The sequence below is a fragment of the Myxocyprinus asiaticus genome, chromosome 50 (assembly GCF_019703515.2).
Source record: "Myxocyprinus asiaticus isolate MX2 ecotype Aquarium Trade chromosome 50, UBuf_Myxa_2, whole genome shotgun sequence".
Taxonomy (NCBI): domain Eukaryota; kingdom Metazoa; phylum Chordata; class Actinopteri; order Cypriniformes; family Catostomidae; genus Myxocyprinus; species Myxocyprinus asiaticus.
The window spans coordinates 12,682,721-13,220,000 of NC_059393.1; the positions used below are offsets into that span (position 1 = coordinate 12,682,721).

Consider the following 537,280-nt stretch of genomic DNA (forward strand, 5'->3'; position numbering starts at 1 on the left):
CCACGAGGCTGCACCTGAGAGCAGCGATAAGCTGCGTCTACACACAGCGGGCAAAGTTGCTGTAAGCAAATCCCGGAAGCATTTCAGAGGTATTTCTACTCCTGATGATGTCATGGTTGAGGTGCGTTCTGTCGTGTGCCTCATCCAATAGGAGTTGAGAGTTTGATCCTTTAGTGAGCAATGCTTCATGGGATTTGTAGTCTGTTTTGGACTCCCTTTGTTTGATTTTGGCGCGGTTTTTATCAGTAAGATTTATGACTTGGTATGTAGGGGGCTGAGTTAGGTTTTACGACTGTGTTAGGCCTGCCTTTGTCTTCTATCTGAATACATGAGGCCCAACATTCCCCCCTTTGGTCTGAAGAGTTGGTTGTTGTCCAGCATCTTTAGAGCAACTGAAGGGCCGAACAGTTCTTGTCTGTTCACAGTAACCTGTGGGTTATGCCATCCATGTATTCCTGATAGGAAAGAAAATGGTTGCACAATCCATACAGTTCATTAGAGTTCACAGAGGCTTTATCGTCTGAACAGAGATTGAGGCACATCTGGGCATAGAACTTCTAGCTAAATCTAAAACTACATTCATCACACATAAACATTTCAAGTTATTGGAAGGCACAGCATTAACCGTAACACAATCCTTTGTTGTTCTTTGGTCATAACACAAAATCAAAGTAGAACCTGACATTGGTTACTAGGAACAAAATGATAGAGGAAAGGAGGGTTAAAGGTTAAAAGGCTTATCCTTGGAAATGATTGGGGTTAACCTGTGGGATGGGCTAAGACTGGTGTGTAAAACGCGGCTGTACGAGGAGTGAGTCTGGCCTGTAGGTATTGAATGTACCTGTACATGGCGTGTGCAATAATTGCGATGATCCAACCACTAAGGAGGAGCCAGAGGGCAACCAAACTGATAGGGTGTTCTTGGTAAGATGACGATCTGCTTATGTGACTAGGAAATATAGTGGTCAAGCCAGTCGGTTTGAGACTGAACTTCACTAATTTCATCCCTTCAGCCTGAAGCTGCTGTCGAAGGGTGTCATCAGCGGTGAGGCTGACCTCTAAATGCGTCCATGATCTCAATTTCTGCGTCATGTTTGTCGACGTTGAGATGATGGAGGACAATATCGTCAATGTGCACGGTGGCTCATTGGGGAACCATTAAGAACACCGTTTTGTTTGGTAGTGTTAGTTTAATGGCTGTATCATGGTGGTTGTATGACATTGGGACTTTGGTGGCTGGTGTGTTAACGAGCCAGTGATTGCTTGCTCGCTCTACCCTTGTCTCTATTCCTTCATCTTTGATGGACATGCTACCATGACATTTGTTCATGGAATTTGGCTCTTAGGCCGCAGAGGTAGGTAGTCACCTCACTAACAAAGGGGTGGCGTTTGGACAAACCCAGTGAATGTTCTTTGTCTTGGTACACATGTTTAGGTTAGGGATAAGGTAGAGCGAGGGGTCCTCATCGTGGTAGGTGAGTGTTGGTGGTGTTTTGAGGTGAATGTGTGCATTACCTCTCTGAAAACCAACATTAAATACGGACTTTAGTCTGTATATATTCTGCCTATGATGGTAGATTGAGGATAAATCCTATTTTGAGGTTCTGAGGATTTACATGGATTGGAATTGCAATGCCAAAACTATATGCCAGGTGTATCTGTGAAGGTTGCACAATGGAGATAGTAGCAGATCTAAGGATTTGTTCGACAAGGTCTAGGGAGACCAGGTAAGCTAGAATCCTTCCACCACTCAGACTGTTGACTGAGGAGCTAATTTCCCTAAGGTCCTGCATTAGATTTCTAACGATACACACATAAGTTGTCCCTAAAGCGTGCAAAGTGTTATTGATAAGAACGGAGTGCAAATTTACAGTGACTATAGTACCCTGAAGGGTTTTATTCAGGCCCTGTAATTGTTCTTATTGGAGACATCGTCTCTGCTGGATTTTTAGACAATGGCAACTTGTGCATCTGAAGCTGGCAAACTGTTTTCTGGACCAAGTGGTTTTGGTATGTCAACCTGAGCCCACGTGTGTCCACGATGGCAGTCAATGAGCAGAGCCAATCGGTTCAGTAGTTCCTGGCTAATTAACAGTGGTTCCGTATTAATGGGATATATGTAAACAGGGTGTTCTAGCGTCATCCCTTGAAATGTGTCAATCCAGGCCCGTTTTGTGATAGACGACCTATCTTGCATGTAGCTTGTGATGCTTACGTTGCAGGTCTCTGTCTATAACGGTTTGCCAAGGGAGAGCTTTGCTCTAGCCACCTCTGCAAAGGTATTGGAACCCATTAGACTATTTCAGAACCGGTGTCAAGTAGTGTGTGGGAGCTGAATGATCCATGTGTCAGGCGTTGCCCTTACGGAACAGATCGCCCAAGAAGGTCAGAAAAGGAAGGTGTGGCATGTTAGGAGTGACTGTTTTGGGGAGCAACTTGGACCCTGTTCCCATTTTCCCGACCTACAAAGTAAACTTTGGTGTTAACGGGAGGGGGTACATCGTCTAGTCATACTGATGAGGTTTCAGTGCCGTGTTCCTTTGAGGAGGTCGGCGGACCTGGTGAACAACGGAGCATGTCAAGCTTCGTTACTAACTCAGTCAAGCATCTCCTTATATCCTCCATTTCTTTTCTCAAATCTTGTTCTCTGAGGGGATTTGAAACCTTTTTGACCCACCCACCTTCTTGTTTGGGTTTTCGTTCAAAACGCGCTTTTCCTTTCGGCCGGCGAACAATTTGTCGTTTGCCTGCCATGACCCTGGGGGTGTGTCTGGTCACCACCCCCCTGGTTTTGTTACCTTCCCTGCTGGCAGGGTGATCGGCGCCTCTGGGGTCCTGTTCTAGCATTCACCTTAACATGAGGCATTTCATTGCCTTCAAGCGCTAGGTCTGCACATACTGAGGCTTGGATCCCCAGGGCTCTGGCATCACCTTCGTGCCCTCTGGCAGGGCGCACGCGTGTCTCCCATGCCAGTTGCGCGTACCTTCTAATTTCCTGCATGGTGGGGTTGCCCATTCTGCAGTGCATCGTGACGTCATATCGCATGCACTTGTGGAGGTTGTGAAGGAAAAGAGACTTGAAAGCTCGTTCCTCCTCCAGACCTGGTTTGTTACTTCCTTGGAAGTACGTGGTTCTCAGGCATCTGTAATACTCACGCGGAGTCTCGTGCCTCTTCTGGGTGATGGCAAAAGCAGCTATGGTAGTGGAGGCTTCATTGATATACAACGAATACTCCTTGTGTAGGGCTTTACACAGAGCTGAGTAGTGGTTTTGTGTACCAGTCGGTAGCATTTCCATGAACACATGGACACTCCTTACCGTGGTCTTCCATATAAGCTTGAGTTTTTCACGCGACGAAGCGTAAGGCAAGTCAACCAGGCAGTGCTCAATATCCCTAAGATAATTGTCGATGTTTGAATCTCGATTACTTGGGTCAAAACACTCTATGTCCCCCCTCCGTGGTGTGGAATCAGTTGGTTTGAAACGCAAGGTGGCATGACTGAAAACTGACTGGTGGGGGCAACTATAAGGAGGGGCACCTGCATCCAACCAGCGGGCCGCTAGAGGAGCTTGAAAGGTGTCTTGGAGGACGAAGTCAGAGACTGTACCACTAGGGGCAGCTCGGCTCCTAGCGTGTGTCCCTGGGTTTCTCAGGGGCACATTTCTACACGTAGCACTAAAGAGGGGGCCCTCTTCTATGTCAGATGTTGTGCTGTGCGTTTCAGCTGCACTTACCTGATCTGACTCTACTCTTAGCTGGGCAGCTTGAAGCTGCCTGCGCAGGGTTTCGTTTTCCTCCTGCATCCGGGCATTATCTTCCTGTGCCTGGACTTTCTCAGCTTGGGTGCACCTAATTTCTTGGTGCAGGCTGAGATTTTCCCTGTGCACCGCTTGGTAGCTGCTCTGCAGCTGGGCGAGCTGGGCCTGGTGCTCTGCGGTTTGCAGTTGGATTTTGTGGTGATGAAGAAGGAACATTTGGCCCACTAGGTCCGGGATTGTGCGCTTTGGCTTCCCGACCGGGTTGTTGACATAATCAACTAGTTCCTGCAATGCTTCATCACAATGACTAATATTGTAGCCATTAAGGTTATCTCTCTCCTCTACGGAGAGACGGAGGACAGCAGGGACCACATCTTGCAGTGCTGGGTCGACTAACCTCTGGGGAGCTTCAGCTCCAGTCACGCGGGGCGATTGGTGACTTATTTTACTGGGGCAGTAAAAATTCTTGTGACATAGTGGTCTGATAGCTTGTTGTTTTACAGTTTCTATAATGCTGACACGAACGCACAGGTGAGAGGCTTCGACCTGTGGCTTACGGGCTACTGTTATGTAATGTGCAAATTTCACTGCGTTCTCTCTTTGGTGGACGTCGATGAAGTGACTTAGCACCTCTCTGTAACATCTAGGTGAAAGCGTTAGGAGTTAAATAACAACAGCAGCAGGTTTTAAGCAGACTATCGTAAATTTACCAACCACTAATTCACTCTTAAGAGCACTTTCACACCACACTGGCTTATGTTTGGCAAGTTTTGAGAAGTCAATTGTCAAACAGAACCAAACTTTGAAGTAAGGATTCAAGTTATTACTTTGGATTCTTATGCATACACACTGTGACAGAACTGGCACGTAGGATGCCTCACACGGGGCACCAATTATTATGTAGGGCTTTACTGGTTGTTTAGATCTGTATTACTATCAGAAATAATTGATAATTATTTCTTTAGTTATTAATCAATATTTGAATTAATGAATTGAATCTAACTCATTAAAACCTCATATGGGGCTCCAGTAAATGTAGTGCGTTACGTTTAGGAGCGGGTTTGGTTATTAGCAATAATTAATCATTATCAAAGATAATGATTAATTATTAAAATCAATAGAACATTGATGAGAATCAATGTTAGCTTTTTTTAAATCCTTTAACTCAACAATTATCAAAGATAATCACTAATCATTAACATCGATGAAACATTAATTAAAATTAACACTAGCTTATTGATCATTCAAATTCAACAATCATCAAAGATAATTATCAATTATCAAAAATCAATAGAATATTAATAAGGATTAACACTGAAGGGGCACCACCCTGGAATCAGGGACTAATAACCAGATAGTATAACAGTCTCAATATTAGATTGTTTTCTTAGGAAAATCGACATCCGAAGAATATCGATTTTCGGGGAAAAAACAATGAATGAAGGCTTGAATCCGAGCACTGACAGCCCATCAGGATGACACAGGTGTATGCAAAACAAACCAAAACACTTCTCTTTGTAATATAACAAAGTTTATTTATGCAGTAATATCAATTAATAATTATTACAATGCAGTCAATAAACTTCTGATATACAACTACAAACTAAACAGTGATATGATTAGATATGGAAATCAAAATAATCCTATAACACATGAGGATGTGTGTGTGTGTGTGTGTGTGTGTGTGTAAGGAGTGACACGCACAAAATGGCGGACGTGACTCTCGTGGAGAGTATGTCACGCGAGACTTCCGGCCAGAGAATATGGCCGCGAATGTGGGCGGAGAGAAACCAGTCAATGGCGTCTACCAGTTACGGCGTGTATCCGCTTGTACGATAGCTTAGGGACAAAGCTGAGCTTTATCACAAAGCTATCTACTAGCCAAAAATGTGTCCAAGAATGTTTGTGAGGGATTGCGCGCACGTGTGTGTGTGTGTGTGGTTAGTACGAGAGAGAGAGAGAATTAAGTGATGGCCCCAAAGCCGATTTCACGATCATGGGAGAGAAAGCAGCTGTTAGTTTATCACTCAGAGACGTGGTGGACGGCTCCTAAACCATTCCATGTTCTTTGATTCTTTAATAGATAAACTCAGTTTGCCGGTCTCACCCACGATGGTGGAAATGCACAACAGCCCAGTGTGGTTGGACCACAATACAGCAAATCAAATTTGTGATAATTAATACCCTGAGTATTAATAATGAGCGGACATGGCGGTCCGTAAACTGTACAAGCAAAAACCTTGGTACACAAGAGTAACACAAATATAATATTCTATCTCTGCCCAGACGTAAACCTCTTACTTGAATCGCATGAGGATGCAGAATGTATGTTCATCCATCCTTTAACTCAGACTCGGTTCCTCAAGGCTCGGGTGATGACGGGAGGCCGTTTCCTCACTCTGTCGGCGGGCGGAACGGCCGCTGATTCTCGGCGGGCTGGCGGAGAAATCAGTGACGTCGACTTGATTGAAGATGGAAGAGAAATCTTTTATCTCTTCACTTCTGCAGGCAAACAGATGAAGATGCTGATTGCTCGGCGGTCTACTTCGGATCCGTTAGAGTGTTCGGTGGAACACAGAGTAATCTCAACTCGTCCAGCGAGATGGAGATTGTATAGCCACAGTTTCAAGTCAGACGTTACTTCCTTGTGCCCCGAGGCTGCACCTGAGAGCAGCGATGAGCTGCGTCTACACACAGTGAGCAAAATTGCTGGAAGCAAATCCCGGAAGCATTTCAGAGGTATTTCTACTTGATGATGTCATGGTTGAGGTGCGTTCTGTCGTGTGCCTCATCCAATAGGAGATGAGAGTTCGATCCTTTAGTGAGCAAGGCTTCATGGGATTTGTAGTCTGTTTTGGACTCCCTTTGTTTGATTTTGGCGTGGTTTTTATCAGTAAGATTTACGACTTGGTATGTGAGGGGCTGAGTTAGGTTTTATGACTGTGTTAGGCCTGCCTTTGTCTTCTATCTGAATACATGAGGCCCAACAGCTGTGAGGGATAGACTGATCATCTCTTCAATGGGCTGTACTGCAGTTGAAAGTGTTTTTGGATTGTTCGTGGACAAAACATTGATAAACTATCTGTCCAATAACATTCAGTACACAAAGAACTCCAGACAACGTGAGCTGTGGAAAATCAGATGTGATTTAGGAGCTTTATACAGCTTTATACCGTTCGTGCCATTGAAGAGATGGTAAGTCTATCCCTCACAACCTTGTTTTCATTCCCATTAAAAAGCAAAGATGGCACCAGTGTGAATAAAGTCTATGTTCTGCTCGATTGACAGTGATAGTTAAATTCAGATAAATCATTTTAATTTGTATACAAGCAAAATACCTATTTTGTGCACTAAACATCGAATCAGTAATGGCTTTCAATAGCTCTGTTTCAAAACCTAGTGAGGTGCCTGCTAAGACATCATTTTAAGACATCATGCTCCAGACAATCCATTCTAAAAGATACCTTTTTTGCCCCTTTTTTATTATTATTACCAAGGTATTGATTTAAAATCATAAAATATTTTAAAAAATGAGGACTGCATGCCCCAATACTTGTCTGTGCTATGTATTTTTGTGGGTTCCCACCCTTATTTGACCAATGAATTTTCATGTTTCCAGTTTTTTGTGATTTGTGGAAATACATTTTTCAAAACAATTTTGACACAGACCTATTTGCTAATGAATCATGGCCAGGTGCTGAAAATGTTCCCGGTCAGCAAGCGGGACGCGAGTATCTCACGTTCCCTTGTTTACCGTCAAAAGGAGCCTGGCAAACAGGTAGGTTCGGCGGCTCTCGGGGCCGCTCATCCGCCCCGACCGCCGGCCACCGTTGCAGGCCGGTAGGGCAGCATGCCTCCCCCGGTCGATCTTCCCGGTGGGGCGTCGGCTCAACCTCGCTACGAACCACCCACCCCGGACATGGTAAAACCAATCGTTCCTCTGGTGCCATTAGTGCAGAGGCTGGGAGCCTGGCTAGCGCTCTCCAGCCAGTCGCGATGGCTTATCAGGACGATCCGTTTCGGCTACGTGATCCAGTTCGCCAGACGGCCACCCAGGTTCTGTGGCATCCTCTCCACCTCGGTGCGAGACAAGTATGCCTCGGTCCTTCGGGCAGAGGTCGCTACCCTTCTGACGAAGGGAGCAATAGGGGCCGTCTCTCTAGCCGAGACACACAAGGGCTTCTACAGCCCTTATTTTATTGTGCCCAAGAGAGGGGGTGGTTTGTGCCCAATTCTGGACTTGCATACCTTGAACAGAGCCTTACACAGGCTTCCGTTCAAGATGTTGATGCAGAAGTGCATCCTGGCATCAGTATGACATCAGGATTGGTTCACGGCCATCGACCTGAAGGACGTGTACTTCCACGTATCGATCCTTCCTCGACACAGATGCTTTCTTCGGTTTGCCTTTGAGGGACGAGCATACCAGTACAAGGTCCTCCCTTTTGGTCTGTCCCTGTCTCCTCATGTCTTTACCAAAGTCACAGAGGCTGCCCTGGCCCGCTAAAGGAGAAGGGCATTCGCATCCTCAATTATCTCGATGACTGATAATGTCATGACAGCATCTCTTTTCTCAGTATGGAGTTGGACTCGGTCATCATGATGGCACGCCTTACGAACAAGCGTGCACAGTCGGTGCTGGCCTGCCCGAAAACCTTCAGGCGGAGGGTAGCGATGCCATTGAAACAATTTCATAGGCTCCTGGGGCATATGGCATCCTCGGCGGCAGTACTCCCCCTCGGGTTGATGCATATGAGACCGCTTCAGCACTGGCTACAGAGGTGGGCATGGCACCATGGCACCCAGTCTGTAACTATCATGCCACGGTCTCGAGGCGCATCATGGTCATGGCGGATGCCTCAAATTCGGGCTGGGGCACCATGTGTAACAGGCAGGCAATATCGGGGCTCTGGACAGGGCCCCGCCTGCAATGGCACATTAACTGCCTAGAGTTGCTGGCAGTATCACTGGCCCTGCGGAGGCTTTGGCCAATGATTCAGGGCAAGCATGTGTTGGTCCAGAAGGACAACACAGCAACCATGGTGTACATAAACCGCATGTCGCAACTCGCCCGCCACCTCCTCCTTTGGAGTCAGCAGATGTTGAAGTCTCTGTGAGCCACTCACCTCCCGGGTGTCCTCAATCATGCAGCGGATGCGCTCTCACGTCAAGTAATGCTCCGCAGAGAGTGGAGACTCCACTCCCATGCAGTCCAGCTGATTTGGGAGAGATTCAGGGAGGCGCAGGTGGACCTGTTCGCCTCCTGAGAGTCCTCTCATTGTCCCCTTTGGTACTTCCTGTCCGAGGCTCCCCTCAGCACAGATGCTTTGGAGCACAGCTGGCCTCGGGGGCCCCCAGTGAGCCTCGTTGCACAGATATTGTGCAAAGTCAGGGAGGATGGGCAGCAAGTCCTGATGGTTGCACCATACTGGCCCAACCGGATTTGGTTCTCAGACCTGATGCTCCTGGCAGTAGCCCCTCCCTGGCGCATTCCCCTGAGGCAGGACCTTCTCACTCAGGGGCAGGGCACTCTCCAGCACCCACGGCCAGACCTCTGGAACCTCTACGTCTGGCTCCTGTATGGGACGCAGAAGACGTAGCAGGCCTTCTGCTGGCAGTGATAGACACGATCACTCAGGCCAGAGCCACCTCCATGAGGCGGCTGTATGCTCTGAAGTGGTGTCTCTTCGCAAATTGGTGTTCTACCCACAGGGAAGATCCACAGAGATGCGTGGTCAGGTCTGTGTTGTCCTTCCTACAGGAGGGGCTGGAGAGATGGCTGTCTCCCTCCACCCTTAAAGTGTACGTGGCTGCTGTTACAGCGCATCACGATACACTGGATGGTAGACCCTCACAGCAGCATGACCTGATCACCAGGTTCCTCAAAGGCACAAGGAGATTGAATCCTCCTAGGCTGCGCCTGATTCCCTCTTGGGATCTCTCTGTGGTCCAACCTGCCCTACAGAGAGCCCCCTTTGAGCCCCTGGAGCAGGCCGAGCTCAGCACTCTGTCACTGAAGATGGCCCTCCTGGTGGTGCTCACCTCTATCAAGAGGGTTGGGGACCTGCAGGTTCTCTCTGTCACCAGCAAATGCCTGGAGTTGGTTACGTGCCCAAAGTTCCCACCACTCCCTTTCAGGATCAGGTGGTGAACCTGCAAACGCTCCCTTCAGAGGAGGAAGACCCGGCCTTGTCGTTGCTATGTCCAGTTCATGCCCTGCACATTTATCTGGACCACACGCATAGCTTTAGACGCTCGGAGCAGCTCTTTGTCTGTTTTGGAGGACAGCAGAAGGGGAAAGCTGTCTCCATACAGAGGCTGGCCCATTGGATTGTGGATGCCATTTCTTTGGCTTACCAATCACAAGACCTGCCGTGCCCCTTGGGAGTCCGGGCGCACTCCACCAGAGATGTTGCGTCCTCCTGGGCACTGGTGAGGGGCACCTCTCTAACATACATATGCAGAGCAGCGGGTTGGGCTACACCCAATACCTTTGTGAGGTTCTACAACCTCCACATAGAACCGGTTTCGACCCGAGTGTTACGGGGTAACAACAGGTAGACCGGGCAGCTGGTTGGGTGTATCACTTGCATTAGCACCTTTCCCCTTTCGAGGTGATAATGTGCACTATCTTGTCCACAACAGTTCCCCGCAACTGGTGAACACTGGATGCCTTTTCAATTTCTTAAGCACTGTTCGGTGATGAACTCGGTGGAGGAGTAACGCCACCAGGCTCGGTACTCGTGGTATGCCCCTTTTCAGGTAAGCCTGTGTACTTGGGCTCAGTGCTCCATACATGGTGATTCCCCCCCTCGGTAATCCCATATGATGCATTTCCACTGTTCGGTTTCCCCTCGGTGAACCCTGTGTTTCCCCTTGACAGAGCTTCGATCTGCCTCAGCCACTGTTGCTGTGTACCCTCTCCATAGATAGGGTCCTCCCCAGTGGCATCGTTCCATATGTGAACTTCCCGGTCGGTAAGTCCATGTGAGGTATTCTCCACATGTTAACCTCCCTCTGGTAGGATGTGGTCTCCGTAGTGCTCTCCCTCCTGGAGAGGGAAGAGCACTTCCCCAGTGCTATTCTATCAGGTGCTCAGCGGGAAATTGCTTAATACAAAAATCAGGAAAGGCCACTGCTTGTAGCCTCCTCGGGTAAGTACCTCCTCCCACCCTTAACGGGACCAGGGAGACGCCTTACCTAACTTGCTGGAAGATCACGACGTGATCAAGCACTCGCTGTGAGGCACACGGCAGCTTGCCCGTGTCCACACCTCCGTACCTCATGACACAGTTCAGCACCTGCGGCGTTTCGTATAGGAACCCCTAGTGTCACTACATCGACACAACGTCGAGTGAGTGACAAACAGGGAACGTCTTGGTTACTGATGTAACCTCTGTTTCCTGATGGAGGGAACGAGACGTTGTGTCCCTCCAGCCGCAGCGCTGAACCGACCGCTGACATGGCCGGGACTCTCTCTCGGCTCCTCAGCACAAATCTGAATGAGTGGTGCACACCATCTCCTTTTATACCCGTATGTCTGGGGTGGAGATCGGCATGCAAATTCCACTCTGCAATTTTCATTGGCCTTTTCTGAATAAAGCAAAGGTGATTGGGGCTCTCAAGAAAGAACCCCTAGTGTCACTACATCGACACAACGTCTCGTTCCCTCCATCAAGAAACAGAGGTTTCATCAGTAACCAAGACGTTTTCAGGCCTGGTAAAAACAATTTTAAAATTCCCTGATATTTCCAAGTTTCCCATGATTGTGGGAACCCTAAAAAAAGCCAACATTCTGTTCTACACTTTGAGCTGTTTTGGGTTTTTCCAAAATTATCTACCAATACTTCTAATTGTAACTCCTCCTACAGCTTTCAAGCTACATCCAGCAAATTTGGCACAGACCTTCAGACTATTCTGACTTGGGTTGCTATGACTTTTCTAACTGTTACTACTTGCAATTTTCCCATAACGGATTATCAAATATCCACAAAATCTTCTCGACTTGCACTAATGGAATCTTCAAACAGGCCAAAGAATGTTTGTGATTTCAAACTCCAACTGTCAAACCATTCAAATGTAAACACAAGACATTTAAGCTGCTATCTATCTATCTATCTGTCCATCTGTCTGTCCGTCCGTCCGACCGACTGTCTGTCTGACATTCTATCTGTCTGTCGAACAGTTGGGCTTGTAAGCCTTCAAACATAAAGCTTTAAAAACTATTTTAACCTCCTGAGACTGGAGTGTGTGAGTGCAATTTTCCATTTCCCTTTTTTATTTGTAACTAGCACCTAGTAAACACGAAAAAAAACTTTATTCGTATTTTTTAGACATTACAGACATTACAGCTGATTTTCTGCAAAGCTGCTTTTGAACAATGTGTATTGGGAAAAGCACAAATAAAAAAACTATACAAATAAAAATTATTTGACATGATTTGACTTTTATGTTACAAATAATTTTTTTCTACTTTGGCAACAAAATCTCAATGTTCTCACTCTGCACTGTCAAATAAACAAGTGATAGCCAGTGCTAAAGCATTTTACCAGTCAGAAATTAGCATAAATAATACTGATTCAAAGTAATGGCCATCATCATCCAATCACTGCCAACCAATGATTTTAGGAGTGAATACACTTAGCTGCCTAGGAAAGATATAGTATGCTCCCTTGCTCCATGTTTAGTGAATGACTTAACCACAGTGTGCTGTCTGTCTGCACTGGTCTCAGAACAGTTAGAAATGCCCCTTATTTTCATCCTAACTCCATATAAAGCAACATTTTTCAGCTTTTGGATGAACCCATTGATTCTAAATGTGGTAATGCACAGTAAATATAGGATTTCTAAGGAAAAAGAAAGTACACATGAGTGTACATTGTGTTTAGCAGCATTTCACGATAAATCAATCACACTTTAAAAATGGAGACTAGAGACTCTAATCTTTTGACTCAAACAGGTTTCAAAGTAAAAACTTAATTAGGTTTCTTACCAGATGTAGTTTTGTTGGCGTTTCTCCCAAAGACAAACTCTGCTGTGATTAGCGCCATGTTGCTTTGTCACATGACTCCGTACATCGAAAGTTTAACCCTTTACTGACAGCACAGAGTCTTCTGAACTGAGCTCAGTCAGTGTAAATTAATTTAAATGATGCGTTGCTTATAGCAAAGCCAAAACACAATGTCCATGCATGTGTACGCGGGGTTGCATGAGGTTAAACTTCACGGCTAGGATTTTGAGCCAACATTAATGTTTGTCTTGATAAAATGACCTATTTAGTTAATCAACCTCTCATGTCAAGTCAAGTGGCTTTTATTGTCATTTCAACCATATACAGCTAGTACAGTACAACAGTGAAACGAAACAACGTTCCCCCAGGACCATGGTGTTACATAAAACAAAATAAAAACAAACACAGAACTACGTGAGACTACACAGAACTAAATAAGACCTACACATTAATACATAAAGTGCATGTGTGCAAACAGTGCAAGACTTTACAATAATTGCTAAATGTGCAAATTGCAAAGGGAGTCAGATGGTGTTCAGTTGTGTGTGTGTGTCAGTCCAGTCTCTGAGTATTAAGGAGTCTGATGGTTGGGGGAAGAATTTGTTACACAGTCTGGCCGCGAGGGCCCGAATGCATCGGTACATAAGAGTTTGTGTGAGGGGTGCGTGGGTTCATCCACAATGCTGGTGGCTTTGCGGATGCAGTATGTGGTGGAAATGTGTTCTATTTCCATCAGTAGTAGAATCAGTGCTATTTATGTGGCAAGTTTCTGCCTACGTGTTGCAAATTAGTCAATTATAAGGTTCTATTTCAGTTAGGAGGTGATACATTCTCAATGTGAATTAGCGCAGTGAAATCCAGTATGTGGGGTTTAAGTCTTGTGAACTTTGACAATCTAATTTGCATTATTGACTAGTGTTGGGTAAGTTACTCAAAAATACTAAACCACTACAAATTACTAATTACTTCTCTCAAGTTGTAGTCAGATTATCTTACTGATTACTTAATGTAAAAGGTAATCACATTACAAATCACATTACTTTTAAGTTGCTTTTTTCACAGAAAAGTTGTTTTTCTGCCCAGCGGTTTCAAAATAAGGAAAATATTACTGTATGTATTTCCTACTTGTTCACTGTCATTGTCCTTTCAGCTGTCACAGAAAGAAACAGATGTATATGAACAAAATTCATATTATATGTACATATGAACATAATTAATTTTAAATGATTTCTGCATAAATATTACTATTTTAGTATATACTCAAGTAATGAACGTAAAATAAATTAATTTCATTTAAAGTCAGCAACTGTAATCTAATTACAAGAATTAAAAGCTGTTACACTACTTTTTGACTGAAAAGGCAATTAGATTACAGTAACTAATTACTTTGTAATTATATTACACCCAACACTGTTGTTGATCAATAGCAAGTTGTATGGTTTGGCAGTGACCTTTGTGCTGTTGCTAATGCAAGTTTCACACACAATTTCGCTGATAGCTAAAATCTTAATCTTGATTTATATATCATTAATTATGAAGCCCTACTTTGCAATCTCATATGTGTACTATCTCAGCCCCGTGTCTCCTACCAGAAACTGAAGGCCTATCAATAATAAGCCTCCATCAATAGGTATCCTACCACCAAGAAACTTTTAGCTCAGCTTAAAATACTGCTCTGAGCCCTTTTTTGAGCCCTTACCAAACTTTCAAACTACAGAAATGTAAGAATTAATAGGTGCATATTAAATAGGACCAGTTGGATTTTTATGCTAAACCTCACCTCAACATGCAAAACAAATGTGGTCGGTTTGAAACAGAACACACTGAAGGTCACAGTCCTTTCATTTAAATGCATGTATTATACATAACTTTATATACATACAAAAGAAAGGACCACAAAAGCACAAATGTGTATTTCCTTATTAGTCATGAGGAAAAGAAAGAGTAAGAATGAGATAAAAAAAAATAAAAAAATAAAAAACATATTTAAGCACCTGAACCTCGCTCTCAGCATTCCATTAATTACCCAGACAATGGCAACAACTTCAGAGGCAGATTTTTCAATTTCAAAGAGAAAAAGAGGCAGACAGACAGGGAGAGAGGGGGGAGAAAGAGGAAAGAGCGAGAGAGCAGAAGAGAAATAGAGGGGGAAAGAGATAGATGGATAGAGAGAGAGAGAGAGAGAGAGAGAGAGAGAGAGAGAGAGAGAGAAGCGCATGTATTCAGGCTCTCCATGCTATACCAGCACTTAAATCCAGCGGACCTCCAATAAAAAAAGACTCAAGGTTACGTCCGATTGAAAATCCTCACAAACAACCACTTCAGAAATCCATTTAGAGCCAGTTCTAGAACATCTAATTCAAACATGTTGTCCTGTTAAAATGGTCACGCTAGTTCTTCTAAAACTCTTTTTCTCCTGCTGCCGTTTGCCTTGCCTCTTTGTAAAAGCGATTAAATGTCCACATTCTGAAGCACAAAGACATAATTACACAGGGTCAGAAATGCAGCCCAAACAGAAGGTCAGACATGAAAAATTACCCTTTATTGTCAAAAATGATAGGCTTATTTTTTAGGGTAATCAGATTTTTAAGGTGAGTTTTAGACGTTTTAATGAGTGAAAATACCTCCCTAACCTATAACTTTTTAGTTTTCCTTAGAACTTAAATCTAAACAATAGTGATTTAAAATCAAATGAGAAGTGAAAAAACCAGACATTCTTACCCTAAACCAACATCTAAACCTAACCGATAGTGTTCAAAAACAAAATGCGAACTGAAAAGCAGATTTTCTGAAGCAATCACGTCATCTCATGTCACCTCTATGACACTCTTGTCTCATGTGTCAGCATTAAATTTTAAGCCCACTGATGGTTATGTTTCGGGTTGGGGGGTACAGTTTATAAAATAAGCATTCCTCTTCACTGAATTACATCCTGAACAGCTTTATAACTTGCTTTTGGTTTCCTCTGTGGACATTACACCCAGAAAATGGAGCTCAACCATGCCCATACACACAATTACACTTACTACTTTGGCCACTGGGGGCAGCGCTTCGAATTTTAGTAAGCAAAGACTGATTTTACCTAAAGAAAATTCAACCTACTGTTTCCGATTACACTGTGAGATCAGTCTGGGCTGATACTAGAGCATTTGTCTCTGGAAATTTTTTTTGAGAAGATTTATGAGATTTAATCTCATTGTAGTCAAGGAGAAACAAATGAGGAATTAAAGATTTCTCATTTTTGACCTTTCCTATCGGCTGAGCTCTGTCCTTTCTGATATTTGAAATGAGACATTGTTTCATGACTTCAGAAAAAACTTGTCATTTGGATTGATGAAATATTTATTCAAACGTTTCAAGCCAGTGACTAAAGGTAATATGGAACAAACTTCACTGGTTAAAGTACTTTATGATACATATTTTTTATAAACAGGTTTTGTTACAAGTAAAACCAGCTAGTTTTAACCAAAAAAACAAAAACAAATTTGAAAAGATGATTTCCAATCATTTTTATAATTGTGGTATTATTACAAATCCTGAAACCTATAATAATTTTATAAGCAATAGAGTTAAGCGCTACTGGTTGGCACAGCCAAAATCAGGGGCAGATTTAGGCATGGGCGACATGGGCAGCCACCGATTTTGTCTATGGATCCAAGCATAATTCCTCAAATTACATGCTAACAAATTTATGCACTTATGCTGAAACCAGATAGCTCACAGAATATCCAATGACCACTGCATTCTGGACCGACCCAAATCCTCTGGAGTCTTCAGGCTGAAATATCTGGCATATTTTTTAAACATTAATACTTAAGTAAAAATGATAAAGCTAGACTAAAATGTACTGGGTTCGTTCTGAATTACATTTGGTATAGAATGGGGAATGAGTGAGTTATGTGGATACCCAAGCTGGCAAATACATAAAGACACAAACACAAAAACTCACACACAAATATGTTCTGATTCAAAGGTCTCCATGGATTCACCACTTTTAATACCCTCCGTGTATCCAAGATCAGTTCCTTATTGTGACTTCTCTAATAGGGTGCAAAATTCAGTGATTAAGTGTTTTTTTGTGATCTAAAAATAGGAAGTGTCACCCCAAGGTCATCTGAGCCAACAACAGGGTGGTGGTCTTGAGCAGACAAACATGAAAATATAACAAAATCCAACACAAGGCATGAAATCCTTTTTGTAGATAGCTTCAATCTGCAAAACCATGTGTATGCAGGTGCTAAATTTTAATTGTGACAAAACATTTACAAACACAGCTACACAAATGTAGCTATAGTAATCATTAAAAACAACCTGTACTCACACAAAGAAGCCTAACCCAACAAAAAACACTACACACACACTGGAAATGCTGAACTCCGCAGGACCCCTGCGTGTTGCACTGCGCCGAGTCTGAACGGGTTTCGCTCTCCGTTGAGGCTGTTCATCCTTGAATTGTGACCCACTGATGGAGTGCTCAGGAAACAGCAGAGATTAGGGAGGTTCACACCATGGCAGAACCAAATCAAACACAATAAAACAAATGCTGCTAAGCAGACGCACACATGTCAGAGCTTCAGCTCTGGAATCTGTCCACCAGGCCTGCAGGTTGCTCAGACATGGCCAACAAATTGGCAAGTTTTGGGAACTTGGGATTTGTGTGTTTTCTCATCTCCAACATACAACAAACTTACATACTTGAAGACAGTGCTCATAATCAGACTGCTTCCCTGACCCATCACCAGGTCTAGATCTGTTAGAAAATTCAACGGAATGGATTTAAACTTGGTAAAATGTGATAAACAGAGTTGAGAGAACTTTTATTTGTAGTGGAAAGGGTAATCAAATTAGCCAAAATATTTAGTAAAGGAACATGCAATAGGCCTCATTCATGAAACGCAAACAGATGTTTAATGATTTACTTTGTGTGTGTAAATCGTTCGTAAAGCCATTCTGTCGTTAATTCCTGCATTCATGAACGTTTTAGTATTTCCAAAATGTAAGCTGGTATGAACAAAATTGATACCTTCTCCTGACCATGTATAAATCGTAAAAGACAATCGACACAAGTGAAATAAAATGAAATAATTAACTAATGAAATACAAAATAACTAAGAATTGAATAAGCGAAAGTAACCTAATAACTGACATTCACTTCCAGCACATGTAAGATCAGCACTGGTGCTCCCCAGGGATATGTGTTCTTCCCACTACTCTTCTCCCTGTATACCAATGACTGCACCGTCAAGGACCCCTCTGTCAAGCTCCTGAAGTTTGCAGACTACACTACTGTCATCAGCCTCATCCGAGATGACGATGAGTCTGCATACAGAAGGGAGGTTAAACAGCTGGCTGTCTGGTGCAATCAAAACAACCTGGAACTAAACATGCTCAAAACAGTGGAGATGAAAGTGGACTTTAGGAGGAACACCCCAACACTGACCCCCCTCACCATTCTAAACAACACCGTGGCAGCAGTGGAGTCATTCAGGTTCCTGGGCACTACCATCTCACAGGACCTGAAGTGGGAGACCCACACTGAATCTATTGTGAAAAAGGCCCAGCAGTGGTTGTACTTCCTTCACCAGCTGAGGAAGTTCAACCTGCCACAGGCGCTGCTGATACAGTTTTACTCAGCAGTCATTGAGTCTGTCCTCTGCACTTCAATAACTGTCTGGTTTGGTTCAGCTATGAAACTGGACATCAGAAGACTACAAAGGACAGTTCAGACTGCTGAGCGGATTATTGGTTGACCCTTGCCCTCCCTTCAAGAACTGTACACTTCCAAAGTGAGGAAAAGGGCTGGAAAAATCACTCTGGACCCCACTCACCCTGCCCACTACCTTTTTGAACTGTTGCCTTCTGGCAGGCGCTGCAGAGCACTGAGCACCAGAACCATCACTCACTCGACATTGTGTCGATGTAGTGACACTAGGGGTCACTCTTGGGTGTCCGAGACACCTCTGGTCTTTGATAAAAGGCCAATGAAAATTGGCGAGTGGTATTTGCATACCACTCCCCCGGACATATGTGTATAAAAGGAGCTGGTATGCAACCACTCATTCAGATTTCCTCTTCGGAGCCGAATGTTCATGCTCACTGAGCTGAATTCCCACGACTGTTCATTCACCTCTGCTGGATTTGAAGGCGCATTTCAGCAGCTTCTTCCCCCTCTGCACTGGTGCACTGCAGAGAATGCCCCTGGGTGCTTTGGCAGAAATAAAAGAGTATATTTCTCTAAAAGAGTATATATCTCTAAAAGAGCGGCACACACGGAACGTCTCTTTAAAGACGTGTCTTTTTTAAGATGCCTTTCCGTTTGTGTGTTATTCCTGGTTGCACTCATTATCTCTCACCTTCTGATGGTCACGATCACTGTCTTTCGTGTCTGGGCACTGCTCACACGGAGACAGCATTCGTGGATGGGTCATGCACTCCTTGCGAGAACATGTCCATGCGTCGTGGCTTACCTTCATAAGAAAGCAAGCCACCCCAGAGGCTCCCTGCCTCGGCCCTTCTACCCACCGGTATGAGGCCAGCGCGGCTAGCACTGAGGGCGATTTGGGGACCCCAATGGGACCACCTCTGCCGGGTATCCCCCCACGGACCTCCCATTCCCCAGCATGCTCATCTGCCCCTATCGGGCTTCCGGATGAGTCCGCCAGCTCGTCTCAAGGCGTGTTTAACCTCTTATTTGGAGCCCGCGAAGGTGATGAGCTCTCGAGCGCAGCATCGGAGAGTGGGCTCGTCCAGTCGGATGCAGAAGCCTCAGCTGGGCTCCTCCCTTCGGGTGCGGTCACCCAGTTACAGGCTGACACGGAGATGACGACATACTTTCCCGGGCAGCCGCGAGCGTCGGGCTAGAGTGGAACCCTCCGCTCTCCCCTGAACCCTCGCGGCTCAATGATTGGTTTATGGGCTCGCGGCACCACTCAAAGCCATGCCCCGCCCCCGTTCCTTTCTTCCCGGAAGTGCATGAAGAGCTGACATGGTTGTGGGAGGCACTTTTTACTGCCCGGTCCCGATCTTTCAACTTCCCTGTCCTCACTACCCTCGATGGTGGGGCGGCCAAGGGCTATTCGGCAATCCCCCCAGTGGATAAAGGCACTCGTGGTGCAACTATGCCCGCAGAGCGCCACCACCTGGTGTGGGCGCCCAAAGCTCCCATCCAAGGTCTGTAGGTCTACGTCGTCTATGACGGCCAAGGCCTACGGTGCCGCTGGACAAGCCACCTCTGCCCTGCATGCCATGGCTCTCCTGCAAGTCCACCAAGCCAAGGCACTAAAGGAACTGCACGAGGGTAGTTCCACCCCGGGATTGGTGCTGGAGCTGTGCTCGGTGACCGACCTCGCTCTCTGGGCAACGAATGTCACGGCGCAGTCTCTCGGGTGGGCAATGACCACCTTGGTGGTCCAGGAGCGGCACCTTTGGCTCAAATGGTCGAGATGGGAGAGGCTGACAAGGCACGGTTCCTTGCTGCACCCATTTCCCAAGTTGGCCAGTCCGGCGACACCGAGGACTTTGTCCAGAATTTTTTAGCGGTGAAGCAGCAGACGGAGGTTATCCAGCACATCCTGCCCCGGCGCGACTCAAGATACCGCACCCTGTCTGCTCATCGCCAAGGGCGTCCGCCTGCGGTGACTGCACCGGCTCCGCCGCAGCCCGCCACCCATCTCACGGCCGCCAAGAAACCACGAAAGGCGTCGAAGTGCCCCTGAGACGGGCGACCCAGGGATGATGAAACCCGCTGCTCTGGAGCTGGTAAGCAGACCACTCCATCCCCCAGTCAAGGGCCGAGAGGAGAATCTTTTGTTATCTTTGCATTTAATTGCGCTGCAAGTGGCTGCAGTACCCAAGAGTTCAGCAAGAGCGGTTTCCTTGTTCCCTGGATCACATACCCGGTGTGCACGGCCGTCATCATGACCACCGTCCACCACACCATTTTGGCAGGTTTGGCGCTCCAGTGGCAGTCTCCCCGCCCCTGAGCACCCAGCTGTGGCACAAATCCACCCCCGATGTGACAGTCTCCACGGGTCACGAGGACAGGCCTCTTCCTCCCCCGTCCCAGGCTGTTCTGGGGGTGGTCACAAGGAGCCAGGTAAGTAATTCGATGTCCCTGAACTCAGCACGGCCACGACACAGTGTGGCACCTCAGGATCTGCCCCGCCATGAGGCCCCACCCGCCGGTACATCTGACAAGATTGTCCCTCCGGCCGAGATGAATAAGGGGTTTTACAGCCCCTACTTCATTGTACTGAAAAAAGGCGGTGGGTTGCAACCAATCTTGGACCTGCGAGTACTGAACCGGGCTTTACACAGACTCCCGTCCTAGATGCTGACGCAAAGACGCACTCTAGCAAGCATCCAGCATCAAGATTGGTTTGCAGAAGTAGACCTGAAGGACGTGTACTTCCACATCTCGATTCTACCTCGACACAGACCCTTCCTGCGGTTTGCATTCGAGGGTCGGGCATATCAGTACAAGGTCCTCCCTTTCAGTCTGTCCTTGTTCCCTCACGTCTTCATGAAGGTCGCAGAGGCAGCCCTTGCCCCACTAAGGGAAGTGGGCATTCGCATCCTCAACTATCCCGATGGTTGGCTAATCCTAGCTCACTCTCAGGATGTGTTGTGTGCACACAGGGACCTGGTACTCTCACACCTCAGCTGACTAGGGTTTTGGGTCAACTGGGAAAAAAGCAAGCTCCTCCCGGTTCAGAGCATCTCTTTTCTCGGTTTGGAGTTGGACTCGTCTCGTTGATGGCGCGCCTCATGAATGAGCGTGCACAGTCGGTGCTGACCTGTTTGAAGGCATTCAAGCAGAAACCAGCGGTTCTCCTGAAACTTTTTCAGAGGTTCCTGGGGCATATGGCATCCTCAGCGGTGGTCACTCCACTCGGGTTTATGCATATGAGACCGCTTCAGCACTAGCTTCAGACTCAAGTCCCAAGATGGGCATGGCGCCACGGGACACATCGCATGGCCATCACGCCGATCTGTCACCGTCTCTTCATCCCTTGAACCGACCTCACGTTTCTATGGGCAGGCGTTCCCCTAGAGCAGGTCTCCAGGTGCATCGTGGTCACAACAGATGCCTCCTAAACGGCATGGGCCACTGTTTGCAATGGGCATGCAGCTGCCGGCTTATGGACGGGCCCACGGCTGCGTTGGCACATAAACTGCCTCGAGTTGCTGGCAATTCTGCTTGCCCTGTGGAGGTTGGGGCCACTGATCCAGGGCAAGCATGTGTTAGTTCGGACAGACAACATGGCAATGGTAGCATATGTCAACCATCAAGGCGGACTGCGCTTCCATTGTATGTCATAACTCACCTGCCATCTCCTCCTCTGGAGTCAGCAGCACCTCAAGTCTCTGCAAGCCACTCACATCCCAGGCGACCTCAACACTGCAGCAGACGTGCTGTCATGGCAGGTTAACCTCAGGGGAGAGTGGAGACTCCACCCTTAGGTGGTCCAGCTGATCTGGAGTCAATTCGGACAGGCACAGGTAGACTTGTTCGCCTCCCAGGAATCCTCCCACTGCCCAATCTGGTACGCGCTGACCGAGGCACCTCTCGGTATAGATGCACTGGCACACAGCTGGCCCCCTTGACTGTGTAAATATGCATTTCCCCCAGTAAGCCTACTTGCACAGACCCTGTGCAAGGTCAGGGAGGATGAGGAGCAGATCATCCTGGTAGCACCCTACTGGCCCACCCAGACATGGTTCTCAGACCTCACGCTCCTCGCGACAGTCCCCCCTGGCGAATTCCCCTGAGGAAGGACCTTCTTTCTCAGGGACGGAGCACCATCTGGCATGCACAACCAGACCTCTGGAATCTCCATGTCTGGCCCCTGGACGGGACGTGGAAGACCTAAGCGGTCTACCACCCACGGTGGTAGTCACGATCACTCAGGCTAGGGCCCCCTCTACGAGGCGCCTGTATGCCTTTAAATGGCATCTGTTCGCTAAGTGGTGTTATTCCCGACGGGAAGACCCCCAGAGATGCGCAGTCGGATTGGTGCTTTCCTTCCTGCAGGAGAGGTGGGAAGGGCGGCTGTCCCCTTCCACCTTGAAGGTGTATGTAACCGCTATAGTGGCACACCACGACACAGTGGACGGTAAGTCCTTAGGGAAGCACGACCTGATCATCAGGTTCCTGAGAGGTGCCAGGAGGCTGAATCCCTCCTGACCGTGCCTCATTTCCTCATGGGACCTCTCTGTAGTTCTTCAGGGTCTACAGAGAGCCCCCTTTGAGCATTTGCAGTCAGCTGAGCTTAAGGCACTCTCCTTGAAGACTGCCCTCCTGAATGCGCTCACTTCCATCAAGAGGATAGGAGACCTGCAAGTGTTCTCTGTTAGCAAAACGTGCCTGGAGTTCGGTCCGGGCTACTTTCACGTGATCCTGAGACCCCGACCGGGCTATGTGTCCAAGGTTCCCACGACCCCTTTTAGGGACCAGGTGGTGAACCTGCAAGCGTTGCTCCAGGAGGAGGCAGACACAGCCCTGACGTTGCTGTGTTCGGTGCGCACTTTACGCATCTATTTGGATCGCACACAGAGCTTTAGAGTCTCTGAGAGGCTCTTTGTCTGCTTTGGTGGACAGCGGAAAGGAAGCGCTGTCTCCAAGCAGATGATCGCCCACTGGCTCATTGACGCCATAATTATGGCTTATCAGGCCCAAGACATGCCTCCCCCAGTAGGGCTACGAGCCCATTCTACCAGGGGTGTAGTGGCCTCCTGGGCCTTGGCCAGGAGTGCCTCTCTAACAGACATTCGCAGAACAGCAGGCTGGGCAACACCCAACACCTTTGCGAGGTTCTACAACCTCCGGGTGGAACCGGTTTAGTCCCGTGTAGTGGCACACACAAGCAGGTAAGTCCAGGACAGCCGGCCGGGTGTATTGCTTGCACATAGCGTCTTTCACCTCCCCTGAGCTGAAGACGTGCGCCGTTAACTCCCAGTAGTGTTCACAAACTGTGTTCCCTGGTTGACTTCCTCCGAGCCCTGTGGCAGTCGAGTTTTCGGAAAGACTCGCTGCCGGCCCAGTACACGTGCTAACTAAAGCCCTGTACTGGAGTAGGTGTGGCTCTGCATGTGGCGGTTCCCCGTAGGTAACCCCATGCGACGTATATCTTCCGCTAATTTGTTTCTTTGTTGGCAAACTGCGTCTTCCTTGGGCAGAGACCCCTCTGCCCCAGTCTCCATGCTTGTAGTAACTCCTCCCCCATAGGGTAGGACCTACCATGGGACTTCTCCACATGGCATACTTCCGACATAGCTCGGCAAGACCATGTGACGTATTTCCACTTAAATACCCCCCCTCTCTCTGGGCTAGGTGTGATCTCCGCGGTGTCCTCCCCTTGGGAGGGACACCCCCCGACTAGACCTGGTCGGCCCAGTCGGATAATCCCCCCTTTTTTTAGGGAGTGGAAAAAGAAAAGGGGATAAGAGGCCATGACTGGGCTAGCCCGTCTCTATCTTTTGGGTAGTCGTTTTGTCCCAAAGGGCCGTTTGACACTCATAACAGTGTTGGGGGAGGTTACATGTCAGCCTGGTGCACTGGCTATGAGGCACACAGTGGTCTGCCCGTCACACACCACCGGTTCACGTAACACAGTTCAGGCAGTTTCTGCGTTTTTATAGGGAACCCTAGTGTCACTACATCGACACAACGTCGAGTGAGTGACAGATAGGGAACGTCCTGGTTACTTGCATAACCTCCGTTCCCTGCTGGAGGGAACGAGACGTTGTGTCCCTCCTGCTACAAATGCTAAACTACCTGCTGAAATGGCCGGGACCTTGTCTCGGCTCCTCAGCATAAAACCTGAATGAGTGGTTGTTTACCAGCTCCTTTTATACCCGTATGTCCAGGGGAGTGGTATGCAAATACCACTCGCCAATTTTCATTGGCCTTTTATCAAAGACCAGAGGTGTCTCGGTCTCCCAAGAGTGACCCCTAGTGTCACTACATCGACACAATGTCTCGTTCCCTCCATAAGGATGTTTTTTACCTCAGGCTATCCATCTCATGAACAGTTAAAACTACCCCATTGAGCAATAATTATGTGCAATACACAGCTTCTTTTATCCAACATACCCTACCTCTCCTGCCATACATTCTCTTGCAATTTGCATTTGTACATGTGTGTATATACTGTATATATATATATATATATATATATATATATATATATATATATATATATATATATTTTTTTTTTTTTTTTTTTTTTTTGTCTTGTGTATTTCTATATATACTTATAGTTTCTATTCACTTTTTATTTGTATTCTATTTTTTATTATTTTCTCTGTCTTGTTGTTGTATTGTTTGTGCAATGGAAGCTTCTGTCACCAAGACAAATTCCTTGTATGTGTAAGCATACTTGACAATAAAGCTCATTCTGATTCTGATAACAGTAAAAAAAAAAAAAATATATATATATATATATATATATATATATATATATATATATATATATATATATCAGTTAGGCTACTTAATTGATTTACATGAAGGTTCACCAATGATGCTGGTGATGCTCAAATAACTCACTGTCTGTGTGAACTGGTTAATTCTTTTTACTCTCAAACTTCATGTCAAACATTTTTTACTTGACATCCTGGACCGTTTGGTTCATGAAAGAACCTGTGATGACAATAAGTTCCTCTTTTTGTTTGAGACTGGACACACCTGTTTGTTTGCTAAATCAAAATCGTGCATTTGATTGCACTTAATTTGAAAAACCCTTTCATTGCTGTTCAGCAAACTTGTTAAAAACTTCATATTTGTATTTACTTGCAAGTTTAATGCCTTCCTTATATTGCATTTACATGGGCGTGTAAATGATCATCATCATTGTGAATGAGCGTGCACATGCACACTATTTACGAATGTTTGAAGTTCAACAAATCTGGGGTGTACGAGGCATTTGTGAATTTGGCAAAATGTTTTCAGATAGGTCCATTTTACGTGCAAGTTACTCCCAATTACAAATTTTTCAACAAAAGTTTCATGAATGAGGCACAAGGGGTATAATACAAGACTAGAAAGATCTGTCAATTTCCTGAGAATTTGAACATCTGTCAAATTATACACAGTTTTTCAACTCCAAAACAGACAGCAGGCCTGCAGTACCTTCTTGAGAAAAGCAAAGCTGAAATTTTAGGACATTTGCTAGAGGTTTAGGAGATGCAGTAACAAGCAAAAGCATGACATTAGTCACTGTCAATCGTTCTTCCTCACTTTTGATGAAGACAGCTCATTGAAGAACCTCTGGCTGTACACCTCCTTTTTTCTGATTAACAGCTGTTCATACACAGCACATAGTGGATGGCAAATCAGCAGTTATTTAGTCTGCCAGTCGATCCTTGGAGACCGTTCAGTTCCTCTACACAGCATTGGGTCCCTGGCAAGAGCTACTTGATATCAGACAGCCTGTGTATGCCAAAACGAACATGACACGCTCTGAAAGAGGGCCACATCAGAGGGCTGGAGCCCTGGACCATCAAAGTGAGTGTGGAGGGAGCTCTGGGGAAACACTGGTGTGCATCTGTTTCAGTATGCATCACAGAAGTGGGCTGTTTTTTGTCATCTGCAGAGAGAACCAGGCAAAGCCTGTGAAGCTGTCATTGACCTGTGGCGAAACTGTCGGTGCCTGCCGCCACTGTTAGTGTATGTGAGTGTAAGTATGTGAGTGGTGTTCAAGAAAGGAGAAATTGTATCTGCTCAACATCATAGAGCTGAAGGAATTCTGATTGACACTGTGTGAGTTGTGTATTCTAACTGGTTGTAGATGATAATTAGTCAGCTTTTTTATATATTCTTGGGGTGGCCAATGGTATTTTATTGATAACATAAGTCGAGATATGACAGGAAATGATGGGTGGTGAACAGGACTGGGACATGAAAAGGGCTAGATGCAAAACTTTGTCACCCATATTAGCATCACTGCTTAAAGTCTAAAAGACGTGCTCACCGCTACGCCACAGCTCCAACAAACCATTGAGAACTTGACCAATATTCATCCAGAGAGGAAAAAGATGTCTGAAAAGCTCTCTGAAATCATGATCTACCTGCCTCTTTCTAATGAAAACTGCTACTACAAATCCTGAAGGCATGTTAAGAAGAGGTCTAATGAACAACTAATGACACAACAGCTGACTTAATACCACTTTAAGCAAGGGTCCAGTTCTGTAGCTCTTCTTTCTTTTCCTTTCCCATGTAAGGAGAGGTTTAGCCCACTACTGTACTAAAGCAATATAGGTGCTCATGGCACAACATAATCACATGGGAAATTGACACTGACATCCGAAAGTACCCTACAAAAATCAACCCCATTCAGCCGAATTACCAGAGGTGGGTAGTAATGTGCTACATTTACTCCGTTACATTTACTTGAGTAACTTTTTGGAAAGAAATTACTTTAAGAGTAGGTTTAAAAGTGGGTACTTTGTACTCTCAAGTAAATTTCTAATGAAAAAATTTACATTTACTTCTTTACAATGGCCAGTGTTCCTGTCATTACATTACTGGGTTTAATTTTAGTTAATGTGTCATTTATTGAGAGATTACTGAATAGGACTTTTAGGACAGCGTAAGTTCACACAGCTGCACATGCTGTCACAGACTGTCACTCAAGCCGAGTCCATCACTGCTGCAGCATCAAGCCCTACTAACTAAGTGAAACACTTTCTTCACTCCGCACAGTGAAAAAAGAATAGGTTCGTCATGCAATGCCTTCATTTAACACCAAGACAAGCTGATATTTCAAGATTAAAATCTCAGCTTCAACTTAAGGCAGCACATCGAGGTTGTTGGCTCTAATGCTAATGTGGACTTTTCTGTGTAATGTGATGGTCATTTTCAGGGTGATTTTGTAACTGGGCTTTTATGACATCAGTTTTTAAGTGTACATTTTTAAATCAATATATCAGTGTGTTATGTCCCGCATCCTGCATGTCATGAGCAGTATTTACGCATTTAAAGGAAACTATTGCTGCTACTTCGGGCTGATTAACAGTATAAATCAGTGTAAACATCCAAGTAAGGTGTAAATGCCTTTTGCTCTGCCGTTAGCGTGATTGACAACTGGAGCACGAACAGACAGCATTTCTGCACGTGCAAAGCGAGGGGCACGAGGCGCGCATGAGACATGTGCGGGCGCAAGGTGATCGTATGGCGAAGAGAGTAGCTGTGTCCGAAATCGTTCACTCATACACTATTTCCTATATAGCGAATGGCAGTGAGTGCACTGTATCTCAGCAGTGAGTAAACAAAATGAGTAAGTGAATTTGGACGCTGACATACACACCGAGTGTCGGAGCTCTGGGGCTGTCACAGAAACAACGTCACATATGAACTTTTTAAATATTTGGGCCTTACTTGTTATTCTTATTAAATAATATATTAATACAATAAATCTTCATTCTGTTTGTCATTTTTAATATATATGTTAATATAAAGAGTAAACACATTTTATCAGATGTACATTATAGCATTTATTTGTTATACTTTAGTATCTTTAAACTCCAGTTCAAGCTGGGTAGCGTCTCTGGGCGCATAGTGCCCTCATCCGACCAAATTATCATAACCTACATGTTATAACTGAATATTTAAATCATCCACAGAATTATCATTTCCACTGTTGCAGTCTCCTGAGTTAAAATAATATCACCTCAGTGAATTATTTAGTAAATAAAGAGTTCTTCAGCTTAATGGCAAAATTCTGTATAAATATAAATAAAGAGTACATTTTAAAATGTATCTGTATGTTTTTCCTCTCTGTATGTTATTATGTTAATCAAGTAATGATTTGTCAAAAAGTAATTTAATACATTCAGCATGAAATAAAACATTGCAGGAGTGAAGGAAGCAGTAAACTCCCAGCCATAAGTCTTCCCCACGGTGGATTATGGGCAATTAACCAATGTCAAGTGTACGTCGAATGTACATTCGAAATTAGAGTGCATTGTGGGTAAGAATGAGTGAACAAAAGTAGGGAACAAGTGTCTCACTCAGAATTCAGACACTCCTACAAAATGGTGGACACCCAAAATAGTGCATTATATAGTGGATAGGGGGCAGTTTCAGACACTCCCCTACGCACTACGCTGCGTACTCTGCATTTAGAAAGCGGTGGTACTGCTGTACAGAACTAATGATCTAAATTCTTTCGACACAATAAGAATCCACGCAGGACTTTAAAAGCAATGAAATAGCGAAAGTAGGCATTAATAAAACGTGAACTTGCACCTTAATAATTACTAGAAAGGTTTCCAAACCTCTCTTCTTATTGACAAATTCATCCAGATCTGACAAGAGCCCTAAAGCGATAGTTCACCCAAAAGTGAAAATTCTCTCATCGTTTACTCACCCTCATGCCATCACTGATGTGTATGACTTTCTTTCATCTGCTGAACACAAATTAAGATTTGTAGAAGAATATTTCAGCTCTTTTGGTCCATAAAATGCAAGTGAATGGGTGCCAACATTTTAAAGCAAAAAAAAAAAAAAAACAATCAAATAAGTCAGCATAAAAGTAATTCACAAGACTCCAGTGGTTAAATCAGTATCTTCAGAAGCAATGTGATATGAAAATGTGTGGATGAGAAACAGGTCACTTTCACATTCTTCTTCTTGTGTTTTGGTGATTCACGTTCTTCATGCATATCGCCCCCTGCTGGGTAGGGAGAAGAATGTATAGCAAAAAATGACAAATATTGATCTCTTTCTCACCCACACCTATTAGATCACTTCTGAAGATATGGATTTAACTACTGGATTACTTTTATGCTGCCTTTTTGGAGCATAACAATTTTGGCACCCATTCACTTGCATTGTATTGACCTACAGAGCTGAGATATTCTTCTAAAAATCTTAATTTGTGTTCTGCAGAAGAAAGTAAGTCATACACATCTGGGATGGCATGAGGGTGAGTAAATTAGATCATTTTTGGGTGAACTATCCCTTTAAAGTGATAGCTCAGCCATATTTAATATTCTGACATCATTTCCCAACCCTCATGTTGTTCCAAACCCATGTGACTTTCTGTATTCTGTGGAACACAAGATGTTAGACAGAATGTTAGGGACTGACATTCTCGGTCACCATTCACTTTCAAAATATATATATATAAAAAAAAAACACACACACATTCACTGAAAGTAAATAGTGACTCAGGCAAACATTCTGTCTAAAATCTCCTTATTGTGTTGCATGGAAGAAAGAAAGTCATACAGATTTGGAACAACATGACGGTGAATGATGACAGAATAATAATAATAATTCTGTAATACATGTTATGTATGTTTTATGTAATGGAATATAGGGGAGTTAACGTCCATTGTCATTTGTGAAAGTAACGAGTTACTACTTGAGTATTCTTTTAATTGGATACTTTCTTACTCTTACTCACGTAATTATTTATGTTAGTACTTTTACTTCTACTTGAGTAATTATTTTTTTAAGTAATTGTACTTTTACTTGAGTACAGTTTTTGGCTACTCTACCCACCTCTGCGAATTACTCACAAGCACCATTCCCCATCATACAATTTTGCATTAATTCAAATGTGATTATATTTCCCTCTAGTGCTACTTTCACAAGCAACCTCAGAGACATGGTTTCTGGTCCCATGAAAACCGATAAGTAATGTGTTCACATAAAAAATGGTAAGCACGATTCAGAGGTTGCATTTTCGCTTTATAATTATTTTTATTTTTTTACTCCACAGATGGTCAGGTTTAGGGTTGGGGTTTGGGTTAGGGGGTAGAGTTAATAAAATATGCATTCCTGGTGACAGTATTACATCATGAATGCAGTCCTAGAAAACATTGCGATGAAAAACTTCCTCAAAGATGAATTGAAAGAAATGTTGACTACTTCATTAAATACCATAACGTACCTGTAAAAATGTATTGAATCAAATGAAAAATGATACATTTTCCACTATGTACTGTATGTAATGCTTACCAAAGTATCAAGTTGAAAACTTAATTTGAGTGCTATTTGTCTATGTAGAGTGTTTCAAATCAGTTATAATGTTCTATTTCTGTTAGGATGCTCTCTTAGAAGAAAGCTTTCTATGTAGACAGTATAAGGCTGCTATCACTTGCTAAAAGGTAAAATAGAAGTAGAACATAAGATTATAAGATTACATCATGGACAGATTAAGCCCCGGTGCAGGACAGTAATAACTAAATCAAATTTCAGTTTATATACTTCAGTGGTATACAAGTTTGAGTAGCTGCTAAACCATTTTAAAATGGTTCTGATCATGTTAAGCTATGATAAAATTACTTTTCAAGTGGATAAAAATTAATTTAATGTAAGTAAAAAAAAAAGAAATTAAATGAGACACATTAAAAAAAAAAATTTATTTTTGGTCAGCGCTGGACACACATGGGAAGATCAGAAGCCAAACACTGTCTTTGATATACATGTCAGATTAAAATTTTGGCATTCATGAATAATGGATTCATGTAGTGGGGGAGCATCTTCAATGAGCTGAGAGAGAGAGAGCAGTGGTACCCACTCATCAAGGGTGTGGCACAAGCCTCTAATGACTTCACCAAGAGACCACCACTAGCCCCTGTGAGCCATTTCACACTGCTAACCAACAGCACCACTCTATGGGAGCGCAGGCTGTTTAATTAAGCATTAGTCTAATCTGCCTCTATTGAATCAGACTTATAAGAGGCATACAAGACATTAAATGTTTTTATGTTCAAATTTAATTTTGGGCACGTGGGGTTTTTTCAGCATTTTTTTTTTTTTTTTTTTTTTAAACATAAACGTTTTATTTCACAAAAGTTTAGGAGGTAAATGATGACTGACATGTCTTGTTAGGTATACCATCCAAACCAATTATATGTGTTTTCATCTAATTCATGTATTAGTATTAACAATAGGGTTAATGAAATACACTTTTAACATGGACAGCAATTCTAAAGCATTGATTCTAATTGAGATTTTATATAGATAAATAAGTACTCTGACTTAAGTAGTTCTAATATTACACAAAAAGTACAACATTGTCCTGTACTGCACATCTAATGCCATTAGCTCAAACCCCTGACCTGCATTCGGTGTAAACAGGAAAATACTCTCAGCATGAACGGAAGCATTCGTTTTTTCATTTTCTTTGTCCCAGCTGTGTGTTGGCAAGAACTTCACACGGTGCTAACAGATCAATTTCACAAATAGACAAAACCAATAACTGAGAAACATCTGAGCTGTTGACACAGTCCTTGCCAAGCTTTAAGCAAAGCCACAATGTCCTTTTACATTTGTCGAAACATTTGGAAAGACCCCATTTTTTTCATACATTTTGCAGCAACTGCTGACCTTGAATGAACTCATCTTGATGTCGGTGACTGGCAGTGCCAGGTTTAAAATACTTCTGCATCCTGAATTCCAGGAATAAAGATTAAACATTCTGAGATTCCAGTTAAAATGTTGAGAATCAAGATAAACATTGCGATAAAAAGGTAACATTTAAAGATAAAGTTGACAAATGTTTCCAGGGAAGCAAAAATCATTTGAATTCATAACAATCGTATTTTGTGGATGCTTCAACAACGATATTGATATCCATGAATGCTGATGTTGGTTCGTGGAAACCTGATATCCGATATAATTATGCAACTATAACAATACTGTAGGGTTTTAAGCAGGTACAATACAGCATTCCGGGTTCAAAAGACCATTTCAAAGACTATTCATCTGTTTAAGGAAGTGACGTCTTTGTTCCTTGAACATTTCCTACTAGTTATCATACTCATTCAAAACAACAGTGGGAGGTGCTTCATTCATAGTGACTTTAACACAATTAATGTTACTTACGTTGGCACGATTGTCATGAAATGTCATTATTAAAATGTGGATGACTTACAAATTAGGAACACAAAAAAAGAAATCCTTGCCTTGACGCTCAGTATCAACAACATGTCTGGATAAGTCACTTCAGGTAAACGTTTGATGTTCTTTGAGAAAATAGGTTAACTCAGAGCCTTAATTAAAGGATCCAGTAATGATACCGGAAATGCTTCAGGGCCAGTAGCGCTCTAATTCCTTTGTTATTGTTTACATGCTTGAAATGTTCTATACAAGCTCAATTGACAACATGTGTGGTACAATGTTGATTACCACAAAAAATAATTGTGACTCGTCCCTCCTTTTCTCTAAAAATAAAGCAAAAATCGAGGTTACAGTGAGTCACACACAATGGAGGAGAATGGGGACAATTTTGTGTTTAAAGGCAGAAATGTGAAGCTTATAATTTTATAAAAGCACTTGCATTAATTCTTCTGTTAAAACTTGTGTATTATTTGAGCTTTTAAGTTGTTTAAACTGGCATTTTTAGAGTCATTTAAGGGTTTAAAAGTTACGTCGTTATGGCAACAAAGTTGTTAAACTGGATAGAACTTTACACAGAAAACAGTTAGTAAGCGATTTTATAACACTAAAATCATGTTAACGCACATACTGTATTGTTTACGTCTTGTGGCAATACTTTTGAAACTGAGAGTTTAACATTTTCAGATTGGCTAGATTTTAGAAACTGGAAAGAATCAAAAGGAGCAACATGGGGTTAAGTGTCTTGCGCAAGGGCACAATGGTGATAGAAGTCAGCAGCTCTTCAGCACATGGATCAGCCCTTCCAGAACTTATTGTTTCGCACGGTTACATATGAGCCGATGCAAAGGCCAAAATGCCACACTTAAGAATCGCCCATTTACTCTAATAGCTGTCTAGAAGAGTGAATGAACCAGACAATTTACATATATATAAATGGTTCTTAACTGGTTTTGCCTCAGGATGCACATTTGTATTGGACATCAAGTGTCGATCCAACACGGCAGGGCAGTTTCTAGCTATAAGCAGTCAAAGCGGCCGAGCCACCAGGGGGCCCTGCAAAGCAAGGTATTTTTTATATATATATATATATATATATATATATATATATATATATATATATATATATATATATATAAACTACCTTACTTTATATATATATATATATATATATATATATATATATATATATATATATATAAACTACCTTACTTTATATATATATATATATATATATATATATATATATATATATATATATATATATATATGCAAAAATGTTATGTTCTGGTTAAATTACTCAGTTATAGGAGGCCCCCTTGTGGCCTGAAAAGGAAGGGAGAATGTAACTGTAAGGAGATCGTTGTACCTAGATGTGACAGGGTACACTCAAAGGGTTTTTCAACATCATGAAGCTAAAAGCACCCCTATTCTCAGAAACGGCCCTGCAGTGCAATACCAAAATGATTTACACACAAACTTAAACAAGAAAAGTTCATGAAATCAAAGACTGAATTATTAATTGGTGTGTTATTAGTTTCTAAATGTATTTTACATTTTGATCGTTTCACGCTTTCAGCAGCCAATAATTCACAGCACAAAATCATGTTTATTCTCAGGTTCATGTTTGCAAATGACCCCCATATTTAATATAGTCTAGGTCATAGGTCCCTTGGATAGTTTTCAATATTTTCGAGGATGAGAGCTTCTCACGCAACCTGTTCATGTTGGCATCTGTCTAACTTGGCTGACACGTATTTAGAGTTTGATTTAGGCGTAAAGCTTTTGACATCAACAACAAAAGATATGGGAAGCGTTTAAAAGTTGATAAGTTAATAAGATATTTACTTTGCTATCCTAACTACATGCAGTTCTTTGGCTAGTGGCATTTTATTTTTGCATTTAGCATTGAGCGGGCTTACATGCACACCAATATGCTGATAATTACAAAAAATCAGCTTATTCATGAAATTTGACAATGCAAAAAAAAAAAAAAAAAAAAAACTTTTTTCCAGTGAGACTTGAAATCATCAGATTATTCTCTGCTTTTAAAGACAAAATGTAAACAGTCATGTGCACAACATCTGTGAACACTGCATGTGTACATGCAACACAAAATTGGGGTAACGGGAAAAAAATCTCAGTTTATGGTTTAGGTTAAGGTTTACAACCTTATCTCAAAAAAAGAAAGCAGTTTAAGGTATTTACATGACCTTACATGTTGTTGGCTTATTAGGCATGATCGATGTAAGAATGTGCATGTAAATGTGCTCACTGTTTTTTCCTTGCTGCCCACGACCAAATCAGAACAGAGCCACTACCAGTTTTTAGGTCACAACCTCGCCAGTTGAGAACAAACTGAAAAAGATCTATCTTTATCTATGTATATACAGTATATATATATATATATATATATATATATATATATATATATATATATATATATATATATACACACACACACACACACACACATACAGCAATTTAAAGACCTGCTAATCCTGACCCAAAAAGCTACCTTCTATTTACTGCTAATTAGTTCACTATAGCAAGAAACTGAATTTAAGTTCTGTCTGGGTGGTGGGTGGATGGATAGACTAGGGTCAATACAAGGACTGTAGGAAGTGACTTCATCAGTGAAAAGATGTCAGTTTGTTTTCCTTTTTTCCTTTCCTGTTGTGTTCTGATAGGAACTTCCTCTCCAGTGGGGTGGAAGTAGGTGTCACTCTCCAATCCACCCACACCACTAAGGGAAATGTCCATCACACACCCAACCAGTCCAGTGATACATTCCATACCCATGTGAGGAGACAGGACTAGGGGAGATGAATAGACAATATATTCCCCAGAGTGGTGATTAATTAACATTTCGTCTCTGTACCGATGACACCAGGATGACCTTTTTCAATTTTTCTCTTTTTTTTTATCTCCAACGTTTCACATCCATTCACAAAGACACATTCAGGACATTGTGGCTTAAGCTACAAGCATTAGTAAATCTAAGAGTACCATTAAGTTAACCCCAAAATAAAAATTCTGCCATTAACTCAACCTCAATTACAGATATTTAACTACATTTCTGAGAAGCGGAAAAGAGCACACAAGAGCAGCATGAACATTCTTCAAGACTCTTCTTCTTTTCTATTATATGGTAGAAAAAAGTCATACAAGTTTGAAATGACATGTGGGTGAGTATTGTTCCTTTAAAAGACACTGCAGAGATGGTTGTAGAGGGAAAAAAGGCCTCTACAAAAACAATCTCTGTTGTTCACATATGTATGTCCTGCAGCCTTCTTTAATGGGCCTTTGTGATCTGAGCTGCCGATGTTTGTGGTCTGGCTTTTTTCTTCCTGTACTGTAGAGTTAGTCACAGGCGCTCAGGTGGCCGTGCCAGAGTGACATAACAGCTCTGAGCCTCTCTTCCTTTCTTTGCTGATAGATTAGTAGGAGCAAGTGTCCTGCTGGCGATGCCCCCCAAGCCACAGGAAACCACATCGGTTGCAGTGTTTAGCGAGGATGTGAGCTGCAGTGATGGCATATTAACACTCAGGTCCCAGATGGACAGCGAAAATAAAAAGACAACATGGTGAAGATTCAATACAAATTGTTTCAGGTGAAACAATGGACTCAGTGTCTGGCCGTTCAAAGAGTGTGGGAGAGGTGAACCTATCTGCACTCTGAGGTTTGAAATATTTGTCATTGTTTTTCTGTTAAATGCCTCTTTATATTGGAGTATTGTTTGTGGGACTGAAAGTTCAACACGTTCAAAACTTTTTTTATTCTTCAATCTGTCCGAGATAGATTTTATTATAAAGCCTTTTCTAAGGACGTGTCAATGTACACGTGTCAGAAGTATGCTTTGTCACTTTGGTTGTGTCGCATGATAAACACTGTGTTTCTAGGTCGCTGTTTCAAGTTAAAAAAGTTTGAAACTTAGAAAAACACGTCTCGAGATCCCTGCATTCAGAATTGTACTCCTTCCAGCTGTGTTCGAAGGCCAGCATGTGTCCTCATCTTGTGCTGTTGCTAGTGTCAAGCTAGCCAATGTGTGGTTTGCTGTCTGTGCAGCTTTGCGTTGCCCATACAACTGGAATTTTGCTCACTGCCCCCTGCTGAAAATAGGTAGTATTCAAGCTTGAATTGCTCTGATGGTAGGAATATTCCTAACAGAGCGCAACAGTGCCTGCCCACTTTTTCAGCTGCCTGGGTTAAGGATGTATTTTCCCCATTCATTTTTCCAAAGACTTTTCATAAAATCCTTCAAAAAAGAGTTCTAAGCCATGAATAAAAAGGAACCAGCTCTGAGGTGAATCACAACATTACAAACTTTGTTTTGAAGCAAAAAAGTTTTTGAAAATCGGTCAAAAAGACAAAGGTACAAGTGTGCTTATCATCTTTCACGAGGACACGAACTACAATCCTATAAAGCATTGTGAATGACGTAATCGAATATAAAGGAATGGAAATTATAAAACTGTTGATTTTAAATTGTTGTTTATAAGTATAGAAACAATATAGTTTATGTTTATTGAGAAATATTCTGATATGTACAAATAGATAAGTAGTTTGAGGGTGAAGGGAGACCGACTCCTTTGCGTCATTCACAGTATGTCATGGGATTGGGCAGTCGCTGCTGGAATTGTTTGGTGTGCTTTCTTGGCAGGGGTTCTCTGATTGATTGATCTTTCTCTGCTAGACCATGGGTAATTCCTTGTTCACCAGGAATTCCACTATCAAGCATAATTTTCAAGTTGAAATGAAGTTGAAATAACACAGACTGATGGCTTCAACGGAAGCATACACCATCGATAATCAACCTTGGAGCCGGTTGGTTTGTCTTTAAAGGTTTACAAATTATCGTTGAAAATCAATTTTTTATGGAAAAAATTAATGTCATGATTTTTTGCATACAAATTGCACATTTTTAATGTGTTATTTTTCATATAATTAATCACACTCAGTGGCGATTTCTCAGGGCCAGCAAAGCCTTCTCTGCTGGCGTAACATGCCAAATAAATAAATATTTTTTCATCCTTTCATTCTCATTGACCTTTTTGCCTATGTATTTTCAATCGTTTCCACTCCTAATTCATCCACAAACGAATAGCAAAAAACAAAAAGTTTATACAAGCAGAATTTATTCCACTATGCTTGCAAGCAAAGTGTGACAACTGTTTCACAGATCGCATGCCCGAAGCCGAAGCAGCGCTTGAGTCTAAGCTCCACCCCGTCAGGTCTTCAGAATTTCTTCAGAATCCCTCAACAGTGCAAATGAATGGGTATCTAAAGCCAGATTGTCAGATTCATCAGCCAATCAGATTGATTTATTTGTTCTTTGTGGGTGTGGTCTTTAGGATATGTCCCAGTCCAGGCCTTCTAGCTGGCCTTGAGTGACGCAATCACGCTTTAAGTGATGTACGTAATTTGAAAGCGAAGAGTGCGAGATCTTGCTGACAAGTAAGCAAATTGGTAAGTGCTTTTTGCATTGTTATAGCAACATCGGGAGTTTTCTAAGTGTAAATTAGGCTGTTTGAGCATTCAGTGTCGGATCAAGTTTTGAAAAGTAACCGTGTACCCTGACGAAACTAAATTTATTGCAAGCTAAATTTAAATCGCAAATATTATTAGAGCTTTTTCTTAGTATTAGACATCCTTGGATCTGGCTTTCTGTATAAACACATTTTGATTTAGTATATACCATAGATCAAATATATTTACCCTAGTAATATCATCAAAACTTACTTGACTGGATGTAGTCCTTGGGCTCAAATGCAGTAGTGTGGCTTCAGTAGTCCTGCTGTAGTAAGTAGCCTGCAGTAAGTAGTGTGCTGTGTGCATGCGATTGAAATTCAACTGAATTTGCATTAAATCTGGTTGTTTTAACCAAGATTATGCTGCAAGATGTTTTTTTTCCAACTAAATTTAAGTTCCCTGTTATAGGCTAACTTGCAATTTTGCAAATTTCCAGTTTATTCCCATTAATTCCCATTAATTCCCATATATTCCCGTTAATTCCCATGGAAAGTTTCCAACTTTGAAAATTCCTGGAATTTTGCAACTCTATTTGCAATAAATAAATCAAATTATCAATTAGTACAGGCAGTGAGGGCATATTCTGCCTTTTCTAAATTGATTATCATAGTAGAGGTGGAATCACCTTGCCAGGTTACTTTCTTTCACAACAGTTTGTCAATCAAAATGCTGCAAAGCATCTAACACCTGAACTCATGAGGAGAATGAGGCAGCAGATGTGATGGAGTAGGGTGGTAATGTGCCACATGTTTTACTGCCCTCACAGTTGGCATCACTATGGCAAATGGTGAATGGCATTAAACATGCATCCCAAACCAGGAAAAAATACTTTTCAATGTCACTTCAAAACGTACTATTTAAATATTATTTTCAACTAATACTAATTAGGGATGAGACGATATATCGAGTTTCGATATATCGCAAAATAAAAAAATGATGAACCATATTGAGGCAAAACTCGATATTTCGAAATTTGAAACATTGTTTTCTGTCCATGTGATCATAAATGAAATGACCCGTTAAACATCCTAATCTCTCTATCGCTTGTTTTTCCCCTACTGCGCATTTTTCCTACACTGTTCACAAGGTCCTTGAAGTGCTTAAAGTGCTTGAATTTAGCTTTTAGAAATGCAAGTACTGGAATACCTGGAAAATTGCCTTGTTTTGTTAAAAGGGCTTGAGATATAAACAGTCCATTTCTTCCGTGTAATATGTGTCCAAATATGAAATACCACACTCAACTTTCATAATAATGTGTCTTTTAAAATCCTTTCTGTTCTTTACAGCCAGATAAAAAAGTAAAAATAACTATTTATTTAATAACAAATAGCACGGTTGGGCTAAATAAAATGAGACTTGTCTGTCGTTAATAACTGAACCGGTGTTGTGCCGAACTCCGTTTCCCCGTCGGGATCTGTTTCCCCCCAGCAGATCTGTATTGAACAGTATCTGAAGGTAACATGTCAGAATGTGTTCCCCCATGCACAAACCTAAGCCTAACCCTACCCTACCCTACTGTACCCTACCAACCTTAACCCTAACCCACACTCCCTACCTACCCTAACCCTAACCATAACCCCATACCCTATCAGATTCTGACGGGGAACACAATTCGATACAACATCGGAACACCTTTGTGAGACTGTGAGATGCATGTTAAACTCTTGAAGTGACAGTACCGTTATAGCGCTTGTTATACGAATGAATGTAAACGCGGGCCATATCCACACTAATAAATTTTCATTTGAAAACACATATTTTTTTCTACGTTTTGGCATTCCGTCCCCACAGAGACAGCATTTTTGTCAGCAAAAACTGTTTTTGAAAGCGCTCTCCCAAGTGGATACATTTAAAAACGCCATCTTCGTGTTGTAATGTGGACTGCGAAAACAGACATATCTGAAAACGATGACGTCACGTGACGCAGTCAACCAAAACCATCAAGATGGCGGCCAGTGTTATAGCGGTGCAGTTGTGCCTGATATTCACTTTGATAGTGTTGTTAAAGATAAATCTTACTTTATACAACCTTCACATTGCATTCCTTCAAATGCGACAGGAAGTTTACTCAGAATTGGTGTCCGGCGACAGAACATGAGGACAATTGCATTTCATACCATACATGCAACGGTGATTTTCGCATGCACAGTAAGGGGATTTAGCCGTTTTCATATGTTTCAGTGTGGACGAGCGACTTTTGGAAAATGCTTGAAAATGGCAGTGTGGATGGAGAGCATTTCAAAAACACCGGGGGCCTGGGTAGCTCAGTGGTAAAGACACTGGCTACCACCCCTGGAGTTCGCTAGCTCGCTAGTTTGAATCCCAGGGTGTGCTGAGTGACTCCAGCCTAAGCAACCAAATTGGCCCGGTTGCTAGGGAGGGTAGAGTTACATGGGTAGAGTCACATAACCTCCTCGTGATCACTATAATGTGGTTCGTTCTCGGTGGGGTGCGTGGTGAGTTGAGCGTGGTTGCCACGGTGGATGGTGTGAAGCCTCCACACACACTATGTCTCTGTGGCAACACGCTCAACAAGCCACATGATAAGATGTGTAGGTTGACTGTCTCAGACACAGAGGCAACTGGGATTTGTCCTCTGCCACCCAGACTGAGGTGAATCACTATGCAATGTTGAATTTTTAGATTTTTAAAAAGTTAAAATGTGATTATATTGATGACAAATTATAAAAAAAAAATTATATTTCACATATTTTTCAGGACAGGTTCTGTTCAGTTCTTTTGCTTGTTCTGCACCTGATTAGCCTGAATTTAGCCCACTATTTTTGAAGGCTTATTTGCTTGTGATATTTTCTTATAGTGAAAGGTATTTGAGAAACTCATATTATTTTGCATTTATACTGTGTATAAAAGTACTTTATGTTGATGAGAATTTATGTGCATTTTGCGCAAACATTTTTCAAAAACAAAAAAAAATTATATTCAATATGGAAATCTCCATTACTTTTAAAGGTTTAATTATTTTCCAGGCCTGGGAATCAAAATTTTAAAATTCTCTAATATTTCTAGGTTTTCAGTGACTGTGGGAAGCCTGAAAAATTTAATTGCACAGATTTTCTTTTTAGTTTTTTGCTGTTGAGACTACATAACAAAAACTGAATTAAAGGTATAAAAAAATAGCACAGGTTGCTAGACAAGATCTAAAAGCCCAGACATACAACACAGTCACATAGAGACTAATGAGGTATTATTGACAAACACAAAAAATACAAATTTTCATCTATTATTTTACAGTTGAAGCCTCTTTGCTCTCTTTCAATAGCTTTTCAGTTTCATTTTCTTTCTCTTGGCACCAAAAATGTTTAATTAACTTTAACTGAAGCAAGATTGACCTCTCGTGTGGCCAGGCAAAAAGCCCTGACAACACCATGCAGGTGTGAATTAAAACAGGAATCAGTGCAGCACCTCCGCTGATGTGTGAAGAGCTTGCAAGTCAGGAGATCCCAGTGGGGCTAAAATTGTGTGTGTGCGTGTGTGTGGGAGAGGGAGAGAGAAACACGACTAGCGTGAGGTCCTGTGGCTGACAGCAGCTGTAACCTCACATGGCCAAAACAGGAAGCCCTGCCATTCACTTAGTGATTGACACACTGGCGGAAGTTCATAAAGGTTCCAGAATGGCTCTAGTCCATGTCCATGGGTTTGTGACTGGCCACCTGGTACAGTGCAATAAGGGCGAGAGGGCTCTCATTACATATCTGATCATACTTGCTAGCCCACCAATCCTGCTCTGGGTTGAGGGTATTGATGTCGTCTGAGGTCAGAAAATGTTGTGATAAACTAATAAATACTTTCTCACACACACACACACAAAAGTACATAATGAAAATAAAATAATGTTCCTTCAACTTCAGGCAATTGTTCCAGGGGTTGATTTTTATTAAAACAAACAGATTTAAACTTTTTCTGTCTTTTTTTTTTTTAGCCTATATGAAGTTAACATTAAAGCTGAATTGGAAACTTTTTACAGGTTTTGGGCCTCATGTGCTCAGACTGGAGACAAAGGCAGGCCTACACAGAGTCATAAAGCCTGACTGAGGTCTGTAGGAACACTCAAAGCCAAACAGTGGCAAAATCAATCAAAGGGAGTCCAAACAGACTACAGATCCCATCAAGCCTTGTTCACTTTACACCTAGGTGTGAGATTCTGAAGGATCGAACTCTCAATTCCTATTGGATGAAACGCACGACAGAATGCGTCCCTCAACCATGATGTCATCAAGAGTATAAAGCTCCTGAGATTCATCCTAAGCTTGCTTCCAGCGACAGTATGCGCCGTGTCTAGTTGCAGCCCTGCTGCTCCCAGGCGTAGCCTTGTTGCCCAAGGAAGTAATGTACGTACCTGAACTTTGGCCATACAATCTCCATCTTGCTGGATGAGCCAAGATTCTTCGTGTTTCACCGAGCACGCTAACGGATCCGAAAGAGATTGCCGAGCAATCCGCGTCTCACCCTTTTGCCTGCAGAAGTGAAGAAAGAAGATTTCTCTTCCTTCTTCAACCGAGTCAACTTCGCTGATATCTCTGCCAACCCACCAAGAATCAGCCGCTGTACCGCCCGCCGACAGAGCGAGGAAACGGCCTCCCGTCATCACCTGAGTTTCGAGACTCATCTGGGCAGAGATAGATTATTATAGTGTGTTATTCTTGTGTGTCAAGGTTGTTGCTTGTACAGTTTATGGACCGCCGAGTCTGCTCATTGCTGCTAATAATACTCAAGGTATTATTGTAACTTACAGTTACCACAAATGAGATTTGCTCTGTTGTCGTCCAACCACGTTGGGCTGTTTGTGCATTTCTACCATCGCAGGTGAGACCGGCACACTGAGTTTATCCATTATAGAACCATCATGAGCCGTTCACAGCGTCTCTGAGTGATAAAACTAACGATTGCCATCTCTCCCACGATCGCTAAACTGGCTTCGTTACCGTTATTTTTTTCTCTCTCTCTCGTACTAACAGCAAACCCACATGACCCCTCACAAACATACCCGCACACACATTTGGCGAACAGATAACTTGGCGATAGAGCCCAGCTTTGTCCCCAAGTTATCGTACCAGTGGAGATACGTGTTAAGCAGGCAGACGCCATTAACCAGTCTCTCCGCCCACATTCGTGCCCACATTCTCTGGCCGGAAACCTTACATGACACACTCTCAACGAGAGCCACATCCGCCATTTTGTGCACTCCTTCTCTCCTTGCACGCAAACACACACACATACACCCATTCACACACACACACACATATCTCTACCCACCTCTCATGTATCATAGGCTTATCTGTTACCATATCTAATCATGTTACTGATTAGTTTGTTGTTGGAAGTCGGAAGTTTATCGACTGCATTGTGTTTATTATTAATTGATATTACTGCATCAATAAACTTTGTTATACTTAAAAGAGAAGTGTTTTGGTATTGTTCTGCATGCACCTGTGCCAAGGGCTGGCAGGGGATATCAGTGCTCGGATTCAAGCCTTCATTGTTTTGCTTTTGAATGTCGATGTTCTTCGGCGTCGACTTTCCTAAGGGGACAATCCTATATTAAGACTGCTATACTGTCTGGTTATTAGTCCCTGATTCCAGGGTGGTGCCCCGGCAATATTAATCCTTATTAGTAGTCTATTGATTTTGATCATTGAAAGTTATCTTTGAAGGATTAAGGATGAAGCTAATGCTGATTCTAATCAATGTTCTATTGATTTTCATAATTAATAATTATCTTTGATAATTATTAATTATTGCTAATAGCCAAACCCACTCCTGGACGAAGCCTGATGTACTTATTTTCTGTACTTTTGAAAATTGTATTGTTTTAACTGTTTAACAGCATTTTCACAGACCAAGAGTTTCAATATTTAATGATGAAAATTCAAGATACCAATTATTATTGTTTAAAACTATGAAAATCTAAGTAAAAACTCAAATTACAACTGTGCCACAGTTGTCGTGTCATTTTCACCACACCAAACATTTTTGCTCCTAATAGTTTTTTTCAAAAGTTAGTATACTTGTTAATCATCGACAAAAGTGCAAGTGAAGAGCACACTTGAGATGAAACAAGTGATGTTTAAAGAAAGCAGAGAAAATTCAGGGTAAATATTACATTGTGAGCAGAATATTTTTATTTTGCCATTATTTCCAATCAAGCTGTAATTAAGCCAAATAATGCAAAAAAAATGTAAAATATTATTCAATTGTCTGTATTTAAGATACATAAAATATTAGCTATGAAATTAGTCTTAGCAGGACAAAGGAGTCTGGCATCATATGTCAAAAAGATTAAAGGAAAAGTTCACCCAAAAATGAAAATTCTCTCATTATTCACTTACCCTGATGCCATCCCAAATCTGTATGACTGTCTTTCTTCAACAGAACACAAATGCAGATTTTTAGAAGAAGATAGAGCTCTGTCAGGTCCTTATAATGGAACTAAATGGGTGCCAGCACTTTGACGGTCTAAAAGTCACATTTAGGCAGCATAAAAGTAATCCATGCGACTCCAGTTGATCAACGAATGTCTTCTGAAGCAAATCGATATGTTTGTGTAAAAAATGAATTTATAATTAAAACATTATTATCCTTTAAAAATCGCTTCCTGCCAGCAGTTGACGTTTCACGTAGCTGTCGCGTGATGTAAGCGTATCGGCGAGTTCACACGAAAATTCAGAAGCAGCGCTTATTTACAACAGAAGAACAAACGTCACGCGTGAGAGTTAGTTCATTTCAAACAGCATCAAAGCCCTGGATGGAAGCGCCGATTTAAAGTTAAAAACATTTTAATTATCGACTTGTTTCTTATATAAACCTATCAATTCGCTTCAGAAGACATTCATTGAGTGACTGGAGTCGTGTGGATTACTTTTATGCTGCCTAAATGTGACTTTTGGTCTGTCAATATGCTGGCACCCGTTTACTTGCATTATAAGGACCTGACAGAGCTCTATCTTCTTCTAAAAATCTGTTGAAAAATCTGCTGAAGAAATACAGTCATACACATCTGGGATGGCATCAGGGTAAGTAAATAAAGGGGGAATTTTCATTTTTGGGTGAACTATTCCTTAAAAAATTTAATTTCCATCACTTAACCATTTTCACCATAGAATTATATTAAACACAATACAGAGTTTAAGATGTGACACTAAAAATGGAAATGACACTGTATAGAAATTATCATCAGAATGATACTCTCAGAACTCTCAGGATAAAATAATGACAAAAATGACATAATTATACAGTGGTGTGAAAAAGTGTTTGCCCCCTTCCTGATTTCTTATTTTTTTTGCATGTTTGTCACACTTAAATGTTTCAGATCATCAAACAAGTTTAAATATTAGTCAAAGATAACACAAGTAAACACAAAATGCAGTTTTTAAATGAAGGTTGTTATTATTAAGGGAAAACAAAATCCAAACCTACATGGCCCTGTGTGAAAAAGTGTTTGCCCCACCTGTTAAAACATAACTGTGGTTTATCACACCTGAGTTCAATTTCTCTAGCCACACCCAGGCCTGATTACTGCCACACCTGTTCTCAATCAAGAAATCACTTAAATAGGACCTGCCTGACAAAGTGAAGTAGACCAAAAGATCTTCCAAAGCTAGACATCATGCCGAGATCCAAAGAAATTCAGGAACAAATGAGAAAGAAAGTAATTGAGATATATCAGTCTGGAAAAGGTTATAAAGCCATTTCTAAAGCTTTGGGACTCCAGAGAACCACAGTGAGAGCCATTATCCACAAAAAAACATGGAACAGTGGTGAACCTTCCCAGGAGTGGCCGGCCGACCAAAATTACCCCAAGAGCGCAGCGACGACTCATCCAAGAGGTCGCAAAAGACCCCACAACAACATCCAAAGAACTGCAGGCCTCACTTGCCTCAGTTAAGGTGTGTTCATGACTCCACCATAAGAAAGAGACCAGGCAAAAATGGCCTGCATGGCAGAGTTCCAAGACGAAAACCACTGCTGAGCAAAAAGAACATTAAGACTCGTCTCAGTTTTGCCAGAAAACATCTTGATGATCCCCAAGACTTTTGGGAAAATACTCTGTGGACTGACGAGACAAAAGTTGAACTTTTTGGAAGGTGTGTGTCCCATTACATCTGGCGTAAAAGTAACACTGCATTTCAGAAAAAGAACATCATACCAACAGTAAAATATGGTGGTGGTAGTGTGATGGTCTGGGGCTGTTTTGCTGCTTCAGGACCTGGAAGACTTGCTGTGATAAATGGAACCATGAATTCTGCTGTCTACCAAAAAATCCTGAAGGAGAATGTCCGGCCATCTGTTCGTGACCTCAAGCTGAAGCGAACTTGGGTTCTGCAGCAGGACAATTATACAAAACACACCAGCAAGTCCACCTCTGAATGGCTGAAGAAAAACAAAATGAAGACTTTGGAGTGGCCTAGTCAAAGTCCTGACCTGAATCCTATTGAGATGCTGTGGCATGACCTTAAAAAGGCAGTTCATGCTCGAAAACCCTCCAATGTGGCTGAATTACAACAATTCTGCAAAGATGAGTGGGCCAAAATTCCTCCACAGCGCTGTAAAAGACTCATTGCAAGTTATCGCAAACGCTTGATTGCAGTTGTTGCTGCTAAGGGTGACCCAACCAGTTATTAGGTTTAGGGGGCAATCACTTTTTCACACAGGGCCATGTAGGTTTGGATTTTGTTTTCCCTTAATAATAACAACCTTCATTTAAAAACTGCATTTTGTGTTTACTTGTGTTATCTTTGACTAATATTTAAACTTGTTTGATGATCTGAAACATTTAAGTGTGACAAACATGTAAAAAAATAAGAAATCAGGAAGGGGCAAACACTTTTTCACACCACTGTATATGTACATAGTGATCAGTGTACATATACTGTTGGACAATTTTTTGTTGGACAAAAGTTGAAGGAACACCCTAATTTAAAGATATATGTTTCAAAGCCATTATTACAAGGCACCAATGATCCACTGGTAACATTTATATTTTCTAATAAAAATGTGAGTGGTGCTTACCCGTGCAAAAATGTAATCCTATGTTATTTTTTCACCCACTTTATCAATTGCAAGGCAAAAATCGTATGTTCAATCACTTAAGAAAGGCAATAGCACAACCCTTCTCAAGCTGCATGAGCTGAGGTACAAATGTGTCGGATGCCAAAGTTTAATACTTATGGTTAGGGGATTGTTCAAATCAGAATTAGTACTTAAGGTTAGGGGATTGTTCAAATCAGCATTAGTCATAGTGATAAACTATGTGTATAAAGTATAACCCTGGAGAAACATCACGGAAAAGGTTTTCAAATTGAAAAAGTCAAATTGAATCATCATGTGAAGACCTCAGCACTGGAGACACCCTGAACAGATGAGAAAACCCCACACTGAAATGGCCATCAGACTCACTGCTGAGAGTGATCATGGCACCATGGGATGTATCACAGTTGACACTATGCTGGTTCATACATAGCCCTTTTCCACCGACATGGTTCGGGTGCGGGTTCCTGGCCTGGTGCAAATTCTCGAACTGTTCCACGCATTTCCATCGCAGAAAAGGCCGTTCCGGGGCCGAAAACCTTGTTCGATTACGTCAGGGGACAGAGGGCGGGATCATGTTTCGTCACCATGGTACAGTTTCCCCAAACAACAACAGTAGCTATTGCCTGCAGCAAGGAGTACTTCTTCACTCTATAACAACATAGTTGTTACAATATATTGTATGAACTATGTTAGCCATAGTTCATACAATATATTGTAATAACATTACCTGTCATCTTTAGCGTAGATCTTGCTGAGCAATGTACACTAACTATGGATTGCATTACTCCGTATGTTTAAATATGTCCTCAAAAACAAGAGTAAAAGCTGTATACAAACACGCTGTGATGTGCCATGTTTGTTATGTTTGAGGTAGTCACATGAAATTACCACATAGACAGTAACTCGTTATGTCACCGTTCGGCTTTCAGGTCAGTGGAAAAGCGCAGCCGGTTTACGATAGGCTCCAGATTGCCCCAGCTGTGAACCAGCAGCGCACCGGCTCAGCACGAGAACCATCGCAATTTCGGTGGAAAAGTGCTAACAGTCCTGCCAATTATCAATAATTTCCACCCTTCCCTATAGGTTTCTTAAAAAAGGAATCGATGTGTGTGCGGCCCAGGCCGCTGGTCTTGACCGTGACGAGGTGCCTTGTGCTCTGTGTACACTTCAATTGATTCACACCTTTGGGAATCTGGAAATTTCCATGTTTAGCCTCAAGTGTGAATTAAATTGTTTATACTCAGGTTTTATATTTCTGTTTCCAGTGAGAGAGAAAAAAGCAATGCTCACAATATCTCTAAGAGCATACATGGACCACCCAAAAGACAACAAATCATGCAAAGTCAGAGAGTCATGTTATGAGAGTGAAAGGATGACAAGAGTACACAGGTCAGCTTGAAGAGATACAGAGATCCTTCTTTTGGTGGCCACCAGAGGGCTGTTGTTTGATGATCCCTCTTTCTCCTCAAAATGTAACTTGTTTTGAAGCTAAAGAAGTAACAGTGCTTACTTCTTTTAACTCTTCCTCTTTACAATTTTCCACAATTAATTAAGCTCAAACTGCTTTTGTTTTTAAATACTTGAGAAATTTAAGATCCAAGTTTGAAAATGTCCCATAGGCTTACAGTGTTAGAATGTTTGTTCAATAAATCAAAATCGAACCATCAATAATGACAATATAATAATATCATACAGAATTGTGATTTGCCTTTTCTTTCTCACATCAGTATAACCATCTTTATAGTCGTTTTGTATATTGCAATGGCATCACAGGAGTCGTGATTTTAAGGCTTTTAAGGCAGAATATTACTTACTAAGATCAGTGTATATTGTTGAGCTCAGAGGAAGGGTTAGGTATCACTTTTGTATCATTGTGGGGGAAGCCAATGGATTTTCTTTCCAATATGTCAAATAAACTTCAACCCAGAATGGAACCTTATTGACAGATGGGAGCAGAACTGGCATGAGGCCTTACCTGCCAGAGAGGTGGACACCAGTGTCAGGACATCAGAAGTCTTCATTCAGGTTGTCATGGAAACAGAGGAGGGACAGATGCTCTGTGGTGTCACACGACATTCAAACAATTAATCAGTGACCAGCTCTAAAATAGAGAAGACAAATATGGGTCAATGATGTGACACTCCTTTTTGTGTCTGGATCTATTTTATTAAAAAAATATTTCTAAAATACAATAAAAATGCAATTCACACAAAGGGATTGCTTAATTACACCTCTACTATGATTAATATGCTTTACATTTTTGAGTTCAAAGTCATTTTGATATTTTTTCTTGGGGCTTAAAGTCAATGTCTATGTGGTGTAACCGTACGGAGACAGTAAATAAATATATTGTTTAAAATATCATTAAAACATGAAATTCTTGAAAAAAGAAATGCTGGCATATGTAGTTTGGAATCATGTTTTATTATTATTTCTTAAACAAGAATAAACAGTAAAATCATTTTGTTTTTAAATAGTATTGATATTTGAAAAGCTTTTGTCCACCAAATTAAAGTCAACATGGTCTACACCATTAAAAATAATAATAATAATAATAATAATAATAATAATAAAATAAAACAGAGTGGACTCCTTTAGACCCTCATGACTGTGTCTAAAGTTTTGAAAAATATAATATTTTGACATTTTTCTGAACAGGCACATTTTGTTATGGTCAAATGGTGCAACCCTAAAAACACTTCTTGATATTCCTGACTCAAAATTGTCTGATATTATATTATATATTACCATGAAAATTACATTTGAAAACTTTTCTGAAATTAACAATTAAGTTGTGTAAACTCATGTGAATTATAATTTTATTTATTTATCACACATATACAGTGAAATTATTTTTACTTTTTTCTTCACATATCCCAGCTAAGCTGGGGTCAGAGTGCAGGGTCAGCCATGATACAGCACCCCTGGAGCAGATAGGGTAAAGGGCCTTGGCAGTACTGGGGCTTGAACCTCCAAACTTCTAAGCAGTAACCCAGAGCCTTAACCACTGAGCCACCACTGCCCCTAACTTGTATTCAAAGTACCTTTTACTTGATGGTTACACCACTTTTTTAAAGTAATTAAATATTTTTTATTTTATTATTATTATTATTGTTGTTGTTGTAGATAATTTCTATGAACTTGAAAATGCATTTTAAACTAGATTTCCATAACAGATACAATTTTTATGATCTCGGGCAGCCTTAATTGTCAATGACCCATATTCCAAATGATTTGTGTTTAAAATTTGCAAAACAGTACAAACATTGCAAGCTTGGACGGTTGTAGGCAGGTGCTTAAAAATTTGAGCAAAACATTAGTTAATAGAGCAAAATTTTGCTGTTCATTTGCAAGATTTGTAAAACAACTATGACAAAAGTTTGCTAAACAAAAGTAAAATGCATTTCAAAATGTAATTCTGACTGGATATAACAGTATCCAGACTATTCTAGTCTACAGCTCAGCCAAAACAAGGCCGTTCAGCTAAGCTTAAGCTAAACAATAGCACAAGCTAATATTTCATTGCACCTCAATATAGTACAAGCAATATTTTTAAAACCTTTATCAAACTCCCTCAGAAAACATCACCTCAGTGGCATACATTCCTTAACTTTATGAGTGACTTGTGTTTAGATGCCATTATGGTATGACAGGGATGAGCACAATCTTTGCCTCTCATCTCATAGGACTCAGTCCCCAATTGGTGAGGTTCAGTGAGTGCCCATAAACCTGACACACGACTCAGGGCACATCAAAATATGTATCGAGTCTAAGCGAGACATCAGGCCGACGAGTTGCATACCATGAATACATACTGGGCTGACAAAAGAAGACTTTTAGCTTTATGCGTCAGACTCCTGTGCTACTGAAAGTGTCCGGATTCATTCAAGTGTCACTTACTGTTGAAGTTGTCAGACCAGAATACAAAGAACAGTCAATCTCTATAAGTGGAGCAGACTTTTCACTTTTTGTCAAATCTCCAGTTTATAGCCCTTGAAGTAATAGATCTATTTGTACATTTGAACATGCATTTACATTTCTTATACTTTGTAGTGCTACTTGGATATAGAGAAATGAACTTCATTTTGTCAAGACAATGTAATGAAAAAAGATTAGGACAGAGTAAGTCTTAAGGTTTCTCTAAGAGCAAGTAAGTGAGTAAAAATGAAACAGATTTGCACTTAATAATATAACACATTTAAAAAAAAAATTTAATACACATACTTTCTCAACTTTGTAGAATGGACTCCACTTTGTATTGCTTTGTTATAACCTGACTATAAAAACTAAACAAATACAAAAACAAAATATAGCTGCAAGCAGCAATGACGGGCCCAAGCACCATGTGTCCATTTCCAACCTGCTTTCGGAAAACAGTGCAAGGTGGACACATGCATTTGGCATTTGACATTATTCTAAACAATTCTTAAGCAATTTGGGTAAATATAAGAGAACTATTTTAAAGTCTGTTGTAAGAGCCACACTTCCTGCTGCCAGGTGGTGGCGCAATGATCGTGACCAAAAATAGTCACATCCATGTGATTAGCCCCCAAGACTAAACATCCATCTAAATTTTTATCTAAATCACACATTGCACACAGAAGATAAGAGACACTTCCTGTTTCCCATTTTTTGCCATTAATTTAATTATAGCCATTTATAAATTACAGAAAACCTTGAAAAGAAGAATAATAATAAATATAGCTGCAAGCAACGATGACGGGCCAAAGCACCATGGGTCCATTTCAACCTGTTGGCTTTCGGAAAACAATGCATGATGGACACTGCTACAACTTAACATTCATGTAAACTTTGACCCTAATCATACAATGCGTAATAGATATATGCCACCATTCCAGTTTGACTATAACACCATGAAATTGAATCCGTTGCCATGACAATGCTATTAAAGATATCAGGGATCCCTTCACAGTTTTCCATCAGCAGTGTCTTGACATTATTCTAAACAATTCTGAAGCAATTTGGGTAAATGTAAGAGGACTATTTCAAAGTCTGTTTTAAGTGCCACACTTTCTGCTGCCAGTTGGTGGTGCTATGACTGTGACCCACAATAGCCACATCCTTGTGATCATCTCCCATTACCAAACATGCAGCTCAATAGACCTTTTTCACAGACTGTGCGTTTCCACCTTATTAATCAGCCTAAATCTTGCAATTTTTTTAAATATTGAGTGTAAATTTATAACATTATGCTTTGTGTTATATTACCCTGGAATTAGTTTTAAAAACTGAATAACCACAGCTGCATGGGGGTTTCTATTGCAGCTGCTGAGCGAGTGACAGTAAATTTGGCATCTTCTCCCACTTTACTGTCTTAATCCACTGTACTCTATTTTTTTTTCCTCCTCTGGAAAGTCACTCAAACGTAATAGTGGATTTTTTCTTTTGGTCTTGGAGCAAATGGGTAAGTGAAAATAATATTTGCTCTGATCTCCCATTCACTCCCATTCACCACTGTCAAAGTTTACCCTGAAAATGTTTACTTCCGCGTTCCAAAACCCTGAGTGTGAAAAAGTCTATTTTTATCAAAATCACACAATGCATGCAGAAGATATGCTAATGTTAAAAGCCAAATTCATGTGTCCACATTGCATTGTTTTCCGAAAGCCACAGGGTGGAATTGGACCCATGCATTGGACATTTAACATTATTCTAAACAATTCTGAAGCAATTTGGGTAAATCCAAGAGTACTTTTTTAAAGTCTCTATGGCCTTGTCCCAAAATAGTCACATCGATGTGTTTAGCCCCCAAACTAAACATACATCTCAATTTTGATGTAAATCACACATGGCACACAGAGGATATGAAACACTTCCTGTTTCCCATTTTTGCCATTAATTTAATGCCTCGCCATGACAACACCGTTCTATATTAAAAAATATGTTCACAATTTAGCATCTTCAATGTCTTGGCATAATGTTGTCTAAATGTGTTGACAGTCTCATGAATCCCCTAGGAGGAGTATTTAAAAGTTCAGAGACTGCAATATTTAAAAAATCCAAAATGGCCGACTTCCTGTTCGGCGGACATAATGACTATAATTATAAAAGTTCTCCGGCTTGATGAGAACTATATACGTACAAATTCTGGTGACTGTAGGTGAAAATGGGGGTGCTACAGCGGCTGTCTTACACACCCATTTTAAACCTGTTAACTGTGTCTGGCCAACAGGTGGGGCGTTTAAGTGTGCCTAAAAAACAAATGCTTTGTTTTATATAAAAAATGTCATCAGTGTTCACATACTTGGTATCAAATTAAATTTAAAAACTCAAACTTTTAAAAACTTTATAGACTGCAGTCTATTTTGCAATTAGAAATTTACAGTGAAAACATATTTTAAATTGTTAAAAGTGCATTTTTAAAACATGCGACATGTGAGCGACAGTAGTCTACTTGTGTTTCACATTCTCTGATTATGATCCAATCCAATGACTAAAGAAAAAACAGCATCCATTTTATTAGGCTCGTTTGAGATGGGCAAGTTCTGTGTAGAACTGATCACCGGTGATCACCGACAGGTGCATGCCGGTTAGAAATCTGTCTGACTTTCTGTGATATCATGACCACGTTTGTCAAAAATACTCCCACGAGAGCGAGGTGGCCGCAGTTGTAGCAGGCAGGCAGCACAGAAATATGATACTTATCACATATCCCATACAGAGATTGCCATAGTGTTGGGAATATTCACATATAATGTATACACATAAAAACATGATATTATAGATAAAAATCTAACATTTTAGAAGATAACGAAACATCACGGTTGTTTAAGCCAATGAGCATTAAGCTGTGTTGTCAGCCAGTAATTACTCATCGTGCTTGCAGTTTGCACAACTCGGGAAAGCAACTGCACCGCCTGCCTGCTACAACTACAGCCACCTCACTCTCGCAGGACATTTTTTGACATACGTCTTCATGACATCACAGCAAGTCAGATTTCTAACCGGCATGCACCTGCCGGTGATCACCGGTGATCAGTTCTGTGCAGAACTTGCTCATCTCAAACGAGCCTATTGAGTCTGTCCGCGCTGCAGCCTGTAGCACAATGATGTACTGGATTAAATCCACTACGTACTGGATGTTTGTAACCTCCGTGAAGTTGGCACTCCATATAATTAAATCATTACCAAATCTATACAATTCGTTTATGCTGTGTTTGTGCCACAAAAATTAGCATTTGTGATGGTTCGGTGTTTGAGATATTAGACATAATTTTTTGGCAGTGTGATGTCACTTTCCACCTCATGTGGTCCAAATCGCTCCGAACTGGTGCCGTTCATTTGTGCTCGGTTTGTGTCATTAAAAGGAACACTGTATCTATTTCCCTGAATTCCTTAGAAATAAGAATTTGAATTCAGTAGCAATGACTTCACTGTCCACCCCATGTCATCCTAATCGCACCAAACCGGTGTTGTTCGTTTGTGCTCGATTTTTGCTGGTTTGTGCCATTAAAAGAAACACTGTAACTATTTATCTTCCTTGGATATAGCAAGAAACTTTTCGAGAGCAGTGACATCACTCTCCACTCCATGTCATCCAAATCACTCCAAACCAGTGTCGTTCATTTGTGCTCGATTTGTGCCGCTAAAAGAAACATCATAGCATATTCCTTTTTTTGTATTTAACAATATAGCTTTTGGGAGCCGTGAAATTGTGCAGGCTACACCCTATGTCAATCACTCTCACCTGTCTCAAAATCAAACACATCTCTCTGTCAGGAAATATCAGATTTGGGGATGCAAACTACTCATCTTTCAGCTAGTCACTTTTTCTGAAGCTAATTGGACCGAATTGTTTGGTAAAATTTCTAAACTGTCCTTATTAAAATCACTTTAAATGGTTACTTTAGCTTAAAAACTGAGAAACGAAAAACTTGAAACTCAGTTATCCTCGATTTAACTACAGCAATAGCAAAACATAGCAAGATACAATACAAATCAAATAAAAAATAGTAAAAGTTAGTAAATAAAATTAATATCAAGAACTTATAAATATAAAATAAATATAGCCTGCACAACCAGTCCAAAGGACACTGACTAAATTTGTTTGTCATAATCTTAAAACGTTTTTATCTTAAGGCTTATGGTCAGACACTTGGGATTATTTCTGTACTCAAAAATAAATTGTGCCTAATTATAGATGTCTATACAAACCTTTTATTAATTAATGTATTTTATTTATTTATTATTATTATTATTATTTTTAAAGAAAAGTAGCCAACAAATGTCCAGCATATGAAATCATTCAATACTGTTTGAAAAGCATCCCAGGATGCACCTGAAGTTGATTGAGAAAATGAACTGTGTGCAGAGCTGGAATAGACAAAAGGCTACACTGAAGAAGTTCAAATAGAAGATGTTTCTGATTTAATTTGTTTAGGTCACTGAATAATTTCCATACTTTTGTGTTACTTCTTAGTTTTGATGATGTTATACTCTAAAATCTAAAATGTGCAGTAACAAATAATAAAGAATAGGCAAGTGTGAAGCTGAATACTGTGGCTGTCTACTTGCGAAAAAACTTGGAATAATTAACCTATATAAACATTATGTACAGCTTTGTTCAGCAGTGTCACATAAAGCCTATAAACAAATCATAATTTGCAGCACAAACACAGACATTTTTTCTTTTAAATTTTATTTTTATTTTATTTTTTTGCATTTAGAGTTTGATGTGGTGAAAGATTAAATCTTTGCCAAAAATGTATGCTTTAACGATACAAAACACGGCACAAACCAGAAGCGAGCACAAACTATGAAGACAGGTGAGAGTGATTGACATGGGATTTAGCGCAATTTCATGGCTCCTAAAAGCTATCTTGTTAAATAAAAAGAAAGGAATATTTTATGATGTTTCTTTTAACAGCACAAATTGAGCACAAACAAACGACTCCGTTTTGGAGCGATTTGGAGTGACATCACTGCTCCTAAAAAGTTTCATGCTATTTCAAAGGAAGATAAATAGTTTCAGTGTTTCTTTTAAAGACACAAATCAGCACAAACAAATGACACCAGTTCGGGACAACTTGGACCACATGGGGTTGAGAGTGACATCACTGCTCCCGAATACAAGCTGTTATTTCTAATGAAGGGAAATATATACAAGATTAATTTTAACGGCACAAATCACCACAAATCGAGCACAAACGAACGACACCAGTTTGGTGCGAATTTGGATGACATGGGGTGGAGAGTGACGTCACTGCTACCGAATTCAAATTCTTATTTTTTATTTTTTTCTCCCCTTTTTCTCCCCAAGTTGGAATGCCCAATGCGCTCTAAGTCTGGGTGGCGGAGGACAAATATCAGTTGCCTCCGCGTTCGAGATCGTCAATCCACGCATCTTATCACGTGGCTTGTTGAGCACATTACCGCGGAGACATAGCGCATGTGGAGGCACCACATTTATACACCACTAAGCAAGTCAAAAATGACAAAACATTTTACACACCTTAAATCTACAAATTGCTTATGAATTTATACTAATCACAAAATACATTTAGCTTTTAAACCTAAGATCACCTGATAAAATAATTTATTTAAGCTCTGTAACAAACACATTGAGCATGCATATATCATGAAATATTAACAGTCTATTTTGTGTGTGGGTATTCTAACATCCTTAACAAATATACATATATTTCATTAATCCAGACATAAACAACACCAATTTTACTAAACAAAGACAACTTGAGCGCTAAAAACACATACAATAACAGTTCATCGGTGTCATTGAGTTAGCGCATGCGTGTTCAAACAATCATGACGTCACCAAAATCAAAAAATACACATTCAATACAAAATAGCCGACTTCCTGTTGGGTGGAGTTAATGACTGTAATTTTGAAAGTTGTCCAGCTTGATGAGAACAATATATGTAAGTTTGGTTACCATAGAAGAAACTGAACCCACCACTTTTGTCAAAAGGTTGCGCTACAGAGCTCCCCAGCCACGCCCATGTGTTAACTTTTGCCCAGGTCTAATGGCCGACAACTCTGATGTGTGTGCAAAATTTTAATGCCAAGTACCTCAAAAACATGTGAATATACATAAAAGGAATGATGACATTTAATGTGTTGCCATGGCAACAGTGTTTAAGATATCAAGAATCCCTTCCGCCAGTTGGTGGCACTATGACAGTGACCCACAATAGCCAAATCAATGTGATCAGCCCGCAAGGACAAACATTTGGCTCAATTTTTATGTAAATCACACCATGCACGCAGGAGATATGAGACACTTCCTTTTTCCCATTTATTTACATTATTTTATCACATTGCCATGGCAACATCATTCGATATATCAAAAATCCGTTCGCAATTAGGCATCATCAATGTCTTGGCATTATGTCGCCCACATTTGGTAACACTTTTTCAGTGCTTGGGCCCTAATAATCCTTAGAAAAACAATAGGGCCTCTGCACTTTCAGTGCTTGGGCCATAATAATAATAATAATAATAATGCTTAGAAGAACAATAGGCCCTAAAAATACTAATACAATAATAATTCCAAAATATGCATTTCTTTCATTTATATAAAATTAGTTACATATTATTTATCATATATAGTAAATAAAATATATTTGTACCTTAAAGTACTGTGTGAATACCACCCTGTTTTACTAGCTATGTTTATCTACTGTATCTATTCTGGCTTACCACAAAACTATATCATCTAAATTTATTGACTAATATAATCCTAAACTTTGTCCACAAAGTATAGCTTAGGTAAGCATACACACATACACACTCACAACTGTCATGATCTGTGTGTGCGCTGTGTTAGGATTAATCTCCTTCAGAGGAGGGTGGGTCAGAGCAGCCAGAACTCATTTGGTGTGTTGCCATGAAATGGCTGTCCATCAGAAATATCTTCATCTATCTCTGTCTCATCTACATGAGAGGAAACGGAGGGGTGAAGGGATGAAAGGAGAGAGGGAGGGTGAAAGGGGCGTCCGGAGAAGGGAGGTCAGCGCATCAAGGAGTCTATCATTTTGACGTGTCAAGCGTCTTTTAACCAAGTGTGTGTATGTATGTGAGTGTGTAGCGGGCTTCTCCAGCTTCTCCAGGTTGTTGGAAATATATTAAATCACTCTTTGAGGAGACCAATCAAAGTAAGACCTTTCAAAGGCAATGATGCAATAGTGGCCAGTTTTTCAAAAAATGTTGTCTTCCATTGATCAAACAAACAGAGTGTTCCATCCCAAGCTCACACCATTAATGAGTCAATGTTGCCGTATCGTGCTGGATGGGCCACTCAAACAAAAAGAGCAGAATTTTTATAGCATCACAGAGACAGAGTTTACAGTTTTCAAGGAATTCAACCTACGAATGGCTTATAGTTGTTTGTGACTTCCACCAACCATTTCTTTCATTTTGAACACATGGTTCATTATCAGTACAAACTGGTCTTAGATCAGCCCTTTAGAAGCTTCAAGGTTTCAACACTAGCCCAGATATCAAAGTAGTCTTACTAAAAAAGTACCAGCTGAGGTAAACAGCTTTTAAGAGCATAAAACCCCAGAGGTGGCTTCAGTTCCGGAACATCTGTTCAATACATTGCGCTCAAGTATACTGTATGTAATGGCAGACAACAGAGCACAGAGTTTGAAATACCTGCACAAGCTCAAGGGACAAGCTTAGTTTGTCTGCTGTTTCTTATCCTCTGATATTGTTTGTGGGATATATTGCAAGATCACAGCATGATTTTCCCTAGTGGCCTTGGCACTGCCATTTGCAATTATTTCATTATAAGGCAATTGGGAATTGGATGGTTCTTTGTGACTAAAGTACAATTAAAAAAATGTATAAATCCAGCACTGGAATCTTACTGGGCGAGACAAGTTCAAAGCTATCATTAGCCAATTATGCTTACCTGTGAATGCATATTCTAAAGTAATGCACCAAGTTGCTAAACTAAAAGTTAGGCTAACAAACTATATTACTTCGCAAAGAAATTGTTTATTGGGATTATTATTATAACATTTTTTTAAAATGCCTATTTATTAAAGCTGTTGAAATTAACGCATTGATGCATGCGATTAAATAAAATGTTTAACGTGTGAATTTTTTAACGTGATTAACGCATTAACCAGTTTGACATTAGATTTACATTTTATTCAGCTCAGTTCTATACACTGGTTGGAATGGGACGGAACTTTTGCAATGTGTCAGGGGACATTACACTGACGTACTGTACACACCACAAACACACACAACGACAGTGATTTCATGTCAGTGATTAAGTGATGGAGAAAGGACCTCTTAACCGTACTTTTTTGTACAAAACCAACCCAGATTGGACTTGTGATAACCCGCATTCACATGAATTGCTTGAGTGAAGCACCAGTGTTTCCCGGCATCGCGTTATGCCCAAATTCAACTTCGGTTTTGATGTGAATACTTAGCATCTGTGTATAGCCGAACGCTTACCTTTCAAAGTATACTTCATTTGGCTGTGCGCTCATACACAGGCAGTTGGAGCAAGTGCACTACGAATGCTATTAGATACAGGATTATAGATGCCTTTATAGTAATTCAGGCTCAAGTTATACAAATGCAGGTATCTCTTGTCCTCCACACACACTCGATCTTGACATGCACATCAACTGTTGTTGTTTCTACCTTCGTCTCCTGTTTTTTATAGGCGATTACATCTTTTTGTTGCCACCTTGTGGACCCATTAATTAGTGCAAATAATTCCTCACACATGAGCATTCTGTGTGTTTAGAGTACGTGTGGCTAGAAAAATCTGGCAGCACGCGTTCAGAGCCCGAGCACTTTGCTGATGATGGAAGCGCCACGCGTCTTGTACCGAAAAATACTTTGGGCTTTACATTTCCATCTTACTGGACAATTTGGATGAAGTATAATTACATGAACAGTGCCAGCACTAAAAGCAAAACAAGTTGTTCTCTGCAAGTGCTTTTCATGTGGCGTTCAGCGCAGAGTTAATAATGTAAATGCGGCATCACGATTGCTTTAGCAAAGTGAATAGCCACTATTAATACAGTGGAGGATGAGGATTGGAGAAATTGAATGCCCATTGCAATGAACATGCAACCTATGGGGACTAGCTCTTTCAATTAGTTAACCTCCTACTTAAACTTTGGGAAACATTTAATGTTGCTTAAGTTGCTGCTATTTTAGTGCATTTATGTGCTTATTGTGTGGAATGCTTTGTTTGGAAAATGTTAATAAAACATTGTTACAAATAGTGTTGTTTTCTTTTCTGAGATTAAACTGCATTTTGACAGAAAAAAAGTATATATAGTGTAAAATTTCAGCACTTTCAAAATCTGTGATTAATCGAGATTAACAGTGAAAAATCTGGCGATTTAATATTACTGTTGCTGCCATCTTGTAAAAGCAATAAGCCTTTCAAGGCTGTGCATTACAGTGATTTTGCCATAGTTTAAAGGGTTGTAGGCAATCTGTTTATTGCTTATCAAACCATTATTTAAAAAAAAGTATATTCTGAATTTGCTGACCATATTAGTCCTACCAGGTAAGACTATCAGCAAAGGTTTGTGTAATTCAAATGTCTCTTATGGGGATTTGTGCCCACTATTCACTGCGTGGCATAATATTAAATAAATATCAATATACTGAGTTGACTTGAGGTATTCGAGAGTTTCAAAAGACCTGGTAAACTTTCAGAGCTGTCAGGAAGTTTTTACTTTCTGGAAAAATGTGACCATGTTGTCTTGGCATGCTCTGTCCTACTTCAACTTTGAGAGAAGACAGGCACTGCAGGATAATAGGAGCAAATATTGAAAGCAGGAGCTGACCAACCAGATCCTCTTTCCTATTGCTCTCTCCCAGTGTGCCCAAGAAAAACGCTAGCACATGGGTGCATAAAATATCAATATTTTCATGATATATTAATTAACTATAAAAATAAAAATAAAATATATATATATATATATATATATATATATATATATATATATATATATATGAGGCCTTCCTTTTGACATTCATTCATTGTTTGCATTGGAATCGTCCCGTTAAACATCAGTGGGTATGCACCTCTGCTGAAAATCTGAAAACTGTGCTTAAGGTTCCAGAACCATTTCATAAAAGCATAACAATTCACAAGTACCAAGCTAGAGTTTCAGCAGGAAAAACTAACACAGAATCACAGAGCTTATGCAGTTTCACCTTCACTGGCAAGAAATGCAAAAAAACAGTTCAGACAAGCAGATTCACGTCCAAAACTCATTGCATGTGTGTAGACATTATGGTCCTATTTTTTTCTTTTTTTAAAAGTTGTTCTTAAGATGAAGTTGTGAGCGCATTTCCTCTCAGGCGTCCTATTTGCCATGCAGAACTGTTGTATGCTGGGATAGGGACATGTCCACAGACTGGGGCCTCTTTCTAATGATTTCCCACACCTGCACATCTGTTGCAGTTTTAATTAATACTCTAAGGAGGTTCGTCACGAGTAATCAAAAACACTGTCACTTACGAAATCCATGCTTCATTATATATGAAAAACAATTCAATACATGAGTAGAATGAGGCTTTTCTCTACAAACAGGGTATTATAATTATCTCCATTCCGATAAACAATCTAATCAAGTAAAGGTGGGGAAAAACATGTAGAAAGATGACTATTGTGAAAGAGACTTTATTTCGAGAGATAAGCACTCCAGGCTTTTTCACAAAACTGCAATCCGTGGTGAAGTGTTGGGCATCATTTTTATGCAGGCCTTGGTTGCTCACTTCATATGGGTGGAGGGGGAGTCATGTGAGGAGGGTTGCATAGTAGAGGCGATAGTTGGATCAGCTCTCTTCAGCTCTGCCGCATCACCGCAACCTCTCTGCTTCCTGATTTATGGCTCGCCGCTGACCTCTGAGGTCGTAACATGGTGATGGGTGACTGGCTCTCAACGGTAAGCTACTGGCATTTGACAAAGTGCCGAGAGCAGAATGAATTTACTCCTCTTTTCCTCAATCATCAACAGGCACACGCCGGCTTGCTGCCCTGACCCCCTCTCATCCTGACTGCTATAACAAGATCTCCCATCTCATGGAGGAGCGAGGGAGAGGGAGGCTGAAAAATGTACTGTCATTTCTACTTTCCAATGAGCTCTGGTGAGCACTTTTTTCACCTTCAGGCTGCTCGGCATGCCTGGGTTAGGAGGGGAGAGATAGCTGCTTGGGACACAGAAGAGGGCACTTACCGTAGATGCACCTGTCTAAGTTTGGGTCATTATGCCTTTGGTACTTCAATCTGCATTCGCTTCCATCGGCTATTTAACGGCACCTGAAAGCAAGTTAAATTTAATAACCAAATAAATCTCTGTAAACACAGAGGTCCCACCTTTGTCAGTGGTGACCACGACTCTAGATCATGTGTGTGTGTGCGCATGCACATGTCATTTCACAAAAAAATTATATTTACTTACTTGTTCTTTAATGAGGTACTGCCTACCTTAACAGAACAATCTATTTGGTTACTTTGCCTTTTATTGTTGTTAAAGGGGGGGTGGGGGATTGTAAATTCCGAATTGTGCAAATGTTGGCTCATCGTGGCAGGCGAGACACAGTAGGTTATAATTGAAAATAAAAAAGCCATTTAAAAGACATTCAATAAGCCACTGGGAAATTGATCAGGCTATAAAATCTGTCGCTACCGGGGTGGGAGGCTGGCACTTTCATAGAGAGCTTTGGTCCTGACACAGCGCTATCCCTGCAGGCTTCACAATCTACACAAAGGCACCAGAAAACCACTGCATACAAACAAGGGATGCCGCAGAACTACACTTCCCAAAGGAGCTATTTTTCCCTGTTTCCTCAGGCATGCATTTAAATAGCATAACAAAAGAAACGTAATGCAACAAATTATTTGGTTGTTGTAGTACGTAGTGGAATTTCTAACCTCTTTGAAAACCAAAAATATTTTCCTTAGAAGCACTTTCAGAGGCACACAAAATTATCGAAGCAAGATTTGGGGGAAAAACATATTCCGCTACTGCTTCTTTAACTTTCAATTCTCCCAAGCATCTCTGCTTCACAGCCCCTGGCTATTGCCTTTCTCAATCTGTCCCTGGGGAGGCAGGAATTATGGGCCCTGTCGATTGAGGAGAAAGGGATGTTATTCCCCTGTCACCCTCACCCCGGTCCGCCAGCAGCCATGCCCTGATCTATGGCCACCGTGGCGGGGTAGAAGTGTCTTGATGCACCATTGGTTTCCAGTGCTGTCACCCCACCCCTCCCCATCCCGATGTTCCAACTCAAACTACCTTTACAAACCCCCCCCCCACCCCCCGGTCACTGCACTGAGACCTGGAGATTCTGATCTATAAGGACTCAATGTAGTAGACTGATGTTAAACCTGCGGGAGGTACAGGCGTACAAGAATAATATTACTAGTACAAGAATACTAGTCCAACTTGAGCATTGTTAGCTTAAATTTCTTCCAAAATTAAGTGAGCTTTTAAATATTTACATAGGCAGCAACTTTCTAAGGTAGTATAATAACAGACATGGAACCTCATAAGAGATTTGTTCAGAAAGCTCTTCTTGAACAGCAACTTCATTAACGCTCACTTGCTCGCCACACACTAGTGCTCCTCATGTTACGCACACTCGACTCATTCAACAGTCACAGTTGATTCCAAAAGAGTCTCACATTAGCATGTTACTAAGCTCAAAACTTAATACTCTTTAACAAATAGAATAACAAAAACATATAGCACACATAAACACTGGGTGAAGTGGTGCATTCAATTTAATTATATGGAACTACTTTATGTTGATTCTTTTTAGTACAGAGTGAAATATATAAATAACAATTTTGTGATTGCCTTAACCTTCAGGGGTCGACGGATGCGCCGGTGCGTCCTGCTGGATTTTTTCCTCATAACAGTGGAAACAACTTAAAATACTCTGTCATTTTTGGGCATACAGATAAGTGTAAGACATCATTAGAAACAATAAAGGGTCTACTTTTATTTGTGTACACTCACAATAACAACAAAACCTTGTACTTTTGTAAAATAAAGAAAATAAACAGGGTGCGCTTTCAGCCATCTCTGTCTCCACGAGCATCTTTCTGAAACACGTCACAAAAATGAACTGAAACTCAGTGAATACTTATCACACGAACATGAAACATATGTCTAAAGAAAGCTTAAAATGTCTACTTTTAAATAAAACAATTCAAATTTAAAACAAATATTCTCTTGCAATGTAATCTGTATGAAACAAAGCGATGTACAGTTTCTCCTGGCTCAGCTAATTATCGCTAATGTGATCCCACCCACCAACAGAGCGCGCTATTCATATGGTAATGTGCTGAGGCGATATATGCAAATGGTAAACGCCCCCAACAATGCCTTAAAAAACATCGTTCATTCACTTTTCTGTGCGTTTGGAAGATGGCACGCTACACAGGTGAGGAAGCTCCTGGATAGTGATGAAGAGTTCACATTTTCCTCAGAAGAAGAGCGGGAATCCGACGATGAACATTTGCATTTTGAAGAGCGACTTGATCCAGCCAAGGATACAATTCCGGATGAGTAAGTCATTTAGTTTTACTTACAATAGTTGACATACTATTTTATATAAACATGGACATATTTTACTAGTTGGGCTATTTCCAGACTTACCAGCCAGGATTTAGAGTATTGACATTTGAAATATGTCCTAATAGGCAAGATTTAGTTACATTTAAATGTTGTTTCGGCTAAAGCAGGTATTTAAATTGTATGCTGTATGATATAAATATGATATGTAATATGATATAAAAATAATATGAATGTTTAGATTATATTTAAACTAGTGTTTATGCTGCCTCATTATCATCAACAAAGCTTGTGCTTGCAAATATCTGTTCAGATGTAAATATGTAAAATGTGCTGTAAATATGCCCATATTAGAAAATCAGCATATTAGAATGATTTCTGAAGGATCATGTGACACAGAAGACTGCAGTAATGATGCTGGAAATTCAGCTTTGATCACAGGAATAAATTGCATTTTACAATATATTCAAATAGAAAAGTTATTTTAAATTGTAAAAATATTTCACAATATCACTGTTTTTGCTGTATTTTGGATCAAATAAATGCAGCCTTGGTGAGCAGAAGAGACTTCTATTAAAACATTAAAAAATCTTACAGACCTAAAACTTTTAAATGGTAGTGTAGGTCTAAAGTTTCTAAGTAAAGTCTTTAAGTAAAGAAAATGTATAGTCAGATTACTTTTAACTTAAACTTGATTTTGTGAATAAGCTACAAACAATACATTCAATCATTAAGTCTCCTCGCATTCACTCTCTCTCAGGGGAGGGGTCTTTGTCTCCTCAGGTGTGAATCACATCAATATTCATGATCATCCACGCTTCCTCGCATATGGCCTTTCTAACACTAAAAGTGTCTTACAAAAGTTAATTGACTATATTGTTTTGTATGAATGAGTGATCAGGATGGTTTTCACATAATTTTGTAGCAACAACTCTAGGCTACAAGATACATTTTTCAAAAGTCTTGTGAACAAATGTTTAGTATGTGATATATGGCCTTATTTCAGTGACTTAAAATGTTAGTTTTTTCAAAAACCACACATAAACGTTATTTTCTCAAAAATAGTTGTTTACATATTATTCTAGCCCAGTTTGTGCTGAAGACTTTAGCCATTAATATGTTTTTAAGCAACTGAAAAAAGCACAAATGTCAAGGCATGTCAAAACTTCTCCAGGGCCCAAAACACCCTCAGACCCCAGAGGGTTAAGTAATGCTACCTTTGATTTTGGCCAAAACAAGGTATCTTATAATTTCTCATAATTTGCTTCTTACTGTTTGGAACAGCTTCAGCCCTGGGAGTGCGTCGAAGATGCATTAAAATGTTACTTGAGTAGGCAGCTCAATAGGTTTTGGAACAGAGCTTACGTTTACAGTGCAGAACAGATCAATCTGATTTTGGAAATTACAAAACCTACAAAAACAAACACAGATTTGTACACATTTTTAGAGCTGTAAAGGAAATAAGGAAGGCTTTCTGAATTAGCAGAATAATTCGGAAAGAGTCGAAGAGCAAAAACTAGGGCTGACAAATTGATCAAAAAATTTAATTGAATTAATCACATGATATGCCGATTAATTAATTGAATTAATCGCATATATCAATGCCAGAAAAAGCCCCCAAATAAAGTTAATTCAATATATAATCAAAATAATTATAAATATATCATTTACTTTATTGGGTACACCTGTACACCTACTTATTCATGCGATTATCTAATCAGCCAATCGTGTGGCAGCAGTGCAATGCATAAAATCGTGCAGATACAGATCAGGAGCTTCAGTTAATGTTCACATCAGCCATCAGAATGAGGAAAAAATGTGATCTCGGGATTTTGACAGTAGCATGATTTTTGGTGACAGACAAGCTGGTTTGAGTATTTCTGTAACTGCTGATCTCCTGGGATTTTCATGCACAACAGTCTCAAGAATTTACTCCGAATGGTGCTAAAAACAAAAACAAATCCAGTAAGCAGCAGTTCCGCAGATGGAAATATCTTGTTGATGAGAGAGGTGAACGGAGAATGGCCAGACTGGGTCGAGCTGACAGGAAGGCTACGGTAACTCAGATAACCCCTCTGTATATATATATATATATATATATATATATATATATATATATATATATATATCAGTGGCGAATTCTCAGGGCCAGCAAAGCCTTCTCTGCTGGCCTAACATGCCAAATAAATAAATATTTTTCATCCTTTCATTCTCAATCACCTTTTTGCCTATATATTTTTAACCATTTTCCACTCTTAATTAATCTACAAACAAATAGAGAAAAACTAAAAGCTTATCCAGTCAGAATTTATTCCTTGATGCTTACAAGCGAAGTGTGACAGCTGTTTCACAAATCGCATGCCCGAAGCAGCTCGTGGCCTTCGGAATTTCCACAGAATCCCTCAACAGTGCAAATGAATGGGCAACTAAAGTCAGATTGTCAAATTCATCAGCCAATCAAATTGATTTATTTGTTCTTGGTGGGTGTGATCTTTAGGATATATCCTGGTGAAACGAAATTTATTGCAAGCAACATTTAAATCGCAAATATTATTAGATAGACTTTTCCAGGTATTATAGACCTCCTTGGTAGATTCATAGTAAAAATTTAGATTTTTGATGTTCATTTCACAAAACAGTCATGCTGCAGTTAAAATTATGCTTGCTTGAGCATTAAGTGTCGTTTCAAGTTCTGGCTTTCATGCGTGGACGTGTTTTTAAAATGTCAGTTGGTATTATTAGTTGACTGCCACGTAATGTATGATAGGCATACAGTGTCTTATTCATTGTGAATCTGTGTTTTCTTAATGGCATGAATCACACTGAAGGCCTAGACTTAAAATGCACTGCCCGCGGCTGATATATATATATATATATATATATGTATATATATATATATATATATATATATACCTGTATATATTCACACAATTTACTATTAAAATTAAAAGTGCAGCCCTTGAGGCAACAGGGATACAGCTTTGCTGCCCCTGAACATTCAAAGAAGCCCTGGATTAGACTATAAAAAAAAGTGGCTTTTAGAAGTCAATATGCCGTATTGTTTGTTAACATAACCTATCATTGGCCTACAGCTCAAAGCAATCCATTTTGTAATGAAGTTTATGAGGATGCGTTTTGCATTCCGACTGTACACATGCATCAGACGGACGCTTTTGCTTTTTAACGTTTTTACTCATAAACGCTGTGAAGTTAAATATAGTTAAATATAGTTTGACACTTAAAAAGCATGTCTCAAGAGCCTTATGCTCTGCTCCATGGATTTCAAACAGAACATATTTCAACAGCTGTTGTTTTTTGTATTTAAAATATAGCTGGACATTGCCTGTTCAGCTAAAGCTGCGCAACTGCCCCCTGCTGACTGTGACTCACAAAAACATGAAGGTGGAAGTTCATGCTTGAATTGCTTTGTTGGTAGGAAAATTCCTTATTACAGAATTTACATACAGTCAGGGGGCATGATTAATTGCATTGCATTTTTTAACCCATTATTTTTTATATATAATTAATCACACTGAATTAGCGCGTTAAATTGACAGCCTTGGTAAAAACAAACATCCAGAAAGAGTAGACAAATTCAAGTCTCCTTTTACGTCCAAGAGCATTTTGCTTGTGATATAAAGATGGGGGAATTTATCTCAAATCTCCATACACATGAGGAGACAAAAGGACATGATTTCATACAGTTGACATGTGTCGAGAATTAAGAAAAGGGGTGGAGAGATAGTGGAAGGCCTTGGTACACGAGACGGCCGAGATGAGAAGGAGAAGCAGGCTTCCACACTCCTTTCCAATAGCCTGTGGGCAGAAGAACAACACTCTCCCAACTGAGATACGCATAAGTGACTTTGGATTTGAACTATAAAGAAAAGGATGAAAAAGAAAGAAAGAAAAAAGTCAAGGCAGATGATGCAGGTGGTTATGGCCAAGCTTTTGTGGTAGTGACCCTGCAGGAGATGATCTGACTGAATAAATAGACGGATTATTAAATAAATATCTCATAAAAAATGGGAGACTGAGGAGGGCTGCCATCCATCAAAGATCCTATTTCCACAAAAGCTGGAACTATATGTATAAGGCAGCCAGGACCTAAAGCAGATACAAATTAAACTTTTCCTTACAATTTGTTATCTCTGACATCCAACCCCCAACGCACACACACACACCAGTTTGAATTATGAAAAGATAGGTTTTCTAATGTCTACTCAACACACAATGTATACAGCACATTTAAAGTAAGTTAAAGAAGAATGGGATGTAAACACACATCCACATGCACGGGAAAAGTGGCATTGACGATATGTCACAGTTTTTTCAGGAGACCTGAAAAATTGCAACTGATATCAGCTACATACTTTACACAGACATATAAGCACAAGTAGCTGTATCAGTTTAGCCTTAATAAGCACAATTACAGGGCAAGGGTGCAGGAAGCGTGGTCATACTTGCAAATTGACTATAACAAATATTCAAGGAATTCATACAATCTCCCTAAGAATTAAAAAAATATATTTGCAAGAAGGATAAATGAGTGATTATGGGATGCTGGAGAGGATTTTCTTCCTCTAGAGTGGAATGTAAACAGTTGTCTAACCACTAACACATCTTTTTGCAATCTGTTTATTTGGGTATTTATTGTATAAGAACAATCTGTGGTTGTATCTTCATCGTGTGCAATCAAATGACGCAGTCCTCAAGTGGGGCAACATACAAGCAACATCTTATATAAAGTGTCAGTCTATTCAATTTTCAAGGTCAAATCTAACTTGTCAATCAATTTGTGTATGTCTATGCAGGAGAGGGAGGTGGGGTCACAAAAGATGGATTCAACACTTTTATGAGAAATAACTGTTATATTTTAATACGTTAATTTTGCTTAATTGTATAGCAAGGGAAAAAGTGCAGGCGTTCGCCTAAACCGAAGCCTTTAAGACCCAGCAGAAGCTTCTGCCTGCTGGTTGCTTCGGCAGTGGCGGAACTAACTCCCACTGGCTAGCACTTACAGTCCATGATTTGATTCAGCAAATCAGTTTTAGTGAAAGCAAACAACGTGATGAATATTAATGAGCCCAACAGCCTGCCAGCAGCAACAGACACTGAGCTGCAATCTACACGAGATAAGACGTGAGCAAACAGAAGTCATCTTTGACTATTGTAAGTTAATGTGGTTAAAAAAAATTAAAACATTTTACATTTTGGTCACTTTCAATGAGTTTTAAATCTCTGACCTCTTTATTGTTAGTCTATTTCACTGAAACACTGAATGACCAATAATGTCTCATATACAACCACCAGCCAAAAAACTGAAGGGGACAGACATTCGGGATTTCTTTCAAAGAGTCCTGTGTATGACTACAATAATCTAATGTCATAGTATACTTCTAAAAGATACACTATATTGCCAAAAGTATTCGCTCATCTGCCTTTAGACGCATATGAACTTAAGTGACATCCCATTCTTAATCCATAGGGTTTAATATGACGTCGGCCCACCCTTTGCAGCTATAACAGCTTCAACTCTTCTGGGAAGGCTTTCCACAAGGTTTAGGAGTGTGTTTATGGGAATTTTTGACCATTCTTCCAGAAGCGCATTTGTGAGGTCAGACACTGATGTTGGACGAGAAGGCCTGGCTTGCAGTCTTCGCTCTAATTCATCCCAAAGGTGCTCTATCGGGTTGAGGTCAGGACTCTGTGCAGGCCAGTCAAGTTCTTCCACACCAAACTCGCTCATCCATGTCTTTATGGACCTTGCTTTGTGCACTGGTGTGCAGTCATGTTGGAACAGGAAGGGGCCATCCCCAAACTGTTCCCACAAAGTTGGGAGCATGGAATTGTCCAAAATCTCTTGGTATGCTGAAGCATTCAGAGTTCCTTTCACTGGAACTAAGGGGCCAAGCCCAGCTCCTGAAAAACAACCCCACACCATAATCCCCCCTCCACCAAACTTCACAGTTGGCACAATGCAGTCAGACAAGTACCGTTCTCCTGGCAACCGCCAAACCCAGACTCGTCCATCAGATTGCCAGATGGAGAAGCGTGATTCGTCACTCCAGAGAATGCGTCTCCACTGCTCTAGAGTCCAGTGGCGGCGTGCTTTACACCACTGCATCCGACGCTTTGCATTGCACTTGGTGATGTATGGCTTGGATGCAGCTGCTCGGCCATGGAAACCCATTCCATGAAGCTCTCTACGCACTGTTCTTGAGCTAATCTGAAGGCCACATGAACTTTGGAGGTCTGTAGTGATTGACTCTGCAGAAAGTTGGCGACCTCTGCGCACTATGCGCCTCAGCATCCGCTGACCCCGCTCTGTCATTTTACGTGGCCTACCACTTCGTGGCTGAGTTGCTGTCATTCCCAATCGCTTCCACTTTGTTATAATACCACTGACAGTTGACTGTGGAATATTTAGTAGCGAGGAAATTTCACAACTGGACTTGTTGCACAGGTGACATCCTATCACAGTACCACGCTGGAATTCACTGAGCTCCTGAGAGCGGCCCATTCTTTCACAAATGTTTGTAGAAGCAGTCTGCATGCCTAGGTGCTTCATTTTATACACCTGTGGCCATGGAAGTGATTGGAACACCTGAATTCAATTATTTGGATGGGTGAGCGAATACTTTTGGCAATATAGTGTATATTGTTCTTTGACTTTTCCATCTTTTTTGTTTGGCTATTATACTGAATTTAGATTAATGGTAGTGGTGATGTTTGTGTTGTGACATATCTGTTTTGGAAAAAAGATCAGTGACCAAGTCACCAACAGTCTAGACAGAGAGGTGACACAAGTTTCTGAAATTGCTCAGGTAAGATCATATTTGGCACGGACATTAAGGATCTTTTTGTGTGTGTGTGTGTGTGTGTGTGTGTGTGCTTTGATTCTTTGGTTCTGGCAGACTGCACCAATGTTTGATAGTGTGACCGCAGTCATTAAATTATATCATAATGAACATTTTCATTCATACATGAATTTCTACATTTAATTTCTAATTATTAAAGTTCTATCATGAAAAATGCTAATGTTTCTTAAAAGTTCAGTTGATATTTTTTTTTCAAATGATATCACATATTCTTAAAAACATGAAACATTTTCTAAGAAAAAAACAATTTGTTAAGAGGGTAATGAGAATACCCTGTCCGTTGACGCGACACGTCTTGAGGCTGTCTACACTGGATGAGTCGACATGAAAGTTCTAAACCATTTATTTGTGTTGTTGGCAGTAGTTGCACCAGCGCATGCAGCGCAATAATGGAACGGGACACCCGTTTTGTCAGCACAACGCAACGTGCTGCTCGCGTCCGGTGTAGACAGGGTATTAGAATGTGTCCCCCAATTTTCAGATCGTTCCTATGCCCCTGATACTTAAGAGTTGGAGTTAGTTCAAATGACTTGGAAGCACCACTAATTAAATGAACCAAACTTAACTGAAATCCTATATGTAGCAGATGTAGCCATATTTTTATGAAAATGGTAACTTTAACAGTGAAATGTTTTCAGAAATAAGTATAGTCACGATTGCAGCTACGAAGTATCTCCTCCGTGAGAAGGCATCTTGAGGTCATGCCAATTCAAAACGGCAAAGGATAAGAAGAGGAAAAACAAAAGTGTAAAAGAAAAGTAACGTCACCCTCGACCTTCAGCTACTGTAGTGAATGTATTGATGATATAACGTAACACAACGAAAGGAATAAAGTAATGAAAAAATAAAGACTTCAGAGTTTAAATTTAATCAGAACTCCAAATCATCAGCTCCGCTTCACTCCTTCATGAGCACTTGTCCTTTCCTGATTTCTTTGTTGAAACCACGTGACTGATGGATTAAAAGCATTGCCTCAAAGGAGGTAAAGACATGAATGAGTACAAATTATTCCTAAAATGACTTTATCAATTCCAATTCTGCCAAAATCCCACATCTTTTTTTAGTAAAGTATTGCACTGGCGTGAACTCCCTATGACATTACTCAGATTTAGCCCCATAATGCAAGGGTCAGAGAAGGCGATTGGAGTCCTTCATTTCACTGGGTCTGGAGAATGTTATAGTCCCAAAACAGACCTGCCAAGTTAGAGTTCACCCTCTTTGCCAGTCGCTACTTTTCGCTCTCTGCATAATTTAGGACAGATTTTTAAAGCTCTGGTTTATATAAACACCATGCCATTTAAAAATACACACAAATGTGTTAATTTTCACAAACACAAACATTGGGCTGGCCAATCAACCCCCACAAAGATGCTTCACTTTGTTTGGTCTTGATCAATATATAAACAAAGTTCTCTACATTTTAGTCCAACAATAATACTGTAAAAATATGTCAGTGTTATTGCATAAACATAGCTCGCAAATTGTGAACTGTTGTGAGAGTATGCACAGTGACTCACTCGTTTTGCTGTCGCTGTGGGTCAATGAGCTGCTGGACTGGCTGGTGTTGACTGTGTGCCTGTCTAGAGGGTCTGGCACAGATCTGCCCAGCCGAGAACTGCCTACTGAAGTGGAAGGTCTGGAGCTGTCGTAGTTCTGAGAAAGTGAAGAAAACTGAATTTTAATACATTAAATTACATGTACAGTACTTGTTAATAATTTTCCTTAAAGTCAGCATGAAACTTCATTCAGCAACTTAGTTCTCAGGAACTTGGCCCACGTTGATGAGCAGCAGTCTGAACTATGTTGAAACTTTTCACATGTCACAAGAGCTTTGCTAATTTTACATATACAGTATACAATAGGTCTTAAAAGGGGGGGGGGGGGGGTAATATAAAATGCAGTGAATTGGATGGAAAAATGCTAGAAAATGTAGAATATCAGAATCAGCTTTATTGCCAAGTATGCTTACACATACAACGAATTTGTCTTGGTGACAGGAGCTTCCAGAGTACAACAATACAAAACAGCAACAAGACATAGATAATAATAAAAAATTTAATAAAATAATAAAATAAAATTTAATAGAAAAAGTTGATATAGAATACACAATAAGACATACATATACATATACACACACACACACACACACATATATATATATATATATACAGTGCTGTGAAAAAGTATTTTCCCCCTTCCCGATTTCTTCTGTTTTTGTGTATTTTTCACACTAAATTATTTTAGATCTTCAAACGAGATGTAAAATAAAACAAAGGCAAACTGAGTTAACACAAAATACAGTTTTCAAATAAATATGTTTTTTTATTGAAGCAAAAAAGTTATCCAACACCTATATCACCCATTTGAAAAACTGATTGCCCCCTTAAACTTAATAGCTGGTTGTGCCAACTTTAGCAGCAACAACTGCAACAAAACACTTCCGACTGCTTAAGTTCAGCCACATTGGAAGGTTTTCGAGCATGAACTGCCCGTTTAAGGTCCTGCCACAGCATCTCAATCAGGTTCAAGTCAGGACTTTGACTAGGCCACTCCAAAACTTTAATTTTGCTTCTTTTTAGCCAATCAGAGGTGGACTTTCTCCTATGCTTTGGATCATTGTCTTACTGCATAATCCAGATGTGCTTGAGCTTCAACTCACGGACTGATGACCGGACATTCTCCTTTTAGGATTTTCTGGTAGAGAGCAGAATTCATGTTTTCCTCAATTACTGCAAGTCGCCCTGGCCCTGAAGCAGCAAAGCATCCCCACACCATCACACTACCATCACCATGCTTAACCATAGGTATGATGTTCTTTTTGTGTAATTCTGTGTTTGATTTACGGCAGATGTAACAGGACCCCTGTCTTTCAAACAGTTCCACTTTCAACTCATCAGCCCACAGAACATTCTCCCAAAAGGTTTGAGTATCATCAAGGTGTGTTTTGGCGAAATTCAGACAAGACTTAATGTTTTTCTGGGTTAGCAGTGATTTTCGCCTCGCCACTCTTCCATGGATGCCATTTTTAGACAGTATCTTTCTGATAGTGGAGTCATGAACAGTGACCTTTATTGATGCAAGAGAGGCCTGCAGTTCTTTGGATGTTGTCCTTGGCTTTTTTGTGACTTCCTTGATGAGTCGTCACTGTGCTCTTGGAGGAAATTTTGAAGGTCGGCCACTTCTGGGAAGGTTCACTACTGTGCCAAATATTTTCCATTTGGAGATAATGGCTCTCACTGTGGTTCTTTTTCCCAGATCCTGGGAAATAGCTTTGTAACCCTTCCCAGACTGATGTATTTCAATAACCTTTTTCCTCATAATTTCTGGAATTTCTTTCAACCTTGGCATAGTGTGCTACTGGGTGAGACCTTTTAGCCAACTTCGTGCTGCTGAAAAAGTTCTATTTAGATGTTGATTTGATTGAACAGGGCTGGCAGTAATCCGGCCTGGGTGTGTCTAGTCCAGCTGAACCCCATTATTAATGCAGATTCAAAGATTTGGGGATATAGTAACTAAAGGGCAAATACTTTTTCACACAGGCCCAGTTGGTATTGGATATATTTTTTGCTTCAATAAATAACATTATCATTTAAAAACTGCATTTTGTGTATACTCAGATTTCCTTTGTTTTATGTTAGATTTTGTTTGAAATTTTGAAACTATTTAGGATGAGATATTCACAAAAACAGAAGAAATCAGCACTGTACATATACAGGGTTGGGAGGGTTACTTTTGAAATGTATTCCACTACAGATTACAGAACACATGCTGTAAAATGTCATTTGTAACATATTCTGTTAGATTGCTCAAGGTCAGTAACGTATTCTAAATACTTTGGATTACTTCTTCAGCACTGGTAGATTCTTTCACTTTTTTCACTTGTTTTGACTATAAAAACTCTTGACTATAAAAGCATAAAGCTGACAATTTACACAAGGTTTATTTCTATTTCTTCTGCTCAAAAATTACTTCAAACTTACTTCTCTGTCTGCTCGTATGAATGTAACACATCATAAGAAAGTGTTTCACCGCTGTTCAAATGCACTTTGGATCGCATCATTTATATGTATAAATGTTTACCATCTGAAAGGACTAAATATTAAATGAAACAAATGACAATAAAATGCAAAGTAATCTCTTCAGTAATCAAAATACTTTTTGAATGTAACTGTATTCTAATTACCAATGATTTAAATTGTAATTGTAGTGGAATACAGTTACTTATATTTTGTATTTTAAATACATAATCCTGTTACATGTATTCAGTTACTCCCCAACCATGTACATATATATATACATACATACACATATATACACATACATATACATACATACACATACATACATATGTACATGCATACATACACACATACATACATACACACATGCATATACACATACACACACACACACACAGACACACACATACATACATACATACATACACACATATACATACGTAGTGCAAAACTAAATACAAATCTGTTATATACAGTGCAAGGGAATGTAATGGCAGAAGAGGTTGGATGTGTTGGATAAATATAAAAAGACTAGACGGTGAATTGCATATGGTCCCTTTAAGACCATCATATCAGTTGTGCAATAAATAAATCACTCAATATAGAGAATGAATGAAGAATACTAATATTAAATATCAAAAAAGTCATAGTTAAGAGTTAAGCAGTCGTTCATTACAGATACATGACCAAAATAAACACAGACATCTACGGGACTACCACAAAATAAATTCTATCACAGGGAACTAAACTAGATTTTACGTTAAAACCCACAGTCCAATACCTTGCACCGTTGCATAACATATAATGCATTCTGACATGCAAAACTGTTTCAGTTCTGTGCAAGATAGTGTCTGAAGACTTTGATTTTATCTCTCTCTTACATCATAAGTAGTCAATGCATAACCGATGATTGGTCCGAACATTTTACAATAGGAAATGCAAATACATTCTGTACACAATTCTCTCTTTTCCATCCTATATCTTGTCAAAACATGAATTAGAATTTTTTTTTAAAAACTAATCTGCTTCCAATTTATATCTATATTTCAGGGTTGTCAGGGATCCAGACCCTGCTAGTATCGTAGGAGGTTCATTTTTCATTTGGCCAGTGCAACTGACAGCTTTATTTTTCTCAAGCAATCTGCCACAGTATGTACAAGTGTGAGGTCATTCGGGTCAGGCGACAGTTGGTATGAAGAGCCCTGGCAGCGCTGGTCTGGCTCATACATAAACAACAGTTAGAAAGGAGAGAGAGATGGTTGGAGAGATGTATGATTAGTCAGTACATATGTTCTGCAAATGGGGCTTTACTATCATGCTGTATTTTATCTACCATTTACAGTAACTACTTTCATGCAGACTGAAGTAGAGCGAGAACCTTGAGAAATCTGTATAATTGCATGTTAAACGGAATTGCAAAAATACTGTTATCAAACAGGTTTCTAGAGCACTCCCCCGCCTTTTATTGGTCGGACTCACAATAAAATATGCACAATACTGATTGAGCCAATGTTACTGTTTCGGGCTGGTCGAGATGCTCAAACAAACGGACAGTTTTCAAACAGTTCTGGGCCCTGCTGTCATTTTGATAATATTTTGACACTGCATTATAATTTTAAAATGCATGTTCACTTGCATATTACAGCTTTCTTGTAAGTCTTTATATGAATGGGTCAAATTGACCCACAAGTACTTTTTTTATATAACTTCATTTATAAATACATGAAATTTGTCATTTTTATCTTTGTGGAGGATGTAATGAAGTTTCAGGCAGAAAAGTTTAAAGTTTAGACGTGTCGAAATGGCCCAGAAGTTCACACAGGGGTATAATAAAAACCTGCGGCTGGATTCATGAAACAGTCTCAATTATAAAATTCTTCTTAACTACTATTTGCTTCTTATTTTCTAACTTAAGAAAACAGTCCGGCCCCTGAATTGTTCTACAATGAGTTGAAAAATTCTGAATCAGAAGGGCTCCTCAGAAATGCCATCAGAAAAAAAAAAAGAAAAAAGATCTAATTTTTCATTTACGAACAGAGCCCATCTATCTACTGTAGGTCTTGTACGTTATCATTACTAAACTGGAAGTCAGTACATTCCCAATGACCACTGCTCTAATGCCATAAAGAAGAGTATATTTTCTTATCCCATTCTGGACTCTGTCCAGCACCAAGCTATTCGTCTAGATACAGTATATCACCCCTAGATTTATGGCTCGAAACGGCATTAGCTAAAAAACCGCCACACGCGGCCAGCGAATCTCATCGCGTGGACTTTGAAAATTGGAAAATTGCCCAGAGAGCGCTAAAGGGTCCCACTGCTAATATGGCCCACAACGATTTATCAGCTGCTACCTGGCACTTGTGCTTGGTGCTGCAGTCGTTTTTTACAAGTTCCTGTCTTAATGGTGTCGGGCCTGTCAGGGGGGTCAAAGGGAAGAGGGAGGGGGCAATATTCTAAAATCAATCCACCTTTTGAAATTGTCTCATTCCGCTCTCAATGACCTGGTGGCACAGCTGGACAGAGCGGGACAAACTGCCGTAGGCCATAAACCGTGACAAGCCTGGAGGAGAGTTAATGTGGCCATTCATAGAGGAACCGTTCGTAGTATCTGTGGAGGTGAGGTGAGTGGGGGTGCTCTGGGGGGGGGGGGGGGGGGGGAATCTATTAACTACTTTTAAACCACTTTGGTGAAGCTAAGTGATCTCCGTCAACAGCAGCCTCGCATATAAATACTGGTCTGACAGTTTAATGTGAAGGGACAAGCTTGCACAGGATTAGAAACATGTAACCCAGGGCTGCTGGTTGACATAGGCTGGATTGAGGTGGCCTGAGTGGGAGTGCGAAAGAGGGCCGGGAGCAAAAGTTGTATGGTCAGTCCACGCTCATGCACAAAACACAAAAGGCATTATAAAATGTACATTGTATGAGGAGATCTGAATGAGCAATTTCCAGAGTGGAGCCCTCGGGTATTAAAAAACATGTCTATTGTAAACTCTTTTATCTGCAGCAAATGTTCTGCGATCCGGAGATGCGTACATGCCACAGTTCAAAGTGATGTAAACATGCAAGCCGGGAAAATTTACTGAGTCATTTAAGGCTTTTCTTCTTTTTTTTATTCTGTTGACTGTGTTTCGAACCTGTGGATAAGGATGGGGTGGATGGTTAAAATGTCACAACTCAATACTAAACACTTAATACAAAATACTTTGCGCTCGCATGAGTCTTGGCCCCAGGAAGGTGAAATTCAATCCGAACTGGGAGGAGAAAAAGCAAATAGCGGCCATTGCATAAAAGTCAATGAGTGCTGTGAACCAAAATGTTCCAGTTTGTCACAGGTAATGGGTGCTGAAAGTGACATGTAGAGTTGGCCAAGTAAGGAGAGCGTCTTAACCTCTCATCCGTCACCCCACACTGCTGGCAATGGAAATGAAGTGATAGGAGGAACGGCCGCCCTTGCAGAACAAACTGTGTAAGAAAACCAGGTGATGTAAAGAGATGCATGTAGAATGACACTGTACAGTACAATATTGTTTTATATATCTTTATATATATATATATATATATATATATATTGTTAACCAGCTTCATGTTTATTAGGTACAATGTAACAACAATGTCATTTTGCTAAACTTTAAAGCTTCTTTATACGACATCTACTGTATATCGGGATTTTGATCATTTGGTTTATATCATCAGGAATTGTATGAACAGTTTGATACTAAAATAAAAGCCTACAAATAAATAAATCTATTTATATATGTATTTATTTATTTTATTTTAATGTAAGGTAAAGCAAAAAGGATACAAAAGGATCCACAAAAAGGATAACAGCTGAAACAACTTTATTAAAACCATAATTAAAATAATTTAATTCAATCTATCTGTAAAGTTTTCTGATATCCTTAAACTTGTTTTAGGAATAACTTGCTTAAACTTTATTATATCCGCTTATTTATTTAATATAATATTGTAATATAAAATGTATGCATATATGTACATTTTCTACGTGTCAATATTCTTCACACCATCCAATCCAATCCAGCAGTTTTCAGGCATGCTAGATATTTTTTGCAGCCTGAAAAAAAATGTATGTTTTTTTTTACAGCACGAGCCCGGCACGAGATTAAGCCCTTTGCTGGTGAATATGCATTAACTCTTATGACTTCAATAGGTTCTGCTTTTGTCATAAATTATTGCTGCCATGCAGATATACACACAGTAGCATGTTTTGAATAGACACTATTACCATGACAACAGGGCTACTGAAGAGAAGAGAAAACATCTGAAAGCTCTGAGTCAACTCTAATATGTCAGATTTGTAAATAGACTCTTCTTGCTCCCTCTTACTTGCTCTCTTTTCAGCAAATCACCATGTGTAAGTGCACTGTACCTTTAATGAATGGAACTGGGAAATCAAATAACTTTATTCCAGGTAAAATCATAGAAAGCAACTGGAAAAAAGGAGCATTTCAAGTAACTGGGTCATGGAGAAGGAATTGGTTTGAAGTTGCTGCTCATAAAAGCATTTTAGCTTTTCTTCTCAAGGTTTTAAAGTGATGTAGTCCCAATGTTAAAAAATAGAAATGCATTAAATAAAATCTCCATATGAAAGCAATGCAAATGGACGCATTTGCAGACAAAAAAAAAACAGGTCATTAAAATATGGATGACCATCGAGTAAAATCTCAATACATTATATAATGAAACTTTCTAATGATCAAAGTGATGGTGTTATCAGTTTTAATCTGTTGATGGGGTGGGACCCAAAAAAAAGAAAAAAAAAAAAAGAAAGAGAGATCCTATTGCTCTTAATCATCAAGTGAATTACAGTCATCTATTATTGTATGATTAATAGCCAGGGAAATACAATATCATTAAGATTTAATTATTACAAGCATTCCCCTGTTAAACAAATAACTATCAATTGTTTTACATCAGATATTTCTGTGCTAGCAAAGCAAAAGCAAAGGCACTTAACCATATAGATACATTGATTTGGAAACTAAGGAAAAAAATTCACAGGAAAATAATCCTGATGGTCTTAACTTAATATTAATATTACTACTTAATAATGCTGTGCGCTTTGGGAATAATGGCATGTTCCGTAAATCTCCTGGCATGTGTCAACGATCCCTCTTACAAATGAAATTGCGACACAAATAATCTTAAATATTCTTGTGTGCATTTTTCTTTTGAGAAAATCAACTTTACAGATGATTTTATTGTCCCCCGAGAGGCGAACATTTCTTTAAATGAGTGCAAGCAGATTAAAATATTTTTCTTTTTGGCCTCCATTTCCATTCTCTGAATATTCTGGGTCTTTTTTTTTTTTCTTTTTTTTTTTTTGTCTTTGTATACTAACACTTTGATCATTCTCCTCGGCTTTTTGCAATTTTTCTATTAACCAAGAATTTCCTTTGTGGTTTCAGAGGATAAAACTTAAACGGCACAAAAGGGAAGTAAACATGGGGAAATCTTTCGTAAATAAAGTAAAAGAAAAAGGGGGAAAAAAGATTATTACACTGAATATTTACAAAACCCCTTCTGAAAAAAAAAAGCATAAATCGGACACAAGCTGTTCACAAATTGTCAAGACCTCTGGGTCAAGGAGAGCTCGGAGTTGGAAAATAGATTCCGCCATACTAAAAAAGCCTCTTAAGCAAGAATGCAGCAATGATTTATTTTACAATGCGGAGAGGGTCGAGTCTCTGCTGTGTCAATACAGGGCTCGGTCTCAGGGCCATGTCCTTACACCTCTTTTGTAGCAAGTGAAAAGGTAGAAGCAAAGGTAGACAAAAGGCAGGAGAACTTCGTCTGTACTTCGGGGTGGAGGTGAAGAAAGGTGGAGAGGAGAGAAAAAAGGAGTGGAGGGCTGCTAACTGCACTTATTCATGCGCATAAAGTCGCATGTGGGCATTCAAAAGCACTAAAGAATTTTCTAAAAACATTGAATGTGAGTGACAGATTGTTCAGATCAAATCCGATCCATGCTAAGACATGACTGGTCTGTTAAATTTGATATATTGTTAAAATATGACCCTATTGTTTGGTGGTCATATTTGGTGATCAACACATAATCATATATACATGCTCAAAAATGGATCTAATATTCCACAACAGTGGTTACAGTCATCCATATGTGTCTTGATCACATTTGGATTTGAATTTTAAGAATAAAATCTGCAACATATCCGCCAATTCATAACACTTGCACTTAGTTCAGAAGAGCATCTAAAAGTTAATGACCATTTTGCAGTTCAATTTCCACACCATCTATCCGCTGCCCTGCATATACATACGTTTCTCTCTTTCTCTGACTGGCTCTGAATTCACGGTGAGCTCTAATGTCAGAATGTTAAATGGAAGACCATGAGTTTAAAAACTTAAAGAGGCATTGAAATATTGGCCAATGTGGTTGAGGGATGACTGGCTCTTTACTCCGGGTGTCAGTGTTTAATGGTGGGCCTGGATGCATATAAGTTAGCCCAAGCATGAAGGGCAGTGGGACGCTCATGTGAAAAAAAAGGAAAAAAGGAGGCTCGCTTCAATCCGCCTTCCTTTGGAGGGATGGGGCGGTGGTCCCATCAGAAACATCATGTCATTTCTCTCACTCACTTAGTCAGCCTTGAGATGCACTGCAGACTTACCTCAATGTTGTTCACGCCATATATCAGGAAGATGAAGAGACCCTGCAAAAAAGAGAAAAAGGTGAAAAAGAAAGGAATTTTTAGGAATCATCTTTTCTTTTTTATTTGAGAATCTGAAATTAACCCGAACAATAAAGAATTGCACAAAGAGCATTACTGAAACCAGGCAAAATTAAGCTTTCAGTTGAGTCAGTTTGATGCCAGACTTCAGCCGGTTTAGTTGAAAGCAAGTGCAATTCTGTGTGTGTTAAATCTCTTAGTAAAACCAAAAAACTTTTGTAAAACGCATTCCTTTTTTGACATCTTCTCTTTCTGAGTCGTTACCAAACTACATTAGTAATAAGCTGTGCTAGTACTCCAGTGTTGGGGAAGCTACTTTAAAACTGTTACTGTAAGATTTAAAAGTAGTTAAACTACAGTCAAGCTACTTTAAAAGGTGGTTAGTTACACTAGAAGCTACAAAGCTATAGCTATATTTCAGCTGAATATACTGAAGCAATTTAAGGGGGCAACATCTTTTTAAATATTTAACTGTAATCAGATAATATAACAGCTTTTCCTGAGTATTTATCTGGTACAAAAACAATAATTATGGTGGCAGCATTACATTTACATTAAATATACAAATAATAAAACTATAAAACTCCCATCTGTAATTTATATAGCTAAATTCTGCTGAACAGCAGCTTTTAACTAAAGAGGAGGAAAAAGAAGGAACTTCTGTGTAGTGAATTAACTGATGAATCATTTATTTAAACTGGTTCATTTACGTGAACCATCTAAACAAACTGAAACTATTTGGACTTCCCAAAGCAACATTAAACTCAAGTTCAGATCAAGCAATCAAACTAAGAGTGAAACAAGCCTTAACCATGAAGAATGCTCTAAAAATGTTTGCGCTCCTAGTCCTGTTGTTCATGAGTAACCCCACTGTAAACTTCGGCCCAAGGTTTCCAAATCTTTGTGAAAGCTACATTGTCTATTCCTTACTCAAAAGACAGTTCAATATTGAGTCCACGCTATAGACTCTAAAGATACAGGAGATTGAGTGTTAGCAAGCAAGAGGATAATGAAGAACAATCAGTGACATGAAAGAAAGGGAAAGAAAGGAGAAACTCTATAGCCAGGTCTGAAAGGAGCATGAATGGGGCACCCTTGGATGTACAGAAAGAAGGCACAGACAGACGAATGGAAGGACAGACAGATAGATAGACAGACAGTTACAAAACATTTTTTTATTATTTATTACATTTTTCATTATTTCCATGATTGTGCTATTGATTATACAGTAAGAGTCTTCAGGTCTGGAAAGCTACCAAATCTAGTCCACACATGCGTTATTCCAAGTCGTCAGCTTTGGGTGAGGAACGGACCAAACTTTAAATTCTTATTCTCTGAAGATCATTCCGACTGCAGTAGCTGCCAAATCTGCATTGAATACAAAGTAGACAGCTTCGCTGAGCACATAAAAAAAAAAAACGGCAACGTAAAAAAAAAAAAAACAGCGTTTACATAAGATTTGAAATCATCTGATTATTAGGGTCAGTCAATACTAGGGTCAGTGGATACTCGGGGCTTAGCCCAGACCCAAGTGGATAGGTAGGGGCAATCCATTGATGACATATTGAAATGTAATACACTTTATAAATGACACCCCACAGATGTAATTGTTTTTATAAAGTACATTTTTAAATATTACTGAAACGTCCCACTAACTTTTGTCTCAGCTTCTAATAAGCTCAAAGATCAGAAGTTGCATGCTTTTAACACTATGTACTTTAAAACGAGATTTAAAAAGCACAATTATTGTCCCTTTCAGCTTTCCGTAGTTCGACGCACATTGTGTCTAGTTGACAGTCTTGAAGTCTATGATTTATTCATCAGGTGTTTTAAATTACTTTAAAATATAGCAGGCTAAAGGATAAATAGGTGATTATGAGGAAAAAAATAATTGCTAGATTGCGAGGTTCAAGGCATCGTGTCTTAATAAAAGAAAATGAAACTATAATTTAAAAAAATGCAAATGTTGGAGCCTGGGTAGCTCAGCGAGTATTGACGCTGACTACCACCCCTGGAGTCACGAGTTTGAATCCAGGGTGTGCTGTGTGACTCCAGCCAGGTCTCCTAAGCAACCAAATTGGCCCGGTTGCTAGGGAGGGTAGAGTCACATGGGGTAACCTCCTCGTGGTCACGATTAAGTAGTTCTCACTCTCAATGGGGCGTGTGGTAAGTTGTGCGTGGATCGCGGAGAGTAGCATGAGCCTCCACATGCTATGAGTCTCCGCGGTGTCATGCACAGCGAGCCACGTGATAAAATACGTGGATTGACGGTCTCAGAAGCAGACGCAACTGGGACTTGTCCTCTGCCACCCAGATTGAGATGAGTAACCGCGCCACCACGAGGACCTACTAAGTAGTGGGAATTGGGCATTCCAAATTGGGAGAAAGGGCGGGGGGGTGCAAATGTCTTAGCTCTTGACTGTATCTGGATGAAGCAACTCCTAATACAGTTTCTAATATCTCCAAGACAGGCATTTTGAACCTTCAGACTCTACTGACACAGCTGCAAACGCGAGTGCTCAGCATGCGCGCCCATTCGCATGAGTGCTGGAAAGCAGCCGCCCAACAATTGAGTCAGTATTTGGTATTATCGGTACTGTGTAGAGTGGTAAGACTGGTACCATTCATTATATTTATATTTATTTATTACTTAACATTAATAATATATTTTTATTTAGTATCAAGTTGATTCTGAACCACTTGTACTTTTGAGATTACTACAAGATGATAAAAACATGCGGGGCTTTATGAAAACATTCAGGGCTTAATCCGCTAGTGTTGCTCATGCTTGGGTAGACAAAAAGATATAAGATAAAGTATAAAATATAAAAGTCTTGCATCTTCAGGTATGGAGAAGGTCAGTTAAATGTTATATTACCTTATGGTCAAAACTTTTGTCAGACTTTGATATCACGGTACTGCTACGAAAACGTATCCAAACAACATAACAAAAGAGGTATGCTTTGGCAAACTGTAGCATTAACAGACCTGAAGTCAAATCTTGTACTAGCAAACAGTACAAACACTTAAAATTAGTTATGAGCAAACCCAATAGGTTTAAGTTAGGCTACAGTTAACAAAGTTGTCAAAGTTTTGTTGATTATAATAAGCATTTTGGCATGTTGTGTCTCTCACCTGCACTGTACTTCAAACTGTACTGCACTGTAAGTCAACTTTCCTTCTGTAGGAATTTAACCCCAAAACCTTCCAGTAGCCACTGTTGCTATACTCCTGAAAAATTATGGCTAAAATGTAATTTTACACATATTTGTAACAGAATATTGACATATTTTGCTCTCTACACTTCATATCTGTACCCCTCACCATGACACCTCTGATAGACTGATAGAGTTTGGAACGTTCAATTTTCCACAGCTGGATCTCAATACATCATCATTGACAACATGACTTGGTGGTCTGTTCCAGATGTCCACTATGTTGCCTGTGATGCCAGCCCTCTTCATTTCATTACTGCTGTAGAGCCATGGTCATGCTACACTATCAAGCAATGTCAAAGTGTCATTTATCACAAAATAATAAACCTTTAAGCAAATAATGAAATTACTCCTATCTATAAAAAAATAAAAAAATAAAACTGCAAATAAATTTAATTCTAGAATTTAAATAAAAGGGCACTGGATATAATCTTGTGGGCACTGTGGCAATGCTAGATGTCACTTTTAATCAGTAGTCTGAATAAATGCAGTACATTCAATGGCCTCTTTCATGAAACACAAGAAGAACAAATAATTGTTCTTAAACCATTGTGTAAATTGTAGCATTAAACTGAATGGTTTTATGAACAACACCCACACAATAATTCCTTCATCTTGTGCTCATGAATGAGGCCTAATATATTATGTACCTGGTGTTGATTGTTCAACAAACAAATCACTGAAAGTTCCAAGGGACAAAAACTCTTTTTTCCCCTCATTGATTCATTTTTATAATTTAATAATTAAAACAAATTATCAAGAGTATTTATTACTTCTTACCCTAAGAATTAAATCATCATTAATTAATATGTATACCATAACTTGGTATTGTATGTATAAATAAGACTATAATAGAACATTAAAAACTATATTAGATATGTCAGACAATATAAAAAACAAAATAATTAATTACAAGGGCATTTTTTTGTCTCCACGTGTTGAATTTCGTGGGCATTATTGGCATTTTTGGTGGCATTTTTGCACCAAGCCCCTCAAAATTTTCTGACCTTGTGGGAAACTGTGAGATTAGAACTGGACAGTTCAGCTCTATATTTCAAATATTTTAAAAGATTTAAATGTTTAACTTTTTTTTTTTTTTTTTTACTTTAAAACAATAGTTTTCTTTATAAAAAATAAATAAAATAAAAAATATGGTATTTAATACTGCACTACAGTACCCACAACTCCTCTAAGGAATCAATACCCACTGACAGTAGGGGGTAAAAGATGCTGCACACATCCCATTGTTTTGTATTAGACTGTCAAATTCCAGTTTAGTTTTGCAAATGAATTATCATGTTTTTGATCATGGGCCTTATTTATGCTTAATCTTTTATTGTGTTAAGAACAAAGTGGGGAACACATCCCTTGTATATTATGAAAAATGATCAATTAGAATATAATTGAGTTAAAAATAAATGTTACCAAAACAATAATGATGGATTGTTTAAAAAAGTTAATTAATTAATGTCTGGCTAAAAACAAACACAGAAAAATGGAGCACATTCAAATGCATTGTGTTTCAAGAAAAAATAATTATTTCTTTTGAACTCTGCTCTAAAATGGTGAAAATGTATGCAAAGGGATTGGAATTTTGTATTGCTATACATCAAACAAAAAGCATAAATTATCTCCTAACAAAACTAATTAGGAAACTATTCTGTTGTTTAAAAACAGAATACAGTCGGAACTGGCAAATGTTGTGTTCTCAAAAACATGAGGCACCCCAGAGAATGTGATGCGGTTGAACGAATGCAAGTGTGATTTCATTCGAATAATCAGGGCACGTTTGCTCGAGACACGGCACCACTTCCTGATCTAATGCTTCCTTAAAACTCAAAGAGTTTGTCCAAATCACCTGACAGTAGTGGTACATACTGATGGAAGCTAGATCCAGAAGTCATTATTGGCCATATGCATTTCCACAAATAAAGGAATGAAGAAAAAAAGAAAGGAACTGAAAATGTTTTGCTGCGGTCACTCATCCTTACCCTCCTAAATCCAAGCACCGTTCTGTGTCAAACACAGAAAATTTCCTCTCAAACTTGTGGCCATACATCAGGGACAGGCATTTTGGACTGAACTGAGCGTGAATGCACTACTCTTCTGAGAAGAAAGGCCCTTGCTCCTCATTTCCTATGACAAGATACAGAAATTCACTTTGCTTTTCATTTAAGAGGCTTCACGTCCCGTTTATGGATGTCTGCCTTCGTGCTTTTACTTCCCCTTGCCAGCTGCCACGTAATAAATTATTATAAATTTTCACAGATGACCACCTCGTCTTTTTTATCCTTTGCTGGTCCCCTAATGCACAAAAAGTTAGGGAGCGAGCAGGTAAAATTTTCTTCGCAAAACCCTTTTTTTTTTTTTGTCTTTATTTATGACGTTGTCCTTGGTAAGGGAAATTTCAGTGTACTGAAATGAAAACTATGATTAAAGGGACACAGTGTATGGGCAGACGGAGAGAGAGGGAGAGAGAGAGGGGCAGCTCTCCATCTCTGAGCTATTATATATATATATATATATATATATATATATATATATATATATATATATATATATATATATATATATATATATATATATATATATATACAGTTGAAGTCAGAAGTTTACATACACCTTAGCCAAATACATTTAAACTCAGTTTTTCACAATTCCTGATATATAATCGTAGAAAACATTCCCTGTCTTAGGTCAGTTAGGATCGCTATTTTATTTTAAGAATGTGAAATGTCAGAATAATAGTAGAGAGAATTATTTATTTCAGCTTTTATTTCTTTCATCACATTCCAAGTGGGTCAGAAGTTTACATATACTTTGGTAGCATTGCCTTTAACTTGGGTCAAATGTTTTGGGTAGCCTTCCACAAGCTTCTTACAATAAGTTGCTGGAATTTTGGCCCATTCCTCCAGACAGAACTGGTGTAACTGAGTCAGGTTTGTTGGCCTCCTTGCTCGCACACGCTTTTTCAGTTCTGATTGAGGTTAGGGCTTTGTGATGCCCACTCCAATACCTTGACTTTGTTGTCCTTAAGCCATTTTGCCACAACTTTGGAGGTATGCTTGGGATCATTGTCCATTTGGAAGACCCATTTGCGACCGAGCTTTAACTTGATGGCTGATGTTTTGAGATGTTCAATATATCCACATAATTTTCCTTCCTCATGATGCCATCTATTTTGTGAAGTGCACCATTCCCTCCTGTAGCAAAGCACCCCCACAACATGACGCTGCCACCCCCATGCTTCACAGTTGGGATGGTGTTCTTCAGCTTGCAGGCCTCACCCTTTTTTCTCCAAACATAATGATGGTCATTATGGCCAAACAGTTCTATTTTTGTTTCATTAGACCAGAGGATATTTCTCAAAAAAGTAAAATCTTTGTTCCCATGTGCACTTGCAAACTGTAGTCTGGCTTTTTTATGGTGGTTTTGGAGCAGTGGCATCTTCCTTGCTGAGCAGCCTTTCAGGTTATGTCGATATAGGACTCGTTTTACTGTGGTTATAGATCCCTGTCTACCCGTTTCCTCCAGCATCTTCACAAGGTCCTTTGCTGTTGTTCTTGGATTGATTTGCACTTTTCGCACCAAACTACGTTCATCTCTAGGAGACAGAATGCGTCTCCTTCCTGAGCGGTATGATGGCTGTGTGGTCCCATGGTGTTTATACTTGCATACTATTGTTTGTACAGATGAACATGGTACATTCAGGCATTTGGAAATCCCTCCCAAGTATGAACCAGACTTGTGCAGGTCCACAATTTTTTTTCTAAGGTCTTGGCTGATTTCTTTTGACTTCCCCATGATGTCAAGCAAAGAGGCACTGAGTTACATCCACAGGAACACCTCCAATTCAGTACACCTCCTGTCAGAAGCTAATTGGCTTATTGTCTAAAGGCTTCACATCATTTTCTGGAATTTTCCAAGCTGCATAAAGGCACAGTTAACTTAGTGTATATAAACTTCTGACCCACTGGAATTGTGATATAGTCCATTAAAAAAAAAATAAAAAATAAAAAATATATATATATATATATATATATATATATATATATATATATATATATATATATATATATATATATATATATATATATTTGATGCTGAATGACACTCCTTCAGGAACAAATGGAGCTGTCGGGATGGAGGAATGGACTGACATCAACGGGAACTATTTGATTTTCTTAGTACAGCCCCATCTGGTATGCAACAAAATCCAAATTTTACCTTTACATAAGCAATCAAGAGGGAGGAAAAAGAGAGAAGAGAAAACCTCCATTCCATCTGATTTTGGTATGTTGTAATGAAAGGAAACAGTATCTATCTTGCCGACTAATTTATCCATGGAAAACACTTTTATAAAGCGAGCGCAGTTTGAGCGGGACCAGTCCTTTGCTGTTCAGGGTTGGAACCAATTTCTCAATTTAGTGAATAGCATAGAGGTACTTTGATGACGACATGAGGGGTATCAGGTGTGTGTGGTTTGCTGGTGATTTTACAGAGGAGTTGAAGGCTAGGTTGAGGTTACGCTCAGGGCAATCTTAAACAGAGGCAAGCTTAATTGGTGCAGCGCACATGCACCTACAAATGCACAATTACACCACTAAGCCAGAAAACTGTCAACATCTGCTTTGGGTGAAAGGACCCTTCAGACATTTATGTGCACGTGTGAGCAGAGCCTCTGGACTGTTAAAATGACATCAATGGAAATAAAAAAGCATAAGTAATAGTATGGAAAATTTGCCAAAATACTTAAATACTTGATGTTTCTTTGCCAATATATGAGAATATGAGTGTAGATTTAAAAAAAATAAAAAATACAACAAAGATACTAGCCTGCTTTGAGTGGTTGCTTATTGGCCTTTAGTCAAAATCCCACTGCTAAGTCTCTGTGATATTCTGGCCACTAATATGTCTTGGGTCCATTCAGTTAAGGCTACGTTCACATCGTAGCTGAATTTGGCCCAAAGCTGAATTTCTGCTAAAATACTATTTATTTATTCTTTTTAGTTATTTATTTTTTTGTTGGGGGGGGGGGAGTTTTGACTTGACATTTTTTTAATGTAGCTCATATCAGACACTGGTCTGAACAGCTGACTCGCCTAAACTGACTCTCATGCATGTAATACTCCCTGACAGTTTTGGGTAAGTTACTAAAAAACTGTAATTCACTACAAATTACTAACTTCTTTTCTAAAATTATAATCAGATTACTTTACTGATTACTTCAATGAAAAACGAATCACATTACTAATTACTTTACTTTTAAGTTACTTTCTAAAACAATTGTCACAACATTTGTTTTGTTTTTCCTCTGAACAAATTCAAAATAATGTATATTTTCTCCTTGTTCGCTTTCGCACACCCTTCAACTGTCACAGAAACGCAAACATACGTAGATATGAACATATGGATTCGCATTTTCACTTAGGGTTAGAGTTGTATTACGCTTGAATAATATTTTTTTCGAAACAAAAAAGTCATTACTTTAATTGAAAGTCAATAACTGTAATCTGATTACAAGGATTTAAAATGTAATGCATTACACTATTTTTTTGCCTAAAAGTAATTAGATTACAGTCATTACTTTTTAATCCATTTTCACCTAACACTGCTCCCTGAGCATGCATGTAACAAACCCTGGCATGTTCATCATTATAGCATCTATACATATGGTTTTAATTAATTATAATTAAAATTACAATTAGCTGTTTTTTTTCCATGGTTTATCTAATAATATATCAGCAAGTGATGAAGAAAGAAAGACTTCTTGATGGCTAATGAAGTATTTATTAGTCAACTGCAGTTGTATGGTGGAATAAAATTTACATCGAAGCTCAAGAAAGTACGTAAGGTCTACTTACAAGCAAAACACACCATTAAATCAAAAGGACAACAGGAAAAAACAGCATTGTTTCATCTATGTAAGGTAAGAAGCTTGCATTCGTGTTTTGATACAGTTTGAAAAAATCAACAGTGTTGTCTGTACGGGTGACATGAGTAAAGAGTACTGTTACATAAAGTTACACCTGTCCGGTCTCTTTTCATTGAATATTTTGTGTGAAATTCAAGTGAATCGCTAAACCCAGCTCTTAAAGCTTATTATTATTATTTTTTTTTCCTTAAAAAGGAACCGAATTTGTTAAAAAGAAAAAATATGACTAACAATTTCACATATTAAACCATAACAGGCATATATTAAGCAAATCAAGCACGCAAATTATGAATGTTGAGTTTTGTTGAGATTGAAATGTTTGACCTGGCTCACACTGAAGGCAAATTGGAAAAATCAGTTATGTACCCATGATATATCCACATATGAAAGTGGCCCATAACGGATTTGAAAATGTCAGGTTCAGTGCACTTGAGGCTGTTTACAGTGTCATTTAATTGACAGATCTGTGTCTCAAGTGAGTGAAAAAAAAAATTAAAAATAGATTCGGGCCACATTCAGCTGTAGTGTGAATGTAGCCTTTGAAAAGGAATAGCACACCTCTTCTCAAAAAGCCGTGTTATTTATGGTATCATTCATGTCCTTAAAAATGGTGTATGCCATTCATTGTATGGTGTATGGAGTTGTATGCCAAAGTATAATACTTCGGGTTAGGAGTTTGTTGAAATATCTAACACTAAGTATAAGCAAGAGTAATAGTGATGCTTGCCAAAGCAAGCACAACTGATAATATTGATTACTATTAACTGATTACTGTATACACACTATATATATTGCATGTGGATATGTACAAATAAAAATCTTTTACTGTGGAATGGATATGGATGGATACCAACTTTACATGAATTTAACATGGAAGATTTAGATAAATAAATACAAGATAAAGTAAAACCTAATGGTGAAGCTAACTGAGCACGCTTAAAGTGGCTGATAACATTTTAGTCAAGGTTAGCAAACAGACATGGTTAATGTTGTGCTTCTCTTCTGTAGCTAATAGAAAATAGAAAATAGGAATAGAAAATGTTCTGGCCACTCATTCCGACTTTAATCGTGGTAGGATTATGCACAGAAAACCCAAAGAAACGTCTCTTATTGTCAAACTAAAGTTGACGTATCAATCTGGGTAGGGTCAAGGGATCCAGGCTTTCTCTGTTTGTGTCAGGCAGAACCTCATGCATGTGGCAGTAATTACAGAAATAGGAGACAGAACAGGTTCCCAAAAGTTCTGGAAGAAACGGAGTAAAAGTGAGTGAGAAAAAAGTTTTTCGCGCTTTTCTAAGAGGCCTGCTAATGTCTCTGACGCCCCCCAGAAAAACAGTTTAATTAAGTTGTATACATAACGTTTACTTTAAGTGCCAGCAGTCTTTAAAATAAGGGCGAAATGTCAGGTTTTCGTCTCAACGGTGATGTACTGCAGAACCTACAAACTGGATCAAATTTGTCGACGTGTTCAGCTGTGCGGTGAGAATGTCAGAGAGCCTTCAAAACCAGGCAGAGTTTTGGAGTTTAAAGCATATACAGTACAAAAGATAGAATTTGCTAACTTTGAGGTCATTTCTGTTTGGAGAACTTGTCTTTGATTAACAAGTATTTTACTTCAGACAAGAACTGATGTTTTAAAATGTTCATGTCTAGTGTTATGCACTTTACACATGATGTATAATCTGTTTCTAATTTGAAATTTCCACCCTAGGAATGGACATTTAACATACATTGCCAAATACAAACAATGTGCACTTGCAATTACGTAATGGTTCGATTTAACCTCCGGACTATTTGACATATTTAATATCGGGTTAGAATTCGTAACAGTTACCTTTAAAATTACACCTGTCAATATGACAAAACGATTTCATCTGATCTATCAACATATACAAACTTTTCGAAAAGCAGCCAAACTTTTGCAGATTGCACATGCCTCACAGGACAATGCCTATACAGTTTTACAGTGTATTTTTGATGGCGCAGCCTGCACAGGGTGGTCCGACTCTCTGTTTGAATAAAGACTTCTATCGTACAGTCAGTTCAGAAAGTCCAGAGTGACATTTTTTTCTCCTTTAACAAACTCCTGGAAGGACAGGTTGAGGAAAGAACTCCAAAAGAGAGTGAAAGTATTATAAAAGGAGAAGCCAAAAAAAAAGATTTTTACATTTCTGAAGCCTGTGCCAAACTCACAACACAGTGCTTAGCTGTTGTGGGTGGTAACTAGGGATGGGAATCGTAAGTTATTTAACGATTCCGGTTCCTTATTGATTCCATTTTCGATTCTTTTAGTAGTGTATTTTTAAAGAATAAATATTTGGAAATAAGAAATGCACTGTATGCACTGATTCTTACTGATGATTATTTCATATATAGAACAGATTCTTGCAGACAGTGTGTTTACACAGAATGTACTATGTAGGATACTTTATTCATTCATTATTATCTCATAAAATATGAATAATTACAACAAAACTCATACTGTGTATATTTAACTTCACACTGTCATATGAACATCCAGTCATTATTCATGAATTAGGCATGGCAAAATGACTTACAGTTAGTAAGTCATTCGTTTAGGAGGTAAAGTAGCGTAGTACATTTTGCAGTGTAGATTCAAAAGAACCAGCTCATATTGAGTCATTTGTTCCGGAATTGGGCTCCACTGGGGAAAACCGGTTTTCGGTTCACAGCCCTAATGGTGGCCAGGACATTACTATGATGTTCTTAGTGGTTGTAAGCGCATGCCTATATGATGCAATTACTACAGTGTTCTAAATGGTTGCTAGTAGAGGTGGGGAAAAAAATTGATATTGTTATTTACATTTTTCCACATGAATTTTATGGTCATGGGAAAAAAAACGTTCTCTTAACCAAGTCAATCTAGTACTTAAACAACAGTCCAATAGATGGTGCAGTTATTATGCTCTTCAGACCACAACATGGAAAAGTTGTTGACAGCATGGATGCATCAGAGACTATTCAAAATTTGCCTTCCTCTTTCAAATCCAGAGTTTGGAGAGCATTTTGGCTTGTCCAGGGTTTTTCCTTCATTAAAAAAAAAAAAAATTATATTCATCTCACGGTTGGTGCTTTACATGCACTTAATATGCTGTGCGAGCCATCACAGACCCACTAGTGCGAGGAAACCGCTCTGCTGCATGCGCCAAAATAATGTATCAATAATGTTCTGTTAGAATGGTGTTAGATATTATAAAATAAACTGGACTTGTTTGCCTCAGATATTCATAAAGATTCCTTAAATCATTAAGAGCTTGATGAAAGAAAAACTGACTGTTATGGAGAAGGAAACAAACAATTTGAGGCATTATTCATATTCATAGAACAAACAGTGCAGGACGAATTACAATCCTAACTTTAGTACTTAGGGTTAGGGGTTTGTTTCAATCACTAACCTTTTAGTATGAGCAATAGTAATTGTGATGCTGGCTTTAGAAAGCACCAGGCAGAATGAGTGTAGATAATGCCCTCTTGAGGCAGGGAGGAGCTGAATAAGAGAGAGAGAAAGAGCAAGAGAGGGCTAAAGGGATATCCAAAGGCCACCAAGCCCTGAGAAGACAAGGCAGAGAGAGGCTGAGGTAGTGCGAGGCAGTCAGGGGAGGCGGGGAGAGTTATTAACTTAGCCCTGAAAGCCCTTCTTAATACAGGGTCCAGTGGTGATAGCTAACAGAGCCTGGCAGAGGTGACAGCTCGTGGACCTGCTTGAGGAAATCCAATTGAGAAGCAGCCAAGAGGAACAACAAGCACAAAACAGATGTTCCCTGCTATAGCAGAGCGCAACCGTGTATACATCAGAAACACCCTCTCTTCTCTCAAATTGGATGCAGAAAAAAATAACAACTGTGATCATTATAACATTCACATTTGGATGCCTTTGCAGCAGTCTTTTTGAAAGTCAAGCCACTACACTATCCAAAGGTTTAATATCTTGTTATTCGCTGAAAGTTGTATTTGTAGGTTAGTCATCACAAGATCCGCATATTTATCTTGTGCGGGTGGCGAATTATAGTAAAATAAAAATGTATAAAAATGTGGTATTATTCTATTTTAGAGGACATTTTCATAAGCAAAGCCCCAAAGGCCAAACTACATATTGTGAGCAATTGCAATGGAATGGACATGACGAAAAGAGATAAAAAATAAAATAGATGAAAAGATTTTATGAACAAATGACTCCATTGATTCTTTAATGAAGTTATCCATTTCAATCTCGCTGACTATTTGACAACGTGTAGTTAAACATACACATTCACAAAGAGTTTTGTAGTAATAAATGGTGTTTTTTTATTATAATAATAATTAAAAGAAACATTAAAATGTGAACAAAAAATAGCATTGTTTTGTGTGGTATGTAGTTAGGGTCAAATATTGGGGGGTATAGAACTCTGTTGGAAACACTGAATAAAAAGTGAATGATTGATGCCAGATTGCCAAAATGCCTTAAAAATGTTCTAACACAAAATTGTACCATCAAAGCATTACATAATGAGACACTGTGTATTTCACTGTTCTCTTGTTTTGTGTATTCAAGACACTAAGAATCCACAAAGTAACTAAATATCAAAAGCTCATGGCACACATGTAGGAAGAAGAGAGGGAGAGAATGAATGGTAAACAAACTCGCGTTTAAACAAGACAATTTCACATTGCATACTTAAAAGGGCCAAGTCAAACATCCTTGCAGAAAATTGATACAAACTCTTAACACATGGGTCAAGCCACACACTTTGAACAGGAGGGGAAAAGGGGGCCCCATGTGCCAAAAAAATGTTTAATTAAAAATACTTAAGGATCCAAAAGACATTTCTGAGTGCCCCTTCTGTCAAAATGCATGAGAGCACCCTGCCAATCTCAGACAAATTCTAATTACATACTTTCCACAGAAAGCAACACAAATGTCAGGCTTCACACAGGCTAAGACAGAACAGCTGGGAATGGGGATCTGCTTGAACTCAGAACTCTCAGAGTTGGCCTCTTCAGACGCACACAGAAAAACTGTTCCCGCTCATTTCATTGGTTATTATCACACACCTACAATCATGCTTTTGATGGGAAGATTTGACAATACACAAGGGCATTTCTTGATGCACTTTACATTTAATAGCAAATGTAAGCTTTCAAGGATATTTGATGCTAAGGGGAGAATTCACTAAGAATGAATTGTGTGTTTATTTGCATATGGTGTCCATGCTGGTTTAGCGCCCAATTCACTAAAGAAAATGAGGCAACGGTGCAAACATGGCCACAAAAACTGTGCTGAATGCAATTTGCACAGCGCAGTTCCGATCTCGTGGTCCAATTCTGAGCGCTATATGATGGAAGATGCAGCAGACCACCTCAATATTGCTGACTTTGACGAGACTGTACAGAATCACTCCACTAATGTGATCCAGACACCTGAATTGTCTCTTTAACATGCCGAAAGTGCACCTGACTACAGTACAATGCACATCTGGATAAATGCCAGGTTATGATGTGCTTCTTCATCATTTTTTGCATTTCTACTGCCATGATCAACAGAAATGCATACAAGTTTCTCTTTTTAATAAAATTCAGTTTACCGTCTGCTTTCCTCGGGCGGTAATAACGCAATGTTCATGTAATGATGAATAAAGCATAATCTATAGTACAAAGAATTTACAAAAGTGAAAAAGTAGTGCAACTGTTCAGTGGATTCCCCAGTAAATCTATTTTTTCTACTTTATAAATAACAGATATTATACTGCAACAGTGTGTAACAGGCTTGTGTATGTATACGGTAACATGTACATTTAACCCAATAAATTAAGCGTTAAGTATGGACAAGATTTGATTTGCAAATGGTAGAAATATATGCAAAGTAGGCCTCTTGCACAATAAAAATGTACAGCCGAAAGAGACCACATTTTGGATATCCACATCAAACTCTCCTTGGGCTGCTGTTAATTGTCTAATGTCTAAAAATCTAGAAGCAGTGTTTGTTATAAAGAGGGAAAAAAAGTGGCTGGGAATTGTCTTTTTCTTTTTCTCTCTTCAGATTTGAGTGGGCTTGGGGTTAATGACATATGCCCGAGTCGTGCCACATGCAGTTAAGGCACTTTACACCAACAGCATCAATCCTTATCCAGCAATACACGGCATGAACGTCACATGCGTTTACAGCTGACCACGGCTCACAGGAGTCCTAAGTGAAAACGAATGGTAGTTCATCGATGTGAGCACTTCATTCGTCTTTATTTTCCAGTCTCTTTGTCTCTTTTGGAGTCTGTGTTTTTGCATCCTGTCTCTTCACTCCCTTGGATCACTTTAGCTAGACACTTATATTAAACATCCTTCCTCAATTTACTCAAGAATATTATTACATAACATTTACATAGACTGAAATTAAAGCCTTTTTGGTGTGACTGAACAAACAGACTTGATCACCAAAAATTTTTAAATTGCTAGCAAACGGAATGAGCCACAGTTAAAAGTCTCTAGTAGCGCAATGCACCACTTGCCACTTTTTCACAGCCTAATGAGTCGAGCTGAGACAAACTTTGACGTCCTTCAAGCATTAGGGTGGTTTTCGGCCTGAACTAGGCCCAACTCAAAGGCAGATGATTGGCACATGCTTTGACTTAATGATGATAATTACTTAGAAAAACAAAGCAGGAGACCACATCTGCACAGTGTAAAAAGCCCAACTCCGCACCCAAGTGCCGAGCTGTCAACCGCCCTGTGCTTTTTCCCACTTAGGGTGGATAACTCCTAACACAACCCATGGCCCTCCCCGTGTTCCCATGCCAACCAAACCGACAAGAACCAGATTAATAAGAATCAACATATCCTTGTCAACAGTCGTTAGGGGCCAGGCGGTGCAACGGGTGGGAGGAAATGACATGGGAGAGGAGCGGCAGCTTTTTCAGCTCTGTGACAGCTCCGCCACACAGGAAGGGCAACAGGCCAAGAGGGCTGAAATGTATCTGTAAACTACTCTCCCTTTTTTGACAAGTTTTTTCTTCTCCTTTCATTCCTTGTTTACACTATACTGCACCAGATGAAACATATTTGGGATTCCCTTCAGTTGATAAACAAATCTTAACACAGACCTTTGGTTTGAACAGAATGTTGCTAATTTGCTAAATCTGCTCTAGAACACGTTGGTACGCACACTCTACTCTTTCGAGTTCAACAGCTACATTTTAAGACAAACCTAACTATCAAAATTGTTCCTTCCAGTCCACAACAAGCATGCCCCACAATTAGGATTTCTTTTAGAGGATATAATGATATAAAAATAGCACTCGCATGAATAATACATACTGTGTTTATTTTGGATTTCATTTCCATGCAGCATACGAATTGCTCACTCGTAAATTGGCATCAGCGTTTGACAGCTTTTATGGAAAGAGAGAACAAGAGGCTGAGATTTCTCTTGCCCAGGCTGACCCAGTTCTTGTTAATTATCAGCAAAGTATACATCAAAGCCAACCAAACAGTCTGCAGCACAGATTAAAACAGATTAAAATATTTTTTATGTTACGAGATCCCTGAAAACCACTCCCTCCTCCCTGCCGTCTGAACCGCCCACTCCATAAACTCATATAAATTGAAGATGGCTAAATTACACATGAAACGGCCATTGTTTCAGTGTAGGTAATTTGGGTGTAGTTCCTGACACCAGGCGGGGTAAGGTTGAACTTGTGAGGGCCATGTTGTTGTAAGAGGGGTTTGTAAGGTCGTCCCCAGCAGGTCATGTGATCCTCAATCTCCTGCCAGGGTAGCCGAGTGATTTGCTTTCCTATGACATAAACTATTACTACACACAGTCGACTGGTAATTATAAAGCAAATAAATGCGGGTGGGTGCCAAACGCGACAGGGTCTTTTTGTGGTATGCGCTAGCTGTGGAATTCCCTTTGCTCTTGACAGGAAACGTGTTATTCGCAATGATTATTTGTTGCTTTCTGGCCATATTGCAGTGTTGATTTGCTATTTTCTTATTGTGGTTTTCACATTTGAGAGAGCTGAATTTCACATTTCAATACCAGATATCTAAGCATTTTGTCAGTGATGTCTTTTTATTTATTCACGTTTGAACAACATAGCAAGCCAGAGGGCACTAAATTCAAAGAAGAAAGAGCATACATTTGATAAATATATAAATGTGATTTAATTGCTTGATATTTTTATTTTATTTTATTTATCAGAGGCTGAACATCGTACTAAAAGGCATATGAATCCCCAAGTTTCATAGTCTATTTCTGATTGACTAAAGCCCACTTATATAAGCAACAGTTTATATGGTTGATATATCAATATACACATTTTAATGGAAAATGTGATTTGAAAACCTTTGAATTTTTTTATTTTTATTATTTAAAACAATTTCCAAAATAATGGTAGACCTGTCATGTCCACTGCAATTAAACAACTTAAATAAGTATATTATATATATTATTTTATTTTATAAATTTTTTTAATTAGTTGTCTATTTTATGAGGGGAATTTTTAACCAAGGGAAAAATTAGGTTTCTCTCATTTGAGTTGAAAACGTATTTATGTTTGTGGATTTTGCCTTCCATTGGATACTGGAAACCTTTTTGGTGACTATATACTACATATAAATGCATAGTTGACAAAGGAGTTATTTGATAGCTCCTGAGATAATTTACTCCGTGCGATCGCTTCTCACTCTGCGTTGACACATTATATACAGTATATCGCCCACATCTAGGTGCACCTATTAAAACATAAAGCTTTGTTTTTACTAATTACCAATCCACAAGCAGGATATCTGTGTGTATCTGCATTAAACAGAATATTGAGAGTGGATGTTTTCCATCTTAAACAATTCCACATGAAAAACATTTCCCTTACCAGGGGTTTGGGGAATGGCTGACCATGGAGGCCAGAGGGAGTAAGGGAGGAGAGAGCGACGAGCGGGACACCTGTCTAGACTGAGGGATTCCTGTGCTGTTTTTCAAATATGATATCTTGAGAAATGGAAGGAAATGAAATGAAAACATAGAAAGTATGATATCTAAAACTTCGATTTGCACAAAATAATGCATGGTGCGCTTGATTTTACCATCAGCAATATACTAGGGTCAGAATTATGTAAAACTTGTACAAGGAAAAAGTAAAAAAAAAAAAAAAAAAATGTGTTGTCTTATTACATTTCTTAAGCTAATATGATTATTTTAGAAGTCAAAACGTCATCTTTAGATCATTTCACATTTTTATTTGTTTGATTTTTTTAAGGCTCCACTTTACTACAACACCCAAAAAAGTTTGTGACCCCAAACCCCCTTTACACTCTCTATCCTCAAAGTTATTGATAGAGGGAAATTATGAGTGTATAATGCAATGGACAATGCATGGTGGAGGGTCTATTATATACCGGTTATGGATAGCACTGAGCTTTTGAATGACATTGTACTGAGATTGGATGACGGAGGGCCGTGAGATTTATGGCCAAATGAAGCAAATCCACTTCCCCCCGTCCCCACAGAAAGCTATTTATTTTCAGCCTGACAGAGGAGCACATAACTGTATTTACGGTTCATGAGTTTGTAATTAAAACTGAAATAAGACAGAATTAATCTGCAGTTGTTGAATGTCTGAATGGCGTAATGTTTCCTTTGCATTGTAATGTTACTCGCCAAATCAAATAGTCTAATAATGTAAATATGTCATCTGTTATTTGTGGGTGGCCCAGACATGGGTTTGTTTTGAACAGAACTTTGCCTATAAGTCACGATCTGCATTAGATTGTTCAAAATGTAACTCTCTAATTAGCTATAATATAGCTAACGTTCCGAAATACTTATCATTTAAGATAGATGTTAAAAAGTTAAATAATCAGCCATTTATTAAATATGCAAATAATGCTAATTTCTGCTTATTGTAGTAAATAAAAAGATTTGGTTGTCATATTGGTTCCCTCGCTCAAACAGGTTTGTCAGGCAACCAACAGGAAGCGTGGCTGATGAAAAGGGCTTGTCAACATTATTCCTTTTATTGATTTAACAATAAAGTCTTGTGGCTTAAGGTTTATGTTGTTATTGCTGCCTATTGAAAATACAATGAAACATGGAAGGGAAAAACATAAGGCCATCTAGAACTTGGAATGCCCTCTGGCTAAAGGGTTGCTGTCATATTCTTCAAATTTTCAAGGGCGTTCTTTAGAAAGCAACATTGCCGACGAAATTATGAACATATCCTCAAACAAAACAACTTCAGATGGTAGAATGTTTCATTTACCACCCCATGTGGTCTGCATTCATATAAGCGCATGTTGCCTCTGTTTTCTTTAAAAGCCATGGGCCGCACCGAAGTATTTAAGAGCTTACAACATCTATATGAAGCACATAAACACAAGGTCTGCGGCATTGAATGACTCAAGCACCCTGGATAATTGACGGTATGTTCTCAATGCACGTAAAAGCAAGCATATGGATTGAAATCTAAATTATTTGACATAAAAACATTAATTGCCAAGAGGCTTGAGGAGTGGCGAGGGAATCGTCAATGACTTCGTAAACTTTCAAAGAAGTTTGTTGTTTCATATCTGCCGGAGTGTATGGTTATTCTAACAAGGTTGAATTTATAGTGCAGTTGGGTAAAATGCATAGCTTTATTGTCATTGTTAGGTTCATAGCTCTTGAGACCTGAGCCGCTTTCATGGATAAAAAAAGGAGTCGTCGGCAAACAAAGGCGTGGAATTTAGTGAGAACACAGTTCAATCAGTTTGGTCTTTTTTTGACTGCCACATTCGAAAAGGAAGAGGCTGGCAAAATATCTGAGCGGTGAAACGATTACACAGAGGACTGCGGTGATTTCCTGTGTATTCTGCATCTCCCAAAAAAATCTGACTCATTTTCTCTTTTGACTGATTTTGAGCCAAAATGTTATAAGTAACATTTTAGTAGTAGTCTTCTTTATTTTTCACAAAAAAGCTAAACTCACATAAATAACAGTTTTAATTGTTTGGTCACCATTACTATCAAAAATTGACATCAAAATTAGTCTTTTTGTACTCCTAAAAAAAGTGTGTTAAATAGTTCCCAATTATGTATCCAATTTGTCATTTGTGCAAAATTACGGATTAATGTAATCATTTATTCAGAAAAAAAGTTTATTATATTTTAGTGTACAATATATATTACTATATACTAATGATAGATTATTATAGATATATCTGTCTTGGAATTATTCTGTAATACTTTACAATAAGGTTAAATTTGTTAACATCGTTTACTGCATTAATTATCATGAACAAACAATGCATATAACTTGTACAGCACTTATTAATGTTAGCTGATGTTAATTTCAACATGTTTAAAATTTAAAGTTGTCTATGTTAACATTAGCTAATGCATTATGAATTAAAAACACATATAAATGAATCAACTTTTTCATAAATGAACATTTATTCTATAAACTACATACTGTCCTATATGTTGTATACTCTGTCTTATGTACTCCTTCTAAATGTTTATATTACAAGAAATAAACTAGAAATTCAACATTCTAAAACAACCATTACTGGATTAATGTAAAAAACTATGTTGCGCTGTAGTAGCTTCTAGTGAAAAAGGATACAAATCAGAAACTTGTTTAAATACTACATTACATGAAGTATGTATGTACACAAAAATATACGTTGTAATTAGCAATCCAAAAGTTTTAGCTCAAAACGTACTGTCTGAAACAGAGTCGGCTTTGTAAAACTCAGTGTATGGAAACCTTAAAAAAAAAAAAAAAAAAAAAAACAGCTGGGAAAGGGGTCCTTTTTTAGAGAAATGTATATTAAAACATGGATTTTAATCGACTGAGTTATATTTATATAATTAATTAAAGAATAATTATCATGTAAACTAGGTAAACAACATGAATTGCCACATCTGTGACAATTTCACTGTAGGACATATAAACACAGAGAGTTCATTTCTTAAAGAGCTTCGACACACAAAGTTTCCCTGAAGACACCAGGAAGCATAACATGAAGAAAAAGACATGCTTGTTGGACCTCAAAGAGTTTTACATCTCTTTAATGTTAAACTTGTTCTATGGCATATAGATATGGCCTCAACAATCACAACAAAAGAAACAAGAAAAATGAAAACAAGCAAACCAATAAAACTGTGACTTAGTTTCAAAAAAGGACTACATCAATTATCACTGTGCCGAGAAATTTTTTAATTAGCGTGTAAAATGAACTATTTATAGTGTGGTTTAATGATGTGAGTCAGGCTAAATCTCTATTGATTTTCTTGTGATATATACAGCTCTATTACAGAAACAACTGATTAAGGAGCTGTACAGATTGCGAACACAATATTCAAACAGCTCGAGCTTGTAACACATAAAGAATGACACACTTTTCTTTCTTTGATCCAAATTTTCACACTGATGTTTTGTGTGATGCTCTTAAATCTATCAAACATGTGAAATGTGAAATAAGATAGTTTTGATTACTGGAAATACCATCCAAGATTACCACCCTCAATTTCAGGTGTGTAAATCATAGAAAAACAGTATATTAAAGATGCTGAGTGAATCAGCAAAAAGTTGAAAAAAAAATATATATATTTCTAATTTTAAAAAAAAGTGTTTTGAAAGCTGAGGTACAAGTTTTCAACAAGGCAACAGAATATTAAAGATTAATAAAGATGACATATAAGATAAGGACTTGTAGATTTAATACATTTACAATAAATATAATACATCTGTTAATTGCATTATTTTGTATATTTTGATTTTGCACCTGCTGAAACGTTGTACTAAGAATCTAAAATTGTAAATGATAAGTATCTGAATAATTAATAATAATAATTTGAAATATTATTGAATTTAAAAAAATTAAATATATGACCAATTTTTATATATATATAAATATTACTTAATTAAATTAATCATATAATATAAATTACATGATTATTATTTTTTATTATTTTTATTTATTTTTACATTTGTTATTTATTTATGATAATGTATTATTTATTTGTAAATGTAGAAATTATTACATATATTTACACTCATACAGTTACAAAGAGCAGATTTAAACAGCTTTTAAACAGCTTTAGGAAGAATTTCATCACCATTTGTAATGAATTAATGGGGAAAAAGAAATAACAGTGAAAAACAGTTAGGAAAAAAGTGTCTTTTGCCAAAAATAATTTAACCCAGATTCTGACATGTAAGAGCAATACTGGAAAATGACTAACACAGAAAAACTTATCATTACCGAATTGTACAAATGCAGAAACGAGATAATGAAGCCTGAAGGAAAGAGATCTGACACTCCGACAGTAACATGAAAATCTGATGTTTTGTAAGAGTCATGTTTACCAGAACTTTGAGAGAGAGAGAGAGAGAGAGAGAGAGAGAGAGGCTCTTACTTGCAATGAGTTGAGGAGGCAGAAGATGTAAACTATAGCTAAGGAGAATGGCACCAGAACTCCACAAAGCCAGGTCAGGCCCAGAATTGGTAACAAAACCAGCACAGCTTTTACTGCCGCCCTGAGAAACACAAACACACAATCAGTCCAGAAAGATCTGATACAGCAAACAGATTCTTTTCTTACAAGCATGCATATACATGGTTGCATACATCCACACACACCGCAAATATGGTGGAAAATTTTGTTGCACATATTCTGGCTGCTCTCGTTGACCTTTACACTATAGATGACAGATTCCGGGGGTCATTCCCAGCACAACAGGAGCTGCTGCTTATTCTCACATTGTGACAATTTCCATGCTAAATCGCTTTTAATTCTGTTTAGTATAAAATTACCTCCCCATTCAGGTAACCGCTAAAGCGAACCAGCTGCAATCCAAATCGGCCGCTGCCAAGCGGAGGAAGCATGTGTTTGATTTTCCTTGGCGGACTCCCTGCTTGACCACCGGCTTTCAAGAGTCACATTGATATTTCTTACACACAGGGGCCTTCTGAGAATCCTACCTCGACGACTGATGCCGGAGGTCTAGACGTGTCAACGGCATTTCAAATCGAAACGCTGGGTAAATGTGGCAGCATAATTTGCACTGTGGTTATTTATGGTTTTAAGGAGAAGCTGAAATATCTATAAATATATTTTGAAAACAGGATAAACCTGGATTCCCACAGTGATGGTCTGAAAGTTTCCGCAAAAAAGACCACACAAACAAAAGCAAAACATATTTTGACGTTAAAAGAGGTTATAATGTACAAATAAATCACTATATTAAAAAGCCAAAATTACTGAGGATCATTCAAACCACCAATCGTGAGCACAGCTGTGAAAGGGTGCCTCCATGTGGCAGCCCAAAAGACAAACAACTCGAGAATGAGAGTGCTGAAGGATGAGCTAATGAGAATAGGACTGTATGAGCGCATGAGAGAGATGTCCTACCATATCTGCTCAGAGACTTGTTCCTCTGGGCTGCTGTTCAGGGTCATCATCAAAGATCTTCTCTTGGCCGTGGCGATGGTGTTGACCACCACAGGGGTCAGAATCATGATATTCACCTGGAACACGCATGCTCAGTTCACTCAATTGTTGCATCATAGTGGATAAAATAATGAAGACACATTGGATTAAGCTCCATATTTTGAATACTAGGTTTTTGAAAAAGAGCAGTACAGGTATGTAATAGAAAATTCTAGAAAAACAGTTGCATAATAAAGAGAGAGGCATATACACAAACCATAATGATGAAGATAACGGGGCCGGCGTACTGAACGCTGAGCCAACAGTGTCCGTCTGCGTGATATTTCCCAGAAGCAGAGGCCAGCGTGATGGTGACTATGAGCACAGGCAGACGTTTTACAGAAAAGACAATTCTCTTTACAGATGTGTTGATTTAATGATTTAATGACAATATATGGACACTTAAGCTTTGCTATCTTCACTTCCCTATCTGTCACTCACTCGACGTTGTGTCGATGTAGTTACTCTAGGGGTCACCCTTGGGAGCCCCGAACACCTCTGCTTTTTGAAAAAAGGCCAATGGGAATTGGCGAGTGGAATTTGCATGCCGCTCCCCCGGACATACGGGTATAAAAGGAGCTGGTTTGCAACCACTCATTCAGATTTTCTCTTCGGAGCCGAGCGGTTATCGAGCTGAATTACTCTGCCGATCCATTCACCTTGAAAAGCTGTTGGATTTATGGCGCATTACAGCGGCTTCTCCCCCTCTTGCACTGGTGAAGTGCAGAGAAAGCCCCTAGGCGCTTCAGCAGCTAAAAGAGTATATTCTTCCTATTAAAAGAGTATATATTCCCTTCTTAAAAGAGTGGCATTAACAGAGAGTGTCTTTTTAAAGATGCCTCTCCATTTGTGTATTTCCTGGTTGCGGTCGTTACCTCTCCACTTCCGATGGCCACGATTGCGGTCTTACGTGCTAGGGCGCTGCCCATGCAGAGACAGCGTTCGTGGACGGGTCATGTTCTCACTGCGAGAGCTTCGGCACTGTCTTCAGACTCGAGTCCCGAGATGGGCATAGTGCCACGGGACACATCGCTTGGTCATCACGCCGATCTGTCACCGCCTCTTCAGCCCTTGGACCGACCTTGCATTTCTATGGGCAGGGGTTCCCCTAGAGCAGGTCTCCAGGTGCGTCGTGGTTATGACGGACGCCTCCAAGACGGGCTGGGGCGCCGTATTCAACGGGCACACAGCCACCGGCTCCTGGACTGACCCGCGGCTGCGTTGGCACATCAACTGCCTCGAGTTGTTGGCAGTACTGCTCACCCTGCGGAGGTTCCGGCCGTTGATCCAGGGCAAGCACGTGTTGGTCCGGACGGACAACACGGTGACGGTAGCGTATATCAACCTTCAAGGCGGTCTACGCTCCCGTTGCATGTCACAACTCACCTGCCGTCTCCTCTTCTGGAGTCAGCAGCGCCTCAAGTCGCTATGAGCCACTCACATCCCGGGCGACCTCAACAACGCAGCGGACACTCAGGGGAAAGTGGAGACTCCACCCCCAGTTGGTCCAGCTGATTTGGAGTCGATTCGGTCAAGCACAGGTAGACCTGTGTGCTTCCCTGGAAACCTCCCACAGGAGGAGGCAGACCCAGCTTTGGTGTTGCTATGTCCGGTGCTTGCTTTTCACATCTATTTGGATCGCACGCAGAGCTTTAGAAGCTCCGAGTAGCTCTTTGTCTGCTTTGGTGGACAGCGGAAAGGAAGTACTGTCTCCATACAGAGGATCACCCACTGGGTCATTGACGCCATCATGATGGCATATCACGCTCAGGACGTGCCGCCCCCCATGGCGCTATGAGCCCATTCTACTAGGAGTGTAGTGGCCTCCTGGGCCCTGACCAGTGGCGCCTCTTTGGCAGACATCTGCAGAGCAGAGGGCTGGGCAACACCCAACACCTTTGTGAGGTTCTATAATCTCAGTTTCGTCCCGTGTGTTGTCAGGTCCAAACAGGTAAGTTCCAGGACAGCTGGCCAATTCCACTCTTTTTGGGGAGAAAAAAGAGGAAAAGAGGCCACGGCTGGGCTAGCCTGTCCCTATTTGTTGGGCAGTCGACTTGTTCCCGAAGGACCATTCAACGCTCATAAGAGCGTTAGAAGAGGTTACGTGAAGGCCTGGTGCGCTGGCTACGAGGCACACAGTGGTCTGCCCGTCTCACACCGCCAGTCCACGTAACACAGTTCAGCTAGTTGTGGCATTTTGTATAAGGATCCCTAGTGTCACTACATCGACACAACGTCGAGTGAGTGACAGATAGGGAATGTCCTGGTTACTTTCGTTACCTCCATTCCCTGATGGAGGGAACGAGACCTTGTGTCCCTCTTGCCACAACACTGAACTACCCGCTGAAATGACCGGGACCTTGTCTCGGCTCCTCAGTACAAAACCTGAATGAGTGGTTGCATACCAGCTCCTTTTATACCCGTATGTCTGGGGGAGAGGCATGCTAATTCCACTCACCAATTCCCATTGGCCTTTTTTCAAAAAGCAGAGGTGTTTGGGGCTCCCAAGAGTGACCCCTAGTGTCACTACATCGACACAATGTCTCGTTCCTTCCATCAGGGAACTGAGGTTATGAAAGTAACCAGGATGTTTTCTGAGCCCTTTTTTTTGCAGTTACTATTCACCACTGGTCTCAAGTTGATTTTTAGTGGATATTAGTGGATATTAGTGGATCTTAGTGGAGTTCACACAGGTGACATAACAGAGTAACCCCAGGTGTAGCCCATCACATTAACTGTGGGCATGTTCCACCAACTTTTGACAACTATAAACTATTCTTGTTCCACTAATGTTGAACCACCATAAAGTGTGTCCAAATACTGAAACATCATTTTAAACAGTAAATCTTCAAACAAAAACGTATTTTTGTGCAATGTTTCACTTGAAAAGTGTGCTTGTGATATCCTTCTTAAAACTATGCAATTTGGATTGCTATTTTGTTAAATAATGCAGTTACATTCATCTGTTAAGTGTGGCTTTAGTGTCTAAATTAGAGGTCGACCGATATATGGGTTTTACCGATTAATCTGTGCCGATAGTGACTGTGCTTTTTGGAACTTTTTTTTTTATCCCTCTGTGAATATATAGGCAAAAAGCTTCATTTGGTGAATATTTACATTTTGAGCATTGTAACAGAGCAAAGACACTGCCACCATCACAACAAGCGATTGCTGATGATCATACTATTGATGAATGATGATCTTATGTTTATTTATTATTGCTCAATCTCATATAGTATTTATAAGGCCATAAGACAATATTTATTTTATAGTGATTCTATTGTAATACATTGTAGATTCAATAAATATATTTTAAAAACTATCAGCTGAATAATTGGTTATCGGCCTTTTCCACGACCTTTGTTATCGGTTTTGGCAAAATCCACTATCAGCCAACCTCCAGTCTAAATAATGTACTTTTAGGGGCCACTGTACATATTTAGACATAAATGTCTTGATTTACAGTGCTTTTCAACCATTTGGATCATACTAATCAAAATTTGATTAATTTTGAGGCTTTACCATTACTTTGGTAATTAAACGAAGAAAAGAGTACTGTTCAAAAGCAAGTTATTTTTAATTGTTTTAATTTTAGTTTTAATAGTTTAGTTAATTAAATGTAATTAATAAGTATATATATATATGTAAATCTAAAATACAACAACTACAATAATATACAACAACATCCTGAAGACAGGAGCCCTGCACTTCTGTACTCTCTAACCCAATCAATAACTGAGTCTATCACACAACCGATTTAAACGGGAGATTGGGAGATCATAACCCCAGGCAATCAGGTAGTAGTATTTCATATAGCAGTCCTCGCTCAAATTAACGCTCACTACTTTGCTCCAGTGCAGCAGGCCCCCGACCAGCATCCAGCTGAACACTGCCATGAAGAACAAATGCATCAGAGCTGCCACAAGCATGCAGGCCACCTACAGGGCAAAGGTCAGAAAACAGGCTGTCAGGGGTCAAAAGGTCAAACATCCACACAAACCTGGCCACACGCCAGTTTATCTGTGATGCCAAATATGGCAACAGCACTAATGTTGTTTTAAGACACTGTCAGACTGTTGGAAGAGTACTATTTTTTAAAGGTTCTATAATTAGATCTTAAGAAATGATGTTATCTATCTTTAAAACACTTTACAAAATAACAACTTTACATAATGCATAATAATTTTATAAATTGGCAAACGTTACATTTAAATAATTACATTATATTTTTGTTTGCATTACATCATTTAAATCAAGTCATTTTTATTTGTATAGCGCTTTTCACAACACACATCGTTTCAAAGCAGCTTTACAGAAAATCAGGCATTAACAGAAAATGAAACCGTAATATCTATAAAGTCTTAGAGTAATCATTGTGTAGTTTGATTAAATATGATTATGAAGTGTGTATAAAAATAAATAATTAAATAATAATTGTATTTAGAACCCCAGTGAGCAAGCCGAAGGCGACTGTGGCAAGGAACACAAAACTCCATAAGATGTTATTTATAATGAATATATTGCACATTCATAAATAATACTATTACAACATTTATTACAATAATCACAATAAACAATTCTTCCGTCAAGTTATTGTTGACCACAGTTAACCATTTTCTGGTTTGTTGCAACTAGCCACATTAATCTAAATGTAATTCATAAAAAAAATAAATAAATAAATAAATAAATAAATAAATAAATTATATATATATATATATATATATATATATATATATATATATATATATATATATATATATAATTTAAATTGATGTTTTTTACAATGGCTTCAAACATGGCTCATCCAAGTAGATTTTAGAGGTAGATGATCTGTTGGTTTTATCTATTAACTATTCTATTAAAATAAATTTTGAAGGGGGCCTGGGTAGCTCAGTGAGTAATGACGCTGACTACCACCCCTTGAGTCACGAGTTCAAATCCAGGACGTGCTGAGTGACTCCAGCCAGGTCTCCTATGCAACCAAATGGTCTGGTTGCTAGGGAGGGTAGACTCACATGGGGTAACCTCCTCATGATCACTATAATGTGGTTCTTGCTCTCGGTGGGGCACGTGGCAAGTTGTGCGTGGATGCCGCAGAGAATAGCGTGAAGCCTCCACACGCACTATATCTCCGCATTAACACGCTCAACAAGCCACGTGATAAGATGCATGGTTTGACGGTCTCAGATGCGGAGGCAACTGAGATTCGTCCTCCGCCATCCAGATTGAGGTGAGTCACTACACCACCACGAGGACTTAGAGCACACTGAGAATTGGGCATGCCAAACTGGGGAGAAAAAGGGGAGAAAATAAAAAAATAAAATACATTTTGAAGACCACTAATATAAACTTGCAGTTCTGTTTTGAATATTACAAATGAGTGTGTGATAAAACAGTACCTTGTTATGCATGGCAGAACCACCGCAGAGAAGGACAATTTGGGCACAGGTCAAAGATACAAAAAGATTCTTGTGAACAGATGTCCGTTCTGATTTCAAGCTGCTGTCAAAACAAATAAACACTTTTAATCTTTTATCCTTTATTCATTTTTGCCCTAATTTTCATCACTTGCATTTGCAAAAAGATATATTTTGTGAATTTAATTGTAAATACACAATATAAGAAAAAAAATTCATTATACTTTGAAGAAAAATATACATAGCAACAGGCAAAATTCTCTTATGTTAACAAAAAGTCTGGCAATCCAGATGAAGTTTGAGAGTGTGTTTGTGTGTTTGTGTGTTTGTTGATTAGCAGCAAACAGACCATGAATCTCTTAAAGAAATCAGCTTAGCTGATCCAGTGCTGATTAACCTCCCTTTGTGTGACCATTTCCTTTAATTAACTCCCCTGTAATGTCACCATAAAACTTCAGCTTTGGGCTCATTTGGCAAAGAGCGCTAATTAGCCGATTAGTGGTATTCAATACTGATTCAGCCACAGACCTGAGCACTATTGACAAGCACGAGATGCTGTGAGCTCACATTCACTAAGGCATGAATCTGGATTGTGAGTGACTGTGTGGTCAGGTAATTTTGGAGCAGATATTATGCCAGGTTGCGGCCCACTGAACTCAACACTCCAGAAGAAGTTTTAGAAAGGTAAGGGTATTGTGAAGGCCTTATCAAATGATTCCAGAGCTCTTTCCAAAGAGCAACACAGAAGCACGCTGTTATTGGCATAGTAGTGTATCCATGGAAACCATTTACTCCAACACGGTAAACAGCATCAAGGTCACCACCAGCACGCAGAGAGAGGCTCCGGATCCGATAAATGTCAGCTTCGTCCAAATGCTCTCCTGTTCAGTGCTCCACTGCGGGGAAAAGACCCATCAACATACAGATCATGTATTCCTCAGCCACTGTCTATCTCTCATTCATGAATTAGGCATCTCATTGACCAGAGATACAAATCAGCTACCATAAATATTAGGTTTGATGTCTCCTACTGCACTGAATGGTGATATAATGGCTGTCCATGATCATATTAGCTCCTCATGAAGTTCTAGAAAGGAACTTCTCACTGGTTCACTCTTAAAGGTGCACAGTTCTGCACTCCCACATAAAGGCCACTATAAAGCCTTTCTTTGCTTTTGCAAGCTAACAGTGACCTCTAGTGGAAGGATTGTATTATAACACAAAATGGCACTAGTAGAAACAAATGTGTTTTTTTGAACATTTTCAGACAATAACTTCAAAAGGCTTTAAGGATTCAATTTGTCTGAAATTGTGTGGTGTATGTCTGGACATGATTTACACCATTTATCAATGGTTTAGTAATAAAAAAAATAATTAAAAGTTTAGATGCCTTGAAAACTTTACCAAATGTGAGCATATTCTTTATAAGGACCATTGATTTTGTTACATTTGAACCTATATACTATAAACACACCCTGGGCTCCATATAATTCAAGAGGACAGCAAAGTTTGTGGTGTGGTTGCAGAGGCAGGAAGTGACATCAGAAGCTGAAGGCAACACTCTGCATCCTTTATTTGACCAATCACATGTGCGACCAGCTCTGTGGACACTGAGACAAATCAGACCCAAACAAAACACTGTACTGTGGCTACGCTAATACGGTAAGTATATTTGTAATAAGATTTCCTCCATTACATGAAACTGACATTCGAAAACACACAAACAGGTGTGACTCGATTGGAATACTCAGCCTAAAATGAAAGAAAAAAAATAATGGAAGCAATACAACAACATCTGCATCAACCAGCCAGAAAGCAAGTGATTTTAGCAAGACTAAATATGTATTAAGAACATCAAGTTTTGTTTACAAACTGAACAGCAATGATAAAGTATATACTTATTCTATTACCCATAGGCTCTACACTTGATAATAAAAATGTTTTTGAAATTTTTCAAGTACCTAATGTTTCTACACACAAAGCCAATCGCGCCTCATCTAAGATGGATCTATATTTAATCAAATGCACCCAATAAGCCCATGCAATACAGAATTTTTAATGGTGTTTAAAAAAGTTCAAAATGATATGGTGGGATATTTGATGGAACGATCGAGAGATTCATTTTTTTTTACCCTTTTACACTGGATTCCAGAAGGGCCTCAACATATAATATTTCTTCATGAATATATATTATATTAGGAACGATCATTTCAAAATAGCATGAAAAATATTTCAGTTTACAGCATTCCAGCCATGAAGGTTATCTGCTGAAATAAGCAAACTAGCCAAATTACGTCATCCCTCACCTAAACAGAAGACTCTCTGTACTTTTGTCTCATTGATGAGGATCTCATCATGGCTGTTAAACTGGCTGCCATGGACTAAGGTCTTGTACACACAACTGCAGCTCATCTGTGACAACCTCCGCGGCTCCAGAAGTATACCTAAGAAACCACAAATCTCCAACGTATCATGCTAATTGAGCCAAATATTAAATATTGGAACTAATGTCTTTGTTTTTTATGATTGCGAGGGTGACACAAACACAAGTGGCTCAGTTGTACCAATGAACTTGGTTGACATTGTGTAGCTTTTTTCGGGCCAGAGTGCATCTGCCAGTGTCCACAGCAGCTTGTCAATGCTCTCTACAACTGTCCATGATCAGTGGTAATTCTAAGAAAATACAGAAAATGAATTCATAAACCTGACAGAAAAGAGCACAAAAGTGAATGCCCATTTTTTCAGCAGCCATTAATTTTCTCCAAATGAATGTCAGAAATTTTTTTCAATAAAGATTTTGGAGCCATGAGCCATAACAACCAGCTCCAAGATGAGTTACAATGTTAAAACATTTGTGAATGTAAATGTAAATTTGAATATATGAAAAAAATACTTGAATTTTGAGGGTAAAATACAAGTTAAACCCTATTGCCAGCATCGGTGCTTTTTATGGAGTAAATAAACTACACATCCCATAAAGCATTGCAAATGATGTAACCACGTCTTTAATGTATTTTCTTATAAGAAAACACAACTACCATCCTTTCTTTTTTAATGCTACAACATCCTACAGTAACTAAAATTAGGAAGGTAGGTAGATTGGCTCCACTAGTCTCGCTGTTAAGATTGCTGCAATTCCCGTTTTCATGGCAACAGCAACTTCTCTGATTGGTGGATCTTGCTTCAGGATTGTGGGTAGTGTATTACTTCATCAAGAATTTGCTAATAAACGTGATATTCTTGTTAAACTGACTTGTTGGTTCAACAGAACCATTGCTATACAACCTTGAAGTTCATGGTAAGTCTGTCTTGAAAAGTTTGTACGTTACTACCTAACATTGATTTTGCTATGGAGATTTTGAATCCCATTTTTAGTTCAACCCCAATGTTGATCAGTATAGGCGACGCAAGGTAGCTTTTCAACATACCCCATGCGCTCTCAAATCCTTCCACTGTTGGACCATATCAGGGTCAATGACTCTGCTGGCTAATTCCAAGCAATTATGATTATGGCCATAAAGAGACAGAGGGAACAGCTATTTTATTGTGTTGAGTGTCTAATGCCTTCTCGATCGTTTCAATGAGGTACAGAAGATCAGAATGTGTGATTGTGTCAACATTGCTGTCCAAAACTCTCAAAATGGTACTCAAGAGAGCGCTATGGCAAGCAAATTGATTTGTTATGAATAAAGTTAGATTTTTATTCTCAGTATCCTGTGGAAAGAAAAAAATATATAGATCAAGTCAAGAAATTATACTAAAATTATTATAAAAAGATCACTAGTGAAAATGTTTCTATTTTGCATTTAATACTTTTTTTTTCATTACAAATTATATTACAGGCGTAGCAATTTGAGTAAAAAGTTGAATTAAAAAAATTATATGAATTTCAAAATGTATATGGAATGTCCCCCTTTTCCTTTAGTGATGGCATGCAATCGGCTGGCATGGACTCGACAAGTTTGTGCTAAACCTGATGATCCATGTCATCCAGCCTAATTTGAGAATGTTCCAAAGAGTGGGTCAATGGAAACAAGGAAATCTGACCTTTTCTAACTTAAAATGATCAATGACACAAATTTACTTATTTAATTAGCGACCTAGAAACAGTGCAGAACCTTAAGTATTTCTAATTCACTTTACGTCATAAAATTGTCTTTGTTATAAATTATTCCATAAAAAGTTTTTACGGTTTAAATTAGATTTTGAATTCTAGAGTTTTAGCCTGGTCTCAAACTTTTATGAACACTGTATGTGTCACAATACTGAATTTATTTAAATTCAAAACAGTGAAAAGCAGGTTAAAGAATAAAAACCATTTGGCCATTTCATGGTAATCAGGTGTTTTTTTAGTAAATCCAATAAAAAGCAGAGGTGAATCCTGTCTAACTCACAGGTTTGGAATGTAACTTATTGTAGACTTGTGTGAAGAAAAGGGTCCCGGGAAAACCAAATGAGTTCAGCTGCTCTGAAATAAAGAATTGAAACACTTGGATCATCACAGATTTTAAAACACGGTTATATGTATATATGTATAAGACACATTTTTGCTCACTGATCTGGGGTCTCATGCATATGTATTGTGTGCAAAGGCTTTGAAAAAGTTTCCCACGCTCATATCAGAATTGGCAAAAACCAAACTTGACTCTAGCATGTCGTCACCTTTGTGGAACAGGCAAACACTTCCTCTTTGTATTGTACAAAAGTCATTTTTCAATATCCAACTTGAAGGGTAAAAGGTAACGTTAGACATCAGGACATCTTCAGCAGAAAAATTGTGATGCAAACTTGGACCCAACCAAGGGATGACAAGTTGGTCTGGTGATTGACTTTTGATCCCTATAAGAAACATGAAAAATAATAATAATAATAATAATAATGTACGTTAAACAGAAAAAAGATATATATCTTATTTAGTATATTCAACTCTCTGGGTCCACCAAACAGCAGACAACCCAAATTTGCTTCAAGTCTGCCAAAAATGTAAGTCATAGTTATCACACTCTCCAATATAAATCATAGTTATCACACTCTCCAATATAAATCATAGTTATCACACTCTCCAAAGTCTGGTACATGTAAAGACCACATGGTTTTTCTTCTGAAAAGAATTAGGAACTTTGGGTCCATTAGTGATGTGATGGCCCCGTGTCAGACGAGCAGTGAATGGTTTGAAGTGTGGGTCTCAGCATTACATCATGGATGAAGTATTTACAACTTGGATAAGACTGTATTCTCTTTGGCGTAAGAGTAGAATTATGTGAAAATATAAAGGACAAAATTAACCCAATTCAAGTGAGCACAATCCCAAAACCACCTCCACTGAAGGCCAAACTATACTTAGATTTTCAGCGTGCCACTATATCTCACGCACAGTGTGTGTGAGACGCAAGTTTTGTCATTGGACTGTCCGCTCGCAGCTTAGTTTTTCTCGACTCACAGGCAGTCCACGTCTTTGTGCATCATAGGAGCATGCACCTGGCATTGACTGTGCTTAAAAAGTATCACAAAGCAGTCGTGGTACACCTGCGTGAACATGTCTCCATGGGCTCATGGTCAAAAGAGTATATTTTCAAAGAGTGAGTGCTCGACCGTGTGTGAAACGGAATGGCATGCAGAAAAACGAAGTACAACCAAGCATTTACTCTACATTGACATGGCAAGTTTCCCCTTCATGACTGTAGGGAGGTCTCTATTTCCAGTACAGACTCACTCCATTTGAAGCCAGAAGGAACGGGTGAACAAACTTTTTCCATGCTTTGAATATCACTGTCGATCAACACACGAACCCACATGTACAGCTGCGTAATGTTCCAACAGAGCGCCTTATAATTTTTATAGCCTCCAAATGTATCTTGCTCTTGTCCACTGATGAAAGGTCATCAACCCTGATATGGCTTGATGAGTTGAGGGAACTCCCAGAACCCACGTGTTTCATCCGCCCAGATGGCCCACTTACCAGTATTCCCGACCGAGCTCACACATAGAAAGTGCCAGGAAGCATTGTTGGCAAAGGCTGATACATAGGTAGTTTTTGAACCATGCACCAGCAGTGCAAGCTGGATGGGCTTATTCTGCACAATTCTTGCTTGGATTTGGAACTCATTAATGAACGACCTTATGGAATATGAGATAACAGTGGAAAGTCCATGACAAGTAGAATCAAACTGGAGGTAACTGGAGGTGCAAACAGTCAGCGCTTCCATGTTAGGGAACTTGTGGCGTAGGCGAGTAGATTTTCGGTGAGAACGCACCGGAAACTCCAGCATGTACATTACTGTGCAAAAGTCTTAGGCACATAAGTTGTTTCACAAAAACATTTGTTTTGAGATGGTTATTTATATCTTCAGCTTTAGTGTGTCAATAGGATATATAAATGTTAGACTCCTAAACATTCCTTTTGCAAATAGAAAAGATTAGAATAGAAGAACAGGGAGCCCTGCAACAGATGTCATGGCCCCCACAAAGCCCCCCACTGAACATCGTGTCAGTCTGAGATTACATAAAGAGACCGAAGCATTTGAGACAGCCTAAATAGATAGAAGAACTGTGGTGAATTCTCCAAGAAGCTTGGAACATCCTCTCTGCCAACAACCAAGAAAAACTGTGTCTAGGTGTACCTAGGATAATTGGTGCTGTTTTAAAGGCAAAGGTGGTCACACTAAATATTGATTTAGCTTTTTTGTTTACTGGACTTTGTATAACATTAAGTAATAAATGAAAACTATTTATGTCATTATTTTTGAAGACATCCTCACTATGCAACATGTTTCACAAGTGCCTAAAGCTTTTGCACAGTACTGTACATGTCTGGAGGGCCTGGAAAAAAAAGCAAAGACAATTTTACTCAACATCATCACAACAGCCACTGTGTTAGTAATGGCATTGACATCCATTGCAGCTTGTCATAATTTTATATAACTGACAAACTGAGCAGTGCTGTTTATTGGAGGACCAGGGAAACTTGGAATATGGCACTGACTGCTTATCTCGGAAATACCTGCTCTTTCTTTCCATACAGGCTGTGTGATGTTCAGGGACTCTAGAAAACTCCTCAGGTTTTGGATCTCTTCAGCACTGGATGCCACCTCTAGGGTCCCTAAACGCTGATGGCAGAGTCTGTGAGCAGCATGCCAGTGATGCTGATCCGGCACATACTCATAGTAAGACTCGTCATGTGTAAATAGGGTTCTGCCCTACACTGTAAAAGTAGAGCTATTTAGTTTACAGGTGCAAACCGGAGCACACATCTCTGCACTTTAGGTATAAACTCTACCTTGTCAAAGCAGACAATCTGTTGCACATGGAAGCCCATTTCCGCCACATAAAAAATATTGTGCTTTGGTAAGTTATAATTATGAGATGCAAATTCATAATTTTGAGATAAAAAGCCAAAATTATGAGATTAGAAAGTCATAATTATAAGATAAAATGCCAAAATTATGAGATTAAAAAATCATAATTATAAGATAAAAAATCAAAATTATGAGATAAAAAGTTGAATTTATGAGATGCTAAATCACAATTATGAGATTACTTTTTATATCATAATTTCGATTTTTTAATCTCATAATTATGACACTTTTATCTCATAATTATGATTTAGTATCTCATAATTATGACTTCTCATCTCAAAATTGTGACTTTTTATCTCAATTTTGACTATTTCATAATTATGACCTTTTATCTCAACATTATGACATTGTATCTCATAATTTTGATTTACCAAAAAGCATGATGTGGCTTCCATAGTTGAATCTATGGCTGCTAAAGTTTAAAGGGATAGTTCACCCAAAAATGAAAATTCTCTCATGATTTATTCACCCTCATGCCAACCAAGATGTGTATGACTTTATTTCTTCTGCAGAACACAAATGAAGAATTAAGAATATCTCAGTTCTGTAGGTCCACACAATGCAAGTGAATGGATATCAGAACTAATATCAGAACATAATGGCAGCATAAAATTAATCCATAAGACTCCAGTGGTTTAATCCATGTCTTCTGAAACAATATGATAGGTGTGGGTGAGAAACAGATCAATATTTAAGTCCTTTTTTACTATCAATCTCCACCTGTGATCAATCACAACCAGTAGGTGGCTAAATGTGAAAGTCACTTCCACACCAGAATGTGGAAGTCAATATGAAAGTGTAGATTTTCAGACTTAAATATTGATCTGTTTCTCACCCACACCTATTAAATCGCTCCTGAAGAAATGTATTTAATCACTGGAGTCTTATTGATTACTTTTATGCTGCATTTATGAGCTATTTGGATCTTCAAAGTTCTGACCACCATTCACTTGCATTGTATGAACCTACAGAGCTGAAATATTCTTCTAAAAATCTTAATTTGTGTTCAGCAGAAAAAAGAAAAAGTGGGTGAGTAAATGATGAGAGAATTTTCATTTATGGGTGAACTATCCCTTTAAAAGGGATGGTTCACCCACAAAAATCAATTTCTGCCCCTCATGTTGTTCCAAATCTGTATTATTTTCTATATTCCGTGGAATAAACTTGTGTATAACAGAAATACTCCCAACTATAAAATAATTATAAGCTTTGCTTAAAAAAAGAGAGAGATTACCTTTTTCCATGCAGTGATGAATGAGGACCTACAAAAATACAGTTTTGCAATACGTATTGTTTATAATAAGCAGTGTTGGGTGTAATGCATTACTAACTAATTAATTACCGTGATTAAATTTCCTTTTCTTTGAAAAAGGGATTACTGTTAATTTTTCAGTAATTTAATTAGTTACATCTGATGTAACTGCGTTAAATACTGTATATACTTTAGAACAATTCATATAAAACAATAGTGAATTTAAAATCAAAATTTAACATCTAATGTTAAAATATATGTTTTCTAATTTAATGCTGCCCCCCTTAAATTCTTTGGCCAGTTCATGAATAATTTATTTGATTTTATATGATGTATTTGAAAGAATTAAAAGAACAAATTCATGTCTATCCTTATATTTTTCATCTGGTCGAGGTTGATAAGGGTTTTAGAAAGTAATTAGTAATAAGTAATGCAATTACTCTTCAGAAAGAGTAATTAGTACAGTAATCTAATTACACTGTAGAAGATGTAATTAGTAGTTAGTAATTAATTCCTTTTTTAGAGTAGCTTACCCAACAATGATAATAAGTATACTTAGTAAGTTATCATTAACAGTGTTATTAATTATTCGTGAAAAAAACTGTCTAAAAGGGTTTTTCATTTAATACAATTTTAAACATAAAAGTTTACAAAGTACTTTCACCTGAGCAACTCGAGCCACAAACGTTAAACTGACACTGAACACACGTAAATGCCTCAAAAGATGAATAAAACTGATGATTACCTTTTATTTTTTTGCTGATATGACGGAAGATTTTAGTTGTAAGTCGTTAATGTAGTATTGTTACCTCGGAGAGTAAAGCGAATGTTTCACAATCTTTCCATGGATGTGTTGTCAAAGTGTGAAGAACTCTTCATTGAGCTTCACTTCTGGACACTCCCCTCACAGACTAGGTTAACTAGGACTAGGAAAGTAATGCTGAATAACTTTACCATTTAATATATTGTGAAGTCTTAAAATAAAATTTGATTTACTGAGTGATCAACTGTAAATCTTAAAAATCAGCTAAAATGTTTTTTGAGAGCAGTATGTTTCATGGTGTAAAACACTCAAACTTTGGGATTAAAATTCCCAACATTTAGAGAAAAAAAAGAAAAAAAAGATTGGGATTAAATGTGTTAAATCAACAATTAAAGAGGATACAAGAGTTTGAGTCCCAGCGGGTGTTTATTACTGATTGTATAAATTATTGTCAAACAGTTACATGATCCAGAGTAAATAATTCTATAGCTGGCAAAAATCACATTCCCACGCTTAGGAAAATGTGATGTGCCTGTGCAAAGGTTTCAAGTGCAAAAATATATTCAGCGGGAAAGTATTTTATGAGTGAGTTTTAAACAATTTGGAAATAAATGACCCACCTAACAAAATTTCACTACCATCATACAAAAATATGCTTGGCCATTTCCAAAGTATAGATATCCACCCTCACACATCATACAAATAAGCCCTTCATTAAAATCCTCATGCCCAACTACAATTAAACCTACAGGTTGTACAAAATATGTTCAGATAGTGCTCTACAGCACCATAGAAAAAATATTGTAGGCCTGAAATGTAATTGTAAACATATGGTTAACTGCGGTGGTGACCAGTACACACAATTAAGTTATAAACATGACTAATACCCCAATTAGGACATTCAATTTGAAGACACCTGAATCACACCCAGCGGGCATTTCTGGAACACATGTTAATGCCTGAGGAAAGAGAATACACAACTTTAGGGACGGTTCGACTCCTGTTGCCATAACCAGGTTCTTGCAGATCTGCTTTGGCAAAGCAGCCATCTTCGTCCAGCATTCTGTCTGTGCTTTTATCGAACGTCTCTATCAAAGCATTCAGTGCTGAATGCACTTCATCTCGGGCTGCCATAACACTCCTCACACATGGAAGCTGAAGACTGTCGGCACGTTGGGCTCCCAGTTGGCACGGAAGACTGTTAATGACATCGTCAATCATCTTGGACGAAGTCTGTACTGCTTGTCTGAAAGAACCGTGGTCAACGTCGCTGTCCCTCCCTACATTATCAATCATCATAAAAATTAACCCATGTCAAATATGTGTCATAACAGAGAAGTAAAAGTGTTTCAAGTGGAAAGAATGAGGCACTGTACCCTTCAGAGAGCGTGACAGAGACGAGTGGAGATCTGCGATCGCCTGGTTCAATTTAAGGAGTTTATTGGCTGTGTTCTGAATTCCACACACATCTGAGCTTTCATCGTCCTCTGTACAGTTTTCAACAGAGCCTGACCTCTCCTGTGAAAGAACAGGAACAAAAAACATTGTTAAAATACGACAATTTTTTTTAACAGCACCATAAAAGCGGTCCATACCAGAGGTAGACCAATTAATCGGTTTTACCGATTAATCGGTGCCAATAGTTGCTTTTTGGAACTATTGGTTATCGGCAAAACTCTATGCCGATAATTTTTTGCTATGCAACTAAAGTGAATATATTTGGCAACTGGCTGGTAAATGTTTACATTTCACGCACCAGTAATTGTGTAGTTTAGTCGTGAAGTGTTCAGCAGTGAGATCCTTTCACAGCGTGTTGAGAGTAAAAATTGTTCCGTGTAATGTGTGTTCAACGACAAGATCCACGTGACCCATTTGTCATTGAATACAATCTCTTTTAATACCCTTTCTGTTCTTTACAGTTAGATGTTGATCAGCAACAACTACAAAAAACAGTTAATTCTAATCATGCATCGCACACATGAGGTAAAGCCATTAGAGTCCTCTTTAGTTAACAAGTGCTCATTTAAAAGTGCTGTTTACAGAAATGAAGTTTTTTGTTAAAGACAAAGTACCAGTTTTAGCACGTTCAACAAATCAGTGTAAATACTTGTAAATAGTACAAATTATGCAATTTAACAATAAATGTAACAAAAATAATATATGAAATATAATGTCTTATTTATTGATTGAATACATTTATTTGTTCATTTTTGAAAAGCCAAAATGTGACAAAAATGATGAAAAGGTAATAAAATATAATTAGTAAAATTATATTTTCCTAATGAACCTAGTTAAAAGGTCCCCTGTATAATTAACAGCATTAGCTGGGAGATCATTTCTTTCATATGTATGCAAAAGGGACATTATAACTGAAATAAACCCATGTGAATCAATACTGAATCAAATCAAAATTGGAATCGAGAGCTTGTGAATCAGAATCAAATTGAATCAGGAAATCTGTATCAATAACCTAGTCAGCACATACAGTATCTTGTGAATAATCGTACAAAACCGCTTAATTTAGTAAATACTTACATATAGAGCATTTTAACGGAGCAAAGTCTTCATTTCAAAATAGGAGTCCTGAAATAAGTGTATTTCAGGTGTATTCATAGTCCCACATTATGCTCAAAATCTTTTTTGGCTGCACAATAAACTACATATGTGATTGTATTCACTGGGTTCTTGTAGCTTCTGTGTCTGTGCCCGTCATAGTAAGGAAATTCTAAGAAAGTTTTTTAACATTCTACGAATCTATTTTAAAAACTATTGGTCGATTAATCGGTTATCCTTTTCCGCCACCTTACTTATCATATCGGAAAAATACACTATCGTTTGACCTCTAGTCCATAGTACTCATGCTCTATTTTCTAAGTCTGAAGCCATACGATAGCTTTGTATCAGAAACGGTTTAAGCAAAATACTATCAGCAAGCGTAGATTTTTGACCATTACCCTGATTTCACGTTTAACTGCTGGGTGCAAAATTACGTCTTGACATGAGCAGAGAATATCCCAATGATTCCAAGTCTTATGTTGTAGGATTTTTTGACTAAGCTAGTTTTTGGTAGTTATCAGCATATTGGTGCATATTTGACGATACAAAAACGCAAATGAGGTTTGTGAGCTGCGGCAGAGGGTAACATTTGCAGAGAATAATGACTTCAATTTCTGTCTGTTCCTCACATAAAGCACTCAAATGGCTTCAAACGATTAGCACAGGACTTGCAAGGACTAATTTATGGTAGTTTATTATCATATTTGTTTAACAGCGTCCTTCCTTATTCAAGTTAATCGTGCAGTGTAAACATACTGCCTTTACATCTAATTTTGTGTTCCACAAAAGAATGAAATGACAAGAGGGTGAGCAAACGATGACAGAATTTTCATTTATGTTGTTAAATGAAACACATAAAACATGACTGCACTGGTTCATAGATATAAAACAAACGACATTTGCATTAAAAGAAGAACTGATGGGCCTCTTGATTTTCAGCCCACAGTTTTTACAGTAGGGTGGGTGGGATTGAGGAACAGGGGGAGTGGTTGAATCGCAGCATCCCATTCTCTTGTTGAACAATAACATAGAGCCTGTAGTTTGTGTATTGAAGATAACAGCTACAGCCACATTAAGGTAACAGATGACACTCCACTCAATCCATTTATTTTCTAAACAGCGAAACAACCCAAGATAAGACTGCTTGGATATGACATTGTACAAGCGCTGTGAAAGCTAGTCCCCCACAGTCATTGTAGGGTTGGTCATCAATCCAAAACCTTTAAACATTTAGTAGGCGTACCGACAAACTGCAGTGGATGTAGCTTTGCAGAGCGTGGGCGACCTCCATCAGTTTGCTTTTCAGGCTCTGTAACATCTAAAAACCGACAAAGATTATAAAGTGATGTCATGGTATACTATAATAACAATTATAAAATTAAAACTGTAGCTTAAAAAAAAAAAAAAGTTTATTTACTGGGTACAGATGGTATGATGTCAATCAAAGCTACAGTTAAAAGGATATTTGTTGAGGTTACAGTTATACTCCATGGAATTCATTAAGTGAATTTACCTGTGTTCTAGGCTGAGCCATCTGTGCATCTCGTAGCATCTCTTTAGTGATAGACATACCTATGTTGAGTAGAGCAGTCACACTTTGAAGCAACCCATCCTGCAAAGAATCCACAACCGACCTCTAAAGAGAAAGAGCAGAGAAACAAGTATCAAAATCCAAAACATTTCCATATGGATTTCCTTGTCTGCAAGTGTACTAGATGTCCATCTTCAATAAAGTTACTGAAAATGTATGCTAACATATTACATTTCTACTGTAGGTAATTTTTTATAAGCATTTATGAAGTTTTATTCAACATTTATAGCACTTTTATTTGCCGTCTGTCTTATAAGACTGTCATCAAGCCATGGGGCCTCTAAATTTAAGCCTTTCCAAAAGATGGAAAAAGATACCCACATTGCTTATGATCTCTGTACCAAGTTCAGTCAAATGAAGATCAGCCCCATTCACTCCTGCCAGCAAACCAATGGTGTTGAGAGCTGCGTTCAGACACTTGGCAACCTTTCTCTGGGCCTCTGTTACCATGGAGGAAATTTCGGAGTCACAGCCCTGAGAAAAGCATTTATTTAGCAGAGAGACAGAAAGACCAACTCTGTGATTTAAGGCTTCCACCAATAATTTAGTTGTTAATAACTAGTATTCAGGAAATTCTACTACTAGAGATATGTGGGGGCCCATTTGTACCACTAAGTAGTAAATAATCAGTTGAGAAATCAATAAATCAATGAAACAATCAATTATAAAATGTTGATAAATATATTTATATTCATTAATAATATATACACTGATCAGCCACAACATTAAAACCACCTGCCTAATATAGTGTAGGTCCCCTTCGTGCCGCCAAAACAGCACCAACCCGCATCTCAAAATAGCACTCGGAGATGATATTCATCTCACCACAATTGTACAGAGCGGTTATCTGAGTTACTGTAGACTTTGTCAGTTCGAACCAGTCTGGCCATTCTCTGTTGACCTCTCTCATCAACAAGGCATTTCCCTCCACAGAACTGCCCCTCACTGAATGTTTTTTGTTTTTGGCACCATTCGGAGTAAATTCTAGAGACTGTTGTGTGTGAAAATCCCAGAAGATCAGCAGTTACTGAAATACTCAAACCAGCCTATCTGGCACCAACATTCATGCAAAAACAAAAAACATCCAGTGAGGGGCAATTCTGTGGAGGGAAATGCCTTGTTGATGAGAGAGGTCAACAGAGAATGGCCAGACTGGTTCGAACTGACAAAGTCTACAGTAACTCAGATAACCGCTCTGTACAACTGTGATGAGATGAATATCATCTCCGAGTGCTATTTTGAGATGTGGGTTGGCATATATATATATATATATATATATATATATATATATATATACAGGTGCATCTCAATAAATTAGAATGTCATGGAAAAGTTCATTTATTTCATTAATTCAACTCAAATTGTGAAACTCGTGTATTAAATAAATTCAATGCACACAGACTGAAGTAGTTTAAGTCTTTGGTTCTTTTAATTGTGATGATTTTGGCTCACATTTAACAAAAACCCACCAATTCACTATCTCAAAAAATTAGAATACATCATAAGACCAATAAAAAAAACATTTTTAGTGAATTGTTGGCCTTCTGGAAAGTATGTTCATTTACTGTATATGTACTCAATACTTGGTAGGGGCTCTTTTTGCTTTAATTACTGCCTCAATTCGGCATGGCATGGAGGTGATCAGTTTGTGGCACTGCTGAGGTGGTATGGAAGCCCAGATTTCTTTGACAGTAGCCTTCAGCTCATCTGCATTTTTTGGTCTCTTGTTTCTCATTTTCCTCTTGACAATACCCCATAGATTCTCTATGGGGTTCAGGTCTGGTGAGTTTGCTGGCCAGTCAAGCACACCAACACCATGGTCATTTAACCAACTTTTGGTGCTTTTGGCAGTGTGGGCAGATGCCAAATCCTGCTGGAAAATGAAATCAGCATCTTTAAAAAGCTGGTCAGCAGAAGGAATCATGAAGTGCTCCAAAATTTCTTGGTAAACGGGTGCAGTGACTTTGGTTTTCAAAAAACACAATGGACCAACACCAGCAGATGTCATTGCACCCCAAATCATCACAGACTGTGGAAACTTAACACTGGACTTCAAGCTACTTGGGCTATGAGTTTCTCCACCCTTCCTCCAGACTCTAGGACCTTGGTTTCCAAATGAAATACAAAACTTGCTCTCATCTGAAAAGAGGACTTTGGACCACTGGGCAATAGTCCAGTTCTTCTTCTCCTTAGCCCAGGTAAGAAGCCTCTGACGTTGTCTGTGGTTCAGGAGTGGCTTAACAAGAGGAATACGACAACTGTAGCCGAATTCCTTGACACGTCTGTGTGTGGTGGCTCTTGATGCCTTGACCCCAGCCTCAGTCCATTCCTTGTGAAGTTCACCCAAATTCTTGAATCGATTTTGCTTGACAATCCTCTTAAGGCTGCGGTTCTCTCGGTTGGTTGTGCATCTTTTTCTTCCACACTTTTTCCTTCCACTCAACTTTCTGTTAACATGCTTGGATACAGCACTCTGTGAACAGCCAGCTTCTTTGGCAATGAATGTTTGTGGCTTACTCTCCTTGTGAAGGGTGTCAATGATTGTCTTCTGGACAACTGTCAGATCAGCAGTCTTCCCCATGATTGTGTAGCCTAGTGAACCAAACTGAGAGACCATTTTGAAGGCTCAGGAAATCTTTGCAGGTATTTTGAGTTGATTAGCTGATTGGCATGTCACCATATTCTAATTTTTTGAGATAGTGAATTGGTGGGTTTTTGTTAAATGTGAGCCAAAATCATCACAATTAAAAGGACCAAAGAATTAAACTACTTCAGTCTGTGTGCATTGAATTTATTTAATACATGAGTTTCACAATTTGAGTTGAATTACTGAAATAAATGAACTTTTCCACGACATTCTAATTTATTGAGATGCACCTGTATATATATATATATATATATATATATATATATATATATATATATATATATATTACTATTATGTGGTCAGATATTATTTTGTTTTTTATTGTACCTTACATTGCATCCACTCAATAATCTGTTGAGAAATCAATAAACCAGTTAAACTATCAATTATAAAATGTCTATGTAGATAAATATATTATATACAGTACATTATAATTAATATATATTTATTTTACTACTAATATATGGTCAATTATTATTATTATTATTTTTATTATTTACATTGTACTTACATAGTACCTACTCAGTAATCAGTTGAGAAAATCAATTAAACTATCAATTATAAAATGTCTAAATATTGATAAATATTTTCTATACATTATCATAATTTTTGCCATTATATATTTTCTTATTACTAATAGATGGTCAATTATTATTACTATTATTATTATTAATAATGTTAATTATTATTTCAAATACAAAGTACCTAAGGTCATTTTACAGAGCATGACAAACAAATAATACAAAATAATAATAAAACCAGTTTGATCTAAAACAAAAATAATTAAAGCTTAGATTAAAAAAAACTATTCAATTTAGCAATTAATAATATAAAAATGATAAAAACTAGTTATTTTGGTAACACAATCAATTTTAACCAATAGAACCTTATTGTTAATTGCATTAGGTAAAAGGAACGAAGATTTTTAGCAGCATTTATTAATCTTGGTTTATGTAAATGTTCAAGATACTACAGTTCATTTTTTAGTTTATTAGTTCTTACTGCATTAACTAATATTAACTTATCCAACTTAAGTGTATTAGTATATGTAGAAGTTAACATTAACCAAGATTAATAAATCCAGTTAAATTATTTCATTGTTTATTCATGTTAACTATTGCATTAACAAATTAAAACTTACTGTAAAGTGTTACTGTTTTTAATATGTGATCATATATATACTGATATATATAAAGTATGACCAAACAGCAATGCAGCCTGTAGTTTAACAATTCAATCTATGGATCAGTTTCATGACAAATATTGTTTTTACATTATGGTAATAAGCACCTGAATGAGCAATTGAAGGTAGCCACCGATTTTCTTGACCTCTGTCTTGAGCTCCTCAAATTTTTGAGACACTGCGTTAGAACAGGGCTTAATGCTGGAGACCCAGTGCATAGTAATGAACACAGCCCTTTCAACAGCAGAGGTGGCCTTCACCAGATAAGTCTGGGCTTCAGTGCTGCAGGCAAACACTGTTTTCACACAAAAACGAGACTCTTTTTATAGAGCTGTATAGAAAGCTCTATATTGAATATCAACACTGATGAATGGCTCTGTTGATTTAGGTTTGTTAAAAATGCTCAAGCGCTTACGGTTTTCCTGACTGTCATCGTCAAGGTGCTCGTAAAGGTCTGCGATGGACCTCACAGCAGTGTGAATGGCGAGCAGGTCTAGGGTCAGTTTGTTGGGCAAGCTTTCACTCTCCTCCATTGATTGGTAGGAGCGTAGGCGAGCAATGGCAGCACCAATCAGATCTTTGCAGATGGCCGGGAGGGCGGAGTCAGAGGTGCTAGTGTGCAGGGAGGGGGATTTGCTTATACCCATCAGCCCTAAAGAGACATATCAGAGCGACTCAGAATGGAGGAAGAAGGGATTTAATCATATTTCAGTCATAAAAAAAGAGCTTCCTACTTATTATAAGTCCACACCCACACTAATCCATTTTCGTTTGAAAACTAGTTTTCAGTTTCCTTACATCATCGTTTTCCAAAGTATTTTCTAATAGAGGTTATTTTTCAAAGTTTCAGTGGAGGAAAACGTCATCCTAGTGTGACGTAGATAAGAGGCGAAAATGTAGTGAAATCAATGCAATTTTAAAAGCAACCGTATTAGAGTGGATGTGGCTGCATTGCATGTATCCTTTGCAGAGAAGTCCATCCCAGAATGCATATCGAGACCCGTTGAGGAGTTGTTGAAAGAAATGCTGATTAGATTATAAATCTATTCAATTTAATACTGAAAAGTTTAGAATTCTGCCTTGGAAAAGTAGTCACCTATGCAGGCAGTAGACACCCAAGGCAGCTCAATAGGTTTTGCAAAAGAGCTATTACAGCCACTATTCAGTAGGCAGTTAAAAACACTGAGGTCAAAAGTCACTTTGAGAAGATATCAAGGGTACTTTACCAGTAGACTGTGAAGGAGCACAATGTAAGCTCTGAATGGGGTGCACTCTGATCTCATAGAGACGCCCAGATATTCTCCTGCTCTTTAGCAAACTCCTACTCCTGAGCACAAGTATAGACGACAAAAATGGTCAGAAACCAAGAATATAATGCAAACAAAACAATACAACTGACTTAACCACCATGACCATTCATGTGCCATGTAATGCTTCTACAACAGACAGTTATGCTATATGCGTCACAAATAGTTTATTGTGTACTATGGCCCTATACCACCCCTCTCTAGAGTTATTCAAAGCAAGGACTGATGCACACAGTGACAAAAATGAAAGGAAGGCACAAAGGGGAAAAGCAAGCAAATGTATTACGAAAGTAAACCAGCTGTGAGAACAGGGACTTCATAGAGCTGGAGAAGCGGTTTTGACGACTGGTATAGTTTGGTCTGACAAAATATTGAATTTGGCTTTATTAACATGCCCATGTGAGCAATAAAATGGCAAAGCAGAAAAAAAATGAAAAAGCAAATGGGAAAAATGGTGGAGGATAAAAAGAATGTGCTGCCTTCTGGACTTTTCCCAAAGAGCTTGGTTTACGGGGGAGGGGCATAACAAATTGAGTGTAAAGTTGAATCGAAAAACTTTTTCGACTTTCAGAGTTTAGTAGTAGTTCGTTTGCTTTAGTCTTGCTTTGCCTGAATTTTTAAATAAGTTGATTTTTGGGAGTAATCAGCGTATTGGTGTGCATGTAAACGGGCTCAATATCACAAATTTGCTTTTTTTTTTATTAGTGACACAGAAAAAATGCTCAGTGTTCAATGTTCACTTGAAATTTTTCAAAATCATTAAACTATTTCCATGTTTTAAATTACATTTTGAATCCCAGATTTGCAATCTGATATCAGACTTTTGGACCTCACTGTACATACAAAGCACCATCATGGACACCAATGAAAAAAAGACTAATAAATTCAAATACCTTCTACGAGAGAACGAGGATGTTGAAGAGGAGGCGGATAGGTCTGCTTCCCACTCATCATTAGGGTCGTAAAACACGTTGTCATCTTTAGAGGCACTCTCCCCCTGCAGCCAATAAAATCGAACTTGATTTAGCCTCAGATTCTTTTACGATAATAAGAATGAACGCCAACACTACACGCTTCCTGCTTTTATTTGGTAATGACAAGAAAATAAACAGGCTTCAAATGGACTCATCTATCATTACACACAAACAACTTTTTCACATTACATACTTGATGCATTTATCGATACAATAGGGTTCCAGAATTTTTTTCTGTTCTCACTGAAAGTGAAATCTGCGACAAGATTATGGCCAATCAAAAAATATTTGATGTTTAATATACAGTTATGTGGAACCAAAATTTTTACCAATGAGGTTTTAAAGTGAGTGGCACAGGCACTACCCAGTCTGATGTTACAAAATAAAATTCTTATCGCTTATCACAGTTGCACCTGGTTAGGAAAGAAACTCAGATTCACATGGGAGAGATGAGATTTTATACTTCGACGCTTTAACGCATGATGTCTGGTTAGGACACCATATAGGGTTCATTTTGTTTACTTGTCAGAAATTGCATCACGCACTCAAAGGGATAGATCACCCAAAAATATAAATTCTCTCGTCATTTACTCACCCTTATGCCATCTCAGATGTGTGACTTTCTTTCTTCTGCAGAACACAAATGAAGATTTTTAGAAGAATATCTCAGCTCTGTAGGTCCATACAATGCAAGTAAATGGGTGCCAACATTTTGAAGCTTCCAAAATCACTTAAGTCAGCATAAAAGTAATCCATACGACTCCAGTATTTTAATCCATATTTTCAGAAGTGATATGATAGGTCAGGGTGAGAATCAGATCACTTTCACATTCTTCTTCTTGTGTTTTTGGTGATTCACATTCGTCATGCATACCTCCCCTACTGGGCAAGGAGAAGAATTTCAAGGAAAAAGTACTTAAATATTAATCTGTTTCTCACCCACACCTATCATATCACTTCTGAATATATGGATTAAAACACTGGAGTCATATGGATTACTTTTATGCTGACTTATGTGATATTTGAAGCTTAAAAATTTTGGCATCCATTCACTTGCATTGTATGGACCTACAGAGCTGAAATATTCTTCTAAAAATCTTCATTTGTGTTCTGCAGAAGAAAGAAAGTCATACACATCTGGGATGCATGAGGGTAAGTAAATGATAAGAGAATATTCATTTTTGGGTGAACTATCATGCATTCGATTTACTGAAGCTAGATCTGACAGCATGTTTATGGTTATATTTAGATGAAAATCTTTAACCTGCTCAAGCTCCCTCATGGCAGCCAAGTTGCTCTGGAACTTCTCCAGACTCCAGAATGTGGAAATCCCCAGTTTGGTGTTCTGAACTTGGACTTGCAGCTCAGTATCTCCACCACCGTTTTCTTTATCAGTCGCCTCATGTCTGGCATAAAGAGCACATTTCATTTCATCTCATCTGATTCTATTAATTCTTTTCAGTGTTGTGCATCATTCTTGTAAGCAACCCTTAATTGTCAATAACCATAACTGGGAATAATTTAGAAGGTGAAATTTAAGAATTAAACAATTAAGACATAAAATGCTTTAAATGGCATGGACTAAATTGGCAGGGTGAACATGCTCTGTTGGTCCTGCCAAATTCCTATCAACCAATTGTAAGCCAAACTCTATGAACCTACCCCGAAAATCAGAGGGAAAAGATAGGCTGATAAGAAAGTTGCTTAAAACTCTTAACACTAACCCTAAAATCGGATTCATTGAAAGCAATGTTGTTCCAGGACCAACAAAGATGTTGATCCAGAAACAATACAACCCTCAAACTTCAATGACTAAGGGGCTTTTCACCCCAAACACATTTTTTTGCATCCATCTGCGCTGCTTTTATTGGTTTTCTAAGTAAACATGTATTAGACATCCGTCTTTGACTGTTGCGTCGCATCTTGATATTTTTAAGCATCTCGTGCAGTAGCGACGTGTTTTTTAGACTCTGTGTCGAGCTAAAGAGAACTGAAATGTTTAAAACACATCTCAAGAATAGGGATGTGTGAGACAAGTCGACTAAACGGTTCTGATGCTGCTAGTCGACACTGCAATTACTAGTCGGTTAATATTTTTCCCCATTAAACTGTTCAGCATGCAATTTTTTTTAATCTGCTGATTAAGAAGGCTATTTCCAACAAGGTGCCGACTGCTTAACGGGTTAAACTATCTTTTATTCTGTGTGCATATCATGTTTAGAATACATTAGGTTTATTGTAGGCTACATCACAGGCCTATTTTTTCCATCCTATAGCTTTTTTTTTTTACATTGTAACTGTTATTGGTTGACGATCTTTACAGAACAGCTGTCATATTAGATCAATGGCTAATGCACGACTGCACGTCGTGAAATACGCGCAACTTTTCAGAGCATTTATTCTCATAGATTTGGCTTAGCCTACCTGTTAATTATTTTCAACAATGTCCTGACTGTTTTAATATGTTAAGCAGGGACTAAAAATGGCTCAAGGTATGAAAACGAATGAAATTTTTAGCAGAATGTAACCGAAAACCGGAACAAAGTGATTTTCAATTGTTCCGGAGTGAAAACTTTATTTTTAAAAGCTGGTAACCGGTTATAACCAGTTAATTTTGTTCCGATAATTTTTTCATGAAACTAAAAGGCCAAAGGGTGTATTACAATATATTTTTGGAACTACACCACAACAAACCTGTGCTTTGATCCTGAAGGAATCTGCTACATCACACATTTCTTTGCCTAATTGCCCGTTGTGGATGTCGCATTCTCTGAATGAAGAGCATTTTAACAACTATGTATAAATACAACATACTGTATACATGCACAGCTAATCGACGTACAAAGAAAACATTACTAGAGGTAAAAAGTTCATTTCTCAGTTGTTTCCAAGTCTTCAATTAATTATTGTTAAATATGATGCATCAATACAGATTTGATGCTGCTGGGCTTTGACTCATAAGCGGATCTGTAAATAAAATTATACTTAACTGTTAATTAACTGCTTGTTATGATTTCTATGCCGATAAATCCACCACACAGGAAAAAAAATTATTGCTTATTTTGGTGAGGCAAGTGGCTTATATTGGGCTTGTTTTTCCAGACCATGTTGCTCGATTCTCTTGCTAGATCTGGCAACATGCAATTGGTATTTTACCCATCCCTTAGCACAAAGTACTGTCAATTTAAAAAGAACATTATTAACCATTCTTTTATTTTGTTCTAACTGGTAACCTTTTGGAAAGGAGGCTGTGGAACTTCTGAACCGGAACAAAAAAAATACTGTTTTTGCTCAGAACTAACTGAAATGTAAAACATTTAGTTTTTAGTCCCTGATGTTAAGTAAATTTTACTTGGTGAATTCCATTTAGAATAGGCTATTAGGATTGCTCTATTGAACCTGCACTATTCATTCAATTGTTTTCAATAAATAAACCTGTATTTGCTAATGGTGATTGCGTGTCATGTTCTATATTTAATGTACAGTAATCATAATGAAAGGTGAGCACGTTGCAGACAAATGCCCCTTTTCAGCGGAATTTAGCGTCGGATTTGGAATAGATTAAGTATTTTAAATGAGTCGCATAAATACAATTTTTTGACGGTTTTCAGAATATTGGTTTCTTTTTAGACTAGTCGACTCCAAAATTTTCATTTAAATGTAACTGAAATTAGTCGTTCCGCACATCCCTTCTCGAGACACCTGCGTTCTGTTCTCTTCATTCCACTGTATTAGCTTTTTTTGAGTTCAAGAACGCATTTGGTCTGAACTAGGAGGTATAGTGTATAGGTAATCAGTGCCAGTGGTTGCTTTTTGGAACTATCAGTTATAGGCAAAAATCTAGAACGGCTTTATTCTACAGTATAACAGTGTCCTCTAGAGGTGAAATAAAAACAATCACTGACACCTTGTAGGGATCTAAATCTGTCATCACTGACAATATTTTTCCATACTTTTGTCCTCACTTCAATTTTGTTATTTTGATTAGTAAATCAAGTGTTCTAAATTGAAGCAAAGGTATGCAAAGAAAAATGTGACTACCAAAATATAGAAACGTGCCTCATCAGTACATACATTGCGTTTCAAAATTATTGGCTGAATAATCAGGCCTTTTCCACCACCTTAGTTATCTGTATATGCAAAATCAACTATCGGTCGATCTTTAGTCTGAACAGACCCTAAAATGCACCTGCTGAAGATTGTGTGTTTCCGGAGGTTGGCACTGATTTTGTTTGCTTCTTCCATCATCAAAGAGAGCTTCATGGCATCCCACTGTGGATAGGCTGCAAACATTGTGAGGCAAAAGACAGATTAAAAAAAAAAAAAAAAGACATTACTCTTAAAAAGGCAGTCTTAAAATACACAACTTTTTAAAAAATATTTATATATAGCCTACACCGATCAGCCAAAACATTAAAACCACCTGCCTAATATTGTGCAGGTCCCCCTTGTACTGCCAAAACAACACCAACCCGCATCTCAGAATAGCATTCTGAGATTATATTCTTCTCACCAATTGTACAGAGCAGTTATCCGAGTTAATGTAGACTGTCTCATTAACAAGGCATTTCCGTCCACAGAACTGCCGCTCACTGGATGTTTTTTGTTTTTGGCACCATTCGGAGTACATTCTAGAGACTGTTGTGTATGAAAATCCCACGAGATCAGCAGTTACAGAAATACTCAAACCAGCCCGTCTGGCACCAACAATCATACCATGGTCCAAATCACTGAGATCACATTTTTTCCCCATTCTGATGGTTGATGTGAACATTAACTGAAGCTCCTGACCCTTATCTGCATGATTTTATGCACTGCACTGCTGCCACACGATTGGCTGATTAGATAATTGCATGGATGATTGTTGGTGCCAGATGGGCTGGTTTGAGTATTTCTATAACTGCTGATCTTCTGGGATTTTCACACACAACAGTCTCAAGAATTTACTCCGAATGGTGCCAAAAACAAAAAACATCCAGTGAGCGGCAGTTCTGTGAATGGAAATGCCTTTTTGATGAGAGAGGTCAACGGAGAATGGCCAGACTGGTTTGAACTGACAAAATCTACGGTAACTCGGATAACCGCTCTGTACAACTGTGGTGAGAAGAATGCTATTCTGAGATGTGGGTTGGTGCTGTTTTGGCAGCACGAGGGGGGGGCTACACAATATTAGGCAGGTGGTTTTAATGTTGTGGCTGATCAGTGTACATACACTGTAGATATATACAATAGATAGATAGACAGACTGTAGGGGTGGGTAAAAAATTTTTTCCAGTTAATTGCAATTTTCACTCAATGCAACCCTCTACTACAATGAGAGGAACTCACTCGCATTTGCAACCTAATTTCACACAATGCGACTATATATACAGGTGCATCTCAATAAATTAGAATGTCGTGGAAAAGTTCATTTATTTCAGTAATTCAACTCAAATTGTGAAACTCGGGTATTAAATAAATTCAGTGCACACAGACTGAAGTAGTTTAAGTCTTTGGTTCTTTTAATTGTGATGATTTTGCTCACATTTAACAAAAACCCACCAATTCACTATCTCAAAAAATTAGAATACATCATAAGACCAATAAAAAAAACATTTTTAGTGAATTGTTGGCCTTCTGGAAAGTATGTTCATTTACTGTATATGTACTCAATACTTGGTAGGGGCTCCTTTTGCTTTAATTACTGCCTCAATTCGGCGTGGCATGGAGGTGATCAGTTTGTGGCACTGCTGAGGTGGTATGGAAGCCCAGGTTTCTTTGACAGTGGCCTTCAGCTCATCTGCATTTTTTGGTCTCTTGTTTCTCATTTTCCTCTTGACAATACCCCATAGATTCTCTATGGGGTTCAGGTCTGGTGAGTTTGCTGGCCAGTCAAGCACACCAACACCATGGTCATTTAACCAACTTTTGGTGCTTTTGGCAGTGTGGGCAGGTGCCAAATCCTGCTGGAAAATGAAATCAGCATCTTTAAAAAGCTGGCCAGCAGAAGGAAGCATGAAGTGCTCCAAAATTTCTTGGTAAACGGGTGCAGTGACTTTGGTTTTCAAAAAACACAATGGACCAACACCAGCAGATGACATTGCACCCCAAATCATCACAGACTGTGGAAACTTAACACTGGACTTCAAGCAACTTGGGCTATAAGCTTCTCCACCCTTCCTCCAGACTCTAGCACCTTGGTTTCCAAATGAAATACAAAACTTGCTCTCATCTGAAAAGAGGACTTTGGACCACTGGGCAACAGTCCAGTTCTTCTTCTCCTTAGCCAAGACGCTTCTGACGTTGTCTGTGGTTCAGGAGTGGCTTAACAAGAGGAATACGACAACTGTAGCCAAATTCCTTGACACGTCTGTGTGTGGTGGCTCTTGATGCCTTGATCCCAGCCTCAGTCCATTCCTTGTGAAGTTCACCCAAATTCTTGAATTGATTTTGCTTGACAATCCTCATAAGGCTGCGGTTCTCTCGGTTGGTTGTGCATCTTTTTCTTCCACACTTTTTCCTTCCACTCAACTTTCTGTTAACATGCTTGGATACAGCACTCTGTGAACAGCCAGTTTCTTTCGCAATGAATGTTTGTGGCTTACCCTCCTTGTGAAGGGTGTCAATGATTGTCTTTTGGACAACTGTCAGATCAGCAGTCTTCCCCATGATTGTGTAGCCTAGTGAACCAAACTGAGAGACCATTTTGAAGGCTCAGGAAACCTTTGCAGGTGTTTTGAGTTGATTAGCTGATTGGCATGTCACCATATTCAAATTTTTTGAGATGGTGAATTGGTGGGTTTTTGTTAAATGTGAGCCAAAATCATCACAATTAAAAGAACCAAAGACTTAAACTACTTCAGTCTGTGTGCATTGAATTTATTTAATACCCGAGTTTCACAATTTGAGTTGAATTACTGAAATAAATGAACTTTTCCACGACATTCTAATTTATTGAGATGCACCTGTATATTTGGCAACTGGCTGGTAAATGTTTACATTTCACGCACCAGTAATTGTGTAGTTTAGTCGTGAAGTGTTCAGCAGCGAGATCCTTTCACAGCGTGTTGAGTGTAAAAGTTGTTCTGTGTAATGTGTGTTCAACGACAAGATCCACGTGACCCATTTGTCATTGAATAATGTCTCTTTTAATACCCTACCTGTTCTCTACAGTCAGTTGATGATCAAAAACAACTATAAAAAAACATTTGATTCTAATCATGCATGGCACAGATGAGGTAAAGCCACTAGAGTCCTCTCTAGTTAACATGCGCTCATTTAAAAGTGCTGTTTACAGAAATGCAGTTTTTTGTTAAAGAGACAGTACCCGTTTTAGCACATGTTCAACAAATCAGTGTAAATACTTGTAAATAGAACAAATTATGCAATTTAACAATAAATATGTAAAAAATAATATATGAAATATAATATCTTATTTATTGATTGAATACATTTATTTGTTCATTTTTAAAAAGCCAAAATGTGACAAAAATGATGAAAAAGTAATAAAATATAATTAGTAAAATTATATTTTCCTAATGAACCTAGTACTTTTATGTGTAAGCAAAAGGGACATTATAACTGAAATAAACCCATATGAATCGAAATGGAAAGCTTGTGAATCTGAATTGAATAGGGAAATCTATATCAATGCCCGGATGGCTGGACGGACGGACGGACAGATAGATAGATAGATAGCATTTATGTACCTGTTTTAGGGGTCTGGTTCACCTTGAGAGCACGTTTCCTCTCAAACTGAGCAAGATCTTCTGCAATCTTCCTCTTCTCTGCCTCAAGGGCTTCTACAATTTTAGCATGCCGGATATCATGATCAGCCAAGGCCTATGAGACACAAAGACATGCAAAATGTTGTTAAAAGTTGTTAGTAGAAAAGACAGGATCAGCTTTTTTTTTTTTTTTTAAACACATATTATCCATCAGGATTTGACTGGATAGTGAAAAGTAGGCTATAATATTATTTTTCCCCTGCCTGCCCAATCTTGGTGGTTACATCAGCAGAAAAGTCATTGCCGATGCGAAGAAAGTTAGGCTATTGCAAATTGATGAAAGATTATGAAAACAAAACTTTTTTTCCCTCTTAAGACTTCTGTGAATGATCAATCGCACACAATAAAACCAGGCACATATAGCAATTAAGTAAATAGGATCAATATTGGTGTCATGTTTTTTAATCACGCTGCACCTGTCTAGTGGCACAGGCCTCAATCTGCAGGCGCTTCTTATGGGTGTTTACTTCCTGTTCCAGTACAGTCTTTGCTGTCTGAAGTTGCTCTATCTGGCTGACAACCCTCAGTTTATCCAGCTCCTGTTTTCTTTTCATTTCACTCTCCTCCTCCTGAGAAACAATGGACAAGTCAAGTGTTCAAAAAACTTCAACATAAGTTAAAGGCATAGTTCACCCCAAAATTTAAATTCTCTCATTATTTACATCCCAGATGTGTATGACTTTCTTTTTTCTGCTAAACACAAATGAAAATTTTTAGAAGAATATTTCAGCTCTGTAGGTACGTATAGTGCAAGTGAATGGTGACCAGAACCTTGAAACTCCAAAAAGCACATAAAGGCATAAAAGTAATCCAGACGACTTCAGTGGTTAAATACATGTCTTAAGAAGCTATATGATAGGTGTGGATGAGAAACATATAAATATTTAAGTCCTTTGTTACTATAAATCTCCACTATTGACCAGCCCCGGCTGTACCAGTAGGTGTCGATATGCATTAAGAATGTGAATTGCTGAAAAAAACAAAAGAATAATGTGAAAGTGGAGATTTATGGTAAAAATATTGATCCGTTTCTAATCCACACCTATCATATCACTTCATAAGACATGGACTGAACCACTGGAGTCGTATGGATTACTTTTCTGCTGCATTTGTGACCTTTTTGGAGCGTCAAAGTTCTGGTTACAATTCACTTGCATTGTATGGACCTACAGAGCTGAAATATTCTTAAAATATCTTAATTTGTGTTCTGCAGAAGAAAGAAAGTCATACACATCTGGGATGGCATGAGGGTGAATAAATGATATGAGAATTTTCATTTTTGGGTGAACTATCCCTTTAAAGAAAGAAAGGGATGAGTAAAAAAAAAATAAAAAAATAATGGTTATCAACATTATGCCACATATGTTTTCAATAGAGCTCAACCTGTATTGAACACAGAACATTCCTTTAATTGCTCTTTACTTTACTTCCTTTGCACACAAGACGACATGCAATATACACTCACTGAGCACTTTATTAGGAACAACTGAACATCTACTTATTCATGCGATTATCTATTCAGCCAATCGTGTGGCAGCAGTGCAATGCATAAAATCATGCAGATATGGGTCAGGAGCTTCAGATAATATTCATATCAACCATCAGTATGGGGAAAAAATGTGATTAAGTGACGTCAACAGTGGCATGATTGTTGGTGCCAGTCAGGCTGGTTTGAGTATTTTTGTAACTGCTGATCTCTTGGGATTTTCACGCACAACAGCCTCTAGAGTTTACTCACAGGATTACTCTTTTTAAGGCACAAATTTCCAGGACATTTTATGCACCCAACAAGTGTAATATTTAAGATAAAACACGCGTCCATTTAAATAGAGCTTTTATTTTGGCGTTTCTTTGTGTTTCTGACGGTAGTTTCTCACCTCCAGATAAGCAGTTTTCTCCATGGCCTAGTGTGATTATTAATCCCCGTAAAGCTGTGATTAAATAAAATAAATTCATAGTCTGTATGTGCTGCACACTTCAGAGTGCTCTCTATCTCAGTCATCTCACACAAGCATGATGATCATGATGAGGTGTTTTCACTGTATGAGCGGCTGGCTCTACACATTCATTTTGAAGTGCACATCACTTGCAGATTATTTATTTATTCAATTAATTCAGAGAGTTTTTTTTGTTTATCACACTAGGACAACATTTTTATTTGATTAATTGCACATTCAAACATTCACTTTCATCCAAATAGGTCATATTCCATGATATTCTGCGGTTTATTGTTCATGCCATTTTTACGACTAGATTCCGTGTTTTCCGCATACTATATTTTGTAACCACGGTATAAGCTGACTCCGATCATTGAATTATTGAAAATGAATTCACATCCTGAGGTATTAAGGCCGATTCACCATGTTACCAACCCAGTATGAATTATTATTATTTTTTTTTTCAAAATCAGTGGTCCGACTGTCATCATTGTCTAAAGTTTATAACTCACAGGGATGCAAACTCATGAGGGTCGAAAAAGTTAAGACATCCACTGATCCACGGACATGTTTTCCGGGGTTATTTTTTTTAAAGAATAAGCTAAAAGCACCAACTTAAGCTATTTTAATGATTCAAGTATAGAAAATTATCTGCACAGTTGTGTAGAATTAGCTGCAAAATAAAGGGTATTTTGGTATGGCTTGCTTCTGTTTCATAAATTTGTTCAGTTTCATTCCTGATTAGTTTAGTGACCACTTCTGGAGATGCCACTAGGTAGTGACAAATGAGCGGCTTATGTGCTATGAGCGAGTCATTGAATCATTTTGAGATGTTCACGACTGAAATCTTAAGCACTACAAGAACAAAGCAGATCTATAATTACCGTTCAGTTTGTGAACTGCCGAGCATGACTTTTCATCCAAAAAGAAACAATAATAGTCTAATAATAATAATAATGCGTATCAATAACGTCATTACCTTCTCTATTAAAATTTGCATGTCAAATCTATTGACTTCAGTAGAATGTTTAAGCATTATAAGAACAAAGAAGATTTACTGTATCATTTTCCTACAGTATTTAAACGGCTGAGCATGAATGTAATCAGAAAAGACAACAATAATTGCATAATAATAATAACAATTTTGAGTTTCAATAATGTCCTTTCGTCATTGTAAAGTGCATTTCACACGAGTTGAGTCAAGGCGTCCACGCTCCACTCAATGCCAGCATCAAGCAGCGCTTTGCACATGACAAGCGTTGCAGTAAGCATCATACAGGGGCAAATTTACGAGTGTGTGAGAAAAACACTTTGGTGTGAAGTTGGAGCCAAGGTTGCGCTAACGCGTCACTTCATAGACTTCAATGTATTCGGCAGAGCAGAATGTGAAAGTCCCTTAACATGTATAAATATCAGTCACTTCTACACATTAATAGCTCTTCTGCCCTTTTCTCTCTGTGATGAACAAGGTAGACTCACATGCTGATGCTGAAGTGAAAAACATGCCCCTCTCATTCAATCGGTCGGTACATGTACAAGGTCTTTTAGTTTGTTTATGAATGAGAAGTTTCACGAGTACCGCTTCTCACTGTGCACGCACTGCTGTAACCAAGCATGCGATCTGCCTCGGTTTGACCGAGAGTGCCAAGCACACGACTGGCTGCTGCTGTAATCAATCATGAGGGTGTAAGCGTTCTCAACCGTTAATGTTGTTTCACAATGGAAACAACTCTCTCTCTTATGTTTGCATGCTCATAAACCATACATTCATCTACTTATTAACTTTGGCTCAGGCCATTCTTGAGATTTTCCCTTGCTTCCCCATTTCACATACAGTGCACAACCACTTCCCAATGGTGAGCGGTGCGCTATCACAATTAGAGTCAAATATAAAGTGCCCGCTATCCGGTTAAGTGAACTTATGGCGGGTGCTCAGGGGCATGTCAGATTGGGTGCTAAAACACGGGTATTCGATCCAATTTGCACGCAGATCGCCTTGCTTCAACAGCGTTTTGTCCTCGATGGTTCGATTTTGGAAATGTTTGGCAAAACGGAAGTCGAACTATTTGCCTCTGCAGAGACAGCCCACTGCCCTCTTTAGTACTCCATGTCCCAAGCCACGCTGGGAGTGGACACCTTGGCTCACAAGTGGCAGACAAAACGCAAATATGCATTTCCCTCAGTACATCTCCTCCACTCTGTCATCAGCAAGGTCCGAGAGGACAAGGAAATGGTTCCGTTGGTTGCGCCAAAATGGCCCAACCAGCCATGGTTTCCAGAAATTATGGAGATATTAGGCGGCCCTCCGTGGGAAATAGTGCTGAGGAGGGATCTGCGCTCTCGAGTGCAGGGCACAATTTGGCATCCCCAACCGGAGCTGTGGAACCTACACGTATATCCCCTGAACAGAGCACAGCGCACGACATGGAACTGGCTCAGTCTATTAGGAACACCATTTTGCAAGCTAGAGTACCGTCTAAGAGACGCCTCTATGCACGAAAATGTTGTGTGCATTTGCGGATTGGTGCTCTTCACGCAAAAAAGACCCAGTGAATTGCTCCATAATGGAGATCCTTACTTTTCTTCAAGAGCGGTTGAACACAGGTCTTACTCCGTCAATACTTAAGGTCTATGTATTGACCATATCGACATTTCATGCCCCAGAGGCTGGTTCATCTATAGGCAGACATGATTGACCATAAAGTTCCTTAAGTGAGCGAGGCGCTTGAACCCCCTTCGCCCTGCTACGGTTCCAACATGGGACTTAAATCTGGTGCTGAGTGCGCTCACCGGTCGAACCATTGTAATACGCTGAGTTGCGTGTGCTCTCTTTAAAGACTGCACTGCTGTTGGCTCTGGCCTCAGTAAATTGGGTTGGTGATATACTGTCGCTGACAGTTCATGTCCGGAATTTGGTCCGGGGCTTTCAAAAGCCACCATCAAACCACAAAAAGGCTATGTGCCTAAGGTGCTTTCCAAACCCTGCAGGGCTCAGATAGTGCACCTACAAGCTTTCGCTTCTCCACCGTCTAATTCGGATGTGGAGCAGTTAGCGCATTTATTATGCCCGTACGGGTCAACGGAGAATGGTCAGACTGGTTCGAGCTGACAGAAAGGCTACGGTAACTCAGATAACCCCTCTTTACAATTGTAGTGAGCAGAATAGCATCTCAGAATGCACAACACATCAAACCTTGAGGCAGATGGGCTATAAAAGCAGAAGACCATGTCGGGAACTTTATTAGGACCAAGTGCTCAGTGAGTGTATTGCCATACATCCTAATAGAACTGACTTACCAGCTCTCTCTCCAGAGCTTTGATCTTGTTCTCATATTGAATTTTCTGCTCGCTCAACTCTTTCTGTGCCATCTCTTTTGCCACCTGAATACCCTGCATCATCTCCTCTTTGGCCTTCAATCGTGCCTCCTCGATTTCTGCTTCAAGTCTACACAGAAAAGTAATAATTATCCCAAGTCAGTAGCTGCATCCAAATTTGCACACTTTCAGAGCACATACTTTCAGTGCATTTGATGAACCATTAAATAGATGATGTAGATTTTGGAGCTTCAAAATGTTTGCACCCATTCACTTGCATTGTATGGATCAAAAGAGCTGAGATATTCTTCTAAACATTTTCGTTTTGAGTTTAGCAGATGAAAGAAAGTCATACACATCTGTGATGGCATGAAGGTAAGTAAATGATGAGATAATTTTTGTGTGAAAAGTCAGGGCTGCTTCTTTTTTGTTGCATTCTAGGCAAATTCTGTCAAAGCAAATTAAATATGAGATCCCAGAGGATCAGTATCTCTTGGGTGTGTACTCACTGAGCTCTCTGGGCAGACAGCAGCTCGTTTTTGGCAAACTCAAAATCCTTTTGACCATCTCCACTGTTCCAACAAGACGCACGCCTCCCGCTCTGAACCTCAGCGGGGTGGTTGAAACGAAAGTAATGATCTCCTCCAAGAATCACACGGTCTCCCTAAAAGGAAGTAGTAAGTACTGTAACTTCCATTATGATTTTTGATGGCTCTATATTAGCCAGCTGAACAAAAGTGAGTACATGGCAGCATCATGGGTAATTCTTCACTCACGTGGTGGAGAACAGTGCACTCAGACACAAGATTTCCATTCAGAAAGGTCTTGGCGTTCTGCATCGGTTTAATGCTGATGGTACCTTTTACATTGGAGATGACACTGAAAATGAAAGTCAGAACAGAAGACACAAGTAATGAGAAAAGGTAAACACTTTTTCATTTTTTTCATTTTTGGCACACTCAAAATGGCAGCAGCCTCTAGATGCACATATTTCTATCATTTGTTGAATTGGAAAAAGGAGGGGTACTAGTCTGTGAACACGATCCGTCTCACCAGTGTTTATCTGCAATAAGAGCACCAGACAGCTGGATGTCGTGGGCCGACTCAGACTTGAGCTTGCCGACCTTGGTGTCACCCTCTTTAATCATGTACAGCAGCATCTCTGACAGCTGCGGATCCTCATTCAGGTTCACAAGGTTAGGCAGCCGATTATCCACCTTAAAGGTGACACCGGCGCGCTGAACGGGGTACAACAAATAAACAGAGGATTAGAGAAGAGAGAAAGAAGACGGCCATGAAATATTTGAAAAAGCTCATCGATCAATCAATCATTGATTTCTGCAAATGTCAAACCAATTCCTTACCTGCAGCTCTTTGGTTTCCTCACGTTTCCTTCTCTCTGCCTCTTCCAATTTTTCCTTCCAAGTTCTACACATATTAAATGAAAACAAACAAACAAACAAACAATAGTTCATTCCCGTTACTGAGAATTTAATCTTCTGGTAAACCCTTGTGGCCAAATTTACCACAGCCTCATATTTTCAACAAATGATCTGTGTAAATGGATAGTTCATAAAAAAATTAAAGTCACCTTTTACTTTCATTGTATGAAAAAAAGATGCAATGAAATTTAATAGCGGCTAAGGAATTCCGCCTAACATCTATGACACCTAACCGCATATACTGTATTTTTTTGTTTTGTTTCTTCACATTTTAGAATAATAGTAAAGTCATCAAAACTATGGAATAACATAAATGGAACTATGGGAATTATGTTGTGACTAAACAAAATCCAAAATAAATCAAAACTGTGTTATATTTTAGCTTCTTCAAAGTAGTCACCCTTTGCCTAGAATTTGCAGACATGTACTCTTGACATTTTCTCAACCAACTTCTTGAAGTATCTGGGATGCTTTTTAAACAGTATTGAAGGAGTTCCCATCTATGTTGGGCACTTATTGGCTGCTTTTCTTTATTATTTGGTCCAAGTTATCAATTTCAAAAACTTTTTTTATTTTTATAAAATTTTATTTTATAATGAAATAAATTAATATGTTGGCACAATTATATTTTTGTCTACAAAACTCATTTCAAACATTTAAGCATACGCCTTCAGATCAAAAGATTTTTAAGATCATGAGAAACATTTCAGTCAAGTGTTTCAAAACTTTTGACCGGTAGTGTATGTATGTATGTGTGTGTGTATATATAAATATAAATATCCTGTAAATACACATACATACATATATAGTACTGTATATACACGTGTATATACGCATGTAAATACATATACATACAAATAACAAACATTCTGAAGTATATAAATATAACAATATAAACGTAATATACAAACTAAACACAATATAATGTATAGAACAGTCAAAAGAAGCAAGTATACAGTATAAGATTTTTTTTTTTTTTTAAATACAATAAAAATAATAACAATTAAACAATTTTATACAACCCCAATTCCGAAAATGTTGGGACAGTCTGGAAAATGCTAATAAAAACAAAAAAGAGTGATTTGTAAATTCTATTCACCCTGTGCTTCTATTCATCCTTTATATATATATATATATATATATATATATATATATATATATACACTAATTTAAAATCAGATGATTGCAACACACATAAAATCTAAGTTGAGTCAGGTGCAATTTAGGACTAACAACAATTTGATGAGTTGAAATAACAAGATGATGTGAATCAGGAGATGTTAAAAAGGTGAGGCGATCGTGTTTTATTATATAAAGAGTCCCTAATAAAAGCCTAGTCTTTCAAGTGCAAGGATGTGTCGAGGCTCTCCAATTTGCCAACAGATGCATCAGCAAATTATCCAGTGCTTTGAGATCAATGTTCCCCAAAAAGAAATTGGAAGGATTTTGGGCATTTCACCCTCTACAGTGCACAATATAGTTAAAAGATTAAAGGAATCCGATCAAATCTCAGCGTGTAAAGGGCAAGACGAAAACCACTCCTGAATGCACGTGATCTGCGATCCCTCAGACGTCACTGTCTTAAAAAACAGCCATTCATCTTTAATGGATATCGTGACATGGGAATACTCGGAAATACTTTGGTAAACATTTCTCAGTCAACACCATTTGCCACTGCATCCACAGATGCAAGTTAAGGCTTTACTATTGAAAAGGAGAAGCCATACATCAACACTGTCCAGATGTGCCACTGACTTCTCTGGGCTCTGTCTCATGAATGTGTGAGAATGTGTAGTGCATGATGAAGCGCAACATACAGTACGACAACGAAGGCCCTGTACAATGGTGCAGCTGAACACCTGTATAATGGATGAATGGGGGAAAATTCCACTTGCTAAATTTAATAAACTTGTGTCTCCAGTGCCCAAACGCTTCATATGTGTTATTATAAGAAATGGTGATCTTGCACAGTGGTACTCTCCCAACTTATGGAGCATGTTGCAATCATCTGATTTGAAATAAGCGTCTACTTTCAAATAACATTTCACAAGATAAAACATCAAATAATGTGTTGTTATAATGCCTTTAATATAGTTTTGTAGCTCATGTCTAATCACCTGTGAGCCTCGGCCATTTCCCGCTCCTGTTGACAGAGTTTAGTCCTAAGGGATGCAATCTCTTGCTGAAACAGTATCATTTTCTCCGGCTCGATGCCTTGAGAACTCATCTGAGCTGCACGGAGCTTCTCTACCTCTGCTTTCAGCTCTGCATAGAATACAGTCACAAAATACAACACGTTATAATGTCATACATATTCTTAACAATTCAACTTCAACAAACTGACATTGTAATTCTTATCAGTGGTTTTTCAGAACAGAAATCACTAAGGCCAGCCACAATTGTTGTAAATTTACTGTCCTCCAGGGGAGAGGAGGTGTGGTGCAGCAGCATGCCCGGGTGTAAGTGGGGGGCAGGGGGCATACTGCCCCCCTTTGGACATTGATACCCCCCAGAAACATCTGATGCCCCCACCCTGACTGACAACAATACGATCAAGGGCACTCTGTCCCCCGGACGGAGCCCATTGTACAAAGGTGCCTCAGTTTGTTCCTGGGTGGCAGCAGATGTCTGAACACTGCCACCACCCTAATCCTAACCATATGGAGCCTATAAGGCTGAGTAACCTGCCAGGAACAACGCATGGCACCTTTCACCCATCATGCCGGACTAACAGCAAAATGATCAACGTTGCCTCCTTAAACATACAAGTGTTCCACCGAAGATCGCATCCTAGTACCGGCCCTGTGCAGCAGTGTGCATGGTTATGACAGCTGATGCAACAACATACATTTAAACAGACAGAGTAAATGAGGGATGTAATACAGCTGAACACAAAATCAGGTGACAAAGGAAGGGAAATGACAGGCCTGACCTCGGATCAGTTTGGCGTTGGTGTCCTCGTTGACTTTGGCTATGTTAATGATCATTCGGGCCTGCTGGGCATAACGCAGAGTGCTCAGACTCTCGTCCATGTTACTGGATGCAGGGCTTAGTGTGGCAATCATGGCAGTCTTGGAGTTGCCACCAAGGCTCTCCTTTAGTAACCTGAACACAGGAGAGGGATGAAAGAATTCTGTCGCACCAATCAAGAGACCTTTTGTAAAAAAGAAATCTCGTAGGTTCTACCATATTTTACTTTACATTTGAATAATTTTCTCACCATGTAAGCACTGAATCTCTATAAGGAGTGAAGACTTTCTTTCTGCTCTGAGACTGTTCTGAGAGTGAAGAGATCACCTTTCCCAGTGTGAGCAGAGACTTGTTGATGCTTGCTCCTTCCTGAAAAAATTTATAAATACACACTATGGAAAAATGTTTACAAGGTCAGTTGAGTCATTTCTGCGCCACTAGCTTTAGCAACGAAACTAAAAACAACTGCTTTCCAACAGGTTTCTCAAACGCAACCTCTGTCTGCCATTGGTTGAACAAACAGATAGTCCCACCCCGAACTCAAGCCATTGGTTGGGCCAGTGATATTATGGGCTCTATTTTTGTGACCGTGCACTGCATCTTATCCAATTTTTGTGCCAGCACAAAGCGCTAGTGGCCGTGTGTGGGAGTGTTTGCACTATCTGTGGGTGTATGTGCACAAACTGTGGGTGTATTGTATGTAAATGAAATCTTAAAATAGGCCCCTATATCTGGCTAATTGGAATGCTTAAATAAACAGAGCAATATTTTGATTTGATGAGAGCCATAGTGTTACACTTTTCGGGTAAATCAACCTAGAAATGCTCTACTTATAATTGTCTCTGCATATTAAGTTGAGATAGGAGAAAATATTTTAACTTTGTAAAAAATACATAATACTAGGTGTATAAAATTCATTGATAAATGCAATGCATCAATTACAGAAACTGATAATTGATTATTATTAATATAATTGTACCCAATGTATTATGTGCTCATTTTTTATTCAAAATGCAATTCTTGAGCCTGGAGTATTGTTTTTGATGGTGGATGGTGGATTACCCTGAGGCGGTCGCCACTGGTGTGGGCTGAGGTACAGCGCTCACTTCCTGCCAAATCCACCAGGTTTATCCGGCTGGTGATGCAGTGATCATGTTCCTCTTCCTCCACAAACTCTGTCTGTGCATGTGCAAACACCATAATATGAATTTAATCGTCAAATGCTTTGGTCAAAATGCAGGATAGCATGGCAAAACAATATCCTTTTAAACACACGGAACTCATTAAATTGTTTGTTCTAGTAAAAGTAAAATCTAATTTTAAGCATGATTTAAATGAGGTGTGGTCTTACTTTAGTTTGCGTCATGACCAGAGTGAAAACAGAATGGGATCTGGAGCTTTTGTCATTCATGCCGGTGGCAGCTGTGGCTCTCTGTTTGTTACCGAGTTCAAGCCAAGTCTGTGAAGAAGCATGCAAAACAAAACATGCATTTCCTTAAACTAAAACCAAAGATGACAATGAATTTATAAATACGGTGAATGGTCACAAAGCCACATTACCTGAATATCTGCATAGGAGGTGACCACATTCCTACAAAAGGGCATAAGGGTAAAATTAGTCAAATTTACTTCTCGAAAAAAAAAAGAAAAAAAAAAGAAAACTAAAAAACAATTATATTCCCCATTTAAATGTTCATGATGTTTCCAGGCCTGGAAAATACAATTTCAGAATTCAAATTTCAATATTTTTCCATGACCATCAGAATCCGGGTGTCCGATTAAACAACGTTTACTTACGTAGACAGGTCTGCAACATACGGTCCATAGACAGGATGTTCTCTGACACGGAGCTAGAAAACATGGAAATGAAAAGGATTGAATTCACGGATCTATCAATAGGGATAATTAAGGAACTACAAACATTTTGCATTTAATGTGGTTGGCATTGTACTTACAGGCATTTTCTTTAGATTCTGTTCATCCTTTGCCACAAGCAAATCATGGATTTTCTCATTGTACACCTCAAAATAGCTCATCTCCAGATGGCAAGAGACCTTTAACACACCAGAAACTTGCATTTGTTAAAGCTGAACAGGCCATGCTTTTAATGCATTCACAAATTGCTGAAATTAAAAACAAAACTGCAATTGAAAAATCAGTGTTTGCGGCAGTAACCTCTTTGGTCTCGGTACTGGACAATCTGGTGAAAAGTTCCTCGCAGAATCTGGGTATAACACCAGCCTCTTCACCAAAGCCCATCATACTAGAAAACAATCAAATAAATAAATTAAATACATCTAGAAACTTTTTGTTTTTAGAAATTCTGGAGTTTTAGAATTGCATAGTTCACAAATAACATATTTAATTGATATGAATATATATCTGGCTTTTAAGTGTGATAGCAGGTCAAAATGTCTTATTCACTATTTTAATCACTTTTTAAAGTAATAGTTCACCCAAAAATGAAGATTCTCTCATCATTTACTCACCCTCATGTCATCCCAGATGTATATGAATTTCTGCTGAACACAAACGAAGATTTTAGAAGAATATCTCAATTATGTTGGTCCATTCAATGCAAGTGAATGGTGACCAAACTTTGAATCTCCAAAAACCACATTTGTCAGCATAAAAGTAATCCATACGACTCCAGTGGTTTAATCCATGTCTTTAGAAGTAATATAATAGGTATGGGTGAGAAACAGATAAATATTTAAGTCCTTTTTTACTATAAATCGCCACTTCCACATTCTTTTGTTTCTTGGTGATTCACATTCTTCGTGCATATCGTCACCTACTGGTCAAAGGTGGAGATTTATAATTAAAAAGGACTTCAATATCGGTCTGTTTCTCACCCAAACCTTTCATAACACTTTGGAAGACATAGATTAAACCAGTGGAGTCGTTTGAATTACTTTTATGCTGACTTGATTTTTGTAGATTCACACCATTCACTTGCATTTTATGGACCTAGAGAGCTGAAATATTCTTCTAAAATTCTTCATTTGTGCTCTGTAGAAGAAAGTCATATACATCTGGGATGGCAAAAGGGTGAGTAAATAATGAGAGAATTTTCATTTTTGGGTGAACTATCCCTTTAAATCACATTTATGAAGATTCCAGTTTCGAACAGAAGCATTACTTACGTGTAGGACTTTCCAGAACCCGTTTGTCCATAGGCAAACAGACACGTGTTAAATCCGTCAAACGCCCTTTCAAGCAAGGGCCGAGCCAGTTTTTCATAAACCACCTGCTGACTGGCAAAACTTGCATCCGAATCATCAACAGAGCAAAAGGAGAAATCAAAGGTAAACGTGTAGTTTTGTTTAGTGTCTGGATGCTGCACTAGAGTTTCATGGTTGTCCATGAAGATCACCTGACGGGATTTCTCATTCTGTTCCCTGTGGGGGAAAAAGAGCAAAGAGCAAAAAGCGAATACACTGTTAGGTGATTCTTATGAAACCTGTCAAGAAAATATTCTGGTCCTATTTTACTACAAAATGAAAATGAAGATAATTTTTTAGTGCTATTAGGATTTTTATTTTATTTTTCACATTTGTGACACTTTTTTCATGACAGTTACACATATCTTACTCCCCAACTCTCATTCTGCAATGTCAAAAATTTAAAAAAAGAAATGGTCAAAATAGTTCTTATTACCGCAACATGAAAAAATTCCACATTATTTACATTTTAAGTATTTATACATCGTAGTAGTACTCACTTGGTACTGCCTTTCATTTTCATTGATTTTAATTTTTTTAAATCATTGTACCACAGCATCTATTTTTACTGTAATACAGTAAATGACTGTGTTCCGGTAATGAGAATCATCATTGATAAAACAATGGGAAAAGTAAAATAAAGAAATTATAATAAATAAATAAAAAGAAACCAATCATAAATTATATTTTGCATTTAGAAAACTTTTTTTAGGGCCATTAAGAGTTTTTACATTGTGACATTATTTTCATGACATTTAAGTACATTTTACCCCCCAATTCTCATTACCGCAATGTAAAAGAACATTATATATGCAGTATATTGTCGTGTCCCCATCATGTGTTTTAATATACTGGATAAAATAATAAACTCAACATGTAAAGCATATTAGTGCATTTTCTTTTACCACAATTAGCCTAAGTGAAAATAAGGTTGAATTTTAAATAATTTTGGTTTCAGCAGATGTGGCCAGCTGCTATGTACTAACTTCCAATTTTAAAAACTTTCAATTTATTAAGAAATATTGGGGCCTGGGTATCTCAGCGAGTATTGACGCTGACTACCAACAGTAGAGTCACGAGTTTGAATCCAGGGTGTGCTGAGTGACTCCAGTCAGGTCTCCTAAGCAACCAAATTGGCCCGGTTGCTAGGGAGGGTGGAGACACATGGGGTAACCTCCTCGTGGTTGCGATTAGGGGTTCTCGCTCTCAATGGGGCATGTGGTAAGTTGTGCGTGGATCGCGGAGAGTAGCATGAGCCTCCACATGCTGTGAGTCTCCGCAGTGTCATGCATAACGAGCCACGTGATAAGATGCACGGATTGACAGTCTCAGAAGCGGATGCAACTGGGACTTGTCCTCCGCCACCTGGATTGAGGTGAGTAACCGCATCACCACGAGGACCTGCTAAGTAGTGGGAATTGGGAGGAAAGGGGATAAAAAAAATTTTTTTTTTTAAATATAATGCATGCGTTTAATCATTTGTGCCTTTCTCTAATTGCAATGTTTTAAATAAAACTTTGTTTCCAAGAAAATATAAGGTTTTTCCCATGTCCTCAAAATTACTTTCTGTCCTGTTTGTCTTTTGTAATATCCCTCCAACTAACAAAAGCCAGTACCAGTATAACATCATCCTCCAGGAAGTGACATACTATTTGGTGAGAAAACAACAGCTCAAACACAAAATAAGTATTAGCAATTGATTTTATGAATTTGAGGTTTTTGTGAGGTTTGTCTAACTCTGAAAAAAAAATTCCATCCTGTTTGATGAAATTACAGATAGAGGAATCATTTATTTCAAAGTTTAAAAAAAAATTATTAACTTTTCTAAATTACACAAGCATATTGATTTTTCAAAAGTAACAGTTAAGGTACTGCATAACAGGAATGACCCAAATATAAATTACTAAAGTTACTTAACAACAATTATGGAACAAAGATACATTCCTCACCTTGAACTGAAAGGTCGCACTCGAACTGCAACAGTGACCGCACTATTCTCCATCTTCAGTTCTTTAGGTTGCACAGCACTTGTTCTGCTTGCAGCTTCAACAGGAACATCAGTTTGTCCTGCAGTGGGCCTAGAAACACTCATTCCTCCATGAGGTGTGGAGCTCATTAGGGTTGCAGGTCTCCTCACCTGTGTGGAATGTGATGTGGGTGTCATGTGCCTATTTAAACTACCAATCTGCACCTTCTCACTTGCTGCTCCACATGTTGACCTCCCAGTTTCTGCACTCCCCTGTGGTGGTTTGTGTCTTCCAGCACCTGTGTGCTTTATAGACACTGGTGTTGGTGCATCCCTACCAGCTAACCTCTCGAAGACATCTCTCTTGACACTCAATTTCTCAAACTGGGTTTTTCTTGTTGGTGTTGATACTGTTTTACCTCCATATTGGGTGGCATCTTCCTTCTCAGAACCTGATTTCTGAGCACCCCATGGTGTTTTTCCAGGTGTGTTTATGGTTTTGTGGATCTCCTTTGCTGAACTCCTGACCCCAGTAGAGACACATGGTGATGGATTGGGTTCAGACAGGACTTTGGTTCTGTTCATGGACCCTGTTCTGTCCCGGCGCTGGAGGGTCAGACGTTTATCTGTGCTTTGGTTCTCTGTGTTCTCCTGTTTGGTATCTTCATGGTTGTTTGCAGTATTTCTACTGCTGGGTTTCCTCTGAAGAGTGAGTCTGCCACGAGAGGATGGTGTTTTTAATGTGTTTTCTTCACATTTGAGTGCAGAGATTACATAAGTCCTGTTTATTTCTTTGGTTTTGTTGAAAGATGATGTGATCTCTCCATCCATAATTTAAATAGTCCAAAAACTAGATTTGTCATTTAAAAAAAATGTATTAAAATCTCAGAGGAGAAAATATTTGAATTCTTTTATAAACATATTAATGTAAACATAAATATAACTAACTGCGTGCAGTAAAATCCCTTAGTGAAGGCTCGTATCGTATCAGTATAGACGGCTATTCTGTCCTCTTTCATTTTGCTGTACACGGCATCCTAATTAAAATGCGACGAGCTCAAAGTGTCAATAAAAACAACAAACTCACTGTATGCGCACCGCCATACTGCCGCTTTAATTCAAAAACAGTCGGCGTGCTGTGATTGGTCAGATTGGGATGACGTAGGAGTCTAGGGAGCCTCATGCAGTAACACATATCTAACAGCAGATGGCAGTGTCTATGTGAGTTTTGAGACAGAAACCAGCCAGGGAATCTCACGAAACTGACAAGCACACTGGAAAGAAACCATAAATTATATTTATCATCATAAAAAATCATTAAACTTGTTTTAAGACCATTAAGGATTTTTTTCCCGAATTTTGGGACTTTCAAGAAAATTAAGCACATTTCCAGCCACCAAAAGCTTCTTCTCATTATTGTTAAAATTAGTTTTATTAATTTTAATATTTATAGTTAATTTAATATTTGTTAACTTTTTTTTTTCAAGAAATTCTATATATGTAGTAGCATGTATGTAGTAGCATGGCAGTATTTGTTGTACTGAATTTAATTTATTTGTTTATCTATATTTGTTTAAAAAATAAACATTAGACTTATTATTGTACTACAGTAATGAGAATTTCACAGAAAAATCAAGAATGAGAATTACAAACAAACTCAAAACATCCAAACAACTGGAGAATAAAATGCTTAATTTTCATGACAATAATGTCACAATGCAAAAAAAAAAAAGTCAACTTTAAACACCACATTTTCCTGCCATGCAAAAAGGCTCATTCTCATTACTGTAATATTAGAAAAAATTATATTTAAATTGTAAAAAATATTTAAACATCATGGTTGTATGTGCTGCACTGAAATAAATGTATGCGCTGCACTGAAATAAATGTATGCTAATTTTAATTCTTTTAAAATCATATCTGTATTACAATAAGTATTTAATGAAAATCATCAAGAATAATGAGAATTACACACACACACACAAAAAAAAAAAAAAAAAAAAAAAACCCGCTGGAGTATAAAATGTGCTTAATTGTCATGACAATAATGCCACAATGCAAAAAAAAAAAAAAAAAAAAAAATCTTGTGGCCCTAAATATTGTCTTAATTTTTCTTAGGTAATCCACACGTTTTTTGGGAAATTCACCAATACAAGCACAAAACTATTACCATGTTTATTATGTGCAAGTACTTGAAATGAAAAAGAACTGTCAAGCTGGCAGTAATATGGGACATTTATTGAAGATACAATTTACAAAAACAATGACAAAACCTCATTTATGTAATAAATATATTTCATTGTGATTTCTTTGCCGAACTTCTGTCATGCCTCCTGATGATGTCAATGAGGTTGCTCTTGGTTACGATGATGTGTTCTCCATGATTGCTCCTCTGTTTGGCTCTCCTCTGCTGTTCATGCAGATGGGGGGAGTTGAGGAGTTGTGGCGGCAGTGTGGAGCCGGTGGGTTTTACTCTGTTCACAATGTCCAAAAACAAGCGTTTACTGTTGTTGTTCATAAAGGTGATGGCTGTGCCTCTGTGGCCCAATCTACCTGCTCGACCAATCTGAAAGCACAAGTTCGAAAAGCGTATCATCAAAATTAGAAGAAACCTTTATCATCAATGGGTACATTTTTTATAAAACTGTCATACCTGATGAACGTATTCATCCATGTTAGCTGGCATGTCAAAGTTCACTACCAGCTTAACATTGACCAGGTCCAGTCCTCTGCCGAGAATGCCAGTACTGATCACCACTTCAAACTGGCCCTCAAGAAGACCCTGAAACAAGGCAGCAATGCAGAACAAGACAATTTTGAAGATTTTTGAAGATAACACACAACGCTTATCTTATGAAATAACTAATTTTTTGCGCTACCTTAACAATCTTGTTGCGTTCCCATTGCGTCTTGTCTGAGTGGATAGCGACTGCATTTAATTCCATGACCTTATGCACAGCTTCACACAGAAGATCTGCTCCAAGCTTGCAGTCTACAAATACAACTACAGGTGGCTGGTAGAGCTTTCGGTCCTGTGAGTACATATAAATCAATAATTTTAAGGAAAATCGCCAGAAATGTAGATTTTAAGATGGATCAGTTCACAACTGTTAGAATATGTTTGGGGACAGTCATTTTGTTTTCTAATGGTTGTGATTCCTAAAATGCTTCTAAAAAGAGCACCCAGCCATTTCCTGCTCTCTATCCCTGGTAAGAGTCATTGCTACTTTTCCTGAGTCACAGCCATTTCAGAGGATACACCCATTTCCTCTTAAGAGGAGGGCAAGTCACAGCAGCAAAAATGTCCCCATGTTGACTAAGGCTTTGTTTACACTTCAGGGGAAATTCAAATCTGAAATTTTAATTCTAAATATTTGACATTCAAAATGTTCAAAATTCTAAAAGTTCGACATTCAAATTTGAAATGTTGAAAATTAAAATCTGAAATGTTTGAAGTTTAAATTTGGAAAGTTCAAAACTCAGATTCAAATAGTTTGAAATGATCAAAATTATCAATTCAAATTTTAAATGTTCGAAATTCAAATTTTGAACATTGAATATGAATTCAAACTTTTTGAAATTTGAATTCTACATATTCGTAAACTGAATTAGTTTCAAATGCTTGTCATAATAACAACGCAAACTTAACCTAGGTTCAACATGCATGGGGCAATGGATGCTTCACCAAAAATCTGATTTTAATCGGATTTCAAACCACCAACAAAGGCTGTTTGGATCGGCTTGTGAAAATCAGACTTGTGTTTTTTTCCTGTTCAGACTACAAAAAAGTAAACTGAGTCAGATTGGCAAAATATATATATACACACACTGGCGGTCAAATGTTTGGAATAATGTACAGATTTTGCTTTTTCGGAAATAAATTGGCACTTTAATTCACCAAAGTTGCATTCAACTGATCACAAAGTATAGTCAGGACATTACTGATGTAAAAAACAGCACCATCACTATTTGAAAAAAATAATTTTTGATCAAATCTAGACAGGCCCCATTTCCAGCAGCCATCACTCCAACACCTTATCCTTGAGTAATCATGCTAAATTGATCATTTGGTACTAAAAAAATCACTTGCCAATATATCAAACACAGTTGAAAGATATTTGGTTCGTTAAATGAAGCTTAACGTTGTCTTTGTGTTTGTTTTTGAGTTGCCACAGTATGCAATAGACTGACATGTCTTAAGGTCAATATTAGGTCAAAAATGACAAAAAAGAAACAGCTTTCTCTAGAAACTCATCAGTCAATCATTGTTTTGAGGAATGAAGGCTATACAATGCTTGAAATAGAAAAAAACTGAAGATTTCATACAAAGGTGTACACTACAGTCTTCAAAGACAAAGGACAACTGGATCTAACAAGGACAGAAAGAGATGTTGAAGATCAGATGTACAACTAAACAAGAGGATAAGTACATCAGAGTCTCTAGTTTGAGAAATAGACACCTCACATGTCCTCAGCTGACAGCTTCATTGAATTCTACCCGCTCAACACCAGTTTCATGTACAACAGTAAAGAGAAGACTCAGGGGTGCAGGCATTATGGGAAGAATTACAAAGAAAAAGCCACTTTTGAAACAGAAAAACAAAAAGAAAAGGTTAGAGTGGGCAAAGAAACAGACATTGGACAACAGATAATTGGAAAAGAGTGTTATGGATCTTAACCCCATTGAGCTTTTGTGGGATCAGCTAGACTGTAAGGTGTGTGAGAAGTGCCCGACAAGACAGCCACATCTATGGCAAGTGCTACAGGAAGTGTGGGGCGAAATGTCACCTGAGTATCTGCTCAAAATGACAGCTAGAATGCCAAGGATCTGCCAAGCTGTCATTGCTGCATGTGGAGGATTTTTTGATGAGAACTCTTTGAAGTAGTTTAAGTTTGTTAAATTTTTTTCCAAATTGAAATAGTAATTTTTTTTACTTTATTAATGTCCTGACTATACACTGAGCAGCTGAATGCCACTTTGATGAATAAAAGTACCAATTTCTTTCCATAAGAGCAAAATCTGTACAATCCCAATTCCAAAGAAGTTGGGACAGTATGAAAAATGCTAATAAAACAAAAAGGAGTGATTTGTAAATTATATTCACCCTTTGCTATATTAAAAGCACTTCAACTAAACATTATATGATGTCTTACCTTGTGAATTTCATTGTTTTTTTGAAAATGTACAGTAATTTCAAATCAGTTGATTGCAACATGCTCCAAAAAAGTTGAGATGGGGCAATTTAAGACTAATAACAATTTGACGAGTTAAAATAAGGCCATGTGAAACAGGAAATGTTAAACAGGTGAGGCAATTACTGTACATAAAAAAAAAAAAAATAATGAAATTCACAGGTTAAGACATCATATAATGTGTAGTTGTAGTGCTATCAATATAGCAAAGGGTGATTATAATTTACAAATCACTCATTTTTGTTTTTATTAGCATTTTTCATACTGTCCCAACTTTTTCGGAATTGGGGTTGTACATAATTACAAAATTTTGGCTGCCATTGTATGTGTGTGTCAATATATATATATATATATATATATATATATATATATATATATATATATATATATATATATATATATATTTGCAGCCTGTCTGAACAAAGACTTTGTTGTTCCACATGCCATTCCATCTCACACACGAACGCTCAGATATTTTTAAGTATACTCTTTTGACCACGTCCTCGTCCAGATGCAATCAACGCATGCACACTGCGTTCGCTTTGTGATACTCCTAGACATGGTCAATGCCAGGTGCATACGTTAAAAACGAGCACTTACTATGTGACTAAAAACTAGGTTGGTGCACGTGAACAGTTTCTGGGTACTGTCCTAATGATAAAATTCAGTGTGTTCAGTGCGAAATTCAGAAATTCACAGTGTACGCGAGCTGTCATGCCACACAGAAGACCGAAGTATACAATGGCTGTTTTAGTCTAGTTTCTATACTTACATTTAAAATCTCAAAAAGTTTCTTTTTCTTTGAAGGCTCCTCCACCCAGACGACTATCTGCCGGACGTTAGCGCAGGGTTGGTTCTTCTGTCCAATGGTAATGCCCACAGCGGCATGGGTTAGACGAGCTGCTAGCTGTTCCGTTCCTGTGGGAATGGTGGCTGATGTCAACAGCGTCTGATGGTGTTCGGGGATGTGCTCCAAAATCTCCAGAACCTGCTGCTGGAATCCCATCTTCAGCATGGTATCTGCCTGATGGTGTTTTTAGATACAGGATGTGATATAATAAAACACGTTCATTCTTATAGGAAACAATGAAACTGGTATATATTGGACTGAACTCAATTTTACCTCATCAACCACAACAGCCCTGACATCATCCAGCCGTACAGCGGTCTGTTTGAGAATCTCAAGGAGGCGTCCTGGAGTGGCTATTGCAATCTAATGGACACATGAACCAGACACACACAATTAATTCAAAGTGAGCCAAAGTTGCACAAAAAAGGATGGTTGTGGTTGGTTGATGAAGCTTTTTACTAACAAACACTTCCCTAATCACTTACCTTGATCATCTGCTTGAGTCGATGCAGCTGAGGGGGTAAAGGCATCCCACCCACCAGCAGAGCAGTCCTCATGTTCGGCAGACCCATCACCAGCTCTTTCGTCTGCTTCTCTATCTGAATGGCCAGCTCTCTGGTTGGGGTCAGGATGAGACACGTGGGACAAGACGGAGATGCAGTTTGGGTCTGGAAAGAAATTAAAATGCATGTAAATTGTTGGTGGCATGTTCAAATATTGTGGAGAATCAAATATGTAAAAATAATAATAAGTAAATAAATAACCAAATTTATAAATTACTAACTTATTGATTAATGTCTATAATAATAATTAAATAATTATTGAAGGTGTTAAATAATTATCGTGGTGACGAGGTTACACACCTCAATCCGGGTGGTGGAGGACAAGTCTCAGTTGCCTCTACTTCTGAGACAGTCAATCTGCGCATCTTATCACGTGGCTCGTTGTGCATGACAACGTGGAGACTCACAGCATGTAGAGGCTCATGCTACTCTCCGCAATCCACACACAACTTACCACACGCCCCATTGAGAGCGAGAACCACTAATAGCGACCACGAGGAGGTCACCCCATGTGACTCTAACCTCCCTAGCAACCGGGCCAATTTGGTTGCTTAGGAGACCTGGCTGGAGTCACTCTGCACACCCTGGATTCGAACTCGCGACTCCAGGGGTGGTAGTCAGCATCAATACTCGCTGAGCTACCCAGGCCCCTGCTATTGTGCCACTGTTGAATTTGACAGCCACAGGAACAAACAATGCTGCTCTTTTCCTCAGTTTTGGTCTCAAAATTATCTTTGGAAGGCGGGGTTTTGAAATGAGGGGGCATGGCTAATTCAACAGCTCAGTCACGCTAAACGCTAAAATCGCTTACAGCACCTTTAAATAATTATTTTCAAAGCAACCCCTGATAAAGTTATTTGAAACACAAAATACACAATTTACTTTGCTTTTTTTAATCAAAGTTTTATCTTGTGTCACTGCAAATCTCACATTATAGTTAATAAACACCAAATTTCTTCTACTGTGCTACAATGTTTTAGCCATGCCTAAATATATATATATATATATATATATATATATATATATATATATATATATATATATATATTAAAAATATATATTAAATTATTTCTTTTTTCTTTATTTGCAAGTTTGGTCCTCCACAAAATAAACAAAAATAAACTTAATAGAGAGAAATAAGGCTATTGTTTGTAGCTAAAATTCAAAAGATCTATGAAATTTGATGTGATCTTTCAGCTATATTATGTACATCTCATACTAGGGCTCTGTTTGCTAAACTGCCCTTATCTGAACTAAGCATTCTCATTGTAAACTTTTCAGAGGAAGTGCACTGGGATTACAGAACAGTTAAAAATAGATCTGCACTTATGAATTACTCTTACCAGTAGTGCACAGAAGAGGACTCTATCTAGGGTAACAGCTGTTACCTAAAAGAGTTTGCAAAAGTGAACATGGTGACCTGCCGGTACTGAGCCACAAAACAAAGCCTAGATTAAATGACTGACTTATTTTGAATACCTTATTTGCAGGACTGATGTAACTGACTAAATAGAAGGCACTCTCACGTTGAATGCACTTGTTAGGTTATATGAAATCCTCGAGTGATTTCTCATTGTATACTAATTAATAGAAAACAAAAGTATTGACTATAGAAGTATACTATATAGAAGTGTGCTGCTTAGAATTGGAGTTACTCATAATAAAATAATATTTCTGTTTATCACTTTGGATAAATCCATGTCTTCAGAAACGATATGGTAAATGTGGTTGACAAACAACAATATTTAAGTCCGTTTTTACTATAAATCTCCACTTTCACTTTCACATTCTTTGTGCATATCGCCACCTATTGGTCGGGGTTGGTCAAAGGTGGAGATTTATAGTAAAAAAATACTTAAATATTGATCTGTTTCTTACCCACACTAATCATATTGCTTCTGAAGATATGGATTTATCCACCGGAGTCTTATTGATTACTTTCATGCTGCCTTTATGTGCTTTTTAGATCTTCAAAGTTCTGGCCACCATTCACTTGAATATTCTTCTGAAAATCTTAATTTGTGTACAGCAGAAGAAAAAAAGTCATACACTTCTGGGATGGCATGAAAGTGAGTAAATTATGAGAGAATTCTCATTTTTGGGTGAACTATTCCTTTAAAATGTTAATCAAGCATAATATTTACCACGAGGGCACAAACAACCACTGGAAGAAGGAAGGCAACCGTTTTTCCTGAACCTGTATCTGCAGTGGCAATCACATCTCTCCCAGTTAAACCAACAGGAACCATCTGCATCTGAATGGGAGTCGGTGCCTCATAACCAGCCTTCTTCAGATTCACCTTAAGTGCTGAAGGAAAGTTACAGTGCTCAAACTCTATAATGGGTCTACAGACCTCCTGGCCACGTGTCACAATAGCCAACTCTGTTTTAACTCTCTCAATCTGTTCATCTGTCAATTCAGATATGAAAGGATCCTCCTTGTAGGAGTAACCCAGCTCATGTGGACCAGTGCTGCTACTGTCTGAAGCATTGGAGATCTCTGAACCCTCCTGCAGATCTTTAGAATGGACCTTCTCTCCAAAGTCCATGCACGTTTTAGCCAGATGACTGGCTTTACACTCCAGGCTGCAGACATCATTGTCAGTTTTATCGCAGATGTATTCTCCGTAACGACCACACATGATACAAACAGGCTCTCCGGGTTCAGGCCATCTCTGGTTCTTCTTGAAGGACTTCACAGGTTCTTCCTCATCTGATTCTTCGGTCTCTATCTGATTGGGTTCCTTTATTGTTTCACTCTCATCTTTTTGTGATGTAGAGGTGCATATGTTCAGATCTTCTGGTTTACTCTCAGTCTCATCTGGAGGACAGATCTCATCAGTGATCGGAGATGTAGAAACAGTGTCTGCTGATCTCACTTTGCTTCTCTTGGGGTTCTGCTGTTGGGGCTCGGGAGCTCTCTTGAGCTTCAATGATCTTGGCATAAACATCTCCCGACCAAATTCAGCACACGGGAGCAATCCGATAGTTACAGAACATAACTAGCATGCATAAATAAAAGTGGATGTGGTTGATTTATCGTGTAAAGCCGCTTTAAGTTACATATTTCAGAGATATCGAGATCTGTTGACGGTGCATTCAAGCGGTCGCGTAAATGTGACGTCATGGAAGCACTTTTACGCTGGGTATTGTAGTTTTTGTTTCTTCAAAATTAAAAACAGTCTTGGCTTCTTGTTGGAAACAATGATGTAGTCAAGGGTGGGCTGGGGTGGGCCACCCAAAGTAGACCCAGGCCCACCCTGAATATTAGAGATTATTCTTTGACTTCAAATATATATTTATAAAATAGTTTTAAAAATACATAAATTCTGATTTCTGAAAGTGTGAACGAACTGTTTGAATGTGCCGCTTCACTGTTGTTAAGAAATATTTGTAAAAAAAAAAATAAATAAATAAAAAAATGTGGTCTCAATTTTTATTGAGGCCACCCAGAAGTAATTTCCTGGCTACGACCTTGGTTGGAAATTATTATTTTTTTTTTTTTACTCTCTCCAAAAGACTTTTACTTTAGGCTCAGGGGCAATTTTACAAAAAACACAGTTATCTTCCAGGCTAACTTTAAAGCGCTGTACCACAGGGTCAAAGGTCGTGATCTGACGTACTTAATACCACAGATGTCATTTTTTTTTTTTTTTTTTTTTTTTTTTTTTTACGTAATAAACACGTAGTGTCAAAACGTTGCAGAAACAATGTTATGAAGTTGTTATCCCATCAGCACTGCTCCTTGCAACATTTTAGGAACCTTCTTGCTGTGTTCAACCTGGGACTAAAAGTGTCGTCAAATATGTTTTTACCACGTTATCTTGCAAAACAGAGCATACTTCGTTTTGTCGTTTAATGCTGTACTATAGCATTTTACGTATAATATCTGTTTATGATAAATTACAAATGTCAATCACTAGTACTCTACCTTATTTTATTTTACAAAATGTCTTCAAGTCCAATTTTAATCCTAACAGCAGCCCGCGCATGTGCAGTTATGCTGGATATTGTAGATTTTAAGGACTCCGTTACTTAATTATTTCTGTTAATAATTAATTTAACAGGATCACCATTATTATTTTTCACACAGAACGTGTTCTTGCGCTAAAAAAAAAATGAAAAAAGAAAAATAGATACAGTGCAACAAATATAGTCGAACGCTGGTATTTCAACACATATTGAATGTCTTTCAGTTCTTTTTAACTGGACACAGCATCTAAAAAATGTGGTGCTCTTGCAGGTGGTGCTGAAAGTTCAACCAGATGCAGCACATCAAAGACGTCCGTCTAGTATGTTTGAAAAACAGCATGTTTACAGATGGATGCAAAAACACTCGGTGTGAGCAGCTTCTTAGTGTGTATGTGAATGTACAGTATGAAATAGGCTACAATAGCATTTTACGTATCATATCTTTTAATATTATATTACAAATATCAATCACAACTATTCAATTATATTAAGACTTAATTTTGTCATACAAATTTTCACCAGTTCCTATTTTACTCCTAAAAGGGGTCGCATATGCGCAGTAATGCTGGGTAATTTAGTTGTGGGAATTTTCACCCTCATGCCATCTCAGATGTGTATGACTTTTCTTTCTTCTACATTCTTTTACAAGAATATTTCAGCTCTGTTGGTTCATTAAATGCAAGTGAATGGTGACCAGAACTTTGAAGCTCCAAAAAGGACATAAAGGCAGCATAAAAGCAATCCATACGACTCCAGTGGTAAAATCCATGTCTTCAGGAGTGATATGATCGGTGTGGGTAAGTAAATGATGAGAGAATTTTAGTTTTTGGGTGAACTATCCATTTGACTATGCATATTTGTTTTATCTGATCCATATTATTTCTGTTAATAATATGTAGTAAATATTAATTATCTATTAACATCACGATTTAAAAAAAAAAAAGTGAGTTCTGTTTTTTATGTAGGCCTATATGTGCAAGGGGCCGTTTACACTGAACACGTTCTTGCGCTAAAAATACTAGACGCAGCCAACAAATACTTAAAAAAAAAAAAGTCTAATAAAAAAAATTAAGTTCTTTATAACTTCACACAGCGTCTAAAAAACGCGGATCTCCTGCGCGAGACGCGGCGCAACAGTCAAAGACAACGTGGTTGCATGGAAAAACAATAGAGAAACAGAAGACGGACGCAAAAACGAGTCCGTTGTAAACGGCCCCGAAGTGTGCATGTGCATGTATCTTTTTTCTTTATATTTTTTAGGCATAACCAAATTTTAGGTGATGAATTCTCAACAGGTCTAATTTCTAAATTCTACCCCTCAGTCCCAATTTCTGCCCAGTTTTGGATCGTTGGTGTATTGGGCGGACCGCGCATGCGCAGATCGGTCGGTTGTACTCACTGCTGCAGGAGACCGCAGAGCTCTGGATCAATAGAGGACGGAGAATAACCGTACACATCCCGATGGGAATATGTGGGCAGAGCATGGCGAGATCCTAAAGAAGACAAAGACTTTTTAATGAGAAACACCTCGTCTGTCTCTTCTGAATCAGGACGTGTGGGGTTATTACGGAGAAAATCAAATGGGGTACCAGAATGGATGAATGTCTGTGGGCAGACCCCCAATTTTATTATCGGATCGGCTCGAAATTGATTTGCAAATAAGCCCATGTTTAACGCAACCGAGCCTTTTAGCAGTTTTCTGGCATATGCATGTTACAGAAGCTGGTAGATGTGAACAAAGGGAGGCAAAAAGTCAGATTTGATGCATTGAATTCCTTCGGAGAGATGTCATCGTTGAGCCCGTGAGCAGTGGATGTGACACATCAGCCGTGAATATGGGCGATCTGACTGACTCCAGGGACCCGAAAAAGACTTTCATTGTTCCTGCCATCAAGTCCTTCGATCATTATGATGTAAACAGAGCTAAAATCAGAGCTAGTCTCACATGGCTGGTGGCCAAAGCCTTTGGTGCAGGTAGGTGGCGTCTTTCTCTGTCTCTAACATCATCATCTTTGTCTCTTGATTTGATTGCAGTTTAAATGTTTTGAATTATTTTGATATCAAATGCGAAATAAAGCGATATTAGATGTGAAAATAATTTTATGCTACACGTTTTCTGTTACAAGTATAGATTACACGAGCAATCTGTAATTACAAGATTCTCCGCAAATAATTACTAATATGAAGTTTTGATAATGAAATACTGCACTAAAAAGTGGTAACATACAAAACTGAAAAATTCCCTCATCATTTACTCGCCCTCATACCATCCCAGATGTGTATGACTTTCTTCTGCAGAACACAAATTAATATTTTTAGAAGAATATCTCCGTTGTGTAGGTCCATACAATACAAATGAACAGTGGTCAAAACTTTAAAGCTCTGAAAAGCACACAAAGGCAGCATAAAAGTAATCCATACGACTCCAGTGGTTTAATCCATGTCTTCAGAAGTGATATGATAGGTGTGGGTGAGAAACAGATCAATATTTAAGTCATTTTTTTTACTATAAATCTCCATTTTTGATCAGTCCCGACGAGTAAGTGGTGATATGCACAAAGAATTTGAATCGCCAAAAAACAAAAGAAGAATGTGAAAATTTAGTTTTTTTTTTTTTTTTTTTTTTTTTTAGTAAAAAATGACTGAAATATTGATCTGTTTCTCACCCACACCTATCATATCACTTCTGAAGACATGGATTAAACCACTGGAGTCGTATGGATTACTTTTATGCTGCCTTTGTGTGGTTTTTGGAGCTGCAAATGTCTGGTCACCATTCGCTTGAATTGTATGGACCTACAGAGCTGAAATATTCTTCTAAAAATCTTCATTTGTGTTCTGCAGAAGAAAGAAAGTCACACACATCTGGGATTTCATGAGGGTGAGTAAACGATGAGAGAATTTTCATTTTTGGATGAACTACCCCTTTAAATTATATTTTTGACTTCATTCAAACCAGTTAATTTTGATGTTATCATGTGAGGCACATTTTTAGGTTAAAATTTGTACAGTGTGCCATGTACTATGTAAATACCAATTAATTATTAATTACCTTTAGTTTTTTAGTTGAAATTGTGTACCCATATAAAGTGCATATAACCTATTAGTAGTGTTCAGTTCTTTTTGTATTTTTTTATATAAACCTTACTCTAACTCAAAGGTACCATGGTAGTACTGTGGTTTTTGGACAAGTTATACCATGGTATTTTTGATGCACCTTTGAGTACCATGTAAATACCATAGTATATCAATATGGTAATCATTAAAGGAATATTCCCGGTTTAATACAAGTTAAACTCAATCTACAGCATTTGTGGCATAATGTTGATTACTACAAAAATAATTTCGACTCGTCCCTCCTTTTTTTAAAAAAAAAGAAGAAGCAAAAATCGAGGTTACAGTGAGGCACTTACAATTAAAGTGAATGGGGCCAATTTTTGGAGGGTTTAAAGGTAGAAATGTGATGCTTATAATTTTATAAAAGCACTTGCATTAATTCTCCTGTTGAAACGTGTGTATTATTTGAGCCGTAAAGTTGTTTACATCGTCGTTTTAGGGTTTACGGCGTTACGTTGTCAAGGCAGCAACATTGTAAAATGGGCTATAACTTTACACAGAAAAGGTTTGTAAGTGATTTTATCACACTGAAATCATATTAACACACATATTGTTTATGTCTTGTGGCTATACTTCTGAAACAGTGAGTATTTTAACATTTGCAGATTGGCCCCCATTCACTTTCATTGTATCTACTGTAACTCAGATTATAACTTTTTTTAAAGAAAAGGAGGAACGAGTCAAAATAATTTTTTGTGGTAATCAACATTATGCCACAAATGCTGTCGATTGAGCTTAACTTGTATTAAACCCGGAATATTCCTCTTTCTATAGCTAGTCACTGAGCTGTAGGCTTTGGTTGTTTTCTCTTCTGAGGTGCAGTTTTATCATCCCATTGTGATTGGTTAACTAATGTGACCACAGGCCATCTGGTTGCCTTTACACCCCCCTCATTAGAATGCACAGTCAGGTCTTCATGCCCATATGAAACACAAATGAAAGCTTTTGGTTTTGCTGTCAGAATGGTTATTGTGTAGCTTCTTTGATTTAAAGTGACCTTAAACTTTAGAAAATTAGAAACTGAAGTCCAGGATAAAGATATGATGATGTGCAGTTGGTTGATTGACATGCCTTCAGGGTGTTATTGGCTTTTATTTATTTTTTTACTTGTTTTGTGGTGTAACCTTAGAACAGATGACAGTACAACAGATAAAAGGCTATACATATCTCCATTCAAATAAATAATGATTAAATCAATAGATTTGAAACCACAATAGCAGTGATTAAGAGATGATGAAACCGTTCTTTAAAATATTGAAAAACACAGGTATTGTCAAATATATATGATGTTGTCAGGCTAGTTAAAATGAATACATTTGAATTAATTGAGTGTGGTCAGTTTAAAGTCCATAAAAGCTTCTCTATTGAACCATTTTGGTCAGTTGGGAAAGACTTGAGATAATGTATTGGCCGGATACAGAGTGCATTTAATGGCGCGAAGCACTGTGTTCTGTACATATCTATTGAATGCATTCTTAGATAGCTTATTGGTTATATGATCCAAACAGAAAAATAAGCCAATAAAAAATTAGTTTTTCTTAGTATATGTTCTGATTTTCCTTTCTTTTGACCCTATAATACACTCAATCCTATCTAAATGTTATGGGTGTTGACTACGAGGACACTAAAGCAGGTTTAGATGCTTGTAAAGTCATCATATGACAAAGGCTTTCATGAGAAATTAAAATTTCTTGATGTTTTGTAATAAAAGAATTATGTGGACTAAGGGGGGGGGGGGGGGTGGCCTGGTAGCTCAGCAAGTATTCGCAGGTTTGAAAGTCGCAGGTTTGAAGGATGTGCTGAGTGACTCCAGTTAGGTCTCCTAAGCAACCAAATTGGCCCGGTGGCTAGGGAGGGTAGAGTCACATGGGGTAACCTCCTCGTGGTCACGATTAAAGGGTTCTCGCTCTCAATGGGGCGCGTGGTAAGTTGTGCGTGGATCGCGGAGAGTAGCATGAGCCTCCACATGCTGTGAGTCTCCGCGGTGTCATGCACAACGAACCACATGATAAGATGCACGGATGGACGGTCTCAGAAGCGGAGGCAACTGAGACTTGTCCTCCACCACCCGGACTGAGGTGAGTAACCGCGCCACCACGAGGGCTACTAAGTAGTGGAAATTGGGCATTCCAAATTGGGAGAAAAAGGGGATATATATAAAAAAAAAAAAAAAAAGAGTTGAATCAAGCCATGAATCAAACCAACCAGCTCTGAGATGAATCACAACATTACAGACTGTGATTAGAAATCAACAATATTTGAAAATTGGGAAAAAAAGACAAAGGTACAAGACTACACAGTCTGTACTTAAAGGGATAGTTCACCCAAAAATGAAAGTTCTCTCATTATTTACTCAGACTTTCTTTCATCTGCTGAACTTAAAATAAGATTTTTAGAAGAATATTTCAGCTCTGTAGGTCCATACAATGCGTGCCAAAATTTTGAAGCTCCAAAAATCACATAAATCAGCATTAAAGTAATCATATATCTCCAGAAGCAATTTGATAGGTGTTGGTGAGAAACAGATCAATATCAAGATCCTTTTTTCTATAAATTCTCCTCCCTGCTCAGTCAATCTCCACTTTAACTTTCACTTTCACATTCTTCACTTTGTGTTTTTGGTGATGCACGATTACAAGGTGAAACATGATTTCGTGCATATCGCTCCCTACTGGGCATAGAGAAGAATTTATAGCAAAAAATTGACTTAAATTTAGCTCTGTTTCTCACCCACACTTATAACATCACTTCATAAGGTATGGATTTAACCACTGTAGTCTTATGGGTTACTTAATGATGCCTTTATGTGCTTTTTGGAGCATCAACATTTTGGCACCCATTCACTTGCACTGAATGGACCTACAAAGCTGAGATATTCTTTTAAAAATCTCCATTTGTGTTCTTTCCTCTTCAATATGGGTAGCGTAGTTCTTAAACAGAAAATCCATTATTAAACCATTTAAAAAAGAAGTTAAAATAATTTGGACTGATAGCCTCAGCAGAAGCATGTACCATCGATTAACAACCTTGGTGCTCACATTAGGTCTGTCTTTAAAGGTTTGTAAGTATTGTTAAAACAACCTGCTCTCATAGTGAAAACATGACTCTATATACATTTTTGCAAAACTTGTTATACGTGTCTCCGGGTACAATTCCCTGCAGTTTCAAGGTGAAGTCAACACTAGAGGCACTACAACAACTGTGTTTTATTCACTTTCACTCAAATATGGCTGATAATGACTTTATAAATGCGTGTTTTTCTCTCGTATTTTTCTCAGAACCTGCTATATTATGATATCGACACACTTTTACTCTATAACATCTTTTGAAAAACGATACATTTTAATGCTTTTATTACAGACACCTTCATATTTATTACATATACACTTATTCTAACATGGATAGCTTACACGGTAGCTCACCTGATAGGATGTTGGACTTAGAGTTGGAGGGCCGCGGTTCAAGTCCTGCCATTATCTCAAGCTGACACGTGACATTACGAGTCATAGAAGCGGCAGGAAATGATGTAGTTGCTTCAGAAAATGTGATTTTTCATTTCGCTTCTGCATTTTAAAACACTTATGGTTAGATTTAGGTATTGATGAGGTAAGGATGTCTTTTTTAACATTTACTTTATATTTTAAAACACTATTGGTTAGGTTCAGGCAAAAGTTTTAAGTTAGAGAGGTATGTTTAAAAATAAATTTAATCTAAAATTCACCTTAAAACTGCATCTGAATACGGCACCATTTTACTCTCTTTTGGCGCCCCCAGCTGGACATTTCACTGGAAAACTGCAGCCAAACATAATATATAGCACGTAAATTTTTAATTGCAAAAATGTTGTCACGTTCACTAAAATTTCACGAGACCAGGCTGTGTTAAATGTAAATGTGTCTATGGAAAAAATGAATGGGATTTTTACATCTTTAGCCAAACTGTTGCGCTCTACTGGCTGATCAGAAGATAATTAAATTACTAGCATAGTTTAATAGATCATGGGCCTTTGATAGGTTGTTCAAATGTAGCATTAATCTGACATACATGTTGTGCGTAAGTTCTTGGAAGGTTGCGTTAAAAGGTAGTCAGGATATTTTGTAGTTCCTCTCTCCCTCTCCTTTTATGTTTCTGAGCCTCTCTTTGATGAGACTCGTGAAGAGCTCCTTGCTAGATACCTACGGCAAGGGAATGGATCAGGCACCCTATTGTTGCTATGGCAACCGCGGTCCAGCTCGACACAGTCATATTTTTTACTCAGATTGTCAACGCCTAATGGCTTTGATACCATCAGCAGTGTTGGGGGTAACACGTGTTACGTAATCAGATTACTTTTTCGAGTAACGAGTAAAGTAACCCAATATTTTTTACTTTAGACCATAATATCGAAGTTACTTTTTCAATCAAGTAACGTGTTGCTTTTGTACACCTCTACTTTCCCTGTATTGCGAGAAATCAGGAGTAAAAGTGTGCAAACTTTTTGGCATTGTAGCTCTATAGAGTGTGAGGCCAGAGACTATTTAGCAGATAGAGACGAGTCACTTCTATTTAAATGAATGGGAGGAACTGGAACGCCCCACCAAAAAGCTGTAGCACCCAACAGACAATGGATGTAGTAAGGAAGTCCCACCTTGCAGGAAAAAGAGCCAATCACCTTTTAGATACAGACATCACCTGTCAATCAACTCACTAACGCGCATTAGCTATACAAGCTGGGATAATTGCGCGTTTTAGCGTAATATGAGGTCAGTGTTCGGTTGAGTGAAACACGATTGATTCATGTGTTAATACACACTGCATTAAAGAAATTAGTAAACGCGTTTAGGCAGAGGGATTATAAGAGTAGTCTTCCACTGGCCACGACATGATACACAGGGTGAAATACTCACTCAATTCACTGACTTATGCAGCCGAACTGCTCCGTGTTACAGCTCCCTGTAACTGGGAGAATGGGATGAGAAAAGCTGACTCTGGATCAGTGGCTCTGAGCAATGTTCTACATCAATTGTGTATGCAGAGAAAATGTCTTAGTTTCTAAAAAATATTCTACATTTTTTTTAAAATAATAAACAAGTAGTTTGATTCATGAAACAAACCGTTTTTTTGACATTTTGGTAGCATTAAATACGGTTCCATTCAAGTTGTATCATAATGCGCCTCTGAAGTTTTGCTGTCTGTGTACACCTTGGATCAACTCAAAACTTGCGTGCACTGAGATGACAAGTGAAAAATATTCTTTTATTATCAGACACATTCCTTGAACATGCTAGACTGGCATTCCCCACTGAATTTTATCCTGACTTTTAAAAAACATCTTAAGTTGACTCTGACATTGTCGATGGGCACAGCACATGATGACATACAGTATATGATGCAGGTTCAAGTGTTGGACACTGCTGCTTTAGGTAAGACAGAGGTTATTCTTCATTATTCATATTGGCTGCCATGTTGATGGAAAAGCAAATCATGCATATTCATGTTATTGATTCTTTTCTAAATATCTGTTTGTTTACTATGTTGTTTTGACATGAGTGTTATACAGTAGCTAGCACAACCTGTAATGTCTCTTGTATGCAATGCATGGCTTATTTGTATGGAATGCATAGCATAGCAGAAGAGAAAGTGGCTGTGAGAAAAAAAGTTACGCAAAAATAATGCAAAAGTAACGTAAAGCTTTACGTTCCATAAAAATTTACTTTTTAATTAATTAAGTTACTTTTTTAAGGAGTAACACAGTATTCTAAGGAGTCACTTTTAAAACTGTCGTTACCCAACACTGACCATCTGTGAAATGTTTGATATAAGAACTGCCTATTGGCTTATGATCTAGTTTATAAGCTTTTCATCAAAGTGATTAAGGAATGGTTCAATGTAATTTTACATTTTGGCTTGTTACTGTCAACATCTTTTGTTGGTGAATGTAAAGTATTACTATATAATTGACCAAATTGATTTTGCTATTAGCACAATCTAGTATGATACACAGAATTGAAGCCCATGTGCATGTAATAATGATGTGTAGGGACGCAAGCATTCTCTCAAAGTCTCATCGGTCTCCATAAATAGCGAAACAGTTCTCCATGGATACTGTGACCTCATTCAGCAGAACTGTGAACCCATTTATTCTGTCAATGTGTTCGAAGTCACTTGCATTAATGATATTTTTAATATTCTAGCTAGCTATGTGGTAGACACCGTGTCATTTTCTCCTTCCCTTTCATCTTCCCAGGTGAGAGTAAATTACGCTTGCACAGAGGATCGGAAAACACATACTGGAGTTTTGAGCGCTTTGAAGCTTGAAATTCTGAAAAATTCCAGGCTGCACAGCTTTCTACTATGATATAACAGGGTGAAGGTGTCAAAATATGTGCAGAAGGCAAAAGTCATATTATTTAATAATATACTGTATATTAGTAATATAAAGGAATTTTCTGGGTTGAAAACAAGTTGTGTCAGCTGAAAACAAGCTCTATCAGCAGTATCCATGTTTATCTTTTTACATGATCACGATAGGGGCTGTAGAATTGGATGTGACTTTACTCCAGCCTCATGTTAACACGTATAATGTTTTAAAACTGAAGTATGTAACTTTTTCGGTGTTAAAATACTTCCTCCTATTCCTGCTTAATATGCAGGTTAATAGGTTAATTTTCTCAAAAACTGGAAGCTGTGTTTCTGTGGCACTTTGAAAATTGCTTTGTTTTGAGCAACCTGCTTAGACCCGCCTCAACAATGTTACTCAACCAATGGCATGAGTTGGGGGGTGGTGCTATCTCTTTGTTTGACCAATGGCAGATGGGGGAGGGTTCAGAAAGCTGTTTTGAAAACAACATTTATTTTTGGAATTCTGTTTGGTGGCACAGAAATGACATACTTGAGCTTTAAGTCTTGTTGCTATACTTCAAACAGTATTTCAGCGTTTATGGACTTCAATTTTAATTGCATTATTGTGCACACGATTTGTACTTGTTTTTACAAACTCAGGTTTCGATAAAAAAAAAATTACAAAATTCTGTGCTAATCGACTAATTTTCTGTGGTAGTTTTGTAATAGTAAAAACTATTTTCTGTGGAGTTCAGTTGATAGAGCTAAACACTCTTTTAAAGGAATATTCTGGGTTCAATACAAGTTAAGCTCAATTGACAGCATTTGTGGCATAATGATGATTACCACAAAAAAATATTTTGACTTGCTCATACTTTTCTTTAAAAAAAGCCAAATTCGAGGTTCCAGTGAGGCCAATGTGAATGAATGATTTTTTGTGGGCCAATTTTTGAACGTTAAAATACTCACTTTTTCAAAAGTTTTGCCACAAGGCATAAACAATATGTGTTAACATGATTTTAGTGTGATAAAATCACTTACTAACCTTTTCTGTGTAAAGTTATATACAATTTTACAACTTTGTTTCCATGACGATGTAATGTCAACAAACCCTAAAACCCTAAAATGACTGTAAACATGACCATTTAAACAACTTTACAGCTCAAATAATACACTAGTTTTAACAGAAGAATTAATGCAAGTGCTTTTATAAAATGATTAGCTTCACATTTCTGCCTTTAAACCCTCCAAAAATGGGCCCCATTCACTTTAATTGTGAGCCAAAATTAATTTTTGTGGGAATCAAATGCTGTCAATTGAGCTTAACTTGTATCGAAACCTGGAATATTACTTTAATATGTGGATACTGTGATTTAGGTCTAATTCTAAAGCTTATTTCAGTACCAAAAAGGAAAAGGAATGCCAAACTTCTAGATCTGCAGTGACTGATATAACAAGTATAACCATCTGCTGTTTTATATAATATGTGGCTTGAGTACAAATGTCTAGTAGTATTTAAACTAAAACGTTTTGTTACATACAATATTACATCCAAGAAAAGAATCACAGTACAAATCACAGATTCAACTATCCGTCCTTAAATTCTTAAAAATAAAGGTTCTAATTAAAAACAAAATGTTTTTTTTTAGGCCAGTTCCACACTTAGGCCACGCCCCCCACCCCCGCTTTGGCAGAACTTGATTCAGTCGTGGACAGTGGTTCCACACGTTTGAAATGAGTTTTCCTAAATTCAAATTACCATGTAAATTCAACTTAAAAGAACCTAACTGAATCAGGTATACCCAACCAAAAATTTGCATGTCAAAATAACTCAAATGAAACTATTTTAGTGAAATGCTAGCTCATGACATGAAATGTTAGCATGCTAAACGTGCTGGTGGGAAGCACTACAAAGAACTACTGAAGAGCTTTATTTCCTTCATATTGATGTACTATATCAGTATTTTAGCAGATTTTTCAACCTTTTTTCATGTCCATGTTAACTGATCTCTTCTCATTTTTTTCTATGTTCTCCCAGACAATGTTCCAGAAGAGCTGAATGAGCCCTTCTACAAGGACCAGTATGACCAGGAGCACCTGAAGCCTCCGGTGGCCAGTCTGCTGCTGTCAGCTGAGCTTTATTGCCGAGCAGGAAGTCTGATCCTGAAGAGTGACTCTGCCAAACCTCTGCTAGGTCATGACGCTGTCATCCAGGCTCTGGCACAGAAGGGCCTGTATGTCACTGACCAGGATAGACTGGTCACAGAGAGAGACCTGCAAAAGAAACCCATTCAGATGGTGAGACGTACTTCTTTTTCTCATGTTTCTAATGGTCAGAAAGTGAGGAGTGGTGGTAGCTGGAGCATTTTAAAGAACTTGAATTGTACACTGTTTTATGTCCTTTATCTTCTACCTATCTTGTTGATGTGTTCATGTTGTGTTGCAGTCTCATATAATCTGCTCTAAAGTTTTAAAGAGAGCCATTGTTGTGTGAGTTATTTCCTGTTGATACCTGATTACCGCGGTGATATTTGCTGTGCCTCTGGCTGCCTCACCCTCCGCTGAGCACATCTCATCAAAAATAATGTCTGCGGAGGGCCTGGGTAGCTCAGCGAGTATTGACGCTGACTACCACCCCCGGAGTCACGAGTTTGAATCCAGGGCGTGCTGAGTGATTCCAGCCAGGTCTCCTAAGCAACCAAATTGGCCCGGTTGCTAGGGAGGGTAGAGTCACATGGGGTAACCTCCTCGTGGTCGCTATAGTGTGGTTCTCGGTGGGGCGCGTGGTGAGTTGTGCGTGGATGCCGCGGAGAATAGCGTGAAGCCTCCACACATGCTACGTCTCCGCGGTAACGCACTCAACAAGCCACATGATAAAATGCGCAGATTGACGGTCTCAGACGCGGAGGCAACTGAGATTTCTCCTCCGCCACCCGGATTGAGGCGAGCCACTACACCACTATGAGGACTTAGAGCACATTGGGAATTGGGCATTCCAAATTGGGGAGAAAATGGGAGAAAAAAAATACGTAAAATTGCATTGTGTGTAGTGTGTTTTCAAGGAAACGTCGTATTTACAACGCAGTTGCGCATCCTGACTTGCACACAACTTAGTTCAAGTTCAACTGTTATTTGCTTCATTGTCATTTGTCAGTCATTGATGAGTTAATGCTGCCTTCAAGTGCACATGGGAAGCTCCGAGTTGGGCATTCCCTTTTTGCGACATGTCATGCATTCAAATCGGAAACAAAATACTGAAGAATTCAAACTAAAACAAATACACACTGAACAACTGCAAAAGCTCTTTTTTTCTGTTGTACCGGTGAATAAGAGCACTGAAAACCCTAATAAGTTGACTACTCAACTGATTGATTAAACTCGTTTCCTCAGTTGAATTGAGTTTGGGTGTAATGGTTTATCGTGGCACGATACATCGCAGTTCAAAAATGTGACGATGCACATCGTGGAGATTGGAGCACTTTTTCGTCCTAATGTACTACGCCTTCAGGAAGTCGGTATAGAAATGAAAATTGCTTCATTGCACACAAGGAGATCTAAAATGCGATTGCATACTAGCAGCCACAGGTGTTGAACGATGAGTTTGCCTGAAACTACGAAAACTGAAACAGAAACTAAAGCGAATGTAATACAGGGATAACAAGGAGCGGGAGATCCTCGTTTTCAGCAAGAGACTGCGCAAGGGAAAATAAAAGTTTATCGAGGTTTAATGATAGTGCCATATTAATCTACTATACTGTATATTGTATAATGCTGAATATTATGTATAATAATACTATGTGGAAATATAGTCATAATGTCAAATGTCATGTCTGATTTGATTTCATCAGTAAATTATTATTACTTAATGGATAAGCATGCACTTCCATTTAAATATGTATTTTTGAAAAGTATATGTAATGAGAGAATGTTATTTTAGAAAAATGCCATTTTAATTGAAAATATTTTAAATGTATGTAATCAGTGACAGTGTGTAAGAAGCAAGAAACTTAATTCAGCATTTTCAGTAAGTAAAATTATTAGCTAATATTTCCATTTAGTGTCACCATTGCCCTGTTCTGGGCTGATTTTAGTCCCAGTACATCTCTGATGGATCATTTAGCATTTTTAAGAACAGTACTTTTAGCTACATTTTAAAGGAAAGGAACTGTGTTTAAAGTAATAATAATAATAAATAATAAAAATAAAATGATTAATAATAATAATAATTTAAAAAAACGTTCAATCTTAACTTTTTTTTAATTCTGGCTTAGTTTAAAGAATCGTGAACCGAACCATGAGGTCAGTATCGTGAACCGAATCAAATCGTGGGATGAGTGAACAGTTACACCCCTAGAATTGAGTAATGGGGTCTTCAAAACTTGTGTAATTAAGTTCACTTAACTTGGTGTTCATATAGGATGAATTTAACTATTTAAGTTAAGGTAACTAGATGTAAGTAGACTTAACTCAAATTTACTATTTAAATGTTGTTGTTTCAACTTAATAATTTGAATTGGACTCAAATTTAGATGGTACAATAACACAGCTGAAATACTGACCAAGGAAAGTTAATTCAATAATTCAAGCGCAAGGCAGAAAATAATTGATTCATTCATTCCAGTCACAACTCAACAACTATAAATTCAAAGTTTCCCATTGGTAAATACTACTTTGCTTGCTCATTCATGTGCTCGGAAATTCGTAATTACGATATTTTTTATTTTTTTTTTGTGGATTTTTCCCCTTTTTCACCCAATTTGGAGTGCCCAATTCCCAATGCGCTTTTAAGTCCTCGTGGTCGCGTAGTGATTCGCTTCAATCCGGGTGGTGGAGGACGAATCCCAGCTGCCTCTGCGTCTGAGACCGCCAACCTACGCATCTTATCACATGGCTTGTTGAGCGTGTTGCCACGGAGACATAGCGCGTGTGGAGGCTTCACGCCATCCACCGCGGCATCCACGCTCAACTCACCACGCGCCCCACCGAGAATGAACCACATTATAGCGACCACGAGGAGGTTATCCTATGTGACTCTACCCTCCCTAGCAACCGGGCCAGTTTGGTTGCTTAGGAGACCTGGCTGGAGTCACTCAGCACGCCCTGGGATTCGAACTAGCGAACTCCTGGGGTGGTAGCCAGCGTCTTTTACTACTGAGCTACCCAGGCCCCCATTTCTGACTCCACTTGAAGGCCGTGTAACACTGGTCACTAGTGAAGGGCTAAGGACTGTGCATGTTCTTGTGGTGCCATCAACCATACGGTGTTGTCTGGATGTCGTCTTTCTGTGGCTTCAGAGTAATTAGTCACATGGCATTTAAGGCTCAGACGACTGACTGGCCAACTGTGCAACTGCCACTGAGATGGGAATGCTAACCTATAGTTTTCTCCAGGTATTATAGGCCTCTTTGGACTGAACAGCAAGTAGCAGCTCCATGTAGCCGACCCCATCACTGAAAGCCAGGTTTAGCTGTCAGACGGAGCTGCTGTCTTTGATCCAGCTCTGAACTGCTTGATTTCTAGGAACCAACATTTTAGCACCTTGAAATCGGTGCTCACAAATCCTTATTAGCGTCAACCAACCATCCATCTGTCTGCTGTTCTACACAAACTCTGCTAGTGTAAGCTGACTACAATATCTGTCATTCTTAGACCATTTCCCATCCTCCAGTTTAACCTGGTTTGCCTTGAGTTGTATGGCTTTTTAGCAGTCTCATTTTGAGAAAATATTGTGGCCATAATCATAATCTGCTTGGAGAAGGATTCTGTGCCTCAGTTGGCTTATTGTTGCCAGAATTAGGCTCACTGAAGTGTTATTGAATGGCCTGATTTCAGTCTCTTAGCAGAATGTACAGGGACTGTGCATCAGCTTTCATCTTCAGGCCTACAAGAATTGATGAGGTCTGATGAAGGTAGATCTCTGTGAAGTAGCTTTTCAACTAATAACTCTGAATGTAATATCCTAAGTGTAAACCCAACAACAGTGAGCATGTTTACATGCACAGTATTTAACCGATTATGCTTAATAACACGGCAACAAGGTCATTTAAGTGCTTTAAATAAACGTTTTTCTTTTATCAGGGAAATGTCATTAGCAGTTTAAGTATAAAATGCATTTTTGCCCATTACCTTGATTTTGCTCTGCATATAAACACCATTACTGGCATTCTAGTAGCTTCTTCAAGCGTGTTTAATAATGGAAACATCCAAAATGTGTACTTTGGGGGAGCTTTCAGGAACAGGGTTGGGAAACACTGCACTCCTATCAATATTGTAGAAAGACTGGAATTGCTATTTGTTTTTGTTTTTTTTTAAATTGTAGTATCAACTTGGGACTTTTGACATTCATAATTATTGGTATTGGTCAGATTAGGACAATACTTTTTTTATTTTTTTTTTATTTTTATTCAAACACTAAACTTGACTGCAATAAACAGGCTTAAAGTCTGTATATGTGTAATCCATCATTCTAAATGATAATTATTTATATATTATAGATTTATAATTTAGATTATAGATTATACAGTAATTATCTGTATTGGTGAGATTAGAAATTTCAAACAGTAAACTAAACTGTAAACTTGCTTATGAATTATAGATATATCATCTATAGATATAATTATTCATAGATTACAAGATTATAGATTATAATTAACGTTATCAATCAGATTAGGTTTATACATTTTTTATTTTTTTTTAAACCTTAAACTAAACAGTAAATTTAAAAGAAAGAAAAAAACATGCTTATAGATTATAGATTTATAATTTAGATTGTAATGATCTGTTTTGGTCAGATTAGGTTGACAATTTGTTTTTTCAAAGCGTAAACTAAACAGTAAACTAAAAAGAAAAAAACATGCTTATTTAGATTATAGATTTATAATCTATAAATATAAATGATAATTATTAATAGATTATACACTGATCAGCCACAACATTAAAACCACTGTCAGGTGACGTGAATAACATTTATTATCTCGTTACAATGGCACCTGACAAGGGGTGGGATATATTAGGCAGCAAGTGAAAAGTTTTTGAATTTCATGTGTTGGAAGCAGGAAAAATGGGCAAGCGTAAGAATCTGAGCGACTTTGACAAGGGCCAAATTGTGATGGCTAGACGACTGGGTCAGAGCATCTCCAAAACGGCAGGTCTTGTGGGGTGTTCCCGGTATGCAGCAGTTATTACCTACCAAAAGTGGTCCAACCGGTGAACCGGCGACAGGGTCGTGGGCGCCCAAGGCTAATTGATGCACGTGGGGAGCGAAGGCTAGCCCATCTGGTCCGATCCCACAGAAGAGCTACTGTAGCACAAATCACTGAAAAACGTAATGCTGGCCATGATAGAAAGGTGTCAGAACACACAGTGCATCACAGCTTGCTGCGTATGGGGCTGCATAGCTACAGACTGGTCAGAGTGCCCATGCTGACCCCTGTTCACCGCCGAAAGTGCCTACAATGGCCACGTGAGCGTCAGAACTGGACCATGGAGCAATGGAAGAAGGTGGCCTGGTCTGATGAATCACGTTTTCTTTTAGATCATATGTATGGCTGGGTGCGTGTGCGTCGTTTACCTGGGGAAGAGATGGCAGCAGGATGCATCATGGAAAGAATGTAGACCGGCGGAGGCAGTGTGATGCTCCGGGCAATGTTCTGCAGGGAAACCATGGGTCCTGGCATTCATGTGGATGTTACTATGACACGTACCACCTAACTAAAGATTGTTGAAGATCACGTACACCCCTTCATGGCAATGGTATTCTCTGATGGCTGTGGCCTCTTTCAGCAGGATAATGCTCCCTGCCACACTGCAAAAAGGAATGGTTTTGAGGAACATGACAAAGAGTTCAAGGTGTTGACTTGGCCTCCAAATTCCACAAATCTCAATCCAATTGAGCATCTATGGGATGTGCTGGACCAACAAGTCTGAGCCATGGAGGCCCCACCTCACAATTTACAGGACTTAAAGGATCTGCTGCTAACGTCTTGGTGCAAGATACCACAGGACACCTTCAGAGGTCTTGTGGAGTCCGTGCCTCGACAGGTCAGAACTGTTTTGGTAGCATGAGGGGGACCTACAAGATATTAGGCCGGTGGTTTTATGTTGTGGCTGATCGGTGTATATTATAATTTAGATTATAGATTATAATTATCTATATTGGTCAGATTAGGCCGACCATTTTCTTTTTTCTTTTTTCTTTTTTTTTTAAACAGTAAACAAAACAGTAAACTTAAAAGAAAAGAACATGCTTATATATTTAGAATCTATACTGTAAATATAAATGATAATTATTAATATATTATAGATTTATAATTGTGATTATAGATTATAATGATCTGTATTTGTCAGATTAGGCCGATACATTTTTTTTTAAATTTAAAATTGTAAACTAAACAGTAAATTTAAAAATACATGCTTATAGATTTATAATATTTAATTATTAATTATAATTGTTAATAGATAATAGATTTATAATTTATATTATAGATTATAATTATCAGTATTGTCAGAGTAGGCAGATCAAATTTTTTTTATTTCAAACAGTAAATTTAAAAGAAAAAATATTCTTATAGATTATACATTTATTGTCTATAATTATAATTATTAACCATTAATAGATTTATAATTTAGATTATAGATTATAATTATCGTATTGGTCAGATTAGGCAGATTGGTTTTTTATTATTCAATCAGAAAACTAAACAGTAAATTTTAAAGAAAAACTTGCTTATAGATTATTGATTCATAAGCTATAATTATACATTATAATTATAAATAGATAATAATGATCAGTATCGGTCAGATTTGGACGATACTTATTTTTCATTTTAAATAGTAATCTAAACAGTGATCTTTAAAGAAAAATTAGGTTTATGATTATTAAGTATGATTAATAAGAGATCATAGATTTATAACATTGGCCATCATGTCAGTGATGGGCTATAAAATAATTATCTGTATTTCATCTGCGGCATGCATGATTGGCATTTCCATGGGAACATTGATTGGTTGGGAACACTGATCATGCCATTGATTAGCGTGCCGAGCAACACCTGTTCTCCTCTAATTCACTCCCTTCTTAAGCCCTTCGTGTTCTCAGTATCTTTGCTAGATTGTTGTTTGGTGTGAAGTAACTAACCTCACTCTCTCTGCCTAGTTGGTCCTGTCTCGTGTATCTGTTGGTTGCCTGCGTGTCGGGTGTGTGGTTGCCTTCCATTTCGCTGCGTGTCAGCTGGGTTTCCATGGAGGGTACTTCGTCTTTGCCCACGTGTCGGGAGCTAGATCGTCCTACCCTGCTTGGCATCATTCTGCACCTCACTAAGCTTCAATGGTGGATTCCACGAATCTATTCCTGACTTCCACAATGCATACACTCATTCTACGAACACACTCATCACGGATTGCCTCGGGCATGGCCACAGCGTTTGCACTTCTCTGTCATCTCTCCTCACTGCTGCAGCCGGTGCCGGGATCCTCGACATCCACAGTGACTGCTCACATTCACTGTAAATAAATCCTTTGAACTGTTCCCCTGCATTTGGGTCTGTTTGTCTCGCTATCACTCGTTACAATTGGCCATTTTTATATTGATGCATACCTTCAAAAATTGTAACAAAAATGCTACAGGCAGACCCATTTCACATTTCTTTTCTTCACTTTCTGATGAATGTAACAGGATGCCGTTTTGGTCATGATGATAAAGACCTGCTGTTTCTAACATTTCCTCACACATTAATACGTTTTTCAGCATAGCTTCTATTTTGGATGTGTGACAGGTAAAACCTTTTGGAGTTTGTCTCAGAAAAAGTGAGTTTTCATCTGGAGGCACTGCTGTCTTGGAAAGTATACAGAGCTCTGCATCGCACATGTCTTGATATTACATATCTTCATCTTTCTCTCTCTCTCGCTCTCTTTCATTTTCTCAAAAGAATTTTATTTACTGCTGCAGCTGCCACCCACCCACACAAAATTCCGCATTAACTCTACATTATAGACTCACTCAAAAAATCACATACTTACTCATACACACACACATGCAGCTCATACTCTCACCCACACAGTCATGCCAGAGATAGAAATAGTATCTTGTCATAATAACTTTGCATTATGTTGTAGGTTTAATTCATTTTATATTTATTGGATTTTCAAATCATGCACACACTATAGCTAGATTTTAACACGTGACACATGAAATAGCCCTCTGCTGTAGGCCATCTTTCATAAGTCATGTGCTGTATCTATCTATCATCAAGTGGAATGTGAATCACGCAGTCAGTGAAATAGATCTGTTTACTGAGGAGGTGATGACAAGAGGCTGTAGTAGCCAAGAAAAGGAATGACTTAATTTGGCAAACTCAACAATATCTCTCTTAATATAGAATATCTCAATATAGAACTCAACAACAGGTCTAATCTGCAGCACTATCAGCTTTTCAGACTAGAGGTTTTACAGATTAATAGGCACTAATACCTGCTTTTGGAACTATCAATTAGAGGTCAACCGATAGTTGATTTTGCCAATACTGATAACTAAGGTGGTGGGAAAGGCCGATAACTGATGAATCGGCTGATAGTTTTTAAAATTGATTTATAGAATGTCAAAAAAAAAAATCTTATTCTTTCCTCACTATGACGGGCACAAACAAAGAGTCCTAAATGAATAAAATCCCTGATGCAGCTTATTGTTCAACTAAAATCCCCAAAATAACCAGAAAAATTAAGATCTGGTGCATAATGTGGGATTTTAAGTATAAACAAGCCCAAAACACACAGGGGACTCTTATTTTGAAATGATGAAATGATAAAAAATAAAAAAAATATTTCCATAGATTTTTGCTGATAATGATAGTTCCAAAAAGTAACTATCGGCAACGATTAATCAGTAAAACCGATATATCGGTATACCTCTACTATCAATACTGTTATGCGCTCAAATAAATCTGAAAGGAGTATCTGAAGGCACCCTTCACTTCCTCTCTGTTAACAACCACTTTGAGTGCCACAACTATTAAGCTACTGAATTAATATTGACATGATGTCAGTATGTAGATTCCCTGTATCCCTGCATAGTTATCCAGAAAATGAATTGAGAATGTGACGCATACCTGCTTTGTGTTGTGAATCAATGTATTAGACATTTTAGAACGCAAAAATGCATAAAGTCGAGCTTGAATAGCAAGAAGCGCCTGTGTTCACGTACTTGCGTAGAGTATGTTTTGGCCTCAAGTATGAGAAAGCACCACTAACAATCCCAAAAGGGTGGTTTTAGGCTATCCTTTGGCTTGTTCATATCATTTATTTTATAGCTATGTACTTAACAAATGGATTCCTTTTGTTAGCGCACTTGTAGGTGAAAATTGGATTGAAGTCCAACTTTTGATTTTGAGGAATCCACCAGTGGAGGTCATCACTGAGGCGTTCTTTCAGTCTTTTAACAGATTACTGCATCTCTCCATCTTTTATTCCACCACAGCTTCTGTGCCGTGAATACAAATGTCTTCCACTGGATTCCAGAAGTACAACTCCAATTCCAAAAAAGTTGGGACAGTATGAAAAATGCTAACAAAATCAAAAAGGTTTTTCACCCTTTGCTATATTGATAGCACTTCAACTAAACATTATATGATGTTTTTCCTTGTGAATTTCATTGATTTTTGTTTTTTTAATGTACAGAATTTCAAATCAGTTGATTGCAACACGCTCCAAAAAAGTTGAGTTGGGAAATTTAAGACTTATAACAATTTGACGAGTTAAAATAACAAGGCAATGTGAAACAGGAGATGTTAAACAGGTGAGGCAATCGTGTCATAGCATATAATGAACCTCCAAAAACATCCTAGTTCTTCAAGAGCAAGGATCATTCGAGACTTGTCAATTTGCCAACAGATGCTTCAGCAAACAATCCTGCACTTTGAGAACAATGTTCCCCAAAGATAAATTGGAAGGATTTTGGGCATTTCACCCTCTGCAGTGCACAATATAGTTAAAAGTTTCAAGGAATCTGGTCAAATCTCGGTGCGTAAAGGGCAAGACAAAAAAACACTTCTGAATGCGCATGATCTCTGATCCCTCAGACATCACTGTCTTAAAAAACGTCATTAATCTGTAATAGATATCATGAACATGGGCTTGGGATAACTTTAGTAAACCTTTGTTAGTCAACACCATTCACCGCTGCATCCACAGATGCAAGTTAAGACTTTACTATGCAAAGCAGAAGCCATACATCAACACTGTCCAGAAGTGCTGATGACTTCACTGGGCTTGGTCTCATCTTAGATGGAAAGTAGAACAGAACTGTGTTTTTTGGTCCGTTGAGTCCACATTTCAAATAGTTTTTGAAAAACACAGCTGTTGTGTTCTCCATGCCAAAGAGGAAAAGGACCATCCAAGCTGTTATCAGCATCAGTTCCAAAATCAGTGTCTGTATGGGCCAGGGGTGTGTCAGTGCCCATGGCATGGGTAACTCGCACATCTGTGAGGGCATCATTAATGCAGACAGAAATGTAAAAATTTTGGAGCAGCATATACTGCCATCCAGCACCATCTTTTCCAGGGACATCCCGGCATTTTCAGCAGGACAACTTCAAACCACATACTGGCTGAATAAGCAGAGAGTGCGGGTGCTAGTTTTGCCTGCCTGCAGTCCTGACCATCTCCAGTTGAGAATGTGTGGTGCATTATGGAGCACACAACACGGCAACAAAAACCCCGTACAATTGTGCAGCTGAAGACCTGCATAATGGAAGAATGGGGGAAAATTCCACTTTTTAAACTTAACAAACTTGTGTCTTCAGTGCCTAAATGCTTAATAAGTGTTATTAGAAGAAATGGTGATGTTTCACAGTGGTAAACACTCGACTGTCCCAACTTTTTTGGAGAGTGTTGCAATCATCTGATTTGAAAGTACTGTACATAAAAAATAAAAAATAAAATAATGAAATTCACAAGGTAAAACATCATATAATGTTTAGTTGTAGCGCTTTCAATATAGCAAAGGGTGAATATAATTTACAAATCACTCCTTTTTGTTTTTATTAGCATTTTTCATACTCTGTAGTACTCATATCAAACCCCACTGAGAAATAGGGCCTTATTTTAAGAGCGCTAAGCACAGCGCTAAGCAATAAGTCATACACGCAAAGTCAGTGGGCATAGCCATTAAGTTTTTGTATTTTTGTGCAAGCGTACACTAAGTCTAGGTGCAAGTGGGTTTGGCGAAATTGCGCATGGAAAGCGCTAATGGGCTGGGTCAAGAGCAATTTAATTCTGAGGTTTTTCTCCAGTTATTGCACCGTTTGCGTCCTATTATATAGTCCATTCCCTGTCAAGCACCAGCGATATAAACAAAGACAGCACATTAATAAGAAGTTTGTATTGTAAATGGACTGTATGCAATGAATTAGAAGAATAGAAATATGGACTTGCATTCTTTTGTGGATCAAATGTATTAACTGCATCCTTGTCCTAAAGACTAAACAGACTAAACTTGGGCACATTTGGGGACATCCTTAATCGGAAAAATTATTCATAAAGTAAATACAGTTTTTTAAAATTCTAAAAGTGCAAAAACTTTTCTTTTTGGGTTAGGGTGTGAGTTAAGGTTAGTCTGTAGTAATTGTGATTCGTTTTGATATAAAACAATCTAAGACTTTGGTATGTCCGTGTGTTCAGTATGTGGCCAGCTTTCTATATTCCTTTCTGGAGATGATGTATTCCTTAGCTTCCCTACCATCACCATGATGACAGCTCAGTTAAGCACAATGTACAGAAGTCATCATCTGAACTTGATTATCATGAATGTGAAATGCAAAAAAAGCAGCGGACAACAACTGTGTGAAGTGGACAACATGTTGAATATGAAAGGACTGAATATTCCCCACTCCTGTGGTGGTATGGCTATAGTTTTTGTTAATATTAATTCATATACATCTGCATGGCATTAACCAGAGTATAAGGTATTGCGTTCTGGACCTAGACTTCTGCATAATTCACAAACAAGCACAGTATGCAGTATGCACACTTGACCTACTTCCTGTATTTTGGCATCAGCGCTTGTTGATCATGAAAGGAGGCAGTACTTACATGTTATTAGGGTCTTGTAAGCATATAGATTTGTTTTGAGGTACTTGTAAATTCTGTGCAGTTGTGCATAGTGCGCATAGTGATTGGGTATTTCAATAATACCACATTGAGCGTTGTTCAGCAGCCAGCCAAAGCTGCTAATCAAATCCTAGCAGTCCAGAGTCACCACAAACATGTAGCTCTGCTCGCTTGCCCGCTGCAAGAGGCGTAGGCACCCCAACCCGACGCTTCCCTCTACCCACTGTTCATACCACTCCGTTGCCATGGAGACACCCTGTAAAAGCAGGTGGCGGTGATGGAGGGGGTACATTTACTTGTAAGGTGGATCCATTAGTGACAAGTGCAATTCAAGCTAATCTCCCAACCTGGCCAAGATGGTGTTTAGCTGGTTTGTTGTTCTTAGCTTGCCTCCTAGCCTTGTCAGGCTGGTATGTTATCTGGTTTTAGAGGGGCTTCGGGCACTGATCAGTAGCAGTAGGCGATATATCAGTTAAAACGTTATAGACCGGTAGAAATGGGTCAACTGTTACAAATTTTTGACTATCATTTATATCATTGCTATGCAAAACACCACATGGTACAGAATGTGCATTCTTAAGTCTAATATTTTGGATATTATTTTAAATAAAGAATACCACTATTCCATAAAACTGTGTATATCTTGAAATATATTGTTTAATATCAACCAAAAAATAAAGAATATTGCACTATAATTTTTTGCTTATATTGCCTACCCCTACTGATCAGGCTGGGAGACCAGCTGGCCAACCAGCTAAGACCAGCAAACCAGGTCTTAGGCTTAGGCTGTCAAGTAGTATTTGTTTTTTTCTTTCATCAAAACAGACCAGACTGGGAGACCAGTTCAAACCAGCTAGGTCCAGCAAACCAGTTTGAGCTGGTTTAAGATGGGGTTCTTGTGCAGTGAAGAGACCCAAAATGTCCTCTAAAACCATCAAAGCTGACCAGCCTGGCCCGACTGGGAGACCAGCTCAAGCCTGCTAAGACCAGTAAACCAGTTGGAGCTGGTTTCTAAAACCATCAAAACAGACCAGCCTGGCCAGACTAGAAGACCAGCTCAAACCAGCTAAGATCAGCAAACTGGTTTGAGACAGTTTAAGATGTTTTATTTCTTTTTTAGGCAAAGTGCCCTAAAAAAAAAACCTAAACAATCAAAACCAGCTGACCAGCCCAGGTAGACCAGCTGACAAGTCCCTAAGCTCCTCTGAAACCATCAAAACAGACCAGCCTGGCCAGAATGGCAAACCAGCTAACACCGACAAACCAGTTTGGGGCTCGTTTAAGATGTTTCTTCATTTTGTTTTTCAGCAGCGATGTGCCCATTTAAGATGTTTTTTATCAGCAAAGTGTCCGAAAAACCCTCTAAAACTATCAAAACAGACCAACCTGACCAGCTGAAAGGTCACCAAAAATTCCTCTAAAACTATCGAAACAGACCAGCCTGGGTAGACTGGGAGAACAGCTCAAACCAGTTAAGACCAGCAAACCAGTTTAGGGCTGGTTTAAGATGTTTGTTTATTTTTAATTTTAGCAGCAATGTGCCACAAATAAACCCCATCAAAACAGACCAGCTGAAACGTCCCTAAAACTCCTCTAAAACTATCTAAAGAGACCAACTTGGCAAGACTGGGAGACCAGCTCAACCGTCTAAGACCAGCAAACCTGTTTGAACTGGTTTACAGTTTTAAGATGGGTTTTCTAGCTGCAATGTGGCCAAAAATCCTCTAAAACCATCATAACAGACCAACCTGACCAGCTGAAAAGTCACCATAAAGCCTCTAAAACCATAGAAACAGACCAGGTACCAGCTGACAAGTCACTAAGCTCCTCTGAAACCACCAAAACAGACCAGCCTGGCCAGACTGGGAAAACAGCTAAGACCGACAAACCAGTTTGAGCTGGTTTAAGATGTTTCCTTTTGGTTTGCTCAAATGGGAAGACCATTTCTCAGAGGTCATTCCAGAAGAAATAAGAAATGTGATTGTGTGCAGTTGACTGGAGAGGGAGCCCCAGTGGAGAATGTTGAGCTCAGCTCAAACAAAAGCCTGTTTACAAAGACTTGTTTCTAAAGTCTCTTTGCAGTGCTTGGCTGGTGTTTCATCAGCAGTAAATAGCCACACATTTTAGGCCAAACACTGGTTTGGTTCTTTGAATTGACTGAAAGGAAATATTGCATTTAGCTTTTGTATCAACAGCATAATTTTGTATTCCGGATCATGATGTGGCAGGTTTGAATACATGTAAATGATGAAGTTGAACTATTCCTTTAATATATAGTTGAATGTAAGAGCTATGGCCTGACGGTTCATGCACATACTCGAGACATGTTGAGCCATGATGCTCATGTGGGAGATACAGGTTTGAACCTGACGTCAAGTCCCGATCTCATGTCCTCTAAAATTGAGAATAAGTTTTCTTTTTGAAACTATTAAGAGGGAAGAACAGATTTTTGTCCCAAGCTAAATAAGCAAATCACATCACACACAATGACCATTAATGCTCATTCACACTGCAAAAAATTAAATCAATAAAAGGATTTATAAGTGTAATCAGCTTAAACGTGAAGCCCGGCTGTTATGCAAAAATACTGTCTTCTGTTTTCTTTATGCAAGAGAGAAATCTCTGACTGAACAGTCCAACTAATGCAGAACAGTATCAATGGGGTCTGTCACCGCAGATCTTTCCATCGTACTGCATTAATACAAGTATGATGTAAAAGCTGTGCTGTGGCACTGCCTGTTCTGCTAAACCGTGCTCAGATTACAGTGAAAGGCTATCTGAAAATGTGCAGTGCTAAGGAATGTGCTACTCCAGATAAAATCAGGTTGATGTTTGGTACATCAGCTTTTTTAGGGAATTCAACTTCAACAATGAGCCCATTTACATACCCACCAATATGCTGATTACTCCCAAAAATCTGCTTATTTAAAAAATTAGACAAAGCAAGAAATCCACGTCTATATGACATTTGACATAATTGCATTATCCACTGTTTTGATGTCAGACCTTGAAGAGGCATGCGTACAACATGTGCGTTCATTGGATACATGAAACGCAAAATCAGCGTAATCGCCAAATGGTTTATTCTTACACCATTTATGACCTTACACCGATAAAGGAACGCAGTTCACAGCCCTCCTACTTCCTCCTACGAACCAGCCTCTGTACTAAGGCTGGTCGGTTATGACAAAAAAATCATAGGGTAATTGTCGATTGGTTCCTTTGATATTGTAATTGCGATTGATTTTGAGTAATAGAATTAAAATGAAAACACGTCTTTTGCGTGGTACAACTGCATACCATATTCTTTATGTAGGCTACACATCCAAAGCAAGTGGAGATCTGTGTTTATGTATTACTTTATTGGTGTTTTATACATCATTAAATCAAGACAGTGCCTAAAACTTCACATTGGCCATCTTAGCAGCATAGCAAAACTGTTTGAAATAAATTATGCACACAAAAAATAGCAATTTTCTAGTTTAAAAAGTTGTATCACTACATGGCCACTAATCAGCAAAAAAGCATTTTGAAGAATTAAAATGGATTTGCTAGATTTTTAACTAGATTAGATTAAATCATTACACTAGATAATTAGCTAGATTCGCTAGAAGTAGATTAGATCTTGATGGTCTTCAATTTGAGGATCAATCTTGTAACAAAATCTTGTATCAGACATTAGGGGTTCATTGACAAATAAGGTTGTCCAAATGTAAAAAAAAAATTAGAAATCTTATAAAAATCTAGTTTAAAACACATATGTCAAGTTTGAAGAAATGTAATTTTTGTTTCAGAATTTTTTGAAAAACATTTCTAGCATTTCCTACAAAAAAATAAATAAATATATTTAATGACTTAAAGACCTGGACAAAATGTGCCTTTTTCAAAAAATAAATAAATATAAGTATATATATTGGTCTTGAAGGTCTGAAGAGGGTTTTATGTGTTTTTGTTGTTGTTGTTGTTGTTGTTGTTGTTGTTGTTTTTTGGCACATGACAACAAAATGGCAACCTACATGTTGGTTACACTACATGACTTTGATTTGGTGGACAAAAGTCTTTTAATAATTAATAATATTTTAAATCAAAATTGTTTCACTGCTGTTTTATTAGTTTTTTTGTTGTTGTTGTTTTTTAAGAAATAATTTAAAGAAAAGATTATTCTGTAGTACTCATGCCAACATTTCTTTTTTTCAAGATTCAAGATTTTTTTACTGTCTCCGGATGGTTACACCACATGACATTTTTTTGCTTTAAGCGCCCCCCCCCCCAGAATAGCAAAATGACTTTAGACTCTGCCATTGAAAACATGTTCATCATAGTAAATGTGAATTCAAGTAATTGTTTGCGTGAATTGCATTTTTAACGTATTTTTGAATAACTTAATAGATCTGGAAAAAAAAGAGCATTACGTCATTGACCCAATGGGCTACAAAGACCAGCAATGAATCAACTCCTGTCTTTGATTGCTTGAATAACGTTTAACTGCAGGCAGATGCACGGTCGGCCCTGGAATTCAATCCGTATGTGATATAATCCCACAAACAATGTTTATAAGATGCACTCATCTCATATTGCAATGTTTTCCTTTGATGATCCATCAAAAGAGCAAAGTTTACCCACTATGCTGCATTTCCTTCCACTTAGTTTCCTTTGAGCAAAACAAAATCAATATCCTCTTACAGTGTCTTTTCTGTCTTGGCAAATGAAGCTCTTAATAAGACAGACAGATTTTAATTTGTGGTGGGATATGTGAGTCCATTTTTCTTTTGCTTGTATCCAGAGGTAATGATGACAGTGGTGCAGATAACACGCTGTCTGTGCTTGTTTGTTTTAATGGATAAATTGAGGCCGATGTCAAGACCGCATAAAGAGGAATACACATTATTAGGTGCTGAAGGAATTCACACCTCCCATGGGAGTGTTGTGATGAAGGGGTTAACAGATTAAACCCCTTATTTAATTAACAAACATTTTAGTTTACAGTGGCCAGAAACCCACTTGGTCTAAGATGAGTCTGGAAAGATATTTGCAGGGGGAGGGTAATAGACTCATTGTTTATTACATGATTTGGTCATAAGCATTAACTCTTTAATGGCTTTCAAAAAGTATTTCAGAGAGCCGTGTAATGATATATTTATAATATAGAGATTGAAAGGATGGGCCTCAAGCAAGAGCAGGAGCTACTGTCCTATCTCAGGAAAGATTATCTCTAATTGGGTCGAGCAACAGGGGATGGATGCTGCCGTTTCCAGGGCAACAACCTCAAGAGACCGATGAGTAACTGCCAGCTGAGAGGGTGACAATTGTCAGTATATGTATTCATGAATAGGGCCTGTGTCAGCAATTTGATTTCTCACCAAAGCAATGGGATTAGGGGTATCTTCATTGATTTCCTGTTTGCAGAGCGCCCACCTGGCCATGATTGACACGCTGATGATGGCGTACACGGTGGAGACTGTGAGCGTGGAGAAGGTGATGGCGTGCATGCAACAATACTCCACCGACTATCCAGATGGAGATGTGCCCTACGACATGGAGGATGCTGTCACCAGCTGGATGAACAAGGTATACACGACTCATCCGACTGTTTATATACAGCCTCCATCTCAAACCCTTTATTGTAAGATGTGTGTTCAGAATCATTTAATTATTTTCTGGCTTTTATTGGATGTTGGATGTAAACCCACATTCTCTGTACATAAGTTGCTTCACACTCAAAAAATGAAGTCATTACCCTTACTTAAAGGGGTCATGAAATGAGGAATCACATTTTCCTTGATCTTTGAACATATAAGAGGTCATTCTACTATAAAAACGTACTGTACATTTCGTACTGTACATTTCAAAACTTCCTCTTCACTGCGAAAAGAGCATTTGTTGAAACCAAGCTGCCGAAACGATTGTTCTCTACTTCCTCCACATTGTGATTTCACACTGTGGTAGACATTTGCATCTGACCGCCTCCATAACTCATCAATGCTTACTTTACCTTATCACTACTGTAGCGCCACCCAGTAGCGGTGAGCGGTGCGATGGGAATGAGAGACCAGGTCAGTCAATAACAGACAGCCAATCATAACAGTGGCCGTGTACTGTCAAGTCTTAAAGGGGAAGCAGCACCAAAACTGAGTGTTTCTGACAGAGGGTCAGAATGAGGGTGGAAAATTATAATGTTTTTGCAAATAAATGCCTGTTTTTGTGCAAAAACCTTTACTAATATTATAAGTGAGCCTCAAGGAACATATTAAAACAATTAAAAAAGGAATGTCATGACCCCTTTAACTGAATTTGAGAAAGTTTTTACAAGCAATTTAATGTCTTTCATTCAGATTAATTCAGTTGAATTGAGCCAACATAATTCAGTTGGAGTAGGTCAAATCAATGTGCTTTAGTAGTTTTAACTCTTTAGTAGCTCGTCAAGCTCAATTTCTTAAGGTATTTTACAATTAATTTTCTTATGTTGGTCCAACTTAATTTATTTTAGTAATCATTAGTATAAACAAGGTGAGCAAGTGTAAGGACAGTGAAACTGTTGCACTGTTAATTTAATTGCAAGTGTTTATAGAGATAAGCAGCATTTAAATCAAGTATCACTTGAAAGTGAAAGTCCATCCGCAACATGCAGTAAGCACAATTCTTCACCACAATGGTAACCCCCACAAATTTTTATACAAGATTCTTGTATAAAAAAACAGAATAAACAATATATATATATATATATATATATATATATATATATATATAAAATCAGCTTTAACCCCCATTATTTCCCCCTCCCCAATCCCACCCTGTCCCTCAACAAACATCCCCAGGGTCAAAGCCTAATTACACAATGTACACATATAAACGAACAAACAAAATATTGTTTTAAGAAAATCAAAAATATAAAAATCAACAAACAAAAATCTCTTTCCCATATCCTCTTAAGAGCTATTAAGGTACCATCACCAAGACTCTGAATCAACAAGGAATAACTGACGCTTCATGCCCTTTTCCATAGGCCGTGAGCACCATACAGAGGGTGTCTGCAGCTTTAGGGAGCTGTATACTACTACTAAAAATAGTACAAAGTAGATGGCGCAACTGTAAATACCTGTAAAATTGAGACCTAGAAATCCCAAATTGCTGTGTTATATTTTCAAATGATCTCAAAGCTCAGTTTTCATAAAGGTCACCAAGTGTAGCAACACCCCTCTCCATCCATTCTTTCCAGCAAAAAGGGGACTTGTTAATACACAATTTGGGATTTAGCCATATGAAAAAAACATTTAGGTAAGTATCAAAAGTAAACATAAAGGAAACCTTTGTCCATACTAAATGTAAGTGTGAAATAATGGGATGCATTTTTATTTCTCTAGGCAGTTTGATAGAAAGACTTTGCAATTGTGAAATTGGAGCAAGAATCGCTTGTTCAGTGTAGTATCAGGGAGGGGCTCTCTCTGGTGGAAGAGACCAATGGGCCAGGTGTCTAAAATTAAAAGCATTGTAATAAAAACTTTTTGGGGAAAACCTAAATCTCCTTTGTCAGTTGGTCTATGCAACTTACTGAAATGCAACCGAGGTAATTTACCATTCTAAATAAAAGACTTAGGTATTCCATCAAATTGTTTAAAATAAGAAAGAGGAACTACTAGAAGGAGAGACAGTAGTAGATAATTTAATGTAAGGGCAGTCGATAAGGAGGACAAGGGAGGCAGGTTGCTCCTCTCATAGGTAAGGCTTTTAATGACCGCACTTCAGCGCTCACAGCTTCACACACTATTCTCTTCAGTTTCACAATAATAAATTTTTAGCTTCACAATAATAAATACTTAGTTCACAATAATCTCTTCAGATTCTCAACAATCATCTGGACCCAGGCTCTCTCTCCCTGGTCTGCTGGCAGTGTGGCTCTTTCATGCCTCTCTCCCCGTGCTCACTGTAATTAGAGACAGGTGTTAGACGCTTGACCACGCCCCTGCTGCCACATTGAATTTGGGTATACAATTCATTTTTTATTACATTGAATTTCCCTGCCATAGACAAATGTTGTGAAGCCCACCTATCCACATCACAAGAGAACCTTTTCATTAATGGCTCAAAATTAACTAAATCTATCTAACTAACTAAATCTCTTGAATATACTGAAAATAAAATGCCTAAATACCTAATGCCTAGCTAAGGTGCCAGGTTGGAAAGCTGTGGAAGGGCAATATGCTGTCAGAGCAAGAGCTTCCAATTTAGACCAATTCACCCTGTACCCTGAAAATTTGGAGAAAGAATTAATAATTTTATGGAGGCTAGACATGGATCTGCTAGGGCCGGAGACAAATAATAGTATATCATCTGCATAAAGTAGACGTTTATGCACCACACCTCCTGCTACAATGCCAGAAAAACATCCTCTTTTCTTGTTGCGGCTGCTAATGGTTTCAGGGCAAGACAGAACAATAAAGGGGAGAGAGGACAGCCTTGCTGGGTTCCCCTACCAAGAGAAAAAAAAAAATCTGCGGCAAAACCATCTAGCCCTGGTGCCTTACCTGTTGGCAAGGCTTTAATTACCTAAACGAGCTCCTCCAAGTCAAGAAAGTCTTTTTGATCACTCATCAATTTAGGGAGTTCTAATGGCTCTACGAAGTTGCCAATATCCTTATCGGTAGACATCGACGTGGAGCTATAAGAATTCTTTAAAGGCTTTATTAATATCTGTAGCAGAATTAAACATATTGCCTTCAGAAGACTTCACTGAAGGAATGGTGGAGAAAAACTCTCTCTGTTTTATATATCTGGCAAGAGGTTTCCCTGCTTTGTCCCCATACTCAAAGTATGTCTGTCTTGCCCTGAATAACCAAAACTCTACCTTCTGTGACAAAATAGTATTGTACCTATACTTTAGCTGAATCAACTTTTTAAGACCATTGGATGACATTTCAGCACTCTTTTCCAATTCTATGAATTCCTGTGCTTTGATATGTTTAATGAATGAGGCATATTGTGTCCGCCCCCTAAGAACTGCCTTAAGCACCTCCCATGCCACATCCACAGAGGACACTGAGGACCAATTGGTTTCTACATACATTGACTTCTGACTTTAACATTTGTTGAAATGCTGGGTCCTGTAGTAGAGATGTATTAAAGCGCCATCTATATTATTTTCTTTTCTCTATATGCGGCAACATCTCTAAACACACCAAAGCATGATCTGAAACTAAAATATTCCCAATTGAGCAGTCAGTGGCAGATGGAATAAGTGACTTAGATATCAAAAAATAAATATATTCTTGAGTAAATCTTATGAACTAATGAAAAAAATGTGTAATCCCTCCCAGATGGATTCAGAAGTCTCCAAATGTCTGTAAGACAAAGATTTTTACACATCCTCTATTGTGTCAACGTTGGTCTAAAGGGTCTACACACCTTTGCGTCACTATGATCTAGGACCGGATCCATTAAAAGATTGAAGTCTCCACCCAAATCCATATCATGAAGGATCCCAGCTGCTTGAAACTTTACCTCAAGATCTATAAAAAAGTTCTGATCATCAGCGTTGGGTGCCTAAATATTTTTTCCCCTGTATTTCAGCCAAAACAATAATGACTCTTCCTAAATGATCTTTGATCTGTTTGAGACATTTAAATTGTAAATGCTTACTTATCAGTGTGATGACTCCCCTGCTCTTATTCGAACCAGCACTACAAAACACATGCCCACCCCATGCCCTGCGAAGTATTTCAGCTTCCTGTGGAGAAAGGTGCGTTTTTTGAAGGATCAGTATATAACATTTTTTACTCTTAAGAAAATATACCACATTCTTTTTATAGGGTGCCCCAGCCCATTAACATTCCACGTGGAGAGAAACATTTTACCTATATTAAAGTGTGGCATATTGATATGCAAAGAAAAATTGTGTACCCAAGGCTAAATTATATAGACCACTATCCAACATTGATGTAACCTACCATAAAATCCTTAACCCACTGAACAGAAAAAAAAAAAATGCACTTCAACCTCACACATAACAGTCCTAACTGGTGTCCATCGCTCGGAAATCTGACAGTCTATGCACACACACATGCTCCTCTAAGTGACCAATCCTTGTATAGTCACGTTGACTCCCAGTATAACAGAACATTAAAACATTTCTTATATTCTCAGCTTGCTCAAAAAATGCATAACATAACACTCAATTTCAACACTTGTTCTCACTATCCAGTCCCATGCAAAGCATGCTGGGAAATGGAAATCCCCTGCCCAGTTTTATCAATGCTACATTAACACCATAAAACTATTCATGTAGTCCCAACTCAAATAGATTAAGTTAACTTCAGTTTTACACATTTAAATGGATAGAATGCAATAAAATCTAGTTGTGACAAAATGTTCTAGAATTGTGCTGCTTTAGTTCATTTTAATAGAGTAAACTGAATAAGCAACAAAAATCTTTTTTTTTTCTTTTTGAGTGCAAAGTATTCTTTAGCAGCTTAGTCCTTACTACAGAAGTTCATTACACTTATAATATGATAAAGATATTTTTCCTTTTTGGCATGTACCATATCCATTGGCTGTGAAGGGGCGTCCCCACAGGGCCTGGACTTTTTACATTCCCTTACACTGTTTACATTCCGTTGCAGGTCAGCTGTACAACCAGCCTAAATCTAGGCACAACCGTAAATGTACACACACATGCTAAGCAGCCAGTGAACAAACCATTAGGAACTGCCGGGAAAATGTCTGTGTATCTTTTGTCTTATTCCTGCCCCAACCAAATTAAATGCCTATTGAAAAAGCTCTAAAATAGCACCATAAAAGTTCCTATATAGCCTAGTAGTCCAATCGACTCGTGCCCTTGACAACTCCAAGTCAACAATTGAAGTGACATAATTAGAGTGTATAATTTAAGATATATATAAATGCATTCTATACAGGCTCCTTCTAAAAGTTATTTTGTGTTTTACTCCATCATTTAAGGTGAACGCATACTTGAAGGAAATCATAATGCAGGAGCAAAGGAGGAGTGAAGCCCAGAGCGCAGAGCCTGTTGAGAATCCAAAGGTAATCGTGCAATTCCTGTTCATGCCCGAAATCAATGATCATTCAACTCTTTAATTGTAGGAGGAAAATACAAATGTTGAAGGTGGATTTTTGTCATTGTGAATGTGTGTACGTGTATTTAATTTGCTTAAAGCAACTTTAGGATCTTCTTCCCTTCCAACTGCCAACATGCCTGTAAAATGTATTTGTAAGTGCCCAAAAACTCATAGTTTTTGGTACTTTTTACAGATTATCCTAATACTAGTTACTTAAGACTTCATAGAATCAAAATGTAATCCAGGCCTGTCTTATTCTGTGTCCATTGACAAGAAAATCTTGATTCACAATTTCACCATATACTGTATATATACTGTATATATATTCTGTACACTCAATAAATATGTATTTGTTATTATTATTATTTTTCATTTGGGCAACCATCAATTCGACCAAATATGTAGATTCAAAATGTTTAAAGCAAGAAGTAAAATGAATTCAATTCTACTTAAATATAATCAAGTCATGTTTTCCACACTGTATGTCAAGTTAAAAACAACTTTTACAAATGCATTTTGAGGCGCCTTCGTTTGGTTTTATTTGTTATGATACATCTAGCTTTTTTGGCACAGAAACGTTTGGTATGAACGGCCTCTAAGGTGACCTGAACACAGTTCGCAGGACGTGACACGTGTAATTAGACATGCTATCTTATGTAACATGTTGCTGAGTTAGGGTCTGACTTTGCTGAATCACAGACCCATGGTGAGTAACGTCCTGATGTGGTCCGTGTGATGTTCTAGGCTGATGTTACCAGAGAAATGTTTGCTGATTCATGTCCCAGTGTGACAGCGTATCTGCCAAACACAACTAGATGACATCAGTCTCATCTAAATGTTCCCCTCTCTCTTACCTTACTATAAGCCATGTGCTGCTTTGGAAGGAGTGTGGTGGATGTCTTCAGAAGGAGAACGTGTCTGCAGAGTCATCACACAGAATTGTGTGTGTGTTTGTTTCTATGTTGGGCATCTGACAGAGTTCGCCGCACCCTGTCCTGACATTGTCGCTAGGCTAGGCATCTGATGCTAATGAGAGAAGTCAGTTCTTAGAGGCACTGTGTGTGTGTGTGTGTGTGTGTGTGTGTGTGTGTGTTAGAGAGACAGTGTGGACATATCAGTGCTGAGCGGAGGACTGTCAGTCTGTTACACAACACTATAAACATCCTGAAACAGCCAGCAAGGCATGCAGCACCCAAACTGTCAGATGACTTGGGCTCAGAATATGGTGCTTGCAGGTGTAAGGCAAGCTTCACTATTACTGTTGCTCATTCATGTCTTTATTGAAGTCTCAAAACATGCATGTTTCTTTACATAATCCACTGGCGAAAGACTAATCCTGAGTCTTTTAGAAGAACTTGGGTTAAGCAATGTATTTAAATTGACATTCACAGGGTTTAATGTGTCAGGATCTCAGATCAGAGGGCATCGGATTTAGACAGTTTTCTCTTTTTCAGTTTGGAACCCTACAGATATTTTGGCAAGCTTTTGATGAGACTGTTCCTGTTTCCCAAAGCCTTAAAAAGTTGGGCTCAGGGATTTTCATATTATATAAACGTAGAGGGTTGTTCACTCTGAATGCTTTTTGTGTCCATCTACGCTCTTTTGCATTGTTTTTTCTTTGCAAACCTGCGCTAGACAGACATCTTTGACCCCTGCGCTGCATCGAGCTGTTTTTTCAGACGGTGTGTCGGGTAAAAAAGAATGTCAACTTTTAAAACCACAGCTCGAGACACCTGAGTTCTGTTACATGCTTTGCGCTGCAACCTTCTACAGACATGTTGGAGAAAGAATCGCCATTGGATAGTAAATTTTTATTTTTACTCGCCAGACTTTTGGCGACATGTAAGCGTAGTGCAACTGAAAACAGAAAAAGACATTAAACAAACTGAGAAGGGGGCATCTTCACATATATATAGTAGTCATATAATTGACATCACACAATATAGTATGCACGATTGTACATTTTATTTTGTATTTCACTTTTCATCATTTTAATCACATTTTAGCTTTTCTTAAAATTTACTAATTTCACATTCTGTCAATTCATATGTCATGAAATTGCATTTTTAATTATGATACAAGCTGTTGCCTCTATTTGAAATTTCAAACACATTTAAAAAAAATATATTTACAAGGTTGGAACCTAATAATTAACATAGAATTACACACATAACAATAGGGCTATAATTTTATAATTACAATTTATAATTACATTATAAGAATTATAATTTATGTGCTACTATATCAAAACTACTATACAAAAAAAAAATGCACATTTTAACAAACCCTTGCATAGATGCAGCATGAGCCTATTTGTTAAATTCTTTAATATTTACAGTGTTTTCTGACGTTAAAATATTTCATAATGTATGATTGTGCCTTTATATATACATTTATTACACATACTAAATTTTTTTTAAATGTTTTTATATACACTTGTATGATTTACATTGAGTTTACATTGACATGAATAACAAGCACTATTATTAATTGGTACTGTCTCTTTAAGACAATGGCTGCTCCGCAAGCAAGTGTTTACGATTGAAACCAATTTTCACCAATTGATTTTTCACCAATTTAACTGAAGGGATACTAAAACAGACATGAAATGAAAATAGGGTGCGTGGATCTCATCTTTGGTCACAAAATACACAGAACGAGCCAAAAGAAAACGTTTACGTGCATAATAAGTATTGACTTGCTTGTACAAATATTTATTGTACAAGTTCTCAAATTTAAATGTACAAGCTCTTGAGTTTTGCAACACTTTTTACCTTCCAACAGCCATTCAACAGGGCAGGCGTGTTACTGATCTGTATACAGACATTTCGTGGAAAAGTGTAGCCAAATAAGGTAAATTTCCTTCAAAGTGCACACTCACGACACACAACACGCTGTACAAGACGAGACTGAATCCAGCTTCGTAACTGCCATTTTCTTATTCAGTAAATGGATTTCGCTGCGTCGCCTATACAAAACTCTGTAACTGGCGAGTGAAATCTTAATACTTACTTACCATTTGCTAATAACAGACATATTTTAGTCGCATAGAGCGAAATTTAGTTGCATATGCATGTGAGGGCTGCACTGTTTCTAGCTTTTGGTAGTGCAATGACGTATTCGGTCTAAACAGCCCCATACACTGTCCTAACTAGATGTGAACGATTAAGCGGCAAACAAATTGAGACGCTCCAAAAGCGTCTGTCTGATGCATGTGTACATTGATGCGTCCTTAGAATAGCTTTTACAATAAATCTGTCTTGGAAAAATTAAATTGCAAAATGGATTACTGTGGACTGCTGACTGCGTTAAATTAGCTCTGCCGCTGATGTGATTATTCTCTCTTTTTTCTCTCTCATTCATTGTTTGACTGGCTGAAGTCTCCAACCAAGTGGTATATGAAGCTGGTTCCTGTAAGTGTGATTCTGTGCAGTGAATTATGTCATCCCCACTTCTTCCATCTCATCATCTTTTTGTTTCCATAACAATTTTTGTTGTCTTCAGTTTCATTACTGTCGCCAGTGACTAGCTACATATAATAATAACACTACGGAAAAATAACAGCTTAAACCAGCCTAAGGTAGTTACCTGGTCTCCCTGCCTGGCCAGGCTGGTTAGGCTGGCCCGTTTGGATGGTTTTAAGGGGGGTTTGGGCACTTTTCAACTGGTCAGGCTGGGAGACCAGCTGGCCGACCAGTTAAGCAAGCTAAACTCCAGCTTGGCCAGTCTGGGAGACCACATAGACCATCTTAAACCAAGCGAAGGCTTGCAAACCATCTTAGTTTTAATTTATTTAATTTACAGTATATTAGTTTGGGTATAAAATTAATTTGAGTTACCATCCATGGGATTCGTCCATTCCCATTAGTTGAAATTCCCTTTGCATGCCTTTAGCAATGTAATTGTGGAATGAGCTAGCGGAATCTATTACATGCAATGTAAAATGTCCATAGATTATCAGACAACAGTTTTACCCCAGCAAATAGATTATGTTTGTCTGTTTGCCCTAGGCACGTTACAGAAAGGAGCAGGTTCTGCCCAAGATGGTACCCTGGATCCCTCCACTAGACAGCCTGCTGAAGGACAGCACAGATGGCTGTGCCCTCGCCGCCCTGTTTCACTTCTACTGCCCCTCCATCGTCAGCCTGGGGGGTACGTACACCTGCCAAACTCCTCTCCAGTGTATGTGCACAAAATATTGCAATTTTTATAGCATGCTAGATTAGGATCAGTGAGATCAGAGAATGTTGAAAATAGTATGCAAAAGGTGCCCATATGGTGTACTACTCAGGTTGGAATTAAGTACGCATCCATGCAAGCTTTTGAACTGGTATTGCCCACAACCTCTTGTACTACACAAGAGAATTGGTTCTCTGGTACTCTAAAGTAGAGGTCGACCGATAGTGGATTTTGCAGATACCGATAACTTAGGTGGTGGAAAAGGCAGATAATCGTTTAATCGGGCGATGGTTTTTAAAACAGATTCATAGAATGTAAAAAAAAAAAGAAAATTGATCTTACTATGACAGGCACAGACACAGAGGCTACAAGAGTCATTTTTTGTTCAACCAAAACTCCGATAATAACCAGAAGCTATTAAGATTTGATACATAACATGGGACTTTTATAAACAAGCCCGAAACACACTGGGGACTCATTTGAAATGAGGGAGAATTAGCTTTATATGTGCTTTATATTTAAGTATTTACCTGTTCTTTTATTTTCTTTTATTTTTTTGGTTTTTTATAGCCTTTATATTCATGAGATAAAAGGTTTTGTATTTATATTGTATATATTAGACCAGATGAGGAATAAGGTTTTTATTCACAAGATATGAAGTTGGGAGGTACGAAGTATATGCTCACGCTTTCTAACTGTAGAATCTTCCAGCGGCAGCCACAAAGGAACTTGGGGGAATAATAATATATTTTTTAAAAACATCAGCAACTATCGGCATAGATTTTTGGCGATAACCGATAATTCCAAAAAGCAGCTATCTGCACAGATTAATTGGTAAAACCGATATATTGGTCTATCTACTGTACGATGCAATTTTATGACATTCTATGCCTGAATACTGGTCGACAAGTTTGTGTCATACTTAGAAGCTACTGTTACTAGTGCAGTATATATGATTCATACTTAGTCAAAGTATTCAAATTGGCATATAGCTGCAAAAATATCTAAATCCAGAGAATATGAAGTGTAATTAGTGTCTTAATAAGACAAGCCTGAAATTAAGAGAGATTGAGAACCAACAAGTGTTAGGGCAGAAAGGGTCAACAGGCAGTGAGGTAATTAGGGTAACCTGCACAAGCACTGAGAGGATTTCATTAATAATAGTTGCAATATTTAGATGATTATCTCTCAAATGAAATTTCTCAGTAAACACAATAGTTTAGTGGAAGTCTTATGTAACTCTGAAGTCCGTTTTAATCTAATCACAATGAAGAAGGGGTTCATATTAGAAGTGGTTCTCCACCTAGCTGTGAAATCAAATGATGGAAGCAATCAGCAGTTTATCTCCAAAAGCTTTCCTGGACTTACCACATGACTGTCAGTGAGGCTCCTTGATTAATGGTCTACTCTGTGATTGGTCAAGCACTTACAGAATCTTCCCAAAAGTTTGGATAAGCTGTTTCAGTGCTTAGTAGAATCTTCTCTGATTTACAGACATTTGCCTGAAGGAGACCATGTCACTGGCAGACAGTTTGTACAACCTGGAGCTCATCCAGGACTTCTGCAAGGAGCACTTGAACCGCTGCTGCCACTTCAGTCTGGAGGACATGCTCTACGCTCATTCTTCCATCAAAGTAAGCCTTCATTGTTTGTTTGGTTGTTGTTTGGTAGGAGAACCTGTTTAAGTTCCACAAAAAACATTTTATTCTTTAGAAAACCATGTACTGGTGCTTTAAACTTTAAAGAACCCTAATGGCCTTTCCTCAGTAGAACCAATACTGGTCTGAAGAACCTACAAAGTAACATCAATACTTCAAAGAACCATAAAGACAACTTAGAAACCTATACAATGACAAAAGATTCTTGTTAAATGAATTTTTTTCTGAGCGTGTTATAAAGAACCATTGAAGAATGTTTTTTTAAGGCCTGAAATATACTCTATGCGAGTGTGTGAATGATTGCAATTTGTAACACAACACAAGTACACGTTGCGTTTTTTACATGTACTTGTACTACTATCCAACATACACTATATTGCCAAAAGTATTCGCTCACCCATCCAAATAATTGAATTCAGGTGTTCCAATCACTTCCATGGCCACAGGTGTATAAAATGAAGCACCTAGGCATGCAGACTGCTTCTACAAACATTTGTGAAAGAATGGGCCGCTCTCAGGAGCTCAGTGAATTCCAGCGTGGTACTGTGATAGGATGCCACCTGTGCAACAAGTCCAGTCGTGAAATTTCCTCGCTACTAAATATTCCACAGTCAACTGTCAGTGGTATTATAACAAAGTGGAAGTGATTGGGAATGACAGCAACTCAGCCACGAAGTGGTAGGCCACGTAAAATGACAGAGCGGGGTCAGCGGATGCTGAGGCGCATAGTGCACAGAGGTCGCCAACTTTCTGCAGAGTCAGTCGCTACAGACCTCCAAAGTTCATGTGGCCTTCAGATTAGCTCAAGAACAGTGCGTAGAGAACTTCATGGAATGGGTTTCCATGGCCGAGCAGCTGCATCCAAGCCATACATCACCAAGTGCAATGCAAAGCGTCGGATGCAGTGGTGTAAAGCACGCCGCCACTGGACCCTAGAGCAGTGGAGACGCGTTCTCTGGAGTGACGAATCACGCTTCTCCATCTGGCAATCTGATGGACGAGTCTGGGTTTGGCGGTTGCCAGGAGAACGGTACTTGTCTGACTGCATTGTGCCAACTGTGAAGTTTGGTGGAGGGGGGATTATGGTGTGGGGTTGTTTTTCAGGAGCTGGGCTTGGCCCCTTAGTTCCAGTGAAAGGAACTCTGAATGCTTCAGCATACCAAGAGATTTTGGACAATTCCATGCTCCCAACTTTGTGGGAACAGTTTGGGGATGGCCCCTTCCTGTTCCAACATGACTGCACACCAGTGCACAAATCAAGGTCCATAAAGACATGGATGAGCGAGTTTGGTGTGGAAGAATTTGACTGGCCTGCACAGAGTCCTGACCTTAACCCGATAGAGCACCTTTGGGATGAATTAGAGCGAAGACTGCGAGCCAGGCCTTCTCGTCCAACATCAGTGTCTGACCTCACAAATGCGCTTCTGGAAGAATGGTCAAAAATTCCCATAAACACACTCCTAAACCTTGTGGAAAGCTTTCCCAGAAGAGTTGAAGCTGTTATAGCTGCAAAGGGCGGGCTGACGTCATATTAAACCCTATGGATTAAGAATGGGATGTCACTTAAATTCATATGCATCTAAAGGCAGATGAGCAAATACTTTTGGCAATATAGTGTACTTTGCAATGCAACAACACTGTAAAGAACAATTGAAAAGTGTTTATTTTTCAGTCCTGAAATATACATCGCACGAATATGTGAAAACAAATACCTCCACAAGCTTGATGTTTGTGTCAGATTGCAATTCGTAATGCAGCGCAAGTACACACTGTAAGGAAACAAGGAAAAACAAGGAAACTTGTTGCAGGGAAACCAGATGAAATTGCAACGTGTACTTGAGTTGCTTTATGAAGTGCGATCTGACGCACTTTGCATTTGAAGAATATTTATTTTTAATGCTCGAAATATATGCTACACAAGTATGTGAACGCAAATGCTTCTACTTCCATCTCAATGTCACGCATTGTGACGCATGTGTTGTGAACTGTCAGATCGCAATTCATAATGCAACACAAGTAAACACTGCATTTTCAGCTTGTTGTATGGCAACAAACTGAAAATGCAACATTTACTTGTGTTGCTCTATGAATTGTGATCTGACACACTTCGCAACGCTGTAAACAACTATTGAAAAACGTTTATATTAAAGGCCCGAAATAGTATATGCTTTGTATGTGAACACAAACGCTTCTACTGCCACACATCTCGATGTCACGCATTGTTGCATTGTGAAGTGTGTCAGATTACAATTCGTTATTTTCATGGTTGTCGCAAAGGTGCTATAGCATAACTGCTCTTCTTCTACATTCAGTTTTCTTATTCATGATGGAATAGTTTGAGGAGAATCTTGCTGAGTAAGTTATATCTTGTAAACATGTTTATGTGTTTAGTGTATAGTAAGCTGTTACTACAATTTTTTCCAATCAGTGCATTCAGATTTAATATTATAAACTGGATTCACAATTTAGGCAATATATTATCAATGATTAGAGACTGAGTCTGTCATATTTTTCTGTCAAAATTAAATATCTTATTTTAAAAGCATATTTTGTTGAATTAGGCCCTATGTTATAACTGCAGTCCTAGGAAATAGTGTGGCAAATTAGTTGGGTTCACAGCATATGTGACTGGGTGGAATGCAGTTATTTTGAGCTCTTCTTTCACACTGGTGCAAGTGCCAACCATGGGAGCTGGCTTTATTCCTGTTAGCCAAAAGCATAAGGCGTGCTTTCAAACAATGGTGGTTAAACCAGTCTGCTCATGGAATCAGATTCTATAAAGACTAATGCATTGTCTAAGACAACAACACTTAAACATAGAGATACAAAGGCTGTATATCACAAATAAAATACCCAGCACACGTTTAAATTAAGGGAACCTGTGTATCTATGCAGGTGATACATATACAGGTGCATCTCAATAAATTAGAATGTCGTGGAAAAGTTCATTTATTTCAGTAATTCAACTCAAATTGTGAAACTCGTGTATTAAATAAATTCAATGCACACAGACTGAAGTAGTTTAAGTCTTTGGTTCTTTTAATTGTGATGATTTTGCTCACATTTAACAAAAACCCACCAATTCACTATCTCAAAAAATTAGAATACATCATAAGACCAATAAAAAAAACATTTTTAGTGAATTGTTGGCCTTCTGGAAAGTATGTTCATTTACTGTATATGTACTCAATACTTGGTAGGGGCTCCTTTTGCTTTAATTACTGCCTCAATTCGGCGTGGCATGGAGGTGATCAGTTTGTGGCACTGCTGAGGTGGTATGGAAGCCCAGGTTTCTTTGACAGTGGCCTTCAGCTCATCTGCATTTTTTGGTCTCTTGTTTCTCATTTTCCTCTTGACAATACCCCATAGATTCTCTATGGGGTTCAGGTCTGGTGAGTTTGCTGGCCAGTCAAGCACACCAACACCATGGTCATTTAACCAACTTTTGGTGCATTTGCCAGTGTGGGCAGGTGCCAAATCCTGCTGGAAAATGAAATCAGCATCTTTAAAAAGCTGGTCAGCAGAAGGAAGCATGATGTGCTCCAAAATGTCTTGGTAAACGGGTGCAGTGACTTTGGTTTTCAAAAAACACAATGGACCAACACCAGCAGATGACATTGCACCCCAAATCATCATAGACTGTGGAAACTTAACACTGGACTTCAAGCAACTTGGGCTATGAGCTTCTCCACCCTTCCTCCAGACTCTAGGACCTTGGTTTCCAAATGAAATACAAAACTTGCTCTCATCTGAAAAGAGGACTTTGGACCACTGGGCAACAGTCCAGTTTTTCTTCTCCTTAGCCCAGGTAAGACGCCTCTGATGTTGTCTGTGGTTCAGGAGTGGCTTAACAAGAGGAATACGACAACTGTAGCCAAATTCCTTGACATGTCTGTGTGTGGTTGATGCCTTGACCCCAGCCTCAGTCCATTCCTTGTGAAGTTCACCCAAATTCTTGAATCGATTTTGCTTGACAATCCTCATAAGTCTGCGGTTCTCTCGGTTGGTTGTGCATCTTTTTCTTCCACACTTTTTCCTTCCACTCAACTTTTTGTTTACATGCTTGGATACAGCACTCTGTGCACAGCCAGCTTCTTTGGCAATGAATGTTTGTGGCTTACCCTCCTTGTGAAGGGTGTCAATGATTGTCTTCTGGACAACTGTCAGATCAGCAGTCTTCCCCATGATTGTGTTGCCTAGTGAACCAAACTGAGAGACCATTTTGAAGGCTCAGGAAACCTTTGCAGGTGTTTTGAGTTGATTAGCTGATTGGCATGTCACCATATTCTAATTTTTTGAGATAGTGAATTGGTGGGTTTTTGTTAAATGTGAGCCAAAATCATCACAATTAAAAGAACCAAAGACTTAAACTACTTCAGTCTGTGTGCATTTAATTTATTTAATACACGAGTTTCACAATTTGGTTGAATTACTGAAATAAATGAACTTTTCCACGACATTCTAATTTATTGAGATGCACCTGTATATATAAACACTGGCGGCCAAAGTTTTGGAATAATGTACAGATGTTGCTGTTTTGGAAGGAAATTGGTACTTTAATTCACCAAAGTGGCATTCAACTGATCACAAAGTATAGTCAGCACATTACTGATGTAAAAAACAGCACCATCACTATTTGAAAAAAGTAATTTTTGATCAAATCTAGACAGGCCCCATTTCCAGCAGCCATCACTCCAACACCTTATCCTTGAGTAATCGTGCTAAATTGATAATTTGGTACTAGAAAATCACTTGCCATTACATCAAACACAGTTGAAAGCTATTTGGTTCGTTAAATGAAGCTTAACATTGTCTTTGTGTTTTGTTTTTGAGTTGCCACAGTATGCAATAGACTGACATGTCTTAAGGTCAATATTAGGTCAAAAATGACAAAAAAGAAACAGCTTTCTCTAGAAACTTGTCAGTCAATCATTGTTTTGAGGAATGAAGACTATACAATGCTTGAAATTGCCAAAAAAAACGAAGATTTCATACAAAGGTGTACACTACAGTCTTCAAAGACAAAGAACAACTGCTCTAATAAGTACAGAAAGAGATGTTGAAGGTCAGATGTACAACTAAACAAGAGGATAAGTACATCAGAGTCTCTAGTTTGAGAAATAGACGCCTCACATGTCCTCAGCTGACAGCTTCATTGAATTCTACCCGCTCAACACCAGTTTCATGTACAACAGTAAAGAGAAGACTCAGGGGTGCAGGCCTTATGGGAAGAATTGCAAAGAAAAAGCCACTTTTGAAACAGAAAAACAAAAAGAAAAGGTTAGAGTGGGCAAAGAAACACAGACATTGGACAACAGATAATTGGAAAAGAGTGTTATGGATCTTAACCCCATTGAGCTTTTGTGGGATCAGCTAGACTGTAAGATGTGTGAGAAGTGCCCGACAAGACAGCCACATCTATGGCAAGTGCCACAGGAAGTGTGGGGCGAAATGTCACCTGAGTATCTGGACAAACTGACAGCTAGAATGCCAAGGATCTGCAAAGCTGTCATTACTGCATGTGGAGGATTTTTTTGATGAGAACTCTTTGAAGTAGTCAAATTGTAATAGTAATTTTTCACGTTATTAATGTCCTGACTATACATTGTGATCAGCTGAATGCCACTTTGGTGAATAAAAGTACCAATTTCTTTCCATAACAGCAAAATCTGTACATTATTCCAAACTTTTGGCCGCCAGTGTGTATGTGTATATATATATATATATATATATATATATATATATATATATATATATATATATATACACAAACGGGCTGGTTTGAGTATTTCTGTAACTGCTGATCTCATGGGATTTTCACACACAACAGTCTCTAGAATTTACTCAGAATGGTGCCAAAAACAAAAAAACATCCAGTGAGCAGCAGTTCTGTGGATGGCAATGCCTTGTTGATGAGAGAGGTCAACAGAGAATGGCCAGACTGGTTCAAACTGACAAAGTCTACGGTAACTCACATAACCGCTCTGTACAATTGTGGTGAGATGAATATTATCTCAGAATGCTATTCTGAGATGCGGGTTGGCGCTGTTTTGGCGGCACGAGGGGAACCCACACAATATAGGCAGGTGGTTTTAATGTTGTGGCTGATCGGTGTATTGAATGCCAGACGGCATTCCGGGCCGTGTCATCAGAGCGTGCGTGAACCAGCTGGCTGGTGTTTTTACAGACATTTTCAACCTTTCCCTCTCTTTGTCTGTAGTCCCCACATGCTTTAAAACGTCCACCATTGTGCCTGTTCCAAAGCAATCAAAAATAACTTGCTTAAATGACTGGCATCCTGTTGCTCTGACCCTCATTATCAGCAAATGCTTTGAGAGACTAATCAGAGATTACATCTGCTCTGTGCTGCCTCTCTCTCTAGACCCATTGCAGTTTGCTTACCGCAACAACCGCTCCACTGATGATGCCATTGCATCTACAATACACACTGCTCTCTCCCACCTGGAAAAAAAGAACACTTATATGAGAATACTGTTTGCAGACTACAGCTCAGCATTCAACACCATAGTGCCCTCCAAGCAAGATGAGAAACTCCGGGCTCTGGGCTTAAACAGCTCGCTGTGCAGCTGGATCCTGGACTTCCTGTCAAGCAGATGCCAGGTGGTTAGAATAGGCAGCAACATCTCCTCATTACTGACCCTCAACACTGGAGCCCCACAGGGCTGTGTTCTCAGCCCACTCTTGTATTCCTTGTACACACATGACTGTGTGGCAACACATAGCTCCAATGCCATCATTAAGTTTGCTGATGACACGACAGTGGTAGGTCTCATCACTGACAATGATGAAACAGCCTACAGAGAGGAGGTGCACACTCTGACACACTAGTGTCAGGAGCACAACCTCTCCCTCAATGTCAGTAAGACAAAGGAGCTTGTGGTGGACTTCAGAAGAAAAGACAGAGAATACAGTCCCATCACCATCAATGGAGCACCAGTGGAGAGAGTCAGCAGCTTCAAGTTCCTGGGTGTCCACATCACTGAGGAACTCAAATGGTCCATCCACACTGAAGTCATTGTGAAGAAGGCTCATCAGCGCCTCTTCTTCCTGAGACGGCTGAGGAAGTTTGGAATGAACCGCCACATCCTCACACGGTTCTACACCTGCACTGTAGAGAGCATCCTGACTGGCTGCATCTCCGCCTGGTACGGCAATAGCACCGCCCACAACCGCAAAGCACTGCAAAGGGTGGTGCGAACTGCCAGACACATCATCGGAGGTGAGCTTCCCTCCCTCCAGGAAATATATACAAGGCGGTGTGTGAAAAAAGCTCGGAGGATCATCAGAGACTCCAGCCACCCGAGCCATGGGCTGTTCTCACTGCTACCATCAGGCAGGCGGTATCGCAGCATCAGGACCCGCACCAGCCGACTCCATGATAGCTTCTTCCCCCAAGCAATCAGACTTTTGAACTCTTGATCTCCCACGATCAACATACATCAGCACTGCACTTTATTACTCTTATATCTCACACCGGACTGTCATAAATTATTATTATTATTATATTATATTCTCTCTTAACAACTTACTATCAACCGACAGCCTGAATATCAATACAGTACAATACTGTACATTCTATATATACTACTATATATACTTTTTTATATTTTTTTTAATTTTTATTGTATAATGTGTATTCTATATTGTGTGTATTATATACTGTACAGTGTATGTTATTATTTGTATATTGTGTTGTGTGTAATTATGTGTATATTAGACTTTAAATTGTGTTGTGTTAATTTGATGTTTATTGTAAATTGGTATATGTCTCATCACTGTCACGACTGCTATGTTGATCGGAACTGCACCCAAGAATTTCACACACCATTGCACTTGTGTATATGGCTGTGTGACAGTAAAGTGATTTGATTTGATTTGATTTGGATACAGCTATGGAAAAAATTAAGAGACCACTGCAAAATTATCAGTTTCTCTGGATTGACTATTTATTGGTTTGTATTTGATTAAAATGAAAAAAAAATGTATTCTATAAAGTACTGACAACATTTCTCCCAAATGCTGGAAAAACCAATCCAGTTGGAGAACTTGTCAGAGCAGAAGGAAGCAAGTTTTCTTTCCAGGATAACCTTGTACGTAGCTTGATCCATGCATCCTTCACAAAGACGAATCTGCCCGATTCCTCATCACCGATCCTCGACCAAGTTTCACAGTGGGTGTGAGACACTGTGGCTTGAAGGTCTCTGCAGGTCTCAGTCTAACCATTAGATGTCCAGGTGGAGGATGAGTGATGATCTGGGGGTGCAAGCTGAGGCAAATATAGTATGTACATAGCAAAAAAAAAAAGTGTGTGTGTGTATATATATATATACACACACACACACACACACAGTATATGTTGTCAGTACTTTATAGAATAAAATTAAAATGTTCATTTTACTCAAACACATATCTATAAATAGTAAATCCAGAGAAACTTATAATTTTGCAGAGATCTATTAATTTTTTCCAGAGCTGTGTGTGAGTGTGTGTGTGTGTGTGTGTGTGTGTGTGTGTGTATATATATATATATATATATATATATATATATATATATATATATTTTTTTTTTTTTTTTTTTTTTTTTTTTTTTTGCTGTGTACATACTATATTTGCCTCAGTTTGTTTCAAGTTTTAAAAAATGTAAAAAATGTCCAATTTCCTAAATCTGCCAACAATTGATCAGGCATTGCAAGCATGAGGCTTCTCTTCTGTTCTACTATTCTATTCTATTGTAATTTGCGCCCTACAGTGTACTAAGCTAGTCTTGACTGTTGTGCTTTGCTGTGGCTGAACAGCCCAAGGGAGTATCATCTCACAAACAGTCAACACAAGAACGCTCGGTGTTTGGCAACTACACTGCCGACATGCTCACAGCGCTCGCTAAACTACAGTAGGGGACATTATACATGTATGACAGCTCGAAACCTCATCAGTACCATTAAAGAAAAAAAAGATTCCTCTAATTAATGCAGTTCATTCATTCACAAATGATAAACATTTACTTAGGTGTCCACCATTAACTAGCCTGGTCTGGTCTTTTTGAACCAAGCTGGTCTTTTTAGCAAGAAAGGTCACTAGGCCACAACAGCCCTCTGGGTAATTTATGTTTTTATGATTTTAGAACGTGCATGTTAGATTGAAAGTAAAAAAGAAAAGTGATTTTATAGGCTTATAATGCTTGTAAAATGTTCACACCTTTTGTGTGAATAAGAAAGTAGATAGACAGATGGGGGAAAGAGCACATTTGCCATCTGGGCACAGACTCTCAGCCACTCCACAAAAATGATCAGCAGAGTGCTGCTTTATTTTTTTCATCACTCACTGGCAATAGCAATGTTAAATAGGATTTTATTGCATTATTTCTCACGAAAAGGTGAATTTGACAATGGAGTATTTGAATAATTTGTCAGTATGTAGCTTTGTCTTAGTTAATTGACTGTAAATTTATCTTGTGACAAGTGTCAGTATTATATTAATGAAGGCTTTTGCAAAGACATAGGGTGATCATATGTATATGATCAATAAACAGTTTAATAATTTTGTTATATGGACTGCATGTGGCTTTGACAGTCTAGGGCCATAAAAAAGGAAGGTCTTTCTTTGTTTAAAGTCAATTAAATGCTGAGGTAATGTCTTCTGGGATTGGCCTCTGTTAATTGCTGGTGTTGCCCTGTGCCTTTAAACTGCTGAATGCAATTTCTGCTGAGTGGGAATTGTGTATCAGAGGCATTTTTAATCATGTCAGGTAGTCTCTGCAGATTCAAGGTCATAAATGCTGTAGTCTTGGCATAATGAAAAGGTTGTTGAGCACAGACCAAAGAAAATAAAACTAATTGTGTATGTGTGTGATTGTTTGTGCGTTAATTAGATAGACCAAGCAAAAAAACCTTAATTTGTCACATTTGTATTACATGTTATAAAACAATTAAATTTGTAGGAAAAGACCAGCGTGTTGGTGGAGCCCATTGATTAACTATTGGGATTTTGAGGATTGCAGAGACATCTTCTGGGAAAGGAAAAATGTTGCAAAGACCAATTTTATAAAAGCACAGAAATTGCTTTTAAATTTAAAACAAATGTAAAAAAAATAAAATAAATACTGTGCAAATGTACTGTTGGTAATGTTTATTTTTAAGGCCTGAAATATACGCTAAGCGAGTATGTGAATGCAAACTATATCACACATCGTTATTTCTTATTTCAATAGAAATAAGTTTACAGGTTTTAATTAATTTATTTTTTTTACAGAATAACTACCTTGTTTTTATGGCTGAGCTCTTCTGGTGGTTTGAGGTTGTAAAGCCACCTTTTGTTCAACCTCAAGTGTTGGACTCTGAAGGTAAACTACCCTTACTACAGAACCTTTTTGCCCGAAAAATTCCTCAATGATCTTTACATTCATATTATGACATTTGTCTTGATTTTTAGCACCAGCCCCCTCACTGAAAAATCTGCCATCTGTGCCCATCTCAAAAGTCACAAAGAGGAGTTTCATTGAAAGACCCCTAAGTCCAGACAGGCCAAGGTATCAAAAATCGTCTTTGTTTTGAGACTTGCCCCTTCCTGCTTTATTTACTCTCAATACCTGTAGCTGTTGAAATGGGACAATATTCATAGTTATTATATATCCAATTCCCTATTTTCATGTTATATTTTCAAGTCTCCCTCTCCGACCTCAACCACAGACTTCAGGCTCAGGTAAACAACCAAAACATTGCTTTTGTATAAATAAGTATCAAACTGAAGTATGTCCAGTACACATGTATAAGTTTTATATGTGGGCTTTTCAGGTGAGATCAAGCGATCAACCTCAATGTCATTTGTGGACAGCTTCTTGGGTACTTGGCCCAAAGAGAACAGGTTAGTTCATCTGACTGACAAGTCTTGAAACCATACAGTTTGAAACTACATGCTGTTGGATCTAGGTAATTTAAAAAAAATATATACTTGATTGACAATTGTTTAATGTTAATGATTAAAAATAGATTAGTAAAGAATTTACAATTAATACATTTTTTCACACTAATTATTGTCAATCAAGAATCTTTTAGAAAATGTACAAATTAATCAAATGTTCAAATTAAACATAAAAATGATCATATTGGATATTTTTTCTTTGTATTTTCACCATTTAATTACTCCTAATTACTCTTCTACTCTTCGATTAAATTATTAATGGCAAATACTCGACGATTGATTAATCATTAACAACCCTATTTGCCACCTATCCTTACTTCTTTGTGACTTTTCCACAGGTCTGCTGCTCAGGGAGTGTCCTTTGAAATCCCATTTGACAAAGAGAGCACTAGCCAAGCACCTCAATCAACAGGCCGAGGGATGACCCGGTCTGTTAGTACTGAAGGCTTTGGTTTCAAGGTGGCCCATGGTACCAGAGGCATCAAGAGAAATCTGTCCTTTCAAACTGTCAATGGCAAGAACATGGGCATCAAGGAGGAGGGCTGTCCTGACAGTCTGATTGGACATCAAAATGGCCGTCTCAATGGCTCAGAGCCACCAAGCATTGAAGAAGCCCTTGAGATCATCCACAACTCAGAGAAGCAGTCACAGAGCCCCAGGGCTAATGCACCCAGTGAGGGCTTCTTCCTTCACCTCCAGAGCAAAGGACAGTTGAACCCCAAATCCAAGGATGGTGATCTAGACTCAGTTTCAGAGTCTTCTAAAGGGGTTGCTAGCACATCCACCACAGAAGTCGATACTGGAATCCATGTGCGGACAGAGGACATTCAGGAGACTCTGGACGAGGACTCGTCCCTTAGGGATTGTACCATAAGCATGGAGCTTGACACGGATCAAGACTATGAGGCAAGAGCATGCCAGAGTCAGGGTTCCACTAGCCCATGTCCTAGCAGCATCAGCGGCAAGTCCCCTGCTGGAAGCACCTCAGCCCCTGCTCTCACACCTGGAGTTAAGTTGACCAGCTTTGCGGAACAGAAGTTCCGTAAGCTGAATCCAAACCTGGAGGCCAAAGGTGCCAGCTCCCAGGGCACAACCCCAGATGGTTCGGATCTCGGCATTCCGCACTCAGTCTCCTGGGCCCCTTCACCTGAAGTTAGCCCTGCACACCAACCATTCAAGGACCCTGACCAAGCAATGGCTGTGGAAATGGTTGAGTTGCGCATGAGACTTGAGGAGAAACGTCGCGCCATTGAGGCCCAGAAGAAGAAAGTGGAGGCGGCCTTTACCCGACACCGTCAGAAGATGGGACGCAGTGCTTTCCTCTCAGTGGTCAAGAGGAAAGGAAATGTCACCTCACCATCTCAGGAGGACACTCCCAGCTCAGAAGAAAGCAAGATGCCTGCAAAGACACCTCAGCCCGTGAAGTCACCGCTAAAGTCCTTGGGTGAGGATGGCACCTCCGAGGCGGACCTGATGGAGTACACTCATTCCATTGAGAAGCTCAATGCTTCACTGAGCTTCTTGCAGGCTGAAATGCAGCGGCTGGCCCAGCAACAGGAGCTAATCATCCATATGCGGGAGCAACAGGCTTGGATAGTGTCACCACCTCAGCCTTCTCCACAAAAACAGGTGCGAGAGCTCAAAGGGAGTGGAGCACACTCATCTGGGTCTCCGTCACCTGCAGATTCTCCTCGAGCGACACACCGTTCCCCTACAAACCTTAAGAGGAAGTCTGCTTCTTTCCATTCCAAGACCCCAAGGACACCCAGACCCAATGAGCTAAAGATCACTCCCTTCAACCGAGTCTTGACTGTTCCTCAGTCTGTGGACAGCATACCACGCCTCCGAAGGTTCTCCCCATCTCAGTCTGTATCGTGCTCCTTTTCGTACTTGGGAAATGAAAAGAAACCACAATCAGGAGTGGAAACCACAGACAAGGACCTTGAACAAGGCCTTGAGGCATTGTCTATTGAAGGTTCTTCTGAACGAACCTCTCCAACCAAAGAAACCCAACAGGCAGTTACAGAGGAAGTTGATTTATGTGCCAGTGACCCTGAAGATATAGTAAAAGAAAGTAGGAATGAGAATAAACAAACAAAGAAAAGGGAAGAACAGAAGAAGCCAACAGAAGAGATCAAACCTGCTGTGAATTCTAGTGTGTCGGAAGTATTATCGCAGCCAATAACAGAGACGGTCATTGTCACTCCCACTGAGAAACCAGTTGACATCACCAGTCAGGGCAACAGAAATCTGATTGAGGTTCCACTGTCTGTCCTCAAGCCCCTGGATGGACAGGCATTAGATGAAGGAGAAGAGGAGACATCAGGGGAAAATCAGGATGATGAGCAGAAAATGTGCTGTGGATTCTTCTTTAAGGTATTTATATGCCAGTGCCAGGGTAATTATAGCTTTGAAAACGTAATTTTTGATATTTTGGTTTTCAATTTCAGTTTAGTTTTAATATTGCATAAATAGTTTTTATTTCATTTGTATTTTTTTTAATTGGCTATTTAAAGTAGACCAATATAGATATGATCTAGGGACCAGAATATCATAGAGATTTGGTGGTTGGGCAGTAAAATGTCTTTCATATGACTTGCGTTGGGGTTTCAAGGCCAGCGTTAAGCGGTATTAATCTCAACAAGAATAGCATTGCAGAGAGTGTCTTGTTTTGATTTTAGAGCTGGCACTGCACACCTAATAATACAACATCTGAATTGTCCATTAATGCGTCGAAGGGTCAGCGGCAACAGGTTCAAAGCTGAAATTGTTTGAACTTTGAGCACCGCATTACACCTCTTGACAGAAGCGCAATGCAGCTCCAGCAGTAACTAGCTGAGAAACCGTATAACGACACACTGGCAACCACCCACTACACCCTAGCATTGTAGTGGCGAGTTTTACAAGAGCAAGTACCACTCACATTGTCTTGAGAACATTGAGAATATGTAATAATCAAGTTTTAGCTATTAAGCATTATAGAAAGACCCAAAACAAGATTCGGTCAGGACAATGTTGCTGGATGACCATAACACTATCTATAATATTTACCATAATCTATATCAATATTCTGAGTCTATGTTTATAAAACAATACAGTGGCTTAAGGAGGTTAGCTTGGGACAGATTACTGTTGCTGGATCTGTACTATATGCCATGCAGCTGTTTGATCTAGGTCAGAAAACTGGGGCATATAAATCATTTAGTGTATAATGTAAGTGTTCTGCAAGCAGTCTGAGTAGTGTAGCAGTCATATCTGGTTCATGCAGACAGGTCGCATCAACATCAGTATGTTTTTGCTGCCTTCAGATTTTTATGGATGCCTTTATAACGTACTATATATCTGGCTTATTTTTGAATGCTTGTTCACAGTGGAGCTACTAGATTATTCATGACATTTAGACACCAAAACAACTGACTCAAATTAGCTTAAAATAACAACCAGTTGTCCCAGTACAATTTCAAGCTACACATTAAAGACAAATTTCCATTGGAGCCATAGTCTTGTGGACAGTAATCCGAAATATGGAAAAATCACTCTTCTGCAGTATATTTGTGAATGGGGAAGATATACAAATTTCAATAAAAGGTAAAACAGGTTTACTTTTCTTACCCCATTGGCCAAATTTTTGTTTTCTTTTTTTAAGCATTTTGTTACATTTCTCTGAAAAAGAAAACTGAATTTGTTATGTAATGTTGCTAAGTAAATATATCTTGTTATGCGGATGTTTGGATGCTTTTACCAGAAAACAAGACAAAAATACTGATTATGAAATTAATTTTTTTGCAGTGTATATAGAGTGAACTAAAAGTAATTAACAGAGATGCTTGATGTCAATTCTGATGATGTGTTTATGTTGTCAGGACGACATGAAGGGAGAGGACAGTATGGCCATGAAGCGGGCGGCAATTCTGGAGAAAAGACTGAGAAGAGAACGAGAGAGCCAGCAGAGGAAACAACAGTTAGAGGCGGAGCTTGAGCAAAAGAAAGAGGAAGCCAGGTAACACCCAGATCAGCTAACATCACACATAAACTCCTCCCCCACATTTTGATTGGCTAAAATCCATTTAAATAATGGTCTCCTTTCATAGGTTGAAAGCAGAGGAAGACCGTGTGAAGAAGGAAGAAGATAAAGTGCGGCGGGAATTCATCAAGCAGGAGTACCTGAGGAGAAAGCAGCTGAAGCTCATGGAGGACATGGACACACTGGTCAAAGCGCGACCTGCTGGGGCCAAGCAGAGGAAACCACGGCCAAAATCCATCCACAGAGATGTGATGGAGTCACCCAAGACTCCTGTTAGGGCCATGGCAGGTAAAGGGCGAGCACCCCACTGACAAAGCCCAGTACTGCATGCTTTGTGCTTCTCTCAACGTTTTCCTGTCCAGCTCACTGCATTCCTCTGTATTTCTTTCTAACAAGTACTCTGGCATCTTTTTCACACTCACAGCATTTCTACTGAAAATAAAGTATTTTCTGGGTCACTACACTGAGATTTTACTAGTGATAGTAAAAAATGACCGATATATCGGCCAGGCCGATTATTAATTATCTATTGACAAATCTATTGGTAGATTTTGGAACTGACGCTAGGTAAAGTTAACACTTTTGTTAATCGGCCAAGCGAATGCGGATATAGACCTAAACCGATAATTGCAAAATGGTCAAATATCGGTAAACAGTTTCTGTTTTCAAGGATTTTCTTTTCAAGTTTAAGCAGATGTATAGAATATTGTACAAAATGAATGTTTGTTCCACCTTAGAAATTTTGTGGACATCTGATTTACTGTTGTTAAATTATGTATATTAGCATTTATATCGGCCATCCTTCTCTCTAGATATCGGCATCGGCCAACGTAAAAACTGTATCAGTCAACCACTATTTTTTACAAGCCATAAATTATAAAATGGAGTTGGACATTAAGAACTATTACAAACTTGTTTGTCATGAAATCTAAATAACATGAAGAGGAGGACCACATTTACATCCAAATGGATGTAAATTATGAATGCTGTAATTGTGAATGCTGTTACCTGTTCATATGAACGTCGAAATTAACACCCCTCGAATGCAGTATGTGTGGAATACGCTTAAAATGAAATGACACCTAAAAACGAATGCAATTTCTGGGAATTTCTGCAAAATCCCTTTTTGAGTAATTCTTTTCCTGCTCTTTCATTACAGATCATCTTTAGTTCAGGGTTCCCACCACGGTCATTGAAAACCTGAAAATATCATTCTAAAACAGGCCTGGAAATGCCAAGAAAATTTGTAAAATCCTAAAAAGTAATATTTTTCTAGTTGCTTTACTCTAAAATATTTCAGAAATTGATTATTTAAATTTAGAAATTACTCTTTGTGAGTGCAATCACTAAAAATGATTTTTATCATTTTCTTATCCAGTAATTATATGGAAAAGTCATTGAAATCCATTGGTCAAGAGGTGTGAGAACCCTGCTAGTTTCAACTTGTTTCTAAATATCTTTTCTAGACAATTTATAAATGTTTTTTCTAACACATTGGTTAAGCAACTTGAACCAATCTATCTCAGTTATTTTGCATTTCTTTCATGTCATGTTGGATAATTAATTTAGTCACAACATACCAGATAGATACGATATAATATATATATATATTTTTTTTTTTCAGATTAAATTTTTTTATTGATTCACATACATGAACACTGTAAAACAAAACATATATACACAGAATCAATCTTAACCCCCACTATTACCCCTCCCAGTCCCCAATCCCACCCTGACCCCAAAAACATCACAGTGGTCTCAAATGATACAGACACACACATGCACAAAAAATAAATAAATAAATAGATAGATAGATAGATAAATAAATAAACAAATAAAAAATATAATAATAATAATCAAATCACTTTATTGTCACACAGCCATATACACAAGTGCAATGGTGTGTGAAATTCTTGGGTGCAGTTCCGATCAACATTATCAGTCATGACAGTGATGAGACATATACCAATTTACAATAACATCAAATTAACACAGCACAATTTAAAGTCTAATATACACATAATTACACACAACACAATATACAAATAATAACATACACTGTACAGTATACAATACACACAATATAGAATACACATTATACAATAAAAATAGTATATATAGTATATATCAAATGTACAGTAGGTTGTATTGTACTGTATTGACATTCAGGCTGTCGTTTGATAGTCAGTTGCCAGTGTGTTGTTAAGAGAGAATATAATATAATAATAATATAATTTATGAAAGTCTGGTGTGAGATAATCAGATTAATAAAGTGCAGTGCTGATGTATTTTGATCATGGGAGATCAAGAGTTCAAAAGTCTGATTGCTTGGGGGCAAGAAGCTATCATGGAGACGGCTGGTGCGGGTCCTGATGCTGCGATACCGCCTGCCTGATGGTAGCAGTGAGAACAGCCCATGGCCTGGGTAGCTGGAGTCTCTGATGATCCTCCGAGCTTTTTTCACACACCGCCTGGTATATATGTCCTGGAGGGAGGGAAGCTCACCTCCGATGATGTGTCTAGCAGTTCGTACCACCCTTTGCAGGGCTTTGCGGTTGTGGGCAGTGCTATTGCCGTACCAGGCAGTGATGCAGCCAGTCAGAATGCTCTCTACAGTGCTGGTGTAGAACCGTGTGAGGATGTGGCGGTTCATTCCAAACTTCCTCAGCTGTCTCAGGAAGAAGAGGCGCTGATGAGCCTTCTTCACAACGGCCTCATAAATGACATATACCTGCCCTATTTCTCCACAAACATGTTGTACCTCCCCATTCTTCTAAATGCCCCTTTCTCAAAGGCCGCCACCCTTCCCATCTCCGAGCACCACTCCTGAAAGGAGGGTGCTCCAGCCGACCTCCAGCCCCTTATAACGATCTGCCTGGCGATCATGACACTGGTTAAGACCCAACTCTAGATACGATATAAAATTTAACAAGTTACGGCCTTTTGAGCTGTCAGACTAATGTAACTCTATACGCTCTTTTAGGTGTGTTTAGACAGTTCAAAACATTAAAGAGACAGCATATAAATGCAGTGAACTGTATTGTTATATGAGAGGATCACAAAGTTCAGCACATGGGCTTGTTGTTGTCTTGTGTAACTGTGGGTTCTGTGTTGTTTTTGCATTTGAACCCAGGTTCACGACCTCGTGTTTTTTCAGTGTCCAGCCTGTCTCTGGCCTCTCTCAACCTTGGAGATAATGACAGCGTCAACTCTGAGAAAAAATCACCTAGGTAAGTGGCACCTCAAGCAGTGCATAGACCAGGAATATGTGTTCATGTATTAATTTAGAAAAAATACAATGATAAAAATGTGTGTTAAAAAAAACAATCAATCATGCCCCTTGACCCATACACAAATTCCATAAAATGAAATGTTCCTAGCATCAGAGCCTCAGCTTACCAGGCGCAAGTGGAGCCTTTCACACAGGACATGTTCTTGCGTTCAAAACAGACAGAGCATGACAGAATGTTGCCGAACACAGGGGTCTGGGACAGGTTTTTTAAAAACTGACACGCCACATTTTCATGGATTGCTAAAAAATAGTAAGATGCGGGGGGCCTGGGTATCTCAGTGGTTAAAGACGCTGGCTACCACCTCTGGAGTTCGCTAGTTCGAATCCCAGGGCGTGCTGAGTGACTCCAGCCAGGTCTCCTAAGCAACCAAATTGGCCCGGTTGCTAGGGAGGGTAGAGTCACATGGGGTAACCTCCTCGTGGTTGTTATAATGTGGTTCATTCTCGGTGGGGCGCGTGGTGAGTTGAGCACGGATGCTGCGGTGGGTGGCGTGAAGCCTCCACACGCGCTATGTCTCCATAGCAACGCGCTCAACAAGCCACGTGATAAGATACACGGGTTGATGGTCTCAGACGCGGAGGCAACTGGGATTCATCCTCCGCCACCCGGATTGACCACAAGGACTTAAAAAGCGCACTGGGAATTGGGCATTCCAAATTGGGTGAAAAGGGGGAAAAATCCAAAAATTTAATTAAAATAAAAAAAATAAAAACAAAATAGTAAGATGCAAAGAAATGGCCAAAGACATTAGTCTGACACATAGAAAAGCCATGTAAAATTAGCGGGGGGTGGGGGATTTTGATCTTTAGGGTGGGCAAGGACTAGCAGGGAGGTGTCAGAAGTTTCTGGGGGGCTCATGGAAAATCTAGGGGTGCAATGCCCCCCCTTAGACCCGGCTAGGTTTGCAACTTTCATTAATTGATTTCTCTTTTCCCAGTGTTGCGTTACTAACCTGGTATGCTCTAGTTCGCAAGTAAGCAATAGCTTAGCATCTGGCAATCTTAAACACTCATCGAATGAGAGGGTCAATCGTAGTTGGATGAGACAGTTTACGTTTTCCATCGTCTATTCAACAAGAACAACCTTTTTGTGTTTAGTTTGGCAGCAATATGAGGATGATAAGGTAAAAATCTTCAATTCCCAACTTTGCAAAAGGCTTATTTGGAAAAACCAGGCTCCATAAGATTATTGTAATTTAATTATAATATACAGTATATTGTAATTAGTCATTTTAATATATTTACTTAAATGTTATCAACAAATCTGTGATTTAAAAAGTAAACATATGTTATTATATGTCCCACTTTATATTAGGTGTCTTTAACTACTGTGTACTAACTTTAAAATACATACAACACAATGTATTTATTGTGTAACTACATGTTGTTCTGCAAAATTCTCACAAGATTCACATTTGCTGCTACTGAGGTTGAGGTACGGGTAGTTTTTGGAGTAGGGTTAGGGGTTATGGATTAGGGTAAGGGTTGGTGTAGGTTTAGTTTTAGGGTTAGGGTGTAAGGTTAAAAGTGTAACTACAGATGTAATTAAATGCGGGTACTTTAAATGTAAGTACAATAAAACAACAAAAATAATAAGTACATTGAATCAAATGCTTAAGTACATAGTCATTAAAGACACCTAATATAAAGTGGGTCCTTATTATATACTGTTAAAAACTCATTCTTAAAGGTGCAGTATGTAAAATTCAGAAACACTTGTTATTAAAGACACCTGTGGCCATTAAGTGAACTGCAGCCAGCTACCTGTTGCTAGTTCTTGCGCTCGTGCACACACTCCATAGAGACGCGAGCATCGGCCAAAACAATGACATAACATACGTCATTGTTTTAGCCCTGTGCTGGAACAGGGCTAAAACAAAGTGAGGATATAGGTCTGACTATGCGAGACTGTAGTTTGAAGTAATCACTTTTCTTTGCATGATACATTGACTGCATTTATACAATAGCCTATGTCGGCGTTAGCTAGCTAGCCAGCTTTATCAATAGCTGTTAGCTAAATTTGGTGGATGATGACAGTAGCCGTTTATAAAATAGACTGTACATTATAAATATGTTGACACAGTTCAGTGTTGATGTGATTCCATATAATCACATTTTATAATAATAGAATGTATATATTTTCTGTATAACCAAGTTACGTTACACTAATGAATGGGTCTTTTTGCATTATCTTGAACATTGTCTAGCATTCATTTAATGTGTTATTGTAGTTTAGCTAAAATTACACAAATCAATCCTTATGGCACTATATTTCACATGCTTTGCAGTTATGTAAGCTTACCTGTCCAATAAGAAGAACGCCAATTCAGGGTCGGTTTTGATCCCCTCCAGGAATCAAATGCCCTGCCGATGTTCACTCTAGTTTTTGCTCGACCACGTTCACGTCCCCGCTTAGCCAGATGGGATTCAGTAGATAAATGTGTTTTCATTTTTTTGGCTTACTCTGAGTTTGTGTAGGAGTCGGTGTTGTGTTTGGAGCCGGCCATTTGCTGGATTTCATCTCTAAGATAACGTTACTTAGTGTTTGTTGTCGCTGTTGAACAGCGGAAGAGAAGCTATTACTGTCTGAGGCAAGGCTCTCGGGAGTGCGCATAAACGTCACATCCTTTGGATTTTCCCGGCAAAAGCGACCCGCTCCCTTCGCATGAAAATCAGTCTACGGGCTTTAATAGGCAACCTAGAAAGTCCGGGAAGGGCTAATTTTTTAAATTGCGTTACAAGCCGTTCACACATTGGCAAAAAAGGTGCGAATATTACATGAAAATTGTTACGTATTGCACCTTTAATGAGAGCTTGTAAATATTCATATCTTTCATATTTGAAGCTGGTAATGATGACATTTTCTAAGTAAACCCATTAGATTAGAGCTTTAGTTTACTCACAAAGACCTCACTGCCTGATTTCGCATGAGATCAGTTGAGATTTGACAGCACTGTTCCTGTCAGACTTTGATGGATCGCTAAGTTGTGTGGTGTCGTCCCAGTAGACCAGACTCAGCAGATGGTTGCCTGTCCCCCACTCGCTCCAGTAGCCGTAACGGAGAGAAGGACTGGGAGAACGGTTCCACCACATCCTCGCTGACATCCAACACTGAATACACAGGTTAGGAACTCTTTTACTGGATTTTATGCCTCCTGATCCACCAGTCCGCCAGAGGGAAGAGAAGTTCTGAGCAATATTTGTAAGCCCGAGTGATTCACGCCTCGGGATCAGTACACAAAAATACCAAACTACAGATTATCTTGTATTTACACAACCAAGCAGGAAGTCTGAAACAGGTGTGAATTCCTCAGTCTGGCAAATATTCCTCAAAACTACTTTTTGTATGAGGGCTCCCTCTGGCAGACTGGTGGGTGAACTGCAGTAACACTACTGATGTACTTGCTTTGTGTCTTATCCAGTGATCTTACTCAAAGTAATGATTTGCAGCACAGGGATCCATTTATATTTCTATGACATTTATCCTCCATTGTTTTGCCACAGGTCCTAAATTATACAAAGAGCCCAGTGCAAAGTCCAATAAGCATATCATTCAGAATGCTCTGGCGCACTGCTGTTTAGCTGGCAAAGTCAACGAGGGACAGAAAAACAAGATCTTAGAGGTAAGCACCTCAATTTGTGACATAAATTTAGTATTTTCTACATTTATTAAGCTAAGTATCCATACTTTGTTTTGTTTTTTTAAATAAATATATATTTTATATACAGTGTTGGGTAAGTTACTCAAAAAAGTAATCCACTACAAATTACTAATTCTCTCATTGTAATCAAATTACTTTTTTAGTTGGAAAAGTATTTTATTTTAAATGTATATTATTTTAGTGGAAAAGTATTCACATTACAAATGACTTTACTTTTAAGTAGAGATGCATGGAAATTTCGGCCGCCGAAAATACCATACAATTTTATTAACATTTTTTAAACAAAAGAGAAAAAAGTCAGCAAATTTTGGCCTAAAATTTTAACAGAAACTTTACAATTTGGAAACAGAAAAACTAACATGGGGAAAAAAAGCATTGTTTATGTTGCAAATCAAAGTGAAGTGATCGTTCTCTTGTTTTTTTAGCGCATTAATAAAGAGTGTTTTTCCAGTGCTTCTGTATTGTGTGTTACTGTGTGTCATAGTTGTTTCTTTCAAGTAGAAGATTTGTGCATTATATTCAGTCTCTTGAAGCCATACAATAGTTTTGTGAATCGCAAAGGATGCATTTAATTAGTAAATGAACAGTCTGTATGTGCAGCGCCCTCTAGTGAATGAGCACTGCTCTGTTGTTGACACGCATGCGGCTTGTGATACGTTCAAGTAGATTCATTTATTTTGCTGCTGCATTATCCAATAGAGTAGTTAACAGGGTTTTATTTTATTTATTTTTATTTTTTATTTTTTTCCTTTTTCTCCCAATTTGGAATGCCCAATTCCCACTGTGCTTTTAAGTCCTTGTGGTCACGTAGTGACTCGCCTCAGTCTGGGTGGCGGAGGACGAATCCCAGTTGCCTCCACATCTGAGATCGTCAACCCGCGCATCTTATCACATGGCTTGTTGAGCGCATTGCCACAGAGACATAGCGCGTGTGGAGGCTTCACGCCATCCACCGCGGCAACCACGCTCAGCTCACCACGCGCCCCACCGAGAACGAACCACATTATAGCGATTACGAGGAGGTTACCCCATGTGACTCTACCCTCCCTAGCAACCGGGCCAATTTGGTTGCTTAGGAGACCTGGCTGGAGTCACTCAGCACGCCCTGGGATTCGAACTTGCGAACTAGTGAAGTCCAGGGGTGGTAGCCAGCGTCTTTACCATGAGCTACCCTGGCCCCCAACAGGGTTTTCTCAATAGTCTACACATTTCTTTATGTAATTCTTCTCTGTCTACTTTTTTGCTTTTCTATTTCATACTGAAATGTGTTAAAAAAAGCAGTTAATTTTAAGTTTTTCAGTTTTGGTTTTCAGCCCAGTGTGTCCATAATTTTCTGTTTCGGACAAGAATTTTAAATTAGGTGCATCACTACTTTTAAGTTACTTTCTAAAACATTTAAGATAAATTTTTTTTTCTTTTTTTCACTTAACGAGTTAAGTGATATTGTCTATATATAGTGTAACCCAAGTAATGTACTTACTTAAGAACTGTAATCTGATTACAAGAATATAAAATGTTAAGCATTACACTACTTTTTTACTAAAAAGTAAATAGATTACAGTGACTCAATGCTTTGTAATCAGATTGCACCCAACAATGATTCAAATTTTACCATAGATATAAACTAACCGCATTTTATTGAAATATCTGACTTTGTCTTCCAAAGGAAATGGAGAAATCAGGTGCCAACAACTTCCTGATCCTGTTCCGGGACTCCGGCTGCCAGTTCCGCTCTCTCTACACGTACTGTCCAGACTCGGAGGAGATCAACAAGTTGGCCGGCATCGGCCCTAAAACCATCTCACGCAAGATGATCGATGGTCTCTACAAGTACAACTCAGACCGCAAGCAGTTCAGCCAAATCCCAGCTAAAACCATGTCGGCGAGCGTGGATGCCATCACGATCCACAGCCACTTGTGGCAGACCAAAAAGCCAGGGACCCCCAAGAAAGTAGTGGCCATAAAGTCCTAGTGTTCCCCATCGGGCGTACTCATTCTGAATGCACTTCTTTGTACATATTAAAAAATGTTCTGCACATTCTTCCATCAAAACTCGTTAACAGTTTGTCTGCGCTCAATCAGGACACACAAGTTTGTAAAAATTATGCACAACTGGAATGTAAAACTTTACAGGGTTATGTGGCACCTGGAACTGCGTGATTCGAGTTGTTTTATTGAACATTTTTGTTCGTAATTTTTACGTGCCAAAAACAGAGAATAATGAAACTTTGTCATGGATGTCCTGTTATTATAATTTGGTACACTGAAGCACTGAATGTTATTAGTTTGTACGGAAATCTCGCACATATGTTGACGTGTGGCCTTATGTTGCTTTTTTTGTAGCTGTTTTTATTTGATTTTTTTTTTTTTTTTTTACGACTGTCCTGATGTGATTGTACAGCTGCTTTTTGAAAGGTTCTCACATGAATAGCTTGTGATTGTAATGGTTTAATAATACTGTAACTTTAAGGGAATTCACTTGGCAAACTATGGCAGATCAAATATTGGCCACATTAACCAGCGTGGTAATGTGCAGTGAGTAGTTGTTTGCAGAGTTAGCCCACTTTTGATGGGTTTTAACATTCTGTAACTCTTAACGGCATTGATTCACAGCAGGATTGTGAATTTTATTTGATTTCGTTCCAGTAGGTGTATTTGCTTTTTTATTAAATGTTGGGTTTGTTTGATCGACTGAAAAAAATGTTCTATATTCAGTATTATTATCTATTTAAAACATTATATTTATCTTTAGTAACAGGTCTTGGACAAGACCAGGTACTAGAAAACCAATCTGTTCATTTATTTTAGTTTTTGCTTATTGGTGCGACAAAAAATCAGGATAATAAGTATTTGATTATGCTAGACTGAATTGTTTCAAATATATTTCCATGACAGCTTCAAAGATCATGGAGATAAATAACATCATGTGCTGGTGGCCACTTTTATTTTTTAGTGTTTACTTGAATCATAACCATCAAATCTTTTGTACTGTTATGTATGCTTGTGGTGACTGGTCGAAAGTATTTTCCACTATTGTCCTGGGTCACGTAAAAGTATTAAAAAGCAGTTTGCCAAATGATATATTTTAGGTGATTGTTGGACCCAATTAGGATTGTGTGCTTTGCGAATGAGGGCTAAATCCTTTGATTGGTAAATTATTTTACATAAAAAAATGATTCCTTCAGGAACGCCACATTTTGTGGTGTTTTAAGAATACTGACGTAATGAATCACAATCTGTTTGCATTCCCCACTAATTGTCTTTAGGCAGAATGTGGCTGTATACGGGTAACGAAAATGACTGCCTTCCTATCCTGCTTATTTAAAGCCATTTGTTTCTTTAGATTTCTGTTGTGATTGTAAAAATTCCCCTTTTCTGGTGCTTGCCACTCAAAACATAAACTCACAAACCTGCTCTTCTATGAATAATATCTATTGAACAGATGTATCTGTGGTTGGGAATGGGAAAATGCGCACAGCCCTGCAATACACAGTAGCTTATTAGGAAAAGAAGACATCTTTCAGGTTACATTCATAAGAACAGTACTACTGTAATCAGTGTGTCACAGTTGAGTTGTCTGGGCGTTTCAGGTCAACAAAGAGTTTTTAACTGTAAATGAGCACGGTAGATATTTGTACAGTGTGATCTCTCAGCAAGTCTCTCTCTGTCTCGCTTTTATTTTATTCTCAGGCGCTTTGCTGTCATATTGTCAAAGTTACATGTTAGATTACAACTGCATTAAATAAAGTTTCGCATGGCCTCAGTCTGTGTCCAGCTGATCATTGCACAACACTTACCACACATCTTCAATTTAAAGGGATAGTTCAGCCAAAAATGATTTACTCACCCTCATGCCATCCCAGATGTTTATGACTTTCTTTCATCTGCAGAACACAAATGAATATTTTTAGAAGAATATTTCAGCTCTGTTGGGCCATACAATACAAGTGAATGGGTGCCAAACCTTTGAAGCTCCAAAATCCACAGAAGTCAGCATAAAAGTAATCCATAAGACTCCAGTGGTTAAATCAATGTGTTCAGACATGATTTTATAGGTGTGGGTGAGAAACAGATCAATATTTAAGTCATTTTTTTTTTATTATAAATTCTTCTCCCTGCTTAGTAGGGGAAGATATTCATGAAGAATGTGAATCACCAAAAACAGAAGGAGAAAGTGAAGGAAAAAGGACTTAAATATTGGGTGCTTCTCATTTCCTAAATTGTGCATCCTTGTTTCCTCGCTCCTCCGTCCTCGAGCCCATAAACTGATTGAAGTCTGCAATCAGTAAGGACATATCAGTTCTCTAAATGCACCACAAGGATTGAGGACGGAGGAAGCTTATCGGGGACGCTTAAGCGAGGAAACAGGTGAATCCTATGCAGTCGAATCACCTGACGCATGCAAAAATTCTCCTCCCCCTTCATCACATAGCACACAACAGTTTTAATTCATGTTTCACCTTTGTGGTTTAAATAAACCATAATTGTCACATACTTCAACAGTACATCTTGAATTATTCGGATTTATTCTGAATATATTAAAAAAATAACGTTTCAATAACATAAAGGCAAGCAGGCTGAGGTACTGCTGCTGCGCAAAAACAAGCTCTGATGTGACACGCAAATGAGCAAGGACATTTCATTTTACAAACACGTTTTGCGTTGGTTCCTCTGTCCTCATTTCCTTCCTTCCGTCCTTTCCTCATTTCCTAAGAGGGTGGAGTCAGGAAGCGAGAAAAGGAAATGAGGACGCACAATTTCAGAAATGAGAAGCACCCATTGATCTGTTTCTCACCCACACCTATTATATCACTTCTGAATACATGGATTTAACCACCAGAGTTGTCTGGAGTACATTTATGTTTCCCTTATGTGGATTTTGGAGCTTAAATATTTTGGCACCCATTCACTTGCATTATATGGACCTGCAGAGCTGAGATATTCTTCTAAAAATCTTTGTGTTCAGCAGAAGAAAGAAAGTAATACACATCTGGAATGACATGAGAGTAAATGATGAAAGGATTTTCATTTTTGAGTGGACTACTATGAGTATGTATTAATAGTGTTTTAGGTTTGTAGTCCTGAGATGTTAAAAGTGAATTATTAGACGTACAAAAACAAAAAACAATAGTGTCTTAACATACATTGAACACTGAATTGATTTTTTTATAAAGGAAATGAGTCAATAAATTCATTATATTAAACTCTTGCATTTCATCAGGAACTTGATGGTACTTAAGACTTAATTTGATTTATATATATATATATATATATATATATATATATATATATATATATATATATATTTAATTATAATATTTAATTTTAATTATAACATTTTAAATAAACACATTTTATATTATTTAATATATTTAAACATATTATATTCAGTTCTGTCAAAACATGAAATTTATTAATCTGACAAATTAAGAAAATATCAAATTGTGTCAGGCTTTTGGAGCATTTGCTGCCATCTGGTGAAAAAACAATTAATACATGAAATAAGTTATCCATTGATTTAAATGGGCCTAGTCTCTGTAATCCGATGTTGAAACAAACTTAGTTTCAAAATATATTTCAGAAGTTATAAATTTGGAAATGTACTTAGACATTATTAAAAACTGTTATTTGTAAAATGTTAGCTTTTTTTATGGTTAACATTTTTATTCAAACACAGAAAAGCAAAACATAAATACACAGAATCAACTTTTAACACCCACTACCACCCCTCCCCATCCCCAACCCCACACCGACCCTCAACAAACACCACTGTGGTCATACATGAGCACATACAAAAGAAAACAAAAACAAAACAACTTATACAATTTTTTTTTTAAAAATCACACACATTAATAACTACCCCCTCTCTCCACTGTTCCACCCCAAGAACCCTCCAAGTACACCAAGTATTTCCCAACAAACAAATCCAAATTCCCTAGTCTTCCATATGTCCCCTTTTCTAAAACCGTCACCCTCCCCATCTCCGAGCACCACTCCTGAAATTGGGGTGTTCCAGCTGACTTCCAACCCCTCAAAATCACCTCTCTGGTGACCATAACACTGGTTAGGACCCAATCTGCCACATGTTTATTCCCCATATTGATGACCACCCCATCTCCCAAAATACAGAGTCTGGGGCAAAACGAAACCCAAGTGCCCAAGATGTCACATACAAAACTCTGAATCCCTCAACCTAAACCTTTGGATCTTAACACACCCCCAAAAAACATGGGTTATGTACCATCCTCCAACTGGCATCGCCAGCAGGTGGTTGTGCCATTAAGACCAAGCCTATACAATCTAGAGGGTGTCCAATAGAATCTATGTAAAATCTTAAATTGCATAAGGTGCACCCTTGCATCTCTAGATGCAGACTTGACATTTTTTAGAATCCTAGCTCACACTCCCTCCTCCAATACCAAGTTTAGATCTTTCTCCCATAATCTCTTGATAGTAGTTAAAGCTCCGTTCCCCAGACTCTGAATTAGCAGGGAGTAATACACTGATGCCTCCTGACCTTTTCCAAAAGCAGTAATCACCCCTCCCAGAGTGTCTGCCGCTTTAGGGGGGTGTATGCTAGTCCCAAAAATAGTACAGAGCAGGTGGTGCAGCTGTAAATACCTATAGAACTGAGATCTGGGAATCCCAAAATGTTGAATCAAATTTTCAAAAGATCTCAACACTCCACTCTCATATAGGTCACCGAGCATATTAACCTCCCTCACAATCCACTCTGACCAGCAGAAAGGGGACTTATTAATACATCATTTTGGGTTCAGCCATATGCTTGAGGCAACATTAAAATAAATATCCGAATTAAACACCCTGGACACTTTTGTCCATACCACGTGCAAATGCGAGATAACGGGGTGTAACTTAACGGTTATTTTGATAGAAAGGCTTTGCAATGGCAATAAAGGGGCAAGAACTTCTTGTTCAAAACAAAATCAGGGAGGGGCTCTCTCAGATGGAAGCGACCAATGAGCCAAATGTCTGAGACATAATAATAAAATTAAATCTTGGGTAGGTCTAGCCCACCTTTATCAATCAGCCTATGTAATTTATTGAAATGTAATCTGGGAAGTTTACCATTCCAAATGAAGGACTTCGCTATGCTATCAAATTGCTTGAAATAAGACAGGGGGACATCTATAGGGGGAGAATGAAACAGGTAGTTGAATTTTGGAATACAATTCATTTTAATAACATTAACCTTCCCAATCATCGATAAATGTAATGAAGCCCACGTGCTCACATTGCTCGAAAACCTTTTTAATAAGGGGTCAAAGGGTTTAGTTAACTCTAACTAAATCAGACAAATTTGCTGGGAATAAAATGCCCAAATACTTAATGCCCTGTTTGGGCCACTGGAAGGCGCCCAGCTGGAAAGCCGTCATTGGGCAGTATGCTGTCAGAACCAAAGCTTCCGATTTAGACCAATTGACTTTGTATCCTGAGAACTTAGAAAAGGAATTAATAATTCTGTGGAGGCAAGGCATAGATCTAATGGGGTCGGAGACGAATAATAAAATATAATCTGCGTAGAGCAAAAGCTTATGCACCATACCTCCTGCCACCACCCCTGGAAAATCATCTTCCTTTCTTATCATGGCTACTAGTGTTTCCAGGGCAAGACAGAACAATAATGGGGAAAGAGGGCAACCCTGCCGGGTGCCCCTGTCCAGAGTAAAATAATCTGAAATTAATCCATTTGTTTGTACCGCCGCTACCGGGTATCTATAAAATAACTTAATCCATCCAATAAGTGTTCCCAAACCCATACATTTCCAAAATCTTAAAAAGATAATCCCATTCTACCTTATCAAACGCCTTTTTGGCATCAAGTGAGATGATCAGAGTCTGATCATTCGCCACTGACCACATGATATTGATGAAACGCTTAATGTTATCAGAAGAGCTATGACCCCCAATAAACCCCACCTGATCTATATGTATAAGAGATGTCATAACTTTACTTAATCAGTTAGCCAAAATTTTGTCAATATTTTAACATTTTAGCTTTTTTTTTTTTTTAAACACTTGTTTTGAAGTGTCAGTTCTTGCAATAATGCTGCATTATGCTTACAGTAACTACCTGAGGTATTATAAGAAGACATACAGGTTTTTGTTACCTATTATTTATTTCAGACATCAAACATCAAAATGTAATAACTCAAAAGAGTAATAAATAAATAAATAAAATGTCAAAACAAACATCATTGAATAGATATGAACAGCAATGAACAGTCATAATACAATTTGTGTACAAACAGAAGACTGCAATGGCAAACTTGCAATTTTTTTATAATTATTTATTTATTATTATTATTATTTTTTGCAAACAACAAAATTCAAATCAGTGACGTAAAAAGCAAAAATGTGGGGTCAGACTCTAACTTTGATCTGTATGTGTGTGTGTGTGTGTGTGAGAGAGAGAGAGAGAGAGAGAGAGCTGTATTGTGGCTTTTTTTTTTTTTTTTTTTTTTTTTTTACAAAATAAAACTAACCTCACAAATTCATTTCTTTGTGTGAGTGTATGTGTGCATTTGTTTTTTGCACTGTGGATGTGCTAGAGTCTCAACCAATAATTTCTGTTTGAGTGTGTTCTACATTGTGGCTGAGTGGTTGATTTCATTTGATAAATAAAAAATTTAAAAAAAGCTCTGTGTTATAGTCTCACCCATTCATTTCTTATGGGGGTCAAATTTGACCCCGAACAGTAAGAGTGTCACTTTTATTTTTTTCATTTTGCAACCACTTAGACTAATCAAATCAAGACCTTGTGTGTGTGTGTGGGCAGGTTTAAGTGGTTTACGAGGACTTTTTTTTTAAGGTTACAAACTGGTACAAAGGGTATTACGCTATAAATGTGGTTTATGAGGACATTTCTAGTGTCCCCATAATTCAAATTGCTTAAAAAACATACTAAATGATGTGAGGGTTAGGTTTAGGTTTTTTTTTTTAAAGAAAAGTCAAAAGGGTCAAAAATGACCTGACTAGTAATGGAGGGTTAAAACACGTGGTTTCTCCAGGTTTGCTTAGTTGGGAGGGGGGTGGGAGGTAAACACGGAAACATAGCTTGAGGACACTCTAGAGTGAAAGTACTGTGAGGTAACTTGGAAGGTGTGTGCTTTGTATATTAACTGATATTTTTTTAATAAATACTTTAATTGGGGCCTGGGTAGCTCAGCGAGTAAAGACGCTGACTACCACCCCTGGAGTCGTGAGTTCGAATCCAGGACGTGCTGAGTGACTCCAGCCAGGTCTCCTAAGCAACCAAATTGGCCTGGTTGCTAGGGTGGGTAGAGTCACATGGGGTAACCTCCTTGTGGTTGCTATAATGTGGTTCTCGCTCTTGGTGGGGCGCGTGGTGAGTTGTGCGTGGATGCCGCGGAGAATAGCATGAGCCTCCACACGCGCTATGTATCCGCGGTAACGCGCTCAACAAGCCACATGATAAGATGCACAGATTGACGTCTCAGACACGGAGACAACTAAGATTCGTCCTCTGCCACCCGGATTGAGGCGAGTCACCACACCACCACGAGGACTTAAAGCGCATTGGGAATTGGGCATTCCAAATTGGTGAGAAAAAGGGGAGAAAATAATATATATATATATATATTAATAAATACATGTACATTAATAAAATAGATTACAAATAAATTAATGTTATTGAGATTAGAGGCTGTTGTGCATAAGGTAATGTATTGTGACATAATGTGATGTGAAAAGCAGATGTAAAGGGAACGCTGAATATTAAACTCTGGAATGAAGGGGGTCCAGCTGCTTTGGGTGGAGCTGCTGGCATCAGTAGGAGAGACAGATCGGCGTACTGGCTTCCTGCAGGTAAGAAAAGCAAAGCATTAGTCTCTTATATCTATATAGTACATAGATTATTTTTTATAACAAATCCCTGATGTTGCGTCAAAGTGTTTGCCATTGCATTAGATTAGTTCCTAGCTCCGGTGCAGGGATCTGGGCAGGACGATCAGCTGCAGGAGTGGGTGGGATGCAGGGTGGGCTCTAAGAATTTTTTATGATTTAATGATTTAAAGTTTTATTATTATTATTATTATTATACTTTGCTAAAAACCCAGATAGCACACAGTGGTATAACTTGGATCTTACGGGCCCCAGCATAAAGCACCTGTCGAGCCCCCCTGTTTTCGCCTTCAGGGTGGGGGATCTTTAATCGTTCCCTTTTGGGCGGCCATCGCGGGCCCCCTTTCATCCCAGGCCGCAAGGTGGCTGCCCACCCTGCACTGCCTGTAGTTACGCCCTGCATCTCCGAGATATCTCTTTAAGATCCTTTCATTTGGAAAGCATTGCAATCTAATTAACATCTGCTAAACATCTTAAAAAGATCAGATTTACAAACATTCTAAATCATAAATGTCTCAAAGACATCTGCTGAATGTCTTACTGATATCCGAGAGGAAACGTTTTATAGACGTATTGCATATAAGCAAACAACCTGAAAAAAAAAAAAAAACACATCTTCCAGATGTAAACACACATCAAACAGACGTCTGGATGATGTACGTGTGCTATCAGGGGGATCGTGAACATGAAACTTGGTGGAATGGCCAATGGGGGGCGCTACAGTGAACAAAACCAGAACTTTAGACATTTTAGGTGATAAATCCTGACCACAAAATCATCAATTACATGAATAACAGAGCTATATATGATATCAAGAATTATGGAAGGTTCACTTTTTTAACATTTTAAAAGGTTTATTTGATATCTCTTTTCATTCTTATTCATTCTACAGCCAAGTTTTATAAGCCTCAAGCGCTTCTAGTTAATGATCTGACGTCACGCACGGTGTTGCTCAGGTGTGCATTGACTGAAACACAAGCACGCGCCCAGTCGGATTCAGCGCTCGCGATCATTCCCAGTGCGAGGCTGAAGGCACATTTTTAGGAAGATTGACATTCATTCAACCGTCCAAAACTCTGGTGAGTTAATGTTTTTGGGCGAGTTCAAATAATATTTGTTTAGCCTAGTTTAAGCAATGTATGAAAGAAGCAGCTATTTATTTTACTTAAACTGGAAAATTCTACTGCTGTACATTAGAGGCACTGAGTGCTTCTCAGAAGGTAGATACGACATTTGCTTGTGTTGTGTGTTTAAGGTGTGACCTACATTGGTATTCTTACAGCTATTAATCCATGTGTATCATGCTTTTACTTTTATGTGTGGTGTCAGATGTTTTGGCAAAATGATGACATTTTACATGTAGCTATTGATATAGAAAGAAAGGTAAGATGGAAGAAATGACAAATACACACCAGGGATAGTTCACCCCAAAAATTCTCTCATTATTTACTCATGCCATCCCAGATTTGAATAACTCTTTTTTTCTTTTTCTGCTGAACAATAACAAAGATTTGTAGAAGAATATATCAACTCTATTGGTTCATTCAATGCAAGTGAATGGTGACCAGAAATTTGAAGATCCAAAAAGCACATAAAGGCAGCATAAAAGTAATCCATATGACTCCAGTGGCGATATGTTAGGTGTGGGTGAGAAACAGATCAATATATATGTCCTTGGGACACTTGGGAGAGTAGAGCGCTTAGGAAGGCTGTTTGAAAGTGGAAATGTATAGTAAAAAAAGGACATAAATATTGATCTGTTTCTCTAAGACATGGATTTAACCACTAGAGCCATATGGATTACTTTTATGCTGCCTTTATGTGCTTTTTGGAGCTTTAAAATTTTGGACCCTGTTGACTTGGATTGTAAGGACCTACAGAGCTGAAGTATTCTTCTAAAAATCTTAATTTGTGTTCTGCTGAAGAAAGAAAGTCACACATATCTGGAATGGCATGAGGGTGAGTAAATGATGAGAGCATTTTCATTTTTGGGTGAACTATCCCTTTACTGTATAGATTATGGTTCCCCGTTTACAATGGATCCAAAAGTGTTTGGAAACTTAAGCCAAAGTTGCAAATATAAGAATGTCATCGCATTATTACAAAATATCAAACCAGGTGGTTTATTTAAAGAATATACATCTACTAAAAGGACTTTAGGGACAAAAAGCTAAAAAAAAAAAAAAAAAATTGCAAAAATGGTTCGAAAAGTGAAATTAGTCCTGAGAAAAGGTCTAACATCATTTGTTTGCAGATGCAACCTTGTTTGATATTTTGTCATATAATGCAATGACAATACTTACGTGTCCAAATAAATTTGGGGGCCACTGTATGAGTGACAGATTACAAAAACACAGTTGAGACAAACTCAACTGGTCTGAAGTCTTGCTCCGACTTGCCTGAACGCAAGAAGGGAATGTTGCCTTATTTCACGCCCATGTGTTTCCCTAGGTCTTCATGAGATGCATATGCACACTCCAGCACTTTAGTGAACTACAGGCTAAGGTGTTACAAAGAGCTGTAACCTTTGGCTGATGAACACCTTTAAAACTACCATCTTAAGTGCATTCATAATAATAAAACCTTTTTGTTTTGTTGTATTAATCCAACAAAGGCCTGACCCCATGAACTGGGTGTGTTTTTTAACGTAATAGTGTTTCACAACATTGTGTGTGACACATGAAGTGTCAGAGTCATTTGCTGCTCCCTCTCACAGGCACTTTTCTCCTGACCTTCCATCTCTGCTGGTTAATGAATCACAGACTGTTATTTCAGCCTGAATCATTGTAACACTCCGGATCAAATCACATTGCCTCAATTATGATAAGCTACACTTGTACAGTTCAATTAAATAGGCCTCTATTTATACACTGATGAAAGAATTTGCTAAAATACTATAACCTTTGTAATGTCCTTAAAATGTAGGTGGTGTAATGTACTTTCAAAAGTTCATTGTTTCATCTTTACGCAATAGTATTGATATAGCTTGTTAGTTACTTTTTACCACACTCTTTCAAAGTGCTAATTTCACATAAAAGGAATACCCTGGATTAAAACAAACAACATACGCTGTGTTCACAGCAGTTATGGCATGCTGTGCCATTTGATTACCACAGAAAATTATTTTGACTCAATTTGTACCTCATTTATCTCAATCTGTAAAACAAACAAAAAATGTGTTGATAGTAATGTACTCACAAAAGGAGTCTATGGGGCAAGCACAACAGAAATAATTTTGTCTTAATTCGTACCTCATTTACCTCAATTTGTAAAACAAGCAGAAAATGCATTGACAGCAATGTGCTTGCAGTGGAAGTCTATGGTGCAAGCGCAACAGGAAATACATTTGTCTTAATTTGTGCATCATTTACCTCAATCTGTAAAAACAGAAAAAATTGTTGACAATAACGAGCATACAAAATAAGTCTATGGGGCAAGCGCAACAGAATTTTTTTTTCCCTCAATTTGTACTTAATTTACCTCAATTTGTAAAAACCAAAAAAATGTGTTGACAGCAATACGCTTACAAAAGATGTCAATGCGGCAAGCGCATTTTCAAATAATTTTGCCTCAATTTGTACCTCATTTACCTCAATTTGTAAAAATAAAAATAAAATTGGACAATAATGCACTTACAAAAGAAGTCTATGGGGCAAGTGCAACAAAGTAACTTAGCCTCAATTTGTATCTCATTTGCCTCAGTTTGTAAAAATGCATTGACAGAAATGTGCTTATAAAAGAAGCATATGGGTCAAGCATAACAGAATAAGATTTTGCCTCAATTTGTGCCTCATTTACCTCATTTTGTAAAACAAACAAAAAATGTGTTGATAGTAATGTACTCACAAAAGAAGTCTATGGGGCAAGCACAACAGAAATAATTTTATCTTAATTCGTACCTCATTTACCTCAATTTGTAAAACAAGCAGAACATGCATTGACAGCAATGTGCTTGCAGTGGAAGTCTATGGTGCAAGCGCAACAGGAAATACATTTGTCTTAATTTGTACATCATTTACCTCAATCTGTAAAAACAGAAAAAATTGTTGACAATAACGAGCATACAAAATAAGTCTATGGGGCAAGCGCAACAGAATTTATTTTCCTCAATTTGTACTTCATTTACCTCAATTTGTAAAAACCAAAAAAATGTGTTGACAGCAATACGCTTAAAAAAGATGTCAATGCGGGAAGCACATTTGCAAATAATTTTGCCTCAATTTGTACCTCATTCACCTCAATTTGTAAAAATGCATTGAAAGCAATGTGCTTATAAAAGAAGCATATGGGTCAAGCGCAACAGAAAATAATTTTGCCTCAATTTGTGCCTCATTTACCTCATTTTGTAAAACAAACAAAAAATTTGTTGACAGTGAAGTGCTTACAACGGAAGTCTATGGTGCAAGGGCAACAGAAAATAATTTTGCCTCAATTTGTACCTCATTTACCTCAATTTGTAAAAATGCATTGACAGTAAAGCGCTTACAAAAGAAGCATATGGGTCAAGCGCAACAGAAAATAATTTTGCCTCAATGTTTACCTCAATTTGTATAACAAACAAAAAAAGGTTTGACAGCAATGAGCTTAAAACGGAAGTCTGTGTGGCAAGTGCAACAGAAAATAATACTGCCTCAATTTTATCCTCATTTACCTCAATTTGCGAAAGTAAACCAAAAATGCGTTGACAGTAATGCGCTTACAGAAGAAGTCTATGGGTCAACCGGCAAGCATAGAATGGTTGCCCCATAGACTTTCTTTAACTTTCTACACCTGAGATGTAAGTCAAAACTAGTTTAACTGGTAATCTAGTTTACCACTGATGCTGTCTTAAACGTGAAGTGTGTAAATTCTGCCCTAGCATCACCAAACAAATTGCAAAATTAATGAATGTTTTCGGAATACTCCCCCATTTGCCACTGATAAAAATGACACATTTCACCTTTAGCTTGTATACAACTTAGAATATTCCTTTATATTAGTGCTAAAGACTGGTATATATCAGTTAGATGGCAAGTCTTGGATCACCATACTGTGTTTAGGACTTATTTAGTTCTATCAGCCATGTGAGAACATGAACAGATGGGAGAAGCTAGTCTGATAAGTTATTACTCAGCAATAATTTGCATGATTAACACACTTTTTATGAGGCATGAGTAACAGTAAGTCTGCCTGTCGACAGTGCCTATATAGTGGTGAACTGAATGATTTCCTTTGTTGTTCACAGTTGACCAACCTGTACAAATGTTTGACTGTTTGGGCAAAACAGTCAAATTTGTAACAAGTTGAAAATTCATATTGATTTTTAGAGTTTCTTTCTCTTACTTTTTAAATCTGGTACTGCAACATTTAGCAAGCAATAAAAGCAGATGGAAATATTTGTTCTGCTTGTTCTAAAGAAAACTAGTAGGCTGTTTTAAATAATCATTAGCATATAACATTTTCGCAACTTTTTTCCCTATAACCTTTTTATATGAAACTAGCACTAAAGCATATAAACTATACTTAACATTTTGTTGGTGTGGATAAAAAATTAGGTCCTATCTTTTCCCTATTCTTTTTTTTATTTTGTAACTTCAGTTGTTGTGCAACTCAATTTCAACGTGCGCAGTGTGCATTCAAGAGCACCTCTTTAGAATGCAAACATTTTAGATATGTCAAACACTGTGAATTATTACACAAAGCCTCATACAAACAGGCAGCAGTGTTAAGCCATGAGTTTTCACCTGAAGGCATCAACAATTTGAGGTATCCTCACACGCTGATCCTCTTCATGCCTCAGCCTGTCACTGCACATATCCAGCCCAAACTGGGAGGGAAAAGGGACCATGTTTTTTTTTTTTTTTTTTTTTTTTACCTCCAGAGAGCACGTTATTATTGTGATCTGTCAGCGCACTGACTGTTTTGGTGGAAAAACAATGAGTCACTGTAGAATTGCTAGCTTTAAACACAGCATTGTGAACACTGTTTAGGTAAATGAACTATAAGCAGAGATGTAGGCTACATGTTTACCTTTCATATTGACTGAGGGATAAGGGTAAGTGGGGATATAGTTTTCTAAAGCTGCACTCCTGTCTAAATCCATCGTCCAGCGTGCTTCCTGCAGGAACAGTCCTTCAGGTGAATCTTCATTCCTCGTTTAGGAAAAGATGATATTTCTCTTAGTATCTTTGTTCAGTGGAGAATAGTATCTTTTGAAATTAGAGAGAATGGACAGACCGTAATGCAACCGTTATGCAAAAGATTCATCTGAGTTAAACATTTTTTCTTCACAGATGTTGATGAAACAGTGAAAGAGTTTGATTTCTACCCCTTCAGCATCACAGCGCCATGGATTTCCACCCTTACCTGTGTGAACACATAAACGACAAACGTATATGTTGGAAACTTACACCAACATAACACGATCCACCATGGCAAAACACGACTTAAAAGACTACTATTTTCTTTATTAACAATTAGTTATGGTTAGTTTTTAGTTTTTCTAAGTGATCAAGTGGGGAACAAAGCCATGTATTATCCTCTGTTGTTCCTGACTGTACTCCATGGCATCCTCTTGGTGTGTGCCTACACTTTACGCAGCAACCTGAATTGTATTGCCCGAAAAACCATCACATATGAAGGTAATATTCTCCTTTTTTGAGTTACGTGTACTGCTATGACCTGCAATATAATTACTAGCATTACCCTGTGAGTAATTCCTGAATATTTAAAGGGGTCATATCATACCGTATCATTTTCCACCCTCACTCTTACCCTGATTAAACTGGTCATGTTTTGCTTCTATGTATTTTAAGACTTATGGGTAAAAGCCCTCTTCACACTGACTGTCCACGTTCAGCCCAGTTTTTCTAGACATGCAAACAGTCCTCGTCTGTGCGCATTGCCAGTGCATGTGCCTGGCGTTAATTAATAAGTGTATCACAAAGCAGCCATTTACATTTTATGCATTTGGCAGACACTTTTATCCAAAGCGACTTGCAGTGCAATTATTACAAGGACAATTCCCCCGGAGCAACCTGGAGTTAAGTGCCTTGCTCAAGGACACAATGGTGGTGGCTGTTGGGATCGACAGTTATGTGCTTTAGCCCACTACACCATCACCACTCACAGTCATAGTGCGCATGCGTCAAATGCGTCCATATGGACCATGCATGAGATGGAACGGAACGTGGAAAAACTAAAGTGTAGCCTAGCCTAAAGTTGCAGGTTGTTTTTGCGGCATAATTCAGAAAAATGCTGTTTTTATACTGGGGCGGATGTTTTGAGTTCTGAAAGTAATATGCAACAGGATCACACAGAAAATCTCTGCGTTAGTTCCAAATGTTTTTCCACCTAAATTGTGACCCAATGTGTCGAAATCCAGACAAGCAGCGCCATGTGATGAATGTTCAATACCTGAAAGTTGCCCGCGCTGTTTGCTGTGACATCACATCTCTTTTTATCTCCAACTAGCGAGATACTACATTTGCAAAGAAGTGTGTTAAAGAATGCTGTTTTGGTCTCAGTACTGTTAGGGTTGAGGTTAGGTTTAGGGTTAGAGTAAGGAGTATATTAATGTATGTATGTACAACTCAAATGTTTCCAAATATGTGCCTTTCCTGTCACACCATTCAAAGAAGAATGTCTCAGTACTGTTTAGGGTTACCAACTGCCCCGTATTAACCAGGAAGTCCGGTATTTTGGGCAAAAATAAGGGCATATTTAAGCGGTGAAACGCTCGAGGGAGAACAGAGGTCTCAGTACTGTTTAGGGTTGTCAACTGCCCCATTTTAGCTGGAAAGCCCCTTATTTTGGACAAAATTAAAACTGTATTTAAACTCTCGAAAGGAGAACGGCGGATGGTGAAACATGACAAAACGTTGCATATTGAAGGCATCGTGTCCTACATTCAAGCCGCAAACTGCTGTACGTTGAAAGGCTAAATGTTCCCTATTAAATCACTTAAAATGCTCAAGTAACCCATATTCGTGTGGCGAAAAGTTCGAAATCCCTGCACTATTGCGCACATGCATGACTGTAGTTCCAACTTCCGCCACTGAGGGCAGTTCTTGCATTCGGATGGCAAAATCAGATTTAAGCAGACAAAAACATTCAGCCTCTTGTCGCCGATTTTTCCTTGATTTTTCCATCAGTCTATGATATGACCCCTTTAAATTGTGACATTTAAATTGTTGGTAAACAGACATATTGTTAAATGTTAGGTGAATGCATTTTTGGTTGACGCAATGCTATATGTAATTTAGTTTTTCTCTTTTTTATATAATGATTGTGTTAGTTCTTAAATTATAAATGGAAATTTCACTTGTATTCTACATGCATTTATGTTTACTTTCCTCTTAGATAACCATGTGATCATGTTTAAAGAGGAAGGTATTTGGAATTACTCCACAATGCTGATTAGGGAGGATTTGGGGTTGCTGATGTTGGGTGCAAGAGAGGCCATCTATGCCCTTGACATAAATGATATCTCGGTTGCCAAGTCTAAGGTAGGGTTTTAATTTCTTCCCTGTTATTTCTTTTTCAAAACAGCATGTCTGTATAGTTTGTATTAATTATTTTACTCCACCCATCAGGTTCTTTGGAAAGTCACAGAGGAGAAACAAAATGAGTGTTCCTCCAAAGGAAAACATCCTGACGTGAGTATGGACGTTCTGCTATAACTTCCTCACGTGCATGCAGTCAATGTAAATACTCTTTAGAAGGGAAGTTGGTCTATTGATACTGTGTTTTGCTGTGTTTTATCATAATTTGATTGTATTGACGCCTGTATGAACGATTAACCTTTCAGATTGACTGTCATAACTACGTGCGGATGCTGCATCAAATGAACGACAGTGTGATGTATGTGTGCGGAACAAACGCATTTAGCCCAACCTGCGATTACATAGTAAGTGACATACAACCGGAAGAACAATAATGACAATACTAGTCTGAATAAATAAACAAAGACAGTGGGGAAAAATGCAGAAAAAAACAAAGAAAATCTTTTTGCTCTACAATTACTCACTCTTACTTAAAAGTACCATGGTAAAACCATAGTTGTTTGGACAGTACCATGATGGTAGTATAACGGTATTGTTTGAAGAACTTGGTAAATACCATTGTATAAATACTGTATACCGTATGGTACATACAGTATACTGTACCATGGTATATATCAAAGTACCATCTAGAACCATGGTATCGGCTATTTCCTTTCTGTTGTCCATACTTCTCTTAATGTGTTTTGGTCTTGTTTGTATTATATAATACTTTACTTACATCCTGGAATGGGATTAAGAACATCAGGTTTCATGTGTTCCAACAAGTCGCTCTGTTAAAAACAAGATAAGAGACACTAGTGTGCTCAATGTGTTTGTTTGAACAGACGTACAGTGATGGACAGCTGAAACTGGAAGGAAAGCAGGAGGAGGGGAGGGGGAAATGTCCTTTCGATCCCTTCCAAAGATACTGCTCCTTCATGGCTGGTATGTATCACTTCATGAACTTTCACACTCAATGTGTGTAATACGTTTTTTTGGGGTGAGTAGAAATAACCTGGCTTTATTAAAGCCATAGCTTAGCGCTTAGCATACATTTGAGTTGCGATGCTAATGTGGGAAATGGATATTAGAATCCAGACTGATATGTACCTATCCCTTTTCCCATCGTTTACTGTGTCTTAACTTACACACAAAATGCTTTAAATCTAAAAAAAAAAATTTGGCTTTATCAAATGTTGTTTTTGTGCTTCCAATATGTCTCTTAACACCTGAAATCGTGAATTTCTTGTGTATTTTGCCACAGATCAAGACCTGTATTCGGCCACGTCCTTTAACTTCCTGGGTTCTGAGCCGGTTATACTACGCACCTCTCCCATTACACTGCGCACAGTGTTTAAGAGCTCTTGGCTTAATGGTATGTATGTCTTTTGAAAGAAAGGGTCAGATGTTATGACAAAGGAATTGGCTTCATCTAGGAAACAAAGACTAATTGCAGGCTGTTGTGTGTACTAAGTAGACTTATTAAAGGTTTTGTTTAAATGTCCTGTATTTTATAGGTAAAATATAGTCGTACAATAGTTTTATTTCTATTTAATAATTGTTTTTAACTCTAATCTTAGTAATGGACATGGTCAGATTTGAACAGTTAAGAAAAAAGAGGAACTATTATAGGAATGGTTCACCCAAAGATGAAAATTCTGTCATTATTTATTCACCCTCACCCTTTGTTTAAAACCCAGGGCTATACGAGTAGGTGTTAGCACTGGTGCTAGTGAACTAAAAAAATGAATTAGCAAAAAAAAAAAAAAAAAAAGAGTATGGTGGAAATTGTTTTACTGAATTGTTATTTTTGATTTATTACTATTTTTATTGTTTACTAGTACTACAATTGTTATACAATTTTAAATATATTTTGAATTTTATGTTTTATGTTTTTATTACTATAAATATTCATCACAAGATAAATCATGATGCTGCCTGCAACACGCTCGTAATTTCCAATAATATCTTGCGTTTTCATTGATTGCATCAGGGTCTTTTTGTGCCCATTATTTCCGTGACCCTGACTTTGGATTTGATAATGGCAAAGCAGATATCAGAGCCACTGTAGCCCATATGTTCTTTGTTGCAATGCTGATCTTAGCAGAAATTACACTTATTGCACACGTGTGAATGGGTAAAATTGTTTTGTTGCATACAATTTTTTTATCGCAAATGCGAGCAAAACTGTCGCACTGTACAGCCCTGTGTAAAGGAGATTTTTTTTTAAGAATCTTCACCCAGCCAGTTTTCCATACAATGACAGTTTACAGTGACCATGTCTGTCAAGCTCCTAAAAAGGACACTGTACCTTTAAAATCTTTAAAAAAGATGACAGCGTTAGATGTGTTGAGTCAGGTTTCGAAATGCATCTATTCTCCGACTACAAACTGATCTCATCAGACATATTTAGTAAGTTCTGTTCTATGGTTTGGGTGCAGCTGTGTTGTGTTCTGTTGTTAAAATCTCTGTGGGGGACCTGTTTTTAGATAAAATGAGTTTTTGTTTGAAAGCCGCATCTCGTGACAGAAACTACTCTCGTGCAGTCTCAAGAACACGCAGAGGAGCGCAACTGTCGTTCAACAGTTTCACTAAATAATACATTAGATTTCGGTTTGTTTCTCACCAAACCTCATGGTATGCTTTCAGAACAATCATGAGTCTCATAAAATAATTTAGTAGACTTCTGAATTATACTTTTGCTTGCTTTTGAAACTTGAATTCACCATAAACTGCCATTGGATCACAATATTTTTTTCACAATTTCTCCCTCTGTGTTCAGAAAAAGAAAGAAAGTCAAATGGGGCAATAACAACACAGGGGTGAGTGAACAATGACTGAATTTTCATTTTGGGGTGAATTATCCCTTTAAGAGCTACGGTGAATTTACAGTGAATAAAGTCTTATCACACAAAGCTATTGTATGGCTTCAAATAACTTAAAATATAGCACACGAGTCCTATGGACTACATCTATGGTGCTTTTTTGGTGTCTTAAAAGAGTCCTTTCTGGAGCTTGACTGCCAAATTTGAGACAAAATCTCCTTTCTTTGTTCACTCAAGAGCCAAACTTCATCTACATGGACATGGTCCCAGAAAGTGAGGACAGCCCCGAAGGTGACGATGACAAGATCTACATGTTCTTTAGTGAGAACGCGGTAGAGTACGACTTCTACAACAAGCTTGTGGTGTCACGTGTTGCCAGAGTTTGCAAGGTTACTCTTTATTTCTTCCTTTACCATTGACGTAAGGACTAAGGCTTAGTGTTTTTGGCCACAGCTTAGCTCAGCAGTGTGTGGTCTTTTTGCTTGTTTTTAGCTTGACTCTGTGGTTTTACAGCATTAACTATCAGGGCATTGATACTATAGGATGTGTTGAAAGATTTTGCATGTTTAGCCCTGTATTTGCTGAGCTTATACTGACTTAGTCTCTATTGTGCAGGGTGACATGGGTGGACAAAGGACTCTTCAGAGGAAATGGACTTCTTTCTTGAAGGCGCGTCTGGACTGCTCTGTCCCTGAGCCCAGCCTGCCATACATCATTCAGGATGTCTTCTATATCCACCACAAAAAATGGAGGAAAAGTGTCTTTTACGCTGTCTTTACCTCTCAGTCGTAAGTTTTGTCCTCCTGAGTCTTTTGGAGTTACAAATCTCCACTCTGATACTTCCATCGTCTATTCTCGACTGCTAAGAGGAAATAAGACTATACAGTGAATGCCACATATGGGGATTTACAATGTGATCAAAAATGAATTCCGATCTGATCATTCATACTAAAACTTACTGGGAATTGGGTTTTAAGCAGATTTTAAACCACATATGAACACTGTTGGATGTAATCCGATTACAAAATAATTAGTTACTGCACTCTAATTACTTTTAAAGTAAAAAAAAAAAAGTAGTGTAACATTACATTTAAATTTTTTATTAAATCCAGATTAAATGTAATCTTATTACAGTTACTGACCCTTAACCCTAACCTAACTCAACCCTTACCCTAAAACCCTCAACCCCTAAAACCCTACCCCTACAAAGCAACTTAATAGTGAAGTAATAAGTAATGTGATTACTTTTCATCAATGTAATCATTAAAGTTATCTGATAACAATTTAAATAGTTGGTTACTTTTAATTTGTAGTTGCTTACTTTTTTGGGTAATTTACCCAACACGGCATACAAATGTGGTTTGGTTTGGGTTTGTAAAAATCGAATTTCATGCATTTTACTATTCAGACAACAAAAATGAACTGATTTAAGTCAGATCTGCCATGAAAATCTGACTTTTGCTGCCTTTATGAATGAATCCTCAGAGTAGAAGAGTTTACCCCCTATTTATCTATATAATTATCATTGATTTGTTTTATTTTCTGTGAGTGAAACTGATTCATACATCAATGTAACTTGCGAAAGCACTTTAGTACACATCAGTATAATCCACGCTGAGTTTATGAAGCACTGCAGGTCTGACTAAGTAAAAGAGTCGTGTGAGACAGTTTACAGACTTTAAGTGTTGGATTGATAATTAAATCGGGATAGACTGGCTTTTTTGACCCATTTTTTTCTCACTTTTGCCATGCAGCATTGATTAAATATGAAGGATGTGTTTGTGCATGTGTTTGTGTTTGTAGAAGCTCAACGGATCAGTCATCAACGGTATGTGCATACAATGTGACCGACATTAGTGAGGTGTTCTCTCGTGGCAAATTTAAGACAGCAGCAACCGTAGAGACATCTGATGTGAAGTGGGTCATGTACAACGGAGAACTTCCTGTCCCTCGACCAGGAGCTGTGAGTTGTTAATTATGGTCTTACTTACATACTTGGCATATTCATAAACCATGTTATTTAAATGGTATTGTATGGTACTTCAAAGAATACCATGGTATTACCATTACAATAGTGTATAAAAGAACATGCTATTTAGTATGTTTACCCATGGTGTATATTAATGGTAATAATACCATGACACTGTAAATCATGTAAACCTTGTTTTGCTCTTCCAATGCTCATCTTGATTGCACAGTGCATCAATAACGCAGCGAGGAGTTTGGGAATAGAGCGGTCACTGGACCTTCCTGATAAAACTCTACAGTTCATCCGAGACCGGCCCCTTATGGACGACGCTGTCCGTCCAATCATGGGCAAGCCTCTGCTGGTCAAGAGAGGACCGCTGTTGACCCGTCTTGTCGTCGACCATGTAACTGCTCTGGATGGACAGCTCTATCCTGTGATGTTTGTCGGCACAGGTGAGATCTTCCAATTAGCCTGTAGGGCAAATCAGTCGTTAACAGTCAGTTAGAGGGTGTGCGTGTAAACAGTCATTTACTGGAATGTTAATTGTACCTTGTACTGAGCTCTCTGCAAAGAGACTAGAATTTGTTTGTTTCTAAAGGGAAAGCTCACCCATTTGGTCATCATTTACTCTCCTCTTGTCATGATATAACTTCCATAAGAAACGCGCTACACGCAATGTAATATACTTTCACGGAAGATAATAAGTCTCTAAAGCATGAAGAATTCAGAATACAAGCTAACTTCAGTCTATACATTATTATTTCAGGAGCTCAGGTTTTTCACAACAAGGACAGGATGTACATTTATATGTTTGATACATGTTTACATTAGATAATGTTTATTTCTTTTCTAAATGTTTGAATATTTGATTAAAGTTTGGTCTGTTACAGTTTTACACTTTTTTGTCCATTTTGCACGTTTTCATCAAGTAAATGTTATTATATTTTCGTTGACTAAAATTGTCATTTTCGTCAGAGTAAAACTGACCCAAATTAATAAATATGACAAAATATTGACTATTTTTAAAAGACATTTTCATCAAAAGACAAACTATGACTAAAACACATTTTTTTGAAAAAATGTAACTGATTTCTTTAGAATATACTGTAGTAAAAAAACATTTTAGAATCATTACGCAGCTCTTGCCATACAATAACAGCTCATAGTGACCAGGGGCTGTAAAGCTACAAAAAAGACAACCTTTAAGGGCAGGCAAGATTATCAGTGAACAATGACTTAAATTTTGGTCTGTTACTCACACAAAGCTATCGTATGGGTTCAGAAGACTTGGAATATGGTACACGAATCATATGGACTATTTTTGTGATACTGTTATGGTGATTTTGGGGTGTTTTTCATCCTTTTTGGAGCTTGACAGATGTTGTCATTATGAACTACCATTGACCAGGTCTACATGCACTTAAGAAATCGGTTTATTCCAGGGTTTTTGCAAAAAGCATCATTCTGAGACGTCATGAAAACAAGAACGCCTTTTTCCTTACGCCGTTTAAGGGATTAAGAGAAATCAGTTTAACACACCCAGGTTTCTCCCGGAGAACGCAGTTTATGTGGTCATGTAAATGCATAAGAACACTACTTCTTGAATTAAAAAGTGATCGGATTACTGTAACTTAATTACTTTGTAATCAGATTACACCCAAAACTGGGCAAGCGCAGTGAAATTCTGTAAAAAAAAATATTCTCAATTTGTGTTCCACTGAAAAAATTACAGACATAAGGGTTGAGTAAAATAATGACAGAATTTTCCTTTTTGGGGAAACTTTTTATTGTTCAGTTTTTTTTTCTGTCTTCCATCAGAAAATGGTTATGTGCAGAAAGGGGTGAACTATGATGGAGAAATGCATATAATTGAGGAAGTAAAACTGTTTGAGAACGCTGAGGCAATTGATGTTCTACGTCTCTACCAGAGCCAGGTACTGAAAACCATCCATTTCATCCATACAGGGTGGTGTAGTGAAATGTATAATGAAAATGTGGTATTTTTGTTTTTACATGTCATACTATAGATGTTGTCGATACAGCTTAACTTGTGTTGAATCAGCGCATCCCTTTAAATACTTAAACATGCTTGAACACTTTGTTTTTATAGGGATTCTGCTCCTGTAAGTAAATGTACCTTAAGCTGCTTCAGCATTAGTGAAATTAGAATATGAGTAACAAGTAATTTAATTCACTAATTAAATGATTAGAAAGCTGAAGTGGAGGATTATTCGGTTTCAACGTTCATCATGAAAAATGTATTTGTCTCAGTTGTATGCAGGCTCTGCATCTGGGGTAATTCAGATGTACGTTAGCAACTGCAGTCGCTATTTTTCCTGTCTGGACTGTGTGCTGGCCAGAGACCCTTACTGCGCCTGGGACCTAACGGCTCAACAGTGCTCTAGATTACCTAGAGAATCTAAGGATGCTAAAGTGTAAGATATACACTCACATGCAAACATTTACTCACCCTTATGTTGTTTTAAACCTGTATGACTGTCTTTCTTCTGTGGAACACAAAAGGAGATATCAGGCAGAATGTTTATGCTGCTCTTTTCCATACAATGAAGTTGCATAGTGACCAGTGGCTGTCAAGCTCTAAAAAGGACTAAAAAGCACCATAAAAATATCATGAAAGTAGTTTGTACGACTTGTGCACTTTCTTCCCACTGTTCCGAAGACTGGGCAGGGAGGAGAATTTATGGTAAAAAAATTAATTAAATATTGATCTGTTTCTCACCCACACTTATCATATCGCTTCAGAAGACATGGATTTAACCACTAGAGTCTTATGGATAATTTTTATGCTGCCTTTATGTGCTTTTTGGATTTTCAAAGTTCTGGCCACCATTCACTTGCATTGTATGGACCTACAGAGCTGAAATATTCTTCTAAAAGGATGACATGAGGGTGAGTAAGTGATGAGAGAATTTTCATTTTTGGGTGAACCTTTCCATGTCTGTGTATAAACCATTTCTGTCAACAGCTAACATCAAATGTTTCACATTTTAGTCATTTTATACAAAGTCTGAAAGATGGGGATGCCACTTGGTGCCCAATAACAGGTACATATCGACACATTTATTGTCTAATCAAATAGTAACTATAGTTTGTGCTGCATGTAATACATTTTTCTGTGTCCCACAACTTCAGCTACTGTGGAACCAAAGATCCGCACTCTGGTTTTGGGAAACAACATCAGGTTGCTGTGCCAACCAGATTCTAATCTGGCCCAGGTGAGTTGGAACTTTGCTGGGCAGCCGCTCCCCTCCTCCAACAAGAAGTACACCATCTATAGTGATGGTATCCTTATCTACAACGCCTCAGTAGCTGATACTGGACACTACACCTGCATGTCAGTCGAATGGGTCAAAGGAAGACAATACACCCAAACACTGGCCATTTATGACCTGCAACAACAACTAATAGTAGATGTAACTGATAAAATAAAGACTACAGTGGGAATCAATCCTACATCATCAGTTTGCACAACATCATCAGGTTTCCGTAAGTTAGGAGAGCCTCCGTCATTTTCTCAAAGTCAGACAATTGAGAGTAAGTGGATAGTAATGCAAGTGGCCCTGGCTGTGCTGTCAGTTATGATGGGATGTCTGCTGATATGGAATCTGTACATGGGCCACATATCTCCATTCATGTGCTGTGGAAGGCAAGCGATCAAAAGCCCCAGGAATCTTCGTGAGAGGGAATACCGGCAGACACCTGGCACAGATACTTTGGACAGTAAACAACAAATGGTCAGGTTGTGTCCCACATCGAACAGTGATCTAGAAGCAGCCGGCTTTCACAGGAATACTGCCAATGGGGTTACGCAAAATGATGTGCATATTTTTAAGTACATTACAGATGAGTCAGAGATTTAAGCTCTGTGGTTTACAAATGTCCTGATTTGTTTTATCAATAATTTTGCATAATTTTTATACATATTTATTTTTTGTTAATAATAAAAAACTTTATTTCATAACACCAAACGTGCCTTCAGCAGAAATGTGAAGTTTATCATTTTAGAAAAGGACTTAAATTAATTCTTCTGTTAAAACTTGTGTATTATTTGAGCTGTAAAGTTGTTTAAATTGGCCATTTTTATGGATGTTTTCAGGTTTACACTGTTACGTCGTTGTAGAATTGGATATAACTTTATACATAAAAGGTTAGTGAGAGATTTTATCACACTAAAATCATAACACACATATTGTTTGCGTCTTGTGGCTATACTGATGAAACAGTGAGTACTTTAATGTTTACGCATTGTCCCCATTCACCTCCATTGTAAGTGCCTCATTGTAAACCAGATTTTTGCTTTTTTTTTTTTTTTTTTTAAGAAACGGAGGGACGAGTCTAAATACATTTTTGTGGTAATCAATATTATGCCACAAATGCTGTCGACTTAGCTTAACTTTTATTGAACCCAGAACATTCCTTTAAGAATGTATTTTGTTAATAGATCAAAATCACAGAATTTGTTTAGTTCCCTGCTACAACATTATAGTAATAATAACTAGATTTTTACATTTTCTGAAGAAATGTGAGTGAAGTTTACCTGTTTAGAACTCACCACCATAATGCCAGGGAGTTACTATGCAGTTGCTAGGGTGTTCTGGGAGGTTGCTTACTGTCCCAACACAAAAGAGCTGGTTTTATTGTATAGAAAAGTCATAGCATGCCTCTCCTAAAAGCCGCACATGAGATATACTAACATTCATATCCATAGCACAAATGGTGCATTATACTTAAATATATCACACACTTTGGCAAGCTCTTTTAACATTTATTCCTTAAAACTTACTAGTATCTATTTTTGTACTTTTGTTGCTATTAAGTATTCCAATAGTGACTAGTATATTTTGTAATTTTACTGAATTTTTATAGATTAGATAGTAGTACTTAATCACTAGTTGCATTTGTCACTAGTATCTATTCCAGTTTACTAGTACTTATTTATTAGATACTAGTATTTATTTATTATACACTTGTCTATTTACTCAAAATATTTTAGCCTATTTAAAATATATATTTTTGCATTTCAATTCCATAACAAAATTCCATCAAATTAAACTGCGTAATCTTTAACAAAATGTAATTAATCAAACATGAGTAAATTAAAGATTTATTAATTTAATTTTGTTAAAGATTACGCAGTTCAGTTTGATGGAATTTTGTTATGGAATTGAAATGTAAATCTTAAAAATTGCTTTTTTGAGTGTTCCAAATGGTATTAGTAACATTTCTCATCTCACTATTTACAACTCCTTTTTTACTTGTCAAATATTATGAATGGTCAGAATGACTACTGTATATCCAATTTAAAACTCTTAATAGTAAAATTACAATTTTACAAGTAACTATTTGAATAGACACAAGTGTCTCATAAATAAGTACTAGAATCTCATTAATAAGAACTGTTAAACCTGGAATTTGTACCAGTATCCAATGAATAGTTACTAGTAAAAAAATAATAATTAAAAATACTTTAGCACTGTTTGTGTACATACTACACATACTAGTAACCACAGATCCCATTAGATTTCAATGACAAAAATGTGCAATTTGTTACCAGTAACAATGGAACAGTGATTAGTAGCAAAGAAATAAGCACTAGTGTCTATTGGAAGAAGTACTATTTAAAGAAATAGTTCACCCAAAAATGAAAATTCTCTCATCATTTACTCACCCTCATGCCATCACAGATGTGTATGACTTTCTTTCTTCTGCAGAACACAAATGAAGATTTTTAGAAGAATATCTCAGCTCTGTAGGTCCATACAATGCAAATGAATGGTGATCAGACCTTTGAAGCTTGTTTCACATAAGGGAAACAGAAGTAATCCATATGACTCCAGTGTTTAAATCCATATCTTCAGAAGCAATATAATAAGTGTGGGTGAGAAACGAAATATTTAAGTCCTTTTTTTTCACTCAAAATCTCCACTTTAACTTTCACATTCATATGTGAAAGTGAAACTAAACAGGTGCCACATTTCACTTTCAGGCGTAAAAGTGAAAATGAAAGTGGAGAATTAGTGTATAAAAGGACTTAAATATTCTTTAGTTTCTCACCCACACCTATTATTACTATGGATTTAAACACTGGAGTCTAATGGATTACTTCTATGTTACCTTTATGTGATTTCTGGAGCTACAAAGTTGTGGGCACTATTCACTTGCATTGTATGCAGAGCTGAGATATTCTTCTAAAAATCTTAATTTGTGTTCTGCTGAAGAAAGAAAGTCATACACATCTGGGATGGCATGAAGGTGAGTAAATGATGAGAGAATTTTCATTTTTGGGTGAACTATCCCTTTAAATGGAAAAAGACACTAGTCACCTTTGGAATACTCAGTAGTACCTAGAAAATAAGTATCTAATAACTAAAATTAAATTAAAATAACAACAAAAATACAAAAAAATGTTAGAAGCATTGGCCATGCACCCTCAAGGGCATTAAGTTTTGATTAAAAATATAACAAATTAATTATATTCCAAAATTCAATTACCTGCTATATTCTCTCCCTGTAAATGTCCCCCTCTCTTATTTCAAGCAATTTGATAGCATAGCGAAGTCCTTCATTTGGAATGGGAAACGACCCAGATTACATTTCAATAAGTTACATAGGCCGATTGTCAAAGGTGGGCTAGACCTACCCAAGATTTTGTTTTATTATTGTGCATTCGGTCTCAGACATTTGGCTCATTGGTCGCTTCCACCTGAGAGAGCCCCTCCCTGATTTTGTTTTGAACAGGAAGTTCTTGCCCCTATTTCGCCATTGCAAAGCCTTTCTATCAAACTAACCGGAGAAGTTACACCCCGTTATCTCGCATTTGCACTCAGTATGGACAAAAGTGTCCAGAGTGTTTAATTCAGACATTTATTGCCTCGAGCATATGGCTGAACCCAAAATTATGTATTAATAAGTCCCCTTTCTGCTGGACTGAGTGGAAGTTAATACATTCGGTGACCTATATGAGAGTGGAGTGTTGAGATCTTTTTAAAATATGGTTCAACATTTTGGGATTCCCAGATCTGTTCTTTAGGTATTTACAGCTGCACCACCTGCTCTGTACTATTTTTGGGACTAGCATACACCCCCCTAAAGCAGCAGATACTCGGGGAGTGGTTATTACTGCTTTTGGAAAACGTCATGAGGCATCAGTGTATTACTCCCTGCTAATTCAGAGTCTGGGGGATTGAGCTTTAACTACTATCAAGAGATTATGGAAGAAAGATTTAAACTTGGTATTGGAGGAGGGAGTGTGAGCTAGGATTCTAAAAAATGTCAAGTCTACATCTAGAGATGCAAGGGTGCACCTTATGCAATTTAAGATTTTACATAGATTCTATTGGACCCCCTCTAGATTGTATAGGCTTGGTCTTAAAGACACGCGCACCTGCTGGCAATGCCAATCACAAGATGGGGACACAACCCATGTGTGGTGTGTTAAGATACAAGGATTTTGGTTGAGGGTTCAGAGTTTTATGTGTGGCATATTGGGTACTCAAATCAAATTTTGGCCCAGACTCTGTATTTTAGGTGTTGGGGTGGACATTGATGTAGGGGATATGTACATGAAGAATTGGTTCCTGGCCGGTGTTATGATAGGCAGACAGGTCATTCTTAGAGGATGGAAATCGGCTGGAGCGTCCTCGTTTCGTGAGTGGTATGCGGAGATGGGCAGGGTAGTGACATTTGAAGATTTGTCACATAGAAGGGTAGGCGACATGGATCTATTCAATAAGAAATGGAGCAGCTATTTAGCCTTTTTAGAAGGCTCTCTGGGAGGGGCAGTGGAGGGAGAAGTGTTGTTTTAAATGTGTGTGTTGTAACCTTTTTGGTTTTTGAACATATACTTTTTATGTTTTATATATATATATATATATATATATATATATATTTCTAAATATTTTCTACTGTTTTATTGTCTGTTTGTGTGTCTTTGTCAATTGGCATTTGACCACTGGGGTGTCTGTTGTGTTGGGGGGTGGTTAATGTTCGGGGGGAAGGGTTGTAAATTTATATGTGATTCCAAATATTCTTTTTTTTTTTTTTGTTTCTGTTTTTTTTATATGTTATATATAAATCAATAAATTTGTTAATAATAATAATTTAAAATATATATATATATATCACAACTTACATTCAAAATGTTAAAATTAGGGCAGTCAGTTTGGAGCATTGAAGGAATATTCCAGGTTATATACAAGTTAAGCTCAATCGACAGCATTTGTGGCATAAAATTCATTACCAGAAAAATTTAATTTGACTTGTTCCTGCTTTTCTTTAAAAAAGCAAAAATCTGGGTAACAGTAAGTAAACTCAAATCAAATGAAACATTTCCCAACTTTGTGCCGTCAGGAACAATTACAGTAGCTCGTCACCTAAAATCCACCCATTCATTGAAAATGAAAGACTTCTGGTCATTTTGTCACTGTAAATCACACTCACACTCCTGTAACAATCAGTGACTACAATAAAAGAAACTCCAAACTGAAAAGGAATGTTTTTTATTTAACTGTGGTTAGTTAAAGAGCCATTCCGGTCACATTTCAGATGCATATACAAGAATACTAAATACATTGGCAACACCGAGATGCGGTCGTAGAATGTTTAAATTCACAATCCACCTCCTATGGCTCTGTAGTGGAAGATCTCGAAGAACAAAAAGGAGCAAAGATCAAGTCACATATTGACAATAAGTGTCTTATGACTCAAACCAGCCACATTTGTAAACATAATGTTCCAGTACGAAGCGCAATGAAATCAGTGAGATGAAACATAATGATAAAGAAAAACATCTAGAAGCAACAGCATTAAACACTTGCGGCAAACTCGAAATCTATTGGCTTTCACATGCTTATTATGAATGAAAATTTAAGGCTGTCTTCATTTTGAAGAAACAGAAAAGAGAGAAGGCACAAAATGTATTTGCAACCTGCAACGTAACTTTGTCAGTTAGAGGAAAAACTGGATTTCTGCAATGCATTGCTGCAATGCATAAAAACGGTCTGTCATATGGAAATCATATTTACAAAGACAGTCAATTTACGTTCATGAATATTAAAAATCTGAGCAAATATTGAACAAAAGTAAAAATCAAGGCAGAAAACTGTTATTGAAATGATGCAAGACCTAATTTCTTGAGGAATATAGAAAAGCTGCCATGAATTAGAAAAGAATCCAAAGCTTTTTCCTGTCAAAAATCACTTTCCCTAAAACGGTAATGTGATTGTGTGCTGTATAGTGATTTATATGTTTATGGTGGATGTAGTCATTTGATATGTAACAATTTCATTCTCTTAACAAATCAACGGAATGTTTACAAAAAATCAAGACCTTAATCATGCTTCAAAGAATCGAGATTAATTCATTATGCGTCATGCTTTACATTCTCTACCTTTCATCATTACGTACTTTAATGTTACAATGTCCCAAAAATACTTTTTTGCTATATTTATACTAATGTTTCAACAAATGTGTTGAGATGGCTTTAAAGGAGCAGTTTGCTGAACAGTAAGTTTGTTGGGATGTGAGGGTGTTTCAGCCAAAATTTGACATATTTTCACTCAAATTTTCCATTAACTTCTTTTTAAATCAGGAAAATTGGTTTCAAAGTGTTGAATGAAAATTCTCTCATCATTTATTCACCCTCATGCCATCCCAGGTGTGTATGACTTTCATTTCTCTGCAGAACACAAATGAAGATTTTTAGAATAATATCTCAGCTCTGTTGGTCCATACAATGCAAGTGAATGGTGACCAAATCTTTCATGCTCCAAAAAGTACATAAAGGCAGCATAAAAGTAATCCATACAACTCCAGTGATTTAATCCATGTCTTCTGATGCGATACGATAGCTGTGGTGAGAAACAGATAAATATGTAAGTCCTTTTTTTACTATAAATCTCCACTTTCACTTTCACATTTGTCTTCTTTTGTTTGTTTTTTGGTGATTTACATTCTTTGTGCATATCACCACCTACTGGTTGAGGCATGTCAAAGGAAAGACTTATAGTAAAAAAAGGACTTAAATATTGATCTATTTCTCACCCACACCTATCATATCGCTTCAAAAGACATGGATTAAACCACTGGAGTCATATGGATTAATTTTATGCTGCCATTATGTGCTTTTTGGAGCTTAAAATTTTAGGTCACCATTCACTTGCATTGTATAAGAGCTGAAATATTCTTCTAAAAATATTAATTTGTATTCTGCAGAAGAAAGTAAGTCATGCACATCTCGGATGGCATGAGGGTGAGTAAATGATGAGAGAGTTTTCATTTTTGGGTGAACTGTCCCTTTAAATGTTCTTTCTTGTGTTCATACCAAGATTCTTTGAGGAGTGCTGATGTTATCAATTTTAGACTAGAACATATTTTTGCTATATTAAAAAAACTGTAATATACAAAAGCGAAAAAAACAAACAAACAACTATTCACAGAAGTAACTGATCCAGCTTTGTGTTTTAGTGTTTTTTCCATCCTAACATTGTTCCACATACTGCCCCTTTAAGGTTAAGACAACAAGTGGCACTCTGGCTCCATCTATAGTTCAAAAGTGGTATCACCAGGATCCGCTCTCTGGGTAATTGGGCACAGCGGCAGGATACTGAGGGAGGCTTGGGCCACTTTCAGAGATGGCGTTGAATCCTGCTTCTCTCACAGGGGCGCTTTTCCACATGCCTGTGCTCCATTCTTCCTGGGCCCGCTCCAAACTGCCACCTCCACCACGGTACAGCCGATGAACCTTTTAGGGGACAAAACTAATGTCAAACTTTTCACACACTTTTTAACTAATGAATTCCCATGAACTTCCCAATCATTTCTAATGGGGCTGGGTATCGATACAGACACAAATTTTCCAATTTGGTTTGATTCTAATTCACAAGCTCTCCATCAATTCTGATTCATTTGGGTATATTTCAGTTATGAAAGATATTCTCTTTTTGTTAATGCTGCAAATCATACAGGAAACCTTCTAACTTGGTATATTATAAAAATATAATTTAGTTCTGTTTTTTTTTATCCCTTTTTCTCTCAATTAGGAATGTCCAATTCCCAGTACTTAGTAGGTCCTCGTTGGGGCGCGGTTACTCACCTCAATCCGGGTGGCGGAGGACAAGTCTCAGTTGCCTCCGCTTCTGAGACAGTCAATCCACGCATCTTATCACGTGGCTTGTTGTGCATGACACCGCGGAGACTCACAGCATGTGGAGGCTCATGCTACTCTTTGCGATCCACACACAACTTACCACATGCCCCATTGAGAGCGAGAACCCCTAATGAGGAGTTACCGCAACCATGAAGAGGTTACCCCATGTGACTCTACCCTCCCTAGCAACCGGGCCAATTTGGTTGCTTAGGAGACCTGGCTGGAGTCACTCAGCACACCCTGGATTCGAACTAGTGACTCCAGGGGTGGTAGTCAGCGTCAATACTCGCTGAGCTACCCAGGCCCCCCAAAATATAATTTTTTTAAATGAACAACCAGGCTCAAACTATTGCTATTTGCTATTTATTTAACAGATAAAATAATCAATACAACCAAAACTGAAATAAACTTTTTAGTAAAAGAGATTGATCTTGGGATTTTAAGAATCAATATCTGGATTGTTCAAACAAAGATCACAAGTAGTTGGAAAAAAAGTATTTTTTTACCCAGCCCTAGTTTGTAAGAAAGGACTGGATAAGGATTCATTCAAATTTAGACTGATTCGCTAATGAATCTTTCAGACTGAATTCTGAACCAGTTCAACTGATTAATTGAAAAGAACCAATTAAAAAAAAAAATGTGTTCACAAGTCGGACATCACTTCGCGAGCAATTTTACCCTACACAAGAGCAATATTTAGTGAGGAAATATACTTTAGAGCATTTGAAAAAACTCAGGTTTTTCATGGCTATGGGAACCCTAAACATTGCCATACTCTCTGCTCTCTGCATACCGCACACTGCTTTTAATGAAGTATTTACTCTTTAACATTAAGATATTTTGTGTGTCAGCTGAGCATGTAAAGGTAAAATAGTTACAAATAAGGCAAGGCTTGTATGTATATGCAAATCATACCTTGATGAGAACAAGCCCCATGAGAACAGTGACGACAGTAAAGAGCAGAGTAGCGATGAGCATGAATATAGCAGAGACCACGTTTGTGCTGAAAAACATCACTGTGGCAATCCATCCACTGTAAAGAGAGAAAAACATTCTTCCTTTAGCATCAATGGAAGTGTTCAAATTTCCTCTTAAAAAACGAATTTGACTAAAAATCCTTAAAATAAAGTTTGTCCAAAAATGAAAATTCTCTCATCGTTTACTCACCCTCATGTCATTCCAGATGTGTATGATTTTTAGAAGAATATCTCAGCTCTGTAGGTCCATACAATGTAAGAGAATGGTGACCAAAACTCTGAAGCTCCAAAAGGATATAAAGGCATAAAAGTAATCCGTAAGATTCCAGTAGTTAAATCCATATATTCAGAAGTGATATGATAGGTGTGGGGGAGAGACAGATAAATATTTAAGTTATTTTTTTTACTATAAATTCTCCTCCCTGCCCAGTAGGGGGCGATATGCACAAAGAATGTGAATCACCAAAAACAAAAGACGATGACTTTAAAAGCGAAAGTGGAGATTGATAGTAAAAAAAAAAAAAGGACTTAAATATTAATCTGTTTCTCACGCACACCTTAGGGTGGGCGATATGACCAAAATCTTATATCACGATATGAGTAATTTTATAACACGATAACGATATGCAGTATATCACGATATCATACATTTTCTGGGAAAATTAATAGAAATTGGCAAAAACAATTATCAAATAACCACATAATGACAATTTTGGGTAATTCTTTCAGTGAATTAAATACTTTCAAATATTTCCTCTTATTTAATTTTCACTTTATTTGGAACTTTACAATAGTCAATGTACAAAAAGCTAAATTTACCATAATGCTAAGTTTCACATTATGTCCTATTTCAGTCTGATATGTTGTTGACCAACATTATTATAAACATAGAAAAAGCAATAAAACAGAGAATAATACATAAGTAAAATAATAATAATAATAATAATGCAACGGAAATAAAAACTTCTTGCAGAAAATTTCCAAAATTATGTAAACACATCTTGCAAAAAATAAATATCAAATAAATCTAAAAACTTCTTGCAAAAAAATAAATAAAAAAATAGAGCCGAATGAATGCAGAACACATCTTTTGGCATTCATAATATTATTTTGCGTGCTTCATTTTGAGGTCAAATAAATTGCTTGTTTTATGAGTGATTATGGTCATGCAACACAATTTGCATATTTTCTTTTCTCCCTTTTTCTCCCCAATTTGGAATGCCCAATGCACTCTAAGTCCTTGTGGTGGCGTAGTGACTTGCCTCAATCCGGGTGGCGGAGGACGAATCTCAGTTGCCTTTCACGTGGCTTGTTGTGCGCGTTACCGTGGAGACATAGCGCGTGTGGAGGCTTCACGCTATTCTCCGCGGCATCCACGCACAACTCGCCACACGCCCCACCAAGAGCGAGAACCACACATTATAGTGACCACGAGGAGGTTACCCCATGTGACTCTACCCTCCCTAGCAACCAGGCCAATTTGGTTGCTTAGGAGACCTGGCTGGAGTCACTCAGCACGCCCTGGATTCGAACTTGCGACTCCAGGGGTCGTAGTCAGTGTCTTTACTCGCCGAGTTACCCAGGCCCCCGACATAGTTTGCATATTATATTTTTCTGCTCTGTGTTGAGTTTTGTGAACCACGGATGTCACACCTGTTTTAATAATACGCTGCTCTTCATCTTCTTGACTTGTTTGGGAGTCATCCCGTTCTGTGGAGATGTTTTTCACAGGGTTTTTCCTGCATCAAAAATTATAGAGTACCACGAGTGATCCGACTCTGTGCTCTCCTGTAAAAATATCAGGAATCCTGTTGGACTCGCGCGCACTTGCGCGGTACAGAAATAGCTCATGTGACGCTCACATGAAACACAGATGTACCTGTCAGATGAGAAGCATATTAAGTGCTTATGAAACGCTGAACGGGAGATGAATGTAACTGAATTTGTTTGGGCAGCCGCTAAATATTTTGTAAACCCTATCCATGTTTCTAAAATTCTCTCAGTTTCACATGAAGCCCTGCCCACTGATAGATAAGCCCATGCTGTGCACATGGATATTTACATATTGTGATGTACACGATATTGCAAAATCTCTATTTATTGACACTTTATATCGTCGCCATGATATATATAGTCATCTCACCCAGCCTTACCCACACCTATCATATCTCCTCAAAAGATATAGATTTAACCACTGTAGATTTATGGATTACTTTTATGCTGCCTTTATGTGCTTTTTGGAGCTTCAGAGTTTGGTCACAATTCACTTGCATTATATGGACCTACAGAGCTGAACAATTCTTCTAAAAATCTTCATTTGTGTTCTGCAGAAGGAAGAAAGAAAGTCATACACATCTGGGATGGCATGAGGGTGAGTAAATGATGTGAGAATTTTCATTTTTGGGTGAACTATCCCTTTAACATTTCATGTTACTCACCATACACCCCAACCCGATATTCCAATACTCTGGATGAAAGTAAGAACACATTGCAGGAAGAAAATGAAGAAGAATGCCATGAAGTTGAATGAACTATCAGCCCTGTACAAAGGGACAAGACCAGTTAAATCAAAGCATAACATCAACCTCAGCATTTAATTTTCCCCCAAAATGGTTTCCTTACCGGAAAGCTTTATAGAGCGGCCTGAACCAGCAGGTGTAACTACACGGGCTGAAAACAAGAAGCCAGAGGAGCGCAAAGCCAAAGTTAACTGCGCTGCCCCCTCCGGCCCACCAGGCAATGCAGGCTACCACATTAACACACAGTGTGATAGAGTACACTGTAAAAACAGAAGTATCAGCCATCAGATACGTACCTTCATTTTAAAGAGATAGTTCATGCAAAAATTACAATTCTGTCATCATTTACCCCACTGTTGCTCTTAACCCATACAAAGAACATTACAGTATATGGGTTTGGGACAACATAAGGGTGAGTAAATGATGAAAAAAAAAATCATTTTTGAGTTAACTATCTCTTTAAGATCAAATCTGAAATCTGTATCAGGATCATTTCACTCACATATCCAAAGGTTGTAAACGCGGCGCACAAGCTGGCGGTGGGGTTGTGGAATTTCCTCGTCCATGTTTTGGTAAAAACATGGCTTTATGCGAAGAAACTTCGGCAGAGGGGGAAAGTTGTTTGTTCGATCTGTCATGCAAAAATGGATAGAAATTGAAAATGTGTTCAAAAAGCAAACTAAAACTCTTTCAAATTGATGACAACATGACATTTATGTTAAATTCATTATACACAAAAATATAGCATGCATAGTTTCAATATGTCAATCACATCTGGCTTACCTGTCATCCTTAGTTGTGTGAAAGTTGGTTAAATGTGTTCCTGATGCTGAACGCTCTCCTTTTTGAACTGAAGGACTGCTGTTTTCAGTGCTAAATGAAACAATATAAAAATAGTTTAAGATTTAATAATCAGCCAAAAGCTTAATTTATGGTCACACAACTTAAAGGGATAGTTCACCCAAAAATGTAAAATTCAGTCATTGTTTACTCACCCCTGTGGTGTTAACCCCTTATGACTTTCTTTCTTTCTATTTTTAACACAAAATTTTTGAAAAAATAATAAATAACGCCCCATCTCACGAGCGGGACTGTGCATTCTGTTGTTCTCGTGCACTCTCATGGACAGAGCAACGGTCAGTGAAGATTTTCACAAAATAAATGTTAGTTTTCGGTTTCTTTGTTTCTCACCAAACCTTAACGAATGCCTTCAGAACAAGGCATAAGTCACATACAATTATTTATAAGGCTTCTGAATAATACTTTTGCATCTTTTATGAAGCTTGAAGAGGTGGTCACCATCAACTGCCATTGTATGACATCAATGAGCACAACATTTTGTAACATTTCTCCCTTTGTGTTAACAAGAAAGAAAGAAAGAAAGAAAGTCATATGCGGTTATAACAACACAGGGGTGAGGAAACAATTATTTAATTTTCATTTTTGGGAGAATTATCCCTTTAAATTACCAGACAAATAAACAAATAACTGTTGCACACTGCAAGCCACACAATATCACATCAGTGTATTCAAACGAAATAAGTTACACTCATGTTGCAGTAAACTGGTGTTTCTAATGGTAATACTTCTATATTACATATATCTCACATCACTATATTTGTTCTGATAACAGTACAGGCCAGCAGCTGACGACACACTGCCAAATACAGCTGCAGCAGAGTAGAAATGGTCAAACTCTACAACATCTAGGAGAATAAACGATGCCATTTCACGTCATGAGACAAATAAACGCTGCTACATAATACACAAAAACATCAGAGTTATATCCAGTTTATAACACGATACCTGTGCACCGCTAAATAGTTTGATAGGGGATTCGTCTGCAGGACTGGAAGCGTTTTTGGGGCATTATGGGAAATGTAGTTTTGAAACGGTGTAGTTTGTGCTCTGTGAATGGAAGTTGTCAGTGTTGAAGACTACAAGCCCCATCAGAGTCAGTCAAAGGTGTGGTCTCAGTGCTTGTGACTGCTGTTTTTCCTGCCTTGTGGCAATGATTAGATACCTCTCAGTTATTTTGGTCAGAAACCAGTGAATACTGATTTACTTTAGATTTTACGGTTTGAATCGTTTTGCGCAAATTTAGACGCAAAAATTGTCCCCTTCGAAACACTAACATTGACATTTTCATTCCAGTACAAAAACACATAATATTACAGCCACAGTTTTATAAAAACACTTTTTCAAAAAGCGGGGGGAAAAGAAAAAAAAAAAAAGAAGAAGAAGAAGCGAAAAATCCCATAGAAATCTTCAAAGCAAAATTACTCGGTCTGGGAATCGATTCCGAAAGGAATCAAGAATCGACTCTAAAGCTTCGATTCCGCTCGGGGAAATGGACAGATATGTTAATTTTCGTGACCACTGAACTACTACACATTCTTAACAGCACTAATTCAGTTCACAAGTGGATTATAAATTACTTCAGCTAAACGATCATCAACCTGATTCTGAATCTTTTGTAATTCGTCAGCCATAAATTGTGCTCCGTTTGTTTAGCCCTTCAACACATCAGGCAGCTGCTTTCCAGACCTATACTGTAGTCTGCCAGTATTTTAATTTGGATCAAACTAATAATCCAATAAAATGCCACATTTGTGATGGAAAATTGTTGTATAGTAAGAACTTCACTGATGTTACACCACCTGTCTGCACTCATAAAAGCAAGAGTCTAACACTTCTCTACTCATTCTCAATATTGTTATAGTAAGCCTATGTTTTAAAACATTTTGCATATTTGTTTTTCATTTTACAGAATTTTTACATTAAAATGATTCTATAAAATCAAATTCAAAATTAAAATTTTAAACACGCATTATGAAAAATATTGCAATATTATATTAAAAAAACCAGTACAAAAACCTGGATTTTTAAATAAATTTAAAGTGTATGTTTGGGCATTTTTATTTAGTGTACAAAAGGTAGTGGACAACTGCATAGTAATATATAACAAGACCAACTGATGGGGGGGGGGTAACAGGCATTTTCAATGTATTTAAAAGTTCCCTCAAATGTATCCCGACTGAAGCGTTGCACTTTGGGACATGCACTACATTTTATACTAGAATAGACCTATAAATATTCAATGCCATTCATTCTATCACAAAAAGTGCAAAGGATGCTTTAAAATTAGCTGTTTATTATGAGATTTAACTTCCCTTTTATTAATGGAATTGATAAAGAATCGAAACAATGAGTCTGGAATCGACTCTTGGAATCGATTCAATCGATTCCGTAAACCAGGTCTCGGAATCGACTCCAAAATTTCTGGAATCGAACAGCCCTAAAAATCACCAAGTCAAAGCAGTTGAACAAATAACTTTGTGACTTTTTATTGTCGTCTGACCAATCCTACTCGGGAATCACACTTACTGGCCAATCACAGGCCGTTACGGTCCAAAAAGGGCGTGTTGCGTGGCAAAGGCTCGCGAAATTACCAATCATATTATTCTTCGTTGTGTGACGTAGTACTCTGTAGGCCAATCACAGCCGGCAATCCTTACCCGCAACAAGCTCCCGCCAATTCTGAGCGGGGAGCGCGAGTGAGTCTGGCCGGGGGATGAGAGGGAAGCGACGAACCAGGATTACGCACCAAAAAATAGAAGCTACGACTAACAAAACTTACGGAAACACGCCAAATTTGTAGTTGACAGGTTAATGTTACGATAGGAAAAGATTGGAAGTCGATGCCTAGCCTTCAGGAGTCCAAAAAAGTCCTCACCGTTTCTGTATAACGTCAAGTTTCCAGTGTGAGGACAGCGCGAGCGCACAGAACAGAAGGGCGCGCGGATGGTGGTGGTGATGCTCGCGGCCGAAGAGCCTTGCGCCTCCACTCCACGCAAAGGTCGCTTGTCTGATGTTTAATGTGGATTAATGCGTGAGGAAAGTTACTTAGAGCCGACATTGTGGGGGAAAAGTGAGAAATAAAAACCATAGGTGGCTAATGGAGCTATTCTAAGTGCATTCCACTTGCAGAAAAACCTAAAAACTCCATCATTAACCTGAGAGACAAACTGAAACACCGAGTCAAAGTAAAGTGTAGCTCAGTTGCTTTGAGAAAAGGGGAAATGTTCAGTTTAATGTCTTTTCCAAATGGCATTGGCGCAGTCAAGGGTTTTATTAACCTAATTAGCATGCTAAGTTTATGGTTAGCCGACGAGCTATTGGCTGGTTTGGCAATTTAGTCTTTTTATAAGCAAAGTGTGTGTCTGGCATTATGTACCTTATTTATAGAGGGTTATATGAGTTCAAATGAAGCGACTTTAACTCCATTGTGCTATTCTGAGTTAAAACTATCTCTTTATTCGTCAGTCTTGTGCTAAAGAAGGTAACTTTGATGGCTCCCTTTTCACAGGTTCAGTAGCCAAACTCACACTAGCCACAGGCCTACTAACCATCATTCACTGAAAGGCGGGAGATGAAAAAGAAACACATCTCGCTGTTTCCTTTGAAGTCTATAAATGCATCGCACTTTTGTATGGTATATAGAGTATTTTCGGACTTTAAAGATTAAAGTTATTGTTTTGACTTCGTAATGACTGTCAGATGGTGGTGAGCAGCTCGCAGACCTAGCCAGCACCTTTGTTATGAAGAGACATGTTGAGTAAATGAGTACTGTTGTACTATAAACACTTGTTTTGGCAAATATTGACGTCAAGAGCATATCAGGTTTCATGTCTGGTTGATGTCATTAATTTGAGTGTTTCTGATACAGGATTGATGACGTTTACACACTAACTTTTGTCATTGTATTTCAGGCATGGATTGTGTGGGCAAAGCTAATACTGCCAACAAGAAGCTTGTTCAAGGTAACTAACCGAAGGAATGTTAAATTATTGTAAATGAAGCATTTGTTTCGAATTACAGCTGTCAAAATTACTGTTAACCATGTAAAACCATCAGCATGCAACAAAATTTGGTCATTCTTTTTTATTTATTTGAAGACATTTTATTTTTTGAGGGCTACTCAAATAATTTTGACTCGTCCCTTATTTATTAAAAAAAAAAAAAAAAACTGTGGTTACAGTAAGGTGTTTACAATGAAATTGAATGGGGTCAGTCCATAAACATTAAAATACGCATTGTTTCAAAAGTACAGCCACAAGATGTAAACATTATACTGCTTTTTTTTTTTTTTTTTTTTTTTTTTTTTTTATTTGGAATGTCCAATTCCCATGATAATGATTATTTGTGGCGTAAACTCTGAAAGCGTCTAAAAATATGGCGCTCCTGCACAAAAAATAGAGATGTGGCATAATGTCCATCCAGCACAAGTTTACATAGGATAACAACTGCAAACAGACAAAAAGCACATATGGTGTGAACAGCACTGAAAATTTAAAACGGGATGAGTTTGGCAAGTGGGCCACCAGTTTAATAGGCCTTCTCTATACTGTCTTTATGAACCTAATCTAAAGTAGTAGCCCGTATTTTATTTAGCTTTTATAACTGACTGTCTTCAACACATTGAAGTTGTTTTTCTGATTGTAAGACCAACAATCTGTCTGTTCCCTTTTATCTTGTGCTTCTCGCACCCCTCCCCCCGACACATACATCAGCACGTCTTCCATTTAAAAGGCTTAACCCAGAACCCAAGGAATGCAGTGAGTCTAAAAGAACCAAAGGTCCAGTTGCCCTCAAATGTTCTGAGCCCAGTGCCTCTGATGGAGAAAATGAAATGGATCACTCTTCTCTGCTACTGCACCATGGCCCAGCTCTGGTTAATGGCCGTGGGCCTCTTGATTGCTTCATGAGCCGACGGAAGCATTCCCCAATCCGCTCTGCACCTGAAGCCACCGTTGACCTCACAGAAGACTCCACTGATGCTCCCGTGCCTCCAGTTGCAGCCACCTGCCCCATTAGTGAAGAAACAACAAAGACAGCAGAACACACCCCACAATCTACAGGACCTACCACACCACTGACGGAGAAGGATGAGGATGATGGCGAGATCCTCCCGCTGATGGACACCACTCAGGAGTCTGACTCCGAAGAAGAGGAGCAACAAGAGGCTGATGTCAGCCAAGGGAATGAATCTGTGCTTTCGGCTGAGTCCACCAGCTCCCTCTCAGTGGTAGAGAGCTCACCAGAGCCCAGCAAGAGTGCACCCACCACCCCTGCCTCAGTGAGTAGACCATTAGCTCCATGGGCATTAGGGATGCGGCAGACATTTTTGGCCGAAAATACCAATACAACTGTGATAGCAAATTTCATTTGTGTTTCCTAGCTGTGCAAAATTAAAATACTTGTATACATAATTTTTTGGTGTCAGTTGTTATCTAAACCATATTTTTAAAATTGGTGGAGCCTAATTGTATTTTTGTCAAAAGTATTGAAAGAAGAACATAGTGTAATCACTTTAAAACAATTTATATATACTGGCTAATTATAACTAATGGCTAATTTAAAATGAACATTTTAGTTTTTTTGCCCAGTGTGTCCCAAGTTTTGGTTTAGGACTAGAATTTTGGTGCATCACTAATGAAAGTCATTTGTAGATAAGGAATGTACCTGTAATCACGTGGTGTAATTTTCACGACAGTAGTTTTGATTTTGAAGTCCTTGTAAATGTACTGTGCAATGTTTTTTGTGACTGACTTTGTCTGTAAGAGACATTTAAGAGTCCTTTGATTGTTGAAAGGTCAAAACATTGTTTTCTTTTCCTGGCACAGGCACTAAGGACAAACACAGTGAAAAGACGGTCTCTCAAGGTAATCCCACATCTTTACTGAGCATGACACTAATCTGAACACTGTTGTGAAGATCAATCTTAAGTGAGTGGTGCGACAAATCTGTGTGGATTGCCACTGACAGTCACAAGCATTATTTTAACTTTGCAGAGACCCAAATGTTCAGTAATCGCAGTGAAAATTTTGTCTACTTCCACATTAAAGCTTGCTTGTCTTGTAAAAACTGCAATGAAAATTATGGGAGTGAAGGAATACACACCCCTTCAATCCATCTACGAGCAGGTGGTTTTTGAGCGAGTGCAGAAAATAGTTGCTCACTCAAGCCACGCCCTATGTTCTGAATATCAGCTTTTACCATCAGGGAGACCCTATAGTCCCAGTGTGTAAGAGCAACCTTTATAAAAAGTCATTTGTTCCAGCCTCAATTAACATCCTAAATAGCAGGCTATAGAGCATTTTAGAGTATTGAGCAACTGTCAGGAATTGTTGTGTATCTGGGTCTGCCTTACTATTATTTTTTACTATTCTTTTTTTTGTTTCTCATATATTGTTTTTATGTTATTTGTGTATTACTGCAGCTGCTGAGTCCAAGAAATATTTCCCTAGAGGGCAATAAAATGTAACCTAACATACACACTCTGGTCATACACTAACTTTAATGCAAAAAGCAACCCATTGGATTAGCCATTGTTATTAAAAGTAGTGTTGTCATGATACTAAAATTTCAATAGTCGGTACCGAGACTAGTAACATTTTTCGGATCTCGATACCAAATATGATACCACAGCAAAAATATACTAACATGATAAAGTGCTATTATTGAACACTGCTTTAGCCTATTTAATTATAAATTTCAACGTAAATAATAAATTAAAAGAAATGGATGTTTCCTTCAAGTGTTTCTCAATTAAGTTACCATTGGTTAAGTGTTTTTAAGTAGGGCCCTGCTGAAATCTGTTTTATTTTTTCCCAAATCCTGTTTTACTTTTTAAAAAAATGCTTCCAGAATTCCATGTTTTGGAACTCCATTTAAAGTATAATTTCATCAACAAAATGGTGTCTAATCAAATTAACTCAAAACTTTTAACAAGTAAAAAGGACAATTTTCAGCATGCCATTCCTTTTTTTTTTTTAACAGACTTTTGTTAATTACAAATGTAAACTTGCTTGTGATGTATTGTTTTATTATTATTTATTACTAATTACAGTGAAAATTACATTTTACTATACATTTGTAATCTCTTTCTGTTGCAATTTCTTCTATTTGAGGATCCTGGCTGTGATTTTGAATCATGCTTTTATTTTGACGCGAACTTTTATTTTGACGTGGTTTTGAAGAAAGCTTCATTCTACTGACCGATAAACTGTTCCCTGCATGGCCCAGTGTGATCGTTAAAGCGCAAATGCTGTGATGTAATTATATACAGTGCATTCAGAAAGTATTCAGACCCCTTCATTTTTTTCACATTTTGTTATTTTGCAGTCTACACTCCATACCCCATAATGACAAAGCACAACAGATTTTTCATAATGATGAAATGATGTTCAGTTGTACTCTGGCTGGTCCACTCAAGGACATTCACAGAGTTGTCCCTAAGCCACTCTTGCGCTGTCTTGGCTTTGTGCTTAGGGTCATTGTCCTGTTGGAAAGTGAACCTTTCACCCAGTCTGAGGTCCTGAGTGCTCTGGACCAGGTTTTCATGAAGGATATCTATGTATTTTGCTACGTTCAGCTTTCCTTCAACCCTGACCAGTCTCTGCCACTAAAAACACCCCTACAGCATGATGCTACCCCCACCGTGCTTCACTGTTGGGATAGTATTGCGCAGGTGATGAGTGGTGCTTGATTTCCTCCAGACATGACGCTTGGAATTGAGGCCAAACAGTTCAATCTTCATTTCTTCAGACCAGAGAATCTTGTTTCTCACAGTCTGAGAGTCCTTTAGGTGCTTTTTACAAATTCCAAGCGGGCTTTCATGTGTCTTGCACTGAGGAGAGGCTTCCGTTTGGCCACTCTGCCATAAAGCCCAGATCGGTGGAGTGTTGCAGTGATGGTTGTCCTTCTGCAAGTTTCTCCCATCTCCCCACATGACCTCTGGAGCTCAACCAAAGTGACCATCGGGTTCTTGGTCACCCCTCTTACCAAGGCCCTTCTCCCCTGATTGCTCAGTTTGGCTGGGCGGCCAGCTCTAGGAAGAGTCCTGGTTGTTCCAAACTTCCATTTAAGAATTATGGAGGCCACTGTGCTCTTGGTAACCATCAATGCAGCCGAATTTGATTTTGTAGCCTTCCCCAGATCTGTGGGGGAAAAAAAGTGTCATTCATCCTTCACTCTGAACAACACTTACAAACTTCACAGCTGCTTCTGCGTCACACACATACTTTGTTGAGAACGCGTGAGACGGAGGCTCCTGATTTTCGCCATCAGGAATTCAAGTAAGACAGGTTTGTTTTTTTATTATTATCTTTATTATATGTATATATATGTGTGTGTGTGTGTGTGTGTGTGTGTGTGTGTGTATATATATGTATATATATATATATATATATATATATATATATATATATATATATATTATATAGTATTATTATTTTTTTATATTTTTTTCTCCCAATTTGGAATGCCCAATTCCCACTACTTAGTAGGTCCTTGTGGTGGCACGGTTACTCAACTCAATCCGGGTGGCGGAGGACAAGTCCCAGTTGCCTCCACTTCTGAGACCGTCAATCCGCGCATCTTATCACGTGGCTCACTGTGCATGACACCTCAGAGATTCACAGCACTGGAGGCTCATGCTACTCTCTGCGATCCACACAAAGCTTACCACGCACCCCATTGAAAGCGAGAACCCCTAATCACAACCACAAGGAGGTTACACCATATGACTCTACCCTCCCTAGCAACCGGGCCAATTTGGTTGCTTAGGAGACCTGGCTGGAGTCACTCAGAACGCCCTAGATTCGAACTCGTGACTCCAGGGGTGATAGTCAGCGTCAATACTCGCTGAGCTACCCCTCTTAATTTAAATGCACAATCCAGAAATAATACTAGCCATACAATGAAGAGGGGTTGGCACGCTTAAGAACATGTAATATCAAATTTGTATTCATTGGCATTTTCACATTAATGCAGAAAAATTAGCTTTTTTGTGCTTAGCCCATCATGTGCCTGTTGAGTTCCAAAGATCATGTTTGGAGATGGGAGAAACTTGCAGAAAGACAACCATCAATGCAAGACTCCCGATCTGGGCTTTATGGCAGAGTGGCCAGATGGAAGCCTCTCCTCAGTGCAAGACACATGAAAGATGAAAGAAGAAACAAGATTCTCTGGTCTGATGAAATGAAGATTGAACTGTTAGCCTAAATTCTAAGCGTCATGTCTGGAGGAAACCAGGCACAGCTCATCACCTGCACAATCCCAGCGGTGAAGCATGATGGTGGTAGCATCATGCTGTAGGGGTGTTTTTCAGCCACATGGACTGGGGGACTGGTCAGGGTTGAAGGAAAGCTGAACGCAGCAAAATACAGAGATATCCTTAATGAAAACCTGGTCCAGAGCACTCAGGACCTTAGGCTGGGCCGAAGGTTCACCGTCCAACAGGACAATGACCCTAAGCACACAGCAAAGACAATGCAAGAGTGGCATAGGAACAACTCTGTGAATGTCCTTAAATGGCACAGCCATAGCCCGGACTTGAACCCTCTCAAAGAGAGAGCTGAAACTGGCTGTCCACCGACGGTCCCCATCCCACCTGACAGATCTTGAGCATGTCTGCAGAGAAGAAAGGCAAAAAATCCCCAAATCCAGGTGTGCAAAGCTTGTCGCATCATACCCAAAATGATTTGAGGCTGTAATCACTGCCAGAGGTGCTTTAACTATGTACTGAGTTTGGGTCTGAATACTTAATGTCAGTGTGATATTTCTGTTTTTTCTTTTTAATAAATTTGCAAAGTTATGGAAAATCTGGTTTTTGCTCTGTCATTATGGGGTATGGAGTGTAGATTGATGTGAAAAAATTATAATTTAAAGCATTTTAGCATAAGGCTGCAACATAAAATGTGGAAAAAATGAAGGGGTCTGAATACTTTATGAATGCACTGTATTATGAAGTGTGATCGAGCCAAACCAAGTGTTTATACCATCTTATGCAAAACAATGGCTTGTTTCCTCCCCCTTCCACTGAATAATGATGTTTAAAAATGAGCAGAGCTCATTATGTTGACTGTCACTACATTAAATAATTCTACAATACTGCATTACATTACATCAGCATTATGTAAATATGATTTCATTACTATCACGTTTGTTACACTTAACAATAGCTCATTTCTGATAACCATTTTATAATTTGATTTTCTGTATAGAGCTCAGAATTTTCTGCAGCAGAAATGCTGCTGGTGTAAAATGCGTGTTTTTGTCGTGATGCACTGCTTTGGTTCGACTTAAAAATTAAAAAAAATAAAAAAAGAACAAAAATAATCTTTTGAAATTGTTGAAATTTAATCTAAGAAATTGTTAAATAAAAAAAGAACAAAAATAATCTTTTGAAATTGTTGAAATTTAATCTAAGAAATTGTTAAGGTGTCCATAGGGATGAATTGGTTCTGTTTTATTAAATTGGTGCAATTTGTGCCTAATGTAAAAAGCCTTTATCAATTGATTGTCTCTTAGAATGTTCAAGAACAAGAGGAGAGGCAACGACAGAAGGAGGAGAAAGAACGACAGAGACAAGACGCCAAAGCTGCCAAGGAGAAGAAAAGAGAGGAGGCCCGCAAGCTGAAGGAGGAGAGGGAGAGGGAGAAGAAAGAGAAGAAGGAGAGAGATGAAAAGGAGCGGCGGGAGAAAAAGGAGAAGGAGGAAAAAGAAAAGGCAGAAAAAATACGAGCAAAAGAAGAGCAACGGCAGATGAAGATAGAGTGAGTGCCCGAGTATCTCAATAGTACTTTTTGGTTTTTTTTATCTTCAATAATGAATATGAGTGTTAAACTCTTGTACATGTTTAGGGCCAAACTGGAAGAGAAAAGGAAAAAAGAGGAGGAAAAACGGTTGAAGGAAGAGAAAGAAGTGAGTGTTTTTCCTTCTCTAAGATTTTGTGAGACACTGTGCATTAAAGTTGGTGGGTATGAAAAACTTTAAACATGAAAATAATATGCTAAAATGTGCAAAATAACAATTACAATAATAAGTTTCATTAATTTTTTTTAATTTATTTTTTTAGCAGTGACACTCTAATAGAGCAATAGTTACAAGCTAAATGAATGTACATAACTTATACATTTCCGTGACTGGGAAAAAAAGAAATAAGAAAACAGCGGCGCACACACATACTTGGAGACACTCACTTAGGGAACATGGAAACTACAATGTTATAAATACTCGGATGTCAATAATATTAGTAAACATGTTACAGTAACTTCACCGGAAAACATAGATACATAGCGATCTGACAAGTTCGATTCGTAAAAGTATGGCAAGCAATAGAATCTCCAACAACCTTACCAGAAAACAAATTCAAGCATTATAGCAAGTAAAGAACTTTGCCAAACAATTAACAGATAAACATCCATCCAGAGTGCTGCGATGCTGTCCTGAACTGTGTGACAGTGACTGACTGAACTGAAAAGTGTAGTTTCCCCAGCCGGAACACGTGACAGTCAGTACATGTTTTCTGTGTTTACGGACATAATGTACCAACAAATCTTCTGAGGTGCAGTTTTTAGGCCCAAAAATACTTCATACAAGTATGCAGATGCGAGCGCTTCACCAACGCATGGTCCCGTTGTACATACATTAGTTGCGCTCTTGCGGTTACAAACCATTTTTTTTTTTCGGCACCACAAAACCGGATGTTGTGGAGTCAACATGTCGACAGTTGAGGAGTGTGCTTTTGTATTTGCTGAAAAGATGACAGAAAAAATGTTTGTATAATCTAACTTGTTCAGCAAGACTCTCCTCAAATTGCTGCTTCACCATGACAGTTGTTGATTGAAAATCTGCTGTAGCAGCGCGTACTTGCGTTGGGTTATGAATTGCACTCTGACACATTTCACAACACAACGACGCGTGAAATAGAGCTTGCGTAGCAAGATGCATCTGCTTTCACGTACTTAAATATGCTTATGTATATGTTCTGTTTTACTGAAAATATCAGTAGCTTAAATGATAATGTTTGGTGAGCTGTGTAGGACTGACCTTTGTTAAAATCTGTTTAGCGAATCAAAGCAGAGAAGGCTGAGATTACCCGGTTTCTACAGAAGCCTAAGACCCAGCTGGCACCAAAGGTAAGAGCTACATTATTTAGTGTTTGATAGAGGCATTTTCTTTCGGTAATCTAGTGTGTAAATACAAATTGTTTTTTTTTTTTTTGCTCATTACCCTCTCACCCAACTACTTGTATTGTACATTTACAAGTGTGACTTAACTGATATTATGTTGAGTTACACAAGCTGCCATAAACATGCAGTTGTATATTTTGTTTTCTTTTTTCTAAACATTTTAGTTGTTCTTGGTTTCAGACTCTGGCATCTGCCTGCGGGAAATTTGCTCCGTTTGAGATTAGAGAGTACATGTTTCTGGCACCACTGACTCGAGTACAGTGTGAAGATGCTGTTCTAGAGGAACTGGACCATTATCTTGCCCAACCGGACAGCACGCTAAATGGACTGAAGGACTGGATGAGTCACAAACCTCGCAGATCAGGTCCAACCAGGCCCAGGTGCATTGATGCAGGAAGGTAACGCAGCATGGGTCTTTTCTTAATGACTGTTGCTTGGATACTACTTTGTATACCCATCATGTAACCAGGTCAAACACCAGCTGCCATTTAAGTTATTGTTCTTGTTTTGGTTCTTTTTCAGTCTGTTTGTTTATGTTCTCTGTCAACAGTGATTGTTTGGTTGTAAGTGAAAGCCTGAAGGAAAATGATGGAGTCCCGGAACGTCGTCGATTCGGCCGCATGAAACTCCTGCATTTCCATGACAACTATCGTCCAGCTTACTGGGGCACCTGGAGCAAAAAGAGCGCTTGCATCTCTCCACGCTGTCCATTGAGACAGGACAAGGTATAACCAAAAGCAGAGCTGAATTTACATCTTAACGCTATCACTTTAGTAGGCGCAGAAATCTTTAGGCACCTCACTATTTGATTTTTATTCAGGGAGTCACGATGTGATTATAAAACAAATCTTGATGCATTTAAATTTAAAATTTTCATCAACAGTATGGATGCAAATATTTTGCAATAAAACATGTGACGGACCTAGTGATTCGCATCTTCCAAATTGAAGTATGAAGAAGCTTTGATGCTTGCTTGGTTCCCTATATGGAATTGACAGCAACAAGAACTCTGTTGTTACTCCAGCAGGTGAAACTATTGATTAGGATTTCGAATTTATAGGTGTCTTGCAGTGTTAATCTCGTCAACGAAATCGTTGACGAAGGGTTTTTTGATTTCATCAACAATAACGAAGACAAGACGAAAAAGGCGCATTGTAACGATAATTAAATTATTACAGCATACTATTGACGAAAATATGATGAGAGAAAAATTATACTGCAAGATATTAACAGTGCAAGATATAAAAAGAAGAAACATCTGTAGAATCTGTATATAGAAGATATTAGATATAGATTAATCTAAACCATTAATAATTGGGGATTTCTCCACTTGAGCTGCGTGAGTTGAACACATGCAAAATGATCTGCTTCAAAACGGGGTAAATACCTCATTCAAATGCATCCTATTTATACATGATATTAATCACTAGAGTAGCCTATATCCACAACATATATGTAATATATCACTTTACATCTGCACAATGAAACGAATGAACGTGAACTTGAATTAAATGACACGCTAGTCAGAAAATGCGTAATTTGCGTTGCGTGACTTGCATTGTGAATACACTGTTTCCGTAAGAAACACGCTACGTGCAATAAAATCCTTTCACGGACAATTAATAAGTCTCTAAAGCATGAAGAATTCAGAGTACAGTAGGCTAACTTCTAAAAAGTAGCTAATACTTCAGTTTATTTATTATTATTTTAGGAGCTCGGTTTTTTCACAATAAGGACAGTAGGCCTATGTATAGTTATGTTTTATAGATTTTTAAATGAAAAATTTCCCTAAATGTTTGCATATTTGATTAAAGTTTGGTCTGTTACAGTTCGATACACTTTTTTGTCCATTTTGCACTTTGTCATCAACTAAAAGATTTTATTTTTTGTTGACTAAAATTGTGTCATTTTCATCAGACTAAAACTAATGAATATGAGATTACAAATATTGACTAATTTTAAAGGACATTTTCGTCAAAAGACAAACTATGACTAAAACAAAAAAAATGCTGGTGTCTTGCACTGCCGAGGTAACATGGCTGCAGTGCGCATAATGCAAATTTTTCAGTCGTAAGCTTCATTTAAATAATAATTGGAGAACCAGAGGGAGTCTGTGCACACAGACGTGTCTTTTAGTGGGTGGGTGTTAAGAGTCCCAGTGACTTGACTCTCTGCTGAGTTAATGCCGATCTAACAAGTTTGAAATTAAGGCAGTCGGTGGGGTAGACAATAGTGACACTGGCAGTGAACAATGAGCTTCTTTTCACACTGAAGAGCTAACGAGCCATTGTTCTATTCGGATCTGACATAAAGTTTTTTTCAATCAGCAAATGCTGATTGTTATACATGGCGATTGTAAAACCGAAAAAGGAGGCTGAACACTAAAGCTGAGGCATTCTCACTGAAGCTGCACATAAACATTCTCTGCGTCAAACCACAAAGAAACAAATGCACATTCACAGCATAAAGTCAATCAGTGAATTGCTCCCTAATTCAGTCTATTACAATTATTTGCATGGTAATCCTTATTCTTAATTCAGCAATGCTTGACGGGGAATCAGAAATGTCAGAATCAGTAGTTTAGGCTGTCACCCCTCTTCTTAAGTGTGACAGACCTCCAAAAGAAGAGGGTTAGATTTCAGCAAAGTCTGTCATTAGGTGCGACACCCCAACCTAATGAACAGACTTGTTTTGAGATAGCTAGCATGATGCCGCTCTAAATAAAAGCCAAAATTTGCCATATCACTCGCCTAGTCTGTTGCATCAGAGCCACCTAAACTTTGCAGTTGTCATGTCAATCGATACAAGTTTTATGTTTAAGTATACCTATGCCACATATGTGCAGCATTAGTAAGTCTGTTTTAACATAATTTCCTGCTATATATGACCCCGTTTACATAAAAGACGAAGAAAGAGATATCTTTTTTTTTTTTATATAGTATTTGTATGATTAATTATATTTAAACTGTGTAATGTTAACATGACATCAATTGAAGTGCTTAACTGGTTAAACTATTGTATTGTGTGCACGTCATGTTTGGAATACATAAGGCTTATTGTACATTTCTCACAGGCCTATTTTTTTTTTTTCTATCCTATAGCTTTTTTTTTACATTTTTTTTTATCGTAACTGTTATTGGTTAACGTTCTTTACCGAACAGCTGTCATATTAGATCAATGGTTAATGCACGTTGTGAAATGCGCACAAATGTTTATTGTATTTTTTTTCTCTCGTAGATTTGGCTTACCTGTTAATTATTTTCAACAATATCCTGACTGTTTTAATATGTTAAGTAACTTTTACTTGATGAATTCCGTTTAGAACAGACTATTAGGGTTGCTCTATTGGAACTGCACTATTCATTCAATTATTTTCAATAAATATGCCTGTGTTTGTTAACATTGATTGAAAATGCATCGATTCATCGCAGTGCATTGATCTATCAAAGAAATTACGATGCATCGATTACAAAATGTAAGAATTGATTATCATGATATATTAATACCCAATGTGGGTCATATTACATGAACCTTCTTGCAACAGACACTGAGCGGAGCACACGAGATTAAAGGGAAAGAAAGCGTACTTTGAAATATAGTAAGTTTATGCAGCCGAGTTCACCCCTCGAACCTACATATTTACATAAAATCAAATGGATAGATAGATAATGCCGAGTTTGGCTTTCTGTGTCATTCAAAACTGTTTGCATCCATTTTACCAAAGTAAATTCATTGTTGTTGCCTTCACCAATTACAATATGTTAATATTGCTTTTGTATCTCCATAAAATGTGTAATTTCTCCATAAAACAGTTTAACCACGAATAGAACTTAAATAAAGAGCTTAAATGTGACTGGTGGGCAGACATTGGCTGTGAGCGAAATCAATCACTCGTTAATTCATTCTTTTTATAGTAAATGCTACAGCAGGGGTCGGCAACCTTTTTGACATGGAGTGCCATTTTTGGTTTTCCTGGTCAATGACTGTGCCAACGCCCCAAGTTTTTCGCACCTGCATTCCAATCTACATCTTGATGTAATCCTTCCTTATGATCACGCAGCGTTTTCATCAGCTGAATGGGAGACTAAACTAAAGTGTGACAAGACTCGTGCTGCCCGTGCAAGCCATTTGAGCATCACAAGCTGACTATTTAGCCCTTTTTGGGGAATCGCACCTGCAAAATCCTAAAACTTTATTTCCAGGTTTAATTTATATTTTGAATAGACTCCATTATGTGGGTTTATGTTTTCTCTTATAATCGTTTAATGTAAATTTGAGTGTGACTATGGTTTAAGGATGGTGTACCTGTATGCTGGGATGGAAATCTCAAGGATTAATAGTGGTGTTTTCCTTACTGCATCACGTGTTGTTCTGAAAGCAAAAAGAAACCAGCGAAACATGGAATTTAGGCTGTCATCTGCGCAGCCTGACCAAAGCAAAGCGGGCGCGTTTACTCGTGCAATTAACCGAATGTGAAGCGCTGCTGGCTTGTGATGCGTGAATGGTTTGCACACGCTGCACGAGTCTGTTGGGTATACTGCAGTCTCGTCACATTTTAACTTTTTGTTTAGCCTCCCATTCAGCTCATGAAAACATGCTGCGTGATCATGAGGAAGGATTGCATCAAGATGTAGATTGGAATGCAGGTGCAGAATTTCGTATGAATAAAATAGTCTACTCTCTCGCTGTTGCCACACGTGCCATAGATTGCCGACCCCTGTGCTACAGAATAGGGAATGATTTCAGACTGTTCTGAAGGGAACTAACCAGTTGATTACAGTCACCTGTGATTGGTGAATGACACACGGCAGCCGCAAAAAAATAAATAATTATCTTTCGTGATTTTTTTGTCTTTGTGTTTCGCAAACAGTCCTGCATGAAAATGCGATTTAATTCTCATGAACGGGCTTGACAATCGGAGGCATCTGGCGACCTCTTTCCCTATCTCAAAATCAATAGGGAACTCACGGTTACCACATCCTGTGTAACTGCCTTTACATGCTACTAATAGACAGTTTTTCATTCTATGAGCCTGCTCGATCGAAACCTGGATCGAATCTGCCTGCACATGACATTTCATCTTTATTTATTGGTTTCAGATTTCACGATGCATCATAATTTTTAGGTAGAGAATCTAATCACTGTCAGAGCGAATCGTTACACCACAAAATGCGTGTCATGTTCTTCATGTAATGTGCAATGATCATAATACAAGGCGAGCACGTCGCAGATAAATGCCCCTTTTCAGCGGAATTAAGCGTCGGATTTGGAATAGATTAAGTATTTTAAATGGCTCGCATAAACACAATTTTTTATTTTTTTTTACTGTTTTCTGAAGGTTTACGTTTTAGACAAGTCAACTCCAAAATTTTAGTTTAAACATCAGCGAAATTAGTCGTTCTGCACATCACTAGTTTAGACCTGTATTTGGCGCTGACCACGTGATCGGATCACACCAAAACACATCTTAATACCAGGTGTAAATGGGGTCGATATGTCTCCAGATACGTCTTCTGTGCTGCCTTTGCAGTGTAAGGATGAAATATTTCAATTCAGTGTGGCCAGTTTTGCACACCACATGACACTTATCTGTATCTTTAATGTTATGTCCTGGCTGTGCTTTTTCAATAAAATGATTTCTGAATTTGAATTACTGTCCATCAATTACTGCTTAGTATGTTACTCAAAGTCTTTGCTTACCAATAAAATGTTGTTTATATTTGGGAAAATATGTAGCTTTGTAATGTAAAAATAGGAAAATCTGGACTGTTAATTTCAAAGCATACAGAATTGTTCTGCTTAAAGGGTTTATGTCATAAGTGTATGCTAGGGCTGGGTGATAGGACGATGTTACCGGATATTGACGATGTCTTACAAAGATGCCGATTGTGACACTCGTTGGCAGACGATGATCGACAATATCGGGAAATGGCAAAACCATGAATCTGGGAAGTCGCCAAATATATTTAACAGTAGCCCAGGGTGTGAAACTAGCACCTGCAAAATGCGACAAGGCTGAATCCAGTTCGCAAGCTCCTCGTCCAAATGTATTTCATGGGCGGGTAATTTTGCTCAGCTACCTGCAAAAAGCGGGCGACTTGTAAGACGTCTCGGAGTGACACATGACAAGAAATGCTGTTAGTCATAAAGACGCGCTTGAAGAAACACTTATTTTATATTTAAGAACAGACAAAAGAGAAGCCATCAATGCTTGCGTCTGATTCTCTGTTTGTTCAGATGCGTGCAGCGCAAGCCTGTCTCGTGGAACGATGAAGCGCATGTAAAGAGTTTTCCCTTTTTTTTTTTTTTTTTTTTTTTTTTTTTCCTGTTTCATTCGACTGAAAACTGTTTGCAAGAATAATGTCATCTATGGGAATGCTGCAAATTATTTCTGATCATCTCAGGAGGTGCTGTGAGTTTAGTTTTTGTTTCCACGGAGAAGTTTGTGGGTAACATGCATTGTGAATTAGGGTTGCACGGTTTACTGGTACTAACGCAGTATCGCGATACCAAAAAAATTAAAATGGTATGATATCATCTTGTTGTTAATTTCGGTACCATATTACAGTATGCTGTCATTAGCAAAACGATATGAGATGTAACAGTTTTGAGATGAAATCAATGACAAATTGAAAATAAAATGAAAAACCTCTGTATATGGCCAAGTGTGATCATTAAACAGCAGAAGGATGTAATTTAATTAAATGATATACAGTCACATGCGCTGCATGCTACAGAATGAACAAGAAGTGCCCCCTCTGTTCATCTGCTTCACACACACGGGCGCACGCATGCACACACGCTCACAGAAACTCAACACATGCTACTGTTTCTTAATTTTCAAGCAGTGTGTTTATAGTAAAAATGGCTGTTAACACTTAAATGAACTCCGGTGCAGCCTGGAGATTTCAGCTCAAGAGTTGCGATAAGATTATCCCAGCACTAATGGGAAGATTGATATAACTAACATGAAAAACAGGAAGAACTCAAAGGTCTGTCAAAATAAAAGTCCCATTAACATGAAAGCTCTATTCAAATGGATGCGTGAAATGGAAGACAGAAAAATTTAACTACTGTATAAAAATTTTATATTCATAAAGTAGCAATAATACTGATAATAACAATGATAAACTGTTAATTGGTTGTTTTAATATTATTATTATCTGTACGCAATATCACAAATGCAAGTGATTTATCAGCATGTTGTGATTCAGCAACCTTGTGCCACAGGTAATCAGATTTTTTTTCAATAATGTTTTCATTAATACTGTGAAGCTCTGTTGTGCAGCATTTTATTTTACCAAAAATAAAATTGCAATGTTTTTGTAAAAAAAAAAAAATTATATATAATTTATTTATTTTTTATTAAAGCTGTATGTATCAATTTGATTAAACACCATTTGATCATGACATTTAATTAAAATAGTTAACATGGTATCCAGAAAAATTAAAATGGAAAACGCATAATCTGTACCGAGGTACCAGGGCTGGTATCGTAGTGAAGCCAAAATTTTGGTATTGGAGCAACCCTATTGTGAATACAACACTGCAGGTTCAGTAATGTATATCTTTGTATTAAAGAAACAAAGACGAAAGTGATTAAATCACAAAGTAATACAAGACACGTTTACCTTGAACCTAAAATTGAGGTCTATTTTATTTTCTTTATGCAGCATAAACTGTATTACCAAAATGCAATACAAACACAAATTCAATAAGAACATGCATTTGGCAGCATTATTTTGGGAACACGAGAATTTATTAGGCTTATTTATTATGATGATTATTATCTTTACATTTATAATTGTCTTTAGTTCTTAATCTGTAGGCTATTAGTAATTTTCCACCTGTTGTCATTGACTGATACTTGCGTGATGGAAAGTTGGAGACGGTAAATATTTGGATTTGGGGAGTTGGTTAAGATTTTTTTGATCACTTCATTTTATTGCTTTTTTTCGTTTAAAGTGCAATTTGAATTTAGAAATGTTTTTTGTGTTTCAGTAAATGAATTACATTTTTAAAGCAAAAAAATTCACTGACCCTCAGCAGGGGGTTGACGATATAATCATATATCTTGATATTTAAGGCGATTATCGATAAAATTTTTTACATATTGCCCAGCCCCATTGTATGCTTTTAAGATTTTGCTGACAGTGGACAAAAAAAAAATAATTCTGCAAGCGCTTAGTGAGTGATGTTCATTTGAAACTGTTCTGTGTTTTAGGAGCTGTTGGATTATGAGGTGGACAGTGATGAAGAATGGGAGGAAGATGAGCCAGGAGAGTCTCTATCACACAGTGAAGGGGTGAGCAGGACTTGATTACACTCTCAAATAAAATATTTGTGTAGGATATTCACTGGTTGCTTTAAGACCATACGTGTGTATCAGTATCTTGTTGTGTGGTCCCCATTAGTCTGTGATTGAAAAGCTTCATTATGACTTTCATTTGTCTTGCCGTGGCAGGATGACGACGATGAAGGAGGAGATGATGATGATGATGATGATGGGTTCTTTGTGCCCCACGGTTATCTCTCAGAAGGGGAAGGGGCACTTGAAGATGAGGTACATCAAACGTCACCCTTTTAATTTATGCCCCTTTTATTCACTCGTTTAGTCCTGTCATGATGAAAATGGTCCGCTCTTGCAGGAGGGTGGAGACCCAGAGAAGCAGAAGGTGCGTCAGAGGATGAAGGCTCGTGAATGGGAGAATGAGCTGTTGTCTAAAGGGAAGGTGAAGGTGTTGGAGGCAGTGGTACGAGGCTGCCTGTGGGAGGGGAAAGAGCCACCACTGGACCTCCTGCAGCCATACGCTGTCTGCATACTGGAACCATTACCCAGAGATGAGTCCTGCACCCCCGAACAGGATGTCTCACGCCAACAGAGGAATGAGAAATGTGAGTACAGCATGTGTGTTTGACACACTGGCCAGCAGTCATATCACCCTGTAACTCTAGACTGCTTACCCACTGAAGCTAAGCAGGGTTGAGCCTGTTCAGTACCTGGATGTAAGAATTTCTGGGGGAAAACTAATGTTGCTGCTGGAAGAGGTGTTAGTGAGGACTGCAGGGGGTGCTCACCCTGTGGTATATGTGAGTCCTAACGCCACAGTATAGTGATGGGGACACTGTGCTGTAAAAAGGCACACTCTTTCAGATGAGAGGTTAAATTGAGATCCTTGCTGTGTCTGTGGTTATTAAAAATCTCAGGGCAGTTCTTGTAAAAGAGCAGGGGTGTAATCCCGGTGTCCTTGCCAAATTGCCTCACTGGCCCTTATTAATCATGGCCTCCTAATAATCCCCATTCATTAACTGGCTGTACCACTCTACTATATCCTCTCCACAAACAGCTGGTTTGTGGTGAGCTTACTGGTGCACTATGGCTGCTGTTGTATCATCCAGGTGGATGCTGCACACTGGTGGTATTTGAGGAGAGTCCCCTATTCACTATGTAAAGTGCTTTGAGTGGAGTGTCAGAAAAGATGTATATAAGTGTAACATTCATACATTCATTCACATGTTTGCATAGGAGTTCAAAGAAACAGTTGGCAGTGAAGTATTCATTTGTCTGTGTTGCTTTTTTCCATGTTTCATCAAGCATTATATACAAAATATTAACATGCCTTAATGTATTGAAGTTTGTTTTCAGTCTGATCGTCTCATCTGTTGTTACACTGAAGCTTTACAAGCCATGTCAATGACTGTTAGATATCACATAAGAATTACATTTGCATTGCGATGAAGTGGACATGACATGTTAATTGCTGTTCCCAGCACAGTTAATGCACAAAGACGAGCCTAAAGGCCCGTTCACACCAAAAGTGATGCAAATCACAACAAAGCAATGCAAATCACAAGCACAAGATCATGCCAGAAACTGTTCACGCAAAGCACAATGTGAATTTTTAAAAGGGCTCAAGTAAATCGGATGACTTTTTTGAGAGTGTTTGAATTGATTAGTGAAGTAAATGTTTTTAATTTCTCTTCAGTGCTGTCTCAGCTGCTGCCATTGCTGCATGGGAATGTGAACAGCTCTAAAATCATAATCAGTGAGTTCCTGGAGTTCTGTCGCCAGCAAACATCATCCCCCACAGAAACCCCTCTGAGCTCTACCGAAAATGTCCCACCCAGGTAAGCTAGCTAACAGAGTATCTTACTGATCCTTAGCAACAATTGTCTTTACACAAAACAAAATCGCTGTGGCTTGCTTCGTGCGTGCGCTTGTAAAATTTATATTTTTAAGGCACATTATTACGGTTTAGTATTTCTCTGTAATGTAGATCAGTGTTAGCAATGTTACTTATAACATTCTTTCTCAGCCCTGGAACTCAAACCATTTTCTGATGCCCCCCAAAAAATACATATTCAAGTAATTAAATTAATATCATAAACGTGCGACAGCTAGTCGACTAATGGCTTAAACTAACGACGACTAGTCGACTAGGAAAATCTTTGGTCGGGGGCAGCCCTAAAACTAGATGAATCATCTGTTTAATGCCTGGAAACATGTTGCTTTTTGTTGAAAATGACTTTGGGGGAGTGTTATATTGTGAAATTCCTAAGACATTCATCTTGTAGAGTAATGTGAATGTGTGGCTTTATCTGTGTGTATTGATTTGCTTTCATTTGGCAATAGGATCCATATCAGGCGGCTCATAAAGGAGAACGCTGTGTATGAAAAGCGCTCCACTTACAGACGATGCTGCTGGTATGTGCATGCAGAGGTTCTTGCCCGTTATTCTCAGGAGGCCTTGCCTGTGCCCTGCCAGTGGACCTACCTCACCACTGGAGCTCAGATGACCCGCGACGAGGCCACTGGCTCACAGGGCAACTCGCCCACCACGTCCAGCTCCACCACACCCTCCAACAAGAGGAAGAGTGCCAGCAGCCACTCCATAACGAAGTATATGAAGAAATGTGGCGATTCTGAACAGGTGCAGGAAAAAACAAGGCTGCATGCTTTTTGATTGTATTCTGAGCTATTGTGAATACATTTGCAGGGCTGTCACAGTAGGCAATACCAGTGAAATGCACCTACTCTTAATACTAATTTGCATACCACAATGAGCCCAAATGCCATTTAAATGCATTCCTCATTTACTCCTTTATGGTTTGTGAATATTTATTTGGTTACGTGGCGGCATGCTCAAGGAAGAATATGAATCAACGTCAGCATGAGCACTTTTACAGTAGAGTAATTAATCTCATTGCAATATGGCAGTTTTGTACTAATTGAATCATTATAGAATCAAGAGCTTATGTATTGTATTGGGGTATTGGGTGCCAATTCCCAACCCTATTCATGACTAAGGATAGGAAGTTTAAGAAACTTAGTTTATCAATCCTCTTAATGATTCTGGTTCCTTAAATTATTCTTTTAGTACTTTTGAGGAAGAAATATTTGAAAGCAAGAAATGCATTTCTTATTGGTTTACTGCCCTCAGCAGTCTGTTATCAAATGAGATGATTTTAACTGAACAGATTCTTGCAAAAGATTTGTTTAAAGACTATTTAACTAAGTTTTTTTTATTCATTCATTTTCATAAAGTCGCACTAAGTACAACAAAACTCAAAAGTATTTCCTTAACTGCACATTTGTCATATCAAAAAAACATCCAGTAATTACTCTGAATATCTAGTTTATTTCAAGTCAGACACAACTAAATTAATGACTTGCGGGTCAGTTAACTTTTTATTCACTAAAACATACCTTCAATTTAGTCACCTATTGCCAAAATTTGCCATTTTGAATCCAAAATATGTCATTTATGCAGGGCTCGACATTAACGCTTGTCTGAGACAAGTGGATTTTTGAAGGGGCAAATGAAAAGATAATTTTATTTATCTGACCAGAAAAAACAGACTGATTAAAACGTCAATAATGAAAAAATAACCAGCTATATTTGTGATAGCCTAGGCCTGTGTCACTAATTATAAAGTTAATATTCTTATTCTGCTGTTGAAAATAATCCAGAGCACGTAATTTTATAATTCGCTAGTGATCTAGTAACAGCTGCACCCTGTTTGATTGACAGGCAGCGTAGGTGTGTGCTGAACATGCTCGTGTTAATGCGCACCTGAACGGTCAAATACATTTCAAAATTCTGCCAAAATGCCCGTCTTGATGAGGTATTCATGTAAACACAGAGAGTGATGTCTAAAGTGAACGTAAACAATGGAGAAAAAAGTGGATTTGTATTAAAATGTCGGACTTGTAAGTATAAATGTAAGCTAATAGACCTGCTGCTGTCTAGTGTGTCATTATAATAATCAAACAACCATAACAAGAAAATGAGAACACACTCACTGCTCTTGACTGAATAACTTTAATAGCTTTAAAAAGTATGAATGTATTATAATCATACAGTGAAGACCAGTAGTAATTTTATGTTGCATTTCATTCTGATGTTTACTTGAATACTTGATAGCCTACTGCTGTTAAAAACTTCACTGAATTTTCTTAATTTGTATTTTGGTAGATCTTGCTGCAATAACATGATGAAAAAGTAGATCTCATTCCACTGAACTATGAGCATCCCTGCTGTAAATGATGGCGATGGAGGCTTTCCTTTATTTGACTACCATACGCAACATAAAATAATTATCATAATGACAATATGAGCCCCTACCCAGTGCAGTTTACATTTCTGTTGCAGAGAATTGAGTTGATTGCATAGGTACACTATTAGGTTGGGCATCAGTCATAATTTTAGAAAAATATACAACATAAACTTTGACATGTTACTTGAGCGTGTAACTTAAATGTCCTTTTTTCTCTCTGGACAAGTAAATTTTTTACTCTGACAAGTGAATGACCAATTTACTTGTCCGGAGGACAAGCACGTGACAATGCTTAATGTCGAGTCCTGATTTACATGATTCACGCAGATCAGATTAGTTTTTTTTTTTATTTTTCACAAATACACTATACATATGTATTTTTATTTTATATACATCCATAAAGTAAACTTCAGTGTTAGGTGAACAAACATTTTGTTCGGCCAATTGCATTCGTGACAAGAGCAGCACAAAGTGGACCGCCTCTGTGTTTGACAGATGCGGCACATTTCTCTGAAGGGCGATAGGTAAACTAGGGGTAAGCTGTCCTAACTGTTGCAGTGTATGGTATTGGTACAAAACTGATTTTCACTATATTTGTCGCTTTATATACTCTACAGAATTCTTTAATACAGAACATGACTTTAAAATTGTGTAAAATGGCCACAATGTTTGGCTATTAGTAACACACAAACTTGATTTACGATGTCTATTTGAATATCTCATGTTCTTAACTGTCAGCTGAAAAACAAAAAAGACATTATCAGTCACATTTAGCACAGAACTGGCAAAGAAATAGTGCAGCGACTCTCTCGTCTATGGCTTATTTCTAAAACTGTCCCTTTCCTTCGCGTCCTGTCAGCTCCCTCTTTGGATATGAGAAAAGATAGAAGGAAAGGAAACGACGACAGAGGAATTCAAGTGAACTGTATTTGTAAAATGAAATGTCCCGCTCATTCAAGCATCTTTTTAATGCATTGCCTTTGCACAGCTGTATTAACTCTGAGCGCTTGCCATTATGTTGTTCAAATTTTATTAGTTGATATATTAGACGAGATGCACTGTAGAAGTGTGACAATTACATTTTGTTAAAACAACGGTGAAACAAATTAAAACTGTTGTGTCAGATGTGAAGGGGGAGGAGAATTTATGCTTCCTCTTTCCTCGTTTCAATTGTTTTTTATATAAATGTGCTAGAGGAATGTCTTTTGCCACGTTTTGCTGTCTTAGACACCGTAAAAGAACTTCAACTGTTAAAAAAACCGCGTCGAGACACCTGCGTTCTGCCTTAATTATTGCGCTGCATCTTGCTTTTTTTTTAGTGCAAGAGTGCGTTTGGTCTGAACCAGGGTCAGAAATTACCAAGGGCTCGGTGCAAAAATGCCACTGAAAGTGACAAACAAAATTACCTTGAAATTCAAAATGTGGGGGCCAAAAAAAGCCGCTGGGGGCCACTTTTATGATTTCTATTTCTTTTTTGTAACATCAGATATATTTATTTTTCTATTCTAGACCTAGTATATACATATCACATGAAATGTATTTGATGTTAATTAAAATGTATAGGTAACTGCTTATCTAATTATTCAGTTTTACATGTATTTAATTCATTTGCAGTGTTTGATGTAACACTATGACGTCATATTGTCATCTTAAGTATGGTTAGAAAAAAAAAATGTCCTAACAATTCCCTCATAATGAGAAACAAATGCCACTAAAACAACTCCATGGAGCAAATGTTGCCCCTTAATAGAAAAGTTAATTTCAGACACTAGTCTAAATAGCTTCTTTTAGAATCTATTGCTTTGGTGGTGTTGTGGCAAAAATGTCTCACTGCTAGAGGTTTTTATTATGTTATTCTTTGTTTTTATATATTTAAAAACATATGTTGATAGTTGCATGTCACAAAATTACATTTCCCAACCCTGTACATGAGCTAAGCTTTTAGTATATTATGATTTGTAATTTAGCTACCCACATTCCTATTTGCAAAAAGAAAAAACTAGCATTACATTTGTGTAGTTTTGCTGTTGAATTTGTACAATATTGGTACTTCAAGCAAACATGTCAACAAGTTTGTTCACATTTATGTCTTTGCTAACTTGTATGTCCGTTTACACAACTTATGTAGACTGAAGCCATGGAGACCGACGGCTTTCAAGCAGACACAGAGGATGATGACGACGATGACTGCGTTATCGTTGGAGAACAGTCTGGTGAGTAAACTGTGACTTCATTCTGTCTTCATTGTCAAGCTTTGGTAGGACGAGCTGTAACTCTGTTGTTTTCCTAACAGGATCCTCTGAACAAGATGCCAACACATCCTTGGCACAAACCGAGAGAAACACAGAGCCTATGGACACAAATGCATCTGAAACTGCTGCTCTTGTCCTACCCTGCCTCACTTCAGCCACTGCCTGAGATCCAACCCCTTTACTGTTTTGTAGGGGCTCAAAATAAGATCTACAATTCGAAGGAACACAGAGTCAGACACAGTATTAAAGGTCCCCAGAATGAATCACTTGTTTCCTCCATTAAGTTGGAGGTCTGTTAGTTGAAACTTCACCAGTAAAAAATGTCAGTGGACTACACTATATCTTGTTGGCTCTTTTGAAGAATAGGGTTTACCGCCCTTCATAGATGAGGTCCCACTTTTTGAAAGTGTATAAATGCTCTGCTGGTACACAGTCAATCAAGCTGACACATTCTTCAGCTCTGACTCCAATCATGAGCTTGTTGCTGTCTGCTGGGCTTAGTGCTCGGTGCCATTTTGTTTTAAAATTTTTTTTCTCAGAATACTTGAACTGGTGTATTACTTTCAAAAATATTGACAGTTGAAATATATTGCACTTTTATATTCCATTTCTGTTTATTTCTTTCTTCCACTCGTCATAAAGATAGAGTTCACCCAAACATTTAAATTCAGTCATTTAAGACCGAATTGTTATTTTTGGGTGAAATATCACTTTAACTTCTGATAGCCTTTCGGAAGTCCTTTTCCTTTCCGAGATGTTTTGTATAAAAATAGCACGTCATTTTTCATCCAGGCTGCTAAATGCGGTGTACATACTATTTCAAATTTTTTTTTTTTTCTTCTGAAGAATGGTGTAGAGGCTGAAATTGTAAGTGGCTGTCCAACACAGTAAAAAAAAACAGCAGCATCGGCGTTTCTTAATTTTTCTGAATAAACTGCGCAATAGTTTGCAGTTGTAATGGGTTTCCTACAAAGCTTGTTTAAATAAAGCATTATTTAAAAAGAATGGTAAACAACTTTGATATGCTATTAACAAGATTTTTTTTTTCATTCCATTGTTTTGCATAGAATTTGATCATATTTACAAGACTTATTCTGCACAGTAAAGCTGTTTTGTGATTTCATGTACATCTCATCTGACAGTGCTTTTTATTCCATACATTGTCAAAACCAACAGAATACAACATTTGGAAATACAAGCATAAATGAAAAATACAGCACTAGTAATTTTTAACAATATAGCACAGTGTAATAAAGGAACACTTGACAAACTTGTCATTAGACATCCGAATCTGTGACCATTATAGTTTGTGCTAACTATACAGGCCAATTAATTGGTATTGTGACAGTTGAAAGAGTGGACATTTATTGGTGTGTTAGGAGGTAGATAGTTGTTAAAGACCAGATCTTTTGTCCAACTTAATTTGTGTTATAACATTCGTGTGTACCTTCATCTTTAAGTGGAAAACAAAGATTCTTAATGCAATACAAAAGACAATTGGTAGTGCTCATGTTAGATTCATTTCAAACACAGTGCTTCTGTTGTCAGAGTGAGATTTTATGGTACATTATTTTATTTTTTTTCCTTCAGCAGTAGTTAAAGTGCTTTTAAATTTCTGCATTACAATGGTTTCACCTTGTAACGCATGCCAATTCATCGGAGACACAAACTGAGCATTTCCAGTCTTAACCTCCTGTAAGGCAGCCTGTCATGAAACAACAAAGCATTATCATAGAACAACAAATTATTTGAGCATGGCACTAGCTAGCTAGCACTCCCAATAACACATCACTGATTTACCCACAGCAAGGTACTTGGATGTTTCTGATCCTGCAGTTTTAATAGCACCATTTAAATCCACCTAATTTATGCTGTGGATGCAACCAATGCATCGGGCTCATCTTGTGAAACAGTATTGGGATCGTGGGATCTCTAGAAATGGGTGGGTAGACGATGGGAGAGGAACTCGTTAGGAGTGGCAAGACAATGCCGGCAGGGACAGCAACACTAAATATTCAGCTCAGGATCTTGATGTTCTCTAATAGTGCTGGTTTAAGCAAAACAATAGTCTTTCCTCCTGCAGCAGCGATATCAGCCTGCACAGCAGCGTCCCACGAGAAGGTCAACAGAGCTGCTGGGGCCTGGAAGATGGAGAATTAAAGTCAAAATTGATTTTATTTCTTAAACCGGCTCCTGGTCTTATGCATGATTCATCAGAGCAAATTAGTCTAAAGAAAACAAAATTAAATTACTTTCTATACCTCTAAAACAACTTTTCGACTAACAGTCACCTTGTGGCAAGAAAAAAAAAATACTAACTTGTATTATAATATCTTAACATTTCATGACAATATAATCTGGATGACTAAAATTAAGCCTCACCCAACAGAATATTGTTTTTACTCAAACATACATCAGTTAAAGGTGCACTCAATATTTTCTTCCACATTAAAAAAGTTTATCTCCTAAAGACATGCATCGTAATTTTGCAATATACTGTATGTAGGAAATCATGACCACTCATTAAAATGAAGACTCCAGTCATATCAGTAACATTATAAAATCTGTTTTATTCTACAAGGACAGGGTCCGCACATGGGGGCTGCCATGTTAGAATCACATGACCAGCCGAATACTACTCGCTTAATCTCAGTAACCGTCCTGTTATTTGACACTTTCACTCATTGATTAAAGTAATCATGGCTGATTGTGAATATTACATTTCTATAATGGCATCTGAAACTGAAAACTATTGATTTTAAATGATGCTGCATCCAAGTCACTAGGTGTCAGTGTAAGTCAAAGATGACACAAAGACAAAAGTTACTGAGTGCACCATTAAATGTGTTGTAAATGGGTTTCATGCAGTCCAGAATGGAAAAATCCAAAATGTTCTGAGAGCACTACTGGAGAACAGTTTTACTAAATTGTTGTGAATAATGTCAAAAATGCTTTGCACTTTACCTACCAGGCTACACTCGTTTAGGGCTAACTCATCATCATCTTTCAGTTTTTGTCCACCAGGTGCAACCAGCTCAAAGGGCTGCCAGCCGTTCTCCAGTGAATCACGCACAAACTGGTACAATGCTGCCACCCTCTCCCATGCCAGGAATGTGCCTGCAGAGCATTTATTGATAACATTAATCTACACACAGTAATGATTATTTAGCACAATAGTTTAAACAAGTTGTAAAATCTTTATAAAGCACAACAGTCTGGCTCCAAATGTAAAACTCCTGTTTATTTTCTCCACAGACAAATGATGATTTTTAACAATAACTTCCAAACCTTTAAAAACAGACCTACTGTAAGCTTGGAGGTTGTTAATCGATGGTACATGACTCTGCTGAAGCCATCAGTGAAAAAAAAAAAAAAAATAGTTAGAGAAATTCCTGGTGAAGGACTACACTACCCATGATCCTGAGGGGGGAAATGACTTGGTTCTACAGTAAAACAGCAGCCTCTAGCAGTGAAATAAAAGTAACACTGTCACCTGGGATTTGCTGTATTTATATCTTTCATCACTGACTATTTGTCCACATTTTATCCTCACTTCAATGCATATTTTATTTTGATTAGATAAATCAAGTGTTCCAACTTTAAGCGAGGTAATGAAAAGAGAAAAAGCTACTATACAGAGAGCCAAGTCTGTCTTTTCAAAATTAAGAGTCATGAAGTAAGTACGTGTATTCCAGGCATATTTAAAGTTAAAAGTCACGCTTTATGGACCAAATCTTAATTTGTTTCTGATTATTATACTGATTTTGGTTGCACAATAATCTGCATCTGTGATTTTATTCATTTTGGTCTGTTGTAGCCTCTTTGCCTGTGCCCGTCTTAGTAAGAAAATACTTTTTAACATTCTATAAATCGATTTTAAAAACTATCAGCTGATTAATCAGGTATCAGCTTTTTCCACCACCTTAGTAATACACTTAAAATATATTGTTTATATACTTCTAATCAACAACTTTAAATCAATAGTTTTATATTTCCCCATCATTTTTAATTGGATTGCCTCATTCGCAATGCTTCATGGGATTGTAGTTCATTTCACCCTTAAAGACTTTAAGTACAGTCTTTAAATCAAAGCTTGTAATGTTGAGATTGTTTTGTTGTGACTCGGAGCTGGTTGATTTGGCTCATGTCTTAGAACTCTTTTATGATGGATTTTATGAAATTTCTATGGAAAAAATAAATGGGAAAAACACATCTGGAACCAAGTCGGCAAAAAAAGTGGGCCAACACTGCCGCACTCTATTACATCGAAAATGTTGTAGAGCCGCTAAAACTAAATAGGTAATAGCTCACACATAATAGCTAATAGGGACATTTTGTGTGCGCTATTCCATTGAGAAATCACAGCACCTTTAAGCCAAAATAACTGTCCACTACCGATTACTTTTCTCTAGAATCTGCTTCATTTGAATGTGTTCAGTTTAAACTGAATCAGGAGACAGTGTGAACTCATCAAACAGAGAAACTGCCAACCCTGGAGTATATTTCCATCTGGTAACCGCACTCTCAGAAGGGCGTAGTTGTATTTTCTTCTCTCTCTCTGCTCGTCTTTCTCTCGCATGGCTTTTGTTCGCAGCATTGCGTTTCTCTCCACCATTTCACTCCTGAATTATGAAAGATTATAAAAAACATTGTTGGACCTGATCAACTTCACGACTTTTTGGAAGTTTTAGGAACTTGTTTTGTTTTGGCATGAATACATTTGTTTCCTCACTTAAGTTGCTGTTCTCTCTTCAGTTCCTCTGCGGTCAGATTGTAGAAGTCGGGGGGCAGCTCAAAGTGAGTTGCGTGCTGAGAGGGTCTGAAGACCTGTGGCTGACGGTCCAGCTTTGCTCTAATTGGCTCCCCCTTCTGCAGACACTCCAAATGAACCTTCATCTGCTCTAGAGCCTCAGATTCCTGCTGTGGCAACACCAAGTACTCCTCTGTCCTTTCTATGAGAATTTAAGGGATAGAGAGATGTGTCAGGCAAGAACAGAGGAACGTTCCAGGTTCAATACATAACGTTGATCAACATTACAGTCCATAAATGTTAAAACAGCCACAAGATGTAAACATTATACATCTATATATCGCTTCCTAATGTTATCTGTGTTATTTTCACACTGAAAACCCTAATAAATTGACTCTACTCAACTGATTGAATAAACTTGTTCCCTCAATTCAACTGAGTAATGGCATCTCCAAAACTTCTATAATTAAGTTCACTTAACTTGGTGTTCATATTGACCTGTTTCCTGTGACGTCACTGTATGACTGCGCCGCCATGTTTGTGACCAATATTCAATTTACCTTCATTGTAATGTGCTGTGTGATGCGACAAAAACCTTCTTCAGGAGTTAAAACAACTAGACCAGAAAACAACACAAAAATGTGTGTATCTTCTGAATGAGAGCTGTTTATGGTGATGTACAGGTGGGTGGGTGTACTCGCCGGTCACGCGTCAGACTCACCGGCACACGGAGATAAATCGTTGATAAAATATCTTTAATTGTCAGTGAAAGTTCAATTTGCCAATATTTGTGTTGTCTTCAGATCTGTATGAACTTTTTCTGGGACTTGGAACTGATCGAAAGCAATTTATGATGTTTTTCTTGATATCGTTTCTCTGGTGTTTTTCCATTCACCGCCAGTGTTTCCTCCCGCTGATGGTCACAAATATGGCGGCTGTGGGGAAAAGTGACGTCACTGAAACAGGTCAATAGACTGAACTTAACTATTTAAGGTAACTAGATACAAGTAGACTTAACTCAGATTTGCTATTTAAATGTTGTTGTTTCAGCTTGATAATTTTAATTGAATGGACTCAAATTTAGATAACAACATTAAACAGCTAAGATAATGAAGATTATAATTGATTCTAGGTCAATCATTAAATTGACTCAATCCTCCACAGAAATGCATAGACACCTGCGCTTCAGTTGCACATGTATAAGGTGTCCAACTTGACCAGTGGGGACACAGAACACCCTAAAGGTGACATCACACGAAACAACTATTTGCAACAAAACAACATAAATAATACTACAAAAGAGCTAAAACCTCTATGGATTCTTAATAACAACTATTTAAATGTCCACATGTTTCCTTTGACCAAGGAAACATAATTAAATAATTCAAGCACAAGGGATTATGGGTATTCCTCATAGCCTTAATTCTGAACTATTAACACTTAAAATCTTAAGTCTATATTTATAAGAAAAAGAAGTTCAAGGAACATAGATATTTGAGTTATGAGCCCAAAACTTGACATTTCAAGTAATGTTTAATTAAGACGTCTTGATTTTTTCAGTAATGACAACATTAGTGTTTACAGTGCAATATTACAACTTTGTTGTCATGATGATGTAATGCTCAGTACTCAGTAATCGATTTTATCACAATAAAATCATGTGGAACAGAGATTTTATTGTACTAAAATCATATTAACATAATGTTTACGTCTTGTGGCAATACATTTGAAACTGTGTGTATTTGAATGTTTATGAACTGGCCCCATTTACTTCCACTGTAAGTGCATTACTGTAACCGGGTTCTTTTTTTTAATTTATTTTTTATAAACGACGGACGAGTCAAAATAATTTTTTGTACAAATCAACATTTTCTGACAAATGCTGTCAATTGAGCTTAACTTGTATTGAACCCAGAAATGCCCTTTAAAACAACAGAGGAAATGGATGAAGATTTGCCAGTGCTAGATGTTCAGGTAAATCAATGTCTTCAGAATTGATATAATAGGTTTCTCACCCACACCTATTATATCGCTTCTGAGGATTGGATTTAACTACTGGAGTCTTATGGATTACTTTTATGCTGCCTTTATGTGATTTCTGGAGATTCAAAGTTTTGGTCACGATTAATTTACTTTGTACGGACCTACAGAGCTGCGATATTCTTCTAAAAATCATAATTTGTGTTCAGCAGAAGGAAGAAAGTCATACACATCTGGGATGGCATGAGGGTGAGTAAATAATGAGAGAATTGTCATTTTTGGGTGAACTATCCTTTTAAATAATTAAAATACTGTATAATAGTTTTTATAATACCTTCACCATCTACTGGCAGCATGGTGCTCTCAAACCCCAAGGCCTGCAGGTACTCCCGAGTTCCAACAATTCCGCTAACCTTCTCCTTTGTTGGTAAAACAGTGCAACTTGAATAAATTGTTTTTATTAATGCCAGTTTAGCTGTATTTGTCCCAACAACACAAACGCTCTCTTACCTGAAACACTTTGTTGCTGACTTTGAGCTTCCGATACTTTTCCTCAGTTGGATTCTTACAAATGTTATCAATGTACCTGCATATTATAGGTACTGAATTAAACATTATACAGTTGAAGTCTACATACACTTAATCTGAAGTCATTAAAACTAATTTTTTAACCACTCCACAGTCGTTTAGGACATGTACTTTGTGCATGACATGAGGAATCTTTCCAACAATTGTTTACAGACAGATTGTTTCACTTTTTAACTGACTATATCACAATTCCAGTGGGTCAGAAGTTTACATACACTAAGTAACTGTGCCTTCAAGCAGCTTGGAAAATTCCAGAAAATTATGTCAAGCCTTTAGGCAGTTAGCCAATTAGCTTCTGATAGGCTAACTGGCTAATTGGAGTCAACTGGAGGTGTACCTGTGGATGTATTTTAAGACCTACCTTCAAACTCAGTGCCTCTTTGCTTGACATCATGGGAAAATCAAAAGAAATCAGCCAAGACCTCAGAAAAAAAAGAAAAAAAAAAACTGTGGACCTCCACAAGTCTGGTTCATCCTTGGGAGCAATTTCCAAATGCCTGAAGGTACCATGTTCATCTGTACAAACAATAGTACGCAAGTATGAACACCATGGGATCACACAGCCATCATAATGCTCAGGAAGGAGACGCATTCTGTCTCCTAAAGATGAACATAGTTTGGTGCGAAAAGTGCAAATCAATCCCAGAACAACAGCAAAGGACCTTGTGAAGATGCTGGAGGAAACAGGTAGACAAGTATCTATATCCACAGTAAAACGAGTCCTATATCGACATAACCTGAAAGGCTGCACAGCAAGGAAGAAGCCACTGCTCCAAAACCGGCATAAAAAAGCCAGACTACAGTTTGCAAGTGCACATGGGGACAAAGATCTTTTTTGAGAAATATCCTCTGGTCTAATGAAACAGAAATTGAACAGTTTGGCCATAATGACCTTCGTTATATTTGGAGGAAAAAGGGTGAGGCTTGCAAGCCAAAGAACATCATCCCAACCGTGAAGCATGGGCGTGGCAGCATCATGTTGTGGGGGTGCTTTACTGCAGGAGGGAACGGTGCACTTCACAAAATAGATGGCATCATGAGGAAGGAAAATTATGTGGATCTAATTGAAGCAACATCTCATGACATCAGCCAGGAAGTTAAAGCTCGGTTGCAAATGGGTTTTCCAAATGGACAATGATCCCAAGCATACCTCCAAAGCTGTCCTTAAGCCATTTTACCACAACAAAGTCAAGGTATTGGTGTGGCCATCACAAAGCCCTGACCTCAGTCCGATAGAAAATTTGAGGGCAGAACTGAAAAAGCATATGCGAGAAAGGAGGCCTACAAACCTGACTCAGTTACACCAGTTCTGTCTGGAGTAATGGGCCAAAATTCCAGCAATTTATTGTGAGAAGCTTGTGGAAGGCTACCCAAAACATTTGACCCAAGTTAAACAATTTAAAGGCAATGGTACCAAATACTAACACAGTGTATGTACACTTCTGACCCACTGGGAATGTGATGAAAGAAATAAAAGCTGAAATAAATCATTCTCTCTACTATTATTCTGACATTTCACATTCTTAAAATAGTGAACATAACTGACCTATGACAGGGAATGTTTTCTACTATTAAATGTGAAAAACTGAGTTTAAATGTATTTGGCTAAGGTGTATGTAAACTTCTGTCTTCAACTGTACAAGCATCAAAATATGATTGTTTCACAAACCTCAATTAACAAATTGAACACTCCTTACTTGCAGATGATGTCCATGGCAGCCTTTACTTTCTCTTTATCTTTATTAAAAGTGTGAACCATCATAATGGAGGCCTCCATTGCATCCTCTGAAAACCGCTGCGAAGAAAAAAAAAACATCTTTATTAAAAAAGGAACATGCCTTGAATATTTTGTCTATAGAAATTAATCTCACCATCAGAATGGCCTCCTTGATGTGTGACTCTCTCTCGCTCTTTGTTAAGGTTTTTCCAGTGAGAGGACAGATGAAATACACTCCCGACACGGAGAAACAAGACGGGTCCTTCTGTGGAACACCGGTGCCCTTGAAAAGGTACATGTTTGGATGAGCTATGCCTTTTAATGCTGGGCCACCACCACCACAAATAAAAATGTGGGACTTGCCTCGACATCTGCATCCTTTTGACCAGCCGCTGTGGCAGCTGCCTCTGCTTCAAGCTCTCGCCTTACTGAAATACAAAAGAAATAGGTAACTTCATTTTGAATTCAAACACTGGTGCCAACACAGGGCAAGTGGCTATGCATATATGTGCATGCGTTACCCTGGTTCCTTATTACATCCTGTGAGGTTTGCACTTTCGGCCGGTGCTGTTGCTCAATCCTGGCCAGAGCGGCAGCCCCCGCCCTCTGTGCACCCTCAGTGGGTGCGTTTCTGGGCGCTGAACGAGCAGCCTGTGGGGCCTGATATTTGGAGCTGTTTAAAAACAAGTTGTCACCTACACATATTTGTGGTTGTAGTTGTTGTTGCAATCAATAACATCAGTGCAAGCTTCAGCATTAAGGTGGAAACCACTCCCATGTGACAAACACAAGAGCTTTACTAAGCCTGTTACTTTCTGAGTAATTATAGAGATAAGGTTAAGCTCCCAGCTTAAAGGGATAGTTCACCCAAAAATGAACATTCTCTCATATATAACACAAATATTTCAGCTCTGTAGGCCCATCCAATGCAAGTGAATGGTGACCAAGCTCCAAAAAGCACAAAGGCAGCACAAAAGTAATCCAAGTTATGCTGGCTTTATATGCTTTTCAGAGCTTCAAAGTTTTGACACACATTCACCTGCATTTTATGGACCTACAGAGCTGAAATATTCTTCTAAAAATCTTAATTTGTGTTCAGCAGATGAAAGAAAGTCATACACATCTGGGATGGCATGAGGGTGAGTAAATCATGAGAGGATTTTCATTTTTGGGTGAACTATTCCTTCAACTTCTCAGATGAAAACAATGCCATGGTTAAAAAATCTTTACAATCTTGATTCATGTCAAGCATTTAGCACATTCTGTGCATGCTGTTAGACCTGTCAATTTAACATCCCATCTGGCTTGAAATGCAATCAGAACTCATACATGTATAAATGCAGTCTGTCCACATTTCTGTTAAACATTACAATAAACTCACTATATTCAATGAATACATGATGCAAATGTCAAGCAGGTCTGAAAACATGACACTAGATTGGACTTTTACCATCTAGAAAGCAGGCCTGATAAAGATTACATCTTGTGTCGTGTATTAATAACCAGGTGAAAAGTTATTTAGAATGACAGAAGCAACCCAGCTGATTTCCAGTGGGGGGAAAGTCAGTGTTTATCATTCAATAATAAGACGAAATGCGAATCAATGCGTCGAAATGCAGCATGATGCAGCAGTCTAAATGTTGTCTGATGTTCAGAGTAGTTGCCATACCACATATCTCGTTAAACAGCTGATCATTTACCTTGTCTCTTCTGTAAGTTTCTTTCCTGGCCCTGCCGTCTTGAATTTTATATCCTTCTTGATGTCCTCGAAGAACTTCTTCATTCTTAGCTAATGACACAACAAAATATGTAAAGTAATGTGCAGGTTTTAATGAAAAATAAGTTGCTTTTAATTATTAATAACTGTCACACTACCGCCCAAGCGATGTGTTTACAACAGGATGTGGGCAGGTCTGCACCGGAAATGACTGACGGCCGCTTTCGAAACACTGCTTCATAAAGCTTCGAAGCCTTTACGAATCATTTGATTCGGACCAAAGCTTCGGAGCGCGTATCAAACTGGCTAAGTCACGTTTTTTAATTTTAAATTTTTTTATTTAATTTTTTTATTTATTGCTTACAAGGATGTACATACGTTACAAAAACATAAGAAACATACAACGCCAAAAGATTACATGAGGAGAGAGAAAATATATATAACAAAAGAATCACTGTAAAAAATGTCTGTAATTTTAAAAATGATTAAAAAAAATCTTTTTTTTTTAAAAAGTTAAGAGTATTAACTGTAAAAAAATAAATAAATAAATAAATACAGTACGTTTTTAAATAGATTTTAAAAGACAATAAAGTAGTTTTTACAATAAAATGTTTTAAAAATTACATTTTTAAGAGGTAAAAAGTATGATTTTCCTGTATATTTAATGGTAAAAAAAATTACATTGTTTAACAAGAGAGTACATGTACTTTTTACAGTAAATTATTGTTAAAATTACAGTAAAAAATAATATATTATTTTATTATATATATATATATATATATATATATATACAGGTGCATCTCAATAAATTAGAATGTCGTGGAAAAGTTCATTTATTTCAGTAATTCAACTCAAATTGTGAAACTCGTGTATTAAATAAATTCAATGCACACAGACTGAAGTAGTTTAAGTCTTTGGTTCTTTTAATTGTGATGATTTTGGCTCACATTTAACAAAAACCCACCAATTCACTATCTCAAAAAATTAGAATATGGTGACATGCCAATCAGCTAATCAACTCAAAACACCTGCAAAGATTTCCTGAGCCTTCAAAATGGTCTCTCAGTTTGGTTCACTAGGCTACACAATCATGGGGAAGACTGCTGATCTGACAGTTGTCCAGAAGACAATCATTGACACCCTTCACAAGGAGGGTAAGCCACAAACATTCATTGCCAAAGAAGCTGGCTGTTCACAGAGTGCTGTATCCAAGCATGTTAACAGAAAGTTGAGTGGAAGGAAAAAGTATGGAAGAAAAAGATGCACAACCAACCGAGAGAACCGCAGCCTTATGAGGATTGTCAAGCAAAATCGATTCAAGAATTTGGGTGAACTTCACAAGGAATGGACTGAGGCTGGGGTCAAGGCATCAAGAGCCACCACACACAGACGTGTCAAGGAATTTGGCTACAGTTGTCGTATTCCTCTTGTTAAGCCACTCCTGAACCACAGACAACGTCAGAGGCGTCTTACCTGGGCTAAGGAGAAGAAGAACTGGACTGTTGCCCAGTGGTCCAAAGTCCTCTTTTCAGATGAGAGCAAGTTTTGTATTTCATTTGGAAACCAAGGTCCTAGAGTCTGGAGGAAGGGTGGAGAAGCTCATAGCCCAAGTTGCTTGAAGTCCAGTGTTAAGTTTCCACAGTCTGGGATGATTTGGGGTGCAATGTCATCTGCTGGTGTTGGTCCATTGTGTTTTTTGAAAACCAAAGTCACTGCACCCATTTACCAAGAACTTTTGGAGCACTTCATGCTTCCTTCTGCTGACCAGCTTTTTAAAGATGCTGATTTCATTTTCCAGCAGGATTTGGCACCTGCCCACACTGCCAAAAGCACCAAATGTTGGTTAAATGACCATGGTGTTGGTGTGCTTGACTGGCCAGCAAACTCACCAGACCTGAACTCCATAGAGAATCTATGGGGTATTGTAAAAATGCAGATGAGCTGAAGACCACTTTCAAAGAAACCTGGGCTTCCATACCACCTCAGCAGTGCCACAAACTGATCACCTCCATGCCACGCCAAATTGAGGCAGTAATTAAAGCAAAAGGAGCCCCTACCAAGTATTGAGTACATATACAGTAAATGAACATACTTTCCAGAAGGCCAACAATTCACTAAAAATGTTTTTTTTATTGGTCTTATGATGTATTCTAATTTTTTGAGATAGTGAATTGGTGGGTTTTTGTTAAATGTGAGCCAAAATCATCACAATTAAAAGAACCAAAGACTTAAACTACTTCAGTCTGTGTGCATTCATTTATTTAATACACGAGTTTCACAATTTGAGTTGAATTACTGAAATAAATGAACTTTTCCATGACATTCTAATCTATTGAGATGCACCTGTATATATATATATATATTTTTATATATATATATAATCGGGCGTTCCCACAATTCCCTGCATGACCCATCATATTTCATTATATTTTATGGGAATAGTTATGTTTCTTCTTATTTTTAATATCAGTACATACATTGGGGTTAATGTAGTTTAGTCATTATTTTAATTTCACATGTGTTACCCTGAAGGTATTTAGTGTTTGTGTGAGTGTCTCTACATGTTTATTGGTCATTGCTCCTGGAAGAGCCACTATTGGTGAATTTCATGTCATCATGTGCTCTTCTGTAATTTTTACGGTGATTAACAATACCTTATAAAGTAAAAAGCAGATTTTTACAGTTTCAGAAGGTTAATATCAAGTTTATGATGTTTGTTTTACTGTAAATTACAACAGTTTTAATCTGTACAATTTACAGGTTGTTCTGTAAAGTTGTTTACATGTTTACTGTATTTTTTACATAATTATTCTGACAACCACAGCTGCCAGCTTTTTTTTTTTTTTTTTTTTTTTTTTTTGTAAAAACAACAGGATTTTTTTAAAAGTGTAAATATGCAAAGAAAAGAAAACATACATGGGAGAAGTCGCAGATTAATCTTCCATAAGGAAACATAAAACAAATGTACAGAGACAAATACAAGTCTTGAAAAATAGAGGTATGAGGTCATAGTACATTACAAGTTGGAACCTAAATTCAAGCATGCATTCCACGTTTTGATGGCTTTTTTGCTGGAAGAAGTGGACAGGGTTTTAATGTAAAATCCTACATCTTTTTGGAAACGAGAAAAAAATACATACTTTACACTTATGAAGTACTTAGCAAGAAAAATAATTAAGTTACATAAAAAAATAGACCTCTTCATATTGTTTATCAAAAATAATAAACCCAAACAATACATTCTCAAAAAAAAGTTGAAAGTCTTTATGGATGGAATCTATAATGAATTGAGATATACCTTGCCAAAATATCTTTGTGTCATCACAGTACCAAAAGAGATGAAAAAGAGTCTCAGACTGTGTATCACAAAAAGTGCAGTTCACATCAATGTTCATTTGAAAATCTTGACACAATAAAAGATTTAACTGGATAGTATCGATGAAGAAGTTTAAAAGAAACCTCTTTCACTTCATTTACTAACAGATATTTGTTAGGAAGTGTACAAACCTTTTTCCACACAATATTTTTTTACAGATCTATTCCAAGTTACTATTACATGTAGCCTGGAAACACAATCATTTTGGAAAAAATCTCGAATATGTCTATTATTTTTCATATTAGGAAGGTTAAAACAAAGTTTACCTACTGGTGTGTCAGCTGGATCTGGTGGAGTTATATATGAACAAGATGAATAAAAGGGCTTATGACCTTTAAATAACATAATGACCCCAGTTGGAATAGCATCAAACACAATAAAAAACTCTTTGGGGGTGATAGGGATTTATAATGAAATAGAAATTCTTGATATGTGAACAGATGATCATCCTTATTGAATAATTGGCTCACAAGATTAATACCATTTCTAAACCACTTTTCAAAAAACAAGGACTTACGCTTGTAACAAATATCCTTATTATTCCAGATGAAATAACTAGTTGGAGAATAATTGTGCTTGAAAACAATAGATAATGCTAAAAGAGCCTGCTTGTGAAAATTAGACAGAGCAATTCACGCTAGCGCCATCTTTGATTTTTAATGGGAATGAAAATGAGGTTGTGAGGGATAGACTTACCATCTCTTCAATGGCATGAACGGTATAAAGCTGTATAAAGCTCCTAAATCACATCTGATTTTCCACAACTCATGTTGTCTGGAGTTCTTTGTGTACTGAATGTTCTGGGACAGATAGTTTATCAATGTTTTGTCTGTGGAACGATCCAAAAACACTTTAAACTGCAGTACAGCCCATTGAAGAGATAAGTCTATCCCTCACAGCCTCTTTGTCATTCCCATTAAAAAACAAAGATGGCGCTAGCGTGAATAAGAAGCTATTTGTATTTTAGTAAAGATAATAATTACAAATAGTATTTAATTGACAGTTAGGATACGGTAAATGTGATAAATTATTTACAATATTCAGGGCTCTACCGTGCAAGCGTTTTACCCGCATTTGTGAGTGAAAATTACTGCTTGCGAATGCAGAAATTTATTTGAGCGCATGCCGTGAGTAACAGCTGATCCAGGGGCGTAGTTTACAGGGGGGATGGGGGGAGGTAACCCCCCCAGTAATCAAAACAAGCAAGTACAACCCCAATATTTATACCATGATCAATGGAAACATGTAGATGCTTCACGCTGCAACCCCCCCAATGTTCAAGCCAAATTTACGCACTTGAGCTGATCTAACGCCCAAAGTTATGAACGTATTATTGCAGCCTACTATTAGAATTAAAATACTTTTAAAAGATGCATTAAAAGCGCCTTTTTTCACTCTCACACGGCTGTGAGCACTGTCCTCTCCCTCTCTTTCTTTCATGCGCATGCAGAGGTCGAGGGAGAGATATACCCATGGAGCTATAAAATACCTGGAGAGAGCTATCCGTTAGCATCCCCATCAAACTCGCTAACTTTCCATCAATATCTTTATCTTTAATATACTCCCATCACTAAATCCTACCAATTAAACCTGTGCTTTCCAGGAACCTAAACACTACTGATTTTTTCCCCCTTCCCGTTTCTGGATCTAACAATTTTTTTAATGTTATTTCTTGTTCTCCTTTCCTCCTCATCTCCTCCACAACAGTTCTCTTTCCTCACTATACTTCCTACAATACATAATGACATGTTCTACTGTTTCTCAGACTCCACACCATTCACAAAGTCCAGTAGGATGCTTCGATATTAACTGCATACTGTTATTAAATCCAGTATGCCCCAATCTCAATCTTGATATTATATTTTCTTCTCTCCTGCTCCTCCCAGAGTTCCTTCCCCTCCCCACTACTGACTGTATTGTGTATAGATGTCTCCCCTTAGTTTCTGTATCCCAATATTGATGCCATCTCTGATATATCTTCTTTTTTTTATTAAAGACTTGATTTCTGACCTACCATGTGAGATCTCCATTTCCACTGTATTCCCTTCCATTGCTTGTTTAGCCAATCTATCATCCTCCTCAATCCCTTTCACTCCCACATGTGCAGGGACCCACACTAACTGTACCTTCACTCTTAACTGCTGTAATGAATATAAAAGATGAAGAATTTCCAATATAATATCTTGCCTTGTTTCAGATTGCCTAACATCAAGAATTGACCAGAGCAGAACTTGAGTCTGAGCATATTACTGCGTGTTGTATATTAATCTCACTTATCCATTGTATTGCTATCATTATTGCCATAAATTCACCAGTATACACTGATAACTAATCAGATATCCGTATCTTCTTTACAATTTTCAACTTTGGAATGGTAAATGCAATCCCGACTTGTCCACTATTTGGATTCTTTGATGCATCTGTGAATATGAGTGTATTATTTCCAATCATACTATTAATAATTTGTAAAAGGTTTATCTGAGAAGACGTCTTTGTCATGTATGAAGAATCTTTTTTTAATGAATTCTGTAGTCATTTTTAATGCATGCATGCTCTGTTGTGATACATTACCAGTTGTGTCAACCTGAACACCGACTGTGCCAATAAGGCTTTAATAAATAAATAATGCTAAGCGCACACACGCGCGCGCGCACACACACACACACACACACACACACACAAACACAGTGTAACCCTGAATCAGTGTTAAGTGTAGACTGTAACTGCTCTCAAGTCAATTCGGCAATAACTTAGGTCTATAAAATCACACTGATTCAAACAAGAGTTTCTGATTTTAATTCAGTCATTTTAATTTCCTTGTTGATCACCTTGAGCTGTGTTCCCAAAGGACAGAAAATCAAAATGTTGTGTTTGTGAGACAGAAATTAAAGAGAGACATAGAGATTTCTTGACATTTAAAGAGATTTGTTTGTTTTACAAAAAGTGAATTTGGAATTTCAACTACTGTACATGATAACGCACCTTCACTTTCTTTTTTATTATTTAGTACACCCACTTTTCCAACAGCAGGAATTCTGCGTAGAGTCATGGGTAACGCACTTGACATAGTCTTTTAAGCACTTGATGTGTGAGTACTGACTGATTAAAACCTATTACAATAAGGTTTCTTTTTCAAATGTTTATTGCTCAATCTGTCAAAGCTAAAATATTTTTTTTTTAAATGTTTATACAAAACAAAGGGTTGTTTTAGAATAATATATATATATATAGTTTGGTATTTATTAAAATAAAATAATAATAATAAAAATGCCAACTTATATAAGAAGGTCATCATATTCTGCAAATATTTAGATCTGTTTATTCCAGGATATTGTAGACAACCTTGAAAAATATATGATAAAAACAGCCCAGTTAATGAATGTTAAAGCATTGAGTCACTGTAGCTGCTATTGACTAGAGTGTTCTGATTGCATTTACACGCCTGTGACCAGCAGATGTCCTCAGCGTGCGGCATTTCGAGCGCTTCGAAACAGTGAATCATTTTGCGAAGCAATTGGTTCAATTGACTCGAAGTTTCGGAAAGCTTCGTTTCTGCCATGACTACCCTTTTTTTTTTTTTTTTTTTTTTTTTTTTAATTAATGCTTTATTGATTCAATGCCACAAGAACAAGAGGTATTACATATCCACATAATCAAATTAACATTAGCTGCCAGAGAGAGAGAAAAAATAAAGGAAGAAAATTACATAAATTTCAATGCTTTCAGAGCATTACATGTTTTCAGTGCTTTTTTGTTTTTTGTTTGTTCCAAGAGGTTTACATATAATTTAAAGTCATTTATAAAATGTGCAAAATTTGGTTTACATTGAGCCCACTTCTTTTTATGTATATGGAATTTTCCTAACAAAATAAACAAATGTATAATATGTTGTTCTTTACAATTCAAATTTTATTTTTCTGTATAAAAAAGTACATCAGATATACAAATTTCTATCATACACTCCATTTTTCTTTTAATATAAAATTCCAAATCCTTCCAAAATAATCTTGAGTAAAGACAATGAAAAAAAAGATGCAAAATAGTTTCTTTTTCTTGACCACAAAAATCACAGGAATATGAAATATTAAGCTTAAATCTTTCCAAAACATGCTTAGCAGGATAAATTCTATGAAGTATTTTGTAAGACACTTCCTTAACTTTGTTATTAATACAAAACTTATTTGGCAGTTTCCATGCTTTAACCCAAGAGATATTACCGAATAAAGAAGACCAAAAAAATCTTGCTGCCGGTAAGGACACAGAACAAAGAGCATTCCTTATAAACTTATTGCTACACTGTTGTTTTAAAACATCAACATTTTCAATGAAAATGTTTCCACAAAGATTAATCATGCTGATTTCTTCTGAGTTACAGTTTTTCAAAAGTAACATCACACTCTTTGGAATTGCGTCAAAAACAATAGCAAATTCTCTTGGTTTAACTGGTAATTGAAATTTCTGAAGAAATTCAGTATATGACAACAAGTACCCATGGGAATTAACTAACTGTCTTACTAAAAGAATACCTTCCTTGAACCAAGTATGATAGAATAAAGATTTGTTTTTAAATAATATGTCCTTGTTATTCCATATGAAATAGTTGTGGGGTGAAAAATTGTGCTTATACACCAATTCTGCCATGACTACCCGGAATATCATCATCAAGCGATTGTGACGTAAAATATCGACTTTTAGCGGCATCGAGCGGAGGGGAGTGCAATTACAATCAATTAAAGCTCAAATTACAGAATGTGTGGCATAATGTTGATTACCACAAAAATTATTTTCTACTCGTTCCTCCTGGTCTCTCTAATTATTATTATATATTTTTTTTAAATCGAGTTTACAGTGAGGCACTTACAATGGAAGTGAATGGGGCCAATTTTTGGAGGGTTTAAAGACAGAAATGTGACACTTATAATTTTATAAAAGCACTTACATTAATTCTTCTGTTGAAACTTGTGTATTATTTGAGCCGTAAAGTTGTATAAATCTTGCAGACTACTGTTCTGTTCGGATGAACTTCTAGCTATTTGTCACCAACGTTAACACGCATATTGTTTGTTTTATGTCTATACTTTTGCAACAGTGAATATTTTAACATTTTCGGATTGGCCCCCCATTCACTTCCGTTGTAAGTGCCTCACTGTAACCCAGATTTTTAGCTTTTTATAAAGAAAAGGAGGAACGAGTCGAAATGAATTTTCGTGTGAATCAACATTATGCCACAAATGAATTCTATTAAACCCCGAATATACCTTTAATTTTAATGTGACAATTGTAATACTAGTTTTTAAATACAAATTGTGAGGGTACAATTATTGTTTTAGAATTAAATTACTTAAAAACAGATTTCCATGAGAATTATGAAATAGTTTTTCAGTCCTCCCAATGCGTTGGCCCATCGTTGTTTTATTCGCAAGATTTGCATTAATACCACATGTTAAGTGTCCAGAATGAAGATATAAGTCATTTTAAAAATTGTCATTTCATAATCAGGTCAACGCGAATGTAATTACAATACTTTTAAATTGAAGTCTTTAGCGGCGTACACATTGTACATTTATATTGGTAGACAGAAAGAGTGACAGCCCATCCCTCCAATTGTCGACCTCAGGGGGAGGGACTTCCGCTGACAGAATTGGAATTGGCGGAAACTACTTCAGAAACCAACCGTCTATCCTCGCGTGCTGTGCTCGAAGCAGGTCTCACATTCGGCCTTAAAAACGGACCGCAGACGGACACAAACCAGCAGAACGAGGAAGCGGTGCATAGAGCGACGTTAAGATGCCGCACAACTTCCGGCCCGGCGATCTTGTCTTCGCTAAAATGAAGGGATATCCCCACTGGCCGGCCCGGGTGAGCGCAGCAGCGAGCACACCCCCCATCAGTCCCAGTGACCAGCTTTACTTTTGTGTCTTCACGTTTGCATTTTATATTCTGCAGATATATTCAAGCCCGTCTTATATCTACCCATTGTATAATGTATTTGATTCATATTGTTGACATAGTAATGAATGTATGAATGAGCTACCTGGCTAACTAATGTCGCGTGATCGCATAGTCAATGTTTATTTTGTGTTTCATGCACTTGGGAATCGTCTTAAGATGGATATTGAAACAGTAGCACTTTTTACTTCTCTTTCGTCTTGAACGTTAATAGTGTTTTGGTTCAGTCTCATAAAAAGAGGATGTTTTCCAATGCAAACACAGAACCAGTAGTCTATTTGTATTTAAATTAGATCTTTTATAATATTTCAGACAAAGTAATTGGTAAAGGGAATTCTATAAAGCTATTTATTTTAATATAGACATATTTCTTAAGTTCAAGATGATATGTTGTCACTTTTTTTAAATCAAATCTGTATTTCTGTCTCTCCTCCAGATTGAAGATGTTGCAGAGGGGGCTGTGAAACCACCACCTAATAAAATTCCCATTTTCTTCTTCGGGACCCATGAAACGTAGGTATCCCTGGACTTCAATGAGCACCTGGGTAAGGGTTGCGCCAGCTGCGTGTGAGGTCTCAAGTAAGTTGGGACGTAAAGGGCTTCACACTAAGGGCTTAGTAACTACTAGTTAGTTTGTAACTAAGTCAGTGCTTAATTTGGTTGCACCACCTGTTCTTAAGGCAAGACTGAACTAGTAGGTCGTAAGCTCTCCGTAAAGTAATGCGTAGTCGCATATTATGACGTTTACCTGGTTTGATCCAATAAACAGCCTTCAAATTTGTACACAGAAGTGTTAAAAAGCCGTCAGTTTCAGTTTGATCTTGTTACATTACAGAGCCGCTTAAGTATTTTTTATTTTCTCTCTCGTAAATGTAAACGAGTGTAAATGTCAACATCATACTGTATGTAGAAATGATTGATGCCTGTCACGTGAAACATGAGCTCATTAAATATCATAAAATATCAGTCTGCTTTTTCATTCCATCAGTTACTCCTGGTTGGAGGCTTCCGTAAATATTTAGTTTATACATAGGGTTACGTTCTACCTAAGTTTAATGGCGCAACGATCAAATATTTAGAAGTGTGTAAATTGTTACTTAGTGCCCATTTACGCCACAATTAGGCTAGGTTGTAACTTGCATATAGCTGGTGCAACTGGCCCCTGGTCATTAATAATGAGAAATGGATAGATTATTTTTGGTCTTGTTATGTTTAGAGACCAAATAACACAACTTCTGCCATTAACAAGGATCAGCACTACCTGTAATAGAGCTGTTTGCATTACCTCAGCTGTTTTCATGTTCTGTTTATTCATGTCAACTTATCAGTGCAGCATTTTTCAGTTATCACATTTAAGGCATTGAATTCCCTGTTCAAAGTGTGATGATGCTTTGCTTGACAATTATTGACATGACCTCAAGAGTCAACAGGTGGCACTTGAAGAACCTTTTTCTAGACATCACTCCGATGATCATTTTTGGTTTCTATATATAGAAAACCAAATATTTATCTGGTGTTTTGTTGATGAGGACCATGGAATGCCACCGACACATTTATTCATCAAATACACGTCTGATTTGAACTTTATTTTCTCCATTTCAGAGCATTCCTTGGACCCAAGGATCTTTTTGCATATGAAGAGTACCAAGACCGGTACGGGAAGCCCAGCAAAAGGAAAGGGTTCAACGAAGGCTTGTGGGAAATCCAAAACAATCCACATGCGTCTTACAGTGCACCTGTGGTACGTTTTGATTTTGCATCAGAAATCAATATGTTAATGCTTGAACTATGGCAGAAAACAGTGATTTATTAGATTTTTTTTTTTCTCTCACTTGCATACTGTATGTTTAGTCTGAATCATCATCTGACAGCGAGGACAACGAACCTGCAGCAGCAAGTGATGCAGGAGATGATGAGGAAGCAGTGGTACCAAGGAAAGCAGAAACGGGAAGTGATGATTCCAACTCTGGGAGGGAAGATCAAAGGAAGGCAGCCGTGAAGCGGAAAGCTCCTGCTGCAAAGGTATCCAAACAAAAACAAACATCTCTGCTGTGAAGGCTAACATGATCTCCATTAGTATGCCCTCTAACAATGCTTAGTTGTCAGATGAATAGATCTGAATTGTTGCATCACTATATATTGTTATCTCTTCTCTGGCATGCTTCTAAAGCATTACTCATTGTACTTTCAGGTGCTGTAAATGTGTCCTTTCAAAGCGTTTTAGTTGGAGGACAGAACGTTACATTAACATTAGGATTAATAACATTAGTGATTGTACAGTAATCAGTGTGCAGCGTTTAGTTTAAGTGTGTAGAACATGAGCTTGTAGATTGGTGTGAATGGATTTCATTGAAATGTTGACAGTTTTATATTTAACTTTGCAGAAGCCGCCGGTGAAGAGAACACGACCATCATCCAGCGATCGAGATGGAGAGGAGAGTGGATCTCCATCAGAACCAAAACCATCGGCAAGTTCTGACTCCGATTCCGGCAAAAACAGTGACCAGGTATTCTGCTCTGTGAAATCGTACAGCCCCAATTCCAAACAAGTTAGGACAGTATGGAAAATGCAAATAAAAACAAAAAGGAGTGAGTTGTAAATTCTATTCACCATGTACTATATTGAAAACACTACAACAACTTATTATTTGATTTGTTTTTTTATTTGTTTTGGTGAAAGTATTGGCTAGTTGCATAAGACGCCATGTTTGATTCCTGGTTTACAGAGTGTGTGTATAACCACTTCAGGTTTCGCCGGGCGCCGGTCCAGAGACCACTGAAAATGGCATTTTATTTGAGGTGTTTACAGAAAAGAGATTTAAAATGTATTGCAGCATTGCAATGAAGACACTCAATGCCGATCTCATAAACAGTGTGTTTATTTAAGGCTGTTATCAGCCACAGCCACACCATACACTTAAAACAAAGGTGAACTCCTTCTGCCCACAGTCTCCCCCATGCACACATACTGTACATACACGAAACATTCAGGAACAGCTATCAATGCAAGACATTACAACCCAGTCAAATAACACAACACATTTCTATTAACAGTTAGAATAAAACAGTAAACAACATTAACACGTTACAGTATGTATGTAGTTACATCGATGAATATGAAATGAAAATAAACATCAGAAACAACAGTAACTCATAGTTTCTGTGAACATGAATAAATAATGCTAGGCTTGTATACAGATTTGGTAAGATATTGAATTTGAAGTTGGCTATACCCTAGTGATGGGAAGATCGGATCATTTTACTGACTTGGATCTTTTGAGTCTCCTTCAGCAAAATGAACGAATCTTTATTCAAGTCATTTCGTTCATTTGAGCAGAATTAAATTAAAATGTTACATTTTCAATAGCCAATCCCCCCCAACACGTCTGCTTATGCAAACTTTGATTATAGTCCCAATAAGCAAAAAATTATAATGCAGCCAAGGACAAATGATGAGAAACAGAAAGATTAGTTCACCTCTGGAATCTTCTTATCAGAGTTGTTCGTTATTTCTGCAGTGCATAGCGTACATGGCTGTCACGTGACAAAAGAATGAACGACTCGGACCAAACGAGTTGAAAGGTGAACTAATCATTTCTGTTTCCGGTACAGCGCCTATGCGGTTTTCACGTAACATATGGAGGTTGTGCAATGCGCACGCGCAGCCAACACAAAATGAACGAATCACTTTCTGAGACTACTCGTGCCTCTGAGTCACATAAAAGACTCGTTCAAAATGAACGAATCATTCATGAACGACCCATCACTAATATACCCTGGATATGCAGGGTAAATAAGGTCATATGAATCCTCTGTTGGACAACAACCAGCACATTGAAAAAGTTGCAATTTCTGTTTGCGTCTTACGTCTGATTACACATGCAACTTTTTGGTAACACTTCACAATAAGGTTCAATTCTTAAACATTGGTTAATGCATTTGCTATAATGAACTATCAATGAAAACTATTTTTAAGCATTAATCTAGGTTAATGTTTTGTTTAAATGTACTTTAAATGTTCATTGTTAATTACCATTCGTTCAAATGTTCCAGGTTAATGTATAGATAAAAGTTAATAAATGCTGTGAAAATATTGTTAGTTGTTATTTCAAGTTAGCTATTGCATGTTGACATACAGAACCTTATTGTAAAGTGTTAACTACAATTTTAACACTATTTACTTTATACCGGTGGTCAGCTCGCTGCTGCTGGTTGAGGCACACAACAATGTAAAGTGAATGTTATCTCCTGTTGCTGATAAACCACTCTCCTTTCTTTCTTTACTTATAAACACACTCGTGCAGGTCTCAACCAAGTCTCTAACAAATCTCCTTTGGAAATTTAATCTCAAAGCAACAATAAAGCCCCGCTTACACCACGATCACACGTGGATGTCACTCAGTTTCAATGAGCGCTCATATGACTGGACGTAAACATGCACACACTCGTGCGGCGAAAGCTCACAGGTGCTATCTTGTGCACCTAGCCAATTCACTCATTTCAAATCAGATGATTGCAACATGTTCCAAAAAAGTTGGGACAGTAGAGTGTTTACTACTGTGTAGCATCACCATTTCTTCAAATAACATTTTATTAAGCGTTTGGGCACTGAAGACACAAGTTTAAGTTTAGCAAGTAGAATTTCCCCTATTCATCCGTTATGCAGGTCTTCAGCTGCGCAATTGTATGGGCCCTTCATTCTCGTATTTTGCACTTCATAATGTGCCACACATTCTCAGTTGGAGACCAATGAGGACTGCAGGCAGGCCAATCTAGCAGCCGCACTCTCTGCTTACACAGCCATGCTCTTGTAACCTGGGCGGTATGTGGTTTGGTGTTGTCCTGCTGGAAAATGCAGGGACGTCCCTGTAAAGATGACGTCTAGATGGCAGTATATGGTGCTCCAAAATTTTTATACATCATTCTGCTTTAACGGTACCCTCACAGATGCAGAGTTACCCATGCCCCCCCATAACATAAGAGACACTGGCTTTTGGACATGACACTGATAACTGCTTGGAAGGTCCATTTCCTCTTTGGCCCGAAGAACACGACAGCCGTTTTTCCCAAAAACTGTTTGAAACGTAATCTCGTCAGACCACAAAACACGATTCCACTGTTCTACTTTCCATCTCAGATGAGACCTAATGAGGTGCTTCTGGACAGTGTTGATGTATGGCTTCTCCTTTGCATAGTAAAGCCTTAACTTGTATCTGTGGATGCAGCGATGAACGGTGTTGACTGACAAAGGTTTACCGAAGTATTCCAGAATGTTCCCATGTCATGATATCCATTACAGACGAATGACGGTTTTTAAAACTGTGACGTCTGAGGGATCGCAGATCACACAGTAGTGCCCGACCAATATATCGGTCGGCTGATATTAGCCTTTCACCGATATATCTGTATCAGCGTCTATTTTTTCAATATGCGCCGATATGAAAACTTTTTTCAGAACATATAATGCAGAAAACAATACTTTAGAATTGGTGTCATAGCGTAGTTTGTCCAGCAGAGCGTGCTCCGACTCCATTGTTTACAGAACTGACTCTGAGCTGACAGTGGCTCTGCAGACAGGGCGGAGTTAAACGGTGTCTCGGTAAGTTAACTAGTTTGTGTAATACATACTGGAAACTTAATAAACAATGACCCCATCATTTTTCCTTTTTAATATAACTAATATAATGTTAACCCTGTCCCTGACAACCATGTCACTCCTGTTTATCACATCTGTTTGCTGTTAGCCAGCTATAGTTTGTCAGTGCAGTCAGTAATGTAGCAGATTGAAAGGTAAACATCAGAGCATCTTTTTGCAGCTCAGCAGACAACGGTGTGGTGGTGGATTGTGTCTGTTGAGTGTTGATTTCATGCTTCAATGTTGCCTAGTTGGTGAGACACAATGCTGGAAAGTATCCAGCATTTCTCAGTGTTTATTTCTAGAATTTGTTGACAATGTATAATAATAATGTCAAATATTCTTTGATATAAATATTTAAGCAGCCTTCTGAGTACCTTTGCATAGTCATATCGGTGCACAATCCACATAGAAAAGGTCTATTTTCATTCCAGCTCACAAATTAGCTATATCGGTCACCATATCGGTAATCTGTGAATTTTCACTCTCTAAAATTGGTATCGGTCTCAAAAATCCCATATCGGTTGGGCCCTATCACGCAAATTCATAAGTGGTTTTCGTCTTAGCCCTTTACGCACAGAGATTTGAAAGGATTCCTTAAATCTTTTCACTATTTTGAGCACTGTAGAGGGCAACATTAATCTCAAATTGCTGGACAATTTGCTGATGCTTCTGTTGGCAAATTGGCGAGCCTTAACCCAACCTTATTCTTGAAAGACGAGGCTTTTATTGGAGACTCCTTATATACTATAACACAATTGTGTTACCTCTTTAACACCTCCTAATCACGTCACCTGAAAATAAAATGTTTTTGGTGCCATTGATGCCCAAAAAAATGCTGTCAGGGTTGACAGCTTACTAGGTTTTGAGGAAAAAAATAAATTAAAAAATGTGTAAGCTGAGAGTAATTTTGATATTTTGTCAGAATGGAGTTGAGCAGTTTTAATAACATTTGATGTTTCTTGTAATAATGTAATTTAATAAATGTATTTACATTGTATACTGATGTATTATCCAGGACTTCACACCACAGATAGAGTCAGGTGGTCGAGGTGGCAAGAAGCCAGCTGGCAAAGGCAGAGGAAAGGTGAGAAGACATCCATTAACGCATGAAAGTCACTATCTATTTCAATGTACCTGCATGATAAAATATTGTTTTTGTACCATTTTAGAAGGCGGCATCAGTTTCTGATTCGGATTCGGGCTCCCAGTCAGATCCCAGGGCCGCCGGGAGTGACTCAGAAGATGAGAAGCCACGACCGGCCATCTCTGGATCAGAATCACAATCTGGATCCAAATCTGACTCCGATTCAGAACCACCTCCCAGGAAAGGCCCTCAAAGGCGCAAGAAAGGTGAGAACATGCATTTTGCAACTTGACCCCAGCACATTGCTAACATAATAATTAGTTTTAATAGTCAAGTAATTGCGTTGAAGAGCATCACAATGAGTGGAAACCTTACCTGAGGTGCGCTCGGATATCAGAAAACCTAGAAAAGTACATCTGAATGACAGTTTTTGCATCATTTTCCAAGCTGAGAAACCTCCACCAAAGCCACGAGGAAGGAAACCCAAACCAGCTCCAGAGAGAGCGCCTTCAACATCTTCAGACGATAGGTGAGCTTGGTTTATCTTTTAGGTTTTATTTTTTCCATGTCCACTAAACCTTCATGTTGTCAAATGCAAATATTGCACTATTCATTGCAGGAACATTCATTAAACTTATTTTGTGAATTGAAGACCACATACTGTAGGTGACTGTTTGGGTTTGTCTTGTTTGTTTATTCGCAGTGACAGCGAGACGGACCGTGTCAGCGAGTGGAAGAAGAGAGACGAGGAGCGACGGAAGGAACTGGAGGAGAAAAGGAAGAGGGAGGAGGCTGAGGAGCTTCGTCGGCTCCGGGAGCGAGAGAAAGAAGAGGAGGAGAAAAGGAAGAAGGAAAAGGAGACCAAAGGCAGGAGAGGCAGCAGCAGCAGTAGTAGTAGCAGCAGCAGCAGCTCGGACGATGAAGTGGACGATCATCCCCTCAAAAAATCGAAGAAACCTCCACCTCCCCCGATCCCTGCACCATCAGACTCTGATTCCCCTGCTGAGGTTAGCCATCAGAATTTCCAAACCATTTATATGGTACTGCCCTGCAAAAGCATAACGCATGAACTACGTATTTTGTCACATTTTTATAACCAAAATTGAGCATGTTTCTTTTTACTCTGTAGGTGAAAAAATCTGCCAAGCGTCAAGACAGCCGGAAAGGGCGACAAAATAAAGAGGTGAAAGAGAAAAAGGAGAGGCAGATAAAAGAAAAGAAGCCACATAGATCAGAGGAGAAACACAAAACAAGGTAACAACATCTAGACATTTACTGTCTGATGTGCGAAAAGTTCTCCAGTCTAATGGCGATTACATTATTTCTCTAAAGACCTAAGCCTGAGAAGCCGAAAAGAAGACCAGTGCGTCGACCTGAAAAGACAGTTGAGAAGAAAAAAGGTCTAAATCCCACGAAACAGTCCTTTAAGTATTTTTTTTAGTGTAAATGTAATGCAAACAGACTTTAAATTGTTATTTTGCTTGCTTTATATAAATCCAGAACCCTCTCCTGAAGAGAAACTACAGCAGCTCCACACAGACATCAAGTTTGCACTGAAGGTTGACAACCCAGTAAGTACTGACAACCCTACTGCCCATGTGTCAGTATTTTTGCATGAACCTTTTGCATTTCATAAATTACGTAAAAGTTTATTTTGCAATTGTAGCTGCGGGGCTTTGAAACGGGGTAAATCTAAAAGGATAGTTCACCCAAAAATGAATATTTTCCTTATTTAATCACCCTCATGCCATCCCAGATGTGTATGACTTTCTTTCTTCTGCAGAACACAAATTAAGATACTTAGAAGAATATTTCAGCTCTGTTGGTCCATACAATGCAAGTCAACAGTGTCCAAAACATAGAAGTTCCAAAAAGCACATAAATGCAGCATAAAAGTAATCCATAAAACTTGAGTGGTTTAATCCATATCTTCAGAAGCGATATAATAGGTGTGGTGAGAAACATAAATATTTAAGTCCCTTTTTATTCTAAATCTACACTTTCACTTTCTTTGTGCATATCGCCACCTACTGGGCAGGAAGGAGAATTTATTAGGGCCGGGAATTGCCACAGACCAACTGATTCGATATTACGATATTTCCTTGCCGATTCGATATGTATTGCAATATTGCGATTTGATGTTTTGATAAAAACTTAATGATAAAAAAAACCTAACTCCTTTTCTCAGAAAGAAATGTCTATTGAAGAACAGTTGTGTCTGAAATGACAATTGTTTTCACTCTGTAATATATCATTTGCAGGTAAAAAGTAGGGATGTGCAAAACTATCAATTTACCAGTCAGTGCGTTGTCTGAACTAGGCGACTAGTTAGTGCAAAGGAAGCCATGTATAAGGCTGCATTTTGTCCATTTGTATTCAACAAATAAATATATACAACATTTTAACTTATCAAACTAATTTAGTTATTTAAGAATATAAAATATAACATATTACCATAGGCTATTACTATTATCATAATGATAATTTTGCAACATACAAATGGAGGCTAAAGAGTAAACTTGTTCAAGAACTGTTGCTGGGGCTGTACATGACACACATGACAGTTCACCTATAGTCCCAATGTCGTTGCATGTTATTTGCATATGCATCCTGAGATGGTCTGAGATCCAATGCAGCATTCTCATAGACAACACTATTCTTACAAACTGCTCCCAGATGACTTAGAGAGAAAAAAAAGTGAGATTTGCACGTGTTCTGCGAGACATGCTGCGTGTGTTGGCACCAAAGTGCAATTGAACTTCTGAACAAAAAAGCAAAGCAGACATGCTCATCGACATGTCTAGTGGCATTTCTTGTTGACAGTGGTGGGTAAATGTGCAAAATTACCCACCACTGCACATGAATTCCCTGGCTGTTAGATCATAAATATTGCGGGTGCAACATGTAGTTTACGCCATCCAACAGTTTGTTCAGCCTTTTTACAGATAAATTATTTATTAAAGCAATGTCAGACAGAATCTGCAGAATGACTTGTGACATACTCTCCACAACACCTCTCAAATAAACTTTTGGATTATGCATAATAACAGGAACATTGATCAATATTGAATAAACGGGGACTACACAAAGAATTAGAGACAAAACTTCTCAGAGAACCTGTTAGTGTGGATCTATGCACAAATATATCTTCCTATATTTATCTAGTAATCATTTTAGCATTAAGATAAATGTATTTTTTATTAAATAAAAAATAGATTTTTCATAAGACTATTTTAAAAACGTTTGGCTCAAGAATCGTGATTTGTAACAATAAAAAAATAACTTTTTCAACAGTTGTCAAAGCTCATTTGCCAGTTTTTCAAAAACGGATACTGTTCACACTTTTTTTTTTTTTCCTCTCCCCTTTTCTCCCCAATTTGGAATGCCCAATTCCCAATGCGCTCTAAGTCCTCATGGTGGCGTAGTGACTCGCCTCAACCCGGGTGGTGGAGGACAAATCTCAGTTGCCTCCGCGTCTGAGACCGCCAATCTGCGCATCTTATCACGTGACTTGAGCGCGTTACCGCGGAGACATAGCGCTTGTGGAGGCTTCACGCCATCCGCCGCGGCATCCACGCACAACTCGCCACATGCCCCACTGAGAGCGAGAACCACTAATTGTGACCACGAGGAGGTTACCCCATGTGACTCTACCCTCCCTAGCAACCAAGCCAATTTTGTTGCTTAGGAGACCTGGCTCGAGTCACTCAGCATGCCCTGGATTCTAACTCGCGACTCCAGGGGTCGTAGTCAGCGTCTTTACTCGCTGAGCTACCCAGGCCCCTTTCACACGTGATTTCTAAATGAAAAAAAAAAAAAAAAAACGCTGTTCTGTTTATGGGAAACGCTTTATGTATGAAAGCTTCCTTGTGTGTCATTCTATTTTCTTCTGCTTCCCTTCACCTTTCAGGACATTGAGAAGTGTCTACAGGCCTTGGAGGAGCTCGGTTCTGTACAAGTGACCTCTCACATCTTACAGAAAAATGCTGACGTTATTGCCACACTCAAAAAGGTGAACTCCTCAGATTAACCTGGAAGTCACACTTCAGCATCTCAAGTTTTCTTTTCAATTACGTATTGTTATATACAAGTATATATATATTTTTTTTTTAATGTATAAAATTAATCATAAACATATATAAATGCACACCATTAAGTGTCCTGACTGTTTTGTCTTATAGATTCGCCGATACAAGGCAAGCGGTGAAGTTATGGAAAAGGCCACTCATGTTTACAACAAATTGAAACTCCAGTTTGTTGGCAAGACTGAGTCCGGTAAACCAAAACCAGATGAAAAGAACCAAGAAAGCAATGCAAATGATACACAAAACACAGGTGAAACATTCTGACAGTTTCACAAACTGTATCATTTTTCCATTCATTCAAATAATGAAACAAATGTATAAATTTGCACAGTGCTTGGATAATTTACCTTCATTTTGATTCGCCTTTCTTTGGATCTTCCCTCCGGCAGACTCCAAACCAGTGAACGGGGAGTCAGAGAATGAGAGAAAAGAGGTTTCTGAATCCAAAAGTAGTCCAAAGCCCACAGTCCAAGAGAACCAGGATGAGAACAAATCCCCAAACACCATCAGGTGAAGAATGTCCAAAGACTGCCTTTCATTGTCTTTGAACAATTATTTATTTTATGTAAAGACATGTTCCCCACAGCTATGGCTGAATTGGAATTCACTTATATTTCTGCTGAAGCACATCTCCGTTGCGAGACTTGTGTTGTCGTAAACGGTGCAAACAATAATTTATCATGTCCAGCTCGCTTATAGTCTGCCCAAAGAATTTTGGCTTGAATGTGAATGCTACAATGAACTCTGAGACCATCTCAAATGTCCACAGTGAACAGTTTATAGTCATGTTCACCAGACACCGATCAGACACATTTCAGAGCGATACATGGACGTTAAGTGCAGCACATAAATAGGAGAACTGACAGATATTGAACAAATAAACAGAGACCTGTGCTTTTATGGTTGTAGCGGAGAAGCTATAAATGGGATGAATTTAGAGATGCAACTTCTCTGACAATTAGGAGCCATTCAGATGTGTTTTTGTGCAAAAAGAGTTTGAAGCAGTGCTATGAATAGAACAAAATGCAACTTGACGTTGCATCCAAAAAAAAAAATGGCGCCCTTGCGGCAAAATGCCAAAGAGAAAAAGCGAGATGTTTTTCAACAAATAAACTTTTTCTTGCGCTAAAAAGTTAGATGCAGCACAATGGATACGGAATAGTAGCTAAACTTTACACACTGTCTAAAAAAATGCAGCGCTTTGCGCGAAATGCTGACAAAAAAAAGTCAAAGACGTCTGGCTAGCACATATTTGTTTTTTAACAAATAAATAGACTTATGGATTATGCATAACAGGCCAACAGTAATTGTCTTCAAATTTATTGTTGAAAGTTGAATATGTTACAAAAGCTGTGCTTTGATGGTTGTAGTGGTGATGCTTAAAGAGGATGAATTTAGTGATGCAGCTTCTTAGGGGGGCTGTTCAGACTAAACGTATTCTTGTGCAAAAAAAGTTAAATGCAGCGCAAAGTATAGAACAAAACACAACTTGACACTTCGTCTAAACAAACCTGTGGCACTCCTGCGAGAGATGCTGTTTGTTTATTTTTTCATCATCCCACACAGGAGTGGCACGTTTTTTTAGCCTGCATGTCAGGTTACATTTTGTTCCATATGTTGCGCTGCGTCTAACTTTTTTTTGCGCAAGCACACTGTTGGTCTGAACATAAATATGCGCTAGACAGATATTTTTGACCGTTGCTCCACATCTTGCATTTTTTTTTTTTTTTTTTTTTTGCAGCAAGATGTGGAGCAACTAGTGCCTGACCGATATATCGGTCAGCCGATATTAACGGCCGATATTACACAGCTCAAATTAAATATATCGACAGCCATATCGGTGAATTTTCCCTCTCTAAAATTAGTATCGGTCTCAAATCCCATATCGGTCGGGCTCTAGGAGCAACGGTCAAAAATGTCAGTCTAGCGCATATTTATGCTGTTTTTCAACATAATAGGGGCCCTTCAGACTAAACACAGCACAAAGTATATAACAAAATGCAACCTGACATCTTGACTTAAAATGATGAGATGTGGCACAGTGGTCAGAGATATCCATCTAGCACACATTTACTCTAATAAAAAAAAAAACACTGCAAACGGATGCAAAAATGCATTTGTTCTGAACTTTTCCATAAGCCCAAAGTATACTTCGGTTAGACGCAAACGCAAGGCGTCTGCATACAGGACGTGTGATGCAAATGTCATCATCAGCAGAGTGCCTGAGCGTTGAAGGTGTGCAGCCCATTTATTATTGTTTTAAGACTTTCTTGTGACGGTACACACCAGCACAGTAGGTGGCAGTAATGCACCATAAGCTGGATTGCCAACCACCAATAAACATCACAATAAGAGAATACTCTTTATTGCCAGTGACAGCGCTGTGGATCATGGAAAAACATTTAACGAAATAGTGCTTAAATAAACAGCAAGGGTGTTGATGTCGGAGTTGCTGTGTTCAGTCAATAGCTGTATTGCATTGTCAGTGCTGTCTTGTTCGGTACACAACGATATCATATTAGTGTAACGGGAGCCAGTTGGTACGTGAAAGCTGTGCAGTGTGTGTAAACCTCACTTCCCTGGCCTCAAGAGGCGCACTAGCGACTGACACTAGGGGCTGTAGCCTTTAGCCTCCTCGTTAGCGCGCCCAGCTCCCGTGCCGGAGACGCTGATTCAAATACTGTTCAGAGTGGGTCAAGCAGGACCGGTTACATTAGCTGGAAAGCTAGCTAGTGGGTACTGAGCCTCATTGCCGGTTTCCATGACAGCAGGGCTTATCAGAATCAGCTTTATTGCCAAGTATGCTTACACATACAAGGAATTTGTCTTGGTGACAAAGTATGTAGCCTCTAGCAAGCTAATACTCCCTAACAGGTTGATTTCACGACTGCGATTCAGTTAGCAAGTTGTGTGTATATCTTTGCCGAACTGCTCACATTTTTAGTGACACATACCTGATCCGATATTCTAGATGTAGAACATAAGCTAAATATCGAAAATGACTCAAAAGTTTCAACTAATATATATATGTCTTCCATTTAATATGGATATCGTTTTATTGCCCAGCCCTAACCGTTCATAATCTAATTATAACACTAATTAGTGGGTCCACAAGGTGGCAGCACTCACATTGGAGCCGTTGCAGACACAAAGAACTGCTAGAAGATGTAATCACCGCTAAACATCAGGGGACGAAGGTGGAAACAACAACAGTGGATGTGCACGTCAAGAGTGTGTGTGTGAGGTGGTCAGGAGATTCCTGCCTTTGTATAACTTGAGTCTGAAGGAATATGAAGATGTATTTATGGGTCTAAACTCTTGAACAGAAATAGTTCAGTATCTCATAGAAGTCATCTGCCAGCGCAAATGGATGCAAAAATATGTGGTGTGAACTGACTTTAAACTGTCATGCTAAAACACTCTTTGAAAAGTCGCATCTCTAAATGTATCTCCTTTGAAGTACTATTTGCAACCTACTAAGATTTGAGACATTAAATCTAATCTGGCATACTGTATAGCATGAATGGTTTGCAATTTGTGATTCATGTTGGATTTGTATGTATTTGTCTTTAAGGCCTAATCCAGATAGCCCAACAGAGCAGCAGTCACTCAATGACTCTACAGATCCTGATCCAACAGCAGATACAGAAGCAGTAAAAGAGGACTGCAAAGAACAGGAAGAGCAGATGTCTGATGAGAGCTGAATGGTGAATTGCTGTCAGTGATACATGAACTCTGGACTGCATCCCTCTTTTAAACTTACAAACACATTCTGGCTTCCTTCATTTGTGTTGCTTTTTGTCTGCCCATTTTTGTCAGCTACATGAGTTATGTGACATGAACATTGTTAGCACTTTTTAATTAAAGATGTTATGAGTCTGACAGGCACCTTAATATAATGTTTGATGTGGTGGAAATGATTCTGCACTGACAACATTTGTTCAATCGAGGGAGAAAGTTTTATTTTAGAACCACACAGACGTGAAGGGGAAAACATCAAAGCCCAAAAGGATTTCAGGACTGCTTGTACTATGAAGCTGCCTTTTTATGAGTGAAACTTTTTTCTTTTTTTTTCTTTTGTTTTTGTATGAAAAATGAAAATGTAAAAAAAAAAAAAAAAAGCAATCTGGTTTTGCATTGATCAAGAAGACTCACTAATAATTAAGCCATACAGCAAGAGATTTATCATAATTATGTCTCTGTCTGGTATGGATTTCAATTACTGTCTATGGACTAAATCCTGATGACGTTCCGTTTGTTGTCCGTTGTCTGGTCCTCTAATAACACCTTGCATCTGCATATTGATTAGGATAAAAACCTAAATAGGTTGCTATTATTTTCTTGGATGTCGTAAAACGTGCTTATCATGCATATTATAAACATGTTTCTAGTGCTATGTAACTTAGTCCAAGCATTTTTTCTAAGCATCTGTGAAGGATTAATAAAAAAAATCTGCATGATGGCCACAATTTTTGATATGCTTTTAAACAATGGCCACATGGAACACATGCCTGCATATCATTGGATATGTTCAAACTAAAATACTAATGTACTGCCTAGTGGATACTACACAGTATACACTGTATGCTTCATCCCTGGTGGTAGTATGCTGTTCCAAATACACTTGTATTTAAACAGGTTTCTGGTGTCACACCTGATCATGCGAGATTGCATGATGCTAAAAACTATACTAAAAAAATATTTATGCAAATGATCAAATTCAATTTAACATCATGGTTGTACAGGAATAAACAACATGATGACTTTTCCTCATATATTGAAAAAGCAGTAAGATTATGGAATCGCTATGCATATACATTACTGGTGTCACGTTCCCATAAACAAGCATTTGATTGGTCAGAGTTTTAACGTCATTACATAGGCAACTTTGAAATACTGGCTTGTAGTGTAAACAGCTTCTGTGATCTAACGGTCTGCTAATAACTAAAAATAAATTAAAATATTGCAAAAATGCCAATAGCGAACAAACAGCACAAGAAAAAAAAAAATTATACAAATACAAACACAATAAAAATGGCTAAATGTCTCAAAGGTGCACTCAGCTATTTTTTTCCCCCATTACAAAAAGATTTACACCTACAAATGAAATGTTTATAAAGAAAATCATGACCACTCACATGAGATAAAGACATCAGCCATATCATTGGCCTTATAATAGCTGTTTTATTCAGCAAGGAGAGGGTCTCCTCATGGGGGCGGCCATATTTGGATCACATGACCAGCCAAATACTACTCCCTTAATCTCAGTAACTGCCCTGTTATTAGACACTTTCACTCAAAATAAATTAATTACGCCTGACAGTAAATTAAATTTATACAATGGCATTAGTAACAGAAAACTATTGCGTTTGAGTGATTTTGCCTCCATGCTCCTAGGTGTGCCCCTTTAAATGGAAATGTACAAACCACAAGTCTTTTTTTATTTAAACAGTCTCTTAATATGTTGGGTTAAAAAAGTCTAATTGTGTAAGAAACAAAATTCAGCCAATATTACAATGAGTAATAGCTTCTTCAAAATAATGTGTGAAACCAGCTAAGACATTTTCCCACATCAAGAAACTAGAATAATTAATTTTCTCATATTTTAATTATTTTACCATAGTGTGACGGGAGCGTCCTAGTTCGTCGCGTCGCGTCGCGTCTTTTGCTTCAGTGTGGATGGGTTTGTCAGTCAGCAGACTCAGTCGCCATTTTGTCAGCCATTTCCTAGACGGGTCCACTGCAGATCAGCACTCACAGAAAGAAACCCCTCCTGCACAGCTGCTGTTCGGGACTAAATGAGAGACAAGCGCTCCAGCGGGCCGGTCAGTACTCACATTAAGCCCGTGTTCGCGGTTCGGACAGGAGGGAAATCATCATGGCTCTGAAGATCGTGAAGGGAAGCATCGATCGGATGTTCGATAAAAACCTGCAGGATTTAGTACGTGGCATTAGGAACCATAAGGAAGATGAGGTGAGACCATTTTTATACGTTTAGTTTAACTTATATGGTCAAAATCAGAATCGGCTATTTTAATACAGTTGTACAAAGTGCAGCTGGTATTAATTAATAAAGTTTATCGAGTGTCAGTGATCCCAAATCACCTGATATCAGGTGAGCTAACCACATATAACCTGCTTTCAAATCATATAATTGTTATTGTTATATAATAAAGGATTATTTCAATAATTTCACAAAGCCTGTGTGGCAGGGTACAGCTGTTAGTGTTGTTATAATACTGTGTCATCGTTTTGTTTATCATGGATGAGGCCGGTTAGCATTGCTAACGGTCAACACTTACAGAAATACATTCTGTAAAATACGTGCAAATTTGAGGAAATGTGTATGACATCTTGCTTTAGACACCAACCGACTAGTTATAAATAAAACGCACATGTTCTGTACGCTTCAGAATAGATGTTAATTAAATATAGCTTGCCACACTGTGTGTGTGTGTGTGTGTGTGTGTGTGTGTGTGTCATGAGATTGGTTGTGTGTCAAAACCTAGTGAGCTGCCTTCCTAGACAGCATTATTTCGGCGTTGTAGGTGCGTTCCTAAAACATTCAATCTCCCCTACAGTGCCTGAAAGGTTCGAATCGAATGTTTAGACGCCCTTATGATGCCCAAAGCGTGCGATTCCAACATGCTTATGATGCCCAAAGCGTGCGATTCGAACATGCATATGACACACAAAATGTTTGATTCCAACATGCTTATGAAGCCCAAAGCGTGCGATTCGAACATGCTTATGAAGCCCCAAGCGTGCGATTCGAACATGCTTATGATGCCCAAAGCGTGCGATTCGAACATGCTTATGATGCCCAAAGCGTGCGATTCGAACATGCTTATGATGCCCAAAGCGTGCGATTCGAACATGCTTATGATGCCCAAAGCGTGCGATTCGAACATGCTTATGATGCCCAAAGCGTGCGATTCGAACATGCTTATGATGCCCAAAGCGTGCGATTCGAACATGCTTATGATGCCCAAAGCGTGCGATTCGAACATGCTTATGATGCCCAAAGCGTGCGATTCGAACATGCTTATGATGCCCAAAGCGTGCGATTCGAACATGCTTATGATGCCCAAAGCGTGCGATTCCAACATGCTTATGATGCCCAAAGCGTGCGATTCCAACATGCTTATGATGCCCAAAGCGTGCGATTCCAACATGCATATGAAGCCCCAAGCGTGCGATTCGAACATGCTTATGAAGCCCCAAGCGTGCGATTCGAACATGCTTATGAAGCCCCAAGCGTGCGATTCGAACATGCTTATGAAGCCCCAAGCGTGCGATTCGAACATGCTTATGAAGCCCCAAGCGTGCGATTCGAACATGCTTATGATGCCCAAAACGTTTGAATCGAACATGCATATGATGCACAAAATGTTTGATTCCCACATGCGTGCGATTCCCACATGCTTATGATGCCCCAAAGCGTGCGATTCCCACATGCTTATGATGCCCCAAAGCGTGCGATTAAAACACATGCTTATGATGCCCCAAAGCGTGCGATTAAAACACATGCTTATGATGCCCCAAAGCGTGCGATTAAAACACATGCTTATGATGCCCCAAAGCGTGCGATTAAAACACATGCTTATGATGCCCCAAAGCGTGCGATTAAAACACATGCTTATGATGCCCCAAAGCGTGCGATTAAAACACATGCTTATGATGCCCCAAAGCGTGCGATTAAAACACATGCTTATGATGCCCCAAAGCGTGCGATTAAAACACATGCTTATGATGCCCCAAAGCGTGCGATTAAAACACATGCTTATGATGCCCCAAAGCGTGCGATTAAAACACATGCTTATGATGCCCCAAAGCGTGCGATTCGGACGTGCTTATGATGCCCGAAGCGTGCGATTCGGACGTGCTTATGATGCCCGAAGCGTGCGATTCGGACGTGCTTATGATGCTCAAAAATTTTCTATTAGTATGTTCAAATGTGCATATTATCCTAAAGTTTGATTTGTAAGTTTGAGCACACTTATGATGTTCAAAAATGTTAGATTCGTACATTTGAATGTGCCTATTATCAATTTGTATGTTCAAACTCACTTATAATTCTAAAAAATGTTCGATTCGTTTGTTCAGACGCGCCTATTATCTTAAAAATTGTTCCATTTGTAAGTTTGACTGCGCTTATGATGCTGATAAATGGTCGATTTGTACGTTCAAAAGCACCTGTTATTTTCAAAAGTGTTCAATTTGCATGTTCGAGCGCGCTTATGATGCTCAATGTTTGATTCGCACGTTCGAACGCACCTATGATGCTTAAAGATTTTCAATTCGTCCGTTTTAACCCGCTTATCATACAAAAAATATTCTGTTTGAACATTCCAACCTACCTGCCCAACAGTATTCGATTCCAATGCATGATGCCCAAAATAGTGTCTAGGTAGGCAGCATACTTGGCTTTGTGACACAGCCATTATATTGGACATGACATCACAACTCTCAGTTTGACAACAGCATCTTGGATCAGGATCAATCTTTCCTTGTGATTCTTTTTGTGATATTTGAATTAAATACAGACGAAATGATAAATGAATGAGATGTTCAGATTTACTTTGAGAGCAGGCCTCAGGCTGCCTGGTTACCTATAATGACAAGGCTGAATTTTCTATAGCAATATGCATCATCCTTGCCCCTCCCTTCGGAAAAAGGGAACAAGATGCTCTGACAGTGTGCTCTGACATTTATAATCTGAAAAAGGGTTTCCGCTCGTATCCTGCATTATGGTATTAAAATTCCTTCCCTTTATTTGGTTAAATAAATTCTCAAATTGATTCCAGTTACCAGTTTGCCCTAACCAGAGACATCAGGTCAGTAATTTACATCTTATGTGATGCAATACTTAAACATTGAACACTAATGTCATGTGTTTTTGATGACATTATCGATAAGCCATAGCCATCAAAAGTGTCAGTTTGATGCAGGACGGACCTACCTGGCCAGGCCAGCAGTGTCCGATCTATGGTCAACCTATCTACCCCTACTTCTACTTAGCAAAACAGGTTCCCTGTATAGTTAAAGCATAAGCTGTGAGAGGATTTATTTTGTATTTAAGCAAAAAGGACATTATAACTTATATATACCCAAATGAATCACAATCGAATCAAATCAAATACAAATTGGAATCAAATTAAATCAAGAAATCTGTATCAATACCCAGCCCTATTAAAAACTATTAAATAAAAAAAAAATGTACACTATACATCAATCATAATTGTTCCAATATAAGAGCATAGTCCCAACTAGCTAATCGATACAGAGTGCCTTTACTTGCACACCAGTATGCTGAAAACCACCAAAAATCAGCTTTTCAAAGAAATGCGAAAACGCAAGTACATCTTGTTTACATAAGATTTGAAATTTTTAGATTACACTCTGCTTTTGAAGTTGAAACATAAACCGGAATGCGCACAACGCTATGCCAGCTATGTTAAAAGTGATTAAAAAAGTCTGTCTGGTTCTGCCAAATGTGATTGCCTACTTTCGTTTTAGTGATTATCAAATTAATCGGAACTTTTCACGTTCAATTATCCCAATGTGAAAGATCCTTCAGATGTGCTTGGGACATTATTTGTTTTATCAATGTGTTGGCTGCTTTTACATTACAGTAAATCCAGTGCATGCTCCCTGTGCCCTGTTTAATCTGCACACATCTGGAGTCAGGTATCAGCAAGACTTCGTCAATGTAAGTTGTACTAGCGTACCTAGATACCGTGTCTGTTACCTGGCCAACAGTGGACAGTGCTTTGAAATATTCATACTCTCCTGAATGAACTGTCAGAGTGTGTGTGTGTGTGTGTGTTAACTGGTCTGCTTGCTCTCTGCCTGTGGTTTCATATGAGACCTCTATATTTGTTTTCCACAAGAGGTGGGTGTACTTCCCAAAAGCACTGACCATCTCTCAAAATCTAGTGAGCTGCCTACCTAGACAATTTCGGGTATACTATTGGTGTTCAGATTTTTTTTGGTGAAACTGAATGTTCAGAACATGCATATGATGCCTTAAAATACAGTCTTTGTAGGTAGCTATGTTGGTTTAGCAATGCAGTTTCTGCCTTTTATTTAACCTATAGGGTCATGTGTTTCATTCTTGTTACCTTACTTTCATACTGTGCAGCAACCGGTAATGTCCACAAAATTGCCTAACTTGAGTGTATTTTGTACCAGTAGTGTTTGAATAGGAGGGAAGGATTCTACTCTAACTGTGCTCTCTTGTCTGCCTGAGAAGGACATCGAGTTCATCTTCATACTTCTCAGATGCTTTGCTGAGCTGTTCAAATCCAGCTCTTGGCAAATAACAAATATTTCCCAGCAATGAGCTGAATTTTCCCGTAAAGCAAAGATTTGACGAGAACCACCTGGAGAGCCCTCTTTTACTTCATATTTTCACATCAAAAGATGTGACTAGAAAACCTTACGGAGAACCTCATTTCCATTGCATCTTATTTGAATTCTTACTGGGTTGAAATCAGCCATAATTCTTCATTCATATTAATTTAGTAAAGATGTGACAGGAAAACCTTCTGAAGAACTGGGGCTGGGTGATTAAACGATATCGATATTTATCTAAAAAAAAAATGATATTGATGATAAACCTTTCGATAATTTTCGATATTTCGGCTATGTTCTAAATCTAGATGATCGGATAAGGTACGTGTCGCTAAAAACGCGAACAGTTCGGCAAAGTAATGCACACAAATAGCTAACTGAATCACAGACATGAAATCTGCCTGTTAGGAAGTATAAACAGGCAGCCCTGCTGTCATGGAAACCAATCAGGCTCAGTAGTCACTAGCTAGCAGCTAGCTATCTGGCTAATTTAATATTGTTGTGTACCAAACAAGACAGCACTGACAATCCAATACAACAGCTGTTGACTGCACACAACAACAACTCCGACATCAACACCAATGCTGTTTATTTATGAACTATTTTGTTTAAACTGTTTTTATGATCCATAGCACTGTCACAGGCAAGAAAGTTTTCTTCTTCTGGTGACGTTTTTTGCCGGTTGGCAATCCAGTTTATGGTGCATTACCGCCAACTACCAAGCTGGACAGTGAAACATCACAGTCTTTCAGTGGAGTCAAACTGAAGATAATTTTATCAAATTAATCAAAAAGAGGTCACACACCTTATGTAGGATTAAATCCTAAACTGAGTGTACTTTAAAGGTCGCTTACCCTCTGGAGTTTACTTGTGAACAAACAAGTCAAGTTTAGTTCATTCCTGAGGTCTAACAAACATGTGGAATGCAGTTCTGCCCCCATTAATTACAGTATATGAAATGTAAATCATGATGAATTTCGTTATCGAACGATATGAAAAAAATATTGTGATCGTTTTTTTGGCCATATCGCCCAGCCCTATGAAGAACCATATTTTACCTCATGTTTTCATACTGGGTTGAAATTATTCATAATGCATCGTCTACATTTACATGGATGCCAAAAAGCTGCTGCTTAAGGCTCGAAATTGGTGTATGTGTTTATGTGAGCTGTTTTTGCTTCTTTTCTTTACTCCCGTATACATGCTGCTTGGTCAGAAAGCAGGTTTATACACAGCAACGTAATTTCCCCGCGACACTAGAGTAAATAACAAACATGGGACCCAAGGAAGACTTTTCTTTTTTATTCTCTGTTGATTCGCTTTATATCCAGATATTCCAGAGTTGTTGCTATGTTTGTTTCCTTAACTTTCTGTCACGCTGCAATAGTGGTATTTCCCTCTTACCTCAAACTCCGGGATTTCCCCAATGTACTTGAGCGTATACAGTATGTATGCGAACTTGTGGGACAGTTGATATTTTACAATGGTGTACTGTATAGTTTGTGTATGTGCTTTTCCCACTGACTGTACTCCCAGAAATGTTGAATTATTTCCACGGTGTTGACTGGTTGTTGGGCTCCATTTTCTGACATTAGTTATCCAGTCTGTTAACGCACATGGCACATGCGCTCTCCTCAAAAACCTGTAAGAACGCCGCTTATGCGTTTACACGACCACATAAGCTGCATTCCCCAGGAGAATCCCAGGTATGTGAAATCGCTTTCTCTTAATCCCTTAAATGGCATAAAGAAACCACCATTCACGTTTACATGTTTCAGAACATGGCGTTCTGCAAAAATTCTAGAATAAACCGTTTTCTCAAGTGCATGTAAACGTGGTCATTGATTCGTTTTGTGAAGATGTGATGGGAAAACCTTCCAGAGGATTTTTTTTTTTTTTTACCTCATCTTTTCGCTTTTTATTCCACTTTAGACGTCTTGTTATCCATCTCTCTGTTAAACAAGGGTTTGTGCCCATGTAGAATTTCTCTCTCTCCCTTTCATTTCTTCCCCTCCTCTGTCACTGCTCTGGCTGTCTCATGATTTAAGACACATGACCACCACTCTCACTCCATACAACAGCACTTTGTGTGTGTGTATGTGTGTGCCTGAGATGCACAAAGTCTTTTTTTTTATTTATTTTTTTTTTTATCTTGAATGTCTTTTTATTTTTTGAATAAATTGTCTAACTTGTTTGCAACCATGCAGCCCCCACCCATTTAATGTTACTGGTCATGATATATTGTGGTTTATAAGCTCTTTTAGTCAGTCAGTGATTCCACAAATACTGACCTAGATTTGAGGTGTTTTATTTTAAGATTTTGGGTTGCAACCATCTACTCTAAATTGTGGCTTGTATATAATGTGAAGCACAACTGAAAAATCAAAGCAGTTAAGGATATAATTTATGGCTTTTAAGTCCTGGTGCCTAGATTTCATGGACCATCAGTCTGGTTCTCCTCTGCTCTAACTGCGCCAAAAGGTCTAGAGATGCATCTAGAGAAGCCTTATTTTATGGACCGTAACCGATATCCCAGTTACGGGTCTAAGGGGGGCCTGGGGGGGCCTCTTAGATTTTCCTTGTACCCAACAGAAACTTTCACGCCCCCACCACGGTCAACTGGGGAAAAGACCAAGCCCATACGCCTATGTTTAGTACTTTCGAAACTTGCCGTAGAAAATGCATATAATGTTTGACACCGCTTCCAATACCAACCTAATTAGACTGATACCGGTAATTGAAAAATACTAATTGGGTTCCATACTGATATGGTCACTAATATATCGATAATCCCTAGTTTTTGTAAAGGACAATAATTAGATATGTTTGCTGTTAAAGGGATGTGAATATGAAACCTTTTATTGTGGCATGGAAAACCTCAAATCATTCAAAGTTCTTTATTTTAAAACTCAACATTTCTCTTCTCAGTTGAGGTCAGACAGGGATTTGACAGATATATATGGCAGAGAACAGGAAGCTCAATGATACCCCAGTGTGGAGAGTAGTGTTTGTTTTTATTGTTGGCTCACTCTGTCTAACAGTACGTCCTCTTCCTTCTACAGGCCAAATACATCTCTACATGCATCGATGAGATCAAACAAGAACTCAAACAGGACAACATCGCTGTCAAAGCCAACGCAGTCTGCAAGCTGACATACGTAAGATCCGTTTATAGACACTCTCATAGGTCTGGGTATCGCCAACCACCTCACAATGTGTATCGCATTACATGTCACAATTCAGTATGTCGCAATGCATCATGATATTATAATTGGATCGCAATTGAACTACACCAAACACATGATGGAGACCAAGCATGCCCTTGAGAGAAAGTGTGAACCCTGTGTGTTCATTTTCATTCGCTCTCACGCCTCATAGAAACGGTTCTGATCACCATGAGAACATTGGACCAAGAGTTTGCGCTTATTTAGATTAACTTCTACTTCGTCATTGAACTGTAGGACATGATATGAATACACAAATAGATGAATAAAAACATCAGTACAGGGATCTAAATTATCGATACAATATAGTGTATAAAAATTTTATTGGCATAGTTTCTGATTCTGATTAATGTTATAAATGCTTTCATCTCTTCGTTTATTTGGCACTCTGCTTATAGTTGCAAATGCTGGGCTATGACGTCAGCTGGGCTGCTTTCAACATCGTGGAGGTGATGAGCTCCTCCAAATTCACGTACAAGGTGAGAAACTACATCGAAATAAAATGTTACACTCTTTTAAGACCAGGCCCACAATTTCATGACTATCTTTTCTTTCATTTTCAGCGAATCGGCTATCTTGCAGCATCTCAATGCTTTCATGAGAGCACTGATGTCATCATGCTGACAACTAATCAGATCCGCAAGGTTAGTTTGCCACTTCCTATATATTTTTTGCAGTGCTTGCTAAGGTAAGCATACAATAAGTTGGTTAAACAGATCGTCATATCATATTCATCAAATTTCTCCATTTCTTTTTCATAAGGATCTTAGTAGTCCCAACCAGTACGACACCGGCGTAGCCCTGACTGGCCTTTCCTGCTTTGTGACCCCTGACCTTGCCCGCGACCTGGCCAATGACATCATGACTTTGGTAAAGCCTTCTATAAAAACATAAAGAACTGTAAACGAAGCTTGCAGCAGCAATTGATTGAACAAGCATTCAGATTGTTTACTCTTGGCAAATATTACCATTGTACATATAGCATGGCTCATGTTCACTCTCCTTCACCCCATTCCATTTCAGATGTCCCACACTAAGCCATACATTAGGAAGAAGGCAGTGCTAATCATGTATAAAGTGTTCCTGAAGTACCCTGAATCCCTCCGTCCCGCCTTCCCCCGACTCAAAGAGAAACTGGAGGATCCAGATCCAGGTAAGGGTGCCATATCCTCACCTTATTGTAACTTTCGGGTTTTTACGGTCATGGGAAACCTGGAAATATCAGGAAATGTCAACATTTCCAGGCCTGGAAAAGTCATGGAAATGGAATGAAATCTTTAAAGTCTTGGGAATTTCAATATTATATGTACATTTCTATGGTAATGCTCTGCATGGGGGCCCTGAAAACCAAATACTTCATTGAACCACATGTTGATCTCATTTTTGGTCTTTTTCAGAGACATTTGTACACTAATAAAAATAGCTGTTTGCATCAGTCTATCCAAGAATGAGTATCTGACATACACATGTGAATCCTCCCAACAAAGCTTGATTAAATGATTTTGAATATTCTTGTGCTGTGTTCATAAATGATTGGAAAAGTCATGAAAATCCACTGGAACCTTGTAACTCGCAGAGTTGTCACTAATATTTCAGACTTCCACCTGAGCTCAGTGTTTGATTGTTTGTGTCGCAGGTGTCCAGTCAGCAGCTGTGAACGTCATCTGTGAGCTGGCCAGGAGAAACCCCAAGAACTATCTTTCACTGGCTCCCTTGTTCTTCAAACTTATGACCTCCTCCACCAACAACTGGGTGCTCATTAAGATCATTAAGCTGGTAAGAAAACAGCCCAGCACATGATTGTTTTTTTTGGGGGGGTGGGGGGGGGTGGTATTTGTTATGCCTCCTTTTAATGGGCCATATGTGTTTATTTCAGTTTGGTGCGCTCACTCCCCTGGAGCCTCGTTTGGGAAAGAAGCTAATTGAGCCACTTACAAACCTCATTCACAGGTGAGAACTTTGACACTGAACAAATCCTTGAAAATTTCCAGCTGGCCAAAAATATTGGTGTTTAAAAGTGTTCTTTTTTTTTGTGTGTGTGTGTCCTTTGTCTCATTCACTCTCTCAGCACCTCGGCTATGTCTCTTCTGTATGAGTGCGTCAACACTGTTATAGCAGGTCAGTATTATCTAGTGCCGTGACCCGGTGTTATAGCAAGTGTGAGTTTCTTAACAGTACTGTTGATTTCTGTTCTCTCTTTCTGTTTCACCTCAGTGCTGATCTCACTGTCCTCTGGGATGCCCAATCACAGTGCTAGCATACAGGTGGGCAATTGTCACAAATTATATCAAATGGGTACCCGAACCCTAGTTTAAACCCTAGTTTGAAAAGATTTAGAGAGTTAATAGGCCGAAATTATACCTACTCAGAATTCACTGCAAATATCCGAAAACAGACATTTCAAAATGGCCAAACATCGCCCGATTAATCACCCTGGACAAAGTTTCAGTCTATCACTATACTTATGTTTTCAGAAGGCTCCAGACAAAATTATTTTGGAGCCAAATTGCTGTTTTCAGTTGCCAAATCCCAGAATTGTTCGATTTATATTGTTGTTCAGAAACAAGACAAAAAGCAGAAGAATAGGAAGACAGCTGATAACCCTATATACTAAACTGTGTAAACTGTATAGCTGAGGGCAGATGTTTTCATTCCCCTTTTTTTTTAGTTTTCACACCCCTTTCAGAATTTATACAAATATACAGTTGAAGTCAGAAGTTTACATACCCTTAGGTTGAAATCATTAAAACTAATTTTTTAACCACTCCACAGATTATTAGCAAACTATAGTTTTGGCAAGTGGTTTAGGACATGTACTTTGTGCATGACACGAGTAATTTTTCCAACAATTGTTTACAGACAAATTGTTTCACTTTTAATTGACTATATCACAATTCCAGTGGGTCAGAATTTTACATACACTAAGTTAACCTTTAAGCAGATATATTGAAGCAACATCTCAAGACATCAGCCAGGAAGTTAAATCTTGGTCACCAGTGGTTCTTCCAAATGGACAATGATCCCAAGCATACCTCCAAATTTGTGGCAAAATGGCTTAAGGACAACAAATTCAAGGTATTGGAGTGGCCATCACAAAGCCCTGACCTCAATCCGATAGAAAATGATAGAAAAGGGCAGAACTAAAAAAGCATCTGCAAGCAAGGAGGCCTACAAACCTGACTCAGTTACACCAGTTCTGTCTGGAGGAATGGGCCAAAATTCCAGCAACTTATTGTGAGGAGCTTGTGGAAGGCTACCCAAAACATTTGACCCAAGTTAAACAATTTAAAGGCAATGCTACCAAAGTGTATGTAAACTTCTGACCCACTGGGAATGTGATGAAAGAAATAAAAGCTGAAATAAATCATTCTATCTACCATTATTCTGACATTTCACATTCTTAAAATAAAGTAGTGATCCTAACTGACCTAAGACAGGGAATGCTTTCTACGATTAAATGTCAGGAATTGCGAAAAACTGAGTTTAAATGTATTTGGCTAAGGTGTATGTAAACTTCTGTCTTCAACTATATTAAGCATAATAAAAATAGAATGTTTAAAAATAAATTCTTTGTCTTTATTTACTGTGACCGGATGGTCTAGACACAGAGACTACAAGAGCAGAAATTAAATGAAATCCCAGATGCAGTTTATTGTGCTACTCCAATCCCAATCAGTAATAACCAGGAAATAAAACAAAACAATAGATTTGGTACATAACACGGGTCTTTTTAATTATGAAGAAGCCTGAAATACACCTGGGACTCTTATTTTGAAATGTCTGCGCTCCCAGTTATAAACTGACTGACGGCGATTAGATTTTAAATGATTGTCACAATCATTTATTTTTGGTTGCATTTGTGACCATTTTAGTCGCATTCTGTAGCCCTGAGTCACATCAGCATGATATGCTCCATTTAATTCTTAAAGCTTAATATTTTGCAAATGGGAATGTGGCAAAAGTCCACAAATTGAACTCCCAACACTCAGACTTCATCTTTTATGTAGTTGAAGTTGCCAGAAAGTCCTTGGATTGCTAACAAGCACCTAATCCACCTTGACTATGTAATCTGGAGTGGAAAGGTTTGAAATATGGTAGTAATGGCTTGTATACTTGTGTCTCTCTCTTTCCTATTTCTACTCTCACATCTGCAGCTATGTGTGCAGAAACTGCGAATCCTGATTGAAGACTCGGACCAGAACTGTGAGCCTTCTGTCAATGCCTGCAGTGTGTCATTCTCTCATTGTCTGTGTGTTTCTGAGTACCCCCCCTGTAGATGACCCTGTAGATGGAGTCCATGTAGATCTCCATCCTGGATAACTCAAAGAAACCTCAGTGTTACAATATGGAATTGGCAAGAGATCTTGAGGAACTTCCAGACCCTCTAAGGGCTTTCTAAAATTACCCTCATTGCACATTGGAGTGTCTTATATTTTAAGACCTGTGCATAAGAAAATCTGAGTTATGGTGCAAGAGTTCCGAGTTATCAGTGTCCCAGTGAGAGCTGGCTGTAGAGTAGCTCTGTGAATCCTGGACTGCCTTGTTTTGTTTTTCAAAAACCACAGAGTTCCCTTGCAGAACCTTCTATTAATCCTGAAGCCCCTTGATTTCTTTAAATAGACTAGTGTGTTTATACATTTTGGTATGGCAGTGATGAAGCTAGACAGTGAGGACTAATCCTGCTGTTCTATTGGGCCAAGACCACAGAACTGTGGCTCAAAATGTTTTGTAATTAGAATTGGTCTACAACTGGTTTCATGACCATTTAATACAATATACAATTAACTGGTTCTGACTAATACAATTACCTTAAAGAATTTGGCAAGGAGTCAAACAAAACTGAAGTCCTTTGTGGGGGTGTGTGTTTGTGAGTGTGTTTGCGGGGTGAATTCTTGTGTGTTTGTTGTCCTTCATGTTTGTGTTTTCTTTACCCATTGTCTTGTGATTTATTTTGTTCTCTATGTCTTAATTTGCTGTGGACTTGCAACAATTTTGTCATTATTAATAAATGGTATAAATAGCAGGGCTGTGTAAAAATATAAAATTTTTGAATCTTCTTTTGAGCAATTCAATTTAAATATTCCCATATGAATAAAAATTGGTATCAAATCGAGACCTTGTTAATTGGATTCTACTCGAGAAATCACTGCCGATACCCAACCCTAATAAATAATGTTTAAATTGGTTACATTTTGATTTCTTTAGCATTCTCTAAGCCAACATTGTAGAATCAGAATTCATATTTCATTACTATCGTATTGGCATATATTGTCAGATTGCAACAAGCTGAATGAAGATTGCATAAAACCTAAAAAAAAACCTCTAGTTAACAGTAAATAGAAGAATTGCAATATAGTTTCAACTTTGCTAGGCAGTTAGTGATCATCTCCGTTGGTGTACAGAGAGACTGTCCGTCATTGCATGAATCGCTTAGGCGCTGTGGTGTGTTGCAGTGAAGTACTTGGGTCTGCTGGCCATGTCCAAGATCCTGAAGACCCATCCCAAGTCTGTGCAGTCACACAAGGACCTGATCCTGCAATGTCTGGACGACAAAGATGAGTCTATTCGTCTAAGAGCCCTGGATCTGCTCTACGGCATGGTGCGTTCAGCATCTTCAACAACATTTTTATTTAATTAACATTCCTGTAGATGTCAAGTCGTAATATCCAAATGTAATGCTGCATTTAACATGATGGTAAATGTGTGTAACTAGGTGTCGAAGAAGAACTTGATGGAGATAGTGAAGAAACTGATGCTGCATGTGGACAAAGCCGAGGGAACCACTTACAGAGACGAATTGCTCACCAAGATTATCGACATCTGCAGCCAGAGCAACTACCAGTACATCACCAACTTTGAGTGGTAAGACTAGCCAGCAAAGTATGTCATAATCACACCAAGGACTGCTACTGCTAGAATATATTCGCACGCTGTTTTGAGCATGTAAGACATGCTGCTGCAGCATAATTAGGCATACATACAATTGCCGTAAACAGGTCTAGACCGGTGGTGCTGGGGAGGAGGAGGGTTTGGGAGAGAACTCTCATAGCATACTGCAGTAAAACCAGCTTAACTGCAAACAACTGAGACAATTTAAATGTTATACAAACTATCAGCATGCACCATGTAGAGTTTCGTGACTAAACTTATAATAATTTCATTGTGTTAGCATTGTGAACATACTAGCGAAAGTCACTTTGGATAAAAGTGTCTTCTATGTGACTAATAATAATGCCAGCTTCAAAAAATGTATCTGAACTGAGAAAATGGACTTGAATTTTCCTTTGCTATGTTTGACCTTTAAGGGTTTTGTAATGGCCGACAATTCTATTCATGTGCACAGTTATCGGTCCCTAATCTCAAAATGGCCAAATATCGCTAGTCTTATGTTATTCATGTACAATATGAGAATTGTTTTATTGTCTGAGTCTGAAAGTCTAGAAATCAACCTCATGTGTCTTCCAGGTACATCAGTATTCTGGTGGAGTTGACTCGTCTGGAGGGCACAAGGCACGGTCACCTGATTGCCTCGCAGATGCTGGATGTCGCCATCCGTGTAAAAGCAATCCGAGGCTTTGCCGTTGCTCAAATGGCGACTCTGCTGGACAATGCACATCTGCTGACTGGCAACACACAGCGAAATGGCATCTGTGAGGTTCTCTACGCTGCTGCATGGATCTGCGGAGAGTTTTCAGAGTAGGTGTTGGTGTAGCCTAGTGGTTTAAAATCTGGACTGGAAAGGTTGAAGGTTCAAACCCAGGGTTTGTTCACTCTGTACACAAATACTACTTAGAGTTGGTAGTTATAATAATGACATTGGCAAAACGTGAAATTTTGCTTATGTCCATCATAACATTTTGCCACAGCAATGTACTTAAAAGGTGCAGGATATAAGCAAAAAGCATTTTACGCATTAATGCATAATCCGTGTTCAATACATAATGAATGTCACATTTACTTTGAGTAAAGGTGAGCGAAAAGGATTGTATTTGGACAAACCTCCAATATTTTGCACTACTATAATGTTACATATGCATTGTGTACTGAACAACAAAGAAGAACTACATATGGATTTTTATCTACTTACGGTTGTGGTTTGGATCATGTTAACATTAGATTTTATGTGTTTGTTGCTGTTCAGACTATTTAAAACAAAACAGATTTTAGTAAAATGCACTAAACAAATCTGAAAAATGCCACTGAACAGCATGCTGAAGTAAATATTCCTTGCAGGCATTTGGAAGATCCCATGCAGACATTGGAGGCCATGTTGAGACCCAAAGTGGCCACACTCCCTGGTCATATTCAGGCAGTGTACGTACAGAACGCTGCAAAGCTGTTTGCTACCGTGCTGCAAAAACACGAAGGGGAGTCGGACAGCCAGGTTGCGCAGGAGACGAGCCAACTTCTCATAGACAGACTGCCACTGTTCGTCCAGAGTGCTAACCTGGAAGTGCAGGAGAGGGTAAGGAGAGGTCACATACAGAAGTTCTGTTCTGAAACCTAGGGAACTGCCTACATAGACAGGATCATTTTAGGCATCATTTACAGTATATTCTCCTAACATAGTATAACAGTAGACAGCAAAATTATGTAGACTGATAAGATACCTCATTAAGTCTAAAGGCCCAGGATCTGGACTGCCTCACACCTGATCGACCGTGTTGCCTTTGTTAAGTATACTTTTCTGACCGTGAATGAATAGGAACGTGTTTGACGCATGCACACTACAACTGCATGTGGCACTCTTTAAGTACAGTCAGTGGCCAGCGCACGCGCAGATGAGTCAAGAATGTATAGGCGGCGTGAGGTCAAGCCGCTCGGCTATGCTGATGACACAATTTGCGTCGCACATAATGTGCACGGAGCATTCTGAAACACGCACACCCTAAGTATACTTTGGCCTTAAGGTTGCATCACGTGTATCCTTCATGGTAAAAGGCAATCTAGGAAGGAATTGCAACAATTTAAGTGAACATTTTAATCTAAAAGCGAAATGTTGATTATTAATATAAAATAACTGAGTGTTGATATTTAATCTTTTTTAAAATGCACTGTTTCACCCAATATGTGTGTGCTATGTATTTTTTCTATTTTTAGTTTAACGCTGTTACCTGTGCAACATGATATCATCTTACAAATATTTGTGTGCGCTATGTATTTTTTGCCCTTTTTGGAGTTTCACGCTGTTAGCTTAGCCATATCCTAACATCTTACTAATACTTGTGTGTGCTATGTATATTTTGCGCTTTTTAGAGTTTCATACTGTTAACTTAGCAACATGCTAACATCTTGCAGTATTTGTATGCGCTATGTATTTTTTACGTTTTTTAGTTTTGAGCAGTTAGCTTAGCAACATCTTACCATCTTAACAATATTTATGAGGGTTATGTATTTTTTGCGCTTTTTAATTTCGAGCTGTTAGCTTAGCAGCATCATGGCATCTTTCCAATATTTGTGTGGGCTATGTATTTTTAATATTTTAGTTTCAAAAAGTCTTACCATCTTAATATTTGTGAGGGTTATGTATTTTTTGCACTTTTTAGTTTCAAGCTGTTAGCTTAGGGACATTCTAACATATTACTAATACTTGTGTGAGCTAAATATTTTTTGTGCTTTTTAGAGTTTCATACTGTTAGCTTAGCAACATGCTAATATCTTGCAATATGTGTATGTGCTATGTATTTTTTGCGCTTTTTTGGTTTTGAGCTGTTAGTTTAGCAACATCCTAGAATCTTACAAGTATTTGTGTGCGCTATTTATTTTTTGAGATTTTTATTTTCATGCTGTAAGCTTACCAATATGCTAATATCTTACCAATATTTGTGTGCTCTGTATTTTTTGCACTTTTTAGTTTCAAGCTGTTAGCTTAGCATCATGCTAATATCTTACCATAGTCCCTTAAAGAGAAGTCGGGTAACTCGGCAGTCATGTTTGTAACATTCATAAGAACATCACCGAAATGCCCAAAATGGTTGGCCAAGTTTTTGAACAAATAACGTATTTCAAATCAGCAGGAAAATCTGACAACAATCGTATCATAAATTGTGCTTCTTCAGCTCAAAAAAACAAAAATTTTCAGACTTGTCCAGCTAATGCGCATGCATGTTCTCGATGAAAGCTTACAAGCAAAGTCTCTATTAAAAAGTTGATTGGCTCTTAACTGTAAGGCAGGACTGCCATTTCTAGAGCTGCCATATTCAGCTCTACGATTTCTCCCATTCATAAGTATACCAGTGTCTTTGGTCTTACTCTGTTGAAATCAACTACAAGTCTTCATTTCTTGTTTGTGTGGGGCAAAAAGCATATCATATCTGTCACTTATGAGGTTCCATATTGGTTATGGTGCTGCAATTAGAATGAAAGGCAACTTAATATTTTTAAAACAAAGCTACTCACAGTCAACAATTTTTTTGTGACTCTTTGCAGCATTTACTCATATTGACATCATGGCATGAGTCATTTCACACAGACACTGATATGTAAACTGCAGCACTAACTGTAACATTCCCCTGCAGGCGTCCTGCATCCTGCAGCTGGTGAAGTACATCCAGAAGCTGCAGCAGAAAAATGTAGAGGTTGCAGAGGAAGTGACGGCTCTCTTTGCTGGAGAGCTCAACCCCGTGGCCCCCAAGGCCCAGAAGAAAGTGCCTATACCACAAGGGTAAGTTTGTTTTTAAACAGTAATGGTAAGGGTTAGATCAAAAATGTAATCCAGTCATTCTCTACTCACCCTCATTTTTTTCTTTTTAGTAGGTTTGATAAAAGAATACATAAAAGGTTTATTCATGACATCATTCCATTCAAAATGTTCAGTGATCATAATTCAACATGATTTCCCCCCCCCACAGTCTGGATCTGGATGCCTGGATCAATGAGCCTCCATCAGAGAGCGAGTCTGAGGATGAGAAACCCAAAGCCGTGTTTGCTAAAGAAGAACCCAAGCATTCCAGAACAAAACACACTGAGGTGGATGAGAAGGAGCTGGCCAGAGTGCGTTTTAGCACACACATACACACTCACTTTATAACTTGCATCCTTACTGATATCGATATGGATTTAGAAGTCAAAACGTCCACCAGCAAATGTGATGTAGTTTTATTCGTGCTTTGCCCATATCTGTTTGCCATGCTGATTTTAATGTTGATTTTAAACAGAGGAGGGAAGTCAGGAAGCAGGAACAGGCCAACAACCCATTCTACATCAAAGCCTCTCCATCATCTCAGAAGGTATGTAGTCAGTCATGATTTCTATGATCAAATGATCTATAGACCAGAATGCATTTCTAAATGCCGGAATACTTGCAGTTGCCTTTTGTTTGGCAATATGTGTTTTTGGTTTGAACTGTCTTGAAAGAGTTCTGTAAGAGCCTGTAGATGTTCCCGCAAATTGCAGGTGTATGATGCGCCAGGTGTTGAACACATTCCAGTGGTGCAGATTGACCTTAGCGTGCCTCTCAAAGTCCCAGGTGAGCAAATCTACAATCCTTTTGAACTTCGACTGAATCCACATTAGCTTCAACTGCATGGTTTTGAGCAAGGCTCAATAAAATCTGTTCTTCCATCTCATTATCTTCATTTGCTCCATCTTACTCAGGGATGCCCATGTCAGACCAGTACGTAAAGCTGGAGGAGGAGCGCCGGCAGAAGGCAAAGGCAGAGAGGAAGAAGAAAGAGAAGAAGAAAAAGAGAGAGAAGCGAGGCAAAGAGAGGAAGGCAGATTCAGGTCCTGAGAGTGAGGAAGATATCGCGCCTGCTCACCAGGTGGACATAGTCACAGAGGAAATGCCAGAGGTGGGTTACAGTACATGTTAGAGACACATGTTAGAGTACATGTTTTTTTTTTTCTTCACATTTTGGCGATGTTATGAATTTTATCTACAGATAAGAATCATTTTCATGCAATGTTGGTGTTTCTTTTCACAGAATGCCTTACCAAGTGACGATGATGACAAAGATCCCAATGACCCTCACAAAGCTCTGGACATCGATCTTGACAAGTATGTGCTGTATTTTACTATCTTCAATTTATATATGTGCAGTCTGTACCTGAATCTACCAGGTAATTTTCGGCTTGTCATAGACATCTATGAATTAAGTTAGTTTGGTCCATAGTAGTTTTGAGTTTGTCATGAATAATAGTGCAATGCACTGAAAATTCGGCCACCAAAAATGCCATAAAATGTAGTACTGGTATTAAAATGTAATGTTACTATAATAAATCTTTTTACAATTCACATTAACTTTGACAATGAGAGAAAACAGCATGCAAGTGAAATGATCCAATTTGAACTGAATTTAACCCTCAGATTTTTCCTAGCTAAGTACTAAGTGGCACATGCATTTTACTCCTTTCGAATTTGACATTTGGGATAAAATGAATGTATGAATACACAATTAAAATGAAATAAAATTCATGCTATATAATAATATGATTATTAAACAGTCTGCATGTGTTGCATGCTTCAAAGTGAATGTGTGAAGCTGGTCGATCATACACTGACAACATGCTCTGTGTGTAGTAGATGACCGAGAGCAGAGCACTCATTTAGTTTGAAGCGTGCAGCACATGCAGCCTATATATTTTATTAAATCGAAGCCTTTTTCGGTTTAATAAGCCCATTAGGCCGTAAAGCGAACCGTTATCTGTGTGAAGCTGTCATCAAAAACACACAAACTGAAATGGCTTCACTCGGATTTCCACCAAAATAAAAGTTTACTTTGTGGATATAAATGGCTCTTGTCATGTGAATATATATTGCACCACTCATGTAAAACTTTTTCACATGAAATCAAGATGGTCTGCACTTTCATTTGTAATTAACAACTCTGTGTAAAGAAAAATACATTAAGAAATCTTTATAGACCCTTCAAATTTCAAACTAAATTTCAGTCACAACTGTAAACGATGGGATTTTAAATGCCAGCTGACGATGACCCTTTATGTGTTAAGATTTTTGAGTAGAAATCCAGATGGACATTGAGAGCTACTGCACAACAGTCTTGCTGAAGTCTATGTTGTATGTATTGTCAGAATTTAAATGTGACTGAAAATTCAGTTTGCATTTATATTTCCCAGCTTTTTGCACACAATGTGTGACAATTGAAGGTAGAACGTAGTTTAATTTATAAAGTTTTTCAAACTGGGTTTCAGAATTGATATCGTTTTTACAACCTGGGATTTCGACCCAGTGTCAAATATTTCAAAGTATTTACATATTTGGCCAAAAATTTCCATATCAGTGCACAGGCGCATGCACCTGCTGTTTACTGCTAAAAGAACACAACAAAGCAATCGTAGTGTGCGTGCATTGTACACATCCATATCGACTCGCAGTCAAAAGAGTATGCTTTGAAACCCTAGCGCTCGACCATGCGCAAGATATAGAGGCATGTGGAAAAACAGTATTCCATAGCCTTTAGTCCTTGTAAGCCTAATCGGTAAACTCACAACCTTTATCTTTGTTTTACTCCATTGTCTGGTCCAAAACACTTTCTACTTTGAAAACAAGAACTACCACTTCACTTTCAGTATCCTGAGCAGAAGGAATCATGCCATCGCCAGTTTATCCCCCCAGTTATTGTTTTCAATTTCATGCTTTTTGCCACTGTCATTACTTGAACCGCCTTTAGCAGATGCTGAATGATTAGACCACAATCCCGTCCACACAACGATTACAGCATCATCTTATAAAACCAACTGAGCAAAACAAGGATGCTATTAGTGGCCTTTTATCTTTTGCATCTCTTGAGTCTATCTGGTATCCAGCTCCTACTCCAGGAACTTTCTCTTGTACTGTACCTTCTCCACTCACTTGCACTCTGCTGTCTGCTTCTCTCTTACTTCATCTCTCTCTCCCTCATGCACGCACACATCTCTGCTCTCCTGAAAGTCTGCTCTCTGGTGCTAGCTCGAGGTGAGTACTTCCTATGGTCGCATGACCCAACGGACCCGGTCATCTGCCCAATTACTAGCTCCTGTTACTCCCCTTCACCCAGCACTTGCAGTTGGTCGCTATTGAAAGGTTGTAGACTAATATTCATAAAGAAGACATAATGCATGACGGATCAGCTCATCTGCCGATTGGGCCATGGCTCATATTGCTGTGATATTAGCATTCAACAGCCTTGCCTGGCTTCAGCCTGGTGCCATTTGTTCTCAATCTCGGTCCTGGAGTACCCCCAACACGGTTAGATTAGGGAGACATCCAAAATGGACAGTGTTGGGGTCCTCAAGGACCTGGATTGAGAACCACTGCCTTAAACACCTGGGTGCAGATTCAGTTTTTGTGTTCCCGCAGTTGTTTTTTAGCTTTACTATATAGGAGCAGTCTGCAAGGTTCACATCAGGTCTGAATTTCCTTTAAAAGATTTAAATAATAATAATTAAACAAGCACAACCAGATTTTGCAACCAAATGATCTCCTGCACAGTCCAAAGTATCATACTTTAATGCTAAACCATTAATTCAGTCCAAATGCAGACATTCAAGAACCGGTAATTTAACGTGATTAATTTGGTGGTTTTTGTAATTATTTTTTTATTGAACCAAAAAATGACTACTTCACCCCCCCCCCCAAGCACAGTTTGAATAGTTTTGGAGCAATTGTGAATATTCTGTACTTTGCTGTTGGGTACTTGCATCTGACTTGTTGCGAACAGGCCTTTTGGACTTGGTTTTGACCACCGAATGTTAAGTAAGCCAAAGTCTTTCCCTGTTCCCATTTGAATGTCTCCTGGTTGTCTCGCTCTCTCTCTCTCCCCCTCTGTTCATCTAATCTCACTTGCTTTGTCTTACTCTTTCCAGGCCACTTGCAGACAACGAGAAGCTTCCTGTGAGAACTCACCGTCCAGAGGTGCTGAAGAGCCCTGCAGATGACAGAGACAGTGAGAGCTTCCCACTGGAGACCAAGAAGAAGAGCAGTAAGGAGAAGAAAGAAAAGAAGGATAAGGACAGGAAGGTGAGGCAGTCAGTAGAGGGCGGTGTTTATTTGCAAGTCACTTTGGTAAGAAAAAAAGTGTTCATTATATAAGTATATAATTTTATTTTTTTTACATAAATATAGTTGTGAGTATGCTTTCGACAAAAAATCTAAATTGCAACTGCAGTGCATTGAACTCGGCATAACTTGAGAAATTAGCAGATAAAGGAATTTAGTTTCTTCGATTCGAAAGTTATTCACTAAAACGTACAGATTTTGAACTTGTGGTGGCTCTAAAAGATTCAAGTGACAAACCCCAAAGTTGGCACCAGGAATATTGAGACCCTCCCTAAGCATTGTGCCAAATTTCACTACTTCTTTCCATACACTTCTAGGGATGTTTTTTCCAAATCCACTAGTCTGTGGGTTTACTGAATGACTAGTCAACTAATTGGTCCTTAAGTATTACATATAAAGTGCAGCAGCCCTGTATAATAATCGGTATTGTTCAGACAAATGTTTCACATTTCTAAATTACCACTTCAGCATCTCCACAATATGAATATTTATGTTTTTAGAAGAGCAAAGAGGAAAAGAAGAAAAAGAAGAAACAAAAAGAAGTGGAGGAGGAGCCTCTGGAATCCCAGCTAGAAGAGGCTGTCCAATCAGAGGAGATCCAAGAGGTGGCATCCCCGCCCACATCCACATCTGCTGAGGTATGATCAGTTTTGTTGCTTTTGGTTGTTTTCACAAATAATAAAGTACTGTGTTATAATATCTTGTCTTATTTCCCTCCCAACACTAACAGTAGGCGGCTGGTTGGCTTTATTTAAATGGCTCTGAAATATTCCATTGCTCTGTTGAAACTAAATGAAATTTAGTTTGCCACATTGTAAAAGTGTCAGAAATTAATACAAAATTATTTTTACATAGTGAAGCTTAATTCAGTGGTTTCATTTTAAACATTTAGCGACAACTTAGTAAAAGGCCATTCAGGGTTTTTCCTGTGTCAAAAACGGTCTTTAGTGGTGGCCGACGTACACGTTCATCGCAATGCAGCTTTGTTTTTCATAATTGCAATTAATATTTAAGATATGTTGTTGCATTTCATGTTTGTAATGAATATTATTTATTTTTGATCATCTGAGCATCTAGAAACTTCTGAACTCAACAAAACTTTTTGTACTTCAAGGTGCTGTGGGAAATCAAACTAAACACTTTTTTCTATAGGCCTAGTTATAATATTCATGAGTAAACCACTTTACTGATTTTGGACCGTGCTTCTATAGTAAATATGTTTGTGTCTTACTTCAAAACTGATATTGTTTTTCTTTTATCAGACTCTTAATCATTTAGGAATCAAACCAGGCCAGTTTGTTTCCTTATATCAAACATCATTAGAACGAGACATATATTACAATATTACACATGACTTTCTTCATACTTTATATTCTACATTGTAGCCTACTTGCCCTTGTGTTTACCATAGTTAAGACCATGGATTGCTCCTCAGCGGTTAGTTAGGTAGTCTTTCGTAAAAAAAAAAAAAAAAAAAAAAATGTTTATTTGTTATGAAAAAATAATAGCCTAAACACATTTAAAAATGTAACTTTAATACAACAATTTTTTTTTAATACCAAAAAAAAAAATCTATTAAAGTTTACTGTGATAAATGCTAGTCAGGGTGTGTAGATGTGAAAAGTCTTGTAATTGATGCTGGTTTGAAATGATTGCATTGCCACATAGCGCTTTAAAATAGAAAATTCTCACATGGAATTCAAATGGGTCGCATTATGTATGTTTTGTGGCATGATATTGAGGGAAGCCCAGTTTAATCGCGCATGTGGTCCGCTATGCTCTATCCTGTTACCGGAGCACGCATATCAACGGAAGCCCAGCTGACGTGCACACACATGCGTGCTCCAGTATTTAATTTTTTTATTATGATATTTAAAAGGGGAATACATAGTCATAAAACAAGTACGATCAAACAATCATGTTTACAAGATCTTATTCATATAACAGATTCCAACATAAGTACATCAGCCATCTTCCATACAAACAATTTTTTTCAAAAGTAGAGATGTCTTAGCTTTTTTTATTATTCTTTAGGGAAACATAATCATAAAAATTTCAGTGGAAAATAGTCTAATGTTTGGCATATTTTACATACATTTTGCTTTATATGATATTTCCCAAACAAGGCTAGAGTTTTAATTGTGTTTTCTATCGCCAATGAACCAGTACCACAATCCAAAAACAACACCATAGCATCACTTACTTGAATAATTAGGGATACTTGAGACCAAAATTATTTTGAATAAATAAAAGTATAAAATAGGTGTGAGATTGTTTCTGATTCCTCTTTGCAAAAGCAACATTGTGATGAAAGGTCTTCCTTAAACTTATCAATAAAGGAATTGCAGGGATAATATCGATTTATTACTTCAAAATGAATCTCTGTAACTTTTTATTCAGAATTTGTGGTTAGACATCAATAAATATGTAATTCCAAACAAAGGATAATCTTGCTTCCACTTCATAATGGCACTAAAGAAGAGACTAGTATCTTTGGTTAAGATCTTTCTAATATATAAATTATTAAATGTTTTATCCCTGAGGTCTGTGCCCCCAACAGTGAGACCTGGAAGTGAACCAGCTACAGGTTTATACATATTTTCTGCTTTTATGAGATTGTTTCGAGGAAATACAACGAACACATTTTGAATATTCTTTTAGAGGTACGTTTATCCCAAACACATTAATGAATTCAGTGTAATTATACATCACCAGAATGATTTAATAAGTCTACAACAAAAATGAAGCCTTTGTCGAACCAGTCTTTCTTAAATACCCTCTAGCGTGCTCCAGTATACAGTAGTAGGATAAAGAAGAGCACATCATTTGCGCGAGATTCTTGCTGGATCACGCGACATGCAAGTGATACCAGTTTTCAGTCACCCTGCGCACATCCGCATACCACATGAGAAGCATATTTAGTGCTTATTCCTCTTGATTTCGGTGCTTTTTGTCATATAATTTTCTTCAGCAGCCCGACATTTCACTTCGGCGGCCAACGAAAAATTTTAAATGCAGGAAAAATCCTGCCATTTTTTTCTCATCATTAGCCAAATACCTGCACACTATAATGCTGTAATTATCATTAGTAGTTCATAAGTTATTTGATAATTAATTATTCATAATACATTTCCTCCCCAAGCCCCGTTTCTTGTGCTCATTAAATCTATACCAATGCTTACCAAATTATTTTCCATATTTTTCCTTATTGCAAATTATGTAAATACCTTCACATTTAGATAATACAAACATTCATATTTGTAAATTCATTAAATACTACTGTGGGTGCAATGTTTACCAAAAATATTTAACCTATTATTATTCCTTATTTTTCCATATTTCCTTAACTCTTGTTATTTACATTGTTTTTCTTATTGTAAATGATGTAAATGCATTAATTTACATAATGCAAAGATTCATATTTGTAAATGCATTTGAATCTATTGGTTGTGCAACGTTTACCAAAACAATTAAACTTATTTGTTATTTTTCCATAATTCTTCTTATTTACTTTCTTATTTTTATTTTTTTGCAAATTGTGTGAATGTATTCATATTTACATAAATGCTTATTTTTAAATGCAGTATATACTACTGGGGGTGCAATGTTTACCTAAACATTTTTGTTATTTTACTTTTTCATACTTTATTTCCTTAATTCTTATTATTTAAATTATTTTTCCTTATTGTAAGCAATGTAAATACATTTGCATAATACAAACATTTACATTTGTAAATGCATTCAAAACAACTGGGGGTACTGTTTACCAAAACCTTTTTGTTATTTTCCTTATTTTTCCTTATTTTCTCAATTCTTAATAGTTACATGAATACATTAACATAATACAAATGTTTATAATTGTGAATTCATTCAGTACTTCTGGGAGGTGCAGTGTTACCAAAACATTTTCATTATTTTACTAAAACAAATTAATATATTAACTTTGTTACATAATTCGAACAAATTCATATTAAATAAATTAGTCTGTTCAGAAAATGCACAAAGTTCATCATTCATATCAATACTCAAAATGTGTTAATGTTACTCCAATAAAAGTGGCCATAACAGACATGGTGATGGAATATCTGCTTATTTTGCTTTTTGAGGTTGTCAGAAAGCATATGTATGGGGTCGTGTTTGGGCCATACAGGAACAGACTCATTTTCCCCCACCCTGCCTTTTCTGTTCTAGGCCTCCGATCTGGATTTCTGGCTCTCTACCGCTCCTGTTCCCCCCGCCACCCAGGTCCGGTCCCTCATGCTTTCTTTATTTCTCCCCCCTCTGGTCATAATGCTGTCAGTCTGTCTTGTTTTTAATCATCGTCTATTCATGTTTTACTCTGGGCTCTCTCCGATCTCTTTGTCTCTCGCATGTCTTTCCACTTGTTTTACAGGTCTCCCACATTTTTGTCTGTTTTTGCGTTTGCTTGTTTTAGTTCGGAATGCATGTGTGCAAGTGCAGAAATAGAAATGTGCATTGATGACTGATGTGAGAACAACGAAATGTCTTCTGTATGATCAATTCTTTGGGCCACTGGTGTATTTTACCATCATAAACAGCCAGGACTCCTGCTTGACAGTTCTCGTGGTTCCAGTCAAACAGCTAACATGTACAATGCAGTTCTTGCTGCTCTTTAAACTAAATGTAGGTCACCTAAGACAGAAAGTACTTGGAAGGAATAGTTCACCAAAAATGAACATTCTGTCTTCATTTACTCCTATTCCTTTCTCCCTAAACTTCACAGTTCAGTTACTGTAGTATTTAAGTGTTACCAAACTTGCCCTCTTTCAGTTTAGCTTGAGACCTGCCTCCTTAAATCTGTTTGTGGAAACATTAAATCAATTTGATCGGAGTAATTTTTTTCTCAAATCATATTGCATGCTTCATAGTAGAAGATTATTCTTCAATCTCTAGATGGTGTTTAAAAGCAGAAACATCTTCTAGCTTGTGTGAATTAATAAACGGGTTGTTTACAGGACGTAACAGCGCCTCCGTCAGTCACGACTGTATCCGCGAGCTCTGCGGCCGCGCCAGATTCTGAGCCAGAGGAGCCTAAAGAGACAGAACCAGAGGACACGGTGAGTCTTCAGGTAATTCTCATTAAAGGGATAGTTCACCCAAAAATTTAAATTCTTGTAATTTACTCGCCCTTTTATTTTTCCAAACCCGTTTGACTTTTGTTTTATTTTGAAGAAAGCCCTGGTTGCTCTTTTTCATACAATGAAAGTCAAAGGAAATGGGGCTGTCAGACTCCAAAAAAAACACCATAATAGTAGTCCATATGACTCTGTAGTCCACTATTTTGCACTAAGCCATATGATAACTTAGTGTGAGAAAAAGACCGGAATTGTTATTCGCTGAAAATCTTTGCCCTCCGCTGTAGCCTTCAAATCTCATTTGCATATATTCAAATATTGCTTGTCAAGAGGCATTGTGCCAGGTTTGACATCTACAGTGTTGGGTTAGTTACTCAAAGTAATCCACAGCAAATTACTTCTCTAAATTTGTAATCAAATTACTTTACTGTTTACTTTATGGAAAAAATAATCACATTACTCAATACTTTACCTTTCAATTACTATCCAAAACACTTTTCACAGAAAAGTTGATTTGTCACACTCAACAAATTCAAAATAATGTCTATTTCCTCATTTCATTTTCGCTCTCAAGTCATACACTCGACAGTCAGCACCATTCATCTTCCACTCACAGAAATGCAAACAGATGTACATATGAACACAATTCATGTTTTGAATGCATTCTTAATATTATTTTAGAAATGTGTAACCCTAATATGTACTTGTATGTAACCCAAACTTAATTGAAAGTCAGTAATTGTAATCTGATTACAAAAATGTAATGTTACACTACTTTTGACCAAAAAAAATTTCGATTACAGTAATTTAATCCGATTACAGCCAACAATGGACACTTGGCGCAATGCAAACGCATTTACATTTTTGGGTGAACTATGCTTTTAGTTGTGGGTGAATTATTCTTTAAAGCATTTAGTTTTGTGCTTGTTAAACTAGAGGAGTAGTTAAGTAGCATGAATCTTTGTTGCGTTCATTACATCTTGTATGCTAATTGCATTATATTTTATAGCTCCTGCTGGATTCATTTATTTATTCATTTCCTGATCAGAAATTGTCCAAACACAAGAAAAAGAAGCAGAAGAAAGAGAAGGAGGAGAAGGAAAAGAAAAAGAAGAAACGACACCACCATCATCACCATCACAGTGATGGAGGAGGAGAGGATTCGGTGCAGAATGGCACTGTGGAGGAGGAGGAGGAGGAACCTCTTCCAGTCAGTATCTATATAAGTAGCCAATCACAGCAGAGCTAAATTAGCAATGCTGTGTCAAACTATTGTCCAAAATCTACTTTGTGCAAGTACGCAAACACTTCTTGTTCTGCAAGCTCAATTTCAAGTGCTGTTGTGTTCTGAATTGCCAGAACCCCAGTTCATAACACAAGTGCATCTTGCATTCTTAGCGCTGCCACAAGGGATGCTATATTTTAGAAATTGACGGAAACTGTCTTCTATGGTCGGTTTTCTCTTTCAACTACTCTCGTGAAGCAACAGTCTGAAGAGAATCTTGCTGAGTTTGTTAAAGTTGCAGTAAAAACTCTCGACATGTTTATAGCTAAGTACCTGAATAATAACACATCCAATTTAAAGGCACATACATTTGAAGGTGAGTACTTGAGTATTAAGGGTAAAGTAATGCGAGACAGGGCAATTGCAATGCATTGGCCAAACATTCACGTCTATGTTTGCGTACTTGCGCAGACTTTCTTGTTGAAGTAGACAATATATCGGTTTCACCTATTAATCGGTGATGATAGTTGCTTTTTGAAATGATCGGTTATCTGCAAAAATGTATGGCGGATATATATATATATATATATATATATATATATATATATATGTGTGTGTATGTGTGTATATATATATATATATATATATATATACAGGTGCATCTCAATAAATTACAATGTCGTGGAAAAGTTCATTTATTTCAGTAATTCAACTCAAATTGTGAAACTCGTGTATTAAATAAATTCAGTGCACACAGACTGAAGTAGTTTAAGTCTTTGGTTCTTTTAATTGTGATGATTTTGGCTCACATTTAACAAAAACCCACCAATTCACTATCTCAAAAAATTAGAATACATCATAAGACCAATAAAAAAAACATTTTTAGTGAATTGTTGGCCTTCTGGAAAGTATGTTCATTTACTGTATATGTACTCAATACTTGGTAGGGGCTCCTTTTGCTTTAATTACTGCCTCAATTCGGCGTGGCATGGAGGTGATCAGTTTGTGGCACTGCTGAGGTGGTATGGAAGCCCAGGTTTCTTTGACAGTGGCCTTCAGCTCATCTGCATTTTTTGGTCTCTTGTTTCTCATTTTCCTCTTGACAATACCCCATAGATTCTCTATGGGGTTCAGGTCTGGTGAGTTTGCTGGCCAGTCAAGCACACCAACACCATGGTCATTTAACCAACTTTTGGTGCTTTTGGCAGTGTGGGCAGGTGCCAAATCCTGCTGGAAAATGAAATCAGCATCTTTAAAAAGCTGGTCAGCAGAAGGAAGCATGAAGTGCTCCAAAATTTCTTGATAAACGGGTGCAGTGACTTTGGTTTTCAAAAAAACACAATGGACCAACACCAGCAGATGACACTGCACCCCAAATCATCACAGACTGTGGAAACTTAACACTGGACTTCAAGCAACTTGGGCTATGAGCTTCTCCACCCTTCCTCCAGACTCTAGGACCTTGGTTTCCAAATGAAATACAAAACTTGCTCTCATCTGAAAAGAGGACTTTGGACCACTGGGCAACAGTCCAGTTCTTCTTCTCCTTAGCCCAGGTAAGACGCCTCCGACGTTGTCTGTGGTTCAGGAGTGGCTTAACAAGAGGAATAAGACAACTGTAGCCAAATTCCTTGACATGTCTGTGTGTGGTGGCTCTTGATGCCTTGACCCCAGCCTCAGTCCATTCCTTGTGAAGTTCCCCCAAATTCTTGAATCGATTTTGCTTGACAATCCTCATAAGGCTGCAGTTCTCTCGGTTGGTTGTGCATCTTTTTCTTCCATACTTTTTCCTTCCACTCAACTTTCTGTTAACATGCTTGGATACAGCACTCTGTGAACAGCCAGCTTCTTTGGCAATGAATGTTTGTGGCTTACCCTCCTTGTGAAGGGTGTCAATGATTGTCTTCTGGACAACTGTCAGATCAGCAGTCTTCCCCATGATTGTGTAGCCTAGTGAACCAAACTGAGAGACCATTTTGAAGGCTCAGGAAACATTTGCAGGTGTTTTTGAGTTGATTAGCTGATTGGCATGTCACCATATTCTAATTTTTTGAGATAGTGAATTGGTGGGTTTTTGTTAAATGTGAGCCAAAATCATCACAATTAAAAGAACCAAAGACTTAAACTACTTCAGTCTGTGTGCATTGAATTTATTTAATACACGAGTTTCACAATTTGAGTTGAATTACTGAAATAAATGAACTTTTCCACGACATTCTAATTTATTGAGATGCACCTGTATGTATATGTGTGTGTGTGTGTGTATATATATATATATATATATATATATATATACACTTTTATTATTATTATTATTCCTCTGTGGTCGGCATTGGAGGATTCTACAGTTAGAATGGCTTGATTCTGCCAGAATCAGAACAGCTTGAACAGCGGCCTAAAGAGGTGAAATAAAAACAATCACTGGTACCTCGTGGGGATTTACTGTATCTAAATCTTTCATCATTGACAGTATTCATCCATGTTTTTATCCTCACTTCAATGTATATTTTGTTATTTTGATTAGAAAGTCAAGTGTTCTAAATTGAAACGAGGGCATTCAAAGAAAAATGCAACTACGTGGAAACGTGCCTCGTGAACGCATAAATCGTGTATCCAACTTATTTGTGAATAATAATAAACCTCATTCCTTTTAAAATACATATATACAAAACCCTTCATCTGTGAAATATATAGGCTTTAAATAGATTAATTTGGTAGATAGCCTACTTAACTATAGAGTGTTATAATGCAGCCAAGTCTCCATTTCAAAATAAGAGTCCCCAGTGTGGTTCAGGCTTGATTATAGTTTAAAATCCTCCATTTTGCGCCAAATCATATTTATTTATTTATTTTTTCGGATTATTGCGATTTTGGTTTAAGAAAAACTTGCAACTGGGATTTTATTCATTTTGGATTCTTGTGTCTTTGCCTGTCACAGTGAGGAAAGATCAATTTTAAAAAATGATCCACCGTTTAATCTGTTATTGACCTTTTCCGCCACCGTAGTTATCGGTATCGACAAAATCCACTATCGGATGACCTCTACTTTCTAGCCTAAATGATGAAAACTAACACTTTCCCCTTAAATAATGAATTGTTACATTGTAAATTGCTGTCATATTGGAGCTCCCCAGAGAAAATATTTGTTAATAGCTTTTATATTATTGACTCTTGTCTAATCTAACCTCCACCTCGTTTCAGCCTATGTCCAACTACTCTCTGCTGGCTGAGAACACCTACATCAAGATGGTGAGTGTGATTTCAGACATGAGTCAATCAGTTGTTTGTTTCCTCCACCAGCATGAGCCTCAGGCTGTAATTGAGATCTTATGATGCTGAGACACTGTTGTTGGTTGTTGTATTTGCTAAATCGGCATGACTCATTGCCTTAAGTGATTCTGTTCCCTCGTCTATAAATTATGTATTGTTCCATGTGTCTCTGCATGTATGTTGTAAGATGATGGAAGATGCTGATCAGGTAACAATAGTAAATGACTACTAACGTTGCTACTAACGTGCGGCAATGTTGACTTTAGTCAGAGTAGATGCCATATTTAATTGAAAACACTTTAAAACAAGGCTTGGAGGTCTGTTCAATATGTTGTACTATTGATTACCTCGGTTTTCAGCCAACAAAATATGCACTGTAACCGAAATATCCATATCCACTACTATATAGTATGCCAAAAACAGTACGCCAATGGAGTAGTATGTCCGAATCCTTAGTATTCATAAAACGGTAAGCAAGAAATACCTGAATGACCAACTATTTCTGGCAAGTGTGCATCGACTGGACACTTTACGATCCCATAATCCCTTTGGAGCTGAGGAGATTTCACATTCAAAACGCTGGATTAAAAAGTACGGCGATGAACTGTAAGTGATGTGTGTGTATATATACGAAGCAAGTTGTTCCTATGCTTAAATGGCGCTTGTTTAACAAAACCAGAGTAGGGGCCTGGGTAGCTCAGTGGTAAAATACGCTGGCTACCACCCCTGGAGTTTGCTAGCTTGCTGAGTGACTCCAGCCAAGTCCCCTAAGCAAACAAATTGGCCCGGTTGCTAGAGATAGAGTCACATGGGGTAAACTCCTCGTGGTCGCTATATTGCGGTTCATTCTCGGTGGGGCGCGTGGTGAGTTGAGCGTGGTTACCGCGGTGGATGGCGTGAAGCCTCCACAACGCGCTCAACAAGCCACGTGATAAGATGCGCGGGTTGGCGGTCTCTGACGCGGAGTCAACTGGGATTCGTCATCCACCACCCAGATTGAGGCGAATCACTACGCAACCATGAGGACCTAAAAGCACATTGGGAATTGGGCATTCCAAATTGGGAGAAAAAAAAACAAAACAGAGTAGATTATTTTCACGGTTGTTGTTGTTACATCATTTATTCGGGTCATGGGTCAATGCCCTCATCCCCAGATGAAGTACACTGCTGTTCAAAAGTTTGGGGTCTCTTACTCATTCTTTATTATAATTTTTTTTTCTTCACATTTTAGAATAATAGTGAAGTCATCAAAACTATGGAATAACAGAAATGGAATTATGGAAATTATGGTATGACTAAAAAAATCTAAAATCAAAAATACATTAAATTTTAGCATCTTCAAAGTAGTCACCCTTTGCCTAGAATTTACAGACATGTACTCTTGACATTTTCTCAAACAACTTCTTGAGGTATCACCCTGGGATGCTTTTTAAACAGTATTGAAGGAGTTCCCATCTATATGCTGGGCACTTACTGGCTGCTTTTCTTTATTATTTGGTCCAAGTCATCCAATTCAAAAAAGTTTTTTTTATTTTTATAAAATTTTGGTTTTGTAATGAAATAAATTAATAAGCTGACACAATTATATTTTTGTCTTCAAATATAATTTTAACATTTAAGCATATGCCTTCAGATCAATAGGTTTTTAAGAACATTATTTAATTATAAAATAGAGGGAACAAAAAAATGATTGCAAATAAATGTGAAGCCCAGTTGAAAAGAAGCCAGTTATCTTTACACATTTTTTTCAGTTTGTATCTGGACTTGGATTCAAATGTATTCAGACCTCTTTTTCATTAACACTAATAAAAATAAAAATAAATATTATAATTTTATTATACAATAGTTATTTATTTTAGTTGTAATTTCTCACTTTTAAAACCTTGGGGCTTTTATTTTGATAGTCCAGGAAGATATGACCTCAGTGTGTCTATGTGTGTGCTAGTTCACAATAATTTAAAATGCTTTTCATTCATAATCTGGAGAAATGCTCCTCCATTTCCAACCTCAATACATGTTATAAGCAAACCGAACTATCAAATACAGTACATACTCTGGCAGTATGTGATTTCCGATGCAGAGGTGGACTTTCCACCAGTTTAGTGGACAAAAAACTCAAAAACGTGTTGTCAAAGTTAGTCTTGTCCTTATGAACTTCACAACAGTGCGACAAATTGAACAGACTGTATATCCACCTGTCACCATTCTCATTTTTGTTCATGTCCAATTTAATATGCCGTCTACTCTGTTGAATGCTGTAAGACTGTTCGCCTTTGAGCTATGACTTTAAAACATTAGTTGTTAAATTGGGTGTCATTAAGGGTAATGTGGTCTTATCCTCACTCTTGTTTGAGACGCTGATGTTACAGGCCTTTTGCCATAAACTGTCTTGGATTTATCTGTATCAGTTGTCTTCATTTTAGTTTGTTTTACGTTCTTCAGAACTCGACTGTTTTCCGTCCCATCTCTTCTAGCCTTTTCTAACAACTGGAATCTGAGTGTTGGTGTGGAGTGTATTAGTGTCTCTTTTTTTGGTTTTCTACTGCTAAATCTTCCCTTGTTGCTTCTGCAGGTGTACGATATCCAGGGCAACCACCAGGACGAGAGCAAGGTTGTAGTGTCGGTCATCTTTGAGAACAAGAGCGACAGTTTCCTCAAGTCTATGGAGTTCAACGTGCTAGATTCCCTCAATTCCAAACTGCAGCGACCGGAGGGAGCCGGACCTCATGACGGCCTCACCGTCCCCTTCCAACTGCCACCAGGTCAGAACAGCAGAATAAAAGAGCAAGATGCTGCCATAAGTGCCGTTTACTGGATTTTCGAAGGGTGATTCGATTTCAGACTTGAAAGGTGATATCTTTTTTCAGGGGTGTCAAATGAGGCCCGGTTTGTTTTCTCAGTGCAGAGTATCGTCATGCCTCAGAAACTAAAGGGAACACTCACCTTTATTGTTAAGGTGAGAAAAATCCCATTTCCAATACATTACCAATGTATGATTGATCAGTGTGAGTGGCAGTATTGTTGACCTGTGTATTTCTGTTTCCTGGCGTAGTCAGAAGACTCCTCCACTCATGAGAAACTGGACTTCAGACTGCACTTTACATGCACGTCATACCTAATCACCACTCCCTGCTACAGGTGAGGAGCACAAACCTGTCTAAACACATTGTTGCATTCAAACAAAGCTGGACGGAGCTCAATTCTGAATGCAGGGCTCACGAGACATGTTTTTCTACGTTTTAAACTACGCTTAACTTGACACAGCGACGTAAAAACGTTGTGTTTATCCAATGTGAGAAGTGCTTCTTCGTTCTTCACTCAGAGCCAAAAAGAAGTTCGAAACAGCCGAGCAACAACATACTGTTTGCGAACATTCAGACACCAGCCAGACAGCTGGGGGAGATGTTTAGAGGTACATTTAAATATGAGGATGATCAAGACTACATGTAAAACATCAAATAATATGACATTAAAATGTGTTATCAATGCCTCATTCTACGAATAGAATTCACACGAGATCAGAAGAAAAAAAAACTGTTTTAACAACTCGATGATGATTTAAAGTAGTGTATATGCAGTTGATAATGTGTAATTTGTAATGTTTACCTAACATGATATACGCGGCCATAATATGTGCCGATTACACACCAGTTCGCTAATAACTCTACATGCCAATGTGTTCATGTTGACTGATCTTTACTGACTGAACAGAATTTAGCTCTCCGCCTCAAAGTAGGTGGAGTTCCAGGTCATACATACCGATGACATGGATCAATGAAAATAAGAAGGTCTTTAGCAGCCGGTACGAAGTTGTCCTGAAAGTTCGCCTTGGTGATCTGTTACAAACCACTGAAATGAACTCAAAAACACCTTCGCTTTGGCCAGATTTTGTTCTAAATTACATCACACCTGTTCGTTCTTCAATTTCGTATAAAGTCTGCAGGGGCCTTACATTTATTCACTCCTAAATAGAGCACATGTATAGCATCCTTCAACCAGTCTTTTTCCCCTAGTTTAGTCTAGTGCAGGGGTACTACTCAATAGGCGGACTCCGGTCCAGATCTGGACCGAAGTACAATTCAATCCGGACCATACCTGCCAACATCGGATTGTGAAAAATAGGGAGATTTTTTAATTTTTTTTAGGTGGGGGGATGGTGTCATGGTGCGAGGAACGGCAGCCGTTGGAGTTTTTGGTCCCCCCCAGGGTAAGATTGTGCCCCCGTAGGGAGTAGGTGCACCACGCAGACTGCGTAATATACGTATAGGGAGCGACAGTACCAGTCAGTAATACTACATTGAAGTTGAATAATGCCAGGAAATTGACCATGTATTCAGATGTTCCTTACCACATCCTTCTCAGTTTTAGCAATAAATGCTTTTTGAGGTAATAATATAAAGTGTATAACCTTTCTTATATGCTGAGAACTTTTCTGACCCATATCTTATAAAAAATTTTTTTTTTTTAAATTCTTCGATTATTTATCTTCTTTATCTTATTTATGTATACATCTTTGTTGGTTTATATGTATTTGACGTTTTTTTTTTTTTTTTTTAGTTTTTTTTTTCTTCACCTTGTCTTTATGATTGTGATTGTATTCATACATTGTTGGATCTGTGTAATTTTGTAAATCTTATTGAACATTTATATTGAACCTTCTGTTTTTCAATAAGAAATCCACTTTTCTTTAGCACAAAATGTGGACTTTTCAGACGGTCCCATACCACACCCTCCACGGTATTAGCACGTTTCAGCACAATGTGTGGACATTTCAGATGACCCCTTACCCACTGTATAAAAAATGTCCAACTTATATCAATGTTAAATTAACGGTCTGAAACTATTTCACTGTGACGCCATCTGACCAGATTACGGGACAAATCGCGGCCGTATTTATTCGATACAGGATGTATCATTTCATATTTAAATAAGGGACAATCCCGTATGAGCGAAGTGTGGATGCAGAAAATCCTGAGTTTATCAGGAGAAATTGTAAATCGGGAGTACGGCGGGAGGAGGGGTGGAAAATCGGGAGAAACCCGGTAAAATCGGGAATGTTGGCAGGTATGATCCAGACCTAGATCTAAATCTTTGTGCTAGTTATCTGACACCTGGCTAAGTGATTGTGTAGGCATAAGCGTGATTCTCACTTAAAGGAAAATATAAAAATGGTCCATTCAGACTTACAAAGTACTATTGCCAATGTGGCAAGTTATAAAAACTATTCAAAAATATAATATAATTTCATAGCCATATGACACTATGTAATCTACGTATTATTATCCGGACATTTGCTGGGAAGGAAATGTAGAGACCGGACCTCTTGGAACTTTAATTGTGTACCCCTCTAGTGGTTAAAAGATCTGGCGATAAAAGATTCTATTCAAGCCTGAAAGTATATGCGATTTGTGTTGTTAGTGACGCATATGCTAAACTGCTGGAGTCGGGCAACCTGAAGGGGAGTTCTCTACGGCTAGAGGGGATCAACATGCCCTTCCATCACCTGCTGGCCAGGATCTGCTTCCACCATCACTTCTCTGGTACCCTGACTTCAGAACAGCAAAAAGTACTTATCAATTTAAAAGTAAAACCCTTTAATGTTTCTGTCTTTGCTTCCTGTTTTGCAGTTGTGGAGAGGATTGACTCCTGCGCATCCATGTACAGCAGGTCGATCCAGGGTCACCACGTCTGTTTGCTGGTCAAAACCGTAAGTGCTCCTGACCTTCATTGAATCTTTGGAATATGATTAGGCATGGGAATTGTAAGGAATTTTATCTGTTTTGGATCCGAATTAGATTCCTCTTAACAATTTCATTAACATTGCTTTAAGAGTCCTGCGAATAATTAGTCCTAAGTATACTCAACAAAAATACTAAACAAAAGTAATACTACTATTTCGGTATTTTCGTGTTTTTTTTTCTTTTTTTTTTTTTAATTCAGTATTTTTTTCGTACCATTTTATTACAACAACTTTGCTCTGAATGTGTATTTTTAGCTGCACATTGTTTTATAAATAACCAGTACTTACACGACCAATTCAGTTATTGAGTCCTTCATCTGCTTCAAACCAATTTAAAACTTTATATTTTAGTATTTTAACGGATTCATTAAAAACTAGGGCTGTCAGTCGATTAAAATTTGTAATCAGATAATTACATAATATGCAGATTAATTAATCAAAATAACTGCTAATATAAATATTTGCTAAGAAAGGGCCTCAAAAAATTATTCAATATATAACTAAATAATTATAAATAGTTATTTTTAAATAATTATAATATTATACAGTATATTTTAATTCAGATAATTAAAAATGCATTACATTATTGTAGCAGACAAGTAAAGCTTTGAGACAAAATGAAAAGTGGGTCCGTGTACCTTCGTATAATTCGTTTTCTCCAAAATAGAATAACCAATAAACCAACCATTTACTCATTTTTCCTCTAGAAAGTAATGGGTAAAATTGAGAAAACACTTAGTTTTTTCCTTTTTCTGGTTCATATAAGAAACAGAAAAACAAGAATTCAGCTCCTCTTTTTTTTTTTCATTTAAGCGTTTGAAATAAGCGTACAACCTGATTATTTGATTTGCCCTGGTGGATGGACGTGACACCCATTTCTACTGATTGGTCAACCTGCAATGTCGTCTGTTCTTCCTCATTCCATTGCCCTTTCACATGGGACGTGGCGAGCGTTAAATCACCGCAAGTTTATCGCGTATATTGAGGGCTATTGAAGGGCTATTGGCTAATGTATATTGAAAAAAATGTAGCTTTTTTTATTTTATTTTGTTTTATTTTTTTTTTATTTTGTCAGCTACAATCAGAAAGGACTTCATTTTGAATGACATGTCTATCTGCAAACATTTTTTAAAAGTGTAATATGGGGGAATAAATGTGTGTTAACCAGGTCTTTAGGTATTAATTATATGTGTTAAACGGAGCAGAATGAACCTTTTTAAAATTTTTAAGGCTACAAGTAGTTTTCATTCATTGTAAGACAGCAACTAACCATAAACTCATTCAATAAAATGGCACCCGTATCTGTTTTTCAGTTGTCTCTCTTTAACATCTGCATACAGACAAGATGTTACATATTTTCACTATGCACAATGTTCAACCAATACACAATAAAATACTAAGATTGGACAGCAAAATGTGTTTAAATTAAACTGGAATTAAGTAAAATAGTCTTGTTCTTTGGCGTTCTTGGCTCACTTGGTGAGTTCTGTTCTAGCCACAATATAATTGTGTTTTTTAATATAATAACCCCATTATAATAGCCAGGCTTTTTAATATTATACCCCACGTGAGTGCCTTGGATTTTTGGCATGAATTGTTGAGACCAGCAACATGATTGGGGGAATCCTAGCGTTTTATGTAAGCGGGTAACCCCACTACTGCATCGCAATTCAGCTGCAGGTCGCTAAAGTACATTTAGGAAACAAACACAGCAACAACTCTGGAATATTTGGAAATAAAGCAAATCAACAGAGAGTAAAACAGTGAAGTCTTACTCTGATGCCAAGTTTGTTTACACAAGCGTTGCGGGAAAATTACATTGCTGTGGAGAATGCTACTTACAGATGGAGCCATATGTATACGGGAGTAAAGAGTGCGCTGCTTAAACTGTGCATGTAAACGGGAGCGCTTTTTCTCGCTATAACCCGCTTTCTCGTAATAAGCCATAGTCACTGAAAAGATTAGAATCTGTCTGGCAAACTTAAACTCTGGTGAACTCTTATTCTAATTGACAGGGTTGAGAAAAAAACAGATGACGTTGTACATTGACCAATTAGTGGAAAAAGGAGTGTCAGGCCCGCCCATATGTGCAAATCAAATATTCAAGTTATCAACTCTGTTTACTGTATATGAATAAATAAATAAATAAATCTTGTTTTTGGCTATTTCTTTTATAAATACAAAAAACAAATGAATAAAACATAAATTGTTGTATTGTGTTCATGATATATATCAGAAATGGGATAAATAAACGGTTATTCCTAACACATTCATAAATGAGAACAAATTATCCGAAAGTACACGGACCAAAGTGGCTTCAGAAGGCATTATGTTTCCATATTATTGAACATAAGACTATCATTGGCCTACAGTCCATAGCAATCCATTTTGTAATTGAATTCATCTGTCTGTCCGAGATTGATGACAAGGGCTTTTCTAAGGACGTGAATGTATACAGGCATCAGATGGACGTTTTTGGAGCTTCTCACTTTGGTTGCGTTTTATCAAAACATTTTTTTTATATAATTAATCGCACTGAATTAACGAGATAAATTGACAGCCATATTAAAAACCATTCATCTTTCGTTGCGGTGACCAGAAAGGACATAGGAACTGGAAGATATGTTGTCTATTTATTGAGCATTCATTTTAGACTGCAAGAGTACTGCCTAAGAGAATTTTAGTATGAAGTTTCGTCCACATCAGTGGAAGAATGCAAATGTTGAAGAACCATTCATTGAACCGAACGTTATGAAAATCTTTTGGTTCAAGTATTAAAAAAATATATATATACACTGCCGGCCAAAAATTTTTAATAATGTACAGTACTTTAATTCACCAAAGTGGCATTCAGCTGATCACAAAGTATAGTCAGGACATTACTGATGTAAAAAACAGCACCATCACTATTTGAAAAAAGTCATTTTTGATCAAATCTAGACAGGCCCCATTTCCAGTAGCCATCACTCCAACACCTTATCCTTGAGTAATCATGCTAAATTGCTAATTTGGTACTAGAAAATCACTTGCCATTATATCAAACGCAGTTGAAAGATATTTGGTTTGTTAAATGAATCTTAACATTGTCTTTGTGTTTGTTTTTGAGTTGCCACAGTATGCAATAGACTGGCATGTCTTAAGGTCAGTATTAGGTCAAAAATGGCAAAAAAGAAACAGCTTTCTCTAGAAACTCATCAGTCAATCATTGTTTTGAGGAATGAAGGCTATACAATGCTTGAAATTGCCAAAGAAACTGAAGATTTCACACAAACGTGTACACTACAGTCTTCAAAGACAAAGGACAACTGGCTCTAACAAGGACAGAAAGAGATGTGGAAGGCCAGATGTACAACTAAACAAGAGGATAAGTACATCAGAGTCTCTAGTTTGAGAAATAGACACCTCACATGTCCTCAGCTGACAGCTTCATTGAATTCTACCCGCTCAACACCAGTTTCATGTACAAGAGTAAAGAGAAGACTCAGGGGTGCAGGCCTTATGGGAAGAATTGCAAAGAAAAAGCCACTTTTGAAACAGAAAAACAAAAAGAAAAGGTTAGAGTGGGCAAAGAAACAGATATTGGTCAACAGAAAATTGGAAAAGAGTGTTACAGATCTTAACCCCATTGAGCTTTTGTGGGATCAGCTAGACTGTAAGGTGTGTGAGAAGTGCCCGACAAGACAGTCACATCTATGGCAAGTGCTACAGGAAGCGTGGGGTGAAATGTCACCTGAATATCTGCCACTTTGGTGAATAAAAGTACCAATTTCTTTCCATAAGAGCAAAATCTGTACATTATTCAAAATTTTTGGCTGCCTGTGTGTGTGTGTGTGTGTGTGTGTGTGTACATATATAGCCAAGCCATATTGACGTCCAATTGTGAGTTTTTTGTTTTTTTGTTAAATGTTTGAAATGGTTCACAAATCAGTCTGAATGATTCATTAGTGGATGAGCTTGAATCAAAATTAAGATTGGTTTCCAGAAATCACAAACGACTGGAAATTCATTGGTCAAAAAGCATGGGAACCCTGAAGAACAAATTCTTGGTTCCCAACCCTAAATATGTTACAAAACTCTACACCTCCATTCATGCTAACCCTTTCTCCATGTCTTTATTTTTTCCAGGCCGATCAGACCGTCTCCATTGACGCCAAGTGTGATGAGCCATCGCTGCTGGGGAACGTGCTGGATGAGATCAAGCAGACCTTCTCAAAATGCTGATTGTGTCTGAGAGACCCCTCGTCACCCTGAAACCCCCTAAACTCCACCGCAGCCTCTGCGACGGAAACATGCGCTCAGAATCATATCATGCGATCTGAGACTTGCATCCCCTCCTCTGCAACTCTTCCTTTATATTTATTGGATCTCTCATTCTGTTTTTCCTCTCAAGACCACAAGACCCTTCTCTTGCCTTTTGTGTCACTGATTTTTGTTTCCTCCTCGACTACATCATACTTCCAATGTGCATTCCTCTCATCTGATCTCATCATTCTACATTCTCTTCTTTGGCTTGTTCTCACAACTGGAAACTTTGTTTTAATGACTTTCGCTCTTACTGTCTCATTTCTGCGTTGCCATTGTATTAATGGTCCGTGACGTTCACCTTAAGAAGTGGATTTTTCATTGTCGATGCTTGAGTTTTTTTTTGGTTTTTTTTTTATGTTTTGCATTGTGGTGTTTGCTTTATTTTGTTCTGAAATCCATCAGCGCCTTTCTCCGCATTAAACATCAACGTGTTTGCTCCTTGCCAGTTTCATAGCATATGTGTGGTGTTTTTTGTTTTTTTAAGGCTAGCCCTTGCAAGAAGGTTTAAAGAACCTCTGGGTACTCAGTATTGCACTAGAAACCCTGACACTCTACACTCACCTCCCACCCTCAATCACTAACTGCCCCTGAGCACTACACCCAGCCTCACAAACGCGGTTCCAAACATGCAAATCATTGTACGTGAGAATGTATAGGAATGCATTCTACAACCGTGCTTGCGATCCCAAGTGCATGTGATCATGTGGACCACTACTATTTATGTCCTAATGCTGACATAAAAATAAGAGTGAACCAGTCACAATGTTGGTTTATAGTGTGAGTTTATACTACATTGGTAACTACGATAGTGTATAATTAATATAACAGCACACTAACCGACCTTGCACACTAACCAAATTTACAAAAATGGATTATTCCATGGCTGTCAAATCTGATTTAGTAATTCTTGTACTTTTGTTTCTTCATGGATCCAGTTTCTCAAATGGACTCCACTAGAACTCCAAGAATTTCCCATCATGAAAGGAATATTATAATTAAAAACAAGATCTATTGTCAGCATCTCTGGCAAGCTGTTGGTTACTGCAGAAAATAAGCCCAACTCATACCCTGGTTTGTGAAAACCAATGAAAAGTGTGTTGACGGTTATGCACTTGCTATGGAAATTTTGTCTAGCCTAACAACCGAAAGCTTACATTGACAGTTTTGCACTTACAATAAAAGTCTATGGAGCAAGCAGTTGCCACATAGACTTCCATTGTAAATGTATTTCAGTATACACATTGTTTTCAATGCTGAAAACTGCTTAATCTAGTTTACGGTTGTTAGGCTGGCCTGTTTTTCTGGTTTTAGAGGGATTTGGTGCACTTCAGATAAACTTGCCTGTTTTTTCTTTTTTGTTTTTGTTTTTTTTTCAGCAGGGTTTACTGAGGTACGAGTTGAAATTCATTTCTGTGGTAATCGAAAGAATTATACATTTGTAGTTAACCCCAAATATTTATTTATGTTCTATTGATCATACTGACAGTATCTGATGTTTCTGGACAGTATTATACTGTAAAAGTGATCCATTGTGTGTTTCTTATACATGTCTTAAGAATATTATATTGTTAAAGGGAGCCTACAAAGTCTGTGAAAACTGAGCACTCCCTCAGTCTGTATCACGTCTGTAATGGCTTCATGACTTAGACATCATCCAAACCCGTGCTTGTGTTCTTCAGCTCTTAAAACTGCCGTCTTGTATGTTTGCCGATTACAGTGAATCATTTCTTTTTTTTCTTTTCTTTTTTATGCTGTTAAATGCCTTTTTTTCCACACTACTGAACTGAACTTGGACTGACTAATTAAGACACATGCTGTAAGTAGCTCCTGTCTGATCCAGCTCGCTGTAGCGCTCTGTTGTAAGGACGCAACCAAAGTACAGTTTACCTGCTCTTGAAACCTAACGTTATCTTAAGGTGAACCTTTGCAAGTGTTTTCCATCAAAGTACAAATAAGTTTATCAAGAAGTGACTTCTGGAAGAACAACATTGCAGATTTATGAGGCTTGAAGACTGAATCATCTCATATGGATGAAAACGACTAATTATTAAATCTTATTGTTAAAAGTCACATTCAGATTTATAACTTGCATGGGTAGGAATGTAAACTTTTTGCCTATTTTGTTTTTCTTCGACTTATACATGAACACTTGAATAGAAAATTCCCTGATCATTCCTTTGATTGTCAGTTATTTTCTAGTTTACATTTTTATGTAAATGTTGGCTTCACCATATTACACCTTTTGATGGTATTATGTATTTTTACTTGTTATGAGTACATGAACTTCAAAACAGTGTCTTGGAATGTTTTTAAAAAAAAATTGCGTTTTGCATTAAATGATATATATATATATATATATATATCTCTCTCAATAGAGGGGGTTTGGGGAGGAGGGTCTTAGGTGTCAAAGAAGCTGAGATTTACAGTACGGGGTCCAAATAGTTATGAATACTTAGCAGTTCAATGTGATTCACGTGAAGTGGCCCAGCTGATCTAATAAGGGTTTTCCTTCTGGCAAGTTGTAGTGCAGAATTGCTGGATTTGGCTTCTCATTAAATATACTCTCATTGCTCTTCGTTTGAAGGTTCTGTCAGACTCCATATGTATTTTCCGACTGTATGATGTAATATAATGTTTTAAGATGAATAAATGAGCAAAAATAATGACCAATAATTTGCTATCGACATTCTTTAGAGGTCAACCCAAAAGAGTTCCTGAAGGATACTGTAGTTGTTTGTGTGTGTACCAATAAATTCATACATATTAATAACATGCATCCAAATTTGTGCTCACATTTGCCTCTATTTGAACAACTACAGATGTTTCCTGTTTATATGATCATATGTGTGAACATTTGGCAGTTAAAAGTTTATTTTTTCCTCTCTTCCTTTTAACATAGTGAGTTTTAATGTTGTGTATCTGTATAATGTTAAAATACTGGATGTGTTTCAATTTTTTTTTATTCAAAACATTCTATTTGTACACATTTTCTGCATTTTAAGCATGCATGTTGAAGATCAAAATTAATTTCCCAAATGTTCCATCTTGCTGTTTACATTTAAACCTCATTTTTATATACACCAACATATGTAGAGCTTTATTGGATTTCTCAGCTCTTTTATTTCAGGGTCTCTTGTGACTCCTAAATGTTATTTGTATAATTTAATAAGAGTTGATGTCTAAACTCAAATAGTATACCCTTACATGAAAGTATGTGGTAGTACCATCCCTTACCTTAATTTACCATGGTATCTATAGTGACAAAATATCACAGTTACTTTAGCTATTGTTACAACAATAACAATAATACATTTTATTTGTATAGCACCTTTTGTACGTCAAGTGTCGCTCAGCGCTTCACATATCAGACATTAAAAGTCACAGAAAGTTACTGCGTTAAAATAATGTATCTTAAAAATCCTAAATAAAAAATTTTAAATTGAAAAAATAATATTAAAAGTAACAAAAGAAATGTAGAAAAATAAGCAAACATTCACACATATTGTATATGCATACCTATATATTAACCAAATACTAATAAAAAAAAAAAAGTAATATGTATTTGAATGCTTTTTAAAACTGACAACTTGGCAAATAATAATAAAAAAGACAATGATTCTGAAACTGTTGGAAGGAGATGTCATATTTATTCATATCTAGTAGTAATAATAACTAGTAAACATGGTATTTTGACAAACTATGGTTACCATAAGAGTTGGTACAGTAATACTATCAGTTGGTAATATCATGGTACGATACTGAATGATTGCCATATTCATTTATCATGGTATTTACACTGTGTTCCAAAGTACTTTAAAGAATACCATGGCACTATTGTAGTACCATTGAGCTTACTGAATTTGGGATAGGTATGTTACTGAATGACATTCCAGTTCAGTGTTGGGTAAGTTACTCAAAAAAGTAATCCACTACCAATTACTTCAGTCTCTAAAATTGTAATTGGATTACTTTAATGAATTATCAGTTATTTACTTTTAATCACACTCCCACACTTTTCACAGAAAAGTTTGTTTTTCCGCTCAACGAATTCAAAATGTCTACACTCAAAAAAATAAATGATAATTATTAGATTTACACATTTCAATTTCATAACAGAAATCCATCAAATTGTATTGAGAAATCTTTAATAAAATTAATTATAACAACCTAAATAGTTTGTTTTATTAATTTAATTTAGTTTAGTTTAATTTCATGGAAATCTTTGTTATTGAAATTGAAATGCATAAACCTTAAAAACGGGCTGAAATATTTTTGAATGCACTTTTATGTTTCAAATGTATTCTACATAAATACATTTTTTTAGAAATGTATGTACTCAACTAATGTACTTAAAAGTAAGGCAGTAGCTGTAATCTAATTACAAGAATTTCAAAGGTAAAGTTTTTTTTTTTTTTTTTACTAAAAAGTAGTAATTTAATCACCCAACACTGGTAATGATATAGTAAAAACCCATATTTAAGAGTTTTAATGAAAACCATGGTCAAATCAAAGTAAAAAAAAAAATAAAAAAATAATCATGATCGTACCATAGCCTACAACTTTTTTGTTAGTGTATGTATGCCATATGCTAATCATCATATAGTATAAGCCATATTTCAGCATTGTAATTAAAATATTTTGTTTAAAAAGCATAGTCAAATAAAAGTTATTGCTTCTGTAGTGTTTTCAGTCACAGGATTAAGCAACTTTATAAAGACTAGTGCACTCATGCCTTCCATTGGTTGCAGGAGGTGCATTAGGAGGGACGTGGACTACAGCTGTAGGCAAAGTGTCCTATAGTGTGAGGTTGAGGGAGGGCGAGACACTCGTCACACTCCGCGAACAAGCTGCCCATGTTTATTTACTAACGTCGGAACGCTTGGTTAATTTAAAACACGTTTAAGTATCGTTAGGGACGAGGGGCAGTTTGAACTTCAAATGCCCTACATGAACAACACATTCGCGAGAGCGGCTGGTAATCGCTAATCATAAATTGTCATCAAGGAGTGACTTATATCGGGTTTGTTGGCTCACCGTGGACGAGTTGAGCTTGTTTGGCCATCGAACAAACGGCGTCCGTGCACCGAACTAACGAAAGACAATACTCCGAAGTTGTTTGTGACTGTTGCTTTCCGAAAACAGTTTGCTACTTGTTTTCGGAATATGGCTCATCATGGACATCATCATGTTGCGAGTTCCCAAAAGGCTTTAATGCTGGAGCTGAAAAGTCTCCAGGACGAACCGGTCGAAGGCTTCAAAATAACTTTGGTCGACGAGTCGGACTTGTACAACTGGGAAGTTGCGATATTCGGACCACCCAACACGCATTATGAAGGGGGCTATTTTAAGGTGAGTTTCCGCTCACTGTAGCTGGAACAGTTTACAGTTAATACCAAATGATCGTTTGTTAACAGAGTTGGCGTGTGTTTTTATTCGAATACGTGAACGTGCGAATTCGAATCGAGCTGAATTCGAATTTCTTTATGATGTGTATACACGCGTCATTCGAGCATTCGAAAACGTGAGCTCTTTGTTTTGTCACCATTGTTTATGACGTCAACAACAAGCTCGACGTTACAAATGTTCGTTTGTGGGTTTAAAATTTATAAAAGCGAACGTTTGATTCGTTCGAACGTTCGACTCGTCAAACATTTGGTCTGTACTCGATGAAAGAACTGCTCTTTTGTTCCTCATTGTGCTTTACACTCACCTCCGTCACTTGCATTTCAACTCATTGTTCTCGGACTGAGAAGGAATGTTTTTTTTTTTTTTTTTACAGTTGTCTGTAAAATAAATGATAATAAACTGCAAGAGCGTTTCTTCAAGATTTTCTGCTGGACATTCATTCCCTAAATCAATGACTACATTGTTGGCTTCAAGCTGCAGAACTTGATGTGTTTTGTATGTTTAATCTCAGTCAGATATTTAAAGCAGTTCACTGGAATACACACCTCAGTCTACTAAAATAGTCATATTTATATGTCCAGCTGTCAATAGTTTTGTGTTATGGCACATTTGAGTCTAAATGTGATCACATTTTCTAATTTTATTGTATTTTTTTATTTTTTGTCTCTGAAATTTCTTTAATCTGTATTGTTTTTGGTAAAACCAAAGATAGTGCAGAAGGTCCACAGACCAATGCAATAACTCGAAACGCATAATATATAGGTTGTATGACAGGGAGAATTTTATGTCTAGCAAGGTTCTTCTAAGGACCTATAATTTTCTGAAAAAAAATTGTATTGCTCAATCATAGTGCACTTAAAAACAAGCATAGCATTCTCCATATGCATTATCATGCCAAAATTTAGTTTCTAACATGTTATGGCTAAATATACCTTACAATTGTATTACAGATTTACTTCTTTAACAAGTGCTTTTATCTTTTCTCCCAATGAAATTGCTAATTTAGCCTCAATTGTAGTTTTAATACAGAACTAGACGACACTTGTTAGTTTTCCATTTGCTTATCAGTCCTTTTCCAAACGCAGTTTGAGGGAACTTGATAGCTAGTCTTGATTGAACATTGAATGATGTGAATGAGATTAAACTACTATAGTAATTTTTTGTTGTGGCAGAAAATTGCTTGGCATCTGAGCAAAGTCACTCTGTCAGATCACAACAATGCCAGTTATATTTAGCCCGGCTTCATAGCTATGCCTGTTTGTCATTGGCCAGCATGCAAGCCAACCAACCCCTGTGCACAGCCAGGCCACCAACCTGCTGGACACATTGGAGTCATTCAGTTACTGTGTTCATGGTAGCCTGAGTTGGACTAACAGCAAATGTAATAGGCTATGAACTTTCTAATAGTGGGGCGATTTAGCAAAAACAAATTGCATCACAAAATTCTTTCAGCCATTTGACATTATTTTATGTAGTGATCTTTCTGTATTTGCTCTGAAATGGCTTAAAATGGTGAAAAAAAGTGTTGTAAAATCACAATATTCACAATGTTGCTTAATTTTATATTTGCAGCAAAGTCATCACGAGTATATTGTGAATATTCAGTATAGCTGATTGTTCAATTCTTCAGATTGTATCCTATTTTCCCATTATTGAGCAATAGAATTTCCTTTCCTGTTGTCTAAACCTTTGAAGATAAGTCTCAGCTGTCAATGCATAGCTGTGAAAATTCTCTCCCAAAAGAACAAACTGTTCTGTTTTCCTCTGATGTGGAAAACTGTATCTGCTTGTTGCCGAGGAGGAAGGAAGCAGGTCAGCCCTGGGACTCTGTCAGCATCTCTTCCAACAGGAATAGATGAGTAACCATAACTTCCTTCCATTACACTGGCCCAGACGGGTTTCCCTTCTGCTTTTTACCCTATGTTAAAACGTATATAGATGTATATGCTGGCTCTGGACTTATCATCGTATAAAAAAACTGAAGTTTTTGTATTTTAGTGTCAATAAGGGCAGTGTAATGGTATAAACCATGCGGCGCTAGAAAGGTGTCAGCTTGTAGAGATTTTGCTATACTTTGCTTCATACCACAATAGGATGTTTTTGCACCTCTTTTATGGGACTGGACTACTTCATTTTATTTTAAAAAACATGAAAGTGTGACAAAGAAATGTAGTAATGCAAAAATACTGAGCGGTACGTGTCCCAAACAAGTCAAGATGGGAAATAACTTTATAAAGGATGCTTGGCACAACGTGATGCTTAGTTGTTTATATTTGCCATGCAACATTACAACTTGCTGACCAATGGCAGATAGGGGGAGTGTTTGGGAAACCTGTTTGAAAACAGTCATTTTTGCAATTCTGCTTGTTGCCTCTTGATGCACAGAATGATACACTGGACCTTTAAATTACTGGCCATTCCCCCCCATTGAATTTCCTGCAAAAATAACTTGATATATGCTGTTATCACAATATAGTTATTTTTGTGATAAGGTTTTGCTTATACCACCCACCCCAGCGTCAGTGTTTGCTAGCTTACATTTCCTAGCTAGGAGAGATTTGGCGCAGTCATTAAGTTCTCATGAGTGGGATCCCTTTAAGCAGGCTTCACGTGGCACTGAGCTGACAGGTAGCAGGGTTTACTGCTGATCACCTGGGTAGGGTTGCACCTGCTGTGCGTAAGGTCTCGCTTAAGTTGAGACGTAAAGTTCACACTAAGGGCTTAGTAACTACTAGTTTGTTTGTAACTAAGTCGGTGCTTAATTTGGTTGCACCACCTGTTTTAGGCAAGACTTGCCTAGTAAGTCGTAAGCGCTCTGTAAATTAATGCATAGTTGCATAATATGACGTTTATCTGTATTTATCCAATAAACAGCCTTGACATTTGTACACAGAACTGTTAAGAAGCCGTCAGTTTCAGTTTGATCTTGTTTGCGCACGTAACTGTCTGCTGTAATTAATGATATCCCCATTAAAATACGATACGTAATAAAGCAAGATTTCATTAATGGTATATTTAGCCTATGTAAATAACAATATTCAATAACTATCTAAAACGAATAAGGGACAATAAATAATTACTTATACAACAGGCTGGAAAAATAGACATTTATTAATTTTAATATCTTATATATTTCATATATGTTAATTTGACACCATACACAGGAAAGTGCACCGTTATATCGGTTTCATGCTGAAGAAGTTTTTTACATAATGTTTTCTCTATAGTGTAATGTATGTTGAAAGGATTGGAGCCTGTCACGTGAAACATGAGCTCATTGATGTCATTAAATATCAGTCTGCTTTTTTATTCCATCCGTTACTCCTGGTCGGAGTCTTCCGTAAATGTTTAGTTTATACGTAGGGTTACGTTCTACCTAATTTTAATGGTGCAACGCTCAAATATTTAGTAGTGAGTAAATTGCGGCTTATTGCCCATTTACACCACAACTAGGCTAAGTTGTAATGTACGTATAGCTGGTGCAACCGGGCCCTGGTACTTCCACTGTAGCATGCACACACCCAGGCCCTTGGCAGGTGATGCGAGCTGGACTTGGCTGGGCTTGACTCAGCCTGGCAGCTTGAGTCATGTTACTCCATACCCTCCCCAGGCTAATGGAATGTCACAGAAAAATGAGAGTTCAGATAAATGGAGACTGACACATACTGTGCCTGTTCTAACTTAACTTAGTGCCTAGGAGGAGTTTGGAGAAGTGAGTTGGCAGCCCCTCAACCCACAGTATCAGCAACATTTAACCCCTTCAAAGTGGCTGGATATGTATGTTTTGGTATGGCACTGTAATGGCTAAACTTTTTCAAGAAATTAATGTTCAACACACTGCGCAACGCAAAACAATACTAACCCTTCCCCTAAAATCAAATGTGTACGGAAAAAAAGTTTTTGTTCAATTTGTGGTACGTTCAACATTGCTTTTTGTTTGAGCGGCCGACATAAATAATGGCGTGAGTGGGTGGGACTACCTGTTTGACCAAACAGTGGTAAATGGGGGAGGAGTGTTTGCGAATTCTTTTGAAAACGGTCATTGTTTTTGCGGTTCCATTTGTTGGTACAGAAATTCCATAAAGCAGCTTTAATTTGACTTTAACAAAATGTAGGCTGCGAGGGACGGAAGTACTCTGTTCAATTTGATGTAGTGCTGTGTACTTGGGTATCGATCGCTCAACCTACAAAACATTGAAAATACATATTTCCACAAATTCCGGTGGACAAAAGAACTACAGCCCAAAGTATACTTCGGTCAAATGGGGACGCTCTGGACACCTGACTTAAATCATCAGCAGAGTGTGCGAGCACTAAACGCGCGCAGCTCAATTTTTCAAACCGCGCATCTTTGAACGAGCAGAATGCGCATGTGCCTGGAATTATTTGCACTAATTAGTGTGTCCACAAGGTGGCAACACTCACATTTGAGCCATTGTTGTCACAAAGAAGCGCTAGAATTAATTGACGGTAAACAACAGGCGACAAAGGTAAAAATAACAACGGTGGATGTGCACGTCTAGAGTGCGTGTGTGAGGTGGTCAGGAGATACCTTCATTTGTATAACTCGAGTCTGAAGGACTATGGTCTTAAGTCCTGAAGAGAAATAGTCCAGTGGGTCATAACAGTCGTAGCGTGCATGCTCCTGTCTCTACAAATGTTTACTTAACAGGTTGTTATTTTTAGGACTGTCAATCAACTAAAATATTTAATTGAATTCATGACATGCCAATTACTTAATCGAATTAATCGCTATATATATATATATATATATATATATATTTGATGAGAAAAGTAAATTTAATATAAATATTAAATTATAAATATAATATTAGGGCTGTCAATCGATAATTTGATTTTAAAAAAAAAAAAAAAATTACATGGTAGGCTGATTAATCGCATTTTATTATCTGAGAAAGCCCCTCAAGTAACAATTCAAAATATGATTAATTAATAAATAGATATTTAATTAAAATATATATTATAAAAACATAATTCAGATAATTCAAATGTAATATATTTTTGTGTCAGACGAGTAAACCATTGATAAGACAAAGACAATACAAAAATTGGCTTTAGAATCCAATATATTGCTTATTTCCATATAACTGAAAATAAGCCAAACACTGGCTGTGATGGATGTGTAGCACACCGCACATATTATTTGGTCTCTACCAATGTTTAAGTTAATTGTTTATTTTAAAGTTTAATGTGGTTGTCTTTTTGTAATCAAAGTATAATTTAAAACATGAATACCAGGTGAAATATTCACACAGGACAATATGATTTTAAATCAGTTTATTAAGAACATCAAGGATGAGGGGGCCTGGGTAGCTCAGCAAGTAAAGACGCTGTATTATGACAGTTAGAATTCTGTTTGTATGTTGATTAAAATGTGATGATTATGTTTGGGGTTATTTGAGTAAATTGCTATTTTGATACTTTTAATTTGTGTTTGGTAGAGTGAAAGCAAGGCGAGAGTCATTTTGTCTGTTAGCTTAGTTCAGCACAGTCGTCTGTTTGTCCTTTACCATCATGGGCTACTGACCTATTGGTCGATATTGTTTTTGTGTTTTTATTTTTTTTATTTGGTTGTTACTTTATTAAACAGGAATACAGTTATAATCTGAAAGCCTGGTTTATTTGTTTTCCCTTTATTTTTTCTGAAGACTGATGACTTGAATGCTGCTTTTGCTGAGGAGAAATGAAATAATTCTTTGTCATTGCCCTATTCCTTGTACTGTCTAATTATTGGCCACGGCCATCACACTGACCTACAGTTCACAACAACCCATTTTGCAAATAAATTCGTCAGTCAGTCTGAAATGTATTAAAAGTGCTTGTCAAAGGAAGCGTCAATGTACACCTGCGTCAGAAGGATGCTTTTGGAGCGTCTCACTTTGGTTGCGTCACATCATATACATGCTATTTAAGTCGCTGTGTCAAGTTAAAGGTTGTTTGCAACTTAGGAAAAACATGTCTTGTATATCTCTGCGTTTAGATTTACGCTCTGTACAGCAGTGTTTGAACTCAAGAACGTGTTCTTTTCTCATGCTGTCTGCTTTCAGTAAGTGTGGTTTGTTCTCTGTACAGCTGTGGGTTGCCTACACAGCTGGAGTTTCGCTTACTTCCCTGCTGAAAACTGGTGGTACTTCAAGCTTGAATTGCTCCGATGGTAGGAACATTCCTTATTATGGTCCATGGACATGATTAATTGTGTAAAAAAAAAATTGCGTGTTATTATTATATAATTAATTGTACTGAATTAACACGTTAAACTGACAGCCCTAACATATATAAATGCTCAGATATTAAGATTAAGCATTGGCTGCCCACTGCTGGCGCAGCTTGTAAAAACAAATATTAAAATTCTTTTAATTGAAAATATTACTTGTATTACTAAATGTACATGCAGGTTAGGAGGCATGATTAAGTGTTTGTTTTGTTTTTTTAATGTAATTTATTACATTGTGTTAAATCAGCAGCCATAATTATGTAATTTTATTTAAGTGAATGTTTATTATTGACTGTACATCTCCCTGCATGCTGCCATGTTCGCATGATGTCACATACCCTCATTTCGGTCAGTTTCCAAGTTAAAATGTAAGTCACGTTTTATTGCACTTTTCCAAGTAGGAGGTTGGAATAGAACACAGCATAAAGGCTGTGTTACATTTACCCTTGCACAGTGAAATTCCATAGCCGAAATACAGTTTTCTTAATGGGCATCTGCACGTTTAAGAATTTCACCTGATGGACTTCTAGTGGCGAAGAAGTTTCCCTTTGCAAATTTTGCACATGCGGGTTACTCGCTTCACATCCAGCCCAACCTTCTTTGCCTGTAGAATTTCGCATTGCAAGGTTTAATGTGACCGAGACTTAAAGGAATAGTTCACCCAAAAATGAAAATTTGCTGATAATTTACTCACCCTCAGGCCATCCAAGATGTATCTGAGTTTCTTTCTTCATCAAAACAGAATTTAGGACTTTTAGGATTTCATTTCAGGCTGCCTCCTCTAAACAATGCAAGTGAATGTCCTCCATTTTTTGGCGGCCTATAATGCATATTTAGGGTGCATCAAAATAATCCACATGACTCCAGTCGACAAAGTTCTTCTGAATGCAAACGATTGATTATTTATAGAAATAAAACAATACTTATACTTTTTAACTACAAGTGTTCGCTTCCGTACATCTGTGTGATGTGCGCTCGTGACAGGGATGACGTAAGCTAGCTCGTTGGTAAGGTCGCGCATCACGCGGAGGATGAGTCAGGAAGCACGTCATACACCTTAGCCAAATACATTTAAACTCAGTTTTTCACAATTCCTATCATTTAATCATAGAAAACATTCCCTGTCTTAGGTCAGTTAAGATCACTATTTTATTTTAAGAATGTGAAATGTCAGAATAATGGTAGAGAGAATGATTTATTGCAGCATTTATTTCTTTCATCACATTCCCAGTGGGTCAGAAGTTTACATACACTTTGTTAGTATATGGTAGCATTGCCTTTAAATTGTTTAAATTGGATCAAATGTTTTGGGTAGACTTCCACAAGCTTCTCGCAATAAGTTGCTGGAATTTTGGCCCATTCCTCCACACAGAACTGGTGTAACTGAGTCAGGTTTGTAGGCCCCCTTTGCTCGCACGCGCTTTTTCAGTTCTGCCCACAAATTTTCCATTGGATTGAGGTCAGGGCTTTGTGATGGCCACTCCAATACCTTGACTTTGTTGTCCTTAAGCCATTTTGCCACAACTTTGGAGGTATGCTTGAAGTGCACCAGTCCCTCCTGCAGTAAAGCACCCCCACATCATGATGCTGCCACCCCCATGCTTCACGGTTGGGATGGTGTTCTTCGGCTTGCAAGCCTCACCCCTTTTCCTCCAAACATAACGATGGTCATTATGGCCAAACAGTTCCATTTCTGTTTCATTAGACCAGAGGATATTTCTCAAAAGTAAGATCTTTTTCCCCATGTGCACTTGCAAACTAGTCTGGCTTTTTTTAATGGCGGTTTTGGAGCAGTGGCTTCTTCCTTGGTGAGCAGACTTTCAGGTTATGTTGATATAGGACCCGTTTTACTGTGGAAATAGATACTTGTCTACCTGTTTCCTCCAGCATTTTCACAATGTCCTTTGCTGTTGTTCTGGGATTGACTTGCACCAAACTACGTTCATCTCTAGGAGACAGAATGCGTCTCCTTCCTGTGCGGCATGATGGCTGCGTGGTCTCGTGGTGTTTATACTTGCGTATTGTTGGTTCAGTTGAACATGGTGCCTTGGGGCATTTGGAAATTGCTCCCAAGGATGAACCAGACTTGTGGAGGTCCACAATTTTTTTTCTGATTTCTTTCGATTTTTCCAGGGTGTCAAGCAAAAAGGCACTGAGTTTGAAGGTAGGCCTTAAAATACATCCACAGGTACACCTCTTATCAGAAGCTAATTGTCTAAAGGCTTGATATCATTTTCTGGAATTTAAGCTGCTTAAAGGCACAGTTAACTTGGTGTATATAAACTTCTGACCCACTAGAATTGTTATAAAGTCAATTAAAAGTGAAACAATCTGTCTAAACAATTTTTGGAAAAATTAATGTCCTAAACGACTTGGCAAAACTATAGTTTGCTAATATGAAATATGTGGAGTGGTTAAAAAATGAGTTATAATGACTTCAACCTAAGTGTATGTAAACTTCTGACTTCAATTGTATGTCTTCCCCGAAGATACTTTCTCCTCAAGGACACAGTCTCCCCATTCTCTCTAATGCTTCCTCTATTCAATCAGCGGGCATGGAGGATGCAAGGGCTGTCACCAGAAGACGATGAGGCTGGTAGACTTGAGGGAAGGGCAGCAGAGGTGTGGGAGAACAGGACAGTGTTTTCATGGAGAGTTAGAGCCATGATGACTTGGTTTATTTCCATACCAGCCTGTATCCATAGGGTTGTCTCCCTCTCATTTCTTCTCTTCCTCTCCAATGGGATTGTAGGAGTGAGATTTATTTTTAGGTCACTCTCCAAGACAATATTTTTACCAAAAAAAACAAAACAAAAAACTCTTATTCAAGCTAGCTCAAACTGTAATTTGCATTTACTTCAAACAAATACATTACGTAAGGCAGATATCAGTGTATTCTGGAATCAGTTGCTCATGTAAACCAAATGCATTTAATTACAATGCAGTAGTTAGCTCACTCACCAAGTTTAATTTACAGCTGCATCAAATTTCCAAGAACCCATAACTGTGCACCATACCACTTTCACACTGCCAGTGGAATTGTGAAGTCATATAGTTGTACAAAGTATTTAGGAAATCGTAAAACAGAAACAACCATGTCCTGTTTAGGGTTGGAAATCATAAGGAATTTAATGTTTATGGTTCTGATTACGTGTTACGATTCTGGTCCCTTAAAGGAATAGTGCTCCCAAAAATGATAATTCTCTCCTCTTTTACTCATTCTTATGCTCTCTCTTGCTCGTATGACTCTTTCTTCTGCAGAAAACAAACGAATATATTTCGAAAGATGTATGTTCACATCCATACAATGCAAATCAATGGAGTTAAACACTTCCAGGCTCATGAAAGGACAAAGGTAATCCATATGACTCAAGTGGTTTAATCCATGTCTTTTAAAGTGACGCAATCAGTTTTGGGTGAGAAACAGATGTAACTCTGTTGTTCTCTATAAACCTTTCCATCTGCATTCTCCTTGGGGCTTTCATGAGAGAAGCTCAATTACAGTTCCTTGCGCTTGACACGTGCAAAAGGTTTTACACGCGCTCTTGCATTGTATGGATATTAACTCGTATGTCTTTCAAATGATCTTTGAGTTCTGCAGAAGAAAGTCACATGAGTTTGAGATGGTATACGGGTGAGTAAATGATGAGTGATCATTTTTGGGTGAATCACTTTAACGACTCATTAGCAATTCCTTTAGTTCTTTTGAGGAAGTACTACAACGTGCATCCTGCCATCTTTGTTCGTGGTGTGTATCTTCAACTACAAAATGTCATTCGAACAATCAGCTATGAATAACTGCTCCAAGTCAATGAGCTAGTTAGTTATTAAACGGTTTCAAACCAATAACAATAACTGAAAACTTTGTGACCGATTCATTAAATAGAACCAGCTCATAGTCATTTGGTCGTGAATTGGACTACACTGGTTTAGGGCTGTCAACGAGGCTGAGATACTAAATTTGAATGTTTCACTTTAATATTACCAAAGTTTGAAGTATATTCACATTTTAAAGACATTATTTCAGTTTGGGGGGAAAAAAAAAGCTACAAGACATAGGTGATCACCAGATATTTAAATCGACGTTGTCTCTGAAGTCCACAAGGTTTGCAGCTCCGACTACCTAACCATGGTAACGGCATGTATCTGAGCCCAGTGCTGCAATAGGTGCTGTTCAAACAGGACGCGATACGGAGCACAACAAAATGGAACTGAACGTGCTTGGGAATCTTGACACGCTTCTCAGAATTGAACACTTTTTAACATGATACAGCATTTTAAAACGCATTGCTTATGCTGCAAGATGCTGATAAGAGAGCAAGACATAACTTCTAAAGACCACCTAAGGGGCCGTTCACATCGAACACGTTATTGCATCTATGCAGTTTTTCTTTGTGCAGGAGCACTGTGTATTTTAGACTCCTTGTCAAGTTAAAAAGAACTTAAACCTTTTAAAACCTCGTCTCGAGACACTTGCGTTATTTTTTTGTGATGTATCTAGCTTTTTTTTTATGTAAGAACACGATGGGTCTGAACGGTACCTCATCGTCAGTGCTTGGCACACATTCAATTATTGGTTGTCACTGTTTTGTTGCATGTAATAGAAAGATGTGTTGTCTATCGCATTATGATTTGGTGGTGCCCAGTCTTTCAAATTGCATCATCTCAATTCAAACTGCAAACCCAGCTTAAGTATAATTTCTTTTGCTGTGGTGTTGTAGATTCAGCATCAAAAACATTGAGAATTTTTAGTACAGTGTTCTGTACGCATTGGTGGAAGTCATAAATTATTTAATTCCTGTATTTTAAATAACCGGTCTGAATAAGTACCATTTCTCATTCCCAACTCTATTGCTGTTGGTTTTATGCTTGTATAGTTGCTGTCATTTGGCTGTGAGGTAATGTAGCCATAGAGGGCAGCTTGGCACACTGACTGTTGCAATTGCTCTTATGTGTCTGGTCATGCACAGTGGCGAAGGGCTTCTGTAAGCTGCCTCTGGCGAAACGTAATACCGTTACCTTCTTACACGGATCCCTACTTGAGGTTTAATAGGCTTGCTTGCTTGAAAGTTGCACTGCGCTTCTTGGGTTTCAGGAATCGTGTATCACTTGATATGCACAGGTGTGTGTGTGTGTGTGTGTGTGCGCGTGCGCATTTCATTGCTGGTTTTGCATACCCATCCCCCCCTTCAAGAGTTGAAACACACCAGCTGACCATGCCAAATCAGTAAATGTGTGGTGTGGGGGTCGTGAAGTGGTCTGTATGTATGCAAGCACCCATCGCCCACTGTATTGAAAGGCACCAGGCTCAGCTTGCTACAGATTGTGAAGGATTTGAAAAGAGTGCGTATTTGTAGAGGGTTTGTTTATACATGGATATATACATACATGCAACGTCAATCACCATTCACATTAAATTTACTTCATTAGTACATTACTTGAAATTTCACATGGTAAAATTTTTTGGGGGACTCTAAATAGTAGACTGTAAATATAACCTGGATATTTTATGGCACATTACCTAAACATTTTAACACTCACATAAAGCCTACGCTACAGACTCTCACACTGATTAAATTTTATACTTACAGTTGAAGTCAGAAGTTTACATACAATTCATCTCCACAGATTTCATATTAGCAAACTATAGTTTTGGCAAGTTGTTTAGGACATGTACTTTGTGCATGCAAAGAGTAATTTTCCAACAGTTGTTTAGACAGATTGTTTCACTTTTAATTGACTATATCACAATTCCAGTGGGTCAGAGGTTTACATACACTAACTGTGCCTTTTAATTAGCTTGGAAAATTCCAGAAAATGTCGTCAAGCCTAATTTAGCTTCTGATTGGAGTCAATTGAAGGTGTACCTGTGGATGTATTTTAAGGCCTACCTTCAAACTCAGTGCCTCTACTTGACATCATGGGAAAATCAAAAGAAATCAGCCAAGACCTCAAAAATATTCTGGACCACCACAAGTCTGGTTTATCCTTGTGAGCAATTTCCAAACGCCTGAAGATACCATGTTCATCTGTACAAACAATACTACGCAAGTATAAACACGATGGGATCAGGCAGCCATCATACCACTCAGGAAGTCTCCTAGAGATGAACATAGTTTGGTGCGAAAAGTGCAAATCAATTCCAGAATAACAGCAAAGGACCTTGTAAAGATGCTGGAGGAAACAGGTAAACAAGTATCTATATCCACAGTAAAACCAGTTTTATATCAACATAACTTGAAAGGCTGCTCCACAAGGAAGAAACCACTGCTCCAAAACCGCCATAAAAAAGCCAGACTATAGTTTGCATGTGCACATGGAGACAAAGATCTTACTTTTTGGAGAAATGTCCTCTGGTCTGATGAAACAAAAATGTAACTGTTTGGCCATAATGATCATTGTTATGTTTGGAGGAAAAAGGGTGAGGCTTGCAAGCTGAAGAACACCATTCCAACCGTGAAGCATGGGGGTGGCAGCAGCATGTTGTGGGGGTGCTTTGCTGCAGGAGGGACTAGTGCACTTCAAGCATACCTCCAAATTTGTGGCAAAATGGCTTAAGGACAACAAAGTCAAGGTATTGGAGTGGCCATCACAAAGCCCTGACCTCAATCCGATAGAAAATTTGTGGGCAGAACAGAAAAAGCATGTGTGAGCAAAGGGGGCCTACAAACCTGACTCAGTTACACCAGTTTTGTCTGGAGGAATGGGCCAAAATTCCAGCAACTTATTGTGAGAAGCTTGTGGAAGGCTACCCAAAATGTTTGACCCAAGTTGAACAATATAAAGGCAATGCTACCAAATACTAACATAGTGTATGTAAACTTCTGACCCACTGGGAATGTGATGAAAGAAATAAAAGCTGAAAGAAATAATTCTCTCTACTATTATTCTGACATTTCACATTCTTAAAATAAAGCAGTGATCCTAACTGACCTAAGACAGGGAATGTTTTCTATGATTAAATGTCAGGAATTTGAAAAACTGAGTTGAAATATATTTGGCTATGGTATGTAAACTTCTGACTTCAGCTGTATGTTGATGATACACTATATGGCCAAAAGTTTGTGGACACCATATGTGCTTGATGAACATTTGATTTCAAAACCTTAGGCATCAATTTCCCCCTTTGCTGTAATAACAGCTTCCACTCTTTTGGGAAGGCTTTCCACTATACTGTATGTAGTAACATGGCTGCAGGGATTTGCTATCAGTGAGGTCAGGAACTGATGTTGGTCGATGGGGCCTGACTTACAGTTGCTGTTCCAGTTCACCCCAAATGTGATCAGTGGGGTTCAGGTCTGGGCTTTGTGCAGGCCAGTCAATTTCTTCCACGCCAGACACTGTAAACCATTTCTATATGGACCTCACTTTGTTCACAGGGGTATTGTCATGCTGGAACAGAAAATGGCTATCCCCAAACAGTTGCCACAAATGTGGAAGCACACAAAGCCCAAGCCATTACATAAAGAAAAATTAAGGTTTTTCTTTACTGGATTTAATGGAGTAACCAAATTTGTTAATTAGGAGGTGTCCACAAACTTTTGGCCATATAGTGTATGTATATTTCGACATTGCTGTGAAATGTTTGGACTGCTGTCCAAATAAAGGAGGTATTATTAGGTTGTGCCACAGTTCAGTTTATATGCCGTTTTGGCTGCAATGCAGATGGTAGCTTTACTCCTAATAGGCTTTCCGCTAAATCAGAGATTCTCAAATGAAAAACACACCAAGGTGCCAACAATAAGGGCATTTTGTAATGAACCTAAGCAGTTTTGTACCATTTAACCAATGAATGCACCATAGAACATGTTTAAGCCTGTTTATTTCCTTTTATTTACTACTTGTGAGCATTTATATAACAAGGCTAATACAGTATCGTAGAGTTCTTGGTACCTGTAGTGTTTACTCAGTGAAGAATATTGTTCCATTGAGTGGGCTCAGTACTTTATCTTACACAATGTCAGATAATGTGCTGTTATCTCCTTACCCTGATGAATCTGTTTTTTTTTTTGGGTTTTTTTTCAGGCACGTATCAAATTCCCCATTGACTACCCATACTCTCCTCCTGCCTTCAGATTCCTCACCAAGATGTGGCATCCCAACATCTATGAGGTTAGCCTATTACACAAACCAACCAACTGCAGCCTCATCTGCATTTATTTGTTACCATTATTTTTTAACACTTTACAGTAAGGTTCTATTCATTATCATTAGTTAATGCATTAGGTATCATGATCAAACAATGAGAAATGTATTTTTTACAGCATATATTAGTCTGTTATTGTTAGTTTGAACCTTAAAATTGAACCTTATTGTAAAGTGTTACCTAATAACTAAAGTTTTGAACTATTGCGTGAATGTTCAAAATTCTCATTAAGAACAGAACCTAAAGTTATTTATAGAAATAAATAATAATTTTATAGATATAAATGACAATTTAGTACAATTCCAAAAAAAGTTTGGACAGTATGCAAAAAACAAAAGGCATTTGTAAATTCTATTCACCCTGTGCCAGGGGCGGACTGGCCATCGGGAGAACCGGGACTTTTCCCAAAGGGCCGGCCGCGAAACGGGGCCTAATTTCTCTTCCCAGTCCGCCCCTGCCCAGTGCTATATATAGAAAGTACAACACATTATTTGTTGTTTTACCTTGTGAATTTAATTTGTTTGTTTGTTTGTTTATTTATTTTTTATATACACTCATTTCAAATCACGTGATTGCAACATGCTCCTAAAAAAGTTGGGACAATCGAGTGTTTACCACTGTGTAACATCACCGTTTCTTCTAATAACACATTTTAAACATTTGGGCACTGAAGACACAAGTTTAGCAAGCAGAATTTTCCCTCATCAATTATGCAGGTCTTCAGCTTTGCAATTGCACAAGGCCTTCGTTGTCATATTTTGCGCTTCATAATGTGCCACACATTCTCATTTGGAGACGGATCAAGACTGCAGGCAGGTCAGTCTAGCACCTGCACTCTCATTTTACACAGCCAAACACTTGTAATCCAGGTAGTATGTGGTTTGGAATTCAGGGATGTCCCTGGAAAAGATAGTGTCTGGATGGCAGCATATGTTGCTCCAAAATTTTTACATACAGGTGCATCTCAATAAATTAGAATGTCGTGGAAAAGTTCATTTATTTCAGTAATTCAACTCAAATTGTGAAACTCATGTATTAAATAAATTCAATGCACACAGACTGAAGTAGTTTAAGTCTTTGGTTCTTTTAATTGTGATGATTTTGGCTCACATTAAACAAAAACCCACCAATTCACTCTCAAAAAAATTAGAATATGGTGACATGCCAATCAGCTAATCAACTCAAAACACCTGCAAAGGTTTCCTGAGCCTTCAAAATGGTCTCTCAGTTTGGTTCACTAGGCTACACAATCATGGGGAAGACTGCTGATCTGACAGATCAATAATTGACACCCTTCACAAGGAGGGTAAGCCACAAACATTCATTGCCAAAGAAGCTGGCTGTTCACAGAGTGCTGTATCCAAGCATGTTAACAAAGTTGAGTGGAAGGAAAAAGTGTGGAAGAAAAAGATGCACAACCAACCGAGAGAACCGCAGCCTTATGAGGATTGTCAAGCAAAATCGATTCAAGAATTTGGGTGAACTTCACAAGGAATGGACTGAGGCTGGGGTCAAGGCATCAAGAGCCACCACACACAGACGTGTCAAGGAATTTGGCTACAGTTGTCTTATTCCTCTTGTTAAGCCACTCCTGAACCACAGACAATGTCAGAGGCGTCTTACCTGGGCTAAGGAGAAGAAGAACTGGACTGTTGCCCAGTGGTCCAAAGTCCTCTTTTCAGATGAGAGCAAGTTTTGTATTTCATTTGGAAACCAAGGTCCTAGAGTCTGGAGGAAGGGTGGAGAAGCTCATAGCCCAAGTTGCTTGAAATCCAGTGTTAAGTTTCCACAGTCTGTGACGATTTGGGGTGCAATGTCATCTGCTGGTGTTGGTCCATTGTGTTTTTTGTAAACCAAAGTCACTGCACCCGTTTACCAAGAAATTTTGGAGCACTTCATGCTTCCTTCTGCTGACCAGCATTTTAAAGATGCTGATTTCATTTTCCAGCAGGATTTGGCACCTGCCCACACTGCCAAAAGCACCAAAAGTTGGTTAAATGACCATGGTGTTGGTGTGCTTGACTGGCCAGCAAACTCACCAGACCTGAACCCCATAGAGAATCTATGGGGTATTGTCAAGAGGAAAATGAGAAACAAGAGACCAAAAAATGCAGATGAGCTGAAGGCCACTGTCAAAGAAACCTGGGCTTCCATACCACCTCGGCAGTGCCACAAACTGATCACCTCCATGCCACGCCAAATTGAGGCAGTAATTAAAGCAAAAGGAGCCCCTACCAAGTATTGAGTACATATACAGTAAATGAACATACTTTCCAGAAGGCCAACAATTCACTAAAAATGTTTTTTTTATTGGTCTTATGATGTATTCTAATTTCTTGAGATGGTGAATTGGTGGGATTTTGTTAAATGTGAGCCAAAATCATCACAATTAAAAGAACCAAAGACTTAAACTACTTCAGTCTGTGTGCATTGAATTTATTTAATACACGAGTTTCACAATTTGAGTTGAATTACTGAAATAAATGAACTTTTCCACGACATTCTAATTTATTGAGATGCACCTGTATCTTTCTGCATTAATGCTGATACACCCACATATCATGACAAACACTGGCTTTTGGATCTGACATTGGTAACAGCTTGGATGGTTCTTTTTCTCTTTGGCCTGGAGAACACGGCTGCTGTTTTTTTCCAAAAACACAAATCCACTGTTCTACTTTGCATCTCAGATGAGACAGAGCCCAGAGAAGTCAGCGGCACTTCTGGACAGTGTTGATGTATGGCTTCTCCTTTTCAATAGTAAAGTCTTAACTTGCATCTGTGGATGCAGTGATGAATGGTGTTGACTGACAAAGTTTTACCAAAGTATTCCCAAGTATTCTCATGTCATGATATCCATTATGGACAAGTGACTGTTTTTAAAATGGTGACTTCTGAGGGATTGCTGATCACGCAGATTCAGAAGTGGTTTTCCTCTTAGCCCTTTACGCATTGAGATTTGACCGGATTACTTGAATCTTTTAACTACATTGTGCACTGTAGAGGGTGAAATGCCCAAAATCCTTCCAATTTGTCTTTCGGGAACATTGTTCTTAAAGCGCTGGATTATTTGCTGATGCATCTGTTGGTAAATTGGCGAGCCTCGACCCATCCTTGCTCTTGAAAGACTAGGCTTTTATTGGGGCTCTTTATATACTAAAACATGATCGCCTCACCTGTTTAACATCTGATTCACATCACCTTGTTATTTCAACTCGTCAGTTACTAGTCCTAAATTGCCCCTGTCTCAACTTTTTTTGGATTGTGTTGCAGGCATCAATTTCAGAAAAAAAAAAAAAATTATATCTCTTCAAAAAGCAAGTTCCTTGTCTTTATACTGTTTTTTTTGTTTGAATACAAGTCAAAGTATATTTACAAATCATTCCTTTTTGTTCTTATTGGCATTTGCATACTGTCCCAACTTTTTTGGAATTGGGGTTATGTTTATATTTAGCTGCCAAAGTTAACTTGTTACCTTTTCCGACTAAATTAACTCGATGTATTTACCTAATTATGGTGCTTGATAAACTTACTGTTACTGTACAAACTACTGTCATTTTTTTTTTTTTTTTTTTAAAGTCCTTTTAGACAAGTCTTTATTAAACCAACGTTTAAAGTTTGTCTTCACAAACTTTTCTTTTTCTAGTTTAACCATGACTACTGCTTCAGGATCCATAAATCCTCTTTGTTATATTGTATTTATTAGGGCTGGGTAAAAATCGATTAATCCCGATCTTCATATGAACTATACTGATTCGATTCTTAAATTCTAAGATTGATCTTTTACTTTCAGGATTACTTCAGTTTTGGTTGTGTTGATTATTATTTCTATTAAATAAATAGCAATTGAACTAGTTTGTGGCCTGTTGTTAATTTAATTTTAATATTTTCACAATGTATTTTCGTTATGTCACTTAGAAGGTTCCCTGTATAATTTACATTGTTAGGTGAGTTTTTTTTTTTAATAATATATAAACAAAATGGATATCATACTTGAAATATACCCAAAAATGAATCTGAATCTAATCAAATTGTATCAGAATCAAATTTAATTGAGAGCTTTTGAATCAGAATTGAATTGAAATATCTGTTACAAAACCCAGTCCAAAATTAGTTATCTTTGTGTGCTACATTTTGTAAAGCAGTATTTAATGCCAAATTTCTACAATAAAATTAAGATATTTTAACCTATTGACAGACCCTTTTTTATTACAAGATCGCATAATAGAATCACATTTTACTGTATTTCATAAAATAAAGGATTGTTTTGAAGAGTGTTATCAGGACACATTCATAAGCGTGATAGACATTTAACAAGTTTACAATATTTCAGAATGGAGATGTGTGTATTTCCATACTGCACCCACCAGTGGATGATCCACAGAGTGGAGAACTGCCATCAGAGAGGTGGAACCCTACACAGAACGTGAGGTACAACATACTCTCTTAGTCCTTGATCATTTAACGTATTTTATGTAGGCAGACTAATATTCCACATGTTCCCAATTCAAGGCCTGTGTTATTGCAGTGTACTTCACAGTTTCCCCTTGCAATTGTTTGCACACTGCATCTTCTCCCATCTCGGTTACGCCTCAACAATTTGAGACCAATAATTAAGACAATTATTTAATTAGTCAAATATAATCATCCATTGCAGTGATAACTGCTTCCATTTCAGGACTATCTTGCTAAGTGTTATCTCACTGTTGAATGAGCCCAACACCTCCTCGCCTGCCAACGTAGATGCCTCCGTCATGTACCGCAAATGGAGGGACAGTAAAGGGAAAGATCGGGAGTATGCAGAGATCATCAGGTTAGTAATCTCTTACTGTGTAACCATATACAGTATATACTCGCAAGTGGAGTAATACAAATAGAGAAGGGTCCCAGTGCTGTTCTGTTGAATAAAACTGATCTCTGTTGATAGGAAGCAAGTTTTATCCACCAAAACTGACGCCGAAAGGGATGGAGTCAAGGTGCCCACCACACTTGCAGAATACTGCATTCGTACCCGTGCCCCACCCACTGACGAGGTCAGCACCCTATTCTATGAAGACTACTATGATGACGAAGACATAGATGATGATGAAGAGGAGGGTGAAGACTGTTGCTATGACGATGATGACTCCGGGACAGAGGACTCATGACAACCAGACCCATGTTTTCCAAAACTGATCTCTCCACGCCCCTGTACCCATTTTGGTTTCGTTGTTTTTAGTTTGCTTCGAAAAGGAGTGTTCTAGTTATTTTGTCCATTTCTGTATCAGACGTCTGAAGTTCCCTGACAGTTAGTTTTGTCTGGTTTTTGGGGCAGATGGGTTTCAGCTAATCAGTGCTCAAGAGCCCAGCTAAGTGCATACATGCTTATAAAGGATCAAATAAACAACTTGCCTATCCAAAGCATGTTGGTGCCTGATCTCAGGTTTTCAATGTATGTGGAAAAAAAGCATTGCCATCTTGGAGGGGATAAAAAGTAGCTAATACACATTCTCAGGGCTACTTTAATTTCTTTAAACCACAATCCATTATATACGGGTTGTAGTACTTGCAAATTATGTGTGGGATTTCTCCACGTTATCAAGAAGGGAATTTTCTCAGTAGTTGATTTATCAAACATAGCTCATACCTTTCTACGCTGACTCCTTCCATTGGTCTTTAATTTGTTTCATTTTATCCTCAAACACACCTATAATGTTTTGTTCGATTTTAAGGGGGTGGCAAGGTAGATTTGTGCATTCGGAACTTCTTTGCTTTATTTAGCTACTTTGTTGAGGGAATTTTAATTTTATGTATCTTTTTTTATTTTAAGCCTTGTGGTGACTTATTTGGAAGCTCAAAACTTCCTCAGGAAAACAGAGTTTGAGAGGTTGGGGTGTTTATGGCTGACCCATTAAACCCTTTTATAAAATTATATGCACACGGGTATTTTGGGTCACTTTCCCTTGTTTTTTTTCTTTTTTGGTATGCTTTGTAAATCTAATTTAAATTCTCAATAAAGATCTTTATTAGAATTGTTTTGTTTCGATGATGTGCACATTGATGCATATATAATATATATACACACACACTGGCGTATAATGTACAGATTTAGCTCTTATGGAAAGAAATTGGTACTTTTATTCGCCAAAGTGGCATTCAACTGATCACAATGTATAGTCAGGACATTAATAAAGTGAAAAATTACTATTACAATTTGAAAAAAACTTAAACTACTTCAAAAAGTTCTCATCAAAAAAATCCTCCACGTGCAGCAATGACAGCTTTGCAGATCCTTGGCATTCTAGCTGTCAGTTTGTCCAGATACTCGGGTGACATTTCACCCCACACTTCCTGTAACACTTGCCATAGATGTGACTGTCTTGTCGGGCACTTCTCATGCACCTTACAGCTGATCCCACAAAAGCTCAATGGGGTTAAGATCTGTAACACTCTTTTCCAATTATCTGTTGTCCAATGTCTGTTTCTTTGCCCACTCTAACCTTTTCTTTTTGTTTTTCTGTTTCAAAAGTGGCTTTTTCTTTGCAATTCTTCCCATAAGGCCTGCACCCCTGAGTCTTCTCTTTACTGTTGTACATGAAACTGGTGTTGAGCGGGTAGAATTCAATGAAGCTGTCAGCTGAGGACATGTGAGGCGTCTGTTTCTCAGACTAGAGACTCTGATGTACTTATCCTCTTGTTTAGTTGTACATCTGGCCTTCCACATCTCTTTCTGTCCTTGTTAGAGCCAGTTGTCCTTTGTCTTTGAAGACTGTAGTGTACGCATTTGTATGAAATCTTCAGTTTTTTGGCCATTTCAAGCATTGTATAGCCTTCATTCCTCAAAACAATGATTGACTGACTAGTTTCCAGAGAAAGCTGTTTCTTTTTTTGCCATTTTTGACCTAATATTGACCTTAAGACATGTCAGTCTATTGCATACTGTGGCAACTCAAAAACAAACACAAAGACAATGTTAAGCTTCATTTAATGAACCAAATATCTTTCAGCTGTGTTTGATATAATGGCAAGTGATTTTCTAGTATCAAATTATTATCAATGTAGCATGATTACTCAAGGATAACGTGTTGGAGTGATGGCTGCTGGAAATGGGGCCTGTCTAGATTTGATCAAAAATGACTTTTTTCAAATAGTGATGGTGCTACTGATTTTACATCAGTAATGTCCTGACTATACTTTGTGATCAGTTGAATGCCACTTTGGTGAATTAAAGTACCAATTTCCTTCTGAAACAGCAAAATCTGAACATTATTCCAAACTTTTGGCTGCCAGTGTACATACATACACTGTGTATTATACACATGCAGTGACCTCAAATTATTTGCACCATATTAGATAAAATATCAAACAAAGTGGCATTTTATTTTACAGAAAGATAGCATAAGCAAACTTCAAAATATTCAGAACATTTTACAAACCGATTTAGGTTTTAGAATGATACCACTATGAATAAACTATAACACAAGACATGGCAGTGTCTCATTTGGAAGGCTGCGTCTTCCGGAGGTCGCATTTGTCTCGTTTCAGAAAAGCGAGTAGGACACTTCGAATACAGCCTTTGAATGCGACCTTTCACAGGAATTTGGAGGATGCTTGAGGTTTATCCTTCATGGGCATTCACAACCCACAATTCTTCAACAGAAATGTCAAAAAAACAAATGATGCCAATTTGCCCATAAATATGATGTTCAAACAGATATAACATTTACTGTAATTAATACTGAAGAATGGTAGTGATCGAATCGATTTTGGATGAGAACAGACCAATATATAACTCCTTTCTTACCGTACATCTTGCAATTGCAGTCTCTGGGCACGATCATGATTTCAAGCTCTATTACACTTCCTAGTGCTTGACACATGAGATGGGGCTATAGGAGGTGATCGTGCTTGAAATACACTATAGATGTCAAGATTTATAGTGGAAAAGGAGTTATATTTTGGTCTGTTCTCACCCGAAACTGATTGGGTCGCTTCATGACATGGATTTAACCACTGGAGTCGTGTGGATTACTTTTATGCTGCCTTTATGTGTTTTTTGGAGCTTCCAAATTTTGGCCACCATTCACTTGCATTGTATGGTCCTACAGAGCTGAAATATTCTTCTAAAAATCTTCAATTGTGTTCAGCTGAAGAAAGAAAGTCACACAAAAATGAAAATTCTCTCATCATTTACTCACCCTCGTGTCATCCCAGATGTGTATGACTGTCTGTCTTCAGCAGAACACAAATTAAGATTTGAGAAATGAGAGAATTTTCATTTCTGGGTGACCTATCACCTTTAAGTGCCCAAATATTTACGGAGCCACTCTATATAGTGCCATATACAAATTTTGCCACTCGAGGGCAGTGTAGGGCTACTTATTGTTATAGTGTTAATACACTTATCAGTCCAGTCAGACCATTCCTTATAGGATTTGCCTTTTATGTGTCTGAACCTGTCTGAACTCAAAATGTGGAACTTTTGGTTTAAACTTTCAACATTGTATTTAAAGTAAATGTAACCATGCCTTAATGGCTCAAAATGTATTTAGTTCTGTGTTTGAATAAGCAACCATAGTTGTAGCCTATCTGATTTATAAAGTCATTGCCATCTTAACATTTTTATGATGTATTAGAGGCCAAAAGGGAGGGGGGACCCTGCAGCTCTTTTGTGTTGCTAAGTTAAAGCCCCATACTTTGCAGTTCCATTCAAGTGTAGAAAAGGCTCAAATGAGATGGTCACTCCTTCAGCACCCAAGAATAGATTTGAAGGATTAATTTGCATCTAAAAGGCATAAATCTTGATCATACTTAGGGTGTAGGTGGTGTTCCCTAGACTGAATGAGGAATGAATAAAATTTGCTACAGCAGTCGCATGCCAAGAGCTATTATGAAGGGCCTTTGACAACACGCCGCTATCGTTTGGATTTTTGCTGCTCAATTATGATGTCGACAGACCTGACTTGAAGGTCAGCTAAAATTAAAGGTCTTTGATTGGAGGCACCAGAGTGATCTAGCTGAAATCTATCTTCATGAGAAGTGATGCCGTGAGATTTTTTAAGCTAATAGCCCCCAAAAAGTAGGAAAAAATAAATAAATCTCCCCTTACAAAAACCAACAAAGAATACACTTCACATTCAGACTTGCTGATTACAAGTAATGCTTCTTTATAGATAGAACTACTGTATATAAAGCCCTGTAGACATTGTAGCATCCTTATACAAACATAATAGGGTCTTGCCCAACAGACAACAAGTGTTCCTCTCACCCACTCTTCAACTGCTGCAGATTGGCAGGTCGAGCGATTCAGAGAGGGTGTAGGGTAAAAACTTCAAGTCTCCAAGAAGGGTAAGTGTGTCGCTGTCACCAAGGAAACCAATGACAGGGAATGAAGTGTAACAATAAACCCTACTGTGAAATTAGTGTGTGAGTGTGTTTATTCCCTTTCCCTTTCCCCACACTTTGCGTTTGTCAAAGAACATGAATGGAGCCATGTGAGCTCTACATAACTTGTTGAAACACAGAGTACCCTGAACCTTTTTGCTGTCCATTTCTGAGATTTTTCCATTTTTCAGGTCAAGCCTGTTTTCTTATTATTCTTGATCCTTTTTTCCATTCTCAAGTCAGAACCATCCATCCAAATGCTTGAAATAGATACACAAAGTGAGACCGTGTAATGTCCCTTGACATGACTTTGTACATGTACTTGTGAATGACTAGTTGATGAATAAGTCCCATCTGTGAATAGATGGTCTGCTCTTGTGATCATCTGTGTTGTCTCGGCTGTCTGAAAATTGTTCCATTAAATTCATTTGTATGACAAATATGCCACCCATCCACATTGAAACGCCATTTTCTTTAAACATAAACTGAGCATTTAGAAAACACTCTCCATTACTACATGCTTTGGAAAACGATGATGTTAGGAAACTGAAGACGAAGTATTCAATCGAATGACACGTCCACACTAATATGTTTTTGTTGGAAATTGCATGAATTTAGTTATGATTATGCCACCCATCCACACTGAAGTGCCATTTTCATCTACCGAAAACGGAGCGTTTAGAAAACACTCTCCATTACTGCATGCTTTGGAAAACGATGACGTTAGGAAACTGAAGATGGAGTTTTCAAACGAACAGCACATCCACAAACGTTTTAGTTTGAAAATGCATTGATTTCGCTACTGTAATGCCTCTCATCCACACTAAAACACCACTTCCCTCCATGGAAAGTGGAGCGTTTCAAAAAGACACCATTAATGCATGCTTTGGAAAACTATTACATTAAGAAGCTGAGGACAAAATTTGAAACGAAGAACACACCCACACTAACACATTTTCGTTGGAAAACGTATTGATTTACCTACTTTTATGGCTCTCATCAGTACTGAAAACAGAGCCTTTTGAAAACACGCTTCAGTATCGCATACTTAGAAAACGATGACGTTAGGAAACTGAAGATGAAGTATTCAAACGAATGATACGTCCACACTAATACATTTTGTTGGAAATCACATGAATTTTGTTAACTTTACGCCATCCATCCACACAGAAACGCCATTTTCTTCTACCAAAAACAGAGCGTTTAGAAAACACTCTTCATTACTGCATGCTTTGGAAAACGCTGACATTAGCAAACTGAAGACGAAGTATTCAGTCGAATGACACATCCACACTAACACATTTTCGTTGGAAATTGCATTATTTTTGTTACATTTATACCACCCATCCACACTGAAACGCCATTTCCCTCTACCGAAAATGGAGCGTTTAGAAAACACTCTCCATTACTACATGCTTTGGAAAACGCTGACGTTAGAAAACTGAAGATGAAGTATTCAGTCTAATGGCACGTCCACACTAATACGTTTTCGTTAGAAATTGCATGAATTTAGTTATGATTATGCCACCCATCCACACTGAAACGTCATTTTCCTCTACCGAAAACGGAGCGTTTAGAAAACACTCTCCATTACTGCATGCTTTGGAAAACGATGATGTTAGGAAACTGAAGACGAAGTATTCAATCGAATGACACATCCACACTAACACATTTTCGTTGGAAATTGCATTATTTTCGTTACATTTACGCCACCCATCCACACTGAAACGGCATTTTCTTCTACCAAAAACAGAGTGTTTAGAAAACACTCTCCATTACTGCATGCTTTGGAAAACGATGACGTTAGGAAACTGAAGACAGAGTTTTCAAACAAGGAAAATATCTACATGTATTTAAGCTTGAAAATGCATTGATTTAGCTACTTTTACGCCTCTCATCGTTACTGAAACGCCGCTTTCCCCCATGGAAATGTTTCAAAAAGACTCTCCATTAACGCATGCTTTGAAACATTATGTCGTTAGGAAATCAAATAGGGAGTTTTCAAGCATAAACTGATTTGTATGGGTATGTGGCGTAAGACAACAAATACAGATCTGACAGCTACAGGTCACTATCAAAACCAATGAAATATATGTTAGCTAAATTCTTACCCTGAGCCTGGTTCATTTCTGATCTTAAGTTACATCCTTACATTACATGAGCTTTAAATATTAAATGCACCAAGGATATTATTCCTTGAAATATTACATTTAAACCAGTTTGCTTAAATGTATTTATTTGCAAAGTAGTCCATAATTCGATATCTTATCTATTGTTGGAGCCCCATGCAGCACCACCCCTTGGTTTCTTTCCACCCTCGGGTCACTATTTGGAACCCATTCTATTTCTGCTCCTGTAAAAATCTATTTGTTGCCATAGATATGGCAAGGTCTCCAGGGAAACCAATGGCCAGAACGTGGCAGAAGATAGGCAAGTGATTCAAATTAAATTAAGTCAAGTGCCTTTGTGCACCACTGACTTCACTTTTCCGGAACACTCAATTTAAGCAATGACTGAGCAACTAACAAGCACGATGATGGAGGGCTTATTTTGTATAAGGACAGATTTAATCAACTTCAGAATTCACTGTCTGATTGAAGGTTGCTCAGAGCTTGTTATAGCTACTTAAATGAGGCAATTACAGCAATAGGCAGCAATAAACCTTAACATGACTTTTTAATTTAAAATATTGCAATATATAAACTGAGGCAATTTTGCAAACAATATTTCAGACCATATAAATTAAATAGGTTCAGCTGCTGTACAGTTTCATAACCCAGTAATCAGCTCTGATTGTTTGCAGTGGTTAGATTCGAGCGATCGATACAGCTCAAATTATCGCGACTCGGATCGGAAGCGCATCGTGTCCTCTGATTGGCTCATTCAGGCGCGCGCGTCTGCTGCGGGGCTATAAATGTGCAACAGGCGACACACTGATGTGAAGCTCTCGCCGCTGCGTGAGGGAGAGAAACACTGAAGTGCCTGGAAAGGTGCATACTCTGTGAGGAAAATCCTATCATAATCCAGTAAGTAATTTACTATTACTGCCACAGTTATAAAAGTTAACTTTTAACAAACTTCATGAATGATTGGTGTAGACTTAATAGGTTATATTTTACAAATAATAACAGTAGATGATTGATGGGCAATATTTTCCTTATCAAATGGAGAATATGATATGATCTAACGCTTTATCTTTCTTTTTTTTTCTTTTTTTTTCTTTTTTAAATAACTTTTGATTATACTACAAAACAACCCCTATATTTTAAAGCAGCAGTAACCGATATATTTGTCTTGTTTTACAGTATTTTAATTTATTTTTTTACTTTAAATTTAGTGAGTACATCTGCCAGTAGAACAACACAAAATTAAATGTTGTATTCCCTATATAGCCTATATATTCTGATGCATTAACTTTTTCTGAAAATAAGTCCTAGACATCTTGCAATATTGCGTAAATATTGGATTTTTGCAGAGTGGGATGATCATTAAACTACATTATCTTCTTTATACAGCCATAAGATAAGTTTCATGATTTGTAAAAAAATTCCTGATCATCTTTTTTTTATATTATTATTATTATTATTATTTATACCTTGTTTATTTCCCGGGAAGGATTGAAAGCAGCTATAATTTAATGTTTCTCAACGTATCTGATAGCAAAGTCGTTCTTTTTAATGAACTGCGTGAATTCGCTGTGTATAAATACAGTGCACATCAGTTTTTACAGAAGTTGAGTTTTAAATGAGACAGACTCGACGCAACCTGTTGCTCGAATCTAATATTCAGTCCCAGTTTTGGATATTTGACAGATGAATTCTGTCAATACGCTCAGTTTTTCTTTTTAGTCAGATTAAATCATTCTAAATGGCAAATCATCAAGGCATTGTCTCCAGTATACAGTATGCTGTCAGGCAAAAGCTCACAAACTCTCTTCAACACTGATTATTTTGCATGTCTTCTTTGTTTTCGTCGTATTTTCTTCGATTTAAAAATTACATCAATAGTAATTTTGCTAAAGGATTTATGCTTGTTTGTATTTTTCAGTTAATTTGTTTAATTAGGCTTTACAAATTAAATATAGACTCACTCAGTGGTGCAAAAAGTACTCAGAAATTATACTCAAGTGAAAGTATGGATACTGAGTGGAAATTTTACACAATTAAAAGTCCAAGTGTCTAGCCAAAAACATATACTCTCCCCAATTTGGAATGTTCAATTCCCAATGCGCTCTAAATCCTCGTGGTGGTGTAGTGACTCGCCTCAATCTGGGTGGGGGGCACGAATCTCAGTTGCCTCTGTGTCTGAGACTGTCAACACGTGCATCTTATCGCGTGGTTTGTTGAGCACGCTACCGCGGAGACCTAGTGCGTGTGGAGGCTTCACACTATTCTCTGCAGCATCCACGCACAACTCGCCACGCGCCCCACCGAGTGGAGGCTTCACGCTATTTATTGAGCACATTTAAAAACAACAGAAGTTGACCCAAAGTGCTTTACAGATCAAACAAATAAATATACAAGGACAGAGTTATATATATATATAATAAATAAATACCTTTAAATACAGCATCGTGTATTTACCTATTTCAACATATTCAAGGATCTATTCAAAAGCTAAAGAATAAAAATACGTTTTCAAAGAAGATTTAAAAAATGGCTAATGATGAACCTGACCTCACATGGAATGGGAGACTGTTTTAGAGATTAGGACCTACCACAGAAAAGGCACGATCGCCCTTAGATCTATAGCGACAATGAGGAACCATCAGTAGAAGTTGATCAGAAGACCTGAGCACTCTAGTGGAGGAGTAAGGGACGAGAAGGTCGCTGATATATTGGGGCACGAGACCAGATAGTGCCTTGTAGACATAAATCAGAATTTTAAAATCGAACCCAAATTTCACGGGTAGCCAGTGTAGAGATGCTAAAACAGGGGAACTGTGATCCCTCTTTCTTGACCCTGTTAAGAGCCTAGCTGCTGCATTTTGAACCAGCTGTAGGGGAGATAACGCAGTTTAAGGGAGACCAATGTACAATGTGTAACTATAGTTTAACCTTGATTAAATTAGTGAGTGGATCACAATTTCCATGTCTTTGCTGGAAAGAAAATGTTTTACTTTAGCGACAGATCTCAGGTGGAAAAAGCTACCCTTGACAACAGCACTGATCTGCTTATCGAAAAGTAATGAGGAGAAGAAAAGTTTAGATTTACAGAAAATATCTTTTAGATAGGAGGCAAACCACTGGAGGCATCCAGGGTATGGATGCCAACATACACTCAAGACGACTGAGAAGAATATTATGGTCGATAGTGTCAAACTGAGGTCTAATAAAACTAAGACAACAGGTGAACCTGAATCCATGGAGAGAAAAATATAATTAGTGACCTTCAGCAATGCAGATTCGGTTCTGTACAAGGGTCTGAAACCAGACTGAAATGTATCTAAAATGTTAAATGTATTTAGATTAGCTTTAGAGTAAAGCTCACGTGTAATCAACCACAATTTTATTTTGCAATAACATTGCCACAGTCATGCAATGTTTGTTGCACTCACGAATTGCGATGTCAGAGCACCCAGCCGCTTGAGACATAGAGGAAGATAAAAAAAACATTCAAATAAAGCTTTGAAGAAAGTTAGTTATGTTGTTGGTTTTGTGAATTGTTTTCTGAGGTTTGCTACCAAACCTTGCTGTTGAGCAGATGGATGAGTTCAATAAAATTCATAATTAATATTTACTCAGATTCCATTATTTGTATTATCGGTATTATTATCATTATCATTGCTGGTTTTATAGTTATTATTATAATTAATAGTTACAACAACAACAATAATAACAATTCAGCAAATAGGGAGTAGAAATTCATAGTTATGATTTAATATGAAGGCAAGTGTAGAAATTAATGACATTTACACATTTAATTACAAAAGCCTTATATATTTGCAATGTGAATGATCAGTTTTGACTTCATAACTATCCAATCTGTAAAAGTAGCAGACATTTAGGGCAAAAACCATCAGTGTTTCTCACTTCGTGCTCATAGTTTTGAATGAATACATCACATTCAGTTGGGCTGTCACATATGGTCTAGTCACCCAAATATTTCAGCGTATCCAAAGCTCAAATATGATCTGAAATTCCACCTCTGCAGATAATTGGAACTCCACGCAGCCACCGTGTGACACTCCATTTGAAATGACCGACCTCTGGTCTGTCATCTGTTGTTTGTCGGATGCAGTGAAAAGGCGGCTTCAGTCCAGTAAGACGAAAGGAAATTATCTGCAAAAATTTAATGAGTACTTTTCAAGTTTAGATAAAATTGTAAAGAGTAAAAAGTACTATTTTTTTTTTTTTTTTTTTTTTTCCTTTGGAAATGTAATTAAGTAAAAGTACAATTATTCCATTTAAATTGCATTCAAATAAAGTACAAATCCCAAAAAATAATACTTAAGTATTTTTACTCAATTACATGCACCTTGTCTAGTCTAAAGTTTAGCAATCAGGATTTTTAAATGATAAAGTGACTTTGTATTGAATGTTGATCTTTACACTAAAAATGCGGTAACATACATTAGCAGGTTGTATTAAAGTATTCAAGAATGGTAGCACTTCACAATAAGGTTGTATTTGTAAGTACTATAAGCAATAGGAATCATGATTTAACAATGAGCAATATTTTAAATAGCACATATTAATTTTGGTTAATGTTGAGAAAAATATAATTGTTCATTGTAAGTTCATGTTAGTTCCTAATGCATTAACTTGTTAATGTATACAACTTTAACAAAAGTAAAAAAAAAAAAATAAAAAAAAAATTATATGTCCAAATATGAACATTAATCAAAGAGCTTTTCATCGATAGTGTTAGTGCTACTAAGGTAGTTAACTAATGTTAATAAATACAACCTTATTGTAAAGTGTTGCTGACTGAATGTACCTGACTACAATAGTAAAAACAAATGTTAAGGATCAGATCATGGTAGAAACGGCTCCTTAAGGTAACAACTGTAGAGTTCCACTTTTTATAGTCAGTGTACGCTTTACATATATGACTTTCATATTCATTTATGAGACCATTCATATTGCACTGGTACATTTGTTTTGTATTGGCAAACCACAAGGCATCATTAGCTAGCTTGTGTCTTTTATAAGTAAATGAGGCTCATCGTTGAACACTCTGTTGCTTGTGGTTCCAGACGACAGCTCATCACCCTGTGGGTTAAGCCCAGAGGGATCATGTGGGTTCTGGAGAAGATCCGGGACTCCGTTGAAACAAATGTGCTCCGGCAAGGAGAGACTGGTGATAAACAGGGCAAGGCGCCTGTCTATAGCAATGTCCTCACACCTGATAAGATTCCAGATTTCTTTATCCCTCCAAAGCTGGTAAGCTGCCCACCAGAGCCTGAGGCAACCGATGTCAAGTCCAAAGAAAGTTTGCAACCCTCTACATCTGAGCAAACCATCAGCAGCAAGAATATCAGCAGCCCTCGTAGCCCACGATTGGTCAGCAAGTTGGCCGGAGACACCAAAAACTTGCTTAGGGCCGCTAACCGCCACATCATTCAAATTGAGAGTGCGGATGAAGTCGTTGCAGGTGATACAAATGCGGACCCTCAATCACAGACAGCCATGTCACTGCCGTACATTCCAAAGACTCAGACCTCATACGGCTTTGCAACGTTAATGGAGAGTCCCCACACTCGGCGGAAAGAATCCCTGTTCCACTGTGACCACACCAGCCCAGTAACCTCGCCCAACACCCAACGCAAGTCTCAAAGCAAGAGCAGCAACGAGGGGAACCACCTCAATCCTCCAGACTTCAACACCTCTCACATAAACCCCTACCGTTACTTCAGTGGTGGTGAGAGCGACACTTGCTCTTCAGCAGAATCCTCCCCATTTAGTTCACCCTTGCTGTCCCGTTCCGCTTCCCTTCTGAAGATCTTCACCCATGACACGCAAGCCAAGGTTGCAAAAGGCAAGAGGACATTCGCCAGACATAGTTCCCTATCCACGGATGAATGCAGCTCAGCGGAACCAAGCCCTAACGTTCCCAGACGAAGCCACTGTTCCTCTTTGCAAGGTGGTGGAGCTCTGGAACATCTGCATGGTGCCGACCGTCAACACAAGGAACACACCATCAACATGCACAAAGGAGGCACCATCCGGCTTTGTGCAGATTATGATGCAGGTACGGCCCGCTTGCGAATCCGTATAATGGCAGCTGAGGACTTGTATGACCCAATGTTTGATATAAAGAGCATCAACTGCTGCGTGTCGCTCTACCTCAATCCAGGCAAGTTGCAGAAACAAAGGAGCACAATTATCAAGAACAGCCGCAATCCCGTCTTCAACGAGGACTTCTTTTTTGATTCAGTGACTTCGGCTCAGGTAAAAAACCTAGCTCTGAAGATCAAAGTTGTGAATAAAGGAACTAGCCTGAAAAGAGACTCGCTGTTAGGTGAGCGAGAGGTTGCTTTGTGCAAGCTCTTGTCTGGATTTTAGGCCTTCAATGCAGCCTACAAAGGGACTTCAAAGGTGGAATAATGTCTTCTGTAATAGAAATTTGCTTCGTTGTCTCTCATGTAGCCTGACACAGTGGTTGACTTAGTATTCACAAATTCAGAAATGACAATCACCACCTGATCAAGATACAGTATCTGCATAGCTCTGAATTTGTTGCCAGTGAATATAGAAAATCAAAAGTCTTTTTGTATATCTTATTTTTGTTGTTCTACACGTTGAGCCTAATTAAGATGGAGCGTTTACCTTTTTGATTGTAAAGCCTTTTTTTCATAAAGCCGCAGTCCTTTGAAGCAACACAATGGCCCTCTGTGCTAATGTTAGCTTTGATCCTGGATTCATCTGCCGGCTAATTTTGAGGATAAATATCCAGACTGAACAATGTTGCGTCACATTGCATGTGTTGTTGTCAGACATTAGCGTAACTTGTAAATGCAATGACATATTCTTGCAACAATGTGCTGAATGTCATTTGGTGAAACCCAGAAGCCTTACTAATGAGAAGGATTTTGCATGCTTAGATTTGCTCACAGTGCACCATTTTTGATTGAGGAAATAATTTCTGACTAATAATTATCTGTATTTGTTGAATATCAACATTTAAATTGAGTGTTCTGGTTTGCACTCTCTGTCAAGGGCCTTTTATGAAAAAAGGTCAACATAAAAAACTTTCTTGAGAAAGTCTTTCCATTTTGAATGTATATGCTGCATTTGTCATTATGCAAATGATTGATTTTAAGTGATATTATAGCTCTGTTCCATAACCTAGTGAGCTGCCTTGCTGTCTACTGCCTACATAGGCAGCTGCTTGCTAAAGGCTAGGATACACGTAATTTTTACGCGTGCCATTACGTCTCGCACATGGTCGAGCGCTCAGCCTGTCAAAGTACCGGTATACTATTTTGACTGTAATCCCAAACTGACACGTTCAATACATTTACACTTGACTGCCTTGTGATACTCTTTTAGCAGTCAACAGCAGGCACATGTGCAGTGACAAGCTAAGACGCAGACTGTCTAAGAAAATCTAGACGGCATCCAGACAGGCCGCGCATACTGTGCTGATGACGAAATTTGAGTTATAAGCACTATGCGTGAGACGTACTGTACCAGCATGCGGAAAACAATTCAACCGAAGTATACTCTGGCCTTAAGGCAGAATCCTAACGGAAATGTAACCTCAAAAGTGAGTGATTTGGAACGCTCTACATAGACAGCAACTCCACCAATTATACAAAAAGTGCTCCGCACAGGAGACTCACGATTCACGATTGATTCCAATAGAGTTTGTCGTTAGCATGTTGCTAAACTAACTGTGTGATGCTCTGTTAAGCATAAAAATATATAAGACACACAAATATTGGGTAATAATTACTTTTGGAAACCAAGAAAAAAAAATACTGTGACCGTTTGATTTTCATGACTTTCGGTTCCGTTAACGGTTCTTGTGCATACAATTTTACGTCACTGCAGACGAAAACTTTACTAAAATATTCTGACAGTGTTTCCTGCAGTGCAATTCAGTGGCAGCACTGCCCCCTACATAATCTACAGCGTAAAACACACAGCGCATCAAGAGTTTTCTGATTCCTGAACGATTTAATCTTATGTGCCGGCTCTTTTGGATCAGCACGTCCAGTGCATTCTGATTCCTAAAGAAAGACCCTTATGTGCCGGCTCTTTTGAATCTACAGCATGAAATGCAAATCCCATAGTCTGATTACTGGACAAATTACTTTATTGAGCGGTTCCTTTTAATGTACAGCGCGAAACATCCAACTCTTTCAATGTTGTCCGATTCCTGAAGAAATTACTCTTATGAGCTGGTTCTTTTTAGTGAGTCAGAAATACTTTAACGTCAGTCAGAGTGGTTACTGAATTAATCTAATACTGATGCGCAAGTTATGAATATCCAACCTGAAATGAAATCAGAATTGTTGAAGTCTCACAAGCATGAAGTACAACATCAGACTGCATAACACAGTCTAAACTGTCTCTGGAACTGTTTCTGTGTTTTTTTTTTTTTTTAATGTACTTCACACCTGTGAGACTTGAACTGGTTGCTCATGTGACAATATCACATTTCTTGTTTGTTTACAGTCGTATTTTATATGTGGTTAGGAACAGTTATTGGATTGCATTTATGCCTCAAAGTATGCAAATGTGCCTTTTACAAGAATTGTATGACATTTATTTCTGATTTGTTATGTCTACTCTGTAGAAATCTAAAATGATCTCTTCATCTGGCAACAGGCTACTGAGGGCAGTAAATGCAATAAGAATAACATTTCTTATTTTCAAATAATTCTTCCTTGAAAGTTCTGAAAGAATCATTAAGAGGAATCGGAACCGGAATCGTTAAATTCCTAAGATTACCATCCCAAGTAATAATGCATGTTTAATTAGATTGGAGTACATTTTATCGAGACTTTTAGCTATGGTATAATATTAAAGGATAGGGTACAATGGGGCTAAAGGCTCTGTGATGTAAAAGGCTCCTTTGATTTTATTTTCTCCTAAAACACTAAATAGCAACAAAAACTATCACAGGACTTTCCTAAACACTTGTTTGTCACTATACACTGAAAAATATTCCTGATCCATGAGATCTTTGCGTGAAATGTCTAAAGGTTGATTTTATTTTTCATATTTTTAATATTGTTTTAAATATTGCAAATTTATGTAGCTAATGAAAAAACACATTTCTTTTGAGACAAAATACTTATTTATCATTTTCAGTTTTGTTAAAGGTCATTAAATCAAACATTTATCAATAACTGTCCAATAAGTGAAAGGATAGTATTTGGGGTAAAAAGCCCCCCTGTTGCAGGGGCTAAAGGCCCCTATTAAACACATTATTTTATATATATATATATATATATTTTTTTTACCTTGATACATTTTGTAACCAGAAAAAAGAAACATTTCCTTAAGGGGTGCCTTTAGGCTCGTTGTACCCTATTTATAATCAAGGTTCATTTTTATTCACCATCTTGGGTTAATTGTTTTCAGACAGGATACATCTGCAAAAATGTCCACATCCATCTGCGCTGTTTTTCAATTGTTCTTTTCTATGAAAACATGAGCTAGATGGACATCTTTGACCGTTGCGCCATGTCTCGCTGTTCTTTCATTTTTAGATGCTGTCTCAATTTAAAAAGAACTTCAGCTTTTAAAAAGGTTTCTCAAAACTCCCGTTCCATTTGTTGCAATTTGTCTAGCTTTTTTAGAAGCAAAGACATTCAGTGTGACCCCATTCATCCTTCATGTCAACGCCGCATCTATGATGCCTTAAAATGCTGCCTACGGAGGCAGCTCACTAGATTTGTTTAAACAGAGTGTATATGCTAAATCTACAGACAAGTAAAATAAAATACATCAGCAATTAATTTATAATAAGCAATATTTTTTCCCCATTTCCATTTCTGATTAATATCAAACAAAATTATACATATGTAGAAGAGTTTACTTCTTTCTAGGTTCCACTTTCTAGATGAAAGAACAGAAAAGGCATCTTTAAGGTGCATTAGCTGGCTAGAGCTTGTTAAAATGCTGAAAAATGGCAAAGATTGCCCCATTGATTCCAGTGAATAGCAGAATAGTTACACAAGTGATTTAAGGGATGGACATGAACATTTCTATATTTATGATCTGTGGATTGTGCCGTAATTACTGAGTGCAAAAGTATGTAAAGCTTTTCATTTTTATTCAAGTGTTTCATGAAGTTTTTAATTTACAAAACTACTCGAATGCTGGAGTCTTCCTGTTTTAACAGGTGTATTTTGCAAAATGAAGAAAGTGCCAATCCTATGTACTTGATGTAGAAGTAAATAGTTCATCTGCCATTTCCTGTGAGTTGTTCATGCTGGATTCTGTCGTCTGGTGTTTGTAACGTGTTCATGGTTAATATTTTTACTATGGTAATCAACTTATTATAATTATAAGTGTGAGCTGTTTGATGGAGAATTCAATGTACTACGTTTTGTTTTCTGCACTTCTGCATGAATATTCAACTGGTGTATTTGTATCTTAGATGGGCAGTTGGGGGTTCAGGGTTGGGGCTTTACTCTGGGGCACTTTTGCAAATAATAAACATAAAACATTTTGTTGCCATTTTGCTGTTGTATTTCATACGTAGTGATCCATGATATAAATTATTTAACTCTTATGGCACTCCAACGGTACATTTTGTCCCAATATAGGTGAGGGTGGAAGTGAAGACTCTGAAGATCTAATACTCACCATGCACCTTTGACTTAGATCTTGCAGTCATGTTTCATTTGAGGATAGTGAATTTATAATAATCAAGCAAAAATTTGATTGGAGGAATTTTCCTTCATGTTGTTAGCTAACCAAGGTGTTATGAGATAATCTGGTCGTTCTCAGAGAAAACAGTGCCATTTGTGCTTGTCTAATTATCATCAGACAAAAATAATTTTATACAATTGCTATTATATATTAACACTATAATTAAAGGTGTTCATCATTGTGATTTGCTAGATAAGATAATTGTGTCTGAGATAGGCGACCTCTCCATTATCAGAAGTCAAAGTTTGGTGCATTACATGTCTACGATCACCAAGGGAAAAATTCCCAGAAGTTTCTGAGGCTTGCCTACAAACATTAATGTTCAAAGGGGACTGAAAAGATCAGGCATCTCTTCCTGGTAAACAGATAATAGCAGAGGGTCATCTATCATTGCTGTCCACTGGCTGGCGTCCACCTCATTAGGACAGAGAAACAAGAAAGCGAGAAAGCAGAACAGAGAATAAGAAGGAGAGACAGAAACAGAATAGCAGAGCACACCTGTTTTTCCAAATGAACAAGTTTCACCCATCTCTCATTGAGCTGGTCTCCTTTGGGACCCCTTTTGATCCATTCCTGGCTCTTTCAATGTCTCTTGGCTCTTTTTTCTGGATTAGATGAAACATCCTTCCCCATCTTAAGCAAAAAACATTCACAAAAGCCAATAATAGCATCTCTAGTTGACATTTCATAGAAACAATTCTACAGATTAGTGGTTGTTCAGTGGTTTTGCTTCAGGATATGACATGAAACATCAAGTGGCAACCCAACACAGTACCACAAGTGTTTATTGTACAAAAGTAAACAAGAATGCCCTTTAACTCCTTAAATTGTCAAAATTTCAATGAACTGCATAGGCCCAACAACATGCAAAATTATTAGCATGACATTAATAGTGCGTTTATCATTACCGTGTTTATCCTTGTTGCAAGTGAACCTGTATTTAATGAAATGTGGATTACATTTTCTTTTACCTTAGTTACCATTACATTTTACCAAAAAAGATTTTTGTCATGGTTTTTGAGGATATCATATACTGTAACATGTTGGCATCTGACTAATTTGGTTAGCTTCTACCAAGTCAACCAAATAAATTCGCACCAAAATACAGAAGAGTTTAATTGGACACACAGCCTTTAAGGTCACAGCAAAAGATTTGGGAAGTGTTTTCTCCTCAACCTGATCTCATGTCAAGACATTATAATAGTACAAGGTGGCGAATTCTTAAGAAATTGTACAAGTTGGCCTGTACAAAAACGTATGACTTTTACTCTCATTGAGAAAAATAAAGGAACCAATGAACAACGTTATTTCGATATTTCCTAATAACTCCTAATTCAAACCTAAATCTAACCATAAAAGAACCATGGTGGTTTTGAACGAGCGTGCTTACGATTTTTCCTAAGTGTAAATCCGAACCCAAACCCCAGACCTAAACCTATCTAATTTTAATAGGAAAATAGCTTTTCTGTAACACAAAAGAAAGGGTTTGAAACAGGGGAGGGAAGCATATTACACGTTATTGACATACATCAGCCATTTGTATAGCAAAAATAAATATAGAATGAGTAACTAAATTTGTTCACAGACATTTCCTTTCTTAAAATAATGTGTTTGAGAGGAGGCTAGCTAAAATTTGATGCCTGTATTGTATCGATTTAAAATTCTGTTTGTTGATTGGTTGGTCTCTATGGGAATAAAAGTCGTACAATATCATAAGATTTCGCTATCTCTTACGAATTATTGTGAATAGTCATGAGACCATGTTGTTTTTCCTCCCTTTTTTTAATAGTTGATAAGCCTATTTAATTTGCTATCCTAGCTATACACTATTTTGTGGTTAGCTGCATTTTTTAAAATTTAAAATTCTAATACGTAAATTCAGTTGTTGCATAATGTCCAGATTCCATGCTGTTTGTCATAACAAAATATTTTAGAAGATGGAGTTTCATTTTTCACCTGAAATGGCACATTCTTAAGGTATTCTGATAAAAACCTACTTCCTCACAATTTGTTGTGATTGGCAGCTCTTCAGTCCCTATCAACATGGTGATTTTTTTTTTTTTCAGGTAAGACATTTCTAGCAAAAAAGAACGCCTTTGTACTTAGCGTGCAGTAGTGATTCCGAGCAATGCTCCAACTTTGACATGATGTTAAGATATGCCATCTCACAGTTTAGAAATGTATTCATTGTGTTGTATTGCCCATAGAGGAGGCTGGAGGGTAATGTATGTTGCGGCACAGACTGTTTGACAACTTAATAATACTGCTGGAATTAGTTTTTTGTAAGCCTCATAACCAAATAATCCTGAGTGATCACTTCTGTGGGAATTAGTGGTACTTGCAAAGGCAAGCGTAACTATTATTATTGCTCATATACTTTGGGTTAGTGATTTGAAGTCCTTATCAACAGCCACTTTTGGCTGTATAAGGCTCTTGAGTTGGCTATATGGTTCTTTTGAGATCAATAAAAGTTCTTAATGCTACATTATACGTTCTTCAAATCTGCGTATTGGTTCCTTGGTTATTTAAAGCACCAGAAATCACATGGTTTTCTAAAGAACTAGACACTAAATGGTTCTTTGTGGAACTATGAGATCAGGCTGTACAAACATTTTTGGTTCTAAATGGAACCTTGATGATGTTATAGTTTCAGCTTTTTTGAATTTCAATAACTTTATTCAACCCAGTTATTTTGCTTGCATTCCAAAGTCCACTTTGGAGAAGAGAGATCCAACATAATCTTTAATCGTTTAAGACAGCCCTGTCGGAGAGACCACATATTTTCATGTGCTTCCCTTTAGTTTCAGGGAGCAAAGGTAAGGGCTATTATTGGCTGGGGATTGCTATGGCAACCACAGATTCAGGGAGCAAGTAAGGTGCCGTTGCCTGTCTGTTGTGTATGTGTTGGAATGAAGCAGAATACCATCCAAGAGGCTGTGACAAATCAAGCTGAGTGATCTGGTTCTAGTAGACTCTGTTCTGTAGTGTGTAGTTGGCCATTTTAATAGTTACATTAGTTATTTATTACTTCTGGCCTCTTTTATTATCTTTTAGCTCTTTGCTTCACTTGTTTCCACTCTCTTGGATTAGATAATCATCCTTCCTGTTTTAGGTAATACCCGAACATTCACAGGTGCCAATTGTAGGATCTCTGGTTGACATTTCATATTTCGAAACAACACTCTGGATCAGTGGTTTTCAACTGGTTTTGCTTTAGGACCCAGATTTTACATCAGACATCAAGTGGCGACCCGATATAGTACTGTGACAAGTCTCTAGCTCTTTTATGAAGGAGGAAGTGGGGGCCAGGTGAACAGTCAATGTAATTCTTTATTTGTATAACTTTTCAGTGTAAACACACAAAATAATACTTTCCAGCCGTCCACTGAACACACACTGACCCACACGCAGCTTTGTGCGTCTCTCTCTCTCTCCTCCAGCGGTTTGGACTGCCCTTTTATCCCTCTCCAGCTCTCACTGCAACATAAAACAGCTGTTAGAAGTTATTTCCCACAGGTGTCGATCCTTACCGCTCTTCCTTTCCCGGCCTCGCTCTCCACAGATGTCGCTTGGCCACACCCAGCTCACCATAAGTACCAAAGCTGTTTATATTATCTTACAGCATCCTAGGATGCACCTCTTGGTTATGCGAACTCCCAGAGTTTGAAGAGTTGTAATATAGACAAAGGGTTGCTAAAATACATGTACATATTTAGCTATGTAAACAATTATCTGTTTGCATGTTGGGATTATGAATGAAGAGTGCAAAATGTTACATAATGGCTATTATTACAAATGGATCACTTGTTGTTCTTCTTTCGGCTGCTTCCATTTGGGGTCACCACAGTGGACCATCCATGATCCACATATTTGAATTGGCACAGGTTTTACACCAGATGCCCTTCCTGATGTAACCCCCAGTGGCTGAAGGACTCTTACTCATACCTACAGGGCAATTTAGAGTCTCCAATTCAATTAACCTGCATGTTTTAGGACTTGTGAGGGAAACTGGAGCACCCACAAACTCAACACAGAAAGGTCTAGTTGAACCAGGACTAAAACCCGGGACCTTCTTGCTGTGAGGTGACAGTGCTAATCACTGAGCCACTGTTCTGCCCTAAATGGATCACTTGTGGTTACAATTATATTAGTATTTTCATTACCTTCTAAGATTGATTGTCTTCTCTTGTCCATCCACCCAACCTGAGCAATGAAGCTAAGTCCAGTGATCACAGACCTGCTCTCTGTTCAGGTTATTGGCACCATCTGGCCAATCTAAATCAGAGTGACACACATTCCCATGGAAACCCCAGGAACATCTGCCCCTGATGATAACAGTGAAAAATCATATGGTGCAGCTTTTGATGCCTAGATATAAAAATGGGGATTTCCTGCACATGCTTTCCAGAAGCCAAAAACATCCTCACTAGCAAGTGAACAATAGTATACAGATGTCTTAAAGGAATGTTCAGGATTCAATACAAGGTAGGCTAAATCGACAGCATTTGTGGCATAATGTTGACTACCACAAACAAAAACAAAAAATTCAACTATACAATTCAACTATAAAAAAGACGTATACAATTAAAGTGAATAGGGCCAGTTCGTAAACATTAAAATACACAGTGTTTTAAAAATATAGCCACAAAATGTAAACAATAAACATGCTACAATGTTTTAAGTGCAATAAAATCGCTTACTAACCTCATCAGAGTAAAGTTATATCCAATATTACAACTCTGTTGTCATGACGATGTAACGCTGGTAAACCCTGTGATATGGTTAAATCCTTAATTTTATCAAACTAAAATCATATAAACAAATATAATGTATCTTGTGGCCATACTTTTGAAACAGTGTGTATTTGAACGTTAATGGACTGGCCATTGTAAGTGCCTTACTGTAACAGCGATCTTTCCTTTTTTTATATAAACAAGGGAGGAGTTGAATTTATTTTGTGGTAATCAACATTTTACCAAAAAATACTATTTTGCCTTGTCAAAATAATGCCCTATTCATGAAATACACTATTATAGCAACACTAGTAAATTTTATACAGTTTTGTCAGGCATGATGTATCTGCCATTGCACATTAAAAGAGACCAAATCATAGGCCTACGCTTGCTGTTGAGGCAAATAAAAAAGGGTTTGTCATGATAAAAGAAAACCCCAGAAGAATCACTCTTCGTTCAGCTTCAGAGCCTGTAGGGAAAACAAAGGACATCTTTCTGATTGGCAGTTCCTTGAGTGGTCTTACTTTGAAAGACCCCTCTTTGCTTAAAGAAGATAGTGCTATACAGTATGTGTAGCCAAAGAGAGAGATGTTGAATTACAAAAGTTAGTGAATTTCATTTATTCACTTTAAATTCTAACCATATTCATGGCAAACTTCAGGGTAAGATTCATGCTCAGCATTGTTTATGTGAGCGTGATTACTTGGTCCGCAAGGGTACAGAACCCATGTCTCGGAGGTCAGTAATGCTAGGTGACCATGGATGAATTGAGGCAAATATGGGTGATGGCTCTTGTCAGTAATTCGGCAGTATGGGATTGCTGTCAGGGTACATCAACTTTTGGAAGCAACATGTCGATTTTCTGTTTAAAAACTGATCATGTATGATCATGAATTTTAACTAACCCCTAAGTATTAAACTTTGGCGCATAATCGTCCTCTCTCTCTCTCTCTCTCTCTCTCTCTCTCTCTCTCTCTCGCATGTGTGAGGGAAGTCCAAAACGTGAATCGGTTCCTTCAGATGGGTTATGTACAGTAAGTGAACTGGTTAAAACAAGCAATTCACCAATCCACTTATATGTAGCATTGGGTTGTCAAATTCATTTGGGTGAATTGTTTTTTTGGACAGTACATGTAAATGAACCAGTTCAAATAAATGATCTTCAGCTAAGCCATGAAAACTAGGGTTGTGATAGGACAAGTTAATGTGGTGCCAGAGTGCCTTTAGACCAATATATTCATGTTTTTCCTTCTAATGTTAGCTTAAGTTATCATGTTTTTATATTATCAGCCTTTCATAATAAACAAACTGAAAGAGCACTAAAACTGTGTACAATAAATTTAATTCAGAGATGGCATCATCTCTGGCATGGAAAGACAACCGACACTTTAAAATGACTACAAGAGTTCGTATAGAGTTATCAGCATTGTTTATACCCACCGAGGGTTCTGGTCCCATGGATACCAGGAAGTTATCATGTTAACATAAGCAATGGTGAATGCATTGCCCTAAAAATCATTTTTACTCCACTGACGGTTACATTTAGGGTTGTGGTTTTGGTTAAGGGATAGGGTTGATCAAATATTCATTCCTGTTGACTGTATAGCATAAAATACAGTCTGAACCATAAAACTGAACAGTAATATTAGTGATACTTGCCTTAGCAGCACCACTAATTATTTATAGGCATAAATAACTTTTTGTGGTTCTTGACTCTCTATGCAAATCAAGCGACCAATTCGACAGCTTTAGACTTTAAGAAGATCTCAAAACAGTACATTTTGAGTGCATCATTAAAATAATTATAATATTTATTATTTGGCATGCAACCGGGCTTTGGCACGTGCTAATAGAGTGTTAAGACATTCTAAATTTCACTTTAGCAGAGTCAAATGTGATATTCAGTTAAGGCAAAGCAGCAAAGACTTTCGACACTTAGAACTCTTAAGTTACAGAGTTATATGTACTTTCCCCTTGATTTTACAGGGTTCAATGGGGTGCGTTGTTTAGCTCAACGCACCGCTGCATTTCAGCATGGGGTCTGGCAGGATGTTACGCTTCACAAGACCATTTGACACGTCACAATGAACCGACCATTAATCGCTTGAATCAGCTTCCAAATCAAAACCCGGCATAATACAGTATTTAAAACCCTCCACTGTTTTCACTTGAATGCGCTCAAATTGCAATCAACTCTTTCCCATTTATTTTTCTGTAAGAACCAGGAGAGGTGAGAACGCAGACATTGTTTGCGGTCTGGATTAATCAGCATCGATAAAATGTGTGTGTGTGGGGCGGGGGGGGATTAATGGGCTACCTCGTGGTTTCCATGGATACGCGGTCGACACAGACACATGTGAATTAATAACCGCCTGCCGCCGAGCAACAACAGCCGAAGCTTTAATTAGAGTATGAGAGAGAGAGGGGAAGAGAGAGCATGATGAACAGTGAAATGTATTTTGGCATCCCTTTTAACACACTGCTTCCATAAAATCAAAGAGAATTATCTCACAATTGAACAGGTGTCCAGGGCCTCAAAGTGCCAAGGCTATATCCTCTCAATCTTTTCATGTTGTTTGAATACTAACACCTCTGTTAAATTCCAGGTGCTCCTCTTTGCTGTTCATTACTGATTCATTCCATCCTCGGAGAGAGAATGTCAAAATCTCTGATTTCATATCTTTCTGTCTTTGTTCTCTTTCTGTGATAGGGTTTGGGTTGTTAGTGGCTATGTTCACAATAGCCCTACCCTAAATATTAACATAACCGATAGTGTCATAAAAAAGTGAAGCAACCATTTAATTTTATGTCAACTCGCATGCTCTTCTGGACTCGTACTGCGGTCCTTTGCATTGCAAATACAACACTTTATCAGTTGAGCTACTGCACAACTCAATCACACATGAACAAGCTTATAAATTTTGTTGGTTATGTAATACAAACATTAAAATATAGCATCCTACTAGTCATGTGCTGCTATGCTTAAAGTGTTTAGATGTCATAAGATAGCATTGTGTGAGAAACAGGGCAAAAATTAAATGTTTATGAACTGATAATTTGTGTGAAAGTTAGTAAAAGTCATTGACCACATTTACATGCACTTAAGAAAATTCAAGGGTTTTTGCAGAAAGCGGCATTCTGAAACGTCATGTAAACAAGAATGGTGTTTTCCTTACGTCGTTTCATGGATTAAGAGAAAGCAGTTCAACACACCTGGGTTTCTCCCAGAGAACGCAGTTTATGTGGTCATGTAAATGCATTTGCGTGTTCTTACAGGTTTTTGAGGAGTGCACATGTGCGTGAACAGACCGGAAAACAAACGTCATAGGATGGATCCCAACAACAAGTCAACACAACGAAAAGAATTCAGAATTTCTGGGAGTACTGTGGAAAAAGAACATACATTTTAAAATATCAACTGTCCTTCATGTGGGAATTTATGCGCTCAAACATTCGGGGAAATCACGGAGTTTGACATAAGAGGGAAACCCCACTATTGCAGCGTAATTCTGCTGAAGGTTGGGATGGAAAGTTAAGGAAACAAACACAGCAACAACTCTGTTATATCTGGAAATAACATCTGGAATAAAATAGCTACTGTAAGTCTTCCTTGTATGCCATCTTTGTTATTTACACAAGCATCGTTGAAAAATTACGCTGCTTGGAGAAAGCTGCTTACTGACCGTGTCACATGCATAAAGAGAACACAGCTTATGGTGCATGCAATAAGCCTCTTGTGGTGTCCATGTAAATGTAGTCATTGTTGTTGTAGTAGTGGCACTAGTGTTTATTTCACCAGGAACTGCTGCGACAAACCACGTAAAAAACATTTTGCTAAAAATGTAGGTATAGTAACGTGTTTCTTTGAGGCCAGGTTGCCCATTTCCAGTGTGATGAATGTAATGGAAGTTATATTAGCTGCAATTTTTTTTTTTTTAATTCTCATTATTTGATCTGACTGTCAAATGTTAAGATATTTCAACACAAAATTGGATAAAAATTGCCATTTTATCCAAGATGATAGCTGGATGGCACTCTTTGAATTAAACGTGTTACATGATGAGGTCATGTGACAACAATGTAGACTACTACTATTTGGAACATATATTGTGGAATAATGCCTCACGTTTCCCATACTATTTAAAAAAATAATACTAATTTGCAGTTTTCAGTAAGTAGCAAGCCAGTATTTTACTGGGTGAAATGCATGAAGACTTTGTCGGTAAAACCTTCTGGACCACCTTCAATATTAGCCTACCTCATATTGTAATTTCACTGAGTTAAAATTAACCATAATGCATTATTGACAAGCATTTTATGACCTTCTCGAGAACCTTCTGTTTACCTCATGAATTACGTAGGATTCCCATGATAGTGCTCTAAATTTGGCGCCATGCTGTGGATAGGTGAATCAATCCATAATGCAAAAGGACTTCTAAGTTCTCATTGAAAAGAGGTCAGTGAATGGGATTTATTTGAGGCTAAAGCACATTGTGACAGGCTGCTTTGACGTCATGCACGATATACATGGAAACTTCCACCGCATCTGCCATGAAGAGCGACAGGTGTTTTCTTGAACCCCTTATCAAGATCTATCTCTCTCATGCTGCCAGAAAGCCAAACACTAAATGGAGGACAGCAGAGATGGAAAAATATGTTTTGCTATCCTATATCGCACATGTGAAATCTCTCAAGTCACATTTTTTTCAGTTGATTTGACTTACTGGGTGCCCTGGGTAAGCCAGATTACTTAAGAGGACACAAAATAAATAGTTATGCCATTTAAGAATGTAGGCAAAATAGAAATAAAAAAGTTTCATTTCATGACGCAACATTGCAAAACTCACCAGGTGGATGGAATGCAATGTATCAGCTTGAATCTATGACTATTATTGCTATCATCATCAACAACATCAGCAGCATATAGCCATTTGACATTTTGACTTATGGAACGCAGTAAAACAGCTCACACCACACAGCTGTGCACAGGGAGCACCAGGGGTGAAATACTGATTAGAACTCTCCACTGGAGAGCGCAACTATATTGAGATGCTTTGTCTCCACAGCTATTATGTTCTACTGTTTGATAACTGAAAACAACATACACTACATAGCGTCAGCAATGACCTAAGCGTGGACAGGATGTTGACACCCATTTTATAATAAACCATATCTAAAGATAGTAAAAAAACATGCTTTGTAGACTCAACAAGTTTGCATGACCTCATGACAAAAACTAATTATCAGGAAGGTGAATTTGATATCTGCTTCTAATACTGGTAGTAATTTAGAAAAGCAGGAAGAAAACAAATTACATTTTCCTGACATTGCCACTGTATCTGAATTAAAATAACCTATTCAAGTGAAATTTTCATTATTGGCTGAAAGGATGAGAGATGTTTGCTACCCTGTGTCATTATTCTGCTGTTGCACATGGGCTAATTTCTGCACTTTATGTTTGTGATATGGCAGTGTATGTGTATATGTAGGTGAAGTTTGTGTGATTCCAAAGATTGTGGTTGTTCTCGATGCTGAGAGGGTGATTAACACAACAAAGACACTGTTAGAGCGCTCTTTGAGCTAACATAAGAGTTCCTTAGACCCTTGGTGACTTACCATTAACTCTGCATCTTACTGTACATAGATTTTAGTACCTGGATACATCAAGACCACTGCAATATTAAAAAGGTCAATATTTAGTTTGTACAGTTCATATAGGTCATACTGTCTGTATAAACAATATACTGTCCAGTGGTTCTGGAATTTGCGTCAGGTCCCAGATTTTAAATCGAACATTAAATGGTGACCAATATGATGGTTGACAAAACATATTTATCCTCGCTGCAAGTGAACCTGTATTAAATGTAGTCTGGGTTGTGTTTTCTTTTCCTTGCATAGTTTTGTTCATTGTTTCCGAGAATGAAGGCATGTCAACTAATTTAAAAAATGCACCTGTGGCTTCAAGCATAACTCGTCACTGTTTAGTTTAGAAACTCTTGTCTGGCGATGCTTGTGGGCCAGCCACAAGGGACCAGTTGCGTAACCTCCGTTCCCCGTGGTGGGAACGAGATGTTGTGTCGATTTAGTGACACTAGGGGTCACTCTTGGGAGCCCGAGACACCTCTGGTCTTTGATAAAAGGCCAATGAAAATTGGCGAGTGGTATTTGCATACCACTCCCCCGGACATACGGGTCTCGGCCATTTCAGCGGGTAGTTCAGCGTTGTGGCAGGAGGGACATAACGTCTCGTTCCCTCCATCAGAGAACGGAGGTTACGCAAGTAACCAGGACGTTCCCTATCTGTCACTCATTTGACGTTGTGTCGATGTAGTGACACTAGGGGTTCCTATACGAAACGCCACAACTGGCTGAACTGTGTTACATGAACTGGTGGTGTGTGACGGGCAGACCACTGTGTGCCTCGTAGCCAGCAAACCAGGCTGACATGTAACCTCCCCCAATGCTGTTATGAGTGTCAAACGGCCCTTTGGGGACAAGTCAACTGCCCAACAGATAGAGACAGGCTAGCCCAGTCATGGCCTCTTATCCTCTTTTTTTCCTCTCCCCAAAAAAAAGGAATTAACCGACTGGGGCCACCAGGTCTAGTCGGGGGGGTGTCAATCACTGCGGAGACCACACCCGGTTTCATGGAAATACGTCACATGGTCTTGCCAAGCTTTGTCGGAAGTATGTCATGTGGAGAAGTCACATGGTAGGTCCTACCCTACGGGGGAGGAGTTTCTATGAGCATGGTGACTGGGGCAGAGGGGCCTCTGCCTAAGGAAAACACAGTTTACCAACAGGGAAACGAATTAGCAGAAGATATACGTCGCATGGGGTTACCTACGGGGAACCACCACATGCGGAGCACCTACCCCAGTACAGGGCTTAGTTAGTACGTGTACTGAGCCGGCAGCAAATTTCTCCGCAAACTCGTCTGCCACAGGGCTCAGAGGAAATCATCCAGGGAACACAGTTTGTGAACACTACTGGGAGTCAACAGCGCACGTCTTCAGCTCAGGGGAGGTGAAAGGCGCTATGCGCAAGCGATACACCCGGCCAGCTGTTCTGGACTTACCTGCTTGTGCATGCCACTACACAGGACAAAACTGGTTCCACCCGGAGATTGTAGAACCTTGCAAAGGTGTTGGGTGTTGCCCAGCCTGCTGCTCTGCAAATGTCTGTTAGAGAGGCGCCACTGGTCAAGGCCCAGGAGGCCGCTACTCCCCTGGTAGAATGGGCTCATAGCCCTGCTGGGGGCGGCACATCCTGGGCGTGATATGCCATTGTTATGGCGTCAATGAGCCAGTGGGTGATCCTCTGCTTGGAGACAGTGCTTCCTTTCCACTGTCCACCAAAGCAAACAAAGCTGCTCTGAGACTCTAAAGCTCTGCGTGCTCTGCGTGCAATCCGAATAGATGCGTAAAGCACGCACCGGACAGAGCAACATCAGGGTTGGGTCTGCCTCCTCCTGGGGCAGCGCTTGCAGGTTCACCACCTGGTCCCTAAAAGGGGTCGTGGGAACCTTGGGCACATAGCCCGGTCGGGGTCTCAGGATCACGTGAGAGTAGCCCAGACTGAACTCCAGGCATGTTTCGCTGACAGAGAACGCTTGCAGGTCTCCTACCCTCTTGATGGAAGTGAGCGCAGTCAGGAGGGCAGTCTTCAAAGCGAGTGCCTTAAGCTCAGCTGACTGCAAGGGCTCAAAAGGGGCTCTCTGTAGACCCTGAAGAACTACAGAGAGGTCCCATGAGGGAACGAGGCACGTTCTGAAGGGATTCAACCTCCTGGTGCCTCTCAGGAACCTGATGATCAGGTCATGCTTCCCTAAGGACTTACCATCCAATGTGTCGTGGTGTGCCGCTATAGCGGCTACATACATCTTCAAGGTGGAGGGGGACAGCCACCCTCTCCTGCAGGAAGGAAAGCACTGATCCGACTGCACATCTCTGGGTCTTCGCGTCGGACACCATTTAGCGAACAGATGCCACTCAACGAGACTGAGTCCAACTCCAAGCCGAAAGAAAGAGATGCTCTGAACCGGGAGGAGCGTGCTCTTTTCCCAGTTGACCCGAAGCCCTAGTCGACTGAGGTGCAAGAGCACCAGGTCCCTGTGTGCACACAACACATCCCGAGAGTGAGCTAGGATTAGACAATCATCGAGATAGTTGATGATGCGAATGCCCACTTCCCTTAGCGGGGTAAGGGCTGCCTCTGTGACCTTCATGAAGACGCGAGGTGTCAAGGACAGGCCGAAAGGGAGAACCTTGTACTGATACACCCGACCCTTGAATGCAAACCGCAGGAAGGATCTGTGTTGAGGTAGAATCAAGACGCGGAAGTACACGTCCTTCAGGTCTACCGAAAGATCGGGACCGGGCAGTAAAAGGTGCCTCCCACGACATTGTCAGCTCCTCGTGCACTTCCGGGAAGAAAGGAACTGGAGCGGGGCGTGGCTGTGAGCGGCACCGCAAGCCCAGGAACCAATTATCGAGCCGCGAGGGTTCAGGATAGAGCGGAGGGTTCCACTCTAGCCTGACGCTCACGGCTGCCCGGGAAAGCATGTCCATCATTTCCGTGTCAGCCTGTGACTGGGCGACCGTACCCAAGGGGGGAGCCCAGCTGAGGCTTCCCCGTCCGACTGAACGAGCCCGCTCTCCGATGTTGCGCTCGAGAGCTCATCAGCTTCACGGGCTCCGAACAAGAGGTCGAACTCGCCGTGAGACGAGCCCACAGACTCATCCGGAAGCCCGATTGGGACAGACGAGCGTGCTGGGGAATGGGAGGTCCGTGGGGGGATACCCGGCGGAGGTGGTCCCATTGGGGTCCCCAAATCGCCCCCAGTGCTAGCCGCGCTGGCCTCATACCCGTAGGTAGAAGGACCAAGGCGGGGAGCTGCTGGGGTGGCTTGCTTTCTTACGAAAGCAAGCCGCGACCGCAACGTTGCCATGGACATGTTCTCGCAATGAGTATATGATCCATCCACGAATGCTGTCTCCGCGTGGGTCACGCCCAGACACGAAAGACAGCGATCGTGACCATCAGAAGTTGAGAGATAACGACCGCAACCAGGAATAACACACAAACGGAAAGGCATCTTTAAAAAGACACGTCTTTAAAAAAACATTCCATGTGTGTCGCTCTTTTAGAGAAATATACTCTTTTAGAGAAATATACTCTCTTATTTCTGCCGAAGCGCCCAGGGGCGTTCTCTGCAGTGCACCAGTGTAGAGGAGGGAGAAGCCGCTGAAATGCACCGTCAGATCCGCAATACGCAACCTGTCCATGTTGGCATTCAACTAATTTTGCTAGCTTCTACCAAGTGGGAATTTTTGTGGGAAAATAATGTAGAATGCGCCTAATTTCATGGAAATTATGTGTGGTGACATTTTTACAAAGTGATATTAGGGGGTTATTTATGCGTAATGTGGCAGTTCCGAGGTGAAATGTCCACTGACTGGTGCTAAAAGCGAGTTAGAGTTACATTTTCTCCCAGTAAGATTGTGTTTTTTAAGTTACTGTTCTATTGAGATTTAAATAAACAAAACCTACCCCCCTAACCTAAACCTAAACTAATAGTGTCATAAAAAGCAAATGTGACATGAAAAACGCAATTGCTGAAGCAACCATATCATTTTTTATGACACTTTCGGATCATGTGTCGACTTTCATGCTCTTCAGGACCACTGATCTAGGTATTCATAACTATGTTAATTTTTTCCAGGAACTGGCTTATATTTTCTCAGAGTTTGCATAATGTACTAATAGTTTTTCTACTGTCAACTGGTCCCTTGAGGCTGGCCCACAAGCATCGGCAAATGAGAGTTTCTAAACTAAACAGTGACGAGTTATGCTTGAAGCCACAGGTGCATTTTTCATCACACTAACAAGGAGAATCTTCGCTCAGGCCATAACTCGTAATAACATTGCACCACACCACACTATGTCTTCACCTTAGAGAGCTCAAGGGAAAGGAACATGTCAGCTTCATGCTCTCTGCTGAAAGCCTCTCTTCAACCTCTGATTTCCCATCTGTTTCCTTTCTCTCTCCAAATCTCTCCAGTCCAACTATTTGTTCAATCGATTTCCCTCTGTCTGTCAAGTCAGTCTCCCTGATGGTTCTCACCCGGGATCACTCTGAAGAACTGTGGTTGTAATATATGGGGTTACTATTGCTGTTTAACAATTTCCTTTTTTCCTTCGAAGGTAAAACACCATATTCTTTGAGATCTAGTTGCAGTTTCTGTGGAACGCTTGTCATGATACAAAACAATGCTATGCAGTGTCTTTGCAGTGTGGTCCAGCAATTTAATTTGGTCTCTTTGTCAGTTTATAAAATATTAATTGTAACTTTTTGATTGGGCATTTATTTAAACTGCAGTTATGTGTATATACACTACCGGTCAAAAGTTTTGAAACACTTGACTGAAATGTTTCTCATGATCTTAACATTTTTTTTTTTTGATCTGAAGGCGTATGCTTAAATGTTTGAAATGAGTTTTGTAGACAAAAATATAATTGTGCCACCATATTAATTTATTTCATTATAAAACAAAAATGTAATAAAAAAAAAAACCGTTTTTGAAATTGATGATTTGGACCAAATAATAAAGAAAAGCAGCCAATAAGTGCCCAGCATAGATGGGAACTCCTTCAATACTGTTTAAAAAGCATCCCAAGGTGATACCTCAAGAAGTTGGTTGAGAAAATGTCAAGAGTACATTTCTGATAATTCTAGGCAAAGGGTGACTACTTTGAAGATGCTAAAATATAACACAGCTTTGATTTATTTTGGATTTTGTTTAGTCACAACATAATTCCCATAGTTCCATTTATGTTATTCCATAGTTTTGATGACTTTACTATTATTCAAAAATGTGAAAGAAAATATTATAATAAAGAATGAGTAAGTGTTTCAAAACTTTTTTGTATGTGTATCAGGGCTGTAACCACAATAGACCTTGAAAGGGACTGATTCTTAAAATTTTATATTAGGTCTATGACTACCCACCCTTGTTATAATGTAAAACATAACATTTTGATTCAATGATTCAAAGGGTTTATTATCCGTGAGAAGATTAAAATTATGAAAGATAGTAGAATGAGTGTGCCACTCATTTTGAGAAAGTTTAGATGCCGCACACCAGACAGAGAGAAAGTATGATATTATTGGGCCCAACCGCCTCCTTGCACTCTTTAAGGGAATATTACAATATAATAAATCTTGTAATCTATGAGGCAATGCCAAATTCTGTTCAACTAGTTGCCAAGAAACAAGAGATACAGAATCGAAACACACTGTGAGAGGTCGCAAAATAAATGCCCAATAGTAGTATTTAAAGTTTGGTAATGTGAGGCCCACAGCCTCCTTACTACACTGCATAGTTTTAGATTTTACTCGGAGAGGCTTGCCATTCCATATGAACTTAGAAGACAATGATTGTAATTTAGTCCAGTAATCGGAGGGTGGTGAAAGTGATATAATAGAGGAAAAAAATTTTATTTGATGTAGAACACCCATTTTAATGACAGAAATCTGAGCTTGTATAGATAATGGTAGAGCAGACCAATGGGTCAGATCTGTGTCTATACGATTGTGTATACCTTGGAAGTTTTTTAAAGCTATTGTATGTAGTGATGGAAATATATCAACACCCAGATACCTAAAACTAGATAATATCAGTATACTTGCAGGAAGGTTTAATTGAGCAGATGCGTTATTTAAATGCATCAGTGCAGATTTAGACCATTTGATCTTATAATCAGAAAGAGAACCAAAAAAATTAAATGTAGAAAGAACATGTGGAATTGAAGTATCACTGATATATAATAAAATATCATCTGCATAAAGGGATATCCTGTGTGAGGTGTTACAGAAAGTAATAGGTCTCACCCTGATATGTTGGCAGATTTCCTGATCTAAAGGTTCAAGAGAGAGGGCAAACAAAGTTGGAAAAAGAGGGCACCCTTGGCGGGTCCCGTGCAAAATTGAAAACTTTGGTAAACAGATGCCTCCTGTCATCACCATCGCTGAAGGATTAGCGTATAAGACTTTGACAATGCTAATATAGTCCTTGCCTAACCCAAAGAGTTCCAAAACTGCCCAGAGATATTGCCACTCAAGCCGGTCAAAGGCTTTTTCATCATCCAAAGATAGCGTAGCTGATTCCACTAGCATGATATGTAATAAACGCCATACACTATCAGCTGCCAAACGTGATTTAATAAAACAAGTTTAGTCATTGTGCACCAGCTTTGTCACAAAAGTATCCAAACGAGCGGCCACAACTTTAGCATACAATTTAACATCACTATTTAAAAGAGACAATGGTCTATGATTCCCACACTGAGTTAAATCCTTGTCAGGCTTAGGTAGCAGAGTAATAATAGCCATATTAGCATTACTTTGAATGCACCCTTACGAATAGAATAACTGATCATGTCTAACAAGGGCTGACCCATCTCTTCCCGACAAATAACATACAGCTCTAGAGGAATTCCATCCCACTTGGGTGACTTCCCTTTCTTCACTGACATGAGAGCTTCCTTCAATTCCTCTAGTAAGATTGCAGCGTTCAAAGATGCTGCTTCCGCATCAGAAAGATATGAGAGGGAATGATCCTGAATAAATTTGTTACACTTAGTCTCATTAAAGACTAGATCGGATTTATATAACTTCTGATAAAAAGACTTAATTAATACTCTGCATTAATACCTTTAGGTTCCGTTCCATTTAGTAAGCCGTTGGAAGTTTGAATAGCCATAATATTTGAATATTTTTCACTGTTCTTCAACCTAAGAGCTAAAAGATGACTCGGCTTAGCCCCATTGAAATAATACTCAGCTCTACGGCGTAATAAGAAATTAAGCTCTGCGCGTGCCACTATTATTTGTTGCCGCACTCTCTCAGAGTATGAATTCTGCTGAAGTCTCTCTAACCTGCTTAGTTCCAACTCAAGAGCACTTATTTGACTTAATCTAGTTTTATTGATGTGAGATGCAAATGAAATAGAGAAATCCCATATGCAGCCCTTAAAGGAATAGTTCACCCAAAAATGAAAATTTGCTGATAATTTATTCACCCTCAGGCCATCCATGATGTATCTGAGTTTCTGCATCAAAACAGAATTTAAGATTTTTAGGATTTCATTTCAGGCCTCCTCCTCTAAACAATGCAAGTGAATGTCCTCCTTTTTTTGACGGTCCAAAATGCACATTTAGGGTGCATCAAAATAATCCACATGACTCCAGTCGACAAATGAAGTTCTTCTGAATGCAAACGATTGATTATTTTGAGAAACAAAACAATACTTATATACTGTTTAACTACAAATGTTCGCTTCCGTAAATCTCTGTGATGTGCGCTCATGAAAGGGATGACGTAAGCTCGTTGGTAATGTCATGCGTCATGTGGAGGAGTCAGGAAGCGCGTCATTGTTTACAAGAGAAACTTGTGCCGTTCACAAAACAAAACAGTCCAAAACAATTTCAAAACAATATAAAATAAAATAAAAAATCATTTCCTAATAATAATAATAATAAAAACAATGTAAACAATGACGCGCTTCCTGACTCCTCCTCCACATGACGCATGACCTTACCAACGAGCTTACGTCATCCCTCTCATGAGCGTGCGTCACAGAGATGTACGGAAGCAAACATTTGTAGTTAAAAAGTATGTAAGTATTGTTTCGTTTCTCAAAATAATCAATCGTTTGCGTTCAGAAGAACTTTATTTGTTGAATGGAGTCATGTGGATTATTTTGATGCACCCTAAATATGCATTATGGACCGCCAAAAAAATGGAGTACATTCACTTGCATTGTTTAGAGGAGGAGGCCTGAAATGAAATCCTATAAGTCTTAAATTCTATTTTGATGAAGAAAGAAACTTATCAGCAAATTTTCATTTTTGGGTGAACTATTCCTTTAATGGCATCCCAAAGAAATGAGGCTCATCCACTGATCCAGCATTCACCTCTATATGCCACCTTAATTTCTCTTTAAGTGCTGCACAAAGTGTGTTGTTAAAATGCCAGCGAGCAGCTTTAATTGGTGCAGACACAAGGGAAGGTTTAGCAGAGACAACACTATGATCTGATAGAGGATATGACATTATTCCAGCACTATGTATTTCTGAATATGAAGCTAAAGATATGTGAATATAATCCAATCTACCTACCTTTTGTGTCTTGAAGAATAAAACATATACTCTCTCATATTGGGATGTAAGGTGCGATATAAATCAATTAAGCTAAAATCGGACATAAATTTACATAGAGCTGTAGTTGATAAAGACTGTGATGGATGATTTTGTAAACAAGAGCGATCAAGGGTTGCATTCGCTACGGCGTACATATCGGCCCCAATAATAAAGAAACAATCCTGAATTATTAGTAAAGTTGTAGTTAACGCAGGAAAAAAAATTGGGTTAAATTGAGACGGAGCGTAAATAGAAATAAAAGCGAAATTACGACCAGCTATGTATGCTTTTATGTATGTCAATCTGCCATCCTCACAGCTATACCTTTCCAATATGTAAAAAGAAAGCCCTCGTCTCAACACGACAAGTGAGCCCTGAGATTTAATGTCTAATGAAGCTGACGCCGCTACATAATAATATTTATTAAAGAACCTCTGGACGTCTGGTTTCCTCAAATGCGACTCCTGGATAAATGCCAGATAAACATGCTGTCTATCCATAAAACATCAAGACAGGCAGTTCGTTTAATGGCACTGTTTAAACTGCTCATATTCTAGCTAATTATGTGGTGTGTTTCCACTGTCATTCTTTAAAACTATTAAATAACACATAACCCAACACTTACAGATACCATGCAAAAAACATAAAAGACTGGACTGAACCTTCCAACAATACATATTACTACAGAGGAAAAAACACCCACCCACCATAGTCGTCATAACCCCCACGAACACCCAGATTCCCACAAAAGTAAAGAGGCACATAATCTCAGTGAACAAAAGAGATCAGGTGAACGAACAACCATCTGTTAGACAATGTGACAAAGAGAAAATCGGCAGACACCATGGATCCACCTACCCCCGACTCCTACGTCATCACTTATTAACAAAATAAAAAGTTTACCAGATAGGCTATCAATATAAGGCAAATGTCAACATTATGCTTCATTCTAATTGATTCAGGCATCTCATTTCAAGCATCCATCATGATTTATGAACTGTGTCAAATTACCCTTCTTCACCGTCCTGTGTGGCCAAACCACTTAGAAAGTCCTCAACCTCCAGCGGACACTTAAAGATGTATTTTGACAAACCTCGGGTAAGCTTAAGTAGGGCCGGATAGATCAAGAAGGACTGGCAGCCCATTTTCTGTGCCTTATTGGTGACCTCCATGAATGTATGGCGGCGGTTAATGGTGACAGCACTGTAATCCGCTGTAAACCTGATATCTCTCCCGTCAACCTTGGTTAAGATTCTGGCTGCCCTATGAGTCCGATCACGGCCTGTAAAACACAGCATCTTCATGATGACCATCCAAGGCCTTCTTGGGTTGTTTGGAGGTCCAATGCAGTGGGCTCTCATAATCTCTGGTGTTGCATCGGCCAGCGAAGGAAACCATACCGGCAAAGACCTTGAGATATAGGACGGGAGGTTGGTAGCTTCCACACCCTCTGGTGAGTTCACGATGCGTACATTATTCCTGTGACTCTGATCTTCCAAATCTGCAAGCTTCTCCTCATAGGCCACCATTTTCGCTGCACATTTTTCACAGTTTTTCTCCATCTTGTCGACTCGGCTGTTCAAGCTAGAATATCTGTCACGCAATTCTCTTACCGCGTTTGAACAGCCAGATAGCTCTGTCTGAATGTTGTCTAGTCTATCTTGCAGCATTTTGAACTGTGCTTCAATGAAAACCTTTTGCTTCTCCATAGCTGAAGCAATTATGGCTGCAAGGGACTGCTCCATCTTTTCCGCCTCGTGTGCTTGTTCTCGTTGCGTTTGCTTGCCAGATAATTTTCCCTAATGTGAAGCCATAATGTAGTTATAAATACTTAACAGTTAAAGAATAGCCAAAAAGTTAACTGATCAACATGAACAATTCGTTAAATAAGAGTAGGGTCGACGGAGCTGCGAAACTATGCTTCCATCATGCTCACAGGTCACGTGACCCCCACTTTTAATCTTTTAATGTAATTTTGAATGTGACCATGGTTTAAGGAGGGTGTACCTGTATGCTGGGTTGGAAATCTCAAGGATTAATTATGGTGTTTTACTTATTATATCACTGAAAGCAAAAAGAAACAAATGAAACACGGAATGTAGAGTTAATGTCATCCGCGCAGCCTGACCGAAGCGAAGTGGGCACGTTTACTCTTAACGTGAAGCGCTGCCGGCTTGTGATGCATGAATGGCTTGCACGCGCTGCACGAGTCTGTTGGGTACACTGCTGAGTCTGTTGGGTATACTGTTTACCGTGTGTTTTAATCTCTCTCTTATCATTTGTGTCAACTGTAATCTCGTTTGAAATCTCATGTCCTATTTTAGCAACTTTGTGGCAGGATATTAGAGGATTAGCTTTATTTCCCATTCCATTTGCCTGTGCCATGAAATCCCTGCTGGCAGCTTTATTGATTTCCATTTCATTAAAGAAACTCTGTGATTTTCTACCAATGACCAATAACAGCTTGGCTTTTCATCGCAACCGACACAAAGAAAATATCTGTTTGACTGCACTGCTCCTTGTAGTGTTTCCTCAAGGGGTAAAACTGATGATGTGATGTTCATCTCACAGCTGTGCTTTTAAGCTAATTGCTGAAGTGTTGCATTCTCTTTTCTCACCTTTAAGGTTCTCTGAGATTCTTTTGCACATTGATCTTCTCTTCTTCCTTGTCTCCCTTTAGCCCTTGTGGCAAAATGGTGCAGACATGCAGAACGATAGTGTAACCAGACCTTTTCAGTAGACCCATTTTCAGTAGAGTAAAATGCCGTTTCAATGTGGATAAGTGCTGTAAATATAGCAAAACCAATGCATTGTTCAAACAAAAATGGATTTGTGTGGATGTGGCCAGTGCAGAAGGTATATTTGAGAACATTCTGGAACTGGCTGTTTCCAGAGTCTTTCAGTATTTGAGTAAACCCTTTGAGATCAGCGAGGGGCACAGCAGAAATCACAGTCAGTAAAGCCAAGCTGTTCACCTGACCTGGACTCTGCTGATAATAGCCCCATTTGAACCTCCATGGATGACAACACCTGTCAGTCAATCACATGTGGCTAGAATCAGAATACAGTTGAAGGGGAATATCAGGACATGTCAAGCAGTGTCCTGCAACGTGGTATGATATACTTTGTCTTAAAATTGTGTTAAAAATTTTAAAATGTACAATTTTTGTTTCTAATTGTTGTATTATTGTTATGCATACAGTTTTCAAAATCTTGATGTTGAATATATTTGTAAACCAACTGGAATACATATTTGGTGCTCTAGAAATCTAGGGCTCTATTTTCATGACCGCGCTAGACGCAGAGCAATGCGCAACAAACATGTGCAACGTCTCATCTAATTCTTGGCACAATTTTCATGCCAGCGCAAAGTGCAAGTGGATGGGAGTGTTTGGGCTATCTGTTGGTGTATGAAGTGGTGCAATGCACAGTTTGCTATTTTCCTGAGAAATATGTCGATTTAAAACTACATCTGTTTTCAGCACAAAGTTTAAACTCAGTTCCTGCATATGCAGTTTGGAGATTCCACCATCAGGTGGTAATAAAGTTCATGTCCAAACTCTGAAAATATAGTGGAACATCAAATTATGTCCCTGACAATCAAATTTGTAGCTGTTTTATGAAACAAAACTATCAGATTTGTGTAAAGCCTTTTTAAACTCATGGTTTATTTTTCAATGATTATTATTGTTATTATGTTTAAATTTACAATTGTATTAATGATCTAAATTGTATTCATACAATTTTCCACCTGTTGTCGTAGAGTGACTTTTAAGTTACTGCAATAGGCCGGTGGAAGAAGTTGGAGAGGAAATTTTTGTTGGATTTTACTGGAGGTGGTTATATTATATTTCATTTGAAATGTAATTTGAATTTAGAAGTACTTTTGTTATTTACCACATTTTCCATGTATATAAAAGGAGCGTGTCACTGTCTTATAAATATGCCAGACATTTTTATACAAAGACACAATTAATGCACAAAAGAATGTAAGTCCATATTTCTATTCTTCTAATTAATTCCATACAGAATGAATTTACACTACCAACTTATGAATGTGCTGTCTTTGTTTATATCGCTGGTGCTTGACTGAGAATGGACTACATAATAAGACGCAGATGGTGCAATATCTGGAGAAGAACCTCAGAATTAAATTGCTCTTGACCCAGCCCATTGTCGCTTTCTGCACGCAGTTTCACCAAACCCACTTGCGTCTAGATTTAGCGCATGCTTGCACGAAAATACCAAAACTTAATGGCCATGCCCATTGACTTTGCACATATGACCTATCACATAGCGCTGCGCTTAGTGCCAGCACTCTTAAAATAAGGCCCCTTATGTTCAATACTCATGTTCAAAAGGGAATGAAAAAAAAAAAAAAAAATCTATGTATTTCACCCTGTAAAACAGCAGGTTTTTCTGTCCTGATTCTTCAATTCCCTGTTGTCCTCTCTTCATCCCTCTTTCTCCCAGTCATTACAACTCACACGCCTCGGAGTCCAGCTTTAATTTCAGTTCTCATTTGCCTCACCCATCTCATGATCCACACTTCATTCGAAAGTGAAGAGAGCAAATCTCAATGAGATATGAAATCTCTCTAACTCTATCCCCCTGCCCCCCTGCCCCCCTCTCTGTTCAATCTACTCTGTTTCTCACACACCCCTGCAGCCCCTCCACTGGATTCCTCTGGATTAGCAAAGCTCTGAAAAATAAGAAAATTCATTAAGAGCAAGAGGTGTTGGATGCTGAATGTTTACAGAACAGCCTGACAGTAAGACCATATGAATGAACTGTACTAGAGTTATTTCATCTTTATTGTAATCTAATATGGCTAATGAAGCCCTGTGGCTCCTCATCATGGCTTGTTGCTTTCATCAGCTATAATGGGTGGCAGAGAAGGCAGAAAGTGTGAATGAAATCTCTAGAGGGCAGCTTGGGTTAAAGTAGGACACAGTGTTTTAAAACAAACATGCTGTTACAATATGCTGTTAATTGTAGTGCTGGTGCTATTACAATATTATACTAATCCTATACAAGAAATGTAGACCCACATATTTCCTGATTTATATTAGTAAACACCAAACTTTTTTAAAAAAAATGAATTTTAAAAAATACAAATATATATATATATATATATATATATATATATATATATATAAAATCAACTAAAAAAGAATATATGTATATAATGTATATTTTTTAATTTATATATATATATATACTGTGTGTGTGTGTGTGTGTGTGTGTGTGTGTGTGATATATATATATATATATATATATATAATTTTAATAATTTATAATTTTAAATTAATAATAATAATAATACATTTTTAATCATTAATAATTATTAGTTATGTATTATATTTATTTATTGGTAGTTATTAGGCTATAGTTACTGTATGTAGCTTTGTTATATTACAGTTAACTATTTTTCCGACATAGTTTTCTGGTAATTGTTGCATATTTGAAAATAAAAATAAAAAAATCTTCATTTTAGCCAAAATATGGGATGTCCTGGTGAATACAGGACACCCTAGTTACTGCAAGCATATTATTTTTTACAGTTCTATGAATAATTAATTGCATTTTTTTATTGGATCAGTTACAGTTATGTGCAAGAAACGGGATTCTCTGCTGTGGTGGCATTTTGAGTATTTTTGTTTGTGCCTGTCACCACATCACATATTTCTATATCGGCTCAGGGTTTTCACTAGAAATGGACATCAGAGCTACTGATAGTTCTATCTGCTTCAGTGGAGCTGTCAATACAGGCTATGAAAATAAGGGTGTGTTCACACTTGGCAGGTTTGGTTCGATTAAACTGAACTCAAGTGTGATTGCTCTGTTAGTGTAGTTCATTTGAACAAGTGTGAACACTGCCATCCGAACCTTGGTGCTCACCAAACAAGCGGACCGAGACCCCCTGAATAGAGTGTCACGGTCCGCTTCCAAACAAACTTTGGTGCAGTTCGACTGATATATATGAACGCAGCATGGACCAAAGACATCTAAACGGACCAAAAACAGGAAGTAATTTGCCTAAGCGTGTGTTCACACTTGTAATTCGGTTCTCTTGGTCCTCTTGGTCCAGATCAAAAATTATACCACCACATATACATATATAAATCTAATGAGCGCATTTCGCCCAGCAGCCAGCATTGTTTTGGATGTTCACCAAGTTCCGTCGCAAAATATACATCATAAAAGCTGTCCAATCAGGTTGTGAATTTTTCCTGATGCCTTTTGTTTTGTATCTTTAGGTTCGGTGTTAAAAATGCCAGTGTGAATGCTAAGTGTACCAGGACTAAATGTATCATTTTCTTTTTTGGTCCGGACCAAGAGAACCGAACTGAACTACAAGTGTGAACACGCCCTTAGAGAGAGATTTGGCATAGAGGCCAGGCAGACATATGGCTATTTATCTCTGCAGCAGTCCTCAGTATTTGTACTCTTTTCATTCTTTCCTTCTGTGTTTGCTCATTAGATGGTCTTGTTTAAACAGCTTCGGTTTAGAAAATCATCCAGTTCTATCGCACTGTTATTGGTCAAATGTTTCCATACTAACCTCAACATCATGTAAATCAGTGTGGGAGTGATCAGGTGCGTAACAATATTTCAAAAGTAAAGCAGAACAGAACGATTAGCACAAGATGAACATAAATATGCTGTGTTCCCACACTGCTGACGGAACATGTTCTGATCGCACCAGAAGTAGATAAACACACTTGAGCCGGTGCAAAATTGTCTGACAGGAGGTGTCGCTTGTCAGTGAGTCAGCATAATGTGTCCAGTCCCAGGATACTGGAACTTTCGGAAACAACATGCCGACTTCGTGTGTGATCATGCTGGGTTAGGGTTAGGCTAACCCTAACTCAAACCCTAACTTGCATCTAATGGAGGATTTTCCCATTCAGGCAGACATACATGGCAGCATATTTGTTTTATCCCAATTGTGCCAATAGGCCAGTCCAAATAATCTTGTCTTGGCCTCCCTTTAACACAAGAAGAAGGAGTCCTATAACTCCAGTAATGGCATTGACCCTGTTGTTTCCACACTCACTGCAAGAACTTGGCATTTCGCATTAGCCTCATGCTATCTGGCAGTGCCCCAAGGCTAACAGAGATCTCCATTTTCTTTCTGTAAAATATCTTGATTTTCTATAACATCACTGTAAGTGCTCATTGGAAAGGTCAACTGGCTTTTAAGCATCCCCCACGGACCTGCTGGCAGAACCAGCTCTGAAATGACAGAATACATTATAGCACACTCACCTCACCAAACTCCATCAATTAGAAAATTACTTGTCCTGTATAATGTACAGATTAGACAACTGTCTTTCTTTTCGAGAGTGTGTTTTTCTGTGTATATAAACACATTTATGCACTTTTTATATGAACAATATTCTTCTTTTTATAGATGTGATTGTGAACTGCATTCCTTCTCTAGAATTCAGCATTTTATTATTTTTTTTTAATTTTATTTACATTTTTTTACAATGAATTGTAAATTTATATATATAAAATATATATATATATATATATATATATATATATATATATATATATATATATATATATATATAAAAATCAACATTTAAACCCAACAACCCCCCTCCCCGACCCCCCCAAAAAAACAACCCTGTGGTCAATATACATACATACATATACATATATATACACATACATACATACATACATACACACACATAATAATCATACAAACTATAATACACTACTCTCTCCACACCCCACCCGAGAGCCCTCCAAAGACTCCAAATACCTGCCCCATTTCCGAACAAACTTATCCAAGCCACCCCGTCTTCCAGATGACACCTCCTCATAAGCTGCCACCCTCCCCACCTCCGTGCACCACTCCGGATATGGGGGCGCACCAGCTGACCTCCAACCCCTCAAAATAACCTGCCTGGCGATCATCACACATGTCAGAACCCAGTTCCCTATATGGCCATCCCCCACATCGATGACCGCCCCATCTCCCAGAACACAAAGTCTGGGGCAAAATGAAACCTGAGTGCCCACCACGTCGCACACAAAATTCTGAACCTTCGACCAGAATTTTTGGATCTCGACACACCACCAAAAAACATGGGCCATGTCTCCATCCTCCAATTGGCATCTCCAGCAGGTGGGTGTGTCTTTAAGACCAAGCCTATACAGTCTAGAGGGGGTCCAATAAAATCTATGCAAAATTTTGAATTGTATAAGACGCAACCTTGCATCACTAGATGCAGACTTAACATTTTAAAAAATCTTAGCCCACACTCCTTCCTCCAATGCCAAGTTGAAATCTTTCTCCCATACTCTCTTAAGAGAAGTTAAGGCTCCGTCCCCCGTACTCTGAATTAACAGGAAGTAGTACACTGATGCCTCATGACCTTTTCCAAAAGCCGCAATCACCTCTCCCAAAGCATCTGCCTCCATAGGGGGCTGTGTGCTACTCCCAAAAATAGTGCAAAGCAGGTGGCGCAGTTGTAAATACCTATAAAATGAGGTCTGGTGATCCCAAAATATTGGATCAAGTTTTCAAATGATCTCAACACACCACCTTCATATAGGTAACCGAGTGTAGCAACCCCCCTCACAATCCACTCCAGCCAGCAGAAAGGAGACTATTTTTTGCCAATACATAGTCTTGGAGTTCTGCCATATGCTCGAGGCAGCATTTAAATAAGTGTCCAATTTAAACAATCTGGACACTTCAGTCCATACCGAGTGTAAATGCGAAATAACAGGGTGTAACTTAACTTTTCCGATTAGTTTGATAGAGATGCTTTGCAATGGCAAAATAGGGGCAAGAACTGCCTGTTCAATAACAAACCAGGGAGGGGCTCTCTCAGGTGGAAGTGACCAATGAGCCAAATGTCTGAGACTGAACGCATAGTAATAAAACAAAATCTTGGGTAGGCCTAGCCCTCCTTTGTCTATCGGCCTATGTAACTTATTAAAATGCAATCTGGGACATTTACCATTCCAAATGAAGGACTTCGCTATGCTATCAAATTCCTTGAAATAAGAGAGGGGGACATCTACAGGGAGAGACTGAAGCAGATAGTTAAATTTTGGATACAATTAATTTTAATAACATTAACCTTCCCAATCATTGATAAATGTAATGAAGCCCACCTGCTGACATCGCTCGAAAAATTTTTTTTAAAGGGTCAAAATTAACACTAATTAAATCAGACAAATTCACTGGGAATAAAATCCTCAAATACTTAATGCCCCGTTTGGGCCACTGGAAGGCGCCCGGCTGAAAAGCCGTTACTGGGCAGTATGCTGTCAAAGCCAAAGCTTCGGATTTAGCCCAATAGACTTTGTATCCTGAGAACTTGGAAAAGGAATTAATAATTCTGTGGAGGCAAGGCAAAGATCTAGTAGGTTCAGAGACAAATAATAAAATATCATCTGCATAAAGCAGAATCTTATACGGCACACCTCCCGCCACCACCCCTGGAAAATCATCCTCCTTTCTTATCGCAGCTGCTAAAGGTTCCAGGGCAAGACAGAACAATAATGGGGAAAGAGGGCAACCCTGCCGAGTGCCCCTATTCAAAGTAAAATAATCTGAGATTAATCCATTTGTTTGTACTGCTGCTACAGGGTTTCTATAAAGTAACTTAATCCAACCAATAAATGTACTCCCGAACCCGTATATTTCCAAAATCTTAAAAAGATAATCCCATTCTACCATATCAAATGCCTTTTCGGCATCAAGTGAGATGGCAGCGATTGGAGATTGATCATTCGCTACTGACCACATGATATTGATGAGACACCTGATATTATCAGAAGAGCTGTGGCTCTGAATAAACCCCACCTGATCTATATGTATAAGAGATGTCATAACTTTACTTAATCGATTAGCCAAAATTTTTGACAATATTTTTACATCTAGTTGGATCAGGAAATTGGACGGTAACTTTTACACTAACTTGGATCTTTGTCCTTTTTAAGAATCAGACTGATCCGGGCTTGTGTCATGGTTGGAGGAAGCTTTCCATTCTTTAATGATTCAGAATAAACTTCTAATAAAAGTGGAGCCAGTTCTGTTGCATAGGATCTAAAAAATTCTGCGGCAAAACCATCTGGCCCCGTAGCCTTGCTAGTAGGTAGGGACTTAATTACCTCGTCAAGCTCCTCCAAGGTTATCTCAGAATCAAGAGAGTTTTTTGCTCAATCATCAGTTTAGGAAGATCTAAAGGTTCCACAAAGTTTCTAATATCTTCATCAGTAGACGAAGACGTGGAACTATAAAGATCAATATAGAACTCTTTAAAGGCATTATTAATATCAATGGCTGAGGTAAATATTTCACCACCAGCAGATTTCACTGAGGGAATGGTAGAAAAAGACTCTCTCTGCTTTATATATCTAGCAAAAAGCTTCCCTGCTTTGTCACCCGACTCAAAGTATGACTGTCTTGCCCTGAATAACCAAAACTCCACTTTCCGCAACAAAATAGTATTATATCTATATTTCAATCGGATCAATTCTCTGTGGCCATCAGCTGACATACGGCGCTTCAGCTCTGCCTCTGCACTTTTAATATTTCCTTCCAACTCCACAAGTTCTCGTGCTTTGGATTTTTTAATGAATGACGCATACTGTATGATCCGGCCCCTAAGAACTGCTTTAAGTGCCTCCCAAGCCACGCCCACAGAGGATACAGAGGACCAGTTGGTCTCCATATAAACATTGATTTCAGTCTTTAACATTTGTTGGAAATCAGGATTTTGCAGAAGGGATACATTAAGGCGCCAACTATATGATTTATTTTTCTCTATATGTGGCATCACCTCTAAACTCACCAGGGCATGATCCGAGACTAAAATGTTTCCAATTGAGCAATCAACAACAAATTAAATTAGGGATTTGGATATTAAAAAAAAATCTATTCTAGAATAAATCTTATGGACTGATGAAAAAAATGTATAGTCCCTACCAGATGGGTTCAAAAGTCTCCAAATATCCGAAAGACCAAGATTTTTACACATCCTGTGAAGCATCAGTGTTGCTCTAGGGGGCTTACACACTTTTGCTTCACTATGATCAAGGACTGAATCCATCAAAAGACTGAAGTCTCTTCCCAATATTATATCATGAGGGGTGCCAGCGGTTTGCAACATCCCTTGAAGATCTATAAAAAAGCCCTGATCATCAGCGTTAGGTGCGTAAATATTAGCCAAAATCAAACTTTGCTCTTGAATTTCAGCTAAAACAATAATTACTCTTCCTAATTTATCTTTAATCTGTTTGAGACATTTGAATTGTAAATGTTTATTAATCAATATAATGACTCCCTTGCTCTTACTTGTGCCAGCACTAAAGAAAACATGTCCACCCCATATCTTCCCAAATTTTTCAGCTTCCTGTGGGGAGAGATGTGTTTCTTGAAGAAACACTATATCATATTTCTTACATTTAAGAAAAGAAATAACCTTCCTTCTTTTTATGGGGTGCCCCAACCCATTCACATTCCATGTGGAGATAGTACACTTATATTAACAACTGACATATTGATATAATAGAAAAAATAAATTGTGTGCCAAAAACAAAATTATGAAGACCACATTCCCCATTAGTGATACAAATAACCCCCGAACATCCCCCCGAACAAAACAAACAGAAAAAAGAAAAACGTGCGCATTAATCCCGCGCACGACAGCGCCAACTGGCGACAGTCCCTCTAAACTCAAAAGGTCCATGAACGCCCTCGAGTCCCCACGACAACTTTGCCATCGGATTGCTCAATGTAATTACATAACAGAAAATACTTTGTGAAATAAACCCAGTCAATAGGAAGAATGAACACAAAGAATGTGTAGATTCATTCACAGAACTGTCTCAAAGGCATGATCTTCCACAAAACAAATTTCAGCTGATATAAAACCATTCAGAATCCTCGGACAGACAAACGAATGTTCAGTGAGCCAGCTGTTATGCGTTCAATGGATGATGTAATCATTCCAATGTCTCATAAAAAACTCAACAAAACAAACCACAGCCAGCAGGAGGAATAAGCACAAAGAACGAACAGATTAATCCACAGCTGTACCAAAGGAATGTTATTCAACAGAACAAGCTCCAGCCGCTAGGCGGAACCAATACAAAAAGAAACAAAACCGGCATCCCGGTTCCCCTGGATGATTGAGTCAATTCACTCAGAGGCTGCATAAAAGTATATACCATGACTTACACAATCCGTCAGCTTTATAAAAGACATCCTTTGTGTGAGCATGTAGATATTTTGCGGTCATCCATAGTGTCCACTCTCAATCTGTCCGGGAACTTCAATGCAAAAGTTTCTTTAAGGAAAGTGTTATTCACAAAACAAGCTCCAGCCGCACGGCGGAGCCAACGCAAAAAACCTAAAATGTCGCCCAGCTTCCTCAAGAGTAAGTACAGCGAGTCAAGCCCACTCACATGAGAAACAACCAATGGTTTACTCAGACATTGATTCTATAAAAGACATTGCCTGATTTGGACATGTGAATACTTTGCGACCGACCGCCTGGCGCAACACAAGATCTTTATCGGATGATCTCAGAAATCTGGCCAGAATCGATAGGGGCCTTTCTTCTTCAGCAGATCTGTGAGCTGGGACTCTGTGAGTTCGCTCGATTTCCAGCTTGTGGCCTGTTATGTTGAGCAGACTCGGAAAAAACTCGTCTAGGAATTTCACCATATCTCTGCCCTCCTCATGCTCAGGAATTCCAACAATTTGAACGTTATTCCTGTGGTTTCTATTCTCAAAATCTTCAATATTGTCAAGGTGATGTTCCACATCAACTTTGGTCACGGGTGGATTAGCGGTTAATTCCCTCTCCGAAGATTCCAGACATTTTTTTTCAACATCAGTCACTCTTGTAGCTAACTCAGAGAATTTTGTTTCCATCGCCGTAATCAATCGACGTATTACAGTGAGATCCTCCAAGTCAGCAAGAATCTTCGTCAACATCACCAACATGTTGGACAACTGACGCTGGATTCCTTCTCCCGCCACACCATCCAAATCGAGTCCCTGGTCTGTAGGCCTGTCGGAGCTTTCATCCTGAACACGTAAGTGTCTTTTAATGTCTCCAGAGCTCGAGGATTTTTACTTCTTTGCCATGTTTTGCAAAAAATGGCAAATGTGTAACTGGGTGTATCAAATTTCACCAGATTATAACATGAGAATAATAGAAAATTCAGCAAAGTGCGCAGAGCTCGTCGCTCACACGTCCGCTCCTTGCATGGCGTCACGTGACCCCCAAAGATTCATTCGGAATTCAGCATTTTAAGGCATCATAGGTGCGCTGTCGACATGAAGGCTGTTCCCAAAAGTAGGTTTATAACCTACAGTCTGGTTAGAGAAGTATCCAACGTATTTTCTCCAAGGATAAATCGATTTTTTAACAATAACTTACAAACTTTTAAATACATAAAAGTAATCCATAAGATTCCAGTGGTTAAATGTGTGTCTTCAGAAGTGACATGATAGGTGTTGGTGAGAAACAGATCAATATTTAAGCCCTTTTTTACTATAAATTTCCACCTTTGACCAACCCTGACCAGTAGGTGGCTGAATGTGAAAGTCACACACTAGAATGTGGAAGTTAAAGTATAGATTTACAGTAAAAAAGGACTTAAATATTGATCTGTTTCTCACCCACACATATCATATCACTTCAGAAGATATGAATTAACCGTTGGAGTCTTATGGATTACTTCTATGTTTCCTTTATGTCCTTTTTGGACCTTCTAAGTTCTGGTCATCATTCACTTGCATTGTGAGGATTAATAGAGCTGAAATATTCTCCTAAAAATCTTCATTTGTGTTCTGCAGAAGCAAGAAAGTCATGCACATCTGGGATTGCATGAGGGTGAGTAAATGATGAGAGAATTTTCATTTTTGGGTGAACTATACCTTTAAGCTAGTTTCAGCTTTATTTCCCACCATTTAGATCAGCTGGAACCAACTAGACACAGTAAATGACCAGCTTCCCCCTGAAGCTGTTTAGATTAGCCAGTAGGTTGTGGACAGTTTCTTTGATTATACTAGGAGCACAACAAGATGGGAGCAATCAAGTTTTGTTGTGTTGCTTGGTGCCATTCGCATTATATGAGTGTAAAGAATGCAGTTTATCTTCATATTTAAACTGGCGTGTCCCAAATTTATTTAATGTGTGTGTGTGTACATAATAGTGAGTGTCTCTCTCTTACAATTAGAGTCTGTGTGTGGGGGCTTCATCACTGGTGTAGCATGGCAGAAAAGGTCAGTCTTGTTCACCCTTCAAATCAAACACTCATTAATATGCAATATGGTAAGAGCTATAAGAGCTTGCTCTCTCCAACCAATGACGTAATGATATCAGCTTTGTCCACCCGGCTACCAAGACTGATTTTTAGAGTGGGATTTATGCTACACGAAAAGGATATGGGGGAAATGTATCACTGTCATGTGAGAATAAGAGGTAAATCACCACCTTTAAATCGAGAGTTCTCCCAAAAACAAATATTCTGTGATCATTTACGCACCCTCATTTCATTTTAAACCCACATGAAATCCTTTCTTCCATGGAACACAAAGGAAGATGTTTAGCAGAATGTCTAAGCTGCTCATTTCCATGCAATTAAATGGTTAATCACTATACTGCATAAACCTATTGAACCCATGCAACTAGCCTTCTGGAGTGGTCTACAATGGACGTCATGACTGAACAGCTCTTTATGCAAAGTTTTCTTTGTGACATGGTTGAATGGATATTTAATGACTTAAGAAGTCATTGACTTAAGAATGTAAACGCCTCACCCTTCAATTCTAAACTGTACTTCACTATATTCAGTGAACTTTATTTGAACCTCACTGACGTTTTTGGAACATCACTGTTTGTTGGAAAATTTGTTTTGGAAATATAGGGCCCTATGAAATCCATTTTTATTTTTTCCCAAGTTCCGTTTTAATTTTCTGGATTCCATGTTTTATGTTTAGATACATTTTAAAATGGTGTCTTATCAAATAATTACAGAAAATTTTAATCAAATTAAAATATAAAAATGTGATTTCTATAACACACTGAAGTTACTGGTATTTTTGGTCAAATAAAGTTCTACACCAAAGAGCTTAATGATATAAATGAAAACATTGATGAACAATATCAGTGATTACTATGATTAATTATTATTTTTATATAATAAAAATTGCATTAAATATTAATAAAGAATATTATTTAATACTATTTAATGTAAAACATTTTTATTTTAAATTATTGTTAGTAGTAGTAGTATTATAGCTACTACATTGATTACTAAATTTTTCTATACAGAAGTAATATATCTCTGTCGTAATTCATTTCACGCATCCGGTTGAATCAAGATTTTATTTTGGAGGAAAACTAAGTGATGATCTTTGAGCTCCTGTGTGTTTTTAATGGTAGCTTTTATTAAGCATAGCACATACTGACATTATATTTATTTAATTAAATAGGATTTAATAATCACACAAGGTGAAATCGTGATTCAAATTTTATTATTAAATTGTCATGCATTTTATCCCTAATGTGTCAAATTCCGCGACTTTTCGCATAATTCATTCCATCCAAAAATGTTCAGTTCAGCGATTCCGTCCTTGTTTTTTGCATCGTGTAAATCACAGGGCCCTAGAAATATTCTGTTGGCACATTAAAGAACACAATGTAACTTGCTGTCTCTAAACTTACCTGAAATACTTTAACATTGAAAAATAATGTCACAAAATAATTGAAAAATAATGCTGGTCGACTGTTTTTCACATGGAACAGGTCTACTTGAGATTCACGTTTGTTAAACACCCCATGAAAGGGTTTCACAAGAACTTCCTGTATTCTTAGTTGATGTATTTCCCATTGAATCAAGATCTAGGTGACATGTCAAAAGGTTAATCAATTTTGTTAGAAGCCAACAGACTGTAGTTATGTTACAGCCGTGAACCATGATTTGCTAGTTGGTTGCAGGTGGTATTAGGGGGAGGGGCATTCTCATTTAGGAGAGAATTTGACTGGACAAAAATCTGTGTAGTGCAAAATGAGTCATCAATAGTTTGTTCAATTTTCCTGAAATATTATTATTATTGTTTTTTTTTAATCAACATTTAAGAGCTTCAAAGCTAATAAACATGGACTAAAAACCACAAACCCATCAAATTTTCATCTTTAAGGAACATAGCATATTTAAACCTTTTTCAAATTCATGTATACAGTTCATGTTATCTTAAACATACACAATAGGATTAATATGATTATGTTATTTTGTTCTGACATAGCAAATGTTGGCTGACTATTTGTAATTTGTTTCTGTGGACTTGTAATATGTAATCATTTTTTAGCATTAGAAATCTGTACTACTGTGTAAATGTGCAGATAAGCACTGCATATTATTAGTTTTATGTTCAAATATGAAAGTGAAAATTGTATGCAGTAAATTGTGGCACTTACGTGAAAAAAACAAGATGCTCAGGCACTTTTAGCCATATCTGAATTTCCCTGAAATCATAACGGTTTCTGCAGAAATGGTGCCGCAGGGGAAAAGCTGCCACTCTCTGCAATAAATGGCTAATCATTTCATTGCTCCAACATATAATTTCTAGCGTCACGGCTTGGATAAATTTGTTATCCATGTATTCTGAAATGCACTATTGAATACAAAAAATTATTTATTAACCAAGAAATAGAGAGGTGTGTGTGCATTGCATTAAATAACCAAATTACTTGTTTTGTGTTTTATGTTGAGAGAGGCTGGATTATTTTCAATATCAGACTCGTCCTCAGCACACATCATAGGTTACAGTTGCAGAAAACAGATTCACTCCCTCAAGGCAACCGATATGCAGATAAAACTCTAATCCTGTCTCTCCCTATCTCTCGATCTCTGGAGCTGGAGCAAGTGTTTGGATGTCTTGGTGGCACCATTTTGTTCAGTTGCATGTTTGCTTTTCCACTGAAACCTGTGTCAGCAGTCATAACAATTTCAGTACAACTATTTTACAACTAGCTGTGGATTGGTAGGAGAGATTATTCATGCACAAAGAGTCCTAACGCATGTTTAGCTATATAATTGTGGCTACTTGCAAAGATCAATGAAATTAAGCGAATCGTTTACCCAAAAATGTATTTACCCTCATGTCATCATTCCAATCCCCTATCAAAGGAGTCAAAAGAGTGACTCATAAGAGTGATTTGTTTATTAATCAAACCTTGCTACTCACAGACTCGAATGAATGCAGTTTTTCAGTGAATACCAATTTAAACTTTAGTCTGTTTCTTGCACAAATGCAGTGCATTGGAATATAGTGCATGAGTCATATGGACCATTTTTATGATACTTTTCTTCAAAAACTCACCTTTTGTGTTCCTTGAACAAAGATGTTTGGAACATGTTTGGAACAACACAAATAAAAAAATGACAGAATTTTCATTTTTGTGTGAACCATTCCTTTAATGCTCTTGTTTTGACTAGTTACCTGGTAATGTGAAACAGCCAACTGATCTGATTTGAAGTTTTTTTTAAGTGTGAAGTGTGTTTTTAAAAAAGGTTCAGATGTCTTTCATCTTATATCCTTTAATCTTTTTTAAAATATATGGTGGTTACCTCTTTGATATTTTCGTTATTATTGATCAGAGGTGTTAATTGACACTGTTTATTGTCACATTAGCCTTCAAGTCTTTTTATATGCAGCTCATTTACAAAACATGGGTATTTTATTTAATCTGTTATGACTACGCTGTCCCCTGGCTTGTCCCCCACAGTGAGAACAAGGACTGAGAGAGACATAAATAGAAAACAAGACAGAGAGAGCAGTGGGTGGTTTGGGTGCAGTCTGTCGGGACAGGGCGAGGGCTGTGTATTTAATGGTTTGTCTGTGTGGTGATAATTTAGACGCAGTGGCTCAACAGGGGGACATGCCCTGCCATTCATCTTCATTTTAATTGGGAACATTTTGTGTTTGCTGTTTCTCAGCATTAATAAACCAAAAGCCCTGAGCAGTTTTGGTTCAGTCTCATTAATGGCCGCAAACCAGGTGTGTTTGTGTGTCTGTTGGAGGGAAAGAAAAAGACGGACGGAAAGACTGGTTTGGTCATAAAGACCAATTCTTAAAAACAAAGACATATTCATTTTTACACTTTCTCAAAAAAGCCTGGCCTATAATAACATGTATATATTACGATATTAACATAGTTACAGCACATGATGTTTATGAAGCCATTCAAATAATCATTATTAACTAGAGGCACTACAAGAACAATGACTTATATTCCTTTTACACAAATCATGAGTAAAAGGGCAGATTATCAGTTCATAAACACTTACTTTTTGCCCTCTTAAGACATCTGAACACTTAATATAGTGCATGACTTTAATCACGTGTTCAAATGCAATTGCGCTGCATTTGTGATACAAAAGACCAAGGTACGAGTCCCGAAGTGCAAGCAAATAGACACCTTTTTAACTCGCGTTTAGAGCCACACTGTGGACATTTCACTTTTGAACTGCCGCAATTACGTGTGGTGAAACACGTAATTGTCACGGACTGGCATAGACTCAATGACTAAAGGGAGATGGGTCAAGTAACACAGATTAGTTTATTAGTGAATCAGCTGGAACACAGTGTTCAAACAGGTAAGATGATCAGTAGCAGGGCTCTTGGAATGCAGGATGGTATGATAATGTTTGAGGGTTTGTCTTACAGATATCCGGAGCACACACTTGGAAGGAGATGAGGGGACAAAGGAAGACTGGATGTCGACATAGATGACTGAATGACTGGATGATGACTGGGAAGACTGGATGTTGACTTGGGCTGACTAGAATGAGGTAACAACACTGGTTAGAAATAATAGAAGTTCGTAGAAGGTAGGTTTCGAGGTAGGTAGTCTTGTAGATTCTGACGGGGCCAGACAATGACTGAAGGTGTGAGCTCTTCTAATGGTGCTGGTGATGAGGGTTGATGAGTCACAGGTGTGACCGATTAGTACTCCGGTGAGTGTGAAGGTTGAGTGAGTGAGGGAGAGCCTGGCATGATCGTGACATTACTCCCCCCCCCCAGCGGGCCGCTCCAGTGGGCCGTATCTCCCGGTGCCGTGGCTGGCCCCATCCGTGTGGAGCAGGACGATCAGGCTGGTTCAGGTGGAAGGTTTGAGTGAGGGCCAGATCCAGAATGTCATCTCAAGGTACCCAGGAGTGTTCCTCTGGTCCGTATCCCTCCCAGTCGACCAGGTACTCGAGATGACCCCTACAGCACTGGGAGTCCAGGATTCCCTTGACGGCATAGATGGGTCCATCCTCCAGAAGTAGTGGGGGGGGGGGGTTCTTCTGCTGGGCCAGGCTCTGTGGAGGAGGCAGACAAAGGTGGGTGGAAGGCTTTGAGGAGTGATACATGAAATGTTGGATGAATTCTGTAGTGGGGGGGGTAATTGCAGTTTATACGTCACCGGGTTGACCTGTTCCAGGATGGTGAAGGGACCAACATATCTGGGACTCAGTTTCTTGCAGGGCAGATGTAACCTGATGTCCTTGGTGGAGAGTCACACCCTCTGTCCGGGCTGAAAGGTGGGAGTCGAGGATCTCCGGGCATCGGCGTTTCCTTTATGACGACGCACTGCTCGCTGCAGATGGTGATGGGCAGCATCCCAGACCCTCTTGCTCTCATGGAACCAATGGTTGACTGCTGGAAATTCAGAGGGTTCCCCATCCCAGGGGAACAATGGTGGCTGGTAACCGAGTATGCATTGAAATGGTGTTAACCCAGTCTCAGGTTGGTGGAGTGAGTTCTGGGCGTACTCGGCCCATGCCAGGAACTGGTACCTTCTGGCTGTGGCAGAAGGTTCGGAGGAAGCGTACTACTTCCTGGATTTTACTTTCCATTTGCCTATTAGTCTGGGGGTAATATCCTGACAAGAGGCTGATGGTCACGCCCAAGAGTGAGAAGGCTTTCCATACTCTGGAGATGAATTGCAGTCCTCTATCAGAAACGATATCCTCAGGAAGGCCGAAGTACCTGAATATATGGTTGAAGAGGAACTCTGCAGTTTCTATGGCTGTTGGCAGGCCTTTCAAAGGGATCAGGTGGCAGGTTTTGGAAAACCTATCCACAAATGACAAGAATACAGGTAAATTGGTTAGATGCAGGTAAGTCTGTCATGAAATCCACCCCCAGGTGTGACCACGGTCTTCTTGGAACAGGCAACGGGAGGAGTTTTCCAACCGGAAGGTGACGAGGTGTTCTAGCCATGGCACATTCCCCACAACCCTAGATGAATCTTCTGATGTCTATGGCCATTCTGGGCCACCAGAACTGTTCCTGGACGAGCGAGAGGGTACAATTGGTCCCAGGGTGACCAGTGACAACAGAGGAATGGATGGATTCAATGAGGGGAATATGTTGAGAAGATGGAATAAAGGTTTTGTTAGGTGGGCAGCCCTCTGGAGCTGGCTCAGTGGCGGCAGCCTCTGTGATCCTATCGTCCAGGGTCCACTGGATGGGGCTGACCACCAGACTGGGTGGCAGGATGGATTCAGGTTGGTCAGAACCTTCCTCAGGAGCATAGAGTCTAGAGAGGGCATCTGCTTTGCAGTTCTTGGACCCTGGGCGATAGGTGATGGAGAAGTTAAACCGGGTGAAGAAGAGGGCCCATCGAGCTTGCTGTGATTCAGTCTCTTGGTATCTCTCAGATATTCCAGATTTCGATGGTCGGTTATGACCAGGAAGGGATGATGGGCCCCCTCCAACCAGTGCTGCCACTCTTCCAGAGCTAGTTTGATGGCTAGGAGATCTCTGTTGCCGATGTCATAATTTTGCTCCGCTGGGATGAGTTTTCTGGAGTAGTATGCGCAAGGATGGAGATGAACTGGATTCCCCTGCTGCTGTGAGAGGATGGCACCTACGCTCGAGGCAGAGGCTTCTACTTCAACAATGAAAGGTTTTTCCGGGTCGGGATGGTGGAGCAGTGGAGCAGATGTGAAGGCTACCTTTAACTGGTTGAAGGCATGGGTGGCTTCAGGTGACCAGGATAGAGATTTGGGCTTGTTCTTGAGGACAGAGGTCAAAGGAGCTGTGATTAGGCTGTAGTTTTGTATGAATCGACAGTAGAAATTAGCAAACCCAAGGAAGCGTTGAAGTTCTTTGATGGTGGTGGGTTCTGGCCAGGTTTTGATGGCTCCCACTTTCCCCTCATACATCTTGATGCCCTCTGCACAGATGATGTAACCAAGGAACTGGGTGGAGCTCTGGTGGAAGGAACATTTCTCGGCCTTGAGGTGGAGATGGTATTCCCTCAGCTTGGCGAGCACTAAATGAACGTGGTGCCGATGTTCGGCCTCATTCCGGCAGTATACCAGGATGTCATTAATGTAGACGAGGACGAAGTGATGGAGATACTCCCGGAATACCTCGTTCATGAATCCCTGGAACACGGAGGGGGCTTTGACCAGGCTGTACAGCATGACACGGTATTCATAGTGGCCAGTAGGGGTCACAAAGGCAGTTTTCCATTCGTCCCCACTCTGGATGCAGATTAGATTGTAGGTGCTGTGCAGGTCAAGCTTGCTGAAGAGTGTAGCTCCACGCAACTGTTCCAGTGCAGCAGGGACGAGGGGAAGTGTGTATCTGAACTTGTTTAGACCTCTGTAGTCGATACAGAGGTCTTCTTGGTCACAAAGAATCTGGAAGCAGCAGGGGATGTAGAATGTTGGATGTAGCCCTGTTTAAGAGCCTCAGTCATGTACTCCTCCATGGCGTGTTGCTCCTGGAGAGATAATGGGTATATTTTACCTCTGGGCACTGGTTCACCAGGAATCATGTCAATAGCACAATCCCATGGTCTGTGTGGTGATAACTGTGAGGCTCGTCTCAGGCAGAGGACATCCTGGAAGTGGGCGTAGCATGCAGGGATGTTCACAGACTGTTGATCTAGAGGGCTCTCAATGGAGGTAGTGTTTAACTGCAACACAGGTGAATGCAGACGTTTGGTCACAGGCAGTCATGGAAAGCAGGTAGCATGACAGGTGGAGCCTCACTTCAGGATGTTGCCTGTTCTCCAGGACATTTGTGGATTGTGCTGGATGAGCCATGGGCACCCTAGGATCATGTCAGTTTTTGAGCGCTCCAGAACCAGTAGGGTGATGGTTTCTACATGTTGGCTACCAACCTGGAGTTGCAAGGGTCTGACACAATGCTTGATGACGCCTCTCCCCAAGGGTTTTCCAACTATGGATTGGATGAAGTATTCAGACAAGCAGGATTCCTTTTTGAGCTGGAGCCTTTGACAGAGAGCTCCCGAGATGAAATTGCCAGCTGACCCAGAGTCGAGGAGGGCGGTGACTGTGGATGACACATTATGGGCAGTAAGTGTTACAGTGGTAGTAAGTGGTTTACAATTGACTGAGGGTGAAAAAAACAACACTCACCCCTGGTAATGGAGGTTGGACAGGACACGAGGATTTCACGTGTCCCTCAGCTCCACAATATAGACAAAGGTGCTGGGTCAGCTGGCGATTTCTTTCTGTGGGGGAGAGGTGAAATGCATCCACTTGCATGGGCTCTGAGACTGGTTCTGGAAGGGCTGATGGAACTGGCCGGCGGGTAGTGGAGGGAGACTGCAAGGCTGGCTGGTCTTCAAGACATTCCCTCATTCAATGAGCCACCCGGATGGACAACTGAGTGAAATGCTCTAGCCCAATGATGTTATCGTAGGCAGCAAGCTGCAGCCGCAGCGCTGGGTTCAGGTTTGACGGTAGGTGGTATGTAATGCAGGTTCATTCCATCTACTGGCTGCAGCAAGGGTCTTGAACCTGAGGGAGTAATCAAGAATATTATGCTTTCCTTGGAGTTTAATTAATTTTTCACTCACTGTGGTGTCACCAGCGGGTTGTCCGAAAACTTCACGGAAGTAAACGATGAAAGAATCCAGGACGGGGATTAGTTTGTGTCCATAAGGATTCTGCCCATTGGTGGATTCCTCATTTCCGAGGAGTTTGTTTTGAATGGCACACATTGCCGAGACAAGTAAGCCTGTTTTCTTATGACTCCCTTTTAGGCGCGAAGCTGTCTGGTATAAAAGCAGGCACACTAACACCATTACTCAGAATTTTCTTCCTTCAAGACTGCGAGCATTTCTCTTGTCTAGAGCATCTCTCTCTGCTGGTAAGTAATGACAGGATAAAGGCTATTTTGGCTCTTTCAGATGGGAAGCGCTGTGGCTGCATTTCCAGGGCAAGTGAACACTGAAGCAGAAAGCCATTGCAGTCCTCCACCTAGCCAGAATAGGGCACTGGATTGACCACGGGACTGGCGGTGTACACCGGTGATGAAGTGGTTCCAGGAAGTGTAGCGGTTGTGCTCGGTGGCTGTGAAAAAACAGAAAAGGTGAGAGATCGGCATAAAACATCAACAAGTTCTTGAAATGGATCATTAGGATTAGTTCCTGTCGGATTCGTCGTCATGGTCTGGCCTTCTGTCATGGACTGGCATAGACTCAATGACAAAAGGGAGATGGGTCAAGTAACACAGATTAGTTTATTAGTGAATCGGCTGGAACACAGTGTTCAAACAGGTAAGATGATCAGTAGCAGGTTTCTTGGAATGCAGGATGGTATGATAATGGTATGATAATGTTTGAGGGTTTGCCTTACAGATTTCCGGAGCACACACACACACTTGGAAGGAGACAAGGGATGACTGGGAAGACTGGATGACGACTTGGGATGACTAGAATGAGGTAACAACGCTGGTTAGAGATAATAGACGTTTGTAGAAGGTAGGTTTCGAGGTAGGTAGTCTTGTAGATTCTGACAGGGCCAGACAATGACTGAGGGTGTGTGTGCTCTTCTTATAGTGCTGTTGATGAGGGTTGATGAGTCACAGGTGTGCCTGATTAGTACTCCGGTGAGTGTGAAGGTTGAGTGAGTGAGGGAGAGCCTGGCGTGATCATGACGGTAATATAATTTTGCAAAAATGTTGCCACATTCATGTTTGCTTTAGTAAGCACCACTTATGAGAGAAGAAAAGCAAAGAAAACTGGACGGTGGACAGCATTTTCATTTTATTCGATTTATGAGGCTGGTCATCAGGTATTTACAAAGAACACTGACAGATATCCTCTCCTACAGTCTCCTGGGCAGCGCTACCAATCGAATTATTGATATTTTACATTCAGGAAGGTGTTCGGAACATTCCCTCCCTTGATTCTGTCTCATGGCCTTGCTCACCCCCTCCCTATGACTGAGCCGAGCTAGAAAGTCTCTTTCCACATGTCAAAACAGGATCTGTTCTATAAATACACAGAGGAACCAGTTGGTGTGTGAGTGTTTTATCTAATCTAAAAGTATATCTGAGCCTCTGTCTCCCCCTCTAAATTTTAATTTAAACCCTCCTTCCTGTAGGTATGTGTGTGTGGGTGAGGCTGGATGGATTTGGCAGCATCTTATCAGCAAATGCAGTCTGTGCCGAAGTGACACAGAGGCCGCCCATGCAGCTAATGCCATCAGAATCCCTCCAAAGTCTGACTGCAAAGCTACCTGAACTCCAGGAGACCAAACCTATCGGTTTGGCCACAGTATGTTATATGGGGACATAATTTTTGGCAAGCTATCAAACTGAGTTATAATGTTTCATTTGGTTTAATAAATAAGTGAAAGCTTTGCTTAAAAATGCTTCAGTGTAACCCACACGTCTCACAATAATGGCATAATAATCAAGATCGCAAAACAAGTACAAGAATAAGTCTTTCTAAATGTCACACAATAACCGGCTGGCATTCTTAAATAGGCACCAAAGTAACTGGGCTTACTAAAACCTTATTCAAATATATTTTCAAAATGACTTCTTGCAGAAATATCTTGGCCTGGGATTAATGTCTTTGTAATGAATTCTTATTCTTTTTTTTCTTTTTTTTTTTTTTTACATCTGATATAGTTATACATAATATTATACATAATATTCTATTATAGTCAGAGTTATACATTTTATGTCACAAAATATGAGTTGATGATTTAATAATTAAGGTATAAACTAATACATTTTTAATCGTGATAGTTTGTATTAATTTAATAAAATTAACACATTTGACATAAACAGATGAAAGTTGATTTCAAATTGTTAGAAAAAATAGGCCCTTCAAAAAAACAAAAAACAAAAAAACAACAACAACAACCTGAAAATCAAAGTAATGCCCCTTTTAAAAGTTAGTCTTTGACACTGGTGCCCATATGTTCGACAACACTTCCAGCTTTGGCCACTGGGGGCAGTAGTTTGAATTTCGATAAACACAGACCAAATTTAGCAGCAAAATGTTTGACCTACTGTTGTCAAATTTACAGTGAGATTGCGAAATTTTAAGTGTTGTAAAGCTAAATGATAACTTTGTGTGAGGAAAACACAGAAATGTAAGTTGTAGTTCACTGAAAATGTTATTGTCCACAGGAGCTCTCAAATCTCATTCATGCTTGCGTTCAGTTCACATTCAAATGTGTTACATCGTGTTAAGAAATGAGATATGCGAGTAAAACAATTGTTGGCTTTGAACTGCACAAATAAGATTTGAGAGTTACAGTGCAAGGAAAGATTTTCAGTAAATAATGACTTGAATTTTTGCTTCGCGAGACTTGGAATATCGCACACAAGCCATTTACTTTGGACAATATTTACAGTACTTTTTATTCTTTGTAGCTTGACGGTACTGTATAAATACCATCCACTTTCATTCTCATCTCGAATGTAATTTTCTTTTCCACAGTAGAAAGAAAGTCATACAGATTTGGAACAACATGAGGGCGGGCGAGGCCAGAAGGGTGGCACAGGGTGGCAGCTGCCACCTAAAAATGAGCTTTGGGCGTATCCCTTTATGGTATTAGAGGAACTGATATCCTCCCTGTTGAATTGTGGCTATTATCATGTCTACACTGATTAAAGGAAATGGAGAAGTGGCACCAGAGTTTGCCACCAGAGTGGCAAGCACATCTACTCTCTGACAAGGGCAGAGAAACTCGCTGCCACTTGGCAGGAAGCTGACAAATGCACAAGGTGCCCAGCAGGGAGAATGTCAGCTCAACTAACTCAGAATGACAGTCACCAAGACTGCCAGATCACACATCAAGACGTACTTCAGCATGTGTTTCTGGTCTGCTGTCTATTAATGTGTCTGGGTAGGTAATCTGGTGTCATGACTGTGTGAAAATGTATTAACTAAACTGAAACCAATTGGTCTGTCTATGCACCTAATTCTTAGAGCTCTTTACAATACCTCAGAATAAATTAGTGCAAAATAGCCTGTTCTTAAATAAATAGAGTAGATTATGGCTGATCTGACTTGTTAATTGTGTACATAATAGTGTTTAGGCAGAAGAAATCCTTCATGACAACTTGAACAATAGCAGATGCTCCTGAGAATGAGTGGGTGAAGGCCAGAGATGTCATGTTAAGTCATAATCTTTAGGCAATCATTACATAACTTTACACTCAGACCAAGAATCAAACAGAGATGATGTTTTCAAATATATTGTTAAGTCAGTTAAACATCAGTAATCAAGAATGTGACTTTTGAATATACAGACAAATATAAACCTATTATACAGATAGACAGACTCTTATTTCCAGACACTTTGTTATGTATGCAAAGCCTGTTCTGGTGGTGCACTGAAAGTTACAATTTTGAGAATGAAAGATACGGTGAAAGAAATCTATGTCTGCTCGTAACTGCCATCTGAGCTCTCAGCGTGAACGTCATTCCTCTCCTGACGCTGGTTTCTTTCATCTGCACTCTTCTCTCCCTCACATAATTTCATCTTTAATTGGGTCTGGGGATTTAAGAAAGATCTTTTTATAGATGTGGGCTTGAGCAGCTTGTCCACAGTGATTGTCAGCAGGCCATGGAATGTATTTCCCCAACTGAGGTTTTAATGTGAGTTTGGCCATCTGAGTTAATCAGCGTATGGGGTGACTCATTACAAAAATGTCACTCTGAGCGATTCAGATAGGTAGCTTTTCCTTTGAGGCCTCAATGTGATCGCAGCCGAAAGGGAGTTGGAACTGGGTAGACCAGACCAATTATGCATGTTTGTCTCAAATGATTTGAGGATCAAGAGGTTTTTTCGCCATTTGCGATAAGCCAAGCAAAAGTTCTTGAAGTTTGGAAGCCGGAATCTGCACACTTTTCTGCACTGATTGTTGCAGAATTCTGCAGGATGGATTTAAATATATTAAAAATGTATTTAATATATAATATTATAAGCGCCAACTTGTGTAGTATACAGCCCAATTTTGGTAACCTGTAATGATTCCAAATTTCATAATGATGATTGGCTGTTCACAATGCACGTTATTAGCTAATAAAATTTGATTGGCTGCTGCCAGTCATTTTGGTTAAGTTGTCCAATCAATATTTTAAGGATATGTTGGCACTTGATCCAAAGAGGATGCATCTTAAATTCCAACTTCCTTGATCCAACTGTTGCAAAGTTATAACTTTTTTTTGTTGTAGAGCCCCCTCTGGACAGAATTCGACGAAATTTGGCATGCATCCTCAAAATCTCTTTGTATTGAAATTCCCAAAATTTCATAAGTTCTTACTTTGCATTTAGAAGATATTGGTTGAAAGAAAAATCATTAACTTATGTGTTCTAAAATATTTGATGAATCAAAATTCTTTTGAGAACTTTTCGTCATGAGGGTCTCTAGATGATCCATGCAAAATTTCATGCAAAGCAGAAAGATAGGAGGATATACAGTATAGTACAAATGTTAAATGGCCAAAACATTTATAGACATAAGTTACATCAGAGATATATGTTTCAGATATACGTTTGGCTTGACTCATTTGGGAAGAAAATGTATTCTAGCTTACACGGTTGTGAAGATATTAGCGAAAAATGTAAAAGTGCTTATTATAGGGTCGGGTGGGTGGGTGTGTGTGTGCGCCTGAGTAGTGGGTGGGATTTGGGGCTTGGACTCCTAATAAGCCAATATATGTAATAAACAAATATGCAAGCACCTTTGTAAAGGGAGACTTTGTTTGAATTCTGCAGAATTTCTTCATGATATTTCAGGCAGGCCTAATTATAACAACCAAACAAACACAGAATATTCTAAAACTTTTTACATTTTCTGAAGAAAAGTATCGCTATGTGGTTTTCTGGGTGGAGCTCACATTTTAAGGAGGGCCTGGTTGATACGCTCGCACGGATCCTGTCAATGGAGCTTGCATTTCACGGGAAGCCCAGTTGACGCGTGCACACGCTGCACGGATAGCAGACCACAATTTGGCTTCAAGCGCACATCCTTGTCCTACATGAAAAGCATATTTAGCGTTCATAAAGCGAAATGAATGTAATAAGGTTGCTCCATTGCCTGAAGGAAATGCGAACGGACGAGGCTGACATGAGAGTATTAAAATAAAGGTACATCTTAAAAAAAATTCTAAATCGATATCGGTATCAATAACATTGGATCGTTGGTAATTGGATCGATGGATCGTTACACCCCTAACCGATAGTGTCATAAAATCGCATTATTAGCATGCTCTGTGGGACTCGTATCCCAGTCCTTTTCATCTTAATGACAGCGCTCCATCAGTTGAGCTACCTCGCAATTTGATCACACTCAAACAAGCTCGTAAGTAGTAATGCAAATGCTGAAATGTATCGCCTTATAAGTCATGCACTATAGTAAAAGTGTTAGATGTCCTATGACAGCATTGTGTGAGGAACAGAGTGAAAAGCATGTGTTTGTGAACAGATAATCTGTCTTTTGCTTCTTATTTGTGTGAAAATGAATAAAAGTCATTGTTTTAGTGCCTCTAGTAGTCATTCACTGCAGCGATATGTACAACAAGCCACATAAAAATCCTTCAACAAAAATGTCGGTATGGTAACATGATTCTATGAGACCAGGTTGGAAAAGTAATAGCACACAATTTTGAGGAATCATTTGACACATTTCCAAGTTTAATACTTGAAATGAGGGGTTTGTTCAAATCCCTTACCCTAAAAAAGAGCAATAGTAGCATTCAACCACAACACGATAGTGTTACTGAAGCATGTTGGATAGAAAGTAGACTGTTTCCAAACACCTTCTTTTAAAAGGTCTGCACAGAATTGTGCTGTGCGTCATGTTAAAATTATAAGCAATTAGAGGCTCTTTTCTCACTTGGGTCACAAAGAGTCTGTACAAGTGTGACATGGGGTCTCTTTCAATTGGTCTCTATAGCAATGAGGATAAAACCACCCTGGGCACTCAAGTACCTTTGCCCATCCATCAAGCAAATGGGAACAGAACGGTGCAGGAAGGAAAAGAATTTGACGTACTGTAATTTTTCACTTGAAGCAAAGGCAGACCTATAATCTGCCTTATTTTTACTCTGCTTCTTCCAAGACTAAGATGAAAGAGCTTCTAGATTGTTTTGAGAGAGAGCACCTGGACCCCTGGTAGGCTCATCAAATAGGTTATGGTGCTGGAAGTTATTGTGGTGTGGTGGAGGGGATTAGAAGAAATATCCTCAAGCTTGAGTGGGTTATGATGGAACTAAGTGGATCCCTTGGGAAAAGCCAAATACTTTAAGTGACTTCTTCAATGCTGAACTCGTTATGACACTGAAGACATTACAGATACTGATACTTTTTGCAAAAACGCAGGTCTTCCTTGCTGTTGTCTCAAGACATGATATATTCTTTTTAAACTATAAAAGTAGTTGTAGTTTATACAGTGCTTGCAAGGTGCAAATCGAGTGATACCTCAAATCGTGCAGCTTATTGAGAATAGGTGCGCTGTTACTTTTCTAAGCATTCAGGCTTAAGAATATCCCCAGTTGAACAATAAAACAGCCAAAAAATAAATCCTGTAGACTGTTTCCACACTAATCTGTTTTTGTTTAAAATGCATCGATTTTCCTGCTCTGAAAAAAAAAAAAAAAAAAAATTACTGTTTAAGGTACAATAATCATCACTAGCGCACCCTCAAGGGAATCTTTTCTGTATCTCTAGTTAAAATGTATAACTATTTTGGGTACATAATAAGCATCTATTGTGTATCTTTAAAAGTACTTTTACTGTATATGTTTTATATACGGCCTTGTTCCTTAAACAGTGCCTTTTTTTATGACAGAGTAAATTTTTTCTCCACCTGAAAACATTCCATCTCCAACTTTCAAAAACATTTTGAATACAAATGCAAAATTTGGCCATTTAGCAAATTATTTTTAATCAAAGTCACTTACAGTACATAGTCATTTCTGGGACAATCTGAAATTGTTCCTGAGCAGTTCCTTATTCAAAGTGGATCTCGATTACTCTCCGTTTTAAAGAGGCTTTACATTACAAACTAATATTGAACTCAAATGACTTTCCAGTATACAGTATCTGGCCCATATGAAATAGAGTGCACCATCTTTTTCAATTCAATTATTAACATTTTGTGATATTCTATTTCAAAAGAAAAGGAAAAATATTTCAGTAAAGCTTACAGACAAGTTTAAAAGTTACACTTGCCAAGAAATGTAACAAAATACTTCCAAATGCAACTCCATCAGTGAAGTTCAAATCAAATTCACTGAATAAAAAAGTACAGAATGGTAGGGTGAGGTATAAGTCAATGACTTGTTGACTTATCAAAGACAGTATCCATTTAACCAAACCATAACACATAAACTTTGCTTATTCCGACATGAATTTTTGTGTATCTTTTCAATTGGTACCCTTTATATTTTTATGCCTTTCCAGGGAGCAGCAAAGATTGTCTTGCGTTGTTTAAGGAAAAGTTCAACCAAAAATGAAAATTCTGTCATAGTTTACTACACTAAATTTTGTTTTTTTATTTTAAGATTTGCGCATTTAAATTTCATAACAAAATTCTTTCAAATTGAATTAAGTAATCTTTTACAATTTTTATTTTATTTTATTTTTTTAAGTTTTATATAATTCAATTTGATGGAATTTTGTAATGAAATTAAAATGTGTAAATCTAATAAATAGACTAAAATATTTTTTGGAGAGTAATTGTGTTACATAGATTAGTAAATTGTGACAGAATTTTTATTTTTGGGTAAACTATCCATTTAACTCTGTGTGACCCCAGGTGAAGCCCCTCAACATCTTAAAGCATTCCATAAGACTGCAATTCCCCGATGAGAACAGTTCTCTTGATATTACTGAAGACCTTGCGGATGTTGTCTGTGTCAGTTGCGCAGGTAAAGTGGTGGTAAACGTCTTTCTGCCCGCCTTTCTCACGGTTTAAACTTTGCTTTATGTACAGGTCACTGATGTAGGTCTTCACATCCTTCACGTTTTGTGCCTTACCTGACATCATAATAGGGTGGAGAAAACAGAAGGGGAACAGAAAAAAGGGGAAAACAGAATTTAAACAAAATTGGTATTTGGGTGGAGGGAAACAGGAAAGGAAGAGGGGGAAAGATAACAAAATGTAAAATTTCATAATAGAAAACCAGTTTATTGACACAAGAAGCTGTAGAAATCAGCAGTGAGTGTTAAAATCTAGTTTGACCCTGGTAATGTTTATATGTAATTCAATGTAATACAGCCTTCAAAAACATTATTAAAGGCTTAGTTCACCCAAAAATGAAAATTCTATCATTGTTTACTCACCCTCATGATATCCCAGATGTGTGACTTTCTTTCTTCACCAGAACACATTTGAAGAAAAATAGAAAAATATCTTAGCTCAGTAGGTCCTTAAAATGCAAGTGGATGGTGATCCGATTTTTTAAGCTCCAAAATTCACAGACAGTCAGAATAAACGTCATCAATACGACTCCAGTGGTTAAATTAATGTCTTCTAAAGCAATATGGCCTCTTTTGGTGTGAAAAAAGATCAATATTTAAGTACTTTTTAACTCTAAATCATCACTTCCCGTAAGCTTCACGAGAGGATGGAGATCACGCGGTCACTCGTGTGACGTATTACCATTCCCATGATACGGACGTAATCTCACGTTCTCCCTTCAGTTCAGACATCCAGGATAAGCACACAAATGCACCATTGTGAATAAAGAAACAGTTAAATATAGCTCTGAACAAAGAAACAACAAACAAGGTACGGTAAAGCGTTCCTCCTTCTCACTTGTAAACAGCGCTGCTCTTCCGGCTGTGACGCACATGCGTCAGTTCTCGCGTGTTTCAAATGCCAATGCGATTACATCACACATGTATATACTGCTGCTGACAGGAAGTATGATTTAGAGTTAAAAAAAAGTACTTAAATATTTATCTTTTTTTGCACAAAAAGTGATTGCGTTGCTTAGAAGACATTAATTTAACAGCTGGAGGTGTATTGATGACGTTTATGCTGACTGTCTGTGAAATTTGGAGCTTCAAATATTTGATAACCATACACTTGCATTTTAAGGACCTACTGAGCTGAGAAATGTTTCTATTTTTCTTCAAATGTGTTCTGGTGAAGAAAGAAAGTCATACACACCTGAGATATCACAAGTGTGAGTAAATTATGAGAGAATTTTCATTTTTGGGTGAACTATCCCTTTAACTTGTTGCTAAAATCGACAAGCAAGATAAGACTGTTAAATGAAAACATTTGCATTTAAAAAAAATATAAAATGTACTATAGATATGATGTCGGATTGGCGATAAATTTCCTTTTTATGGCAACATAGGAAGTCCAAATTAGTTGTAGGGCGTCATAACGAGCATTTGTTCCTTGTCATGCAGTAATTATAAACATATGGCAAAACAGACTTAATCTTTCCTGACTCAGCATGCAAATATGGTGTAAAGATCCCATGTCTAATTAGAGCATATGGACTGATGTGATCTGTCTAACTGGATAAATGACACTTTAACAGGAGACCTTACATAATTAGCAGAGTTTCGTAGAAATGAATACTAAATTAAAATCAATATACATCCCAGTGCATTTGAACTATGACAGTTTTATCGCTGAAAGTCACTTTCCCCTTTGAAATACTATTGTAATACACAAAAATTGACATTTTCAGAAAGTATTTTCAGAATTTTTGCAGAAACTAATGTACACACACAAAAAATATTGTAGCCTATTTTTTCAAGATTTTTGCTTTTCAATTTCATAAAAATAAGGCAATTTCATTACAAAATTCCATTAATTTGAATTGAGTAATTTTTAAACAAAATTAAATTAATAAAAAAAGATTTTAAATTGTATTTTGTTAAATATTACTGAGTTCAATTTTTGGAATTTGGTTCTAAAATAAAAAAAAATGTTATAAAATTATTTTTTTTATTTATTTTTTTTTTTTTTTTTATGAAATTGAAAATCTTAAAATGTTTTTTGAGTGTACATAATATAAATAATAGTACATAAGTCAGAAGTGACATGAAAGTAGCAGTAAATCAGATGCTAAAATTTTAGGTTTTTTACCACATGTATAAGCTTCCATAAATGTTACTCAGCAATATTTGAACATTGCATACAATGGGGTCCAAAAGTCTGAGACAATATATTCGAAGTATGATGTAAAAAAAATAAAAAGTTGAAAGATTCTGCACTATTTCTAGGTCACTACTTAAAGGTAAGCTAAATTGTGACACTGACCATGACAACTCCTTTAAACAAAAGGTCAAATTTATTTACTTCTGTTGAAGCACACGAGATGCTCTCTAGAACACTCTCAAATCATGGACCATCAGGTTTTGAACAAACTTGTGAAGTCCATGTTATGTCAAGTGCATGATGTCATTAAAGCAAAAGGGAAAAAAACCAAATACTAATAACATATGAAAAATTTTTTTTATTATTTTTATTATTATTATTATTCAAAATGTAGGCTACTAATATAATTTGTAATGAAAATTCTGTATTAAACTACAAAATAATTCAAAATCATTTCCACTAGTGGTTTCAGACTTTTAGACCCCATTGTATATCTTTTGCAGTAATCTGGCTTTTGCTTTTTATAATAAAAAATGGTTTTATTTTAGGTCCTTCTAATGCCAAATTAAATAAAGGAAATATACACTTTTTTTTAGTCCTATTTAAATAAATAAGAGTAAATCCACTATTTCCCCATTCTCTTTCTCAAAGTAATCAGTACAGTCAAATATTTGGGCAAGACATTGAGTATGTAAAGATCAGCTAAATTATGCTCTTTTTTTTTTTTTAAACTGAGTCAACTAATTGTACCTGGCAGCTATAGTGTAGTGTTCCCCCACCCCCTCGAAACCAAAACACACCACCCTGAAAATCATTCAGCTGTGCTGCATTCCTGCGATAATCTGAAGTACTATAAAACACTTCCTCATACCTTCAGAGTGATTTCGGTTTAAATATGTGATGGGAAGGGATGGAATTTTTGAGTCTGCATTTTCACATTTCTTTTAGATAGGCTGTTGGTCCTATAGAATCCCGTAACACGTTATTCCTACATTTTTGCAAAATGATTTTTACGTGACTCGTATGTATCGTGGTAGTTTCCTGGTGAAATAAACACTAGCAGTGCTACAACAAATTAGTTTTATGCCCTTTCACATGAATCACAAGTAAAATGGCAGATTATCAGTTCATAAACACTTACTTTTTGCCCTGTCCCTCACACAATACTATCTCATGACATCCAACACTTTTATTAAAGCGTATGACTAAAAGGAATAGTTCACCGAAAAAAGAAAATTCTCTCATCATTTACTCACCCTCCTGGCATCCCAGATGTGTATGACTTTCTTCTGCTGAACACAAATTAAGATTTTTTGAAGAATATTTCAGCTCTGTTGGTCCATTCAATGCAAGTGAATGGGTGCCAAAATTTTGAAGCTCAAAAAATGTAAAGGGAATATAATCATAATCCATAAGACTCCAGTGGTTAAATCCATGTGTCCAGACATGATATAATAGGTGTGGGTGAGAAACAGATCAATATTTAAGTTTAATAATTTTGAGGGTGAGTAAATGATGAGAATTTTTTCTGAACTAACCCTTTAATGACTGCATTACACTCTCAACTACATTTATAAGTTTGTTCGAGCACAACTGCATGGCAGCTCAACTGACTTGTGGTGCAAAGGACTGGAATACGAGTCCTGAAGAGTCGACCAGTGAGCTGAAAGTGTTCTAGAAGCACCACTAAATGACACCAATAAATTGCATTTTTCATGTCACATTTGCTTTTATGACACTAGATTTTGGTTTAGGGAAGGGAGGTAGGTTTTGTTGATTTAGAACTTGATAGAGCATTAAAGGAATATTCTGGGTTCAATACAAGTTAAGCTCAATCGACAACATTTGTGGCATAATATTGATTACCACAAAAATAACTTTCGACTTGTCCCTCCTTTTCTTTAAAAAAAAGCAGAAATCAAGGATACAGTGAGGCACTTACAAAGGAAGTGAATGGGAGACAATTTTTTGGAAGGTTAAAACAGAAATATATATTTATAAAAGCACTTATATTAATTCTTCTGTTAAAACTCATGTATTATTTGAGCTGTAAAGTTGTTATATCGTAATTTTTACAGTCATTTAAGGGTTTGTTGACATTACATCGTCATGGTAACCAAGTTGAAAAATTGGCTATAACTTTACACAGAAAAAGTTAAGTGATTTTATCAAACTAAAATTGTGTTTGCAACTCATATCATTTATTTCTTGTGACTATACTTTTGAAACAGTAAGTATTTTAACGATAAAAAAATTACCATTTACTTCCATTGTAAGTGCCTCAATTTTTGCTTTTTTTTAAAGAAAAAGAGATACGAGTCAAAATAAATTTTTGTGGTAATCAATATTATGCCATAAACGCTGTCGATTGAGCTTAACTCAATCGTGAACCCGGAATATTCCTTTAACTCTAAAAATGTGTTCTCTAATTTGATTAGAAGAAAATTTTACACTCTTGTAGCACCACACAGTGGACATTACACCTCAGAACTGCCGCGATATGTATAATGAACCACATAGTGTTATTTTGCAAAAATGTCACCACAGTCATGCAATTTTCATAAAATCAGGCTATATAACTAGGCCCAGACAGAATGTACAGATTTTTTTGACATTTCTTGCACTGATTTAAGGGTAAAATTTAAAGAATTCTGTGGAATAGATTCAAACACAGAAAAATATGTTCAAGAGATATGAAAGTACTACTCTTTTATTAGTTGCTGAAAGCATTATCAAATTAGCCAAAATATTTAATAAACAAACATGCAAGCGGCATTTAGATTCTGTGGAAATCTGTGGGCGCAGATTGCGAGTGAGCCTGATCATAACCCATGCCACTGTGTGCTTAGTGTCCCTTTATGAGATTATTTACCATATTGTCAAAAAAACAAAAAACAAAACAAAAACAGATTATGAATATAAAAAAGATTGCGCAAAAGACAAAGAGATAGAAGGTTGGAGAGAGGTGGCCCAGGAAAAAAACAATTAACAGCCGGCCATCCCTCTGAGGCCAGTTTAATAGTTTGGCTGCAAAACCAGAAGTCGAAGCCAGATATGCACTAGTATATCCCGAACGGACTGGCACTTTATGGGTGCCTCTCGGGGTGCTCATAGTACTCCATACTCCTGCAGAGATTTGATGAGGACTGTGTCTCTGACATCACTGAAAACCATCCGGATGTTATTGGTGTCCGTGGCGCAGGTGAAGTGAGGGTAGATTTTTTTGCATTCCTTTTTCTCGACATTCACGGCCTTCTTTTTATATATCTCTTGGATGTAGTCCATGGCATCTTGCATGTTCCGCCGTTCGCCTGAGGGTGGCATCAAACCACAGAGGAGGGGAGGTGTTAGTACAAGCTTGGAAGATAAGAGCAATTAAACTGGGAGAAGCACATGCAAATTAAAGAGGCGGGAACAATGAAGTAAGCCAAGAGAGAGAAATTACTTAATGACTATGACTAAACCAACATCTTTAAAATAAGTGATAACAGCTTCTGCTTGAGAATTAATATTTAACCCTTGTAAAGTCATATGTAGAGAATGGCTTTAAAATTCATATTTAATTCCTGAATTTGACTTGAGGTAGCAAACAGGATGCAGAATCGTAATTTGAATTTGAAATTTTAGGTAGAATTAAAGTGGTAACGTCATGGTTACTTGTGTAACCTCCGTTCCCTGATGGAGGGAACGAGACGTTGTGTCGATGTAGTGACACTAGGGGTCACTCTTGGGAGCCCGAGACACCTCTGGTCTTTGATAAAAGGCCAATGAAAATTGGCGAGTGGTATTTGCATTCCACTCCCCCAGACATACGGGTATAAAAGGAGCTGGTATGCAACCACTCATTCAGGTTTTATGCTGAGGAGCCGATATAAGGTCCGGCCATTTCAGCGGGTAGTTCAGCGTTGTGGCAGGAGGGACACAATGTCTCGTTCACTCCATCAGGGAACAGAGCTTACACAAGTAACCATGACATTCCCTATCTGTCACTCACTCGACGTTGTGTTGATGTAGTGACACTAGGGGTCCCTATACGAAACGCCACAATTGGCTGAACTGAACTGGCGGTGTGTGGTGGGCAGACTACTGCGTGCCTCATAGCCAGCACACCATGTCAACACATAACCTCCCCAAACATAGTGATGAGTGTCGAATGGCCCTTTGGGGACAAGTCGACTACCCAAAAGATAGAGAAAGGCTAACCCAGTCGTGGCCTCTTTTCCCCTTCTTTTTTTCACTCCCTAAAAAAGAAGGGGGATTATCCGACTGGGTCGCCAGGTCTAGTCGGGGGGTGTCCCTCCCAAGGGGAAGACACCACGGAGACCACACCTCGCCCAAAGGGGGGATATTTAAGTGGAAAAATACGTCGCATGGTCTTTCCAACCATGTGGAGAGTCTTCAAGGTAGATCCTACTCAACGGGGGAGGAGTTACTACAAACATGGAGACTGGGGCAGAGGGGCTCTGCCCAAGGAAGATGCAGTTTGCCAACAGGGAAACGATCTAGCAGAAGATATATATCGCATGGGGTTAGCCTTACTGGGAACCGCCACATGCGGAGCACCTACCCCAGAACAGGACTCTTAGTTAGCACGTGTACTGGGCTGGCAGCGAGTCTCTCCGAAAACTCGACTGTCACAGGGCTCGGAGGAAGTCAACCAGGGAACAAAGTTTGTGAACACTACTGGAAATTAATGGCGCACGTCTTCAGCTCAAAAGGCGGTGGAAGGCGCTGTGTGCAAGCGATACACCCGGCCAGCTATCCCGGACTTATCCACTTGTATTGCGTACCACTACCTGGGACGAAACTGGTTCCACCTGGAGGTTGCAGAACCTTGCAAAGGTTTTGGGTGTTGCCCAGCCTGCTGCTCTGCAAATGTCTGTTGGAGAGGCACCCCTGGCCAGGGCCCAGGAGGCCGCTACACCCCTGGTAGAATGGGCTCATAGCCCTACCGGGGGCGGCATGTCCTGGGCGTGATATGCCATAGTTATGGCGTCAATGAGCCAGTGGGCGATCCTCTGCTTGGAGACAGCGCTTCCTTTCCGCTGTGCACCAGAGCAGACAAAGAGCTGCTCAGAGATCCTAAAGCTCTGCGTGCGATCCAAACAGATGCGTAAAGCGCGCACCGGACACAGCAACGACAAGGCTGGGTCTGCCTCCTCCTGGGGCAGCACTTGCAGGTTCACCACCTGGTCCCTAAAAGGGGTCATGGAAACCTTGGGCACATAGCCCGGTCGGGGTCTCAGGATCACGTGAGAGTAGCCCGGACCGAACTCCAGGCATGTTTCGCTGACAGAGAACGCTTGCAGGTCTCCTACCCTCTTGATGGAAGTGAGCGCAGTCAGAAGGGCAGACTTCAAGGAGAGTGTCTTAAGCTCGGCTGACTGCAAAGGCTCAAAGGGGGCTCTCTCAGGAAACTGATGATCAGGTCGTGCTTCCCTAAGGACTTACCATCGACTGCGTCGTGGTGTGCTGCTATGGTGGCAACATACACCTTCAAGGTGGAAGGGGACAGCCTCCCTTCCAACCTCTCCTGTGGGAAGGAAAGCACTGATCCAACTGCGCATCTCTGGGGGTCTTCCCATCGGGAAGATACTGCGCTCGAGAGCTCTTCACTTTCGCGGGCTCCGAATAAGAGGTCGAACTCGCCGTGAGACGAGCCGGCGGACTCATCCGGAAGCCCGATCGGGGCAGATGAGCGTGCTGGGGAATGGGAGGTCCATGGGGGGATACCCGGCGGAGGTGGTCCCATTGGGGTCCCCAAATCACCCCCAGTGCTAGCCGCGCTGTCCTCATACCCGTGGGTAAAAGGACCGAGGCGGGGAGCCTCTGGGGTGGCTTGCTTTCTTACGAAGGCGAGCCACGACCGCATCGTTGCCATGGACATGTCCTCGCAATGAGAACATAACCATCCACGAATGCTGTCTCCGTGTGAGCAGTGCCCAGACACGAAAGACAGTGATTGTAACCATCAGAAGGCGAGAGATAACGAGCGCAACCAGGAATAACACACAATCGGAAAGGTATCTTTAAAAAAATGCGTCTTTAAAAAGACGTTCCATGTGTGCCACTCTTTTAGAGAAATATACTCTTTTAGAAAAATATACTCTTATTTCTGCCGAAGCGCCCAGGGGCATTCTCTGCATTGCACCAGTGCAGAGGGGGGAGAAGCCGCTGAAATGTGCCGTCAGATCCAGCAGAGGTGAATGAACAGTCGTGGGAATTCAGCTCAGTGAGCATGACCGTCCGGCTCCGAAGAGAAAATCTGAATGAGTGGTTGCATACCAGCTCCTTTTATACCCGTATGTCTGGGGGAGTGGCGTGCAAATACCACTTGCCCTTTTATCAAAGACCAGAGGTGTCTCAGTCTCCCAAGAGTGACCCCTAGTGTCACTACATCGACACAACGTCGAGTGAGTGACAGATAGGGAACTATTGTTAGTGTAGTTTTTAATTATACATTACATTTTTTAGTATGAATTACTCAAACATCATCATACAAATTTTTTTTTTTTCAGGAACAGTAGATCATATTAAAGAAATGTTATGGGTTCAATAAAGGTTAAGCTCAATCGAAAGCATATTTGTGGCAAATAGTTGAGGGTCTAATATTTTGTGTTGGACTAATGAAATACCTCATTAGTTGTGTAACTATGATGACTTTTCTGTCATTTCAATTCAGCGTCCTGTGGGGTGTGGCCAATTTAATTCAAATTCGAACTAATGAACTGAATGGGAGCTAGATTTTGCACAACACTGCATAGCGGTTTATGACTTTGTATTAATCAAACTGGGTCTTATATTCTGTTAACTTCTATTCCAATAACTTATCATTCTAGGCTCAAACAAAAAGCATTTCATAAATAGAGTGCTGTCAATCTAAAATGAGGTGAAACATTGTTTGCCTCCCTTTCTGCTTGCAAATGCACAGAACTGGCTATTTTAAGGAGATCTAAATAATTTAAGAGAAACTCGGGCCATTTCCACAAACCAAGATTCCATTTCAGTACTAAGAGACTAACACCTGTCCAAAACCACCAACTGTGAAGCAAAACCTTTTCCACTGTCATTTCAAAGGCCACAGGAACACTGTGAACTACTCTGTCAATTCAGTTTCCTAGAAACCCCGATTCTTTCCCATAATATTGTATTCAAGGAATTGAAGTGAAAGAGGTTGGACGAATACAATGAGTTGTTGGTGTGCAAACATTTGTGTCCATACCTGGGAAATTTGGGAAGTATGTTAACAAGTCCGACGTCTGGATCTTTTCCGCCAGGATGTCCATCTTGTTTAGGAAAAGGATGATGGAGGAATTTGTGAACCATGGCGAGTGGATGGTTGTGTAGAACAGCGACAAGCTCTCTTTCATACGGTTCTGCAGTCAGAAAGAGAAAGTGTTCACAGCATAAGTTAATAAGAGAGAAAGTAGGTGCAAGATCAGTTAGATTATTTATCAGTACAGCTTGGACAGGAAGGAAAGGAAAGAGTAAAAGGAAAGAGTAAAAGTAGTACATAAAGGAGAATAGGAAAGAGAAAGAAAGGAAAACATGAAAGAACATAGAAAAGAATACAGGAAGGAGAAACAGAGGAAGGAATATAGGAAGGAGTATAGGAAAGAGAAAGGAATGAGAACAGGAAGGAGTATATGAAGAGAAAGGAAGGAGAAAAAGGAGTGTGGTAAAGAAAAAGATAGGTGTACAGGAAGGAGAACAGGAAGGAGTATAGGAAGGAGAGCAAGGAGTATAAGAAAGAGAAAGGAAGGAGAAAATGAGTATAGTAAAGAGAAAGGAAGAAGAACAAGGAGTATAGGAAAGAGAAAGGAAGGAGAAAAAGGAGTATGGTAAAAAGAAAGGAAGGAGAACAAGGTGTAAATGGTCTGCACTTATAGTGCCTTTTTTAACCTTAGCGGTTCTACAAAGAACTTTACACTGTGTCTCGTTCACCCATTCACACACACACACCAATGACAGCAGAGCTGCCATGCAAGGTGCTAGCCTGCCATTGGGAGCAACTTGGGGTTCAGTGTCTTGCCTAAGGATACTTCAGCATGTGGGCCATGAATCGAACTGCTAACCCTGTGATTAGTGGACAACCTGCTTTACCACCAGAGCCACAGCCACCCGTATAAGAAAGAGAATGGAGGAGAACAGGAAGGAGTATAGGATAGAGAAAGGAAGGAGAACAAGGAGTATAGAAAAGGGAAAGGATGGAGAACAAGAAGTATAGGAAAGGGAAAGGAAGGAGAAAAAGGAGTATGGTAAAAAGAAAGGAAGGAGAACAGGAAGGAGTAAAGGAAAGAAGAAGGATGAAGAACAAGGCGTATAAAAAAGAGAATGGAAGGAGAACAGGAAGGAGTATAGGAAAGAGAAAGGAAGGAGAATAAGGAGTATAGGAAAGAGAAAGGAAGGAGAAAATTAGTAGAGTAAAGAGAAAGGAAGGAGTACAGGAAAGAGAAAGGAAGGAGAAAAAGAAGTATGGTAAAGAGAAAGGAAGAAATATGGGAAGGAGAACAGGAAGGACAAAAGGAAAGAAAAAGGATGGAGAACAAGGCATATAAGAAAGAGAAAGGAATGAGAACAAGGAGTATAGGAAAGAAAAAGGATGGAGAACAAGGCGTATAAAAAGAGAATGGAAGGAGAACAGGAAGGAGTATAGGAAAGAGAAAGGAAGGAGAATAAGGAGTATAGGAAAGAGAAAGGAATGAGAACAAATAGTATAGGTAAGAGAAAGGAAGGAGAACAGGAAGGAGTACAGGAAAGAAAAATGACCCAGATAGCAAACAAACATTGAAACAATCTTAGGTCAACACTGACACGTCATTAATGACATTGAAAAATATTACAATCTGATGTTGATTCTACATCACTTTTGCACCCTGAGTTAATGGTGAAACAACATTTAAATTTCAATAAAAATAAACGTTAAGTCACTGAATCAATGTTAGAATCTGATGTTAATTCTATATCACTTTTGTTGAAACAATGTTAAAATATCAAAAAAGATTCAAGAAATTTGGTGATAAACAATGTATATTTCTATAAATAAAAACAACTTTCACATAGTTTCTTGAGTTTATTTATCTTTATCACAAAAGTTATAACAATAATCAAATAAAATAAAAACAATAAAAAAGTTGTCACTGGAGGCACCAGAGGAACAGCTCCCACTCTCATTTGCATCTAAAACAGAACAGATCGAAACAGCAGGATCAAAACCAATGCACAAAATGCATCCAATGCATCTTATTTGTGGAAAAGTGTTTTTTACAGTCCAGCAGTTTCACAAGTTGACAAATTGATCATGTATGCTAGTTCAGTCCTGGGGACCTAAAGTCCTGTACATTTAGGATGTCTCCCTTATCAAACACACTTGATTTAACTCATCTAGTTAGTAGAGGCCCCATGACCTGAATTGGGTGAGTCAGATAAGAAAAACATTTCACAATTATGACAATTATGACAATATATGGTTTGTCTAGTTTCTTTAAGCAGTTTCTAGTATTTTTACAAGAATATTGTTAGAAAATGCCAAGGGAACAACGCAATGCTAAAGGCTGCACGTGCTATCGTTAATATATTTTCCGCCTAATTCTATTAAGAGAATCCACATAAGACTAAAAAAGTTGTTTTATACACTTGATAATGTTACACGCAGTAGAGATTGTGTAGTTTGTCATGAAAGAATAAGATCATCAAGTTTTTTGTAAGAGCTGTTGATTAAAAGTGGCATGAATCGCCTAACAGATAATTACTCATTCTAATAATTGCTAGATTAGTCGATTATCCAAATAATCGTTAGTTGCAGCCCTACATTAATGTCTGGTGGTTGTATATTATGGGGATAAAAATAATAAGGAACACTGGAATTTGCTTAAATTTGGCTCACTTAATAGTCACCACATAATTCTGGGATTTCATAAACAAAAAAAACTTTTCACAAATAACCAGTTTGCAACAATTCATCACTGAAACACTGCATTTAGCAAAATTGTAATACAAATGTAATCTTTTCCTTACCTGATTTAACTGCAAGGATTTGAGGTGCTGGTTGGTCCTTTCCAGATCATAGGTGATCACATGGTCAACTAGAGATCAATGTGTATTCATGGTCACTCCATCATGGGGTGCTTCTCATTACTTTAATTGTGCATACTTATTTTTTCTTTTCCTTTATTTTTCTTAACTCCTCCCTCGTGAGACACGAGGACAGAATGCAAGGATGCTATGCAAGTGCAGAATCAAAGAATGAAATCAAAGCACTACATGTGTAAAATGGCATATCCTTGCTCACACAAGTGTCACTTCTAAGTAACGTCAATAAATGGTGATTTTGCAAAGAATTTATTACCACTGTGCTTTAAGAGATCTGCCATAATGTTGACTGAACTTTGTTAATGAAGACATTACTAATAAATCTTGATAAAACAACATGCACATTTGAAGTATGTGGAAATGTTTCTTCAAAGACCACTTTTTCAAATTAATTTATTTACACTTTCTCTGTCCTCGCCTCCTTGCAGTGCATTTAGAAAATTAATAGATTGTGGAGTCGGAAATATCTTAATTACGTGTCCCAAGCACATGAATAGGTGTTAAACGAGTTGCCGAGTTGTGACGTTGGAAAGGGTGTGTCGACAGGAAAGATGAGGGAAAGCAATGGTTTTGCAAATTTATTTTGATTTCAGTGCTTTATTTCAGTTATGTTATGTGTGACAGCCAACTAATGACTCACCCTTTGCGTTTCTGTAAGGAAATTAATTAATAATTTGTTAGATAACATGCATTAATACATTTAGGTTGTGTAAAGTGATGCAGATATGTTCAGTTATTCCACTGGTAAAACTTTTGCCGTCGTCCATTGTGTATTTGTTTAAGTCTGGCATCTTCCGTATTTTGTTTCCCACTTGAATGCGTCATATGTCATAGTAACGAATGCCCAACTCGGAGGTACGAGCTTCCCAGGTGCACTTGAAGGCAGAATGAGAACGGAGGAGCTAGGAAACGAGGATGCAGAATTTAAGAAATAAGAAGCACACTAGGAAAGAGAAAGGAAGGAAAATAGGAAGGAGTATAGGATAGAGAACACGACAGAGTACAGCAAGGAGAACAGGAAGGAGTACAGAAAAGAAAAAGGAAGGAAATCAGAAAGAAGTATAAGAACGAGAACATAAAGGAGCATTTCAGGGCAGGCGCAATCGAACATACGATTTAAAAAAAAGATGTAGGGGGCCTGGGTAGTTCAGTGGTAAAAGACGCTGGCTACCACCCCTGGAGTTCGCTAGTTTGAATCCCAGGGTGTGCTGAATGACTCCAGCCAGGTCTCCTAAGCAACCAAATTGGCCTGGTTGCTAGGGTGGGTAGAGTCACATGGGGTAACCTCCTCGTGGTCGCTATAATGTGGTTCGTTCTCGGTGGGGTGCGTGGTGAGTTGAGCGCGGATGCCACGGTGGATGGCATGCTATGTCTCCGTGGCAACGTGCTCAACAAGCCATGTGATAAGATGCGCGGGTTGATGGTCTCAGACATGGAGGCAACTGGGATTCATCCTCTGCCACCTGGATTGAGGCAAAACACTACACCACCACAAGGACTTAAAAGCGCACTGGGAATTGGGCATTCCAAATTGGGTGAAAAAGGGGAAAAATCCCTTGACTGAATGGTGAATGGTGACTGAGACAGTTAGTCCAAAGCATCGAATTTTGTGTTTCACAGAAGAAAGCACTTCATACAGGTTTGGAACAAAATGACAGTGAGTACACAATGACAGAATTTTTCAAATGGAATATTGAATACAATCCACATAAAACTAGGTTGATTGGAGGGACTCACCTCTTTGTTATTCTCCTCCAGTACCTGGTCATACTCGCTGAGAGAGGCTAAAAATATGAGTGACGTCACATTCTCAAAGCAATGGATCCACTTCCGTCTCTCTGACTTCTGACCACCTACATCCACAATCCTTTAAAATACCGAGAGCGAGATATGAGGGATTAAATGAAGTCTTTTTTTTTCTTGAAACTATTTGTTTAAACCAGACACAATCGACACTAACTGACAACCCCTATAATTTGTTCCTACTTCCTAACTGTCAAATAGTAAACCTGTCTATCTTCTCAGAAATTGGATTACATCAGCCAGCTGACTCACATATTCATACTGTGCTTTATTGTTTTCCACCTAACTACATTGGATAAACTGTTCAGAAGAAAATGTAAAACAGTGCAAAACTTGCTGTCACGATGCAAGGGTGTTTGTGGGTGGTTGCCAGGGCATTGCTATGCAGTTGCTAAGGAGTTCTACGTGTTTTTTAGTGTGTTGCTATGCGGTTGCTAGGGCATTCCTAAGTGCTTTCTTAGGTCTTCTGGCTGGTGTTTGGGGTGTTGCTGTGCAGCCCCCCATGCGCTATCTGACTGACAGGTGGCTTCTTTCTGTGTACGTGCTTATGTGCATTCATGGTAATGTGGATACGCGCCGGCATGAAGATCAAATACACTTAAAAATGCCTGTCTTTACGTGGTATTAAAATTATTAGAAACACAGTCAGTTGTGTCTAAAGTAAACATAGACACTAGGACAAAAAAGCAGAGTAGTATAAAAATATCAGCTCTGTGCATAACGATTTGCAGTGTAAATGTAGCCAAATAATATTAATCAAACAACAATAACAAGAAATTGAGACAACCATTCATTGCTTTTGGCTGGATAACTTTAAAAAACATTAAAGCATACCAATCATGCAGTGAAGACCTGTAATCTATGTAGTTTCATGTCACATTTATTTATTCAGAATCACTATTTGCACACCAATTGTCTGGTGAAACCACTGGAATATTCGACAAACTAGACAACAGATGTCACTGCAGTGTTGTTGGGTGTAAAGACGGTGTGAATGTGTAGTGTTGTCCTAGCAACCCTTGTTCAATTCCGTCTTTTGTCCCACATTTGTTTTACCATTCGATTTCCTGTTTCCACTCTTAATATTTCCTTTAATACTAACAATAATAAATACAAATTAATATAAATGTTGATTTCATCGCAGTGATTTGGTCACGGTGAATGTCGGGGAGTGCAGAGAAGGGTTTGATCCGGGGGTAGTGTTTGTCGATTGCACTTGTTCCTGCGACTCGGCATCACATGTGTGTAGATTGCATCACTGTATTACTATAGTAATGTAAGTAAAGTATAGTAAACCATGTTTTTTGGCAGAAACCATAGTTTTAATGCAATTAACCATGGTGTTACTACTGTAATATGGTGGTAATATACTGTAGTAACCATGGTTAATTTTGTGGTTACTATAATTGTATTACAAAATACCACGGTGAAACTATGATTACGTTTGTAAAACCAAGGTTATTTTTTTCTAAGGTAAGGTTAAGGTTAGGTTTAGGGGTAGAGGTTAATGTAGTGTGTCTGTGGGACTCTAAATAAACACAATAAAAACGCTGCAGTGATGCCCATATACAGTATTTTATTATTTAAATATGGGTGCAAATAATATCTGCCATTATTTGCACCAGGGTGCAAATCGCATCTGCCTTTATTATAATATTTTTTTTCAATTTCTGATTGTTTACTTGAACACTTGATACAGTATATTTGTTCTAATTTTATTGTCTGTTTCCTTGTCCTGAATAAATGTCTTGAGACATTTGAATCAATGTTTACCTAATTTACAAATTATTTAGTATTAGTTTTGCTATCATGAATCTACTTATCGACTACTGAAATTTTGGTATCCTGACAACATTGCCTACAATGCATGGTAGATCTTACTATACCGGCATTGTAAAAAAGTAGTTATAGTTATAATAAAAAAGTGCCATAGAAGTGTGAGCACCCCTGTTCTATAGCATTCGCTACAGTAGCCCCAGCTGCAGTCATTTTAGACCATTTACAACTGGTATTAAGATGCGTTTCAGATTATCTGGTCACAAGTGATCAGCGCTAAATATAGTTGTAAATGGGGTGCAAAACCTTTTGTGATTTTATCACAAAAAACACACACAGATGTAGTCAAAAACACATGTGACCACATCACATTTGATGTATAAACGGCGTCCTGATGCGTTCCGGACAGCAGTGAAGCCCCACCCTTCACCTGTTAATCAACCACTGCGGCAAACAAAAGTTTAAACTTATGTGCAGATTTAAAAGGAAATAACGTCCGACTGGACAACTTGAAAAAGAGATTACATACCCAAGGATGAGAACTTCACGGCTCTTCCTCAGTGTGTCTGATATCAACATGCAGGGTGACAAGATGACAAGCACACACATCTGAAGCTGAACTAGTAGAGGTACTCCACTAAAACAACTGATAATTTTGCTCGTAATTTTCCATTTGTGCTTAGATTAAATCTCAACTGCATCTGGGAGAAACAGCTCGTTGGTTTTGTTCGCACACACTGATATAGTGATTGATGTATATCATCATGAACTCAGACATGCTCTCCTCAAAATCCCAACACCGCAACTAAAGAATGAATGGATGTATGCCGCAACAACAACTGTTTACTTGATAAAGGAAGTAACGCCCACATTTTGCGCTAAGCATCCCGGGGCGTAGGAAAAAGGTGGATACCCTGACCTTTTGCATTTTCTTTTTTACAGCGTTTGGTTTTATGATTTATTGTAATTGCCATGTTAATGATATTTGTATTGTGTTATTTTGACAATTTTTTTACAGTGTTACTATGCAGTTGCTTGGGTCTTCTGATTGGTTACTGGCACATTCTTAAGTGGATTCTAATATGTGTCGGGCTTTACTGGTTGTTTAGATCAGTGTTACTATCAGAAATATTTAATAATTATTTCTTTAGTTATTAATTAATATTTAAATTAATCAATTGAGTCTAACTCATTAAAACCTCATATGGGGCTCCAGTAAATGTAGTGCGCTACATTTAGGAGCAAGTTTGGTTATTAGCAATAATTAATAATTATCAAAGATAATTATTAATTATTAAAATCAATAGAACATTGATGAGAATCAATGTTAGCTTTTTTTAAATCCTTTAAATCAACAATTATCAAAGATAATCGTTAATTGTTAACATCGATGAAACATTAATTAAAATTAACACTAGCTTATTGATCATTCAAATTCAATCATCAAAGATAATGATCAATTATCAAAAATCAATAGACTATTAATAAGGATTAACATTGACGGGGCACCACCCTGAAATCAGGGACTAATAACCAAATAGTAAAACAGTCTCAATATTAGATTGTTCTATTAGGAAAATCGACATCCGAAGAATATCGATTTTCGGGGAAAAAAACAATGAATGAAGGTTTGAATCCGAGCACTGACATCCCGTCAGCATGACACAGGCATATGCAAAACAAACCAAAACACTTCTCTTTGTAATATAAACAAAAGTTTATTTATGCAGTAATATCAACTTCCGACTTACAACTACAAACTAAACAGTGATATGATTAGATATGGAAATAAAATAATCCTATAACACATAAGGTGTGTGTGTGTGTGTGTGTGATTAGTAAGAGAGAGAGAGAGAGAGAGAGAGAGAGAGAGAGAGAGAGAGAGAGAGAGATGATTAAGTGACAGCCCTAAAGCCGATTTCGCGATTGTGGGAGAGAAAGCAGCTGTGTTCATCACTCAGAGACGCGGTGGACGGCTCGTAAAAGTCCCGCGTTATTTGACTCTTTAATGGATGAACTCAGTTGCTGTCTCACCCGCGATGGCGAAATTGCACAACAGTCCAATTTGGCTGGGCCACAATACAGCAAAACAAATTCATGATAATTAATACCCTGAGTATTAATAATGAGCGGACGTGGCGGTCCGTAAACTGCACAAGCAAAAACCTTGAAACACAAGAATAACACACTATAATATTCTATCTCTGCCCAGACGTAAACCTCTTACTTGAATCGCATGAGGACACAGGTAGAATGTGTTTTCCTCCGTCCTTTAACTCTGACCCGGTTCCTTGAGGCTCGGGTGATGACGGGAGGCCGTTTGCTCACTCTGTCGGCGGGCGGTACGGCTGTTGATTCTCGGCGGGCTGGTGGAGAACTCAGAAATGTCGACTTGATTGAAGATGGAAGAGAAATCTTTAATCTCTTCACTTCTGTAGGCAAACGGATGAAGATGCGAATTGCTCGGCGGTCTCCTTCGGATCCGTTAGAGTGTTTGGTTGAACACAGAGTAATCTCAACTCGTCCAGTGAGATGGAGATTGTATGGCCACATATAATCGGACGTTACTTCCTTGTGCCACGAGGTTGCACCTGAGAGCAGCAAAGAGCTACGTCTATATTCGGTGAACAAAGTCGCTGGAAGTAACTCACGAAACATTTCAGAGGTATTTCAACTCCTGATGATGTCATGTTTGAGGGACGTTCTGTTGTGTGCCTCATCCAATAGGAGTTGAGAGTTCGATCCTTTAGTGAGCAAGGCTTCATGGATTTGTAGTCTGTTTTGGACTCCCTTTGTCTGATTTTGGCGCTATTTTTATCAGGAAGATTTACGACTTGGTGTGTGGGGGCTGAGTTAGGTTTTACGACTTGTGTTAAGCCTGCTTTTGTCTTCTATCTGAATACATGAGGCCCAACATATGTTTTAAGCTGGCTGAGTTTTAGTGTGTTGCTATGCAGTTGCTAAGGTGTTTGAAGTGGAAAAGAATACTGCTAAAAAAAAGTGTTCGCTGTGGTTTTAGCACGTTGCTATGCAGTTGCTAGGGTGTTCTGGGTACTTGCTTAGTGGTTAATTACTGGCAAAAGAGCCCACTCCAAGTCCTTCTTTCAGTGTAAGTCTATAGGAGTTTTTGCGGTTGTTTTAACGTCCGCCAGGCAAATATTCGTATTTGAAATTCGAAAAAGTCTGATTGCTAAGTAATTGCACATCTCTTCTTAAAATGCTGCATCCCAGATAGCATACATACATCTCTGAGATGTTTGTTTTAGATCTTTTCATCTGGAAAGCATCGCAATCTAATTAACATCTGCTAAACATCTTAAAAAGATCAGATTTACAAACATTCTAAATCCTGAATGTCACATATGCATCTAATGAATGTCTTATTGACATCCGAGAGGAAAAGTCTTATAGACGTAGTGCAGATGAGCAAACAACATAAAAAATACACTTTCCAGATGTGAATACACACATCAAATAGACGTCTTGGTGATGTGCGTGTGCTATCAGTGTGCTTGAAATTCAAGGCTGTAGCACAAAGGGTGTGGGATAAGTTACAAGCCAAAGTGTTATACTTATGGTTAGGTGTTTAAAAAAAAAAATGCCAATGATAAATTATTAATAAAATTTGTTATCTGGGCTTTACATTTACATTTTAGGCATTTAGGCAACTTTATTTTTCTTGCCAATAACATGCACAAAACAAACTGCAGACATTAATGCCACTGGATTCTGCAGACTTAAATGTCAGGTGACATTTCCTGCTTGCAGTGAACCATATGTTCTGAGACGCCTTGTTTACGCTTGATTAAATGACATCTCCAATTACACATCAACGTTATCTCCATGGTAGAGAATACAGCATGCTGTGAACCCTTGTGACCCCCATCCTAGCGCGTTTTTATGTGTACCTGAGAGTAATATTCTCCACACTGAAGGAGTATTCGTTGATGCCCGTTGTGGGAAATCGCACTCGGAGCACATCCTGGGCTGTTGGGATGTAGTCTGGGTTTGCGATGCGGTCCAAATTCATCATATAGCTGCAAAAAAAAAAAAAAAGAAAGAAAGAATATCAAGCAACAAGTGCTATCATTGCACATTACCTAAAGTATTCAAGATGTTACTTCAATGACTTTATTGTTACTTTTCAGAAATGTGTGACCGTGTTAATGCTGATGTATGTAGCTCTTCAATTTATTATGTTTGCTTTTGGCTTTATTGGTGTTTGTGCTTTAGACTGCATTTTAATTAAACATCCTGGCTGGTTTGTATTTCTTATCACGGCCACATTTGTAGAACTGAAAAACTAATCAGTGAAGCAGGGGGAGAGAAAGAGAGGCAGACACAGGAAATGTAATGGTGTGGAAACTACCAGTAAGGTTTAACAAGAATGCACCAACTGTCCTTAACAGGAAATTTGCTTATCAGTAATGCTGCATGGCCTTAAAGTAACAGACTTAATACTTAAGGTGTGATAACAGACTTTACATAGAGCAAATTAAGAAAAATGCTTTCCATCTTTTAACAATACAAGAACCGGTAATAAGCAGCTATTACTAAAAAGAACACACATTAATCATTAACAGGAAAGAATAGAAAGAAAATACACTGATATTTAATACAACAGAATGGTTGAAAGCTTTACTGCATTTCTGACTGCTTGTCTAAAAACGAAGCTGTATTGCCCTCCTATGGTAATATTTGGATCTGCAGAAACTATTTCAAGGGTTTCATCATAAACAGTACACATGTGAACAGTTGAAACACAAAAATGCACTCCTTAATGTTAATTTGACAAAATAAAAGACAAAATATTCAATAATATGTTATAATTTATCCTGTATATAGTATATATAATTCATATTAATATGAATTATATATACATGAATTATATATGAATTATATATATACACTAACAGCCAAAAGTTTGGAATAATGTACAGATTTTGCTCTTATGGAAAGAAATTGTTACTTTTATTCACCAAAGTGGCATTCAACTGACCACAATGTATATTCAGGACATTAATAACGTGAAAAATTACTATTACAATTTGAAAAAAATGTTCAGAACTTCTTAAACTACTTCAAAGAGTTCTCATCAAAAAATCCTCCATGTGCAGCAATGACAGCTTTGCAGATCCTTGGCATTCTAGCTGTCAGTTTGTCTAGATACTCAGGTGACATTTCACCCCACACTTCCTGTAGCACTTGCCATAGATGTGACTGTCTTGTCGGGCACTTCTCACGCACCTTACAGTCTAGCTGATCCCACAAATGCTCAATGGGGTTAAGATCCATAACACTCTTTTCCAATTATCTGTTGTCCAATGTCTGTGTTTCTTTGCCCACTCTAACCTTTTCTTTTTGTTTTTCTGTTTCAAAAGTGGCTTTTTCTTTGCAATTCTTCCCATAAGGCCTGCACCCCTGAGTCTTCTCTTTACTGTTGTACATGAAACTGGTGTTGAGCGGGTAGAATTCAATGAAGCTGTCAGCTGAGGACACGTGAGGTGTCTACTTCTCAAACTAGAGACTCTGATGTACTTATCCTCTTGTTTAGTTGTACATCTGGCCTTCCACATCTCTTTCTGTCCTTGTTAGAGCCAGTTGTCCTTTGTCTTTGAAGACTGTAGTGTATACCTTTGTATGAAATCTTCAGTTTTTTGGCAATTTCAAGCATTGTATGGTCTTCATTCCTCAAAACAATGATTGATGGACGAGTTTCTAGAGAAAGTTTCTTTTTTGCCATTTTTGACCTAATACTGACCTTAAGACATGCCAGTCTATTACATACTGTGGCAACTCAAAAACAAACACAATGTTAAGCTTCATTTAACGAACCAAATAGCTTTCAGCCAGTGGCGAGCCGTGCATTTAAAGTGATTCATGCCATTAAGAAAACACAGTTTCACAATGAATAAGACACCCTATGCCTTTGGGCATCATACATTATGTCGCAGCTAACTAATAATACCAACTGACATTTTAAAAACATGTCCATGCACGAAAGCCAGAACTTGAAATGACACTTAATGCTCAAGCACACCTAATTTTAACTGCAGCATGACTGTTTGTGAAATGAACGTCTCCCGAACAGACATTCAAAAATCATAATTTTTCATATGAATCTACCAAGGAGGTCTATAATACCTGGAAAAATCTATCTAATAATATTTGCGATTTAAATGTTGCTTGCAATAAATTTCGTTTCATCAGGGTTCATGGTTATGCTGAGTTCCATTCAAGTTGGATGTGGGATATTCCTACTTGATATCTCTGACCATAAATGCATTCCATTCACCGATATTCGGAAGATGACGTTTAAGAAAACAAAACTGCAACTCTCCCATTAGCTTAGCAGGTGTTTGACTCTCATTAGAGATGTCTCCTAGCAACCCAACTGATAAACAATGCTGCTGCACTAGCATTTGTGCTTCAGGTGTACGATTATCAAAAGAGATTCTAATGTTTTATACACCTGTTTCAACAGGCGTTTGTTAAACAAGCTTTAATATCAAACGAACTGAATGGAAACGAACACATTAATCGATATTACTTAATAAAGTGAATGTTTATCACTTACTTTGTAGATCTCCCTGAGTGTGGACATGTTTATGTGACATCATGCCCCTGCATATCGGCGAAATCGGAGTTGAGAATTTCTGCACGAGCCTGCAAGTTGTAATTCTGACTTCAAGATTCATTCCATTACACTTATCCAAGTAGGAAGTTGTAAAATCCGACTTTCCGAGTTCAAAACGTGATCTGACACTAATTTACACTTAGAAAACTCCTGATGTTGCTATAACAATGCAAAAAGCACTTACCAATTTACTCGAAGTGAAAATCAGTCCTCCTTTCCTGTTTAATAAATTAAGCAATCACACGGTCATGCAGAACATCTCATGTTTTTAAATCCATAAGGATCTCTTTCTCAATGGCAATACCAGCAGTGATGACAGCTGACTGGTCAGCAAGATCTCGCGCTCTTCGTTTTCAAATTACGTCACTTAAAGTGTGATTGCGTCACTTAAGGCCAGCTAGAAGGCCTGGACTGACATATCCTAAAGACCACACCCACCAAGAACAAATAAATCAACCTGATTGGCTGATTAATCTGACAATCTGACTTTAGTTGCGCATACATTTGCACTGTTGAGGGATTCTTTGGAAATTCTGAAGGCCTGACGGGGTAGAGCTCAGACTCACGCGCTGCTTTGGGCATGCGATTAGTGAAAGAGTTGTCACACTTCGCTTGTAAGCATCAAGGAATAAATTCTGACTGGATAAACTAAACATTTTTCTCTATTTGTTTGTAGATTAATTAAGAGTGGAAAGTGATTAAAAAACATTAGCAAAAAGGTGATTGAGAATGAAAGGATGAAAAATATGTATTTATTTGGCATGTTAGGCCAGCAGAGAAGACTTTGCTGGCCCTGAGTATTCACCATTGCTTTCAGCAGTGTTTGATATAATGGCAAGTGATTTTCTAGTACCAAATTAGCAATTTATCATGATTACTCACGGATAAGGTGTTGGAGTGATGGCTGCTGGAAATGGGGCCTGTCTAGATTTGATCAAAAATTACTTTTTTCAAATAGTGATGGTTCTGTTTTTTACATCAGTAATGTCCTGACTATACTTTGTGATCAGTTGAATGCAACTTTGGTGAATTAAAGTACTAATTTCCTTCTGAAACAGCAAAATCTGTACATTATTCCAAACTTTTGGCCGCCAGTGTATATATACTGTGTGTGTGTGTGTGTGTGTGTGTGTGTGTGTGTGTGTGTGTGTGTGTATATATATATATATATATACAAACACACAAACATATTAAGAATATTCATTATTATTCATAAATTAAATTAATAATAATAATTTTCAAATTAATGTCATTCATTATTACCCTAAATCTGAGATTGGGAACGTCCGGCCTCAGGGTCGTATAAGGCCTGCGAAACAATTTTACCCAGCCCTCAAGGCCATTCGAGAAATCATTTAAAAACATAAAATAGCCTTGATTCCATTAAATGTAAAAAATAATGATTGTAATGATTGAATAATAATGATTATAAATAACTTTAAATAATAACAACGCAAAATATTGTATAATTGAAAGACCTTTTTAAAAACATTTCTTGGTGCGTGAGCTCATAACGGAATGCGGAGATTAATTTCAAAAATCTAAAATTGCAAGCAATTGTATGGCCCGCAAATAATTTTATCAATTCTCAAATGGCCCTTAATAGAAATCTATTTAGAACCCAACTGAATGACACAAAGAGTATATTTATTTATGTTCCATTTTGTCAAACATTTTGTATTTTCCAAAATAAACAAATCTCTCTGGAATACTTGATTCTGATTCTCGTATCACTCTGCTGCCTTCATGTCCATTTATTTATTAAGTATTTAGCTATGTAATATATGGGATAATGTACAGTCTGCAAAATAAATCCCCTTTCTAACAGTACATTATCCCTCTTTTCTTAAACATACTTACTATTCAGTAGAGTCCAGTAGCTGGTATTCTCTACGACGACTGTAACAGAATTTGATACCTGCGTCGGCCCAAAGTCGATCAATAGCTTCCACATATGTTCTGTCCAAATGTGTCATCTGACATATATCCACTTCCTGAAACTGTTGGCCATATATCTAAGGATATAAATTAGAACAATTGAGGATGGCTTATAAAAACATTGTACGGTTATTTCCTATCTGATTCTGATTCTGATTCTGAAAGAGGAACTATTATACTAACGATTATGAAAGGGGCTATTCTATTTTAATAATTCAGGTGATTGCTTTGTGTGAATAGTGACACATTTATTTTTGTATTGGACAGTACAATTAAAGAACTATTCAACACAACAATTAACTTTCTTTGGCTGGTCACCTCATTCTGTGGGCTAGCGTAGGGTATCCTAAGGGTGGTCATAGCCCCTGTCAGCGCCTTCATAGCTGTGAAGATATTCTGGAAAACCAGTTTAGCATAGGCACGCCTGTCTTCTTCCGAATACCCATTTCCATGAATAATCCTCATCTGCTTGATAAAAGTTGTCTTTCCGCTCTCCCCTGTGCCTGAAATTAACAAGAAAAATCAAGTAAAAAAAGTAATAATTATAAAGAAAATGTTAGAACCATAATACAATATGTAAATGTGAGAATGTTCAGATAGTCTTAAATGATTATTTACTGCATTTGTATTTTATGTATATAATTAAGAATATTGCTTGTATTTTTATGGATGCTTCTATTATCTTTTTGCAACAGTTAGTTTAATGATGCTTCACAAAGATGTCACATCCTGTGTTAGTTTTGTAACAAGTAAGATGGAGCAATACCATTTTTGACCATTGTTCAATATTGTTGTTGTTACTGTATATTTAAAAAAGTTGCTCCTGTTTGAAAATTCTAATTAAAAGAGAAATCAGAAATTAAATGAGTTTGTCACGACAGTCTTTCTTATGCTTGGATTACACAAGGGCTTTTCACACTGCCTAACCCTTGGTTAGCAACATTTTTAACCCTGGGTTAAGGCCACTTTTAACCAATCATAAACCCCCTTTTAGCTTATCTCATTAAATATTCATGCGCTTTGTTCAGTCTCAGAAACTTATATTTCTAGAGGACTAGAGACAACTAGTGCAGACCTACATGCCAATATTTCCACTGTAAGCAGTTCCATGGACAAGCAGTTATTAAAGGAAGTTGCTTGAGCAATCTTCATCCCATCAGTGATACTGACCTCCTAAATAAGGATATTTACCTAGGATTTACAAATGTACAGTGTCAAACCTCGAAACCTGAATACCCAGAATTAATTACTAACTGAGGGTAAAGTATGAACAGGCAGCTGTGCAAGTGTTAAATACAAGCCACGTGTCAACACGCGACTTTGCAAAAATTGGAATGGTAAAATTTCAGTCCCACTAAAACATTTACATGACAATTTAAAAAGAGCAATTTTTGTTTTAGTCCGACTAAAACTGAACTTTTAAAGTGCACGTAAACGTATGTTTTTATAATTGTTTTAGTCCAACTAAAAGCAAACTTTATAGTGCATGTAAACGTAAATTTGTATTACTGTTTTAGTCCAACAGAAAGCAAACTTTTGAAGTACATGTAAACCAACATTTTTATTGTTTTAGTCCAATTGAAACTGAATTTTGAAGGGCATGTAAACTTATATTTTCATTATTGTTTTAGTCCAACTGAAATTGAACTTTTAAAGTGCATGCAAACGTAAGTTTTTATTACTGTTTTAGTCCAACTGAAAGCAAACTTTTAAAGTGCATGTAAACTTTTATTGTCACCAAATAATAAACATGAATGACCAAAGTGGCAGGATCCTGACACTTACTTTTTTATTATTGGTTTAGTCCAACTGAAAGTGAACTTTTAAGTGCTTGTAAACATACCTGTATGTTTTTATTATTGGTTTAGTCCAACTAAAAAATATTGCATATTTTCAGTAGGACTAAAACAATAATCTGTCATTAAAAGGCTTGACTGAAATCATGCCAGTCCGATTGTTAACAAAGTCTGACTAACATAACCTAGACAATACAATTATAGCTTGGCTTCGTCCAGCAAAAAAAAAAGGTGATGTGCCACATGTATTTAACCTGCCATATTTGATGCCCTTTCTTCAAATATATTTGATTACACACTGTTGTCATATATATTTGGACAGAAAGATGAAGACTGTAGCTTGACTCCGCAAAACCCCCTATAGACTAAACATTAAACAGGATAACCCAAGATTATGTTTACGCAGGGTTAAGAATTTCAAGTGTGAAGAGCCCTATGTAGTGCCATTACAGAAAAGGCTGAACACCATTTTCTGTCAACCACAAGTTTATAAACTAAAAACCAGGTCATGACATGACAAAAACGGATGACAAGATACAATAATGGTGTATCCCTAAACCGCTCCTTCAACACAAATACTGATGTTTTTCACGTAAAGACTGGAATGTTATCAGTCCTGTTCACAAAGAGGCCACAAAGCACAAGAGATGTTTTAAACATGTGTAGACTGACAGCCAGAGTCATGCAGCAGTCCAAGAAAGCATGTTGCTGGTCGTGATTGGATACTTTTGAACTGAGGTGTCCTCCGCCACAGGGGGACTTCCATGTTCTTCTATATGCTCACAGATATGTTCACACCGATGTTCTATGCTGTTTAAAACTATTTGTGGTTTTTTTTTAGATTACACTGGTGGTAGTTTAAGCAGATAGGCATTAACAAGTTATCGGTTACTCACAGCTGTCATCGCTTTAATCACTGCTTCTCAAATGGCAAATATTTGACAGTCAAACATTCACTCTCCACATCAAATCGGTGTGAGAGGGCAAAGTGTCAGAAAAGTGAATTGAACTTGTACCAAAATAAATGTGTAGGATTGTAACATAACAGCTTCAAGTCCAGACAGGGGCATGCCCTGATCCGATCAGTTCATAGACCATCACTAGTCAAGAATATGTTCTTCAAGACATCATTCACCAACCACTGATAGAAAGATTGGACATAATGTACCGACTTGCCAACTATTTTCAGGAGGCACAATGGTTGACATAAAGCATTGTCAGAAATGTCCTGCAGTGTGACATACTTCAATTAAAACTAATTTAAGCACTTTTCTAATTCTTTTCTAATTGTTATACCATATGGTCTTATTAATTGAGGGACTACGTAGAATATTCCTTCTTTTAACAATTCGTCATGCCGCAGTACTATTAAAGTGAACTGCGAAAAGTTAAAAGGTAATTTAAAAGATTTGGTGATCTATCAAATATGCTTTTGCTTACACATACCCATTAAAAAATATTTTAGCCTATTATAAAGATTTATAACAAAATTCCACCAAATTGAATTGCGTAATCTTTAACCAAATTAAATGATTAAAACAAATAAACAAACAAATAAAAGTTTTATTGATTTAATTTCGTTAAAGCTTACACAATTCAATTTGATGGAATTTTGTTATGAAATTTAAATGCATACATTTTTAAAAATAACTTTTTATATAACTTTCTTTTTTTTTTATCCCTTTTTTCCCAATTTGGAATGCCCAATTCCCACTACTTAGTAGGTCCTCGTGGTGCCGCAATTACTCACCTCAATCCGGGTGGCGGAGGACAAGTCTCAGTTGCCTCCGCTTCTGAGACAGTCAATCCACGCATCTTATCTCGTGGCTTGCTGTGCACGACACTGCAGAGACTCACAGCGTGTGGAGGCTCATGCCACTCTCCGCAATCCACGCACAACTTACCACACGCCCCATTGAGAGCGAGAACCCCTAATCGCGACCACGAGGAGGTTACCCCATGTAACTCTACCCTCCCTAGCAACCGGGCCAATTTGGTTGCTTAGGAGACCTTTTGAGTTAAAAAAAAAAAAAAAAAATGTATTTTTTTTATTTGTCGACTACCCCAATACAGGTCTGTTTATTTGTTCATTTTTTTTTTACATAATCATAAAATTATGAGCAAGCATTGCATACACAGGCTGGCATGTTCCATAAATTTGAGATCCACTCACATGACATCCACATCTTCAAAGATCTCAGCTCCTTAATTTGCTTCACATAGTAGCACTTTTTAATAAAAAGCATTCTAGTTCATTAACAGAATCATCTTACCTAGTAAAAGCACTTTGATCTCTCTGCGTTCTCTTCTTTTCTGTTCGGCGAGGATGCGTTTGATTTCATTGTGTATGGTGATGGCGTTTCTCTCCTCTTCAGACAAACAACAAGTGCACGTCCTGTAGCACCATCTCCAACAGCCCCCCATCTCCCCTGAGACAAAAATAACCCTTTAAACTTTAAAAAAAATGAGCCTAGTAAGAGTTAGGCCTAAATATCCATGTGACACTTGTTTCTAAAGCGACTAGGGGCCTAAATTATGACAAATGTATCGAGGTTGTACAGTATAATGTACAGTATATTCTAATACGAGAACGTTCCGGTCTATTTTTTATCGGTTTAAAGGTCTATTTGAAACTTAATCGTATTTCACAATCTCGGACTTCCCCTTACAAAGAAAAGCCGAAACCTATTACCTATTGGAGGTGCGCAATTTATTTAGATTTTAAATCAGGAAAAAAATTAAAAATTAAAAATAAAAACTATTAAAGTAATTGGCGCCTCCAACTTACAACGAACACGTTGAATCGCATACCTGCATTCGTCGTCACACCTGTACGGAAAGTCGGTAATGTCTTTACGAAACACGATCCATCTTTTTCTTTTTTCTTTTTTTCTCAGCTGAAGTGGGACTGAACCAACTTCTTCTGTTTGTAGAAGTCTTCCCAGAAGTTTCCAAAGAATACAAAAAATGCAAAGACTCCTCCAAACGTTACATCATTTTCCTTGACCTCAGTCAGCTCTATCTGCAATTCAGGAAAGCCCTCCTTTAACGCGGATTGTCAAAGCGAAAGCGCGCACACACATTGTCTGTGTTTCAAAACCAACCCAGTGAGCTGCTTAACTAGCCAGCAGACGCGTTCTTGCGTCTTAAACCAGCTAGACGGAGCACAACGGAATGGAACAGGACGCGTTTTTAAAATTTAACAAGGGGCCGTTGAGACCGAACTTGCGCTCGAAAAGCTAGACGCAGCACATCGCATACTATCACAGAACGCAAGTGTCTTGAACTGACAAGGCGTCTAAAAAACGCAGTGCGACACGACGCAATGGTCAAAGACGTCCATGGCGCATGTTTACATAGGAAAACAATAGAAAATTGAGCGGACGGACGCAAACACCTGTTTGATGTAAACGGCCCCTTACTTTTTTAATTTGACGCGCCGTCTTAAAAACGCAACGCTTAAGGCGCGAGACGTGACGCAACGTGACGTATGTGTGGGCCTATATGAAAATAGTAGCTTAAACACGCAAGAACGCGTCCTATGTGAACGTGTTCCGAATCAGCATTTTTGCTCATCAAATCTCCCAAGAATGCTGACTAGCTAGGTAGCTCACGAGGTTTTGAGACACAGCCATCGTGTATCAGTGGAATGCGCCCTAAGAATCTACTGTACATTCAATGCTGTTGATGCCGGGGTCTAGTCGCACAGTGGATAGTTTCGACTGGTTTGAACGCCCCACGCTAGACTACTAAACTTGTCTCGTGTAGTAAACAACTGCACTTTCAACTCTCAACTAATGTCCAAACCCTTAAAAGCTATCTATGATTATCTATGAAAATTGACAATAAATGGAATAATTGTGCCTCACACTTACGATTTACAGTATTTAGTACACAGGTCTAGGCAGATGAGTACAGGCTACGAGCTCTTTTGAGTATTATGTGAGCATAACGTTTAAGTTAAGGCAGAAAATAATAGAAGGAAACCTGTGTCAGAAGTCAGAAGTTGTATTAACTTCTTGAATAGCTCTACAGGTATTTGACACACCTCTCTCTCTGTCTCGGGCTTTGTGGATGCCAATCTTTTGTCTTTGCAGGCAGAACCAGTTTATCAGGCCTTTTATGGCGTTGTGAGCAAGTATTGGATATAGAGATTGCCTATACACCACATATTGCCATGAGAATTAGGTGAGTAAAGAAAGCCACGGTCCTTAAGATAAGAAAGAACAAGAGACAGAGTGATAGAAATAATCGACAACACATTTGAGGAGAAACTGCCAACATTGGACATAATTATAACGTCAAGAGAGTGCTTAATTGCAAGTAAAAGCCTTGCACAGTCACCTGTTGGCAAATCTCACCTAGCATTTTTGTTCCAGGCAATTGCCACATGGTGCCATAAAAGATCTAAGAATACTGAGTATTGCAATTATACTCAATATTCATTTAAACAAACAAATAGGCATCATTAAACACAAAAATAATTTCTTTTTTCATAATTTCACAATTCATTATTTACTGTAAAAGCTTTGTTAGCCTCATTTTTGTGCAACTAATTCATGCAAAAAGTTTAATTCTTATATCATCCATATATTTTTAAATAAGTCAAATAAACCTGCACCAGGTTCTGGCAGTAGCTAATAGGCCTGTATTTCTTGGCTTTGATGGAAATACCTGCAATAAGCCTTGTTGTCTGCAGTCCTCACTTCAGATACAGTAAGGGCACAGAAATGAATTGCTTTCAGTTCAGTGACTTATGATGCACTCTGATTGGTGCTCTAACAAAAATACACAGTCTGATTGGTTCTTACCTTGTCTATTACGCTTCATTTACTGCAATTTCAAGGTCCAAACAAACAAAACTGTGATTGGCAGCTGTTTTGGAGACAGAAGAGGAGAATTATGCTTGATCCAGGAAGTACTTGAAGGAAGATGACAGCTACTGTGTAGAATCAAAATAAGTTTACAGTAAATTTGGCTGCTCAGTGCCCCACAAATGTCAACAGTGTTATTAATGTTATTATACATAATATGTACGTACTAAATGTTTAGCTTTACATCTACTGTATATATTTTGGATATTTGGATATTAAGGATTCAAAACTATACATTCAGGATTTACATTTATATTTTCAAATTTTTAACTATATTCAGATTTTATATAATTATGTCTTGTGCCCCCATTTATTTATTTATTTAGTATCTTTACTGTGGGGTTTTAGGTAGACCTTTCTCAACACAACTGGGGTCAACAACACTAATGCCAGCTAGGCCATGCAGGAACCTTTGGGTAGTATTTGATAACCAGATATATTATATCTCACATTTCAAAGACCAACTGGTCATGTAAATTCACACTCTACAACATAATAAAAATCAGACCCTTTCTCTCTGAATATACTGCACAGATCCTTATCTAAGCTTTTGTCATCTCATTACTGGACTACTGCAATGCTTTGGTCTTTCAGCTTGGTCAATTAAACCCTGTTAAGTGTTTTCTCTATAAAACACTTAGGCAAAAATTAAAATATAGTCTTTCCCTTTGAATTATGATGTTGTTGTTTTGCCAGTAGAGAGCGTTTATGACAAGGGACATATGAGAGAAAATGTGGTTCTTCTTGGTCATGGTTTTAGAACATTAAGCCACATTAAACGTTTTAGAAAGTCCCCCTTTCCTCAACAATCCACATTATTTGTGTTATCATTCATGTTCATAGCACAATCAGTACAAAATGAATTATGGTTTGAAGTTTAATACTTTTCAGTAAGGGTTAACACCCTGTCTACAATGGACCTGAGAAACACATTGCTCCGACACTGAACAGATGCCCAGTTCTTTTTCTGATGAGCTGCAGAATTACTCCAGCCACTTTATTATCCTGTCCATCTGAGATAAAAATGATTTTACTAACTAAATAGTTAATGTGTGCATTTCTTTTGTCATGAATTTTGTTTGTTATATACAGTATTTAAGTAACTTCTGACTGTTAAATCACAGCATGCTTGTCTCAGATCTACTAATTTAAATCTTGTTTTGTTTCTAATGTATGCGCAGTTGTTGCATTAATAACATTATATTAACTTGAAATGTAAAGTTTGTTAAAAAAAAAACTTTGGTTAGCTTGACAAAGCTTGTCTGAAAATTTTAAATCATTTAAAAAGTTTTAGACAGATTAATGGATGGATATTTATCACATTACTTCCTGAAAGGGATAGTTCATCCAAAAATGAAAATTCTCTCATCATTTACTCACCCTCATACCATCCCAAATGTGTATGACTTTCTTTTTTCTGCAGAATACAAATGAAAAAATATGTCAGCTCTGTAAATCCATACAATGCAAGTGAATGGTGATCAGACCTTTGTAACTCCAAAAATCACATAACGGAAACATGAAAGTAATCCATATGATTCAGTGTTTAAATCCATGTCCTCAGAAGCAATATAAAAGGTGTGGGTGAGAAACAGATCAATATTTAAGTCATTTTTTTACTCTAAATCTCCACTTTAACTTTAACTTTCAGATGTGAAAATGAAACTTAACAGGCACCACATGTGACTTTCAGAGGTAAAAATAAAAGTGGAAATTTAGAGTAAAATAGTGTTTCTCACCCACATGTATTAAACAGCTTCTGAAGATATGGATTAACCGCTGGAGTCTTATGGATTACTTCTATGTTTCCTTTATGTGGTTTTTGGATCTACAAATGCCTGATCCCCATTCACTTGCATTGTATAGACCAACAGAGCTGAGATATTCTTCTAAAAATTTTCATTTGTGTTCTGCAGAAGAAAGAAATTCATACACATCTGGGATGGCATGAGGGTGAGTAAATGATGAGAGAATTTTTATTTTTGGGTGAACTATCCCTTTAATTCACCTCTATGTGTTCTTGCAAAATGTTTAAGAACAAAGAAAGCACTCCAGGTAATATATTACATAAATGTCAAATAGAAATTTGTTCTCTACCTTTACCAGTTAAGGCAGCTGCCATTTTGGTTCTGTTTACATGACATCATGACTGTCAAGTTGGAGCTTTCATAGAATTTCAAGTTTACAACTTGTAATTACGAGTTTTATGAAGACGTGAATGCTTTTCATGTCGGTTAATTCCGACATATAGTGAAAGCACCATTGGCCCATTTGAACATTCTGTTAATTGACATCTATGGGATTTTGAGCCACTTTGAATGAACATAGCACACTAAGTCAGAACAATCTGGAGGTCTGTGCCGAGTTTGGATGTAACTGGAGTTAGAGTCAGAAATTTTGATCTTGGTTTAAGGATTTTGGAAAAAAAAGCCTAATCCAAGTCTGCAGAATGTCAAGCCAACATAGTAATGATATAATATGTACATTTTATTCAAATGGATTTCCCTTGAAAATAAAGTAGGTAGTGCTGACTTGTAGCACTCACATGTGACAATGGATGGGTCAACGATATTTTAAATATGAGGAAAGTCCCCTGTTCACTATGTAAAGCACTTTGAGTGTAGTGTATAAAAGCGCTAAATAAATGTAACATTCATTAAATATGTGTCACTTCATCTCTACACAAATTAGCAGAACATCATCTATTCTTTAGGGCAATACAGACACAGTGACACTGTCTTGTTCTTACCAATAGGTCAGCATGCACTCTCCAACCAACAACATCTCATGACCATTTAGTCCATAACACAAAGACAGAGGATACATACATTTTCCATGGAAAATAAGTAAATGAACAAAAGCAATAAAAAGCCATACACATTCTTAGGACAATTGTAAATGGAAGCACATGCCTATGAGTGTCTAGGGGTCGTACACATCATATAATTTTATGTCTTTAAAAGTAATCCAATAAATCTGAGACATTTGAATAGTTTTAGTATCAGAGGGGTCACACATTTCTTGAAAGTCTGGATCTGAATCTTTATTACATTGCATGTTGCATGTGCAACAGAGTATGAGCCCTGCCAAGAAGCAAAGAAATCTGAATTAGCATTTAGAACCAACAGATGGTGAAAATATGTTTCACACATAGCAACCTACACCAACACAAGTCTTACTTTGTCTGGAAACAGACAGAACATTCCTAATTTCACTTCCAGTTGTGGAGGACCAGTGGAAAAAAATGTTTCTGCTCTGCTGTACTGCAAGCACAGAAGGCCTATTTCATGGGTTGGTTAAAGACCAGGAGCAAGCAACGCTACATTTTGAATAATCTGCAGAGGCTTAATGGGCAAATACAGTTGCCTTGTAACACCAAAATTGGTTTGCATTTTATTGATAATGGATAATATCTAGCTACAGGCAAACTGATGAGCTCAGAATATAATTACAACTTAAATTTGTTTGTTTTTCTATGTGGTAAATGTGGTCTATGTGGTGTAACCTAATTCAGTTTTCACTTTCTTCATATACTATCTACAGGCAAGCTGATGAGCCCAGAATATAAACGTTAGTAATTTCTCCCCATAGAAAACTATTATAAAGAAAACGCTTAACGTGCCTTAATGTACTAAGATGGTGGCATTGGACAACCAAATTGAGTTTGCGTCTTATAAACAATGAATAAGCTACTATCTACAGAATAGCTAATGAGCCCAGATCATAAACACAATGCGTAACATTTTTTGTTAAAGGACTATTCTGGTTAAACATACTCCAGTTAAGCTCAATCGACAGCATTTGTTGCATAATGTTGATTACCACAAAAAATAAAATAAAATACAAAATTCTCGACTCACCCCGACAATCAAAAATCGAGGGTACAGTGAGGCACTTACAATTGAAGTGAATGGGGCCAATTGTTGGAGGGTTTAAATGCAGAAATGTGAAGCTTATAATTTTATGAAAGGACATACATAAATGTTTCTGTTAAAACTTGTGTATTATTTAAGCTGTAAAGTTGCTCAAATCATCATTTTTATGGTCATCTTAGGGATAACAGTGTTACGTCATCATGACAACAAAGTCTTATATAGCTTTACAGGTAAGCAAGCAATTTATAACACTAAAATCATGTTAACACACATATTGATTACGTTTTATGGCTATACTTTTGAAACAGTGAGTATTTTAATGTTTACGGATTGGACCCATTCACTTCCATTGTAAGTGCCTCACTGTAACCTCGATTTGTACTTTTTTTTAAAGAAGGAGCGACAAGTAAAAAATATTTTTGTGGTAATCAACATTGTCACATATCATGTCCAATAAGCTTAACTTGTATTAAACCTGGAATATTCCTTTAAGAGTTTTTTACTTTAAGCATTTTAGATCATCCCAGGAGAGGTGCTAGTACTTTTCAAGCTTAGAAAAAATCCCATCGATTTACGTCAAAGAAGGTTTTTCTAAGCCATATCTAGGGACTAGAATATTATGGAGACAGTTAGCAACCACCTAGTAAAGTGCTAAAAACATTAAGAACACCTTAGAGAGTTAGCAACTACATAGCAATGCTCTGCAAACCACACACAATTTGCCCCTAGCGGCAAGTTTTTTTCTGAAAATGTAAACATATAGTTACATTTAGAGCATTTTTACTTCACTCTTAATGTATAGTATACTACATAACAGTATCTTGTTCTGGAGCGCGTATGAACACACTTACGTGACTTCATTGTATTCCTCCAGTGGTTCCATCCACAGTTCCCTTGCAGAGACAGAGCATGTAAATCCTACCCTGACAGGAGATGCTACTGTCTCTTAAAATAGTGAATTAAAATACAGTGCTGGAGTACTGTGTAGTAAACACAGTTAAAGCTGAACAGTGGCTCAATCGTAAATGTTGAACAGTCATGCAGTCATGCAATGTGCACAGTCATTGTGTTAACGCTACTCAGCCGCGAATTGTCACTGTGCTTTATAAGGACAGACTCTGTTCATGATTCACATGCCACTTGACAAATTTATCTCAGGGTTTGACAATTAATCTCTATTTCTTCATCTCCTCTGTCTCTGTCCCTCATCACACTAGTTTTTCTCCTTATATTGATATGAGTGTTACTAACCACACAGAAGGCACGGTTCTCTCTTTTCTGTTTGGTGTAGACCTGCAAGCATGTGTGGGTTAGTTTTGCTTCCCTCTTGGTATTAGTGAGAAATTCACAGGTACAGCATCACTATTTCATTTCATGTCGTGTTTATACATTAGAAATCTAGTAGATTTGCATTTCCTGATGGAAATATCAGCGCTTGCAAGGCTGCAAAAATAATGTAAAAGTTGTTGGTAGGTTTAAGGCTTTGGTCCTGCGTAAATGAAATGTTGCATTAGAGCCACTTAAATGTTGTCATGATACTCTTCTTTTCAGTTGGCTGCTCACAAGAATTAACACATAGACATTGTACAGAGTAATATACATAAAAATGGTTAAATATATAAATATATGCAAGAAAAAAACAATCACAATTCAGCATGCATATAGATGTAAGAAAAAAGACCAACTGCAATTCAGTATGCAAAGGTTACATTGATGTCATCACTGTTGATAAGATTTTGAATGCCAAACTTTATCACTTAAATAATAATAATAATAATAAAGTATAAATTGCTAGGGTGTTCTATGTGGTTGCTAGGTGTTTATTTACTGACCCAAATCAGAAGAGCATACCCAAATCTCTGTATTCTTGTCCTTATTATGAACATTCTTTGGAAATCAATAAGGGATTTTCAAACTTTAATTTTAAATTACTTAAAAAGTATAACATTTACAAAAAACAAAACTTGATAGCACACTTAGGGCTGAAATTATCTGCCAAACAAAGCTTTAGTGTGTTCAACGGTTCAGGCTAAATTAACTGCATGGATTAAGAAAAAGTAAACAGACCAAAACTAAACAGATATTGTTAGAGTAATATCATTATAATGCTGCCTTGAAAGCACTGTAAGCTTACATGCATGTTCTTACACTAATTATGCTTAATAAGCCGATAACGTGTGTGGTCATGTAAATGGTTTAATCAACCTTCCTTTATCGGGAAAGGTCATAAACGATTTAAGCAAACCAATCGGCACACATAGATTTTGGAACATGCTGAGTGTAAACACCTTTACCAGCGTTCTTACTGGTTTATCAATAAATGCATACGCACGGACACCAATATGTGGATAACTAACAAAAATCAGGTTTACATGAGGTTTGAAATAATCGGGTTATTCTCTGCTTTTGAAATCAAAACAAATACAGGCACATTTGATAGGAAGTGTCGTACCGATTTATGACTCCCTAGTATAGTTAAGGGTTGGTGTAGGGGTGGGCTTTAGGGATAGGGACCAATAACTCCCTACTATGGTTAGGGGTGGGTGTAGGGGTGGGTTTTAGGGAAAAGGACAAATCAGGTAGTGGGGATTAAGAATCTGGCAGGGAGTCAGATTCCGGCACAACACTGGTAAAGGTGTTCAGGGGCGTCAGGTTATGTTGGACCTGAGTAACAGGGTCCCCTTCACTGGAGGGGAGGCCCACGGAAAGGCAAAGGCAGAACATGTATTCTTTGTGAACGTGCTGCATGAACCACTATGTCTTTTGCCTACGTATTTAAATTTGCATCAACCACTCTCTTTCTCCTGTTTTCACAAATTCGCATTTTTGTATGTTTACACGGAGACGATAACGCCATCGTTTTCAAAAACTTGCACTTTGAAACCCGTTTTCAAAAGTTTGCGTTTTCAGGCCCTAAAACGCCGTTGTTGTGTAAACGAACAGCCAAAACGCATAAAAAGTTGTCCGTTTTTAGTTGAAAACGTTGTCGTGTAAACGGCCCCTTAGACTTCAGGCAAAGGAAACTGCAATAGTAGAGTAGCTCTACAGGTATTTTATTTTCCAGCAGCACATATTCCCTATTTTCAGCAGAAAACACTAAAATGAACTTATGACAAGATCAGATCTAGCTCATGGGAACACAAATCTCACTCATGGTAACTAAAAAGAAACGCTTGTCATAACATAAAAAGACATTATTAATATTAAATAGAACTTGAAACATAACTATAGCCCCCAATTACTTTTAAATGTTAATTAATAACATCCCCAAACAGTCCCCAAAACCTGCACAGACCTACCTAATTAATTATGTGACTCAACATCCAACAGCAAGTCCCCAAGCAAAAACCACAACAGAAGTTTCTCATTTTCTATGAGCTTCAGTTTCACTTTCCTGACAGAATTAATAACCTGTGTTGTTTGTCATTGATTTGCAAGGAAAAAATTTGCTAAATGGCTCCACTGTGACAGTGACAAAAAATACATTTAAATAAAAAACACATTTTCAAAATTAATTTGCATGGCTTGTAATATTTTGTTTTTATAAATAATTTGATCATAAATACATTATAAATATTGTAATTTGTTTAATAATATTTTAAGTATATTTTGGATCCTATGTAAATGTCAGTTAGCAAGTTATTTCCTAAAACTACCTGAAAGCAGAAAAGTCTCAGGATAGACTGAGCAACCTGGCACCCCTCTCATTTCGGAGATCTTATGGTGACTTTGTCAGCACAAGAACTTGTAAATTATAAATGTATAACTGATTTTGTTTGTATGCAGTTTTCTTTTTTTTTTTTTTTTTTTACTAATTTATTGATTCAAATAATGTTTGTGTTTCAAAATAAAAAAAAAATGGTGAATTACTTGTAAATAATATAGCACAGTTAAATATCCATCTAAATCCATTTATATGTAACCCCCACCACAAACCCAAATTATTTAGGGGGCCCTAAAATAGTTCTGTGCCTGGAGCACAACATTTGGTGATACGCCCCTGAAGGTGTTAACATGAAACGCGAAATCAGGGTAATGGGCAAAAATCTACCTGTGGTCATCTGATTATTCTTAAGGGGTTTATGAATTTACACTGAGAAAGGAAAGCAGTTTAATGCGTTTACATGACCACACACGTTGTCGGCTTATTAAGCATTATCGTGTAAGAGCGCGCAGGTAAATGCTCAACGTGCACATGCATTTTTACATTTTGATGACAAAAGTGGAGAATTTATTTCAAACCTCATGTAAACGCGGGTGTCTGATGTTGGCATTTTTTTTCTGAATAAGCTTGTTTTTGAGTCCCTCTCGAGAGTCTCACTGCTAAAATACATCTTCATTTCAGCCAAAATACGCCCAGCTAATACGGGACAGTTGGCAGCCTACTTACCCTTAAATTCTTCTGCAACACAACTGTGTGGTTTCACCTTTTGCTATAACAACCAATGTAGGCCTACATGTAAATAAGTTTATTGTATGAATTATTGTTTTATTGAAAAAGGCTTTATAAAATCTTTGCAATATAATCCAAATTTAGCATGTAAATACAGATTATTAGGCAAAATAAAAGTAAAAACTCTAACCAAATTACATTATATTTTATTCAAGCACACTCTATTATAAAAAATGATAAAGCATTATTCGAATGTAAAAATATTATAACACTAACAGAAAAGTATGTGCAAAAGTCATCTTCTAAGGCATGTCTGATCAACAAGAGAAACTATATAACCTCCAGTCAACATATGTATATTCCTCCTATTGTCTGGAGTAGCATTTTGCATGCTTGATTGGGAAAAGCATTAGTTTCATGTAGCATGTTTGCAGCATGAAGCCTCACTGCAACTTATTCTTAGACAGGAGGAGTTTGCCTGAGAGATATTTAAAGCGACTGACCACAATTATGTTTTTACATGACATTTAGGGGTGGGGCTATCTGAAAAAGATAATACCACAATAGTAGAATGGCATGGACAAAATAGTCTCACATTGTGAATATCTAGTTAACTTGCTACTAAAATAAATTCTTCCTGAAAAGAGCTCTTTGAATGAACCTGATACCCTGTAAACATGACTTGGTTTCTGTAATTGTGTAAAGCCAGTCAATGAGATTGGAAATGGTGATTTCAGCAAGCACTTGCCTTTTTTTCATGTGCGCTCTGACAGTCAGGTGCATGTGTAAAAAATCATAGGCTCATTAGCTGAAAAGGCTGCTTTGGAATGGAATGGCATAAAGATGAACAGCAGACAGAAGCTGAATGGCCTCTTGGGCTACTCAGTTGAAGATGAACTCCTCTATTGACTTAATGAGGACAGTGTCTTTCACATCGCTAAAGACTTTCCGGATGTGGCTGGTGTCTGTGGCACAGGTGAAGTGATGGTAGATGATTTTGGAGTTCTTTGTTTCACGACAAACCGCCTCCTGTAGATATAACTTTCTGATGAACAGCATGGCGTCTTGCATGTCCCGACGCTTGCCTGATGGTGGCACCAAACCACAGAGGAAGGAAAGGGTTAGTAATATCTTCAATGGTGCGAGTAGTAGAGAATTGGAAGAGCACATACAAATATGAGGGATATCCATGTCATAGTTGGACCATTTGCAAACCATTTTAACATTCTCTTTAGGGTGCAGGTGATCCACATTACCTTTGAACTCAGGATAGTATGTTTTTAGGTCCGAGATCTGAATCTTTTCTTTCAGTATGTCCAATTTGTTCAGGAAGAGGATGACAGAGGAATTAGCAAACCACATTGAGTGGATGGTGGTGTAGAACAGCGACAAGCTCTCATGCATACGGTTCTGCAGCCGGAGAGAGGAAGGGGATACAGAAGTTGAGAGAAGAGCCAATAAAAGGTAAGACAGAGTGTTGCCATATTCAGAATGGAATACTAGTGCACTGCACACTGACATTGTTAGGCAGTGTACTGCATACTAACAAGTTACTCAAAAGTAATCCACTACAAATTGCTAACTAAACAGGTAACGTTTGTCAACACAAACTTTGATGCTGGCTTGACAAAGCCTTCTCTGAAAGTTTAAACTAAGAAAAATAGACAGAGAGAGAGCAACTTAAAGCAGATCAAAGGCCTTTTTTTCTTCAGATTTTGAATTAACGAGCATTCCATTGACCTTTTTGAACATTCTGTCAATGTAAGTCTATAGGATTTTTCTGATATTTGATTGTCTGTTGTGCAAAAATTGTAAGTCTGATAAGTTAGAAAAGACATACCACACTATTCCAGAATATTCTGAAGGTCTGTACCAGGTTTGGTGGATGTAGCTTGAAAGCTCTAGGAGTTAGTGTTAGAAAGTTGGGTCGTGATTTAGGGATTTTGAAAAAAAAAAAACCTAAATTAAGTTTATAGAATAACAGTATGTTGGCTTCGTCAAGCCAATATAATAACTTCTATTAAAAATTGTAATCAGATTACTGATTACTTTATCGGAAAACTACATTCCTATTACTTTACTTTTATGTTACTTTCTAATTCACTTTTCACAGAAAAAAGTTCTGTTTTTTTGCTTAATTTCAAAATTATGTCTACATTATTTTCTCCTTGTTCACTGTCACACGCAAGTCATTTATTCAGCATCACTTGTTTCTACACTATGTTATTAGGGGAATACGCCCTTCAGCTGTCACAGAAACACAAAGAAAACTACATAATTAGGAACAAAATTCATGTTTTAAATTCTACATAAATAATCCTATTTTAGGGGGGCCTGGGTAGCTCAGCGAGTATTGACGCTGACTACCACCCCTAGATTCGCGAGTTTGAATCCAGGGTGTGCTGAGTGACTCCAGCCAAGTCTCCTAAGCAACCAAATTGGCCGGGTTGCTAGGGAGGTTAGAATCACATGGGGTAACCTCCTTGTGGTCGTGATTAGTGGTTCTCGCTCTCAGTGGAGCGTGTGGTAAGTTGTGTGTGGATTGCGGAGAGTAGCATGAGCCTCCACACGCTGTGAGTCTCCACGGTGTCATGCACGATGAGCCACATGATAAGATGCGTGGATTGACTGTCTCAGAAGCAGAGGCAACTGAGACTTGTCCTCCACCACCCAGATTGAGGCGAGTAACCGCGCCACCACGAGGACCTACTAAGTAGTGGGAATTGGGCGTTCCAAATTGGGAGAAAAGGGGATAATAAAAAAAATTATAATAACAATACTATTTTAGAAATGTGTACTCCAAGTAATGTACTTAAAATTAACTTAATTGAAAGTCAGTAACTGACTGAAATTGATAACTGCAATTTAAAATGTAATGCATTACACTACTTTCTGACTAAAAAGTACTAAGATTACAGTTACTAATTACTTCGTAATCAGATTACACCCAACACTGCATACTGTACAGCACATACACTATACTTCATACTATTTTTTTTTAAATGATAGTATGTGAAAAAGTATGCAATCTGCAAGCATACTACTGTACATTCTTTTCAAATGACCTCACTTTGTTGCACGTTATATTCAGTGTGTGGCCTCTTTTTTTCTTATTTTTTTTTTTTTTATACAAGATAAAATTTAACCCAAAGGTCTAAATTTTTGGAAGTCTGAACAAATAAAGAGTCTAATAAAGAGAAAATTGCATCTGATAATACTTAATTCGTCACACTGGAAATGTAAGGTCAAGTTGAGTACATCGTATTGTGGGATTTAGATTCTGTACAGTATGCTTTGTTGTATACTGCACATTTTGGCAAATGTAGTAGGATATTGGGGTATTATATGCATTCTATGCAGAAAATGTGCATACTATGCATAGTTTACATATTTTACATAGTGGAAATAGTATGAAATCCTGAGCCAGTGTCTAATCCATGGCATGCGATTCCTAGTACCACCACCAGAGGACATCATAGTCTTAGTCTTGTTGATGAGATTTACCCTCCCCAGACATGCATTATGCCACTGAGAGAGGGAAGGAGAGGTAGATACACTTACATCCTTGTTATTTTCCTCCAGAAGCTGGTCATACTCGCTGAGAGATGCTAAAAATATGAGCGATGTCACATTCTCAAAGCAATGGATCCACTTTTTTCTCTGTCCTCTCTGTCCTCCAACATCTACAACCCTAGAAAGACAGTGAGACAGACACACAGAGAAAAATTAGGTTTTGTTGTCTCATCCACGTTTTTATTTTTTCCACGGTGGTTAATTCACTTCTGAAAAACTTCAGCCTGCTTATGCAAAAACAGTATTTAGGCAGTTCCTCCTTCCTGTCTGTCATATTTTACTCCCGTCTTCTTCGCCAGAATCAAATATTGTCATACCTTGATTTCCTCTTACATTGCTTTTGTTTTTCTGTGCATTGCTCACTACTAACTTGTCTTCTTAGGTTCCTTGGCAGTTATGTAAGCGAAAACTAAACACAATGTCTGTGAATAGTGAGCACACTTTGATTAGAATTTGAGATATTATGGCATCGTTAGTTAAATGCCAGCGTGACTTCCATTGTAAAGGCTTTGCATAAAAAGATAACCATACCTGAGAGTGATCTTTTCTAAACTGAAGCAATGGTCTGTGATACCAGTAGTGGGAAATCGGACATGGAGCACATCTTGAGCTGTAGGGATGTAGCCTTCAGCTGCAATGCGGTCCAAGTTTCTAATAAAGCTTTAAAAAAGTACATACAATGAGTTTTTGGTAACACTTTGCAATAAGGTTCCATTAGTTAATATTAGTTAATAATGCATTAGGTATCATGAACAAACAATGAACAATATATTTTTTTACAGCATTTATTAATCTTAATGTTAGTTAATAAAAATACAATTGTTCATTTTTAGTTCAAGTTAGTTCATAGTGCGTTAACAAATGTTAACATATACAACTTTAGATTTATAAAATGTATTAGTATATGTTAAAATTAACATTAACCAAGATTAATAAATGCTGTAAAAGTATTGTTCATTGTTAGTTCATGGTAACTAATGATGTTAACTAATGTTCACAAATGGAACCTAATTGTAAAGTGTTTCCAAGTTTTTTAAGTGCAATAAATATTAACATTTTGAATGAAAATGATACCATGTGCTATAGACTGTGGTTAAAATAAATCCCCCGTTTTGTTTTGTTTTTGCTTATCAATGCCTTATTTGCATAACATCCATGGATTGTCATTGGCATCAAGAAAAGGAAAGAGGACAGAGATAAACATACAGAGAAGTCAGTTCAAGTAAAACATTTTCAATTAAACATTGGACTTATTTTCTTTTTAAATATGTGTGTGTGTGTGTGTGTGTGTGTATATATATATATATATATATATATATATATATATATATATATATATATATATATATATATAATTTTTTTTATTTATTTTTTTTTGTGTGTGTGTTTCACTGTTTTCCAATTATACAACACATCGCTGAAATTTAAATGCAACACAAATTTTTTTTAAAATAGGACAGGGTATCTCAGAAAAGAACAACTATATTGAGTAGAAATAATCAAATAAAACCACAGATAATTAAAGGTTGAACTGACTTTTAAACAGAAATAAACACTGCATACTTTGGAAAACGATGACATTAGGAAACTGAAAATGGAGGTTTCAAACTAAAACGTATTAGTGTGGATGTGGCCTTAGTAAAAAATTAAAGGTGAATTGTATCATTTCATCATTGCAATGTCATAATGCAACAATATGCAGTATGCATTATTCCTCAACACTTGACCCGTTTTCCATTGGTCGCACAAACATTTTCTGTCCCAATGAAATTATGTTTGCACTTAGAAAATGTTAAATGATACCTGTTTATAGAATGTGCTGTTCATACCAAACTTAACCAACAGTGTTGAACACACTTACTACTTAGTGGAGTCCAGTAGTTGATACTCTGTGCGCCGTCTGTAGCAGATCTTGAAGCCTTGGTCTGCCCAAAGACTACGAATGGCCACTAGGTAGCCTCTTTGTAACTGCGTTATCTGATGTATCTCCTGACCGTGGAACCACTGAGCATAAATCTATGGATATCACAAAGAGCGAATAAGACTGCTATCCAAATACACTAAATAGTAACCTGCAATTGTTAACTTAAGTAGCTTTATCTGATCTAAGCCTTATAATTAGTTTTGATTGTGCAACCTAATGTATTCAGTTTGATTTGGTGATGTTAAAGCACATTTTTGTATTAGTTTGACTGAATGTGTTGATATAAAATGGCCCTCATTGATAAATGGGGCCTGAAAGTTACATTGAAAACATAGTACGGCCTTTGGCCTTGGTCACCTCATTTTGTGGGTTGCCATAGGGAATCTTTAGGGTGGTCATAGCCTCTGTCATTGCCCTCATAGCTGTGAAGATATTCTGAAAAACCAATTTAGTGAAGTTACGTCTTTCTTCTTCCAAGAATCCATTTCCATGAATAATCCTCATCTGCTTCATAAACGTGGTCTTTCCACTTTCCCCTGTGCCTAATTTAAAGCAAAAACAAATCTGTCGTATTCTTTAGCATTGCAAACAGGATTTGGCAGGACAAACTGAAAATGCATATTCGTAAACTTTACACTGCTCCCAACATACAGAACACACATTTAACTAACTGTTTGACCTGCATTCAATGCTGATTATATTTAGTCTCACCTTTAAGAAGAAGAAGAAAAAAACTCTGTGCAAAACCTGGTTTTCCTACACATCTCACCTGTATGGGTGGAGTCACTAGTCCTTCTGTGCTGATTATTTTCATTTTCTGACATTATGGCTGCATGTGTGGCCAGCTTTGAGTAATTGTGGTAACAATTCATGGCTGTGTCTGTCTTTGTCGTTATATAATGGACAGAATCATCTCACCTAATAAAAGCACTTTGAGCTCTTTGCGATCTCGTTTCTTCTGTTCCAATAGGATGCGTTTAATTTCGTTGTTTATGGCGATGGCGTTCCGTTGCTCTTCAGACAAGAAACAAGTGCAACATCCATAGTAAAAGTCCTCCATTTCTCCAATTAAAATAAATGAACAAACAAATAAATAATTATATATATATATATATATATATATATATATATATATATAAATGATTCTTCAGTTTTTTTTAAACAACCAACAGTGTTAAAAATATGTTTACGATAGGTTACAAACAATTTTAACGTAACGTATAAATTATAACGTTATCATTAATCGTATAAACAAATCCCAAAAATAGCAAAGAGTTGTGTTGTCTTCCATAAATAAATGAAATTATATCTCGTACTGTATTGAAAATAGCGTTAGTTCATCTATGGGCGACAAATAAACAATGAAACATATAGCAACGTATAAGACAATAATAATAAAAACTAAATGGAGGCGATTGAAAATCACTCACCTTTATTCGTGATGCCTAACAGGGGCTGTTCAGAACGAACGCGTGACTGCGCAGAAAAAAAGTTAGACACAGTGCAACGCAGGCCTATCTGACAGAACGCGGGTGTCTCGAGACGCGCTTTGAAAAGTTGACGTTCTTTTTCGTCTAAAAACGAGGCGCAACAGCTGGACAATGGTCAAAGATGTCCGTTTAGCGCATGTTTACATAGAAAAACAATGTTAAGAGGGCGCACACGGACACAAAAACGCGCTCGGTGTGAACGAGGATGCATGCTAGAACTGGTGAAAGGAGGTGTTTTCCTAAACGCATCCTGATTCCAGAGTTTTTTATCAACTGCGTCATTCACTTCAGATAAACTACCTGCGTTTCTTGAAAGTCTGCTTTGAAAACATTATATGCTAGGTATGCTGCAGAGAAGGGTAGCCTGAGGAATGCGCCTTGCCAGACTGCTGGGTTCGACTAGTTCAGTAGGCTACTTCTCAAACTTTTTAGGCCAAGTACCACCTTCGATCAAATCAGAACATTCAAGTACCACCTAGTCACCACCAATGTTCACTCAATAATTTTTTCAGCATTGGGCAGATATACATTTTTAATTAATGTTTAAACGTCAAACAAACTACTATATACATTTAGAAATTTGGTGCTTAGGCATTGCTAGACCCTGTTTTTCATCTCAGCCCCCCTAAAATTATGCAGCTAGCATCACCCTCAAAAATATGTGATAATGTGCTTGTGATCTATGAAAACAGTGGCTGCAGTAAGCTATCTGAGGTTCATTTTACTCTGAATTATGCCCTTACCAGTCGATAACTTTAAATTATATCTTAATTTAGCAATCCTGGAATATTACTGCAAGCCGAATAAAATTGTAATCATGCAGAATATGAATTTTAGATATCAACAATTAAATTTTCTCTTGTTAAAATACTCATTCTTGATATCAGGGCTGGATAGTGAAAGTGCTAATTTTTTATATCAGTAATTACTAGGGGTGTGACTCTTTGGGTTGAAAGTGAATCGATTCAATTCACGATTCACAGGTTTTCGATTCGATTCAAAAACGATTTTTGCAAATTCAAAACGATTCAATTCGATTTGATTCACATAAAATTCGATTCGATTAATGATTCAGTTCTGCATTTTTTTAAAATGCATTTTTAGTATTCTTTATGTACTTCCCCTAATGTGTCTTGAGGCCGAAACATACTTCACGCAAGTATGCGAAAGCAGACGTGAGCGCTTGGCCAACGCATGGCCTACGCGTGGTTCCGTTGTACATACTTTACGTGCGCTCTTGCGTTGCTCTTGCCAATAAAATATTTCAGAGCTGAACAAAGCTTTAAAAGTATTCTATATTCCATATTTCACTATAATGACACTGTTGATCACAACATTCTCATAGGCAGACTGGAAAACTGGGTAGGGCTCTCTGGGACGGTCCTTAGCTGGTTCAGGTCATATCTAGAAGGGAGGGGTTACTATGTGAACATAGGTAACTATGAATCTGTGTGGACATCCATGACGTGTGGAGTCCCACAAGGCTCAGTTCTTGCACTGCTCCTGGTCAACCTGTATGTGCTCCCAGTAGGCCAAATTATGTAAAAGAACCAAATTGCGTACCATAGCTGTGCAGATGACACCCAGATTTACCTAGCCTTATCGCCAAATGACTGCAGCCCCATAGGCTTTCTGTGCCAGTGCACTGACTAAATTAAAAGTTGGATGTACCGAAACTTCCTTCAGTTAAACAAAGTCAAGATAGAGCTCAAAAAAATTCCAAAAGTGAACACATACCTTGACTCCAGGGGTCTAAAGGCAAAACATCAAGTCAAGAATCTTAGTGTCATTTTGGTGTCAGACCTCAGTTTCAATAGTCACATCAAAGCAATAAATAAATCAGCCTACTATCATCTAAAAATATAGCCAGAATAAGATGTTTTTTTATCCAGTCAAGACTGAATAAGAGAAGAGAAACTTCTTCATGCATTCATCACCAGTAGTGTGTACTACTGCAATGGACTTCTCACCAGGCTTCCCAAAAACGCCATTAGACACCTGCAGCTCATCAGAATGCTACTGCCAGGATTCTCACTCGAACAAAAAAAATCTAAGCATATTATTCCAGTACTCAAGTCTTTACACTAGCTTCCAGTTACATAACAGGAAGTGGTGTTACAATATTTAAAGTCTCGTTTCCAATGGTTGACAACAGGGTCTGAAAGTTAGGGGGGCTTGGGGCCAAAATGCTACCAAAAAAAAAAAAAAAAAATGTCCCCAAATTTCAAAATGTAGGTGCAAAAAATGCCCCTGTAATTATCTTTCTTTTTTTTCTTTTTTTTTTTTTTTTGTAACATCGGATATAGTTTTTATGATAGTCCTAGTTATACATATTATGCCATAAAATATGAATTATTGTTGATTTAATTCTTAAGGTAAGATTGGTAAGAAATTCTCAATTTGTATCAATTTGTATAATTTTTATTAATGAATCGATTAATTTGAAGTATTTGACAAACATATAAGTCAGTTTATGTTGTAAATGGCAAGGAAAAAAGCCTTCATCAAGGTAAAAAAAATGCCATTGAAAATCAAATGCAACAGGATTTTTACTTTCCACCAATTTCCACATAGTGTCGATAAAGAGCTATGAATCTGCTGCAAATCTGTGCATTAATTCATAAGTCATAATTCATGGTAACAACATCTCAAATCACAACCAGGCCTATGGATCAAAACTACCACCAAGGTATGAGACTAATGCTCATTTTACACTAGATGCGTAGCAGTGCGTAAGCAGTGCAGATGCTGTGCGTAGGCAGAGCGGAAGCAGCACGCGCTTTGATTGTGCTTTAACATAAGACAGTTGCTGTGTGCAACTGAACCTGTGGCTTCTGTAATACCGCAGATACAACACTGAATAAGTAGTTCGCCACTATTTTGTGTCCCCCTTCCCTACACACCATATAACATGCTGTGTAGTGTATTTCAAATAAAAAAAATCTTTAGATATACTTCTGATTGCATTTGTTATTTTTGCAACTCCTGGTAGTAGTGTGTTTTGGTTTTCTTTGCTTTACCCAGTGCTGAAAGTCATATGGTGACTGTGAAACACAGTAGACTTTAATTGTATGCATTTATGAAATTGTGAAATTGCTATATTTTCGTGTCAATCCATGTTCATTTTCACCACGAACAATGCGCTGTCACTTTAATTTAGCACGTGCAGCACAGCAAAAATTGACTCGGTGCGGAAACGATCGCTGCACTGCTGGTCCTGCACCGCTCCTGCAACGCATTGCCGTCCTGCACCCGTATGCAGTCTGAATGCTCTAACCTGTTAACATGGGCACTGAAAAAAATACGTACTGCATACGCACTGCATACGCATCATGTGTAAAACGGGCATAACACTTTTACATATGAGTATCTATCTATATATCCATCTATATCCATCTATTCACATGAGGTGAATTACAGACCGGGCCAATGGGGCCAGTGCCCAGGGGCCCTTGACTACTGGGGGGGTGGGGGGTGAGTATCTGACACACCTAATTCAGGTCATAGAGTCTCTACTAACGAGCTAATGAGTTGAATTAGGTGTGTTTGATCAGGCAAATATCCAAAATGTGTAGTGTTGGGGAGCCTCCAGGAACAGGGTTGGGAACCACTGCTCTACATCATTACAATGTGTATGAGATTTCTACTCTCCTGGTGAAAGTTTCCATGCTCTTCTGGAAGTAGAAGAACTTGTAACATAATTTCCAAAATAGCTACCTTCATATTTTGATGCACTCATCTTTTTATGTGAAATCTTTGCTGATTTGGATAAAGTAAAATTAACAATAACATTTATATTGTATTTCAAGATACTGATATTTCATTATTATTTATTGAACTGAAGCAACATTTCATTATTTTATAGGAAAAAAAAGTCTTCAAAAATAGTCATAATCCGCCCCTGTCTATATATATTTGTCATTTCAACAGCTGGCAACACTGACTTAGATGATCTGACAGTAATTTTATTATGTACAGACTTTAAATCGCCTTTATCTATGGCTTTGAGCAAACACGCCCATGTATAGAGAACATGTATATCTGTGTTCACCACTTTAACTGCTTAGTTGACAACTCAGGAAACGATTAGATGTGTTTTATTAAGATATACGGAGGATAAGAGTTCACCAGATATGTTTAACTAGGAATGGGCGTTGTCCATTCAGTCGAATAGCAGGGTTTGTGGCGGGACACGCCCCGTGAGTTCCAGTCTCTCCTACAGCCATTCCTCCACCAACCTTGCCTCATTTTAAGCCCCGCCCCATAACGCGCTTCCTCTCCCGATTGGCTCTCCGGCCTGTTCATCACGCTTCATTTTCCAGCTGTCGCAGCTCCAGGTTTGTGTGAGACTCACACCGGACTGCGAGAGACTGACGGGGGTGACGTGCGATCATCTGGAAATTTTTTCACTCCGTCGATCTTTGTATTCGCCCACAATTGCGTAAATTTTTTTCGTCTGGGTCGAACCTAAAAAATTATAAGCTTTAGATATCCACAAACCGTAGTCGAATACAAAGAAATGAGCGTAAAAAAATCAGCGCGTGGAGTGTAAATAAAGATTCGGCTAGCTAGCGGGTTAGCCTATCCAATTAAGCTAGTTAGTGCGCTCAGCTAATTAACTCTTCGTGATTTGCATCCTCAAATTCAAATGTTTGTACGATAGTCGGTGTTTTTTAAAAGCTCAGATGGCTGTGTTCTGCCACCTGTCGCCGTGTGTTAGCTAGGGATCCGGGCAGCTAATGGACAGCGTTGCGGTAAATCAGGGCACTGGGGCGGTTAGCTTAGCGAGACAGCTGAGGACAGCACGGATGTCGTGGCAGGCTTGTTTGTCCCTCCGGGACTCTGGTTGGTAGTCATCTTAGATTATAAAAACAGGGCTTGGGTAGGTCTATTAGTAGGGGAGATCTTTAGTTTTGAGTGGGGCATTGTTTCACAACCGGCCTCAGATCTCAGCCAGTCTTTGGCCTGTTTTGACAGACAGATCTATTTGGGTTTTTGTTGGGCACTTTTCTGTTTTGCTTCATCGATTTGAGTGTACCACAAGACATTCTAGTTTCCCCTCCTCCAGCACTTTCGTTTCAGTGCAGAAAGAGCCAAAGCCCTTGCTTCACATCTAGGCCCAATCATCGGCTTTTCATGCGTTAAAAAGGCCTTGATTGCATGCCGCATTTTTAAATAACATTACCCCCTAATCACCAGTGCATCCATCCCGGTCCTGTTCGTCTTTCGACACGCTTGCAAAAGGGAAGCGGAGAGTGGATCTGTGTCAAGATCAGGGTTGGGATCTCTAAACGCTGCGGTGATGACTCTGGAGTCCATGATGGCCTGTTGCATGAGTGAAGAGGCGAAGGAGTCCAAAAGAATCAACGCGGAGATCGACAAACAGCTCCGGAGAGACAAACGAGATGCGAGACGAGAGCTTAAACTCCTATTACTGGGTATGTACTTGAATTGACAGCTGTGCACGTGAATGGAAGGGAGTCATGTCAAGTAGATGCATTGAAATTGGAGAGAAATGTATGCTTGTGTCTAGTGTATAATGCATGATGCTGTTATTGGAATGTTGGTTCAGCTCGTAGTTTAAGTAAAAAAAGAGGATAACATGTTTTATGCCACTGTGATTTCACTTTTTAAGTCATGTAATGACACATTCAGGAATTGTAAGATATAAAATTCCAGCATACCCTTGTGAATTTATATCATAACGTGGAACCAATCCTGATAAGAATCCTCTTGTAAAAATCAAATAAATTCCTATTTTATCAAATGTGATGCCTTTTATTTTTCAGAGTTTCATCTCGGCCAATAGGATCTTGTTTGATTCCAATGTGTTTGCTTGGAAAAATTATGATAGAGAAATACCATCTTTATTCCTTTTTAGGATTTTTGTTTTGGCAGAGGTATGTAAATGTCCAGAACAACTGTAATGGTATTTTGGTTCAAGAAATGTCTAGATGTTCATTTGGGACAGGAATCAACATTAGTAACTGTTTTAAAGAACGTCTTTTGGGTTGCATGAATTTGTCAAAGTTTAAATTCATCTGATGATCGGTTCATTTTTAAAAAAAATTTTTCGTTAGCTTTGGCTTCACAGCCGTCAGATCCTTTTGACCACATGCTTTGCAAAAGCAAGATAATTGGCAATTGAAGCAAAAGGGATTGAATCTGAACATTTCAGTACAGTAGAGTGTTTCTGGAGAGGTCCTTGCATTGTTTTCAGCATTTTAACGAAGCGATGCAGCAGTAACTATGAAAATAATTAGATCAGAGGCTTAATTTGAAACTCGGGTTGCAAAATCTGTTTAGGACCATGTTTGCATCCCAGTTTTGAGTTTTTGACTGGTGAAGGCAAAGACCCTCTGGATTGAAGGGGCAAAAGGGGGGTTTATCTTGATTTGTTTTGTCTTAACCAATCCTTGGCACTTGGACAAGGGAAAGCGGGAATACGGCGCACCAGCGTGTCAGATGAGCTTTGGAAAATGAAACCTATTCTGGCCAGGTTGTGGTTTCACATGCTGATCATGTTCCCAAAAATGGCAAAAACTATTATTCTGGCTGCCTTGCACAAGTACGCAGGTTGCAGTTGCATGCAAACAAGAAGAGAGGGGTCCTCAAATTGCGTAGATGAACAGACATTATCACAGGGCCTTGTGTAGTGTTTGCTGACCCATTAATGCTCTACATAGAACTTGTTTCCTCAGAAAGCTCAGGCCCTGCCACATGCAACACAAGCAGCCTTTGTGCTGAGACTCGTAGAGGAAAGACCACAATAAGATACGCCTCGGTGGAGGGAAAGGGCCTTGCATGACCAACGTGTCCCTTCAACCTTCTGTGTCTGGCTTGGTAGACTCTCGACCGATTGGTCTGAAAGCTGAGAGGAAGTTGTTATGGACCACTCCTCGTCTACACCTGCAGCTTTTTAAAGCCAAATTCTCAAAGACCTGGGATTCCAGGGGAGTACAGCTATGATGTACAAATACTCTACAAATGTAATATTTAATTTGTCACATTACAGTAATGAGTATCATAATGACCCATTTTTTTTCGCATTACGTAACTCATGAAAATGATGCCACCTTGGATAATGTCTTAATGTCCCTAAAACAATAGGCTTTATTTCCTGTATTCAATATGTAATTGCTTCTTTGAAATGGGACATTTTCTTGACAGCTTTCAGCATTGTTAAAGGGATAGTTCACCAAAAATGAGAATTCTGTCATTATGTACTCGCATGCCCTCGTGTTATTCCAAACCCTTGTGACTTTCTTTTTTGGCACCATGTTAGCCAAAATGACCATTTACTTTCATTGCATTTTGTTTTACTGTGCAGTGAAAGTGAAAGGTTACTGAGGCTAGCATTCTGTCTAATCTTATTTTGTGTTCTATGGAAGAGCGAGGTTTGGAACAACATGCAGGCAAGGAAATGTTGGCAGATTTTTCACTTGTGGGTAAGCTTTTAATATGCAGATATTCTTGTTAGGGTGCATGTAAATCCAGGCCTCCTTAGGTTATGATTTCTCCAATTTTTCCTTGTGTTCTGCAGAAGTTTCTTAAACAACTTAAACTTCCCTTGATGTTCTTCCAAGAAAAATGAACCTTTCTGATGTCAGGTTAAACTGGATTCTCAAACTGTGACTAAATAGGCATGATATGACTTATTCTAACCCTTTGCTCTTAGTTTGATAAAGAATGTTACCTAAACCATGACTACCTTTCCTAACATAATGGGCTACCCGTAGTTTCCTTTCACAGCAATTGGTTGAGTTTGCTGCTTGTGATACTTAAGTTTATTTGAACTGATTCTTTTCCATCCACATCTTATCACTGTTCAAACAAAAATATTTATGTTAAAGCAATATTCAAGGTTCAATAGAAGTTAAGTTCAATCAACAGCATTTGTGGCCTAAAAGCAAGCAAATATCTGGTTTACAGTGAGACTCTTACAATGGAAATGAATGTGGTCAGTCCATAAACATTAAAATACTTGCGATTTTCAGGTGTGTAGCCACAAGACATAAACAATATGTGTGTTAACAATTTTAGTGTGGTAAAATCGCTTACTAACCTCTCCTGTGTAAAGTTATTTCCAAAAGACAAAACAGTCTAGTTCCGGAAGTAAAAATCCCATTCATTTGTCCTATAGATGAATTGATTTTCAACGATAACTTGTAAACCTTTAGAGGCAGACCTCCTGCAAACTACGAGGTTGTTCATTGATGGTATATTCAATTGAAGCCATCCGTCTGCGTTATTTCAGCTTCATTGTTTAAAAATCGTGTTTGATAGTGGAATTGATGGTAAACAACTACATTACCCATGGTCCTGCAGAGAAAGCTTCACCAATCAGAGAACCACGGCCAATAAACCCAGCGAAATCAGCCCGGAAGCAGTCACCCACTCCCATGATGCACTGTGATTGACACAAACGAGTCGGTCTCCCTTCACCCTTAAACTGCTTTATATATTTGTACATATCAGAATATTTTGTAATAAACTTACAATTGTTTATATACTTAACCTAAAATCAATAGTTCTATATATTCCCATCTTTTTAACTTTTTATTCAATGACATCATTCGCAATGCTTCGTGGGATTGTAGTTTGTACCCTCATGAAAGACAGTTAGTACACAGCCTTGTACTTTTGTCTGGTTTTCAAATACTTTTTTTGCCTCAAAGTTATTGATGTTGTGATTTACCTCGGAGCTGGTTGGTTTGCTTCATGGCTTGAAACTCTTAGATTTTAAGGAAAGTCGATGGAAGAAATTAATAGGGAAAATACTTCGTAACACAGACGGTTGAATAAGTGGGCGGGCACTGTTGCGCTCTATTTCACAACTTGTTTGCCATGATGACATAATTCTGTAAACCTTAAAATCCTAAACAACTTCACAGCTCAAATACGTTTTAACTAGAATTAATGCTAGTGTTTTTATAAAATTATATTCTTAATCTTTGCCCCCCCTTTTTTTGTTTTTATTTTATTTTTTTAAAAACCCTCCAGAAATTAGCCCTATTCTCTTCCACTGTAAGTGCCTCGCTGTAACCTTGATTTTTGCCCCCCCCCCCCCCCCCCCCCCTTTTTTTTTGTTGTGGCAATCAATGTTATGCTGCACAAATGCTGTCGATTGAGCTTAACTTGTGCTGAATCCGGGATAGTCCTTTTTAAGCTGATTATGTAAAGCATATAACATTTCAAGCATCTCCTCTTTGAGAGATCAGTAACATGATGTTTTTAAATGGCTGTAACAAGCTTACTGCATTGCCAGCATTATTTCCTACATTTTAGTTTGCGTTAGTTTCATTTAGCGCTGAATTGGCATGTGTACTAATAGCAACAAGCAACTACTTAGCTAGTTGATGCATGTCTATAACCTGTCGATTGTCTGTTTGATTAGTTGGATTAAAAAGCCTAATTTAATTTCCTGCACTCCATGAAAAAAATGTAGTATTTTTCCACATATTGCAATATTGTTCAGATTGAAGTAAATAAAGTAAATGTGTGCTATACATGCACAAAACATTTACTGGCCAATGACAAATGTTTTTTTTTTTTTTTTTTGGTCACCTATCGCTAAACGCAGGTGATTTACTCTCAATATAGAGCGTTGGAACAACAGGAGTGAATTATGACAATTAAAATGTTTGGGTGAAATAACCCTTGAAGTTACAGTATGAGCTCAATCAACTAATTGACATTCATTTTTTATATATATAAAATCTCAGTTTTCATTGATTTTGTTGTTGAAGATTGAGCACATGTAAGCTTGTTTTGTTCTTTGGTTGAGGAACTTAAAATACAAAGCGATTGATGTAGAGAAGAGCCTGTGTGTGTGTTGGCGTTGGCGTTCTCTGCTGGAGGGACATGAGCCGAGGGCAACCACTCTTCATTTTCAGCCCACACTTATGCTGCACACATGAATGCATGCTGTTGCTGTGTCACATGATCCGGATGCAGAGATCCAGCGATGGGATGAAGGAAAAAGATCCGATCCGTCACTCATTTGAAAACCTTATTCACATGAAAATGTGCTACTAAGCAACTTTATGGCACGGGCATGTCTGAATGACAACCCGGACTTCCAGGTTTCTTGTTATGCCACACAGACAGCTCTAGCCAATATTTACCTAGCTGAGTCGAGTATAGAGTCTATAACACCTGAGTGTTGCGGAGGAGCTCGATGGCTCACAAAGATTGTACAGAATGTTTGTTTTTTTGGACACGCCTAGCACAAAGCTGACACTATTCTCATGCAACCAACATGTGGCCTATATTTCATTTCGCTTTTACACTAATACAGTGTATTCAGATCCCTATTTTTTTCCACATTTTGGTATGTTGAATTTTCACATCAATCTACACTCCATACGCCATAATGACAAAGCAAAATCAAGATTTTTGATAACTTAAAATGAAATATCACATTGACAAGTATTCAGACCCTTATCTCAGTACATAGTTGAAGCACCTTTGGCCGTGATTATAGCCTTAAGTCTTTTTGGATATGATGCGACAAGCTTTGCACACCTGGATTTTGGGATATTCTGCCATTTCTTCCCTGCAGATCCTCTCAAGCTGTCAGGTTGGATGAGGACCCTCGGTGGACAGCCATTTTCAGGTCTCTCCAGAGATGTTTGATTGGGCTCAAGTCCGGGCTCTGGCTGGTCCACTCAAGGACATTCACAGAGTTGTCCCTAAGCCACTCTTGCATTGTCTTGGTTGTGTGCTTCAGGTCATTGTCCTGTTGGAAGGTGAACCTTCGGCCCAGTCTGAGGTCCTGAGCGCTCTGGACAAGGTTTTCATTAAGGATATCTCAGTATTTTGCTGCGTTCAGCTTTCCTTCAACCCTGACCAGTCTCTGCCACTGAAAAACACCCCCACAGCATGATGCTACCCCCACCATGCTTCACCGTTGGGATGATATTGTACAGGTGATGAGCGGTGCCTGGTTTCCAACAGACATGATGCTTGGAATTTAGCCTAACAGTTCAATCTTCGTTTCATCAGACTAGGAATGAGGGATATGGCAAAAATAAAAAATTCTTGATTTTTATCAAAGTTATGGACTATTCATGATGTACTCCATGATTCAAATCGTATGTTCTTTATCAGATTGCAAGACAACCTGGTTGGAGAAATCCAGGTTCTTTTCATTAAAGGAAATAAAGGTGTGCAAGAAAAATTTACAAATGCACCACAAATACTGCGTTTGCAATATGTTTTTGTAAAATCTTGATTTATAAAAACAAAAATGTAGCAAATTCCAAGTGGGCTTTCATGTGTCTTGCACTGAGGAGAGGCTACCATCTGGCCACTCTGCCATAAAGCCCAGATCGGTGGAGTGTTGCAGTGATGGTTGTCCTTCTGAAAGTTTCTCCCATCTCCCCACATGATATCTGGAGCTCAACCAGAGTGACCATTGGGTACTTGGTCACAACTGATTGCTCGGTATGGCCAGGTGGCCAGCTCTAGGAAGAGTCCTAGTTGTTCTAAACCTCCATTTAAGAATTATGGAGGCCACTGTGCTCTTGGGAACCTTCAATGCAGCTGAATTTGTTTTGTAGCCTTCCCCAGGTCTGTGCCTCAACACAGTCCTGTCTCTGAGCGCTGCAGGCAGTTCCTTTTGACCTCATGGCTTGGTTTTTACTCTGATATGCATTTTCAGCTGTGTGACCGTATATACTGTAGACAGGTGTGTGTGCCTTTCCAAATCATGTCCAATCAATTGAATTTGCCACAGCTGGACTCCAGTCAAAGTGTAGAAACATCTCCAAGATGATCCAGAGAATGGGATGCACCTGAGCTAAATTTCAAGTGTCATAGCAAAGGGTCTGAATCCTTATGTCAATGTTATATTTCAGTTTTTTCTTTTTAATACATTTGCAAAGTTTGTCATTATGGGGTATGAAGTGTAGATTGATGTGAAAAAAATAAAGCATTTTAGCATAAGGCTGCAAAAAATTAAGAGGTCTGAATACTTTCTGAATGCACTGTCTCCAAAGTCCATGATTCTTGTGTGCTGTTATTACCCATTTTGTTGCATTACTATTACTTTTGCTCATACTTGAGAGCTAGTGATATATACAAATCCCTAACCTTGAGTTTTAAGCTTGAAACAAACTCTACAGAAGTGTGTGACTGCAGATGCTTTTAGCTACGCAAACTCTTGTTTTGGTATTTCACTCAAAAATGTCAGACCGCAATGTTTAACAACTCAAGCGTTATGTTTTCTCAACGTTTTTCCACAAACATAAATGATAACAGGAATTACAACTCTACTGCACATGTCTGGTCTTAAAGCATTTCTGCGAGTGGCTTTTTTTTTTTTTTTTAACCCAAAATTGTCAAAGCAAAATGACTTGCATAATGTTGTCAAAAGTACCGGTACTGTGGTACCACATCGGTACTAAAATACGATGTAACGATACCAGCGTTTCTGCAGTACCGTCTAACTGACACACAACTGCTTTCAAATGCTCACATGCTTATTTGAACAGAAAATTTTAAAATGTATCAATGTGATTGCCATTCGCAGTTTAATAATCTTAATCTGAATGAGCTACCTGCTTAAAATGTGTGAAGCAGATTGCTCACACACTGGAAACTCCACAGATACTGAGAATCATTTGTGTTGTATGAGATGACAGAGCAGAGCACTAAGCCACTGTGAAGCGCATCTTGCATCAATTCGATTAATTCAAATTTAAGTTTTTGACACTATTTAAATCGTGGAATCGAGGTTTTGCATAATATTAGCAGATGCTGTAGTTAGCACACTGTCAATCCACCAATAGACCTTTTTCACACTCCGGGTTTTGGAATGTGGAATTAAACGTTTGTCAAACCCTCAATCTGATAAGCTGAATGTGTGGAAATATGCGCAGCTGCTTGCTCTAATGTAACATAGTTTAACAACATGGAGACCAATATAAAAGCCGGTAATATTTCCAGTATGATTGTACAGTGTGATTGCATGATGGACAGTCTACCTACAAGCTTAATCAAACAGAAAATATGTTCTGGGGGCCTGGGTAGCTCCGCAATTAAAGACGCAGACTAACACCTGGAGTCGCAAGTTCGAATCCAGGGCATGCTGAGTGATTCCAGTCAGGCTTCCTAAGCAACCAACTGGCCCGGTTGTTAGGGTGGGTAGTGTCACATTGGGTTAACCTCCTCGTGATCACTATAATGTGGTTCTCGCTCTCAGTGGGGCATGAGGTGAGTTGTGCGTATATGCCGCGGAGAATAACGCGAAGCCTCCACACATGCTACATCTCCTCGGTAATGCACTCAAGCCATGTGATAAGATGCGCTGATTGACGGTCTCAGATGTGGAGGCAACTGAGATTCGTCCTCTGCCAGCTGGATTGAGGCGAGTCGCTATGCCACCACGAGGACTTTGAGCGCGTTGGGAATTGGGCATTCCAAATTGTGGAGAAAATCCAAAAAATAAATAACTATGTTCTGTATAAGTCATGAAGCACTAAGCTACATTTTCTGATGTCAACACAAATGTATGTGTTTATAATGGTGTTAGAACATGGCAGTTTTGGGTGCTTCATATAAAATCATATAATGGAAAGACTATAAATGGGAGAATCATCCACATCTCCTTTTACCATGTTGATTCAGATAGATCGCTAATTATTGCTTTGTTTTCTGACGTTTTTCAAATGTACTGCATTTATAGCCAACATTTTAGGCATTTTGACAAACAGCGATTATCATTTCATTTTACCGCTCTGCTCAGCGTGTACCGCTAGATGGTGCCACGTGCTCGCAGCACTGACTGATGTCATTATTATAAACTGAGCTTTTCGCTTCGTGTCTTCAACTACACTGAAATTACAACTGTATAGTAAAATGTAATATTCACTTTCTTTTGTAGTTATAATTATTTTAAGTAATAATGATACAGGGCTCCAGACTGCGACTAAAAGGTCACATTTTGTGACCATTTTTCCTGACAGTGCGATTAAACTTTGCAAGAGGTTGCACTGGTGCAAAGTTGGCCGACTCTTATGCGCTCTTTTTGCGTTTGAGAAGTATAAAACTACAAACGTTCTGAAAGCAAAACGAAATGGCTCTACCCGGATCAGTCACCGCGGCTCAATGGACAGATCAGTGCAGAGCACGTATGTTTACATGTGGACTGGTCTTGAGCTTTCCCTGCGCAGATCATCATAAACAGTGCTGCAAGAAGCGTGGGCTGGGCTGCAAATTTGGCATTGATTATTTGTTTAAAACCTCTATGAAAACACCTAATGTGTCGGTGATTAAACTAGTTTAAAAAAAGGCTTTGTTTGTCTTCAGATGACTGTACTGTATTTTAATTCAGTAAGATCCTGATGAAAGGAAACCATGAAAAGAATACCACAGAATACTCGTTCCTGCTGTCAGATTATTTTAATTTAGCCCACCATAAAAAAGGTTAATGTTTTACAGATTACTTTTGTTATATCAGTAAATTAAATTTCAAAATCATGCTTTACTATGAAGCGGGCATTTCAGTGGGACAAAATGTGAATTTTTTTTTTTTTTTAATGGGAAGTTTACTTTTGTCCATTTAATTTTCATTTTAAAAATGCATTAATTTACTGAGGTTTATTACCGCCACAAAAATGCAACACACATCAAGCATGTTTAATCGGATCAATGTTGCCAATGCAACACATTTTTAAATGATTTAATTGTATAAATCATTTCGAATTAACTGTACCAACTAGACAGATGTCAGATTTTTTTCATATTACTCGTCCCACTTGCGGGCTCACCTGTTAAATCACACTAAAAATGTGGACAAAACGGTTCATTAAAAACTCTGCACCTCATTCAAGCAAAGCAATCTGTTCTCTGTGGTAGTGGTGTTTATGAAACGCCAGATTAACATTTACAACCATGTTGCGATAAGGTTTCCATATTTGCATGCAAGTTTAAAACCATGCAAATAACCCGTTAATACCCACCTCATGATTTCCATGTTCAAACCAGAGAGTAGTTTCTGAGACTGCAGAAATTGTTTGTGTTGGTTCAACAGTGCTCGAGTATTAATCTAATCTTGTGAAATAGGTTGGACCAGCAAAGTGAAAGTAGCTGTTTTTCTTTAAGAAAAACACAGGATTGTATTTTGTTGTTCAGGTGTGTAGGTGCAACTCTATGCCTTTTAAGTGGGGACTCCCAATGGTAAATACACCACAAAAAACAAACACCCACATAGGATGCATTTCAGAATCTGGGTTCAGTGTGAGATTAAAATCTTACATCTGCTGATACGGTGGAAGATTTGTTCCAGTTACCCAGTATGTGTTTGGCAAGCACTCGCTTATGCTTTTTCCCGATATGGGTGTATAAGCTTATGTGAGCTGATTTTCCGTGGGTATCCGCAATCTTATATTAAATGGAGAAACTGGTAATGTAGATCTGGAACTTTTGGTTGAATCAGCTTAAAATATGGAGAGTAATCAGTTGGCTGTGTAAGTTACAGATTTAGTTGTATCTAACCATCTTAGCTGCTTTTATCTTGTTAGCCAGATTATTTCTTAAATGGATGATGCTGAAGCTGATATCTAGCAGTGTATAGCCATTTGTTAGTTTGGAGGATGGTTGAATTTAAAGTGCAATGTGAAATCAAAATTGACCCAATTTACTTTTTTTTTTTTTTTTTTTTTTTTTTTTTTTTTTTTTCTCCCCAATTTGGAATGCCCGATTCCCACTACTTAGTAGGTCCTTGTGGTGGCGTGGTTACTCGCCTCAATCGGGGTGGCGGAGGACAAGTCCCAGTTACCACCTCTTCTGAGAAAGTAAATCCCCACATCTTATCACGTGGCTCGCTGTGCATGACACCACGGAGACTCGCATGTGGAGGCTCATGCTACTCTCCACGATCGACACACAACTTACCATGTGCCCCATTGAGAGCGAGAACCACTAATCGCGACCAGGAGGATGTTACCCCATGTGACTCTACCCTCCCTAGCATCCGGGCCAATTTGGTTGCTTAGGAGACCTGGCTGGAGTCACTCAGTACACCCTGGATTCGAACTCGCAACTCCAGGGGTGGTAGTCAGCGTCAACTCTCTGAGCTACTCAGGCCCACCCCCCCCAATTTACTTTTATTAATGCATGTTCCTGGTCTTGTTCTATCTTCCATTCTTTTGAACCTACAGTGCTGAACATACAACGTGAACAGTGTAGTGCAATTCCCAAACGAATGACTCGAGTTGGTGAATCCAATAAGAATTGCGTTTCTTATTTCCACATTCTTTCTTAACTAAAAGAATCGTTAAGGGACTGGACTATTAAAAGGAAGCAGAACTGGAATCATTAAATTCCTTATGATTCCCGTCCCTTTTTTTTTAAATTGTCAGTGTGGATGATACAGGGAGAGTCATTAATTTCTGGAGTCCAGTTCACACTCCTTTTCCTGTTCTGCCTTCATATTTCACAAAACAAAATGTGCATTGCACTGATACATCAGCAGCATATGCTTGCTGCATCTAGGAAAAAGTAGAAATTATCTCCATTTCTATTTGATAATTATTGCATGGCATTTTGCATTTCGTTTTCCTGTTGGAGGATTGACACACTTAATGGTGAAAGGAGAGCAGTGCTCGCTAATGTATGGCCCCTTTTTGAATCATTGCAGTGTGCTAAATGCTGTAAAAATGTTGCCATGGCAACCGTCTTTGCTGCACTGTGAGCTCACAGACATGAATGTAGGATAGCTCTCACTGCCGTCGAACGCTGCATCCTTCCACAATGAAGAGACACAGGAAATGGAATTTGAGCCATAGTTGGCCCTGACCTCCCTGCTGTTTTGAACTTTTGTCTTCAAACAAGAGCTCACTGCATGTATGTGCCCATGGAGGCTTTAGAAATGAACGCGGAATCAAAATTGACTTAATTTACTCATCAGTGCACATTATTCCAAAAGAAACGTTTCTCATAATTTTTCATCAAAATGTAATGTCTTTCTCAGCATCTGAAACTTTTAAGCTGTCATAACTAATACTGCACAGTAGGGCTGAAACGGTTAGCTGACGTTATCGATAACGTAGACAAAACATTGTTGACAGAAATGTTTGTTGTCATAGTCTTTTGATCTCATTTAATGTAACATGAAATCACATTTAGACTCTGATGCGCGAGAGCAGCACTGCAGTTCGAGCCTGACTGAGGGGAGGAAGAATTACACAGCTCACTGTTCAGATGCTCTTTCAACTTTCCAAACAGCTTCAGGTGATGTAGATCGCAAAGTATGAGGGAATTATAATGCAAAAATACAAGATAAATACAGAAGCACTCTCGCTGTGGAGCAAAACTTGCGTGTCGAGTGTCTTTAAAGGAAACACCCCGGCGTTACATCTTAAATGCAGTTATATTTAATGTGTTATAGCTTATTAAAGTTCAAATAATACGAAAGCAGGTCATGTAAATAACTGCAAACTCCAAAACTGGCATTTCTTTGTGCGGTCAGTGCCTCTTCTTTGAGTTGCACGAATGTCCCGATCTAATGGGGAGAGATTGAAACTGCACCCGGCTGAGGCACACTGTTGCGTGGACCATCATCCCTCGAGCACGCACTTGCTGCAGCTAGATTATAATGTGATTGCTCGTGACTTATTGAATCGTAATTTATGTCAGTGTGCATTTCTTATCCTGAAGAAAATTGGCAATACGCAGCTTTATTAATGTTTTTTTTTTCTTTTTTCTTTTTTTTGTAAGTTAAAGATGGATTGAAGTGAGAGAGGTAGTCTTCGCCCCATTATACACTGCAACAAAATACATTTTTGATTTGTTTTTGTTTTGTTGCTTGTTTTCCAATATAAATATCTGAAACTCCTTTAAAACAACATTTTCTTTAGCAGCTATACTGCAGAAGAAACTTTTTTTTTATCTGAGAATGTTGAATATAATATTAAAAATACAAATATTTTAAAATATCTAAAAATCCTTTAAAAGAAGATGCATTCACCTGAGAAGCAGCATATAAGATATTTAGACATGCTTTTAGAGAATAGATCTTGAATATAAGTATATTTAGTCTTTACTGCACTTGCAGAAGTATAACCAAGTGAAGAAATACACTTGTATACAAAATACACTTTCAGTTGAAGTCAGAAGTTTACATACACTTAGGTTGAAGTCATTTTAACCACTACACAGATTTAATATTAGCAAACTATAGTTTTGGCAAGTTGTTTAGGACATGTACTTTGTGCATGACATGAGAAATGTTTCCAACAATTGTTTACAGACAGATTGTTTCACTTTTAACTATCACAATTCCAGTGGGTCAGAAGTTTAGCTTGGAAAATTCCAGAAAATTATGTCAAGCCTTTAGACAATTAGCCAATTAGCTTCTGATAGGAGGTGTACTGAATTGTAGGTGTACCTGTGGATGTATTTTAAGGCCTACCTTCAAACTCAATAACTCTTTGCTTGACATCATGGGAAAATCAAAAGAAATCAGCCAAGACCTCAGAAAACAAATTGTGGACCTTCACAAGTCTAGGTCATCCTTGGGAGCAATTTTCAAACGCCTGAAGGTACCACGTTCATCTGTACAAACAATAGTACGCAAGTATAAAAACCATGGGTCCACACAGCCATCATACCGCTCAGGAAGGAGACGCAGTGTCCAAGAGATGAACGTAGTTCATGGGGACAGAGATCTTACTTTTTGGAGAAATGTCCTCTGGTCTGATGAAAACAAAAATTGAACTGTTTGGCCATAATGACCATCGTTATGTTTGGAGGAAAAAGGGTGAGGCTTGCAAGCTGAAGAACCCCATCCCAACCGTGAAGCGTGGGGGTGGCAGCATCATGTTATGGAAATTCTTTGCTGCAGGAGGGACTGGCGCACTTCACAAAATAGATGACATCATGAGGAAGGAAAATTATGTGGATATATTGAAGCAGCAGCTCAAGACATCACCCAGGAAGTTGAAGCTCGGTAGCAGATGAGTCTTCCAAATGGACAATGACACCAAACATACCTCCAAAGTTGTGGCAAAATGGCTTAAGGACAACAAAGTCAAGGTATTGGAGTGGCCATCACAAAGCCCTGACCTCATTCCAATTTTGTGGGCAGAACTGGAAAAAGGGTGTGCGAACAAGGAGGCCTACAAACCTGACTTGGTTAAATCAGTTCTCTCTGGAGGAATGGGCCAAAATTCCAGCAACTTATTGTGTGAAGCTTGTGGAAAGCTACCCAAAATGTTTGACCCAAGTTAAACAATTTAAAGGCAAAGCTACCAAATACTAACAAAGGCCCAAACGAAGGCAGCCACCTCAGTGCAAGCCCCCCACCGTGCAGCAAAAGCACTGTTCCCCCTCTTCCCCTCTGCTGTTTGTCGGGAAAGGAAGATTGTTGTTCAAAATGTTGTTCAATATGTTGTTTCTGTGTCTCGCATTCAATCACACGCAATAAAGAATGCAAAAAAAAAACAAAAAACGTTCAGAGCTAGTTGCACATGCACGAGACAACAGCTTCCCAATGGTGAGCTCTGTCCCGTTAAGCGGACGCGTGGCGAGCCCTTATGGGCATTTCTGACTGGGTGCTAAAAACGATCGATCATGGTTATACGATCCAATTTGCACATCGGCCGCCCCATTTCAACGGTGTTCTGTCTTCCACGGTTCCATCCGAAAATGCGCCAGTGTTACGAAATGAAATACACAATCTTCTTGTAATGCATGCGATAGAGGTTGTGCAAGTCCTCACGTGTGTGTCAGACTGGGTGTTTCAAAAGATCGAGCAAGGTCATACAATTCAGTTTGTACGCTGGCCACCTCGCTTCACTGGCGCTTTGCAGTCTGTGGTCCGACCTCAGGTTGTGCCGGTGTTGCGTGCAGAGATTCACAGTCTCCTCGCAAAAAAAATGCGATAGAGACTGCCCCAGACTGCGACACACACAGCGGGATTTACAGCCGTTATTTCCTCATTCTGGAGAAGGATGGCGGGCTTCAGCCCAGAGACACTTGAATTGCGTGATCGCAATGCGCCCTTTCAAAATGTTAACTCCGAAACAACAGATCTTATTACACAGCTGTACTTGGGACTAGTTTGTGTCAATAGATCTGAAGGACGCGCACTTCAAATACCAATTGCGCCGCGTTACAGGCAGCTTTTTAGATTTGCGTTCGAGGGAACTGTGTATCAATTTAAAAATCATTTGTCTGTCTCTGGCTCCCTGCATGTTCACGAAATGTATCAATGCAGTGCTCACCCCACTGAAAATGAATAGTGTGCGTGTTTTGAATTACCTCAGCGATTGGTTACTACTATCCAATCAGAGGCACTGCTGAGCGAACACGGAGACTTGCTGCTTTGCCATATGGAAAATCTGGTCTAATGTCAACTGGGCGAAAAGCACACTTCCCCAGCCAGTAAATCTCCTATTTAGGAGTTTGTATCGACTCCGTGTGCATGCGTGCGCACCTCACGAACGTGCGCGTACAGACTATTCTTCGGTGTCTGTCTCAGTTCAAACTGTAAAAACATTACCACTGAATTCATTTCAGAGAATGCTTGGTTTTATGGCAGCAGCATCCGCCGTGATACCGTTAGGTCATGGCTCCAGACTGCGATTTGCGACCAAAAATAATTGATTGCGACAATAATCTAAAACTTTAAAATCTAGTCGCCATTGACGACAGTCATGTTGTGTGCGGTCATATGTGGTTTCGTCAGATATCTTGAGTTATTGAATATATTTTTAGCGCGCACACCACCAGTGTGTCTTGCACCGCTTTTCACCATTCTGGCTACTGAGGGAATTCACAGTGGTCATTATCACTGCTGTGTACATCCCGCCACAAGCCGACACAGACCGGGCACTCAAGGAGCTGTATGGGATTATAAGCGAGCAGAAAACCACGCACCCTGAAGCCGTGTTCATTGTGACCGGGGACTTTAATAAAGCCAGTTTCAAATCAGTCGCACCAAAATACCACCAACACATTAGTTTTAACACACGAGGGGACCGGGTTTTGGACCATTGCTACTCTCCCTTCCGGGACGGCTACAAATCCCTCCCCCGCCCACCATTTGGCAAATCAGACCACTCTTCCATTCTGCTTCTGCCTGCTTACAGGCAGAAACTGAAACAGGAAGCACCCACCCTCAGAACGATCCAGTGCTTGTCGGACCAATCAGACTCTATGCTACAAGACTGTTTTGATCACGCGGACTGGGAGATGTTCCGGTCCGCCTCTGATGACGACATCGAGCTTTATGCTGATAGCGTAACGCGTTTCATCAAAGTGCGTAGAGGACATCATTCTGACCACAACAATACGGATCTACCCGAACCAGAAACCTTGGATTAATAGCGACGTTCGCGCGGCACTTGATGCGCGGATCTCCGCTTTTAATTCCTGGAACGCGGAGGAGCATAAACAAGCCAGTTATGCCCTCCAAAAAACAATCAGAACAGCAAAATGTCAGTACAGGAACAAGATTGAAGGACAGTTCAACACCACCAACTCTAGAAGCATGTGGCAGGGAATTAATATAATCACGGACTTTAAAGGGAATAAAAACTCCGGTGTGAACACCGCTGCCTCTCTCCCGGATGAGCTAAATACTTTTTATGCTCGTTTCGAGGGAAATAACACCGGCCTCGTGGAGAGAGCTCTCACGGCTGAAGCTACAGAGGTTAGTTCACTCTCCGTCTCTGTAGCAGATGTAACTCGATCCTTCCGACGGGTGAATATCCGCAAAGCCGCGGGTCCAGACGGCATTCCGGGCCGCGTCATCAGAGCATGCGCGAACCAACTGGCTGGTGTTTTTACAGACATTTTCAACCTTTCCCACTCTTTGTCTGTAGTCCCCACATGCTTCAAAACGCATTTGAACGGAGCACAGCAGACGAGCCAGAATTGGCTCAGTCAGTTATGAACACCATTTTACAGGCTAGAGCACAGTCCAAGAGATGCCTTTATGCACTGAAATGGAATGTGTTCACTAATTGGTGCTTTTCACACGGCAAAGATTTGGTGAACTGCCCCAGTGAACCTGAAATTCGTACATTTCTTTAAGAGCGATTGGACGCAGGTTTCACTCCGTCAATGCTCCGTTTACGTAGTGACTCGATCTGCGTATCACGCACATGAAGTCGGAACCTCTATAGGAAAACATTATTTAATCATAATTCCTTGAGGGGGCGGGGCGGCTAAACTCCCCCTTGCCCAGCTACAGTCCCGACTTGGGACCTAACTTTAGTGGGGCCTCCCTTTTTTATAGACTTCACTCGTTTTATTTACTTGAAAGAGTACTTGCTGTACAAAATTAACATTAGTATTATTTGTGGTAACGGAATTGGTATTGAGAGTCGTCAAATTTCACGGCCAACTGCTGAAATTTTGGTGGTGTGACAACACACATTTATATTGTGCATGGGAGATCTTGCTATAATAAAATTATGAAAAAGTAGATCTCATTCCATAGAAGTGTGAGCACCCCTGTTTTCAGCGCTCAAGATTCGCTTAAACTTGCATAATTCCAAACATAATTCAAAACGTTTCCCTGCTACAAATTAATATACTGTATAAATACAAATAATACACCCCATGGCACTGGGAGATGTTAAAATGAGCACTTTATACAGCTATTGTGAATTCAGCTACACAAACTTCATGCAAACTCTAATAGATTTCACCTAATAGATTATCATGTTTAATATAAAACTGCAAAATTTGTCAAAATAACAGTTATTGTTACTGCTGTAAAATAATAATCAGTTTTAGTAAGGGTCATGTATATTTGAAAATCCTTTTTTAGTGGATGTTAAAATATTCAAGAGCGGACCAGTTGCGTGAGTGGTTCTGTGATGGCTTGCGTGAGTCACGCCACACTGACCACACACACAAACCAGGCTTCAGTTGTGCTACACAAATTGTGCATCTCAGATGAGAAGCATGTTTAGCGTGAATAAAGTGGCAAACGCGATGAATATAATTTTTTTGTTGGCTCTAAATTTCACCTTGCTGGCTGCCAAAATATATTGAATGCAGGAAAAACCCTCCACATATTGAAAGACTTGATTTTTTATAGCCAAAAGACTTTAATCATGTTACAGCCCTAAACCGTGATTTGCAACTTTCAAATCAGTTGCAGGTGGTATTAAGGGGAGGGACATTCTCCGTCTCGAGAGCATTTAATTTTGGCAAAAATCTGTTTAGTTCATCAGTGTTTTGGGTCCATTTTTTTTTTCTTTTTTTTTTTTTTTGCAAGAGAATATTTTAATTGTGTATTTCTTGTTAAAAGTGAATTTTGTCAATGCTTAGGAGTACATATAGCATATAGATGGCTTCAAAGATAACTAGGGATGTGCAAAATGACTATTTCAAAATCGACTAGTCGGTGGGTTATGTGTACAGGTAGTCGACTACTCTGTCAATAAAGGCCCATATAATTAGGCTGTAGTAATTTCCACAAGACACCAATCAGATGCATTTCTTAATAATAGGCTATAGATGCCAAGCACATCACCTCAATAGTATAACAGATAGGCTATTCAAAAAATGAGTAAGCTTAATAACTATAAACTTTGTGTAACAAAACTGTTTGCTGCATTGAATTCCACCCCCAAAAAACGCAAACAGTAAATAATAAAAATAGTCTAGATATTTCACAGACAGACAAAAACGGCTTAATCATTCATGCATCTATATATTTGTATTCAGAAACAAAAGCTACATGTTTAGGAAGGTGACGTGAGCGAAGACTGTTGCCTCCTGCCACAGAAAACATTCTCTTTTAGGACCGAGGTGGAAGGGACAGCAATGTGTGAGGGATTAGGATATCGACTCTCATTCATCTTCCACCATTGGAAAGGGTTCTTGTCCAGGTCCGTGCAGTGACCTTTGTCATATATCTCCAGCTCTGTAGGTTGGCTAAGCGTGTCTGAGTAGTATTCCTCACCAAAAAAAAAATAAAAAAATGCAAATGACGGCCATTTTCGCTTTCCCGTTTTCACTTCTACAACACCAGATGAAGAATCTGACTCTTGAGCTCACATCCTTGACATGCTGAGCATTATTGACATTATCTTGTCATAATTAGTTCCCACTTTTGTGAAATTTGTCTATGTAGATCTATTAAGCCCTTTCTTTCATTTAAAGACTTTGAAAGAGCGATACATGCTTTTATCTCCTCACGATTGGACTATTGTAATCCGCTTTATTCTGGACTTAAATTAATCAAGACTGGCCCGTTTACAAATGGTCCAAAATGCCGCTGCTAGGCTTTTGAAGGGCAGACGCAAAAATGAACGCATTACACAGAACAACTCTGCACCAAGCTACCTTTCCAAACTACTACATCCTCATAACCCCTCTAGATCTCTTAGATCAGATGCTCAAAGACTGCTTATTGTCCCTAGGTCTAGACTGAAACTTAGCGGCAATCACTCCTTTGCGGTGGCTGGTCCCAGGCTTTGGAACAATCTACCTGTGCATATAAGGATTGCTCCGACATTACCTTTTGTGTTTTTTTTGCTTTTAATCATGCATAGTACTGGTTGAAGGTTCAGAGTTGTTTGTGTGACGTTTTGGGCACTCAAATTTTACTTTGCCCCAGACTTTGTATTTTGGGCGATGGGGCGGTTATAAATTTGGGGGACAAACATATAAAAAAATTGGGTTTTGACCAGTATTATGATTGGCAGACAAATTATTTTAAGGGGTTGGAAGTCGGATGGAGCGCCATCGTTTCCGGAGTGGTGTGCGGAGATGGGGAGGGTGGCAGCTTTCGAGGAGGTGGCCAGCAGAAGGCTGGGTTTGGGAACTTGTTTGTCAGAAAATGGGGTAATTATTTAGCAGTTTTGGGGGACTCTCAGGGAAGGGATGGGGAGAGAGAAGTCTAGTTTAATTATGTATGTTTATTATATATGTAAAAAAAAAAAATGTTTTGTGTGTGTATTTTATGTGACCACAGAGGTGTTCGCTGGGGGGGGTTAGGTTGGGGTTGGTGATTGGGGAGGGATATTAGTGGGGGTTAAATGTTGATGTGGTGTTTTTTTTTTTTTATTTTATTTATTTTTTATTTTTTTTTTTTAAAATCAATAAAAAAATTACAAAAAAAAAAAAAAATTCACACATAGTATTCTGTTTTTAAGATCCAATTATTGTTTTATCTTCTGTCTGATCATGTGTGTCTTTCATAGTCAGTATTGTACAGCACATTGGTCAATGGCTGTTATATAAATTGTGCTTTATAAATAAATGTGACATTGTCCACGCAGCGCTTGTTTTCCGTGACGTGACTCGCGCTAACAGTTTAGCGCCTGCAGCAAATAATGTGAGATGGCTACCATCGAATTTCTTAAAATGTTTATATACTATACGTATTTATGCTAATTGTAATGGTATTTGTGATTAAAAAAAATTACTTAAACTAAAATAATTCCAGTATTTACATGTTGTCTTAAATATTAAAAAAGTAAAAACCTTAATTTTTTTTTTTTTATTGTTTAAATCTTACTAGTCAACATCACTAATTGGTTGTTGATGACTAGTCGACCAGTCTTGCACATCCCTAAAGCTAACACACATGGACTTGAACCCACAAAACTCATTTGAAATAGGCCCACCATTTGCAAAAACGTTTGTACTTGCATTTGTTATAGTAATGAGACTCAAGTTTTTTTTTTATCTTACGCACATGTTGTTTTTCATCCAAAGACGTTTTTTATTTTTTTATTTTTTTAAAGCACAATTATCTAATATGAACAAATTCTGGTATCAAGGTGCTGCAGTAATCCACAAACCGTTTCAGTAGCAGTTTCTGTGGAGCAACAGTCCTGTTGTAACCTTGCAGGGTGGTGTAGCTATTTGGTAAGCTGAGTGAGCCAGGATAGCAGTGGTTATAAAACCAGGCTGTTTTATGGGCTTCCCCTGACAGCAAACCACTGGCAGTGTAGAGAGACAAACAGGGAGCGGATCGTTAGTAGGGAGACAAGGGCATGACAGTCCAGCTGCTGAAGTTAAAACTATCAGTAAGTCAACTTGAGGGAGAGACTGTAGAAATGGGACAGGAAATAATTTGGGGGAAGTAGGATCCGGACTCGATGCAGACTGGAATTAACTCTGCATATCTGGAGTGTGTGCATGAACCACTAGAATTTTTTTTAATCTTTTTTTAGATGGAAGTCTGGTGATATAATTGAGACTAATTTCAAATATTTGTGTTTGTGTCTCATGAAATGTGATAAAGCCCAGAACACCTTTCATTGAATAGAAACGCAGCTGAAATAACAGTACTGTGGGATATTCCATTACAGTTTTACAAAGACTGCTGATTCTGCTGAAAAACGTGCCATAAGAAATACAATAATGTCTGTGAAGAGGATTAATCAGTGTTAAATTAGTGGTGTTTGTGACGGCAAGCCTCACTATTTGTTCATACCTAGGGTTAGGGTTATTTAACATATACTCCTAGCGACAAGTTTTGCACAGGCAAGCACCATGTTCAGAACATTTTAAAATCTAGTTGTATGTTTAAGATTTAAAAAACTAGGGATGCTTCAGTGAGTAGTTTGAATGTGTTTAGTTACTGAAAAGGGGTTTCTCATGTAGCTATGCAAGAATAACAAGTTCATTGTTTTGAATTTAGCCACCTTTGCTTATTTGAATTAAATAACAGTTGTCAAGGATGTCAATACGTGAATTTAATTTACACCAAGATAAAACCTGCGGAACTGGTTATCATGCCAATCGAAGCACGACTTTCTAAACTGTTGACACGCTATTGTCAAGGACGTGATGAATTTTGAAAACTGGAACAGCGACTCGACTTGTTTTTCCCTCTAGCCTTCCAAGACCTCCCAAGTTCCTGAGAAGTCGTATTGTTGAACTTTGAGGATGGCTTAAATGTTTTTACTCAAAGACCTCATGACCAAGGAAATACAAAAGCTTTGAAAAGTCTACCTCTAGTGATAGAATTTCTATTACAACAAGGGTGACGTGCAGCTCAAGTGAAATTTGTTCTTAAATTACTGCTTTGTACGAAGTTTAGGCATTATTAGTGCTGTTAAATGCAGGGTTTGGTTGAATGGCCTAGATGAGCAGGCACTATAGAGTCTCTTCTTAGTAATTATTACTTCAAACGTCTTGATCAGTCAGATTGTTATCCGATTGGGTATGCGTATTCCATTTACACTTGGTCATCAATTCTCGGCAAAACAGATATCTACTTTTCCTGTGCTACTTGAAAATATAATGTAAGTTCACTTCCATGTTGATAATGCCAGGTAACAAAATTTGGCTGCATTTGATGTGGCTAAGAGTTCTTCGATTCTGGTACAAAAGACAACAGCATTCAATATGTCAAACCAAACGGTAGAGAGTTTTATAGAGGACGACTGGGAGTCCAACATTAGGATGCGATACCACCATATGATTTATTTGCATCAGTTTGTGCAATAGCTTAAAAGAATATTCCAGGTTCAATACAAGTTAAGCTCAATCGACAGCATTTGTGGTGAAATATTAATTACCACAAAATTTATTTCATAAAAAAAAGAAAAATGCATGTTACAGTGATGAACTTACAATGGAAATGAATAAGGGCCAATTTCTGAATGTTAAAATACTCACCTTTTCAAAAGTATAGCCACAAGTCATGAACAACATGCATGTAAACATTATTTTAGTATGATAAAATCATTTACTAACCCCTTCTGTATAAAGTTAGCCAATTTTACAACTTCGTTGCCAAGACGATGTAATGTCAACAAACCCAAAAATGACAATTTAAACCAATTTACAGCTCAAATAATACATGAATTTTAACAGAAAAATGAATGCAAGTGCTTTTATAAGCTTCACATTTCTGCCTTTTAATCCCTCCAAAAATGGGCCCTATTCACTTCCATTGTAAGTGCCTCACTGTAACCTCGATTTTTGTTTTTTTAAAAGGAAGGACGAGTGGAGATTTTTTTTTTTTTTTTTTTTTTTTTTTTTGTGGTAATCTACATTTTGCCACAAATGCTGCCAATTGAGCTTAACTTGCATTGAACCCAAAATATTCCTTTTAATAAAGGGGCACTCATCTCAGGTGGGCCTTGTGTAATTCCTTATGGGAGGAGTGACATTTGAATATGTGGCCTAAAAAAACGGATGCATTTACATTTGGCTGAGTTGCGTCTTCCTCATGCATCATCCTGAGGTGGTTTAAGTGATCAGATTACTTTTGAATGTGTCTTGGAGGGCATTTACCACTTGGGTCACATTGGATAGCTGTCCGATCATGAAAAGACAGTGTGTAAATGCACCCTTTGAGTTCTCATTTACAGTTTCTCTGTACTTGATGTAACCAACAATTTTTGTAAAAATTTCTCTTCAGGCACAGGCGAGAGCGGCAAGAGCACGTTCATCAAACAGATGCGCA

General features: G+C 38.3%; 15 protein-coding genes and 1 long non-coding RNA gene across 30 annotated transcripts in view; 8 read left to right on the forward strand and 8 right to left on the reverse strand.

Moving 5' to 3' along the window:
• Positions 1-41,792: 41,792 nt before the first annotated feature.
• On the reverse strand, positions 41,793-117,668 carry LOC127438889 (adhesion G-protein coupled receptor D2-like). Its single transcript, XM_051694800.1, is given in 13 exon segments — positions 41,793-41,923; positions 73,154-73,289; positions 82,306-82,347; positions 104,903-105,023; positions 105,899-106,014; positions 106,194-106,309; positions 109,761-109,914; positions 111,376-111,478; positions 112,186-112,289; positions 112,868-112,992; positions 113,097-113,145; positions 113,789-113,837; positions 117,073-117,668. Coding segments are annotated over 13 exon segments (1,842 nt in total).
• Positions 117,669-121,181: 3,513 nt separating this feature from the next.
• LOC127439271 (kinesin-like protein KIF14) lies at positions 121,182-154,741 on the reverse strand. The gene is made up of 29 exons (XM_051695485.1): positions 153,625-154,741; positions 151,598-151,852; positions 150,627-150,714; positions 150,407-150,505; positions 150,249-150,301; positions 150,012-150,042; positions 149,803-149,910; positions 149,514-149,630; positions 148,702-148,820; positions 148,414-148,586; positions 147,599-147,746; positions 145,404-145,467; positions 145,093-145,277; positions 144,816-144,918; positions 144,549-144,703; positions 144,022-144,169; positions 139,204-139,356; positions 138,710-138,842; positions 135,211-135,304; positions 132,286-132,427; positions 130,941-131,044; positions 129,967-130,067; positions 129,156-129,392; positions 128,848-129,035; positions 125,232-125,384; positions 124,833-124,955; positions 124,563-124,637; positions 122,140-122,281; positions 121,182-122,043 (listed from the first exon to the last, which is right to left on the reverse strand). The coding sequence occupies exons 1-29, from the start codon at positions 154,470-154,472 to the stop codon at positions 121,685-121,687; spliced, it is 4,698 nt and encodes a 1,565-aa protein (XP_051551445.1). The 5' UTR covers positions 154,473-154,741; the 3' UTR covers positions 121,182-121,684.
• Positions 154,742-155,860: 1,119 nt separating this feature from the next.
• On the reverse strand, positions 155,861-163,379 carry LOC127439288 (probable ATP-dependent RNA helicase DDX59). The gene is made up of 7 exons (XM_051695525.1): positions 162,392-163,379; positions 160,170-160,352; positions 159,958-160,047; positions 159,607-159,858; positions 156,521-156,673; positions 156,295-156,423; positions 155,861-156,207 (listed from the first exon to the last, which is right to left on the reverse strand). The coding sequence occupies exons 1-7, from the start codon at positions 163,196-163,198 to the stop codon at positions 155,938-155,940; spliced, it is 1,884 nt and encodes a 627-aa protein (XP_051551485.1). The 5' UTR covers positions 163,199-163,379; the 3' UTR covers positions 155,861-155,937.
• A 1,275-nt stretch (positions 163,380-164,654) lies between these two features.
• Positions 164,655-230,342, forward strand: LOC127439274 (calmodulin-regulated spectrin-associated protein 2-like). Its single transcript, XM_051695492.1, has 19 exons — positions 164,655-165,016; positions 165,542-166,193; positions 175,696-175,955; positions 193,164-193,325; positions 198,708-198,791; positions 202,207-202,239; positions 202,837-202,978; positions 204,500-204,639; positions 214,933-215,023; positions 215,113-215,209; positions 215,345-215,382; positions 215,475-215,544; positions 215,940-217,977; positions 219,465-219,601; positions 219,693-219,913; positions 222,759-222,855; positions 225,922-226,040; positions 226,422-226,540; positions 228,246-230,342. The coding sequence occupies exons 2-19, from the start codon at positions 166,055-166,057 to the stop codon at positions 228,549-228,551; spliced, it is 4,293 nt and encodes a 1,430-aa protein (XP_051551452.1). The 5' UTR covers positions 164,655-165,016; positions 165,542-166,054; the 3' UTR covers positions 228,552-230,342.
• Positions 194,593-199,868, reverse strand: LOC127439324 (uncharacterized). Its single transcript, XR_007896902.1, has 4 exons — positions 199,681-199,868; positions 197,391-197,478; positions 197,157-197,260; positions 194,593-195,678 (listed from the first exon to the last, which is right to left on the reverse strand). It is a non-coding gene; the product is annotated as an uncharacterized LOC127439324 (long non-coding RNA).
• Positions 230,343-237,440: 7,098 nt separating the features above from the next.
• LOC127439282 (semaphorin-4E-like) lies at positions 237,441-253,769 on the forward strand. Its single transcript, XM_051695513.1, has 15 exons — positions 237,441-237,543; positions 242,737-243,084; positions 244,805-244,950; positions 245,038-245,100; positions 245,253-245,351; positions 245,832-245,931; positions 246,251-246,361; positions 248,049-248,200; positions 248,427-248,599; positions 249,615-249,774; positions 250,010-250,232; positions 251,599-251,714; positions 252,052-252,215; positions 252,793-252,845; positions 252,934-253,769. The coding sequence occupies exons 2-15, from the start codon at positions 242,973-242,975 to the stop codon at positions 253,659-253,661; spliced, it is 2,400 nt and encodes a 799-aa protein (XP_051551473.1). The 5' UTR covers positions 237,441-237,543; positions 242,737-242,972; the 3' UTR covers positions 253,662-253,769.
• A 4,514-nt stretch (positions 253,770-258,283) lies between these two features.
• Positions 258,284-266,319, reverse strand: LOC127439315 (secretory carrier-associated membrane protein 4-like). 2 transcript variants are annotated; one of them, XM_051695589.1, is made up of 7 exons: positions 266,250-266,319; positions 265,227-265,316; positions 264,946-265,074; positions 264,547-264,703; positions 264,363-264,464; positions 261,863-261,980; positions 258,284-260,542 (listed from the first exon to the last, which is right to left on the reverse strand). In XM_051695589.1, the coding sequence occupies exons 2-7, from the start codon at positions 265,231-265,233 to the stop codon at positions 260,360-260,362; spliced, it is 696 nt and encodes a 231-aa protein (XP_051551549.1). In that variant the 5' UTR covers positions 265,234-265,316; positions 266,250-266,319; the 3' UTR covers positions 258,284-260,359. The 2 variants fall into 2 exon arrangements, with proteins under 2 accessions (XP_051551549.1, XP_051551550.1); XM_051695590.1 differs by lacking the exons at positions 265,227-265,316; positions 266,250-266,319 and having other exon boundaries at positions 264,946-265,081.
• A 1,681-nt stretch (positions 266,320-268,000) lies between these two features.
• LOC127439278 (chromatin assembly factor 1 subunit A-like) lies at positions 268,001-293,422 on the forward strand. Its single transcript, XM_051695499.1, has 16 exons — positions 268,001-268,302; positions 269,216-269,266; positions 270,017-270,582; positions 271,130-271,168; positions 275,820-276,064; positions 276,152-276,212; positions 277,361-277,429; positions 277,664-277,881; positions 278,034-278,208; positions 285,708-285,788; positions 285,948-286,046; positions 286,132-286,378; positions 287,470-287,611; positions 288,117-288,414; positions 292,170-292,254; positions 292,335-293,422. Exons 1-16 carry the CDS (start codon positions 268,248-268,250, stop codon positions 292,457-292,459), a joined length of 2,556 nt encoding a protein of 851 aa, XP_051551459.1. The 5' UTR covers positions 268,001-268,247; the 3' UTR covers positions 292,460-293,422.
• LOC127439295 (UBX domain-containing protein 6-like) lies at positions 293,402-303,251 on the reverse strand. The gene is made up of 12 exons (XM_051695536.1): positions 303,204-303,251; positions 303,029-303,117; positions 301,850-302,001; positions 301,692-301,756; positions 301,483-301,611; positions 301,309-301,406; positions 299,534-299,609; positions 299,358-299,442; positions 297,026-297,245; positions 296,785-296,915; positions 295,262-295,410; positions 293,402-294,434 (listed from the first exon to the last, which is right to left on the reverse strand). Exons 2-12 carry the CDS (start codon positions 303,109-303,111, stop codon positions 294,309-294,311), a joined length of 1,314 nt encoding a protein of 437 aa, XP_051551496.1. The 5' UTR covers positions 303,112-303,117; positions 303,204-303,251; the 3' UTR covers positions 293,402-294,308.
• Positions 303,252-312,077: 8,826 nt separating this feature from the next.
• LOC127439286 (hepatoma-derived growth factor-related protein 2-like) lies at positions 312,078-327,327 on the forward strand. The gene is made up of 16 exons (XM_051695523.1): positions 312,078-312,280; positions 312,807-312,883; positions 313,973-314,111; positions 314,222-314,392; positions 314,755-314,877; positions 319,024-319,092; positions 319,178-319,358; positions 319,540-319,621; positions 319,796-320,099; positions 320,222-320,346; positions 320,425-320,492; positions 320,593-320,663; positions 323,003-323,104; positions 323,274-323,427; positions 323,567-323,687; positions 326,752-327,327. The coding sequence occupies exons 1-16, from the start codon at positions 312,209-312,211 to the stop codon at positions 326,879-326,881; spliced, it is 1,989 nt and encodes a 662-aa protein (XP_051551483.1). The 5' UTR covers positions 312,078-312,208; the 3' UTR covers positions 326,882-327,327.
• A 1,535-nt stretch (positions 327,328-328,862) lies between these two features.
• On the forward strand, positions 328,863-372,163 carry LOC127439275 (AP-3 complex subunit delta-1-like). 4 transcript variants are annotated; one of them, XM_051695493.1, is made up of 33 exons: positions 328,863-329,151; positions 336,596-336,691; positions 337,156-337,236; positions 337,321-337,401; positions 337,520-337,627; positions 337,781-337,910; positions 338,394-338,533; positions 338,634-338,707; positions 338,826-338,875; positions 338,972-339,021; positions 340,912-340,960; positions 342,211-342,356; positions 342,471-342,619; positions 343,223-343,453; positions 343,991-344,222; positions 346,276-346,421; positions 346,609-346,750; positions 346,915-346,986; positions 347,153-347,225; positions 347,354-347,550; positions 347,683-347,756; positions 350,564-350,717; positions 351,257-351,394; positions 354,948-355,001; positions 355,733-355,846; positions 356,901-357,062; positions 360,279-360,326; positions 362,920-363,109; positions 363,215-363,303; positions 363,400-363,485; positions 365,766-365,887; positions 365,975-366,054; positions 370,213-372,163. In XM_051695493.1, the coding sequence occupies exons 1-33, from the start codon at positions 329,056-329,058 to the stop codon at positions 370,306-370,308; spliced, it is 3,750 nt and encodes a 1,249-aa protein (XP_051551453.1). In that variant the 5' UTR covers positions 328,863-329,055; the 3' UTR covers positions 370,309-372,163. The 4 variants fall into 4 exon arrangements, with proteins under 4 accessions (XP_051551453.1, XP_051551454.1, XP_051551455.1 ...); XM_051695494.1 differs by having other exon boundaries at positions 355,733-355,834; XM_051695495.1 differs by lacking the exon at positions 354,948-355,001.
• Positions 372,164-375,184: 3,021 nt separating this feature from the next.
• LOC127439314 (ubiquitin-conjugating enzyme E2 R2-like) lies at positions 375,185-396,177 on the forward strand. Its single transcript, XM_051695588.1, has 5 exons — positions 375,185-375,741; positions 390,059-390,145; positions 394,513-394,610; positions 394,858-394,992; positions 395,107-396,177. The coding sequence occupies exons 1-5, from the start codon at positions 375,556-375,558 to the stop codon at positions 395,324-395,326; spliced, it is 726 nt and encodes a 241-aa protein (XP_051551548.1). The 5' UTR covers positions 375,185-375,555; the 3' UTR covers positions 395,327-396,177.
• Positions 396,178-402,488: 6,311 nt separating this feature from the next.
• The window catches only part of LOC127439298 (C2 calcium-dependent domain-containing protein 4C-like), a 416,605-nt gene continuing 281,813 nt past the window's right edge, over positions 402,489-537,280 (forward strand). Inside the window, exons 1-2 of one of the 2 annotated variants that reach the window (XR_007896895.1) lie at positions 402,489-402,568; positions 406,741-410,817. Coding sequence is in view for 1 of the 2 variants with exons in the window: in XM_051695545.1 (XP_051551505.1) it covers positions 406,781-408,049 (1,269 nt within the window). In the remaining variant the exon portion in view is untranslated. Of the gene's footprint in view, positions 402,569-406,740; positions 412,175-537,280 lie in introns of those variants that run through there. The other variant, XM_051695545.1, reaches the window with a different exon arrangement.
• Positions 462,636-498,528, reverse strand: LOC127439296 (guanine nucleotide-binding protein subunit alpha-11-like). 7 transcript variants are annotated; one of them, XM_051695537.1, is made up of 11 exons: positions 498,356-498,528; positions 493,567-493,697; positions 493,430-493,460; positions 492,804-492,913; positions 491,029-491,184; positions 487,278-487,462; positions 486,882-487,036; positions 482,293-482,421; positions 476,543-476,672; positions 471,936-472,089; positions 462,636-468,024 (listed from the first exon to the last, which is right to left on the reverse strand). In XM_051695537.1, exons 2-11 carry the CDS (start codon positions 493,583-493,585, stop codon positions 467,822-467,824), a joined length of 1,272 nt encoding a protein of 423 aa, XP_051551497.1. In that variant the 5' UTR covers positions 493,586-493,697; positions 498,356-498,528; the 3' UTR covers positions 462,636-467,821. The 7 variants fall into 7 exon arrangements, with proteins under 7 accessions (XP_051551497.1, XP_051551499.1, XP_051551498.1 ...); XM_051695539.1 differs by lacking the exons at positions 492,804-492,913; positions 493,430-493,460 and having other exon boundaries at positions 493,567-493,630; positions 498,356-498,526; XM_051695538.1 differs by lacking the exons at positions 492,804-492,913; positions 493,430-493,460 and having other exon boundaries at positions 498,356-498,526.
• On the reverse strand, positions 501,997-509,196 carry LOC127439305 (guanine nucleotide-binding protein subunit alpha-11-like). Of its 3 annotated transcripts, none has more exons than XM_051695559.1 (8): positions 508,825-509,196; positions 508,313-508,456; positions 507,752-507,936; positions 507,332-507,486; positions 506,002-506,130; positions 505,459-505,588; positions 503,154-503,307; positions 501,997-502,982 (listed from the first exon to the last, which is right to left on the reverse strand). In XM_051695559.1, the coding sequence occupies exons 2-8, from the start codon at positions 508,452-508,454 to the stop codon at positions 502,780-502,782; spliced, it is 1,098 nt and encodes a 365-aa protein (XP_051551519.1). In that variant the 5' UTR covers positions 508,455-508,456; positions 508,825-509,196; the 3' UTR covers positions 501,997-502,779. The 3 variants fall into 3 exon arrangements, with proteins under 3 accessions (XP_051551519.1, XP_051551522.1, XP_051551520.1); XM_051695562.1 differs by having other exon boundaries at positions 508,313-508,408; positions 508,825-508,996; XM_051695560.1 differs by having other exon boundaries at positions 507,752-507,829; positions 508,313-508,408; positions 508,825-508,848.
• LOC127439306 (guanine nucleotide-binding protein G(q) subunit alpha-like) overlaps positions 513,252-537,280 on the forward strand; it is a 49,300-nt gene continuing 25,271 nt past the window's right edge. For both annotated transcript variants that reach the window (XM_051695564.1, XM_051695563.1), the window contains exons 1-2: positions 513,252-514,322; positions 537,236-537,280. The exon at positions 537,236-537,280 is cut by the window's right edge and continues 140 nt beyond it. In XM_051695564.1, the coding sequence (XP_051551524.1) occupies positions 514,187-514,322; positions 537,236-537,280 (181 nt within the window). In that variant the 5' untranslated portion in view covers positions 513,252-514,186. The remainder of the gene's footprint in view (positions 514,323-537,235) is intronic.

Excerpts from the sequence above, each read along its gene's own strand:
- LOC127439271 (XM_051695485.1), bottom strand. The coding sequence starts at position 154,472 with ATGGATGGAGAGATCACATCATCTTTCAACAAAACCAAAGAAATAAAC. Across the intron at positions 145,278-145,403 it reads AGGAAACCAAAGAGCTGCAG|CGCGCCGGTGTCACCTTTAA; the intron begins GTAAGGAATTGG and ends TACCCCGTTCAG. Across the intron at positions 125,385-128,847 it reads ACCTTCAATTGCTCATTCAG|GGCTGTGACTCCGAAATTTC; the intron begins GTGCTTATTACC and ends TGCTTTTCTCAG.
- LOC127439288 (XM_051695525.1), bottom strand. The coding sequence starts at position 163,198 with ATGTTTATGCCAAGATCATTGAAGCTCAAGAGAGCTCCCGAGCCCCAA. Across the intron at positions 156,424-156,520 it reads AACGCAACAAGATTGTTAAG|GGTCTTCTTGAGGGCCAGTT; the intron begins GTAGCGCAAAAA and ends GCCTTGTTTCAG. Across the intron at positions 156,208-156,294 it reads TGGATGAATACGTTCATCAG|ATTGGTCGAGCAGGTAGATT; the intron begins GTATGACAGTTT and ends TTGTGCTTTCAG.
- LOC127439274 (XM_051695492.1), top strand. The coding sequence starts at position 166,055 with ATGGGCGATCTGACTGACTCCAGGGACCCGAAAAAGACTTTCATTGTT. Across the intron at positions 175,956-193,163 it reads AAAAGAAACCCATTCAGATG|AGCGCCCACCTGGCCATGAT; the intron begins GTGAGACGTACT and ends TCCTGTTTGCAG. Across the intron at positions 202,979-204,499 it reads CTCCATCGTCAGCCTGGGGG|ACATTTGCCTGAAGGAGACC; the intron begins GTACGTACACCT and ends TCTGATTTACAG.
- LOC127439282 (XM_051695513.1), top strand. The coding sequence starts at position 242,973 with ATGTATTATCCTCTGTTGTTCCTGACTGTACTCCATGGCATCCTCTTG. Across the intron at positions 245,932-246,250 it reads ATACTGCTCCTTCATGGCTG|ATCAAGACCTGTATTCGGCC; the intron begins GTATGTATCACT and ends ATTTTGCCACAG. Across the intron at positions 248,600-249,614 it reads GCTGTCTTTACCTCTCAGTC|AAGCTCAACGGATCAGTCAT; the intron begins GTAAGTTTTGTC and ends TTGTGTTTGTAG.
- LOC127439315 (XM_051695589.1), bottom strand. Across the intron at positions 264,704-264,945 it reads CGTTTACAACCTTTGGATAT|TGTACTCTATCACACTGTGT; the intron begins GTGAGTGAAATG and ends CTGTTTTTACAG. Across the intron at positions 260,543-261,862 it reads TGGGGCTTGTTCTCATCAAG|GTTCATCGGCTGTACCGTGG; the intron begins GTATGATTTGCA and ends GTCCCCTAAAAG.
- LOC127439278 (XM_051695499.1), top strand. The coding sequence starts at position 268,248 with ATGGTGGTGGTGATGCTCGCGGCCGAAGAGCCTTGCGCCTCCACTCCA. Across the intron at positions 286,047-286,131 it reads AAGGGGCACTTGAAGATGAG|GAGGGTGGAGACCCAGAGAA; the intron begins GTACATCAAACG and ends CCGCTCTTGCAG. Across the intron at positions 288,415-292,169 it reads AATGTGGCGATTCTGAACAG|ACTGAAGCCATGGAGACCGA; the intron begins GTGCAGGAAAAA and ends CAACTTATGTAG.
- LOC127439295 (XM_051695536.1), bottom strand. The coding sequence starts at position 303,111 with ATGAAGAAGTTCTTCGAGGACATCAAGAAGGATATAAAATTCAAGACG. Across the intron at positions 299,443-299,533 it reads TCAGCAACAAAGTGTTTCAG|GAGAAGGTTAGCGGAATTGT; the intron begins GTAAGAGAGCGT and ends TTACCAACAAAG. Across the intron at positions 296,916-297,025 it reads AAGAGAGAACAGCAACTTAA|GAGTGAAATGGTGGAGAGAA; the intron begins GTGAGGAAACAA and ends TTCATAATTCAG.
- LOC127439286 (XM_051695523.1), top strand. The coding sequence starts at position 312,209 with ATGCCGCACAACTTCCGGCCCGGCGATCTTGTCTTCGCTAAAATGAAG. Across the intron at positions 319,359-319,539 it reads CCCTCAAAGGCGCAAGAAAG|CTGAGAAACCTCCACCAAAG; the intron begins GTGAGAACATGC and ends TCATTTTCCAAG. Across the intron at positions 320,493-320,592 it reads GACAGTTGAGAAGAAAAAAG|AACCCTCTCCTGAAGAGAAA; the intron begins GTCTAAATCCCA and ends ATATAAATCCAG.
- LOC127439275 (XM_051695493.1), top strand. The coding sequence starts at position 329,056 with ATGGCTCTGAAGATCGTGAAGGGAAGCATCGATCGGATGTTCGATAAA. Across the intron at positions 336,692-337,155 it reads CAGTCTGCAAGCTGACATAC|TTGCAAATGCTGGGCTATGA; the intron begins GTAAGATCCGTT and ends CTCTGCTTATAG. Across the intron at positions 355,002-355,732 it reads CTGTTCCCCCCGCCACCCAG|GACGTAACAGCGCCTCCGTC; the intron begins GTCCGGTCCCTC and ends GGTTGTTTACAG.
- LOC127439314 (XM_051695588.1), top strand. The coding sequence starts at position 375,556 with ATGGCTCATCATGGACATCATCATGTTGCGAGTTCCCAAAAGGCTTTA. Across the intron at positions 394,611-394,857 it reads AACCCTACACAGAACGTGAG|GACTATCTTGCTAAGTGTTA; the intron begins GTACAACATACT and ends CTTCCATTTCAG. Across the intron at positions 394,993-395,106 it reads GAGTATGCAGAGATCATCAG|GAAGCAAGTTTTATCCACCA; the intron begins GTTAGTAATCTC and ends CTCTGTTGATAG.
- LOC127439296 (XM_051695537.1), bottom strand. Across the intron at positions 487,463-491,028 it reads GATCAAAGTGCTTTTACTAG|GCACAGGGGAGAGCGGAAAG; the intron begins GTAAGATGATTC and ends TGTTAATTTCAG. Across the intron at positions 476,673-482,292 it reads GTGGAGAATATTACTCTCAG|GATTGTGGATGTAGGTGGTC; the intron begins GTACACATAAAA and ends GGTATTTTAAAG.
- LOC127439305 (XM_051695559.1), bottom strand. The coding sequence starts at position 508,454 with ATGGAGGACTTTTACTATGGATGTTGCACTTGTTTCTTGTCTGAAGAG. Across the intron at positions 507,487-507,751 it reads ATGGCAACCCACAAAATGAG|ATTTATGCTCAGTGGTTCCA; the intron begins GTGACCAAGGCC and ends TGATATCCATAG. Across the intron at positions 505,589-506,001 it reads TTAGAAAAGATCACTCTCAG|GGTTGTAGATGTTGGAGGAC; the intron begins GTATGGTTATCT and ends CTGTCTTTCTAG.